Genomic DNA, 576716 nt, shown 5'->3' with positions numbered 1-576716 from the left:
ACTTCGAGACTTATTCTAGACTTCTACACTTCACTTCACTTCATTCATTCAACGGAATACACATTCGCCGGAATACACATCCACGGAACCGACATAGAGACGACCAACACCGGACAGATCGTTCCCCCATTGAGCGAACTGAACTGTTGGGATGCCGCAGCTCCGTGGTGGTAGCTATTACAACCGAAACTCTTTTCCCTCTTTCCTTCCTTTCTCTCCTTTCTCTTCCATTTACAAACTTCTTGTCGGGTTAATAAAGTTACTTGGCACTTGACTCCATTTTCAGTCTTAATTGTGTTCTCGAGAATACGAACAAAACCACGCTCTGGTGTGTGAGAGGTCGATCCAGCCACCCCTAGCCTCCCAGACTTGTCTGAGGTTGGCTAGAACACAAGGGGGCCTTCCTCTCATCCGAAATCGGAACGTGACAGGGTGCTGCTGGCTGTGTCACTAGTGCCCATGTGAAACACCAACAGTGGGTAATAGTCCATGGGCTGTATGAGATTTGGTAGACTCTTGGTAACATCTCTGACATGAGCCCCCGGTAAGTAGCACACCTCTCTAGAGAGTGCATCAGGTAGGCAAATGAATGCCTCCATACCTCTCAGAAGAGAGTCACTCATTACTATCACCTGTTGCCTTTTCTTGGTTGCACTGGTCGTTATACAAGCAGGTCAGGCTGTCTTGCTCAACTCCAGCATCTCTCCTGATATTCTGGGCCTTTTCTCTTCAGCCTGCAGAGTGGCAAAGTGGTTCTGCAAGGGCAGCTTAGGTTTTGGGGAAAATCTCTTCCTCCTGGTGGCCCTTGCCTTTGCAAGCTTCCATTGCTCAGCTTCTTTGGCCCCCTTCCCTTCTGTGTGTGTTCGTGGGGGAGTTTTTGGCTTTTTGGCTGGGGGCTGTGGTTCTGGTGCAGACTATGCTTGGAACCAAGTATCTATCTCCTTCTCAGCCTCCTTGATGCTACACAGCTTCCTCACCGCCTCCTGCATGTTATCAGTAACTGCACTGCATGTTGAAATATACAGCTGTTACATTAAGCATACAAAAGTCCTGAAAGATGAAACCATTATCAATACTTGTCATAACTTTTAGATCACTGTTCCAGCCACTAGGATGGAGTTGTCTTCTCAGTCCTCTATCCCATCTTTACCTTTATTCCTAGGAATAATAGTGTAGAAATAGGAAACTGTCTTACCTGAACTAACTTGGTAGTCTCCTGATAATAACAATTCTCCCCAGAATCAGAGAAAAATTAAATTGAAGAAGTGCACAGATCATTAAAACAGTATTTCTCTTCTCATCCTCAGGCCATATCAACATATCACATCCTTCAAGGTAGAGTAGAAGAGCAATTTCTGGTTTCTGGGCCTGGACCACACTCTCTGAGCTGGAGAGGGAAGGCAGTGGCAAGGCTGTCATGCCCAGGGAATAGGTGGTTCTTCTGGCCAGGGCAAAACTTGGAGGCTCATATGACACTCTTTTTTTCATAGGAAACTGTAAAACAATGTTACCTGCAAGATTTGAATTGACCTACACCACAATTCTCAAAATCACTGTTAAGGTGAGAAATCTTTCCCATTTGTTTGCTTATTTTCATTCTATCTGAAAATCAATTAAAAAAAAAAATTATTCAATCTGAAAAACAATTTTCAAAAGTCAGTTCCCTTAACCATCTCTAGAATAGGGAAACATACTCAAAGTTACCTCATTTCATAACAAGCTACTCTTTTGTTGAACTTTAGTATATGTTTTAAATTATTGAATTGTGGAATGCTTAACTTACAGAATATCTTTCTTTCATATCTTAACAGTTTTTGACCCTATTCTTTAGCTGTGAAATTACAGTTGACTTCTTTTTCAGAAAACAGTTGGACACAGTTCTGCAAAAACAGGAACTACTTTTTCTGTTTTATGTAGTCATTTGTATATTTTTATTGGATTTTCTTTTTAAGTTATTTTTAGGTTTGTAATAAGGCATATCAAACATAGAAGTAATAATTATGACCTTTTTTGCTTTCATATAAGTCTTGAAAACAAGGAAATCAGGAACATGTACCAATATGTGCTAACACCATCTTCATTATTTCAATTATGTCTCTTTAAGAGAGAACCTAGTTTCAATCTACGGTAGATTACAATTTATTATTTTTTCAAATGTCTGTTTTTAAACAACTTCATACTATTTAATAATAATTAATAATAATTTTTGTTGGAAAGACTGGTTGTGATCCCTTTCTTTTTTATTGCTTCCTTTAGTAAAAATAAACACTGATCAAGTTTTCTATACTTCATAGTCCTATTTTCCCATATTAGTGGTAATATATTCCTCCAAATATATTTAGAGGAGATCTCACCAACTGGTTTTTTTTTTCCGTATCTTAAAGGATCACTTTACATTTGCTTTATAGTTAGAGAGGTTTTCTCTTATTAAGATAAACTAAAGCCTTTAATGATTAATTGAACGATAGAAATGCCTATAATTTTTGAATCCTACACATTAAGGTTGTGCGTCCAGAAGGATGGTGACTACATGTTATGATTTTACACAACTCAATGTAGAAATCTTAATCTTGGTCTCCAGATTCTTATGTAAAAACACTGCTATATCACTCTCCTGTAATTTTACTTATTTATCTCTGGTAATGGTATTGTCAGCCCCAGAATTCACAGAATTACAGAATTATTATCAAGATTGGAAAAGACCTAAAAGATCATCCAGTCCAACTATCACCAATACTTCTCAGCTAAATCATATCCCTCAACACAACATCCAAACGTTTCTTGAACACCCCCATGGTCAGTGACTCCACCACCTCCCTGGGCAGTGCATTCCAGTGCCTGACTACCCTTTCCGAGAAGTAATATTTCCTAATGTCCAGCCTGAATCTCCCCTGGCGCAGCTTGAAACCATTGCCTCTAGTTCTATCACTGTCTACACGAGAGAAAAGGCCGACCCCTAGCTCACTACAACCTCCCTTCAGGAAGTTATAGAGAGCTATAAGGTCTCCCCTGAGCCTCCTCTTCTCCAGACTGAACAATCCCAGCTCCCTCAGCCGCTCCTCATAAGGCCTGTGCTCCAGACCCCTCACCTGCTTTGTAGCCCTCCTCTGAACGCGTTCCAGGGCCTCAATGTCTTTCTTGCAGTGAGGGGCCCAAAACTGAACACAGTACTCGAGGTGCAGCCTCACCAATGCCGAGTACAGGGGGACAATTACCTCCCTGTTCCTGCTAGTAACACTGTTTTTGATGCAAGCCAGGATGCCGTTGGCCTTCTTGGCCACCCAGGCACACTGTCGGCTCATGCTCAGCTGAGCATCAATCAGTACCCCCAGGTCCGTTTCCTCCACACAGTCCTCCAGCCACTCCGCCCCAAGCCTATAGCGCTGCCTGGGGTTGTTGTGGCTGAAGTGCAGGACTCGGCATTTGGTCTTGTTGAACCTCATCCCATTGGCTTCAGCCCAGCTCTCCAGCCTGTCCAGATCCCTCTGTAGGGCCTCGCTATCCCCAGGCAGATCCACACTCCCAGCCAATTTGGTGTCATCTGCGAACTTACTGAGGGTGCACTCAATGCCCTCATCCAGATCATCAATAAAGATATTGAAGAGGACAGGCCCCAGCACCGACCCCTGGGGAACACCACTTGTGACCGGTAGCCAGCTGGATTTAACTCCATTCACCACCACTCTCTGAGCCCGGCCCTCCAGCCAGCTCCTTACCCAGCCAAGAGTGTACCCATCCAAGCCATGGGCTGCCGGCTTCTGCAGGAGAATACCGTGGGAGACAGTGTCAAAGGCTTTGCTGAAGTCTAGGTAGACCACATCAACAGCCTTTCCCTCATCCAGCAGATGGGTCACTTGATCATAAAAGGAGATCAGGTTGGTCAAACAGGACCTGCCCTTCATGAACCCATGCTGGCTAGGCCTGATCCCCCGGCCATCCCGCACATGCCGCATGATCTCCCTCAAGACTATCTGTTCCATAACCTTCCCTGTAACCGAGGTCAGGCTAACAGGCCTGTAGTTCCCCGGATCCTCCTTACAACCTTTCTTGTAAATGGGAGTCACGTTGGCAATCCTCCAGTCTTCCGGGACCTCACCAGTCAACAAGGAGCGCTGATAGATGATGGAAAGCGGCTCGGCTATCACCTCCGCCAGTTCCCTCAGCACTCTTGGGTGGATCTCATCCGGCCCCATGGACTTGTGGCAGTCCAGTTGGAGTAGTAAGTCTCTGACCGTTTCTTCCAGAATCACAGGGGGGTTAGCGTGCTCCCCAGCCGAGACTACCAGGTCAGAGAGAGGAGTACCCTGAGGATAACTGGTCTGACCTTTAAAGACAGATGTAAAGAAGGCATTCAGAACCTCCGCCTTTTCCTTATCCTCAGTGGTCACATTCCCAGCCTCATCCAGCAAAGAGTGGATATTCTCCTTTGTCCTCCTCTTACTGTTAATGTATTTATAAAAGAGTTTCTTATTCCTTTTCACCCCAGTGGCCAGGTTAAATTCAAGCTGGGCTTTTGCCTTTCTGATTTCACCTCTACACATCCTAACGACTTCCTTGTATTCATTCTCAGTTGCCCGTCCCTCCTTCCACAGGCGGTAGATTCTCTTTTTCTCCCGGAGCCTCAAGAATAGCTCCCTATTCATCCACGTCGGTCTTCTTCCCCGCCGGCTCATTTTGCGGCTCAGGGGGACCGCCTGCTCCTGCGCCCTTAAGACTCCCTTCTTGAAGAGCAACCAGCTCTCTTGGACCCCTTTGTTCGCTAAGACTGAATGCCAGGGGACTCCCCCTACTAGTCTCTTGAACAATTCAAAGTCCGCCCTCCGGAAGTCCAAGGTAGCAGTTTTACTATTCCCCCTCCAAGCTCCACCATGAATTGAGAAATTTATCATGGTCACTCTGTCCAAGGCAGCCCCCAGCCTCCACATCTCCCACCAGACCTTCCCTGTTTGCGAACAGCAGGTCTAGCGGGGCAGTTCCTCTCATGGGCTCTCTGACCAACTGCATTAGGAAGGCATCCTCTATGCACTCCAAAAACCTCCTAGACTGCTTCTTCTGTGCTGTGCTGTACTCCCAGCATATGTCAGGGAAGTTGAAGTCCCCCATGAGGACAAGGGCTGACGACCGTGCAGCTCGTGCCAGCTGCTTGTAGAATACCTCATCTGTCTCTTCATCCTGGTTTGGCGGTCTATAACAGACGCCCACCAGGATGTCTGCCTTGTCAGCCCTTCCTCTGATCTTTACCCATAGGGATTCAATGTTATCATCCCCAGTCACAATCTCAGTAGCAGAAAAGGATTCCCTAACGTAGAGAGCCACACCACCACCCCTCCTTCCTTGCCTGTCCCTCCTGAAGAGTTTGTAGCCATCCATTGCAGCACTCCAGTCATGGGAGCAATCCCACCACGTTTCTGTTATGGCAACTAGGTCATAGTTTGCCTGCTGCACTATGGCTTCCAACTCTTCTTGCTTGTTCCCCATGCTGCATGCATTAGTGTAGACGCACCTCAGCTGAGCCCCTCGCCTCTCTCCTAATCCCAATACCTCTTCCCCAGGCCGATCTCTAGCAGGCCTGGCTTTATCCCCTTCCCCCTTCCTATCTAGTTTAAAGCTCTCTCTATAAGTCCCGCCAGCTCCTGGGCAAGTATCCATTTCCCTTTTGGAGACAGGCAATTCCCATCAGCCGACCTCAGGCCAGGTGCCGAGTAGACCGCCCCGTGATCAAAGAATCCAAAATTTTTGCGTTTGCACCAGCCTCTCAGCCATGCATTTATAAAATGGCTTTTTCTGCTTATCTCAGTGTTTGTCCCTGCCACCAGAGGAGTACTGGCAAACACTATTTGTATGCCCGCTCCATCAACTAACTTCACCAGCCTCCTAAAATCATGTTTTATAATCCTCAGGCTTCTATCAGCAATCCCATCGCTGCCAGCCTGAACTATCAATAAAGGGTAATAATCAGAGGGGCGGATAAGGCTGGGGAGTTTTCTAGAAATATCCCTGACCCGGGCCGCAGGAAGGCAGCACACCTCCCTATGGGTAGGGTCAGGCCGACATATTGGACCCTCTGTTCCTCTCAGAAGAGAGTCGCCCACAACTGTCACCCTCCTTTCTTTCTTGGAGGAGGCAGTCTTCAAACGTGGAGCCGTCCGCCTCACCTTGGGCAAGCTTGGAGGCAGCGCTCCCATGTCATCATCACTCACCTCTCCCTCTGGTTTCAGGGCTTCATACCTGTTACAGAGAGGGACCAGGGGAACCGAGGTAGGTTGGGATGGGGGTTGCCTGCGACGCCGGACTGAGACCTGCTGCCATTCCTCCTCTCCTCTCGAGCTGTCTCTCCCTGCTTGACTATGGTGAGAGAGAGGGGCCATTACTCCCAATACTCCCTCAGTCTGGGAAGTGCAATCTCTGCGCCTTTCTCGCAGAGAGTCACTCCACCAGTCAATCTCCCGCTCGCATTCTCTGGTGGTCCGCAGTCTATCTACCTCCTCCCTAAGCTTCACCACAAGGCTGAGCAGCTCGTCTAGCTGCTCACACCGCACGCAAGTCACATCCTTCCCATCCTCCCCTGGCAGCAGCAGTCTGAGGCACTCCTGGCAGCCAGAAACCTGAACTGCCACATTATGGAGCAGACCCTCTGTCTGGGTTGCCACAGGCTTCGCTTGGGAAGCCCATTTCCTGGTGAGGACCATGTTTGAAGTGTTGGTGTCGGGGCCTGTCAACCGGAGAGCAAGTTACCTGAGAAAAGACAAGAGCACTCACCCGTGCTGATACAAGACACAGCCTCCACTCCCACTGCCACCTAATTGAATGGGCAGTGCAGGCATCCCTCAGATACTGACTACCTCCACCCTAGGTGCTCAGAAAGGCTTTCCACACCTTCTGTGTTGCATTGTGTGGGCAGGAACTAGTTCCCGCCCTCCCAGGTCTCTCTTTATCCACACAGCAACATATGCTTTTACAAACTTTTGAATTTCTTCTGAATCCTCCTTAAAAACTGTACCCAGATCTTTTTTTCACTGAGTTACCTGAAAGCATAGGATTGTGTGCATAGATGGAGAAAAACATGCACAGATCACAGGATGCGAATGTCAAAAGCAGCACAGTGATTAAGGTAAAAGATGAAGACTGCAAAAAATATGAAGCAAGTTCATGTAAGATACAAAGATTGTGAAATAATGGAATTCTCCTTAATATGCTTGTACATCTGTTACTGCACTGATTTTGAGTTTATAAGAAACAAAAAAAAAAAAATAAAGCTCATTACATACATAGACTCTGAAAGAAATGAGAAAAGAAATTGTGGAGGCTCCTTTCCTACATGAGAGCTGTAAGGAAAAAAAAAAATCAATTTTATTTAATAAGTGGAGCATACTAATAAATACAGTACTAATACTAGACATCTTTCAAAGCTTACATGTGTTATAATTTCTACCTCTCTATATTATTATTAGATTGCCTGGTTTTAAGAAAAGAATTAGACATTTTATGTAAGAACACTGAATCTTGAGATCCATAGAATTTCTTGTGCCATCCTTCAGACATAAAAAGTGTCCTAAAGGACATTTCTTGTAGTACCACTGGAATTAAATATAATTAAAGTTGAAATATCCAAACTTCTGAAATATCCAAACCTCTGAACCTAAACTACTGTTTTCCTGTAATAGCAGTTGAATATTCAGATTTCTTTCAGCTACTTTGTGTCTCATGTAGATTTGGATTATCATAATTAGGTTCTACAGTTTACTACTGTAGGAGTTTTATTGGATCTAAAGTTATTTCCCAGTGTTGCAGTCAAATTCAAGACTCCAAATTGGCCTCTACACAATGCTTCAGACCATTCTAGGGTATTAAATCCCTTATTTTAAAAACGTATGTTTTATTATCTGAGATGATAACACCTTCATGAGAGATTTTGTCTTAAAAATTCTTAGATGTATTTAAAGGAGTTTAAAATATAAAGTTCCTAGTGATGCACCAAGTCCCTAGGGATTTTTTTTTTTCCCCTCACTGTGTACATCAGATATAGTTTTCAGGGTATCTTTCTTCCTCATTTGTAGGAGAACTTTATACAAATTTTAACAAATTCTTTGTAAGACAGGGTACCAGCAGTTCTGCAGATAACGCATTCTAAGAATAGATTTTCCTTACTTCCTCTATGTGAAAGTGGGTTATTTTTCTACCAATTTTTGAAAAAATCTGATTTTTCTTTCTCTCCTGCAGTTTGTGCAATTCTCTAATTTTCAGCATGCTGTTGAAATATCAAACACAAACACAAAAATAATCTGCCTTTCTGCATGAAGTGCATTCCACATTTGTCTTCTGGGGAGACAATGTATCATTTGACTATGTTCTTGGGTTGGTGTTTTATTGTTGTTGTTTGGGGGGATTTTGTTTTGTTTGCTTGGGCTTTTGTTTTGTTTTTTCCTTTTTCATTAAGCCATATGCCAATTTTATAAATCTAAATAATAAACAAATGAACATATTACACAAATGACATTTTAGCTAGTCGTTGACTTAGATACCACTTATAACACCTTTTCACTTCCACTTATTTAAGTTCTAACGTCAGTTATAGTTGTAGTAATTAGAGTGAATTTTGAAGTGTCACTCCTTCAACAGTCAATTTTCACTATCCTTTCTCCATATATCGATTCACAAGGAGCACAGAGGGCAGCAGAAGAAAAACCCTAGTTTGCTTTAAAAGAAGCCAATTAACAAATCTCATTTAGTGTTAATTGCTACAGCAGTCCTCATCATAGTTTAATCAACACCTTGCTAAAGCAATCTAAAAGAAAGAAAAAGATAGACATTGATTTCATTCACAGACAGAACTGTATTGACACATTTCAACCTTTGAACAACTTACATTCCCCACAGGCTGGAGTAGTTGCTTTCCATACAAACTGTTTTACAAAACTCAGAGGTTTTAGTCTTAAGAAAATAAGGACGTGTCTGATATGTATTCTCTGAAGACATTAAGGAATAAAGGCATATGTTGTATTGAATTCCTTCTAACTGTACATTCTTAGAACTTAGAGAACTTCCACTGCCCTAGGTATAAACCTTGACTTTATGTACAGATTCATTTTATCTCTCGAAGTCAAATCAGGTAATCACATCTTTCAGCATGTTAATATTGGCCTATATAACAAGTAAACATGAAAAAAAGCTAAGCAAAAACTTCATTATGTGTGAGTGCGTCCTTGTTTAAGTATTGCCTGTTTGTAGCTGTGGCTGCCATTCTGATTCAGACAAAAAAAAAGCTGCAGCTGACAAGCCATCAGAGTTGTGCCAAGTCAGAAGTTTCCAAATTTCACAAATGAATAAGTCACTTTACTGTGGGTCTCTGAAGCTCTGAATTACTGCTCTGTGTGTTGGGCTTAAAACTGTAAGACAAATCTTTTTTTTTTTCTTTTTTTTTTTTTTTTAAACACTTAAAGGGTTAGTAATAGACATTGAATATATATGTGACATCAATGGCATGTACCAACATTTTGTAATAAAACTTAATAACAGTGCTTCACCCATTAATATGGCTTCCTTCTGAGGAATAAGATTATGTTATTTAAATAAAACCTACATAAAAATATTAAATCATTTAATATGATAAATTTACCCGAAATTAGTTGCCTGTCTCTCCAAACGTCTGAGAGTCTTTCTGACCATTGAACTAGTCAACCTAATTGCAGAAGACCTGATGTTATTTAGATACATAAATTTCTGTTTAAAAAGCATTCAAGCAGAACAGCTGCATTTAATCCTGTTCTATATTCAATCCAATAACATTTTAATTCTGATTGGGCTTTCAACCTGAAAGCATAAAATCCACAATTAAAGTTAACTTCATAATAAAAAACACAAGATGTACAGTGATGTAAAGATCAATATAACTTTTATAGTTACAAGACATTTCCATGAGTAAAATCAAGACAGAAAATGCAGGGTAGTTCAAATGTAAAATCTGATTTCCCAATATAGTTCACAACTGACCCAAAACATATTAACAACCCTTGAAATTTACTTAATATTGGTAAATGTTAATAAAAATCCCTGGTTCTCAGAGGAGTTACAGATTTTTTCCTTCACTTCCAACGTGGTCTTTCTTAAAAATGCACAGTTTTCAATCTACAATCTACAGTACAAGATTAATTTTCCCACAGTTCAATGGCGACTTTTGAACATTTTGATTTTGTGAACTGTCATATTACTGATTTTAGTATTTGCTGAGGGAGGGGAGGTTAGCTTTTTTTTTTGTTGGTTAGGGAAGTTTTATTGTTTTTTTGTTTTTTCCTCTCATTCTGGATGTCTTGAACAGTCCTTTTTAGAACATCTGCAATTTTTTTAGAATCACTTAGTAGAATCCAAAAAATCAATACAATTTCCTGTGGAAGACTAATTTGCCAGAAATAGCTGGCAGATGTATGACTATTGTGTCATAGATAAGATGATATAGATGAGAATATGTGACGGAATAATCATAAACTGCTTTTTGTTAAAAAAAAAGCCAGTCACATGAATACAGAAATGTCATCCTAGTGTTTGCACGCAGTCTTAAATTCAACCCTACGTGGCCTTGCTTTTCTGCTTAGTAGAATCCTAAGCTGCTGTGACATGCCATTGCCCACCCAGTGTGCTCAGGTTAGTGCCCTTTTATTCCATACTTTTTGTCATATGGTGTTCCCATTCTTCTTTTATTCCACTACACCAAGAGGAGATGCGGAGTCACCAGGACAGTCAACATTATTTTTCTAGGTTAACTCAGTGGTTAATTCACTCAAACTTGTTTCACTCTCTCTGTTTGTGTGTCTGTCTTGGTCACTTCATTATATATAGAAGCTAGGGGCAACTGCTAGTGGAATAAAGAGAACTTCTCTACTTTTTCTGTTGTGTTAGCCACAGCCATATCCCAAAAACCTCAGCACCACAAATAGCACACAACATAAAACCCACCTGCCCTCTTGATCAGTCTATGTCCGCTTCTAGGAGGAATAGTAGTAGAAGACAGCAGTGAAAGTCTAGACAATAAAAACAAGGAGGAATCGATTTCCAGTGAATAAATACTAAATTATCTTATGTGAATCTGTCAAAAAAAATCAACAAAAAGCAAAACATTTGGTCAGTTTCTAGTTTTTCTTTGCTAATGAGAAATCTTTGCACAGATCACTGGAGCTTACTCCACAGAAAGTTTATGCAAAACCAAATTTCAGAGACTTAGCAATAGTTTATGCTGATCGGCAGAATTATCTCTTGACATTGCGGAAAGTAACATGTCAGCACTTTTAAAGAAATGCTGAATACCATTGTTGTTTCTCAAACTGCGTAATTAGCAATTTGTGTCCATTGGTGCATCACTTCAAAGGAAATTTCAAATTACACAGACATGTCACTGTGAAATTGGTATAAAAAACTATGCTGAAGCTATAAGAGTATTTGTGGACTCTTTTAATAGAGGTAGTCTAGATTTGTGATACAGGTAATTAAGAAAATTTTAAAGCAGTGCTGTGCTAAAGCCTTTTTTCTTCATCTGATATTTCGAAGTATCTTGTTCATAAATTTCAGTCATAACAAAAACATCACTTTGAAGAAATTTTCCAACAAATTAGTCAATATTTGACATAGGAGACTGACATTTTTTTAAATAGTACTCAGCCAAGCTGTGTTTTATAGCAGGCAATAGCCAGTAATACTAAAAACTAACAAGGTGTTTATCTTGTAACTCAAATGGAAAATTATTCTGATGATAGATATTGCAGAGATTCAAATAGAGAAGCCAATGAAGCTTGAGTCTCCTAATTGAAATTTGCAAATACCTTGGATCAATTTATATTTTTTTTTCTTTGAACATAACTTGTAGAAGCAGAGATAATTGCCTTTTTCCAGAGCTTGAACTCAAACAATCCTGTTACCAACATAATTTTAATCTAAGTCTTCTGCTACATTCAGGATGTATTTTGTAATGATTATTGTCTAAATCATTAAACGTCTTCCATGAAAGAAAGGAACTTCCCCCTACCACTGCCTTCCCTCTCCATGTCACACTTACCTTGAAATACAGTTTGTGGTTCATGTATCCACTGGCCAGTTCTTCTGGTTCCTGTGATATTTTGGGGGATCCTCTTTGGGATCCTCTTTCCTTATTGTCCTCATGCACGTATTATTCTGAAGCTGGCATTTTGTTCTAGATTTCCATTTCCACAGACAAGTTTGCCTGTGTCTTGTAGCACCATGCAAAGCCCAAAGTCTACCCCAGTGATCCTGTCAGACTATTGGGCTGGGCCTAGATGAAGAAGCCTTTCAGTCCGGGTCACAGGATTGAGCTTTTCTCTGCACATGACAAGATTTGCACCAGGGATACTTGGTTGCAACTCCTTAAGAGGATTGTAGATGAGAATATAGGACTGTAACACTCAGTCACATCAATGCATGTGAACACAGAAGAACCTTCATGGATCAAATTTGAATTTTTTTCTTAAATTCTCTGTAGAGGGAGTCAGAACATAAAGGAAACTTCAAAAAGATGACCTTGTTAAAAATGTAAATCTCAGCTTTTTTCACATTTGCCAGTGGAAAATACATATTGTTAGAAATCACAGTTGATAAAGGGAAAATTTTAAGCAGTTTTGAAATAGCAATTCATAGATACTAAAGGCACATTGCAAGAGGTGCAATGAACAGTTAAATATGAAAATGAATTCTTTACCTGAGTACCATACTTCCTTTATTTTACGCTAATTCTTACCTTTCTATTGACCTCTGTTCTGCTTGGTGTTTATGTATTAAAGAGAATGGTGAATTCATTGCCATGGGTCATAATGAACACTACCTTATTAGTACAAAATATATTAGTACAAAATTATAAAATAATACTTATATCCTCTTAAACAGAGTTTTAAGAAATTCAATTATTAGCGTGTGATAACCTAACACTACTGCTTCCAGGGTACATTTTATGTATTAAAATTAGTACATTATATTTTAACACAGTATATTTATTGTAATTATTATATAATATAAATGTGACAAATACAATTGATGGTAAATCTGTAAGTTTTGGCTATATTACATGTCCAACAGAGAACAACAACAACAAAAAAAATGTTCATATGTATTACCTGAAAAATGAAAATCTGGACTTTATTTCAACTTTATTTGAAGTACCACTTATTTTTCATTGTTCAAAGGAAGCTCCTTTTGCCATATGGTAAATTTTGCAAGACAGGATTTGTAAATTTTCCATATAGAAAAAAAAGCCTTCCTTGCTTCCTTTTTTTGTTTTAATAACAAAGTTGTCCATATTGAAATATCCTCACCATACTTTCCTCTAACTAGGAATTTAGAAGGACAGAGACAAATGCAAGAAGAGTATAAGAAAAATAATGAGCACACTTCAGATAGCAAAGAGGTTCATGAGGACATGATTAGCAGAAAAAAGCTTGCTAGAGGGAAAAGAGGAATGGTAAGGAAGAAACTAAGGTAAGAGAAGAAATCAAACTGCAAGAAAAAGGTACAAGTTTCAGAAAAATGCAGACGAGTAAATAAAATCTGACAAAAAAAAACCCCTTTAAAAGTAGGATATCTTATGAGGAAATGAAAAAAAAAATAGTGTTTGTATGTAAATATAGGTACCATGAAAAACTGATTGAAGTTATAAAAATAGAGTACAAATTAATATGATATCAGTACATTAGGAAGAGGTAACATGGGAGACAGAGTAGTGATATGGAAATGCTATGGAAAAGCTATGATGACAGCTTTCTATGCTGCAGGAAATAAAAAACAGTGCTTAGTGTCTTCCTTCAACATCTATAGAGGACTTTGGCATACACATTGAAAATTCAGTTTTAAACCTGAAATTACAGTTCTGAAATTGGGACCATGCAGATTTCCTGTGTGTTCAAAGAAAAAGGATAAATTCAATGTAACTACGGTTTATGAAACAGAATTACGTATTTTTAAAGCAAATCTCTCTTTCCCCTTCCACTCGAATCATGTTTTTTAGTATTCAGTAAGTAATAATTTTACTGTAACAACATTCAGGCTTTTAGGGCTGTAACTTTTCCCCAATATGGTTTTACAACCCTTTCTTGGGGAAAAATAAAATCTAAAAAAAAAAATCAAGAGTGGAAACAGTAACTTTTTCTATATTTTCCTCTACCATGCAGCACACATCTGCAAGGCAAAGAACTGCATTTTCTTTAACTGGAAAAAAAAACCCCAAGAATTCAGAATTCCAGTCTTCCAACACAGATACCAAAGAGAGTATTCTTAGTACGTGTTCTTCTTGTCACCCATCAAAACTGGGTTATGGTGTATTCAGGATTGCAAGAGTCTGTGTCAGCCAAGTGTAATTGGTACTGCAATAGCTGTCATCATACCTTCTTAGCTGCTGGAGTCTTTTGGGACATAAACTTTTATATTTTTTGCATGATTTAAATTACTTGATCTACTACCATGGCCAGAGACTTGGTTTTAAACAGTCACTACAGTAACATTTGTATCTGCTCTTCTTCCAAGTCTTTTTTGGGGAGGGGATGAAGGAGGAGAGAAGCTTCATATAGTCTCACCAGGGAGGTTGAGTTTAATATGTGACAACTTTTGTGTACCCAGGGCATTCGCAAGAGGAAGGTCAGCCAAGGTAGAAGGTGTTAGAGCATACAGACAAGACTGTAACTGGGTAAATAGTAGATTAGGGTGCAAAATGTGCTTAGACCTTACCCAGAGATGCTTCAAAAATATAACCAGTGCATAAAATTCAACCCTAGTTCTGGATGGGACATTGTACTGCTCTAGCCAGAAGTTCAGCAGTTCATTTTACCCCTTAAAAGAAATTGAATAAACCAAAAAACCCTATAAATTAATGTCTTACAGAAAATCATATATAAAACCATACAACCACCATGACAATTTTTAATGCTTATGGAAAACAGTAGGATTTTTTTCAAGTATTTTTTCTAATATTAAATCAAAATGCTACTTTTTTTTTTTTCAGAAGTGCTGTGTCCTAAATGTTAGAATGGTTTAAATAAGCTGTTTGCTGAACTAGCCAACAAGCCTGACAATAAATACCAACTGTGAAGGTTATGTGTGCAGACACCTGTCCACCCTCACCTGGGATAGGCTGCTAACATATTTATTATAGGTCATCAAACCACCTTCAGGCAGCAATAGTATTTTGTTTGCAGTTGAGTTTAGTCTGTATGATAGGGGGAGGAAGGGAGAATACCCTTACAATGAAAATATATTACTGGCATCTCTAATTAAAGACAGAAGATACAAACACTGTTATTTTAGGGCCCTTGTCTGGCAGTTTTATGAGAATGAATTACGTATCTCCACTTATATGACCTAGATTACAATTTGTATTTCAACACTAACCCAGTTTTTTGCATTTCAGCTCTCATAGTATGAATGTTTCCAGCTGGGCTCTGTCAACCTCTGTTCCACCATAAATCATATCTGCCTTCTCATCTAAAGGTGCTAACTGATGAGGCAGAAATAACACAATCTCAGCTGGCTTTGTGGCCTACTTACACCACAGCTACAGCAGGAATGCAGATTGCCTCTCTGTTCTTCTGGATAAAGCCATTAAAAAAAGTTCTATCTCTTTCAACTTACTGTTTTGGAATTCCTCCAGCTCCTGGAACTATTCTTTTCACTGAGTACAGAAAATAATGCTTATGCTGCAAATAGTCAACAAGGTCTTAGCAATACTGGAAATTGGTCCAATGTCATAGCTATGAAGGACTAGTACACAGATTTAAAATAATTCACTTTTGAACTGCTTGTTATTTGAGTTAATATTGAAAAGCAAATTAACAAGTTATCTGGTTAAACTTAATGGCTCAATATTATGCTTTAAAATTAAACACCAGGTTTTAGGCTTAAGCCAATAACTATTAAAGATTGAAATGAAACCTGAAGAAGTGAGAACAGAAAATCATTGCATACTTGTCTGCTGTAAGACTGATCAGTGCAACAATACCTGTGTTCCTATATTTCATAAATCTCTTTCTCTGGTAACTAAGAAGGCAAATCAAAGGCAAGGAGGTTTGTCTCTCTTCTGTTGTCTCTACTACCAAGCTCTAATTTTATGTATGTCTCACCTTTAGTCTCTTGTATTTAGAGATAGATAATGTTATTGCATTTCCTACAATCCTTCATTTCTGTTTCTCGGTCTTTTAGAGAGAAGGTATGTAAAGTGGATTTCTTTTTTTTGTGACTGTGTTTGTATGGAGAAAAATTAAAGAATGATTAGAAGTAAAGATGCAGATGAATACCAATGACTGTATACATAGATATATATACAAAATGCACAGTACACAACTCATATAAGTATGATAAGCTATAAATATGAATTATGTATATATAATTTTTTTAGCAACAAAAATACTTTACATCTCATTCTTTACTCTTTGAGAAAAACAGATGAAACTTACTTTGTAAGTACTTCTTGATATCACTTATCATCATGGGCATGTAGATTCATAGCCCATAGGCCATGATTCTATTAAAAAAAAAAACCAACCCAAAAAAAGATTGTGTAGAGGTGAGATTGTAGCATTCCATACTTATTAAGATTTTATAGCAAGTGCAAATAGTAAAACAGTATATTAAAGTACAGATCAGATCCAATATAGTATGCAGAAAAATTGGCTGGCCCTGGTGGTTGGAATAATAGAAACAGAACAACCTTTGGTAACTCAAAACTCAAGTGATTCAAGACATAGACTTCTTAGATCTTCACAGAGACAAAGAGCAAAAAAGAGTCCTATGTCTGTCTTGACTGAGTAGAAGATGACAACTTGATGTGATTATGAAAAAGATACAAGTGACTATCAGATACCAAGCCATAAAATATATCCAGTAGAGATGGCTAAAAACTAATATTATTGTATAAGGACTTGGTGAGACCTCATCTGCAGCACTATATGCAGTTTTGATTATTTCTGATAAAGGAGGATTATTCCAGACTGAAATAAATGCAGAGAAAGGCTACTAGCATGATCAAGAGCATGGGCAGCCTTCTAAATGAGAGGAGATTTTAAAACTTCAGCTTGTTCAGTCTAGCAAAATGAAAACTCAGAGAAGATATGACTGCTCTGTATAAATAAACTTAGTATTTGGAATAAATATCTCAGAGGAAAAAAACTTGTTTGAACTAGAAGACAATGTCAAACACAAGATCAAGTTCCATAAATTATCCATTAATACATTTTTTTCCATTGATGGCAATCATTCTTATTTCCTGTTTCATTCCTGATTTACTTAATCCTTACTTTTTATCACTTTGAGTTTCTTGCCAAGCATTCCAGAGAGGAAGAAGGACCTTGCAACCTCAGTTATGTGTGATGATATGTAGAGTGGAATCCTGCCAAGGCAGAGTTTTAAACATAAATTATTTTCAGAAGCTTGTCATGCTCTTTTCAGAGAAACAGTTTCTTATAGGTAGTTAAATTAGTATGTTGGCAAATTAATCTTCTAAACTGGGCCACATCTAAAGCTCATAATTCTTCTTTCTATTGTGCAGTGTTTCCCTTAATACCTGCACAGGAGCGAAACATAACATTTTACCTGTCATTGTGTTGCTCTGCTATTAGTAAACTTCTAAACTCATTAGATAAACTGGAAAACCTGCAGAGGATGTCAAATCTATCTCATTAAAAATACAGTAGTTGTAGAGCTTTTCCTGATTTCTCACTGTGGCTTGCCTACTGATAGCTTTTCTACACTTTTGGTATCCAGAATTCCTAACAGCGATGTGAAAATATCACATTGTCTATTTTAATGGAGGAAAGTATTTTTTATTTTTAATGGAAATCGTAACTAAAGTTAAATATCATATTTAAACACAACAGAAACGAAAATGTGTTCAGTGATGAGGTTTCTTATTCTCTTCTGAGTTCCATTTGTGTTTTCTTCTGATTTTGAGAGCTACCTCAGATCATTACTTAAATATGATTGTGGGCCTAAGCATTGTTTGTCTTTCCCATCTTCAGTAGAGCTCCCATAATGCATTTACACACTTCACTGGTCTGACTGGGATGAAGTTAATTGTCTTCATAGTAGCATGTATGGCGCTGTGTTTTGGATTTGTATCTAAAAGAGTGTTGATAACACACCAGTGTTTTGGCTATTACTGAAAAGTGCTTGTACAGCACCATGACTTACTTTCTACCTCCCTCCTCCCCAGTGAGTAAGTAGGCTAGGGGTGAGCAAGAAACTGGAAGGGGACACAGCCAGGTCAGGTGACCCAAACTGACTAAAGGGATATTCCATACTGTATGGCATCATCCTTAACAATAAAAGGAAAAGAGAAGGAAGATGAGACATTTGTAGTTATGGTGTTTCTCTTCCCAAATAACCATTTTTTGTGCTGAGGTTATACTTTCCAGGAATTGGCTAAATACCTGCCTGCTGATGGGAAGTAATGAATTCATTCTGTTTTGCTTTGCTTCTCTGCACAGCTTTTCCCTCACTTATTGTTGTGGCTTAGCTACAGTCAGCAACTGAGTACCACACAGCTGCTCAATCACCCTCCCCCTCCCCAGGGGAGAGAATCAGGAAGAAAACCTGTGGGTTGACATAAAGGCAGTTTAACAGGATAGCAAAGGAAAAGATAATAATATGTATATATAAAATAATAATAATAATAATAATAATAATAATAATAATAATAATAATAATAATAATAATAGTACAAACAAAAGCAACAAATTATGCACAATTTCTCACCACCCAATGACCCGATGACCAATACAGCCCATCCCAAGCAGCAATCACGGAACAAAACAAAAACCCTGTAAACAATCCCTGAACGATTCCAAACAGGGAGAGGCAGCTCACCCCTCCCCCCCACCCCGACTCAAGTACTGAGTGTGATGTTTATGGCACTCTTCGGCCAGCTTGGGTCAACTGTTCTGGCTATATGCATCCCAACTTCCTTCACCTGTACATTAGCAAAACCTCGGAAGCCAGACAGTGACCTTGGTCTCTTTAGCAACAACTCATACCATCAGTGTGTTTATCAACATTCTTCACACACGAAATTCAAAACACATCAGCTACTGAGAAGAAAATTAACTCCATCCTAGCTGAAACCAGGACACTTATTTAACTGGTTTTATCTCAATCCACAAGTCTTCTCACCTAATTTCTATTATCTCACCATCCTACAGGAGAGGGGAGTGAGCTCTGTGAGGGGCTGTGTGTGTGTTTGCTGACCACGGTCAGCATCCTCCATAAGCCAGTAGGACAAATTTCATGTTACTGTTCAGGGTAGTGTTTCAAAGAATTGAATTACAAACTACTGAGTGTGCCTATAAAAGACAAGACGAAAGGCTTCATAAAACTCCTCTGTTTTTTACAGATATTAGAAGATACAAGAAGATACAAGAAATTTCCTTGCTTACATTTGTAAAACGTTTAGGCTGCAAACACTACTCCCACAGAAGAGACAATGACAATCATTCTGAGACTCCCTGTGAGTGAAATTTTATCAAAGAAAATGATAGACATGTAAGAAAGTGGAAAATGCAGAAATGTAGAAAATTATGTGAATATTAAAAAAAAAAAGAAACCTCTGTCGTAAAATGTCTTTAAATAATGCAATAGAGAATTCTTGATCTTTTTAACAATATTTATATACGTCTTTGATTACAGCTTATTTTCATGGGCTCTCAGATGTTCTCCAGCATAAACATTCCAGATTTTTGCTCTAAAATGGCAACTGATAATAACACCTATTAAGAGACATACTTTATCACATCTTCTATGGAAGAAAAAAATGTATATCTCCACACAGGAAGTAAATATATAGTCAAATAAAACACTATACTTCTTAAAAGTTGTTAAAGAAGATCAATAAATGATGTGATAAGTCACTTTTTGCTATAAAGAGTGATGCAAAAGTATAGGGAAAAGAAATGTCATTATATAATTTAAAATTCAGTAGTTGCTGTGTTTTGGATATAGTGTGGTATTTGGTATGTGAAGAACGTTGATAATACACAGATATTATGAGTTGTTGCTAAGAGATTAATGATTTTTTCCAGCTTCCCAGGTTTTGCTGATGTGCAGGTGCAAGAAGCTGGGAGGGGGATAGCCAGTACAGTTTGACCCACACTGGCCAAAGGAAGTATTGCATACCATAGATGTCATAGTGAGGATTGACCAGTGGGCAGCTCACTCACTCTTTCCCTCAGGAAATCGCTGTTCCAAGATCAGAATCATTCCAAAATCACTCTCACCCTGCACATCCAACTGGATTCTTTCACTAAATCTACTTTTAGCAATTTGCTAAACCTTAGAGCTTGCAGGGTTTCCTGCTCTAGGATGCATAGATACACAAAACAGTTAGACCTGTATTATTATGATATACAGCTATAATACGAAGAACACCATGGAAGGAAGATTTGTAATAGAAGTAAGCATTACCAGAAGTATCAAACGAGACACAGCATTTTATTTTAATCAGATCCTGCAATATGAATGAGCTAATGGACAAAAATTAATCAGTTAAATAATTAGCTTTAATAATGTAGCTAGTCTGGCTGATTTTCACTGAAATGGATTCAGTAGCAACTGCATGAGTAGCCCTGCTCTCTTCTATAGAAAGATCTCATTCTGCAGAATGTATATATTGAAGTATAGTCATTACTATAAAATCACTGTTCAGCACTGCTTATGTGTTTGGTGTTGGTTGGTTGGTTTTTAAAATCTAGACCAATTTGCTAACCCCTGGGGTCTGCCTTTTTTTAGTTATTTGGTATCTATATGCATTTCTGTTCAGGTAGTTGAGCATTCCATTTCCCAGTGACACACATGTAGATCATATTAAATCTGAAAGTGGTCGGTTTAGTAAGCAGAAACACATGAATATGTGCCAAACTGTGACACATACTTTGGCAAATTAAATAAACATACAATGTTCAATATTTTTTTCAATAATTTTTACATATCTATGTGAAACAGTTTTAGACCTCTTCCTCTCCTTTCCCTTTCCTGTTAAGCCTCCATTCCACAAAGAAATTGATGACTGTGGAGATGAAGAACATACTGCCTTGTTAGGTTTTGTCACAGTCTCCGCCTGTGCATACCCAAATTCTCCTCTGGTTCTAGTTTTTCTAAATGAAAAAGTTATTACCCATGTCCTGAACTATTATACAAGGTGTGTATGCGTTTGTCCTCTAATCTATTTCAGTCAAAAAGAAATGGGATAGATTAAATAATTTAGACAGTAGCTACCCTGACTGATTCCAACTGAAATGAATTCAAGAGCAATTGCATTAGTAGCCCTACTGTAAAATCCAAGAAAGTGCTAATCTTCAACCCAAGGGTGCATCTATAGCAATAGCTTTTCTGTCTATCATGCCTAGGACAAGAAGCAGTCATGCTAAGACAACTAGTGCCATCTTTCCAGTTAGTGAAATGAACCAATTTATGCATAAAATAAAAAAAAATTAAAAAAAATACTCCCACACGGCCCAAATGGTGGCAGTTATCTTTGTTCTTGGGCATAAGTCTGATTTGTTTCTATGACTTTGGTTCAGCTCCCAGCAAACACAGGAAATTGTGATCTTTCAGTAATATGACACTAGGGAAAGTCTATTTCAAGGTGAAAAACTCCTCTGGTGGATTGCTGTCTTTTGTGTTCATTTACGATCTGCAGGTGCTTGACAAAAAATGAGCACGGTTGTGGCAGGAGTACTTCTCTTTGAAAAATGTCACAAAGTGTTACTGATAGAAAATTTAAAAAAAAGGGATCACATCTGAGCTGCAGTATTGTACTCAGCTTACAGTATCTATTTCTACCTATCAAGCTTGAAAAGAGATAATTATTTTCATTTCTTCTTCTGTATGTTCGCGTGACACCTTTAAACTTATTTCAGCATTAGAGAATGAGTACTTCACAAAAACAAATAAACAAAACAACCAACAACTATTAACCAATATGTTAGCAAAAATTAATTTATGACAAAATTCTGTCATATCTCCATCTGTTTTGTTCTTCTATTAAGGGAGTCTATTGAATGTTTTTTACATTGTTACTGCTTAATATTGATGTTGATTTCTGGAGATAGTTGAAGATATTTGAGAGGAAATTAGTTCTTGGACTTTAAGCAGTAATCCACAAAGTATTGTGAGAGCATCCATGAAACTATTTGTAACTACAGAGCACTTAGATTTTCAAAGTAATTTTTCTGTTGTCATATAAAGTATCAATGATGGTGTAATTTATTATACTAAATAGAGAAGTTATAAAATTGGGTGTGTCTCTAGAAAATGCTTAAGAATATTAGATGTTTTCTTATTTATCATGATAGTATTTCAGTTAATTTTTCATATATTCAAGGAAAGATGACTAATTCTGAAACTGCCTGTCACCACTACAGGTCCACTAACGGTTGTTTTGTTTTGTTTTATTTTAATTAAATACTGCATGCAGAAACACTGCAGAAAGTAAACATATTGAAAGAGAGACTTCTGGGTGCTAGGAAGCAGGGGCAGCTCAACTTTCTTCTTTTTATCAGCAGCACTCACTGAAGAGTATTGTCTCAACCACCAAAAAGAAAATGCCATAATTTCTTCCTTTCACATTTTGTCATCCATACCTCATTAGCACTGCTGCTAAACCTATTTTTAATAAATCTTGCAGACTGGGATCTACACAAAAAGAGGCACAGGTTCTGTCAATATGCAACCTGATATATGAAATGGAATATGTGTGTATATATATAGAACAAGCAAACAGACTAGATATGGAATAAGATGAATGCTATAAACTACATTTAGTAAGTACACAATTTCTTTAAGTAACATCAGTTTGCCTATGAATTTCTGCTGTAATATTATATTGCCTTGATGAGACATTTTTTTCTTTTAACACAACAAAAACAAGCAGCGTTAGACTTAAAGAGAAAAATCAAGTCAATCCACAAGAGCAGTCTTTCAAAGTATCAAAATAGCAACCCAAGATCACACAAAGGAGATTGATGCTTTAAGTACGATGATCAAAGCAAAGACCAAAATTCATGGCCTTGTAAAAATAAATTGTGAGCAACACTGACTTATAGAGGCCATCTAGTTTGACCTTCTCTTGTCAAATATCAACATCCTGCAACTCTCTCTTTTTTTTTTTTCTTCACGTTTTAGAGACCAGATAGGCAGGTTAGCATGATGTGCTGAAAAATGTAAGACCTTTGAGTTATTAAACACTGATGCATGGGATGCTGATGGAAACATGCCATAATTTAGTTCTGCCTTTTTTTTTTTTTTAATCATGGTCATGCTGAATTAAGAAAGCAAATAAATAAATACATAGAAAGGCAAAGAAACAGTTTTAATAATTTTAATCAAAACTGCAAAAGTACTGAATACAAATTTGGGGTTTTTTTTCCTGTTTCTTAATATGAGTATAGCACTTACTTTAAGAAAAAAAGATGTGTGATTACATGGCATTAAGATAGTTCTAAGACAAAAATGCAGCTTCTTCAGAAAAAGTAAGAAAAAAAAAATAAAATGCTGGAAACTAATCAAACTAATTGTTAGCTCCTTAGCATTCATACAGAGTACAATGAAAATACCAAATTGGAGACACATGTAGCTATTTTCCATACCTTTTGGTGAAAACTAAATTCTCTTTGAGAGCAAGTTGCTGTGACTGATAGTGACTTGAAAACTGCAGTTGACTACACCCTCTGCTAATAAATAACATTTCTGCTGGGAAGCTATTATAATCTTACAAGAATCAGAAATAGTTCTCCAAAAGTCTCTTGTATGTGTCTTTGACTCCTATGGTTAGACAGAAGTCTGTTGTTCTGGAGATTCTTGATGAGAAGATGCTGAGGAGGAAGGATTGTGACATTTACAGAGTCTCTTAGGAAAGAAGCCAAGGTAATTCTTTTTTAAGTATTGAAAAAAGTGCTTTGAGTTCTAATGCTACATAAGAATAACAATAGGAAAAAATACAAATATTTGAAAACAGAGGTTTTTTCACAAACAAGTCAGTGGACAACACGGGATCTAATTGGAATTCACAAAGATTTTGTTCATTAATTAAGAATATAAAAATTAATATATTTTATATAAAATATTGGGAGTTTTCTTCGTAATTTTTTTCTCAAATTGATACAGCAAAATGATTGAGGGAAGTTAGGCATGTAATCAACATGGCTGCAGGTAGCTTTAAAAAGTCCGGCTTTACAGATAATTCAGAGATACAAGATTTGGAAGGGGCTATTCAGACTACCCTACATTAAATGAATGTTCTAAATTACTCTCTACAGGAACCTATTTTGCTCCACAGCTATCATGGGACCATAAGGAACCAAACCTTATGTATTTAAAGTTAGACTTTCTAAATACTGAACTCCTTTACACTTTTCCCAAGGGAACGTCTCATTCACTAAAAAGAAAGAGAGTATTTTATATGAGTAAAACATTGCACCTACAACGCACTCTAATTTCACTTTGAGGCTGACTTTTGGGCTATTGACAACAGTGGGATGTGTTAAGTACCAAGCACTTCATAAAACGTGACCCCTTTAGTTCCAGAGTAACAAGAGACCTTCATAAACAGCGACTGAGATGCAGTGTTTGAAGCAGTGTTATACTCACTAAGCTTTGTTTTATCATTAAAAATGTGCTAAAGTTTATACCTAGGTTTCACTTATATCTGACAGATTTCTTAATAATCATGAAATACACTGTAAGGAGGCAAATGAGGATTTTATTGTTCACTAGGCGTATTATAAGTATAGACAGATAAAATTTTAAAAACAGCTTTTGCTCCAGATTGGTTAGATTTCACCTAAGCTTCGTCTATTCTTGCACAAAATTACTCATTTTGCCTGCATAAACTAGAGAGTGGTACTTCGTAAACAAATTGCTTTTAATAGAAGATACTTTTCCAAGCTGAAAACCTCGAATATATTTCAGTGAGTTTGTGCAGGTGTTAATTTAGATATGTTATGTTTTAGTTTTGTTACTAGTTCCTTGGAGTAGGGGGATGATTGCTTTGAAACCCCTAGAGAGAACCAGATGACAGAGTTTCAGAAAAGCTAAGAACCTTTCTAAACAAACGTACTCCCTGCAGAGAGAATCAGAGCTGTTGATCTTCTCAGCAAAAACACTACCTAAATGTAGCCACATTTAATTACATGCTGTTGACAAGAGACACCTAAAACACCATGCATTTTGTAATCATGCAACAGCATACAAATGACAAGTTTTGACAAGTATCTATTTGTTTTTTCCAGAATTTGCACTGAATATGACAAGTGTACTTTAAGCTATTATGCCTCAGTGCTGTTTCATCAATCATTCTCTACTTTTGAAGTTAATTCTAGTTCAGATAAACATGCTCAGGTCTTCAGCTTGTGTGATATCAATAGAAGTTTTAGGTGTTAGGCAGAATATTAACACAGTGGTTGTGCCTGTAGCTATCAAACTCTTGATTAATTCTTTTTACATCCATGAGAATAATAGAAATGGAAGATTTTAGTTTCATGCTATAAATTCATTCATTTAAGGATAATTATATAATTGCCCTTCTATTTGGCTATTGTAGCTCTCTCTGTTAGTTCTGCATGGTGTTGTTTCCCATTTGAAGCTTTTATGGTCTTAGCTGCTATTAAACTCTGGTATGAAATGCAAAACATGCTTTTTTTTTTTTTGTCATTATACAAACACAGTTTCCAGCTCAGTGACCTGCTTTTGCAGGGGGGGGAAAAAAAAAAAAAAAAAAAAAAAAGGAGATAAAACCCAAATCCTGCTTTCCTGAAGCAAGTTCTATTTTAGTAGTACTGATAATATGTTTAGCTGGTTCTGTGGATCGAAATACTGTGAAGCAGTGTATTTAACCACCAAGAATCAACCAAGAACAGGGAAGGTGATTCCAGGTCGTTTAACTTCTTGGCCTAAAGGATATAGAAGTGTTCTTTCAGAAGAAGAACAGAGAAGCTGAACACTGGAGAAGAGCACATGAATTCAAGAAGACAACTGAATATATACACAAGATAACATTAACCACCAGAACATTGTCATCAACCTAGAATATGATTTTCATGTTCCTTCTGGATATAGAGATTAAAATATAAAGTACAGAGAAACTACCCCTAAGAATACAGCATTATTTCTGAAACAGAAGGCAGTGAGAATACAGGGGATAATCTCTCTAACTGTTGTCAGAAGAGTTCTAAGCACTTTGGAGTTTTGCCCCCAAAAGAAGGGTTTTTTTTTTTAATGTCTACTAATACTGCTACTGTCAGAAGTATTTCTAAGATTTTCTGACAGCATGTTTTTTCTGACAGCATTTTCTTCTCTGTAGGTTCCTTTTTTCTTTCTTTCTTTCTTTCTTTCTTTTTTTTTTTTCCCATCTCTTTATTATGATGATTTTAAAGTGAGGTTTGTGAAACTCTGATACTGGTGACATAGATGACTAAGAATCAGAGACTGGGCTAATATTCTTAATTGAATGGCCAGTTTAGGACTAGAAAACTCAGTCTCATCTGTTTATTTTTAATACAGACACTCAGACAATCAGAGGAAGGATGAAATTATAGAGATAAAAGAAACGCAATGTGCTGGTCTTCCAGGATTGTGCTTTACTGTAGAAAAACTACCAAAATAACACACAAAGCTGAAGAATGTAAAACTTTGCTAATAGTTTGTACATTTTCTTCAAAGAATAATGTTCAACTCAGCTTACCTGGGGGTTGAATTTGCTTCAGCACTAATGCTGAAGTGAGATAAAAAAGGGTCTAAGAAAAACTTTTTGACTTGCATGTCATGAATGCATTTTTGTTTCATTGTCTCATATACCTCTGACCTCATAATTTCTTTTAATGTAGGATCTTCTACTTGTGTTGACTGTTTTGACCAGCAGCATCTCTAAAGCACTAAAGCCCTGTCTCATTTCCTAAGGAACGTTGAAATTGATACACTGAAAGAAAGATAAAACCAAAACCAAAACAACTTGAAAAAAATAATGCAGACAAATCTGTATCAAAAAAAAAAATCCAAATGGATCCAGCATGATAAGAATCATCCAGCAACAACTTATGCATAGACACAGAAGTTAGATAAAAAGAGATGTCCCTTTTTCCTGTTATTGACAACCTGAGCAATTCTTTTTGCAATGTAAGCATCCTATAAAAAATGTAGTTCAAATTCTGTAGTTCAAATTTTTTGTATTCATATCTTTTAACTCTTTTTTTTTTTTTTCACTAGTTCTCCAGTATTATATAAAAGTAAACAGCGTATTTTGCCAGGGACTAAAACAATAGAAAGGAAAAGCAGGCATCAAAGAACTTGTGATTAAGAAACTGGTTGTCTAGTAGCTTGTGTATCTTGGATACACAATGGATTTTGTTTTAAGTTGTGCAGTCATCATAACACTTCTGTAGCAGAAACTTATACTACGTATAAACAGTACTTATCACAGTTTGCACTTGCCTCTAAGGCAGCCTAAATTAAAAAGACTGTCCTGCACTGCCAAGCACTGCCTTCAAGATTTCAACCGTCTTAGCTACAGAGCACCAAGTGATTCCCTTTTACATGTCTCTAACAAAATCATACTTAAATGAGACGTCAATAAGATGAGTATTTCTCAACTTATAACTGGCACATACAAGTCTTCACTACCAAATTAAAAATCAGTTTCCCCAGGCATTAGCCTTCAACTTGTTCATGTTTTACTGTAGAAACATATTTAAAATGTTGATAATATTTAAATTAGATTTACCCCGGGGTTTTTTTTGCAGGATGTGTATTTAGTTCTGGCCAAGACTAAACCTATTGTAAGAAATAATCCTGTTCCAGTATTTCTGACAGGGATCAAAACCAATTATGCAAAAACATTTTGTTCTTGCAAGCTCTCCAGCTAGAGCTGTTGAATCAAGGTTCAGATAAATTTCAGATAAGCTTACAGATTTCAATAACAGAACTGAAACATGCATGGATCATTCCCCAGTCACATCAGTCTCAGGTGAAAGAAATGTATCTGATTTTTCAAATAGCATGTTTTAAGGATCTAATCTCCTGTATTAGAAAAAAAAAATAGATTCAGTTGGTGAAGATAACAACTGAAATGTTGTTCAATTTAGTGTGTCAGCAGTTAGCACTTCCGAGTCTGTGAGCAATCCTTCTACAGTGGCAACTGCATCGCTCATAAAGCAGCTGAATGTGACAGAGAGGTCTTGCTCTCTGCTGTTGGCTTTGGCTGTTTTCCCATCCTCTATTCTTTCTCTCTTTTTAATCATACAGTTGTATTTTGGAAAGATATAAGCAAACGAGGCAAGAGGAGGCACCAAAGATCTCTCTGGAACCCATGCTGCGGTAACAATAGGCGTAAATTACTACACAGTGGTAGTTTGCTAAGTATTTCCATTCTTGTTCCTAAGGACAGGATCCAGCAAAAAATGGACCAAGCAGCAGTTTTTAAAGTCAATATTTTAAAACCCTTACCTTGTTTTCTGTTGCCCAGTATCTGTTTCCATGGAAACAGAAGGAGAATCCAGAACCAGTAGCAAAGCAGTGATACAAGCAAATGCGCTGTCTTTCAGCTGCTGGCTTCTTTCCTGTTTTTCTAGCTCCTGAAGTCACAGTTAATAAGGCCCCTGATAGTTTAAAATAACATGAAAAATGAATATAGTTTTAGTCAATACCTACATGCATACAAACAAAAGGGAATTGGCAACACAAGTGGTTTTCAATACGGAAGTTTTTAGCTGGCCATGGACCAGGGAATAGAGTTCGAAATAGGAGAACATATGGGCCCAAGAGATAATATTGTGGTTTGTAAGTCAGAGTAAATAACAGAAAAACAGTATTAAAGATTCTTTCATGAAGTACAGAACAGAAAAATAGAAACAGAATTGCAGACTTAATTATTTATTACTTTTAATGTGCCATCTACTCTCCAGATGTCACCAAGCTAATCAGGAGAATGTTGTCTTATTTCCTAACCTTTGGTGCACTCAATGTCTAAGATAAAATATAGGAATTTATGGCAACTTGACCAGTTTAGACTTTGCTGAATTTTCAAAGAAAATACAAGCTTAGGAATTATGTTGTAGACTGTGCTGCAGCATAACAAGGTCAACAGTTATTCCTACAACAACATTGCCTTTAGAATACACACTGAATATCCACAGAATTGTTTAGGTGTTTTACTGAAGAAATGCTTTCTTGTTCAATGCTTTCTTGTTCAATTTCTTACCAATTTGTCAAAAGAAAAAAAAAAAAAAGAAAAAATGTTATCTCTGTTGTATTTTATTCTGTGGTCAAGGATACTTAGTTCTACACAGAATAGCTGTTTGTTATTCTGATCACTGTTTTTCTTTAAGGAAATTTATCTTGCATTATGTGTTACACTGCACAGTTGTATGAAGTTAAGAAAAAGCTAAACAAAAATAGATAATAATTAAAATGTGGCCATTTTGGAGGGTTTCATGGTAGCCAATTTAGATAGATATGATACCTAAATACATATATGGATACAAATGAGTACACAAATAGGGTCTTACACTGCAACTAAACACAGAGAGGACTATTTGCTCTCAATCTGGACTTCAGTTTTTGATCTTCAGTGATTACTATTGCATCAGATTTGTCCCCGGTTGCTAAAAGCTGAATTCTGCCTGACATAGCAAGTTACAAAGATTGGACTACTCTCACACTCACACACTAAAGGTAATGCAAGACCACAATGTGATCTCAGCTGAAGTATACTGTCAAAGACATATGTCAATCCCTTTGTTAAAGTAAATGTCAAAAATAGACAGGTATCCAAGCACTAAAAGTGCTTAAAAATGTTATCTGAATCCCCACATAGCAGCACTGCATAAATCATTATCAGACCTATTCCGCAGCACAAAAATCCCTGGAGCTTTGTGAAGCTTCCAGTTATGTTACCCCAGAACTATTGCTTTCGCAAGTACCCTTTCTAGGGAAGCATTGATTTGCAAGTAGCTAATAAGCATAATTCACACAATCAGGTTTCTGATTTATGGGTCACATCCTCTGTTACTTCCATTTATGATTGTTAATTAGCTGTGCTTCTCTCACCTATGTTATGCTTAAAGTATTTCAAAATATTCAACAAGCATTTCTTTTAAATTCTTGTTTCAATTCACATTTCAATTGTCTGAAATTTTTTTAAAGGTATGTTTGTGTCATAGTGGCTGCTTTGAAATGGATTCTGGAACATTTCAACAGTTCACCCGGATAAAAGAGTTTTTCAAAATTAGTTTTATTATTTATTACTCTTATTTATTTATTTATTATTTATTACTCATACTGCTTTGTGTCAAATCTAAAAGTCATTGACTCTTCCCTGTAAGCAGTTCATAACAACAGTAATAAAGGCACTGGGTAAAACACATAGATAGGCTTCTGTGTCCTGCTCCTTAGCTGGGAGGCTCCTGTGGAGGAAAGTAAAATGCAAGCTGCATCTCAGAATAGTGGCAATTTATGCTTACGTGGTTAGACATGCTGGCAGTATTTTTTGTTTACTTTCATCAAAATATATTACTAGTTTACATCTCCCTTGACAGTGCTCAAGAAACTTAAATTTTACATGAACTGGAATGTTAAAAACTTTTAGAAATTAACTAATGTTCATCAGACTATATTAACTTAGGGAAATGTTTTGGATTTATGTGCCCAGGTGCTGTTAGTGGAGGGCTACAGGGTGGCTCCTGTGAGGAGAGGCTGGAGCTGCCCCTTACAGATGCTTCCAGTTGGCTCCAGTGGACCCACTGCAGGGCACAGCTGAGCCTCTCAGCCAAGGTGGTGGTACCTCTGGAAAAGTGTATTTAAACAATGCTGGATAGATACAGAAAGAAAGAACAAAAAGAGTGTGGAACAACAGAGGAAATAACAAAGTCATAGGGGGAGGTGGTGCCCCAGGCACTGGAGAAGATGTTCCCTGCAGCCCATGGAGAAGACTAGAGTGGAGCAGGTTGTCCTCCTGCAGTCTGTGGAGGACCATGGTGAAGCAGATACCTACACTGCAGCCCATAGAAGACACCATAGCAGAGCAGATGGGTATTCCTGAAGGAACTGTGGCCTGTGGAAAGCCCATGCCAGACCACAAGAAATGTGTGAGAGAAGGGGCAGCAGAGAGAAACTGCTGTGTGCTGACCATAACCTCGCCAGTACACCTTGCAACTCTGAGTCGGAGCAGAGATGTCTGGAATAAAGGAGTGAAGTTGAGTCTCAGAGAGGGAGGAGAAAAGCTGTTGTTGCAATGTTTGTCTCTGTTTCTCACTCCTCAAATCTATTTCAGTCAGTAATAAATTAAATTAATTTTCCCCAAGTCAAGTCTGTTTTGCGCACAATGATTTGTAAGCAATCTCCCTATCTTTATCTCAACCTATGAGTTTTCTCATCTTATTTTCTCCCCCTCTTGCATTGATGAGGGGGGATGAGTGAGCAGCCAGGTAGGCATTTGGCTATTGGCCAAGGCTAACACACCACAGAGAAAAAAAGCCCAGCATTGATACTAACAAAAAAAAAAAAAAGGAAGATAATGTTTGAAATAGATCTATTTTTAAATGGTATTTCAGAGTCTACCCATAAAGACAGAATCTCAAAAGTGTCAGTCATCTACTTGCATTGACTTCAATAGTCCCATACAATTTTAGAACGCTCACTCAAGGAGTTTTTACAAAATTCTGAACAATTGTACTTCAAAAGTGAAAACCAGAACAGAAAAAAATAAATGTTAGAGGATAAATGCTACAATAGTAAATATAAAGTAACTTAACCTAGACTAACATTCACTGCCTATTTCTGATTCCAGTGGAAATCTACCCTTAGCATGATGAGGTTACCATTGACTAGAAAACCTGTGAAGACAGTAAAATAACCTCTGCTGAGCTTTCTTCTGCCTTTATTAGATTGCAGTTTGCAAAAATATCCACGTAGTTTACAATCCATTCCACTTTATATACATATTTTTGTATGCATATATATACACATACATATATAAAATGAGAGCCCTTTTCTGTATTCCAAAGATGCATTGTTACTAAAGCTTCATGTGAATTAAATAGATTGAGTTCTATGAATTATTTTGTTACAATTATTTTTAGAAGCTGTATCTAAACTGTTTGGGAGATACTTTATATATTAGATTAAACTCTATAACATATTTGATTAAACTATCTAGAAGTTGTTTTTATGTCTTAAGTTATAGATACCTTGTCCTTCAGACAAAAGTAAGTGTGTCAAAACTTCAGTATTTATACATTTTAAGCAAAGCTGGTTTGACAGAATTTCCTGCCATTTTTTTCACTTCAGTAGGTTCATTTCATGTCCATGTATAACCATAGCATGGAAGAAGTATATTCCATGAAAGGTAAGAAACCTTCAGGCATCCCTGAAGCTAAAGCCATTGCAAAGCAGGCAGATCTGGAAATGTGCAATGATTCATTTTATAGTCCTCTTGCTAAAAATCAGGACTGACGACTGACTTGTTTTTCCCCTTATCATAGTATATACCTCAAAACTTTATTGATTGGAATAAATTGGTGTTGCAGTCCTGTGCCTCTTTTGCTTTGTATTGTTTTCTTTGAAGGAAACTAGCCATTCTGAACTAACCAAAAATGTAAAACTATAATCAACAATCCGGAGAACTTCAAACTCTTAAAGAGCCTCTTAGCTTTAAGAGCTTACTGACACACATTCCTTAAGCTCCTCTTTTACTCTCACAAAAAGTCATTTAAAAAGTGGATCTTATTTCAAAGCCACAGAAGAAGTAATCCAAATGTACTCATACACAGAGAGTTACAAAAGTTACAAAAAAAATATTCCAGACAGACAATATGAATGACTATAGGACAGGAAAGACTGAAGCCTGCTATACCTGTGGTAGCATCTAAAAAAAAATGTGAAAACTCCTTTACCCTATATCTTCCTCAGAAAGATTTCCAGTTGTCTACAATAGAGGACTGGAATTCAGCTTAGTTATAAAGACACATAGGTGTGGATATCTACTGGTAAGCTAGCATCTAAACCCATATTAAAGACAATGTGGAGTATCTGAACTGAAAAGCTCTTTGAATTCTCTGGGCTGGGAGTATAGATTTCTGTCTCCATGGGATAGGAATGTAGACTACCATCTCATGTAGGTACGCTTGGGGACATCTGTGTGAGAGCACTGTGAGGGCCTACTTCCCTCAAGGGCAGTACGCCAAGGGAAGTCATGGTAGGTACTTGCTGTTCAGGGCCCTATCCCACAGCACCCAGCAAGGGAACGGGGCTGGACTGGGCTGGGGGTGTTGAACAGGGCCAGTCCAGAGTCCAGTGACTTCTTGGCAAGATGATGGTAACAGGGCAGTACCCTGTTCAGACAAGAAGTCATGTCAAGTCACTGGAACCAGGATCAACAGGACACATGACCAGAGCTAGGCATGCAGCTATAACGTAGCTCAGATGGGGATTAAGCACAACAGACTCAGTTTAAAAGCTGCTCCAAACAAAAATGAGGGAGGTCCACTGGGGCTTCTTATCAGAGTTCTTAAAGGGGAGCCTCCACTGATATGTCTTGCCTCTCTTCCTTCAAAGTAGCTTTCATCATCTGGCTGTATCTATGGTTAAATCCTATTCCAGTTAACGGGGCTAGATTATCCCTTATTCCTGTTGTTCAGCCAACATGCAGTCCGGAATGCAAAAGTCATAGGAGCAAGGGAGTGCAGGCTTACAACATTCTAAATCTCACCTAGGTGTTGAGGGTGGAATAATGGGATTCTGATTTAAATATATTTACTGTATTTTACATTAAAATGTACTAAGCTTCCATCCACAGTAGATGGAAACATCTAATTTTCTCTCCAAGTCAGGCAAGAACAGAGAGAAAAGAGTCATTCAGACAAACATGCATATATAACATTTTCTGTTGCCTAGGATTTGGGCTTCTTTCCTTTTACCACAGACAAGCCTAGGCATTTATCTGAGCTGACATGGATTTTCTTGCTGGGACAAATGATTATATTTTAAATGATGTTATGCCTTACTTTATCCATACCTCACCAGAACTACATTCTCAAAGCAAAGAGGAAGAAACAAGTAAGTTTAAAAGTCTTTAACTATTTGCCTGAAAACCATTAAAATACTATATAATGATAACAAGAATTATTTTGTATTTTAACTGAACTGTATCTCCCTTTCAGTTTTCTACATCTTCATGAACTTTCTGCGTTTGATTTGGGAGTAATGCAATGTGACAAGATAGCCACCAGCCATGCCAAGCTAAGCTAGCAGTTTCAAATGGTAAAGTATTTTGCAAAACACGTTTAAAGATGTATTGAAAGGTTCAGGCACAATGTGTGACCTTTTACTGCTTGTAATCAAACTGCAGTGAGCAAAAGTGGTCTTATATCCCCATATGACAGACTACCATACTCCTCGTAACATCTCTTCATGCATCTATGTATAAGGTAGAAATGTCTTGTTCCCTAGCCATTAATAAAAAGAAGATTGCCATTTCAAGATTTTAATCTTAAAGGTCTTCATAATTTATGAATTTCATTTTTCTAACTCAGCAGAGTGCAGATCCCATCTGTTGTTATGGTCACAGATGGCTTTGACAGCAGCAGGTGCATGGAACAACAATGCATGGTAGCTGAACACACTGCTGCAGGTGCCCAGCATAGATGTAGAATCTTTTTTCTTCTCAAGATAATAGGCTCAATGATTCCTGTTGTAGTTGTGAAACAAAGATTGGGATTCACCTAATGTTTTCTTCTCATGTTCCTCAAATGCAGAAAAGGTTGATAGGGATATATAGTATTGCTACTACCCTGCAACACTGAAGTTCTCTATTCTGAAGTGACTCCAAAAAAGTTACCTTATCAGCACATGAAACGAGTGTGTTTAATAAACTTTTCCACTAGTTCTACCTAAGGGATCTTGTGCTTGGGTAAGCATTTAACCCTGAAATGTATGATGTAGTCTTAGGTTTAAACATATATTATATTCAATATTAGCTTAGAATCAAATTTTCATGAACATGTCCATTACACAAAAAGTTCTCTAGCTTGTCTATTGCTGACAGCAATGTGGTAAAACTGCTGTTGACATCTCTATTAAAAAAAAAATAAATTAAAAAAACTAACATAGTTCAAAATTTGATGTTGCTGTCTATTGTCTGGATTCAAAACTCGCTGACATTTAGCAGTAAAATTCCATTCTTTCTCAAAACAAACTTTTTCTGATTAAAACATTTAAGTGTTTAAGTTATTAAGTTAAAAACAAACAAGCAAGCAAGCAAGCAAACAAACAAACCCAAACTAGAGTTATTTGATCAGGCTCTAACTCATTTTTTTATCTGACTACAACAGTTCAACACCACTAGTAATAGTGTTCTGGTACACATTTACTTTCATTCAAGAAAAAAAAAGAGTTTTGCTTTGTAAGATGAACATCAGTCCCTAAATATTTTTGTGGTGGGTTTCTTCACCTCTCTGTGAGAGTGTTTATTTTTTCTTCAGACAGTTAAACATTCATCATGTGAAATCTAGCACAACCAAATCAGTCACACTCCAACATCAGCATGATGGCAAATGCTTTTATTCCCTGACATGCTGTCACATTGCTCACAGCAATGAATTTAGTCAACTTTGCAAATGATTCTCCATAGAACATCTCTTACTCAACTAAAATTAACTGGTTGTGGGGATGGAGGGAAGGAAAAAATAAATAAAAAGCCTGTTTCCAATAGTTGGAAACTAAAGCTGTCAGCTGGTTTTTATTTTTTGCTTTTCGGTCTTTCTTGACTGCAAAATTTACAGGAAAACAAAAATGTTTGTCTGTTACCATTGACATTTCTTTCTGCAAAAATTCTCTTTTTCTTATATTAGAGCTACATCCAGAGAAAATAGAATGATCAAGAATTTCAGAAAAAAAAATAATTATAGCTTCACAAACTTATGTTCATAACGATGCAGTATTCATGGACCGATTCTCCAAATCAATGACTGTGTAGGAAGTCTCAGTTAAAAAAAAAAAAGATAAATATTAAAAATCACATCTCTTAGAAACCAGGCCACCAAGATTGCTGTTCATCCTTTTAGTTCCTTTGAAATACACAGTCTGTGTGCATGTATAAAAATGTATTTTCTTGATAGCTTATATTCTTTTATTATTATTATTTATTACCAAATGATTATTATGTGTGCTAGAAAAGTGATGTTTGTGTCTGTGTATGTGTCTGTGTTGGGGAGTTTACCTTTAGACCTTGGCTTGCAAAAATCTGAGAAGCATGGCTGATGATTTAAACATCTCTTTAGTACCCAAGTAGCCCCTCATTGTGCTCATAGATGAATAAACAGTGAGCTTCTTCAGGTGAGAAGAATCAGTGGGAAAAAGAAAATGCAGATAAGAACTTTGTGTTGCTTTCCCTACTCCAAGTAATAAAGAGTAAAAGAGCAAAACAGACAATGCGAAAATACTTCGAAACAAAATTATTTTCCTTTTCCTATGCAGTCTCATTATTTATTACCTTACTTTCTCAAAAGCTTCCTGTAAAGAGATGTATTATATACATGCGTTAGAATATTAACGTTGCATAGCTGCGGGTACCTTAGAATGTGCGTCCTAAGATACTTTACTAAGAAAATGGCAGCAGTTTTCAAGGAAACTTAGCCCTGATTTTTAGACAGTTATAGAATATAACTTATTTTTAGCATTGTATAAGTCCGAGTTTGATTATTCTATTCCTACATCTTCACTGATGAAGTCATATAGCATTAGAAGAAAGACAATCTAAGCTACAAACAAAAATTCACAGGCATGCTGAACCTCATTTGATTCAGAAAATATTTTTTTTAAAACAGCTGAGCTGTTAAGATGACAGAGTAAAATCTCAAACTTCTACTAATAGGGATTTAAGCAGGAAAAAAAAAAAAAAGATAAATTAAACATCAATTGATTGTTAAGAAGCTTCAACCTGAATGTAGGTAAAGATATTCAATAATTGTGAGAGCAGGAGGCTTGAAGAAACAAGTGTTAATGATTTTTGCTGGAAATGGCACATTGAGAGTGTGCTATGCACATACTATCTGAAATTTTAAATTAAATGTAACTAGAACTTGTACATTTAATCCTTACTGCAAAATATTGGGACAGTGGCTGATTTAGATGGATTTGTTACTTAAACTTTGTATGAATGTACTCTATCTTGAAAGTGGAAATAATTGACTAATCTGTCAGGAAAATCTATTTAAAACCAGACTGTGACATTTAGCTGCTCTTTCAGCAGTAAGTGGAAAAACACTCTGCTGATGCGAGACCGTAGCACAATTTTGCACCTGTAAATTTTACATAATTAGGGCCACAGTCTGTATGTGGGTTGTTTTGAAATTGCTACATCATTAATCAGAAGTAGGAATTCTTTGGGTCTTGAAAGGTCAAAATAATTTGGTATGAAATTCCCAATCTCTTTGTTCAGAAGAAAGCCTGGACATATCCGTAACTCTGTAGGTTTCTGGTTTAGTTTTCTTTCAGTCCAATTACTTCCCAAGGGGAGATTAGCATGTTAGAAAATCTCAATTAGAAAGGGATGTAACCATGTAGCACTACATTTAGGTACTTCAAGACACTACCACTTGGTAGATAAACCGCCTGAAATGCAGGAAGCATTCTTTGGAAAAAGGAATACTAATGATGAAACAAAGTAGAAAAAATACCAAGGCCATGCTATGTAAATCTTTATAGCACAGCTCAAATTAAGCATATTATTTTTGAATGTAAGTCTAACCCTGTAATCCTTTTTCTAGAACACATGTAACTATCTCTGAGTGGAGGATAGCAATAAAGATGGAACACGATGTTTAGGACATGGGAAAAGACAGGGAAGGATTGGAAGTCATACTCTGTAAGGAATGTGTGGCACAGTCTTAAGCAACTACTTAGAACTAAATTCTTAAAGGTACTTCGGTACTACAACGTCCAGATTAGACCCTTTAATATCCAGTACAGAGGTGTTGGCCCAGTAACCTAGAGGATGTCTGCAGCCTGATGAACTAATAATCATTTTCTCAGAGGGAATTTCTTTGCTTGGGAGAGATAGATGTATCAAGTAGTATCAAGTATCCTAGTTGCAATTCCCTTGAATATAGCCTTACCTGAAATGTAGAAAAAAAACTGAGAACCTCCCCCAAAAAAATGACAGCCGGCAGCACTTTGCAGTCTGTGCCTGGTCTGGTTCTAAGGAGTGCCTGGGAGGACAAAACTGGACTGGTCAATCACTCTGTTAGTGACAGTGACAATTTGGAAAAACTATTTGTTTATTATTAAAACCAAAGCAGGATAATAAGAAAGAGAACAAAGTAACTCCCCCCCACCCCTCCCTCTTCCCAGGCTTAACTTCATTTCAAATTATTTCTACCTTCTTCCCCTCCCTGAGTGGCACAGCGGGGAAGAGGGAATGGGGGTTATGGTCAACTCATCACACATCACTTCACACTGCTCCTTCCTCCTTGGGGGAAGAACTCCCCACATTCCTCCCCTGCTCCAGCGTGGGGTCCCTCCCATGGGCCACAGTCCTTCATGAAACTGCTCCAGCGAGGGTCCTTTTCCCACAGGGTGCAGCCCCTCCACAATGGCTGCCCCAGCGAGCGCTCCATGGGCCACAGCCTCCTTCAGCCATCTGCCTGCCCCAGCGTCGGGTCCTCCACGGGCTGCAGGTGGATCTCTACTCCTCCGTGGGCCTCCATGGGCTGCAGGGGGACAGCCTGCTTCACCATGGGCTGCACCATAGGCTGCAGGGGAATCTTGGCCAGGAGCCACATTACTCCTCCCCCTCCTTCTTCACTGATCTTGGTGTCTGCAGCCATTCTTCTCACAATAAATTCTTCATAATCAATGGGCAGACGCCTCTCAGGATCTCTTCACATCTCATCTCCACTTTCTTTCAGCCAGGCTGGGCTGAACTGGGCCCAGACAGCCACCTGACGGGAGGCCAGAGGGTGAGTCTTGCAAGGCCCACAAGTCTTGCACCTCCCCCTCTCTGCCCCAGCTTCAGCTTCTTCACATCGTCTTCTTTTTTTTTTTTCCCTATTTTTCCCCTTAAATATGTTATTGCAGAAGCATTATCAGGGAACATTCTGCTGCTAGTTGGCTCTGCAGGTCCACCCTAGGCCCGGGCAAGTTCAGTGGACATACAGGAAACTTCTAGCAGCTTCTTGCAGAAGCTGCCACAGTAGACTTCCCCTCACTAAACAAAACCAACACAAGGAAGAAGCTTAAGCACCATTTGAAAATAAGTAACATTATCATAACAGTAAATAGGAAATGGGAAATTGTATAGTTGCTGATGGGAAATATGGACACAAGTTACCTGGGCAGCTGATGGTATAACAATTACCATTGAAAACAAGTGTTCATATATACAGGTAAGAGCATTTCCAGTAATCACTGTAAAAGCTATAGATGGTGCATTTGACCAACAGTATTCTTGAGTGAGCATGCAAAAAAAAAAAGATTATTAAAACCCTGGTCTTATTTTAATACAGCTGTTGAAGAAATTATATATGAGTTATAATGTTGTCATATTAAGATGAGGGGATGCCAATGAACCCTTTATGTTTGCCCAGTCTGTAAATATCCCATGAAAGATGAGACCCTTGTGCCCGACTGATCTTTCCAAACCCACAGGACAGCCCACCATATCAGAGGGTGATTCAACTAACTTATTCAGGAATCCACGTTGACAGAGACACTGAGTCAAACACCCTTTTTTAATTATTCAAGGTCCTAGGAATTTGCACAAAGTGAATTTTATTACACAAAATATAAGTTTGTGACAGAATAGCATTCAAAGATTGATGGTGATAGTACACAGACTGCAAGAACGAGTTTGAAGCAATATAGAATCAAACTCTAATTACTCATAAGAGCTAGCTTATGTTAGTTATTTTAGCATGCCCAGAATAAGATTCTTACCTAATAGGCATCCCTATGGGGGTGAAGACAGGTTCAGCTGGTCAACTGATCCCAAAAGTTACAGCGGAGTCTTCCCTAATTTTCTCCCCTGGCCCATTTACTTTCATACTGTCCCTTACATTAAGGTGGAGTTTGACTGACTCTAGCTGCACATTCTTTTATTGCTAATGGAAGTAAAATTCTCTTGCCTCATTTCTTAAAGGTATAGTAAAAAATATCTAGAGCACATGCCCAGTGAGAGGTGGTCTCACTTCGGAGGCGGGTAGACTTTGGGATGGAGGTATTTTTTACCATTATAATGAGATTATAATGAGCAAAGTTCATCTAAAGGACATGATTTCACCACAGTTCTTGGCTCAGTAACTGGCATTCTTCTTGTTTGACAGCTGCAATGCAGTTCATCAGCTACTATACAGCCTATTAGCCACCAGGTACCATGAAGTTCCTGTCCCTTCAGGGAGTGTAACAGAGTTTGGCTGCGGTGTCTGCACTCCACTCCACCCTCCGTTCTATTCATCTTAGCATGTGCTAAAAGAGTCAGGGTTTGTTGCCTAGGGAACTGCTATAGCAAGCATGCCAACCTCCTGGAATTAGCAACTGCATTTTACCCTAGAAGTTCTTCTGCTAGGATGAACCTCAGAGAAGCTAATTCCCCTCTGCATTCATTGTCCCGCAGGTGTCATGGGGGAAACTCAACAGGAGGTAACAGGACACTGTTTAGCTTAATTTGCCAAGTGAGGTAATGAACCAAGTGAGGAATAGGCTGTGCCAGGGAAAGAGCTGCACATGCACACATGCACATGCGTGCACACAGACACTGTCTTACAGTTCTCCGAGACCTTCTCCCATCCCCAGCACAGCCAGCCTGCACAGCAGAGACAGCCAGGGCAGAGGCAACTCTCACCAGCCTCAGGGTCAGCCTCTGAGGATCACTTGGGCACCAATGTGTAGCCCTTCTCCCTGGTCTTCTGCCTCCACATGCTTTCAAATGGCCACATAACAATGTCGTCATCTCCCTTAGTAGGGGTTTTATGACCAAGTCTTGACAGGTGCTGCCATGACTGGTCACATTGTGCCTTCCTGGCATTTTCGGGTATTGCTCTCCTGTCACTTGTTGTTTCTCTCACCCATTCACAGGCTCATGGCACTCAGGTCTCCCTTTTATTGCTGATGGCCACAGTTCGTCACACTCAGTCACTCACCTCTTGATCAAGGAAAGACTGTGATGGTCCCATAGCACATGGTATAGTGAGGTTAGCAACTGCAGAGAAGAAATTAACAGAAATGTAGATAGTCACTACTAAATTGGAAAGATTTGGTTTGGTTTTTTTTGTTTTGATTTGTTCAAACATGGGACAAAACCTGCATGGGAAGGTAAGATTGGTTGATTTATGTTGACTCTAACTTCATATTTCAACATGTAAGAAAGTGACCTAGCTTTAGCCTGCATATCTGTAGGCTGTTGAACTTACTTAGATGGTAAAAGCTACATCAGAAGTATTTAAGCTCCTGTAAGAAAGCACAAAAAGGACATGGATAACTTCACAAATCTGCTTGACTCCAGAGCAGATTTTAGGACAGAACACTTCTTGAGTGAAATAAACAGAAGTGAGAGTGGAGAAAACCAGGACTACTACTGCAGCATTTTACTTCGAGACTATATCTGTGCTTCCATGCTGAAGGAGGCTGGGGCACAGCCTCAGGCACTGGAACCCAGTTAGCCCTGCTGCTTATTTGTCAGAAAGCTTCTTGCTGACTGTGCTCAGCAACTCTCTCACACAATGCAGGGTGAGTGCAGGGTGAGGGACAGCACACACCAGAGGTTACTCACCCTAGGCAATATAGATGAGGCCTCCATGCTCTCTGAGAGGATGTGATTTGTTCAAAGGATGTGCAGGTTGCCCTTTCACCTGCCACAGAAAGGGGCTTGGATGACCATGAACCTAAGAACAGCCTGAACAATCTTTCATTGTGCAGCACTGGAAAGGTCTTTCTGTTTGGGTTTGAGGGTTTTCTGGAAGCAGTCAACAGAAAGAAAGAAACAAACCACCAAAAACCAACAACAAAATCCAACCCTTAAGTCATCGTAACAAACTGTTGTTAGGTAAATCTACTTCCAAATTAATCTAAGGAAGGGATTTGACCTCTATTTTGGCCTGTGGATAATTTTCACTTCAGAATACAAGACAAGATTCAGTTACCTTACGTGTAAGCATCCACTTTCATTTCAGAAGAACCTAGGTTTCCCATCCGTGCTATGTCTTTTCTTCCTGTTCCGTATGGGCATTTTGGATATTCAAGGTCTCCCAAGTGGCACTGGAGCATATGTGGAGCCAATTGAATCTAGCCTGCTTGCCCAGCTATTCATGCAGCAGTGTTTCTGAAAGTAATGTGTTGCACACAATCAGTCTGCACTTGTTTTCTCTGTATCTCTGAGTTCAAAACAAGATGTTACACCTCTTCCTCACTGTTTTCTGCTTACATGTTGTCTCATATATTCTGCCCTGCTAGGTCATAGCTTAAGGCTACAGAGTAATTAAGCTATCCTGAACTGCTTTGCCCATAGACTTCAGGAACATCCACTGGTAAATTATTCAGTAGCCTCTGTTGTTCATTATCACCTCACAACAAAAAGAATATGACTAAATGAAGGATGAAGCTTCTAGGCCAGCATTCTTACCTACTGCTGACAGTAGTTCACCTTATTCTGCTGTAACAGGTGAAATACGCAACCCCTCAACACCTGCCCCCACTGGCTCCTCCCCTTTGAATATCAGTAGGAAAAGCTGATTCCCTCCCATTTTCTCTTCCAACACCCACTGATTTTCTCTGTAGGTTCCTAGGGTCATGTCCTAGGCCACCCACTGCTTCTCAGCTGCCAATTGGCTGTGCTGACTACAGTCTGACCTCAGCAATACCTATGCTCAGGATGCAGACTGGAAGGAAATAGGCTTTTCTTGGACATGTTATTTCCGTGTCAAGTGTAATGGGGAAGGGATAATGACTGTATGAAGACATTTCTTTGAGTCCCTGAATCACGGAAGAAAAAGTGTTGCATCAAATGTACACTTTACTTTCATCAAGACTCAAGAACAATTGTTATCTGGAATGAAACACTTTACTCTTTTCATCTACATAAAGCTATGAGCAAAGAACTGTTCCCCAGAATAATTATAATCACAGAAGATAACAAGCCATTCAGTGCCAGAAGTCAGAGAAGGCACTGTCTTCCCAGCTTGTCCCTGAACCATTTGAAACCAGGTATCCAACACGGAGCTCACTGATGGGTGTCAGTGAGCTGAGATGAAGACTCAGAGAAGCGAGGCAAAATCAGGTGAGGCCTCTCAGCTTTGGTTCTCCACAAAAAGCTCCTTCATTATGTGTGTCCTCCTGTGTATAGCATGTGGGCAACATGTGAGCAACACTGAAATCCATCAGAAAAGAAACCATCAATTCTGTCCATCGTGTTAGTTTCCAAGTCAGGAGTGAGGGATACCAGCCTAGACATTTAACACAACTGACCTAGATAGAACAAACCAAATATATATTTCAATGCAGTTTTGCTTTAAAAATTTCAGGTGTGAAAAATTTAAGGGAAACAAAATTACGTTTAAGGGAGCCAAGCCAGGATGCATATTCAGATCATTCAGAAGCTGAGCAAAGATAATTTTGGTTAAATAATGGAAAAAGTAGTTCCTTCTTTTCAATAGGGAAGATGGAAACAAAGCACAGAAGATTGTTTATAATTTTTGCTAAACTTATGACCTTTAGAAATACATAACAAAACATATAAATATAGGATATGGATGTGTTTTTTGGTCTTTTTATGGGGAAGCACATCCATTATAGTCACTTAAAATATTGATAACATCCTGAATTAATAAATGATATGTAATATCTCTCTATTCTTCAGCAGATTGCATTGTTGATGGTTACATTCAAATGACAATGCTAACTGTTCACATTTTAATTTATTTCTCTCACCAAAAAGAATGGAATATATTTCTGTGTTGATTTCCTATTTTCTTCTGGAAAGAATCTAACTCTCAATTTCAGTAAGCATACAGACTTCTAATCAAAAGTCAGAAGGACTCTCAGATACAAAACAATCAGGAACATACATTAATATAAAGTTGTTTATTTTTAGTTGATATTAATAAAAATGAATCTATCAGTAAATAGTTAGCAAACAAGCAAAAGAATATTATTAAACACTTTATTCGTTAAGAATGTATTGTGTGCAATTCTTTGCATGGCTTAGAGATGAAAAAAGAAATGTATTACTGCATTATAGTAGAACATCACTTCTGCTCATTGAAGTTTAGCTGTTGCTTTCTTTTATTGTGTATGGTGAGGGAAAATCTTCATTGAAAATACACCAGAATTACTGAGTCATTTTTGGATTTTTTTTTAATTTTTCTTACCTCTTTCCACTTAATAATTAAGAAAATAGCGTGGTTTTGTCTTCTTTACCAGTATTAAGTAAATCATCCTACCTCCCAACATACAACTAACATAAAGTCTAAGCACCACTGAGGTGTTACCTAAATTGTTAATTTAGAGTTTAAATGGCACTAAGTGATCTCCAGCTCTTATGCAGTCCCTCTGCACAGAGGGAGGGAAAGGGGAGACAGTTTTACTCTGAGCTTTATCCTACTAATTAGTTATTTTAAGATTAACAGACTTTTACTGCTGGCCACTAATCATCCTGCTGTGTAGCCTGCTTCTATGGCATTTGTTCTCTTTGCTGATGTTTGAAAAAATAAAATGGCCGGAAACAATGATTTCAAATGTAGCAATGCATTTCTTACAGTATCTATACTTTACATAGATCCCATGCAGTCTTCTGTTGTATTCCGAAGTTTTATATTGGAAATTGAAAACTATGTATTGGACGAGGGAATGATGGGAATGATAAATTAGTTGGGATGTCAACCCACAAGGCATGAACATAAAAATTACCTTGTTTTAAAAACTTGTGTGGTTTTTATATTGATTTGTTAGCTGTAATTCAGATCAATTAGGACTACATTCTCTAAAATATTACCATTTGCATCCATGATGTCAGTTGTTCAGTATATAAATAAAAAAGCAAATATTTAGAGACCTTGCTTGGATATAAACCCTTGTGAACTTCCCACAAGTAGAGCACTTTATTCCAGTACATGGTTATCTTACTGCTATCTCTGCACTGCACTGCTCTGGACACTGCAAAACTGTCCACTGCACTGTGATGCACTCAAAACCTAAATGGACACAGACATGTTATAGAGGATAAAGCAGAGGAAGTCATATCTTGTTCCTCAGGACAAGGTATAAAAGGTATACAGAAATTTTTCCTTTTATCTGTATACAAGATTTTTTTAAGACCTTACAGAACTGTGTGTTCAAAGGCATTGATAGAGGTAAGATAAGGAGAGAAGAAATAACTTAGTGGTCTTGTTGTAATTATACAGCCTGGAAGTGTAATTCTATATTTTTAAGCTTCCTTTCTTTACTCACTACACTTAAAAAAAAAATACCTAGATAGGTATTCTGTCAAAAAAGCTAGGGATAAAACAGGACTTCTTCAACATGTAACACCTGAATGTAAAATTTTAGGTAAGACCTATTATTAAAGGAGCAATTCACCATCCCATTATTACTGCCATTCTGCTTCCTTGCTTCTGAACCTCATTCACCTCCTGCTGACTTTTCCCTAAGACATATTGCTTTCATGCTGAAAGACTACCTAAAAAGCTACCCACTGGGCTCTTCAGTTAGCCCAGTGATGGAGATGGAGAGTTAAAGGAGTAAGAGTGGAAAGCGTAACTAAGCTGTTATTCTTTTGTCTACTTTAAAATGCTGTTGTGATGCTTAAACAAAAGTTGATAAATATGTACATTGCACATCCCAAACAGTCAACAAAATATAAGCGGGATTTTTTACATCTCATTAGTGAGAGGAAACTCGGGAACCATACACATTCTTGATTGGCTGGGTTTTTTTTATGTATTTCTCTCTTCCTGGTGCTCATAAAAGGTAGAAAAGCCTGGATTTTAAGGAGTCTGAATAGAAGGCTCTCCTCTGTTCCCTATTTCTCCCTGTTCTGTCTGCCAATCTTCTGGTGACCAGTAGGACTATTGTACTATCAACTCCTCCCTCATTTCCTTGCAGTTCAGCCTAGCCTTCCGAGTAAATTTAAACAATAATGAAAGGGTTTTCTTATTATGCTATTTTCCCACAGTTTCATGTTTTGTTTAATTAAAAGAACAAAACATAATGGGGGTCTTGAACTCTGTAAAGGCAGGACAACAGCTGGCCTAACATTTTCCTTTACCTTATTTCAACTGAAATTTTTCTATCTGTTAGTCAATGAAATTTGACAATGAGAAACTCACCTCAGAATATTCAACAGAACAGTTCTGACAGAGAAGACCCCATTTCAAAGCCATTTCCTACCTGATTAGATTTTCTAGTTTCAAGACAATGCTTGTAATTCCTGGATTTCTCACTTAAAACAAGAGGAACTATTCCTTTTCAAATCCATGACAAGTAGTTAAATCTAGCCATTTGTTTTACTTTTTGCTGTGCTTTTACTTAAAATAGAAAGAAAGGAAAAAATACTTGTTTGTTTTATCTTTCTCATTAGGCAACTAAATGGAAAATTTTCAGATCAGGTGGATTTTTATCACACTGAAAATATAATTAGTCACACAATTCTTATTATGGAAAGAAAGTGCCTCTAACCTCTGTATTAGGTCGTAATTTAAAATTTTAATGTACTGAAGCATTCGCTGCAAGAGAATAATAGGTTTGTCTATCAGTTAGTTTTCTTCCTTGTTAAGTAGTATGTGCTCAGTTGGTATCTGAAATTGTCTAGTTTCAGTTTGCAGCCAGAGGAATTTGTTTGCTGCATTGAAGATCCTTCTATTACTTTAATTCTGTTGTCTGAAACAGTTAGAATCTAACTTTGGTAACATGTACTCTTGGTCTGCTGCCTTTTGTCAGCTTTCAAAGAGTATCAACTTGTTTAGCTCTATTGCTGAAGATGATAGATGAAAAAAAACATAGAGTATAACAAAATATTTTTTAACTATATCCTTTCTGACAAACAAGCAAATCTCAGAAGAAAATTTTTTAGTCTCCTGTGCTTCATTGTTCTGCTGAAAAAGACAGGAAATAATTTTTGTTACAATACCCTACCCTTCTATTTACTTTCATTATTCTCTTTTTCTCCAAGAGCTAGAGAAGCCATCAGTATCTTTTAAGGAGAGATATCTTTTTGACATACTAACGTGAAGATCATGTTTTCATGTAAAAACACAAAAGAATGGTATGAAAATACCACCAAAATGAAGGTCCTTTTTTCCTTTACTGATTTTGGTTGCATGTGTTAGAGAGAATAGATTCGTTTTATCTTTTGATTGTTATAATCTAATGAGGGAATTGGTTTCAACAATAAAAGATTTTAAAATTTTAAACTGCTCTGAAAAAAAAAAAAGGGGAAAAAAGCCCACCAGTGTGACTGGGAAGAGATGTGGGGAGAGGAACTCAGAATGAAAAGGATTGCCTGTTTTTAGCTAAGACAAATGGAAAAGAGGACCTTTACAAGTAGTCAAAGAAGCCTGACTGAAATAAGCTGAACTGATGAAAGCATTCCTATTGACATTTTCCTATACTTAAAGATTCATTGGTGAGAGACCACAAATGAAGTCTCACTGTGTATTCTTTCTCGGAGAACATACAATACTTTAGGAAAGATCTTTCAGTCTCTTCTGTCACGACAACTTTACTTTTTTTGGACTACTTCAGTGGTCACTAAGAGAGAAAACTGTTCTTTAGTGTAATGCATAAGTCATATGAGGCATAACAAAAGGACTCTTTTTTGTTCTCTGGTGTCTATTGATAAAATGTGGAGAAGTTTACAAGGCCTTGTAACATGCACCTTCCCCTAACTTTCAGAATATGGAATTAAAGCCTTAGTTGTCAGGGTATTGCCCTAGGTTTGTGACATCTGTCTTTCAGTTCCTACTTAAAGACTGCTTGCTCATCTATACAAAGTAGCAGAGTAAAACAACCTTACTTCTAGGCAGCCTAAAGTTAGGATATACTCTTAGACACTGGGAAATGCAGTATTAAATGTCTCAATGCTGAGTTAGGTACTGAACTTGTTCTCCTTGTGTCCGTCCACTGCCTGAAAAAAAATGCGAGCTTTTGCTTTTGACTTTGTGGATCTAATTATTCATGCCCTTTGGATTTATTCCAAGTATTTTAAGTTCAATATTATTGTCAGGAAGAATAGAATTAACCATGTTACACAGAAGATTTTTTTCAAGGAAAAAAAAAAGGACATATGTCATCCTACATGATTTTCTCCTTAGCTTTATGATTTTGCAATAAACTGATAATCAAGTTACTTTTGAGTACTGTAAGTACTCAAATACCTTTTCTGTATTACCTGTGTTTTCTTTTTCTGCCACTGCTCAGAAGAAAAAAAGCTAGAAGAAAGGTCAATACCTATTTTATGCCTCCCAGGTACCTCATCATAGCAGAGCAACATGCAGCCAAAGGGGCATAATCAGTTTCTGCTTCTTTTCAAGTGGTTTGGCATTGCAATGAGATAACAGAGCTAGAAAATTGCACCGCCACATGCACACTGGAATGGTTGTAATCCTCCTGGTAGTATATTTTGGATTGTATTTTGTACTTTTTATGATGTTTGGTACTTGTGAACATTCAGATATTAAATATCTTATATTAAAACATTAATTTATGTGGATATTGTGATCATGTGGTTTATCTGGTTAATTGACCACAAAGACTTCATTGGAAATTGTATTTATTACAGATCTGAGCCCTTATGTATGGTATATTCAGGCTATGCTGTCTTTCTCTTGTGCCTAGCAAATCTATCAAATAATGAAAGGAATTATCTGTATTCAAGCTTGAAAGGTTTTGTTTTTTTCCAAGAACTTGCCTTGGAATTTCAGACAGATTGAAATAGATGTATACAGTAGGTGGAACAAAGGACAAAAACATTAATCATTAACAAAGAAAATAATAACACCACCATCCACCCCCCCAAAAAAAAGGAAAAAGGAAAAAAAGAGAAAGGGAAGGTTCTCTTTTGTTTCAGGAACTATGTTCATAATAAAATCTAAAAGAGCACACACTGAAAGCAGTGTAGTGATTCAATTTCTGTTTGAAGGTGGAAACACTTAAGTGTTGAAAACCTCCTTCTATCAACATATAACTAGGAAGTTATATGAAGCTGCACTTCTATGAGAAATTATTTTTTAAACTTAATGTCTTTCTGTTCATCTTTATTAAGTTATGGTTACAGATGAATGTCCTCATTCAATATTATTATTTATGAATTATAGAAGAAAATTACCTCAACAGTATGACCGAAAAGACAGAAAGTGAATATGATTCTGTTATAGGTTATTACTGGTCAATGTCTTTTTTCAGTTTGATTTTTGTTTTCTAATTAGTGATCTAAAAAAGTGCAAATGTTTTCTGGGGGTTGTATCGTGTTTAAAAATAGCACAGAGCATGCATAAAAGAACAAAGCAGCCTCGCTTTCACAGATACAGTTTAGGATGTAGTCAAATAGCAAGTTCTAAAGGAACACCTGCACTGAAACCTTGCCCACCTCCTCCTACTTATTCTCCTCTGGCAGCAAGCCTGATCTGGCCTGCCAGCTCCCCTCCGCAAGCAAGGACAGCTGCAAGAAAGAAAGCTCATCTTCATCAAAACAGTCTTTGAAGCTTTTCTGAGGATAAACATTCTTCATTTATTAACAGCTTAATGCTTTGATAAAAGCTTACTTTGTTAAGTAGTTTGGCTTTCAAGAACTCACCACGTAGATATTTGCATGAAGTTTATAAGGACTTTCAGACAACATGGGGTTGCCGGAAATATTGCTGAAGGCATAGAAATAAAAACAGAGACCATATTCCTACTAGGAAAATACAGGAAAAATCAAAGGAAACTTATGTTCAGCAAGCTTTACCGTTTTCTGAATTATCATAGTCCTCTCTGTTTTAAAGTGTCATTATCTATACTGCTGAATAGCTTTGTGCTTAATTTTGTGTAATTCAAGGCAGAGGAAAGTTTGGCCTGAGGTATGCTGTTATACCTACAAGAAGGCAAAAATACAATGAAAATTTCAAACTTAGTATGACTTAATGTAATGGTCACTTACATATCCAGGGGAAAAAAGAAGCAAAACAAAAAATACTGCCTAGTCGTAACTTGTGTAACTAACTGGGTTAGGTCATAATTTCTGCTAACTGCAGCAACAGGTCACTAAAATTCAGTATGATATGAATTCAGGAATAGCAAAATCTTATATGTTATAAATCATTTATATCTGTCTTCACAGTTGCCTTTAAGTACTACTGCTACCTTCTTATCAGAGTGAAGCTGAAAGTCAGAAACACCCCAAAGTGACTATCCAATTGACTACCCAATGAGACTATCCAACTGCATGAACTAAGTCTTTTGATTTATCTTGTTAGGAATTAGTTCCTAAATTTTTCATGGCAAAACCTGCTCACTCTTGCCTGTTTCATTAAATGTTTTATTATTAAATATTTACTTATTTTATTATTAAATATTTCATTAAATATTTTATAGTGACATATTGCAAGGAAAACTGTTTATTTTAGTGGTACATAGACTTTCTTATGTGAATCCAGATTAATAATAGAGATTTTATTATTAAATATTTCATTAAATATTTTATAGTGACATATTGCAAGGAAAAGTGTTTATTTTAGTGGTACATAGACTTTCTTATGTGAATCCAGATTAATAATAGAGATTTTTTTTTTTTAATTGGAGCAATTTAGAATATCTTGTGGGATATGTTAATGGACTGAGTATCCAAAGCAGTTGTTCCTGGGTGTTAGCACTTTGTTAACATTAGGGTAAGTATAAATCATGTTATGAAATTCAGTAATGTAATAAGTAAGTTTTTACTTTTAGCTAGTTTAGTTTACTTAATTAATGGCAACTATCTCAAATTTTAAAACAAATATATTGATTTGAAGAGATTTCTACAGAAATTCTCAAACAGATAAGATTTAGAACAGTTTATGACACACAGGGTTTTCAAGATAAGAGATATTTAAATTTATATTGATTAAATGAATCTTATGCAACCTTATACACCTATTGCTGACAACTTCTAGTTAAATAACACAATCACCTATTTTAATAATGCTTCTTTTTCTCTATTGAGTCCAATTAGAGTGATAGGTAATAGACAATACAATAAAATTTTATCTTTTTCCCTTCCCTTGCCTCCTCCATCCACCCCCCCCCAAAAAACAAAACAAAAAAAAAAACCCACACACATTCAAGTTTGGTATATATGGAAAATCATTGTCTTAGAACAATTGCACCAGATTGACTTAGTTTCACAGGTAGTAAATACTGCTTATGTCTGAGATGTTAACATAATCTCCCTCGTAACTCAAGGATACTTACGGGGCTTTTAATAATTATCAGTATAAATGAAGCTTAGGTTTCAAGTTTAATAGTCTAAACATTTTGAGAGGGAAAAAAAAAAGAACTCATTAGTTTCCTAAAAATATTTGTTTGCCTTTTGCCTTTTGCTTGTAGAATGTATATAATAATGAAGTATCTAATTTTCACAACGACTACTAGGAAAAAAAAAAAGATTAGATTTATCAGCTAAAAGATACCCTCAGTGGGCAAATATTATACAGTGTCTTTTCATTCCTGGAAGGAAGTATCATAGTTAATTTATAGCTTTCACTCTCATCTTGACATAGCTTTTGGGTCTACTACAGATGGAGTCTGTATTTCCAGCGTGAAGGAAGTTTTTGTAAAGTCTCAGACTTAATGAATTTTTCTCTAGAAGTAGTCAATATTTCTCACTAAACTGATACTTCTAATAATACTTTTAACATTCTTTAAAATCATGTGGCCTTATATTTTGTTATGTTCTATTTGTACTATAAAAAACAATGCAATTCAAAATTGACAATTCTGCTGTCAGTTACTGTGGGAGTTGAACTGGAGATATGTAGGTGAAAGGGCCAATCATTAAACTTTTAAGTATAGCTGTGTTCAACAAACACACTTGTACACAGTAAGAACAAGAGAATGTATTCCCTCTGTGGTTCAGTGCTGAATACTTAATAGAAGAGCACTGCATATTGTGTCTTTTCCTTTTAGTAGGCAACAGAGTAAATCAAATGGAAAATACAGATGTGAAGAAAGATCTTGAAGCATTTCACAGATTTCCTCTGGCTCTTCAAAGTTTGCATGAGGGATCAGGGAGCTTGGATCTAGTCAGAAGGGTTGGAGTTCTTTAAATCTCTTATTTCACCAAGTATTTCACAGAATGTAACCTATATTTTCTATGGATAGAGCACTAAACACCACCAGGTTTAAGGTACAAGCAATACCTTTTATGCAATAAAGTATAAAAATATTATAATCATTATAATGGTTATTATCTATGACACTTTCTGTCATTAGTATGTTTCAGAATGACAGAACACAATGCAAGCAAGCTTCATGCAGGTACAGCTCAGGATTACAAAGCAATGCAGGGAGAGGAAAGGAGCCGATGTTCAAGAAAATACACAGGCAGCATGTAAATTCAAATTAGGCAGGGAAGCAAAGAATATATCCTCAAATGAGGGTCTGTGTTGGTTTTTTTCCACACTTCAAGGGACTAATAATTAATATTGATATCTAGAAAATTTTCTACTTTCAATCATACTTACCAAGTGTATGAAGAGTAGTTTGAAGCAAGACTTGCAGATATAGGTATACCCATGCTAACAATTCTCTTTGAGCCTTACTGACTTCAAAGAGACAATTTCTGTAAGATTTCCTGCTAGCGATTACTGTGAAAGGATTGTGATCTTTAAGATACAGAAAGGGAACAAAAAATTGAAAAATGACAGATGGGCAGCAAAAAGGAATTATTGATGAAGCAGCTAGAGAGAATAGATAGTACTTGACAGAATCAGACTTTCTTTTGATGCACAACCTTAGTCCATAAGGTAAGAGTATTGCTGGAGTTAACAATATAACAAGAAAAAACAGTGTAAGTGGTTTCTTATTAGATTTGTTCCAGAGTACCAAACATTCCAAACAAAGAAGCGTATGGGAAGAGCCATTTTTCATTCCATTTTTTATTCCAAAGAAAAATCTGTTTATTTCAAATGCAATAGAAAACCTGCTAATTTTGTAGTTGATCAAAAATTTTACCAGAATTGTATCAAATGTTTCATAAGCAGACATACAAGGGCTGGGATTAGTTTCCGAAACTACTTCTGCAAGTCTGAGTCCAGAGACAGTTCATGAAAGTCTACTGACACCTCTTTTTACATACAGTCAGATACTTATATCCACTTTTCTGCCTATTTTCTTGCATGTGTTCCGTCTTTGTCCATCCTTATCCCTCCTTTTGACTTTTCTTCTAAGCACTCCATGCTGTTCTGCAACTGACTGCAACACCCTCAGCCTTTGCACAGTCCCCAAATGCTTTTCCCCTACATCCCTTAATAAGTCCTACCTGTCTTTTGTCAGTAGCCTCCTTCAGCCTGCAAGGCTTTCTGGGGAGAGTTGGTTGACTCCCTTCAGGGGGTTTCACATCTGGACAAGGAGCTGCTCAGTCTTTGACCGTCTCAAGAGTCACTGATTTGGGTGCCCTGCTTGCCCACACCAGATTACAGAGTTTCCCCTGCCCATCACTGTTCCTTCAGTCACCCTGGATCTCTGTTTGCTCTCTGATTAGCCCTTAGCAATATAACCTTAAAGTATGACAGAAGAGGCTGATTGTAGAAGATCAACCTGAAGAGGACAATTGCCAACAGTGACAAATGCCTATAACCCCGCTGCAAGAAACGGTGGCCATCAAATGCATTGCCAGAAATGTGGTATCAACCCAGAAAAGACGCATGATCAAAAAACTCGAGATGTATATTTTCCCAACATATTCCACCAAGTTAATCTACAGTAAAGACTATCACTCTCCACAGTATACTTCTTAAAGTGTAAGAAGTTTAAAAAGCACTTACTGCTTTTCAGATCTATGTCTTCTTGATCTTTCGGGCTCAGCTAACCACACAGATATGGGTTAATATCTTCTCATAATCATGACTCTTTATCCAGCATCAGGCTGATTCCAAAGGCAAACCTACACCATAACCTTGTATTTGTCACAAATAGTATTCTGTAAGATAAATACTTGAAAGTAGTGGGGTTTGGGGCATGGTAGCATGAAAAACTGTTTAATTGTACTTTATTTTATCAAAATCAAGATTTAATAAAAATTTTAATTCCTCACATTCTTTGAAACAAATACTGATTTTAGAAACAGACATGCACGGAGATAAGAGGTAAATTTGGTGAGTCATCATTAGAATAAAAGCTTTCTACAAAGGCTTAATGGGGAAACAGTTGACAGGAATGTATTAAGCAGATTAGAGCAAGCACCTGAATGAAAAACAATCGCCCAATATTAGAAAAAAAAAACCACAAAAACTTCTACAGACTGGCTAGAAAACTGAATTTTTGAGATTTGTATTTCATCTATGTACACTGCCAATATGCATGCATGTTACAGCGTAGCTTTCCACAAGCAGAGAAAGAGAGATTTTATTCCAAAAGAAAAGATGTAAATATACTGCATAAAAATATATATTCAAAATTTAAATGTTTAGCTGTTTACAATTCTAGTCATCATATTCTTTATCACCTCAAACCAACATGTATTCCAATGGTCAAAGCCTGTTATGTTATTTCCTAAATGGTTGCATAAATTGCAATTTTTAGCTTAAGTTTTTTTTCAGATCATGTCACTCCAAAAAGAAAAGTAGCAGCTGTACCCTTAGAAAGCAGAAAGAGAAATATGAGAAATAAGAATGTCAGAAATAAGAAAATACTGTAGATGGCAAGTAGTTTTACATTGTTCTAGAACAATGAAATGAATGAGTTCTCTATACTAAACACTGGTATTTCTCTAAGGAATATAGTGAGATTAATAAGCAGACTGAACTGGTATGTAGGTGGCTTTCACAAAATAACAAGTATATCTTGAGAATTTTAATGTTCAAAATACTGATGTAGCTGCAACCACTGGGTCAGAGCTCTAAAATAACTGTACAAGCATCAGCTGTCATTGTGATTGACCAGATTAATGATGTATGTCCAGAAACTATACATAACTGAAAAACAATGTAATAATTATAAGAACATTTTGTGTACTTTTTCTATGAATAGGGATTTTCATACTTTTAGATAAATTACTTTGATTTTAAAAAAATCTTTCATATGGGATTTACAAAAAAAAAATCCCGATAAACATAGAAAACCCTGTAAATTTGATTATCTATGAAGAATATTCTGTACAATTGAAGTTAAATTTGAATTTGACCAAATAGGAGTGAGAGAGTAAAAATAAGACTCAGAACAAGAATGTAATAGTTATAATAGTGTTTATATTATGTTCTAACCTCACTGAAATATTCCAGATATCTCTCATTCATGTTCTTTCATACAAAATTTCACTATGAACATTGCAAATGAAACCAGATTATGATACATAGACTGTCTAAACTTGATACTAAGCAACAAAATCAATTAACCTCTGTTACTTCCTGGTTTTTATTTCTGTATACAAAGAAGGCGGAGAGCAGAACAGGACTCCACCAGAGAAGAGAGTAAAATCACAGTACAAAGATACTGATTTATAATTCAGTTAAGAAGATTATTTTTACTCTCTTTATTTGAAATACAAGAATGATTAGCTTGTGACCTTCATCCACAGTGGATAGAGTATGTACATGTTCAAAGAACAAAGAAAAAAACCTCTTAGCCTAACTGAAAACAAAGGAATTTTATTAATATTTCTTTTTTTTTAAATTGTATTGTGGATGATCTTAGAAATCTCTTGGAAATCATTGTTGCATGTACATGCCTCTAAATATTTCTGTTCTAAGTTTTCTTAGGGTTTTAAGTTTTCTAATTACTCATTACACACTAGAAATCTCTCTTCATATGGTCTTTCTTCTGCCAAATCATTGCATCTGAAAGAGTTATCAGTCAGGAAATTACATAGATTCAACTTCAATTCAATTTTTTAAAATGCTTGTCTGATACAATACTTACATGGGAAAATCTTAAATTAGTGTGATTTGCCTATTTTTATTGGCTGTGACATTCAATACATGAAATTCAGATAAAAATCTGCAGTAAGCTCAGTTACTTGGGAACTGAGTTTGTATTAGCGAAGTAGAATTATAGAACAGTTAAAAAGATATTTAAAACATTATTTACTACACTGACATGCCTTGTAGAGTCTAATAAATGTTTGAAAATCTTATATAAAAATATTTTATTGCAATTGAAGAAAAAAGATTACAATTTTCATACAATGTTAAGAAGTGATGAATATAAAAATAATAAAACATAGATTTTCATAATGTCACCACATTTGACTTATCTTGCATGAAAAGGTCAGAGTCAGAGTATTTTGTAAGATTCAAATGAAGTCTCAAGTCATATAAGGCAGAAAATTCAGTAGTTACTTGGTTATATTAAAAGGTTACTGGTTCATAGGCAGAAAATCTGTCTTTAGCTTTGACATGCCAAGTGCACTATCACAAGAGCTGTTCATCTCTGAAGTTGCTCTTTTAACCTGTATTTTTTGTGGTTACATTAGGATAGATTAATGCTACTAAGGAGATTTTTAAAAAATAAATACTTTGAAATATAAAAACCAGTTTTTAAACAAAGAAACAGGACTTTTTTTCATGCTCTATATTTAAAACTCATATTTCTGAAAGGTACTGTATCTACTTTTACCCATGTCTAACAACTGTAAACTATGTAAGAACTGGAAAGTGGGTTGGACCTCTTGTTTTTAAGTATCTGTGTTTTGAAATGTGGGATGTAAACTAGCAATCAAGCATTTAAATATTAATTTTACAAACATAAGTGTCAAATAGACAATAAGGTATTGACAATAAGGCCCTGTAGGACTGTAGTTGAATTAACTGAAGAACTCATTTTTAGATATAAAACCTGTTGGTTGTCTTATTATTAAAATATTAAATATATGTATTTTAAAAAAAAAATTTACACAAAGGCAAGCCTTGTTTAATTTTTTTATATTGATTTGAAATAATTATTGTTTTTATTTAATAAATGAACTGCTTCTATATCTGTCTTGGGGATTTCTTCCTAAGCCCACAAATTGCTATAATGAGCTAGAATTCTGGTATGGTGTTAATACAACATCAGGTTACAAAATCCCAAACTAAACTAAATCTTATGTCTTATGACTAAAAGAGCAGCAAAGAAATAATAATGTAAGATATTTGTAATATGATGTACAAGAGATAAAATTTACTTTTGTGTATTGTGCCTACATGAACTTTATAATTCCTAAGTCTTAACATAGGAATACAAATATCTTTTGCACTTAGCACAAGAGATCTGTTCATCAAAATGAAGATTTGTGCTGTACTACCCTGTATATTGTACTCTACAAGCCACTGCCTGGTCTTCGAAGTTCAAGAAAAGGTTCTGACATCCAAGCAGTGATGTCCCAGGAATGAGTTTGGAGGTGAGTGAGGTGTTTCAGTCAATAGGGACAGGATTCAGATGTGCAGACACAAAGTATCCCCTGAATTGGCACAGAGTGGGTAGATGTGACAGGGGGCCTGAGGAGTGGCATCTGAGACAGTCTAGCTGCTGCTTCAGCACAGTTTGTGTCTCTCACGGGCTCTATGCCATGTCTCTTACCCCTATGGCGAGATCTAATATAACAAACGTATCCGATATGGGATGAGACACCTTGTATGTCGGCAGCTGAATCAAGTGTGTGGAAGCTAGATGAACCTAGCCCATCCAAAACACCTGTACTTGATCAGCTAAGCAGATTTTGATACAACAGTAGTACTGATTGAATTTCTATTGACAATTACAAAACTTGGGCATTTAACTCACAAATACATTGCTAACACATAATTTACGTATCCAAAAATGTAACTGAATGCCACCACTCCAAGAAATCTGTCTGGGAGAAGCTCAAAAGGAACTAGACAACATCAAAGATTTTCAGTGTAGAGTAATTTTTTAAAAAAATTATATTATAATTTTATCTTCTTTTTTTTTTTTTTTTTTAATTTATAGGGAAGAAATATCATGTCTGTATCCAGTCTAGAATGGATACTTCACATAGCTTAAACCTAAGATTTAGCAAATTCAGTCTACAAAATTTTATCAAGAAAATTTGAAAATCTGGAAAACTCTCTTTCTAAAAGCATGATATTCCTTTCCAGGCTGATTTTCCTATGTTCCTGCAATGTCATGCAATGTCTATATTGGTGATTCTTGCCCTAGTTATTGGGACCCAGAAGATGCTTGCTAAAAAAACTGAAATATTGTAATATGACTGATGAGATATTTCATTTGTATGTATACCAGGCATTCTGTTTTTAGAAAACAAAATCTATTTCCCTAGATCAAAAACTTGGTCCAGTTTAGTTTCTGATACTGGATGTATTTAATTTTTTTAAAGGAAGATGTAGAAGTTACTGTATAACTGCCTTCTAAACTTGTCTCCACTTCAACCTTGAACAGACAGATTAGTCAGAGTCTTGAGACACAAGGTTTTGTAGCACTTGTATAAGTTATTGTTTTAGTTCATTCTTGCAGCTGTAGATTTGCTTGATATCGATATAATACCTTTAAAATTTCATTAAATTCTCAGTCATGTCAAATTCCTGTGGGACTGAGTCTAACCATGCAATTATATGAATGAAACATTAATTTATTTCTAGTGATTTTTAGTTTCCTATCTTGAAGCATCTCTTACCATTTTGTATGGAATTAAAAAAGTTTTCTTATGTATTTTCTATTATATAACTGTTATTATATGTATTTGCAATACATCTTCCATGTTTTGTCCAACTTCTATGTCTTCCTTTCAGTGCAAACAATTTCACAAACTTTTTTCGGTCTTTCTACAGATGAAATATTAACAACCAGAAAGAGCTGGAAAATGAGAAAGAGTGTGAGGAAAAAAGTATCAACAAGCCAATCATAAGCTATTACTCAAGGAAATCACAAATCAATAAAATTTTAGGTTTTCGCTCAACTGAAGCCTATTCTGCTTTTGTATATAAGAAATACTTGTGGCAAACATCTTGATTTCACCTGCCCTTGCATTTCAGAGTCCCTGGCAAAGTGCCTTCTCGTCTGCCCACCTCACTGCAGAACAGAACTGCAGAGACAAGTAGGAGGCAGAAGAGGTTCCTTCACATCCTGTCGTCTCTCCTTCTTCTTAATCAACCCACACAAAATAGCAGTGGCCAGTAAATTAGTGATCGCAGTCAGACCCAAGTAAATAGTCTTTCATCGAGAGTGCCTAAAATTGCTAGGGTTGATAGAAGTAACAGAGAAAAAAGTTGTCCTACTTCCCATTCCTCCAATAGTACTGTGAGAGGAAAAAGCATTAAAGGAGAAAGCTTCTCTCTTCTTCAGTTCTCACTCATCTCTACATTTTTTTCCCTCCTATTCCCACCAGAGATCTATAATACTACCAGTGGCACATTGTACCTCATACATGTACTAGGTGGCTCCGGTGCCCATATCTCTGTCCCACTCCATGTAAGTGCTGAAAAGTGTTATCCAGGTAAAGAATTTAGCAATCATACAAATCTGTAATGTGTTTTCTAGTACATTTGGCTTATACTATAGTCAAAGCATATAATGTTCTTTATGTTTGTTGGTTTGTTGTATTTTCTCTTCTCTTATTAAAACAATATATTTTTTAAAAGGTTGAATTATTACTCACTGACCATGGAATAAGTAAGATTTACTAACTGTCCAACAGAAACAAAGAAACCAACCAAACACAGTACTAGAATCAAAGTTGTTTTCCATCATGGGTTATATTCAACCTACCAAGGTAGTAGCTATCACTAGTATAGAGAGCTTCAAATCAGTTAGCAGGGTAAAGAATTCTGGCAAAAAAAAAAAAAAAGTAGACAAAATGTAATTTTGTATGTCAAAACTGAGTGACATAAGCACAGTCCCACTGATGGAAATAACTTTTCCTATTAGGGTCAAGTATTTGGAAAAGCAAATTAGTAAAAAATTTCAAGTCATGGAAGCCATAAAATATGCCTAATATCAAACATTTTAAGAATAAGGAGTTTATGAATAATCGAACTACTAATAGTAATGCAAAGGTTAATGTGGCTGGAAAGGTTAAACCAGACGTTAAAAAACGGAACAGAGGGGTTTTTTTTTAAATGATTCATTTCCTCAAGGTGTAACAGAACAGACTATGTCAAAAGGCTATAATATAATTTTCCTCTTTCTATTACAATGGAAAGCAAACAGTTTGAATTGCATCTTCCTCATCCTGATATAAATTGGAAGAAACTGCATTGAGTCAATGGAATTTGTCTGGGATGAAACTAAGAATGCAATAATTAAAATCAAGATGTTAATGGTTCAGATGAAATGGTAAAGTAAAAGGAAAACATATTTGAGGAATGAAAGAAACATGAATTTTGAATTGTAGGTAAGTGTATACAAAAATGGATGTCAAATAAAATATGAAAGTGTATTCTCATTCTATTTCGTGGTCATTTCTTTCATTATTCACTGAGCTTGTCTTTCCTTATGGAGTTCTTTTCTATATGGATTCATACCCACAGATCAGGATTTCTACTCTACAACACATGCATGCTCACTCCCACATACACCAATGGTGACTCCTGCCCCTCTGTCACCACATTGACCCTGAGGAGCCATGTGCTTGCTCTGCACTTGTTGTATCAGGCCCAGCTGGGGATCCAACACCTTTATGTAATGCACTGGTTACACTTTGCATAACTCCACTGCAGACTCATCCTGCTGCACCGTGTCGGACATATGAGGATGTTTCTGCCCCACATCAAGGGACTGTTTTTAAAACTATTTTTCACTTTCTGTAGTAGACTGATGGCCTAAGCCTTCAATGGCTTTTCTAATCTTGTAGCCCCAGGTCAATGTCTTTTACTTTCTTTGCATCTAAAGCCAAAGACCAGTTGTCACCAGACTTTGTCATACTCTGATTTCTCTTCTCGAATTTGCCACAACAGTGTGAGGTTATGCATGGCACAATATGTCTGATGTGTTTTTGTTTTCCAGATCTTCTAGATTAATCTAGTCAGTTAGAGCTGGTCAGATGTAGTCAAGGTCTCCTTCATCAGATAAATGCTTTTGGGTAAGCCTCACTCCATGACACTGCGACGTTATGAATGGATCTTATGTCTACAAATGAATTTGTGTTTGAAATCTACTAAAAAACATATATATAAATGAATATATTTTGCTATTTCTTTTTATACATATAATTTCCCTGGCATTCTGGGTTTGTTTTGTTTTTTTTTTTAAAAAAAAGGAGTATATGTTTATACATATAATCTTTTCCTGGCATTCTTTTCTCCACTCTTCCAAAATTTTTTAAAGACAGAAAGTTCTGTCATGTTTATGTCATCTGGTAATTTAAAAAAAAAAATATTTTTAGCCTGAATTTGATTTTTATATGAAGAAATAATTAGATGTGAGAGGTGTAATGTTTAATAAGGATAAACTTCCTTTAAATTTGTTTTAATATTGTTCTTTCTATATTTAATTTAAATACATCTCCCAGCCTATTCCCAAAATAACTATTATTGCAAATAACAGAATCGGATTTTGTTCATTATTTATGTCATTTACTGATCATATACTATAAACAGTGTGAATAGTACACTTTCTACTATTCATTTATATGCCTTTAAAATCCTATAGTACAAGTTAATTTGAAAATCCCAGATGTAAGTATGATGATGTTATAAACTACAGCAGGCATTTAAAACGTGTGCTGTTCATCAGCACTTTGTGCATTGTTATAGCACTAAGAAGTTCTATAAAAGTTCATTTGCTACAATTATTTTTGGAAAGTTAACTTTTTTGTAGCAGTAATAAGGACTCATTCTAATATCTTTATTTTAAAAAAAATTAAATTATGATAAACTGATAACCTTAAAGCAGAAACAAGTCCTTAAATTTGCTGTGGATACTCAGAAGATAGATCAAACATTCATGGAAACTTAAGGAATGAAAGGATATAAATTAAGGAGATCATACCTAAAATCAACTAATTTGAAAATGTGTGAATTTCTAACATAGATTTCACTTCAACTAAAGGTTTGGGAAATACTGAATTTTACATTATATATATGTATCTACAAATTATATTATATGCACTCAGTTGTTGGTTCAAAAAAAAAAGTTGATTAATATAGAAAACCACAGGTCTAAATACTGTAAGGTACAATGAAAAAAAAAAAAAAGAAGGACCCTTCTTAGCAGAAAAATGGCTGTATTCTACCTTCTATCTGTTCTGTGTTGTATGTATCATCCTGAACAGGATAGAAATAGTGATTTAAAAGATATTAGAACTATGGGAGCTGAGGAAATCTCTTCTGGAGCAGAATTCTAAAGAATGCCAACTCTCTTGGTCCTCTAAAACTTTTATAAACAAGGAAGTTATAATAACTTGGGGGTTTTTTTTGGCAGAATTATATAAATAAGATTTCCTTCAGAAGGACTTTTTTTCATTAGAGGGAGCTGAAAGAAGGCTTTGTTTCACCTCTGTTACAAAGATGAATAATGGACAAACAATACAGACAGTGGTGAATTATAACTTTTCATTTTATTCAGGATTATTTCCTTGGTGCTTTTAAAGAGATATTCAGTGAAACTCCTAGGAAACTACATGCCAGAGAGTTAAAATATATGCTATTATGTGAAGACTTCTAAAAGTGCCAGAAGCTAACTTCTACCACTGAAATAATGCAGATATATTTATCAGTAAAGTAGCTGAATAATTTGTTCATCAGTTTAGAGGCACTGCTTGCTTAAAATATTTCATCTTGTTTAGGCTGATGAAAGCCTAAGAACATGTATTCTATAAGGCTTTGTCTTTAATATCTAGAATTAAAAAAATGCGTATGGTGCATGAGAAAGGTTTTCCTTTCTTTCTCTTTGCAGTGCTTTGAAAAAAAATGGTTGGTACCACAAATGTTCACTTTTATATTATTTACCTTAATTTGCTTTGTTTGATCATACTCTGAATCAATGAAGTGCATTTATTTAGTTTGTTTAACAGCTTTACGAGTTAGTAACAAATAATACTTTATTTACATCTCCACTTCAGCAAAATGTTTCTCTCTGTTGTGTCAATTTGTCTCCAGCTTGTGGAAAAGTTAAGTGATTAATATTACCACCTAGGCTTTCTCTTCAGTTCATGGAAAGAGTTATTAATCCACCTTATATTGAACACCTACTTTAGAAGAGATGAGTAGTCCCCATTGAGTAGAGAGAAAGAATTAGATTAAATAACTTAACTTAAAAGGTTACCCAGATGGCTACACTTGGTAGACAAACAGCATTTGTTAACTTCAGCTGAAATACATCCTGTAGTTTCACTGCATAAAACTATCTGTATATATTTCTATATCTTTGTCCTGTAATATTTCAATGTTTATAAACTTTGATGTCATTAATAAGATGCATAACATAGTTCTCTGCTTTCTCAGTATCTGATTACCACTCTTATTCTCAGATTCTACATTAATAGATTATGACCTCAAATAGGCACAACCAGATACAATATTCATAGAATCACAGAATCACTTGCGTTGGAAGGGACATTGAGAGGTCCTGAATAAGCAAGGACATCTTTCACAAGAACAGATAGCTCAAAGCCCTGTAGAGCCTGACCTTGGACATTTCCAATGATGAGGCCTCAATAACTTCTTTGAGCAACCTGGTCCAGTGTCTTACCATACTCATCATTAAAAAAACCTCATCCTTATGTACAATCTAAACCTACTTTCTTTCAGTTTAAAACCTTGTCCTGTCACTACAGGCACTGATCAAAAGATGGTCTCCATTTTTCTTATAAGACTCCTTTCTATATGGAAAGAGTGCAATAATGTCTCCCTAGAGCCTTCTATTCCTCAGGGTGAACAACCCTAGTTCTCTCAATCTTTCTTCAGAGGAGAGGTGTTCCATCCTTCTGATCATTTTTGTGGCCCTCCTCTGGAACTGCTCTAACAAGTCCATATCTTTCTTGTACTGAGGACTCCAGAGCTGGATGCAGTACATGAGGTAAGGTCTCACAAGAGTGGAGCAGAGTAGCAGAATCACCTCCCTTGGTCTGCTGGACATGCCTATGTTTATGCAGCCCAGGGTACGATTGGCTTTCTGGGCTGCAAGTGCACATAGCCAGCTGATGTCCAAGAGTTTTCACCCACCAGTATCCATAAGTCATCCTCTGCAGGGCTGCTCTCAATCCATTCATCCCTCAGTCTGTAGCTGTGCTGGCAATTGCCCTGACCCAGATGCAGGACTTTATACTTGGCCTTGTTGAACCTCCTAAAGTTCTCACAGGCCCAATCCTCAAACCTGTCAAGGTCCCTCTCGATGGCATGGTACCACTCTTCTTGGTGTCATCCACAAACTTTCTGAGAGTACACTCAATCCCACTCTCTAGACCACTGGTTAACATATTAAATAGTTTTAGTCCCAGTACAGACTCTGGAAGGACATCACTAGTTACTAGTTTCCACTTGGACACTGAGCCGTTGACAGTGACTCTTTGGATTCAGCCATGTAGCCAACTCTTTATCGATCTAACAGTCCACTCATCCCCTATACCTCTCCAATTCAGAGGCAAAAATGTTGCAGGGGGCCATATCAAAGGCCTGACAGAAGTCCAGGTAGATGACATCAGTTGCTTTTCTCTTGTCCACTGATGCAATCACTCCAATATAGAAGGCCACATTATTGGTCAGACAAGACCTGCCCTTGGTGAAGCTATGTTTACACTGCCTCCTTGTCTTCTGTATGTTTTCACAGGTCTTCCACGATTTGGTCCTGGGCTGCATCAAAAAAAGTGTGGCCACCAGGTCGAGGGAGGTGATTTTCCCCATCTACTCCACTCTTGTGAGACCCCACCTGGAGTACTGCATCCAGCTCTGGAGCCACCAACATAAGAAGGACATGGACCAGTTGGAGAAGGTCCAGAGGAGGGCCATAAAGATGGTCAGAGGGCGAGAGCACCTCTCCTATGAGGACAGGCTGAGAGAGTTGGGGATGTTCAGCATGGAGAAGAGGAGGCTCCAGGGAGACCCTATAGCAGCCTTCCAGTTCCTAAAGAGGGTTTATAATAAAGATGGGGGGAGAAACTCTTTACCAGGAGCTGTTGTGGTAGGACAAGGGGTAATAGTTTTCAAATAGAGGGAGGTAGATTCAGACTAGTCACCAGGAAAACATTGTTTACAATGAGGGTTGTGAAACACTGGAACAGGTTGCCCAAACAGGTGGTAGATGCCCCATCCATGGAAACATTCAAGGCCAGGTTGGAGGAGCAACCTGATCTAGTGGGGGATGTCGCTGCTCCTTGCAGGGGGGTTGGACTAGATGACCTACAAAGGTCCCTTCCAGCCCTAACTATTCTATGATTCTATGATCTTACAGGCACAGAGATGAGGCTGACTGGTCGATCATAATCTTTTTTAAAAATGAGTGTGATATTGCCTTTTCTTCAGTCACTGGGGATTTTCCCTGACTACCATCATTTTTCAAACATGATAGAATGTGGCTTACTGAGTACATCTGCAGATTGCCTCAAGACCCTGTAGTGCATCTTATTAGGTCCCATGGCCTTGTGTATGTTTTTGTCCCTCAAGTGGTCTCAAAATTGATCTTCTCCTACAACGGGAGGGTCTTTGTTCCCCTAGTCCCTGTCTCGAGGTTCAGAGACTTGAGAGATGTATTAAAAGAGATTACCAGTGAAAACTGAGAGGAAGAAAATTGTTGAGTACCTCAGCCTTTTTCATGTTGGTTTTCACTAGTTCTCCTGACTTACTGGGGGGAGTACATCTTCCTTTTCTGAGCAATGTAAAAGCCCGTATTATCATTCTTCACATTCCTTGCCAAATTCAGCTCTAATTGTGCCTTAGCTTTCCTAATCCTTACACACCTTGGTAGTGTCTCAGTATTCTTCCTAGGATATATGTCTCTGGATCCACTGCCTGTGCATTTCCTCTTACACTTTAGTTTGACCAGGAGATCCTTACTCAACCATGCTAGTCTCCTGCTTTCCCTGTCCAGTGTCTTATATGTGGGAATTGAGAGCTTCCAGTCTCTAAAAAAAGATGTCTTTAAAGAGCTGACAGCACTGTTCTTTCCTTTATCCCCGAGGGCATTTTCCCAGGAGGTCCCAGCCACTAATTCCTTAAAAAATGGAAAACTCCTTTTCCTAGAATTCAGGAGCCTGACTGTACCTGGCCTGGCCCCTGTCCCTTAAGGCTGTGAATTCTACTAGGACATGATCACTGCAGCCCAGTCTGCCACCATTCTTGACCTTTCTGATTAGTTCATCTGTGTTGGTAAGCAACAGTTCTCAAAATCTAGAGAAAATCTAGTCTATCATCTAGATTAAGAAATTGTCCTCAATGCATTCCAAGAGTGTCCTGGACTGCTTATGGCTTGCTGTGCAATTGAAAACACCATCCTTAGTGTTTTCATCCAAACTCCCTTTACATAGCAGAGCATTGTTATTATTTTTTTTTCCGCTTAGTAGAAGTAAAACCTGCATATCTTTATGAATAATGAACTCCTCAAATGTAGCCTTAAAATAAATAAATGTTATAAAATGTCGAAAGGAGCTTTCCCTGCCCCCACCCCAATTAAGCAGATGCAGAACATTAATATCAATTTTTCACCGTGTTAAATATTTCTGCTTTACATAGGAAGATAACAAGGATAAGAAGGCATAGCACTGTGGCATTACAGATACTATCACTATATTTTTCAGAGAAACTTAGGAATATGAATATAAAGATCCTGAAAATATTTTAAAGATTTACACATCTTGATATGATTTAACTGTAGTTACTTTTGTTCTTCTACAGAAAGAAATGTGTTTATAAAAAATACATAGTGGATATCATCCTAGCAAATAAAACATGTTTATCTTGAGACATGCTAAATACAACAGCCTGACAACTGGAAAAAAACAGAAAAAAATAAAGAAAAACATTTCTACTTCTTTGTACTCATGTGCATATATATTTACACATATGTATTTAGATACATACACACAAACAATACAAATAATTGAAATGAATTTTAGATTTCATATGAGTAAATATTGTTATAGAGATCACATCTTAATTTGTCTAGAATGTATTTAAGAATCTTAATGCTACATCTTAGATAATGTCTTGGTGAAGAAGAGGTAGATGCCTGTCTCCACAAAACAAAAGCTGGGACACACCAGTTACATCAGCAGAGAACAAAATTCAGTATATGTGTAGTATTGATGAATGGGTGAACACGACCTTTTGAAACATGGACATTACATCTTCACTAATTCCTTCCAACTCTGCAGGTCGTCTTAGATATAATTTTCAATACCAAATCTCTTTTATCATGCTGTATAGTAGTGCTGTTGTCACTAAAAACATTACAACAGTTTCTCACTTTGAATTCAGGTGAGTGTGCACTATGCAAGATAATAGATTACACAGTGAACATCCGAAGGCCTCTAGGCATGCTTTATCTGGATAGGTCTTTAAAATGTATTTGAAGAGCACTGATGTGCACAAGCACTTTATCTTCACTATAGTTAATCGGCATATAGCTAGCACATAATGGGAAACTAACAGTATTTATCTCTGGTTTAAATCCTTTAAGGCTTTGAGGTAAGATACTGTGGAACTCTTCTCTTTGTATCAGACCAATGGATATCTCTTACAGCAGACTTTCTTGTGGGGTTTTCAGTTGGAATTTTTTGCTTAATCCTAAAAGATTCAAAGATCAAATGTTACATTTAGTGAGTTTACCACACACAAATCTTAATCTGTTCCACTCTGATGGCAGTGCTGCAAGGAAAGTAATTATTTCTTTCTCTTTGACATTTCTAATGTACCATGATACAACATTCAGTCACAAAATTAAGAGAGAAATTGGATGACCTTTCTTCATTTTCTAATCTTCAACTTGATCACATAAGATTTTTTTTTCTCTTATGACTTTCCTTTTCTTTTCAGTATATTCTATGTATTTTGCTTTTTATTGCTAAAGTGAACATTTGCTTTACAATACTGTTGGATGGAGAAAAGACAGCTGAAGGGATTTCTGAACTTCCTTTGATGCCAAATTCTAACTTTGAAAGACTTGGTTAATGTCTAAGAATTTTCAAAGCCACCTAAGTATAATATAAAATCTTTCAGGGCTGCAAAGTGGATATTCAGTTTGCTCACATCTTAATGGTGAAATATCTCCCACAGAGAAGTAGAAGATATGGGTAAAAATCTTCTTTAAATTATTAAAAACAAGGACTTGAGTTTTGTAGGAATTTGCTCTTTCAAAGGAGAGTGTTCTTGCCGTTGATCAGATAGTGAACAGTGAGGCTATGACCCTTAACATTTGCTGCTAAAGGCGCACGAGTTTGTATTACATGCTCAAGTGCTCACTTGTCCAGAAAGGCAAAGACTGATTTTCTGACTGCTGTTTAGTAAAGGTTGTGGCCCAACAAACATAACGCTCCAAAATACTTAAGTATTTTATAAAAACACTGAGAAATTAACTAACTTTGACTGAAAAAAAAGAGATACTAAATAGAAGCTTAAGTACATAGAGATGTTGTGTATCAAGAATGGGGATACAATCAGAAAGATTAGGGGAAATCTGAAGGTTGATGTGTATGAATAGAAAAAAAAGAGAACAAGATTAAATCACAAGTGTTAATATGACTAAGGACAGTGAGGTCATCATGTACCACCTAATCTTCAGTAGGTATGTTATCAGCATATTTTTGTTAATTCTGTTCAAAGAAGTTAATTGGTTTTCAGTTTGTGACTCTCCTTTCTAATCTCTGGAGTCTTCTTCAGGGAAAAGTACTTTTAAAAGAAGAGAGGATGATGAAAAATGTTGAAGTAGTTCTCCATATAGCTTAGCTTAAGAAAAAGAACTTTTGAAATGTTACTACTCTGAGAAGAAAAAGAAAAATATTAAGTTCCCCTTTTTGCAGACATCAATTGTACCCTGAAACAAACAAACAAAAAAAAGTATCTTTTCAATGATCACTGCACTCATTTTCTTCTAACATGTGAAAGTAAATTTCGATTGAGGTAATTTTTATTTGCTATGCAATTAAAAAACATGAAATAGCAAAACAGCAAAGCTTTTCCATTTCTTAATGCAGCAAAATTAAATACGTCAGTATTATTTAGTATTTCGTAAAACAGTAACATCAAACTTTTCTCTATGACATTACTTTTACCTAAGTTTACGATTATTTATTTAAATTTTATTGTATATTAATAGAATATATGAGTTTTCATATGTTTTAAAATCCAATCTCTTCTGGAATCTAGTAGCTAGCTTTATTATCCATTCATCTATAACTAAAAAACCTTACAATGTTCACATGTAATACAGTTGTCAGTATTCATTTTATTAGCATTGTGCAACATTAATCCCTTTGATTATTGAGTTTGGTGAACTAATTAAAAAAAAACAAACTTAAAAAAATAATTTCCATGTACAAAGATTATGAAAAATTACATGGACAGTCTTAAATGGTGATATAAGGTAGAAGACCTTTGGAGTGGCTGTAGAAATATTTTCTTAAACAGTCTTTCTATTATTAGCAAATTTGCAAAAGAATCATAGAATCATGTAATTATAGAATTATTTGGATTGCAAGAGACCTTTAAAGATCGTCTAGTCAAACACCCTGCCGTGAGCAAGGACATCTTTCACCAGAAAAGGTTGCCCAAAGGCCCATACGATTTGAACTTGGACAATTCCAATGACGGGGCTTCCATAACTTCTCAGGGCAACCTGTCCAGTGTCTCACCACTCTCACAGTAAAAAATGTCTTCCTAATATCCAGTCTAAATCTACCGTCTTTCAGCTTAAAACCATTACTCTTTGTCCTGTCACTACAGGCCCTCGTAAAAAAAGACTCTTCTTGTAAGCCCCCTTTATATATTGAAAGTCTGCAGTAATGTCTCCCTAGAGCCTTCTGTTCCTCAGGGTGAACAACCCTAGTTCTCTCAATCTTTCTTCAGAGGAGAGGTGTTCCATCCTTCTGATCATTTTTGTGGCCCTCCTCTGGAACTGCTCTAACAAGTCCATATCTTTCTTGTACTGAGGACTCCAGAGCTGGATGCAGTACATGAGGTAAGGTCTCACAAGAGTGGAGCAGAGTAGCAGAATCACCTCCCTTGGTCTGCTGGACATGCCTATGTTTATGCAGCCCAGGGTACGATTGGCTTTCTGGGCTGCAAGTGCACATAGCCAGCTGATGTCCAAGAGTTTTCACCCACCAGTATCCACAAGTCATCCTCTGCAGGGCTGCTCTCAATCCATTCATCCCTCAGTCTGTAGCTGTGCTGGCAATTGCCCTGACCCAGATGCAGGACTTTATACTTGGCCTTGTCGAACCTCCTAAAGTTCTCACAGGCCCACTCCTCATGGCTGCACATAATATGCAGGTCATTCAAAGGTCACTTCTCTGGCTGCTTTTCAATGAACATATACTCCAAATAACAATGTCTGGCCATTATATGTTTTGTGTTTGGAAGTACTTAGAAAACTACAGAGTACACACAGAAAAATATTCAGTTTTTTTTTAAGTTTTGTTACGTTTTTGGGGTAGAGGTAGGAATTTTCTTGTACTGAACAATACTATAAATTGGTATAATATTATTATTTGTCTAGAAGAACTATTATTTGTAATTTGGCAAAGGAATTTGAATCAATAAGATAAAAGAGAAGAATTTGGAGCTGGATACATTTAAGTGTCCCTCCAAGCTGTACTTGATCTTTTTCTATTTACTCATGTATAATGGATGAAGACTTCCATTGTTATTAGAATGGATTTCAGCATGTATCTTATCTCAAATATCAACTACCCATAATATATCCTTTTGGTTCCTGAATTTATAGACTGTGTCACCATATTTTTCTTTTAATAACTTCTTCAATGGATGTGCAGTCACCCAAATATCATATTTGAGGTATGTACTTAACTGTTCAAATTTTATTTCAGATTACATCAGACAGCTTAACTGAAGGGTTGAAATAGGCTTCAACAGGACATTGGACTGATCAGTTATATTTTTCTATGAAATAGAGGAAAAATAATTACACTCTAAGAAATAGTTACCTAAACCTCAGGTGGATGAAGAAAATACATGAGTAGATGTTACTGTGTTTCAGATAACATGCAGTATTTTCAGCTCAGAGTTTATTCATAAATATTCATGCCTACAAACATGCTTGGGTCTCTCTCTAGGAGCATACAAGAAATCTACCTAAAAAAAATGAATTCAGTTTTATTTTTAAATATGTCTAAAATACAAACCATATAACTTAATGTATATATACACATTAAACTGTACATGTGTATCCCAGTATACACAGGTGCACTTAAATTAACATATGGACATACATCCTACATATACATGAATTTGATGCATGTATATTATATTAATATGTACCACTATAGAAAACTGAATGAGCTCCTTAGAAACTCATTCTTCTCTCTGAGCACTGCTGTTGTCCTACAATGCCCTTGAAAACAGATTGAGAGATTTTCCATGTAAGATGTGAAGTAAGAGATAAAATGATATTCATAGGAAAATCCAGACCATTTCAGGGGAAAAAAATACTCAAGCATTTGAAAAGAAAAGTGATTCTAAATAAAATATACATGAAATGTATCAATTTGGATCTTCTCAAATAACATAAATAGCTTGGCAAAGGATGAAAAGCTTAACCTTTATTCCGATGTGATAAGGATTGGATTGGGAAATTCAGAATGCTACACAGAATGCCAGCATCTCACCACTCATTTGCTTTGTTTCATGAAAATGCGCAGACAAAGAGGAGAAAGAAAAATAAATGTTTTTGAAGCAGTCATTTCACTTCTGTGCCTAATACAGTGAAGATATGAAGTACAACAGCATAACTAACAGGTGGAGTTAGTTCAGATAATTGGAAGATAGTTTTCCAAGGCTGACAGCAAATAAGTATGATGGATAGGAACAAAATTTTACCTGAGGTACATACCCTGACAGAAATTGAGCTTTCCTCAGCCTAAACTGACTAAAGAGGACAGGTCTGAGGAGGCAAAAACAGAAGGAAAAATTCTGTATACCCTTTCATTTCTTAACACCTCTTTGGTCTCAGAGGCTGATCCAAATGAGCTTAACAAAGAGAAAACGCAGGCAGTTTGATGCAATGTTATCAAGAGATAAAGAAAGAAAGCACAAAAGCAACTGCAGGAATGAAGCAAGATCTTTTTGAAGGTCTTTAATTGGTGCTCATTTTAGTCTTTTTAGGTCTTTTAAATACTTTATAGTACTAAGTACAAAAATTCTGTGTTTTATCTTTGGCTCATTGGTTCAGCTTTGTTGTTCATCTGTAGTAGAAAAAGATTTACTATCTCATATTTATAATAATGTCCATCACCTTTAATTTAATTACAAAAAATAAGCAATTAAAACAAAAAAAAATCCCGTACCACAAAGCTACACCTTCATCACTGCTCATTCTTCATGCTGCAAGCTAGTCACCTTCTTATGTTGTGGAGGAGAGTTACTAGTACAGTAAGGTTGGAAACAGCTGTTCTATGACTATCAGATTTCAGCCTACAGAATTTCTGTGCATTTCACAAATATCAACACTATATAGTTAGTCTCTCTTCACTACTGAGTCATTGCATTTTTAAATAATTACTGAATACAAGGATTTAGAATAAATAAGAGGAAAGTTGAAAGGTGAATGAAAGATAAAAATGAAAGGAGTAAGAGAATAGACTCCTAAGTGACTATTACGACACAAAGAGGGGGCTTAGGAAAAGATAAATGAGGCAGCAGATGCAGGACAATGTATATCTTATTAATAGTTCCTAGCAAAAGTTTTCTTCAAAGCTGAGTTTGCATTAGTAATTTTATAGTAAAACTTTAATGAGGATGTTGTAATAATCCCCAAATCAAGCACTATCAAATCAGGAAAGACTCCAAATTATGGTTCACTTTAAGTCCAACTGTAGAGAGTACCAAGGGTTAATTTTCTAAGTCAATTTTCTCAATCTTAGCTCCTTGCTCTAATAACTTGGTATCTATCAATAAAAAAAAAAAAAGTCTTTAACATTAACATTAAAATATAAAGTGTTGCTTAACTTTTTAAAATATGCTTGAAATTTTTATTTGAGGAGAGAGACTTGGGAGTGCTGGTGGATGAGAAACTCAACATGAGCTGGCAATGTGCGCTTGCAGCCCAGAAAGCCAACTGCATCCTGGGCTGCATCAGAAGCAGCATGGCCAGCAGGTTGAGGGAGGTGATTGTTCCCCTCTACTCTGCCCTGGTGAGACCCCACCTGGAGTACTGCATCCAGCTCTGGAGCTCCCAGCATAAGAGCTCCCCATTGGAGAAGGTCCAGATGAGGGCCACGAAGATGATCAGAGGACTGGAGCACCTCTCCTATGAGGACAGGCTGAGAGAGTTGGGGATGTTCAGCCTGGAGAAGAGGAGGCTCCGGGGAGACCTCACAGCAGTCTTCCAGTACCTCAAGGGGGCTTATAGGAAAGATGGGGGGAGAAACTCTTTACCAGGACCTGTTGTGATAGGACAAGGGGTAATGATTTTAAAACAGAGGGAGATAGATTCAGACTAGTCACCAGGAAAACATTTTTTACAATGAGGGTTGTCAAACACTGGAACAGGTTGCCCAAACAGGTGGTAGATGCCCCATCCCTGGAAACATTCAAGGTCAGGTTAAACTGGGCTCTGAGCAACCTGATCTAGTTGGAGATGTCCCTGCTCCTTGCAGGGGGGGTTGGACTAGATGACCTTTGAAGGTCCCTTCCAACCCTAACCATTCTATGATTCTATGATTCTATGATTTTCAATATGTTAAAAATCTTGTGTTGAAATTCTTGTTAGTAACTACAGAGAGGTAGTTCTTAATCCTTAAAACAAAATGTTCCTGTCTTGATGGCGGTTCACTTCTTACCAAACAACAGGCAAGAGTAGAGTGTCTTTGTGCTTCTCCAGAAGCTCTTTGGAACAGTACTGAGAATTCAGTGGAAACAAATAGCCCTCATGGAAATCATACTGTACCAGTGATTCAATGTTCTTCTTAGCTGTGAAAATACAAAGAAAAGCAAACTGTAGCTCTTTTTTGTTCGCTTGTTTGTTTGTTTTTGAACTGGATGTTTTCCTAAATATTTTCCTAAACAGCAGGTGTATGCCCTCAATCTACCCTGTATGAAATTAGAGATAATTTTCTAATATAAAGGGAATTCTCTGATCATAATTTTAATCCAGTTTCCTATCTCTCTGTGCTTCAGAGAAATAAGTGAGAATCTTATCTAATTAGTGGATCTGATCCTGACTATTTAGCATTGTGCTGATTCGTGTATATTCTTACATGATATAAACTATCCCTAATGAGAAACCCCACAAAATAATGTCAAGTTATAATAGAATTCATTCTCTGATGTTAGAGATTGAATCAGCTTTCCAATATTTTAAACATATTTTTTTCATTCCCCTGCTGAGGAAGAATATCTACTTCTTATCTATTTCAGACCTGAGCTTCAAAAGCTGGTGGTGAGGCAGTATTTCTGTCACTCTGCATGAATTATAAGAAGACAAGCTTAACGTTCAGTGGATTCCAGGGCTCAACAGAAGATTTCTGTAAAATAGTTAGGAGACAGGAAAAAATCAGGTATTTAAAAGAGACAGAGCTGTAGCAAAATGTGAAAAAAAAAAAGATTATTTTAGAATAAAATGATGGCAAATAGAGTATTAAAAATATAAAACCTCTCTTTCTTTCTACATTTTATTCATGTATCTCCAGAGCCGTACAAAAAACAAGCTTCCATACATTTTCTCAGAAACACCTAGACTATTATGCTGCTTAGCGCTTTAATGGTTTAATCATTTTAAACTCCGCTGATCAAAAATCTCTGGGCCTCACTTCCTGTGAGGAATTACTTCAAAAACTTCTTGCATTTGTGCATATGTCTTTGTTAAATCAATCTGCACTTATAGAGAAAAATCATTTATCAGAATATTTGCAACAGTGAGCAAGGATTTCTATGAAATTGGCTTATATTTTATTTTGGTAAGATAAGAGAGGAGCGGAACTAACATTGAATTATGAGTGATGTTTCATTTCATTATGTATATTACAGTATTTATAAATGCTCAAAGTACTAATGATGTCTGCATATGAATAACTTGAATGTAAGATGTTCTGCTGAGAGCAGATTGGTCAAGGGTTTATTTAATAATACTAAATAATATTTATGAAGGACATGTCTTTGCTCAGACATTCATTTAGCCAATGTTCCATTGTAAAGCAGACTTATTTCCTTCATGAACCTAATTAGATTATTTAACAGGCAAACAAAATCTCAGGCATAATAATGTTGTCTTCTGGAGCAACTAGTTGTAACTCCCTTAACAGAGTGCATGGTGGCACTGTACAATAGTAGAAGCTCATTACATTCCTACAGTCATTGCAGTGGGAAGCACAAAGTTTGTTAACATCAAGTGCTGAAAGCACTTCTAGTAGGAAGGAGTGATTCTGCTTGAGAGGCATGAAAAGTAGTTTTGTGCACAAAAGAACCAAAGGTGGACTGGAATCCCTATTAGATCAGTGGGAATGCAGTGCTCTCAGTCTAACAGAGTTCTTCCTACCAAATCGCTCAGAAGTGTTTGGCTGGGGTCAACTCATGAAATGCAGAGGCAGTATGACTTATTGACAGGTTGTGCCCTCTAGAGAAGGGATGTGGAAAATTTGTAGAGAAAATACTGTTCAAAATAAAAACAGAGTCTCAGAAGAATGCTTCAATGGACTACTTCTATGCTTTAATGCATGGTTAAGACTGTTGCTGAATAATGACCTTTACTAATGTATCCATAAGCAGGGGCTGAATATAGCTCAGTTCATGAATAGGAAAAAAAACTTGGCAGTACTGTAATATGGGCTGGCCACTTAGAAGAAGGAAGAAAATAACTAATACTAATTTCAGTTTCATATAAGCAAAATCAATCCTCTCATATATTCCTCTATTTAGACTCTACATTCACACGCACTGTTTTTTTTTCTGATAAATGTTGTACCTTGTGAAATTACCATTCTTAGGATATTAAATACAATTAAATTTGGCATTCCATCTTTACTGTACAGTCTGTCTTACCTGTGTCATGGAAATCAAACAGAGGAAAAGGTTTTTCATTATATTATCAGACTTTGCAGCAAGCTGAAGATCTTTACAAAACTCTAACATTTTCACATTGTCTTTGTGAAGTGGGTTAGATGAGCCCTTGACATTTCTGTTTTCTCCCAGTCCTGAAAGCTTTCTCAGTTTTGTTAAACATGAATTCATAGCTAAGAGCAGAATAATAAAGGTAAGGGAGCACTCAGTCCTGATTGTGTAATGTTAAATGCACTTACCTATAAAAATGAATCAGTCATCTCCTATAGGAAGTTCTGAATATCCCATACAATTTGTGTTCTAAGAGAATGTCGTAGTTCAGCCCCGATCAGGACCAGACTACACAGTCTCTCTCTCACTCCCCGCACCCTCCGAGAGAATAGGGAGAGATAATATAAGAAAAAAGGCTTGAGGTTTGAGATAAGGACAGGGAGAAAATCCTTAAAGTTACCGTCACGGGCAAAACAGACTCGATTTGGGGAAAACTATTCATTTATTACTACAAAGAGCAGGATAATGAGACAGAGAACAAGATAACCTCCCTCCACCCCTTCCTCTTCCCAAGCTTAACATTATCTCTACTACCTTCCCCCCACCGGAGTGGCACAGGAGAGAAGAGGGAATGGGGGTTGCAGTCAGTTCATCACACATTGTTTCACGCCGCTGCTTCATGGTCGGGGGAAGAACTGCTCACATTCATCCCCTGCTCTGTTGTGGGGTCCCACCCATACACCACAGTCCTTCGTGAAACTGCTCTGGCGTGGGTCATCTCTGCCACAGAGTGCAGTGTCTCCAGAACGGCTGTCCCAGCAGGCCCTCCACGGGCCACAGCCGCCTTCAGGCATCCACCTCCCATGATGTGGGGTCCTTCACGGGCTCCAAGTGGATCTCTGCTCTTCCGTGGACTCCATGGGCTGCAGGGGGACAACCTGCTCCACTATGGTTGTCACCACAGGGTGCAGGGGAATCTTGGCCAGGAGCCGCATTACTCCTCCCCCTCCTTCTGAACTGACCTTGGCGTCTGCAGCCATTCCTCTCACAAGAAAAGTTCTTCACAACAGGCTGGCAGACACCTCTCAGAATCTCTTCACATCGTCCATCTCATCTCCTCTCCACTTCTTGCAGCCAGGCTGGGCCGAGTCGGGCCCAGTTGGCTGCCTGGTGAGAGGCCAGAGGGTGAGGCCTGCAAGGCCCATGAGGCCTGCGCCTCCACCTCTGTGCCTCTGCCCCCGCTCAGCTTCTTCACATTTTCTCTTCTCTCTTTTTTTTTCTGTTTTCCCCTTCTTAAATACGTTATTGCAGAGGCGTTATCACGGAACATTCTGCTACCAATTGGCTCGGCCTTGGCCAGCAGCAGGTCCGCCCTAGGCCCGGCCAAGTCCACTGAACAAAGGGGAGCGACTTCTAGCAGTTTCCTACAGAAGCTACCACCTTAGGCCCCCCCTCACTAAACAAAACCACAACAGAGGAACACAAATTTCTGACAGACAAAAAAACCCCAAAAATATGAATACTTGGGTAACTGTTTATCTATTCTTATGACCTTAAAACATAAGGAATAGAGAAGCTTATCCTTTTTGGAATGGGGTGATCATCTGTTTGTTGGTGGCGGTTTTCTTCCTCCAAGGGATTGACAAAATAAAATACTATATTTGCTTCCCTGAAGGAAGTCTGTTTTTATGAACAGAATCAGTTAAGGAGATAGGCTTTATATCAAGCCTCTAAATTTGGGCTAATATGGAACATCAACAGAGGAGAGTACTTGAGTTTGTTTTCTACATTAATAGGAATTCCTCCCTTCTTAAATTGAACACCAACCTGAGTATAAGTCCTAACATGGAGGGCCAGATAATTTTTTTTAGACAAGCTTGGGATTTATATGTCTTTTATTGTTGACCTGTATTATATAGCTTATGCTATCTCTATAAAAGATACTGAGTGATTAATAAGTTTTCTTCAGGGAATGTTTGCCCTCATCTTTTTCAAAGACATATCCATCTGCACCAAATGGTAAATCCCCTTGGTGGAATGAATTGTCATTTTATGTCAAAGCATAAAATTCAACAGAAATGACCATTTCTAATCACCGATTCACGTTCTGAAAAGATGGCGTCTTTAATTGGCAGTATATGTTAATTCATTTCTCACAAAATATATACACAAAACTCTTTTTTCCTAATTCATTTAAAAGGCACAACAAAACCAGCAATGAAACAATTCAGAGCTGGATTTCCTACGATGTAACCCTGGATAATGTAGGAATAATTTTAGTCTGGTTTTAACAGGTGACACATTCGTATTTTCTAATATACCCCTCCCCATCTCATTCCACAAAATATTTTCTTTTTAATTTCTTGCTGTAGTCAGTAAATCAGAAATTTCCAGTAAAAGTATGTGTGCTTCAGGAATGATAATTAAAGATCTATCCACGCTGGCTACCAATGCCTAGGTTGTTTTCATTGAGTTTTCTTTTGACAGAATGGATGTAATTAGTTATCTTCGATATATTTAAGACTTGTTTATGAAGATGCTTATGGAAAACAGACATCTATGTTTCCCTTGTGAGCAGATATTCTACACAGTCTTCTTTTAGTTTCTTTTTAAAAATGAAATTAGTGGTGAATTCACAAGTTTAAAACAAAATTAAAAAGAAAAAAAAAGAAATATCATAGTGACTGGAATATGAGATGAACTACATGGTCAAGTAAGGTTTACAGCTTTACTTCTGTCCTGGTTTTGGCAGGGATAATTTTCCTCTCAGTAGCCAGTCTGTTTTGGATTTCAGATGTGAAGGAGTTTGATAAACACACTAGTGATGTGAGTTATTGTTAATGAGACCAAGGACACTGTCCAACTTTCCAAGCCTCGCTAATGTGCAGGTGCAGGAGGCTGGGAGAAAGACAGACAGAATAATTGACCCAAACTGGCCAAAGAAAGTATTCTATGTCATAAAGATCATGCTCAGTGTGTAAGTGGGGGTTCCCCACGGCGGGGGGCATGCATCCATTTTCCATTTTCCCATCTCGTCTTTCTCTTGCTTGCTGGCATCATTCCCTCTACCTTGCCGGCTCACTTTCATTCCTTTGCTTGCTGCTCGGTGTCGTTTTCATGATCACTTCTCGGGATGGGCTGTATCAGTCATTCGGACATCGGATGGTGAGAAATCGTGCAATGTTCATTTTGTATATTTCAATATCCTTATATTCAGTTATTATTGTAATTTTCCTTTGCTATTTTAGTAAACTGTCTTCATCTCAACCCACAAGTTTTCCTTTCTTCCCAATTTCTCTTCCTCATTCCACTGGGGAGGGGGAGGGTGAGCGAGAAACTGTGTGGTGACTCGGGCTAAACCACCACAACTTCTAAGATTCTCCTTCCTCTTTATGAGGAAGCTCTGACTCTATGAGCCACAAAGACATGACTCCATAGCTTTGTGGTCCTGTTCATCTGCTTTTTTTTTTGGAGCAGAGCAGGATGTAGGGTTTGGCTAACAGCATGCAATACAATTCCAACAGGATAAAAGAATGATACTACAAAGCAAAGGTAAGAGATCAATTACAATCTAATTTATTTTAAAAGGAAAGGATGTGTCTTTAGAAGAGATTTGGTTATTGATCATTTCAGTTTGATCCTGGGAAAAGGCGATCCAGTCTGGAGCTCCAGATTAAGCAAAACCTATTAAGAATTGGTATTCCAGTCAGAAAAATGCCTCCTGAAATGCTTGTAAAATCAGTCCTGCAGCAAAGGGCTGAAATGTAACACATTGTTTTCACTCAGAGTGGATTGGTTGGCCTGTCCAGATGCCTAGTCTGATCAGAGAAAACCAGATGCTTAGCTGTGGTTCACCTTAGAAAGGTGTTTTCATCATATGGCCGATCCTTGACAGACCAGGCCAGCAACTCAAAGCCTTTTTCCTTCATAGGAAACCTATAATCTACTTTTCAAAATATCATCTAAAAGGAACATATTGTCCTAGATAGGACACAATTAGATGAGCTTTGCTGAAGGAGTTTTAAAAATAAATTTAGTCCTCAAAATGTTGTGATGAAACATTCTTGCCACAGAAATGGATATAAGATCTGAGGGGGAAAGATGAAATGTCCCTTCTGAAATAAGCCTATGTAGTTATTTGGTGCACTATTATGTAGGCGTCCTAACCTCTCACACAAAAAGCACTTTGAAATTATATTTTCAGACATGAGCAGTGAAATAACTAAATAACTATATAACTAGCTAGCAAAATAAATAAGCACATTAATAGAAATATACAGCTTTGGTAACTTTCTGTCTTGTAGAGACAAACCTATTCTCTTTCTTAATTGCAATCTACTGAAAAATTTTATAAACTCAGCTGCAGCATGTCTATTGATATCTAAAATTTTGATTAGAGGGCACCCTGCAAACCTGGCACACACTTAATAGGCACCTCCAATGCAGAGCCAGTCGTTTGATTTTGTGGATCAGCTGGTGAAAAAAAGGTGAAAATAGCTATAAAATATAGCAAAGTGTATAGAAAAATAGAGCAATTAGAAGACAGGCCACCAATCATCTATTCTGCAGGTGCTAAATGCCACTCAGATTAAATCAATTGTAAACAAATTAAAGACAACAGTGTTTTCATGACATTTACCTCATAACTATTCAGTGGTAATATAAAACATGAAGTACAAAGAAAACAACTTTATTTTGGTAAAATATAAGAAATTTTAGTTTTCTGAACTGTTTCCTCTATGACATCTGTTAAGTGATGAAACAGCATGGTCCACGCTCTTCTAAAGATGTGTTCTAAAGTCACAAACTTTTCTCCAGCAGCCCAGGACCTCTCCTGCCCGGCTGCTGAAGCCCAGTCTGGTGCCTGGGGACCCAGGGTCTCTGTCCAGGCTGGGGCACATGGCTGCTACTTTCCCCTTTGCAGTTTCAACCAGTAATGAAGCTGAGCACATATTGCAGAGACGCAAACGCAGACATGGGCACACATACAGACACAGACACACAAAGGACATTGAGATGGCTGATCATACAGACTGCCACAGAGAAGGTGCTGCCTTCAAACAGCACCTACGGACAGGATTCACATCAGACACAAGCACAGCCAGCTACCTCCCAGCTCCTTCTCCTCTTCAGCTGGTAGAGACAGCAGGTCACTAGTGCAGGCACACACACACATGTCCACACATACATGGGCATGCACTCTCCAGTCACAAGCACACACACACTCATGGGTGCCCCAAGTACTGGCATGGTCAGATTTTATGTGTCTGTTTATTTGTGCCTCTCCCTTTCCTCCTCATCCCAATTTGACAAGGTCCTTAGTCAGATAATCTTACTGAGAAAATAAACATTTCCACACTCCACGTATCCTTACTAATTAGTGCATCTGACCAGGTTTGTTCTCATCACGACCTCTCTTACCATCCCTTCGTCAGGTTTGTGCTTCTGTATAATCTTGCTTATAACTTCCTCTGATTCCTATCATGCCTTTTCGCATTGAAAAGACCCTTGACCATTGAGAAAGACTTTGAGCATACACTCAGTCTCCTTCCACATACCCTTACAGCATCCATCAGGAACTTTGTGTACAAAATCATTAAATACGAACTTATGCCTAAATACTTGGGTTTACATGTTTTACTGTATATTAGACACTATGTAGCTTATATATATTCACTCGGAGACCCAGTGGAGAGAAGGCAGTGCACTATCAATTTATACCTTATTGTATAAATCTCCTGGTTTAAGAAATGTAGTCACTTTCATTACATTACTCTTAGATAGAATTATATTAAAAAAGGACTACTGCTATTTCAACATGTGAAAAAATTATGCATGGAATATATCAAAGCAGAATACATCTGCTGGTTATCCCACATCCCTGAGGAGTTACAAATAAGACAATCTGGAGTTCGATTTTGGACTCGTCATAAAACTGAAAGATTTAATAAAGTCTGCCTTTAGGAAGTAAATCTACTAGATGCCGCTTTTCATGAAGATGAAGAAATATGAAAGGAATCATAGAATCATAGAAACGTAGAACACTTACGGTTGGAAAGGACACTTAAAGGTCATCTAGTTCAACCCCCTTGCAAGAAGCAGGGACATCCCCCACTAGATCAGGTTGCTCAGAGCTTCATCCAACCTGGCCTTGAATGTTTCCAGGGATGGGCCTTCCACCACCACTCTGCGCAACTTATTCCAGAGTTCCACAACCCTCATTGTAAACAATGTTTTCCTGGTGACTAGTCTGAATCCACTTCCCTCTATTTTAAAATCATTACCCCTTGTCCTATTACAACAGGTCCTGGTAAAGAGTTTCTCCTCATCTTTATTATAAGCCCCCTTCAGGTACCTGAAGCCTGTAATAAGGTCTCCCTGGAGCCTCCTCTTCTCCAGGCTGAACAGCCCCAACTCTCTCAGCCTGTCCTCACAGGAGAGGTGCTCCAGTCCTCTGATCATCTTCAAGGCCCTCCTCTGGACCCTCTCCAACTGGTCCATGTCCTTCTTATGTTGGTGGCTCCAGAGCTGGATGCAGTACTCCAGGTGGGGTCTCACCAGGGCAGAGTAGAGGGGAACAATTACCTCCCTTGACTTGCTGACCATGCTTCTTTTGATGCAGCCCAGGATGCAGTTGGCTTTCTGGGCTGCAAGCACGCATTGCCAGCTGTTGTTGAGCTTCTCATCAACCAGCACTCCCAAGTCCTCCTCAGAGCTGCTCTCAATTCATCCTCTGCCCAACCTGTATTTGTGCCTGGGATTGCCTCAGGACCTTGTATGTGGCCTGGTTGAACTTCAATAGGTTTGCACAGGCCACCTCTCCAACCTGTCAAGGTCCCTCTGGATGACATCCCTTCCCTTCAGCGTTTTGACTGCACAACACAGCTTGGCAAACTTGCTGAAAGTGCACTCTATCCCTCTATCCATGTCACCAGCAAAGATGTTAAACAGGGCCAAGCCCAATATGGACCCCTGAGGAATGGCACTCATCACCAGTCTCTACTTGGACATCAAGCTGTTGACCACAACTCTTTGAGTGCAGCCATCCAGCCAATTCCTTATCCACTGAGTGGTCCGTCCATCAAAGCCATGTCTCTCCAGTTTAGAGAGAAGGATGTCATGTGGGACAGTGTCAAATGCCTTGCACAAGTCCAGGTAGATTATGTCAGTTGGTCATTCCTTGTACTGACGCTGTAATCCCCTCATACAAGGCCACCAAACTGGTCAGGCATTATTTGCCCCTACTGAAGCCCTGCTGGCTGTCACCAATTACCTCCTTATTTTCCACGGGCCTTAGCATGGTTTCCGGGAGGATCTGCTCCATCACCTTGTTAGGTACAGAGGTGAGACTGACTGGCCTGTAGTTCCTTGAGTCTTCCTTGTTTCACTTTTAAAAAATTGAGCTTATGTTTCCCTTTTTCTAGTCAGTGGGAACCTCACCAGACTGCCATGACTTCTCAAATATAATGAACAGCAGCTCGGCAATTTCATCTGCAAGTTCTCTCAGGACCCATAGGTGCATCTCATCAAGTCGCGTGGACTTGTGCACCTTCAGGTTCCTTAGATTGTCTTGAACCTGCTCTTCTCCTACAGTGGGAAGCTCTTCATTCTCCCAGTTCCTTCTTTTGCCTTCTGTGACTTGGGCAATGTGGCTAGAGTCCTTGTTGGTGAAGACTGAGGCAAAGAATTCATTGAGTACCTCAGCCTTCTCCAAGTCCTGGGTAACCAGGTCTCCTATTTCCTTCTGCAGAGCACCCACATTCTCCCTGGTCTTCCTTTTATCTCCAGCATACCTATAGAAGATTTTCTCATTGTCCTTGATGTCCCTGGCCAGAATTAACTCTATCAGGGCTTTAGCTTTCCAAACCTGATCCCTGGCTGCTCTGACAATTTCTCTGTATTCCTCCCAGGCTACCTGTCCTTGCTTCTGCCCTCTGTAGGCTTTCTTTTTGTTTTTAAGTTGGTTCAGGAGCTCCTTGTTCATCCATGCAGGCCTCCTGGTGTTTTTGCCCAACTTCCTCTTTGTTGGGATGCAATGCTCCTGAGCTTGGAAGAGCTGATCCTTGAATATCAACCAACTTTCTTGGGACCCTCTTCCCTCCAGGACTTTATCCCATGGTATTCTGCCATTGCAGATTCCTGAAGAGGTCAAAGTCTTCTGTCCTGAAGTCCAGGTGGTGAGCTTGCTGTGCACCCTGCTCACTGCCCTAATCATCTTGAACTCCATCATCTCATGGTCTCTCAGTCAAGGCTACCTTTGAGCTCTGCATTCCCCACTAGCCCCTCCTTGTTGATGAGAACAAGGTCCAGTGTAGCACCTCTCCTCATTGACTCCTCTATCACTTGCAGGAGGAAGTTATAACCCAAGCATTCAAGGAGCCTCCTGGATTGCTTATACCCTGTTGTATTGTCCTTCCAACAGATATCGGAGTGGTTGAAGTCCCCCAAAATGACCAGGGCTTTTGACTGTGAAGCTGCTCCCATCTGTCTATAGAGGGCCTCATCTGCTCAGTATTCCTGGTTGGATGGCCTATAACAGACTCTCACTGTAATTTCACCTTGTCCCTGCCCTCCCTTTAATCCTGACCCATAAGCTCTGTCAGCTTCTCATCCATCCCCAGGCAGAGCTCCATGCATTTCAGCTTGTTGTTGACATATAGGGTGACACCTCCTCCTCATGTCCCCTGCCTGTCCTTTCTAAAGAGCCTATATCCCTCCATTCCAACTCCACTCTCATAGAAGTCATCTCATCTTGTCTCTGTGATGTCAACAAGGTTGTAGCCCTGCAGGTATGCACACATCTCTAACTCTTCCTGTTTGTTCCCCATGCTACGTGCATTTGCATAGAGGCACTTAAGCTGAGCCCCCGATTAAGCCAATTTGCTGGCTAGAGCAGCTGGAATTCCTTTGAGCTGCACTTCAGGTGCTCTCGCACTTACCTGCAATCCTTCCCCAGGTTCTGGGCACCTCTTGCTGGCACTGGTGTCATACTAAGAGAAGTGGGATGGATTGTGCTTCCCCTCCCCCCACATCAGTTTAAAGCCCTTATCAGCTTGGCAAGCCTATGGCCCAAGATGCTCTTCCCCTTCTCTGTCAGGTGGACCCCATCAACCCTCAGTAGATCAGGTTTCTCAAAGCGAGTCCCATGGCTAAGTAGCTGAATCCCTGGCTGTGGCATCATTCCTGTAGCCATTTGTTGATTCGCTGGATTTCACTGGCCTTTCAGGCCCCTTCCCTTTGACTGGGAGGACTGATGAAAAGAATACTCGCACCCCGGAGTCCTTAACCGTTGCTCCTAGGGCTCTGTAATCCTTCTTGATTCTTTTAGTAAAGATAAGAGGTATAAAAATATTCAATAAATTGTTTTTATTTCTTTCAATGTAACAATTTCAACTGCTTTTTTTTTCTTATGGAAATTATTTCACAAGTAGATAAGGCAAGACCCAAGGTCAGTTAGCACTTTGGCTAATCTTTAATTTAACAGGGACATTTTTCTATCAAGTCTTTATCTGATTTTACATTAGCTGAGATGATAAGAGAAATTTATCATGAGGCTTCTTCGATGGATCAATTTATTAGTATACATTTCTTACAAAATAGCATAAATAGAAATTATCTCCATCATCACTTTTTTTCTGTGTAGCTGTTTTTTCTGACAAGAATCTAGGCAAGATATATGTTCATGCTCATACCTCCTTATATACATTCATACATTCCTTTTTTCTACCAATGTCTGTCACAGACTTTTCCTTTCAACCGTTCAGTGCTATAAATATTATGTGAACTGTTATTGAAATCAAATAAAGTATTATTATGTTTAGCATCAGATAATAGGATTTGACACAATTGATCCTGCAGTTCTATTAGCCTTACTTTAATGTTAGACTATCACATTTACTCTCCATCCTTCCTTCTCCAAATCAAATAATGTAAGCCCTTCCATCATTTCACTGAATAAAGCCATTTACCCCATCCTCCTCACCAGTGAAAATTTGATTTATTATCTAAATTTTTTCCAGGTTTGAAATATCACTTTAAAATATTATACACAGCATTTAATGTATGGATGAATTACTGACATAAACTGTAACATTTTCCATGTCACTGTATGACGTTTGTCTCTTTCTTAAAAGTGTCAACATCCTAATCATGTTTTCAGTCAGTCTTCTTCACTGAATAGAGTTTCTCAATGGACTATTGTTGTACCTCCATTTTCTCTAGGAAGGATACAGTCCCATCATTATGTCCAAATGATTTAACTTGTTAGTGCCAATGTGCATAGACTGCTGGCTCACGTTATTTTAAGTGACCTCTTTCAGTGCAGAGCAATGAATTTGTTTATAAAGTACATTTCATTCAATCTTAGCATGTTTTTTCAACAGTGGTTGTATGCACCAAAAAAAAAAAAGCAACATTCATGCCTAGCTCTTCTAAAAAACACTTCAATTTAGAACTGCAAAATTTTTAACAATTTAGATTAGTTAATATATGATTCTCTTCTGGGTAGGATTCTAATCTAGAGATGTAATTGCAATTCTGCTGTAACTCCGTTTTCTAACCAGGCCAAGGAATAAAATTGAGCCAAATGATCTCTGAGCAAATGAAATTATATATAGGAACACAAAATTACATATAAAATAGATATATATTTTAATACTGTTCTGAATATCAATGAATAATAGATATACATAATTCTGCATTATATTTGGTGACTAATATCCATATGTACAAAAGAAAGAGACAAGCCATTTATTAAGGCACTAACATGAAAGGTGTAAGTTTATTTTTAATGTCCTCCCAGACCACTGATGGAATGTAAATATTTTGTGATCTCTCTAGATTATAAAAATCTCATCCATTTTAAAAATAAACATTAAAGAATAATTAAAAACCTTTCTGATTTTTAGCCAACACTTTAAAACCAGTACTTGTTTGATTTATTAACTTAAGAAAACAGGTGACTAAAATTGTCTGAATTTGAAGATTTTCTAACTATTTTCTGTCCTTTTGTGAAATCCTACGCAAATGCATTAAAGTGTATTCAATTCAGCTACAATCAAGAAAGACAGTAAAGGAACAGTTTCTAAACAGTGCTCTCGAAAGTGGGTCATAAATAACAAAAAATGTTTTGTTGTTTGCTTTTTTTTTCCCAAACGGATATAGAAATTAATAAGCACTTATAATATGAAAATAGCCTACCTGGAAGACTGATCTTTACTAAGTGTCATGAATCTATTTAATGACTTATTTACAATATTTAAAAAATATATATTTAATGTGAAAGGAAACATATTTGTTTATGCTAAAATGGTAATTAAGACAACAGAATCTTTTTGCTGATGCTTCTATTAAAGTAGTAAACCCATCCCAATTAAGTAGCATTTGAAACATAAAGCTACCCCCTAACTTTTTAAACAGCTGCAGGAACAGATATAGAGAGCCACATATAGACAAAGATCATGCTATAGCCTAAACAAATAAATTAAATGAATTAGTTTTGATTTACAATTTTGTTTTAGGTCAGAAAGAAATCTTGCTTATATGTATAAATAAATATTCAGGAATTTAAATACATTTTGTTAAAGTAAGTTCATATCTTTAAAAGATCTTTGATTTAAATCATAACTGATGAAAAAAAATTTGTTGTACTCTTTATTCTACAGTAGAAAGATTCTATAGATAGTGGTCCTAAACCTTTACATTTTTCTAACTATATTAGCATGTGGAATGCAGGAAAAAAAAAATATGCCTTGCAATGCCTCCTTCCATTCTCTTACTAGAAAGAATAAATATTGTCCTAACCCAGCCTCCACACTTACTTTTCTATAATAATCAGATAAAAAAAAAACCAAAACCTCTAACTCCATGTTATATTTTCATTTTTCTCTTTAAATGGGTAAAAACGTAAGATGAAGTTTCTAAGCTATCTTTCCCTGACCAACACAGGTGCCTCAGAATTCTTTTCAAATGCGCTTTTGCTTTTTTCTTAATTTTATTTTCTCTTAAAAAATATTAAAATAGTCATAACACACACCTCCTGAATGTGATCAATATCTGACCATTGTCTGTAGAGGATCTACTTAAACATGTGAAGGCAAATTAAAACTATTCCATCTGATTAACCATACCTCAGCATCTTATGTCACTCCAGGATGTAAATGATGCTGGCAATTCCCACCAATTCAACACAAGAGAATACAACTTGTGTTGCAACTTTTAAGATAAATTGTCCACGTTTTTACAGAATCTCCACACTATATGTATAGTTTGTTATAGTTCTGGCACAGTGTTCAGCACCATCTGTGCTGTGAATTGCCAGTCTGGTTTGTGCTTTTAGCCTGTCAGTCTGTACTAAGAGGATAAGAGAGATCATGCGTGTAGAATAGACTTAAGTTCTTAGATGTGGTTATTATAACTTGTTGAATCTCAAAGTCTGACCAGTGATGAAGGCTGTGTCTGTACATTTAGTTTTATTTCAAGCTAGGTATATCCTCTTCAGAAAAATATTGACAATTGCACAGAATCTTCATTAACATTGTTGCTCTGTGAGGCTCGTGGTCAGAGACAGCACAGTGCTAAAGTAGCAGAAGTATCCAGATTTTGGTGCTATGCTGTTGATCCATGTTAACATGTTGAAATATTTGCTGTTATAGCAAGTCTGGAATAGGACTGCTATTTTTTAATACAGCTAGGAATGGCTTTGTCATACATGTTAAAGTAAGTTATTTTTCCTCAAAATGATCATGCTTAATTGGATGTCTTAAGGAACTGTTGGAAAATGTCCATATTTTAATAGCAATAATATTAAATGACACTATGGATGAGCAAAAATCATGTGGAAAATGTTATGTAGACAATTAATCTAGAAATATTTGAACATGCAGATGAAAAAATGTTTGGTTTTTTTTTTTTACTGTAAAGAACATTGTTAGAAATAAATGTAGATGACAAAATGGACAAATCAAATATGCCAGACATTGAATTTGTCTCTGAAGGTAATGATAATATAGCTAATTATTTGAGATTTTTAAAAGAACAGCAGGCTGAAGATGGTCTCAAGTCAGGTAGGAAGCATTTTGGCATTTGGCAGAGAGACAAGCTAAAAGTGCTAATGGATCAATTTTTTTTCCTTAGCTTTAAAATTGGATAAGAGCATTCTCCAAGACACTGACAAAGTTATAGCATTCAAAAATACATTAAAAATAGGAAAATAAGGAAAGTGAAGCACTAACTTCAATGGCAATACTTTGAAATTGTATTACTAAATGTAACCATAGCTGGTGTTAGTGTTTTCCTTGGGATGCTTATTTAGATGTAGTAAAGTTGCTTTTGGAGAGGATCCTAAAGATTGACCTACTCTAATGTGAAGATCTAAGATAAGAGAAACTGCCTTTAAATAAGTGCCTTCATTCAGAGAGTCTAAAAACACTGACAGAGTGTCACTGTGGGGGTCTGAATTTAAATGTGAGATTAAGTCCTCCAAATACGGCTATAAATGTTTTGTGAGACATTTACATGTGAGGATATGTATAAGCCAGTTAATAGTCACTGATAAATGTTGCATCTTCCATTACTTTTCACAATTACAGCTCCGGTGGTTTTGCTTTAAGATTCACTGGATTTAGTCTGATCCACACTAGGGTGAAAGAACAGATTGCGTTGGAGTGTCCCTGTTATCTCATTACCAAGTCAGGTTCCCATTTGCTTTAGTCTTCCAAAAGGACAAGCAGAGCAGAGTCCCATCTTGCATTCTGCCTAGTGATTAGAACCTGAGGAGTAGAAATATTTTGCTGAAATTCTCACTGAGAATTATGGGCAACCCAGGTATTTATTCCAGGAGTTCTGCAAATCAATAGATTTTTATCCAAAGGTTTTGTTCCCCTTTTATTAGGCATACACTTTCAGAAGGGAACTCCACAAGGAAGACAGGATATTTCTTCAGACATACTGCTGTGGCTGAACTTCTATAAGATTATATTGGCTATTTTTTTTTTTATTTTGTCTCTGTGAAAACCTCACAAGACTCAAAATAAACTCCATAAGACAGAGGCTTTCTCTACAAAAAAAAAAAGAAGGTTCCTTGTTTAAGCTACCTGGATATCTCTCGAGAAGAAATGGTCTGCTTACTAGATAGGAAGACTCTACGTTCAATTTAAGGTCTCTACCTTGCTGGGAACAGGTATTTAGATTTGAATACCGCAATATCAAAATGCAGTAGAATAAGTGTGGCCATACATTCTCTTTTTGCTAACAAGCCCTTTTACACTGAATAACTAAACTGTAAAAGGAAAATATTTTCACTTTGTTCACTGAAGTTCTGTGAAAGACAACTCCTTTTTTAGATAATACAGATGTGCAAGTATTCATCCCATTTTTACACAGTTGGTTTTCAAAATCCCCAACAGAATAACAACTCAGTTATCAGCTTCTGGATCTGAAAGAAGAAAGGAAAAAATTCAGAGATTTTCAGTATTTTTCAACATTTGCATTCATGACACATCTTACCATACAATGAAAATTCAAGATATGTTCCATTATCCACACTCATTTCAAGCAAGAAGGTTTGATCCTGTACTTTTGGAGAGCATTTTTCTTACCTAAATCTGAAGAGTTTAGATTTGCTTTGAAGACTGAACAATTCTTCTGATTCATGGACCATTGAAAACAAATTAGTTAATTATTTAGATTATTTTGGAATACTTTGCACTTCTCCAATTATATTTTTTCTAATAATTTACTTAATAAAAAGCTGTGAATACTTATCTATCATTAAACAGGCCTGTGGTATTATTTAATCATTTGAAGGGAAAACCTTAAAAAGGTTGCTATAAAGATTTTTTTTTTTCAACCAAATGAGATTCTATATGTTTTTAAAGTGCAAAAATATTTAAAAATATGCATGAAATAGTTGTTTGGTAGACAGAAGAAAACAGATAGAAGAAAATCATATTGGAAACATGCAAAGAGAAACAATGTCATTAGCAGATGATTTTTTTTTACCCTGAATATCACCATCAATGCAATCTGTTGTTTTTTAGCAAAAGAAAGTACAGATGGAAGAAGTCACATGGAACATCTATTTTCTAAGCACCCACTCAAAAAATAACAAGACTGTACCATGAAAAAAAAAAAAATCACTGAAATTCTGAAATAGTAGTTAAGATGAAAAAAGGGCTAATGAGGAAAAAAAAAACCCACATGAAAATCCAAGGGTATAAAACTGTTCCCAAGAAAAATCTCCTATTTTCTTAGATATGAAAGCACTACTGTTTATTACCATCTAATTGGAATACTGAAACAACAGAAGAATTAAATTAAGGACAACTTTCTGAACAGGGAGATGTCATGCACTGACCATACCCCCACTCCACTGCCGATCATGGAGATGGAACTTGTGTCTCATTTGGGTCTAAATTCAAATCTTCATCTCCATTTGATCCCAAATTACCTCCATCTCCTGTTTCTAGACCCCAGTCCTCACTCAGGACTGTCATTAAGGCTTTCCAGTCCTGTTTCCATTTGTGCTTTCACCTTTAAATATGCTCAGTCCTTTGTGGAGCCATCATCGTCGCCATCTCCATTAACCCTGGAGCCTGCGGAGCATCCCTTGTGGCAGCACTCTCAACAGCAAATAAGTTTTCCTCTGTTTGTAACCATCTAAACAATCTTTCAGCTTCTGAAGATCAGCCTCCCACCCTTCTGGAAGTGCAATCATTAACAGCCCACACAAATAAATACACTTCTTACCTGTTTTTGTCATACTATTCCTCTCTTATTTTAGAAGACATCTTCCATAATGATACCATATTGGACCTATCCGATCTTCATACCAAGGAAGAGGACTATGGAATTTTACAGCCAATTCTTTCCATGGTCTGGACCAGCTGGGCACCACAAAGTCTTTTTGGGAATCAGGGGCATCCACCTCCTTCCTGGTGACAAAAAATCCTAATTTTCAACTTCCTTTTCAGTCTTGTTTGAGTGGATGCTGCTTGGGATCATTTGCATCATTATTTTGTTTCACTCTTCCAGTTTTCATGCAAAATTCCTGAGCTTCACAATTCTTAGGTGGCTTGTAAAATCGTAGAATCACAGAATGGTTTGGGTCAGAAGGGACTTTGAAAGATTATCTAGTCCAATCCCCGTGCCATGGCTGGTTCTGGCTTTCTTGCCACTTCATTTCTGCTCTTCATCATCTCAATACCTCATTTTTAGGTCAGTTTGCTCCTCCTCTTCATTTGCATGAAATCACACAAAAGATGCTAACATATACTTCTGATTCTTCTTTTACTGTTTCTTCTGGTGCTTCACTATAGCACACTTCTACATACAAGCACTTCTGTTGCTTCACTGAAGCACACTACTACGCACACATGGTAATTAATAGGTAATTCATAGCAATCTTAATACTTGGGAGATCTCAGCCTATACTGGGCACCTATTTGTAGACAGCTAAATCACAGAATGATTGAGATTGGAAGGAACCTCTGGAACATATGTGTTCCAAACATCCTGCTCAAGCAAGGCCACCTAGACTACTGCACAGGAGAATGACCAGACAGCTTTAGAATATATCCAAGGAGAGAGACTCTACATTCTTTCTGGGAAGCCTGTGCCAGTGCTCAGTCACCCTCACAGTAAAAAAAAAATGTTTCTTGATGTTCAGAGGGAACCTCCTGAGTTTCAATTTGTGCCTATGGTCTCTGTTGCAGATGAAATATCTCATACGTTTATGATTTAGCAGCAATTCAAGATTTATTAATGACGTGAGATAAATCTAAAGGTTGATTTTAGTAGCACTTAATCACTAACCAATTTAAAGATTAACAAAGTGATTGATTCAGTAGAATATGTTATAATTAAAACAGCCACTTAATTACCCATTCAAGAACTACAAGATTCACACTAACATAATACAAGGTATCCTAAATCAATATAAATGTATATAGATATATATGTACAAACACAAAACACAGAAACACAGATTGAAATATTTGGATCCAATGAAATATATGTACAGAGGAGACTAGCCTATAGTTAAAAGTTCCCTCTTCTTCATCAAGTTTAGAGTAAATACTCACAATACATCGGCATTCCTCAACAGGTGAGAACTGAGCCTCAAGAAGCCAAACTTCGTCCTGGCCTTTCATTGACTTTGCCAGCAGATGGTCCTTAAATCTCTTTGATCTAAGGAGGCTACACCTGAGTAATAGTGTAATTTACTTACAGCTTCTTAATAATAACAATATCTTAGATAGTTTTCTCAGTCTATCACACAACAATTTAATTAAAACCATTGGTTAGAATTAAAATAATTTTCTGTACAAATTCATGCAGATTTTTAGCAAAAACTGTAGCTAAATATTAGAATAGATCATAAAGATTGTGCTTCCTTCTCCATCACTGGACTAATAATTACTGAATATTAAATACATGTAAATTTATTTTTTTATGTATATACCTTAGTTCAAGTGTGACTATTGACCATGGAGCATGATGTAGTACAAAGATATACAAAAGTAATTGCACATTCTGATCATAAAATGTGAGGGGACACATCCAAGGGGTGAAACAGGTAGTGTTTATATTATATGACCCCATGTCTCAAAAGGAGCAAAGAACTGAGACTGATATCTTTCAAATATTTATAGGACTCAGCCCGTCTCTTTTCTTGCTCATACCAGACTCAAATGCCTCCTCCCTGATACTAACCCAGTCCATTCCTTGCTCTGTCTAATCTTTATAATATCCATTTTTACCTGTTCTCTGACTCCTTAGTTGCTCCTTCTCTACCATCCATGCCTTATCTTGGAGAGGAATCAGGAGCCCTTGACTTAAAAGAAAGCAAGGATATATTTGGCTTTTCTTCTTATGGCAACATTCCCACTTCAGAAGATCCAGTAGAATTTAATTCAAACTGTTGCATTTCTATGAAATCTTTCAACTCAACCAGTACAAACTATCTAACAAAGTAAAAATGCCTTTTAGAAGAAAACTTCTTACCAGAAGATAATAGTGAACGTGTTTGGACAAGGTTTTATTTCACACAGAATAACTCAGGAAGGAACTACATCTTCTCTTATGCTCTATGATATCCAGGGTGTACGGTGCTATCTGACTCCAGATCTTGATTTGCAGGTTCAGTAGCAGCCCAGGGGTATTATGTTATTAAGTTTTTCCATTCCTTCAATGTAGTGGCATGAAATTCAGCAAAGATGTATGGAAGGTCTGTTGCAAATTAAAATAGAAAAATCTGGCTAGATGATATGCTTCCAAAAATGTCTCAGCAGAGACTCACTGAACTGCAACAAAAAATGCCCTGAGGCTCTGTCTCATTGAACATAATCTATTCTAGGACTACAAGAACCCTTTTTGTATTAATCATTAAGAGATGAAAGATGTCTGCAAGAGCCAGTGCACTAATATAGAAACTAAGACTAAGACTGAGAGACAAAAAGGGGCACTATGTATTTAATTTAGAAGAACAGAGTTAGAAAAGGGGGTCAGGTCTGGCAAAGGTAATAGGACTGAAAAGCCACAGAAAAGAAGTGGAGGATGAGGTCATGGAGACAGAGAAATCTGAGAGGTAGACTTCTGGATATGCTCTGTATCAATGCAGGGGGAAGTTTCCTCATCCAAAATCAGGACTAGTGTTCTTTTGCACAGTTTCTTTTTGGGTGGGTTTTTGTTTTGTTTTGTTTTGTTTTAAGAATAGCATTGCATTCTTTTTTGATCAAGTTATATTCTTTTTTCATTATGTCTTCACAAAGTGGATGTTACGTCAAGCTTTAAAAATTCTAAGTTCTTCAACTTGTGAATTGTTTATATTTTTGTACTTCTTGATTTTCTGCATTTGCTGTATATGTACTGCTTCACCTAATTAAATGTAATTAATTTGATCTTGTTAGTAAGATCCTAAATAAGTTCATTAAAAACTTGTCTCCCAAATTAATTTTAAACTGAGCTTATCTTCTTCTTTCAAATCCATTTTAAGCTAAACTCTATAACTTGTTCTCATGAAGCTTTTCTCCACAGCTATTCTGAAGCTTTATTTCAAGAGCTGTTACACAGGGATTAGTAATATCTTTCATGAGATTGAGCCAGAAAGTAACATTTAATTTATTTTAACTGTGCAAATATCAGCTTTAAAGATACCTTTTACTCTCACTTTAGACATTTCTTACCTACCAGTTTTAAATATTTCTGAGACACCAGCAATAACCTAAAAACCCAATTTATTGCTTCCAAGTTACTCAAGTTTTCTGATTTGTACTTCACGGCTACACATGGCACAACTGTCACTTAGTGAAAACAGCAAAATAGGAATTCTATGGATCAGTTACCTAATAAAAACCCTTAAAACTTATGACCACTAAAAAATCCTGCAACTGTACTCTTTCTAGGCTACTGTTATTCATTCTGCACTGAGAAACTCCATTTTCCTGTTTACTAGAGTGACTGGTGGGCTTTAAGTGTTCTGATTTTGAGATTATCAACACAGAAAGATTTTTCTGTTCTTCAATTTTGTCAGATATGTAGAGTACAAAATTTTTACATGCTTTACATGGAGTAGAAAATGTTTACAAAATGGTTGAGTTCTGGAGTTTTCCAGTAGCTGTTTGTGTGAGGGATTTTTGGTCTTGCTCTAGATTTCTGAAGGATTCTAACTCTGAAAAAAATATGTAGCCTCTTTTTTTTTTTAATTATCAGTAATTATTTAATTAGTAGTAATTATCATAAACTTTTATCTGAATAATTTTATATTCTTTTCCTATAAAGAGAGTATGTCTAAACCAGAAAATTCCTTGGATAGAAAGAAGAACATGTTTATTGAAACAGGTTTTACATTTTTAGCACCTGAAATGTCTTCTGAAGAATGGGTTAAATTGGAGGAGGAATGAGCTAAAATCTTAAAGGTAAAATCCAAACATGCATCAGGGAATTATGCAATAATAGGGAAACACCCAAATATTAATGTTTCAGATATCATTATAATCACAGAGAAGACCAAAATAAAAGCAAAGACCAATAAAATAAACAAACAGTGTCCCAATTGTGCCACTACTATCCTTTGTTACTGAAAACATGTGAGACTATGGGAGCAATGTGAATAAAAATGGTTACTACTACTAGAATGCCTAGCAAATTACAACATCTTGCTAGAAAATCTGCTTCGCATACATGATGAATGATACATCAGTAAGATGCCAGTAACTAGCTTTCCCTGGTATAATCTACTCACTAAGGATACATCTTGTCAGAGTAGTGGAGTTTAAAGTAGAATTAAACAGTGCTAAAGACACCACATACTCTGGTAAAAGGATTATGCAGTCAAATTTGTATTAATAGAAGTTAAACTGTAGGATAATACAAAGTATTATAATATGGGTTTCTTTGAGAAGAAGTGAAAATTTTGTGACAAAAATGATTATATGGTTAGAATTTTTCTCCGAGCAGGGACCAAAGCAAACTGCAAAACTCTTAACTTTATAAACACAAAGACTATAAGGGACTCAAGCACTTCTACCTACATGGTCTTAAATAAAGAATATCCAATACATTTGAGAATGCAGCATAGTTTAAAATGAGGAAATGACATACTTTTTGTATATTCCAAAAATGGTTTGTAGAACACTGCTTGCTCTTAGATCTCATTCAGGCAGTAACTTGGCATAAATAAGAAAAAGGAATCAGACCTCTGTCAGCTTTCTAGACATGAGAGATCAGATAGCCACCACTTCCTAGACATAAGAGTTTTTCTCTAGGGAAGAAGGAAGTGTGGAGGTTTTTTCACAGAAGACACTTAACCTTTGTAATTTAGGACATTTAGGAAATATACCATACTTTGGAGCAGTATACAAGGACAGCCAAGTTAGATCCATCCCAAACTCTTGCAACCATACATTTTAGTGCAGTGTGATTCATAGTTGAAATCCCAAAAGATGTATAGGCTGAGCTCAAAATCTTGTTTAAGGACAAAGAAAGACACCCTGTATTTATATAAAGTCTAGAATTTATTGTTACTACGGTAGAAATAGTCTGCTTCAAGAATCATTATCAGTCTATGTCTAATTGTTATGAAAAAAAGAGAAAAAATAACAACGGAGTTAAAATTGTTACATACACAGTTTCTACCTTTTTTTTCCTGGTGTTATGTTCTAGCTTTTTGTCCTCCTCTGCTGTTCTAGCTTTTTGTTCTCCTCTGGGCCCTAAGGCTGGTGGTTTCACTCAGCTGATGGCAGTGAAAGTACTTCTAAAATACAAAGCAAGATGGAAAAGGAGACAGAACTACAAACTGCTGAACCTCCTTTACAGCACAACGCTGGGGGTGGGATGCAGATATCTTATGAAACTCAGGACATATCATGTGAATGGGAGATTCAAATGTAACTGCTACTATTAGGACTTAATCTGTTAATACCACTCTGTGCACAACTACAAACAGACATATTAAAGAAAATAAAACTCAAAATTGAATAAGCACAAAAAATAGTTACTGGAACAAATGTGAAATGAAGAAGTTTTCATAGGAGAAATCAAATGTTATGAACTTTACTTATACAGACGGACTAAGAAACACATAATAGTCTTCCATGGTAGAATATTTTGTTTTGTCACATGACTGGAATAAAACTCTCATGTTCAAGTTAACTGTGTTAGAGAATTTCTAACTATTCGTTTTTGTTTTTTTTTTTTTAATTTGCTTTGTTTTGATTTGTTTGGTTTGTTGGTTTGTTGTTTTTTTGGTTTTTGTTTTTTGGGGTTTTTTTTTGTCCTAGATAAAGTCATGCCCCTTGTTGCCATCAGGCAAAAAATACTCTACTGTTGAAACAAAATGGTAAGTCTTGGCAGTGTATTGATGGTAAGAAAATGCCATGCCTTTGAGAGTTATGAAAGGGATTTCCAACTAGCTACTGCAAACCAGCATTGTAGTAGCATCTTTGTGATTCCTAGCTGCACTGTCCCCTCAAAAGTCTCATTACTGTAACTAAAACTAGAATTTATTCAGTTCTTCTCAAGTTGTTTCAAAGGGGATTATTATGTGCTTTTCCCCTTGGAGCACTAATTCATCCATTCAGTTCATCAGAGCTGCAACACTGAGAGGGAGCACAATTGCATACCAACACAAATTGCTTAAGTACTTCTAGAAAAGACGATGTCCTTTCAATCAGTTTAAAATAACATGGATTGATTAGTATATAAGTTCTTAAATATTTATGACATTTTTTTTGTCCTGTTATATTACTAAAATGTAAATAATGAGTTTAGTAAGAGATATTATGGTTTACTTGCAGGCACATGGATAATAATCAGCTAAAGTGTCTCAGTCTACTGCTATTAATTTCTTAATTCATAGCTGCACAAAGTAAGTTTAAGCAACATCTTCTGCACCCGTAATTAAACAGCCTTATACCAATTGCTTCTGTTAAATAATAGCTTTCTTCTTAGAAGAGTGCTTTCTCATCATTAAAGACTCTATTGCCCTTTAACTGATACAAGACACTCTCCTTGATATCAGTAGGATTTTATCCACAGGGATCAATTAATTCACCTATATGAAGGATTGTGCTTTACTCACGTGCTCAAAGCTATTCTCAGGTGCCCCCCAAGCAATGCCCAGTCCTTTAACTATCAGTAGAGTAAGGACATATGTGCTGCTAAATATACAAGGACCAAACTCAAATTTTGGGTCCCAAGCTGAGATTAATTAGAATTAACAAGAAAAAATATGTAGAATCTGAAAGAGAAAAAAAAAAGAGAGAGAGAGGAAGGAAGGAAGGAAGAAAGGAAGGAAAGAAAGGAAAGACTTTTTGTAGATGTGTTTAACCTGTGATGCCTCTCAGAGAAGAGAAAGTGATTGAAACTTTTGACAATGAATAGATGCTTAACTATTCCCTCTTTAGATGTGCAAAACAACACATGAGACTTTGCTTTGTCTACTGGCTTTCGATAAAGTACCAGCATGGTATTTCTTTATGCCAGTTGGCTAGCTATCAGCCATCATTGTTCCCTTGCAAATAATTCAACTGCAAGACATTACACAAACCTATAGATTGCCTGAAAAAGCAGGTTTATATGGTTTATTTCTGTTTTTCCCATGTTTTTTTAAAACAGATGGGGATCAGATGAGGAAAATATATTGTATATCTCTTTCTTTCCAACTTGGAGGAAGGACTATAATCTTTTGCTATAATGTCTTTCTTAGAGTTTCATTTTTCTTGAATGTATTTATTCTCATCTTCATTTAGTAAAAAACGCGTTACATGGTTTACTGATTTTATGTTCATATTGCTTTGTCTTTTTAAGATAGAGGCTTGTTAAATTACTTTTCACAAGTGCTAAATATATTAAGATTTCTTTCCTAAGTTAGGGGTTGGGGAGGGGGCTTGTTGTGGGGTTTTTTCTCCTTTATTTCTTCTGTGTATATCTAGGCATGCTACAAACTTGTTACGCTGTTTAGTCTTTCATTTCTCTTCTGATGCTTCTTACAAAATACTTTGTAGAGTAGCCTAAAATTAACCTAATTGTCTCAAAAAATTATGTTTAAAATATGCCAAAAGTTTGATTACAATTCTCAAATATTTATTTTAAATGCTTATAGTTTTCTTTTATTTCTTTGTTTTTTAGTGCTTTTACTATTTCCATTTTGTATAGGGCGACTTGGATAGATTTTGTTGTTGGTTTATTTTTAAAGCTTCCCAGAAATACTAGTGACAAGGGCAGTGACTCCAAGTAAATACCATAGCGACCTCCAGACTTCTGGTCTCTATAAAGCCTTTACCACCTGCTTTCTGGGTATGCACAGAAATTGAGTATGCAACTAGAAAGATTACAAAGTGCCTGTCAACCAAGACCTGAATCTAGACAATCAGTACAAGGACTCTAGGATATAACATAGCATAGTTTCAATTTAGATCAGTTTATGCATGCCTTTCAAATAAATATTTATTTGGATTTTATTACTGGAGATCATCATGTAATGTTGTGTTTCTCAAAAGCAGGAAGATTCATCAAGTTGTTATTATGAACATAGTTTCCTTCTGCATACTGTGTAATGATCAGAACAATATGAATCTTTCAAGATAGACTTTTTCTTTGGACGTGCATTAGAACTAGAATTCTCTGTCAGTGCTCCTTCCTCCTGCATTCCCACTTTTTATTTGTAAGCTGTGTTTTTAATATAATACATTTATTTTGTTTTTAAAATAGACATTTCTTTGGAAAACTAGATAGATCTGATATTTATAACAAATGTATTGTACCATTGTGCTTGTTCTCTAGATGTAAAGATGCCTTAAAAAAAAAAAAAACAAACCAAACAGATTTCAATGGAAGCCTGAGAAACAACTTTTCTATTGCACTGGTCTGTCAAGTAATATTTGCATTTTGAACAATTAATTGTAGCTCAGAATTAGACTTCAGCATTTAATAGTGTCTCCACTTTCAGTCTTTGATACAGCTGGAAAGTTAAAAAAAAAAAACAAACAAACCAACCTTATGCTAAAAATTTAAGGTTTTGTTTGTTTCTTTTTTGTTGTTGTCTCTTTTCTCAGATGAGTTCTGTTTAATATCTACCTGAAGAAGCCTGACTGAAACGGTTTTACTTACAGTTCTAAAATCACTCTGCACTAAAGTGGACAAGCAACGTAAGGGTTTAGAATAAATAATGCACACCTTACACACTGTATTGTTGCCAAGAAGTCAATTTAGGTGCTAACATAACAGCTTCTAGTTCAAGATTTGTTTTTCTCTGTTGTCAGGAAATCTTAATGAAAGACCAGTAGAAAAAAATTTGTGCATGTGAATTTAGAGTGCAGACAGGACAATGCATCAAGCCTCCTCTATTTGAACAGAGTCTTTTATTACTAAGGTGACAAGAAATACTAAAGAAATCAGACTGGCTGGGATTGCTTTCCATTATTTCTTCTTTTTATCAGATGTCTTCTATTAGATTTAATAGAATATTCTCCAGCAAGCAATTTACTAACCGGAAAACTGTGTTACTATTTACTAAGTGTTCCTTTTCCTCAGTTAACTCATGTTGAACCATTTTTTAGGCATTATTTTAAAGGTGTTAATCATACTTTCATGAAGTCTAGAAGAGTGAATAAGAGAAAAAGAAATTTTTCCTTTATTCCTGTCTTCCATTGAAACCAAACCACTAGCAAGCTATAGTTGTGTGCAAAAACTACCACTTAGTACTGTTGTTTTTTTTTTTTTTTTCAGTAACAGATTAATGTTGCACTGTTTTTTCCAGCTGGCTTCTGCACCAACATACAGAACCTCTAATTTTGGCACTACACCAGATGTCAAAATGTCCCTATGCAAAGAATCACTCTGCCACACGGGTTCATGACAGAATGGAGTTGAAGCTGCATTATTTCAGGGCCTGCATACGGCTCTTGTTTCTCTCAGTATCTCTCTAGTGGGAACCAGGCTGTTAGAAGCATCTTTAAAACTATATTTTTACATGTCTGTTACTCAAAAAAAAAAGGTTTTCAAGGAGGAAGTGAATGTAAATAAGCACTGACAATATTAATTTATCTACCCCAAGGGAGGGTTATCACACAGTGTCTTCAGCTGTCTCACTAGTGTCAGCTGTGGTGATCCTCCTCTCAGCCCCTTGAGCGATTCAGTTGGTCCAAGAGAAGAGGATAGTAAAGAATGAAGTACTGTCTTTGCCAGTTAGCAAGTCAGAATTCATTTAATCCTACTTTCCTTATTCTGTGAAGGCAAAGCAGAAGGCTGACACTAAAAAGATAAGGTCCTGATGGCATCACCCTCTTGTCTACTTGTAAAATGCTGATCACGTGTTCTAGTATGTGCCACTATCCAAAGTATAAATTTGAACAGAAAATGCAGGAAAAAAGGAAATTTCTCCAATCTTTTTATTTACTTGTCCTGTGTTTTTCTGTCTTTAATTGGCTTAAAGGCACTGATGAAGTATTTGGCTACAGGAGATTGTGATCTAGCAGTTTTATAGAGCTGGAAGGGATAAATAATTAGCTTTGAGAAACAGGTAATTCTAAATGTAAAAGCAAGATGCCCATGTAACTTCGTCATTATTTGGCACTGCTGGCTCTTGGCAAAGAACCTACTAACTTGCCAGCAAGATTTAAGCCCTTCCTTTTGTAGTTAATAAGTGTGAAGAGACAAGAGAATGTATCTGAACCGGAAATAATTTCAAGAAGTTCCATTATATACATTGTCCTCTGTGGTCTGGTAGTCTGCCCAAAGAATCTGTGGACCAGTTAATCCAGCTAAGAGCTGGATTAATTCTAAACACTGAACATAATACTCCTCTGTCATTAAAATGCTCATTTTTGATCCAACAGAGTCAAGGAAAATGCTCCATGGCAATGGAGATGCTCATTATAGGGAAGTGTTCCTCCCTTGTTGGTTGGCTGAAATGTGGTACATAGAAACTGACTCTTGTACAAATATGCCATGTTCTTGTTAAATTATTCCTTTCGATTGCACAAATTTAATATTATAATTTTTATTACTGTTTTTTTAATTGATAAATTCTTCTACAATAGCACTATCTAGCACTATAATTATTACCGTCAAGTTTTTTGTTTTCAAATATCCTCTACTTAGTTTACCTGCAGGAGAGGACGAATGTGTCTTGAAGCAGATAAGCAGCTGTGATACGATTCTATTTGTTTCCAGCAATACTTTAAAAAGCACTGTAATAGTACCTGTCAGTATAATTTGGTTCTGTCAAGTACTATCGTAAATTTCAAGCCTAATACATTGATAGGTGATTTTTGCGTGTGTGTGTGTATTTTATTTATCAAGAACTATTAAATGTTATCTCTAAAGTACTGGGGAACCAATGAAGGTATCATATAAATATGTATATCAAAGCTAGCCTATATATACAGAATGAGAATTTTTTAAATTTTTTTTAAGCTGCTAAAGATGTTAATAAAAATTAAGCAGATTTTACAGTCGTTACAAAACATAGTCTGGAAATTAGAATGTAGCACCATTTTGGGGATGTTGGCTGTTTGCTTGGAACTGAGGCATCTAGAACCATTAAGTACTGCTTTTCATTTCAGCAAAGGGCAAGGACTAATTTGCATTCTTCTATGGCTCTTCCTATGAGCAGATCAACAAAGCAGTGTTGGCTTCAGTCCTGACGATTCTGGCTGATAGCCTCACTTCCCTGGCTGCATGGTGTGTGACTCATGCATTTACAAAGTGTATGAGGGATAAAGGGATTCATCCTGGACCCATTGACTTCAGTGGGACAGTATCAAACACAAAGACTCATTGAAACTCGGTGGGACTTAGAATCCTAAGAAGAGCTGTACAAGAAACTGATTATTTGGTTGTGGCATTGAATTTTTTAATTAGGTCTAAAAGAGAAAAAAGTGGGATGATTAGAAACATATCTGTGTTTATTTTTGCAAAACTATCAAAGCATTGCATTTGCCCCAGATAAAATTCTTGTGTAGGGGGAAAGGAAAATACTATTTTTTTATTATTTTAAAAATTTCAAAATTGAAAAAGATGTTTAAAAAACCCAATATAAATATTTCACTTTGAAAATGTTTATATCAAACCTTCATTTAAAACAAAGGCTCTTTTTTTCACTACATCTGTTCACAAACAGTTTCGGTGTCTCTAGATTTCATATTTTTAAAATTAATAATTTACAGAAGAGTATATTACTCAAACTTTTCATACTAGATTATTTTATCAAGTTGGGATGTAGTTTTGTTTCTTTAGTGGAGACAACTTGTTTTAAGGAAGGAGTTTGTCCTTCTTCAAGTGCCGTCCCTTCCATCAGAGATTCCCGTCTTTCCAAGATAGCTGACTTCTGAAGACATTTCTGAATCATTCTGTCTTTTTAAAAAGAAACATGCACAAATTTTTTCTTAATTAATACATCAGGCTTTAATGTGCTCATTCAGGATCTGTCTCAGAGAAAACTGAACGGGCTATAGAGCAAACAAGACATGGAAGAACACAGAAGAGAGGATGAACTGGAGACAGTGACTTGTACTCTAGCTGGATTTTGAACAGCATTTTGTTGTGACTCAGAGCCATTGGAGAGGCATTTTAAAGATATTTAATGAGCTATTCCCATTGACTACAGTGGGATGTGCACACATCCATCCACAGTCTGGTCTTCAGACAGCTCAAGTCTAAGTAGCCTTGTAGTTTATACACCTTAAACATTTTGGACTCTAGTTGAACTAAGTGTTTTATTCTAGCTTAGAACTTTCTCCCTGTACCTCTAATTCTCCCTCTCTGAGTTGCTTGAGTAGGAAAAAATCAGTCAGCTGCAAAGGAAAAACTAAAAGAAGAAGGCAAAACACTATCTGTAACTTGTTGTACAGATTTATGTTAGACATTTGACAAGGCTTTTCACAGAGGGTACAAAAATGATACTGCCAAATTTATGAATTGATTTGGAACGTTCTTACAGAGATTCTCTCAAGCTAAGACTCTGATAAATAGCTATGATTTCAGAGTGTATTAGATGAAGAGACAAAGTGTTCAGCTGTTTGTGGTATATTAGTAGTTTTACACAAAACTTTGATAAAAACAAGTACTTAAATGCAGAATTTAACTCCTTTTTGTAACCATTTCAAAGCAGTGTAAGAACAATTAGTAAAACAATATTTTAAAATTTCATACTGTAATATTCATACAAAATTTTAAAAGGTTAAAGACTGCTTACTATGTATTAATTTCTGTGTAATGGCAAATTAACTACTCACATAATTAAGCAATCTGCTCAAAGATCTCACCTGATTTTTGAAGTGCTAATAATAAAAAACTGCTCAAATCCAGGAAAGGAATCAAGAGATGTGAAATGTTAATTAGATGAAGAAACAGAACTAAAAGGAGAAGCAATATGAAACAGAGATTAAACAAGAACAAATAAATATTTCAGTTGTGAATTTAAAAAAAAAAGATATATTAAATAAAGAAAAACAACAACATATGGACTGATTACCCCCGTGACACAGTAGAACATAGGATCTCACTTATTTTAAGGTATATTGCTGAGATAGCACTATGGCTTCTTATTTACTACAAATATTGGAAATACTTGGGATGTTCTGAGCTGCTGGGAGTGTGGCTCCACATCAGCATGGACACCAGGGATGAGACTCAGAGTCAGGCTGTTTGAACCTAAATTTACAGGTAAGATGACTCTGTAAAATGTTGATATAATCAAAGGTCTAGGCAAAACTACCACTGAAGTATAAAAAAAAATCTCCTCAGCTAACCAGTAAGCTTCTACTATGAGATGAATACACTAGTTCTGTAAATTCAGCTGACTATAAACTAGACAATAACATAGACATAGCATCTAAAGTGTACTGTAGACCTTGGTACTACAAGCATTTACATTTAAGCAACTGAATCTGAAGAATTTCTATTCCAATTACCACTTCTTCTCAATAGACTTCTGCAGAAGATCACGTAATGCTGTTACAGTAGCCTTGATGTAGCAGGTCACAGAAATACATAACTGGATTCTATTTCCTGAACATTCCTGCTTAATGCTTTTTGATACTTAATATATATTATCACTGTGTCCACCAGACTGACACGTGTAAAACAAGATATATTGGAAACTTTCACACTTCCAGAATGGAGAACACCCCATGTGGTCGGAAAAGACACTGTCTTTTTCCTGAAACCCCTTTTAGTGGGAGAAAAAGAGACACAGTTGTTTGCTGTCTCCAGGGGAACATGTAACTCAGCTTTCTTGGCCTCTTCACTGGGATCTGGAGGCAACACATTCTGCTGCAGTCTGACCATGATTTTCCCTGAGTTTGACTTCTAGCTGTTCCATGTTTAACCAGTCCAGTTAATGCTGTTTCCATTTTCACCTCCAAATCATGGTAAAATTCATTTTTCTTCCTTTATTCAGACTATTTTTTTTTTTTTTTTGTATTTTGTCCCTGTCCCAACTGTAGGAGCATGATCCACAATTGTCAATACAGCAATATGGAAGCTTAGACTGGTTTCTGTGTGAAAAACGTAAAATATAATTTAAAGCAGAACTTGTTTGTGGGAACAGGAACATGCAGGAGAATAAATCACTGTAAGACAAGCACAAGGAAAATTTTGCCAGGAAAGGGTCTATTTTCAAATAGTTTCAATTTGAAAAAAAATATGTTCAAAAAGTCAAAGCTCCATTGCAGGTCTGTATTCTCTGACTTTATAAAAAAACAAGTGCTTTGAAACAACTTGTTATCATCCTTGCCTACAGTACATCTGAATGCTCGTCTCATCCATACAGAGCAATTTTCTGCATGTTGGTTAGGATTTTTATTGAAAACACAGGTTTTCCCTGTGCTCTCCTCTCAGGGTTAATAGTCATGTTGCTATTGAATCTCAGATGACGACTTCATCTTACTACCTGCCTGCTGGAGGATAAAGAAAGTTGCACAGAAATTAATGTTCCTGCAAGCATGACTAACTAAAGGTAGTAGAAAGGATTTGCTGGAGTGGAAACAGGTTGGAAAGACTGGCAGTCCTTTCTTTCTATTGCTCATCCAATGTCTAATCACCTTTACATCATGAAAAAACAGTAAGTATGAATCATGACAAAATAGGAGAGTCATTTTTGGACATATTTTGGGGATACGTGACAGACTGATCCCTAACACACATGACAGTCTGAAAGATAAAAGTAAGAAAAATTAACTTAAAGCAAATACAATTTAAGAGTAGCACTTAATTAAGAGGAATTGCATGTTTTCAACACACAGCTGATACCCTACCAATATTTTTCTTACACAAAGATTAGTAGCAAGGATGATACACAGCATGATTAAATATTAAACAAAAAACAAGCTGCTGTGTCAAGAAATTTGCTATGAAAGTATATATTTAATAGGACAAAAAAAAAAAAGAAGGAAAGCAAGTAAAATAATACAATGTTGGGGTGGTATACAAGTATGCTACATAGCGCTGAATGAATGCTGTATGAGCAGTTAATATTTTTGGTTCTGCTGAACAAAAATACATTAAAATACTTTTCATTTACATAGTAATACTAGTAAAGCCCTACCAAATGCTCTTTCTGCAGCCAAAATACTGTAAGTTACAAGATATTGTCTTTTATTTTGAAGATCTCTCTTCTTTAATCAGAAATATGTTAACAATTGCTGCATGTTGATTTCTATATAATAAACCAAAAAATTAAAAAAAAAAAAAGAAATCCTGTACTTTGAAACAGTTGTTTTCTGCTTTTTATCTTTCCATCCCAACATTTGGAAAAAAATCAATCAGTGTGGAATGAGATGAGGTGGGAAGATGAAGGGAAAGATGTTTATTTGTTTTGCTTAGAATACTTTTAAAAACTTTAGCTACTACAGACTTAGTCTCAAAGATTACTTTTCATAGACAGAAAAAGGTTGAATGATTTGTATCTTTACTCAGTAAAAGGTATCTACTTTATTTGTTTCAGTAAAGTTTCTTCTGACTTCTTTACCCCAAGTAACAGTAGTGGAGCTTATACTATATAATGCTAGTAGCTTGCAATGTAAAATGGCACAATTCAGCAGCAGAAAACCAACACAGTTTTGGATTGTTTGTGCAGAAGCGTGTTAAAGGCTTTAACGTAAACATCTACAGAGAGATATTCATCACTGAACAAGGACAAATTATGAGAAACTGCAGTGACAAGTAAAACGATGAAATGTAATTGTGTGTAAGGGAAATTACAAAGAAATACATCCTACTGATAAGATCTACTATTAATCTTTGCATTCCCAAGGGAAGTGACTAAAGTTTGGTTGATCAAGCTACATGATATTCAGTTTGACAATATGCTAGTAAATACTCTAAGAGAAATAATGCAGGATGGATTCCTTAGAGGATCTAATAAGATGATTTATGTTTTTATTTTCTCTTTAATACTTTGATGTTTTGCATATGGGACACTCATTATAAATTACTCGGCTAGCAGAATAATGGGAGAACATTTTCTCTTTTAAAATGGCTCTTCCTCATGCAAAACAGAGAAATAGAAATGAAAATTTTGTCAATGTAATTCAGAATTTTCTTTATCTTTGTGTTGCTTTTGGGTATCAAATCTTTAAAACTGAAAAAAAACCAGAGAGAAACAACCAGAATATTTTTACTTTCTGCAAAATTTAAAACATTGGATTGCTCTCTTGTTTTCTTTTGATTTGAAAATTCTTCTAATTGCCCAATTTACATACAATTTCTTAGTATGGCTGTATAGTTGAAGTCTATATATTATATTATATATATTTTTTTAATATATATAATATATATATTCTGCAAATGTTAATTAAAATTTTGGGGCTATCGCTGAGTAGTTCCACAGAAGTAACGTTAATGTCCAGTCTACTTAAGTTCAAAACTTCAATTCATATTATATGGAATATCTTGTATTACGGTAAAACAAAGATACAGTTTGTATTTTCGAATCATTAAAGTTGTTTGTTTTAACCTCTGACATTATTTTAAAGAACAATAAATATCAAGACAATAAAATAAAAATTTCTGAGATAAATGCATAGATGACTTTATAATACCTGTAAAATTCACCAAATATTTCAGTTACAGACCTGTAACATCAATATAGTTCCAAAAGTGCTACTTGTTTTTTGACATATTTTAGCTTTTCAGCAGTACTGAAAAGTGATAAATTACTTAGAGATATAGTTGAGACCATTCATACATTATTTTCATTGAAGTAAACAAAATCACTTGTAGACATAGAAGTCTAATATAAAAAGATTGACATAAGATCTTTTTTAGAGAAAGTTATGGAGTTGAGGGACATGGCGATTGGGAAGATAAAGAAAATAACAGTTTCCCTTGGTCTAAAATAATTGTTTTTCATCTATAGATAAATGATGACATTAAGGTTCTGAAGATTTTTTGTCCTGTTTAAATACGAGGACTGATGAGTCACAGGATTAATAGCATTAGTCAGTTGAAGGCAGGAAGCTGTTGTTGCTGTTCTTATTATTACCATCACAACTGATCTTCCAAGCTGTTATTGTCAGGGCATTGCATTGATTTAGCAAATTTCATTAATGTAACATGGCATGTGAGACCAGAAGCATGTAGATGATGGTAATACTAATTGGAATTATTTGGGGGGAAAAAATTTAAAAGAATGCAGTAGATAGAGTAAGCCTGTTATTTGCTTCTTTTCCAATTATCAAAATTTAATTTATGTCCTTTAATAAGGACAACTAACAACTTTTTTTCTGGGATTACAAAATTACACAGCTTAATATAATGATGCTCAGATTAGGTTGCATGGCTTTACTTGGCTCATGGCCTTATCTTAAGTTACAAATTTTAGTGATCCAAGAAAACTGCATTCCTTGCTAGAACTTAGAGATAATAGATCTCTGACTTGTAGTAGACTCCAGTAGTAACATAAAAAGATGTCATAGAAAATTCTTAAGGAAAAAGCACAGGTAAAAATTTGAGAACTATGGGTTAAGGTATTGCTTTCCCACATTCAATCTGCCGATTAACCTGGCCTTAGTGAAAATTAGTAGTAGTGTAACACAGCACAGACTTTATTTGTTCAAGTTTTTTAAAAGGTCTTTGAGAGAAAGAAAGGCCATCAGTTTTCTTCAGAGACTGCCAAATAAGCTCTGGAGAGGAAAGGGATAGATCCTTTACAAGTAATGGACTGAATCCTGAAAAATCCTATAGTACATGACTGAGAAAGGTGATGGATACAACTCAAGGGGGATATATTGAAATTCATGTTATTCATTACATTATTTTTTCACTCTTTTTTTCTGTCCTTTTCACTCAGCTGTAGGGTAGTGTCTGTAAAAGCACAGTGCAGAAACACAGTTATTTAGTTGTAGGAAGATAAGTAGTTTGGTCCCTTCCCTTCTGGGGAAGATGAAGTAAAAGTCTGGGTGAAGAAAACCAAAAGGGAATCATACAGAAATAAATTTTTTTTCTACCTGCTGTTCATTCATATACTTTTTCTGTATTTTGCTACAAAGTATAAAGACCCCAAAGGCAAGCCAGGTAGTTTTATATCTCCTTTCAAAAGCATCAAGAATTCCAGGAGAGCTGATCTTTTCAAAGCACCTTGTAGATCCCATGTGGGAAATTATTCTGTTTTGTCTCTAAAGCAAAACTTATCAGCAGAGATGGGAAAGGGGAAACATTTCTATGAAGCTTTGGCTTTCATAAAAAAAACCAAAAGTATCAAGTTAACCAACTCAAGTTAACCTCAGCTATTCTATGATCCCGCGATTCTGTGAAGTCCATGGCAACAGTCTATAGCAAAGAGCAGAGTATATTCTTCCCTAAAAAGTGGAATACGCATATTTTATTAGGAACCCTTTGAGGGTTGTCAGTAACAGCAGGTTCAAGACTAAAACATAGATGTTTCTCTCTCTCCAGAGAAGGACTGGAGAACGAGTAGAGCAATTACTTCCACATAGATACAAATATTTCATCTCCTTCCATCCCCAAACCAGGTTGCTTGAAACAGTGTTTCCCACTTTTTCCTATAGCTTGATATTAAAATGATCATGATCATTTGTGTTTCCTGCTGTGATTTTATATTTTGCTAGCAACTTAATTTGAACGTAAATACCAAGGCAATTGAAGGAGTCAGGGAAGAACTGATGTGGATTCACTGAAATTCACTGAAAACTTGCTGAAATAGGACTAAAATAACAAAATGCTAAATAGCCGCCTTAAGATCTAAAAAAAACCCCAACTCCTCCCCCCCAGAAAATCCCAAACAATAACTGAACAAACAAAAACCTCCACAGAACGATAGTATATCATATGTGGTGCCAATTACAATATAGAGGAATAGCCATGTAATGGTGAAAAGGTCAAAAAAAAAAAAAAAGGCAGAAAGACAAAATAATACCAGCACTGCTACTTAATTGAAAAGAAAAATACAAGACAAACATAGCCTTTATATGACTGGTCAGGTTGACTTTATAGGATGAAAAAAAAGGAAGAAAAAAAAAATCCTTGTTGAAAGTTATGCAAGTTGTCAATTGAGTTTCAGATTACTTTCAGAGATTAATATGCATTAACAAACTATGCAATTGTTGGAAAAATAGCCTAGCTAAAATTGTCTCAAATATCTCAAATTATCTTTAAATTACGATGAATAAAGTGTCAGTGATTAAACAGGGGCAAAAACTGATCTAAGAATTGCAGTACTGTGGGAACTAGCATTTTCAATAATTTGTTTATACTACTTTAGAAGCACAGAGTAGAGTACAAGCAATTCTAATAACAATAAAAACATATCTGTAGTAAAAACATATGAAGAAGACTTACTGTGACAAATCTTGATTTGCCACAAATAGACAAAGCTCAATTCAATTCAACATAATTATTTATTCTATTTCAATATAAGAAAAGGTACTGTTGCTCTTGCTTGCACAAACTGGTTTTAGCTTGCTTTTTTTTTGTTCTGCTTTTATTTTAAATGCTATTGAGGCATAAGTGTCTATATCAAATCAAACTCACCTTTCAACCTCTTCTATGAAATAAGAAGCATAAAGTCAAAATGTACTCCAGCTAATGAAGATTTTTTTTTTTTTTGGAGACATGTCATTTGTGTCACATAGGAAACACTGAAATTACTGTTTTATTGACAATTATTTGTTTATTGCAGATTTATATAGTAATAAGAAATCTCACCTTGCTCACTTTGAAGCAAATACACAACACAGCTTAATATCACGTCATATGTGATTTTTCGTCTTTTGTCCATTTTGAGGCTTAAATTAATTTATTTTTCAACTACAATTTCACGAGATACACCAACTACTGCATGTCTTTTTTCCCTTTATTCTTTCGTGAGTTATATTGAAGCTTTTAAGAATGCACTTGTGTGTAAGTAATGGTACAATGTCAGTTTGTTAATATTGTGTTATCAGCGTGGTTCTGGTTTTTTAGTACAAAATTTTACTCTATTATGTATATTGCTTAATTCTTTGGGTCAAATGAGCATGATTTACTGACTGTGTACAATTTCCAGGGTAAATTGAATAAATTACTAGTTCATTTATCTTGGTTTTCTTTATGTCGTATGCTGTTTAAAAAATAGAAAACTGATTTACAAAGTATAAAAAAAATCAAAGTCACTCTGATTTGATATTTTTAAAAGATAACCAAGTTTTATTGTTTTATTTTTAGAAAAAAAATATACTGAAAATTTCAATAGGAATACAGTTCAGTGAAAAATTTATAGTATAATAAAAATTCAATCATTTATAATTCCTCCACCCCTCATTTTTTTTTAAATAGAGTAGGAAACATTTACAGAAAATTATATGTTATTTATATCTAATTTAATCTTAATAGTGAAATCTAGACACTGATAGAAGCAAGTATATTTAAATCTAAAGTGACATTTAATTTGTATTTTGTCTAATCTTGTGATTTTTGTTATTTCCCTTACATGTGAATCACTCTATTTTACTATCAATTAGAAAAAGTCAGAATTATGAATATGTAGCCAACTAAAACATCTCCTTATAAATATGAAATGTTACCTATATAAATAGGAAATCTTTGATGAATTAACCAGAAAAAGTAAGTTTTACCAGCAGTGAAATAAATTATTCTTTGATCTCAATGATATAATCTGAACAGATTTTGAGAAAGAAAATTTTTCCTGGTGCTTAATTTTCTTTTCTGAATGTGATATTTCTATAGTACTTTATCCAGTAAGGTACTCATAAAATTGGGTGGTTTTGTAATAATCAACATTGTTCCTTCAGGGACAAATGATGACTCAAACTATTACATTACTTGAAATTTGAGGCTTAGTATGTGATGTCACTTCTAGAGATATTTTTAAGAAAAAAAAACTTGACTGGCGTATGTTTTTTAGACGGATGCAACCAAGTCCTACAAATATATGACAAATACTGTCTTAACTGTAACTTTCTTACTATGAATAAGCTAAAATTCAAATGTATTATGAATATGGCACTAGCAGTTATTTTTTCCAGCTTGCTTCTAACAGTGAGGAAAAAAACACACAGAAAAGACCTCAGTTTACAAATGACAAAACAACTGCTAAAATTTGTCGTATTTTTGAGAGAGTATGAGTATTGTTCTTGGTTCAGCAGTGTTGAATTCAGTGGAAATGTTGCTATTACTTTTAGAAGGAAGAGATTTAGACCAATTTACAAAACCGTGATTAAAGAACTAGTGGAATTAAAGCTTTGCAGAAGAATGTATAGAACTTTCCAGAGTCATAAATAGGCACCTAACACTTGTAGGCTTTATGTCTAAATGTTATTTGCTATTTGACCTTGTATGAGAAAACTGGTTATGACAGCTCAGTGAACTAAGGGAAATGCTTTCCATAACAGTTAATTGTCATCAAGAGCAAATTTTCATGTGAATGCTTGTAGTCGTTTCGCATTCATTAACTCTCATTCTGAAGTACATATTTAAATGTAATATAAAAAGGAGGAGGGAGGGAATAATAGAATCATAGAATAGTTTGGGTTGGAAGGGATCTTTAAAGGTCATCTAGTCCAACCTCCCTTCAAGGACAAGGGACATCTCCTACTAGATCAGGTTGCTCAGAGCCTCATCCAGCCTGGCCTTGAATACTTCCGGGGATGAGGCATCCAGTACCTCTCGGGGCAACCTGTTCCAGTGTTCTACCACTCTTATTGTAAAGATTGTTTTTCCTAATATCTGACCTGAATCTACCTCCCTCTATTTTAAAACCATTACCCCTTGTTTTATTACAACAGCACCTACTGAAGAGTTTTTCCCCATCTTTCCTGTAGGCTCCCTTTAGGTACAGGAAGAAAATGAAGTATTTCCAAAGCAGATAATTTACGGCATTACAGCTTTCATACTCTTAGGGAGCTCAACTACAGACTGTGGCCAAAAGAACCCTTGACAGACCACCACAAGGTTATTGACATGCCCTTGTAGCATAAGTTGCCTCTTCATACTTGAGGCTGTTATTCTTCAATCAGTCCTTTCTCTCTGATACAATATTTTGTTATTCCACTATCTGCTAGACCTTCTACTGTTGAGAATGCTTGTCCAGGTATCTGAAATGAGAGCTGTGATTGTAGATGTAAAATTCAATGAATTCTTCTCCCAGAAATGGTCAAGAGAGGAAAGGGTTACTTTTGTTTCTCACATGTCATGGTCTGGCACTGGAACATCTGAGGACCCATCTAGTAGGTCACTTGAGATAGCGATGGGAAGACAGTGAGGAAACCAGGACAAACCAAGTCCTATACATTATGTCCAAACTACCTCTCGATGTATTCCAAAGTCTACATTCAAGCTCTGTCCAGCTGCCCCCAGGCTCAGGCTAAAATGCATAGCTCCATGCATGTGGACAGGGGAGGAGTAAGAAGCATAGGACAGTTGAATACTAGTTACATAGAATAGCCTAATGTGCAAAACACTTTGCAAGACAGGAATCTTGCATCTTGAGGGGTTTTTGTTCTCAGAAGAACGACAAGATGAAATGCAGTACAGGAAGTAGGAACCAGGTATTTCCTCTTCCACTTAAACACTCCGTAATTAAGTATTAGAAAGTAAAAAAAAAAAAAATCATTTTCAAAATTGAGGGTGCTGATTTTATTATTCATAAAGTGTGTGCTGGAATAGCAGGCTTTGAGTAGTGGATAACGTAGAAAGTATTATAATGTTCCAGAGCTTGAGAAAAGAATGGGCTGTGATAACGAAGACACATTAAGGTATTCTTCTGTATGTTTATAAGAAAAAGTTTGAAGAGAACACAGTACCTTATTTTCTAGAATGAACAAAAGTTATTTTTTTCATCTTCTGGTTGCAATCACTCTCCTTTTCTACAGAAAACTCACATTGTGCAGTTGTGGACTCACCAACCTTACCCATATGCCACTACAGCCCACATGTTACCAGAAGAGATAAGAAGAAAGAATCAGAACAGTCTGTGTGTTCTAGAAAATGCCAGAACTTACACAATTATATCATTTATGCTGTTGGAATGCAGGCATTTTGTCACAATATTATTACTTTTACACCTCACAATATCTACATTTCACCAGCCTCTGCTATCCATTACTGCTATAACTGTTATGTACACATTTCACAGATTCATAAAATAGAGATTACACACTTCTGTATAACATTTCTCCAACAGCTACCTAAATGTAAATGAAAGAATGCAAGAACTTTTTTTCAGCCCCATTGTTTATCTGTGGCTATTTTATTTCTTTCTAGTCTTCTGCTCTTGTTTTATTTGTATATAGTATTTTCTATTGGTTATCTCCCTCATGATCTCTTTCATACACTATATTTTTTTCTTCTGCTTTGTTATGCATGGCCATTATGGCATCCCTGTAAATATAAACCCTGCTTTCACTTGTTCTGAGTTTTAGCATCATAGCACTTTTGTGTATTTAACCTCTGTCCCAGTAATAGTTTCTTTTTCATTGTGAAATCTCAGCACAAATACTGAGCTCATAGAACACTGTTTCAGAGATGCTTGATACAGGTAGTCCATGACTCTAGCTTCCACGTTCAATTCCTCTCCCAAAAGTCCATGTGGTCATTTCAATTACTGTTGGTATGGGCCACTAGAAAACTGATTCACTGAGTATAAAAATCGTAGAGAAAGGCTACTGGCCTGCCTAGCCCGCTCTGCTGAAGACTATGCACACTCAGCTTTGTCTGCTAGATGAAGTCTGTGCATTGCTGGATCACTCTTTTTGCTTGGTGCCAGGGAAAACCACTACAGCTGTAATGCCATGAAACGATCCAGATGCTGGTGTGGTTCTTGTCCCACTCTGCACACACTTATGTCTTAAAGCCTGCAGGTTTTAATGATGCAACTCGCTGTTCCAATCACAGTTGCATATAAATATGATTTTTGTTACCTTTCTGCAAGTACTGAAATTTTTGTGTTTACAGTAGTCTGAAAAAAAAAATTGTACATCTACATTAGCAATTCAGATTTCATTATTGAAAATTAATTATTTACCTAAACACCAAATCAATCTTGCCCTTTCAGTTCTTGCCATCAGTTTTATCTCTGGCTCTACAAACCACAACTCTTCATCTTTTCTACTCCAGCATCTCTTTCTCCAAGCACAGTGCCATATCGATTCTGCTCCTGTCCTCTATGAGCCTTCTCCCTGGGATTCACTCTCCTTTTATGTCTTTCTGTTCTTCCTCTTCTTCTGGACAGCTGAATGCCTGCAGAGTGATAGAACTGCAGTGACACTTTCCATTCTCTAACTCATTACTCTTTATTTTTAGGCTAGGTATTAGTAGGATACATAGAGCAGAAATAAAAAAAAAAAAACCAAAACGAAACACTATTTCTTCATTCACAGGTGTGGATAGCTTGAAGGATGGTGCACTTGAACAAGGATGGAGCAGTTCTGAGCTGCTGAAGGCTTTCTAATCTTCCTCCTTATACCCATCCTGAGCAGCTGAACAGGAAGAAGGAACTCTACTTGCCTGGTGCAATAATCTTGTTCATCTATAATTAAGGAAGCAGTCAGTAAGAGGCAATCCCTAAACCACTGTCATACTAATATCTATATTTCCTAAATCTACAAATCACTATGCTCTGAAGTATTTAAGTATCAGCTATTTGAATGTGCAGATCATCAGATTTCTTGATATTAAGTGCCATGGAAAAAGTGATTAAGAAAGAGAGAGAATTAAAGAATATCTGTGTTTTTTCAAATGCTTCAACAGCAATAAAAGGATTTTCTTTATAGGAACATACATTTCTGAATATCTGTTGAGAAAGCTTTTGCATTTCATGTTTGCAAAGTCCACTTTCAGCTTACATTGACTATTTTCACTACCTCCTTTAAAACAATGTTATTGCCTACTTCCCCTTCATAATGATTAATAGTTAAAGAGTTTTAATAATTTCAGATTATCTTATTGTGACAGGGCGCTGGGTTATGAAAAGTAGACCTAACAACTCTGTTGATGTCCAGCTACAGAAGTTCTGATTTTCATGGAATGTCTTATACTAAATAAATAGATTTGCTTTTCTTCTAGTTAACTAAATATTACCTTTTTTTTTTTTATTAGAGGGGGCGTTTTATACATATAGATGCAATATAAATTTTTTTTTGTTTATTTTTCTACTATAGCTAATGTGTTCAAAAGGGCTACTAATAAGATATCCTAGAAATGTTTAAAGAATTTAGAAAACAAAATACCTCCACAGTAAAAACCTTGACTTTTGAGGGTCAAATCTTTTTTGCCAGTATACAATAATTTTCATGACTTTGGCTTTTATGTGAGGCATTACCATACTTCACCCTTTTCACGTGTACCGATGGTTAAAGCCACCAAATATTTCTTACTTTTACTAACCATCTTGCTCAGTTTGTATTTTTATTTCTTTTTGATTATAGTTTCTCATTATTTTATTCAATATACTTAAAAATAAATTTTGAGAAAATTAGTTTGATTAAAACATTTTATGCGTGCATGGGAGATTCAGGTATTCAGAATGAAAAAATGATCAAGTTGACACAATTCAACTCTTCAATAAAGAAAAGAAAAGATTTTCCTCAGGTTTGAGGACATCCCTGTTTTATTTTGTTGCTTCATTTGAAATTACTTCATGCAAATTACACTTTTAGCCCCTCTGGTGCTAAAATTTTGCATTGGGAGATCAATTTGCTAAAATGAAACATACGACGTTTTGCCTGATCAAGATAATTTGATGTTCTGGCTCCCTCATTCACAATTGCATTAAAAACTCAATGCAGTTATATTACTTCAGGTTAAAATTCCTTTTTCTACCAAATGTCAATGGATTATTATTTTTTTTTTAATCCATGCAATTTCACCAAGAGTATAAAACATGATAACTTAATGTAAACAGCTGATTTATTTTGATTCTTTAGACTAATTGGTGATTATATAGAAATTCTTTCTTCTAAAGATTTTACATGTATAGGAAGTCTTGAAAGCCTTTAAAAGTTTGAAAGTTTAAGTAACTACTATTCAGTAGGTAAAAAAAAAAAGAAGAAAAGATTAAGAAGAGATTTAAAGTATCATCTTTAAAAACTTTGAATTTAATCAAACTTAATCTCTGTCTTACTGAAGACAGAGAATTTACTTTAAAAATTATTCTGTTAATTTGTACTTCTGAAGACCGTAGAAGACCTGTCTTTAGACTAGTGCCTACTGCGTGTGATGTGGATCAGACTCAGTTTTCGGTGCAAGTTTTCTTTTCTCCAAGAGTAGGATGACTTTTATAGTTTTGTCTTTCATAAATATGTCAATATTTCGAGTTGGATTTTTTGTTTGTTTTGGGTTTTTTTTTTTAAAAAAAAAAAAAAAGAGGCAGTTGCAAGTTAACATAGATCCAAAGAGGTATATTCCTCTATGTCTTTAAATTGAGAAAATCTCAAAATGTAGGCTTTGTAGTACATTATGTGATATCCTAGGAGTTCTCTCATTTGATCTGATATCAGAATTGTCCTGAAAGTATAGAAAGCATGTGTTGTTCTGTGTCTCTTTCTTAGTTAATACAGGGGCTTGTAACTGGAATATCCAAGATTGAAATAATAAAAAGCCCAGCTTTGACACAGAAATCCTCACTATGTCTGGTACAGAAAAGAAACCAGAAAGCATACTTATCTGTTCCTTTTGCAGAGTAGAGTGACAAATCTGTTGTCCACAGCTGTAATATTTACTTAGGAGATGTAAGCAGGGAAGAACTGTGCAATCTAACACTGGAATTCATAATTCATTCCCCTCAGATCTTGTAATGAAAATAATTACCAAAGTGAGTAAAATAACACCTGTTAAAAAACTAGGCTAGGCAGTGCCTGATTTTGATAATGCAGGAGGATTAAAAAAAAAAAATGCGGAATTAAAAAAAAAAAACTCTTTAAAGGTGTGAAGCTTATTTTGAAAAAATTTTTGCTGCATATCTCCACTCCCAGTATCCACAAGCAACTGGTATTTTAGGTCAGTATTTGTAACACACAGCATGGTACAAAGAGTGCATATTTTCCCACTAAAATATGTAACAAAAGATTTCAGGTTCTAAAGTGGACAAGAAGTAAATTTCAGTGCACTGCTGAATCCTTAAACCACCAGGAGCAGAATTAGATTTAGTATTAAATGTGTGCCTGCTTTATTTAAACGAAAAGAGAAAAGAAATATCCTTTTGTCAGTATAATCTGCTGTGCAAAGTCAACAGTGGGACCAGCCCTTTCCCTTTTTCATAGTGTCAAGTGGAATTTAAAAATTAATAAGTGTTTTGTAAATAGCTTTAGGACTTGGCAGTTTAGGATGCATTTTGGGACTGAAATCAAAGGCACTGTGCCATGAACTGAACTTAGACAGTAGGATGAATTGGCCTTGGTGCAGTGTGAAAACGCTATCATTTTATACCCACAGGACATATTGCTAAATTGCTAGCCTGTTAAATACAAGAGGGATAAGGACTGATGCCAGGGCTGTGGGGAATTGTCAGAGAATGGTTTACAGCCACAAATCTCTGTGGTTTACTTGGAGGCACAGGGATTCCTAGATCATATTTTTCAATATATACCTTCAGGCAAAAGGAATCCAGCTCATCTGCTCCAAGATAGCTTGCGCACTGAAGTTTAGTTTGTGAGGAAAGTTTGATAAATGGGGATTGGGACATTTCCTTTAACAGCATATTCCTGATCCCTCCAAAAAAATACTAATACACACACACAGCTTGGCAGTCCAGTATTATTTCTTTGTCCTATGCACTATTTTCTGCACTTTTATTACCATTATTATGTGCTTTCTTGTTATTTTCTCTTCCTGGTTTCTGGTTTATACTTTCCTTCTTCTGAACTCCATCTGAGCTCAGTTGATCCAGGCTCAGATTATTCCCCAGCTCCTCCTCATCTGTCCTTAGTTAACAGCCATATTTCTTCTGTAGCTCCTGCCATCCTCCTGACTTGGCTTTGTCTATTCTGCATCATTTGCTTTTGTCCAAATTTCCATAACCTCATTTTTCAGAGATGAATGGGACTCATTCTTTTTCTTTGAGAAACAACCGAGGACTAGATTCTGCAACAGAACTGTTGCAGCTGAGGAGTTATTTTCACCAAGTGAAAATAGACAAGATGATAAGTTATCTTCTCAGCTTTCCCTCAGTTATATTTGTGTGTGTGGCTTCTAAGCAAAAACCTGTGTATATCTCTGGAAAAAAAAAAAAAGTGTTTAAAAGGACTAGTTCCAACATATCTGTGAAATGCATTGGTATTTTTCATATTCCGTGACTTGTAATTAATTGAAAATAGCTTTTATATTCTGACACTGAAAACTGTCAGCAAGGAAGTAGATAAGATATATATATGTCATAATTACATCTGTACATATAGGTAGATGTAGAAATACATCCTAGATATTTAAATATGTGGACTTATAGATTTAAAAAAACCCCTCAGTTAACAAGTTTGTGCAAAGTGTAGAAACTGTATTTGCAGAGAAATCATCATATTGCCTATTAAAATAATTGAAATGTTGTTTCTACCAAAAGCCTTCTTTGCCCAAATTAAATACCCTATAAATTTATAATGTGTTCATACTTTCAAAACTTCTCCAAGCTTGCAATGCAGAAACTGCTCTGAAACCAATTGCTACAGTTGTGGAGGCATATAATAATCCCAGAAGTAAAAGGAAAACAGTTTGTTGGTTTTTTTTTTTTTCATAAATTGTAATGTTCTAATTTATTAAAAAGGATAAATAGTCTTGTTTACCTCTTTGAATAAGTTTGCATTTGTTTTACAAGCTTCTAAATTCTTTCTGAGAAAAAAAAAATTGCAATATTAAAAAACATCAAATTGGATGAGACTCCATCCCATTTAGAAGGAGAAAAATGGTATTATACCTTCTTTGTTTTCTTAACAGCTGGAAAATAAAACAATGCAGAAAGCAATAATTACTCATCTACTTCAGACCTAAAGCAACTCTTCATGTGAAATTAAAAGTGACAGTGCCATCTTGCCTACTCGTAAAGGTACCATTTTCAATATGAGAAAGAATTGACCTACAGTGATAATGATCAGTAAGAACTCGACAGTTGTAAAACACTGTATGTTAAAACATATTGTCTCTCAAACAACTTTACTCTCTCCTTTAGGCAGTTATTGGGATGACTAAAATGTGTTAATTTTCCCATTGTCAATTACTCTATTTTTTAAGGAAAGCAGAGATGACACTAAATCTCTACAAGCTCAGAATATGTAAACTCCCCAACTACGCAAAAAGGCATAAAACCAAATAATTACAGGTGACTAATAAAGATGAGATCTGTTCTTGAGTTAAAAATGGAGAATTATGGTCAACTTAGTGAAAATGCACATGTCTGTGTGTTTTAGTGTTTACCTATTCTTCCAGGATTACCTGCAGTCTCCAGATTATTAAGTGTGATTTGCCAAATTCATAGGGATTTTTTGAAATTGATGAAGTGCTTCTAAACCACAGTGATCCTATTAACAGAAATTACCTGCATTTCTGCTTTGTGATTGACATTCTCTCTCACATGGTACTTACTCAATGGATTTTTCCATTTCCAATTGCTCATCTATTAGTAAACTGTTGAGTGCCAAGGAAGTTTGTAAACCTGCTCTGCAGAGGTCAGTGCAGTCACTGAGACATTATGATGACTCAGAGGAGATATTTTTTGTTTTCCGTCCATGTTAGTCCCTAGTTAAACAGCAGCCTTCTGGAGGAAGAAACAGTTCACCACAGGAAAATTCATTACCCGTAAGATCTGGACGGTGTGTCGGTAGCAGAGCTGAGGACCAGATTCCTAACAGGTGTCTCAGTTGTCTGAAGTTCCTGTAATCAATGTCTTCATTTTTCTTTAGGTGTGTACTGCAGGTCTGAGAGCTGCTGGCAGTTGTTCCATGTCGTCCTTGACATATGCTACTTCTCATCCCAGAGACTCACCAAGAAAAGGTAAGTAACTTCATACTCACTATTTATTAAAGTAGCAATTTATAGAGCTGTTGCAAACGAAAGACCACATCCTAGCTATGTGCATATACACTTGATAATTTATCCTACTACCTCCATCAAAACTCTTTAATTGTATGTGTTTGATTTAGAAATACAATGACACATCTGCAGTCAGATCAGAAGATTCAAGTAACATTGAGTATTACTTCTCTTACACATGCTGAAGCTTTTATTTTTGGTAATGAAATTTTTATTTGATTAATTTTTAATCACATTCTTACTGACTTTCTGCTAAATCAATGGTGCAGAATCTACAGTTTGGGAAGTAACATACAAATTTTTTAATAAGCTCATTATAATGGGGGACAGAGTGGCATTAAAGCCTCACAAATCAACTCAGCAAGTGACTGTTGTCCCATCTTCAGTAACTCCCTCACTGATCACAGCTCTTTTGTAGCTAGTAGCCCTACTGAAAATTGAGTAAGGAGCTATACTGGTTTTTCCTGTGAGTTCTTTACCGAGGAAAGCTGGCAGCACATTGCTTTTCTTCCCTTACTTCTTCCTGACTGTCTTTCACCGAGAACAGAAAAAAACGTTACCAATCAGCGACCAGTTCCTATTCCTTGTTTCCTGGTCCCAGCTTCAGCTTAGAGGGACCTCTAATGTATATCAGTTGTCAGTGATTTCTGAGGGCTCAAGGGTGAGTAGTCACTGGAACACTGCATTTTTAAAGGGCCTTCCCATTCCACATCTCCCTCACCAGGAAAGTGAGGAAAAAAAAAGCAGGTTTGGAGCATAATCCCTCCATTGGCCTCTACATGTAAAATGGTTCTCCAGACAGGACCCGCGCCTGGCTTGTACTGTCATTATTCCCTCGTTATTGAGTCTGGCACTCTGTCTTTCTTGGAATAAAATTAGTTTAATGTTTCTTTTGTCATTCCCTGACATAAGTGCACATTTTACTTTGCTGTACTGTCTACCATGGCAGCACTGTTGTCTGGCTAAAGTAGGGCATCTTGGGATCTAATTTTATATTTCGCAATACCCAGATGAGCACTGTAGATTATGTTCAACATATCTAAATCCATATGGTATGGCGTTATTACACAAAGTCTCTGTTCAAAGTCCCATTATGATCTCATTATCTGTAGTGATTTCATTTGACTAGTCCCTGTAAAAATGTATCCTTTGAGATACTTGTTCTTTTTTTTCTGTTGGCCCTTCACACGGAAGAAATCCATCACACTATTTTAAGGTCATATCTTATCACACCATATCATATTTGTTCCTGTCAAATTCATTTAGAAACAATTTGCATTTGGATCCTGTTTATTCTAAACCAGTTTTCCTGCAGTTTCTTTCTGCTGCTTATAGGCATTCTTGAAAGTGCAAACTCCATTAAAAAAACTTTGGCAATATTATCTTCATTTCCTGAAATCCACAAATTCCACTTTAGCTTGTGAAGCGAGATATTCAGTGGCTGAAGTGTACTAAGCACTCATACAGCTGCTATCAACCTGCATGTTATTGCCTTTACAAAATAACCACCAGTGCAGAATACTACAGCGTGATCCTCAGTATCTGCAGCTTCTATGAATTTTACCTTAGGTCTTGTTTACATTTGACATGATGTAGTGAAATTTTAATGCATGAAAATGGTAATTGCATTTATTTCCTCAGATATGTGAAATGAGTCCCCACCAAGTGGAAGGCAGTATACCATGAATTTTTATCACAGAAGGATAACTGTGCCAGCCCCCTATTAGTTTGCTCTAATGGGAGAAACAGGAAATACGAATGGCTTAGAAAGGTTTTTATGTTTTGATGGTACCATGTAATTAGCTGCATCTAAACAAGAATTAAGAAAAATGACATTTTAAATTTGAGAAATCTTGCTGTGGAATAGAATGACAGACTAATTTAATTTATCCTTGATTAAAGATCAATATAGAAAAGAAACAAATGCCAACAATAAATAATAACAATAATAAAAACAGCAGAATAACAGGAGAGCCTGGCTCCAAGCTGATACTTCCCACTAACACAAACACTACGTCAAACCAAAGCTGTTGGGCTGGCACAAAGTGCAGACAGCCATAGAGACTGACGCATTTCAAGGGTGATGAATATTGTTATGCAAATAGTCCTTCAGTGGAACTTTTTTAACACTAAAAGCAGCAAGGAAAATGTCAGATGAAAAATGCTTTCTCACAGTCATACACCACAGAATGGAACAAATCTGAGGCCAAACTTAACTGTTGTGACAGCAACAAAACCCACATGGAAACGCCTCTGTACATCTCAAAGAAATATCTGATTGAAATAGTGACGTAAGATATGAGATGACATGAAATGAGTGAGGGCTGTGAGTTAGGTACAGAAAAAAAAATGACATCAGGCATCAAAAGCTGAGAAAAAAAGAAAGAAATGCAATACTTTTAAAATAAAACAGATAAAGTTCGCTATATTTTTGTGCCATATCTTTGATTGTTCGAGAGAAACATAACTGCTGTCTAGTCTAAGTCAAAGTCAATATATACCAGTTGTATATCTGGCTTTTCCTTTTCATTTAAACCTGGACTCTTGGGAATGGAACTATTCTGAATAACCTATAATCCCTGATAAAAGGCAGTAGAGGAAGAACTTTTAATGCTTCCAGTACTTGAAGTACTTGAGGATCTTCATGTAGGAAGGAAAACAAAAAGATCTAATCTATTTAATTTCTCATTTACATAAGTGTGTATTCCAGAAATTACTAGAACTGGCTGAAAATGTTTTGCTATTCTTAGTGAGAGAAGGGGTGGAAAATGAAGTTGGGAAAATGTATTGAAAAAAATTTGTCAACTTTCCATTTAAAACTGGAATGTACCTAATTTATTACATGCTTATTTTACATTCAAATTGTTCAACTATTAATGCATATTCTCCTTAATTACCACTGTCTCAGAGGAGCTGCAGTTCACTTCATTTATGACAAAATTCTTTCTCTGGTCTGGACTTTGTGACTAGATTGCATCTGTGTCATCCCTGACTGATCTGGGTTTCTTTACCACAGTAAAATTTGGACAAAGTAGTCTAGGTGGGCTACAAAAATCTGAGAAAGCATAACTTCCTTAAAATACAAAGTTTAGAAGACACAGTAAGGACCTTGGTGGACACCAAGGTGAAACACCAAACAAAATGGTTTGAATCAAAACTTAATCCCAAAGTGAAATGTTATTTATTATGCTACAGTTCAAACAAGATGTTCAGACATTTTGAAACCCCTTCCTTATTTTTCATTTGCATTAATAAAAGGTTAATATCTTGCTTTTCAGAATAATTTGAGGTGCTGAGAAGCATTTTAACATATTATGATATTAAATACATAATATAATAATTTCTAATGGGATGAAAATCCCAGGTTTTGCCAGCTACTAATGGCCTCTGAAGAGATTCAGGCTAATGAGGTTTGTGATGTCAAACAGCTGTAGATTAAAATATGAGAAACAGTTGACAATAATTAAACAATACAAATATAAAACTACAAATCTGAGACAGGCACATAATTGTCATGGTACTATTTCATATGATTTTTATATGATATTAAATACTATTAAATTGCCATATTCAGCAAAATCAAAATAGGAACATACTAATCTGCAGATTTATATTTCAGACAGTAAAGAAATTTAAAAAGAAAACAATGCAATATCTAGTTAGCATGAACAAACTTCTGAAGCTTTTCTTTTTTCTAATGTGAAATCGATAACTGAAAATAAGTTAATTTACCGAGTTCACCCAGCAACTTAAGGTGAACAATTGACAGAAATGACACAACTATAACTCCTTTTCTTGTGCATGAAATATCTCAGAGAAAGCTGTGGAATTTCAAAGTGCACCTGTAATTAAACATATTCGCTGAACAATTCTAAATCTGCAGTTTATTTGCAAAAGCTTTATATACAAATTCAATATTCAAAATTCAAGCAGCTTGATTAGGTCAGTAGGCACATAATGTGTTTCTAACTCAGAAGCTTGTTTCTTCATGTCAAAAATCTGGTATGAATCATTCAGAATTTGCTTTTTGCAAATACTCTTCAATAATATGCTCAAAATTCATCAAACATTATTGTTAGTACCTCTGTTCGGCAGAATAGTTACAGAAAGCAAACAGTACCCAGCCCAAATTACTAAAATGTCTATGTACCTTTCCAGTGAAAGGAAATCTGGTTGATAAATGGAATTTAACAGCATAAAAGAACAAACTGTATTTACTTACTCAGCTTTTGAAGGAAGAATGATATTAACATACATGAAATATATGTAAATCCCTTAAATATATATGAGTAACTTACACTGCTACTCCTACATATTTTTCCTAACAAAACTCATTGTTTATCTAAAGTTTAAATACAAAATGAAAGTATATTTACTTGTGGAGGTTGGATGTATTAGATTTATCTGAAATTTTCAATCACTAATCTGGAAGATACATTTTTCAGCCGCTAAGCTATACACTAACATGGGAGGCTGCTTACCTAAGCTTTTTTTCAGTGCTACAGAAAATACTAACAGAACAATTAAACCATCGCTTCAATGGGAGTTGCAGTGCATACAGGTAATAAATATATAGAGCTTATTCACTTATGTCTTCATTGTCTGAGTTCCTTTCCTATTACTGGCAGGCTTATACAGCTACAAAAGCCATGAAAACTCAATGCTAACTTAAAAGTGCAACCTCTGTTACTTTAACATTTTTGTGTACCAAGGCATTGCTTACATTAGATAATGATATGGAGACGGGGCAGAAAACACACCTCTGAAAGACTTTCTACACAAAAGGATGAACACGTAGTTCTTTGCACAAAGCATTAGAAAATACTGTGATATTTTATTATTAAAAATGCTGCTGAAAAGTTTATACATATGTGTCCAGCCATATATATCTTCTATCATTATTTAAGGCAAAAAACCAAAAAAATTGCAAAACAATAACAGAAGAAACCATTAAACCCTGCGTGCCTCTTAAGGTCAAGAATATAAGCCTGGGAAAGTACTTTTGTTTTTCTTTTACAGTTTGCAAAGTATATTTTGATATCATTATAGAATTCTATGAAGACCCTATAAATCTGTTCCCTCTATAAATCATACATCAGTCCAGATGTATCAAATTATTAAATCAACTTGATTGTAATTACTTTTAAAAGCTAAAATCATTCACTTACAGGAACATTTTTTTTTTTACCCGAATGTCACAAGCCTGACACAGTACTGTACATATTGCTAGCAGAAGACAATTGGAAGTACTAAACAAATACTGTAATTCACATTACAAACATACCCAACTGATTATGATGCCAAGCATCATTACCTTTTTTTACTTTTTTTTTCTTTTTTCCTTTTTTTTTCTTTTTTTAACCTTTTTTTTTTTTTTTAAGAGTCATGAACTGCTGCATCTCAGCTGAGGCATTACATAGGTGGTGGAAATGGCCTGGTATAAAGTCAGCATTAATCAACATTATGTGATGGATCAGTGAAAAAAAAAAACAGTTTTCCATTTGATACCAGTTATATTTTGGGGTTGCTGCTTGATCACATTCCAACCTGAGCATCCAGGTCAGGTTTATAGCATGTTTATTACAGACAAAGGATTATATCAGCTACATGTTGCATTTTTATCATGTCATTAACTTTGTCTTTATTTATTTCCTTCCCAATCTATTCTACTGCCTGCTACAAGGAATTGTGCGCATGAGTGGACCTCAGTGAATCACCTTGTCTTTGATTTTATTTATAGGGGTGAGTATTCAAAGATGTTTTATTAGGAAAAAAAAAAAGCATTGAAAACAAGAAGAGGCACAAGACATCTTGTGTTAGATACTTACGGGACTTATTGATGCAGCTTAGTTGTGAATAATTACAGAAAATACATCTGGGATAATCATGTTCAAGTGCAGACCAATTTGTTCATATATCTTTGGTTACTATCTCTCGATGATGGAGCAACTTTCAAAGACAAAATATAAAACAATCTTCACCTGCGAGAACTTATTTCTAGCTTCTCACATTCAAATCAATTGTTTGAATCAAAGTGCTAAGTTCCTTTGTTTGATAGCTCTGCTTGCCTCCTGGTTTCCTAGTGAAGAAAGGGCAGAAGGGAATAACCAGCTAAGAATTTTGCACTTCCTGAGAGTGATGCATATGGGATTTTCAGTTTTTTTCAGATGCAGGACAGCTGATGACATCTCTGCTTCTGTCTCCATAATGTTCACTGACAATGGGGCTTTTGTGCAGTAAATGAACAAAAAAAAAAAAAACATTTTCTGCTAGGTACACTCTCAAGCACAAAATAGGATACTGGGCAGAGAAGTTCTTTACACACTGATCATTTATGAATACTTTAAAAAACAGCCAGCCAACCAACCCACCATTTCCCCACTTTCAAACTGTGATTTTATTTTGTTTAGCAAAGCTAAGAAGATGCTTTCTCAGCTGAGATTCCGCTGCAACTGCTGGTGAATATAGAGCTAGTTTTCATCAGAAAAGGCTGACCAAAACACAAGCTTTCTTTACTTTTGTCAGGGCACAAAACTCTTCCTAATGTGTCACAATAACCAAGAACTACAAACTGGATTCTGAATATATATTATTGGATGTTTCTTGGTTCAGTTCAACAAGCTTAAAATAGTAATTATTTTCTTTTGTGTTTTTTTCTCCATTTTCCAACCCATTGCTGTGTTGCAATTTAACAAAGGCTAACACAAAATTAAATTATAGAAAAAAAATTCAGAAAAGAACAACAATCTCCTATGAATACTTTAACATGCACTAGTGTAACCTGTAAGAGAAAATATGCAGGTCACACAGACAACTGTATCCTCTGCATGACACCATGGCCGCATATAAATGAAATATGTTAGAAAAAACTCATAGTTTTTGTTTAACACTAGTAATTAAGAAGAAATTCCTCCTTTGGGCTTGAGGAAACAGAGGTGATATGACTAATGTATATACACATAGGTCACAACAGAATGCACAATCTTTCTAAAAGCTCTTTTCAAACTGAAAACATCAATAAAAGCTTTTTTTTTCTGTTTGTTTTTAAACTCACAGCTATGTACATTTTTACAAAGTATCTTTAAATATAGTTCAGGCTGGCAAGTCATCTCTTTGCACAGAACTATACGTATTTTACTGCATAGTCAGTCCTCCTCTTTTTTTTTTCATTTTTGTTTTTAATAATAAAATTCTACTTCCCCCATCTGGATTACAGCTTCATGTGCTGGATAAAAGCCCATGGTGATGTCTTTGTTTTAACAAGGGCCATTCATGGTATGGCACATAAAGAATTTTTTTAATTATTTCATTTATTTTAAAAAAAAAAAAAAACAACAAACCAAAACACCTGTATAGTCACTGGCTCTGTGTTCCAGAAGACTCTGCTTTGCTTGTTACACTCAAAACACCATTTTAAGTGACTTCTTCTGGTCTCAAATTTCAATCAAAGTGGCTGAGATCTTAAAGCAGTATCGTAACAGCAATGTGCACCTTCACATTTCACAGGGTTTGTAGTTGATCTTTAACATCAGAGAGTTTCTGTGCGAAGGATCAGTAAGAAAAGAATGACCGTCCTTCTATTTTACTTGTTTTTACTTCAGATTTTGACAAGGTGTTCAATGGATGGTACTATAACTTTTTCCTCTTCTTTTTTTTTTTTTTTTTTTTTGTTTTGTTTTGTTTTGTTTTTTCTTTCTTCCAAGTGGCCTGTGGGGGTAGAAGGGGAAGGGCTGAGCTATACCCTAGTGGTTGAATGTCCATGGGGCAAATTTGTACTGTTCTGTCCTCCACTGAAGGTGTTGAAAGTATGCAAAGGTTGCATTCCTGTTAAAGTATTTGGAATCATGGTTATGGTGTTGGGTGTCATTAGCGGGATGTCGTCTGGGGACCTTCTCAAAGTAAGCGTGTAGTCAGGTGGACAGGTTAGTCTCAGTGTGTCATGGGCCTGCAGCGATTCACACTCGTGGTCATGTTCTAGCTGCTTCATCTGCAATGACATAATCTCTTCATTTTGTATGTGTGCAATATCGTTGGTTGTGTTCCTCTGGGGGCTAGGGCGCCTGTGAGTCTCATGACGCCGCTTGTCCTTCTTGTAATATAACGCAGCAAAAGCTAAAATATTGAGGAACAGCAAGGATGCTCCCACAGCAATGGTGACGCTCAGCTCTGTGGAGTAATCTCGTTTGTTCTCTATCAGAACTGTAGTATCTTCTGGAGCTGTTTTATGGGTATCTTTTGAATGTTTGGGATTGTTGGCAGGTGTCATTGCTGGGCGTTTGGTGGCTGGCCACAATTTACCAGGAGAACGTCGTGTCACATAAGGAAATGACGTCATGTCAGGAGGGGGAACTTTAGTTGTTGTGGAAACATACTGAAATATTTCATTCAAGTTGTGAAGGTGTGGTACGAGCTCCAACCAGAAAGCAACTTTTGTTGCTCGGTAGTGATCACGAACTCGGGGTTTCAGGCCAATATGCAGATAAAGCTGGTCTTTAGGATTATATTTGGACCAGGCTACTTCTTCAAAGCGGTTAGGTTTTGTGTGGATGAACTTTGTGTCCTGTGGAACAGGCTGGTTTGGATCTCTACAAAAATAAAACCAGGGAATATTACAATCATTAAAAAAAAACAAAAAGAAAAGAAAAAAACAAACAACTCTTGATTCTTTAGTTAATGGTTTATCCAATAATTAACATAACCTAAAACCAGAAGCTAAAAAAACTTCCCAAACTTAACAACAGATGTTAATAAATAATAAAATAAAAATTACTTACTGTACAGTGCATCTCAGACACTATTATACCTTTTTAAAGGAATACTGAGAAAGCATTGTATTTCAGCTCCCAAAAGCTCATCTGAAGTTCTGTGATTCAGTATCATACTCCGAAGCTGTCTTAGAGAGGCGCTATCTACCTTTACTCATAGTAAAGGTGTAGGTTCAGATCTTCTTAATGTTTGGCACTAACTTTCTCATTCAAGGTACCACTACTTCCATGCTGTAAGTAGTAAACATGAGAATCTGATCTCTGTAGCAATGTTGGAAGTCCATGTGACCATAAGAATTTATACTAGCTGTGTATATTACATAAAAAAAAACCTTCAAAACATGAAGTAGCAGGGCAATTACATGTAACTGGGAACTATTTCTCTTTGTATTCCTTTATCAAGCTATTAGTTCCCCTTTGTTCAAATATCTTGTGTAGGGAAAAGCCTTTGAATTATTTGTATGTCACAAATCCTTCCATTATTTGCATGAGGAGACTTCCATGTTCTCATTGCTACTAAATAACTACATTTAATGGCTGTAGGATGGTAAGCCTTAATTCTTTCCCAGTTTATTGCGATGAGAAACACATTAGTTGATATCAACAAGTTTTATAGGAGTAAAGCAGTAGTAGAGATGAGAGTAGGACACTACTCTGATAATTTCAAAATTGTTAAGCCAGATATTTAACTGAAATTATTCTTTTCCCATCTTTTCTTCTTACAGATTCAGAATAAAGAAAAACCAATGGCACAAAAAGCATTTACATGTGGTTGATGTCTATATATCCTTATAATTTTGGTAAATCATGCATAAATATCATAGAATCATTAGGGTTGGAAGGGACCTTTAAAGATCATCTAGTCCAACCCCCCTGCAAGGAGCAGGGGCATCTTCACCTAGATCAGGTTGCTCAGAGCCTCATCCAACCTGGCTTTGAACGTTTCCAGGGATGGGGCATCTACGACTTCTCTCAGAAGCCTGTTGCAGTGTTCACCACCGTCAACATAAAAAAAAAATTCTTCCTAATGTCTAATCTCAATCTACCTCCCTCTATTTTAAAACCATTACTCCTTGTCCTGTCACAACAGGCCCTACTGAAGAGTTTCTCCCCATTTTTCCTGTAGGCACCCTTGAGGTACTGGAAGACCGCTATACGGTCTCCCTGCAGACTTCTCTTCTCCTGGCTGCACAGCCCCAACTCTCTCAGCCTGTTTTCATAGGAGAGGTGCTTCAGCCCTCTTATTATCTCCATGGCCTTCCACCAGACCCTCTCCAAGCGGTCCATGTCCTTCTTATACTGGGGGCTCCAGAACTGGACACAGTACTCCAGGTGGGGTCTCACCAGGGCAGAGTAGAGGGAGAGAATCACCTCCCTCGACCTGCTGGCCACGCTTCTCTTGATGCAACCCAGAACGCAGTTGGCTTTCTGGGCTGCAAGGGCACATTGCCTGCTCATGTTAAGCTTCTCATCCACCAGCACTCCCAAGTCCTTCTCCTCAGGGCTTCAATCCATTCCCCGCCCAGCCTGTATTTGTGCCTGGGATTGCCATGACCCCGGTGCAGGACCTTGCACTTGGCCTGGTTGAACTTCTTGAAGTTTGCATGGGCCCACCTCTCCAGCTTATCAAGGTCCCTCTGGATGGCATCCCTCCCTTCAGTGTGCTGATGGCACCACACAGCTTGGTGTCGTCAGCGAACTTGCTGAGGGTGTGGTCTCTTCCACCGTCCATGTCACTGACAAAGATGTTGAACAGGGCCGGGCCCAACACAGACCCCTGAGGGAAAAGTCATATTGGATAATGCATGCATAAGAGGAAGCCCGTATTGGGCCCAGCCCTGTTCAACATCTTTTTAATTCTCCCCCTCTACTCTGCCCTGGTGAGACCCCACCTGGAGTACTGTGTCCAGTTCTGGAGCCCCCAACACAAGAAGGACATGGACCAGTTGGAGAAGGTCCAGAGGAGGGCCACGGAGATGATAAAAGGGCTGGAGCACCTCTCTTATGAGGACAGGCTGAGAGAGTTGGGGCTGTTCAGCCTGGAGAAGAGAAGGCTCCGGGGAGAGCCTCCTTATAGCGGTCTTCCAGTACCTCAAGGGGGCCTACAAGAAAGATGAGGAGAGGCTGTTCAGTAGGGCCTGTTGTGATAGGACGAGGGGTAATGGTTTTAAGATAGAGGGGGGTAGATTTAGATTAGATATTAGGAAAAAATTTTTTACAATGCAAGTTGTAGAACACTGGAACAGGTTGCCCAGAGAGGTGGTGGAAGCCTCATCCCTGGAAACGTTCAAGGCCAGGCTGGATGAGGCTCTGAGCAACCTGATCTAGTTGGGGATGTCCCTGCTTCTTGCAGGGGGGTTGGACTAGATGACCTTTGAAGGTCCCTTCCAACCCTAACCATTCTATGATTCTATGAGTCTATGACTTCCTCTCTGCATGAAAAAATACTTAAATTTAATATTACTAATATCAAATTTAATATTCTGTTGTGCATGAGCTTAAATCTTACTTTGCAGCAAAGCATATTTTCTGGGACTTTGTGATATATTATACTGAGACTACATAATTCATTTTCTGTGCACTACTCTGAGAACTTTCCATTCTCCTTTCCATTCCCATATGCATTAGTTTATTTCCTGTGAAAATGATTCTAATATTTTCCTTTTCTTCCAATATACTGTTATGTATGTTATGAGAATATCAAGAGACACTGCTACAGATTTTAAAGCACCTTAGTTTTTTACTTTTTCCATTTTCAAAAGCTCATGAACATGATTTCCTAGTTTAGCATTTCCTGCAAGAGTTACAGCACAAAATCCATCTTGTGTTCTCCGCACTTGCTGTTCTGATTTGCAGCACAAAACAGTCTGGGAAGGGTCCTACAGAAGACATATAAATTAAGCTAGCTTAGGTACTTAAGTTGCACTTGATACACAGTACAGTAGATGAAGAAGCTGAGTACTCATTTAAATGAGCCAAGCTGGACATGGACTTTTTAATGATTTTTTTTAATAGCCCTATAAAAATGACACCAGATGACGATTTTAACAATCAAACATTTTTTAAATTAGCAATGCCTTGCCCTACAAACAGCTTTCAAAACAAATAAATATCAATTTTCCTTTCCTTCTCTTCCATTCTCTACCTCCATCTCTCCTTTTCAACTACATCTATTAAGAATAGCCAATTATGCTGCCACTTCCACCAAACACAAGAGAGAAAATTACATTACATGAGGTTAGTCTTGTATTTCAGGATTTGTTTACATGGCTGTTTGTGGGTATGAAGCGGTATATTGAAAAAAAGAACAGAAAAAAAAACCCCAAACCAGTCAGCCCCATAGACAAATAATTTTTTTTTTTTTTTGTTGAGGACATCAGAACTCTACAATCAGCATCAACTCTAGGGTTGATCACTTCATAACTGAATAAACGGTCTGAAGATTCTCTCTGAATTTGAAGCACAGGAATTTAAATGTTTTTTTTTTTCCCCCCCAAGAAATGGCATAACTAAGTCCAGTCCTAAATAAAGGACTTAATAATGTAAGTATCTTGGTTTTACAGAATAACAATAATTTACCAAAAATATTCAGAGGATATAAATAAGAGGATTTTTACTTTCCTTGCTCCTCCTCCCGTGTACACTGGAGACTATTCATAAAAACATACAGTTACAACTTACAACATCTTAAGTCTTTTTCTTGGGAAGCTGGGCAGTTTATCCTACTCTGAACAATTTTCCAGTGTTACAGATAGGCATAAAATATAAATGTACATGCAATCATTTCTCCTATTGAATCTGCTGTTTGACAAAACTTTTGATCTGTTACTTTAACTTCAAATTTCCTTTACCTTTTTTTTACCTTCTTACATCACTTCTGTGTTTCTGGACATTTTTCAGGCTCAAGCTTGTAATTACAGAATAAAAGGCTTCTAGGAAACCTTCCTTTAAAAATTCACTGCAATCATAATGATAAAAATATAATCTGAATAATATATTTTCAGTTCTGTACTTCTTCCTGTAATGGCTCTCATAGGGACTAGATAACTTGTTTCCCAGTCCTACTAGTGAGCAGAGAGATTTGGTTTTTTTTCATCCTATGGCCAGAACAAAGTTGATTATTGTTGTTATTCATTTTCCTCTCTGATTACCTACTTTCACCATCTTTAGAATTCAATTTAAACAGCCTCTTCATCAAAAAACACCCTCTATCATGACACGCCTGAACTTGTATTCCGTATGATAGAAGATCATATGATGGTCTTTCTTGTCTTATCTAAGGCATTTTTTATTAATGTGCAGAATCATGTATCTATGCACATCTATTCACCTATCACTTTTTCTCCCCACTTTCAGTCTGCACTGATTTTGCTCAATTTAACATTTTGCTTTTTATTGATTTTTTTTTTTCTCAGATGATGTAAAATAAATGTGTCTGCAACGGATGCTGCCTGAAGAGCAATACACATTCCTATTCACAAGGTGAATTAGCAGTTGACCTGGAGGGCAAATGAGGAAAATGAGTATTTCATATCTGGTGATATTGGCACAGGAAAAATGATAGGGAATCTTAAGAAGTTTCTCTTATGTTGAATTCCATAGAATGTGTTGAAATACCATTCAACTTTTAACTACTTCTGCAACAGCATTAACTATCACTTAGAACAATGGAACTGTTACATTAATGCACCTAAAATGTTTTAGTCTTTTGTGTCATTCTCTGACTTCATTGGAGAGCAAAATGTCTTAACAATTACATACTGAATCTATCTGCAAGACACTGAAAGGCTCCTTGATCATTTATTTTCTTTCTTTCAGCAGTCCTCTTTTATCCATATTTAAAAAAAAAAAAGAAAAAAGAAAAAAAAGAGAAACTGTGTGGCATTTCCACTTATTTTTCATGTTGTTGCAATATTAATAATGGTAAAGCCATTCCTGCCTGAAGCACTGGTACACAAGCATATTTTCCCTTACCTCCTTTCCTCACTTATCACTAGGTCCCCATGTTGCCATGCTCCCAGTCAGCTATTGTAACTACTAAGGAAAGCAAACCATAAGTATGCTGTTTTGTTTGACCTATACAGATAAGCCATTGGAGACAATTATTTCTTCAGATAAAAACATCAAAAAAAAGCGCAATAGCCTCATAAAGGAGCTCACAGAGAATGGATTTGAAAATACACTTTAATTGTTGTAAGTTTAATTGTGTCTTCCATTAGAAAGCTAAACTGAATGTAAAACATAAACATCCTTAATAACTCAGTTAGGATTTTGCTTCAGAATCAATGGTAGTAAAATAATTCAGGAGTATTTATCTGAATTACAAAGAAAACAAGGATACATCTTTTAGGCCTTTTTCTTTCCCGTCACCAATCTAGGTAGAGTTGGATGAATGGGACCAAAAATAGAGTATTTTAACTCCTCAAAAGGGGCTAAGTTTTAGAAACCCGATAAATGCCTCTAATGAAAGCATGGCTTCATATCTACTCAATGAAACTTCACATCCTTCTTCACAGGAGTGTAGCTGGCAGAGTAGCTGTGAAGGACTGGCACACACCCCCTCATGTTGTTCACTCTCCCCCTGCTGATACACCTGAGAAGGAGGTAACATGGCCCTAGCTAGCAGAACATTTGAGCATATAAAATTACCACTGCCGATAGGATAGTACTACTGGCAGCAGACTGAAGCTTTAAGTACACCTCTTAATGAAGCTCTCACATGTAATTCTACACATAGTGGAATCAAAAGCTGTATTTTCACGTTATTTTTGTATCTCAGAGGTAGTTTCTCACACCTACTCTCTAACAAATTGCTTTCCTATTTCTAAGGCATGTTAGAAACATAGTTTTGAAAAGGCCAGAATGACTGTTAATGCAAAAAAAAAAAAAAAAACAAACCCAACAAAAAACCAGTCAAAGCAAGGTAGGAAATGGAGGATTAGCAAAATGCAGCTTCCAGGTATTCATTTCAAGCACAATCCATTTGCCATTAAACAGTCACTTTAATTGTCACATCCTATTTGCTAGCTTCAGTAACAGACTTCAGTGTAAAACACAATAAAAGCACTGTGCCTTGTGCTGTGTCTTTGACATCTTGTGATTTTACAGGATTGACCTGCCCTCCAAACCCAGCCTTGGCAGTAGGCCCATTAAACATTGCATGTTTTTCAGCTGCAGGTGGCATGTCAGTTCAAAGCCCAGTGCAGTCCATCAGAATGATGCATCACCTGAGCCATAATTATATAATAAGTACCTGGATGCAGCCTGTGTGGGAGAGTCATCAAGACTGGAAAAGTCTTGGAGACATTAAAATCAAATAAATAAATAAATCTGCAGTTTTAATGTTCAAGGTTCATCTACAGGGAAACGTGGAATAATAAAATCTTACAGTTAACAGATTTTTCATATGTGTTGCCATGGGTACAAACACAAAGAAAGCCAAGTTCTATCAGAATAAGGATAGGAAATGATCAATTAAAAAAAAAAGAGTGGGGAAAAAAAGAATCTGAAACAAAGCCCCCAACAACACAGTCCTGAATAATATAAATCTTTTTGAAAGGTGGAGGACCTGACTGAACACATGGACTCCAGATTGCATGTATGAGGGTAAAGAGGAGAACGGTTAGCCCAGATATGTCCCCTGTTGCTCTAGGCTTGAGGTGCCACAACCTTCCTTTTTCCATTGGAGGTAGTAGAGGTGCAGAGCAAATATTATCTTAAAATATTATTTTCATCCAAGTATTGTCCTGTACCATCCAGAACAATTAATCATTGGTCATATAAACAAATAGAAAAAAAAAAAAACAGCAAGCTAACCTGCCTTGGGTTGCTCTTTTCCTTTCCTTGTGAAAACTGAAATTTTACAGCTAGAGATTATTGTTAATGACATGTTTCAGATTGTCTGTAAAGGGGCAAGTTTCTAACAGAAGATATACCCCATTCCTGCCTCATCAGCAATGTCAAAGTTTCAGAAATTACTAATGATTCTCCCAAAGTTACTTGTTGTAGTATGACAAAGAGTTCATAACCAGAGAACTGGGTGATGGCACGTATAGCCTGCCCGAAATTAGCTTTCAAGTAGCAACAGGTGGAAAGGGCTTGCAGTTATGAGTAATGGTGGCAGCTGGGGCTGTAAGAAGCTCCTGTCAGCCTCAAAGAATTGCTTAAATACGACTACAAGGAATAGTCATAAAGTAATTGTAAATAATAGTGAGACCGTGGAGATGCTGTATCTCCATAATAATTCCAATGATGTATATTTGTGAGCAACTGAAGTTCTCTATGTATATGCGGCACCTCATCTATAAAAATAAAGACAGACTGATGGTATAATCATCTTTCTGAGTGTGCGGTATGGCCAGCATGCGGCATTCTCTCTTCATAAACCAAGCTTTCATCCTGAAGTTTGCCCATCCCAATATTGATTACTTCTTTTTGCCAAATAAATCTAAATATTCCATAGTTCATTCACTATCGCTGCAGTACTGTGCGATTGCTGCATGAGAAAGTACCTGTTTGTCTAAAATGCAGTGCAACAAAAGCTTCCTTTTTGCCTTGTAAATTGACCTGAAGCATTTGGTTTTTACTCAATTCATACTCGAGGTTTTTGTTAAGAGTGCAAAATCTGTCTCCCTTGAACGTCATTTGGATTCATTAAAGGCTGCAAGAGCTGCGGAAGCCTCTGAGTGTTTCACACTAGGCATCTCTGAATTTTTCTTATACAGCTGCATAACACTCACTGCAGTGCAGTAAAGCTGCAGCTTCCAGAGCCCATTCCTGCCATTAAACATTCATTGGAAAGATTTACAGCCCCTTTGTGCCACAGTATCTTTGTTTTAATTCAGTACCGAAGACTCAAGGTTAACAAAAAAGCCCTTGCTGCTCATGTAAAACACTGCAACACTGTTTAAAGGAATGCTATAGGAAGAAGATAGAAATTATTAATAGCTCTCACAGATTAAGCTGCTTTGAGGGTTGTTTGCTCCGTGTTTACAACTCTATTTCAGCAAAATATTGATGTCTTTATTTTGTTTCACAGGCAGAATTAATTAAAATTTTCAACCTTCTCAAAGCAAAATTTATATCTAAATCTCTTCTTCATTTCAGTCAAGTACTTATTATTGCCATTACAGCCCTCAGAGGGAAAAATCTTCACAGTGTCTGCCTTTCTATTTTAATTCCTCCCTGAGTCCTCATCCCTGTGAAGGTCGCTAAAAACAAGAACATCCTTTCTTTTGTAGCAGATAAGTGCTATCTGCCTGACAGTTCCTTCTTCAAGTAGCAGACATGTTACCTCTGATTTTTCAGTATCTTAGCCGCCTTTTCTCTGAGACAAGCTTTGTCTTAATAATTGCCCTATTTTTTGAATAAAAAATATACTGCATTATTATTCACACTGAGCTACTGAAAGAAAATAGTTTGAGGGAACACACTAATTAAAAATCTATTAAATATGAATAAGCCCCAGTTACCTTCTCTCTTACGCAAATAGTGCTATTATACTGCTGCAAGATCAGAGTTTGAAGCCACTGCTATGGGATACTGACTATTTTAGAAGTATGTTATCAACAAAAAGGAATGCTGGAGGTCAAACTTACCCAGTTTTGGCGAAGTTAGTCCAGTACGTCATAACTACTGCACTGAGCATGACATCATTCTTGGAAAAGTTGCAGTTGAATAGCTCTGTGGGGCCAATCATAGGAATCCCAAACACATAAGGGACTTCATCTCCATGAGCTGAATCAGCCCAGCTGGGTTTCATTTCACTTTGGCAATGGTGATAAAATGCATAAAAATATGTTGGAGATCCATATTGAGCATGCAGGTCAGCGGTAGCAACCGCCGGAGCAACCCACTGGTGGTCTGTAAAAAGAGCGACCAGGGTCTTCCGTCTTGTTTCGGGATTTTCTTTGTCTGCCCAGTCGGTGTACATGAATTTAATGGTCTCTCGCAGTGTATCTTTCCCTTCTGGATAACCATATAGATTGTCCACAAAATTGGAGACAGAAAAGTCAAAATCATTGGGGGAAACACCATCTTCATTGTCTACAATGCCATCCACAAATTTTAAACCTTCCCCTTGATTCACGCCCAGCATTATATCATAGTTAAGGAATTCGCCTTGCTCCATGAGAATCTGAGGGTCATCTGGAATCACGTCTCCATCTATCACAGGCCCAAAGGCAATGTGGTACGTGGCTGGAGTGATGGTCTGTTGAATGAGTTCTTTGTAATTCTTATTCCGAAGACATTCAACCAAATCAGTGGTATCCAGCATGTCACAACCCACTTTATCTGCCAATATTCGAGTGTACTTGGCAGGCTGGTAGTTCACTGCCCAGCTGGACAAGGCTGTTCCACTCTGTATGATTGCCTTTTGGAACAAACCTGCAGATACAAATTGTTTAAAAGCAAATCAAATTATATATTAAAAAAAAAAATTAAAAAAAAAGAATTAAAAGCAACTTTCTCTAAGCAAAGAAAGCTTTAATTACACAATAAGTAAAGGAGGCATATACCTAAATTTCAATACAATTCCCATATATGCTACTCAATGCTCCATTTTTATAGTATCTCTAATAGGCTACTAATTAAAATCTCTCTTATTCTTGATGCTCACACACATAAAACACGAAGATTTCAGGTTACTCTTTCAAGAACAAAACTTACGCTTGTACTGCAGTTTCTTTGCATCTTTAATGGAAGTTCCCTGGCTTTAGCACAGTGGTAGTCCTGTAAAAATTTCTTTAAAGGAGCGGCAGCTACAAGCAATCATATCTTCTTCACCATGTAAATGACTCTCATAAATGCGCTCTTCAGTAGTTTAAAGGTCAAATGCAAATTACATACTCAGATTTCCTTCATAGAAGCCATGCACCATATAATTTGAAAAAAATCTGCTCTGCTAAAACCAATTTAATAGGCTGGAGTCTTCTACTCTGACATATTTTTTTCTTTACCATCTTAATTTTGTGTGTGTGTGTTAGCACTGCCTATATGTTGCATTAAATACTCTCTTCCCTTTTTTGGAAGAGAGTAAGATGAGATTCAATAGTTCTTGCTGGTTGTTTTATATGTACTAATATAAAGAGAGATGAAAGACCCAGGCTGAAGAGCTTCTTCATGTCACCAGAGCATTGAAAAGCAACTGGAGCTTACTGGTGAATCTGCCCTATCTGTTTTATTCCTAGTAAGATCACTAAAATGGCAAACTAAAATGCTTTGGTCTCTTCTGCACATGGTTTCTACTGTCAAGCTCTTAAAATGTCAAAGACGGCAACAGCTACAAAAACATTTAAAGACCTTGAAGCATTTATGAGAAAAACTGGATGTGGTTGATATACCTTTGTGATACATTACGTGATTACATACTGCACACATGACAAAATTTAAATGATGTGATTAGTTAATTTTTTCACGGTTCCATCTCTTTGATTTTGGCATGGCTTACTCAAGTTATTCACTGCATCCTATTTGTACCAACAGACTAAACTGTCAGGCATAATTCTATGTATTTCCAGGTAAGGTATGTTTAGCAGCAGCCCTGCTACAACTGGTTGCTAGGGGTTAGCGTTCTGCCATAGATTTCTGTCTGTTTTGGTATGACAGTCCACAGCATGGACTTATAAATACAATTGATATTTTGGTCTTGTCATCTTTTATAAATTCTTTGTAGATTCGGTCGTATCATCAGGAACATTTATGGTTCAGTACTGGTGCTGAACTTGTGCTTGTCGGTTTTATTTGGAGGAGGGGAGGAAGTGAGGTGCTGAGGGTGGAAATCCCACAGTTCAAACACTTACCAAAGTCTCAAGGACTCTGTGCGGGATGACACAGTACTTGTGGGGAGTTAAATACATTTTTCATAAGGTTAAGTTATGTTATTATTAAGTAAGGAAAGCATGTAAACACATGTTGGAAGTGCAGACAAGAGCGTGTAAAAAAAAAAAAAAAGAAAAAGATCACTGCCCTTTTCCCTTTTAATTAGGGCAAATTCTTTGACAGAAGAGCCAGTGGAGATTGCTGATAAAGCTAGAAAAACTATATTGCCTATGGCATTTGTTGCGTGAAATTTCTACTATAACAGCACTTACTTTTTCCTATAAAAATATCTAAGTTGACCAATAAAAATCCAGAATACTAGCCAATAAGTATTTTACAAAAATTACAGACGTCATGTAATTCTAATTCAGCCTATCTGATATGGCCATTTTCATTATACTATAATGTTTGGGAAAAAAAGTGCTTTGTTCAGAAGATTGTTACCTTCCGAATAGTGAGAGAGTGTCAGGAGACTGACACAGGAAGCTCCTGCCCCAGATCCAAAAATAGTAACTCTTTTTGGGTCTCCTCCGAAAGATCCAATATTTTCTTCAATCCAACGTAAAGCCTGGATTTGGTCAAGTAATCCATAATTGCCTTTTGCAGCTTGGTCTCCAGTACTTAAAAAACCTATAAGGCAAAAAAGATAATTTTAGCTCACCAGACACAGAATTAGCTACAGGGTATCCACATATTCACAACACATCTTCCCATCTTTTCATCTTCTGGTTGTTTTTTTTTTTCTTCTTTTTTTAAAGGTCACAGTCCTAGTTAAATGTCTCCAGTGAAAGCAGTGGAACTCATTCTGTATGCTGTTTGGTTTTGCTTTGTTTTTCCGTACTGTAGAGATCACGTGTACAAAAAATCATAGTTTCCTTTTTGAAATAATTCTATATCAATGCAACAGTACAGACTGAAGATTTTAAACATTTGATAATTGTATGTGAGTAAGGTATAAAAACTTAGGAAAAAAATTTTGTGGAAAGAAGTGAAATATTCAGTCTTCCACTGAGAACAAGGCTCTTCAACACATTAATTCAAATGCTCCTTACCATGGACCAAATTCGTCCTGAACTACACAGCCCTTTAAATTCTTGTGATATGGATATACATACTCAGAAACAAAAAAAGAAGGATGAAGAAAATAGCAAAAGGAACAGGAAAAAAAGGTCTAGGAAAAAATTACACTCCAATTTCACAGAGGATATTTATTAGGAACACAGCAGGTAAATCCTTGACAATTCAGTCTTTGGTTAGAAGATTTTATCTGAACAAATCAGGTTTTGTCTCTTTCCTTGGAAATTGCAGGGAAAGCTGCACTGCTAATTTTTTTGTTCCTGTACTGTGGTTATCTGATTTTAGAAACAAAGCAGGACACGTTTGCTGCTTTCTTGGAACTGAGAACATAATGACTGAAAGACTAGGACTGAGGTTAATTTTGTTTTTCTGAAACCATCTAAGGTGAAACATTGCAGTTATCCGCACTGCCTATCATTCACAGTTAAGACCTTGTGCTACATCCAAATTACCACTTCGAGCCATGTACTCACACTCCTCTTTTTAACTCCCACAGACCTTTTCCTGTCAGACAACTGGAAGCCAGAAGTCTATTAGAAATACCTTGCAGCATATGGAAGTTTTCAGATTAACATGACTGATTTAGGCACCGTTGACAGCTGTTTATCAAGATAAAACAAGGAAATCGGTTAGCTGATGTTTCCAAGCTAATTACCAGTTCAGACAAATTTGCCAGAAGAGGGCCCCAGGACTCAGGAGATCTGTAGTCCTGGAGCAGCTTGAGATGAGACAGTCTATAATCTGGAGCCACCTTCGCTCAAGACAAGACCTGCGGTGACTAGACCTTCATGCTCCTAGCAAGGACTGCAAAGGGAGCCTGAGGTCCCTAGGGAAAAAAAAGGCCTTGCAGTACATTTCACCTGCTTTGGCAAAGGGGAACAGATCTCTTTGCACTGGCTGTAGTTATTTTTTCAGTGATAGGAAGAATGAAAATTCACAAGGTGGAAGGGATTCACAATATAGAGGAAGCAGAAGAGAAGAGAGAGTGAGAGATAAGAAGAAGAAATTACATGTGTCAGACATTCACACCTGTATTTCCATAACGCTTTCTATGGTAAAATTCCTGCAATGATGAGATACAAAATCCAGCCTCAGAGTTTAAAGGCAAGATGACTTAAGGACTAAACTCTAAATATGGAATGCTATATGGCCTACCTTATGGTGGCAAAAATTCCTGCATGCAAGCTTAGGCATGATTGATTGGAATGCATTACCTTGCACCCAAAAGAATCTTTTTCATTTTTAATTAGTAAATATTAACAGGTATTTAATGTCAGCAAGTGTCTGATGAGTCCCTGTATTTTTCGCAAAACAGTTGCTTCAACTGCAGTAATACAAAACACATCCTTGTTGCTAAACAATATTTGATATGACTTTCTTGTAAAAAAAATCTCCAATAACAGCAAGCACAGTAGTTAGAATAGCAGTAACATAGTCTTTTTTTTTGTCTTCTATACTAACAAGGAAAAAATAAACAAACTATTAATCCATAATTGCCTCCATTTTTTAAACAGATGTGTTTTTCTTTTCTTCACATGCCTTTATTGTCTTTTTTAGAACTGTCAAAGAAAGAATAACCCACTTGCTGGCTTTGTTGCTGCAGCTCACCGCAATGTTCTATAATATTCTATAATTAAGCCTTTATCCAATCAGAACTATGACCTCCCTAGGAGAAAGTGACTGTTGTAACCTTTAAAGCAGCATAGTAATTAATATTCAGAGCCTAAACACATTTTATCTCTTCTAGCAGCATCAAACTAAAGCTGGTTGACCTTTGTGATTTTGAATTCTTTCCAAATATACTAAAAGGTGACTGAGTAAAACTGCAGTCAATGAACATTTGATGTTACACAAATGAAGGGTTGTTTATTTTTTTGTTTCCACAGTTCTCTGCTGATTCTCATTAATTGCAAGAACAAATTTTCTTAATTTAAAAACTAACCATCATGGCAAAGTGTCAGCCCCACATGACACAAACTGAATTAGTAAATCTTTCTTTCCTTGATGAGAATGTATTTTCTTTCATGCTCTGAATAGCAGATCAAAATATTTGTTCAAAGCCATTTGAAGAAATTCACGCAAGAAGTAACTATCTGTCCAGAAATATGCAACATCAAGAGAGTTTTGGGGGTTTTTTTGGTGATCACTGTGAAGACTTCAGAACAGTATTTTCATGTGCCACCTTAAAATCCTGAGCAAACAGGAATGCATCTTTTTTTTTTTTTTTCTGAGATGGGGATTTATCCTCTGTGCCTTTTACATTTATGTTTTTAAGTGCAGTTAAGAATATTTCCCATTTCATGATTTGGCATGATTTGAAGGGCTTTCCGTGATCTGAAAATCATTAGGTTGTGGTTTTAATAGAACCTGGAAGTTCTTCTCACTAGCCTAATGCAACAGAGGAACTAATGGCAATAGTTGAACTTGGAAAACAATGGAAAACAAAGAGCTTCCCTCCCCCCCCCCCATAATGGCACAGAAAGACTTTAAGAGTAATATTCAGTTTTTTACTTCACAGATCTGTTTTCCCTTACACAACGAATTGTAAGGGTGACCACATGGCTCTCCCACTGCAAAATGCCATGGACAGCAACAGCTGAAAAAGAGGAATGTGAATGCATCCCGTCTGTATTGAGTGAAATACCCTAAATTGTCTTAGGGGAATTGGCTCCAAACTTATTGTGCCAGAGGGAAAAATGATCACCAGCTGGACTGAGCAGTAACCAGGGAATTAGAGTCTTCTGAAGCAAAAGTCAGCTTGAAAAGGGCAAATGAAGCATGGCAATTTGTAAAAGCAGAGAGAGGGAGGTGGGAAGAGGGCTGCAGCTCGACATGGTTTGACATTGCAAGAAGTGGCCATCGATACAGCAAACTCCCTCCAGCCCGGACAAAGCACCCCCCTGCGGGGCACCTGTACCCAGCCAGGGGCTGTCCATATGGGCTGGCACACAGAGGTCCCCTTGATGTGTGTGGGGCCTCGTGGGGTGTTTTCTCCCCCACTTCTTGTGGGTCAGCGGGTGTCTTGGAGCAGCAGGAGCTCACCTGATGCTGGCACAGCCATATGTCCCACATGGACAATAGGGGAACTTCCACTCCCCTCACGATGGGGCTGCTGGTGACCCACACAGCCTGGGGGTGGCTTGGTGCACACCTAACTCTGTGTATTTATGAGTGTGATTGGAAGATTTTGGGATTAGTTATAGAAGAGTGTTTAGAAATTTCTAACTGTTTACCAACATTGTAAGTATCTAGTACTGTCATTTATCTTTTGAATTGCTGATATTGATCCTGAAAATATAGCTCACTGACTGCTGGTTAGTTATATGTCATTAATAGATTAATAAATTACTTTGATACTGATTTGATTTAAATGAAATGAACTGATCAGCTTTTCCCTATGACAGTTTAATCTTTAAAAATAAATAAAAATGCATAATTTTATAAGAGGAAACAAAGTATTCTTGATTTGTTTTGCTGTATTACTTGTAATTAACCTTGTATTTCATTTTTTCTACATTCTTTCATGTAGAGAAAAGTAATGCTTCTTTAAATTGAGGTTTCTGAAGTAACAGGTTTATTTATTTTTCTCTGATTCTATTAAGGGAAGCATTCCAGATGAATGCTTCAGTTTTAATCTACTAGATTAGCTACAGTCAAGGAGAAAGAAGACTACAAATGGAAATTACTGGGAATTTTCCATTTCCACAGCCTGTAAAAATGAATGGGCTCATAAATTACATGCTGCCATTTGCACTGTTTTGATAATGCTGTGAAGACACAACACTACACACAGATCTCCTTTAGATCCCACTCACACTAGAGGAAATCCCTAGTTAGTTTTCCCACTATGCCACAGAAATCTTACTGAGAGGCTAAAGAAACCCCAATAAATCAGTGGTGATATTTCCCCTTTACTACTAAAAAGTTATTTGGGGACCCACAATGACAAATAGCATGGGAAAATATCTATAAAATCCACCCAGACAGTTTACTTCTGTCCAGCTCCAGACTTCTCTCGTGCCTGGAGGCCATCCCTATGTTAGCATGCTGTGCAGACCTGCAAGAGGGAGTCTAGAACAGAATAGCTGGAGCTCACGTGCACATTGTTTACATTTTACATACTGGTTTTTAATATGGCCTAACTCTTGTCCAGTCCCATGGGCTGAATGAATGTCCACCACTGGTGGACATCATGCATAAGGGGGAGAACATAATCCAGCTGAGGTTCACTGGGAAGGGTCCAGGTTGTACTGTACTTCACAGAACCTCCCTGTAATGTGAAACAATATGCAAGGAGGTGGTAGTGATCTGAATTAAAAGGCTAGTGTGGACATGCTCACAATCAAAATTACATTCTTCCAACAACAGAATTTCAATTTGCAAGGAGCAGGCTCAAGTACAGATGTATTTTAGCTGCAGACATTGTCCAGATATGTGAATAATAAGTAGGCTGCTTTACAACTATAAAGCATTTAACTTATACTAAATATGATATTGGATATGATATTGTCCTAATACTTAGACAAAAGTATTTTCAACTGAAGGTTATGTGGTGATTTATGGGTGTTGAATAGTTTGAGGGGAATAACATGAGTATGTCTAACTTTCGCCACCTAAAACTCTGTGTCTAATCTAATATTTTTGTTACTAACCTGACAGCTACTGTGGAGAGACAAAAAACCCCTCCAAAAGCAGCTTCAGCTTTTCAGACATCTATCTTTGGATTGACTAAATTCCCATCAAAGTAATTTTGTTTCTTTGTAGAAAATAGACAAATATAGATGACCAGCTTAGACTTGATGCCTACTTTTTAGGTGATATCAGTTTAGGTGATATCAGTTCCTAGCTAGAGAATAAAGTAATCTCTAGCACTTGTGGCTCCTGCTGCTCAGGACAGATAGACTGGCAAAAGGGTAGACTCCGATCTGTCTGCTACTGAAATGAAAATACTGAATGGACTCCTAACTTCATTCCAGTTTTCCTGGATTTAACCAATAAAAAGGGAAGAGGAATTTGTTTCTATTTGAGGACATGTTTCATTGGGTTGGGTTTTTTTTGCTCTGAAGTAGCTGTGCATAAAAAAGGAGGTTTTATCTCTGAGGAATTACTAACTTAGCCATTGGCATGAATACTAAATTCACTTTTAAAAGAACAGAAAAAAATAATTAAAATACATACACTTAGGAAAAAAATAAAGACAAAGAAAAAACCCAAACTACCATTAAATTAAGTACAGTAAATTATGATCTGAGAACTATGTCTCCAACCTTAGAGATAAAGACAATCTCCCAGATAATGGCAATCTTGTAGCAATTTACATTTATTTTATTCCTATGTACTGTGATAACTTTCCTTTGCCATTTCCCACACAATACCCAGTATTACATCACTGCAGGAAAAGCCCATTCTTTAACTTTGTATTTTGGTCCCTGGGACTAATCCATATCAAATAATTTTGATGGCTGGCTGAAAGCCTATATTTCAACTGTGAGCATTCATCCATTGCTTTGTGTCTTTACTTTCCTTCTCTCTTTGTGTCTTTCTTTTTCTTTTCTGTTCATTTGCTCCCAAAATAGTGGAAGCAGAACTAGACACTGAGCTATACTTCTGCCGTCAGATTTTTTTTCCACTGCTTCTTTACTTATACATTACATATCGGTTAGCCATGACATCTGAATTCCTATATCAACACCAGGTGTAGAGGAAAGCTTGTATAATAAAGGTATGTGTGATGGAAGTAAGTTGCCTGCTCTATGTGGAGAGTGGAACAGTGGTAACAACAATCAAAACCACTTGTACTACATTATATTTTTCATAGATACTTCACAGTTACTTCTTTTACTATCTCAATGTAAATCACAGAATCATAGAATCATAGAATGGTTAGGGTTGGAAGGGACCTTCAAAGGTCATCTAGTCCAACCCCCCTGCAAGGAGCAGGGACATCCCTGACTAGATCAGGTTGCTCAAAGCCTCATCCAGCCTCGCCATGAATGTTTCCAGGGATGGGGCATCCACCACCTCTCTGGGCAACCTGTTCCAGTGTTCTACTAGACTCACTGTAAATTTTTTTTTCCTAATATCTAATCTAAATCTACCTCCCTCTATTTTAAAACCATTACCCCTAGTCCTGTCACAACAGGCCTTACTGAACAGCCTCTCCCCGTCTTTCCTGTAGGCTCCCTTGAGGTACTGGAAGACCGCTATAACATCTCCCCAGAGCCTCCTCTTTGCCAGGCTGAACAGCCCCAACTCTCTCAGCCTGTCCTCATAGGAGAGGTGCTCCAACCCTCTTATTATCTTTGTGGCCCTCCTCTGGACCCTCTCCAACTGGTCTATGTCCTTCTTGTGTTGGGGGCTCCAGAACTGGACACAGTACTCCAGGTGGGTTCTCACCAGAGCAGAGTAGAGGGGCAGAATCACCTCCCTCGAAATACAAGCTGCTGTATGCTCATTTAATGCTAATCTTAAAATTTTCCATTTGGTATGCATAGTCACATGGGTGCAAACTTCATTCTCTGTAGTCCATGCCAAGCTGTAATAGACTATAAGTTATTAGAAACTTCAGGGGAAGCTAGGAAAACCATAAATGCAAAAGATTTTCCTGTTGTGATTTTTTGCACTTGGGCTACTGCATAATGTGTCTCAATAGTAACAAACAAACAAATATTTCATTTTCTCAAGGAATATCTCTTAGGACAGATTTTTTGTTGTTGTTGTTCTAAAGTTATATAGCAGTGGATAGTATAAAATTTCCCAGTGAAAATAGAGAAGATTGATTTGGTGTGTGAAAGCCAGTATCTTCTTAATGGTTCAAAATAGTATCAACATTTACAAAAGCAGTTTAGTACTGGTAAATTGCACTGACTTTAAGATTTAAATAAAACCACAAAGCAGAAAGTTAATCAGTTATATTTTGGGTTTTTTTTCCCATTTAAGGGGGAAAATACAAATAATGAAAGATTAACCCTCATTCTATCATATATTTTAGTAGCTACTACACTCAGTTTTAAAAGTGCATCTTGAAATGGCATACACACTTCACTGCAAATTAATTACTTTTGCTTCCTCTTCTGCCCTTCACAGATTTTCTTAAAAAAAAAAATGTTTAATTCCTGAGACATATTCCTTACATAAAAACTGATGCAAACTCAATAAGGCACATTGAACTACCAAGATACCACAATAAGAAATTAAGCATCAGGAAATCTGTACAAAATCAACAAGCTAGTGCACTTTGATCTAATTATCTCCTCCTTTTTAAGCCTCTGCTGTATTGTCTGGCTTCACATTTCTGTCTTTATGCCTCTTCATGACTGCTGACCAGACCTGTAGATCCTGTTGCAATTTCTCAGGCAAAATTCTTACAAATAAGATGGATTTGTACAGCATCTGATCAGAAATATGACATAAGTAAGATACAAGAGACTACACTTCAAAGCATAATCATGTCTTTTTGGTTTTCATTTGAAAATCTCAAGAGTAGGGTCTTTTTAAACAAAGAGCAAACGGCAAGTGTACAGCAGAGTCTTCATATTTTCTAATAGCTTTTGTTTGTATATATCACATTCACCACTGTAAAAGTGTACCCACTGAACTCATATGTTAGAAGTGTTCAAATGCAAAGTGAAATCCTTTGGGGATTATTGACTACATAGAGACCACAGTTGGCTCAGGAAGTCTGAGATACAAACAGTTGGAGGAAAGAGGAGTATCATGTATGTTTGTTCTATGCTTACCGTTCCCTAACCGTCCCCAAACATCCTCAACCGTGTTTGGAGACAGGATGCTTGGCTAGATGATGCTTTGGTTGGAATCAGTGTAACAATATATTCCTTTTTGTTTTGACTCTATGCATAACTTTAACAGTACCGTTTAAATTTTAATGTGAAGATGGCAGGATGTAAGACAGAGTGATGGTGTCCTTGATACGTTTAGAAGAAAGAAAAACATTGTTGAAGTTTTTCTACAGCATGAATCACCCATGCAAAGCTGAGTAAGCATCACTGCTGCACAGACTCACTCTGCACAGAGAGAATCTGAGACCACTATCTACTGATTAAGACAAATGGAGGGACTGTGGAGTGGCCACGTATGGGTCTGCACAGAAATGTTACACAGATACTTCTTTATCCTGAAAACAAAGCAGTAATGCGTTTCCTTCAACTGCAAAATGGTTTGAAATTTGCAGGTGCTGCTGTCAAAGCAAATTTTAAAATATTCAGTAGCTCAACCAGTAGTATGGCCTACTATTCTAAAGTAGTTGTCACTGAAAGAAATTTCTGCCTGCCGTGGCTACTTATGCTACTCAGCTCCAGAAAACACTCATTTATATTTTAAGTCAAGACACGATAAGAGAAGAGAAAAATGTAGTGAAGACAACGCAGTTTACAGTTTTCATATAAATTACTAGATTATGTTATAGGATAGTGATGTCTTTAATCCCATTTTCTAACTCAGGCTTAAGCAAGAAAAGAGTTTCTTATGATTCTACCTTGATGGATTCTTTCAAATTCTATTGTGAAGACAAAATCTAAATCTGTTTGTCTAGAAAGAATATCTCATTACCACATGCAGTACAAAATAATAGTGAAGTCAGAATATTATTATTTGTTTCTATATTGTTTCAGTACTGAAATCTAAACTGTGTTCTTTACAATTCAGAAGAATATGTAGTCTTAAATACATAAAAGCCTTTTGAAAACATCCTGGATAACATACGCTTATAAGAAAACTTAGGTGGAATAGAATGAGGAAAGACAATAGGATGTATTTGAACAGGATTTAAAATCTAATTTTATACCAATTTCTAAACAGTGAAAAGCTTCTTAAAGAGCATAAATTTATCAGAGCACTAGGGAGGTCAACAAGTTTCCTTCACTTAAGCCATTATGATATTTCTACAATTAAATAGTTTTAATGAATCCAATTGAAATTTGTACATGACATCTTAATGGCTTTTAAATTTGCTTTGTTGATTGTAAAATGCTCTGAAACTATTGTGCAATGAAATTAGGCCAATGAGTGTTCTCTAAAGCATTAGAGATTGAAGACACTTTCAACATTAAATTCTATCATTATTCATGATGAGTAGCATATAATTCTATATGAGGTGTCACTGAAGAAGCTTTTGCCAATTGTTATGAATGTAGATTTAGAAAAAATACTACATAAAGATGACAGCAACAAAGATTGCAGAACACATTCATTGATCTATTGTCTTCTTACTTACTATTTATCCAAATACTCACAAGTTAAACCTGCCATTACACAAAATTCAATCAATAAAACAGCAGGTCCAATAAAAAGATTGTTGTTGAACGCATTATAAGTAGTCTGGTTAAAAACTAAACAAAACAAACTAGAATCAATCAATTGCTCTAAGAATGTCATTGCCAGGGGAAAAAAAAAAAAAAGTTTTGTGTGCTGGAGAAGAGATTGACAAATACCTGGTGTATTCACTCACCCTATGCTTTGAAAATATTCTCTAATCACTGATATATATGGTCAAATCCAACAACATTTAACAAGGGAAATGCACTATGAGTACAGAAAAACAGCTGAATGAGCCACTACTTACTTGTAGTGTGTGGACCCTGGCCAGCAGTCAAGCATCCACAAAGTCACCAAACCCCCCAGAAATAGACAAGCAGATCATGTAAAGAATAAACACAAACAAAAACTACCATCCATTGTGATTTTAATTTTAAAAAATTCTATTAGTAAGTGAAACAAAATTCACAAATTTTATTTTTGTATTATAAATAATGCTATGTTTAGGCTCACATAGGAGTTGAGCTTCTCATGATGTGGGGTGCAGTGGATATGAATACATATTTTTTAAGTTAATAGTGAATTGTTAAAAATAAGCAGGAATGTTGCATTACTTTCAACTGTTCTAAGAAGCTAATTACATTCTGACTTCTCTATTGAAAAAAAGCTCATAATGCCCTTGCCTTATTTATTTGTGGTGCATACCACTATGAAGTATGGTGTTAATAACCCATAAACTAAGTAGCATGCTGTTCTGAAATCTCATGTAACATGCAGTTAGATCTTCTGAGAAATCACACAAATCAGCTCTGTTGATAATATTTGACTAGAATTCGTAATATCCTTAATAATATGAAAAATGCTCAGCTCCTTGACAAAGCACTAAGGAAAGGAACTGGGGAGAAGTGAACCTTACCTTACCTTACCTTCTCGCTAGTCTGACAGTGACTAATCACTGACAAAACCTTTAATAAAATTCCTGGGAGCCAAAAATAAAGTTGAAAAGTGGGGGTGTTATTAAAAGTCTTTGTATTCTACATACTCTGTATACATCTTCTAAAAATTATTAATAATTATACTATACAGACCCCTTTGAGAAAGGCATAGCACAAATGGTGTTCAACCAGAATAAATGATTCATAATCCTTTATCTTAATCCACTAGGGTTTTTTTTTTTTGTACTAAATGCTCCCTTAAAATGAAATTTCCTATGCAACACCTACAATGCCTGCTGAATCATAGAATCATAGAATGGTTTGGGTTGGAAGGGACCTTTAAACATCATCTAGTCCAACCCCCCTGCAAGGAGCAGGGACATCCCCGACTAGATCAGAAGAGCCCTGTCAGTGGATGCTGGAAAAGTATCTCACTTAAACAAAACCATGATGTATTAAAGCAGTAGATTACATAGAATATGTATCATTTTTTTTTATGCTGGACGATATTGGCATATGCCAATATCAAATTTCCTTTGGCATCAGTTTTTAAGAAAGGCTTGAAGAAAAATAAAATATCTTCTGGTGTTCTAGTTTTCGTTCCCTCTTAACATGCTCAATAAATGGTTAAACTTACTTTGTGTTTTATCAAAGCTAACTGGTAAAAAAGACTGCAAAGGTTATGAGTTCTGTTGCTGAATCTATCCAAATGTCAGTCTTCAGGAGGATGACATGTGGGTGTACTTAAATCTTTTTCACCAGAAGTCTGGTTAGCATGTAAGGTTGTCTTAGGTGCCTGTGTCCCAAAGTTAGACCCTACAACCCTGCAGCTATAGATAGGCTAACTAGGCTGTGATAAAGCTTAAACTTCATTATTTCGATGACTTGCAGGGCACTCAGGAACCATCCCAATGCCAGAAGCCACAGAGCAGAGCAACATTGCCACTGTGTCTCCCATCCCTCATGTCTCGTACATGTTGCCTGTGCTGAGAGGTCTACTAAGTAGCTTCAGAAATTGCCAAAATGAAACTTTTAGAATGATAAAAGTGTTCATGCACTTCTATCTTCACCTACTATTAAAAATACAGCTTTCAAAGACTTGAATAAGATAAGGTAGTATTTCAGGAACCAAATAAACAGATTTCTACAACTCCTAGTATTATACTCTTTTTTTTTTTTTTTTTGTGCCTTCTACTGATAGGAAAAACTCCTGTATGCAAATTTACTTTTTTTTTTTAAATAAGTCTTTGACAAAGCTATCTTTTCAAAGTATTTGATGCTGAAGTTCGCAGAATATATTAAAATAGATTGTCTCAGATTGGTTTTGCACATAATGAATCCCCTGTGAGAAATAAATGGATTTAAATAATGTGCCTCAGCATTCACAGTTCTAACAAAGTGAACCAAATAAATTCTGCTGCACATTCAAACTCACGGAATGTTCTGAATTAGTGTTTCTAAGGAGGAGTTTACCATGACAGTAGAACTATTGTGTGCCACAATTGCTCTTCTTAAAAAGAAAAAAAGCAAGCTTAAACCCCTTCTTATCACTTTCATAGCCTCAGTAATCCAATCATGTACACACAGAGATCCTAAATATATTAAAGTGTACTTTGACAATTCTAAGTTAGAGCATTCCCAGAAAAACATCAAGCTAAATATCCATAATTATGATGTTTGGCAAACAACTTTCATAAAATAGTCACAAATTAGGCGGGCTTTTTTGTAATCTGAGGCATTTTTCAACAAGAAAAAAAAAGATTCTAAGATAATACTATGTCATGGTTAAAATAACGAAAACAAGGAATTGCTTCTTTGTTTTAACATGTTATTTTGTAAGTTTTCTATAAAGCTCTGAATAAATTTGGAAGGTCATGATGAATCTTGCTCTACCACATTATCATAACAAGTGAAATATTTCTGCTATTTTGTACCAGTCTTGACCAATATCTGATGATTTAGAAGACATATATACTCCTCATTCAACTTTGCAGTTCTTAGTTTTAAATCAAATATTACTGAAGATTTCACATGTGATTCAGTTAGGCTTATTGTCAGTCATACTCTCACAGAATCATAGAACTGTTTGGATTGGAAGGGACTTTAAAGATCATCTAGTTCCAACCCCTCTGCCATGGGCAGGGATACCTTTCACTAGACCAGGTTGCGCAAAGCCTCATCCAATCTGGCCTTGAACACTTCCAGGGATGGGGCATCCACAACATCTCTGGGCAACCTCTTCCAGTTCCTCACCACCTTCACAGTAAACAATTTCTTCCTAACTTCTAACCAAAATCTACCTTCTTCCCATTTAAAGCTGTGAGCTGTTATGCCTTGTCCTATCACTACATGCCCTTGTCAAAAGTCCCTCTCCAGCTTTCTTGTAGGCCCATTTTAGGTACTGAAAGGTCTCCTTGGAGCCTTCTCTTCTCCAGGCTGAACAACCACAATTCTCTCAGTCTGTCTTCATAGCAGAAGTGCTGCAGCCCTTCGATCATCTTCATGGCCCTCCTCTGGTCTCGCTCCAACAGGTCCATGTCCTTCTTATGTTGGAAAGTTGTACTTTGCAGTACTCCAGGTGGAGTCTCATCATATTCAAGCAAGTGAGGTCTCATATTACAGAATCATAGAATCTTTAAGGTTGGTAAAGACCTCCAAGATCATCAAGTCCAACCGTCAACCTAACACCACCACGTCCACTAAACCATGTCCCAAATGCCACGTCTACATGTTCAGCCTGTTCCAGTGCCTGACCACTCTTTCAGGAAAGAATTTTTTCTTAATATCCAATCTAAATCTCCCCTGCCACAACTTGAGGCCATGTCCTCTTGTCTTGTCGCTAGTTATTTGGGAGAAGAGATCAACACTTGTCTCCCTGCAGTCTCCTTTCAGGTAGCTGTAGAGAGCAATGAGGTCTCCTCTCAGCCTCCTCTTCTCCAGAGTAAACAATTCCAATTCCCTCAGCCACTCCTCATAAGACTTGTCCTACAGACCCCTCACCAGCTTCATTGCCCTTCTCTGGATGTGCTTCAGCAACTCAACATCCTTCTTGTACTTATAGGTCCAAAATTGAACACAGTATTCGAGATGCAGCCTCACCAGTGCCGAGTACAGGCGCGCAATCACTTCCCTACTCCTGCTGGCCACACTGTTTCTGATACAAGCCAGAATGCCTTCTGGCCTTCTTGGCCACCTGGGCATACTGCTGGCTGATGTTCAGCTGGCTGTCTACCAGCACCCTCAGGTCCCTTTCTACAGGGCAGCTTTCCAGCCCCACTTCCCCAAGCCTGTAGCGTTGCATGGGGTTGTTGTGACCCAAGTGCAGGACCCAGCACTTGGCCTTGTTGAACCTCATACAGTTCACCTCAGCCCATTGGTCCAGCCTGTCCAGATCCCTCTGCAGAGTCTTCCTACCATTGAGCAGATTGACACTTCCGCCCAGTTTGGTGTCATCTGCAAACTTACTGAGGAAGCACTCAATCCCCTGATCCAGATCATTGATGAAAATGTTAAACAAAACTGGCCCCAAGACTGAGCCCTAGCGAACACCGCTTGTGACTGGCCGCCAACTGGATTTAACTCCATTCAGCACAACTCTCTGGCGTTGGCCATCCAATCAGTTTTTAACCCATTGCAGAGTACACCTGTCGAAGCCATGAGCCTCCAGCTTCTCTAGGAGAATGCTGTGAGAGATGGTATCTATTATATATATATTTTATATATATGTAATATTATGTATATATAACCATAAGTCACAAATAACCATAAAATACAAAATATAAATAACGATTTAACCATAAAAATAAATTTGATGGGGGAAGGGACTTGTTAGGTCTCCCTGATGGGAAATTGTCCTACTCATTGATCACTTTTTACTTATCTGGCAGTATTTTCGTCTTTGTATCTAATTATTAAAGTATTTGGTGCTTTTCTTTAACTTTTAATCCTTATTAAAGCTGTAATAACAGGTGAGGTAAAGCTATAATTAAAAATAAGATGAAAGAATCAACATGTAAATTTTTGACATTTTAATATAAAAGCCACCTGTTGGTAGCTGAGTTCATGCTACAATAGCCATCATTTCATGGGCATCACATAAACTTCCTTCTTTTAAGTGGTATATAATGGCTTCCTAATAGAATTACTCTGGCCCTTTGGGAAGAATTAAATTTTCAATTATTACATTCATAATTTAGAAAAGGAAATGACAATTAGATTTGTTTAATTTAATATTCCAGGGATGTGGAACTTTCCCCACTACTACATTAGTACTTGGTTTAGGTGCTTTTTTCTGTGCTTAATTATTTAATTAGTAATATATACTTTATAGCACTAAATCATTATGAAGGCTAACAGTAATGAATTGTTATTCTCTAGTTTCAAAAATCTTTTGTTATGAATCTCAGGATAAACTTACTTGTTCAGACTGATGATTTTAGTTATTACACTGTATCTGTTTACATATCCATGTAGTGATTTTAATATCATGTGAGAAAGCTAGAAATATCAGAATTAAGAAATTGAACTAGAATTTGCTTTAGAACACATTCCGGTTTCTAAATACTCCCAAATTATGCTCTAGCCCTTCATTTTTTCTTCAGAATGGATTCAGTTTTTCTGATTTCTGAGAGACCACTGGAAATCATGCAGTGGGAATCCCCTACACTTAGAGGTGATTTTTGGGGATATCCTCCTCGCCTCTCCCTAATGCACACGGTTGTGCTCAAAGTAAAGTAACACATTTCAAAAACAAAATAAGACACACACCTGATCAGTTGCTAGAAAATACTCATAACAATATTGAGAATTTGGGTTCTCAGATAGAGATATGAATAGTAGGAGGAATGTACTCACAGGGGTAAATATCTGCAAAGGAATATTAATGTTCACAAAAACTTCTATAGTTATTGGAAGGAGGGAGAAAAAATTCCTACCTTTTCTAGAGAGTAAATTAAAACACTGAATTGCTCTGAACTGCCACTGAAGGAATCACTCTTCACACCAACAAGGAGTTTCATGGGACTAATCTCTAAGGGCTTAGCAAGCGTGACCTCAGCACCTCCCGATATGTGCCACCTGGAGCAAGCAAGGGAAGCACCCACAGAAGTGTATCAGATAGGACTCATCTTCCAATCCAGAAAAGTAGTGTTGAAAGAGCAGGGAAGGAGGTGATCACTTACTGCTCTCTAAAGATACTAGGAGGAAGATGGAAATTACAGAGTCCTCTTGGGAAGCAGCGCAGGTTAGAGGGATACTAAAAGACTGCTGCCACCTGTCAGGGCTAGGCAAGATTGTGACAGCAGTTAAGATCCTTCTCAAATCAAAGGTATTTCACATCCTAATTTGTACTACCATTTATTTCACAAAAAAAAAAAAAAAAACAAAACCAAAAAAAACCCCCCACGCTATCAAAATCTCCCACGAGTCTTATTCCTGCAGAGTCAATCCAGCTCTCCTTCTGGCATTAACTGGCATGCATTAAACCAGCAAATACTCTTGATACACCCACGCTTAGTGTATCACTAGTAAAAGATGAGAGTTTACTAATTTCTACTCCAAATGATTCTCAATGTGTTGATATTAACTCATATCCTCTTCAAAACAAGCAAAGCTAAGACGCTGTAGGGCTCAAAATCTACCAAAACAGTTGTAAGAATATGACAATTATCACGCAACAGTACCAGGTATAAATGATGAAGAAAGAAATCTATTTGCAGCAAAAGAAAATAAGGTAGTATTTTATAAGGGTAGTAGGACCATTTCCAGACTTTAGGTTGGTTACTCAGCTGAGATAAAGTCAGATCTTCTGAAACGATTCTCCCTAGCAGAAAATGTATCTGAGAAGCCTGAAAAACTTTGATTAAATTCGGCTATAAAAATAAAAATATTTATTTCCTGGAACCATTCTGATGCCTTCAGATTGTTTAAGATAGTAAAAGATTACAATAGAAGGAAGAATCTCTAGGAGTGACTAGACAAAACATTTTTTCCCCCCTCCACTCTATCCTGCTTGTAAAGAATACTGCCAATAAAGTGTTAAGTATTAAACAATCTAGGGGAAAAAAGTTGTGAATTTATTTTCGTATTTTGATCCCCAAAGCAGCTATTTCTAATCTGCCTACATACAGCATTGATAGGAATGAAATTATTCTTCCCAATGAAAAGCAGCAAAATTTAGAGTAACTTTGTACAAAAGTCTCTTCATCCTATGCTATTAGAGAAAATTAAAAGACATTTTTATATTTATGCTTGTATTTTTTGGAAAGTTTTTAGTAAATATAATTATTGTTGACCTGTTATTCAAATATATATTTTTTTGCTTCTCTTTACACTTAACAGAAGAGTAAAACAGTAATTTATTTCTTTTGCAGTATGTGCCTATTAAAATGATTATTTACTCTCATATTTTACTATTAAAAAGGATCAATTTTGTATTGCTTAGATACAGAAAAAAATGGCTACTTTATATAACTAATACACATGAACAAACGAAGCAATCACAGATGAAAATTACTATTTATTCTATTTTTCTTATCCTTCTTTGCCCTTTTTTGTTACCATTTCTTCACATATTGTGACAATAAAAGCATTCTTACCAAAGATACCTACAACTCCAGCAGGATTTTATGGTCTTTTTTTTACATTCAAAGCATTTCACCAGCTAATTTTGTAAATGGATTATTATGCCCATTCACTAGATGGCTGACACAAAGAGAAGAATAAGCTGGGGCGTTCAACATTCCTAGGTTTAGTTACTGCTTTAGTTTTATTTGGATATAAATATGATGCAAAGTGTCTTTCTTTAAACACACAGAAGATAATCTTAAGTTGTATTTTCCATCTTACATCATAAGACAATTTTAAAGAAATATTGCTTCTGTAAGTCTTGTTCTCATTCAAAATGGTCACCATAAAATAGAAATAATAGATGAATATGTTATTTCAAATATGTGCTTGCAGAACTGCATAACTTCATACTGTTATTATGCATAAATCGTAATTCCCTTTCTTGTTTTTAAATTTGAACTGTACTTTTTTTTTCCCCTCTGCATATTTTCTGTACATACTGGTCTCCAGTAGAATTTTTATATACATACGTATGTGTGTGTGTGTGTGTATTTATTCTTCGTTAAGTAACAATTAAAAAAAAAAAACAATCTATCTTTTGTCAAGCACTTCAGCCCATTGAGTGGTATTTATTGCTGGAAAAGGAAATGTAAGAAAAAAAAATTGCTGAACTGGGAAAAGGTTGCAGAACCTACTCTCTGGACTGTGATTGCTTTGTTTTGGGTTGGTTTGTTGTTTGTGTTTTTTTTCCCCATGGGAATTTAAACAGTAATACAATTAAAATCTAAAAAGAAAAAAAAATACTCAGATACTACCATTTTCCCTTCTCTGAATGTTGTCATCAATCATGCTCACAACTTCATTTTGCCTCTTTATCTGATGGCCCCATGACTTTTCTAGCCTGTCTGAATAGTTTACCCAGTTTACCAGAAAGACTAGAGTCTATCATCACTTGGAATATCTCCTTTGGGGCTGAGTAAGTCTGTAAAATAGTTTTTGCACATCTTGAGTGAACATCACCAGAGTAAGATGAAAGATAGCTTTTTCTATACTCTGCCTGCTCCTCAGTCTACAGGTCAGACTGGCTCCTAAGGGGAAGGCTCCCAGTGGTGTCTCATTTCTGTAGGATGGTTGCTTCGTCTAGACTTAGGAGAAATCTGTAGTAGAAAAAGTCAGTCTCTCCTAAGGTCTTCAGAGCTGCCTATCTTTCCCCATTTACTGCACTGCTAACTTAAACACTTTACTTTTGTAGAACAGACCCTAAATATGGAGTCAGGCATTGGCAAGGTCTATGGAGATAGTGTCTGAGTTGAGCATCTAATCCAGTATAAGTAACTAAAAGGCAGGGCTGCCAAATATACATCTCAACATCTCGTCAAACATATAAATAATATCTCCAGAAATAATTTCCAGCACTGCTTACTACAGAAGATTTAAAAAAAAAAAAATGAACTTGTTGAGTACTGTTAGAAAGCCCTCCATTTTAGATCCTCATCTCTATAAGATAGTGAGGGCTTTGCTTTTGCTTTGCAGATGTATACAGAATACAGGAGTAGCAGTAAACCAGCGAGTGGTATTTGGTATTTGGCTAACAATTAGTGGAACTTTTAAAGCAGTCTGGATATTGTAAGTGTTCTTTTATGTGAGTTGGTGAGTTGTTTGTTATCAGTTGCTGAATTTGTTGCCTTATGTAAAGCGACAATTTTGCTTGCATGCTACTTTGGGATCAAAGCAATGACTCACAAGCCCTATTTGTCTGTTTGCAACAAGTCTTTGTACCAATATTCTCACTGAAAATATCAGAGCTCCCAACAAGATGCAGATTTTTTATGGTGCTTTTTTCATTCTCTAACTATTTCATGGCAGGTCACCAAATATTTTTGTAAGTGGGTCACCGAGCTTATTCACAGTTTTTCCTTTTTTGCTCCCCCTATTTTTATCCAAGCTTTTTTATCTCATTAATAGCCTCCTGAGAAAGAGCTGCAAAGATGTATCATCAGTGAATGGATGTATTTATCTGTGTTGTCTAATACCAAAGCATAATGTCTGAGAATGAAAATTAGACTAAGAAAATACCCAACCTCTTGGACAGAAGCTTTGTGTATTTTTAATAAGTTGGCTTGATCTGAAATATTTAACATACACACACACATACATATTAAAAAAACCCAAAAATTAAACATAATTTTAAATATATATAATACCCTTTCCAGTGAGAAGATAGATGGATACAAGGATTTTAATTTTCATAGGCTGATTTGAGAATTTTTAGTTCCTTACTAGTGCACCATATTTATTGCTTCCAACGTCTTCTTAAACTTTAGGTCATATCCATGTCATTTGGCAGAAATTTTCAGCTACACAGAGAGATTAAAATCTCAGAGTGTCAGATTCCAAATTCCCTTGTGCTTGCAGGTTCCAAATTCCTTCACTTCATAATTTGGATTTAAAAAACAATCCTGTTTACACAGAATTTTAAACAACCTAGGACTCCTTTCAAACCAAGTGAAATAAATGGTGTGAATCTGGGTTAAAAAAAACCCAAAACCAAACCAACAGATTTTTTTTTGACATTTTAATACCACGGAACTTTATCAGAAATCACTACAAGTCTATGTCAGTGTTTCTTCTGGCATTGCCCAAATAATTAATATAATTAATAAGTACAGTAAGTGCACAAATCCCTACTGCTCTGCTATTCTGGAAAAGGAACTGATGGAAAAGGTGGCTATGGGAGAGACATACAAGTGTGTATAAATTCTTTCTAGCCACACCAGTATTGGCCTACAAAGTAATTTCTGTGGTAGTATTACTTTTGTCTCCCTCCCTCCTGCTTCCTCTTCTTCACCTCTTCTCTCTTTTCAAAGTCTTTTTTTTTTTTTTGGTGAAAGATCATGGTGCTCTATCGATACCATGCCTTTGAGAGTTACAAAGTAGAATTATCCTTATTTTACAAATAAAAAAACTGGAGCAGAGAAACTGAAAACCCAAGAGACAGATAAAATAATTTTTAGAATTAATAATAGAATAAAGAAGTACATGGCTCCCAGTCCTAAGCTCAGCATGCTGTAAAATGAATGTTTTCATCAACAATCTGAAAGTAAACAGAAAATCACTGATAATAAATCATACAGATGACTGATCCAGTGAGGATAACACACCCAGGCAGCATGACTCAAATCCATTTAATATTCTGTTCTTTGTTCTTCAGACAAAAATTCTTTATCCAAAGCAAAGCACAGATTTATATAGGAATAAGGAACGGAAGCCACAGCTACAGATTGCATCTGAACGTGAGAGGAGCAACGGGCAGTAGCCTACAACTCAATGACTAAAAAAGCCCTAGAGGTTTAGGTTTTTTTAGAGCAACTGAAAAGAAGACTCCAGTGTGATAGACATGCTATGTTTGGATATATTAAGGAGGAAGTAGTTTGTAAGAAAAGGGGGATGACTTCATCCCTACTAAGAACACTGGAATCCATTCTGAGGTTTTTACTTTAAAAAAATATCTGTGAGAGTAAGGGATAAGTCAAAAAATGTAGCAACTTAGGAAAATGACAGAGAAAAAACAGTAGGATTCATCTTCTCTACTTTCAGATGTTGTCAGTGTAGACAGATGAGTTAGTCCTCTAGGTCTTCCTTTAATATCAATGGTAATAAATATCTACTACATTTTAGGTATACATATTTATTGAAAGTAATCCTATTCTTTAGACTTTGGAGCCCTAGTCTACTGAAGTTTTGCAAAAAGAAGATTGAGACATGACTTAATTGCAATGTAAAAATATCTTTCTGATGACAAAGCCTCACTTACTTAGCAAGGGAAAATAATAAAAACAACAATTACAAAAAGGCTATAAGCTAAAGTGTGATAAATTCAAGTGAGATATAAATCATGCAAGTTTCTCTCCAAAGAAATATTGGAAGCATTATGTAATGATGAAGAATATAGTAAGATATATATATATTTTATTATCTCTTACATAAGATTTTTTTTTACATTTGATTTAAAGATATTCCTGATATTATTAAGTTGTAATAGCAGGAAGGAAGAAGCCATGCTCAGCTCTAGAAAGAGGAGAGTCAATTTGAAAGAGAAGTCCAAGATACAGAAATAATAGTATAAATAAATCATGTAGAAAAATTATTAACAACGTATCTGTAATGATCCCATTACATATAAGAACCATGTCCCTCAAAATTTCAAGGAAAAAAAACTCACAAAATTACTACATATGAATGTGAAACAGCAATAAATTATTAACATTTCAGATCTAAAGAGTTAAGGACAAAGAGGAGAACCTGTTAAAATTTCCTGTCAACCACAACAGTAGTAAAACACCACTCTCCCTAGTACACATAAATTTAACTGTTATTATTTCATTTTAGTACTTGCTGCTGCTCGCAAAACAATGCAGAAGGAAAGAATAGGCGGAATACTACATATTGGGCTTTGAGGGAGTATGTACTGTCACTAGACGGCTTTTAGCAGCCTTTCATCTGTCCTTTTTTACATCTCACACTCTCTCTCCTCCCAGTTATGCCTATGAAAGGCTGGTGATTAGTAAGAACTGGATGGCAATTGAAAAAAAAAAAAAAAGTACTTTCTCAATTGTCAGCAGTAGCAATGGAAGAAAAAACACTAGAGAGAGCTTTTCCCTCTTCCCTTGTAGACTTCAGTGTAAACAGTGCTGCCTACTTCTGTAAGGGAAGCTGCACAATAAACTGAGAAACAATTTTAACCTCAAGCTAGAATGACCATTGCGTCTTCAGATGTTTCTCAAGATATTTTTGAATACAATTTAGTCCATGCACACAGGATTTCTTTCATGTCATTTTATGTTAGGACTGATAGTTAGGGGTACTCATCTGGAAAAGGGTAGTCCCAAGTTTATCACTCTTCTCCCAATTAGGTTGAGCAGAGATTTCAAACCGGCTCCCTTACGTAATCTTCCCACTTCTTCCATTCCCAAGAGAAATGATACCTTGGTACGTGTGTTTAGCTGCACTGCTGAGTGACTCTCTTCCAAAGAGATAAAACATCATAAAACTGGCTATTTTAAAATCAGGAAACACGATAACAAGGAATATTTATGGTATATCAAATTTTGCTTTCGATTTTCTTCTCCACTCAGTCCATTGATACTTTTGCATTTTATGTTTGTCTTCATATTCTTTCCAATAGCATATAAAAAAAAAATTGCTTCTTTCAATGAAATAAATAAAATAGAAAATTAATGACATAATAGCCCACAACAAAAGATAATTCCAGATTTACAGTCAAATTATACACTCATAAAGATCAGTTTTGGATCTTACTAGCACATGATCACTGTGGTGGTTTAGCCCGAGTCACCACACAGTTTCTCGCTCAGCCTCGCACTCCTCCTCCCCAGTGGGATAGGGGAGATAACTGGAAGAAAGGAAAACTCATGTGTTGAGAAGAAGACAGTTTACTAGGATAGTAAAGGAAAACTACAATAACAGAATATAAAGTTATTAATATATACCAAATGAACAATGCAAGATTTCTCACCATCCCATGTCCCAGTGACTGATATAGCCTGTCCCGAGCAGTGATCATGGAAGCGAAAACCGAGCAGCAAGCAAAGGAGGGAGAGGGAGGAGGCAAGGTAGAGGGAATGATGCTGGAGAGCGAAAAAGAGAGATGGGAAAAAAAATGGATGCCCCCCATGGCCAACCATCACTTATATACTGAGCATGACATTTATGGCATGGAATACTCTCTTTGGCTAGTTTGGGTCAATTATTCTGTCTGTCTTTCTCCCAGAGTGAGACGTGGAAAGATGGTCAGTGTCCTTGGTCTCATTAACAACAACTCATATCATCAGGGTGTTTTATCAACACTCTTCACCTACAAAATCCAAAACACACTGGCTACTGAGGAAAACTAATTCCATCCCTGCTGAAACCAGGACAATCACATATAGAGGAATTTATGATCATCAGTGAAAGAATTTCATGTTACTGCTTTAAAATGACAGCATTTATGACAGACTGGAATACTGTAGGCCATATGTTTGCATATAACTGAGGGCTTTGAATAATATAAATTCTTATGGGTTAATATTTTTTATTTCTTTTCACATCTCAACACAGGTTCCACATCCATGTTTATATGTTTTACTCAGCTTTTAAAGCAGTGTTTTGCTAGTTCTGACACTATAATGGACTGTGTAGAAATCAGAATCAGACCATAGCTATTTTAAGAATATTTCTTTACTATTATATGGTCAGCATGAAGTCAGCTGGATATTTACTTTAAAAATGCTTGTTATTTCAATAATAAAACATTTTGCAATAAGCGGACTGAATTAATGAAGTTAAATACTTGTTTACATCACTATTCTCACTGTCTTTTAAGACTCCTTAAAAAGCAGTTGAGAAAAAGGAATCAAATGAGAAAAAAGGAGAAAAGGTTTCTGAATATTACTAAGAAGATCTAGGAAACTCTTTCTGTAAATAACTTCAGATTGAGAACTCAAAGAGATCTTACTTCTCAAAGGATTAAGCAGTTTCAAAAATATCAGTTAGCCATTAACATCAGTACTTACCTGCTTTAAATTGCGTCCCTAGACTTCAGATAGATAAGTGGAACAACTGGTGAGAGAAAATGTAGTCATCCCTCTATTACAGAAAGGGCAACGAGACAGAATAGTGTAACACAAAACAAAGCTGAACATCAAGTGCTTATGTTCTTTTGAGAATAAATCCAAGATCAGGCATGAAATCTGCAATTCTTTGGAAGTGAGCTCCATTCTCTTGAGCTTAGCTGAAACAGCACCCTTCCTTTTCAACAGCACAAATCTCAAAACCATGCAAGTCCATATGAACATGCCCATTGACAAAAAGATTTGGATAAAGAATCATAATAACAGATGCAACTGTTTTCATCCAGGATAAACTTCCTTAAAATCAATGAGAGTTTCATTGAAAACTCTGAATAAAAAATTAAGGACCATAAGTACTAGAACTGTACGCAGGGACTACAAGAGTTATCTGTCTATAAAGAGTTAGCACACAATTAACACAACAGTAGTCTTTCAAAATATGAAATCAGAGCTTTAACAGACTCTGCTATGTGGCATTATGTACAGTATTATATATGTTAAATATCTGTTCAGCTATTGACAGAAAACACAGAAGTGAAAAAAGCAAAACTTTATACATTAAAATGTCAATGTCAGTTTGAAGCCCCATTAGCACTGGAAAAGTGATTTTTTGCCTGAAATACAGGAAAACATCAGTCAGTTCAAACTTTCAATAAATTTTTGATGTGTTCTCAATCATTTCGGGAAGTCTTTTTTTTTTGTTTTAATTCTCATATTTTTTAACATAGCAAGTGAAAAATCAAATTGGAATTGTTATATCTTAGATTGCTGTCTTCCTTTCAGATTTTTACCATTGTGGTCTGCTTATGAGACTTTTCTTATGTATACAGTTGTAGCTGGTTCATAGGATCCCTATGCACAAAGGTCACCCAGCATGTGATATTTAAAAGCACAACAGTATTTATTGCTCTATTATAGCCTTGCATAAGCAGTTAACTAGCATAAGCAGTCACAGCTCCTAGCATAAGCAGTTACCAGTGTATCTTTTTCCCTTTACGAGAGTCTTACCACCCTGACTAAGTTGGAGACACCACCGAGCAGGAGGATGATGATCAGCGGGGTCAGAGCAGAGAAGGGAGGCAGGCGCAGCACCTTCAGGGTGTCCCCTGTTGTTCATAGAGTTTGCTCTGGCTCCTTTCTCTCTCTCTCTGCTCCGAGCTGCCTCTGTGTACACCCTCAGCAAATTCAGTGGCAGAGTACTGACCAGGTGTCGATGCACGCGTGGCCAGCGCATGCAGCAAGGCCTGCCAAGTACGTGCCCTGCTGGTTAACAGTGGTTCCTGGATAGCAGCAACATACTGCTCAATAACAACCCTCCTAGCTCCCCTCTCTGAGATAACAACCCTCCTAGCTCCCCTCTCCAAGGTCGTGTTCTCACAGCTGTGTGCAGCGTTTAATTTCCCACAGTAGCCCTACATGGACCATCACTGAAATCCGTCATACATGCCACCGTATGGTCCGTAGTTGGGACACTGTGGTGTTCCACAACCCACACTCTTAAGCTTGTAATTTCCCACAATGGCCCTACATGGACCATCACTGAGATCCCTCACAACAGTCTGAACACACACCCGGCAGAGAGTGAAGAGGATACAGAGCTGAATTCTCTTCTCCACAGTGGGCCTCAAAATACTTAGGTAGTGATGAAAATTACGTCTACTTAAACTCAGCTGAAGGTATTAAGGTATTAAAGAAGCTTAACCAAACTTAGATGCTTCAGGGAAGCTGTTAAGAGTAGGATTCCTCTTGATCTAACTTTACCAAAATTAAAGACCCTGCTCAATCTTATAATCTACATTCTGCTTTTAGTCAGTCAATGGAAACCGCGTAACAGCAAATCTGCCCATTTTTTATGTAGGCTAAGAGGTACGAGCCTTTGTTTTAGTCCTTCTGGGCTGGAGCTAATAGTAAGGGATTACTAACAGACTCCCAGAATTTCTGAAATGGATGATTAAGTAAAATGTAATCATTTATTTTACGCTAAATTCTGCAGGAGCTCCATATACATGAATGCTGTATGAGCATCCACACAGTTATAAATGCAGAACTGACAAGACAGGTTTTATACAAGATCTTCAGAGCTCCCACATAATCCTGCACTGGACAGTACAGCCAAAGGATCGGTATTTGTGACTGATATCAATATGTTCTGAATGATATACCCTTTCATATTCTTGTCCTATTGCCCAAGGAAACTCAGTAGTAGAGTGGCATGCAGTATTAGTATAACAAGAATATATTATTATCTTATCATCTTGACTGTGTACTCAGGAATTCCAGAGTGTCCATATGATATCTGGAAAAAGGAGAAAAGAACAAATGCAAGCACAAGCAAACACAAAACCTTGAGGACAATTGAGATTATTCGTATCATTTAAATAGCTAAGAAGCAAGAAGCTAAGTATCCCTGCCCAAAGATCGACTGGATTCTAGTAATAAAGTATTCTTCAGTACCTTTTTCAAAACAGATACCTCTGAAGACAAATCCACCCTGACATGGGAGTGGGGTTATTTTTTTTTTTCTAGTTGTGGGGTTTTTTTTCCTTACTTTAGATTCACACTTCTCAAATCACACAAGCTGTCTCATTTATGAAGATGGGAATACAAACTTGTCAAAAAGATTGTTCATATCCTTTAAACCTGGAAATAAATTTTACTGGAAGAAAAAGACAACTAGGTGAGATTGCCAATAAATCTGCTGTGCTCAGGGCTAGACAAATATTTATACTATGTAAACAGGTCATTATCAGCCACATTTCTAGTTCAAGTCTAAACTAACACTACAGAAGAACAATACATACACTTAAAAATAACAACATATTTGGATGTCTATTCCATTTCCACTACTAGTGGTCTTTAAGATGGGAAGCAATTTTGTTCTTGTTCAACTTTTTACTTTGGTAAGAATGCTTATTTCAATTCCCACCTTATTTGCTACCTAATCCCTCATAAAGATACATGGTCAGTTTATTTCTATATTTCATTTAGTATTTCACAGAAAATAAAGCAATACTAATGCCCTCTGATTCATTTTAATATTGTGGCTCTCACAGTGAAGCTGTCACTATATTATTTCAACGATTAAATAAATGTAAAATGGCCTAACTTAAAAAACAACAGGTTGTGGAAGAGAGAGTTTTATTCTTATGGTATCTTTCTAAAGCACCTTTTCCACAGGAGACTTTAAAAAGCCTCCTATAAACTATAGGCTTTGTCTCCTGTTGTTCAATAACTCATCAAAACTCCTAGAAACATCACTGAAATCTGCTTTGGTAAACCAGTCCTTCAGACAATTAAGTATTATAAATGGATGTTACAGTGTCTGGATAGCCAAACACTGAACGAAAATGCTAACTTCTAATAAAATATTCATTGCAGATTACAAACGACAATATCATTTCCATTTTTATTATTTCCATAAAATGAAACATTACTGCAAATTTTTCAACAGAGATAACAACAGCAAGAGATCAAATCAGTTCCCGCAATACAGTGTTCTGATGGGAAAGGATGAATTAAAATACATCTGCCAAATTAAAGATAATATTCAGTATGCTGTTGGATAGTAGGTTATGAAAGACTGTGATCGATTGACAGAATTAGACCATTTTGTTACAAGAAGAAAAGATTAGACAGAGTAATATGTGATCATAGAATCACAGAATGGTTTGAGTTGGAAGGGACATTTAAAGATCAACTAGTCCAACCCCTCTGCAAGGAGCAGGGACATCCCTGACTAGATCAGGTTGCTCAGAGCCCCATCCAGCCTGGCCTTGAATGTTTCCAGGAGTGGGATATCCACCACCTCTCTGGGCAACCTGTTCCAGTGCTTCACCATCCTCATAATAAATTTTGGGTTTTTTACATCAATTTGATGTAACTTATTTGCCTTATTTGTATTATTTGCCAGGACCCATCAAAACTTCACACAGGTAACAACTGAGTTACAAGTGAATAAGAAATCAATGCCATCAGACTGGCTACTGAGAGAGATTTTGGTCAGAAAATCAGTTCTTCAGATCCAACTTTTACATGTTTCATTCCATAAAATAAACTGCATTTGCTTTATGGCTTTCCTTACAGTTTTAGTTATGTAGAGTACAAAATTTATGAATGTTTGTCTGAATAAATATATGCAAATGAGAGAAATAGTGAAATTTTCTGTCCTCTTTCACTGTGGACTTCACTTGTCAAAAATGAATTACTTGTAACTCTAAAAGGAAATGAAGAGTATCTTTTCAACAGAGAATAAAAAATACAAAATGAGAAAAATTTAAATGTGATTAAATAATTCATAATTTTTTTTCAAAAGTACAGCTCTTACTGTTATAAGTACAGTTAAACAAATGGTATCTCTCCCTTTATATTCTTTGTCATCTGATTCATCTTTACCTCTTGTTTTTTTTTTTTTTTGTAGTGTACTTCCAAAACAATATCTCCTTGTTCTTTGTTACTTTTTTAAGTACTGTTACATGCAAGCAGCACTGAGTCAGTTTTACTGGAAGCAATGTTTTGGAAACAACTAAATAGCAAAGATTTATTATAACATTGAGAATAGATTGATAAACCATTTGAATCAAAACAGACAATAATTTTGTTTGTTTTGGTGACATGCAGTAGCTGGCTCACTTTTCCATGTTACATTATTCCATTACATTCCTATGCTATTTAGGAATTATAATAATTGGGTAGGTCAACAAATAAGGCAAAGTGAACACAGAAAAAGACAACAGACAAGAACTAGCTGAAACTGGTAAGAGCATAAGGAACCAAACCAATGGTTGCACTGCTTAGAGACTCTCCTCCTGTTGACATTCTCTTGATGCAAGCTGCTAGCGGAAGCTCTCCCCAGTAAAGACATTAAATGGCACATTTCTCTTCAGCCCTATGCTTGATGCCAAACAGCAGAGACAAGCCAACAAAGAAATCAGACTAGTAGAAGCAGCTACGTAGAAGTCAAAATCAGCAGTTTTTGAACGAGATTTCTTTGTCTGCATTTTTCTAAATCTTCTACTCCATTTTCATTTTTCTTAGCTGTCCTTTCTTTAGTATATTCACCTCAGCTTATCAGTTCTTCATCTCTGCCCATTTCCCATTTCTTTCCACTAGATTATCCTGCTAACAATGCCTTCCCTTCAAATAAATTATCATCCATTACTTCTCCCACCACCATATTGTCTATGTGCGTCTGTTATCCTCTCATTAGACTGTGACTACCTGTCTAAAAAATTTGAGGAGAGAGACTGCCTGCTGCTCTGTGCCTGTCCATTCTTTAACAGGAACAGGTATCATTCCTATAAGTCCCATCAGAAGTAAACACGATTAATCATAAGGGCAAGTGCTGCCTAAAGGGAGCACAAATATGGCCTCTGACACAACCAAAGGTTACTCATATTTCATAGCATATATTCAGGCTACGTACTAGGATTCCAAAAATAAACCCAAGTAAACCCAAAGCCAAAAACCAACCTCATCTCTTCTTAGTGGAATTGAAGAGGGAAAAATCAGTCCCCGTTCATTTTTTCAAAAGATCCCCTAATCAGTTCTGTAGTAGCTATGAAACATGATATTGGCAGACATCTCTAAGAATATTGTGTGTCAAAGGCTTATATAGGAGGATACAAACACAAAGTAGAACAAGCAAATAGTTTCAGTCTTTGGAACATAAATTGTACAAAGGATGAATCTCTCACAGGATTATTGGGGAAATAAATACAAAGAAAAATTTATCTTTATCAAGTTCATAAGCAAACACAAAGGACAGAATTGCACTTGCAAAATTTATTTTAAAAAGGCAAAGATAGCATTTGTAGCAAGAGATAATTCTTGAAAATCAGCAGGGTTTTATGATGTTTAGCATCTGTGGGAAATAGCAGTATGTACTCTTGCCTACAGCTAGAATGTATTCTGCATGCATCTTGCACAGATTCAGACTCAATTTTCAGAGATTATCAATGTAAATCTGTGTACCTAGCACCAAAATCTTGCACATCAAATAATACTAATAGCATTAGTAATAGGAGTAATAACAACTGTAATAGTAAACTTTAATAGATTTGAAGTAGGCTCTACTTAATTCAGGAAAACATTTTGTTACTGTTTTCCACTAGGTCAGGATTTTACCCACAATGTTTATACGAAATGCACACAATTTATTTGACTTAGACACTCAGGATATTTTTATAAGATTAGGAAGACATTTGATGCACTAGAACACTCGAAGGAAGATCTGTTTATGTGAAATCTTCCATAAGGGGGGGGTGTGGGGGTTGGAGCAATATCAGTTTTAGATGTTACTTAATAGTGCTATTCTTTCATGTCACAGCACAGAAAGTCCTTCAGATTGAAGGAGCCAATTTTCAGTTTCCAGATGAATTATTTGAGCATTTTAATATATTATGTCATTTCTTCTCCTCAATTAATCACAAAAGTAAAATATTCAAAATTGTTGTGAGTAGGTACATTGTCCAAAGGCTGAACAGAATAATAAATACTCATGAGTGAAATTTCAAAGCCACACTTGAAAACTCAACAATCTTCTGCAATAAAAATAGAATATAAGTGCAAAAATGAGGTGTAAGTTGAACATTTCTCTTCATAGCGCTTAATGTCTTTATTTTAAAGAACGAAAAGAAACATTTTCTCTACAACTGAATACATATCCACCTTAAGTTTAAGGGAAGCTTGACGTTTAAATGCTGACTTGTTTCAATGGGTGTATTTAATATGATTTTATATAAGAAAATTCCTAGTACTTTTAAAAATAAAATAGAAATTCTTAGCAATTGTTCACATGTTCATAAAGAATTTATAGGTGTAAAGACTGTTTACGTGCAGTGATGTCTCTGAGGAGAAAAAAACAACATTTCCTTTTATGTGAAAGATAGTGGCAATAGAGTAGCTGACTGTATACAATGATGAACAGTAGCACTGAGAAACTATTCTGGTGGGAAATCCCTCTATTAGGAAAAAACATTTTGCTGAATATTGCCAGCAAGTATTCGTTATGGATTCAAGGGATCAGACCAACACTCTGTGTGGGTAAATTAGTAACTAATGTAATTATTAAGTATATTGGGGCTTTAGTTCAGCATTCTGATAAATGGCAATAACCTTCCATTCCTTCATAAATCTGATACAAATGGCTAAACATTTGGCCAAATTGTCTGCTGATGTAAATGGGCAATACTTCAGCTACATCAGTGTAGCTGTTTTGTTTTACATTGGCAGAGAATGTTGCTCTTTTCACAGTATCATAAAGCAAAATCTAAAGGCAAGCCCAGTATACCAGTGCCAATGTAATGCAATACTAATGCAGAAAATCAAGCTAGTGTGTAGGGGTCAATTCGGGTAGAGTCTGGTGGCAATAGTTGAGTGAGAGATCTTTTCAAAGCAAAATAAATAATAGGTGGATTGTGAAATGACATAATGGGACCTTTATACTCACATAGAGTGGAGTTAAAAATAATCTTTTATCAAAAAAACCCACAACAAACAAAACACAGGGAGACCGAGAGGGGCATCTCCAGCATACAAAGTGAATGTGTTATAAGCATTGTATTTCTGTATTTTCCTGATATTTCCATGAAAATGCCAGTCATTTAACTGGATTGTCTTTCTGGGACAAGTTGTGCAAAATGTAACAGACTCGTTACCTCTACCAGACAGACGGTATTCCATCCTTCTAATCCATCCTTGATAATCCACTGGATAAACCTCTTCAGTCATCTTTAAGGTATCAATGGAAGCTGAGATGGATGTCAGAAAATTAAGAAAATCTCTCTCTCTCTCTCTGATTCAACCACACAGGAACTGAAACAATATTTCCTACACTTCAGGAGAGTGTTCTAAATATTAGGCCAAACAGTACTGTAGACAAAATCCTTCTTAGAAAATTTATTTTCCTACTGCCACCAAGCTGAATAAACAGAAATTCAAGAGGCATGAGGCAGTAAAGGAGACTCACTAAAGCCAGAGAAAGGAATAACCAGAAAATGTTCTAACAAGCTCAGGTGTCTAATCCATTGGATTATATTTCTATGTCGGAATTAAAGTACTTAAAACCCACTGATGAATGTCTTTAGCTGTGAAACAGAGAGATTTGTTCACATCGCTGTGGCTGGTACATTTTCCCATAAATAAGATTTGGACTCTAAGTAGACCAATCAACAGAAGTCTCAAAATTATTGCTAAAAAATAATCACATAGGATCGAAAAGAAAATAAAAACATTGCTCCCATTGCTATTAGCAGAGGCTAGTTTTGAGAATTTTTGAGAGTTGTTGCTACATTATTTTGAAATCAAGTATTATTTAAGAACCTGCTCATTGATAATGTTTATGAAAGCTATCTGAATCTTAATTATATCTGAATCCTTTTGTTGTCTAGATTGTATCTTTGCATTTTGGTGAGAAAATTATTATCTGCTCAGAGAGCAAGAAAAAAGCTTAGGATCAAATTTCTTTACCACACGGTGATTCTCTTTCAATTTATTTTTCTCTTATTGCAAGGACCAAATTGATTAAGTTGATGCTTTCTTTAGAATGGTTAGTATCATATCACTGGGTATTAATAATAATAAAATCAATCTGTTAACTCCAGTAATATCATAGAGTATTTACATGTTTGGTACTTTATTCATTTCATACAAAAAAAAAATCTAAATTCAGGTGCCTTCAGGGTCGAGGTTAACATGTAAGATAGTGTCTACACTCCCACTACAAGCAATAGAGCTCTAAACAATGCAGCCAACAGAACTAAGTGTATTGGTTGGCCAAATGAAGGTGTCTACCTTAGTGAGAGCTGAATGGCTCCCTTAACTTCACTCATTGGGCCTAACTCACATTCAGAAACTCACAGTGAAGACGTCTAAATTTTGCTATTTTAGTCTAGCCCTGAATTCCCTCTTGTCCCAGTAACAATAGGCTGTTTGCTACAATGATTTTCTGCTTTTCCTTATTTAAAGACTATTCAATATTTCTATTTCTTTATATGCAATTTGTTCATGTAAAAGAAGCTTCACTGTGTGTGAAATATTAATTGATTCCAAGGTGGTAAAATAATTCAACTGAAGAAGTTATGTATATCTTTGCCTAAAACAAAAGCTCAGCCAACAAGTGAAGAAGTTATATAATATTTTTGCTCTCTTTTCTTTCAGAGTCCTTTCATTTCTAATTTGAATATAAATTTCAAATGGAAATTTGAAACATTCGGCAATTTCTACCTATAATATGTAATGGAAGAGGTGCAGAACACAGCTCACAACTATTTATATCAACAGACTAACTTGTGCATATCAGAAATACATATAGACACATGCTGTCCTTTCCTTACTACAGTACTATGCAGTTTTATGCAACCCAGAAGACAAATGACATCTTTCACCTTACAACCTTTTAACTTTTATAGAGATGAAAGTTTCAAAAACTGTCCAACTAAACTACTTTGAAAACAGACCTAGCAAACTCTGTTCATTCCATGTATATTGTGAAGGTATCCTTCTCACACAACAGTTGCATAGAAAACCAGAGCTTTAAACCACATGTATTTATTTGAGTAATGTGCTATACCCACAGTGGCTACATATATACACACAACTCAACTCACAGCCAAAGTTCCCAAAGCACCTTAAAACGGCTTGTCCCTGTTACTAAAGGTTCAGTCATTAAAAATTTCCCAGTTGTCAATTTCTGACCTTCCAGGATTACTGCTGGGCTAGTGCTTAGGGAGAGGATTGTAGCCCTACATAATATATGCTGGGCTTGAGCCCAGAGCAGGACTATCACCTGATCTTGTTGATCCTATATGAAAGCCACGTGCAAATGCCAACTGTACGTAAGGAAAACAAGGGGATAAGGAGATTACAGAGAGAAGTAAGAGTATAAATAGTTACAAAAGGTATACATTCCTATCCCTAGTCCAAGCTAACAGCAGTATAGAACATTTTTTTGTACATACGTTAACTGAAAATCTTTAAGAAGGACAGTAGAAGGCCTGCTGATATATTGCTGTGAAAACAAAGGAAGTAAGTGAGGTGCACTGTCAGATTATTGCTACAAATTGGGTAGGTCATATGCATAATCACATGGAAGATATAAAGAAACAGAATAATAATGCAAAGTAGAGCTTGAATTCAGTCTTTAAAGGTTTGTTCATAGAGACATCAAATTCAGCATGTTCGTACCCTTTATAAGCAGTTGTTGTTTTAAAAGTCATGTTGGCTGCTTACAATGTTTATAGAAGTTATTCCTGCACCCAAGGACTGACAGTGCAGATGGTTGCCTCTGCCATATGTCCTGTACTTGTAGACAAAGATAAGGATGTCTTCTAATCCAGGAAAACTCACTAATATGCCCTTTATGTAAGTAGCTGAGGGGTACACTTACTTTTTTTTTCCATTTCTTTCACATTTGTTAACAGTCTCAAGAGTATCTTAGTGTATTAAATACTTTGCATGGCAATATTGTTTCTAGTTTGAGCAAATTAAGTGGCAGTGAAGTTGGAAATCTTATTATTCTGGAAATGCAGAATGTCACCCATTTTCCTCATGTGTATCATGTACTTACATAACTTTCCTACAGGAATCTTATGAGTAAAAGATAATTTTCTTGCACCTGTGTATACCTTTCAATAAATCTAGGTGATTATACATCCTTATACAGAAAACCACACAGAGATTTATCAATCAAAATTCCATGTTAGTTGTTAATTTCAGCCAAAACTATATTTATGGGGGCTTTTTAAAAGCAAATTGTTGTGATTGTTGTCCATAGCTTCATTCTCTTTTAAAGGTCAGTTGTCCTGGTCTCCATATGTGCTAGAATGCAAAATAACTTAAAGGAGGGAGTGTAGGGGTACAGTTTGAGTTCAGTCTATAGAAGGTGAAGTCTATTAGGAGAATTGAGGAGAATGGGATTGAAAGTCAAGCATATTAAATCTCATTACAGTATCACAGTAGTTTTTCTGGAAGAAATTATTTTATGTATCTAGATATTTGATAACTGAAACAATTAAAAGTTTCTGTAAAAACTAGAATTAGATGTGTTAGAGAAATTTCAGATTATTTCAGTATGGTTATATCCCATAGATTCTACTTATTTGAAATACTGCCTTGCATTTGAAAGACAAAACGGATGGCAAAATAGTGTCTCCTTTTCATGACTGGAAGTTGTTATTTTCACCATAATTCCATCTTTTCCCCCACTGGGCCATTAGAAGATAAACCAGTTTAATAACTTCCATAATTAAAAACTGGACTTAGGTAACCAAAGGAACTTCACAGGATTATTACAAAGCAAGTGACAAGCTAGACGACTTTGTTTCTCTAAGGAAGTTATTTATTAATTATATGAATGAAACAACAACAGCAAAGACAACCTGCTGTATATAGAATGTAAGTTGTTGAACAAGCTATGAGACAGAGAAATAAATGCTTCGATTACTTTTTAGTCCATGTTTAATTTTTCACTTTGATTCTCTGTTCCTTTCTCCTTTCTTGAGCTGCTCCAACATCTTACGCATCAATTGAATGTCATAGTTGAACTAATTTTTTTTCACAAATATGTTTTTCAGGTGGTTTATACCAGAATAACTAATGTTATCTGAAAGTCATGCATGTAACATCTCAAATACAAACTGAAAATTGTTACACATTCATGACCAAATAGTAAACATATGTCTTACATACATAATTTTATTAATTTGTCTTATTGCCCTTAGATACCTTTCAGGGCCTTTCAGTTACAATTAAGATATTCTTCTCTGCCACACAAAGAGCTCTCTTATTCATTGGTTTTATTGCCATGAATCCAACTGTCTACAAGAACATTATGTGAATAAAACATAGCTGCTAGTGGGGTCATGTGAAAAATAAACTGATTTCAACTTGTTGGTTTCAAAGTATATGAAATTTTACCATATTTTTCCATATTCTGTTCCTTTATTATAATATTTATTTGCCATGTAATAATGTAAGTTGCCAACTTTGGAAGGAAGAAAATGAAAACCCAATTTATGCACATATTTGTGTCCTGTTCTGTCCTGTATGTAGTCATGCTGAAGGAAATGATGACTCAGTCACTCCATTCTGACAATTTTTTTTTTTATTCTTTGTATTTAATAACTAGGGAGATAGATTTTTCCTTAAAGGTCAGATGTCATACACTATAGCTACATCTTCTGCTGTCAAAGCTGTTAGTGTTGTCAGGACTTCATGTTTCTGAACTGAGGTGCAGTGTTCCCATTATATATTGTGTACACTGACCCCTCTGGGAATTGTGTCAGGGTTCCTTTCATTCAGCATGTGTTGCATCGTAAGTGACATCAGTGTGTGTGTCTTTATGACACTTTTATTTGGCATTTTACACATATAATGTCATTTTTATCTCCAAAGTTTATACATCTTGTTAACACTGTTTCTTAACAAACTCAGGGAAGAATATATAGTTGAGAATGTTATCTAAGGATATTGGATAACTGTCATATAATAAGATTCCATATTATTGGGAATGCCATTTAATTAGTGCTTATTAGATTGCCAAGTATATAAAGGATAACTTTGCTTTAAAATAACTTTAAAAGTTTGTTTAATATGTTTGCACACTTTGTTGTTTTGGTTTGTTTTTGTTTTTTTTCCTGTTTGAAAATGACAAATTATTTCCCAGGAACAAAAATTATTTACCATGAAAATGAACCAGTCATACAGAGAATGCATCAGAATGCCTCAGAAGTAAATGTAAGTTTTGATTCCACCTTTGTTATTGAACAGTTATCTGATGAATGAGTTCAAACCAAATCCTTCTTTACAGAGCTCTACACGATAAGACAGACTACATTTCCAGGTTCCTTATTCAAGCAAGTCTCTAATTTGTTCCACTTAGAAAATAAACATACAGTATAGAGAAAGAATGTAAAATATATTCTCCAAATTATAAGATTACCTTATAACAAATATCTAACACAAGAAATGTTCTCTGTGCATACACTGCAGTGTCAAACAATGACACAGCTCTGTTCTCCTCATAGACAAAACAAATATTCAATCAGGCTAATTATGTTTGTTTTTTTTTTCTCAAAAGTTTCATATTCTAAAATCTGGCAAAACATGACTGTTACAGGGGGGAAAAAAGCACAATCAAAACAAAAGGGATGCTTAAAAGCCCCCCACACCAGATAACTTCAGTCTGAATTACTATTTTAATAGTGCAGGAAATAGTGCAAAAAACAGTGCCTCCTTTCTGTACCCCTAAGAAATTATTTCTTTTCAGAATAATTGCCTTAACAGGTGATTCTGAATAATCTGCAGCCTTTACCCTTGTCTTGCTGATTATCTCATACAAAGAAATTGAAAAGAGTTACTGTCTCCAGTGACAAGCCTGTGTTTTGAATTCCGTTACACACAAATTGTATTCCCCTAAACATTTCAGGTCTTTTGGAGTCCTACATAATAAGGTTCTCATAGTGCAAATAGTTGTTACCATTACCTGAATGTTGAATCAAATTGTTGGTTGCCATTACTTGAAAGTGACAGTGCCGAAAAAAAGGAATTTTTTTACTCTTTTTCAACAGCTGTAGCTTGCAAGGTACCTGCTCTCTTTGTATTCCATGTAGCACATGAAAAACATCCTCTTTCTTTTTTTTTAATAGACTTTCTGACTAGTCTCTCTACATAATCAGCTTTATCTACTGTAATTATCAATTTCATAATAAGTTTCTGTAAGAATATTATTCTCCTTAAAAGTCAGTTGATATAGTTTTAACCACTTTTGAATACCGTCAGATTGAAAAAGTCAGGGTATTTTTTTTTTATTTTTAAAAACGGTACTCTCTTCATTCCTATTAATTTTTAAAAACCCTTCAGGAAACAAAAACCCATTAGAATTGAGATCGTATTTTGAATTAATGACAGACAAGGTGTAAATATTTTTTTTTTCTTAAGCTATTATCTGATTGTGAAAGGTCATTTTTTAGATCACTATCTCCTATCAAAAAAAAAAAGTAGCTGGAAACTTTGATGACTGGTTTTGTTTTGTTTGTTTGGTTTTTCTCTTGCACCTTGAAGATGGTAGAGTTACTCTAAGAAGATGTTTGTGCACATGGCAGGAAGATAGAGGACATTGTTTTAGAATTTCATTGGTTCTAAAGTATTCTAAGTATTTTTTCACAACCAAGAGTAAAGGCGTATTTTTCACCACAAATTTTATGATGCTATAGACACCTCACCTTCTACTGATGATTTGATGTAAGCTATCTATTCTCAAGCCTCATTAAAATAACATACATAAAATGTAACAACAAACTGTTTTATAGAATGTATTTGACTGTACTAAAGCAATTAAAATAATTATATTGTTAACATTAATTAATGCAGGAATGATGGGACCGGAAAGGAATAAACAAACTTGTGGTACACTATTATTATTTAATTTTCATTTATTAAAAAGCATGTATAAAAAAGTGAAAGTAACTTCAAAACACCAGAACCTTTGTAACTAGACACTAGATTAGACTCAGCAGAACATTTTGTGAACAGTTTCCTCCATCAGTAGAAGACTTCAACTTTTCCTGATAATACAACAACTGAAATTATTTTTAATGGCCAAAAGAGAAGAAAAAATGCTATTCAGAAGAATCTCTCAGTGGAATATTATTTGCGAATATAAAGTAGATATAAAAGTCTATATTTTTAGGTGAATCCTATCTGAGCTGCCAAGATATTCTTTGCAGTAAGTTCACAGAAGACACTTTCAACACTTCATTTACTTCCTAACACATTGCCTAAAATCAATCAGATTAACTTTTCCTACCTCTACTCTGTGGAGAGAATACATCACAAATAAATAAATATCCAAGTTTCAGATGTTCCCAGTCTACTTAATGAGCTGAGCTCCCAACTAGACTTCACATCTCAAGCCCTCAAAAGGTAATATTGTAGAAAGTATTCCAACTCCATAAATCCAAGCTTGTAGATACAGTTAGCATCATTAAACATTTAAGTAAAAAAAAAAAAACATTTCTAAATAGGAACACTTAAAAGAAGAGTTTGATATTTTGCCATTTTGAGAATCATGTATGGTAGTATAAATCACAAGATCTTCTGTTACGATTAAAAGAATTAGAAAATTTATTTTACCTTCCATTCTCATGCTTTAGTATTAAAATTCTGTGCAGGTAGTCTGTTACCTTCATAGTCAAATTATTTAACAACCAATTTCTTTTCATTCTGGTTGAAATTCATTTTCAAAGACAAGAAGTATAAACTGCATTCTTCAATGTAGTGTACAACTTAGGCCATTTTCATAGATACAGAAAGGTTATCTCGTCTTCCCATGTCAGATACGAGCCTTATCCACTGAGTATGGGAAATACCATGCAATGTCATTTATTGGAAATTCAGGCTATGGTGTCCTCTTCTAAAGACAAAAGGTAAATTAAGTAAAACAAAGTGGTGATTTCAGACAGTGTAAAGAAGACACCTTGTTTCCTGAAGTGTCCTGTCCACCAAGACATGCTGAATCCTTGCATAGTATTCTCTAATGTTCCTTTTCATCAAGCTGAAAAAATATGTGGCTGAGAATGCAAGATTTCAGGAATAGCAGAGAAAAAGAAGAGTAAGATGAAATTTAGGGTAAAAAAAAAGGCAGAAGTCAGATTCAAATCCACCTAAGCACAGAATTACTGGTTACATATTCCACAATGTTCAGTACAAGTTAAGATCCCAGTTTAATTCTTCTGAAGTGAGTACTGTATCAACCAGACTATTACCCATCACAACAGCCAGGTCAAAATAAGATAGTTATAGTTCTGATATTGTCTAGCTTTTACGGTTTCCCGAAGAGATTTAGGTTCTCAGATCCTTATCCAAAACCTGCCTGTTTTGGATCTCAGTTCAGGAGGTAGATAAGGAGGTGACATCCTCCCCACTCCCTCAACTCTCAACTAATCTTAGGTTTTGCAGTGGTTCTTTCTTTCTGTTCTTTCTGAAAAGCTGTCTGCCTTGCTTACAGTCAGAAAAACAGCTGCTGTTAGTTCAAAAACACTCGGTGGTGGTGGCAGTTAGTCATTATTTGATGTTTTGCTTGTTCTGCTTATTTTTCAGCTTCCATTTTTCCTATAACCTCTCATGTTCCCAGGCACTGAAAATATACAAATACTATTCTATTTAGTGCTACTTGACCTTTAGAGACTTAGTCCTTCATTTTCTGACCCTTTCCTACCTTGAGTCTAGGTAGACTCAAACCAGCCAAATATTCTAAAGTAAGGAATTAGAGAATACTTCATTAAAGATTTTATGTTTCACATTAATATGTTTCAATACAACAATTATTATAACACATATATGCTGTATATCTTTTTAATAGAGTGATCCTCTTGAGATCTTTAAAAAATATTAGGTAACGCCAGGCCTATTCCTGATAATATCATCTTTTTCGAGAAAAAAAAAAGTGTAAGGAGAGAAAATACCTTCATACCTACCACACCGAAAAAAAAAAAAAGGAAAAAAACAATAATGATTTCACAACAACAAAAAAATATTTCAAATCAGATTTTCAGCAATCCTTCACAAGTTTAAAAGTAGATCTTTACAAAACACTAAAATGACTCACCGGATAAATGAATCTGCTAGAATTGCACCCTTCGGTTTAGAGGTTGCTTAGGTTTTCTTCCTTTTTTTTTAACAAAGAATTTGCAGTGCATTTTAAATGAACAGAGGTATTCATGAGATTGAAGTAGAAGTGAAATGTTTTGCTGGATCAGAGCCAGCTGCTCAGCACCTTACAGAATCAAGTGCCAAATTAATTTATTTGATTATTAAGCCTGTCATTTTGAAAAGAAGAATTGTGCATATATATATCTATGTGCAGATCATTTGGTAATATGCTCTGACACAGCTGACTATGAAACAGCCTTCGAGAGAACAAGAGGACTAAAGTAATCTTACTGTCTTGATATTAATTTTTTTTTTTTCTATTTGCCACTCTGCTGTTTTACATTGAAATTTGCCTCCGTCAGGCCCATGAGAGCGCCACCAGCCCTGACTATCCCTGCCCAGCTCCTCAGGGCTCCCCTCACCCTGCTCAGCGCCCAGGACCCCATGTCAGCCCTTTGGGGCTGTCAGCCTCTGCCCCAGTGACACTACAGCAGGGTTGGTCTCCAGCTCCCCACAGCCCTGCCCTGCCCAGCCATGGGCCCCACTGAGCCAGGCCCACCCATGGGCCCACATCCATGCCTCTGCTCATCTCCAGGGAGGTGCCCGATGCCCAGGGCTGGGGCTGCCCTGGGTGCCCTCCAGCTGCCCTGCTCCTGGCTGGGGGTGGGATGGGCCCTGGCTGCCAGGCCCTGTCATCATCCACTGTGGGAAGCCCCAAACACTCCTGGACCCTAGAAGCACCAAACAATGTTTTCCATCAGTTCTCCTGATGTAGATTTTTGTATCTAAAAATACTAAACATTTCTTGGACCCTGCCAAGGCTGATAGCCACTTCCAATTTCCATGTGGCACCAATCTTTAATTGATCTCGTTGATTTTTCCCCATTTGATTAACTTCTAACAGAGTTGTTAATATTTTTCAGAATTTGAAAGAAATAATCCTTAAAAATTCAGTGTATTTTAGACCAAGTCATTATTGTTTGGACACGAGTTTACAGTTCAGTTACTAACTCTAAGTATTTTTCTGTAGTCATCTCATTATATTCTTCCTGTTTTCTCCATTCTCTTTTTCTGTGCTTTGTGCCCACCATATACTGACAACCGTAAATGTTGTAAGTATCTCTCACTGCATTATGTCCTATAATCTTTCTCCCCTGCTTTCTTCTAGGAGCTCTTAGCTCTTACAAAAAAAAAAAATACAAATGAAGACATCTTTTACAGCAACTATGAAAAGCAGAAAGGAGGGGGGAAAAAAAAAAAAAAAAGTATTTCTTCCCTCACCCCCCCCACCTTCCCACCCCCATCCCGCAGAAGAAAAGTGTTTGATTCTTTTAAGTAAAGCAACTGAATTTAAGTATTTATATAAAGGAATATAGTCTTTCCTGTTTTCCCAGTACCATCAGTGAGATTTGAGGGCTCTCCCGGAGGATGATTTAACTGAACTAGGCTCCTGCTCTGGAGCACTTCCAGAATGAGCCTCTTTCCCTTGTGGAGTGTGTATGGAGCCTGCTGAGACTAGGCTTCTGCTTACTTCACATCCTTACTGTTTCCCAGTCAGCCCCTGAACATAAAGTTGCTGAAAGCCATAAAGGGGGATTTCAGTATGAATCGTGATGGCCCATCAGTCATGCTAGTAGTATAAATATGTTCATGGAAAGACCGAGAACTCTAATTTTATGGGGCTACTATTCTTTGCTCCAACCCTTTGGGAGCCATAAAGAAAATTAGGTTCCTCTGGAAAGTCTTTGATACATTCACAGAGAAGGTAAAAACTAAAATGCGTGTTTCTAAACAGCATGCATTTGAGGGCCCAGGACATGCCTATAACTCACATGCCCTTTGTCCTGACAGCAAGGCCTCCCTTTTATGCAGGACCCCATCCATGTAGTCTTGCTCCTGACTTCAGTTGTGAGACCTCAGGCCCCAGCCATACTGTATTCACACCCATAATCTCCTTTATTTTAAAGGAAAAGGCACCATTAATTATCTTTAGAATGGCAATTTTCTTTCAATTTGGTTAGATTACTCTTCTGTGGTTACTTCCACCTAGTATATCACTAACCCTTACCTCTTCTTGGCTAATGTGCAGATCAGCTTATGTTATCTGTATGAACATATCATCTCATATACACAACTGAGTACAGGAATTTAATAACACAACTCAACATACAAAGTAAGTATATATTGATTGTGAAAAGGGCATTTCTTCAAGATGTTCAAACACAATTCACTTTTGTTTGACCACAAAGACATTCATGAGCAAACATGTATTAAAGATCTTATGCATGCCTAAGGAATCATTACTTCAAATAGCCAGAGCTTGGTATAGACATGGCTGTGATAGTTTTTGTTTGTCTGTTCCATGACCACAAAAATGTTCTGTCTTCTAAAGGTACCACTGTAATCTCTATTTTTTCACTGAAATCTTACATGGGAAAGTTTAAATTGCAGAATTTGATCATTCAACTTTGTGTTAACATTTAAGTGGGAAAAAAACAAAATTCAAAAGAAAAGGCAGTTTATGGCAAAAAATACAGATCAATTCAGAATGTGCCTAGAATGCATTTTAGAATGATTACAATGTGTTAGTGCACTGATATTCTGTATACTAAGAAGGACCAATTTATAGAACCGTTTGCCATCAAAGAGGCTACTTGTTAATACCAGTGGGGAATGTCATGATTTCCACTGCACCAGACATTGCTCTTCAAAAACAGGTCATTGTTTTTCTATTTCTGTCAAGGTCTTTGATAAGGTTTTTCTCTCCATGAGGAAATAAATGTATGTTATTTCAAACTATTCCACAATAACAATCATGGCATTTGTAAAGAGTTACATACCTATCCGTGTTTGGAAGATATGCACAGAGATAAACAAGTGAAATTTTAGCCCACCAAATTAGGTAGATGAGGATTAGAATTACTTAAGACCACAAAATATTCTGCTGAGAAGTATACATAAAAATACTACATCTGTTCTATTTTCCATGTTATTTCATGCCTTACGTGAAACCTAGATTTCCACTATCACAAAATAAGTTTGAATACCCTTATCAAAAAAATTTCCAGAGGATTTCAAAACAAGTCTTTTAAAGAAAAAGACAATTAGAATTTATAACACAATGTAATTAGAACATGAAAAATAAGCAAAGCTCTCAAGCATAACTAAGCACTAGTACAGGCATGACTTCAGAAAAGTTAATATAGATGAAAATATATGCATGTATAATGTGTTGTTATTTATTTATGTCTTCCTTTAAGAAATCTGTTTTGAAATTAAATAGTATTGCTGTATTTCTAATTGCTTCTTTGTTCTTGGCTCAAGCTAGGTTTTCCAGGTCTGACTATTTTCTAAATACACGAGCCTGTCAATCATACCACCAGGGCTTTTACTAGGCAAATTCACATCCAGCTTAGTGATAACCACAGAATACAATACTTCCATCACAGATGGTATACTTTCCCTTCAGTGTACACTTATAGCATTCGTTCAGTTATTCTTGTGGCACAGCCTGTGCCATAGAAAAGCATTGAAGCTTTAGATAATTAATCAGTTACAAAAATATAGTAGGAGGCAGTCTGTGTAGTAACTAAAAGAGCATGATATAAAAACAATACATTTCAAAATATATAAATCCTTAATAACTACTCAAACAATTGAAGGTCTTTTTGTCTTAAGCCTCATCACCAAATCCAGCCTGAATTCAATAGGATAATTATCTGCTTCTCATGTGATTGTGTCTGCCTTTCACCTGGCATCTCCATATTTTCTCCTCTTCTGACATTCAGCTTTGCTCTTTCCCTTTTGATTTTTAATTTTTCTCTTTTTTTTTTTGTTGGTTTTTTTTTTTTTGTTGTTGTTTTTAGAAGCCAATCATCCCCTTGAACATAACTGTCCAGGCAGTTCATGTGCAAAATACACAGCATTATTCAGAAAATGATTATGGCACAACGTGCAATCAGACCTTGAAACCATGTCAAAGGTACCCTTCAGTCCTATTATCCTTAGGCAGTATTCAAGAAGCGTCTGATGCTCATACATACAGAAAAGAGTCAGCTCTGACTAAGAGGATTTGAATGTGATTCCTAGGTTACCAGGAAGAATAAAGATACACGTTATAAATAGGAGGAATACATGAAAGCAATCAACTTAAGGAAGTATGACATTTTATGTTCCTGCATCAATGGGTCAGAGATTGCTGCTTTATGTGGCACAGGCAATAGAATACACCAAGCAGAGTTAAAAATACCAGTGTCTCTGACCAGAACACTTTAAAACTTTTTAAATTTTGTTTTCTTTTTTGCATTGCAACTGGTATATCCACCATTTTAAATGGTCTAAGTACTAATCAAAAAACACTACACACAACAAAAATATGTAATAAGACAGACCAAAGCATGGCCAAGCCTACAGAAAAAAAAAAAAATAAAAATCACACTATTTCAAAGGTGGTTGTTTTACTTTACATTCATGATCACTTTGATTTCATTTGAGTAATTATCTTTTCAGGGATATTATGTACAACCTACTTGGCACCATGAGAAGACAAAGAGCATTATAAGGAATATGACAAAGTTAAAGCAGCATCTTTCAGAAAAAGAGGCAGAAGAAGCAACTGATAAAAGAGTCCAACTAACACATTGCAGCTCAGTTCTCTATCAAAGGGCCACCGTTCTGCAAATCTAGATTGCGCAGTTTCTGATACAGTCATCATTATTTTTAGACATACTGCAAATTTAAATTTACTATATTGAAAATCTGTGAGAATGGAACTCCGATTTATTATTTTATGACTGTTTTAAACTTCAGGTCACACCAGCTCACATTCCTGTTCTGTTTATGCCAGCTCTAATGCTTATGTAGCCGTAAGTAAAATGGGTAAGTTTGCTGAGATCTACAACTATCATTGGCAGAAATTGTTTTCAGTCAGATGTGTGAAATACTTATCTCAGCCCACAGTCACCTGTTTGCAAGGATAGGTTAAAAGAAGGAACTTTACCTGTGATTTACTCAAATGGGAGCAGCAAAAATACAGTGTTTGAAGACTGTTACAGGGGTTTCAAAGTCAGCAACTTCATATGGTCTGAAGTTTTCAGACAAAATCATGACCAAGCTACAAATTTTAATTGAAGTTGCATATAACAAAAAGTGAAATACAGAATAACAGAACAAGTACTGTATGTTGAAATAATCAATAATTAGGAGTTACTTTACAGAAGATCTCACTGTTACACTTCAGGGTGAGGGAATCAGATTTTTTTTTTTTTTCCCTAAGCTAAATAGTAAAGTGTTGAAAATGTTCCTTGACTACTCATATTTTCAGTTGATTTCAAATAGGGAATACTTACTGGCATAGGGTAATTTCTTGGCCTTCCAACATAATAAATTGTTATCTTCAGCACTAGTGCCAGACGGTCCAATATTTGAAGTGTTACTTTAATCAGGAAATCACTTTATTTTATAGGACACAGAAAAAAGTCAGTGCCTTAGGGAAACATCCACGTAAGAAGAAATTTCTTATAGCAGCTGCTATTAGAAAAGTTTGACCTTATTTGAACCGTGGCCAAAATTAGGCAACTGTGTAAAATTGAAAAAAAAAAAAACGTAAAAGGAATATAGGAAGAAATTAACATTCCCATCAATAGATTCTTCACTAATTCTCTGTTATTTTGGTTATTAAAATAATCATATTTTAAAATAGCTAGTACTTTAAAAAATCACTGTATCTGCAAACCATACATTCTGCTTGACAACATTATCCTATTCTGAAAGATAAAAACGTAAAATATGTTACAACTTAGGCCCAGAAGAGATATGCCAAATGTTGGAGTTTTTTTAACTAGTCCATATTTTCCAGAAGCAATGTGCTTTTTATATACTAGAAGATATTTATTAAGAAATTATATAATAGTCACACCTGCAATTTCTCCAAAATTGTGGATTTTCTTAATTAAAAAATGTATGATTGTTTAAAGTAATGAAGGCTTACTATTGAAAAGTGTGGCAATATTTACACATTTTTAATTAATTTCACAAACAAATGTCTCAGATTCGGATAAGCACCAGTCTTATGCATAACACTTCAAAAAATAAACTGGGAAGATTCAAGCAAATACTTTATTTTCTATTCAGTAACCAAAAAGAAAGAGGAAAAGGCAGAAAAAGATTACAAAAATTTCCATTTGCATTAACTTAAAAGAATATATTTTCTTTTATAGACAAAAATTACAAACCTCAAACTAGTTTCCTGCTGATTTAAATATTCCCATACGGCAGAAAAGGCCACCTAGGGATCCTTTTAATAAAAGCAAAATAAACATAGCAAAAATATTTTTTTTTTTTTTTAGCGGAATTAACTCTGCCCATACCTGATATGTTGATCATGTTGAAGGTTTCTATAGTGGCTGTTTCAAAACAGTCATTACCAACCACATTGCCTAGGATTCAAGAATGAGACTTGTATTCTTGAATTCACCAAGATCTTCTGGACGTCTTTATGAAGTTATTGCCTCTTGCTATGTTCTCACTAATTCTGCTTATTGTCATCATGAGTATATATATTTCTCGGTGATGAAACTCATTAAATGAACAGTTTTATCTAAGATGATAGGGATCACAGATAAGTGCAAATAAACCTAAACTGCGGTGCAATAGCACCCCTGTAGCTCCAGCCAGCAAGTCGGCTTTGTCGGGGGCCCAGCTGAAGTGTCTCTATACCAATGCACGCAGCATGGGGAATAAACAGGAAGAGCTGGAGATGCTTGCACACGAGCAGGGCTACGACCTCATTGGCATCACGGAGACGTGGTGGGATGACACATATGACTGGAGCATCAACACGGAGGGGTATAGGCTTTTTAGAAAAGACAGGAAGGGGAGACGAGGAGGAGGTGTCGCTCTCTACATCAGCAACCGGCTGGAGTGTGTGGAGCTCCGCCTGGGGATGGAGGAGGAGCTGACAGAGAGCTTATGGGTCAAGATTAGAGGATGGGGATGGACAGGGGACGTTACAGTGGGGGTCTGTTACAGGCTGCCTGGCCAGGAGGACAGAGCGGACTAAGTGCTCTATAGGCAGATAGAAGCAGCCTCACGGTCACAGGCCCTGGTCCTCCTGGGGGACTTCAACCACCCTGACATCTGTTGGAGAGACAACACGGCAGGGCACAGGCAGTCCAGGAGGTTCCTGGAATGCGTGGATGACAACTTCCTCCTGCAGGCGATAGAGGAGCCGACAAGGAGGGGTGCCATGCTCAACCTTGTGCTCACCAACAGGGAGGGACTGGTCGGGGATGTGAAACTAAAGGACAGCCTTGGCTGCAGCGACCATGACATGGTGGAGTTCAACATCCACGGGGCAGCAAGGAAAATACATGGCAAGCTCTCTGCCCTAGACTTCAGGAAGGCAGACTTCAGCCTCTTCAGGGACCTGATGGGCCAAGTGCCATGGGAGGCGGCCCTGGAGGGAAGAGGGGCCGAGGAAAGTTGGTCCATATTCAAGGAGCACCTCCTCCAAGCTCAGCAGAGGTGCATCCCGATGAAAAACAAGTCGGGCAAAAAGGCCAGGAGGCCGGCGTGGATGAGCAAGGAGCTCCTGGACCAACTGAAAGTGAAAAAGGAAGCCTATAGAGGGTGGAAGTGGGGACAGGTAGCCTGGGAGGACTACAAAGAGGCTGTGCGAGTGGCCAGGGATAAGGTAAGGAAGGCCAAAGCCCTGGCAGAACTGAATCTGGCCAGGGATATAAAATGCAACAGGAAGAGCTTTTATAGGTACGTAGGGGACAAAAGAAAGTCCAGGGAAAATGTAGGCCCCCTCCAGAAGGGAAGTGGTGTCCTGGTTACCCAGGACATGGAGAAGGCTGAGGTACTCAATTACTTTTTTGCCTCAGTCTTCACCGACAAGAGTTCCTGTCCCACCGCCCAAGCTGTAGAAGGTGCAAGCAGGGACTGCGAGAATGAAGAACTGCCCATTGTACTCGAAGAGCAGGTTCAGGATCATCTAAAGAACCTGAAGGTGCACAAGTCGATGGGTCCTGATGAGATCCATCCGCGGGTCCTGAGGGAACTGGCGGATGAAGTTGCCAAGCCACTGGCCATCATATTTGAGAAGTCGTGGCGGTCTGCTGAGGTCCCCGATGACTGCAAGAGAGGGAACATAACCCCAGTTTTTAAAAAGGGGAATAAGGAAGACCCAGGTAACTACAGGCCGGTCAGCCTCACCTCTGTGCCTGGCAAGGTCATGGAGCAGATTCTCCTGGAAACCATGCTAAGGCCCATGGAGAGCAAGGAGGTGGTTGGTGACAGCCAACATGGCTTCACCAAGGGCAGATCGTGCCTGACCAATTTGGTGGCCTTCTATGACGGGGTGACGGCATCGGTGGACAAGGGATGAGCAACTGACATCATCTACCTGGACTTGTGCAAAGCTTTTGACACTCCCGCACGACATCCTTCTCTCTAAACTAGAGAGACATGGGTTTGATGGACGGACCACTCGGTGGATAAGGAGTTGGCTGGATGGCCGCACTCAGAGAGTGGTGGTCAACAGCTCAATGTCCATGTGGAGACTGGTCATGAGTGGCATCCCTCAGGGGTCCGTGCTGGGCCCAGATATTCAACATCTTTGTCGGCGACATGGACAGTGGGATAGAGTGCACCCTCAGCAAGTTCGCCGACGACACCAAGTTGCGTGGTGCCGTCGACACGCTGGAAGGGAGGGATGCCATCCAGAGGGACCTTGACAGGCTGGAGAGGTGGGCCTGTGCCAACCTCATGAAGTTCAACCAGGCCAAGTGCAAGGTCCTGCACCTGGGTCATGGCAATCCCAGGCACAAATACAGGCTGGGTGGGGAATGGATTGAGAGCAGCCCTGAGGAGAAGGACTTGGGAGTGCTGGTGGATGAGAAGCTTAACATGAGCAGGCAATGCGCCCTTGCGGCCCAGAAGGCCAACCGCATCCTGGGCTGCATCAAGAGAAGCGTGGCCAGCAGGTCGAGGGAGGTGATTCTCCCCCTCTACTCTGCCCTGGTGAGACCCCACCTGGAGTACTGTGTCCAGTTCTGGAGCCCCCAACACGAGAAGAACATGGACCAGCTGGAGAAGGTCCAGAGGAGGGCCATGAAGATGATAAAAGGGCTGGAGCACCTCTCTTATGAGGACAGGCTGAGAGTTGGAGCTGTTCAGCCTGCAGAAGAGGAGGCTCTGGGGAGACCTGATAGCGGTCTTCCAGTACCTCAAGGGGGCCTACAAGAAAGATGGGGAAAGGCTGTTTAGTAGGGCCTGTTGCAATAGGACGAGAGGTAATGGTTTTAAAATAGAGGGGGGTAGATTTAGATTAGAAATTAGGGAAAAATTTTTTACAATGCGAGTTATAGAACACTGGAACAGGTTGCCCAGAAAGATGGTGGAGGCCCCATCCTTGGAAATGTTCAAGGCCAGGCTGGATGAGGCTCTGAGCAACCTGACCTAGTCAGGGATGTCCCTGCTCCTTGCAGGGGGGTTGGACTAGATGACCTTTGAAGGTCCCTTCCAACCCTAACCATTCTATGATTCTATGATTCTATGATGTACTCCGATTCCTAATCTCTTGAGAGATGTACAAAGTTCACAGACATGCTTAAATAAACTTCTTTAAACACTTTTTTTTTCTTGAAGAGGAAATTTCATTTGAAGCTATTTAATAGTATTCCACCTCAAAACTAATACAAAGTAATAGAGGTAAATATGTGATAACTTTTGGAGTGCCTAATGTTCAGAATTCTGGGTTACTCCCTAAACTATAGCTCACAAGGCATTCAAGAAAATGAAGAAGTAATTTTTATCTGCAAGCACTGCTTCCCTGATTTTTTTTTTTTTAAAGCTGAAGTTCCGATAGTCCTTCCAGCACATCTCCCACATATTTCGTAAATATTCCAGACTGTTGTCTTGTGTGTCTAGACATGAAGGGAACTGGGCTATTTCATATCCTTTAAAAGAATCTATGCATTCAGGATTCAAGTTACATGGACAAAACCACTACCTTAAACCATATTTTGTAAGGTTTTATAAAACATCCCAATTTAACCAATTTTTTTAACATCTGCAGGTCAGCCTTGCCCCTTGTAGGATGTCATCATTGTCAACCATTTTTTAACTGATTATTCTATTTCTGTGAAGTGTCAAAGAAAAATGAAACAGGAAAGACAGAAAATAATTATTTAAAATACAAACTTACAGCACACTGCATTTGATATAGTTCTTTAAATTTTAGCATAATTCAAGCTGATCCTGCAGTTGTCCTTAAAAATTGACAAAAAGAGAGTCAGAAAATCCCAACATCCTTACCAACATACTGAATAGAGTCTAACTTCTATTATCATACTCTTGAGTACAGGAACTTTCTGCTGAACCAGACTGCTTCAATTACATTGTTAATCAATTCCATGTGGTAGTGATCACTGAGACTAACCAAAGACCCTACTCAGAATTTTTTTCTGCAGTCTTCCTTTTCCTGTAAACATAGTGAGCATGTTTCATTTTACCAATAAAGGGAGAATGCTCAGTTGTTTCCTAAGTAAAAGGTATTATATTGTATACATATTAACTATATTAATATCTGATGAACATAACTATTTCTAATTTTTCTGATCCTGAATTTTATTTACTTCTTATTATAAACAGAAAACTGCATAGATGATTCATTAAAATCTCTAAAGCAGTATCTCTCTACCTATTGTTTCTCTAAGCCATCAATTTAATTTCTCTTAGACTTAGGATATATCAAAGTCATGAACACTGAGTACTGCTTTCAGAAAAAAAAATAACTGGAAAGGGTAAAATGTCACCAATTCAGAACTTCAGTGGTAACTTGTATTTTTATGTTTGTAAATGTAAATTTTCCTCATAGAGACGACACAGAAGATATTTCCAGATACAGGAACTTTAATATATTCTTCTTTTAGGTACTATCTTTTGACAGATACTAAGATGCAGGCAATTTGTCCTTGATGAGTCAGCTATATAGGTAACAGATTACCAGAGATATTTCTTTGTCCGAGTGATTTGCTTCCTGTTATTATCTCTGCAAATGACAGAGTCAAGTTATTAAAATGAAAGGAAGACCTCTCTGCAGTAAGAGAAGATGTCTTCTAAGGAAAGCAACCTGAATACGAAAACTACATGCATTAAACTGAAAAGTAAAAGTCTTACTGATTTAAACAGCAGGAGAATTTAATCATCGTCACTGCCCATCCGAACCTCAGGAAGTTCAACAAGGCCAAGTGCAAGGTCCTGCACAGGGGTCGGGGCAACCCTCGGTATAAACACAGGCTGGGTGAAGAATGGATTTAAAAGTAGCCTTGAGGAGAAGAACTTGGGGATGTTAGCTGATTAAAAGCTCAAATTGACCCAGCAGTGCGCGCTTGCAGCCCTGAAAGCCAACTGCATCCAGGGCTGCATCAAAAGAAGCGTGACCACAAGGCCGAGGGATGTGATTCTCCCCTTCTCTTTCTACTCTGCTCTCATGAGACCCCACCTGGAGTACTGCATCCAGCTCTGGGGCCCCCAACATAAGGACATAGACTTGTTGGAGGGAGTCCAGAGGAGGACCACAAAGATGATCAGAGGGCTGGAGCACCGCTCCTATGAGGACAGGCTGAGAGAGTTGGGGCTGTTCACCCTGGAGAAGAGAAGGTTCCAAGGAGACCTTACAGTGGTCTTACAGTAGTTAAAGGGGGCTTATAAGAAAGATGGAGACAAACTTTTTATCAGGGCCTGCTGTGACAGGAGAAGAAGTAATGGTTTTAAACAGCAGGAGAATAGGTTTAGGTAGGACATAAGGAAGAAACTGTTTACAATGAGGGTGGTGAGGCATAGGAACAGGTTGCCCAGAGAAGTTCCGGATGCCCTATTCTCGGAAGCATCCAATGCCAGGTTGGATGGGGCTTTGAATGATGTGGTCTAGTGGACCACACGGCAGGAGAGGTGGAATTAGATGACCTTTAAAGTCCCTTCCAACCCAAACCACTCTATGATTCTATAATTCTATGATCATGAACGTGAGAAAAATTAGTTCCAGAGGTTACTGAATATATTGAATGTAGTTATGAAGAAGAAATAATAATTCAAGCTGTGAATTTTAGTAGGCATGCACAATGGATTTTTTTCTTCTCTATAAATTTTCTCTTTCAGAAGACTGTATTTGAAATAAATCTCTAGAATATTTTCTCATAATTGTTGTCCATGTACATATCCTCCACAAAGGTCATAAATGGGGGGCAAACAATTGAGTTTTAATTAAAAAAATATCCCGTATGATGATAGATTTTTATTAAACACCTTCATAAAGGGGCCTAAGAGATAAAAGAAATCAGCAACACTGATAGAAAAGTAGAAGGCTAGCTAGGTTTGATTCTCTCTTATCTAACACAGGCATGGCAAGCTGGGTTCAGTAAGCACTATAAAATTGTCAGTAAAATGAGCTTGCGTTTCAGCTAAGCCTTGACTGAAATCACAGGGAAAATCACAAGTATAAATTAGAAGAGGAGTGGCTGGAGAGCAGTCTTGCAGAAAGGGATCTGGGGTGCTGGTTGACAGCAGGCTCAATGTGAGTCAGCAGTGTGCCCTGGCAGCTGAGAGAGCAAACTGCATCTTGGGGTTCATCAAAGGCAGTATAACAAGAACACCAAAAGAGGTGATCTTTTGCCACTGTATTCAGTGTTAGTGCAGCTTCTCCTTGAGTACTGTGTGCAGTTTTGGGCCCCAAAATTTAAGAAGGATGTTAAGATGCTTGAATGCATCCAGAGTAGAGCAATACAGCTGGTAAAAGGACTGGAAGGAAAGTTCTATGAGAAGCAGTTAAGACTTTTAGTTTGTCTAGTTTGGAGAAAAGAAGGCTGAGTGGTGACCTCATTGCTCTCTGCAGCTTTCTGAGGAAGGGGAGAGGGAGGTGCTGATCTCTTCTCCCCGGTATCCAGTGACAGGGCGCATGGGAACGATTCAAAGCTGCTCCAGAGGAGATTTAGTTTGGATGTTAGGAAGCACTTCTTTACCAAGAGGGTGGTCAAACACTGGAAAAAGCTTCCTAGAGAGGTGCTAGATGCTCCAAGCTTGTCAGTGTTTAAGAGTCATTTGGACAATATTCTTGACAACTTGCTTTAGCTTTTTGTCAACATCAAATTGGTCAAGCAGTTGGACTAGACGATCATTGTAGGTCCCTTCCAAGTGAAATATTCTATTCTATTCTGGTCTAGTCTACCAAATAAATGAGAGTCTACAGGCTTTTTACAAAGGCCTCATTTTTCTTTCCTCATAAAATGACCAAGCAACTTAAACTCTGCACTTCTAACAAGCAGCAGAAACTTCCATACACCAAGGTAAGTGATTAAAATGTCTTTCCTTTAAAAACATATTTTTAGCATTTGCAAATGAAGATGAGGCCATTTCTGAAGGGAAAAAAAATGGTGAGCTTGGAATCACAGAGACACACACAAGCAGATGCAAACAGTCATAACGTCTGAGCAGACATATTGCAACCTGGAAGCTGTATTGTGTCTTCATTATGAGGTGTGAGAGCAAAGCCATTCAGAAGTCCCTAGATCTGTTGGTGCCAATCTGACTGATGATACTCTGACAGATTTTAGTCTCATTCACAATAGAAGGGAAGTTCTTTTTTTTCTTCATACTTTAGTAATTTCTGTGTCATTACAGTTAAGAGCTGCAGTGACAGATAAGAACAGTCATTTCATTGGATAAATCAACCACAGCTCCTTCCTCAGAGACTTTATGATGTAAATTGGATAATCATGCTCAGAGATCCTGGTTATGGTTGTATGGAGAAAAACAATTATTTTCCTATCACTCTACAACTATGAACATACAGGTTTGCCCCATTTATCAACCTGTAATCCAGGTTAGAAGAAAACAGAAATCTTTCGCTTTTTTGAGAAGTCATCAAACGAAGCAATCTAATTCCTCCCAGGAGCAAGTGAAAAGTAGAGATGAAATTAGGACCTTATGAGTAATAGCTTGTTCTCACTTCTGTTTTGGGAGCACAACATCTGTAAGCTACCCTTTATTCAAGGATGTTGAGAATTGAATGCCTTGTATTTTTATCAAGGACTAATCCAAGTCCTGGATGAAAAACAATTGAGAGTCTAAGGCAGAATGTGTGTTTGATTCCTCCTATTTCCCACAATAAGATAAAAATGATAGGTAGAGAGCTTGAAGGGGTTTATTTGTTTGCTTGGGTTTTTATTTTTTCCCCTCTGTCCAAGAAACAGGAACTCTGGTGGTATTTCTTTGGTAAAAGGAAAATGATACATAAGTTAAGAAGCTCCACAGTCAAATCACCTAAAAGTTTACGGTAACTGAGTCATCTGTACCAAAAGCACAAAGCTTTAATGGCAATATTTCTCCCTAAAAAATTCTCCCTCCACAGAACAAAGATTTCACTGATTATGTCATGCTAGGACAAACACAATCCCATTTAAAGTCTATGAGCATGAAATTTTTGTCATGATTAATTAGTCTCAATCTGGTACCGGTTATGGGCTACACAATCTTTTGGGTAAATCAATGTATTATCTTATGCTTTTCTACTGATTTGAAATGCATTTTGATAGAAACTCAATTAGTTATGGATGAGATTATAACAGAAACTTGAGGGAATTAGGTAGCTACTTGTTATTCAAATGTAAAAATATTTTCACAGAGAACAAATATTGAAAATAAAATACAATCAGCTATTATTTGTAATACACGGAACTCAAATGAAATGTGAAAAAGCAGAGTCAAATACCTGAGTAAATGTTAAACATTGGTTTAACATTTCTAGCAGAAATTAAAACACAAACTTATGCAGCATACTTACAGAGATTGGTTTTGATCTTCTAAGATCTGATTTTTATGCAAATTAACATTGTATCAGTGAAGAAACCTATGTTCCTTCTGGTTTTATTCTTTTATCTTAAGTTCTACTAAAGGCCATAAGCATCTATTTTACCCTTTCCCAGATCCCCGAGGGAGTACTTAGTTTTAAGCAAAATGCATAATAGACAGCATGGGAAACGGGGGAAAAAATGGAAAATTCTGAAACCATTTTTTTACGTGGTATAAGCCTTCTCACTTTTTCCAACAATAATTTTATTACATCCTGCATAGCTATACACTATCCTAATCAATGTAAGCTTTAAATGAACCACTGCTATTGCAGGAGACCTGGAACTAATGAATGCCAAAAGAACACATTACTCTGATTCCCTAAATGGAAGTCATCATTTTCAATTAGAAAGCAGAAGTGAAAAGATGAAAATTGATGGCCTGTCTCCGCTGCTAACCTTTAGCTGCAGATATCTATTGAAGAACACACTTAACATCCATCACCAGGAAAAGCTTTATTAATTCAATATTCTCAGATACTTTATACAGGCTTTTGGTGCTATTAAAGTAAAAAATTCATTGTCTGTTCTGAGATGGAAGCCCCCAAACCACACAGGGAGCATATTTTTATCTCTGTATACTATATATTAATAAGGCGGCTAGTGCAACAGAACTAAAGCTTCACAGGGTAAACTTTAATCCTTCAGTGCCAGTCAGTATGTGATTGCAATGAATGACATAGAGATCTGAAATAATTCAGGAAAAAAATATATTTGTTTGTGCCCTCCTTGCGAGAGTACCTCATGAAGTTTAACAAAGCCAAGTGCAAGGTCCTGCACGTGGGTTGGGGCAATCCCAGGCACAAATACAGGCTGGATGGAGAATGGATTGAGAGCAGCCCTGAGGAGAAGGACTTGGGAGTACTGGTGGACAAGAAGCTCAACATGAGCCAGCAATGCGCCCTTGCAGCCCTGAAAGCCAACTGCATTCAGAGCTGCATCAAAAGTGTGGCCACCAGATTGAAGGAGGTAATTCTGCCCCTCTACTGCAATCTCATGAGACCCCACTGGGAGTACTCTGTCCAGCTCTGGAGCCCCAACATAAGAAAGAAGTGGACCTGTTGGAGCAAGTCCAGAGCAGGGCTGCGAAGATGATCAGAGGGCTGGAGCACCTCTCTTATGAGGACAGGCTGAGAGAGTTGGTGCTGCTCACCCTAGGGAAGAGAAGGCTCCAGGGAGACCTTATAGAGGCCTTCCAGTACCTAAAGGGGGCTTATAAGAAAGATGAGGAGAAACTCTTCAGCAGGGCCTATTGTGATAGGATGAGGGGTAATATTTTTAAAATAGAGGGAGGTAGATTCAGACTGGACATAAGGAAGAAATTTTTTACAATGAGGATGGTGAAACACTGGAACAGGTTGCCCAGAGAGGTGGTTGATACCCCATCCCTGGAAACATTCAAGGCCAGGCTGGATGAGGCTCTGAGCAATCTGATCTAGCTGGAGATGTCCCTGCTCCTTGCAGGGTGGTTGGACTAGATGACCTTTAAAGATCCCTTCCAACTCTAACTATTCTGTGATTCTATGCAACTTTAACCCTACAAACCCTTGCACGACGTTCCCCTGCCTCCTCATGAGCGGCGTACTGACATTACGAGCTACCTCATACACGCTTTTGCCATTCTGCTTTTGTTACCGGGCTTATTTCCAAGGAATGGTTAGATTGAACTACACTTTACACTTTTTTTCCTTCTAACTTCTGTATACAATATTGCAAACCCCTGTAATTATGGATGACTTCATACAAAATGAAAGATTTAATATGTATTTCTGTTAGACAGAATCATTATATTAGTATTAAAAGCATGCATTTACGCTTTTGAGGAAACTATACAAAACTGTTTGAAAACATGGACTATCATGTTGATGACTTCTTATGAAATAAAGGGATTAAATACATTGAAATCTTGACCCATTTGAGTTGATTAGTAAATTTCTTATTGACTTCAATGCACTTAGAACTCTATCCACAGCTATTTTTCTATAGTGAGCTACAACATAAAAAAATGTATGTACAATTATTATATCATTGTTGCATTTCAGCCTGATGCGCTCAATCAGAGTTTTTAAGTCTAATAATCTAAAAAATATTGTGAAAATATTTTACATCTATATTAGGAAATTGTTTTAAATTGCAGGTGGATTTTTTCTTCTTCCCTATGTTTGTTCTATTATATAAAAGTATTCCAAAGCTATCACCTTCTTTTGACCAACAGGAAGTCAAGTGTAAAGTTTCAGATTACAATGAATAAAATCCTTATGATCCAAGCTGACAAGAGAATTTATGCATATTTCATAACAAATTTTTAAAAGAAAAAAAGAAGTGAGAAATTGACATTATGGGCAATATCCAGTAGAGTCCTTATGATTTAATGCACCACAGGATCTAGCCCGTTGATGCAAACAGCATTACACAGGAGGTCCAATGTTTTGACTGACTTGGTTCTTCAGAATATGAAGAAAAAGAAAAGAAAACAACTGAGAAGTCCTGCCTTTGCAATTAAAGAATTCTCACACAGATTTAAGAGTGTTTCAGATTTTCCACAGTCTCCTTCCACCATTTTTTCATTCTCTTGTGGACATTATAATTCCTTACTTGCTAAAAAATTGATACAATTTATGCTTTTTAAAGAGTTTTTATCACTGTTCACAAGGCACAGGCAAATGAAAATACCAAGTAAACCTAAGCAGCACCTGATTTCAATAAAAGCATTAATAAAAAACTTGAGAGCTGCCAGTAATGCTTTACAAAATGTAGCTGGAAATTAGTTTTTATGCAAGTTGCTAAGAGCAACTTGTCACTTTCAAATGCAAGCTCAGCTTTACATGCCTTATGATATGCACTCCAGTCTGTGCTGTGTTGTGGCTTCCAACATCTTTTATCATTCCCAAAGCTGCAAACTTGAATCATATTAACTCTTGGAAAAAGGAATATTAGCTGCATAGGGATGAAAAAGAACAAGAGTGTGGTCAGTAAGTTCTAAGTCTCTGACACAAATAGTCCTGCACAATTGCCTACTGGCCATTACCGGCTTAAATAAACATGAAAGAAAAATCAACTGGATAATTTATTAAGTCATTCATTTCTGCAAGATTAGATTTTTGAGAGAAACTGCAGAGCAGGCCAGCACATCCTTGGAAGTGTAAGCAACCAGGAACTTTTATTTTCTCCCCTTAGAATTTATATGGACATTCTGTAGTTGTGAGAAGAAGAACTGTAACTACATATTTAAATAGATTTGCCAACAATAAAGATGAAATGTAAGGTTTTATAGCGATGATTGTTTTTTTTTTCCTGAATCAGTACATACTATCAGCTGTAGAAGGAAATTTGAACACCACTTGAATGTTAAAATCACTTTCATTTTTACCAACTGTCATTTTATAGTGACAATTGCTTAATATCAGGTTATTTCAATAGCTTGTTACACTTCTTTTATCATTAATTAAGACAATGACAGTAAGGCAATACTTTCAAGTTTATACTAGCTTATCACTGTCATTGAGTTAATTTCTGAATTTTGTGAATTCATGATCTTATAAAATCCATGAGTCAAATATAAAAAATAAACAATAGGTGTCAGACTACACTCCAAGCTTTTAATTCACTCAGCTTACTTTATAGGTACACGTGAGGATAGAATTTGACCCTAACTTTGATCTCTTCTTGCAAACCTTGTTTTTCCTCATTTTTTTTTAAAGGATATATTACTAGTATCAAATGATTACTGCCTAAATAAGTATAAAACCACACAGTTTCAAGGAAGGAATTAGAAATTCACAAAAAAAAAAAAAAAGATAAATCATCTAAAAGCATGATATTTGAAAAATAATTGACACTGTAGGAAACTCTTACTTGTCAGTGTTATTACAGAGGAAAAAAAGAATAGGAAATTACTGAATTAGTAACTAAGTTAATATATATCATGAAAAATGGTCATATTTTCATAGTCACATTTCAATTTGTAACACTAGTTTCAAATAAAATAGAGTCACACTTACCTTGATGTTGCCAGATGATTGCCATGCTTCCACAGGTATGCAATACTAGGAAATGCGAACTAAGTAAACCAGAACTATCATAGAATCATAGAATGGTTAGGGTTGGAAGGGACCTTCAAAGGTCATCTAGTCCAACCCCCCTGCAAGGAGCAGGGACATCCCCAACTAGATCAGTTTCTCAGAGCCTCATCCAACCTGGCCTTGAACGTTTCCAGGGGTGGGGCCTCCACCACCTTTCTGGGCAACCTGTTCCAGTGTTCTATAACTCGCATTGTAAAAATTTTTTTCCTAATTTCCAATCTAAATCTACCCCCCACTATTTTAAAACAATTACTCCTTGTCCTATTGCAACAGGCCCTACTAAACAGCCTCTCCCCATCTTTCTTGTAGGCCCCCTTGAGGTACTGGAAGACCGCTATCAGGTCTCCCCAGAGCCTTCTCTTCTCCAGGCTGAACAGCCCCAACTCTCTCAGCCTGTCCTCATAGGAGAGGTGCTCCAACCCTCTTATCATCTTTATCTCAGAGCATGTTAACATTTAGTGCTAGTAGGTCACTGACTAATATCAATATTTTAGAGTATCAGTAATGATATTAGGAATTCAAAATATCAAATAAAAAAGTAGGGCATACTATTATTTCTTTAGAAGACATTCACACACAAAAAAAAGTCCTTTACATTTTAAAAAACATGCATTTTGTATAAACTGATTAACTATGGAATCTCCACAAAATTTACATGGATTATACAAAAGCCACCTTAACTAAAATAATGAAAACAGAATTTTGACTATCAGTCAATGTGATAACAATTACATATACATTTTATCATTTTCAGAAATCTTATAAAGTAATCTTTCAGTTACATAAAAATATTCCTCACAAAAATGTATCTAAATGTTTCTGAGTTTCAAATGAGTTATAGAGATTTGAACAAGTTATATTTACTATGTAAGCATATTTAATATTTTTACTGTAGTTTATTTGCACAAGCAACCTCATGGAATGTTTTGAAAAAATAGCTTTTTAGTTTGTAAGACTCTAAATGACTTGATATCATTTTCAAAACTGCACACAACACACACTTATATAAATATATGCAGGATTTTGTGCATTTGATTCTTCCTCTGGAAGTAGCTAATGCATAAGATCAGATTGTTTTTTTCAAAGTATCAACATTTGATTGGGTTTCCTTAATGTATTTACTATAAAGATATAGAAGTCCTCACTGTTGTCCATCTAAAGTTCAGATATTCTATCCATACTTGAACATCAATACAAAAAGTTGTCCCAAAAAGAGACAGAACACCTAACTGTTACTCATAATTTCTGAAGATGTTTATCAAATCAGGACACTCTTCTTGTGGTTCCCAAATACCAGCATAAGTATATAATTTAAAAAATCAAACTTCAAATTATTTCACACACAGTAGGGACAAACTTCTTAAAAGACTATATTATAAATCTTGCTTAACACAAAATGTTCTTAAAGAAAGTAAGTATCCTCAGAGTGATGAACAAGCACCAGCTTACTCAGTGAATTACCTAAAAATTATGTCCTATGTATTTTTCATACATTATCTTCTTGTAGCTTTTTGTTTTGTTTGACTCTGTAGGCTGTGATAACAATTATTTGCCAAGAGCATGCTTTACTCACTTAGTCAGCTAGGTCAATTCATCAAGACTGGAGGAAGCAGGTTTTTGGTACATTTAGGTGAAAGGAGCTCTCTGTAAAAACGTTCTTGCTAAATTCTAGTTTTGACAATCACAATTCAAGAATGTCCATCTTACCCCTGACTACAGAATTATATAGAAGTTATCTAAGCTTGTTGGGAGTTCAGATGTTATAAAAGTAAGCCATATGAAAGCAGAACAAGCTACTAAGTGCATTTGTGATTGTAAGACACAATCACAATGGTACCATGTATTCACTGTATGAAAGGAACATATCTAATGTCAGAAACTCTATGAACATACACATAGCTTCTGCTGACACTATAACTTACATATTTGTTGCTTCTGATGTTTGAAACAGAAGATGTGGTGACATGACAGTTCAAAACCAATGGGATGGATATGGATGGAGTTTATCAGCTGCATTTGCACATATACAATTTCTGTGCCTTAACAATAGATTTAAATTAAGAGAAAAATATAAGATTTCAAAAAAATAATTAACAAAGAGAATAACTTTAATGTCTACAAAAATGGGTTGATAACAATGGAAATAATACTTATGTATCATTTCTGGGAATTTAGATATTCCACTGACGCAGAAAATCAGTTACGGCAACTGACATTATCTGACATATTTATTGTCCAAGTAAAAAGACAGGCCAGGGACAAAATTGGCCAGGAAATCTTCTCCATGAAGCTTAGAGATGAAGGTGAGGCAATGCAGTGAAGTTTGCATTAGCTTCAGCAATGCAAACAGTCACTATAAGCTAAATTTAGCTTAAATAAACCTCCTTTCTTCTATAAGCATGGAACTGTGATTTACTTAGCACACTTTATCTCCTGGGTCATTCCCACGTATACTAAGCTACCTCTGGCCTTTTCTAGCAGATCACCTTTAAATTGCCCGTACTAGTGGAATCACGTGCTCTGGAGATAGAGGAGGGCTGTCTGTAGTGACAAAGGGAACAGATATCTGCATGTCTGAATTTAAAATACAGAGTCATTCTGTACAACAATTACACTAGTGAAGATAAAATTCAATGTGTTGTAGACTACTGTACACTGTCAATATGAAAGAATCTGGCTTGCAAGGTCATATACTACTGACTTGCCTTGATTACCACTGCATACAATAGAATAGAATAGAATAGAACAGAACAGAACAGAATAGAGTTCAGTTGGAAAAGACCTACAGCAATCAGTCAAATCCTAAGCAGTTCAATTACAACATACACTGTTTCAATGCATTGATGTAATAACTTGCAAACCAGGTGCTCAGTGAAGTAAAGAAAGCTAAAGTTCTCAGTAACTTGCAGAAGTACTAAGCCTTCTTGTAAACTGAACTCTGATTTATATTACACTGCCTAATATGTTCATTTATAGGCAGCTAAAATTGCATGTGGATATAATTTCTACAAAAAAGTAAGTCCAGCCTTTTCAGATAGAGTACTTAAAATGGATGCTTATTACCAAAAAGGGAGACAGATAGGAAATAGACTATTCTTATCTGCATGATTTGGAATTCTAAGAGGAAGAAAATGTTAAATTGCAAGTGGTCTCAGAAATGCTAAGTCAATTTTACAATTTTGAGCTCTGAGAGCATCTCATTTACTGCAGTGATGTTTCATTTAACTCCAGCTTTCAAAATACCTGATTCATATTTCTAGAGTTCATCTCAGGTTTTACGTTTTCCTTTTTTTTCTGTAATAACACTCTGGCTTCCAAAATGCCTGATTCATATTTCTAGAATTCATCTTTGGTTTTGCCTTTAATAGCTCACACAAGAACACCAAGTGCATATTTGAATATGACAATTTTTTTAATATTAAGATTTTTTTTTTCTTGAAAGTGTATAACACCATGACTGAATTTAACTATATAAAAAATTGTGCTAGGCTTTTGGGGCTTTGGTTTTATTGGTGGCTTTTTTCTTTGTTTGTTGAGGAGGAGTGATTTCTCAGATGTAATTTTTACTGTCACACAGGGATTCAGCATATTGAAGTCTCACCATGAGACAGACAATTTGGGTCACATCACTGTAAAATAATAACAAACATAAATACCTCTTCTGTATTTTTCCTGCCAACATAATCCTGAAAAAGGCACTAAAACAGTGTTTATAGCTAGGTTGGAAAGATGTTACTTCTTAAAGCATATGCATGAAGACTAAGAATGTAGATAATAAAGAGGAATTGAGCAGTATCTAGACTAAGTCAGTTCATTCAAACCATCCCCATTTTCTGTAATACTAATTCTTTGAATTAAGATATCTGTTTTGCTAATTCTACTAATCTGCTAAATTTCCATGATTTCAGTTAAATAATTCTCTAAATAGTTTGGGAATTTTAAAAATTCAACTCAACTGTTGAATAATTTAAACTTACTATAAAAAATACTATTATCCTACACAGTGCTCCAAGCATGGGGTAGAGGTGGGGAGACAGTAGAATTTAACACTTCTGTGTGTTACAGTATTAAATTTGTCAAGATACGTGAGCACTGCTTTGGACTGGGTCAAGTTAACAGTTTCCTCTAGCTCCAGCTGCGTCTTCGGTTGTCACTGTGGAGAGGTATGAGTAGGAACAGAAACTGCTAGCAGAATCTTCCCAAATCCTAAAGTGCACAAGAAATTAAACACAGCACCGCAGCACTCCACTTTTTGAATAGTGCCCATGACAATAAGTGAAGGAAAAGCTAAATCTTTCTATTTCACTGTCCCAAAAGGATCTTATCCATGGAATATATTTTGAGAAATGCAAACTTATATTCAAAGGGAAAATACGGCCTTATAAATAACATCAACAAACTGTGTTACTGTCGCATGCACGCTTGGGGGTCTAGAAATCTTGGAAAGAATAATTCCAGAAGTATTTTTATTTAAAAATAGAGAGGGATAATTAAAAAGTCAGAAAGTCTTGGGCCCAGCTGTCTGCTATTTTGCCATGGTGCTACTTGAACACAGAGAGAGAAAGAGATGAGGTACTTCTTCCCAGAGCAACTCTGCAGTCCTCGAAGATGAAGAGGAAATGTGGTTCTTCTGTATTCTGGAGTTACAGATAAATACTGCTCAGTGTAAAATCCAAAGCCTTATATTTTAGCCAGATGCAAGAAGAAAATATAGAGATGAAGATATTTGTCTCTATCATCCAGTTAAAATGTTTTATAGCCCTGAAGGTCACTATGTTAAAGCTAACACATATAAAATCTTTTTTTCTATCTAGGATGCCTGCTTTCTGGTTAGCGTGAGACTAGAAATTTCACCATCTCAGTTATAGCCAACAGGCAACCAGACTTCTGCCCATAAAAGATGGAGAAACCTTGTCTTTATGGTGCCTGCTAAAATCTGGGTTTAAAACTCAAAGGGTGCAACGTTGTGTGTTAAAACCAGGTCTTTTCAAATTATAAGACTTTTACTAAGTTACAGGATGAGCACAGATTCCATTAAATATAATTGAAATTATATTATATCAGAAGACAGTAAAAGAAACCCGTACAGTTTATATTCTATTTCCTTGACAAATATTCCATAGCTGTATAGATATTTCTTGAGGCCAAACTCAGTGAAGGATAGGCAGGTAAAGTAAGTGGTCCCTAACAATTTTCATTGTCCCTCATCTATGAAGATGCATTTCCAAAACCCAGACTTTCTTAAACATACGTAATTACCATTATCAACTTGTTCCCAGGATCTCAAAATGGGATTTTTCACACAATTTAAACATTGAGAAGCTGATGCTAGCAGTGGCAGCAGCAGCAGTTGCCTCCTGTCGAGAGCAGTGGGAGGACTGTCAGATCCCCAAGGGATGTCTGAGAGGGTTTCTGGGCCCCCAGCACTCTTGGGCTGCTGGTGGGATAAGCACCAGCCACCAGGAGACAGGTGCCATGAGAGGGGTGAGTGGGAGTGGGACAGTGCCAGTGGTCCTTGGGGCCAGTTCACACCATGGGAAGTCACATATAACAGGCCCTTGGGAAACACCAGCTACCAGGAGCACTGTAAAAAGACTGTGCAAACAGGGAAGGCTTCAGCTGGGACCAGCATTGGCGGTTTGTGCAGCAGTTCACAAAGGCAGGGTGAGTGGGTAGTGCTGCCCACTCTGACAGTGATCAGACTGCTGCCTGCTCTGTAGGGATTCACCTGACCAAGTGAGGCAAGAGCCTCTTCACCAACAAGCTGTCCAGACTTATAGGGAGAGCTTTAAACTAGATGTCACAGGGAACAGGATGGTGCTTGGGGTAATAGAGAACCCAACTGAAGTGTTTCTATACTAATGCATGCAGCACAGGTAATGAACAAAAGGATCTGGAAGCCACTGTGCAGCTAGAGAGCTACAATCTAATCACTGTCACTAAAATGCAGTGGGACAAATCACACATCTGGAGCAATCAGTGGTTATAAACTGTTCAGAAGGGATAGGCAAGGAAGAAGTCCTGGTGAGCGGTTACTGTCTATAAAAAAAATTATTAATTGCATACAGTCATCTTTGAAAAACAGCCATAAACAGATTGAGAGCTTATAGATGAAAATTAGAGGTCAAGCCATCAAAGGAAACTTTGTGGTTTGTGTTTACAATAGGCTGCCCAATCAAGAGGAGGATGTTGATGAAGTATTCTTACTTTAACTACAGGAGGCATCACACTCAAGCTCTGACTCTGCTGGAGAGTTTCAATCACCCCGACATCTGCAGAAAAAAGCAGCACAGCAAGCTGTAAGCAGTCCAGGAGACTCTTGGAGTGTATCGAGGATAAAGTCTTCATCCAGGTGACAGACCTCCTCAACCAGAGGAGAATCATTACTGGACTTGTTGCTTACCAACACAGATAAACTAATAAGAGTGGTCAAGACTAGTGGCAGTCTGGGCAGCAGTGACCATGTCCTGGTGGAATTCACAATCTTGCAGGACAGGGGTCAGGTGAAGAGTAGGGTCAGGACCCTAAATTTGAGGAGAACAAACTTCATTTGTTTAAGGAATTAGTAGATGGGACCCCGTGGAAAACTGTCCTCAGGAATAAGGAACAGAACAGAGCTGGCAGCTCTTTAAAGGTCATTCTCCTCAGACTGCAAAAGCTCTTGATTTCCACATGTAAGAAATTCAGCAAGGAAGGCAGGACATTGGCATGTCTCAGTAAGGATCTCCTGGTCAAACTAAAGTGTATGAAGGAAAAGCACAGGCAGTGGATCCAGAGACATGTACCCCAGGAAGAATACTGGGACACTACTCAGGTGTGTAGGGATGGGATTAGGAAAGCTAAGGCACAATTGGAGCTGAATTTGGCAAGGAATGTAAAGAATGATAAGATGGGCTTCTACAGGTACATTGCTTAGAAAAGGAAGATGTACTCCCCCCAATAAATAAGACAGGAGAACTAGTGAAAATCAGCATGGAAAAGGCTGAGATACTCAACAATTTTATTCTCTTCAGTTTTTGCTCATAATCTCTCTTCCTACATCTGTCAAATCCCTGAACCTCAAGGCAGATATTGCGGGAATGAAGTCTCTTCCATTGTAGAAGAACAGTTTTGAGATCACCTGAGGAACCTGAACATACACAAATCCATGGGACTCAGTAAGATGCATCCCAGGATCTTGATAGAAATAGCAGATGTAGCTGCTAACCCACTTTCCATCATATTTGAAAAGTCATGGCAGTCAGAGGAAGGCCCTAGTGACTGAACAAAAGGGAATATCACTCTTACGTTTAAAAAAGGTAATAAGGAGGACCCTGGGAACTACCGACCAGTCAGATTCACCTCCATGCCTAGTAAGACCATGGAACTTCATGGAATTTATACTGAAGTATATAGAAGAAAGAACGGTGATTACAGATAGTAACATGGCTTCACCAAGGTCAAATCGTGCTTGGCCAATCTGGTGGTCTTCTAGGATGAAATGACTGCATTAGTAGCAAGGAAAGAGCAATTGATGTCATCTACCTGGACTTCTATAAGGCCTTTGATATGGTCCCCCACAAAATTTTTGCCTCTAAAAATATAAATTATCTTGCTAAAAGAAGATAATCCAGACTAGAAGAAATGGATACAAATGTTGTCAACATTCAAACTGTATGTCATAATAATTACATCACTTTTTAAACTTTTATGAAGAATAATGTTTGTTTTCCATATGATTGTCTACCTGAAGAAATTTGTGTCTTCTCTTTATTTTTTTTTTACTTATGAAGTAAGTGAAAAATAGATGGAACTCACCTAACATCTTCCAATATCTAATGAGTTCTCAAGGATCATATTTATATTTCACTCAGGAAGAAAAAAAAACAGAAGTATGCTCATGAAATACAATTCCTCTGATTTTTTAAGTGCCATATGCATATTCTGATTATCTTCTGTTTTTCTAATTCAAACATAGACCTTCTATAACAAAGAATAAATTAAATAGTTTCTCAAAAGTTACATTTGTCACTGTTGAGAAGCAGTATTTAATGACAAATATAACACTTAATTTTTCCTAATCCATCTAAATTCTCCCAATTACTTCTCAGTTTCTTATATGAATGCTTCTGTATTGTGCCTTTTTTCCCAAATGTCATGATATAAAAATATAGCATCATGTCTCTTTCTCCTTTTTTTTTGTTTGTTTACAATACACATATATAAAATAGGAGTTCCTCTACGTAAATACTATATATTTTTCTTTAGATTGATATGAGGCTGCTGGACAATGAAACATTTTCAGCTACTTATAATCATCTGTGTCCTTCAACAATGTTAGTTTTAAGAAACCAAGAGAAAACTTTTTAAGAGCTCCATTGAAGAACTTTTTTTACAGATACATAATTATTAGCAAGTTCCTGGGTATACACTTTGTTTGACAACAACAACTACTACTATTCTTTTTTTTAAAGAGTTTTGCACTCTTCACTTATATTTTTACTTTCCTTTTTTCTTTTTTTTTTTTCTTTTTTGATGGTGTTTCTGAGTGCCAAGATTGCATGCCTAAATATACCAAAACATATTTTTATGTTCCTGCCTTTATTCTTAAATCTGACTATATCATACAAAAATGCTCTTTTTGTAGCAAGAAAAAAATTCTCAGTACTCTGATGAGCTAGAACATTGTTGAAACACATTAACTACATTAATAGATAGCTCAGCAAAAGAAGTTTCCTGTGTTAAATATAGTACATGCCAAGAATATAGATCAGCTTTGGTACCAAGAAAAACAAGATTTAAAATCTTTGCAAAAGCCATTCTAAATAATAATAATAAAAAAAATAGACGAATAAAATTACTGTACCTTACCTTCTGTGTCTAAAATGCTGGAAATATGAGCATTTAAGCAGTCTATATGCTGTCCTATACAAACTATATACTTTTTCATTCTTCTAAAAAATATTTCTTATGTCTGCTATCATGACCAATTTTTTAGCTTAGTTTTCTACAGAAAATTAGAACTTCAATAAATAAACCTTAATTTAGACAAAAGCCTGGTACTTGCAAACATCCAGGAGCTGGAATCATGGAGAAGGTAAAAAAGATTTTTGGTCATGGATCTAAGGTTATTTTGTTATTCAATCTGATGCTGACAGAGGAAGAATAATAATGCCAAGGACATGTAGCTTTTGTTCTGTTTGAAAAAAAGAAGTATTAAATTCTCATATTATAATTACTGATTATGGAATTCCTTATAATTAGGAAGATAATTTTACATTATTCCTTGAAAATCCTTGACTCCATATTACCTGCAACATTAATTCAATCTGTGTATATAGTCTATTTTTTTTTCTGTATTACCTCTGTATCTTCTGCACTAAAAACAACTTGCACACAAAAATAACATGCAGAAAAACATTAACATTTTCTGTCCTCCTACTATTATCAACTGTTTTGAAACTGGCGAGTACTTATTCTTGATTTGTTTTCTTCTTTTTCTTTTTTTTTTTTTTTTTACATGGAACTGGGAAGATTTTAACAAGATACAAGATACAAATTCTCACAACTTATTAAATCACTGAGCCCAGAGCAAATATGATCTGATGAAAAATCTAACATAAATCAGCACTAACGTAATTATAAATATCCAGTCATTTTTGTCTAAGGTGAAGGTAGCTGTCAAAAAGAATATAGCCTAGCCCAGTTTCCTTAAAATACTGAACAGAATACAAAAACCACCAGCAAACCACCTTTTTAAAAGACAAAACTGGCCCAAGGATCTATGATTGATCAGTATATAAATTAAGCAATAAAATATTTCTATGCAATTGATGATGAAGAAAAAAGTCACTTACCTAAAACCCCCAGCCTGTAATTGAGAGTGACAACAATGACATTTCCATAACTCGCGAGAATGCTGCCATCAATCATATTGCCAGTACCCTCCATGTAAGATCCACCATGGATGTAGACCATAACGGGTTTCTTGCTGTTCTGATCATGAATGTCTGAAAAAATTCAAGTAAGGAAAACATAATAAAGTAATAAAAAATAAGGAAATACAGCATTAGCAATTTATAACAGTGATAAAAGTATTTTTAATTACTTCCTATGTTTTCAATGCCATCACCACCACTTTAATCATCTGCCTTACACAGTTCAGGATCATCCTACAAGCCTGATATTTAGAGTTTGAATATTTCTCTTGGCTACTTCAAACCATTTCTTCTGAAATGTTCTCAGAACACTTGAAATGCTTTCAATAGTACAAGGAATTTAATTTGAATATAAACATCTAAAAGCCTAAAGAGAAAAAATCAAATTATGGAATAATTTTTCTTTTTAAAGAATATTCTAGTTCAAGTATATGCCAATTTACAAATACCTGTACATTTAATAATGAAGTTACAATAATGATCCACACTTTCCCATTCCTTACTGAGATGTAATTGTTGAGATTATATTCCAAATAGTTCAGTAAGAGATAATATCACAAAATCAAAGTGTGCTGATAGAAGTAAACATAGTAAACTGTTCCTTCTTTCAAATAGCCTAAGAGTTAATAAACAAAGATAATTTATGTGAATTCATAGACCAGATTTTTTGTATTTAAATCAAATGGTGTCTTTTGTTTTGTACTTTTCCTTGTCATGGTAGCTTAGCCTTAAATAGGCTTGAATTAATGCTCCTTAATGGTATGGCTGATCTTTCGTATATGCAGAAAAGCTCTTGACTACTTTCAGAAGGTGAACTGCTGGGTCTTTATTTCTAAAAGAAAGTTAAATGAAATTTATAGTAATATTTTCATACTTAAGCATGAGTTATAAAGGAGTTATAAAGATGCATCTATTTGGGTATATTCAGGACCAAATTCATCTCTCTTCCTCTAATAAGCAAAAACTTAGGCTTCTGATCCCACACATGGTTCACACTAGCTAAACCAGGAACTTACATTCTCTACAGAAACAGTGGGAACAGGGGTTAAGCTCCTTTAAAAAGCAAAAGGCAATTCAGTAAGCTGCCATTAACCTTACACACCTTTTACAAATAACTCAGTGTATCTGCATGTGGAATAGAAGTACTTCTTTCAATCATATAGTAAAACGTACAAGGGAAAGTAGAGTCTCTGACTATTCAATCAAGATTAAAAAAAAAAACAAAACCAACAACAGAGCTCTGTTCTAGGCAGGTTAGGCATATATTGAACAGTGGAAAAGGGAAGTGGAGGAAGAAAAAGCTGAACTAAATACCTAGAAGTAGGGGACCTGGGTTTGAAAGCCTTCCAAAACTCTTTCCTCTCCTCAGGTTTGTTAGGAAATACTCTAAGATACAAAAAATATGATCAGCAATGAGGCACCACATATATAATAGTTTGTATATGTGGAACTAAATTGAGCATATTTAATATTAAAAGGTATATTTTGCCTGGTCATATTCCTATGGTCCACTTTTACTTTACTGACATGTATGCACTACCCTAAATACCAAAAATTGTCAACTGAGTGCAAGGAACATATCTTCAGGCTCCCATGTACACCTGTCTAGTTGCCAGAGTTTAAGGCTTGCCATAAAATCCTCCTTCTTTACACTAAAAATACATACATGTTGTATTTTATGTTGTACTTTTTGTTGTACGGATCTTTTCAATTGTTGTGACTGTAACAGTAATGCAGCCACAATATAGATCATATGAAGCAATAAGGTGCATTCTAGTCGATGTATTTTTTTTTCCTCAGCATTTTCAACAAAGTACATGAAAGTGTTTCTTCTGTGAAGGCACAGCTAAACCCTCAAATACAAAAGCAACAATTACTTAGCATAATTATTTGTGTTACTAAATTACCTTCCTCTTCTCTCTCCAAAGTCTCATGGCATGATTTGTTGTATTTAATCTTTCCTTATTATATAGTTCTACCTCAGGGTTGAAGCTTTCACTGCTGAAGTCAATGGGAGTTTTCCTCTTCCCCTTTGATGGGAACATGATTAGCTTCAACACACAGGAAATGAGCTCCATGCTTTATGTGCTTAGATCTAAAGTGGATGCCCTTGTTAATCATGAAACTCTAAAATTTTATTATTTTTTTAAGAAGTCTGAATAATAATGTATTTATAATCCAATATCTATCTTAAGTGTTAGAGCAACTTTGGTTTTGCTTGTTACTTATCTTTTGCTTTAAAATTAACAGAATTTGGTACAGAAAATTATGATACCATCGTTTTTAAAAAGCATATGTTGCACAAAAATAGGAAGGTGATATTCAGACAGTAACAGAGTAATTTTTGAGTATTCTGCACAGCATTTTTGTGTTACAAGAAACAGTGTAATTCAACAATGAAAGTGGTACAGTAGAGGGCAACCAGTGTGAATCAAAGACATATTTTTATAATGGTATTTTATGTATGAATAGAGTAGCTACAATTGAGTTGAACTCCCAGGAAAAGAGGAGATAGTGTCCTCACTGCAGTATACTTGATTCTAAGGGGAACAGAGAGGACAAGTGTTTCAAAGTTATTTGAATTTACGTCAGATAGAAGAAAATAGGAAAAAAAGATGTGGAATAACACTTCAGATTGGCCAAGCATGAGAAGATTAAGAAACACATTGCTCCAATATCAGAACAATAAACCACTTAAGGCTGTTACCTTCTCAATTAATTTGAAGATATTTTTCTTAATTTGGTAAATATATAAAGTAAAATAAACTATCAGTGTAACTTTAATGAAAAGGAAGGGTAAGAATAGAGGAAGATTTCATTACTTCTTTCGATTTCGGTGCATCCTAAATAGCTTTGCTGTGCCAAAGCAAGAAAAAAGTATTTCCTTGTAAAACTTTTTTTTGGGTACTTCACTGTGAACTCTAACATTTCCTTTCAGGGAATCCAATTCAACTCTGAATAAAGTCAATGAAAATGATTTTCATTGATTTCAGTGGGAATGTGGTCAGAGTCAAAACAAATGCATCTCAGAGGCTAGCTGATTGCAGGGAAAAAAACAATAAAGCAACATCAACAGCTTCCTTTATTTTTGTGTCCTGAAATAAACCACATCCTGTGAGAAAAAAAATAAATAAGTAAACAAAAATAGGAAAGACAAAGCACAATTCAACTGCATCAATGTACAGTATGTGCACTGGGGAAACAGTGGAAGTGAAAGGAAGGATATATGTGAGATCTTTCATGAATTTCAAACAGGTGAATTTACAAAATATGTAGGAGGGAAAAGAGCACATGCATGTTTTTAAATTCCATTTTCTCAACCTAAGAAAGAATAGAGGGGAAAAAGTATGTGGTTTCAAATAATGTTTATGTTACTCACTTCACACATATTTAGGAATCACCTTTACACCTATGTCACAGGGGAACTGCAGTCATCTATATGCTAATTTGGATTTTAAAAAGAAAAACAATGAAAGTAATTTCTAAAGAAGAAAATAAAGAAGCACACTTCAGTGTGCAAATAAGGGACTAAAAATCATGTTAAAATAACAGCAATAACAATAACAATAATTATTATAATAAAAATTTAAAAGTTTATGTTCATGCATCAGGGTTGAGCTTTGAAAAAACAAAAAATACCTTCATCTTCACCACGATCATTACTGGTTATATCATCTGCGCTTTTCTTTGTGTTGGCTCCTGGGATCATAGTGAGGAGGAGAATAAAGGGAAAAAAGAGAATTCAAAAACAGCAGATTCTCAAAAATAAAAAAAAACCACTAGTACAAAAAAAAAAAGAAAAATGTAACAAAAACATCAAAATCTGTTACATTTGAAGTTGAAAAACAAAAAAAGATGCAAACTGCACATAAACATAAAATGTCAAGAAGAACAAATTGAAAATATTTAAAAAAATGTATCGTATTCTGTGACAATGCAGTTACTTCAGTTAAAAGTGACTTCTGCAAAAACAAAATTAATGTGCTATTAAAAAAAGAATAATATAAACAAAAAATTATATTAAAAATTACCAAATTATGGTTCCTACATAAGAAATGCAATTTATTTAATTCTGTTCTGTAACCTTGAAGAAATAATGCCTTCAGTCGTGATCTTCAATGACTTCAAATTTTATTCATCCACATTAGGATTTATTAAGAATTACCCACAACCTGAATTTTGTAAGGAACCAATGCAAATAAAATTATCATTAAGTCTTACACAGCTTGAATGGACCAAGACAAACCATATAGACCTCCTTAAAATTTAATCTTGCCTCCCGTAAGCGTAAAAATATATTTTAAACAACAGACTGTAAACAAAGGTGAAACAGAATTGAGCCAATTTGAGACATGAAATTGGTCCAAAAGTAGCCTTGGTTCATATTATAACACATCTCCTGTTCTTTAGAAAAACCTAGAAATTAACTGAAAACAGTTACTTACCATGATAAAGAATTTACACTTAGAAGATTTAGAAAATAATATATTTCCATTTTTATTCAATATGCTTTCTCAAAATACTTTTGAGATGTATACATGCACACACACACAGACACACACACACACATCCATACATGCCATAGCATGTGTTTATAGGAACAAGAGGAAATAAATAGTTTTCCCCACCCCTCTCCTTGGGCAGTATTTCTGTATTCTGACTAAAAAAAAATATGACACCAAGCTATCCTTGCACCCAACATTTCCTTGGAGTGTGTTTACTCCTGTACCAAGTAGCCCTCTGTAATGCAAAATATTACTTGATAAAGAGTGAAACATGAAGAGGAAACTCAATTTCTAATGCAGTTTAGAAATAAAATATGGCTACTTAAAAAAAAGAAAAACAACGGTCTAGGTCACCTCTTCAACCACTTTTTTTTTTTTTCAAAACACACTACTAGATATGATGAGACACAAATATCCCGTAACACAAGTATGCGACATAAGGTTATCTGCAATATTTAAACATTCTTTTTTCATTCTTCACAGTTTGAAAAAATTATGGAGTAACCAATTTTCAGAACAACTTAATATAATTCTAAAACGTGTTTAAATAGAACGTGAGTGGGAATGCTGTTTTTCCTACTGTTGTGGAACAATCTTTCATTTCTCTAATGGTAACTAAAATATATATTTAGAAGTTTTTGGTTTTGAGAAGTTTTAAAATTCTTTTTGAGATCTGATGGAATGGCTTACATCAATGAGTTCTCAAACTGGGTTTCTGTGTTCCTACCACATTGGATTTTTTTAATACGTGTGTACTAGCCATAGACTCATAGAATAGAATCACAGAATTATTTAGGTTGGAAAAGACCCTTAAGATCATTGAGTCCAACTGAAAACATAACACTGCCAAGTCCACCACTAAATCATGTCCCTAAGCGCCATATCTACATGCCTTTTAAACACCTCCAGGGATGGTGACTCCACCACTTCCCTGGGCAGCCTGTTTTGTTGCTTGATAACCCTTTCAGTTGAGAAATTTTTCAAAATATTCAATCTGAATCTCCCCTGGTGCAACTTGAAGCCACTTCCTCTTGTCCTATCACTTGCTAGTTGTGAGAAGAAACTGATACCCACCTTGCTACAACCTCCTTTCTGGTAGTTGTAGAGAGTAATAAGGTCTCCCCTGAGCCTCGTTTTGCCCAGACTAAACAATCCCAGTTCCCTCAGGTCCTCCTCTTAAAACTTGTTTTATAGGCCTTTCATTCACTTTCTTGCTCTTACTTGGACATGCCTCAGCAGCTCAATTTCTTTCTTGTAGTGAGGGGCCTCAAACTGAATAGAGTATTTGAGGTGTGGCCTCACCAGTGCTGAGTACAGAGGGATGATCACTCCTCTAGTCCTGCTGGCCACACTATTTCTCATACAAGCCATGTGGGCAATATTGCTGGTATGGAACTGTTTGAGAAGAATAGAAGTGTTATTGTTGGAATTACTTCAGTAGTGTCAAAAACACATAAGGCACTCAGGAACACTGTTTCAAAAAAATATGTTGATCTTTTGAAAATACAAGTTTCCAGAAACATATTATGTTACACAGAGAGGAAAAATCAGAATTTTCCAACCACATTGTCTGTTTTTTTTTTTTTTTGTTAAAAATGTTAATTCATTTGTCCTGAAAATTTTGTAAGATGATGACATTCCCTGTTACAAGGAAAAACAAAATAAAAGATTCACTATCCCTCTAAGATTAGCTTAAGGTCTTAAGGTTGCACTTCAAGTCATTAATCTAGAAGACAGAATGGGACTATGACTCAGAATCTCCCATGGCTCAGGAGAATTCTCTGGCTGCATCAATTGCTTGTCCCATAGACCAGCACCTCCCTCTGCTGTAGGGCTTCTTTTGAGGGTGTTCAGGGTTGGGGTATTTTTCTTCCCCATCTATACAAAAATCACAGGAGCATCAATTTTAGCCTTTGATTCCCATACACCAAGAAAACAGTATTACTGTATTATAGGATTAGCTTGTCTTCAGCCTCAGAAGTCTTCACTCATTCATCCCACGTGAAACATAGATGGCAAATCTTAATAGCAATCCTGGAACTGACAGTAGAGCAAAGAGCAAGGCAAGACAGCAGTGGTGATCTGGAGCAATAAAGACTGAGTTCCAGAAGTATCTCTATTGACCATCCTAGGGTTTGACTCGAGTTCTTTGTTTGCAAAGTTTGTGTTTCACTTTTCATGCCAATGAAAAGTGACAAAGAAAAATATTTCAAAATCTTAATAGGATAAGAAATTATCTTCCTAACGGTCAAGGCCAGGAGTATTTAATTACATATATTAAATATGTTGTAGATATTGTAGCTATACGGAAGATACATTTATATATAAGTTCATGCTTTAGAAAGTTCTAAGAGGTCTTTCTGTTAATGACAGCTAGAAAATGATGTGACTTCACAACATATATATTAAATGCCAAATAACCTCTTCTCATTTGTGCCACAATTCCATTGATTGCTTAGTGAAAAAAGCATGGTGTAATTCCCTACTGAACTGTATCAAACCTCTTTTTTAAAGGATTTTTGCTTGCCAGAAAGTGTTTCTTTTACTTTTTTTTTTTTTTTCCGGATACAGTGTGGTAGGACAGATGTAGAATAGGCATATATGAGCTGATTCCAAACTTCCAAACTAATGCCAATCAACATAGCCATAATAAATCAGAGTTTCATGTGTGATACTTTTTTTCCTCCCTAAAAAGCTCTATGTGCAATGCAGTTGTAAACTTAATCCAGTTAGTATCTCTCTTTAAAAGTTTTTCATTCTGAAACACTGGCCCATCTGCTAATTAACTTTAAAAACCCCTTTATTTGATTTATCTATGGATGTAAATTCACCTTATATTCCCCAATTCATTCTCAATGCCATGCATGCATGTATCACAAATGAAGAAGTTATCCCACTGTAAGCACATGCTCTGGCTCGCATTTCCTTCGATAATGAATAAAAATCTCACTCAGAAACAGATTTTCTGGGGCTGCAAGTCTTCCCAGCTTTATTCACAATTTATGCTATATCTTCCCCCGTCAGATAATACGTGTCGTATACACGTAATATAGTCGGGTTCCATGTACGCAGTTTACCAGTGCTTGCATTTTAAGTATCCATTATGAAGCCTCTAATGACAGGAAAAAAATATCAACTACTGCTTGAGCTGATGCCACTTCTTTGCATTTTATATGTAATTACTCCATTTGTCACACAGTATACCTTTTGACCTCGTTTAATTTTGGCAAAGTGCTCAGTTTTCAGAAATGACATAGCACATTATTAGTTGTATGACCTCCCTGTTTCACATAGAGCATGCCCAATCTTCCGGAAACTTCCAGTTCAAACTAGATTAATACAGGATTTAATAGTCATTCTCTCAGTGATATGTCTTATTTACACAGTCGTTTCAATACATATCTAAAGCTCTTGGTTTCCCATCCCATGAGAACCATTACAATTTTACAATCAGCTCAAGTCAACAGTTCATTACAGTCTCGAGGGAGCAATAGGAAAGCAGAACTGCACTTCCCTTTCTGCATTTCTCCCAAGACTAGTGGGTTAGCTTTACCTTGAGTCTCACTTAGTGCACAGGCCTGAAGTCATTTCATGTCCAAAAAGAGGGGTCAATCAGCAGGGGAGTTTGGCTGTCATAACGCTATCCCTGGTTCACGGCTATGGCCAAGCTCTGCTGCTACCTTTATAACTGTACCAGTAAGTTCTCGTTTAGCAGGTCAAGAAAGATCAAGGGGCATGTAGGCATTTGAAGTGAAAATGGAAGGAAGAAATTGTTGAGAACTACAGCTTTTCAAAGTCTTAGAAGCTGACTGCAGATCAGCTACATTAGGAGAGAACGTAAAGAAAGGCAATACAACTATGTAGCTGTATTTCTAAAAGCCTGTTGATTTTAATTGAAGGGAAATACATGCGTATTATCTAGATTTAAACAATCATTATTTCTCAATTATTTACTGAATACTGACAACATGTGTGTGCAATCATCTGGGTGTATATATGTACATATATATACATATATATATACATATGAAAATGTTCTATATAGTTAATAGTCTTCCAGAAAGATTTTTTCCTCTGTTGCTCTCTTCGCATAATGGTGTGAAAATGAAATTATAATCTGTCAACAGTATGCATGACTCTGAGAAACAGCTACATTCAATGATTTCAAAGAAGTCCTTAGCCATAAATTAAAGGCCTTCCATCTCTCTCCTAAGGAAGACAGATTCCTACTATTCTATGTAGTTTTAATGTGGAAGCCATTGGAAGCTCAGAATTTTACTTAAATTTGCCTGAATTAGATTTGTTGGGTTTTGTTCCAATGAGTATATTATCATAGAATAGCAGAAGACACAAGATTACAGTGGCCATTATTCTGATACCATTAACAACAACAATATCAACAAAACCATTTGGGTTGCAACTGCTAGCTCTGTATAGCAGCATGTCGTAGTTCACAAAACCATGACACAGCAACATTTAAGTAAAGAACACGTAACATAATTGAATTTGTGTTCTTAATGACTCCAGCTGCAACACACACACAAACAAAAAAATCACTAGAATTCCAGACCGCAGCAAATGTGTAGATGCTGCTATATAGCCAGGAAATGTTTCATTCCAAGAACAGAGACTTAAACTACAATTTTGTGTCATATTTGAAATTGGATAGACTGAAAGAAAATGCATCAAAAATCCCTACAGAGTTTTGTGTTCCAGGCATTAGCAAGTATTAAAACAAAAAAAAAAAAAGCGATTTCACAGGCTGCTTTCAAATTGTTTTAGAGAACCAATAAAAAAACAACTTAGATACTTCTATGGAAAAATAAAAATTCTAAGATTGAAAAAAGGGTTGCATAAAAAACATGAAATTCTGTTACCTCAGCTCTGTATTCTACGTTGCCTATAGTTTTGAATTACATGATTGCACATATCTTTGTTTTCAGAAAAATAGCGTTTTTACAAAAAAAAAAGGCTTTGACTAAAATTAATGAAAATAATAATTTTTCAAACTATAAAGTTTAATAGATTGCTTTTATTGATAATTCTTAATATAGAAATCATTATTATTATTATTTTAGAAAATTAATAACTAGTACAGAAATGAGGTAGCTACATAAATTCAGTAATATTTTTAATAAGGATCTTTTTATTGCACAAGTTACATCACATCTAGAGCTTGAAGTCTTCTAAATACAGTACACTGCTTTAAGAAAATGGTCTATAAAGGCTCAAAAGAAAGCAGTCATTGTGCAGCCTATCCTTTCAGTGACCTCCAACAGATAAGGGGAGTGTTTCTTGCACTTCCAGTGTAACTAAAACTGCGCTATTTGATGGAGGACTGGACTAAGCCTGCAATGCTTACTGATTGAATAATAAAATACTCATTAAAAAGCATAAATCTACCACATAGTTATTTAAATTAATTCAGACAGAAGCACATTTTTTTTCTGTACCGGAGGAACACTGTTGGTATGAAAGTGTGGCAGTGACCTCAAATAGCTTACATTTCTCTGCTAAATTGGTGCACTTGATGAGGTGTGAACATAAAAATGCTAACATGTCTGAGTGCGCAATAGTGCTATGTAGAAACACCGCATTTTCTTTCACCCATCTCATGTTCCTTATCAGTGAAGACATTTTGAAATTAGAAAAAATACGTACATGCTATTTTCTTGAATTACAACACCCAAAATCTAACAAACAGTTTGATACACTGAAATGTTTAAAAATACACTCTTTCCCTTCGTGTTACTTATGCTGGGTCTGTGCTGGCAAAGCTCTTAGGGACATCCACAGTTTTAAGCATATGAGCAGTCCTGCTTACTCCAAAGAAAACACCAGCGCAAGTAAGCTTCAGCACCACGATGAAGCTGCCTGCAGTCCTATCTGAGGACTGAGAACATGAACAAGTCTACAGTAAAGACTACAGTAAACATGCAAGAACATCAGAGCCCCTGTAGGACACATATATCCCATTGCAAAGATTGTCCAGAAGTGTATGCAATGCACTGCACTGGCAAGTCAGTAGGTGTAAGAGACGGTTGGAGCATAACTAGCTGCAGAGGGGCATAAGGTTGTTAGCATGATGATTATACTACAGTTACATTTCCAAGAATGTATAGGAATTCTAAAGTAGAAGGCACAAATCAACATTCGTTATTAATCAAAATTCCGAAGCCTAGAAGTAACTGCACTCTAGGTAATCTAGGTAATTAGACTTCAATGTCGACCTACCTCTACCTATAACTAAAGGCTGAGTACTTTCAAATAAGCTTGAGAGACAAGTACCTATGCCTCATTTAAAATGAATGTGAATGGATGTGTAAAAAGAAAAAAAGTGAATTAAAGCCAGTTTTAATAACTAAAGGTAACTGTTACACTGTCTCTGCATACAGCTGAACAACGCAAGCACATACTGCATATTTAACTGCTGGTGGAGTTGTTTGTGCAAACTCTCCCTTTGGGCATCTGTAGGCACCATTGGAAGCCATGAGCTGAATAATCAACTCTTAAGAATACCTCTAATTATTGATGCCGCTATTTTAATTGCTCATTTTGAACACAAGCTCAATTTGCAGGTGCTTTTGGAGAATTCAGGAAATAATTGCATGTTATTTCAGTGGATCCTGTGAGAATGCAATTTTATTCCATTGTAGTAGGTAATATAATAGTTTGGCACCATATTTACTTCTAATTTTGATATTTACTGGATCTCTGACATCTTAGTTTTTATTTGGGAGTCATGGAAGTACTAGCTACAGGTACACAGGAGGTCTTTATAAGACACTCAAAGGAGATACATGGAAAACTTCATTCGGGTTTTTTTTTTAGATTTTTGGGGTTGTAGCACATAATCCAGTGTTTTAAATTTTTTCTCTATTAGATTTCAATTACATCCTCATCTACACAATAATGTATTAATTCCTACTGGAATTAGCAGTATCAAACCAACTAAACAATTAGACTATCAAATAATAAAGTTGTTAATAAAAGGAGTTAAAAATTTAAAATAAAAAATAAAAGATGGGATAGAATATAATACAGCTATTTCAGGGAACACCAGATCTAAGGTGGATATGATGAAGAGATTTATAATCTGAAATATGAACATTTAATTATACTAATACTTCCAAAAATAGCACATGCACATAAAATATTTTCCTTAGGATTAAATAGCCTAGAAAATAAGATAGAAGCTGGAAAGGAAAGTTCATTTAAACATTTTATTAATTATTACTCAGTACTGAAAACATATATGACTTTGCCAAACAAAAATTAGTGTCCTTGTCCCAAAGAACTTACGCTGTGAGAAGATACCAAAGGAAATACTGATTGCCAGGACTTCTAAATAAAACACACAGAAACCATATTTTTAAAGAAGAAAATCTTGCATTCTACTTTTTCATTATTTCCACAGAAGGATAGTTGAAGACTGCAAGATTGGGCCACTTAGAAAAAGGGCAACTGCATCCAAATGTCAGGAGATTGATTTAGAGTGCAACAAGCAAGAAGTTAATGAGCTCACCAGTTCCCAGTCTCCTTAAGATCACGGAAATTAAAAGGAGCAGATATAGATTTAAATTTAAAAAATGTAGAAACAGAAGCAGAAATTTCTTTATGTTGTGAGGTTTCAGCTTATGGCATGCAAAGCTAGTGCATGGAGCTTTAATGAGGGTTAAGCAGTTGTAGGATTTTACGCATGAAGTCATCGCAGGATTTTGACTTTCATGAATCTATATTAGCAATAACTTTTAAAAATATATTTAGTCCCTATCAGTTGGAGCTTGAAAACACAATATTTCTGACAATACTCTTCTGTCCTAAACTTGGTGAGGTTTTTGGATGTTTTCACAGAAAACTATTAGGGCAGAAGGATGATGAGGAGGAATTATTATGTTAAACTAGCATTAAAACAGCTGGTCAGAATCATGATTTAAACTTTCAAACTTCACCACCAGAACACTGATCTCATCAGTATCTGATCCATCCAATCTCCATTACTTGACAATATAGGCTAGCTGGTTTTGATGGATACTATGTTTGTGGATTATATATCTGTTCTGGTGGAATACTATTTCCTCTATTGACCAAATTTAATGAGAATTTATGTCTCATTTGGGTTTTCCATTTTGCAATGTTCCAAGCATAATTTAAGCTTAGTATTTTGAATGTTTGGGTTAATGCTTCACACTTCAACTAAAATATAGAAAGGAAGCGCAGTAGCTTGTAAACTATCGTTACGTGACAAAAGCAGAAAATTAGAAGCAAATAATAAAACATCCCACAGGATATAGTTACTACACAGCACGTGCCATTTGGTACCACATGATATCACATAATGATATAATACCAATATAGTAGAATATGATTTTAGTATTCCCCCTGAAGAAAGACAAGCTTAATTTTGCATTTAAAGGGAATTATATATTAATTATATAGAATTGTATTTGAAGTTATACAGCCTGTGAATGCAATTACTACTGAGAAATCAAATTCCAGGCTTCTTCTTTGGCTAAATATAAATGAATAGTTCTTGCGAAAAGGAACAGATCAAGCGTTTCTTCTTTTGGTTTATTTAAGCAATATCATTGTATGCGGACTGGTGTTATCTGCTGTCATATGTACTTCAGTTCCTACAGGAAAAAAAATAAATAGAACTTAGTACTGCATTTGTATTCAGCTGCAAAAAGATCTAAATGTTTCCTTGTCTCAATCAGTGCAATTTACAACTTAAAACACCTACCATCGATTAGAGGAAATTAAATATAATTGTCAGTTTCGCTCAGGAAAATAAGCCACAGTGTTTAAGTGCATTGAAGGTCACTGACAAAGTGAGTTAGTGAGAGTGTCTAAAGGTAGAACTGTCACAGTATCAGTCCAAATTATACCTGCCTGTATGTTGTCACTACTCTGTCAGCCATATCAGTACTGAAATACATTTACAGGAACAACACAGAAATACAGGTACCACCGCCAACTTCCCTAACAGCAACAAGAAGAAGATATGAAACTTAAAAACACAGAAAAAAAAAAAAAGACTGCTGTGATCAAATTTCTCAGGGTATTACTTCAGTTTTCTCCCAACATCAACGAAACATCTTATCTAAGCTTAAAGCCCTCTGACAAAGACTATGTGGTGTAGCAGAATGAACTTACTCTCTTCCCTTGAACTCTCCCTTCCAATGCAAAGCACACCCAATCTCTACCAACTGCTTTTCACCTGAGGCAAAATTCAAAAGGAAAAAAAGCACCAGCTGAAAGCTGATTTTTGCAGTAGCGGTTATTCTGCTGAGAAACTGCCAAAAGGCAAATTTCATTAGTTTCACTGTGCGTGTCTGTGGTTGTACATGTGGATCTGTATGACATTTGCCATGTTCTCCACACTCTTTTCAACATTCAATGCTTGGACCTTTTAGTAACACAAGAAAATGCTGAGAATGTCCATAGTGTTTTGCTTTTCAGGCACCACAGTGGGTAATTCCATAATTCTTAGCAGCAAATTCTGATAAAAGTGGCCATGGAAAATGGAGGAAGGAAAAGAAAGAAAATAAAATGAGGCAAATTATGCCTGACTACTCCAGTGGCCTTCTACAATGGACTAACTGCATCACTGGGTAAGGGAAAAACTACAGATGTCATCTATGTAGACTTCTGTAAGGTCCTTGATATGGTTCCCCACAACACTCTTGCTGCTAAATTGGAGAGATATGAATTTGATGAATGAACTATTAGATGGATAAAGAATTGGATGCACGGCCGATATTCATAAAATCATAGAACAGAATCATAGAATAGTTAGGGTTGGAAGGGACCTTTAAAGGTCATCTAATCCAACCTCCCTGCAAGAAGCAGGGACATCTCCAACTAAATCAGGTTGCTCAGAGACCCTCCAACCCGGCCTTGAATGTTTCCAGGGATGGAGCATCCACCACCTCTCTGGGCAACCTGTTCCAGTGTTCCACCACCCTCACTGGAAAATTTTTTTTCCTTATGTCCAGTCTGAATTTACCTTCCTCTATTTTAAAAATCGTTACCCCTTGTCCTATCAAAACAGGCCCTGGTAAAGAGTTTTTCCCTGTCTTTCCTGTAGGCTCCCTTTAGGTGCTGGAAGGCCACTATAACCTCTGCCCGGAGCCCTCTCTTCAACAGGCTGAACAGCCTCAATTCTCTCAGCCTGTCTTCATAGGAGAGGTGCTCCGGCCCTCTTATCATCTTCATGGTCCTCCTCTAGACCTGCTCCAACAAGTCTATGTCCTTCTTACGTTGGAGGTTCCACACCTGGATGCAGTACTCCCGGTGGGGTCTCATGAGAGCAGAATACAGAGGCAGAATCACCTCCCTCAACCTGCTGGCCATGCTTCTTTTGATGCAGCCCTGGATGCAGTTGGCTTTCTGTGCTGCAGGCAGACATTGCCAGCTCATGGTGAGCTTCTTGTCCACCAGCACTGCCAAGGTATTCAAAGGGTTACAGTCAATGGCTGTCCAGTGTCCAAGTAGCTCATGGTGAGCTTCTTGTCCACCAGCACTGCCAAGGTATTCAAAGGGTTACAGTCAATGGCTGTCCAGTGTCCAAGTGGAAACTGGTAACCAGGGTCCAACACTATTTAATATCTTCGTCAATGACACAGTGGGACTGAGTGCACCCTCAGCTGGTTCGCAGATGACATGAAGATGACTAATGCAGTTAACATGCTTGAGGGAAGGGATGCCATTCAGAAAGACCTTCACAGGCTTGAGGAGTGAACCTCATGAAGTTGAACAAGGTCAAGTGCAAGGTCCTCCATCTGGGCCATGGCAATTCCCAGTATCAGTACAGACTAGGGATGAATGGATTGAGAGCAGCCCCGTGGAGAGGACTTAGGGATACTGATGAATGAAAAAAATGGACATGAGATAGCAATGTGGACTTGCAGCTCAGAAAGCCAATCGTACCATCGGCTGTACAGAAAGAAGTGTGGCTAACATTACTGAGGGATGTGTTTTTATTTTGCACATTTTCTAAAATCTATGACACATTAGTTTTGGCATATGGTTAATAATTCCTGCCCCAAAACTATGATGAGACACTCTGCAGGATTTGCATTTATTGTTCTGTGCAAACATCTTTCTACATTTTAGCATTTAAATAAACCTTTGCTGTCACCCACATTTTAACTCTGATGATACAATTTTCCTGGTGATCAAAGGGCCTTGCCCTTCTCTGTCCCATATTGACTTTACCACATTTCATTTTAGTATCTCATTTCACAGGTCTCAGCATCACTTCCCTCTTCCCTTTATTATAAATTTCTGTTGTAAAAAGCAGCAATTCCAGTAACAACCCTTAATTTGTGATTCAGACTTTTGCCTTTGAAAATGGGTTCCAAATCCATTAATATCAGCAGTATCGTACAAAACAGACCATTAAAATAATTGATAACATTCCCTCTCTCAAGAGTAGCTCACGGATTTCCACACCAAGAAAATGATATCATCTAGCAAGTTATTTTCTTCCAACACTTTCTTCATTACTTTACATGCTATTGCACTCTCTAGCACTATCCTTTTCTTTACACTGATCAGCTTTCTAAAATGATGCTCTTACTTCTTCCTTACAATACTTTAATCCTTCTCTTCCCCCATTCTTTTATTTCATGATGTTCTGTTTTTTCAGTTAACTTTACCCTAGGGTCATGCTTAACTACCCATAATACATACTTTAACAGTTTAGCCTATCAAAATTAATTCAACCTCATGTTGTCTTCACTTACTGCCCATCTTTATAATCTTGGAAAAACTGAATACTATTTCAGTTTCCCTCATTTAATATTTGTTAATTCTACTTTGTTCTACATTTATTCTTATTTTTTTCTCTAGGTATCTAGTTTTACAAGAAGCAACAAAATAATATGCATTTCTTTTAGAATACTCAGGGAATAAAGATACATAAAAGAGTTACAACAAGTCATACTTTGATAAACTGAAGTGTCAGAAGAGTAAATAGTAGCACCTATATCCTTAGATGCATTTAAACCCGTATTTCATTCTAAAAAAGAGTTAGATGATAAAATTATTGATCTGACAATGAAATACTTCAGTGTCTAATTAAAATAAGCTACTATAATAGAAGATAAGTAGGAACAGATAATGTGTATATTAAAATAAAGAAAAACAGTGTTACTTTAGCCTAAGAAAAAGAGCAGTTAAAAGCATCATAAAGCATTTAGATACTTTGATAGAAAATAACTCACAGCTGTCTTTAAAGAAAAAGAATCACTCTTTGATCTGCTAGAAATCTTTAGGCTTCTCCATAGAATACTTGATAAAAGAAACTTGTCGATAAAATTTATTTGGTTTTGAAAAAGTCTTTGATAAGCCTTTTCTGGGGGAAATGTTGAGAACATAATTTTTCACAGAGAAAGAGGTGAACTAATGTCATGGATTAAAAACACGCTGCACAGAGTATGTTAAGTTGTAACCAGAGGTCAATTTTCAACACAGCAAAATATTAATGATGTAGTGAAATATTCTCTATATTAATCTGCTGTTGTTTAACATTCTGTTAATGATCTGGAAACAAAGGGATGAATGATGATATTGTACAATTTTCCAGTAGCAGAAAGTACATGAGCCAAGGCCAGAGAGAATGTGAACACCTTCAAAGAGAGTTTATAAAGCTAGATACATGAAGAATGACACTTAAGATGCTACTTGTTGAATTGAAGTCAAACATACATCTAAATGCATATGAAATATGACATATTCATTCTGCAGTCAATGGAGAGAAAGAATGTCTGCCTCAGGTTAAGATGAATTGCAAACAAGGTGTGCTTTTTTCTCCCTGAATAAAAAGTAAGCTTAGCACGGAGATGGAGATACCTATACAGTGGTATGTTTAAAAACTAATAATCATGCCCAGTGGAAACAGTAATTGGAGACAGATACACAATTGTTAGATTCCAAATTATCTGTAACTTCCAAAGAAAAAAAGCTGGGCCATGAGAATTTTTAAAAAATAGTCAAATACAACACTGAGAATGTCAAAGTATAGCATGAAGTAATTCTGAAAATACAGTAATTTTATACATTAATGTATAATAACCAGGTATGGCATGTCTTATCAGGAATGATACATTCACACCCAGTTTCATAGTTTCATTTTTAGACAGAACATATCAAAAATAGAAAGTCTTCCATCAGTGTTCTATACCGTTGGAAGACAAAAATGGTTTTGTCCGAAAAGAGATTCAATTAGGACCCTAAATTACATCTAGAGAATAGAAAAATAAAAGGGATACTATTATTGTATTGTTCCCCTATAGCATGTATGAAATGAGACTTAACTTTTCTGTGAATACAAGGAGTATTGAATTCTTCTAATTAATTGAATATATTTAAGACATTAATCTTCAACAGCTCAATAACAATGGTAGATACTTTAAAAAGCAATGAAGTCATAATGCAAACAAATATCAGACAGTTATTAGCATTTTGTATTCATTTTTAAGCATGTTACACCATATAACTGACACCAGCAACTCAACAAAAGACAAACCAGACAGTTTTGTCTGATTTTATTGAGATAAGTGGGACTAGTTTATGCTCAAAATTAAGCTTATGGGGCAGAGATCATGAATTGTGTGTTTCAAAGCATAGATAAGCCACCAAACTATCTGGGAAGAAAATTCCAGGGAAGTTTAGTTGAGATAGAAGTCTCTTGTAGCATCAGGATGCCTTATGCTGATGTATGAGAGAGCTGCCAGTTTGAGAGAAAGGAACAGGATAAATTTGTGTGTGTGTGTGGTCTCATACTACACTTTCAATCTCAGTTTCTAATAGTGTCATGGGGTAAATTCACTTTTATAACAACATAGTTATTCAAGATGTGACAGCAGTGAAATCAAAAGTAGGTGCTAGAGTGACATTAGGATCAAAGACAGGACTTATTACTGGCCCTAGTCCTCACCTGGAACCATAGAATCATAGAACAAAGTTTCCTGAAAGTTTTTTTTAATTCTTTTGTTTTTATTCTGCCTTTAAAACTCACTGTAATCTTTGAATAAATTATGTTCCAACTTCAGCACCATAAAATAAATACCGTTTTGTTAGAGGATAAAATGTGGGCCTCTGTTCATCTTCAGAAAATCATGTGTGCTTCACAGTTGTCTTAAAACAGACTGTCTCAAACTATAAAAGTCAAGCACACAACTACTTGTACACAAGTACAGAAAAGAAGTGCATCTTAGTTTCTAAGGTTAATTCAAATTTGCAGTGTAAGTATGTGCCCGCTAACTTACTTCCAGAATGGACACAATATTAAAAGGAATACACAAAGATCTGTCCTGAAACAAGCAATGACAATAGGAGGCACAAAGCAAATCACCCTCACATCCACACAGAAGACAGGCTGAATTGATTCAGAGCTGCAATGATGTTGAAAAAATTGCATCAATTTGCAATTAAAAAAAAAGAAAAAAGCTGTGAGCCCGGCACTCCTTCCCACACACAACTGGCAATGCGAGTCAAAAGTATTTCAACTCTGTGGATTTAGCTACAAAATTAAAAAACTTCAATAGCTTATTTGTGCCCTTCAGATCTGGGAAATATTTTTAAACATAGCATAATTACTTTTTTTAAAATTTTCATCAGAAATCTATGATAACTAACAGAGACCAACTGTACCTATATGTACATAGAAAACAATTTAACATCCGTCTTTTAAGGATCGAGGTTACTTTGCCCGTAATTAAAAGAGAGACTACTAACGTAAGTAAGAATAAGACACAAGCATTCACAGACTGGCAACAGGGATGGATTATTAACAGCTACACAAAGAATGACAGCATATTCCTGGAAAGGGGCAGAGGGACACAAGGGAATGCTGATGTTTCTTTAAATCTCCATTGTATCACGACGCTTACATCATGCTGCGTTGGGTTACATCATGTTACGACTAGTGATGTAACCCGTCGCAATGCAATGCACACATCGCATTCAGTCAGCACTTTTTCAGCTTGTCCATATAATCACCGTGGCCAAAAGAGGTTTGGTTGTGTTAATTAAAATCACTGCATTTCTATGGCATTTCTGGTTGTTCATTAATAGAAATTTCCTTGTTTTAAGAAAAAGAAGTAAGGCAAATAGAAGTAAAATATATTCTAAATGTATAGAACAAATGTATAGAACATGCAGATCAGCTTGGTCTGATGATGATATCAAAAGTCACTCACATTAATATATAGTATACTTAGGAGCAAGAAAATCAAGGGAGAAATATCAGATGCTTCACTCTCACTATAAATATTTTTTTTTCTTGAGGGATAAAAGACATCTTTCTGTTCAGCCACAGTTCCATGTTTTTTATGGTATGTGTTAAATAGAACTTTAAGGTAAGGTTTTAGGGTAAGCTTTTCTTGTATGTCATGGGTGTAATGCTCTTGTACTACCAAATCAGGCTTCAGGTCTAGGTGAAGAAATTATTTCAATGCAACAGCAGGCTGCTGAAAGTATCAAAACCCCAGTGCCAGTGCCTCCAACACACATGCTGGAGTCCGCAGTAGCTAAACTGTTGTTGATGGTGGAGCTGGTGCCCAGTGGCGTATTCAGATAGCTGGGGCAGCAGCAGCAACTGTGATTAGAATCAAATATTGCACACCAACAGTAATCATTTGCTTAACTGATAATACTAAAATCAAACAAGCCTAATCTTTGTCTCACCTTGGCCCTTTTCTTTTCTTAATCTAGCCTTGATGTCAGTCTCTAGTGCTTGAGCAGAAGCATTTGGATTTAAGTATGGGAAATTTTTCCAGATATCTTCTATTTGAAAATGTTATAGATATTTGAATGCACGGCTGCAGCTTTTCCCTGTCATAGACCAGAGTAAGTTTGTTATTCCTCACTTTGTTTATTCATACTATCCCTTGGGAAGCACTGTTTTTTCTAAATGTTTAAATATAGGAGAGATGAACAGAATATTCACAAAACAAGTAACTTTTTTATTAATCCCATACTCCTTAATACTCGTATTTAGATGGAGAAATGGACATTAGGGAAGGATGCAAAAAAAAAACTAGGAGGAAGAGTCTGATGTTACATGCCAGTATGCTCTTGCTTTTTCTGCTGGCAAATTTGAGCATAAATTATGTCTAACCTACTGAAGACACTGCATTTTCACTGTTGGTTTTGTTTATGTTCAGTTAATGCTTCTCCCATTCTTCTTGTCTTTGCAAAAGGTATGTACAGAGGGTATGTAAGAGTCTTGCTGATTTTCTGTTCTGCTCTCCACCTTCCATATTTTGCTCATAGCTTACACACATGCAGACACACAAACAGATAATAACACTTTCTCTTGAAGAATTAACTGTAAATAGAATATTTTTAAGATTGATCTTTAATTTGAAAGACATTCTCTTCTACTGGCAGTTATAGTCATGAAAGTGTTTACCATTTCCTGACTCAATTCCACCATTTCTGCACCTTCTGTCATCTGCTTATTGCTGTCTTCTTGCTAGAAGCTAATTCAGCTGCATATGGGGTTTCTCCAGAGCTCATCTCAGACTGAAATGTCTCAAGTTAGCAAAGAATGACTCTTTAAACAGATTAAGCTGAAATATTCTGACTGAAATGGGTTAGGAGACAATCATCCGAGTAGCTCCACTAGCAGAGGCAGCAATTGTTATCTTGAAGGGTGACAAGTAGTGATGTTGTTTGCTGGTACAGCTGCAGTAGGAAATGGATGTATCCGCTTCTCCGAAATATTTAAGCAGGTGAGAAGTCATTAGTAGAGAAGAAAGGCTTAAGAATTTGTTGGAGAGAGAGAAACACTAATTCAAGCTCTAAGAATGTAGAAAGAAAGCAGAGTGGTACTATGTCATCAGGAAGCAGGAGCTATAATTTATAAAAGAGTAATTGTCCATGCCTCAAGACATTCAGTATAGCTGATTCTCAAAAATATGTGACTTCAAGTTGCAAAAGAAATATTTCATCTGATTTCTGTTCATATTCTTCCTAGTCCTTCTCCTTTAATGACAAGATATACTATACATAAATCAAATCTAATACCTCTATCTTAAAAAAAATACTAATGAAATGCCTGGAATCTGTTCACAACACAGTCAAAGTGACTAACTATGGTTGGCAAAAGAAAGACAAACATAGTTCTAAATGGGGTCTAGATTCTAGTAGTTTGATAAAAGTTTATATACATATTAGGCATATAGCTCCTCAGAAATCAGGTCAATTTGGTGTCAGTTTAACAAAAGTAGAATGAGAGTAAAGGGTTACTCCGTTGATCCATTCTAAAAGAAAAAAAAAAAAAGTAATGTAAAAATAGTGGTGTAGGCAGAGTAACTGTATTAATATGGGTAGATTTACATGGAGAATACAATCTTTAGATGCTGTGTTTGAATAGCAATCAATTTTTAACTCTGATGTGTTAAAATAACTGAAACCCTGAAGCAAGAAGGGAAGAAAAAGAGGACTGAGCTTGAGGGTTGTCCCTAAGACACTACACCTTCCAGGGCTCTTTCTGGGACAATGCTAATTATTCATCAGCTTTTACTCAAGGCTTTGCCTAAAGACAAAATCTAGACATAAATAATTATTCATGTCATTGACTCCAGCAAAGACATATTATTTTCTACAGCAAAATGTTAAAACTCTGAGTTAAATCAGAATCCCATAAGCATTAAGTAAGCTGAAAAGTCTTCCATTGTAGATTACGTAAAGCCTTTAAAGGAAAAAAATAGGTTTATGGATGAACTTGCTGTAAGGCTTACACTAAAGTATCTCCATTTCCTTATAATTAATTGGGCAATTTATTCCGGAATCTGCTACCACCTTAGTGAAAAGTACTATGTCCTTCCTGCACCCAAGCAGCAAGGATTCATGAGTTGACAAGCTAAGTTATAATAATCAGACTTCTACTAAAGAGGAATAACTAGAGTCTAGCAGAATGAAAACTTCAGCAGTTTGTGACCCAAAAGAGCAATCATTAGTAAAATGATGTCTTGACTTATGACATATGTGGCACCGTATTTCAGATTTGCGATGGAAAAAACAGGTGAAATACGCAGGCTGAGAGTAGACTCTATGATGCAGAAGTTACAAAAATGCACCCTGGCATACAAAAATCAGTTCTGAGTAGAGAAGTGTATTCTTTTTTATACTGATGTACAGCTTCACAGTTATTTGTTTATAGTTGCATTCACATATTTACAAACTAACCACAATGTCAAACTGATTTGACATTTTAAATAAAGTACAGAACTAGTTGAGATACAGCAAGGCTTTGTGGAAACTAATAATGTCTTAGAAGTTCCAGTCTTGTGGAGTTTTGACCCATCATTTTTTTTTTTGCATGCTTTACTATCTTGAATGCTGTAGATATGCTTATTCCACCTCATGTACTCTGAGTAGAACACTGAAAATTATTTGTCTTAAGTCATTACATTGTCAGTATTTTCATTGCTGCAATACTGAAGTCCTAATCCCTATTTTAAACATTAGTCTTACAGTTTACTGCACTCATAGAAATGCATCTTCTTGTAAGGGGCAAAACCAACTATTGACTTTCAGATAGGCACAAATTACATTCATTACCATTACAAAACAATATGTCAATTTCCACATGAAATATTATAATTTTGTGTAGATGGAATGAGATGAAGACTATTTTATGGTATTCATTTGCTGTAACAACAAAACATCAGGAAAAAAAAAGTAGGCCTTTAGCAGCTTAAGAAAAAATGAACTAGAAAAGGGCAAAGTTAGTACATTAGAATCCTGCTTCCTCAGCCCTCATTAAATTTAGCATCTTCTCTTCTCTGAAATGGATCCTATTGCACATGCACATGAGTGTGTGCATGTGGATCCTAAAAGTGTCAACAGGTAGCAGAGAGGCAAATAAGTTAACTTAGTTTTTGGTCCTTGCTTTACACTCAGTACAGCCAAGCATAACGTGAGCTTTGCCATAAGACCTGCTAGGGAGACTGTTATATTTATTCTGACAAAATTGTTAGAATGACAAACTATAAGTATGTATCAAGTACTGCTTGTTCCATTGCTTACTGCAATTGAAACCTGGAAATAATACAAAGGCAGACAGGACTTTAACAGAGAACTATAGTCTTAAGTCCACCTGCAATTTAAAAGAGAAATAAAAACATTAAATTTCTACAAGAAGAAACTGTACATCTTGTGGTGCTAACTTATTATTCCTGGTAGTCCATCCAAATAAATGGGATACCTATAGATAAATAGAAATTATTTTCCAGGGATTGAATTACGAAGAAGTTGTTTTAACAGTAGAACACGTTCCCAAAAATCCATGGCAAGCTACACTATATCACTCATATAAGTTACCCTTAATAGTTCCAGCATTAAAGTCCCTTTCCAAAGTTGCCATACATGACTGGAAGAGAATGTGTGGAAAGTAGACAATAAGTCCTACCAATAGGAGCTTAATTAACAGTTTAGGTAACAAAAAAAAAAAAAGTGTGTTTATGTGAAATGGGACCTTTATTACTCCCTGATGTGGTGTACGAAGAAAGAAATGCTTGTTCTTCTTGACCACCTTCCTTTATCACCTTGTTGCCTCAGATCATACTGCAAGACACTAGCTTCAATCCTGTTCCCTTGGGAATTCAGTCTGGAAATAGTGTGACGGCTATGGGCCAAAAGCTGCTGTCAAATTTACTTACGAAAATCCAGGATGACTTAATCAAAATCCATACATGGCACACACACAATTAAATAATCTGGCTACATCTAATATCATATAAAGTAGTTGTATTGCCAGAGGGTAGGAATTGAACAGGAAATCAATAATCGATCTGAAACGCTAGAGGAACAAGAAAGGTAACCATCTGAAAAAACTTCAGAATAAATGGCCATAGTTAGTGGAATATTTTCATGCTTTATACTGTGTTTGAAGGCATCAGAAAGAGTCACAGAGCAATAAAAGTCAGAAATCCATGCATGGCTACATAAACTCCTCATTCAAATTAACTGGAAACCAGAAATATTAATTTCATGAGAAGAAATGAAGAATATCAGTAAATAAAAGAAATAGACTAATTAAAATTACAAATAGAGCACACATAAGGACACTTCCATTATTTTTTCAGAGCATCCTGAACAGCTAAACAGCTTCCGATCAAAATCCAGATGAGGGGTTTAAATTTGCTGAGGAAAAGTAAACTGTGTATTATTAGATCTTGTAGAACCTGTGACACGTGTCAATCCTCAGTTAAGGTAGTCATGTTTAGTTTCTCCAGTCTATATCTAAGGTAACAAATGTGGTAACTAGGAACAGCTTCAAGCCCAGGCTCCAGATTCCACATCCTTAACTCTTTTGTAGATTTTTTCCTACATGCATCAGTTAGTCTGTCCTTGTGAAGATGATTTAATCCCCAACTAAACTCGAAGTGAGATTTCTACTCTCTTTCCATATAATACATGTTAAATTACTAGGAATAACATGAAATCAATGTAATTACTCACAGAAGTAAATACTTACTGTGCAATGCTAGAAAAAGAACAGAGAACTAAGGACCATAGAACTCAGCCTTTGTTATCTATATACACTTAGAGGCTGTAAAAATTTTTACTTTCAAAACCTAACTTAGGGCCAACCCAAAATTGAGCCTCAGAGGCCACTAGAGAGAAGCAGCCTCTCGAGGAAGCAATTCATGCCACCAGTGATAGGCAGGATTTACAAGACCTCACTAAGTAGTTTAGTTCTAAAACATGTATCTACAGTTCTCTTATAGTTTCTACTGTGCAGCCTATTACTGAAGGAAAAAAAAACACCTCAACCTCACAGCTTACATCACCAAGTAGTAAAGCATTGACTAGATAGAAAGTTGAAAAAAACGTTGACATGTAATACTAAAATGCAGATTAGCTTTCAGAAGAGTAAGATACTTGTAAAATAAAGAAGGTTACATTAATAAATACATAATCCAGGCAAAACACAGAAGTTTCAAATACAGGGAAAAATAAAATGGCTTTAATGAGTTCCTAAGAGATTGTCTGCAATGTGTGAAGTAGCAGTGTACAGAGATCCCTGAGGTAGTACCAAACAGGCTTATTGGTGACAAGAAGCAAAAAAAAAACTCTGTCACATTCTTCCTATTCAAGCTAATTAGCTCTGGTAAGTGCCAAGAACCCTTAGTTTAGGTGGAACAACTCAGTATGTTCCCCACACAGCACTGCACACTGTACATATATAGGTTTATTTGGGACAACCTTAGGGTAAGCATAGGAATACTTAAAACAGTATTGTATTTTACAGTGACAGTATTCACTCAAGGTTTTGCCTCTAGTAGCTGAATCTCACCTGTATTATAGTCATTCTCTGAAACATCTTGTATTTCTAAGGGATGCTTTATATATACATATAATTTCATGTGATTATTACAGTAGTCTCTTTAAACAAAATGAAAAAAATTAAAATTCTCCAATTAACAAATAGATCATTTTCTTTTTGATGGCATATGCTTTGAATATTTACCAGGAATTTGCTACTATCAATAACAATGTTTACACAGGGAAAAAAAAAATGCAGGAGAAAAAGTCCTTTGCATTACAGCATTAGAAATGTACAATTTTTGTTACAATTTGATCAAACAATACAGTGGTACAATAGTGGCTTTCTTTGTCAGGTACAACTGAGGTCAATATAGTATTAGTTTAAATTAATACCTGCACATAGAGTAATCTGTTCCCAACAACTCTCCAATACTGTCAAAGTAAATTACTACTATTTACAAGGCATTAAGCTATCATTTGGTTTATTTCATTAAATTAGATACTATTTTTTCTAATTATTGTGAACAAGAAAAATCCAACTTAAAGCAGATTAATTTCTCTCCTTTGTAAAAACAAGCTGCATTATTACAAAAGTTTAGTCATAGATAAATATAATTCAGAAGCCTAAACTTTCACTACAATTTAGATTTCCAGATAAAAATTTATAAACTCTACTTTAGGTAGCCTTTTACTTGAATTATCTCCAAAGGTAAAAAAAATAATTAAACAAAACCCAATATATATAGTTGTGCAAACTCAGCCAAAACAGTTCAACATGACTGAAAATGCACCGTGAAAATTTAAACTATTGGATTTTAATTCACCTCATCTGTGCTGTCCTATTCCTGTTCCTCTGAGTAAACATACTGTTTATTTATCTTTATTATTTTCAGACAGCTTCAGACCAGTGAAGTCCCAAATGCCATGCCCTTTTGATAATTCTCAGTGACAACTACCCTGGCCTCACAATCCCTTGCTGTAATTACGACCTCACATGCCACTGGCAGCAAGCTTTACCTAGGAAACAAAGCTGCAAGGTGGGCTGTGGGGAAAGGGGGAAAGGCTCCTGCCTGGAGTGCACATCCATTCGCTCCTGCCCTATGCTACACATTTACACTTGCAATGACCACCTCCACCGTCATGATGCTTTCCACTACTGTTGACTGTACTTAGAACTTCATGCGCAGGCCTCATGTGGGGTCTCACATGTTCTTAGTTCCTGATAGTGAGAAGTCTAAGGAAATCTCAGACTTTCTGATATACATTCTTGGGTAACAACAAAAAGCCAAATTCTACATCCAGTTAGAGAGATAAAATTAAACAACGGGGAAGGGTGCCACATAGGCATGAAGGATACACCTTCATGCCTATGATCCTCATGGGCATCTACATGATGGTGAAGCTGCTGCACCTCAGAGGTGCGGAGGACCATCAGGGACCCCTGGTTCTGGGGGCTCTTTGCTGGGACCTACGTGGCACTGGCGGCCACCTTCAGGCTGTGGCAGCTGCTTGCCTGCGTCACCTCCTTCCGCATCACACCCCCTTATAAATACAGTGTCCTGCTTCATTCAACTTTGATTAGCATTTATTTCTTCAGAAATATCTGCAACATTTTAGTTGAATATTTGTACAAAGTTACCATCCTGACAGCTGGTATCCCCACAATGTTTTGAGTTTTGGGTTTTTTTTACAATACTGAGTACTTACTACAAAAAGAACTATCTCTGAAAATTCAATGTAGCTAAAATGAATTTTCCAAAGCATCTGACATACAGTTAAATCATTAAAATTATTTCTGTGTTCAGTTTGGTCAAGAACAACAACATAATAATAAAAAACACTAGTTATGTCATACCTTTGTAGCAAAATAGGTAATGGTAAACAAACTTTTAGTCTAAAATTTAACAAGGATTTATCCTTACATCACAGTACGTTTCTCATATAGAAAGTCATGAACTATTTTCTTATTTTAAATACACCATTAAATCTCTTTTCTATGCAAAATATTTCACTCTGCCGCTTAAATTAAGGTTCTAGAAAAGAAAGTAAGAGTTCTTTTATCTCTGTTCTATATTTAATGTTTTTATTTATATGATACTACTGTTCTTACTTCACAGTCAAACAATAAATCTGGTCCGTGAGAGTTTTGATGCTCTCTGTTACTTTTCAGTGTTAACCAATACTGCCCTATATTCTATACATATTGACAATTTCCTGGTATTTTTTAATACAATAGTACATATGTTAATCTTTACAAATAGCAACTCTTTTATCAAGCTCATTAATTACATAAATTAGTTTGAAACATCCCATGACAGAGGTCTTGGGAAGGTCTTCATTTTTATGACTGTCATATACATAGCTGGTCGAGAACTTTTCTGAGAAAGATTGTAAGATTTATTTCACAATTACATTTGTCACTTGGTTTCATAGGCCTATGAGCCTCCTGGAATTACGTCTTTCCTTTTCTACAAATAATTACACTGTTAATTAATTTCAGCTTCAATGCCTTACGTTGCTAAAAGTTTCACAAAAAAAAAAAAATCTGCAGTCTGAATAGCAGAGATCCAAACTAATATTGCCTCTGATGAAAGCAAGGATTGACTCAGGAACTCTATCTTCTCTACTGCAACAACTGGGAGCCCAGCCAGTATAACAATATTAACCAGTTGGTGGGTAAGTCAGGACTACCCAAAATAATGCCATCTCTTGCTGCCTTGAATTGCCACACTGGACATGGAAAGATCTAGGAATATTATGAAAAGCAGGGAGTCAGAGGGATCAAACAGGAGACCAAAGGTACAAATGTCTAAGAAACAAGTATTAGGTTTTTTATATCCAAATGATTATAATTTGTTATTACTATGTAAGAGCTCTCATAACACTAAATACCAGACAGGGCAGGGAAGGGGCAGGGAAAAGACAGAATTCTCTGTTCTTATGAATTTAATCTGTTAATAAATACAAAATAAGATATGGTGATCCCACAGGATGAAATTGAAAGCTAGTTTTAAATTATATTATGAAAACATCTTTTGTGATTTTCTTTTGCTTTTATGTTTTTCTTATTATACAAAATACTGTTTGCTCATACAGTTTAGCATTGGTGGCTCATGTAAAAACAGCAGCAAAGAAACAATACTATCCACACAAGGGAAGGGTGAAGATGCATTAAATATTTGTATTAGGTTGGAGGAAAGCAAAAAACTTGCACAATGAAAATTTCCAAGGAAGAAAGAAAGTCTTATTTAGATGCTTTTTTTTTTTTTAAAAAAAAAAAAGGAAACAAGATTTAATGAGAAATCCAGTGAGAACTGAGTGCAGTTTACTTGCATTCCAACAAAGGTGTCAAGAAAGAGATTCAATCTTAAAAGTGACAAGATATAAAAAAAAAATAGAGGACTTGAGGAAGAATTTGACAGTATCAAAGCAGGTTTAAAATAAAGAGAAATTGATTTTAGCTGCTTTTGTAACCAATATGCTTTATATTCGAGTATTTATTCTATTTCTTCAAAACTTCAAACTTTCTTGTTGAGGTAGTTTCATTTCCCACACCTAGAGCTAACAATAGGTAGTATTACAGAAGAAAGAATTAGAAAACGTCTTCCTCCATCAGCAGCACCTGAACAACCCTTTCTATCATGCTGTCTAGATCAACAAACATTCAACAATATGATGCCCTTGAAATGGAAATGGCTAAGAAAAGACATTGTGGAATACTTCATTGTATGGTTGTTGAAGCACTTTCCTCTTGATAGGAACATGTGGGTTCATGTTCCCTTTACAGAGGAAACAGATGAATTGCCTGCTGTACTCTAGATAAATGTCTTCAATGTTGACAGTGAATGAAAGAGAATCCACTTCTCTTATGTTCTCCTTTTACCTGAATCTACCCCACAACAAAAGTACTGAAAGTCTGAGAATATTTGCTTTTAAACCTCACATTAGCCTAAAGACTGCAACATAGTTCATATGATAAATGTATGCAATGCGACAAAGGGACTTTGTCCCTTGGTGGTAAAGCTGTAAACAAAATACAAGTCAAAAATTATTTCTCCCATTTTAGACAACCACAATTTAACTCCTAAAAACCAGGTCTGATTAGGCAAGCCTGCACCAATGGCAAAATACTTCTAGAATCTGCATATGCACCAATAAGAAGACAACAAAGTCACCATTTCTAGGATTCATTAGACATCAAATGTATTTGATATGCTTTGAAACAATATGGTCTTGCATAGAATAAAACTTCACTCCGTATAACATTGTTTTTTCTTCTGCTGTGACACTATTAATTTCAATTCCACATGTGCTGCTTTGACCCTGTCAGTAAAGGAAATATATTGTATGTGTTTCCAAGAAATGAAGCTGAGTGAACATAGCAACATCAAAAATAATGTATGGTCACACATGGATTTCTCCTCTGACATTTCCCTTTGAGCCTGCCGAATGCCGCCTGTGCAGGCCCACACACACCTCCCACAGTCCAACTGAAAACTTTCTGGTAGGAATAAATTGTCCAGTCAGACTGGTAATGGGAAGGTGATGCCAGTCATCTAGCATTTTCCAAATCACTGAAAACAAAGATATTGAAAATGTACTTTTAAAGATATGGAAAATGTGCTTTTAAAAGTTTTTAAAAAAATCAAACTCAACATATTTATAAAGTCTCCAGTACTCTTTTATATTATGAAACCCTGTGAGTCCAATGACTTTTATAATACCAATGCACACCACAGACAGATAGATTCCTGACATGAATAACCTTTCACTCCTTAGAATTTTGTTACAAGTTTGAATTGCCCTTACTGATAAAAATATAAAATAAAATAAAACAAAATAAAATAATAAACAAAATTTGGATGGTTGAAGTATTTGAATTAAGCTCACTCCAAAATCTCAGCCCTTGGTTCTTGTTATGCCCTTTCTGTTACATTAAAGAGTCTCTTTTAGTACTTGCTATTTTCTCCCCATGAAGATACTTAAACACTATAATCAAGTCACTTACAATTTTCTTTTGGTAAGCTAAACTGATTGATTCCTTTAAATCTTTTGCTGTGAGGCATTGTCTCTGGCTGTTAAGTAGCCCTTTTTAGCATTCTTCAGTCTTACATAATTTTTAAAAATGTGAGATTGAAAATACCAGCTGAAGCAGTTGTTACTGTATTTCATAATAATAAAATACTAAAATAATGATGACTAGAAAAAGAAAAAAAAAATAACAATGTTAAAAAAATGCAATAGCTTCCAAATATATTGAATTGGAACATAAATCTGACAAGTCGCATGACTACTAATATACTAATTATTGGAATACACTAATTATTAGCAATGTGTATGCTTAAAACAAGGACTTCCTACTTGGAGTTTATTCTGCTTATTGTGAAGCTAAATTTAGATCTACTGTTGTCAACAAAAAAGATCAGTACCAGCTTTATATGCTCTGTGGCTGTTTAAGCAGAAAATAATTGAGGGGGAGGAGTAAAAAGGGAAATTTTATTTATATCCAAATACATCAAATTGAAGAGTTCATTAAAAAATGACAGAATAAATTAAATTATAGAAAAGCCTTCTGAAAAGCCATCTAAATTGTCATACAACTTGGATGCTGCTCTGCCGGCTTTGAGGCTGTTAGTCTGCTAATTTAAAAGGTTTAAACCTTTTTATTGCTAATGAATATGCTATGCTGACAGCTCTAAAGACAGGAATATTCTATTTAACTACAGCATGGGTACAGTAAAAGAACATAAGTATGAATGTACTGAGTCAGATCAAATAGTGGAATTTCTTTCTTGTAGTGAAGATATTTGAAACAGTAAAATTACACTTGAATTTTATTTCCAGATACTTATTTCCAGTTACTTACATGCCCAAGCTTGAAGAAATGGAGGTAAAAAATGAACAAAGAATTACTGAATTAATTAATGTTAACTAAGGAAGTTATCAGTTTTGTAAAGGCATAGTTTTTGTTTGTTTAGCAGTCCAGTGACACCCTAAGCATACAGGCTGATACCAAAACCTCCAGTGAATGCAGTGCTGCAATTGTGCAATAGGTAAGTTGGCAATTAAAAGTGATAATCCAAATACCTTGATAAGTCTTTTTTTTTTTTTTTCTTTAAAGAGGAACATCCATCTGGGTAGTTAGAAACAGTAAAGAAAAGGATGAATATGTGACCACTGATGTGTAACAGATAGGCAGGCAGCCATTGTAGGCAACAAAGTACAGCACTGTCATTTCCAAATGCTCCAACCAGAAACAGTGGAAAATAAACTAATGAATTGAGGAAAAAGAAGTCCACAAGACAGTAATAATGTAACAAAAAGCTTTTTAAAATTTCCAGGAACTACTGACATTTCTGTAATGAAGTTCATATGATGTGTCAATGAAGGAAAACAAAAAAAAAAATAACAGCTAAGAGTAATATTACAATTGGAGAGGAATGAGAACAGAAAATCCAAGAGAGAAAACATGCAAGATGTTTAAGACTGCAGAACATGAGAAGTTTCTAATTACCTGGGAAAAAAAATGCTCATTAATAACTGCAAAAGTAATACATTCAAATGCAAACGGAAATAGATTCCCTTGAACTACCCAGATTTCATGAATCAAATTAATTATTATCTTCTCTGAGATGGAAATCTATCAGCAACACTTAAAAGGGATCAGGTTGCACCTTCAACTAAAATATTTTATCCCAGATTACTAAAGAATGGATTAGATAAGTAGAAATTTGTGAAAAGTAACAGATATTATTTATATGTATGTATATATATGTGTATATATATATTAAAAAAACCACACATAGCATATATACACACTCAGGATACATTACATACTAAGAGTTTGTTTATGCAAAAGCCTATTTTAACTGCTCTTGAAACAAAATCATTTAACTTAAACAAAAAAAAAAAAAAAAAAGCCTGTATCTCATTTCCACTTACTGTAGCATAATTAAACTTTTAAACTCTGATGCAAATTCTTTACAAGTCAATGTTGGGCTATCATACTACTGGCTGCAAAACTAGTCTCTGTGCAGGTAAAACCCTGAGAAGGTATCTCAAAATAAACATAGCATAGATTAGGATTTTTCTAGAAAACACAAATACACTCATGACTAAACAAAGGACCGCTTTTGGCCTACATGAAAAGATGAAAAAGGAACTACCAAATATGCCTATTCAGACCTGTGAATAAAAGTCCAAAAGGAGAAAATAAAAAGCTAAGGGCTGATGTAGAAAAGCACCTTATTTGCAGAGAAGCAGAAGATAGTTATACTAAAGGGACCATAGCTAAGAAAAAGTGAAATTGCTGTGCTATTTAGGGAAAAAAAAAAAAAAAAGCAGGAAAGGTCATAATGAAATGTCTGTATCCCATAATACTCGTTTTAACCATTTATCCTTTGTTATCTGTACTGTCATTTCTGGAAAAATGTAGGTTTTCTTTGCAGCTTAGATCTACTTTGCCATGGCCCAGTCTCACCACAGAGGACAAATGATGCTTTCTGTGTAGTCTTTGGTCAGGTAGGAATTTGTGCCAGGCCTTCCTGATGACTGTAAAAATTACATTTTTGGCAGTCACTGCTGCTTTCTCCTTCAGCAACCCTGTCTAGCAAGTCAGTTCTGCTCAGTAAAGTCCAAACTAGAGAAATGTGTTGTCATGGCCATTTGCTAACTGTTAGCAGTACCCCTCTTTGCTAGAGCTTGGGATTGCTCCCTAAAGGTGCTCAGCTTTCTCCATCATTAAGCCCAAGTATTTAACTTGGGCACACTGAGTGACTTTGCTGCTAGCAGATATTATTTTAATAGGTGTTCTGACAGCTGACTGGGCAAGATCCAACCTACCATCTGCTGAACTTAAGAAAGAAAATATAGTTCTTAAAATTTATCTAACACAGCATACAATTCCCCCTAAAATCTTAAGGACTGCGCTCAACGCAAGTTTTCCTTTCCGGAGAGAACTGAGAGATCTACCAGCTTCCTTAAACTAATTCCCTCCAAGCTACAGCACTGACAGTCCTCTTCAGAGAATAAAGGAACACTTTATTTTTTTTACTAATTTCTGGGGCCAGCAACTTAACCTATGAAGCATAACTTTTCAGCAAAAATGAGGAGTTTGTCTTTAGCTCTCTTACCTGAGAGCTTATCTATGCTACCCTATTGTGCAGTAGGAAGTACTGAAGGGTAATGTAAATTATCAGAGTATACAGGTAATTTTTCAGGAAATATTAATCAAATATGAAGTAATTTTCAGAGCAATTATCAGGAAAACAGGTTAGTGCTTTTTCTTGCTCACGAAAAATTCAGAAGAGTGTATGTACTTTCTGGGCTATACGCAAGCCAACATACTTTTGGAAAACAATATATAAGGCTCTTAAAACAACTTCTTCCTAAACTTCAGAAACTATCATAGGCAATGTACAAGTAGCATCAAGGTTGCAGGAGTATACCACTCTTTGTGTTGCTAAAAAATATGTGCTAATAAATGCTGGTCTCATAATTTTCACAAAGAACATAGCAAATCACAGATACAATCTATCTGTGATTTCCAAATGACCAAATTCATATTATTGATAAGAAAACAGAAAATTTTCTTAATTTACCCCATCAATACGTCATGTTGGAGTTGGAAGAATTACCCTTGTTTTATGCTGATGAACATCCAGGGTGCTGTCCTTGTTACTTTATTCTGTTTCAGCTGAAGTTCACATTACTTTCAGATACAGTGAGGATAAAATTACCAATTACATATTCATATGTCATCTTGGTTACTAGAGCTGCTGTTTAAATTCTCAGGGTGTGAATCATTACCATTACAACACATTAGATGATAAACTGTGGCTGTGCATAGTATGTGTACCTTAACCTCACAACAAACGTAGGATAAAATGCATTGGCTTAAGCATCCTTCATTAATGCTTTTTACACCTAGGTTGGAAGTTAGGACATTTATAATAGACTAAGAATGTGCACATAGTCAACTCATGTAGCTCTCTTTCGTACTGCTATAGCCCAATTGTGTCTGTACTATCACTCATTCTTCTGTCACTCAGTTGTGGGAAGATAGAGCAATGTGCCTGCCAGCAGAGAGGGAACACATCCACCATGGAACCATTTAGACATCGAAATCACATCAAGCTTACCAATAAGGTTACAGCTAACTGATCAGAGAAAGCAAGCTAGGGAGTACACAGCCAAAATGCTGTACTAAGGAAATGGGAACCAGGGAAGGGTGTGTGTATTTTCTAGTAATAACCACCTCTTGGGTTATGTAAAAAACAGCATTTTCTAATTCTACACAAAGTAAGTGTGCTGCATGCAAAAAGAATACAATGTCTTCAAAGAATTACGCTTTGAAAACAAAAGTAGTTAGTTGCTCCTGGTAAGGGCTATTTAACAGCCATAAGAAAGTGAAAATAGTCAGCATGGTTAGGGTCTTTGGTATACACAGTTTTAGCTGACTGAAACGGGCATTAACCAAGTTCCATGCATAAAGAATGTATCTGGCTGTCCCAAAGTGCTGGACGCAGCATACAAGTACATATCCTATTAGGTCCAGTCTCGGAAGGGTGTTTATAGGTCATGCACAGTAGTAATTTCAGAATGATTAACAAGGGTTATGCCAACTAGGTCACAGCCAGCTGGCAGATCTGCTAGAGCAAACACTTTATATTGTATTCAGCAGCAATTTCTTTATTAGTTGAGAGATAATGAAGAAAATTAAAGGACTCACAGAAACATTCCAAGCCATTATGCTGCATCTGCAAACAGCGTACTTTCTTCTAAAATCCATTTCTGATTTCGTGCTTTTGGTAAGCTTTATGAAAGAAACCTATTACCTATACACCACATATTAGTAACAGCTTCTTTTCCTTCATCAGTAAATTATCTGATCCCTTCTGATCTCCCTTAAACACATTACACTGGTAGTTTATATGCCTCATCCAACCACAAAGTTTTTCCCATCTTTTAGTATTTGACTGTCTTAGGATCCTCTTCTGGCATAAATATTATTTCCTGTATGTCTTTTATCTCTTGGAAAAATTCTACCTGCCATCTCGTTTCTAACTCTACTTTGTGAAGATTGAGACTAAATAATTAAATGTAAGCTTTGATAGCAAGGCTTGACTCTTCTTTCAGTAAATGAATCAGATCATCTTTTAGATGGCCTAGTTTTAAATCTCTTCACTGAATTCTTTAAAATCATCATGGTACAACGGGTCCCAAATCCATTACCCTTTGGATCTTCCGGAGTTTTTCTTAGAGATTACAATACAATGCAATGATATGCAAAGTGCTGCCAGTAAATGGGTTACAGAGGGGAATGAAACAGAGCATAGAAAAAACTATGCACACAAATAAAAGAAGTCACCTAAGTCTCCTAGGTTGTAAGTATATAGGAAGTAACTTGAGCCTTTTATCACCCAGAGGCATTTCCTTTTTGCAGTTGTTTCTGACCCTAATCAGAAAAAAACATCAATATGATCCTTATTTTCTAAATAGACAACCAAGGAACAAAGGCAACATAGTCTATCTCACATTCCTCTCTGATAAAAATGCCCTCAGACCATCTCAGTCCCAATGTACCTAAGCAATATAATTCTTTTGGTAGATTAAAAAAAAAAAAAAAAAAAAGGAACACAAATCCAGGCAATTTTGCTTCACATCTCTGTATTAAGCAAAAAATCTGTAATCAATCTGCACAAGAAATGGAGAAATTGAAAGGTAAATTAGTAGGTGCTTGTGGTTCTAACTAATGCTACAAAAAGAATAGGAAAGTCACAAAACAGCAAAAAACTTTAAACATTCTGTACTGTCAGTGAGGATGAAACTTCAGCATGCTTACCATTTTCATCTCAGTGAAATAAGAGGATGCAAAATGCATTTGGCATTTTGCGTGATTCAGCTGTATAACTATAATACAGAAAATGGAGAATCAATGGCATCATTGAAAAAAAATCTGCCTCTGTTTAGGTTGAAATTATAAATTAGAAGGACAAAATTATTCTTTTTTTTTTATGTAGGAATGTTTCTACTAACTCACCACAACCAAATGGATAAAATTCTTTGGAATCAATTCTGTCTTCAAATGGCTTGTAAGAATTTCAAAGCAAGTATTATTTGCTCTTTAGCTACAAACTGGTGCATTCTTAGTATGCATCTCAACTAAATCTTTATTATTTTATAATCATAAATTAGTTTTGTTTAACTTTGTCAGTGTGAGTGCATGTTTTGCTTGGATGGGTTTTATTCCATATATAAATTCCTCAGTCCACAAAAACAGAACCAACACTCACAATGCCATTAATTTTCAGCTTGGAAAAGGTGGATAGGATCCCTTCCTATCTGTTAGGAGGTCATAAACCAGCACCTGTTTGCATGTTTTACTAATGTATTCACCAGCATCATTTGCGGTGCTCTCAAAGATGTCGAGGGAAAAAACGAGTTTCCTGGTAACTTGTGCTCCCTCTGCTGGCTGAATAAAGCATGAAGAGCAAGCGCAAGCATAACTATTGGGGCAGTCTTACAAATGCAGAATTATTATTTGAAATTTTCTAGCCACACTAAAAATACCACGTAAAAAGATAATTTGATTCTAATTTATTTTTAAGAGGATGAAATGTATATATTTGGATTTGGTTTTCATTTGCCCTACTGCATATTTACTAAATCAGACAATATATCAATGATTTCCAGCTATGTTGGCTTGTAAACATTACCAGTGATTAATCAGATAGTTATTTGAGTCAGCACAAAGTAATTTCTCTCCATTAGATTAAATATGTCACACTCTGTCAATTAAAAATCCATTTAACACCAACCCAGTAATAATAAGCATTTTAGAAGAAGGCACCAGAAATTCTATTTGTGACTCAAATTCTCTATATATAGTGTTGGAATTTGGCTTAGCATTGCAAGTAAATTTATTCTTTGTTATAAATTTGCCTACAGCAAGAACTGTAAAAGACAAATTTTCCTTTTATTATAAAATTTCTGTAGTGGATTTTTAACACATCAGCACCAGATAGCTGTAAGCATTAGTTCATTTTCACGGTTTTATAATAATTATTTCTTATTGTTTGCCTCTTTGGGTACCAGGAGCAACATCCAGATTACAAAAGCCCTAAACCCATATTCCCTCAGATGATGATAATATCAGAAACAAAAATGAAATATGCTATCTATCTTTAACATTCTTTTTTTCCTTTTTTCCTTTTTTTTTTTTCTATTTGGATAACGACTAATACATTCAACTAATACTATCACAAAATGTGAGCAAATGTAATTGATTATATGCCATTCTGAGAATTTTATCTGGAATTATAAACAAGAAGTATTGGCATAAAGACTTGAATGCTGGAGATACACTTTCACTTTTAAAAGGATGACAAACCAAAGTACTGTGCAAAAAATTGTTATATTCTGGATAAATTTTTTTCTTAATTTCAGCTGTCAACAATTTAGTCATGAATTCTGAGGAGCCAATGATGAGCCCTTGCTTTATTTCAAATTTTTGTTAATTTATTTTGTAAATACCTAAACATTTCTGGAAAAGAAATGCAAATTTGCCTAGTTCACACACAACCTATGACTATCGCATTGATGTGAGGACAATTCCTTTAAGTATTTCCACAGGTGCGGACTGATTCATGAGCTTTGTGTGTTAGTTGAGCTACTCAGCAAGCATCAGTCTTGTCTGAAGCTGCAATTAATGTGCCAAGTAAGGGAAACGGGACCAAATTTGAATGAAAAGACACAAGCAACTTTCAAAGCTTTTTCACCTATGCAAAAAATACCTGAAGGAAGATCAATGAGATCACAAAGACTTAAGAGGAAAGCAAAGCTAATACAAATGGTATAGCCAAGATCCAAGCATATTCCATGCTATTCAGTACTCAGAAGTCTGCCGAGGACCCACTGCAACGCCCTAGGACAGAGGCACTGCCTCAGTGTTAGTATGTGTCATGTTGATTTGTGTATTGTCAGAAAGCCAGAAGACGCGTAGTGAAAAGCAGCAGTGTACAGAGACATTTTTTGCAGGAGTGTAGAGAAAAACTACATTAAAAAAAAAAAACCAACCTAAAAAACAAAACACACAGAAGAAATAAAAAAAAAAACACTCTGAAGAGACAAGTGAGTCAGTGGGCAGAATGAAGTAAAATTGCCTGTCTGATCTGTCTCATGACCCAGATTATTTAAAACTGTTTCTTTTGCGTCACTGAGACAAATGGCACAGCCTCTACATCTCCAAAGGAACTGTTCTTTGACTAAAAGGATGATAACATTAATTTGTCTTTGTGGAAGAAACATTAATTCATAGTGTTTTAAAGAACATTCCCTCCATTCTAGCAGGTTTTTCAATATGAGGCAACAATGAGACTGTGGGAAACTGCCAAAAATCCTGTTCGGATTAGATAACGTCATATTGAATGCTGAGTCTTCTCGCCAGGCTCCTCTGCGTTATCAGTTCCGGAAAAGGCCATTTGGGTTCAATCCTGTAAAGTGCCTGTGGAATGGGCAACTCCTGTAGGGAATCACAGCATTTTGAAATCAGCAACTAAATCTGAATTTAGCTCTAAGGCTTTAAGAACTTTATTTCATCTAGATTAGAATCCTGTTCTTTGGTGTCAGAAGGTATTTGTGACTGTTAAAAGCAAGAATGCAAAATAAAGGCCAGGATTACCCACAGCTTTATCCTGGTAGGCAGAGGGTAGTCAGACATATGCCGTGTTCTTTCTCACAGATGCTGCAATATTTCTGTATTAGGAGGAGGGGATATATTGGACCCTAACCGTGAAAGAATTGGCTTGAGGTGCTCTGACACAATGGGGAGTTTATCTTTCACAATGGAAAGCAATTTTGTCTCCGTCACTAAAAAGTTTATGTTCAACTGGGATGACATGCAGTAATTCCAACGTCATAATTTTATATAGTAATTATTATCTATTATTAATCTCTCTCACTTCAGAAAGCAATACAAGCATTTTACAAAAGGGTATGTCTCCTTGTGTATAATTTTTGTACAGTATCAAATGAAATGCATTTAAATAACAAGATAATTTTAATAATGCCATTTTAAAAATCATTTTAATATTTTTATTTTTCCAAAGAAGGCAAAGAATTGACTGAAACGGTGGAGGTTAAAAATAAACTATCGTCATTGACAAAAACTGTGACAATCTTGAAACTATAACTCTTGTTATATTTTTTTTTATTCCAGAAAAACAGTATTTGGAATATGAAACTGTTCAAGAATTATAATCTATTAAAAGAAACCGCTCCTAAATATGTTTTTAAACAGAGTTAAAGTATTTTTAAAATATAACTGTTTAATTAATTTGCTTTCAAAAAATACTTCAGAAAACAGAAGTAAAACTCTATGTTCCTATACCAATTACACAAATTATAATTTACATAAAAAAACCACATTAAAAAGATTTTGAGGAAGAATCAAAACTATGAACATGCAAATAAGAGATATTGGATTCTTAATTTCTGAAAGCTATATACATAAATCCTGAATTTAATTTCTTAAGTAGCTACGTAAATTTGCAATAGTGAAGAAATAATAGAACAACTGAAATTTTTAGATTATCTGATAAATGTCAGATATGCATCTACTGAAACTTGCAACTTCATACAGTTTAGGAGAATCTACTCTACAGAAATTCAGATTTATTTGCAAAATAAAAGTTACTATTACTACTACTACATACTAATAAATCAACAAAAATATCGTTGCACCATATTGAACCTATCTTGTATACTGTGTTACTATTTTTATGAATGGACCCTTATTCCTCATATTAATAAAGAAGCCATTGAACAGATTAGGGTTTTTTATTCTAAGCCATCAAATAATTGTAAAGATTAGACTCATCTTTCTACTATCTTGTTCTCCTTTCCCCCTCAAAAAAAAAAAGGCACAAAATCAGTTTTTATTAATTAAGTTTTATCAGTATAATTTTGAAAAAAAAAAAAAAAGACTTTTTCCAAGTTAAACAAACACTACAATTCAACAGCAATGACAAGGAGAAAGCTGCAAACAGTTATATACTAAGCAGACATTGGATTAACACGAAAAAGTGGCACATTATGCAAACTATAGAAATCACCTAATGCACATCTTCTTTATTTGCTTTACTCAAGTTTTTCATTTTTTTATTTTTCAGCCAAATAGATACAAAGTCTAAAGATGCAGGCACCTTTCCTTCACATCACTGCTCAGAGAAAGAACATTGTTGATCTCTTTGCTCTCACCCAAGACATTTTTTTTCCTGGTAGCCCAAAGTTAAATGTATCACTAATCCTGGACAATATTCCCAGTTTCTCTAATCTAATGAAAAAATCATTACCTACCCATTCAGCCTTAATAATTATCATGGCCTACCACCTTTTGTTGTCACTTCAGCTGTGTCTATTGTAACGTAAATGAGACAAGAGTTTACAGAGCATTTTTACTGAGCAAACCTCTGAAGATGCTAAATACTTCATTAGTTAATCCCTAAGAGATATATAGTGGTTGAGTAGCTACCCACTTGTGTAAAATGTATCTTCAATCCATATACCAAAATAAGTAAAGTATATATGCTTACTATTGATCATGCAAAGGCAACAAAAAGTAATCTTTTAGTTTTATTTTCTATTTTGATCTGAATAGAGTAAGTTTTAAACAAACAAACAAAATATTTGTTCATTTTTTTCTTCTCTTGTCTTGCTGTTAATACAGTTTTGAAGTTTATAATTAAAAAAAAATCCAAATTAAGGTTCTTTTCTGTTTGTTTTCGTTATATTTTTTCCCCAGTTATGATAGGAGTTAGCAATCTCCTTCAGCATCCAAAGATTCAAATGATAAAGGCCAGGGATTAAGCACAGCCGATTAACAGTCTGTGTCCTCTTCAATCTAGCATTTCCCCTGTAGATAAACCCATATTCAGACTGAACTTATAATAAACAGACTGTCCTCAATATCATTTCCCTAGATGACCTCCTCAAACCTGACATTCAAGTATTCTTGTGGAAAATTACAGTTTATAGTAACTGGAAAAGCAAGCAACATATTTTCACACAAACTAGTCTGAAGATCAAGTCAAATATTTAGAAAGCAATCTGGATAAAATGATAATTTTACTATAAATATTTTATTTCTTTCAGTTCTGAGTAATTCCTTACAATTATAGGTTTGATATAAAATAGTAATAAATTTCATCTTCATTACTTGTACTGTGTAAAAACTTGTATTTTAAAATAACTACATTATTATTTATACTTACTACAACAACAACAACAACAAAAATCTTGATGCATTACAGTGGTTGTAATTCTCCCCCTTCCAAAGGCCAAGATAAAAACCAGCAAAATTCTCCAGCTACTCTATATTCTCTGAAATGTAAGCGTTACTCAAAGGAAAATGTTAGTACAAACCATTTGTCCAGTGAACAACAGCAAAAGAACAAATATCCACATGGACAGAATTGTAGAAAAATTCTGTTAGGTATACGTTTTGATTTCTATCATAAATAATATTTTCAACTAAAATGAAAAAAAATACTCTCCTAAAATCAAAGATACTTTGTGCTTTGTAGGAACATTTTAATATGGAAAATTCTGAAAGGATTCTGCTGCTATTTGACATTTGAAATCCACAATCTTACGGGTTAAAGGAAAGGCTATGATTAATATAGATATAAACTGTGTAACAGGGCATTTTAATTTCCCTACTTAGATGCTCCAAGTATTTTAAGGAACTATAGTATTTTACGACATTCAATTTCAGTGTACTTCTTCAGACAGAAGCAGCAACATTTCAAACTATCTATTTTATTACAAATAAGTAATCTTATCTACCCAGTTAAATTGACTGTATTCTACTCTTATTTCCATTAGTTTATACTGGCAGTGTTCCAGTGAAGCAATTCTGAAATCAGATGAATGCATGTGTACATTTATTCTTCAATTCTTTATCCAAAGTACATGATCAAAATCTGGTTCCCTTTGACCATACCACGCAAGTGATAAGAAACAGGTCGTGCTATATATTGAAAAAAAACCAACCAAACAAACAAAAAAACCCCCAACAAAACAAAAAAAACAAAAAAAAACCCATGAAGCCTGAGCTACATTTTGATTAGTTATTCACTAGAACTGGTTTGAAATAAGCACTGCATGTGAACATAGTTAATTCATCAGAGTTGTTCATAAATTCTTTTCACCAAAGTTTAAAAAAAAAAAAACAAAACAAAAAAACCAAAAAGAGAGCATAAAATGATTCAGATTAAGTTTCATAGTAAGAACATTAATTAGGTTTGGATGATTCCATCCACCTTTTCTTCTAGACACAAAAGAGTTTCAAAGCTCTTTTAAATAAATCTGTACTTGAGAAAGAATTGAAAATGTGAATTTAACTCAAAGTCACTCACTTTGAGATCTTGCTTCAAAAACAAATTGCACGGTCTGTCTCCATAACAACGTAGCTTATTTTTGCCAACTAAGACTGATATAATGAAGCATAATGTGCTTAATTAGATTGTATGGACTGCAATTTAAGGCTATTTATGTTTAGTATGATCTGGAGACACACTAACTTAGAAGATGTGATTTGTAGGTCAGTTCTCCTTAATCATGTTTATGAGGAGAATGTTGCATATTTTCCTCACCAAAAATGCCAGTCTGAGTTATATTTAACTAGTGATAATATACACAGCATACGATTAAAATATCATGTATTCCTTTCATTAATGTTTAAGTTTCTTGTTCTCTATTGGAACTTGTTAAAAGTACTGTCATATTATACAGAAACAATCTTGCCTTCAGCTCATCACTGACACAATTTTATTATTATCCATTTAATATCAAATATTCTTTTCCTAGACATTTGTATGTATTTTGCCACGTCTAATTTCCTGTCTTCCACAATGGATGAAACTTCTTATTACTAGATTGAATGAATATATGAATTTATTAACACTCGGCTTTAAAATAAGACTGAGCTAGCAGAGATGATATTACTTCAGTGAGAACAAATAAAATCTTAATCTGAAATGCTTTCTGATGGCAAAGTTATCCTATTGACTAATGAAAAGCTACAGGATAAAATCCAGTCCATAAACAAATTTGGGAAAGAATTATCTATGTCCTTATCCAAGGAGTGAGATGTAGTGCAACAAGATCGGAAGAAGAAAAGAACTTAGTGGAAAGATTTACTCCTTCATCTACATGCACACGCAGGCACACACACACGCACAGTCCCTTACACAGAGCTTTTCTTTCAGTGCACTTTCCATTTAGGCAGCTTGATAGTATTTATGTTTGCAGAGCTCTCAGTATTACCAAACCTTACCCCTTTATTTTTAGCTTTCAAGTTTTTGCTTCAGCTGATGAGAACAGGAAAAGAAGGTGCTATGTTTATTGCTGGCAAACAGCTTGGAAATTCTGAGTAAAGAAGCCAATCAAGGCAGAAGGATTATAATAATCAAAGTACAAAATTTGCATATTTAGAGTATGGTTACTGAGAAATAACAATGCCTTGGTTATGCAAATCAAATCCTCAGCTACAGTGAAGGGATTTGCATATCTGGGAGAAATCTGTCATGCTATGCATCGGTAACTACATTTTAAGTAGCTGAAAGAATTGTCTTTTAACAGGATATTAAATATAATTGCCAGGAAAATATTTTATTTCCTTGTGATACAGAATAAACTTTACGCATTTGGGGCCTGATGAAAACAGGTCATGTTGTCTGTAGGAAGCAATACCATTCAGAACCACAAAAGATACATTCAGCATGCCATAAAGCAGAATTTTTAAGACTGAAATTATTAAAACATTCAAAGAGCTGTGTGTTACCAGTTGTGTTCATCTTTTTTGTGTATAGAAGGTGGTTTAAAGTAGCCTCTTGAGAAACGGTTGTAGAAAACAGATGAAACATCGTTCAGCTCTGCATAATAAAGTCATCTTTACTTAATTTTAGTAAATGAAGAAAAACAAGTTGGACTGAAAAGTTTCATAGGTAAAAATCCTGGAAAAAATCTGCATACTGAACAACTATAACAATTTTCTATTATCTATTAAAATCAAGCACAGCTAACAGTAGACTCACAGATATTATAACAAAACTAAGGAAAAAATAAGGGAAATTCTCCTTTAAAAATTAGTATATGACAGTATCATTCATGCACAGAAAAACAAATATGTTACTTCTAGTCAATGTTTATTTTCCCTTTCCTCTCCTGTGAATGATGCTTAGCTGTAGTGCAGATATAAAGTTAAGGCTGGCTTACACACCCTGTCCACTGCCTGCAAATGAAATAGTGGTTTGGTGTTAAACTGAAACATGACAGAGAATTCATGCAAGCCTGTTCAATCTAGAAAGTATTACTTATAATGCGTGTTCAGAGGCATGATCCATTTCCACAGATAAAACATGGAGGAAACTGAGTAAGATGCTTTAAAGGCCTGGTACTACTCATGTGCAGAATCGGTGAGTGCACTGCAGTATGGTCCTTGGAGTACTTACCATCCTCTGTGGGCACATAGATATTCAAATACAGGCAGTCTTCATTTTGATCTTGAACGTATGTCACTACAGTATCCAGATTGGCTGTAAACCAGACTGGCAGCATGTCGTTGAGCAGCGACCTCTCATCCAGGTACTGAGGGCAGACAGCGGCAAACTGTGTGGCATTGCGGACACCTGTCCAAGACGACGGTGGCTCCGGGGGCTGAAATCGCCTTTCACCAGTCGGAGGAGAGGCATAAGGAACACCAAGGTACTGCTCCACTGGACCAAGGATCTCATTGGGCAAAGGTGTTCTTAAACCACGTATTTTGCCATAATTCGTGGTAACAACTGGGTATTGTGCTTGGCCATCGATGAGAGTAAACCTTATAGCCAGTGCAGTTATCCACAGGAGGAAGTTAGAATTCAACATGACACACACTGGGGTGAAGATCAAAGGCAGCCATAGGAGTCCCATTGGTTTCGACATTATTTAAATCAACATTAGCAGGGCTTTTTTTTTTCCACAACCAGGAGAAAATTAATCAGTCAAGGAAAATGAAAACTAATAAAATAAAAAAGTAGTCAAAAGGAGATGAAGTGAGGGAAAAGGCAACCTTGTTCCGGCAGCAGAAAACCAAAAGCTGATGTGTGGTAGGGTGCTTCAGTTGACTAGCCGTAGACAAATCCCAGAAGAAACAAAGGAGTGTTTGCCCCTAAGGCCCATCCCAGACTTCAGCGTTGGCTTAATCCTGGTAACGCACAGCACTTCCCAGCAAGTAGTGTGAGGAGAGATCTGCAGTTATTCCAGTTCTCCAGTGAAATGGCTCCTTCCAGTGAAGTACAGCCCACTCAGTCAGCCTGTGGACAAAAAAAAAAACAAACAAAAAAGCAATTCAAATAAACAGACACATTCATATTGGCTTAAATCTAAAAAAAAAACTCAAATCAAACAATTAAATTTGTTTACAAATTTTAGTCACCATGGTTAGCTATGTGTTCAAATTTTAGGCACCATGGTTAGCTATGTGTTCAAAGATATGAAAGGTTAAGAGAGCTGAAAATTGAAGCCACAAACTTGTCAGAGGTTATACCACAAACCAAATATTTCTGCTCCCGTATATGCTTCCAAACCAAACCACAACCCAAACACTGCTGCTTTCAGGAAGGGTGTCACATTTAAGTGCTAGCTCCAGGGTATTTTCTGCCCTAAATATACAGCATCTCCTTTTTAAGCATATTTGCACTCCCACAGCAAATATTCATTAAATGTTTTGCTGCATTGGATAATCTCTCTTTGTTATGATAGGACTTCTACATACTATTCTTCACAGGTATGCCTACTCTTGTGTATGGCGACCTAATTTACCTCCGTTTAATTCAGAAATTCCAATTAATGTAATAGCATTACATTAGTTCAAATTAAGTGTGAGAACAGAGTTAGTCAAAATTACATACAAAGTTATTGGGTTTTGTATCTGTTTTCTTTGTTCTATGTCTGACGAAAAGGAATAATGGAAATTGGAAAAAAAAAAAAAGCATGATACAATTTCACCAAAGTCAGATTTTGACCTACATAGTGTTACAACCATGTAACACTACCTTCTTGCATGGTCCTACTTTTAATTTTTAGACAGAAGGCAATTAATGTAATAATTTGTAATTCTTAATGAAACATAAGTCACTCATATATATGTTAACCTTTATAAGTAGTATAAGACAGCACTTGTCAATTCTTACATTCTTCTCTCTGCCCAAAGAAATTGAGGAGTTCGCTTTTACCCACTATTCAACTCAAAATCACAGATAACAATTCCATAGCTAAAAAAATCCTCATTATAGGAAATTGATACTGATACTTTACATTTGACAAGATGAACACAGATTTATATATAAAACACATATAAGTGGACTAGCAAGTTCTGTTTTCAGTCAGGACTGTCTCATGAATACAGAAAATCAGTTTTCAAGAGCATAAAAAAAAAAAAGTAGCTATTGACAGTTTTTTCAAATTTTAAAAAATACCCTCAAAACAAACCCACAAAAAAACCCAAAAAAACCAAAAAAAAACCCACCCCCAAACATCCCCAAAATAACCACAGGAAACATCTATGTTGATTCTTTCAGACAAGGAAAGGTATCTGAAAGAAAGGTATTTCATGCTGTCACAACCCCCGAATTTCTTCAATGACTTCATTTCAGAACTCATACCACAAATTTTTTGAAAGACTTGAACACTAGATGCCAGAAAAATATCAGATACATATTATTTATCATGAACCACAATTTCTACTGACATTGTCACTGGTAGATACATAATAGGCTCAGATGCTTCCTCCAAAGGACTTGCAGCTTAAACATAATTTCTGAAGGACAAATCAGTAGCCGCCCTAAGTGTCATGTTCCCAAGGGCACCACCAGTCCCTGCAGGCCCTGCCAAGCTCCATCTGGGACCTGTCCCCACCCTGCCCGTGGGTGTAGGTTCCCATTTCAACCCAGCCCAGGGCCATCAGTCCCTGCTTGATCTATCCTGCAGGGAATCCCATGCCCAGACCCATGCCCAGCCTAGAACTTGCCCTGACTAGGTCATGAGGTCAACCTTGGACCTGACTTCTCACCCTGCCTGACCTGATTGTTGGGTGGTGGCTGGGTCCTGTCCTATCCCCAGCCTGGCCTCGGGTGCTTTATGAGGATGCCCCACCAGCGAGAGTACTGCCCTGACAGCCTTGTGGTGCCCACAGCTCCTGGCTCATCCTCCCCCGTGGGGCAGCCCTGCTCCAGCTGCTGCCCAGCACTCAGAGTGGTCAGCTGGCTACTAGTCACCCAAAATTCCTCCTCAAGCACCACCTTCCCTTCTGATTTCTGCTACCATCTTTAACAACAGAAGTTCAGCAGGCACTCGATTATGGGTAGTGTTGCTTCATCCTTTCTCCCATCCTGACTTTGGTACACTTTTCTGACCATGCAGCATGAAGTAGATTTTCTAGTCATACTCAACTAAGGATTTAAACTGTGCTCAAGGAGAAGCAATACATCCTATTCCCTTTATATCTACATTGCAGAAGTTTGTAATAACATTATAAGAAAATGAGTTGTAGAATAAAGCACTGAGAAAATAGACAAGGTGGAAGGTGGAAGGAAAGACAGTGGTCCAGGTGATGAAAAAAAGGATAGAGAAAAAAGTTGTCTGGGCAAACAGCAAATTAAAAAAAAAAAAAAAAGGAAACAAAAAAAAAAAGACAAGAAAATGGGAAGGACAAATAAACAAGAGTGAGCAACACATTACCAGCATACAAAAAAAAAAAAATGACAATATGAAGGAAAGCGGAAATCTAGAGATACTAGATATAAGCTAGAACCATTGAAAACATGACTTAATAATTATCTATACAAACTACAAAGTGTCTGTGGATCAAATACCTGGTTATATGCTGTTATTTTGAATACAGTGAAAGGACTGGAAAAGGGAAACATTCATTATTGACTTAGAACTGAATTTGCTATCTGATGCCTTATCTAGGAAATTAGATCAACAACAGTTAATTTTGTGGGTATTAAATCCACTCATATAACGTGTTTTATTTTCCCCTGTACTTTAAAAGGAGCATACATAGAGTTTGCATTTCTGATTCACGCACACACAGACATTTAGATTTAAATTACAGAATATTGCTAGCCATGTCAGCCTCACTGTCTGACCTGTAACAGACCTGCAGCCTCTGTGAACCAGTGCAAAGACATAACCAAATAATAGATAGTAACAAGTGCATTAACACACTGCCATAAAAGCAATTCCAAGATGATACGTCAGAATAAAACCACTATTTATTGTAACATGTTCTGGTTATTACAAGTCATTGTTGTTAGCCAGTTAAAAGGCAACAAAAGTAATCAAAGTTTTAAACAGGTCTCTTCAAAAAGTTTACATTAGTAACAAATTATGTATGACCACTGTACACAATAAATCTATAAACAGACTTCTCATGAAGAATATTGTTCTGCATAGACAGTATTAGGCAGGAAAATATCCCACTTATCATTTTATTGACTTATTACTAGAGAAATTACCATTTTCATAAGGTTAGTTTCACACATGAAATACACTCACATTCATACACAGAGAAAGATACATGGAATAAATTTCAGTAAGAATATCAAGAGATAAGGAAGAAGGCATGCTAGCTACCTATTCATGAACTAGCCCATTTTGCTACGTGCATGATTAAAAAGGCTGGAAGATGTAAATGGAGAGTGACAAATTGCAATTAGGGATTAATCTTAAATGGAAAACTGTATGCATTTTAGAATGTTTTTAAATATTACACCAAAATCAGTTTGATCCATATCTATATGTATCCAGTCAGCTATTCAATACACTTTTAATACTGAGTCTACAGGAAGAAATGTACTTGTCATTTCTTTATTTATTATCACTAATAGCTGTTGTATTTTTTTTCCCTTTCTTTTGTTTACTTCTTCAAGCGTCAGAAAAATGTGTACCAACTTGCTTGCAAAAACAAATGCTAGTTGGAAACATCACCCACTCAAACAATCTAAATAAAAATATTCAGTTGAAAACAGCAACTTCTGGCAACAGAATACAGAAAGAGAAGTCAAAGAAGATCTGAAATCACATACATTCATACATGACTTTCTTGTTGGCAGAGGAGCGTAATTTGAAGCTAATGAGATATTTATGGCCTTTGATGTAAATGGAGATTGAAGTCAACATGGATGTGCATCTACTAAAAACACTGCTTGTACTCAATTATAAATCTATACCCCAAGCCACACATAGAGATGCTTAAATAGTCTATGAATCAAGCCTTTAGGGCTAACCTGATGCTTTCCAGGATCTGCAGTTAGCACTTTTTCAACTTGAGCAGATGAGTATGTCTGTAGCTCTATACTAATTCTGTACCTGCTGGGAAAATATGAGACATGGCTTAAAAGTCCTCCAGGGCAGAACAGGAAAATCTAAAGTGATTTCAAGATTTTTTTTTTAACCTGCTTGTCCAGTTCATGGACAGTCACAAGAAAATCAAACATAAATATAAATTATATGAGCACAGGAGACTGAGGACTGCACAGATTTCCTGGGGTTTCTCAGGCTTTATCTAAAGCATAGACCTCTAAATAGTGCAGTACTGTGCACCTCAGCTTTCAGTCGCTGACCACCTTGTCTCTGTCCCTCCTTTCTGCTCAAATTCCCTGGGGCAAGGTTTTTGATTTGTACGCAGGTCTCATCACAATACAGAATCACACCCCCCTCTTTAGATGTGCTCTGAAAGCATACAGTCAGCTTGATTAGCTGAACCCTGAGTCACTGTCTAGTCACCAAAACAAAAATAACAAATAATATAATCAATAAAATTTCAGAGTCTCCTCATTGTGATACTTTGTACAGTATTTAATGCGTTCCACAGAACATGGGGATTTCAAAAATATTTCATTTACTAAGAATATGAATTGTGGCTTTACTTCTTTCCCTTCTCTTCCTCCCCTTGAAATATACCATTTCAAAACTTATGAAGCAAAGTGGTTTTGTGGTGGTTTGTTTTTTGGTTTTTTGGAAGGTAGCGGATGTGTGGTTGTTTGTTGTGTTTTTTTTTTTAATAGAATTAATTTAAAAATATCATCCTGTTTTAAACATACATAAAACTCTATAATAAATTACTGTAGTGGTGGGAGACTGTAAATAAGAACTACGCAAGGCAGAGCAATTTGTGAATATGCCTACAGTATTAATTTTAGCAAAATGTACATATGATTTGGAACTTTAGCAGAAAATTGATCACACAGTTGTTTCCTGTAAAAGCTCTTCCCAAAGCAGGTTTAAATGCACCTCTACCTCAGATTCAGCACTGCAATCTCTTAATTGTCACTGTATTCAAAATGCTTGCTCAACAGCAAAAGAATAATTCTTCCAAATATCAGTAAATGCATACTTTTTTTATCTACCATCTTTAAAATAATAATAAAAAAAAGCAGTTATAACTTCTTTAGGGTCATTTTCTTTTTTTTTTCACAGCTTCTAGGACTATTTTCTTGACAAGTTGAAATGAGCTAAACTTTGTTCCTCCTCATGCTACATAAAACCATTCAGAAAAGTCAGACAAAGTCTGACTATATAGTGAATAAAACAAAAGAACATAAATAATGAACTAATGTGCAGTTTCTTGACTGGATTACTTAGAAGGCTGGTGGAAAGCTTATTAACTGAAATTGGCCAATCATAGATATTTTTAAATCTCAGAAGTGTTAACTATAGCAATGCCTAGCTTCAAATTTACATGTAGCAGAGTCTTGTGGGAATTTTTTTTTTCCTGATAGAAGCTATATGTTTATTTTGTTGGAATTTTGTAAGTATTTTCCCAGTAAGAATAGATTTCAACAATGTATTATTAAATAATTATTTAAAAAACAACGCACAAACAAAACAAACAAACCCCAAACATCCACTTACAATAACTCTAACTTAGCATTATAAACTTCACTAGAGATTAATATCTGAACTAGATATCTACATTATCAATAGATTAACCAAGTTATATGTCAGTATTATTCCCGTGGTAGTACATTGCTGTCCAGTCACAGCAATTCAGCAGGTAACAGTGATCGGCTTTTACTGACTAAGAATACTGTAATTTGTCTTTTACACCACATTCTAATGTATCTCTTACTAATTCATAGTTAATATTCTCCTGAAGATTTAAAGATCAGAAATGAAAAGAGAGTAAAATATCAGTGATACAAATTTAAGAACTATGATTTTTAAAGTTAAAATAAACGCCAACTATACAAACATCACTACAGACCTTGAAGTTGGTCTTAGATTTATGCTTAGAAGTAACTGAGGACAAAGGAAGATTTTTTTTTGTTTAATATGGAAATAAAGCCTGAAAAGGCTTTATATTTATATTATATATCTTTATATTATATACAAACATTAAATTAAACAGTTTTTTGGGTTTTGTTTTTTCAAATAACATGCTGTATTTGTGCTCCTATGAATTTCTTCAGTGAGCTTCAGTGAGTCTCTCAGAGAGGCTTGGACAATGTCAGTAGATCCCTCAGGTTAGAAACTACAATCACCATTTACTTTTCAGTAAACGGACACACATTTATTTTGTGTCATTGCTTCTTGCCTGCAGCTACTACTCTTACGCTGGATTTCTAATTCTCATACACTATCAAAAAGAATTATGGGGTTATAAGAAAAGGCTATGTGGTCCCTACATTGTTTTTGAAAACTGCAATTCTCTCAATAATGAAAACAATTTGAAAAGCAAGCAGAGAGAAAGAAAAAGTGTGACCATCACTCCTTTTCAAGAAAAAAAAAAATCAAAGAAACACACTTTTTAAGCATTCTGTAAAAAAATCAGGCATTTGGATCTAATTCTAAAAAGCTGTTGTTGAACAATCACAGATATGGTTTCCCTTATTTTCTTTCCTGTGTTTAAAATGATAAAATAACATTATGGCCAGAAGGACCTAAGACTAACTTGAAATGCTCAATTAAGACAGTTGCACTTATCTCACTGACTTTTGAACTCTAATTTCAACTGATATTGCACATAAGAAGCACGGAAAAATGTCAGTAGTTAGAAAATTTTCATTATATTTTCTGCTTCTTGAGAAAATTTGATTAAGATTACAAATAAAAATGAAGAGGGAAAAACATGGCATAAACTGTTTACAAACATAAAGTTTAAATTACTAGTTATCCCAAAATTCCAGGTGTGTTCCACTCAGAGAAAAATTTGACCATTCATGATATGAATTTGAGCGTCCTGTGACTGAATGGATGCTGTAGTCATTCAAATGTCTGAAGCTAGAATGCAAGAGAGATCATGACACATTCTTAAATAATAAAGCACCAATTAACTTTGATTGCAATGTAATGTGATAGGGTACTAAGTCTTTTTTGTTCGTGAGTCCAACGCCTAAAATATGACCATGGACAACGATCACAAGACACATTTATTTATTTGACAGTCTTTGTCTAATTGTGGCTACAAAATTTTAAGAAAATACTACTCTTCCAGTATATATTTTAGGGAAATACCCAAAAATAGCACCAGTACAGTCTAGCACAACTGCTGACTTCATTTCCAGCTTTTACTTTTGATATGACCTTGTAAAAGAAATGTAATGCTCTCTGGGTCTCTCTTTATTTCTCTTGTGCACCTCTGTTTTCTTAAATTCAGATGTGTTACTCCAAAATAAAAGGTTATGATGTGAAAGAGGTTGTTCAGCTCTGAGTTTCTGTAAGGCAAAAGCTCCTGTAGAGTAGAATTTCTTACGCCTGGAGTAAAAAAATAATTTGTGGATATAAAAATAATGAAAACATGCATACAAAAATCACTATTTTATACATTTTTTTTAGGCTTGCAGAATAGATCTTTAAAATTTGAATGAATGTTCAAAAATATCAAAGTTCGGTACCTATTAGCACTCCAAGCCGTAAAAAAAAAAAACCACATTTCTAACATGGAATGGGTCTAACTTCTCTCGAGAAAAGGTCAAATGACTGAAAAGGAAAATTCTTAAGGGAATCTATCAGGTTTTGTCTAAATACTAAACAGGGAAACTCACGTGTCTCATTCCTCTTTCTCTCTTCACCATTAAGCCTATGTGTGTGCCCTCCTCAAGGATGGAAGAAACTAAAACTCCTGTCTAAACCAACCGAGATACTGTCTGAGGGACTGATTGTTAGGCAATTTGATCTCTTGAGGCTATTTAATGATTAGAATTTGATATCTTCCTGTTGGCATTCCAGTCTAAGAAGAGGAAATGTCACAAATGTGACAATAATGAAAAACAAGGTGGGAAGAGCAATTTAAACCAGTTGGGCATGCAGCAGCCCCTCAATATATTATTTGGGGACAAAAGAAAAAAAAAACAGTTGCTGCTCTACTATATGAATTCTTAGAACTGAACTACACAGAAGACACAGGCAAGACATTTTCATTGTATTACCTGGTTCAGTTACCAGATGGTGATACTGGCTTCATTCATATGATAATGTCACGATTATGCACTCACTCTGGAAATGGGAGAGTTGAGTGACTACCCTTATTAATCTGCAGAAGTCTAAACCCACATCTCACATCTTTCAAGTTACAAACATTAGATTCCAAATAAGGCTAGGTGGCTGTGAGAATTGTGTGCAGCATTGCCAGTCGAAAACTGAAATACTTTTGTTCTGAGATTCTCAATCTTGGACTATGAGAAAAGTGTAACCTTGCAGCCCCATAAAGCTGAAACTCCCCTAGATAGGTATTCTCACTTTCAAACAAGCCCTATGCAGTTTGTAGGAGAATCATTTAATGAAACACAAATCTTAACTATGATATCATATCATCGAAGTTTTTCCAACTTACTTTTCACCTTAAGTTTTCTTTCTTTGCTAGAAAGTGGATAACTTCATCAGCAGAAAGGGAAGAATGTTCTCCAACTTCTGTTCCTGTGCTGTTCTCCTCCTAACTTAGTGGGCTTTCTCCTGCTAAATGCTGTCTTGAGCTTCTTATGTTCAACAGGAGAGACAGCTTGTCTCAGCAAGACAAGACTCCACAAAATGTTATGAAGGATCAGATCACCAGAATCACTTGCTAGATCTTAGGAGACAATAACAAGGCGATCACATTTATGCTGCCTAATGCCCTCCCCTCTCACCACCAAACACTGAGCTTAAAAATATGCCTAGAAGAGAGTCCGAGTTATATTTACTTAGCTTACTGTCCTGTCTATGCTGAATTAATACACAAGTGTTAAATTCTTAACTTTCTAGTTGACATAAATACTGGGAATTGGGAATTATATTATATACTGTGGACCTCTAAAAGCTAAGCAGAATATTACCATACAGAAGTCCCATTATTGATCCAGATCTCAGTCTGGTTTTAGGTCAATGCAGTAAGGACTGGAATTTAGGTCGAAGCAGTAAAATAAACAGAACTAGAGCACGGGCTCCAGCACTGTCCTGTCACAGTGTTCATACCTTCCAGTCAATGCATAGGCATGACCAGGGAACAGGACAGGATGGAGGTCCTCCTCAACAGACAGTACAAAAAAGGCAAATATTTTTGGTTGCTTGGTTAGTTTTGGGGTTTTTTTGAGGTAAGAAAGATTTTCACTATAGAGAGGCAAGTTGTGCTATGCCATGTGGCCTCAGAGGCAGAGAAGAGGACCTAGACCATTTTATTTAATCAGACATAGCCTTATGGGCAGAACCAGATATATCTTTACTCTCAACTGATGGATGCCTTAAGTCAAAGGTTGACTGTGCCTGCTTTTATGTAGTGTACATTTTTTGCTTAAATATGGAAAATTAGGTAGAAAATAGAGGTTATGTTCCCCCAGAAAATCAATGAAATATGACTGTCATCTTACATCAGATATGTTAAGAACTTGTAATATGAGAAGATGGACACAACAACAAGAACAATAGCAAAAGTAGGATTAATTTGTAAAATAACAATAAAAGCTGAGTAAATATTAAGCAGAATCCAACACCAAAATCTAGAAACCTAAGCAATTAACTTCTGAAATTCCATTCCTTTGGAAACGCCAGTTCTAAAATTGTTATACAAAGTAGTGAGAAGACATACTACAAAGACTAACTCCATATACACACAAGCCTGAAAAATATGTTTTAATATCAGTTACTTGAGTTTTGAGTTGTTGTTTTTTAATCACTATTTTTTCAACTTTATCTGTTTGTTGCCAAAAAAAAAGGCAGCAGGAAAAGAACAGAAAATTATACTGGGATGGGAAAAGAAAAGGGTATAAAAATCAAATGTGTTGCAGGTAATTTTCTATTCAGTTAAAAAGGTTGTCCATTTCCAGCCCCACTCTCCCCAAATGAAAAAAAAAATCAGATCAACTGATATTTTAACAATTCCAAAGAATTACTAAGTGACTGTTTTTCTCTTACTTAAAAAAAGTAAAATACATTTCTCAAAATGATCAGAATGACAATGCCTATCATTCTACTGCATGCATAACTTCAAAGCCTTCTCATATTTAGTTAATTATATTTTCTTGCATCAAAGGCTTTTCAGAACCCTAACGTAATACATCATATTTGCTTTGTAGTGTGTAGAACTGATATCTGAGTAGAAAAGGAAATAAAACAACAAAGGTAGAGATTGTAATTTCTCCTCCTGCTTACCCTTCCACTCCCATTATTGGAGAGTTCCCATCTTTGCCTAGCACAATGAAAAGGTACTTCCTCTACTTGGGATACATCACTAAAGCTCATGTTCATCTCACTAATTGTGTGAAAAAGTTAGATAAACATCTAAACCAGAAGTATACATTTCAGGCAGCAATCTTTCCTACTGTAACACAGGTATTTGACATTAAATATTAGTTGAAGCCAACAACCACGAAAACATCCTGAAGATTATGTTTAAAGAGTCCAAGTCATTAGCCTAGATTAAACAGGTAGCTGTCTGCTAGCTGAAGTACAGCAAGATGATTCCTTCTCTCACCTCTTACCAATATATACAGAATTATCTCTATAACCATGATCTACAAAGTTAAGAAACTTGTCATTTTCCTGTTAGTTTCATACCTGAACCAACTCCTCATGATTAAAATCAGAGTATATTCTGCTATGAGTTTCTAATAGTTTTTGTCTGTGTTTTCATTAGTTCTGCTGATGGTTTATTAAAGATGACACAACATCCATTGGTAAGAAATTCAGTACACAGAGTTCAGACTAAACTTCAGGTATTTTCTCACCTACCATTCAATTACTTTTATCCTATTATTGTTATTCTTATTTTTATTATTATTATTCCCATAGCCATCTCTGCTGCATGGTATCTTCTTTGAAGCAAAATCATATTTCAGTCTACAAGTTTATCCATTTTCACCATCTACACCTAACATTAGCCTTTACTAGCATAGAACTGATAGCTTGGAAATTATTATTATTATTTTGCTTCTGTCTCTCAGCTTGACATAAAACACATTTCCTACTACTTTTTTGATGCAATGAGTATTATTTATGAATTACTTTGTAATAGGACTCTTGAAACACTATCATTACCATAGTATTTAGCACACTCTACTTGTTTTCACAGGCCTGCAAAACTACATGGGCACTTTCAAAATTGCAAACATATAGAGAAAGGAATCATATAATTTTTCACAGATTTCTTTTACCATGTAACACATACATACAGCAATACTCGCACTAACTGCACTCTAGATTCATACATGGTATAAATTTCTGATCTCAGTTGAAAAAAGAGAACAGGAGAAGAAATACACTAGCATGTTTCATAGTGAGGAGAAATTATTTTTAACAACATGATTTCGTGACAAAACATCACACCTCAGCACATTTCCAAGACCTGTCTCATTCTTGTTCTCCACTGCTTGAAAATGTGTCCTCTTATAAAACCATATCCCATTGTTTTCCTCTTTTGCACATGGCCTTCTCAGTCCTCTGTCTAATTCTCAAACATTTCTTAGAGTGCACATCACTAGCTTGTTCTTTTCTCCAAATCATAGTTCTTTCCTATGGATCTTTTCTTCTCCCTGTTCATTTGTTTCTAGCTTCCCTTCATTTCTTTATAAATATATGTAAGATATATAGAAAAAGATATATGCCAATCAATTCAATCAACGTCAAACTGATTTTTATTTTGTAAAGGGAATTTATTTCACTTATTTTGTAAGGGATTTCTGGTTTTCTTTTTTTTTTTTTTTCTTTTTTTTTTCTTTTATTATGTCTGTATGGGATGATATTGCAGAAAAAAAAATAGAATAGAAGACAATTTGCAGCTGCCAAGTTAACTAGGAAGAACTGATCTATTTTTTTTCTTGCCCTCAGTCAATTGATTTAGGTCAGGACTGAAAAAAATATTCCTTGTCACATGACAGGAGTTACAGCTTCCTGTGTGCTTCTATTATATCATCTGAAGAAATCTCACTAATAAAACATAATACCAACCAAAAATATCTACCACAAACTAATGCAGTCAATTAATAGAACAGATGGAGGTCAGGGCAGACAATTAAATCCCTTTGACAGAGGAGAAGATTATTCTATCTCATATCGGAGATATGTCAGTAATTCCTGTCTGATCTGACTTACACTTTTATTCCTCAAAATAATTCCTTCTATAATGCCTTCTTTGGTATGAAGGAGAAAGGTTCATCATCTAAAGGTATTGTTTACTGCTGTGTATAAAAGTGGTGGGAAAGTGCACATATGTTTTATCAGCAGTATTTTTACTGATTCCTAGAACAAGAAAATCAAATATCCTTTTTGTTTTTGTTTACACAGCTGCTACTCTCCTTGAAGTCTGCCTCTCAAAAGGATTATATAAGTATCACCGTGGCAAGTTGCTAGCCACTTTCTTTTTGGAATTTAATACTGTTCCACATATACACAGATGACCATTCAGGAGTCCTGAGTCATTATTTCTCTGTCTCTGATTTCCTAGTATATTGAAATCTTATAACAAATTCAGTGTATTTGTAAAAATTCTCTTTCCTAAATACTTGCACCAAGATATTTACTTCCATTTCATTTGACCAAATAAAGTATATTTCTTGCAACCACCTTCCTTTAAACAGAACTGTAGTGACAACAGAGCCTCTCAGTCTCTAATTATCCATCCCCTAACTTTTCAAGTGATTGATCATCATTATACAAACTTGTAATATTTGTGTGTTTTTCCCTCCTTTTTGATACTTCCAGGTTATGAAAATGAAAGGGACATATAGGTATTTTAAAACTATGGGAAGGAAAATTGCATTGCTCTTAAATGAAGATCACAGGACTATAGCCTGGTTGAGGTTGGAAAGAAAACGTGGAGGTCCTGTGCTCTAACTCCTCTGCTTAAGCAGGGACACCTAGAAATTGTTGCCCAGGCCCACGTCTGGACAGATTTTGAGTATCTCCAAGGAAGAAGACTCCACAACATCTCTGGGCAACTTGTGCCAGTGTTCAGTGACCCTCACAGTAATAAAGTAGCTCCTGATGTTCAGACCAAGAAAAATCAGTATGTAACACTGTTACCAAGATAAACTACAATTTTCTTTAAAAGTAAATATATTGAAAAGATTGGGACATATGCAATGAATAGTATTTTTCACTCATGATTGGTGTATCATAATCACTAGAAACAATATTCACATGAATATTTTCACTAACAAACCCTCTTCAACAATTTCACTTCCAATCAATTTATTTCCAATCAATGTTCCAATCGATTGAATATATTTGTTACTTTCTTACAAGAATTCAATATCAGACAGTTCTTAAAATAAAATATCTGGAAACAAGCAAATCAACTCTCATTCAAGTGAATGGAGAGCCAAAATACAATTTTAACAGAGAGTTGTTAATTTCTTACATCAACAAAAATTGCAGATTTTTAAGGTTATACCTAAGCATTAAATTTTGTCAGTTATTTGCTAAAGTCATATGAAAACATAAAAAATTAAGCTGGTTTTGCTAACACTCTGTGAGTAGTTGTGTAAGCTTTAAATCCATGTTCATCCTATGACTGCATATGGGCAAATCTCCATCACTATCAATGCAGCTGCAACCAGGTGAAAAAGAGAATAGTATTAGTTCATACCTGTTCAAGAGAAGTAGAGACTATAATGCCTGAAAACAGATAGAACCTGATTTTTACTTGACTTGAGTAGTTTCACCTACACAAAAATAATTCTGAACTTTTTTTTCAAGTAGTGGATAACAATATTACCATATTTGTGCTGTGTTCCCTTTTTTTTTTTTTTGCTTTTTCCTTGGGAAACAACGTAGTATATACAAACGTAGTATATACAAAATAAAAAAGTATATTTTTGGTAATGGACCTTGTAGAAACAGTATTTTAGATAATTTTGGCTTACATATTTAAGATTCAATAGAAAAATGGTCTATAAATGTATATTGTTCACAATGTCAATATAAAATCAAAACAAAATACTGTTCTACAATGTACAGTACCCAATATCTGGGACTAAATTGGCATACAATTAAAGCCAAATGTATTTTATATTCACATATACAAACAAACACATTTACCTTCAGAATCAAATAGTGATTTTTAGTTCTAAGACATTTCTAAAAGTAGTTTGGCTCCTGCTGGCAAAAGCATTTCATTTTTTTCTTTTGAAAAAGAAAGAACTATGCCATCATCTTCCCTAGTCAGTCAGCAGCTGTATCAATTTGTTTTCAGGGCAGTGATTAGCATAATTGTCTTGGATTACTTGCATTTGGCACAGAATAGAAATAATTCAGTATTCATTACTGAAGAACTATGCTACATTGTTTCCTCAAGCTATAGAATACTAGGATTTTTAAAGATACTTAATCAAATGAAGTACCCAGGCAGCTTCTCAAAAACAAAACCCAGACTATTTTGCTCTTTTCCAGCCTTCTCTGCAATACCAACAACATTCCCATTCCTAGCAGTATGGAACAAGTGTGTTTCATTTTGTCAGCATTCACATCACCTAGAAGACTAAAAGATATCTGAAGAACTATACAGTCCTCTGCTTCCAATGAGATACACTTCCAGAGAGTTGAGGTTAAATCCAAAAAAAATCCTGGGTATCCAACACAAGATTTACATTCAGCATGTTATTCAAATAGTCTACATGTGACTTACTAGTTTCCAAGTAAACTTTTAGATGTAATAGTTAAAATCCCAGTAAATAATCTAGGCACTAGAAAAGCTCACTGAAACCAGAGTTTTCTCAAGACACACAAAAATACACTTCTGTACCTGCCCTGATATACATATCTCACACGCTTGTTCTCAGATCAAAAACGAGGGACAACTTTCAGTTCTAGATAGTAGACACCTGTTTTTTTGCTAAATGAAGTAGTTTACCTGTGAGCTAGGTCTCTAGCAAATCACTAAGGATCTAGACATTTTAGTTAATGCAACCTAGAAATATATCTAGAACATGGAAATAGAGGTGCTTAAGTTTGAGTATGCAATCTTTCTATGTAGAGCTGCAGGTATGACATAGGACTTGCAGGCCCTCTGCAGTGGTGCTGGAAGTTTTATTTCTAAAACTGTACTAGAAGCTTGTTTTTAAGAACCCAAATCCCTCTCAAAGAATCAAAAACTTTATTTCTCCTTATTTTCTGTTTGAAAAACAGCCTCGCGCAATGGCTAGCATAAACATCCATGAAATTAGCTGAAAATAGCCATGAGAGCATTATTCAAAAGGGTTTCAGTTTTATATTATTTATTTAAAATTCAGAGAAAAAAAAAGACACTGTGATTCTATCATTACTGATTGATTTTCCACCTATTTTATCTCCAAATTACAGCTCCAATGCTGAGTTGCCTATAGTGCTGCCTATAGAGTTGTATACATCTTAAAACTAATCAATTAGGTATGTACTAGGCCGTTTACCTTAATACTCTCGCATGCTTTATAAGCATGCATAGATAATCACTGTATGATATCAGACAGAGAAATCATAGAATTATAGAATGGTTTGGGTTGGAAGGGACCTTAAAGATAATCTAGTCCAACCCCTCTGCCATGGGCAGGGATACCTTTCACTAGATCAGGCTGCTCAAAGCCCCATCCAAGCTGGCCTTGAACACTTCCACAGATGGGACATCCACAATTTCTCTGGACAACCTATTCCAGTGCCTTACTATTCTCATCATAAAAAAAAATTCTTCCTAATGTCCCCTCAAAATCTACTCTTTCAGTTTAAAACCATTGCCTCTTGTCCTGTCACTACAGGCCCTGGTAAAATGATTCTCTCCACATTTCTTATAAGCCCTCTTTATATATTGAAAGGTTGCAGTAAGGTCTCTCCAGAGCCTTCTCCTGTCTAGGCTGAACAAACTCAACTCTTAATTTTTCTCTACAGGTAAGGTTCCAGCCTTCTGATCATCTTCATGGCCCTCCTCTGGACCCTCTGAGCAGGTTCATGTCTTTCTTTTGCTGAGGACCCCAGAGTTGGATGCAGTACTCCAGGTGGGGTCTCATGAGAGCAGAGTAGAGGGGGAGAACCACCACAACCTGCTGGACATGCTTGTTTTCACACCGCCCAGGATTCAATCGGCTTTCTGGGCTACAAGTGTACATTCCTGGCTCATAATCAATTTTTCGTCCACCAGTACCCCCAAGTCCTTCTCGGCAGGGCTGCTCTCAATTCCTTCATCCCCCAGCCTGTTGCTCTGGCAGTTGCTCTGACCCAGGTGCAAGGCTTTGCACTTGGCCTTGTTGAACTTCATGAGGTTCTCATGGACCCACTTCTCCAGCCTGTCAAGATCCCCCTGGATGGCATCCCTTCCCTCAAGTGAATCAATTTCACCACTCATCTTGGTGTCATCGACAAACTTGCTGAGGGTGTACTCATTCCCACTGTCTATGTAATTGATTAAGATATTTAACAGTAATGTCCCAGTATGGACTCTTGAGAGGCACCACTCATTACTGGTTTCCATCAGTAACCAATGTAGCCCATGGTGTCATAAATTTCATTACAATCTTTATAAAAAAGATTGCATTATAAGGCTGTCTCCTGTTCTAGAAACTGGATTTGATAATCCCAGGGATCATCTTCTATCAATCGTTTCTAAAAGCAACTTAAACTGCAGTGTGCAGTTTAAAATTAAGTCATGGGGATGCCAGGAGGACACAAGATTCTGCTGTTACATGGAGTTATTCCTTTTATATAAATACTGAGGAAGATAGATGCTGAATGGCTAACGTGAAGGTAAAAGGATATTTAGTGAAAGACACAGATGGTCTTCCCTTGTCATACTACTGAGTTGTCCAAACAAAACAAACACAACATATTGCAGTCTTGTGGCTAATAATGAAGATGCAGTGTGTTTTGAACCTTGACAGGATGAGGACAACTGTTCACATGCAATTCATTTACACTGGAACCTTATGTTCAAAAGCTTTACTGTTTTTCTTACAGAAAAACAACACCGAGTTTTTTTTAACTCTTTTTTTTTTTTTTGAGTTAAAAGTACCCTGAAGAAACTGGTGTAACATTACTTGTTGTTCAGTACAGTAGATTTAATTGTATGAGTCACAGCAATAAAACATTTTCAGTTTCAAGTACTGCAGAGAACAGTAAAATTTGCACTCCAGTTCTTTGAGCTGACCATGACTCAACTTTAAAAAACATCTCTAATCAATCAAATGAGCTGCCTATGCAAAATGCAGTGATTATTTTCTGTTTCGCTTTCACTTGCCTACTCACAATGTTATGTTTCAGTGAGCTCCCGTTAGCCATCCAGTCTGCATAATGTTGAAATTGCAAAAATTCAACAGTTCTTTGTTATTGTTGTACAATGCTTTATGTAATGGAATGTTCAAATTCATTTTCTGCAAAACCAATTGTATTTATGGAATTGTTACTTAGACAAGAACAGTTTACACTTCTTAAAGATTTAAGGCCATCGTGACTCATACTTTTATTTTCCAATGGACCTCACCGCTGAAATTGTACTTTAGCAAAAAAAAAAAAAAAAAAAATCACTAAAAAATTGCTAAACTATCTTCCACAAACTTTTAGCAAAGCTAATTATTTCAGGTAAAAGTGTTAAAATTACTCAATTACATTGACACCTGCAAGTAAATTTAATGACTTGGGAAGTTTTGGTGTTTATTTCATATTTGAACAGTATTTGCAAATACTTCATATTTCCATTTCTCACTTGAGTTCTTCAGAAAGCCACATATTGGTGGAGATCATTACAATTTACCTACATTTAAGTATTTTAGGTCTGTCATACTGAAACATACAACTAAATATTGCAATAAAAACTGAATGGATACATTCCTTCAAATTCAAATGGAGGTAAGGAATCTTTTATACTAATTAAAGAATCTGAATATTTTGATTCCAGTATTCACAGAACATCTAATACTGTGCATCTCTATCTTTAATAGCAAACATACCTCAGTGATATCCCTTTTATCCCTTTGCTAAGGTCAGATTTACCAATAACATCTCTAACATCTCAGAGCAAAGCAGCTGATGCAACTTTATTTTTTCTAGATCAATTGAGCTACAGTTAACTACATTGGATTTAGGATTTCAGAATGCTCTCCCTGGACACTAATTTATAGATGCATAGAAAGTTGTAAAACATCCTGTACCCACACCTAGACCAACTTTGGTTAAACCCTGATTAAAATCCCAGACAGTATATGATCAACTCAATTTATACTACATTAATTTCTTGAAGAAGATGCAGTTTCCAAATTGGAAACCTACTGAAATGCTGCGTATCAGTCTCAATTAATTAATACGACCAGACCATCAGTTCTGGGATGTTCAGCAGATAACTTCATTAGTTGTTCCTGCTTATCAATTATGTTTCAGTATGGAAAACACACCTGCTCTCTTTATAAAAGGAAGAACTTAAAATGGAGTTCTTTCTTTCTTTCTGTTTCAAAATTAAGAGAATTGGTGGGAAGAGTGTATACTATAGACAATGTCAGCACAGCTTCTTTATCATACTACAGGTCTTAAGAGTTTACTTTACTGCAGGATTCCATGGTAAAAGTCTGTAAATACCTCACCAAGAGAGAAAAAATGTGGGGAGTATTTTTTTTTTTCCATCTGAGAGTGTAAGTGAGAGCCTAAAAAGGAAACTAGAAATAAGAGTTGAAGGCACTGCTTAACCAGAGGTTGGACTGCTCAGCTGAGTGCACTACCATTTACAGCCATAAACCTTGACAAGAGGAGTCAAAACAAAGATTCTGATCAACAATACTGAATCCTGAGAGCTGAAAAGTAGGCTGAGGAGAGCTGACAGCTCTAAGAATGAGAGTTATACTGTGCCCCGATTTTCCTCAGAGAATTAAGAGCTGATCCATTTCCTAAAACTCTCAAGATGAGAGCTGGAATGATTTATTCCTGCCTTCTAATATGAAGGTTTTATTATTCTTTGACATTTGTTATCATAAATGATACAAGACAGAAAGCTTGATCAGAGTCTGAGAACATGATCAGGAATCTGACAGTATGTGGCTACATCAAAGAAACTACACAGCACCCCACGGACTACCACAGGGCTCCATCTGCACACTCTGCTGTCATGTTGGGATTTTAGAACAAAATCTCACCGTTTAAACTAGCTTACACCTCCAATGCAAGATCAAAATCTAAGGACAAGGCATGGGCCATTTGTTTGCTTTCATTTTTATTACTATATTGTGCATTGCCAGCTTTTTGCATACTCTAAACATAAGGTGCAATTTTCTCTTCTTGAGAAGGATCATTGGTTTATGTTGAAGAATTTTAGCTGAAGTTCTGGATAAGAATGATAGCAAGAAAAAAGTGAAAGTGATAAAGGTGTGGGGATTTCTTTCTGTATTTCTTTTAAATATAAGAGTACAATATAGCAAAAGTCATAGTTACAATCTGCCCGAGCTACCATACCTAGTTATTTTATTGAATCAACACTGATAATCATACACACCACTCTCAGAGTTGTTCTGTTCATCCAAATCAATCCCTACTGTCTGCTGCAAATACGTCTTCAAAGTTAGCTTGGCTTGGGTTGTACATTTTCCTGAAAGCCTTCAGATCCATTTCAATCTGTCTCTTGAAAAACTTATCATAAGAATACAATCTTTTTCCAGACAAAATAACAAATTTCTTAACATATATTGTCATATTTCTGTTGTGTATTTTTGGAGTACCTTGGATTGGCAGTTGAACATATATGTTTGTGGCTGCACATACTTGAGGAAATTTGCAAGTAGGGAAGCTGAAATAAATTTGACACAGATTTAAAACTTTGTTTTCTACTCTCCTGCATTTTTTTATGTATAGTCTAATTATCACTTCACATCAACAAGGACATTTTCAAAAGGCACAGCTGGCTTCTGATGTTAAAAGAAGGACATCAATAGACTCTATCTCACTTTTCTGGTTTTTTTTTTTGTTTGCTTCCCTTTCTTCTCCTTCTCCCTGACTCTCCCTCTGTGTGTTATGAAGAAGAACAAACAAAATGCTGAGAAAACACCAAAAACTAAAAAGACACCATCCCTTAATTTCCCCTTCAGACTCCTCTCCCCAGCTTCTGTGCTTTATCTCAGTGTCCTGTGATAGATCTTCAGCTAAGACTTTCTCGCTCCTCTTGGAACGTGGCTGTGGCTAATTCTAGTGCAAGACAATGTAAAGCTACCACACATTGCTAGTTCTAAAGAAAGTAAGTTATTATTTTGACTTTGGCTTCAGCTTTGTATTCTTTATATCAGCGTTGTATTCTTCATAACAGTTACTTGCCTTTTTCCTGAAAAAATATCATGACTTCTCTGAGGAGAGTGAGTAATTGAATCTTATGTATGGTATTCATGCATATGTGTACTATTCACTATAGTAACCAATAAGAGTTCAGCTATGATCATGATCAGCATGGACACTAAACTATTAAACAGGCTCCTGTTAATAAAGTGGTTTTTATTCAATTACATTTAAATTGCTACAAATTGGAATAAACGTGGTTCAGTGATGCAAAAATCACAGGAGTTTTCAAAGCTGTTATTTTCTTTGCCTGATTTTTACACTTCACATAATGGTACCCTCAGATCTCATAACTAACCTGTCATACTTTGAATTATTGCTTATTCACAACTTTATTATCACATCAGATATATTGCTATTCCTTCTCCTTGAATTTAGGGCACAACGATAACACTAAATTGAAACGTCATTGTACTGCAGCTAGTGCAACGATTATAGAAAAAGGCACATCTGCTTCAAAGTTCATAGATCATACAAAGCGAGAAGGAAGAACTATGCATCAGATAAACTCTTCTGGTCATTTGTACATGTCTTTCCCTTCTCATTAATCACTGTATCAGGCACAGTATGAAAGAATGGTAACTAGATTAATCTAAAGTCTTGTATAAATAGGATATATTCTTTGCATAGATTTCTAAACTTGTCACATATTTCATATTCATATAATTTATATATATATGTGTATATGTACATGTATACATATATCTATGTGGGTATCTGTGTGTACACTATATATTGAAGTATATTATCTCATATTTTACTAATAAAATTAGAGGAAAACATAGGTCTTTATGGTAACAACATGAAACAGCAACCAACAGCCCCATAAGAACTTTGGAACCCAATCTTTTTTTGCAAACTGAAGACTGTCAGCAATATCTGGTACAGTGTGGCCTGGACACCTCAAACCTTACAGAGTAGCACTGTCACAACAGCCAAGTTTAATCCCATGTCTTTCAGCTACAAACTGATTAGTACCAGTCAATACTTACAGAACAGAAAAATAATACAAATTCATGCTTATGAATACATACATACTTCAAACACACTTAAGAACACCAGCAACAGAGATTATCCTTCTTTCTTTTATACATTTTTACAGAAAAGAACATTTTTTCTGGACATACATTTAGTACTTACCACTGCGTCGTATTTTTGAGAAGGCTTCAGAATTCCCCCATAGGAGGCAGCATGATGTCATTTTAATTTCAGCAGAAGTTTTTCCTGTTAGGAAGAAATACATAGGGCTCTTTAATAAATGAAGAAGAAAGATGCATGTTTATGAGTCAGAAATGGTGAACAAAAAGTTACTTATTAAATCACTTGTAATGCTGTTTTTCAATATTAGAAAAATTATAATATTGATATCCAGAGAATAAATACATTGACCATAGTGTATTGACTTCTGTCATGAAAATTATTAGCAATACTTTTTCTTTGTAGATTGATCACTGCTACAAAAATAGAATTATTCTTAAACCTACATATCAAAAAGTATGCATTCTTGGGAAAAAAGCTCAGGCAAATACTTCTCAACAAAAAGAAGGAAAAAATATTGCTCAAAAAAACCCTGGGTTTCAAATACTTCTCTGAATATATATCATACATACGGAAATACAAAATATAAAAATTCAAATATATTAAATACATATATTCAAAAATTTTAAAGACATTTGACTATTACTTATTCTTTCCTATGGGTAATTCAAAAACAATCGCTTATACTTCAAATGACATTTCAGTGGACAGACTGTTTACCAACAGTTTATCAATTTTCAATAGACTATTCAGACAGACTAAATATTAATATTTACTAAAAGTCTCTTCTGTCAGGACTATCTTGAGATACTGCAAACCTTAACAGTGTTAAGAAAGTTATTTCAAGCAATTTGCATAGGTTCCAAGATTGTATTAGCTGAAATACTTCTCTTCCCTCAAAGGACAGCAGAGTTGATTTTAAGGCATTTATAGCTGCACACATTTTGCAGGGGAGTCAAACAATCATAGAATGATTTGAGTTTGAAGGGACCTTAAAGATCACCTACTTTCAATCCCCCTGCCATAGGCACGGACACCTTCCACTACACCAGGTCACTCAAAGCCCCACCCAACCTGGCTTTGAACACTTTCAAGGATGAGGCATCAACAACTTCTCTGGGCAACTAGTTCCAGCACCTCACCACCTTCACAGTAAAGAATTTCTTCCTTATATCTTATCTAAATCTACTCTGTTTCAGTGTAAAACCATTACCCTCTGTCCTATCACTACGTGCCCTTCTCAAAAGTCCCTCTCTACCTTTCCTGTAGGCTCCTTCTAGGTACTGGAAGGCCACTATGAGAAATCCCAGAAGCCTTCTTTTCTCCAGGCTGAACTACCCCAACTCTCAGCCCTTCTTCACAGCAGAGGTGCTGTAGCCCTCTGATCATTTTCGTGATCCTCCTCTGGACTGGCTCACACAATGCATTTGGCCACAGTATAGTGCCTATTAACACTGTAGAAACACTTCTGCAATAAGCTGACAAACATGTTTCACAAACTCATATGGCTTTCAAGGTCCATCTGCATGTTATTCATCGGCAGGAACAGACATAACTTCCAGATAACTGATAAAGTATGGACTACCATCACAAACAATGCACATGCCTACAAACACATTCTCCTGAAGTATGTGTATAAGAAACAAATCAGTTTTTAGTAATAAAGATCCTAAGGATCATCACATTGAGTTTACATCTTGTTTTTCTGAAAATTTTCTCCTACCATTTTTAAAAAAAAAAAAAAAAGATTTTAGACTTCACTTTTGACTAAAATTAATGGTGTAAATGAAATCAGGCTTTAACACTTGCTACTGGGAGATTCTGCGAAACCACACTGAACGCTGTTTCTCCTGAAAGTTTTGACTCACTACAGCCACACCACTCCCTAAAACAGTTGCAAACATAGGCCTCAATTCTGTGTAAAGATGGTAATTATCTTTATAAATTAGAAATAAACACCAGCGGATGACTACCTCAATATACATCTGAAAAGGAGAAATTCAGAAATAAGGAAGCAAAGCAAAATTCCTTATGAATAAGGGAAGTGTGAAACACTCTAGCTAAACTGTGAAAGTGTCCATCTGGACACTTGCTGCAAGGGAAGCCTGGCAACACTGCAGCTTTTCATACACACCCATTGAGGAATCAGATGGTGAAGTTTAGGATTATCTTTATTCCAAGCTATGGAAATGTCTTAAATCTCTCCACATGACAGTGGCACTTTTACTGGAGATTTCACTGCTCAAGTAGACTTTGACAGTCATTCCAATTTTCCAACAGTAGTAGGTGATATAAGAAATAAGGAAGGATTTAAGGAATGGCTGGACAGTGAAAATCCACAAAGGCTAATACAGCTTCCCTTCTCAGTTACTTTAAACTTGCATTTCTTTATTTTGGCAGCCTTTTTAGCTTAATTTCTGCTACAGGCAGAGAACAGAACTCACCTCAGCTTTAGTGGTAAACACAGGGATTGTATTTACTGTCTCTCCATAGCACCAAAACAGTCTCCAGCTTTAAAGTGTAGAAATGGATGAAGAAAGTGCTATTTGTGAACTAAGTTTTCCAAGTTTATCTTTGTACCTGTTTATCTTTTTCACCTTCAATTTGTCTTAGAGATCTTCTAATTGTCCTTGCCAGACTGATTTTAATTGTGGATTACTAGATTATAGTTTAGACTTTACATATTCTAGTAAGCCACACTGTTCTCTCTTGTCCATTTGCAGATCATGTTTAGACTTTATCTCTGTAACAGGCAATTGCTCTCAAAAAAACAACTGCAAATACTGCACTTCCTTTGCATCAGGAAGAATGGACACACACGTTAAAAGACTAGTAGTCAAATTCTATGACAAAACACAGATGTTGTATAGATACATATTTTTTTAAGTGTAATTTTATCTCCATATTTGTGTCAACTGATTTCCTCATAATTATAAATTTTTAATACAAATATTAAGAGAATTTGGCAGTCATTCTAAGCACATTTTCCTGAAGTTTGAAACGTTTTTTTTCATCAGTCCACAGACTCATAGGTAACTTAAATCTGACAGTGCTACAATGACCCTTCTTCTAATGTTACTCTGTTTAAGCTTACTTAATTGTCTTATTTCTCAGAATTATCAAAAGTCTCTGATTTTATAAGCGATACAACAACAAGAAACTAAGACTGATGTTCTGTCATTATATTTACAGAGTTATCTTAGTCTTCACCTGAGAAATAAATCTTTGTCTCTCTGACAGCTCTTGGCAATACCTAGATAGAGGCTAAAAATATTTTTTTATTTTTTGATGCTCAATTTTATTAATCATAATGACTGGACTATTCTAATTAGCTTCATTTTGAGCAGACAGGTTCATTAAGTCTTTCTGAGAAAACATACCACTTTAAATGCAATCTTAGGATCTTTAAATACAACTTTACATCTGTATCTTTTACACTGTTTACATACTTTTCCCCACTGATTCAGTTTCATATCAAGTTCTTTCTTTTTAACATCTTAATAATAAGCTCTCTCCACTGTTAAATTCAGGAATTTCATACCTAGCGACACATTCTGAAACAATTAAATATTCAAATTTTTTGAACTATAAATACAAAAACACTGACTAAGCAATGGGTAAATGCATCTGGGTAGTTCTGCGATGTTCTCTCAGCATCAACAGACTAGCAGTCAGAATATCAGATAAGAAATGATGCTATTTCAACCATTTATTTCCTGGACAGTTTGAGAGGAAGAAGGTGTTCACAAGAAGAAACCCAGCTACAGGTAGATCTCACAGCAGGAAATGGACACAGACCAGCTAGACGAGTATCAGAGACAGGCAAATGAAATAAACTTCTCCCTTAATTTAGGTATTTGAAAGCTAAATAACTAAATCTGACCTCAGGCTTCCTCTGCATTTGCTGGGAAAAAACAGACATCCCAAATGGTAGAAGGCTTATTTATCTCCATGAGTCAAAGAGTGTGGGCTTTATGGTAAGAAAACAACCAACCCACTCTTCACATATGTGAACTGAGCTTACAGATATCTAAGAAATGAGTGGTGGCATCTTATTTTCTTTACTTAAGCCAAATGTAATTAAGTATCAAATAATGCAAAGGCAGTGAAAAGTAACTTCTCTGTTGCTAAATGTGCATTAAGTCGCTCTTTGCCTAGAGAGAGGAAATTCACCAACAAGGAAAAAACTCCCATTTTGGGGACCCATTTTTCAACTTTAATCAAAAGCAGCACACCAGAAGGAGTCATAAAGCCTCTCACCCATGTACTCCCTCTAAATGAATGTATTCCAACTTGTATTCCTTGTCTTCAGGCAGATCAGAAATATAGGGTGGAACCTGTGCTGCTTCTTTCTCCCTCTGACAGTGCTACTGTTCCCTCATGATTCTCTGCTCATCTTTTTCTGCTTTAAATAGCTAAACCTATGAACCTACATGTGCCTCTGGTCTTGATTCCTGCCTGTCCTGTAAGGATCCTCTTGTAGTAGTACACTCAGAGAAAGCAGGAGAAATAGACTGACATTCTTCTGAAGTCAGAGGTGAGGGACTGTATCCTCAACCACAAGGAACTAGAATATCTCATAGAATAGGTGGCTTAAGAGAGAAAATGCAAGAAAAAGAATGAATAGGAACGTCTGTATGAATCTGTGGCAAGGTCTACAAGGTCAAGGAAAACCCTAGCAGAGACCAGAGATGAGCCGAGAGAGCAGGCAGAACAGCCTAACACAAACAACAACCAGAGACTGCTTTTCAGAGAAAATGAGCTGCTACCAAGCATACAACTGCAGCAGCAGCAGAACAATAACCCAGAAAAGGAAAGGCTAAGGCCATCTCCACAGGATGCAGATCGGGGAGAAGGAACCTGTTTGTAAGGCATGGTGGCAGCTAGGAACAAGGGACGAGAATTTCAGAGGTCTCTATTTTTTTGAAAAAGTACTAACATTTCTTGAAAAATCTTATTGTCTTCAGAAATATTTAGATATGAATCTTTGCTAATAAGACTGGCAAAGTACAGATTCATTTCTCATGTGGGCTACATCAGAATCACCGTGAACTACCTAAGAAAACAAAGATATCATGTGTGATACAGCAGATAAGATAGATTAAAAACTTCTCATCAGAAGAATGATGATGGTAAATATTTGAATAGCACAAAATACATATTTCATTAGAAAACTTTAAGATTTTTGCAACACCAACAAATGGAAATCTAAAGGATGACAATACCAGTACAACGAGTTACAAAAAAAACTTAATATTTAATACTATAGGTCAAAAATCTGAAAAGCTCTAAAAAAAAAAAAAAAACCAACAAAACCAAACACATATGCTAAAGGAAAAAAAAAAGGCAAAAAACTAAAAAAGAAACAAACAACAAAACACAACAAGCAAGCTGGAAACAAAGATGTTAGATTCAATTTGAATCAAAACAAAACAAAACAAAAGAAATCTTCTGAAGAATTTCCAAAGTGCCATGAGAAGTCAGGAAGAATTAAACTCATGAAGTCTGAGCCCAAAACAACACCACACACAAGAGAAATGCTGATCATGCAGAAGAGAGTGAATTGCCGTGTTAAGAAATTCTGAATGGTAAATGGAATGATAAATCCCCTTAGGGGAACTCCAGGCCAGAAAGTAGCCATGTCAAGAAAGGATGTTGAATAAGACATAGTAAAAATGAAAGACATAAGAAAGGCTAAGTCTAAGGTCAAAGAGAAGGGGAGAGAGTGCCAGTTCTGTGTCAAAAGAAAAGGTTGATTCTCAAGACAGGGATAACAGAAAGGCCAAGCCTGAGATTAAGGAGGAGGAGGAAAAGGAGGACAAAATATAGCTAAAGGATAAAGATGGCAGAAAGGGGAAGGGAAAAGACCAATCCAAAGAAAAGAAAGGAAAAAAAAAAAAGATTAAGGACAAACCCGAAGTTAAAGGAACAGAATCCAAAGAGAGCTTCAAGACCATGCTGAGAAATACTGAAATTAAAGATCAGTTGGAACAGCAAGAGCTCCACATAATAACCCTCAAGCTTGTCAAGGTACAGCTTTCAGACACTGTAGATAGGGAATCAGATGAATAGAAGACAGAAAAATCCACCCAGTGGCACGAAGTTCAGATCATCTATTCAGTCCTCACTTCAAGTATATAGTTAAGTCTCCTTGGGCCTTTAATACTATTTCTGTGTTTCTGAAACTAACAGCAAGAAATGTAACAAAAGGCACTTAAACAACTATTACAGCAAGGCTCTCACTATGCTCAAGGTAATGTTGAGTACATGTGTCACTTCCAAGCTATTACTTGTAAAGCAATTACCCTTGATGAAATCATATACGCCTCTGGGCACGAGCAAGCTCTGATAAACATACCTACCTTTCTGTCATATGATTTTTTTAAGAGACTAAGTAATTCAGGAATAAATTATCTTAAAATCTTCATAGCCAGAAAGACTAGAATGACTGAAAATTCATTCAGTGAAAATTCATACATGGGAATCCTCTCATAAGTGAAAAAGTTTTTATCCTTACACAAATAACTTGCCAAATACTATCATTGTTGGTTAATGCACAGTCAAAATATAAGTTACTGAGTTCTTTTACATACACCCTCCCCCAAAAATGCACTATAAGAAATTGCGATCCCAGCCATCACACCAAAATTTACCTGCACTTCACATCTTCGCCTATCCAGCTGCGAAGATTTCCATTCCTATACTATTTAAACATCTTTCAGATCAACAGGACATGCACAGGAAGGCTATTCCAGTGTAGTGTCAATATAACTGAGAAGTTGCCAGGGATACAATGCAGTGGGACCCGACTGACAGCAACATGCCAGAAGTTCTGAGACATCCTTCTCTTGATTCATAGAATCATAGAACAGTTGGGGTTGAAAGGGGCCTTTAAAGGTTATTGAGTCGAACCACCCTGCAAGGATGTTGTGGTTTAGCCCCAGTCACCACACAGTTTCTCACTCAGCTTCCCCCTCCCCAAGCAGGATAGGGGAGAGAATTGGGAAGAAATGAAAACTCATGGGTTGAGATGAAGATAGTTTACTAGATGTCCTGGTTCTGGCTAGGATAGAGTTAATATTCACCTGAGCTGGGAGGAGAACTGGAGCTGGTGGCCCCTATGGCTGGGGCACCCAGCTGGGATAATTAACTAATTAGCTAACAGCTGGGGTTAATTTACCCAAATTAGCCAAAGGGCTATTCCATCCCATCTGACATCATGCTCAGTATATAAGTGAGGAGGGTGCTGATGGGAGTCTCCTGCTACTTAGAAGAAACTGGGTGTGGAGGTTTGTTGTAACTCATTATACTGTATTTGTATTCTACCATTGTTTTGTTTTCTTCTGTTATTGCTGTTAAATTTACTTTTTGTTCAATTTCAACCCATATGGGGTTGTTTTCTGGTTTTTTTTTTGTTTGTTTTTTGTTGTTGTTGTTTACGAATTCTCTCTTCTGTCCCACTGGAGGGTTGCAGGAGAGGGTGAGAGAGAGACTGTGTAGTCTGGTCCCAATTGGGGCTGAACTACGACACTAGAATAACAAAGGAAAATGACAATAATAACAAAATGTAAGCATACTAAAAGATACAAAATTAAAAATGCATGGTTTCTCACCATCCGATGTCCCAATGACTGATACAGCCTGTCTTGAGCAGCGATCATGGAAACGAAACCGAGAAAGAAGCAAAAGCGATTCAGCAAGGTAGAGAGAGAGATGTCAGCGAGAGACAGGAGATGGAGATGCCCCCTCCCATTGGCAACCCTCACTTATGTACTGAGCATGACATTTATGGCATAGAATACTCTCTTTGGCCAGTTCAGGTCAATTATTCTGTCTGTCTTTCTCCCAGCTTCCTCCATCTGCACGTGAGTGAGACTTGGAAAGCAGGACAGTGTCCTTGGTCTCATTAGCAACAACTCTTATTATCAGTGTTTTTATTAACATTCTTCACATACAAAATCCAAAACACACTGGCTACTGAGAGGAAAATTAACTCCTTCCCTGCCAAAGCTAGGACAAAGGAGCAAGGATATCTCCAACTAGATCAGATCGCTCAGAGCCCCATCCAACCTGGCCTTGAACATTTCTGGGGATGAAGCATCCACCACCTCACTGGGCAACCTGTTTCAGTGTTCCACCATCCTCAGTGTAAACATTTTTTTTCCTACTGTCCATTCTGAATCTACCTCCCTCTATTTTAAAACCATTACCCCTTGTCCTATCACAACAGGCCCTGCTGAAGAGTTTCTGAGCTCTTATCCATTTTCACCTTCATAGTGCTTCCCAGTTCTCTATAATGAAATTAAAATGTTAGTAAATCAAACCAGAGAATGTGCCCACCTGTATTGCATCTCCAAAACAAATATTTGCAGAAAACCTTGCAGCCTAGCATGTCCCCCATATCACTCACAGTGAGTGATATGTGCCTGTGCCTGCCCAGTTCCCTGGGGTTCCCCTTACCCTGCTCACAGCCCAGGACCCCACGTCATATGCTGGGGCTATAAGCTCCTGCCCCAGCAACGTTGCAGCAGGGCCAATCTTCAGCTCCCCACAGTCCTGCCCTGCCTTGTCCAGCCATGGGTTCCACTGAGCCAGGCCCACCCATGGGTCCATGTCCTGGCCCAGCCTTCGCCCACCCCTGTCCCCAAGGAGGTGCTCAATGCCTGGGCTGGGGCTGCCCCAAGCTGCCCTGCTCCTGGCTGAAGGTGGGATGGGCCCTGACTGCCAGGCCGTGCCCTGAACTACCATGGGGAGCCCCCAACGCTCCTGGACCCTGTGATGCCATGATACAACATTACCAAGTTCAGAACTGCAAATGAACTGTTCATACAGAAAAAAAAAAAAATCCAACTTTAACCAAATCCCTGATGAGAGACAAATGAGGAGAATATCCTTGTGGAGGCCATCATTCCACCCGGAACAGAATCACCAAAATCCACACCTCCTAAGCCCATGATACATTTTTCTACCGCCATCTTCATGGAAACTACGTGGATTAAAAGCAAACAAACACACAAACAAACAAAAACCCACACCAAACACTGCAGCAAAATAAAGTCACGCCATCAGTCAAGAATGGAAACAACTGATTACCACTGATTTTTTTTATAACATTCCTCTATTACTGAAACATTTCCTGTTTCTCCATCCATACTAACTAAAACCTGAAATAAACCTAGGCACTAAATCCCTTAACTCCAATGAGTACGCAAAATTACAGATTCCACAGAGATATGAACCTTATTATTGTCTCTATGTCTTTTCTCTGAAGAAGACCTAATTTTTTCTTATAACCTATCTTCACGGTTTTTTACATGACTGAGCTACCTACTTAGCACCTATACCTGCTACAGAGGTGCTGCCTATCAAATTGTCTAATTGATAGATAAATTATGTTGTGAAAGGAGTTCCATCTACATTTCCTTCAGAAGTAATGCTCAGAACATTTGTTGCTAGCAAGTGTTCAGTGTAAATTTTGCTGCTTTGGTTTCAGTCCCTTAGGCAACCGTCTTCTGTATCCAGAAACTTGTCATTTTTTCAAGTATATCTGTTGGCAAAATGAGTGATGTTAACTCTCTTTACAAACCTTGCTAAACTTTGAGATTATCTAACTGAAATTTTAACACAATAACTTCTCTTAGAATTGAGCAATGAAAAATGAAATAAAATAAGAATGGCTGTCATCCTAGTAGAAAGCATTATATAAAGAAGGAGCAATGAGGTTATCGATTCCATCTCTCAGCATTTTGCATTAAATCATCAGATGCAAATAAACGTCTCAAACTGCAACAAATATATAGAGGTGGTCATCACTGTACTATAGCCTCAGAACATTGAGGCATAATTCCCTTTCATTTACCTTGACATTTTATCTCCCTTGCTATCACTTGCCCCTTCTCCTTCCAAAAGGTATTGTATAATTTAATTCTTCTAAGTAGTTTTTAGCGGTGTAGAGATCATCACCACAAGTTAGAGGCATACATAGTCACATCTTATATAGACCTATGGACTACAACCAACACAATTTAAGGAGCAACAGAATGGAATGGAATGCAAGGACATTGCATATGTTTGTCCAGCCTCCTTCCTTATCTCAAAATGATTGGTGAAGTACAAACAATGTTAACACAAAAATAATTTGTGAGGGTGTTGGGCAGTAGAGAGCAACAAACCCAAAGTGCAACAATAATCTGATAGGATCATCTTAGCAGTCTTTAAAAACAGCCCGTGTAGCTAGAAGCATCCAGGTATTGATTAGACAGATTTCTCTAGACATTTTTTTCTTAATTGAGATCTTTAGGGAATGAAGCAACTAATCCTAGAATCCATTTCCAGGCACAGGAAGGACAAGGTAGTCATCAGGAGCAGTCAGCGTGGATTCACCCAGAGCAAGTCATGCTTGGTGAACTTGATAAACTATGACAAAACAATTGGCTTGGTAGATGACGGGAGAGCAGTGAATATTGTCCACCTGGACTTCAGTAAGGCTTTCCACACTGTTTTCCATAAGATCCTCATGGAGAAGCTGATGATGTCTGGGCTTGATGAGCAGACAAAGGTTTAGGGGGATCTTATTAAAGTTTATAAATACCTGAAGGGAGGGTACAAAGAGGACAGGGCCAGGGTCTTTTCAGTGATGCACAGTGACAGGACCAGAGGCAATGGGCACAAACTGAAACACAGGTTCCTGAACATCAGGAACCACTTTTTTACTGCAAGGGGAACCAAGCACGGGTACAGGTTGCTTTGAGAGGTTGTAGAGCCTCCCTCCTTGGAGATATTCAAATTCTGTCCGGACATAGTCCTGGGGAAACAGCTGTAGGTGTCCATGCTTGAGCACTGGGAATGGACAAGATAATCTCCAGAGGTCCCTTCCAATCTCCAGTCAGTCATTCTGTGCTTCTGTGATCTGTAAATGTATGTACCTTTTTCAAGAAAGACAGAATATGCCATCAAAATGGGAGTCTTGCCTGAGTCAAAGAAGCCAAATTCCTGTTGCAAAGGTTATAGCAGATGTTCAGTGTTTGGTTATGTCTTAATTCATGCCAGTGAATCGCTTCATCAATTACTCAGATCATTATTTCTCCTTATGGAGCAGTATCACTTGGTATTAGCAACTGAAGACCAGCTTGAACTATAATCTCCCACATCTTGAGTGAATATTTTTATGCAAAACTGAGCAAAAGCCTGATTCAAATCAAGCAGAACAGGGATTGCTAGTCCTGTATTTCCAGGGGTTTTTCTGTCCTCAAAAGAGACAAGGAAATAAATTTATTTTAACTCTTTCCCACTGGATTTAAATCATGATACAGAATCACGTGCCTACCAATGGAAAGTCACAGAGTCAGAACAAGGGGAAAGAAACAGCTCCATCCTATTCCAGCACTACAACGAACTCAATACATGAAACGAGATGTAGGCACCCTTACAGCTCTTTCAGCCTCCCTGCCAAGAAAAGCCCTTAAATCTTTATCTGGCGACCATAGCCTTGTGAGCGAACACATTTGAAACCCCCAAGACTGTGTTTCACATGAGTGTTATGAGAGTCCCTCTAAGTTTACAGCTTAATGGCTCTGTCTCTACCATCTTCTCCTAGGCCTCATTCCCACAGTTGTCTACAGTACAAGGCCTCCTAGTAAAATCCCAGTTCCTTTCCTTTTTATGTATATGCAGTTTCCTTCCAACAGATAACATAACTGAAAGTAGGAGTAAACATGAAGAGGGCAGTAAAAAGGACTACAGAGCAGTTCCAGATCATGGCTCAACCTGCCCATAGCCCAGTCTGCCCCAATTGTTCCAGATCCTACTCTAGCTTGCAATCTGAACACAGTCAGAATTTACTTTGGTAACAAAGAGCAAGAACAGAAAATTATGGAGAATTTAAATCTAAGGTTCCCATTTCTCTTCCCTCAAATTCAATGAGGAGAAAACAAGAGCAAGAACAGAAAATTATGGAGAATTTAAATCTAAGGTTCCCATTTCTCTTCCCTCAAATTCAATGAGGAGAAAAGTATTTTCCTGGAAATCTTTCTTCCTCTAATTAAATTCCATTCTGGCTTACCTGGGTTGTACTTGAAATTATCAGTTTTCCCTTCTCTCACTATCTGTTTTCAGGCAAGTTTTGGCAGTTTACCAAAATGACAGTATATAAAAAAGTAAATATTTTAAAATGTGTATCTTTTTTTACAGCCAAAATGTGACATAACAGCAACGATGGCAGCTGCTACCAGCATTATTATTATATTTGGAGTGCACGAGGAGACTAAAAGAGAAAGGATCCTGTCTTGACAAGAACCTCATGACCAGCCCCATTCCCTGATCTCAAGAAGCAAAGGAGGCAGGGACAGGGGGTGAGATGGATTTTTTGTGACAGAAAACCCAACTAGGTTCCCTCTACAACTGGGACTTGGCATTAGCAGTCCAACCTCCCTCGTCACTACCACATTGTTCTACTGTAAGCTGAACAATGTGAAGTCCTGTAGCTCAAGTGGCAATAGGCCTTGTTGAGTCTTGTAAGTTTGACTTGAAGGTGTTCTGCAGCAGGTGTGGTAAATACTGTACTTAGCATTGTATGGGTTTTAGTTTTCCATTCTTTTCCTATAATGTACAATATTATGTGAAGACCATACAAAAATCAACAGAAAAAGTTATAAAATTGAAAGAATGTTATTCATTTTTGCGCAGTTTTGAATTCAAAAGTTGAACTGAATTTACTAAAGCAATCTTAATTTGTTCCTCTTATGATTTGACATTATTAAATTACATGATTTTAAATTAAATTACATGGGTTTTTTAACTTAACATTCTGCATGCACAAGCTGGAAGAATCTGTTTTTCCTAAGCAACTGTAAATATGCTGCTTTTAAAATTGAGTGCTTTATATTTTTCTTCTGAATTATACCTGCAGACTAATATAACATGAATAACAAAGCATATCAGCATTCAAGTCATTATTGCCATTTGCTATAATCTTCTACAGTCCAAATTATTTTGATTCTTTCTCTCTCGCTTCATCTTCTTAACTTGCTGGATGTGCTAGAAGCGAATAAAAAAAAATTACCATATGCCTATGAACCTTCAGAACATATGCAATGGTGTAATAACTTTCCCTTCATCCATCTCCTGGTTTTGAATACTATCTTCACTTTTAAAACTAGTATCTCCCTATCTATACTTACACCCACTTAAGAATTCTTCCTGTAGCAAACTAATTCACAAGTTCCTTAAGCAAGCAATCATTGAGGCAAAAATTTAGTAGAGAACTCTACGTGCCTTCCTTGCATTTGATGACTTGAGGCTGTCTTCAAATCACTTATAACAGGTGAGAAGGTGGCCGTAAATCCTTTTGATAAGTCTGACATATTCAAAAGATATTTGTGTAATAAATTCATTTTGTGTGATGTTTCTACTAAGAATTAAGTCAAATGCAGAAAGTTAAGTTCATGAATTATAACTTAATCATTCATTATAGTTTTATTATGTTAAGTGAACCACATAGCAAATGTTAGATAAAGGTTAACAGTGACGACAGATTCCTAGAACACCCATAAGAGAAGCATGAGTCTCTGACATTGGATTATCTCAATACTCAGCTAATCAATCACTCCATGTACTAACTGAATCTATTAGCTATTAGATGTAGAATTCTCCAAAATTAGCACCAGACAGTGCAGAATAATTAATTGAACAAGCTAATAACAAACACAGTAATAACAAAAGCCCTTAAATTTTGCCAGGGCAGGATATCAGTATGTTTTATTTAAACTCCATTACATGAACTAAGTTGCCTAAAATGTTTCCAGTGTCTTGGACTATTTCCTGAAGATTCTAAAGCTTTCCAAAAGTCTAATAAATCCTCTCTCATCTCCCATCAGAGTGAGAAATGAAAAAAAAATTCTCCACTGTAGAACTATATATAAAGTAATTGTTCTGTATTTAGAACATTCTGTTTTCAGCTAGACCTTGCTTGTTCAAGGCTGTCAGTCATCTTTAGATCTCCTGCCTGCAATAGCAATTGGTTATATCATACACTGTTGATTACAGGTCATAACACAAACAAATTTATGATTGTCATGAGTCCAATATCTCCACTCTCTTTCCACTTATCTGGTTGAGAAGCCAATTGCTTTTCTCTGCCCTGCTGTTACTTGGAAGAATAGAGATATTCAGGAGTGAATGAGTTATGAATGAATATGTTAGCCTTTTAGTACTTTAGTTCCTAAAATCGAAGAAAGGCTACAGGTGCTTTCAGTAGAAACTAAGAGATTGATCCAGAGCCCTTTGAAGTCAATAAGAGTCCTCATGAGATCAGTAGACTGCAGAAGTCAGTACAAGTATCCATGTCTCATACTTGGCTGCAGCCTATTGGACACATAATTTTTGGAGGAAATTCTGACAGGACATAGGCAACTGTACTCAGTGGTAGCTGGTAATGGAAAATTATAAATCACACCTAAGAGCATGGCTGTGACAGCAATATCTATTCAATGATTCAAGTACAGCATTAAAGAGAAACATATTTTTGAAGTCTCTTTCACAAAAGCAAAACTGCTGCCACTTTGCAAACCACAAGACAAATTTCACCTCAAGAAACTATAAAAACTGATGATATACCCTGAGTTACATAAACAAAGCTAACTCTGACCAAACCGGTGTATCACATGCTACACCATAGTGCAGTGCAAATACAATAGCTCAGGTCCCAGAAGCTGAATGTCAGAGGACACCCAGCACCTGGAGGGTTGAATAACACTGCCAGGTCACTGTGCTGGTATGTGTACTAAGTCCAGCTCCCCAAGTAACTTGGAGTCATGCACTGCACAATGCTGCAAAATATGTGTAGAAGTACTACCGTCAGTACACATAGACTCCAGAAACATAGATGTGTGGTCAATATTAATATGGAGAATAATGATAAAGTGTAAGCTCACATCAGGCAGCTAAGTGGCTTGATTTTCAAAAGCTTTGAAAAACTAATACCTCAAAAGACCCCTCTGGTGTCAAGCCACTGCAGCAACAAAATCCTTGTCTTTCTTGAGCACTGCAAACTCCAAACGTTGTGTATGTTATTTTTCAAAAAGTAATTGCCTATTTGTAGAATTTTTTCTCACCATAGGTAACTATGCTAACAAAGATATTCTGCAAGCAAGTAATAATTTGAAGTTTTTACAAATACACGAGATCTTCCACTAATATCTAATCTATACTACAAACACATAAAAGCATTGAAGTTGGCAGTTCTTTTTCATTCTTTTTTTTTGTTAACCTCTCTAAGATGTAATTGAGACTCACAGATGGACAAGTGATAAATGCCTTTGTTGTAGTCATCAGCTGAATTTAGTTAATAATTCAATTATTAAATCCCCTCAGTAAGCAACAGGATATCACGTCAAAAGCTTCTTGTTCTTGTTGTTGTTTTAATAGATCTCTTACCTTTGCATTATCTTAGGGAAGGCCTTACATTTTTTTTACTAATATTCTCAGAAGTTGAAACTGAACTTGTGATATTGAGAAAATATCCTGTCTATAGAAAACACAGATCCTTTGAGATTAGATTCTTCTTATGTAAGCACTTCCAAACATGTAAACAGAAATTGTCGCTATCTGATTAACTACACACAAAGAAATGTTACTATTTCACTCAAAAATCTGACTGGAATGTATGCCCTCACAAAAAAAAAACCTCCCTAGCTGGTATTCAAGAGACAGATGTTCACAGTAAATGAAGCAGTACAAATCGTAATATTTTTAGAATTTGGAGCTTTCCTTTGTTTCTTTTTTTTTTTTTTAATTACTCATTAAAAAAAAAAAGCCATTCATAAAAGCCATTCAAGATTATCAAGTGGATACATACAATCTTTGGTTTGGCAATAAAAATGATAAAACACTTAAAAGAGCTGAAGAATATAAATACATACTATTTTTTATTAGAATTTGATAATTATTTATTTGAAAAATAATATTTAACATGAATTTCAACTAAAAAAAATCCAAACATGTCCCATTCTTTTCATTTGAGAATATTAACTGTTGCTGAATTGACAGACCTGTGCTGCAACAACCACTGTAGTAGCTATTCCCTTGATTGGTATGCTTCTGTAAAATTTTAAAATAGAATTGAAATATTTGTCATTAATTAGAGTTACATAACATGCTCAACCATTATTATAAATAATGGTGCTAGTCTTCTGCTTCCAAATTTTCATATTGCAATTAATTCATAATGGCAAAAAAAAAAAATTCGTGATTTAGAACATTTAGGGTTAACTAGAAATGGAAATTCCTGATTTTGTTGCTGCTTTTGGAAGTTTAAATTTCATATCTTGATATAAATTCATTTAGGTAAATAACTCATGTGGATATTTTCCTTCTGAAATACCTATGAAATTTCCAGTGACTGTATTGTGAACCTAGTCCTCTAATGTAAGTGTTCTACATTGCACTTCACCACCCTCAAAAAATGCAGCCTTCTCCACAGTTTTCTGCTTTGTGAGCAAAACTCACAAAGAAATAAGAGATGGTAGTCTGAGTCCTTAAACGTCAGTCACAATAAAACATATCCATTATAATTAGTTCCAATAGATTCTATGCCTACTATAATTTTTGTTCACCCGTTTTAAATTCAGAATAATTGAAAACCCTATGAAACACCTCCACACATTTTATCAAGAGTATGTCTCACATAGAATGTACTTGTAGATAACTGGCATATAAAATACTCTCTTTCATCCATAATGATCTACATCCATCATAACTGAGCAGCTTCTATTTTTCACATATAACTAAAACCACTGAATGACAGTGTTAGATGGAAGAATGAGGTTTCTTGACACCAATAACCCACAACAAACTCTGAAAAACCTTCTAGCATGCAAAAGTTCAAAAAGGAAAATAGTCTGATCATTCAGGCCTCTGATATGTGCAGTAATAACCTAAAATTAAGGCTAGAGCCTCGACTATTAACGGCATTCAAGCATAGCAGACATCCAACAATCCTGTACCTTCATAAGGAAAATATATTTGAAAATGACACAAATGGCCAAATGTCAAGAATTGTATTGCCATGAAAAGAGCAGTCCTTTATGTTAAAAGGAGACCTGCAGCTTTATATAACAGAAATAACGATAAAACACAACTGTAAGGGACCTTTGCTCCAGAAATAACACCAGTATTTCAGACAAGGCTTTAGAACAGGAAAGCCAACAGCATACAGTCTGTAGAACAATGTAAACTGACCAAGATCACATTTACATTTAATGATCAGGTTTCACCTGATCAAATTAATGTATTACTTATGAACACTAATCACAAGTGCTTAATCTCATTCTAAAGAAGACCTTAAAAAAGGTAAATTACATTGCAAAGATCTTATTTATTCTCAGAAATTGCAATAAGAGCCTAGAATAACCTGTTTGCACACAACTATCTACGATTTGAAAGCAGACCTCTGTGGTATGCAAGATGAACTGTTCCACAGGGGGCTCAAGCAAGGTGTTCCCTTAAAAACTTCAGAAAAAATCTTACCAAGTATCTGCATACACTTTTAATGACCCTACTAGACAGTTAATCTGGTCAGCATCTGATAGTATCTAGACTGAAAGAAGAGTAACAAATGTTAAGCTTAGTTATATTTTTTTCTTAGTTGCAACCAAAACCCACTGCATTTCCAAGAGATTCAGAACTATGGTACTGGTTTTCAGTAGCATCTGAGCTAAACTAGTGGTACAAAAGCCTGATTTAGGAAACCAAGGACACTGGCAGACAGATAGAGCTCTCACTGATCTGACAGTGACATCTTTGAGAGAGAGAGGCTCATTCACAAGGAGGGAAATCACGGAAATCCAAAGGCTGTTGGTGTCTCATACTAAAATAATCTTTACTGAACCAGGTGTACAAAAAAAAAAAAAATCACTGTAAAATTTTTGTCATACAGCTCAGTGCATGTCAGAATGAATTTATTATCTAAAATATGTGGACCTAAAAATAAAATACATTCCTTCCTAGCTCTCCCAGTTTGTGTAATATATTCAACAGGTGTTTGATACACGTTTTTAAACACAGCCTTACCCACATACAGTTCACAGTGGGAAACAGTGCAGCAGCCCTGCAAGCCTCTTTTATCCACAGCTAATGAATGAGACATATGGTAAAATAAAGGAGGTTCTTCTGTTGGGTTTTCTGGGGGTTGGGCTTTTTAGGGGAGGGCTCGTGGTGCTGGGGTTTTTTCCCAGTTGTTTTACCAGAAAAGTCCAGAATCCACACAGTCACAACTTTTCAGCTTCTTCAGTTTGTATCAGCCAACTGCTAAGAAAAACTAGTCTGAAACATTCAAACACTGAACAACTGATCTCATCATCTAAAGTAGTTACTTGGACTATTAAGAAACTTCTGCATTCCTTCAATGCATACAGGAAAAAAAAAAGGCTTAAAGATGTGATGAAAAAAAAATCTGCCACTGTTGAGATTAGTTTGGAAGACTGAATCAGTTGGTATCCAGCTCAAATAATTCTGTGGGCACCGCTATTTGTCGCTACAAAAGCCCAGATCATCAAGGATAACTCTGTATTCCCTGTTGTGGCAGCTCAGCTTTTAATGAATTCAGCCATCTGATCCTGCAACATCATTCCTCAAAGAACAGCCTTCTGAATGTGACATTTCTGGGAATAGCACCAAGATATGACAGCAATCACTATATATGTTGTTAATGCCTGTGGCTAGATTTTGTATTTTGGCATACCTTGAGGCATCGGGTAGTGTGGCTATCAGGCAATTCTTGTGATAATTTATAAAGCCATAGTGCATCTGAATGTTCTGTGGCAATAACTGTTCAATAAATGATGTAGTCTTAGGCAAGAGGACATCCTTCCTTCCAAAGGACACTTTATGAAATACTAGAAGTTACAAGGGAATACAAAGTCACCTCATACTTTGAAACAGTGTATAAACAAATACTGGTTCTAGTTATATGAAGATACCAAAACATAAGGTAAATTCACTTCTATTTTTTGGTCTTGAAAGATTACTAAATAGTTTAAAAATAAAGGTATTATACTGATACACTATGCCTTTGCCTAGAGCAAGCTAAATAAACAAAAAGACCCTTAGAATTCCTCTACTTTCCCTTTTTGAGGAAAAGGCATTATTCAAAGTTCTAAGCTAAGTCTACATGATCCTAATTTCCACATCTCTGATTTTAAGCTTAAGTGATATAATAAGAATCTTTGATTTCCAAATGCTGTTAAGGCATATTTTGCCTTGAGTGTGTTAGCACCTCAATCTAGTCTGCAATTCACAGCTCTGTAAGCTTTCCCCTAAGCCACTGAGGCAGTGTTTTCCAGAGCCTCCTGAGCAGTATTTTTCTTTTTCCCTTGATGTTTTCAGTCTCTATGTCTTGTGTTGTTATCCTCACAGTCTTGCAACTGCAAATCCCAACAGTTTTGTTATGGCAGGCAATCGTGGAAACAACTACCACGACAGTAAGAACAGTTTCTCTTTTGCCCACCCTTCTGCACCAGCTCTCCTTACCTTTTGTTTTGCAAACTCTAGTTTATAATAGAGAAAACCAAAATACAGTGCATAGCAAACCAGATAAGTCATTTAAATACTTAGTAAATATTGACCAATAATAAATTTTAATAACTAACATGCAACACTTGAACCTAAAAATTGCCATACTCCAATCAGCACTAGAGCATCAACAATTGAAACAACCAGTGTGAATTTTCACATGGTCTTGACTATACAGTATGAGAGGAGAAGCATGGCTAAAAAGCCATTAATTTCATCATCTTCATTGCTGCACCAGAGAAAAGTGCTCATTAGGGACTTCCCACCATTACTATTGCTTTTCCTGGCCTGCTGTTAGGGAGAGTCTGCCCTTTTCTTTCCTCTCTCCTATTTGGTTCCTCTTTTTCTTGTATTTTCTGCCTAAAGTAACATTCATTATTAGACCACACTAATAAATCTCTGTGTATATAAGCCTGTCCCAGCACTCTTTGTGTAACAATACTTAATCAAAATCTAGAATGAGAATTCTTTCCTATGTCTCTAGGCTGCCAGCTCAGGAAAAATAAAAGGGCTGAAGTCAATTTACTACCTTCAAAATCATGGTGGATAGGCAGAGTGATTCCTGGTATGACTTCAGTTACATTCAATCAGAGAACTCTGAAACATTTCCCAGTCTGAGGGCTGGAGCTATACCCTGATTCTGTATTCGGGCACGGCTCACATTCCCACCTTCTCCTCTCCTTCCCACAGCGGCCATTTTGTGCATTTCTGCAGCAGGATGTTGCAGGTTTGGGGTTTTGTCAGTCTAGATACCTGAAAACTCTTTTGCCTCCTACAGAACATAAGCCAAATCAAAACTAAACAAAAAAAAAACAAGAAATCCATTCCTGTGCTGCTCTCTCCACCCTAAAAAACATCCTATTCTCAAAGATATGTGAAAGACTTCAGAAAGCATATTACAGTCAAGTGAACGTCTGGATTCTTTATCTTTTTCTAATCTATTCTATTTATTTGTTGCTAAAAAAAATGCTTATGTTTTTGCAAATAAAGACAAAATACTGTTCTAAAAAAAAAAAAAAAAAAAAAAGACTTCTTCAGCCAGACTTTTTATCACTCTTCTCTAGAAAACTGCTTCTGGGCTGAGATATTTCCTTACATAAAATTCAGTGTTTATTTATTCATAGAAAGTATGTACTATAAATAATCAATCCTTGTGCATGTCAGAGCAGAAAAAGAAATTAGTATAAGCTAATAAAGTATGTTGTGGTGGATGTCTTTTCCTCCTCCATTTGATTTTTTATCCTTCTGTACATGAAACGTCTACCTGTCTAAATACAAAGTCTGAGCACATACTAGAAGTTAGCATGGATTTGGCATTTAAAAGATTTCCATCTGAATTTAAATTCTGATAAAACAAAAACCTGCCGTTTAACAAGAATAATCTAAAGGGGACAAATAAATTTAAAAGATAATTTTATCTCTATAATTCATTTGCTTATGTTCTAAGCCTATTTACACATAATAAAATGTGTATCATGTTCAAAAATCTCATTTTCACCACCTCCTCTCATTCACCTTTATTCTTGTCTTAACTTTTGGGAGTCACAGTGTCAAGAAAGTTAATGCAGTTACACGAATTTGTGATGGACCATTTCACTCACATTCACTAGGGCAAACATGTATGGCTGGCTGGTAAACAATTTACTCCCCAGAGAACAAGTTCTTCTTAGTGGAAAACAGACTCTTGCCAAATTAAAACATTAAATGATGAGAAGCTAACTGCAAAAGCAGGAAAAAAAATGCTGGAAGATCTTTTTAAGCACTAAATTAACACTTTTAGACACTCAAATATTAGGCACAGTGCCACTGAAGACAATGGTATAAACCAATGTAAAAACAATGTTAATGAGATCTTAGGCATGCTTGTACTCTTTTAAATATACAGCTCAGAGCAAGTGAAGGAAAAGGGCTCCTAAAATTGATGATGTATGCATTATGTCCATTTATGTGTATAGAGGAAGCTTGTTTATTAAGGACAGGAAAAGAAGGCTAATACTCTGCATACTCCAAAAGCACATTTCTTCTGGTTGCCTAATGTCTCATCAAAGATCACTATTTTAAAAGATGAGTTTTGGGCTAGGCAGAGGTACACCACTATTTCGCTCCTAAAAATGATCAAAGAAAAGATTTGTAACTATGAAATATAACTTACATGTGGGGTAACGGTACAGCAGCACCTGCACAGACTTTTCTTCAACTATAACATTAACATCTGTGAGTGCTGTTTATGAGTAGGATGAAGACACATTTTACTCTAATTTTCTCCCCTGCCCCACCCCGCCATATACCAGTGACAGAACCATCAAAACTCACATAGTTTGTTAAGCCTGCCTTTATATAATCACAGGTAAATTTCTCCACGTTCTGCATGTAATTCTCTGCAAGATTAATTTCTCTTACAAAGGTCAGGTTAATAGTAAAATTTGCCATACTGGGGAAAAAAAATAAAAAACACAAAACCAACATATATTAAAAAAAACCTAAAAACTCACTCCAAACCCCCATGTATTTGAAATTAAATGGAAAAATATTATTTATTATAATTCTTGGGAAAAAAAAAATGAGATAAAAACAAAGAAACAATCCTAAATAGAAATACATTCAGTGATGATATCACTGGATACAGTTTCCTTAAAAAGCAATGGTGATATTTCAGTAGACGTTTTATTTGGACAAATGATATTTTAAAAGATTATTCAGAAGAACTCAGACTCATTTTCAAAGAATACAATCTAGATCCCTCCAGAGTGATAATAATTACATTTTTACCCTGATCCATATAGTGAACTTACTTCTGCATCCCCTCAGACTAAACCAAACTCTGATGTCCAAAAGCATCACCTCCTTTTCTAAGTCTGCCTTGACTGATATCCTGCTATTATAAGCTCTCCAGAACCCAGTATTTGAATTGTCACTCCTCTTACTACTCTAGTCTCTATGCTCTAGTATATCTACTGTCCCTATGTGTCATCCCTGCACGTCTATCCTTTTGTTAAGTTCTCATATTGTTTCTTTAGTGATAAGACCTGTACTTGTTTTGCAGCTGACTTCTTCACTTACCCCCCTCTCTCTTCTCCATCATTATTCTTTTCTGTGAAAGCTAATCATGTTAACCTTCCTTTGGAACTGGTAATCTGTCTGCAATTCATTGCCTGTCTACAGTTTCTGACTAGGATGGGCATCTTGAGACAACGGAAAGTAAGAGAAGGAAAACATCACACCAAGTTAGGGATAACAAATGTGTTGGGTCATTTAAGAAGCATCCTCATGTTGCACAAAGGAAAAGGTAAGAACTGGAATATGCCGTCTCCTCATCTTAGACATAATCATGTTCAGTGTTTAGCTTTCAGGCCTCAACAGGTAGAAGTGGTGTTACAAATGCTATCACTGCTGTTAAGAAACCCATGAATTTTATTCCAAAATGGAACTGGACTATTTCTCCATCATCCTTGTTGATGTCTCTGGCTCTAGACAGTATCTTCTCCAACTTTACAAGTTTTGGTTCCTCTTGAATGAACCAGTCCTAACTGGTTTAAGAAAGCAGTGAAGTAGCAAGCCTAACCAAATGACCACCCTCCAGGAGCAAACAGAAACTGAAGTCTACCACAGAAGGATGTTTCTGTGGAGTGTTGTGGTCCAGTGATCTTTTACTCGTATACCAAATGCAAGATTTATTTCGCTTTCCATTCTTATGTAGCTAGTAGCTAAGAGAATTCAACACACTACCACTATTACACCCACTCCCATCTCCTGTCCTTTCTACAGTATTGTTAATGTAACTTCTATATTGTTAATATAATTTCTATTGCGAGAACAAAAAACAATCCTTCACAAAAAGACACTCCATTTCAGCATAACAGAACCGCTCATACAAATCACCCAAGAGGTAATGGGTGTTTGGCTTTAGCTATTGAAGTCATTGTCATTATACTGACCAATATTACACCTTTAATAAGTCGTAATGGAAGAAAGAACTTCAGAGGATCTGGGATGCTAAGATAAATGACAAAGATTCAGGAAAATGAAAAATAGACAAACAAACAAACAAAAACCTTGGAGGAAAGGTAGAACTCGAGAAAATGAAAGATTCTAACTACATGTTCTAATTTCAGTTTTCTGAAGGCAAAACTCTTAAACCAGATAGATTTGGGCAGAAGGACAGATCACTAGAACACTTTATTTCCAGAGCAAACAGGGAAAGGAAAATACAGCCTGACAAGGAAAAATATTTCTTTGCTACACTATAGGGCAAATGAAGATGAGCCAACTCTTCTAGTGGGGAACTACTTTTGCTTGTGCTTGCATGCCACTCCATGACCTCTCAATGTAAGAAAACGGTGCACGCAAACTGCACCATTAACCCACTGCATTTCAGGAACATCTCACCTCCGTACCAGATCACTACAGACAAATGACACGCTGGAAGGGAGGGATGCCATTCAGAGGGACCTGGACAGGCTGGAGAGGTGGGCCCATGCCAACCTCATGAAGTTCAACCAGGCCAAGTGCAAGGTCCTGCACCTGGGTCATGGCAATCCCAGGCACAAATACAGGCTGGACAGAGAATGGATTGAGAGCAGCCCTGAGGAGAAGGACTTGGGAGTGCTGGTGGATGAGAAGCTTAACATGAGCTGGCAATGTGCCCTTGCGGCCCAGAAGGCCAACCGCATCCTGGGCTGCATCAAGAGAAGCGTGGCCAGCAGGTCGAGGGAGGTGATTCTCCCCCTCTACTCTGCCCTGGTGAGACCCCACCTGGAGTACTGTGTCCAGTTCTGGAGCCCCCAACACAAGAAGGACATGGACCAGTTGGAGAGGGTCCAGAGGAGGGACACAAAGATGATAAAAGGGCTGGAGCACCTCTCTTATGAGGACAGGCTGAGAGAGTTGCGGCTGTTCAGCCTGGAGAAGAGGAGGCTCTGGGGAGACCTGATAGCGGTCTTCCAGTACCTCAGGGGGCCCTACAAGAAAGATGGGGAAAGGCTGTTTAGTAGGGCATGTTGCAATAGGACGAGGGGTAATGGTTTTAAAATAGAGGGGGGTAGATTTAGACTGGAAATTAGGAAAAATTTTTTTACGATGCGCGTTATAGAACACTGGAACAGGTTGCCCAGAGAGGTGGTGGAGGCCCCATCCCTGGAAACGTTCAAGGCCAGGCTGGATGAGGCTCTGAGCAACCTGATCTAGTTGGGGATGTCCCTGCTCCTTGCAGGGGGGTTGGACTAGATGACCTTTGAAGGTCCCTTCCAACCCTAACCATTCTATGATTCTATGATTCTATGAAATCAATGCAGCAAGTCTTTCGCAGTCCAAATCTTACTGGCCCTTCTAATTTATGCTATTCTTGAAATGTGTCAGCTGACCTACATTTTAAAATTCCTAAATACCTGAGATATTATCTGTATGTAAAGATGACATCAAACCAATATAAACACTAAGCATTTATCTTCAAAAGCCATAATGCAAATACAGCTACAAGATCTTGAGAAAAAGAAAAACATAAAAATGCAAGATTCAGCAAAGTAATGTATTTTCTTAGTAACTGTTAACCTGCTTAGATTGAAGCAGTTAAGTCCACCTATTTTGCATTATAACTGGTGCACCTGAACTAAAGCAAAGTATTATCACAATAAGCATGAAATTAACATGCTAGCTTTTTCCTAAAGAGATTTCCTCCAGCTCCAAGATTAATTTCCAGTTATGCCAATTGCTATTATTTAATCTGTCAAAAACAGTGGATCTGCATCATCTGTCCCCAGTTCACCAACTGCACATTGGTACCTACACACACTGAACATCTCTAATTCAGGCAGCAGACCTACTGCTGGCTGTGTTAATACAAATTCACAGCCGCAGGCATCACAGCTCACCTGTCCAGCTGTGTATAATTTGCAGAAAGTTCTACTTCTGCATGCCACTGTGTACTGAGAACTTCTCTTTGCAAATTATGTAAAATGCAGTAGGCAGACATTATAATAATTACATTAATGATAAAGGTACCTTTGGCTTGGGAGACTCCAACCAACAAATCAGTGTCTATGTACCTGACAGAGAAGCAACACTCTGATTGATGAATGTTTTCTTGAAGCCCTGCATTGAACCATCTGCTGTAAAATTTGAGCAAAGGGAACATTTCATACAGCAATAGCTCACTGGTTGCTTCCTCTGGCTGTTGCTGGAATTTTTTTTCTTTTTTTGCCTGAGACATCCCATGACATCCTGACACAGTCCTATTACTTTACAAACTTTAGAGAGTTTTGGTAATGGTAGATGTACCGAATTCACATGGGCTTCATCTCTTTTTACACACTTCCTCTGGAATCCAGGAGAGGATTTTTGCCCTTTTTTTTTGGTGACAATAAAATATTATTGTCAGAATAAAACAATATTGAAATCTACGATCCAGAAACAGTGCAACTGAAAATCCAGGGACATAATTGAACAGTACTACAAAGCTAGTACAGAGATAAGGCAAAAACTGTCCCTTCAGCACAGCCACAGCTCACAAGATGACTACACAGAAGGGCATACAAAATGGATGTGCGTACTCCATCAGTTTAGTTACTAATAGGTCCCCAGCTTCTGTTTAAAAGAAAATCCAAGAAACTTCGGGAAGAAATCACAGATAGTAACAAGTCTGTACCACCACTTGTCTTTATAAACACAGCCACCAAAAGAAGATGAGTTAAGACAGTACACACTCCTACATCACATAGGATACTTTTCTAGAGTGTATAATCATCCATACCTATAACAAGCTCTTCAAGGAAGGGATGGAGATGTATTATTCTTCAAAGCCTACTGGCTTCTTTTTTTACTTTTCAAAGGTTTGAAGGCAATTTCATTAGCAGAATTGAACATGAAGTTGTCAGAAAACTTTTAAGCTATATGACATTGCCAGTTCTATGCAAGTACCACATAATTCTATCCAAATACTAATTACTCTTAGGACCTCACCAAAAGCCTTTTGAAATTACCAGGAATCTTTGCACTGAATCCAACAAGACCTGGTCCTGTGACACTAATCTGTCAATAATCTGTTAGTCTCAGTCCTATTACACGAGTCTGTTCATATTAATGGTCTATGCTACTTCCAATAATAAAATGAGTGAAAATTTATTTTATGTTAGATGGCATATAGCTTATATGTTCCCATATAAATAATACACTAATTTTGTTCATTTGAAAAGTCTTTCACAGAAGATCAGCAAAGGTAGAACCATATCTCAAAGCATAACACAGTCCCTATATAATTTTCAGGTAATTTGCAACATGTTCTGTGTATGCCCAAGTGCTTGAAAGAGGTATTTCATGGATAAGCAATATGGATTGGTGGAGTAAAGTAAGTAAAGTAGTAGAGAGGAAGGAAAACAAGTTTTACTTTTTTTTCAGAAAAAGAATTTTTAAATGTATAATTATACTACTGATAAATTTTGAGTAATTCCCTTTTTTTAATAGCAAATTTCAGCATAGTATCTGCAAACAACTTTATTTAACAGATGAAAAGCTGGCTAGCACATCTACTTTGAAAGTTTAAGATTTATGGAAAACTTAAAAATCAACTAAAATCAAGACTACAAAAGTCAGCATGAAATGAAGATACAGTAATAAACATGAAGAATCTGGTTCCATTCCAAATTCTTTATTTCAAGGTGAGGCTATCAGCTTTTTCCTTGTTTTATGATATTTGGATGGATAGAAAGTAGGGCTTTTGCATATCAGAAGTGAAAAGTATGACATATAATGTAGGATTTGTTTATTGGAATAGAACAAATGGGTATTTGGAGCTGATTACTGCACAGTCTGCTTTGGAATTAAAAAAAAAAACAACAAACTGAAGAGTTATTGAAGTTTGGCCACTTGCTTTCCATCAGCATCCAAAAGCACAAAAGAAATCCTGTTACAGAAAATATATCTAATTTATTTAAGCCCACTCCATAGTATTCCTAAACAGTTTTTGGAAAGAACACTCGTTGCCATTAAATTGACTATTTTTTCACTAACAGACTTTAAAACATAAAGAAACTTGATTGCCAACCCAGACATGTCTGGCAACAATATCACAAGATCACCACATGATGGCACTGATCAAGATGGCTGGTCAGTCTTCGAAAGATCATTAACTTGACAGTAACATTACAGAGCACGGTCCCAAGAGCTTGAAAACTTGTTCCTTCTAGGTCTGTACTTGACCTGTAACCACCCTAGACACTACAGCAATAAGCATTTTGAAAATAATCAAGCCATTAGACCACTTCAAGCAACACATGGGGACACAAAGGTCTGTTTGTGATTGTCCTCTTCCATTTCTGGCTGTACTAGACCTCTCCTAAATGACAGTGACTACCACCACTTGGAGGACAAATGAAGGGTCTTACCTCTGGGCTCATTTACACTGAGAAGCCGTAGGCTATATATTTTTGCTTACTGCATTCAACAGATGCAAATCTGAAAGATAGTGTTAGATGGAAGTTTGTTACCAGCAAGTGATGCTGCAACTATTTCATCTGTCATCCATTACAGTGAAATATTGAACTGGCTTAGTCTCAATGATTTGTGTAACTAAATATCAAAATTATTTTTTATTCATTTAAAAATAAACTTATATGCAAGTAAATAAAAATGAGTGAATCCATGCTATACATGAAATCATCACAGCCACTGCGGAATTAGCTATAATTGACTGACGGCTAATCTAGGAAAAAACCCAAACATTTTATTGTACAAATCTCTTACATAGTTACATTATTATGAAATTATTATATTCTATCTAACAAAAGAATCATTCTTTAGTATGATTCTATCTCAGTCTATGCAGTATTTAAAAATAGACCCTCTATAAGCAATGAAAAATAATGATTTTAAAGGGAGCTATCTGAATAACAGTAAATTATGACAGGTAGGTACTCCTCTAGTTTCAGAGTGAACTGAATCAGTCTGCTGTGATACTGCCTGAAGTATGTTTTTCTAATACGAGTGCCATTCATTTTCAAAGCTTACCTCTCTTGAAAGGCTCAGCCTCCCTGTCAAGTTGCAAATCTCAGTGAGCACGTAAATAACAGAAGAAAGACAAGCATGGAAAATCCTAACGCTCTACTGAAGCTAGTCAGTGGCACACACTTACCGAAACACGTCTTATGACTCTAAGTGGTGTGTGGGCTCAGCACAAAAGACAGCCGAAAGAAAGAATCGTACCTTGTGACATCAGTGACTGTAATTTATTTTGGGGTTATTACAGTACAAATCTGAGCATTCCTAGCTAGGGGTTGTTCTAGCATGTGGTCACGCATTTGGTTGGAATTAGCCGGGCCACTGGTAGAGCCCACTGCAGATCTCACAGGAAAAGCTGATGTTCTACAAGGGCTGCCTCTATTCAGATCCTCATGCAAGCTGTACATGCAAACCACAAAGTCACTCTGTTTCATATACAGCTTACTTCTAATGTCAAAATTCAGAAAACAGTCCCTGTTAGTTTACATGGGTTAAAGAGAGACGAGCTTGCATGTAACATCTTCAGAAAAATTTCCTACCTTTTGAATTCAACCACTGCAAACTGTCTATAAATTATATTTTTCAATTTTCTCTTCTCTGCCCTTAAATCCATTTTCAAGTTGTGAAAAGTTGATTAGCATTGTGCCCTATCTCAGTGCAAATAATTTTCCAAGGGTATTATCAATAAAACTTGTTTTTCCTCTGCTAGATACCAAAGTGGGCTTCTTTTGTTTGGTTGGTTGGAGGTTTTTTATTGGTGCTTTTTTTTTTTCCCCCCCAATGTGATCTGGGGACTACTAAAACAAACACAATGAGAAGCAGAGAACTGTTAAAAGGTGACAAAGTTGAGTACATAATGCTATCAGGTGTGAGGATCAAAATGGCTCACAGCATAAATGCTTTACAAACATTGCTTGAGAGCACCTGAGTTGAACTGTGACAGAGGACAGCTGCCGTTGGACATGAGAGCCTTATATTGATTTGTGCGGCTCATGTTTATCTTTTGGTTTTATTAGATTTTATTTTTTTAAAGACACACAGCCTTATAATTCAGTGCACATCACTAACCAATCTTACTCATGCAGAAGAGATCTTGAATCTCGATGACAAGTCTTCAAGTGACAGAATGACTAAATTATATGCTGGTTATAGCATGATGCTTATTCCTGTCCTACCCAGGTGGAGCTGTTCTTTACACTATGTGATTCAGCCATCAAATAGCAGCATGTGTGTTTGAAAGGCCAAGAGGAGGCTGTATTGAGAATCTGTCAAAAACAAATGTGCAAACCTCTATGCAGCAGTCAGTAGATGTTCCTTGAATCACTCTTTTGGAAAAAAAAAATAAAAAGGCAAATAAATCCTTGTTGCTATACGATATCTTTAATACAAAGCTTCATTTAAACAGTTTTTCTGCCTCTTGCCTTCCTCTCTTCATGACAGGTCTTTAGCAGAAGGATGCCTATTAAGATTGACATTTTTATCAAACAAAAAAAAATCGTCAACTGAATGATCTGCCCAAGAACATGGGATCAGCTAAAAAGATAAAGACTATGTAAGAATAAAAAATATATAGGATAGCACAGCATCTCCAGTAAAACTATCGGTTTTGTCCCTTGTCCTAATGTAATCCAGTTGGCCTGTTTCATTCACACTATGAGGCTTGCTTTTGTTTGCTTGCATTGTGATGCCTGTAAAAAAAAAATGACATTTCACCACGGACGACTGCACTTTGCTGATCAAGAACAAAAATCAGGATTTTTTTTTTTTACTTACAGTCTATACGTTTGTGCCACAGCACTGCATTTTAAAGCAATACTAGGAAAGTAATCACTCCCTCCAGAAATGCAGAAGGAAGAAAATGTATTTTCTTGTCTACACAAATGTTTTTCAGTAGAGACCAAACCTAAAGGCCATTAAATTCAGTAGGGAAAAAAAAAAATATTTAAGCTAGCTTTGAATCAGAATCCTCCTGAGGACCAAGGCATTTTGGATGCCAAACTGAATTTCAGTTTTAGTACCTGATACAGCTTAATAGGTCATACTTGCACACAGCATACCAACAATAATTGCATCTATAGGATATATAGGCATATGAATAGAGACAGAGCAACAACAGCTGTATTTATACACAAAGGGGTAATAATTCCAAGATGATAAAAATGAGTAGGTCAAAATTAAATTCCATTTTATGTTATTCTTAGAAAATTATGTGCCATCATAGATCTTGCTGTTTTGAATTACCAGAAACTGCATGGCATGTTTTCATGTTCTTACTCTTCAATGATTCATTGGAATGTGATTCATAAGACAATGCATCCAACCCCCTACTCAGTAGTATGAGCAAAAAATATTTGAAATGTCCTGTCTTAATGCACATCTATATGGGTGCTACCTATATAGAAGCCTACATAGGTGATACAAATAGATCTAATATCAAATCTTTATTTTGTAAGTAAAATGAAAATAAAATGTGGGGCTCATTTGACATACGGAATCAGCTCACTTCTACAAAGCAAAGTTGTGTTCTTATTAGTGGAAATAATTACTTATTTTATTAGGGTTACAGAAAAAATAGTTTCTTTCTTTGATGCTAACAAAGGATTTATACATCTAATAATTAATAAACTTAATTTGTGTCCCATGGGATGTGGACTACTGCCTTTCTATTTATATGAGATATCTAAATCAGCAGTCATATTTATGTTTTAGGAGGAGAAAAATATCAAAGCTTTCCATCTTGGTGTAACTGCTTGCAAATTCATCCAATTAAGCATTGCTTTCTGATCACCTACTTCTAAATACATGCATATATGCCCTTAACATTGTTAATCATTTTAAAACAAAAATCAGTCTCGAATTTTACAGGCGTTGTGCTTTCAACACGAATCAAACATGGCTAAAGAGGTCTTTTTTCCTTTATTTTTTCTTTTCCAGTGGTGGTTGATTTCTGAACACAGAACATCGAAACTTGGATGTGCGCTTCCGCCATCCTTACCACACGCGGTACCTCCACAAGGCCCACGGACGCCGAAAGCCCGAACGCAGGCACCTTGCGCGGCAGTTTAACCGCCTCTGCCCGCGCCGGCTCCCAGCTCCCGACCAGCCCAGCCCTGAGCCGCTCCTCCGCGCCCCACTCCGCCTTTCCGCGAGTTTCCCGCCCTCCTCTCCCATCCCGCACATTTTCCGACCTCCCCGCTCTCACCCCCATCTCTATCCGAATTAAAAAAAAAAAAAAAAAATTTAAAAAAGAGAATTGTCCCTTCAAACCCGGCCTTGGCCCGCCAGGTCCTGGCCGCGTTCCCCTCAAGCCCCCCCCCCACCACGTAGGGCCGGCGGGCGCGGGACGGCCTCGCGGCGGAACGCGCGCGGCTGCGGCGCGCTGTGGAGGAGGCGGCGCGCGGCGCGGCTGGAAGGGTCCGCACCGCCACCTGGCGGCCACGCGCCGCCACTGCCGCCCCCCCCCCGTCCCCCGCAAACTTCGCTGCCTCCCCCCCGCCCCCTCCCGCCCCCCTCCCAATCGACCAAGTTTCCCGGCCGCGCCGCCATCTATTCTTAGCCCCGCTCAAGGCACGACGGCGGGACACCCACTTCTTGCCCCCGCCCCCTCCCCGCGACCCACCACCGCTCCCCGCGCCCGCGCACCCTTCTGCAGCGGCTGCGCGGGGGCGCGCCCTGCCCGACCCGACTCTGCGCGCCCGCGGAAATGTTCAGGGGGGGTTGAATGGTGGCTGCCGGCCCCCCCGCTCCCCCTCCTCCGCTGTCTCCCGGGCGTCCATCACACCGGGGCCGCTGCAGCAGGGGCACCCCCGCTCCCCGGGGCGGTGGGGTATGCGGGGGGGGTATGCGGCGACCTCTCCCCCGGGGAAGGGGCGAAGCCGCGGCGGTTGCGGAAGGCGCCTCACGCCGCCAGCCCCCGCCTCGCCCGCCCCCGCCCCAGCTTTGCAGAGAAGCCGATTTATTGTCGAGCTGGGGATGGAGGGGGAGCGGTGGTGGCGTGTGTCTTGTTTTTCCTTTCTTCTTTTTGCAACACTCCCCCCCCCGGCCGCCACCGCTCCGCGCACGCCGGCTCTCCCCAGTGCCAGTCCCCGCTCCATCACGTGCGGAAGGAAACCCATGCCCATCACAAAAGCGGGCATTTTACCCCAGCCCAGAAAAGGAAAAAAAGAAAGGAAAAAAGAATGAAAGAAAGAAAAAGGGGGGGGGGGGGGGGAAGGAAGACGGAAAACCCACCACGGAATAGCTAAAGCAAAAACGGGCGAACCGCTGAATCCAAGAAGAACCAAGATTTCCCCTGAGCAGCCGCCTCCCCTGTTCACCCCCCGCTCCCTCCCCCCGCGTCCCCTTTTGATTTTTTTGCGGCTGTGGTGGTGGCGAGGGAAGTGGTTAACCAAAAACCTACGTGTTGGTTTTGTGTTTCCCCGAAAAACCCTGGGCGCACACTGAGCATGGGGTACCGCTCCTGCCCCTCTCCGCGCTTGCAGGAAACTGTGGCTTCGCTCTTTCTCTCTCTCCCTCTACTGCAGATATTTTTTCCCTCCTCTCCTTCCACACGCTTCTGTTTATTTGGCTGTAAGGCAGAGCTACTTTGTAAACATCTCACACAGAACCCTAGAGCCTTTCCAAATAGCTGATTGCAGCAAAATGTCTCCAAACAAATTATGGTGCAAGGGGGGGGGGGGGGAAATATAGGGGACAAGACCGAAGCAGATAAAAAAGAAATAAATTTGCATAAATATGCATATGTGACAACGAGATCGCGTATGATGGTGGAGATGGCAGAAAGAAAGTACCGCTTTATAATGACGGGAAAAGTAAAAGCACAGACGACTGCAGCAAACTGCTCGCCCTCTGCCAGAGTACCAACTGCAACACCTCTCCGTCTCTCCCCCACCCTCGCCGGGAAAAAAAAAAAAAATTACAAAAAAAAAAAAAAGAGGGGAAAAAAGGCAACAGAAAAAAAAAAAGAAAATGAACACTCGAACGGCAAATCCAGTACTCCTACCTTAACACTGGAATAGCTGCAGAAACATAGGGGTCTTTTTTACACAGCCGGATTCTTTCAGGAAATCCTCTCGGGCTATCATGCAGCCGGGATTATTCACACACGGTTCCTGCTCTCCTTTTTGGAATCCAACGCGATTCGCTTCTCCACAGGAATGCAACGACCACGAAGAGGGGGGGGAGGGAAATTAAAAATAACAGCGAGAACGACAACAGCACTGGATTGGAAGGAAACTCGTGTTCTTGGTTGTAAGCGACCTACATTCAGGCAGAAAATTCAGTGCAATCAGTGCGAAAGGGAGAGTTGGGTCTGCGAGTAGGAGCTGTGATTGCCTATGCAGAGAGACCCAGCCGGGGACAGACTGATCTGCAAGGCGAGGCGAGCTGGGAGAGGGGGGGGAGGAAGGGGGGGTAGGGGGGGAGAGGTCCAGGCTGTACCAGGCGCTCTCCTCCTGCTATTGGCCCAAACTGAATGAAATTTACCAAGCCGGCAGCCAATAGCTCCCCGCAGCCAGAGCCCCATCGCCACAGCAGCCGCATCCCCATCCCCGTCTCCATCTCCATCCCGATCCCCATCCCCATCCCTATCCCCATGTCCATCGCTATCCCGATCCCCATCCTCAGCCCCATCGTCCCGCCCCGAGCGGCGCTGGCGGAGCCCGGCCGAGGGCTGCGGGGCCGAACAGGTGGGCACTGCGCACACGGGGGAGTAAACGCGTGTGTGTCTGTCTGTGTGTGCCTCGGGGGACGGGGGGGGACGGGGGGGGGGTGTCACACAAGTCAGGCTGCCGCTGTCCCTGCTCCGCGGGCGTGTACAGCAAGTGCAGTTTTTGTTAACCTCTGGAAGCTGCAGTTTCTACAGTCCCAGCCTGTTGTTTCCCTATGCACCCGTATGCATTTACATGGAGCTGACAGTATAATTCCGTACCAACCACTGAAGCGTTTTCTTCCTGTTCCCCTTCCTCCTGTACAAAAAAAAAAAAACCCAACCAAACAAACAAAAAAAACCACCCAAAACAAAACCCAGCAAAGTAGGCATTTGCCCGGTGCCTAGTCATTTTAAATAGTTTTTGTTTTTTTTTTTTGTAAGCAGACCAATTATTTAACATCCATATTTTAGTTAGCTAACCACTATTGTGAAGGTCAAGTGTAAGGGCTGAAGAGGGGGCCCTGTGGTTATTGCCAAGTACTACAACACAGGGGCTCTGGTTCACTTCCTGTGTGTAATTTCAGACTGAGGGTGGTGTAGCAAATATGTGCTCAGGCCTCCAACAGATATGCCTTGTTTCACTCTGCAGCATGTTCCTTTGATCAGTTTAATAACAGCACTTAACATTACGCAGAACGTGACACCCTGGGCTAAGATCAGGTGAGGACTGGCTGAGTTCTCTGAGAACAAAGCAGAGAACAAAATAAAGGGGTCTTGAAGATCTTTCCATCATTTGAAACAAAAATCATATTCATGCCTTAATAAGACTTCCTGCCACAAGACTTAGATTACACTTCATAAGCTAAGTCTTTGACATTTTCAAGTGCTGGAAAAAAACCAAAGCAAAACAGCAGCTCTTCTTTTCTAGATGCTTTGTTTCTACCACGGCATCAGATCCTCTGAAGAGAGCAGGTAGTGCTTTCTTTTCTCAGGTCGGAATTCTGGCTGTGATATCAGGCTTATCAATCACTTCTATGCCCTCCTGTTTCAAGTGGTGAAGGAATATATACCATCTGATTTAAAGATACCATCTAGCAGGCAACAGTAGGCCTGTTGTGTGTCTGTTCTTATGGAGTGTTTTGTTACATGGTGTTAAGGATACTTCCTTCAGTATCACTTAGGAAAGCATGTTTTGGTTTGGAATGTTGTAGATCTAAGTACAGGTGTAATTCACCGATTTAGAACATTTTAAGCCTTGCAATAGTTACATTAAACTGTTAACTTATTTGTCAGTGAAATAATTATTTTTATATTACTTAATTATATGTTTTGCCTTATTTATTTCAAGTGGCATTAGCAGCAGGTGTTCATGCAACTGAATTTTACTGCTTTTGTTATTTTAATAACACACCAAGAATGTGCAGCCAATCATATTGCCCGACTGAGTGAACATTTTGACACATTTAGAAAAGATGTCATCTTGCACTGCCATCTGTCCCAAATTTTGCAGGACAGTCTTTATTTTGATGAGTATGTCATGCATTTTACAAGATAAATTTGGAGGATATTAAAGTATGCACTAGTTAATCTGAATAATGATCTCCCACCTGTGTTGTAATATCAGGAGGCAATTTATTACAGGTTAGCAAAACATCATCTCTAATGCTTGCAACTAATGTTTGCAACTATGACCCAAATATTCTCAAACACAGCAATAAAGCTAAATTTTCCACAGATTCTACACAAGTATATGATCAAAGGATTTAAGTAAAAGGCATTTGGTCAGAAGAGTGAAATGCATTTTCTTCATCTTACAACTTTTAAAAAACTAAATGTACAATTGGAAGCTGTGGCTTATTTGGGAGGGTATCTGCAGCAATCTGCTCCATATTTATAACAGCAAGCAGGAGTCCAGGAGCCATCATTCAGAGAGCAGAATGCCACTTGCTAAGTAACACTACTGCTTCTTACAAGGAGGCATTGTATTCTAGCATTAACCCAACTTGACTCTACTTGTAAACAGTGAAATCTAAAGAAATCACAGTACATGACAGTCTGACTGAAGACAGGCCAAACTCTGCTGGGTTCCATCCCATGCAACCGCTTTTTGTGTCAGTCAGACTGAGGCATGACTTGGTCTCTCATGTCCAATCACTGTAAAATTTCCGCAAGTTCATTTCTGAATCAGATATAGCGCCTCGCATGCTGATGCTCAAATTAATAGCAAGAAAGTATAACTGTTAAACAAAGAAAAGAGAAAGTGCTTTGCAAATTGTGTTTGTTTGGTTAGCTATTCATTCCAAACTATTCATGTTAAGAAAGCAAACTTGAAGCAGAACAAGAAGGATTTTCTACAATTGCATTAACAGCAATTGATTCTTCACCCCTCCCTGCTCTCTGCTTGGTCTTCTTACTCAAATATTCCTAATGCCAACAGACTTCCATTCCCCTTTATGCAAGGGTGAACCAGTACTGTCCTAATACACTTTATGTAGTTGGAATGGGATATTTCATTAGTGTCATGGTGCATCTTAAGTGGACTGAAATTCACAATGCATCTTCTACTCAGATCACTGGACGAGCTCACTTGCTGGGTACAAGGGTGATAATACATAGCAGACATAGTCCTTCATAAGACTTCAGATAAATGAGAACTGCAGAAGAAATTCATGCCAAACTGCACCAAGTAACCAGGAAAAACTGAGACATCACTTTGAAATGAACACGCAGAAAGTTAAGATTTGGGGGAAATAGTAACCCTTTCCTAGTGGAGTAGCCCCAAAGTGCTGTTTACTAAATTTAAGGAAAGAAATTTCTTTCCTGTGTGGCTTGGCTTCTTATGGTTTGCTGATAAAAGAAAAAGTTAATCTGTAACTATTTTCACAGAAATTTACACAAATTAACAAAAATGCCACCCAGAAAAATCACGTATATGTTTTCAAAGTCAAAATCCATCATTTATAGTAAAACAAAATGCTTACTGTACTGCTGTTTATGCTATATGCCAGAAAAATCAGAAATATACAGTAGACTCCCACCTGCGTGGTCAATATGATAATTTCAGACTAGTGTGCTGTGAGAACAAATATTCAGTAGAGCTTCCCAGAGTTACGATGTTTGCCATGATATGTGCCTTGACTTTTTAGTTACATTCTAATTACAATCTCCTTAGCATTTTTTTACTAAAATTTTTAGTGTTATTTTCTCTGTTTGAGAAAGATCCAAACCCAAAATATTATACACATGGATAATATTACAGAAAGATCCCTTCACCTATTTAGGTCTTTTTTTTTAGAGAGCAAAGTACAAGAATTTGTACTTACACAACTTCTAAGATGCAACCTTGAACTTCATGAGGGGGATACAGACATTGACTTTAACAGAGCCAATGTTTCAATCCTGGAAAACCGGAAGTGGTTTCTAGGTTCTGGACTTCCTTGTGTAAAGTCAAAGCTAGAAAAGAACATTACAGTTATCTACAAAGATCTTTTATATCTTTTAGGCTATGTGTTTCATCAGTTTAGTATTTTGGTGGGTTTTGGTGGTTTTAATTTTGGTTTGTTTTTTTTTTCCTTTTCATAAAGCCATCTAGTTACTGTTGAACTAAAGTATGTGAGTTTTTCCTAAAAAAACCCAAAGTAAATATTTCACATTGTGCAAATTCTACAATATTTGAGTGAATTTTACCAGTACATATTTACTCTCACTGTGTCAAAATAACGTTCCTGACTTGTAGTCTTACAAAATTGATCTTTGCTTTGGTTTTGTCTATTAAATTAAAGTGCCTTTTAGTATTAACTTATTTTTTCAACTTACGTACTTTACAGATCATGATTAGTAAACCCTCTAACCTTCTTATTGTTGAGATAATTAGATTCTCTTTTGTTAGTCTCTTACTACAAGGCAGGCTTTCCAGACTATGATTCATCCTTGCAAGGCTTTTATCAACCTTCACCATTTATCAATATCCTTTTAAAACTGTAAACTCTGGAATAGGATGTGGAATTGTCATTGGAGTCATATTAATGCAATATTTTACTCTGAAGTCTCATTTTTATTTATATAAGGATCACATTTGGTCTTGGCCTCTTCGTGTGTTCCCGATTGCTAACCATAATTTCAACTTTTTTTTTCCCTGATTTACAAAAATGCATTTTCTCATCTTAAAGTGTGACCTATGTTCTCAGTTTTAGTACACATATCATTCTATAAAGAGACCACTTTACAATGCACAGATGTTACCTAACATGTATTGAAAACTGTTTGATTGACATTGGTATTTTTCACTATCGATAGCGTTTGCAAATTTTCCTGCAATTATTTGATGTTTTAATTGAGATCCTTACTAAGATCTTACATGCTTAGTTTTTGCTGATTTTTTTCCACAAGAAAAAGAAAATAATGATGAAAAAATCTAATGCTTTGTTATATGAAGACCCTCTCTTTTTTATCATTGTGTTTCTCTAGCTTTATTTTGCGCACAAAATAAAAGATCTTTATGGGTTGCCAGTGAAGACATTTAACTGGTAACTGATTCCAGTTCTTGCATACTCTCTCTTTGCATTCATGATCATTCAAAACAAGGTTCTTCTTTTTATCTGAAACTAGACCTAATTAAGGAGTCAAACTCCTGATCAGTATCTGACACCACCACAATAACAGCATTTCTATAATATATGGTCTTTAATCTTCAAAATATCACTCAGGAATGGGTAAGTTAATAATTCAATTAACTTAATGGTTATTCTCATTTTGCATATTTGGAAACATGCAAAAAGGTTATACAGCATATTTCTGTGGAATATATTCTGGACAGCTGAAAACTTGCTCTTCCCATGCACTTTGCCCAGAAACCCGAGCATCTAATCAACATAGCGCAAGGCCGGAGGTGATATTCATAACTACAGTGAGTTAAGACAATGCCTATGCATACTCACAACCTACATTTCCATTGTCTTTTAAGTCTGTATCTTTGAAGGATGGACTCTTATATATTCTGTATTAGGCATTGTACAGGTATAGTACAATCAAACTCCTTCAGTGCCACAGCAGTTAGTATGATTAATAGCATTAAGAAAGCTCCTACAGCAGGCAAACAGACAAAGCTATGTCTTCTTCAATAATAAGCCTAATTATTCCCTGTGCTAAATAATCAGTTCATTTTTTAATGGTTTATATGGTTAGATTTTGATTCAGATTAATACTTCTGAGGTAATTCCATGTACCATTCACACAAACGCTGAAAGTGCAGTTTGCCCTACGTACCCACAGAAATCTTGGTTTGATCTTGACAAATGTGATCTGTAACTTTCATTGATATGAAAGATTGAGCTAACCAGAGGCTAGTTATCACCCCCGCTTCCATTCTCTTTTAGATTAGGTACAGACACAAAGTGCCTTCGAGTCAGACCTTACAAGCTCTGTGTAACCTTTTTAGATTTAAAGTGCTATGCAGACTGAGAAGTTATTAATATTAGAAAGAATTATTTATAGCATAATTCAAGGATTACAGAAAAGTATATTCCTAATACTGTATAAGAAAAAAAACCCACAACAACAAAAAAAAAACCCCACCAGTTTACCAGTATGTATGTGCATCTTAAACTTTAACTGCACTTGAATAGCACAGGAAGGAGAGCAGAAATATCATTAAATGAAAGCAAAGAGAAATGAAATGCAGTCCTGGAGTACCTAATACTAGTGTCACAGCTCACATTCATTCACAAGTTAGTTTTCTTCAGCAACTTAGGTTTCATCTACAGGCACAATGTTAAGGATCTAGATGTTCAAAACCAAACATAATAGCTCTGCAGGTAACTCCTTTGACAACTGGTGGTCTGTAAGATGTTGCTCAAAGGCTCGTGGACTTCAAAAGAGCACTATAGCTGCAAGCTTCAAATGGCAAGTAAGTGTTCTGTGAGAATGATTCTTGGAAGTTGTTAGAAAATCTCCTGCTTTTGGACTACAAAGAGAGACAATTAGGTGATCAGAAGTGCTGGAATTATTTTCCTCTTTGCAAAATAATTACATAAAAGATGGTCTCAGTATTAGGTACTGATATCTATTTCCAAATGCCCTTCTCACTGGATTGTATCATTCATGCTTTTCCTGGCCAAAATAACCCTGTTTCTTTTGCTACTCAAAGTACAGTTTCAGCTGGAATGTGGAGAGTGTTTTCCACTTAAACTAACCTCTATTGTACTGCAGTCTTTTGAGAATATTTTTTTGAAACTCTGCGGACTGGTGAAGGCATTGAATCCAAGTCTCCTAACTTCTCTCACTGAATGCTTGGGCAAAAAGAGCTGTTATGTAGTGACCAAGCGATTCTGGAAGCATTAATGTCTCTGGCAGGGACTTTTATAAGAAGATCTGGGTAAGTATAGATATTATTTGAAAAAGCCTCAAGTATTAAGCCACTCACAGGACGTGAGTGTGAGATCCTCAAGCTGCGGGAACGCTGTCAAGTTCTAGTTGTCAGCTGAGCCACCTATTCCTCAGCATGTTGTTAGCCCATCCCAAATGTGGGGCAATGTCCTTCACACAGATTCCAAGTAATGTGGTTTCGTCTGTAATTAAAGTGCTAAAGGCATTTATAGAGAAGCACTAGGGAAACTAGCTCCAGCTTTAGCTCTATACCTCTGTCAGAGATCATCATTCACTAACATTAAATCAGCAGAAGAAAAACTTGTATATGTGTTCACTGTTTAGTATAAAGAAACATACTAGATTAAACGAGCAGTGAACAGGAGTCTAAACTAACCTGTAGGAGAAAAGGAGTATTTATTCTGCCATCCTGGCTTCAAGGTTGGCCTTCAGCAGCAGAGCAAACAACTTGGGATGGGGGAATAATATCTCAAACTGTGGCTGTTACAACTGTTTGCTAAGTGAAAGAAAATCGGAGTGCTAACAGACCTCACAAGCTCAGCCAACGCGAGATAGCTCATTAAGCCACATCAATTTGGTGGCATTAGTTTGTATGCCCGCAGTTAATGCTCTGGGGTTCTGGCTGAGTTTAGGAAGCGTTAGGTACAAGCTGTTCATGCTGAGTGGGTCTCAAATCTAAGTGGGAAGTACCCTATGAATTTAGGTACTTAGAGTACAGGCAATCCCTTCTGAATAACAACTTTACAGGAGTCTGACCTCCTCAGAAGCACTACTTCAGTCTGTAAGCCGTTTAAAAAACAAATTGTCTTAATTTCAGATATTAAAAGACATAAGATCGATTGGCTTAAGAAGAACAGTTTGAACAAATAACTGATGTAAATAAACAGATGAAAGCCACTGAATGGGTTAAATTTGTTATGTCCAAGTCACTGCCAAATCTTGAGCTAAGAACAGGAAGTTTATTGGCAATTTTCTGAAAGAGGAGGAATCCAATGATAAAATGTGAGCCATTTGTCTTCCCAGCCATTAAAGGAAATTCACTTTAAGGATGTTTCTGGAGTGGCTGCTGCTGCTGCTGTGGCCATTATAATTTATCAGTGTGTCTGCTGGTAGCATTACCATTAGTAGGGGCTCAGGTGGACTTCCATTAGCACTATCAAAGACCTCATTCGCAAGATATTCCACTGACCTAGACAGGATCTATCAAAAGCTTTCAAAACCTCATCTGCAATGGATATTTTTTTCTGCTAATTATTTTCAGCAAGTTTGTAAGATAATTCCTCAGGATGAGTTATCTAGGGAAAAGCAGCAACAGTGAATATATTTAATAAATAAAACTGTGTCTGTCATCATCATGTTCATTTATTTGTAGGTCATATCCTTCTCAGCCCTCATCTTCTTGTTTGACATTCAGAATGTGAGCTCACTGGGACAAGTATTTTCTTATCTATCTCCACTCAGGTCCTAACTTTGATAGGGATCTTTGGACACTATTGCATTACACTTGTTTAAAACTAATATGGCTATATGTAATAAATGTAACTAAGCACACTTATTTAACCATCTATTGCATTAGTTTGATGGCTCTGCTGTTTGCTTTGACTTAAAGCTGTGTTAAATTCATGCCAAGTAATGAAGAGTCAAGCTTGCATAGTTTTTTTGTCTTATATGTCTACACACATGTGACAGCCTGGGAAAGGGAGGGGAAAGGATACATCTAAGACTAGACAATTTTAAGTCTCCTAATTCTTTGTCAAACAGCAACACAGACAGTGTGCTCTACAGGACTGTAAAAAAAAAAAAGATGCATTTTATTAGCCTGTTAAAAAAGATGACCTGTGCAAAAATGCCATACCTAATGACAGGCCTAACTGGTCATCACCTACCCTTTTTGATCTCACACTATTAATAAAATTGTAATATTAATCAATATGTTATTTGCATTAACAATGATATTTATTATGTTTTCATCCCATGAGGTTTAGTACAATCACATAAAAAAGGCAGTGTCCACCCTGAAGCTCTTATTACATGTATTTAATATGGGAGGCAACAAGCAGGTGCAGCAGGCAGAAGTGGGGTTGTCTAAGATTACAGTAAAAACACTTTGGAAAAGTGATAAGCAACTATCACAACCATCACCTAGAAATTTATTTTTAACAAAAGAGTGATTTATGGCTCTCTTCTTTCCTTTCTCTCAACGTATCATTGCCCTTTTTAGCACTTCTTATATCCTTGTATGGTTGTCAGTCATCCCATGCAGCCGGCAGGATGAGTTTAAACAATCCGCTGTGATGAAATGCACTTACTGTCTGTCAGCACCCCTTGATCACTCACCAGGCTCAAGAGAACGAGGTGAAGGTGGTGGAATTTTATCACTACTTGGCGTGACTTACAAAATACTTTGTAACCCACTTCTAACGGTGCACTAATCAAGACCAATGCTGGAAAAAAAATCAGTTTGCCTCTTTGCTTCAACTAAATCCATTAATCTAGCAAGCTGGGAAAGAAATGCTGTGTTCTGGAAAATGTTAGCAGAGTGTGCATATAATTTTCTACGTATTTTGAATAATTGTTGGTTCAATAGTTTAAAAACACTTGTCTCATGCTTTTTTTGATGGTTATTTTGAATATGATAATTTATACAAATATTTTATTAAACTTAGATTCCTTGAAATGTAAAATAACAGCTAGCATTGACACTGTTGCTGCTGTGTTTCCATATGGGTTGATCTTTGCAGTTCAGGAGATCGTAGTGAATATGGTAATACTGTAGTGGCAGTCTATGTTAGCAATGGGTATTATCATCAAATACTTTGAGACAACTCCAAAGAAAGCCATAGCTTAGCTCTCAGTGGAATACATTGCTACTCCTACTTAACCTGCAGACTGAAGTCAGCATAGCTGGGTTTTTAGGTACTACAGGATAAATAAATAAATAAATAAGTGAACCAAATCAAGTTGAAGCCCTGTGGTTGCATGAAGAGAGATGTGACATAAGGTCACAGAAAAGAATGTGTATTCACTTGCTAGTTTGTTTGGAGGAAGCAAGATTTCAAATAGCCACCAATAAATACAGGCAGCTGTTTAGGTCTATTCAGAAGGTGGTTTCTAAGTATTCTGGCTTACAACATCTGATTATTTAGAAGGTTATTACATACAGTTGTCTGTCCTGCTGCTCTGTGAGTTACTACCATATCATAGCAAGGTCAACAGAATGGGTAGCACGTCTGCTTTCCAAGTTTACAATTTTTCTGTTAACTGAGACTAGCATTCACTATTATAAGTGGCAAATTTGTTATAACAACAGTTTGCAACAGTCTACCTTTATACATTGCTCTGTGAGTGAACAAGGCAGGAAACTCCCATTTATGGATCCCTTTGGATTAACTCAATTCAATGTGGGAGCATTACAATCTTATTGCAGATACATTTTAAATAACTTGGAATCCAGGCTTTGCCCCTCACAAATACAACTTGTGTCAGTTTGGCAATGTAAAGGAACTGAAGGATATATTCATGAAGGAGTATCTTGGTGGAAGCAAACATTGTCTTTTTGCCAACTCCAGACACCGTGATGTTTTGTCAGAGGGTCGGAGGTGGAAGGGGTTTGAGCAGTGGGCACTGAGTGATTCTTTCTGGCAGAGCAGCTCCTTGTGCATTTCTGTCTGTCAGTGCAGATGATATAAACCCTAAGGCTGTGCTAGAGGCCAGTTGGATCCAGCTAGCACCCAAAATTCAATTTGTATGTTGAACATTGCGCATGGTATGGATGTGCCATGTGTGTCTGTTGTTTGTTCCTACTGAGTAATTTCAGCCATAGGCAACTTTTCTGTTCAAAACACAGACAACATAAACAAAGATGATAACAGACTTACTGGTTTGCTACAAGCTAACACATCTTCATGATTTTTTTTAATGGTCTGTGCTTTCTAATCTCCCTAATCCTGGCTGAGAACTCAAATTTGTAAACAGTGATATAAAAATAATCTTATTTGGAATCTGTGTTACATTTGTCAGTAGATGACTAACCTAATAACACACAGTAAGCAATAGATATGAATCAATTGACCTAAAAATATTTAGACTTCCAAAAATATTTAGACTTCCAGGCAAAAGGCATATTCTTTCGATAGGTTATAATTCTTCTGCATATAGACAAAAAAAAAAAAGAAAACTAACAATGTACCTCACAGGAAATATTTGGTTCTAACTAGTAAACAAGCTCCAGCCTATAGGAATCCTAATAATTATTTACAAGACTGAAGTATTGTAAAATACTTTATCTAATTTCACCTACCTTTCAGTATTTAATATTTACTTTACTGTGTTTTAGTCAAAAATTTGTTAGAAAGTAGCCGATGGGAATCAATTAGGAAAGAATGAAGAAAGTTACAGTATCAAATTACCTTAAATAAAGTGATGTAGGATTATCTGTTAAACTGATATTTTGGGAAAAATCTTGGTGCTATTAAAGCCAGTACAGAGGCAAGTTAGTGTAAAGGAGGCTGGGATTTCACATAGTACTGAAAGAGGAAGAAAAAAGGGAAATATTTTAAAGGATTACTATTTCTTTTTTTTCTTTTCCTCACATAGGCCATACATTGACACATTGTACTACTGTTTTCTGTGGTAACTCTATCTGTACTAAGAAATCAAGATTGAGATCGTATTTGCTTTGCATGGTTTGTGCCTAATGAAAAGACAATTCCTATCCTAAAAACTTTACGATCTAACAAGCTAATGTAAAGAGTAGTGGAACGATTCTCGTTGACTTTAGCACACATTAAATTGTTCCCTAAGTATGACTGGAATGTTTGATCATTTAACAGTGCATACTTTGGTGGGCCTGTGAACATGGAGGCAGAAAGAGGGCTTTCTTCGTCCCAAGTCATGAATAATTATAACACTTCAAATATTGTCACTTGTTCTTTTGTTGTGACTGTCAAAAAATATAATAGGTCTTTACATAAAGAAAAAGAAAAGGGAGAGAATATAGAAACAAGTATCTGTTATGAACTATCATTCATTCTGGATATAATAAATGATGTTCCACCAGGCATATTTTTGTACCTTTTTGAAAAAAAAACTTTTGCTATGGGAATCAGTCACTTTATTAAAAATAAAACCAATAATGATCAACTAATATTGATGATATGGATTCAGTGATACTGAAATGAAATATGTCCCCAGATCCATGGGTCCTTGCTCTGAAATGTTTACCTAATGAGTCTAGGGTAATTCTATCATTATTGTTCATGTAAAGCAAGTTTAGTCTTTTAGTTTTCCGCTGTACTCTTTTCCTTTCTAAGAAGTTTCCAAAAACTCAAATAAAGTATAGACAAAGGAAAACAAACAGTAGCATGGTCAGATGCAGTCATCCTGGCTGTGGCTAATGATTGTCACGATTTGAATATCAAAAATCATAAAGTACCATCTTTCATTGACTTCTGCTGCAGAAACATACTTTTTTTTTCTTTTTTCTTTTCTTTAATTTTGGTGATTGGTCTCTGCTAATTGTCTTTCATACTTAAAATTGAGGAAATTACAAAGAAATGTTCATGACTCTTACTAGCATTCAACATACGTCTCCAATACTGCAGGTTTCATTGCCAAAATATACCCATGGGAAATTCTGTGATGTCTTTTTCTAAATGCTCCTGGAGTTCAGATTTAACCAATAAACATATTTCATCATCTAATCTTAGTTTTGAAGCAAATACGAATGACTTTTTAAGATGAGTAGATATTGAGAACTATGATCTGTGTAGTACTGCTGGCATTCCAGATGAAAGCCCAGTACATATCACTAAAACACTGAGATAAAATAAAATTACAGTTATTTGGCGTGCTCATTATCAGAGAGTTGTACTGTATTTCTTCAAAAATTCAAATGTTGCACTGTTTGTATATGATCAGCTAGCATTATATATAGGTATACAATTGTGTGTGTGTAAAAAATATTTACACTCCATTAAAAATTAAATCTTCTGAAATATTTGCATTTCTAATCATAACACTTAGAAGCTTTCAGAAGTTGTTTGCCAAATATAGATGTTTTTCACTGATAAAAGAATCGAATTTACTGCAATACTTCCCTATTACATAGCGTGTACAGGACATTGTTAACATTTAGAAAGTGCGGAAACTAAAAGCAAACACAAGATAGTATCTATTATCTCTCTTTTACAGCTATATCAGAAGATAAAATGCTGACTTTTCAATTTGACAAATGGATTAGAGAATCCCTAGCATGTTGTGGATTCCTAATACAGAAGCGTCAACCTAAAGTTGCTAGCAATTTCTTGTCACTGTGAATCCTCCAGTCTGACACATCAGTTTAAGTACATGGAAATGTCTTAGTGAAGTCAAATGGCTTCTTTAGGGTCATGCCTCTGAAATAAACACTAAGTTTGTGAGTCATTGCATTACTTGATAATATAACATGTTCTTTGTTTCTCTATTTACATTATAAGCTAGCTCTTTAGAGCAGAGGCTTTTCTTAGTCACATTAATTTGGCACAGACTGGCTTGAAATTGCCCAGCCCTCAAAATAATTAATAGAATCTTGTAAAAAAGTAAAGGCAAATATTATTTGTGACAAGATTGAACCTAGCTATATTACATTATCACAAGGATCAAAAATGAGGACCTTGACATGCTAGGTTAAGAACAAGCAAATTCTGCCAATAAAGATGTTCTATGTATTACTGAATTAAACAAGCAAAAGTTTACACAAATATACATGTATATACATACACATACACACATCTACTTGTTCATGTATCTTATGTGTCAGTAATATAATGGACACCAGTGGTCCTTGTTCTTACTGTTCTATCTCATATGAAGAAAAGATATAACATCTTAGTAATATTTCCTACTGAAATGAAAAACATATTTAAAAAGTTTTCTTTGTCACATATTGTCCTATAATTAAAAGCAATTATAAACATGTAACAGATATGCAACAGTGTATATTGATATGTACATGAACTCACAATCATACTAAATTTTGTCTTAATTTTTGAATGTAAGATAATCTAACTCTTCTGAATCAGTTCTTACAGCGTGGTGTCTGTGTCACTGTCATAGTTCAGCCCCGATCAGGACCAGATTACGCAGTCTCTCTCTCACTCCCCCCACCCTCCGAGAGAACAGGGAGAGAAAATATAAGAAAAACGGCTCAAGGTTTGAGATAAGGACAGGGAGAAATCCTTAAAGTTACCATCACGGGCAAAACAGACTCGACTTGGGGAAAACTATTCATTCATTACTACAAACAGCAGGATAATGAGACAGAGAACAAGATAACCTCCATCCACCCCTCCCTCTTCCCAAGCTTAACATTATCTCTACTACCTTCCCCTCCCCCCGAGCGGCACAGGGGGGGAAGAGGGAATGGGGGTTGCAGTCAGTTCATCATACGTTGTTTTACGCCGCTGCTTCATGGTTGGGGCAAGAACTCCTCACATTCCTCCCCTGCTCCATTGTGGGGTCCCTCCCACGGGCCACAGTCCTTCATGGAACTGCTCCGGTGTGGGTCGTCTCTTCCACGGAGTTCAGTCCCTCTAGAACAGCTGTCCCAGCCGGCCCTCCATGGGCCACAGCTGCTTTCAGGCATCCACCTTCCCCGGTACGGGGTCCTTCACGGGCTTCAAGTGGATCTCAGCTCCTCTGTGGACCTCCATGGGCTGCAGGGGGACAACCTGCTCCACCATGGTCGTCACCACAGGCTGCAGGGGAATCTTGGCCAGGAGCCGCATTACTCCTCCCCCTCACTCTGAACTGACCTTGGCGTCTGCAGCCGTTCCTCACACAGGCTGGTAGATGTCTCTCAGGATCTTTTTTTACATCTCCTTTCCATTTCTTGCAGCCGGGCTGGACCAAGTCGGGCCCAGTCAGCTGCCTGGCGAGAGGCCAGAGGGTGAGGCCTGCGCCTCCCCCTCTGCGCCTCTGCCCCCGCTCAGCTTCTTCACATCTTCTCTTCTCTCTCTTTTTTTCTGTTTTCCCAGTCTTAAATACATTATCGCAGAGGCGTTATCACGGGACATTCTGCTACCAATCGGCTCGGCCTTGGCCAGCAGCAGGTCCGCCCTAGGCCTGGCCAAGTCCACTGAACAAAGGGGAGCGACTTCTAGCAGTTTCCTACAGAAGCTACCACCTTAGGCCCCCCCGCACTAAACAAAACCACAATAGTCACTTAGTTTGATTACCTGGTGGTCAAAGGTAAGAAATAACTGCAGAAAACCAACCAGACAAAAAAAAACAATTAATGCTTATTGGCTGACAAGAGAGAGAGTCTAGGAGGTGAACTAATAATTTCACCCTGAACAGAGGGTATATGTTTGCCATTGATCACTTCAGTTTATATTTTTGAGACAAAAAAAAAAAAAACTCCAAAAAAAAAAATCTATAGCAAGGGCAGTATTTTTCTTTCAGGTTTAATATATATTTTCTTTTGAATACTGATTTTACACATTGTGTCCATTGGTTTTTATTCTGAAATTATATTTTATATCTAGCAAGGACTTTTAAGAGATCCTCTTTCAAGAGATTTCAACATCTTTGTCAGCGACACGGACGGTGGGATAGAGTGCACCCTCAGCAAGTTCACCGATGACACCAAGCTGTGTGGTGCCGTCGACATGCTGGAAGGGAGGGATGCCATCCAGAGGGACCTGGACAGGCTGGAGAGGTGGGGCAGTGCCAACCTCATGAAGTTCAACCAGGCCAAGTGCAAGGTCCTGCACCTGGGTTGTGGCAATCCCAGGCACAAATACAGGCTGGACAGAGAATGGATTGAGAGCAGCCCTGAGGAGAAGAACTTGGGAGTGCTGGTGGATAAGAAGCTCAACATGAGCCGGTAATGAGCTCTTGCGGCCCAGAAGGCCAACCACATCCTGGGCTGCATCAAGGGGAAGCGTGGCCAGCAGGTCGAGGGAGGTGATTCTCCCCCTCTACTCTGCCCTGGTGAGACCCCACCTGGAGTAATATGTCCAGTTCTGGAGCCCCCAACATAAGGACATGGACCAGTTGGAGAAGGTCCAGAGGAGGGCCATGAAGATGATAAAAGGGCTGGAGCACCTTTCCTATGAGGACAGGCTGAGAGAGTTGGGGCTGTTCAGCCTGGAGAAGAGGAGGCTCCGGGGAGACCTGATAGCGGTCTTCCAGTACCTCAAGGGGGCCTACAAGAAAGATGGGGAGAGGCTGTTTAGTAGGGCCTGTTGTGATAGGACAAGGGGTAATGGTTTTAAAACAGAGGGAGGTAGATTTAGATTAGATATTAGGAAAAATTTTTTTTACACTGAGGGTTGTAGAACACTGGAACAGGTTGCCCAGAGAGGTCGTGGATGCCCCATCCCTGGAAACATTCAAGGCCAGGTTGGATGAGGCTCTGAGCAACCTGATCTTGTCAGGGATGTCCCTGCTTCTTGCAGGGGAGTTGGACTAGATGACCTTTGAAGGTCCCTTCCAACCCTAACCATTCTATGATTCTATCCAAAATGTGTCATCTCAGTTATACAGTATGGCATTTTTTTTTCTTAAAATATGAAACCTCTGTTCATGGATATGTTTGAGTGAGGGGGAGGAGTAATCTGAGTTCAGAAATCTTTGAAATATATTCTAGATTCCTATATCACATGGAATTTATCCAAATACATCTCTCCTTGTGCCTTACCCTGTCATAACAACATTGTGCAACTGGTGGCCCAATATACATGGAAAGAGCTGGTTGGGGATACATTATTAGAAGGACATATACTTCTCTCCTAATTTAGCAGAATCAGCATTGTGTAATATGCAGTAGCTGTTAAGAAAATCTTGCAATCTGTTTCTGAAACTTCCCTACAGTAACATTTCCGTGATGTTGCACTAATGAATTTGTATATTAGTAACAGAAATTAGAAGACACCACAAAGAAAAATTGTAACTGAAAACATTGCTAAAGTCTCTAAAAGCTTTTAAAAAAAGATCACATTTCCATAGCTTTTTTTTTTAAATTACATTGTATTTATTGCAGCAGAAGCATCCGTCGGACATTATCTCATTCCAGAAAGTTTCTCTGCAAACAGGAGGTTGTGTATCTGAAAAGTGTAGCAAAGATAGTTATGCACAAGAATGGTGGTTCTTATGTAGTACCCATTCTTTGGTCATCATAGAGAATTGGTAATTATATGAATTAAACCTTACCTACAGCTGTCCTGCAGATGATGGAATCAGGTATTCCTTCCCCATTTTTTTACTTCCCTGGGATCTCAGTATTCAACCCCTACAATGCAGGAGGTTTAATGTAGTCAAACGTTGTGAAATGCTTTAGGATGTTAAGAAGAAGCCATACAAGTGAAAAATATTATTTCCTGTGATCTCCTGTTTGATCAACACTAGCTCTTTGCTTTGGAAAAGGCTAGTGAAGTGTATTCACATTAATTTGCACACTGTTTAACTTAACAAGGCAAGAAAGAACAAATGCAAAATGGAGCTAGGACCTCCATTTTTGTTTTATTAAGATTTGCTCTACAAAAGCAGAACAGAGACTCAGCTGAAAATTGGAACACAGCAGCAATGCTATGATTAAAGTCATTTGGTTTTGGATGATGGAGAAAGGGGAACGATATGGGATGTTGCTAACAGGGACATATTCAGAAAATTCAGAAAATTGAAGCGAAATGCAAAGCTCTTTCACAAAGATCATCCGTTTAGAGCTACTACTGTTTTCAGTGTATGTTGACTGAACTGTAGAGCTTTGGGATGTGTACCTAAAGGAAAAATTCCTCATATTCACAAAGCAGCATGGATTAGAGGAAAGAGGCGGGCCAAGTCACTAAGTCTTTACTTGGGCAAAGCTCCTGTTTGTCTCAGTGGTGTTGCTGCTCAGATAATTGTTGCATGCAGAGATTTTAATCTTATTAACAAGGTGTGGAAACATACACCAGAACAAGGCAGATACACTGTCATCCGTTTTCTGATTTCAACACTAAAAATGAGATTAGATAAGAGTTTCTGTCACTCTGTATTATGCTTTTACATTTTTGTATAATTACTGGTGTAAATGGCAAGAGCTTCAGAAGAGTTTCTCTAAACATAGAAAGTTTTCCTTCTATGCCAATATTTGAGCAATGCCTCAGTAACTAATTAAGACGGAATGACTTCACTTCAGTCAGACAGTAAGTGAATTAGCCTGAACTCGTGGTCAAGTTCACATATCCCAACCTAGACAGCAGCCAGTTTCTGTATTCCACGAATACTCACGCTTGTCGCAAGCTGTCTGCATCCAGTTTCTAAAGGAAATTGGTGTGCAGACTGGCTCATTCCATATTTAACGCTAGCTTCAGCAGTAATTAAAAATTAGGAGAGCTCTTCAGAAAATCATTTAATTATGCATGCAAAATGCACCAACTAAATTTGGACGCACAATTAGATGACTAATCATAGTTTTAAAAGGTTGAGAATTGCAGTTGCACACTTATAAGGATGCTGGTGACCTATGATATCCTGGATGCCTTTACTTTTCTGTTTAGAAGCTTCCTAGTTTGTCTGCTACTAAGATCTATTAGTCAGATATTTGACACACCTGTAACACAAGATAATGCCTGATAAACTGTTTACACTGGCAATGCTAGTAAGTGTAAACATCAAGAGTCCAGAAACTTCGATATTTGAATTTCTTTGCTCACTAATGGGAATATCCAAATTTAGTGAAGTTTCAATGCAACTCTCTCCAGAAACTTGCATTTGCAACTTATCTATGTTACTAAAAAAAAATAATATCCATTTGAGCTGGCATGCAGGGTAGTATTTATCAGCCCAGATTTGCATACTAAACTCTAGGGGGAATGATAAGTTACATCTGTCCTGAAACGTCCATCCCACTTCAAAACCGCTGTATTTAAAGGCAAATATAAACAAATTCGGGAATAAATTGATGCTGCATGTTCTGCTGTATTTACCAGTGTCACATCACAACAGGTTGATCTCTAGTCATTTGACAACTTTAATAAGCTACTGCCTAACCATCTGACTAGCTCACCTCAGATTAATTCAATTTTTATCTTTTCAGGGATCACTTAGTCTTCTGATGGAAGTTCCCAACACAATTAAATTTTATTTGCAGGAAATATTCCATTTTACGATATAATCAATTCTTGCTGGTTCACCCAGAGGCTTTTTAAACTTTGGGGTTTTTTTGTTTTGTTTCGTTTAATATGTTCATATCCAGAACATACAACCACAACGGAAGTGTTGCATTTCTTACTGTTTAAGTGCAAGCATGAAGCGCACAACAGCTGTCATCATCTGTTAAAGGGTTTTCATTCAGCAGATTAAAAGTACAGAATGAGGGTTCCTCCGGTCACAGAGCAAGTGAGTGGTAAGAGTGGATGACTAGCACTCATATCTCCCAATGTATACTTCAGCTTCCACTGCTTTTCTGTGGAAGCAATAGCTCTCTTGTATATCTGACTAAAAAAAAGATTTAGTGCACGATTATATAAAAAAAAAACCCAGAGGAACAGGCTAGCTTTCTGCTTTTTTCCTAGTACTTTTTATTTCACTGCTTCTGGAATCAGCGGACATGACACTTCATGTGAGTGAAATACAGCCCTGAAGGCAGACTATGTAGCTATTTAAGCGTGTAATAAATCTCATTATACACCAAAATATGACAAACAGCATTATATCTCACTCAAATGCTGAAAAGTTTGTGTAGGAAAATTGAAATTTTTGAGATTCACCATTTAGTCGTTAATATCTGTAGAAACTATTTCCCGTGAGAAATATCACAATAGTGTGGTCAGGTTTGACATCTTTATGGTCTTTCCTTCCCTCCAATTAAAAGGGAGAGATATTAAGAATATATACCAAATTCCCATACTGTAGTCTACAATTATTAATATTTTACTCTGAAAGCAATCTTACTAATCATATTATCTTGTATGGAACAACTTGGAAAAAAAAATATCAGTCAAGTCAGTCGGAGCCTTTCCCTCTCTTTAAATGGAATAATATTTCTGCAAGATCAGAGTTAACAAGATTGGAAAATTATTTGGAGATGCCTCTCCAACTAATATCCTATCAGAAATCTGACAAGTTAAACTGTATCTTCTCCACCAAGAGAATTTCATGACCTTCCCAAGTGTGCAGGACAGTAGAAAGTAGAATTAAATTGAATAGGAACATGAAGCTGATATTTGAAGTCATTACAGACAGGATATCCTGAATTTAAATGCAAAGCATATCTAACGATACACTTAAACTGGATGGTACCTCCCTTGGTAAGTAGTCCTGTTTCTCTCATACTACTAAACATATCAATAATAGCAAACCCTGTCCAATTCATCTTCCATCTAGAAACTGAGCACTGTGACTATAGTGACAACATTGTGTTAATCAAAGCCATTTTTATACCATATGTGTGTCATACCTCTATTGCCGTGACCAGTGACAGGCAGATATGACTGAAAGCCCAAATCTGTATCATGTACATGGTGTGGTATGCTGCTTTCCAAGTATTTCCATGTAATACAGTTCTATAAAAGGCAGATAAAGATTATTGATTACATCATGACTGAAGGCTTGCCGATGTTATGTCCATCTACAAGGAGGATCCAGGGAACCTGTCAGGATCCTGTCAGCCTGACCTTGGTGCTGGGGAAGATTATGGAGCAGTTCATCTTGAGTGCGCTCACCTGGCACATGTAGGACAACCAGAGGATCAGGCATAGCCAGCATGGGTTGATGAAGGGCAGGTCCTGCTTGACCAGCCTGATCTCCTTCTATGACCAGGTGACCCACCTAGTGGATGACGGGAAGGCTGTGGATGTTATCTACCTGGACTTTTAGCAAAGCCTTTGATACCATCTCCCACAGCATTCTCCTAGAGAAGCTGGTGACTCATGGCTTGGACAGGTGTACCCTGTGATGGGTTAAAAACTGGCTGCATGGCTGAGCCCAGAGAGTTGTGGTGAATGGAGTTAAGTCCTGTTGGCAGCTGGTCACAAGTGGTGTTTTCCAGCGCTCAGTGCTGGGACCAGTTCTGTTTAATATATTTATCAACAACCTGGATGAGGGCATTGAGTGCTCCCTCAGTAAGTCTGCAGATGACACCAAACTGGGCGGGAGTGTCATTCTGCTCGAGGGTAGGAAGGTTCTGCAGAGGGATCTGGATAGGCTGGATCGATGGGCCGAGGTGAACTGTATGAGGTTCAACAAGGCCAAGTGCCGAGTCCTGCACTTGGGTCACAACAACCCCATGCAACACTACAGGCTTGGGGAAGAATGGCTGGAAAGCTGCCCAGCAGAAAGGGACCTGGGGTGCTGGTTGACAGCCACCTGAACTTGAACCAGCAGTGTGCCCAGGTGGCCAAGGAGGCCAACAACATTCTGGCTTGCATCAGGAACAGTGTGGCCAGCAGGAGTAAGGAAGTGATTGTGCCTCTGTACTTGGCACTGGTGAGGCCACACCTTGAGTACTGTGTTTAGTTTTGGACCCCTCAGTACAAGAAGGATGTTGAGTTGCTGGAGTGTGTCCAGAGAAGGGCAACAAAGCTGGTGAGGGGTCTGGAGCACAAGTCTTATGAGGAGTTGCTGAGGGAACTGGGGTTGTTTACTCTGGAGAAGAGGAGACTGAGGGGAGACCTCACTGCTCTCTAATGAAAGGAGGTTGTAGGGAGGCAGATATTGGTCTCTTCTCCCAGATAACTAGCGATAGGACTAGAGGAAATGGCATCAAGTTACAGGAGGGGAGGTTTAGATTGGATATTAGGAAAAACTTATTTCCTGAAAGAGTGGTCAGGCACTGGAACAGGCTGCCCAAGGAAGTGGTGGAGTCATCATCCCTGGAGGTCTTCAAAGAATATGTAGACATGGCAGTTCAGGACATGGTTTAGTAGGCATGGTGGTGTTACGTTGATGGTTGGACTTGATGATCTTGGCGGTCTTTTCCAACCTTAAAGATTCTATGATTCTACGACCAGTACCTCTGATGCTTTCTTTAAAGACTTTCCATACACTGGAAAATGTATTTTCATACATTTTTGCAAACTGAAAAATGTTTTGAACAACTTTGAGTTTGTTATTCAGTCTGCAATCACTTTGGTTTTATAGTAATCAGAGCAATAGTTGCCTGAGGAACACCTGCAAAAAGTAGACCTCGGTATTTGCTTCTCCTGTGTTGTATGTGACTGGAGAGTTCCAGTCTACACAGTCTTGGCCATGCTACTTAAGAACTGGTTTGAGCTGCAAAACAAGAGTTTCACCAGTGAGTGACAAGTAAGCTCATCTAGCACTCTTCTGAGATGTACATGTTTTTAATGTACTTATACACCTCAGATGCACAACTAGTAAAAAAGAAAGCCAGCTTATACTTTTGACAAGGTTACAAAACAAAGTAGTGCCAGATCATAAGAGGTAGAGATGCAGTGAAAACTACTTCTAATAGGGATTAGAGTGCTTTAAGTGCTTTATTACACTTTCGTTCTTCAGAAAAGCATATTTTACAATCCTGTCTCAAAGCTTAACATCTGTCTTGTGTAATTACCATTAAAGACCACTACCACAAGATGTTTATAATTTTATTGAGACAGAATATTCAAGATATGAATAATGAAAGGAATAGGATATCAAGTAACACCTAAAAATGTTGCGGTACTATAACGCAAATAAAAGACAAATATTAGCATAATATGTACTTAAAAATGCCATTTCAAAACCCTTGGGTTTTCGTAGGTGCTTCTAAACAAGAGTATGTCCAACACTTTTTCCTGGAATATATGAACAATTTATACTGTGTCTTAATGTTGTAAATGAAATCTTTGTGCACCCTAGCAGTACCACCACTGGCTGTCCCTGATATGTTATTCTTTGTAAATTAAGTTGTTGTTACAGCATGCTATCAGATAATAAATGAACAACAGTGCTAGACAGCCCCAGTGCAGCCCACAAGCCATTGTTTTAGCAGCGTGCATACAGCTAGCTTCTTTATACGTGCCAGTTTTTATATATATATATATATAGTTTTCAGTGTTTAAAACTCTTCAAATTTTGATGACTAGAAGGTATACAACATTTAAAAAGAAGAAAAAAAAAAGATAAAACTGAAAAAGCAGGGTATCAGGTGGAAGCCTTGTTGTTGCATTTATCTTATAAGTAATGTGTCAATTTTTTCCATAACAAGCACATCCTGTACTGTGTGTGTCCACTCAGTCATTGATGGAATTTCTGTGCTTTGTCAATTTCTCACAATGACACTTTTCAATGCCATGATCACAGCTGAGAGCGGAGGTCACCACACTGACTTCTAGTCAGCAATTGCAGGCATAGCAAAATAAAAGACGTGTCAATTTGTGTTTGGATGTTTTGGGAAGTGAGGGTTTCTTTTTTATTTGTTTTAGTTTAAGTAACAGACTTTTTGGATGAAGCCATTCACCACTCATTCTTCTTCCTTTCAAACAATTTGTGATACAATTATATTTAGTTTTCTGATGTTAATTTTATATACTCAACAGTTTCTTTCTTGTGTTTAGTTCTAAAAGGATGATAACAGACATAGCACACAATTTAAATTTGTGATTTGCAGCATTGAGAAAGAAGATACTCCTTTCTGTTACACCTTACCTAGGACTGTGAAATGAATCATTGAAATACAACTAAAGAAAAAGAAGGAAAAAAAAAATTGAGGTTCCCTTATGTTCAATGTCACTTCTCTGCTCTTATCAGCAGCAGTTTAAGAGACAAATCACAGTATAAACATCAGTTAAGTCCACGGAGATATTTTCCTTATACGAATAACAAAAGCTGCCTCTGATATGTGTTCTTTTTTCTTTCCTTATTCCATCTGGGTTTACAGCACTTCTCTTTGCTACACAGCCTGTAGTTAGGAAAATGAATGAACTCTGTCTCCTAATTGAGACCATCAGCTTTCTCATCTAAACAGTCACAAAGTAAGACTTCACAGAGCCTCTACTATTTCATTTTGTAGTCCTGAGATAATAACAAACATCTGGAAAAGTACATTTTTATGACTAAAATTCTGTTTAAATCCAGACCTTTCCTACAAACCAGTACTAGACCCTAAAAGTTAGGAGTTTATAGTGGCAATGGACTCTCCAAGATTTACAAAGTTCTTTGTTTTACTTCAGAGTCGTGTTTCCTATTCACAGACTGTTAATAGAAAGAAAATCCAGAAACAACTCAATGTTATCCAGGCAGAGTTTTCTAAATTGTTTCTAGATGTGGTCCATGCCATGGTAACGCAACTTCAGAAAACTCTGATAAATAAATCTCCTTGAAAACACCTTAATATCTTTGAAACTTATTGTGTGGAGTATAAAATTAATTTCAATTAAAGCAGATTTTATTTCAGAAGATGTGCTAAACAGTGATTAAAAAAAATTTCATTATTGAATTTCTTTACAACAAATGTACAGGTACAAGGAGCATGGCTACTTAAACAGACACATTGGATATCAATATAGAAGTGCCAAAGGAAATCAATACAGTTTTTACCATATGCTACTCCTTCCTTGGTTTCAAGTAAAGTTTATCCCATAAATGTGTGAAATTAATAACATAAATATTTTTTGCCACACTTTTTTTTTTGCTTTCCTACTCTTGCTTAAGCTAAGAAGATTAAATTTAAATATATGCCTATACAAGACAGCATTTTATGCATACTTCTGCTATCTCCTTTCAATACAAAATATTTACCTAAACTTCCTCTTTAGCAAGCACAAACCTGATTTTTTTTTTTTTTTCCACTAGGAAAAAGAGGATAAAATATTTTCCAATGAGAGTTGTATTCTTCAGCAGGTACATGAAATCCTTTAATTTCCCTTACATTTCCACTTCAAGTCTTTCCGTGTCAGCTTGGCTGGGATGAAACAAAGCCTCCTTAATGTTTTGTGGATCTGTTGCTCTTCCTTCAAGGAGTGCTCATGAAAGACATGTGAAACAGAAGGCCAAACTTTTTTTCTTTCCACAACAAATGTTCGTTTTGCCTCCCCCTGCTCCTCCTCAGTAAAAACACAAAATGCAGGACTTGTCCTGAATGTAAAAGAGGTTCTTGCCACTCATGGCAAAATAAATAAATAAGTAGATAAACAAACAAATAAATAAATCATATTCTTACTGGAATATAAGAAGTATAAGAAAATGGAAGAGACAGGTTGGAGACAGCCTTAGACTTCTGTTGAAAGCAGCAAGAAGCAAGGCAAGTCCCTGACCTGTCACTACCTGTGGTAACAAGGGAAAACATCTTTTAGGCTATTAAAGTACGAGTATCACCACGGAGCCATACCAAAACAGTTCATTCAGTTCTTTTAGGAGAATTATCTCTCATGAGAACTGAAGAAAGATAGTGCAAATAAAACCAAGTGACATACCACAATAGAGCAGATGATAGTGCTTACAAACACTTGAACACATAGACCAATGTATCTGTTGAAGAAACGTAAGAAATACATCAGATTTTTCTTTAAAAATAAACCTGAATTTCTCCACTAGAAAACGCAGTAGCAATTTATTACTTTAAAAAGTCTTAAGTAACTTACATCTGGCCTAAATGCAATTCATCGATCTTGCCAGCTGTGATATTTTTGGCCAGATATGACAATGTTACAAGCAGTGTGGGATTACTAGTGTCTGTTCAGTGAATCCAGAATGGTGTCCTTGCTGATACAGATTTCACAGTAAACATTTTAAGTCTGTAACATAAACAAGTATAAGAGTAATTGCATGTGAATGAAAAGAGTCTCCCCTGGGGAAAGGATTATAACTCTTTTAATACATTTAAGGTAACAAAATTTTTACTCCAAAGTCTAAAGTGCTCAGGATGCTTCGTGTTACTTCCTCAGAAAGTAAGAAAAAACAGATTTCTGAGAACTCATCTCAAAAATGTCTTTCAAGATCTTTCTCCAGATTACCATATTGTTAAAACAACAATAATTGCCCATGGTATATGAAATTTTCTTGTGTTTAAACATTTAGCTAGATGTAGCAAAACAGGGCAAGAAAAAAAAAAACGGAGAAAAACAAGGCAACTCCATTTTCTTCCTCCCAGGGGCATGCTACCATAAGCTCTGTTCGGTTGTCCATATGGCTACAAAGTAGCTGCTCTGTTGTGACCTGGTGTTAAGCCTGTCAAATTCAGTACTTCCAGACAAACTCTGCCTAAAGCTGTTTTTTTTTTTTTTTCTTTTTAAGACTTTTTTTCCCTAGTATTTGGAGTCAGATATAGGAACCAAATGAAATTCACACTCAAGTCAATAAACTCCGAAGTGTGATCACAGCAGATGATTTTGGTGGCTTGCTGTGGAATAATTCATGCCATTTCAGTATTTCTTCATTCTTCCAGGCTCAAAATGCTTATTATTTTTTCATACTAATTAGCTTAGGGACACCACAAATCCATCTGAGCATTACACCATGTTATTAACAGGTATGGTTTCAAAGCACTGAGCACAGTTACTTGGCTGTTACAGCTTTGAAAACGAACAGCCTCTAGCCCCTCCACCACCACCCCCCTGCCGAAAAGAAACAACCCTCCCTTCTCTTCACTCCTCCATTCAGTGTCATGCTTCCCGAGTAACATCTATGGACAGATTCTTTGGTCCTTAGTATTGTAGCTTAAGACTTTACATCGTCACGGTCAGAGGGTGAATGTAGAAGTACTCTGTATGCATGTACTTCCTTGTAGCTTATTAATGACAGCATTTTTTTCTTCTTAATATTCTGCCCATGTTCCTGTTCACAGGAAGGCTGAATGATGTAGACTGTTTCTTGAAATCTTTGCCTTGATGATTTTTGCCTCCTTTATCCACACCAGCATGAGGTACAATCAAGAAATAAAAGCCTATTTTTGAGATACTGATAGGAATAGCAGAGTGCTTCCCTACTCACCCCTCCCTTGCATTCTCTCCTTTTTCTTTTTTAAGCAAATGATAATTTTTATCTAGTGGTTTCTTCAGGAATCAGATTTATTTTGTCTTCCTGTTCAGTGCTCATCTGTAAATCCTACTAAAGAGAAATCTCCATACAAGTCAGCTTTTTCTGAAAGTTTGTTCCCATTCTGAAAGTTCATTCCCACTGTCCATGCTTTTTGCAGGTATTTGCTCTACAGATTCGTTTCCCTCCTTGCCCCACCTCCCCCATAAATTCTGAACCTTTTTCTGTTTCTATAATGTGGAGCTAACAGAATGCTTGGTAATAATACCACATACATTAAACTTTCTGCAGTGACCCACAATTTTTTTTTTTATTCTTTTCCACTGAAAAGTGAGATAAGCAGAGAGTTATTAATTCTTTTTCTATTACTGTTTTGGGATGAGTTATATAACTTATTTTAAAGCATTTGGTAAGTTACCACGCATTACTCAAAGAGTTTGCCACTCTGTGATACAGCATGTGAGTTTCCTTTTATCCTATGAGCTACATGAAAGCATGTAAAATCCTTGATGAAAGAGTAAATAAAACACTAAATTTTCTTCAGCAAAAATCAACTAGTGTATCTGACCTAAGTGTCAGATTAAAATTGTACTTAAATAATGAAATAATTTATTTTTCCCTAGTTTTTGCTGGAGATAACCACATTCACAAGCTCAGGAACAGTATTCCTACACAAGATTATTATTAATGCCATATAGTATATTTTTGATCAGCCACACATAAAGAGGATTTGCTCTGAATGAATGTCTTATGATGTGTCAGCAGCCATAGTTTTAAAGGCTCCCAAAAGGAGAACATGGAGACAGTGCTCCAACTATGCCCCCAACAATACTTGGGAGGCTTTAAATCTCCCTGTTTGTCAATGTACATATTCTAAAATGTAACATTTTAAATACTTTCCCTTCTTTCCTAAATAGTACATGAAATAGATAAAGCCAACATCTGAGAAGATGAAACTGTTATCTGTATCAAAAACTGAAAATGCAAGAAGAACCTTGGATTCCTTATTCACATGGATACAGGAGAAGCTGGTGGCCTCCGTCGTATACATTACTTCTGGATCAGGCTCATGAACAGTCATTCAGGTCAGCTACAGCTTGACAATAGTTATTCTTTTCACAGAGGTGCTTACTAGTAAGGACTCTATTCCACTAGAAACTGTATACATAGAGGGATAACTGTATACATAGAGGGAAACCAGTCCCCGTCTAATGGCAGATTACAATACAAATATATCACACTTGTTATTTTAACAGTTTAGTTAGTCAATGCTAGCACAGCAAAGTGGATAGTAAAAGGCATCCGCTACCAATGCCCATTTTAACTTACTCTTTGCACTCGACTGTTCCTTTGTCCATAATGATTAGCAATATTTGGCATCTCGCAGGATTGTTCTAATAGGTGAAACTGATAAAGTACCTTATGCAAAAACCATACACATAAACTCTGTTTCCCTAGAGATACAATTATCAAAAGCAGGCACTTCTCACATTCGTACTTTTGAGTCTATATCTCCAGAATATTCTGTACCTAAGCAATTCTGCTACACATCTTCTTCACTCAGTTTACCAAACAGCTCTTTTTTTTTTGTAAAGAGTGGACCTTGAACCTCACAGCCATCACAATTTCTCTGCTGATCAAGCCTTGCTGGGTAGTGCAAAGCTAAGGAAGTTAGCCACTGCTATTTTTATTTGTTATTGTCTCCAGTTGTTTCAATGCATAAAAGGAGCTAAAATTACTCTTTCAATTTAGAAATAAAACAACTCACCCATTTGCAATTGTCACTGCAGCAAAGATAACTTTGAACATGCAATATAATGCAATTTCTTCATGCCTGTATTATACAAGAAACCTTTAAAAGGTTTGGAGACGTGCTTGAGCTTACTGCTCTTTCAAGAAAACCATGGCTTTTTCAAATAGACCAAAAAGGGTCATTTTAGTACGTCTTACACTCTGCATACCTTGTGGAAATTAACTCAAATTACATACTCTCCTTTCTTATGCAAAGTATTCAAAACAGGCACATTGGTTTGAGGTTGGTTTTTTTTTAATCTTACAGCATGCAGAGCTCATTATGTGCTTAAACAGTAACTTAAATTAAAATGTTCTGCACACATGAAATTGACATCAAGCAACTAGGGAATATTCTCTTTTGGGATGTTAAACCAATAATGCAATTAAACCATGGCAGAGAACCAAGATAAGCAATTATAGACAAGAGTGTCATAAAAATGAATAACTCTGTATCTTCTTTATTTTTATGCTTATGTGTATATAGCAAGACAACACAGAAGTGTGCATTAATATATAAATTTTGGGTTATTTTTAATGCACATAAATATGCATACCAAAATTACTATATGATATAGATGAAGGGAAGCCAACTTCTGTTCACCATCTATAGTCGCCTTCCTGAGAAATTTGAGCTAGAAAAGCAAAATGTGAGTGACACAGTCACAGATTACAAGTGAACAGAATTCGGTCCTCATAACAGGAGCTTTCAAAACCTCTTCTTAGAGGTTCCTAACAGTTAATCTCATTGAAAACTTGCTCTTCAAGAAAATAAAACACCAACACACAAGTTTTTAGGAGTGTGTGAATAGCACTGGTAGGAACTGCAAAAGCAGTCCTAGACTTTTTGACAGAATTTGAAGAAATGCTAGGAGTGATACAAGCAGGTTTTAGTACTTTTTTTAGTATATTGGGTAGCAGAGTCTGATGTCTTGTATAGGAAAGAGAACAAAAAATATTCCTAAGCCCTTCTAACTTCCAGGATGTGATCCTGTAAATAGAACAGGATTTTACTGTAAATCATAGATAATTGAAGATCTCTTCCTCCCTACTCCTCCTCTGCTGCCTCCTAAATTTTAAGAACATGTTCTTGCTATTTTGACTGTATGAGAACAATTCATAATGAAGATACCAATTTAGTGTGATTTTCCCTTTCACTGTGGACAGTGTAATTACTCTATGAAAACAACAGAAGTGGAGATCTATTTGTTCACAAGCAGGCAAATGAACACATGCTGATCAATCATTAACATTAGGGAAAACTTTTAGTGGACAAAAGAGGTGAAGGATGGATGGATTTCACAGTTAACTGCAGTGAGGATGTTAGATGACAAACAGAAATACAGGAAGGAAACTTCAATGCCAGGATTAATTTCATGTTAAAGTTCTTGCCTCAAATAGATGCCAAACTTTTCTTCAGAAGATAAAATGGTATATTGTGATCAACCAGAGCAGCCACTGTAGGGGAAAAGTTTGTCGCAAGATAAACCTGTCTATATTTAGTTAGGTGCTAGAGGAAAAGCTGAAATAAAAAGAGATAACTGTAAAACTAAACAATGCAGTTCTTTCTCCACAGTCTTGATTCCATTATCCACTTCAGTATTCTTTCAGAAACTAACTCCCTGCTGTGAGGAATTTGCAAGAAATCTGCATTATAGTGTTGTTCATTGTAATTTTCTGCAAAGATTGATCTCACAGAAAAATTGGTTCTTTTTTTTTTCTTTTTTTTTCTTTTTTTTTTTCCAGCTGCCATTGTATAATTAAGATTGCATGCTAACATACAGGACTCTGAATTACCCATATTTAATAAAATATTACAAAACTCAAACTGTGTCACTCCTTTATCATTTCATCAAGTATTCCCTCTGGGTGGTTGCCACTGGAATTCTGTCAAGGAACACTTCTGCTGTATGTGTACACCTTTCGTCTTTGATTAGTGTTTGAAGCAAGTCGAAAGTATAGCCATTATAAATCACTCACATTTATAATAACTTAGGATATCTTCATTTTTTCCTCTTGAAATATCAATACTTCTTCTAGTTTATTTACGTTTATCCAGTTCCACACTACAATAAATTCAATCTTGTTCTGTTTTCCCACTGGGCTTTCACCACATTTAAATTTGATGGTCTGTTAATGTTGAGCATGTAAGTTAACTTCCATGCAATTTTTGTATAAAGTTTCTAAACGTGATTGTACTTGATTCAGTGAAAAAATTCATTACTTCTAGTGTGAGCAGGATTGCTCTTAGAACTTTATAAACTGAATGTAATTCTAGTATTATTTCACTGACCTGACACCTTTTTATTTAGGACTGAATATACACTTACACATATACACATGAATTTGTTAACACTTTGCATCAGACTTGCAAGTGTCCATGAGCTTTTACTGACCTGATCCAATATACCCATAGTTCCACTTCATTATTACAAGACTCTTCATCGTCTCTCTAGGTAGCATTTATTAGATCAGGTTTAGCACTGTCTGAATGCAGCCATCTTGTTTCCAAACCTAAGGCAGGTCCAGCTCGGATGTCTGTACCATCTTCCCATCTTGCAGTTCTAGGAGGAGTATGAGATTTTGGCAACTTTGCATCCACAGAGTAGGCAGGCTACAAGATTTCTGAAGCTTCCATGTAAGTAACAGAGTAAAATCTTGGGTATTCATTAGTATCAGGAGAACTACAGTATTAATTTAGGAAATTCAACTTTAAATTTGATCTTTAGATACATATTTTCATGGTATCTCCTTTGGCTTAAAATGTAGTATGAAAAAAAATTTATACATACAGTACCAATACAAATTTATGAATAAAATATAAATATAAATTCTAGTAAGCCTATATTAAAATAAATTATCCTTTTTTTTTTTACATGAAGACAATATATTATAGTTTTACATTACTGCAACAGTTTCCTTTTTAACTTCAAAATTTATTATAAAGATAATTAACTAACGTTTCCTTTCCTTGGGCCCAGAAGTTACATGAGCAAGTGGGAAGGGGGAAGCAAGCTCTGCCAAGAAGTTCAGCTTGTTAAGAATAAGGAAATGGTGTCAAAAAAGATGGATAGGATTCTCCTGGCTTCTTGCACTAGAGATGGCTCTGCTAGAGATCATGCTTTGCTCCAAGATTTCTCTATGCTTCGTGGACAACTTCTCTGACAGTGAGACAAAACATTATACTGTACTCTACACACTACATGCAGTGCTAACAGCTGGAAAAAAAAACTAACTGCTATCTAATTCTGCTCTAACTTACATTTACAAAACTCTGTTGACTTACTTACAGATGCTTCTAAACCAGTGACAGCAGTAAATGAAATGGGACACAGAATTGTTTGCTACAAGAATCTTTTCCAATTATAGGGGGCATGGTCATCTCCTGCCATTTTTCTCCCTGTGAAAAGTACTGCAAGATCCCAGATAAAAGCTTAGGAAACTGGCTAAAAACTAATTCATGTAAATAAATGAATTAAATTAAATTAAGCATAAGATTTAGACATTTAATTCTACAGCATTCCAGGGTTTTTCCTAATAATATACTCACAGACTCTACTCATACAAAAATAATTTTTAAAATAAATGCCTGCACAGAAAACGTTGCAAAGTTGGTAAGAGTAGACTTTTTTTTTTAAAATTTCCTCGTATTACATCACTTTACTAGAGAAACAAATGATTAGTCATGATAGAAGCCAAAGAGGAATCATATATTTTCCCTCTGGACATCTCTCTAGGAAGAAAACAATAGACAGTATGACCATAAGCATTTATTTAAGTCAATGTGCAAACACCAAAAAAGATTTGTGATAAACATGAAAAAGCAGTGAATACAGTGAGTCCATAAGGTGTTTCACTAGTGTCATTTTAACAACAAGTTAGATCTGTAAGATAGATATGACTAATCCCTCCTCCATTACGATAAATCCACTTAATGCTGCCTTGTTGTTCTTGTTGTTTTTAAATCTTTACTTGAGTCAAATCTTTGAAATGCCATTTAGTATTGAAGTGAAAATGTTTCTATAAATTTTCATGATAGAGGTGACAAATTAACTTTGTCAAGTTCTAATATCTTTCACTTCAACATGAATAGCAAAGCAAAGAGCCCTTTTTCTGCCTCAAAGTATATATATTTTTTTCCTGAAGTTTACTTTTTAAAAAATATATAGTCCAAAGGGCACTTAACTCTCAAATTAACAGACTTACTAAACCTTTGCTTTTGAGACTGAAGAGTGATACAACCATTTCTGAACAAACATCCTAAAGAGTTCTGATTCAGAAAGTATTTAAATATGTATGTCAGGATACAAGAAATCCTCATGACATTGAGGTAAATACAGATCTCTGATCAAGTACTTTTTAATTTGTGGTCTGTATTTGCATTTATTTTTACTGTAAATACACGATGTAGAAACAAAATACTAAGTTATTTTGAAACTGAAAACATGATGCAAAAAACAGGGCAAAAATGTCTTTCAGAAGCTGGTACAGTGGTATGCAGGAGCCAGTAATACAAATAACTGGGGCAGAATCACAGGACCAAACTAGAGATATCCTCCGACATGTGCCAGAAGGTGCAAGTAATCTTAATAATTGACCTAACATTAATCAAGTGACATATGATTCCTGCAATTTAATAATATATTCTGGTTCATAAATAGGCATGTATTTGGAAACTACAAAGCCTTGTATTCTCGAAAGAGGAAAGTCAGGAGATAAGGACGATGGGTAGATGAGGTGTTTTAGTGGGATACATGCGATATGGTGTGACTGCTGCCCCTGCTGTGAGAGCAGCCACCATTGATAACTGTGTCCACACACTCTGATTTCAGTTCCTTGCTAAGCATGCGCAGCCTTACCTAACATCACCTATGGCGTGTGAAACAAAACTAAAGGTATTATGAATCATAGAATCATAGAATAGGTTGGATTGGAAGGGACCTTTAAAGGTCACCTAGTACAACCCTCCTGCAAGGAGCAGGGACAGCTTCAACTAGATCAGGTTCTTCAGAGCCCCATCCAACCTGGCTTTGAATGTTTCCAGGGATGGGGCATCTACCATCTGGGCAACCTGTTGTAGTCCTTTACCATGAAGCTCTTTTGAATTTCAACATAATAACTCAAAAGATCAAACAAGACAAGAGTACTGAACACTTATTACAACAGATAAGGACATGAGTGTTGGGAGTGGTGATATCAGCAAAAAAAGGAAAATCTCTGTTAATTTCTTTGATGATTCCCTATTCTTGGTCCTAGCTTCCCAAGATCTTTGAAAATCAGCAATAACAAGGGGGACCTCTGACCTACCACAGTCTGAACTCATGCATTCCACCATCAAAGTTTCCTGATTCACTGTCATCACAGAAAATGAAGGTACTCTCTTTTACCCTTCATTTTATTAAGCTACAGAAGCTAAACATTTTTACTGTCACAAACCAGATTTCTTCTTCTCTCACAGTTATCCAGATTATGTTACCTTTTGATTCCTTCCTAGTTGTGTGTCATGAGCAAATTTCACCAGCATGATTCTTGTTATTGTGTTAGGTAAAAAAATTAAACATGATGGTCTCTAAAGAAAGAAGAGGAACTTCTTTCCGACATAAGATTAATCAGAAGCCTTTATCACTCTAAAAATTCTCTTTATCAAAACCTGTTTGAATCTTCTCCTCTAGTTAATGAATGCAGGACTAAAAATTTTGTACTAATCAGCTACTCTTTTCAAGATGGAATAGTAAATTCTGTGTGCCTCCATACCAGGACTAGTGTCTCTGTGTTAACTTAATCTAGAAAATTAGTCATTTTAAAGGAAGATATCATGTTATAGAAACGTAATTTTTCACTGGTAAAATATTTGGATGGATAAAATATTTTCATGTGTCCATTTACATCTGTAATTCTTTCTGAAAAATAAGTTCTAAAGTCACTTATGTTATCAAACTCAGAATAACTTGAGTATTCAAGTACTAGCTCTTTCAAAATCCTGACCGGATATTGTCTATTTGGTCTAATTAGAGCACATGGCATTTTTTAAAATTCTACTTAAAATATAATCATCAGTCTTTTATTTTTCCTGCATTTTTTTTCACATTATCCACAGTGCTTGTATCCTCAAAGGTGACAACACCATTTGTTTTATTTTGGAATTATATCTTTATTATCATTCTCATTTCATGGTGTCATGCTCAATCTTCGTTTTACTTAAAAAGCTGAGGAGCTTATTACCATTTATTTTTATTCCGTTTCAAAGTTGTAAGTCTTTAAACTGTCTTTTTGTCGCCTCTCTGCCTCACCATCTTATGCATTAAATGAACTTCAGTATCTAAAGAACAATAACTTTATTAAACATGTAGTAGGAAGACTGAGGGAAAACTAAAGCACAAGAGGAACAAAAACTCACATATTTTGGGAGCTTACCACTACAAAATTAGTGTCTTTTATATACTGTAGAAGACTGACTGAACTATTATTTTCCATCTGGCCCTGAATGATGTAGACAGTGGTTCTTAAAAGTATTTGTTGTATGTCAGGAACACCTTGTCCTTGTCTCAAACAAAGTATTCATTGTGTGCCAGAGCGCTTTGTCCCTGAGAAAGCATGAGCTAGTCTCCTCAGAAAAGAAGAATCATAGTATCATAGAATCATAGAATGGTTAGGGTTGGAAGGAGCCTTCAAAGGTCATCTAGTCCAACCCCCCTGCAAGGAGCAGGGACATCCCCAACTAGATCAGGTTCCTCAGAATATGTAACTTTAGTTTCATTCAGAAGTCATCATATTAGAAGTCTGTGGATTTTTTTTTTGTTTGGGGGATTTTTTTATTGTTTGTTTGTTTGTTTTTGAAATCAGATGCACTTTTGTAATCTCTTAGTTCTTCTGTTTGTAAAAATGAATGAATGATACCTGCCTGTATTCCCCAATGAGTTTCTCACAGTGATAGCTGAAGAAAATCAAAGAAACATGAAATGATGGAGAAGTTAAAACTTGTAATTGTATCCCATCTTTTAGTCAAGATCAACCTTTCTTATATCAAAGCTCTGTTCCTCCTTTCTACCCTGCTCTCATCTGGAAGTCAGTTACTCCAATTATTCTTTCCTGAACACAAAAGGTAACTACGTGACCAAGCACAAAGTTTTAGAGAATTTTATTGTGATAGATATTAATAGATAAAACATCCTACATTTCTAAAGGGAAAAATCAAGCTGAAAAAATCCAGATCCCTACTCCAAAATTCAAGGACAATTTAGAGAAAACAGTTAACATCAGCAACAGATCCACAAACTAATTATTTGTAGCAGAACTTTTCAAAAGAAAATTTCAACCTGAGGCAGAGGTTTGCCATGGAAAATATTAATCAAAATGGTTAAAATTCAGTATTTCAGAGAGTGTTGTGGAACATTATTTCATCATCTGACATTTGTTAACATAAACTGAAAATTCAGAGGATCTTCTAATAGACTGCAATTGAAAATATTTAATATAGTAGTAGTCTACTTTGTATCATCATCATCATCTACTGTGAATCACCACAGCTGATGGACATTCACTGTCCACAGTAATTATGTAAAAGTCAAGAAGAGCTAACTCTTCAAAGCCAACAAAAGATCTTCCTTGCAAAGACATTTTTCAAAAGAATAGCTAATAACAGCTGTAACATATACCTGTCTTGGGCAAAAATACGCACCCTTCAAACCTGTGACTTACAAGTTCATTGGATGACCTTATTATGGTTATGGAGAATTATGAGATAATTCTCAATATTTTCCCCATAAACCTGCAAGAAGTACATATACAAAATAAAATCAAACAAAAGAGCTGGCTTTCTTTTCTTGTAAAAGGCTGCTATAATCACTGAATCAAACCAAATGTTATAAACAGATGATTACGTTAATTTAAAATGGCTTGGTTGATGTTTATGCAGCATTTATGCCTGTACTTATTTTATTATAAATGCTTTGTTAAACAGCTATAACTGGTCAACCACAAGCAAAAGTAAATTCATTTTAAGGATTATTGCCCAATAAATAATTTGCTGAGGTTTATCTAAGCCATATTTAATAAAATTCCTAACCCTTAAAATAGAGCAAATTCATTTGCAGCAATTACTGAGGGTTTATAACAGTCATGTGCTCTGTGTGTTTTACATAAAATTTACAGAGGGTAATCAGATACCTACAGACAGGTAGCCATTAAAATAAGCATTTTTATTGTGCTGCTAGGTTATTTCCAAAATGATGCATTTACTATCTGTAGAAAATTAAAACTGTGAATAAGGTGTTCACATGAATCATAGAATCACATGTTCACATGAATCATAGAATAGGTTGGATTGGAAGGGACCTTTAAAGGTCATCTAGTCCAACCCCCCTGCAAGGAGCAGGGACATCCCCAACTAGATCAGGCTGCTCAGAGCCTCATCCAAACTGGCCTTGAATGTTTCCAGGGATGGGGCATCCACCACCTCAAACTGTTCCAGGGTTCCAGCAAGCACACTGGAAAAAATTTCTTATGTCCGGTTTGAATTTACCTCCCTCTGTTTTAAAAAGCATTACCCCTTGTCCTATCACAACAGACTCTGCTGAAGAGCTTCTCCTCATCTTTCTTATAAGCCCCCTTTACATACTGGAAGGCCAATATAAGGTCTCCCTGGAGCCTTCTCTTCTCCAAGCTGAACAGCCCCAAGTGTCTCAGCCCGTCCTCAAAGAAAAGGTGCTCCAGCTTTCTGATCATCTTCATGGCCCTCCTCTGGACCTGCTCCAAGTGGTCCATGTCTTTCTTATGTTGGTGGCTCCAGAGTTGGATGCAGGACTACAAGTGGAGTCTCACAAGAGCAGAACAGAGGGGCAGAATCACCTCCCTTCACCTGCTGATCATGGTTCTTTCTATGCAGCCCAGGATGTGGTTGGCCTTCTGGGCTGCAAGAGCACATTGCCATCTCATGTTAAGCTTCTCATCCACTAGAACACCCAAGTCCTTCTCCTCACGGCTGCTGTCAATACATTCTCTGCCCAGCCTGTATTTGTGCCTGGGATTGCCACGACCCAGGTGCAGGACCTTGCACTTGACCTTGCTGATCTTCATGAAGTTCACACGGGCCCACCTCTCTAGCCTGTCAAGGTCCTTCTGGATGGCATCCCTTCCCTCCAGCACATTGACTTCACCACACAGCTTGCTGTCATCAGTGAACTTGCTGAGTGTGCACTCTATCCCACTGTCCGTGTCACCAACAGAGATGTTAAAGAGGGCCAGTCCTAGTACCGACCCCTGAGGAGCACTACTTGTCACCCGTCTTTACTTGGGCATCTAGTCTGTGAGTCACCTATGGCCAAAGATGCTCTTCCACTTTTCTGTCAGGTGCACCCCATCAGCCCCTCAGTAGATCAGGTTTCTGAAAGCAAGTCCCATGGTCTAAGTAGCCAATCTCTGGCTGTGACACCATTCCTGTAAACATTTGTTGACTTGTCGGATTCAACTGGCCCTTTCAAATCCTTTCCCTTTGACTGGGAGGACTGATGAAAAAACTACCTATGCTCTAGAGTACTTTACTGCTCCTTCCAGGGCTCTGTAATCTTTCTTCATAGTTTTCAGGCTGCTCCTGGCTGTATCACTTATGCCAACATGAAATAGCAGCAGCAGATAATATTCTGTGGGCTGTTGTCGTAGCTCAGCCCCAATTGGGACTAGATTATGCAGTCTCTCTCTCACTCCCCTACCGTCCGAGGGAACAGGGGGAGATGATATAAGAAAAACGGCTTGAGGTTTGAGATAAGGACAGGGAGAAAATCCTTAAAGTTACCGTTACAGGCAAAACGGACTTGACTTGGGGAAAACTATTCATTTATTACTAAAACTAGCAGGAGAATGAGACAGGGAACAAGATAACTTTCCCCCACCCCTTCCTCTTCCCAAGCTTAACATTATCTCTACTAACTTCCCCCCACCGGAGTGGCAAAGGAGGGAAGAGGGAATGGGGGTTTTGGTCAGTTCATCACACATTGTTTCACGACGCTGCTTCATTGTTGGGGGAAGAACTCCTCGCATTCCTCCCCTGCTCCAGTGTGGGGTCCCTCTTATGAGCCACAGTCCTTTGTGAAACTGCTCCAGCATGGGTCATCTCTTCCACGGGGTGTAGTCCCTCCAGAACAGCTGCCCCAGTGGGCCCTCCACAGGCCACAGCCTCCTTCAGGCATCCACCTGCCCTGGTGTGGGGTCCTCCACAGGCTGCAGGTGGATCTCTGCTCCTCCATGGACCTCCATGGGCTGCAGGGGGACAACCTGCTCCACCACGGTCATCACCACAGGCAGCAGGGGAATGTTGGCCAGGAGCTGCATTACTACTCCTCCTCCTCCTCCTCCTTCTTCTTCACTGACCTTGGCGTCTGCAGCCATTTGTCTCAGAAGAAAAATTCTTCACAACAGGCTGGCAGACACCTCTCAGGATCTCTTTACATCTCATTCAATTCACTTCTCATCTCCTCTCCACTCCCTGCAGCTGAGCTGGGCTGGGCCAAGTCAGGCCCAGTTGGCCACCTGGCAAGAGGCCAGAGGGTAAGGCCTACAAGGCTCGCACCTCCCCCTCTCTGCCCCTGCTCAGCTGCTTCACATCTTCTCCCTTTTTCTTCTGTTTTCCCCTTCTTAAATGCGTTATCGCAGAGGCATTATCACGGAATGTTTTGCTACCAATTGGCTTGGCTTTGGCCAGCAGTGGGTCCACTGTAGGCCCGGCCAAGTCCACTGAACAAAAGGGAGCAACTTCTAGCAGCTTCCTACAGAAGCTACCACCTTAGGCCCCTCTCAGTAACCAAAACTAGAACAGCTGTATTAGGCTTGGTAGTTTCTTGGTGACATCTGTGATACGAGCTCCTGGTAAGTAGCACACCTCTCTTGAGAATGTGTCAGGTCAGCAAATGGGTGCCTCTGTATCTCTCAGAAAAGAATAATATATAAAATAAATATAAATACATTAAAACATATAATTTTAGTATATAATTTATATCTTATATATATCATATACTTTATATATAATAGGTATTTATATTAAAATATGCTTTATATATACTTCTTACATATATTGTATATATAAAACATATATAAACTTCAACATAATGATATATAAATGCAACATCAGTTTGTGAACTGCCCTACTATGTCCATTGAAGTTATAAATTAATTTACATATGCAATTATTATTATTATAGGTAAAAATTAATTGCAAACCTACTACCTGGATGCTAATATTGATTAATAAGATTTTTCATCATTAACCAAATACTATCCTTTTTTTTTTTTTTTTTTCCTCAGGAGATACTCCTATCAGTTAACATCTAAAGACTTTGCAACTCTTAACACCTTTTCTGTTCAGGAAAGTTTTATCAATGGTTAAATTTATTTCCTACAGAAAAAATAAAAGTAATACTATTTGTTTTCTGAAAGATTAATAATATCTTTTGCCTTAAAACTAAGACAGAAAAATTTCTTAGGCTATTGAGAAGTTAAAGGTTGTGAGGCAACTTAAAATTTTATAAGCCCTTATGGTTCTACAGTTCATTATTCCAATATCCAAGAACTAAGTGGGTAGGTGCAAGCTGTGTTTTTTTTTCTCATAATAGTGCAACTTAACTAGACGCATTTGGTTTGCAGATTGATAGCAGAAAATTGTATTTTCTTATCACCTTCTGGGTAGATAATGTACTGTGAAGGGAAACTTTAAATGTATACTAAAAATATCTGCAGGGAAAGAGGAACTAGTCACCTTACTTTGGCAGTGGTATAAAATATGCAAAAGATCAGAGCAGACCAAGTAAGGAGTTATCAAAGTAAAATAATATTGCAGCTATCATCAGGTTTACACTGTTTTGGTAACCACAAATTCTGGCATTTGCCTACAAAATTATAATAAGTGTTGATACAAAACATTGTTAAAATTGTATGTTTATTTTCACAAATTAGAAATATTTTTTGTTATTTACTAAACAGATTGAAAAACAGATTTTGTAGACTTAGAGATCTTGAAGATTTTTTTTTTTTAACGAACAGATGTCACAGATGTAACAAAAAGCATTTTCTCTACAGATAATTCAGGGCAGGAATCTGACACTTGTTGCATTTCATCATGGAAACATCTTACCCCATGCAGCCTATATGAAAATATTTTTCCTTTGACCATTTTTAAGAGGGAATATTTGTCTTTTTAACCTTTACAGTGTTATATTATGATTTGCATTATTGGCAGTCCATCTGTTAAATTATATGGGATGTTTTACAGGAGGAAAAAAAAAGAAAATGTGTGATGCCTTTTGTAGTCTACAAGTGGACTCTACATTTTGTTTTCCAAATAGACTTAAAGAAAACCTTGGGATAAGAAGTGGTAAGAAATTCAAACTCTCCACTGAAATTACAGTGCCATGTAAGTAAGGAATCTGAGGCAACTTTCAGTGTTTTAGCTCTAGAGATAAAACTGTACAGGTAGATCTCAGTTCCATAAATCTTTACACAGCTTTAGCATTACATGTGTGGTTAGCCTTATTAAACACAAAGAGCACAAGGCTTAGGAAACACATTAATAATTTTAAGACTAGACCCACATTTTTTAAATAATTCAGAGACCTTTAAAGGTGAAAAATGTTTTATAGACATTTGATATAGACAGGGTATTTTTCTTTCTTCTTCTATGTATTTTTTTCCTCAGGAATGTGCACAACAAAAGTATTCCTACAAAAATCAAACAGCAGAAGCTGATTACATTAACCTGTAGACAGAAACGGGTAGGAATTTTCTGACATAAGATTTTTTTTAAAAGGAAGCATGGATCAATCTAAATCAAAACTTATGTCATAGAAATTTAATCAGGAGTATTTTTTTCCACTGAAGGTTTAATTGATAGTCAGAATAAAAACAGTTGAGGAGGAGAGAGAAATGCAAACAACAGACTTCTTGACCAGGTTAGTGTGGGGTGTAGGAAATTCAGTTCAGTTTGGCTCAGATATACCTAAATGTCCCAACTTGCATAGCTTGATGTAAATAACTCACTACTGGAAACATTCTACAGATATACATGCCTAATTCAATATATATCAGAATATGTCTAATTCAATGTATAATATTATCAGAACAATTGGTTTCATTGTTAGGTAATAGAAAAATGTAAAAACATGGAATACTAGGGCTGACAGAAGATCATCCACTTTGGTCTTCTGCTTCTGGACATGCCTTACATATCTAAGTGATACCTGGAAAAAGTTTATACAGCCTCTTCGTAAATGATGAGAACATTTCCACAGCTTCTTCAGGCAATATGGTAAAATAATTCACTGTTCTTACTAGAAAGATTTTCTCAAATTAAATCAGTCTCTCTGACTGTGAATTAAACCTCTTGGTCTTTGTTCTCATTGCTTTTGATTACTCCCTTCCTTATGACAGCAGCCTTTTACATGTTTGCATAGTCATCTCTCCTTTTTCTTTTTTCTTTTTTTTTTTTTTTTTTTTCCTCTTTCTGTGTCCATCTGTAGACTAGAGAGACAGAAATCTTTCATTTTCTTTTCACAGGCAATCATTTATAAACCTATGGTCATTCTCCCTGCTGTACTCTGGACCCCAAAGACACCATCTTTACTCAGCACCATCTTTATCTTTTGTGAAGTTTGATACAGAGATCTGGACACACAGGATGTTGTAAACTTTGCCCTCCACATTCCTAGTTCTTTATATTGACTGGGTAGGGAATCTAGAATCAGCTGTGCTTTGTCAGATGAACTCTAGATTTACTGATTCTCCTTTATTCAAAAGATTTGTTAGAGGTCCTAATAAATCCATGTTGGCTTTCATTGGTTATATTGCTACACTTACAAATCAATAGGTTAAAATTCTAGTATTCCTGTTGGAACTAAAATAAAGCTAAAGAAGTTTTCTTGGCTCACTTTTATATCTATTCTTTCCACTGTGATATAAACCACATTGTCTGCTTTGGGTGTTCTTGGATACTATACGTGGCACAGTCTGCACTGGAACCACAGCATCCAGTCAACCAATCAAAATCCCCCCCCCACTGCCACACAAGGTAAGCAAGCAGGCAGAAGATGCCAATGAATGGAAAGTTGCAAGGGCAAGGCGCAGCAGGAGGAAGAAGAAGCTTCCCCAGAACCCCGAGGTGCCCCTGAAGAACCATTTTGCTGCTCTGCAGACTGAAGAAGTAAGATCTAGCACCTCGGGGGAGGCACTGGAGCCATGCAAGGTAGTCCAACCAGTTGCGTGATAACTAGTGCTACCAAGAAAAAGAGAGGAGTGGCAGTAGTGGGTGACTCCCTCCTGAGAGGTACGGAGGCACCCATCTGCCAACCGGATGCACTCTCTTGGGAGGTGTGCTGTCTCCCGGGGGCTTGTATCAGGGATGTCGCTGAGAGAATACGTAGCCTCATACGGCCCACAGACTATTATCCACTACTGGTGTTTCTTGTGGGTGGCAGCGACACAGCCAGCAGCAGCTGAGAAATATCAAAAGGGATTTCAGGGCCCTGGGTACAACAGTCAAAGACTCTGGGGCACAGGTGGTCTTCTCGTCAATCCTCGTGGTTGAAGGGAAGGGACCTGAAAGGGCCAGACGTATCTGGCAAGTCAACTTGTGGCTCAGGGAGTGGTGCTACAGGCAGGGCTTTGGGTATCTAGGCCACGGGGTATGCTTTGAGAAGCCTGGGCTGCCAGGGGTAGATGGCGTGCACCTAACTGAGAAGGGGAAGAGTGTGCTTGGACAAAGGCTTGCCAGACTCGTCCGGAGGGCTTTAAGCTAGTGTTGCTGGGGGAGGGGGAGCACAGTTCAGCCCACTGCTGTCAGCATGGATCCAGTGCCAGCACCAAGGGTCCAGAAGCTGAGGAAGGATCTCAGGTACGTGCAAATGAACTTAAACTGTGGTCCAAAAGAACTCCTGTCGCTCCAGCCAGCAAGTCGGCTATATCAGGGGCCCAGCTGAAGTGTCTCTATACCAATGCACGCAGCATGGGAAATAAAGAGGAAGAGCTGGAGATGCATGCACATGAGCAGGGCTATGACCTTGTTTGCATCACGGAGATGTGGTGGGATGACTCGTACGACTGCAGCATCAACATGGAGGGGTATAGGCTTTTTAGAAAGGACAGGAAGGGGAGACGAGGAGGGGGTGTTGCTCTCTACATCAACAACCGGCTGGAGTATGTGGAGCTCTGCCTGGGGATGGAGGAGGAGCTGACAGAGAGCTTATGGGTCAAGATTAGAGGATGAGGACGGACAGGGGACATTACGGTGGGGGTCTGTTACAGGCCGCCTGGCCAGGAGGACAGAGCAGACAAGGCGCTCTATAGCCAGATAGGAGCAGCCTCACGGTCACAAGCCCTGGTCCTCATGGAGGACTTAACCATCCTGACATCTGTTGGAGAGACAACACGGCAGGGCACAGGCAGTCCAGGAGGTTCTTGGAATGCATGGACGACAACTTCCTCCTGCAGGCGATAGAGGAGCCAACAAGGAGGGGTGTCATGCTTGACCTTGTGCTCACCAACAGGGAGGGACTGGTGGGGGATGTGAAACTGAAGGACAGCCTTGGCTGCAGTGACCATGACATGGTGGAGTTCAAGATCCACGGGGCAACGAGGAAACTACACGGCAAGCTCTCTGCCCTAGACTTCAAGAAGGCGGACTTCGGCCTCTTCAGGGACCTGATGGGCAAAGTGCCATGGGAGGAGGCCCTGGAGAGAAGAGGGGCCCAGGAAAGTTGGTCCACATTCAAGGAGCACCTCCTCCAAGCTCAGCAGAGGTGCATCCCGATGAAGAACAAGTCGGGCAAAAAGGCCAGGAGGTCTGTATGGACAAGCAAGGAGCTCCTGGACCAACTGAAAGTGAAGAAGAAAGCCTACAGAGGGTGGAAGCAGAGTCAGGTAGCCTGGGAGGACTACAAAGAGGCTGTGCGAGTGGCCAGGGATCAGGTGAGGAAGGCCAAAGCCTTGATGGAATTGAATCTAGCCAGGGATATAAAAAGCCACAAGAATAGCTTCTATAGGTATGTAGGGGACAAAAGAAAGTCCAAGGAGAATGTATGTCCCCTCCGGAAGGAAACCGGTGTCCTGGTTACCCAGGACATGGAGAAGGCTGAGGTACTCAGTGACTTTTTTGCCTCAGTCTTCACTGAAAAGGGCTCTTGTCTCCCACCCAAGCTGTGGAAGGCACAAGCAGGGACTGCAAGGATGAAGAACCGCCCACTGTACTTGAAGAGCAGGTTCAGGAACATCTAAGGAACCTGAAGGTGCACAAGTCCATGGGACCTGATGAGATCCATCCGCGGGTCCTGAGGGAACTGGTGGATGAAGTTGCCAAGCCGCTAGTCATTGTATTTGAGAAGTCATGGCGGTCTGGTGAGGTCCCTGATGACTGGAAGGGAAGGAACCTAACCCCCATTTTTAAAAAGGGGAACAAGGAGAACCTGGGCAACTACAGGCTGGTCAGCCTCACCTCTGTGCCTGGCAAGGTCATGGAGCAGATTCTCCTGGACACCATGCTAAGGCACATGGAGAGCAAGGAGGTGGTTGGTGACAGCCAACATGGCTTCACCAAGGGCAGATTGTGCCTGACCAATTTGATGGCCTTCTATGACGGGGTGACAGCATCGGTGGACAAGTGACGAGCAACGGATATCATCTGCCTGGACTTGTGCAAAGCTTTTGACACTGTCCCGCATGATATCCTTCTCTCTAAACTAGAGAGGCATGAGTTTGATGGACGGACCACTCGGTGGATAAGGAGTTGGCTGGATGGCCGCACTCCGAGAGTGGTGGTCAACGGCTAGATGTTGAAGTGGAGACTGGTCATGAGTGGCGTCCCTCAGGGGTCTGTGTTGGGATCGGCCCTGTTCAACATCTTTGTAGATGACATGGACAGTGGGATAGAGTGCACCCTCAGCAAGTTCGCTGATGACACCAGGTTGTGTGGTGCCATCGACATGCTGGAAGGGAGAGATGCCCTCCAGAGGGACCTGGACAGGCTGGAGAGGTGGGCCCGTGCCAACCTCATGAAGTTCAACCAGGCCGAGTGCAAGGTCCTGCACCTGGGTCATGGCAATCCCAGGCACAAATACAGGCTGGGCGGGGAATGGATTGAGAGCAGCCCTGAGGAGAAGGACTTGGGAGTGCTGGTGGATGAGAAGCTCAACATGAGCTGGCAATGCGCCCTTGCTGCCCAGAAGGGCAACTGCATCCTGGGCTGCATCAAGAGGAGCGTGGCCAGCAGGTCGAGGGAGGTGATTCTCCCCCTCTACTCTGCCCTGGTGAGACCCCACCTGGAGTACTGTGTCCAGTTCTGGAGCCCCCAACATAAGAAGGACATGTACCAGTTGGAGAAGGTCCAGAGGAGGGCCACGAAGATGATCAGAGGGCTGGAGCACCTCTCTTATGAGGACAGGCTGAGAGAGTTGGGGCTGTTCAGCCTGGAGAAGAGGAGGCTCCGGGGAGACCTGATAGCGGTCTTCCAGTACCTCAAGGGGGCCTACAAGAAAAATGGGGAGGGGCTGTTCAGTAGGGCCTGTTGTGACAGGACGAGAGCTAATGGTTTTAAAATAGAGGGACGTAGATTTAGATTGGAAATTAGGAGAAAATTTTTTACAATGCGAGTTATAGAACACTGGAACAGGTTACCCAGAGAGGTGGTGGATGCCCCATCCTTGGAAATGTTCAAGGCCAGGTTGGATGAGGCTCTGAGCAACCTGATCTAGTCAGGGATGTCCCTGTTCCTTGCAGGGGGGTTGGACTACATGACCTTTGAAGGTCCCTTCCAACTCTAACCATTCTATGATTCTATATTAAAATGGAATTATATCTTTAATTGCCTCTCTGGTTATTATTACATGGGCAAATTAAATCTATATCACAGTATATCATAAGAACAAACTTCCGTTTATTTATCTCCTTCACTACGAACACTTTTGTAACTCTAAAACCCAACAAATAGCAATTTCCCCTTGTCATATAAAATGATCTTTGAAGGAGATTTAAAAGGGTCAAAAGCATATTCTAATTAGTGGAAATACAGAAATCTGAGAATTCTGGTTTTGCTTTCAACTCAGTGCCTTTCTAATATCATATTTCTAACAGAATTTTTGCTTCATGCCAGGGTGTAATTCTTTGGCATATTCCTCTATCCTAGAATGTCATTTTCCCTTTCCTTTCTATATGACTGCTTCCTTCCTAACTAATTCCTTACATCTCGTAAATAATGTAATTAAAAAAAAAATGACCTAACCACAACATTGTTGCAGGTAAACACTATGGTCCCTGCTTGAGAATTATACCTCTCCCATATTTCAGTCTATTCTACCTCTCCAACATGTCATCTCTTTGAACCTACTGAAGTATTTGTACAGTTTCTACCACAATGTGTGCTAATTCTTGGTTGGTATTTAGGATATAGTTAGTGTGATAAATATAACTAGAAATTAACTGTATTTTATTTTTTTTTAATTGCTGTCACCTTCGACAGTAGTGAAAATATCCAAGGGGAGAAAAAAAAAAAAAGAAGAAAAAAGTTCAAAAAAAAAGATCACTGAACTCAGAGAATACTGCAAGTACTTTGGAATTTTTTTTTTTTTCCCTCCAGAACCATAATCTGTTCTACTTTTCAAATTATACAGGCAGCAAGGATAGAGGGCCCCTACTAGGACTAGGAGAAGATCAGGTTCAAGACCATCTAAGACACCTAAACATACACAAGTCCACGTGACTCGATGAGATGCATCCCGGGGTGCTGAGGGAATTGGCTGATGCATTTGCTAAGCCCCTCTCCTTCACAGCTGAAAAATCATGGAAGACAGGCAAAGTCCCCTCTGACTGAAGAAAAGGAAATATCTTATCCATTTTTAAAAAGGGTAGAAACAAGGACACTGCTGACCAGCCAGTCCCACCTCAGTGCCTGGGGAGATCATGGAACAGATCCTCACAGAAGTTCTATTGAAGCATATGGAAGACAGAGAAGTGATTATAGACAGCAACATGGCTTCACCAAGGGCAAATTGCGCCTGAATAATCTGAGGGCTTTCTATGATAAAGTGAGTGTTTCAGTAGACAAGGAAAGAGCAACTGATGTTATCTACCTGGACTTTTTTAAGGCCTTTTGTATAGTCCCCCATAACATTCTTGTTGCTAAATTGGATAGGTATGGGGGATGGATGGACTGTTAGATGGATAAGGAACTGGCTGGGTGGCCAATTCAAAGAGCTAAGGTCAATGACTCAACGTCAAAGTGGAAACCAGTAAGCAGTGGTGTCCCTTGAGAGTCCATACTGGGACCAAAACTATTTAATATCTTCATCAATGACACAGAAAGAGGGATTGAGAGCACCCTCAGCAAGTTTGTGGATAACACCAAGAAGAGTGGTACACTCAGTACACTAGAGGGAAGGGAAGCCATCCAGAGGGACCTTGGCAGAGTAGAGAGGTGGGCCCATTCCAAGCTCATGAAGTTGAACAAGGCCACTTGCAAGGTCCTGCATCTGAGTAGTGGCAATCCCCAATATCAGTACAGACTCAGGGATGAATGTATTGAGAGCAGCCTTGTGGAGAAGGATTTGATGTCCATCATACTGGTGGATGAAAAACTGGACATGAGCCGGCAATGTGCACTTGCAGCCCACGAAGTCCGTCATACCCTGGGCTGCCTCAAAAGAAGTGTTGCCCACAGATTGATTCTTGTCTTCTATTCTACTTTTGGGAGACCCCACCTGGAGTACTGCAGTCAGTTCTGAGGTCTGCAGCACAGTAAAGACATGGACCTGTTAGAGCAGGACTATGCAAATGGTCAGAGAGCTGCAATGCCTCTTATATGAGGAAAGGCTGAGAAAGTTGGGGTTGTTAAGTCTGGAGAAGAGAAGGCTGCAGGCAGACCTTATTGTGGCCTTTCAGTACTTAAAGGGGACTTATAAGAAAGATGGAGAGAGACTTTTTACCTGAATCTGTAGTGATGGAACAAAGGGCAACAGTTTAAAACTGAAAGAGGGTACATTTAGATTGGATGGAAGGAAGAAATTGTTTACAATGAGTGTCATGAGATACCAGAACAGGTTGCCCAGAGAAGATATGGATATCCCATCCCAGGAAGTGTCCAAAGTCAGGTTGGACAGGGCTTTGAGCAACCTGATCTAGTGAAAGATGCCTTTGCCCACGGCACACGGCTTGGACTAGATGACCTTTAAAGGTCCTTTCCAACTCTCATGGTCCACTCAGGACTCGTGATGGTTCTTTTACTGCAATCTTGAAGTGCAAAATTAAGGTGAACATGCCAAAGAGGTGGGTTTCAATCAAACAGTACAAACTTTATTATTTTGCCCATAAAGCTGCACATGATAGATAAAAGGGAGTGGAAAGAAAAGATAAGTAAAGATAGGAAAGAGGATAATAGGTACCGCCGTGGGTCCAAGGTGTCCTTATGGTTCCGGATCCAGGCAGTGTCCCACCGGTCTTCACAATGGATGTTAATGTCGATCCTTGGTGGGGAGAGCGCTCAGGGGTCTCATTGTTAGGAGTTGACCTTTTATGCTAAGTAACAAACCTTGCTCCTCCTTTGCTTCGATGATCTCCACCTTTCTCAGAATTCATTATCCTGAGCAAAGTTCTGAGACAGCTGTTGCCATCCAACTTCCCTGATAGCAGCTATGTGGTTATCTTAGCAGCTCAGGTCCTTCCCTTACAACGGAGAATGGACAGTCCATTCAGTCCTCATTCCAGGAGTGTTACACCTCTTGCTTCCATAGAAACCACATTGCACTCATGGGAGCAGCAACTGTCTCAGGCAGACTGCTCACAGCAACTCATACCAAGTTCTGAGCCTAACTTTTAGGCCACATCAAATCCATAGTCCAACTGGAGGTGCCATGTCCCCCATGTGCCATGTCACTGACGTGCCGTCTCCTTGATGACAAGGTTGAGACAATGCTGATCTTCTGACCGACTCTTACACCAACCCAAACCATTCTATGATTCTATGATTCTATGATTCTATGACACTATGACTTAATATTTGCAATAAGTAGAAGTTAACGTTCTACTCATAGGAATTCAGAAAACTTTGTAAAGAGACAAAATCACAGTGCAAGATAGGTAGGAAATCCTACAAGTGCTGGAGTAGTTGAAGAACTCTTTTGCTAATGTTCCAGGCTTTGCTATATACTAAGTTTAGTTCTACAGTCAGGAAAAAACCTCTTTTGAAGTTAATATTCAGACAGTATACAGAAGGCAAGGACTACTGATTTGATCTGGGAATATTTAGTCATTGTCTACAATGATGTTTTTTTTTTTTAAATAAGAGAGTATATTTTTAATAAATTCCTTCTGATGCTACTAAGATGTAATAACTATATAATTTTATAGTGCTATGCACATATATTAAAGCAGATAGAGGGAAACTTAAGTAGGACATGGCTTTATAATGCTTTTCTGTATATGTGGGAGTTTTGCTACATGTATTTAGAAAATGCAAATTCCTAATGTGCCATTCAAGTTGTTGTATAATCTTCTCAGAAAAACGTAGTTTCCACAGCCTTTTCACTGGTATCAGAAAGCTTAACAGGAGTGTAACATCCTTGTATTCCTCAATTAAGATAAACTGAAAGCTATAATTAAGATAACAGCTTCTTATTACTTTGTTAACTTGATTATTTAATTAGGATAAAAAAACATACCATTTTGAAACATAATTTGAATTTTTAATCTTTTTTGGGTTATTTTCATTTGTTAGATCGATTAACAGCAAAACTAGTAACTCTGTGGATGTCTTTAAAATATAATTTTCATAAGATTGCCCTTAAACACCTTGATTCAGACAGCTGTAACTTGGCCAGTGTTTGCAGGGCTAATTAGTTCTCATGTAAAAGATTTTAAAAGATACGGAAAAATATTGCCAGAAATTGGCCAGATCAAGGGCAAAATGGACATCATAGATGCCTGCATTTTTTCCTGTTGATTTTTTTTTTGTTTGTATACCCAAAATGGACACTTTAAAAAGTTTGAATAATATATTTTCTCTAGGTTTTATAAAATCTTCTGCTAAAACCCACAGAAGAATTTGATTTAGAAATTATTATTTTAAACATAATCTCTAGTTAAAACCTAGCTCCATAAGTCAGTAAAATGCATTTTTTTACTACACATTTTAAAATAATGCTAACAAGTCTTAAATTCAAAGTTTTGATTTACAGATCTTCCTTGAATTTAGGATACAAATGACAAATTTATAAATCGAGAGTTGAAAACTGTTCAGTTAAGATCAGTATTATAAACTCCTATCTAATTTGAGGTTGACATTTCAAAAAAAAAGTAGCTCTTCAATACTATGTATCAAGACTCACACAGCAAGACACTTTAGAACAGACATTTTAAAAAAGCACCTGTATTTCAGGTGAGTAACACTCTGCATATGTAAAATGAGGCATAAATCCACTTATAACAGTGAACCATTTCTTTTCAAATATCCAGTGTTTTAGAAAGTTGAGAGCACAGAAAACTTAGTATAGAATTAATTTTAAGCAGCACTCTCCTAGCCCTCAGTGGATAGTCAAGATGGAAAAAAAATAGCTTTCACAAAATATAGGGCACAATGGAGAAGGTGTGACTCTAGCTGTTGCTCGGGTACAGGAATTGTCTGTTGAACAACGCAACTGTGGCAACAGCCATATACCCTGCCTCAAATTATATGATATGGTGCTGCACTTTTTCCATTACCTTTGCTCTAAATCTGGGTTAATAGATCAAGGACGCCAAAACTGTGTCACTTTACGATCATTCATATTGGCAGGGAAAGGCTGTGTCAGGTGCTATCCCTGTCACATAACAGACAGTGAAGGGGTTATAAACTGAAACTTCTTTAAGTTAGTTAGACACACAATTTCTTTCTCATCATCCTTTCTGGGTCATTGAGAAACTGCACTCCTGCTTTTTTCTCAGGTACTAGCACTATCCACTATCCAGGGACTAAGGCAGGAACAGGAAAGTACAAAGGTAAATCTTGTGTCCTTTTCATACAGGCATTCATGAATATGTTGGTTTTTGTTGATTTCCTATACTTATGACTGTGAACATTGCAGAATCTTTCATGTCTCTGTGGTATTTTACATACTATGAAATACAATGAAATGCTATCAGAGGCAGAATTTTATTACCACTTTATTATGAATGTTGGTGCTACTGCAAATGATAATTTCAGAACAAGGCACTTGTTCTTGCCTTATTACATTTAATCTGCTAGGTGAATTTTCTGTCAGAGGAAATGTTAGAATGGACTGCTGAAAACTGTGGTTATAGTCAGAAAAGTGGCTGTCAATGTGGAGCTTGTTATTTAACATACTGGCTATTCTTTGTGTAAATAATTACTACTTTGTTGTCAAAAGTATACTTTTACCATAGCTAACACTAGAGTACTAATTCAGCTGTAGAAGACATTCGATTTTACTCCATTTCATGTAGATGTTATTTTTGTTGATATTCTATTTTATTCTGATTCAAGAATCCTTATTATAGATGATGACAGTAGAGGAAAAAGGAGACAGAACAGACCAATTTTCTAATCTCAAATTGAATTCATTGGTCTGACAAGAAGAATAAAAACCAAATCGAACAAAAAAAAATTCCTAAAATCTGGTTGCTTTGATATCGAGTAAACTTCAATAGAAAAGGCTGAGTGAGAGTCAGGGAAGAACCCTGCATTCTCACACACTGTAAAAGCCATCACTGTCTAGAATACAGTCTCATTTCAAGGTCAAAATAAGATTAAGAATATTTTATTTTAAGTCCTCAATGTTAAATCCCTAATTACTCCTGTAAGTTACATCTGCATTACTAGAAATGATTCATATGTTTTCATAAAATGCCCTATATTCTCCCTCTCACCGTGCTTCCTGACTGGAAAAAAAAAAGGTGGTGTCATCTGTACTACCTAGTAAGAACAACATTTGTCCCATAATAACTATGCTCAGGTAGTGTCTGGGAGAGAGTTCATTGGCATGAGCCAGAACTGTGCTAGAGATTAGATGGGGAGGAGTGAGGTGGGGATCTATATCTACAGCTTTATTGAATGTTAAATTAAATTAAAATGAAGCATTTTTGTCCACAGATTAAATCTTAGTGACATCAAGAGATTAAAATCTTTTGAAAGCTTTATTTAAAACTGAAGCAAAACCTCTCACTCAATAAAAAAGTCTAATAGATGAAAAGTATTGGATGTCAATGTCCAGCAGTAAAAGGAATTAGGAAGCAAGAAAAACCAAAGGCTTTCTGAAAAAAAACCCAAAAACCTAAGCTTTTTCTCACCAAAATTCACTATGAATGGCTAAAGATCCTAACCAACAACATAAAAAAAAAAAAAGACAACTAACTGAAACAAGATTTCCTTTTGTGTATGAACTTCTAGGTGCAGTGGTTATATTAGGAATAGCACTTCACTAGTTCAGAAGTGCAAGATACTGTGTTTACTGTATGGAGCAGGAATCAAAATTGTACATCCAGTGTTTGTACATGCACTTAAGAGTCTGGCTGGTGAGTGAAGATGATTTAGCTCAAGAGCACTGAGAAGATTACCTCCTCTACCAGTCATCTGCTCCATCCTCTGGTTCACGGACAGCTGACTTAGTTGTTAACAAGCTCCTGACAACTAGAGTTCACTGCATAGACTAAAGAGAAATTAAGCCAAAAAAATAAAACAATTCATAATCAAATTGACCTTTGAAAGATTATAAGAGAAATTTAAATAGATTAGCATTTGATTCCAATTAAGCTTCGCATGGGTGGAGGACATAATCTTAAGGCATGACTTTGTCAGAAGCCCCAAGATATGCCATTTAATTTTGTACAGCCTAGTTCTTACCTAAAAAGAGCTCCTGTAGCTTTCTAATCATTTTTTTTTCAGTCATGACTAACAGCTGAAATAGTACTGCAAAAACCAGCATGGTCACCTTAATAAAACAATTGTCTGCTTTTTGATTGCAGTAACATTTGTACTACTGGTGAGGTAATATCTTAATCTAAGAAATTGTCAAAGTAATTTTCACTTTAATCCATTTGTTATGTTGTCAGAATTGTACCAAAGGGCTTTTGTGTAAAAAGCAATTGAGTCCTGGTAGTGGTCATTGCTACAAAGCTCACATCAAAAGTTCAGTGTCTGAAGTACATATTAAAATAATAATACATGGTATTTGTTCCCAAAGGGCATTAGTTTTCTAAGCAGTAAACATGAATAGTTAATCAATGCTTAACTAAATTTGTCTGTATTTGAATACAAGAAATAAACAATAGTAAAGTAGTGTCTGAAATTCATGTGGTAAAACATTGTTACAAATAATTTATTAAGTGTCTTGAAAGCTCCTTGTGTGATGAAGTGACATTATATTTCCATTGTTTTTCCTCTGAGATCAGTCAAGGTTCAAGCACTGTCAATAAAATAGCATTCACAGCCACTTACCCATCCTTCATGTAATAGCAGACATCATCAATCATTTCCGCTTCAAGAAAAGTTCAGCTCTGTCTACATGAGTTCTATTCAAGCGAACATCATTGTTGTATTTGAGTGCCCTATAAAAAGGAACTTGGCTGAACAACCAAACTGTATTTATCACTACTCTCCAAAATGGTATTGAGATGTATTTTTACTTTTTCTTTTCTTCTTCTTTTAGCGTGTATTTGTGTTTTGAACTTCTTCTTTTGCTGCTTTTGCTATATTCTGGGAAGAATAAATAAGTATATCTTAGATTCTGTTCTAACGATCATGACATCTGGGACTTGTCTTGTTGTCATTAAAATGTTACAGTTATTTTTTTTTGTTTTTGTAAAATGCAACTCTTGAAGGCAATAAGGGCCACTAATCAATAGAGACTTTTAAGTAACTTTGTACTCATACATAAAGTGCGAAGACTTGCAATAGTTTAGCAAGGAAATCATTAAGAAGCAGACACTCAGTCATTGAACAACAGAAAGATAAACATTTCCAGCAAACACCAGTGAAAGAAGGAAATTTTGATATCCCATACTGTCTGAAAGCAGAGAACTTAGAAGCTATGTTTGATTACCAGTATTCCTCAAAAAGGCCTGCAAATTAGTCATTAAGAGATTTCAAGGTTTGTTGTAAAACTAGAATCAATCACTGGTGTCTTCGTCTTTGGATTAAAACTTTCTCATTGCTTGTCTTCCATTTGTTGTTTTCAGCTTCTAGTGAAGATTAGTAGCTGATAGTGATGTCCTGGCTACAGAACAACCTAATGCCTGTTACTTGCTTGTGAAGAGAGTATGATACAGTAGAAAATGAAGAGTCTTCACTGTAAGGAGAAGAAATTGCATTGAAGGGGAAGCAACTCATCCCTACTGTCATTGCAAAAGAAGAAATCAGATGAGATACTCATTCAATGCATTAATTAAACAGCAGCCCTTACTAGTTCTGTGAAGTAATTTGTTCATGATATTGACTACTATTGACTACTTCAGAAATACTAATGTCCTCTTCCTGTTGGTCATCTAAAGGATATCATTTTCCAATGTCACCAACACTCTTTACTTTCTCTGACATAAACAGAAAGTTCTTTAGGAGTCGTATAGCACATGATGGAAGGAAGAAAAACAGGTAGCTAAATAACTACTTTCTATTATTTCTTTTATTGAAAAAAAGGTTGGATATTCACTAGTTTTAGAGGCTCTAGACAGTTTGTTAAATGATTTTCAAATCACTGTAATTTACTACATGGTATTCTAAAAAAGTCTTCACAGTTTCTTTTGGAAAAAGTAAAATATGTCACAGATTTCTTCTACTAACCATAAGGAATCTGTTTCTGAATAACACATGGTTTCTGTTGCTCCTGTCACTTTAATGGCCTTTTGACTTGGAAAACTTAAGACTTATTCCTCGCAGAATGGTATTTGGTGACTGTTTTGCAAAAAAATATTATCTCAGTTTTGTACAATTTTCTCCAAGAAGCAGGCAGATAGTTTTTAACAATCTGAGGTACTGATTTTAGACCAGTTCACAAGTATTTGAAGTTGATATGATTTACCTATGTTGATAGTGCACTTCAATTCTAGATCAGAGTTGTGCTGGTGATAGCTCAATAACTACATTGATTGAGTATAACTCTCTCTCTGAACCAGGCTCAGTTTTGGACTTGGCTGACATTAAATTCTGGTCAGCTGTGTCTCATTTGGTCTTTAATTGCCCTTGTCATCTCAAATGAGCTACAAGCTCTCAATGGCTCCTAGCAGTTTAAGAGTCTAGAGACAGTCAGGATTTGTACAAATAACACTATATAATACCATACCATACCATACTACATCGCACCACACCACACTGCAGTACACTATATAGTTATTTGATTTGATTTACATGTCCAACTCTCTAACCCCTTCAAGTTGGTAAGATTTGGGGTACTTCTGTTGTGAAAATAAATGCCTGTGAGAAGTCCATTAAAAATGTGTCTCCTTACTGCCTGTCTTACTATTGAGACAAAAGAAGATAAAGATTCTGGTCACACTCAGGTAGAGGTGACTTCTTTATTTTGTATCCTAACTAGTAGTGTATATTTTGTACAGAGAGGAACCAACTTACTGTGTAAGTAAGAAAATAGAAATACAGGAAATACAACACAATTCTTAGAGAATAAAGCTTATATTTATCGAATAAACAGAAAGAGAGGTAGAAGCCTTCTCAGACACCAGAAAAGAAGAAAAACGAGATTAGTCTGTGACAACAGATCTCAGACCATGCTTCAAAGAATATTTTAGTTCAGAAGAGTTTTTGAAGTTTCTGAGTTCCATTCCTTTCTTTAGGAGGACTATCAGTACAGCAGAAGGCCTCACCCAAGCCTGACTGTAATAAACTGAAACTTTTCCACCAACTATAGCAAACTTTAGAACAAATCCAGAGTTTGATTTAAGTTCACAACGTGCAGAGTCAAATTTCCCTTCCAATAATAACATGTCATTAGCCAGATCTTATAGATGATTACATGGGCCCAAAACTCATAAGCCGTATTCACAAAACTTTTGAGCTCAACATGTAAAAAAAAAAATCTCAGAAAAACAGCTGTTCTGTGACGTTTCTGAGCTGCAGCAGGAATGGAATCCTCCCTGTAGTTCTGAATCAGACAAAACCACAGTGCAATGGGTCCTTACATCAGTCACTGATGAGAGGCTGTGCGATTAGGACCATTAGGGTACGTCTTAGTATCAGAAATAGTCAAAATATAGATGCATCAATGACTTAAGAGGAAAATGGATTGAAATAAATTTTTGAAATGAATGAGTGGGAGCTGGCTGCTGCACTAGTGTCTTCCCTATGATTTCTTTTTGAACTCCTAAATTGTGACTTGGCAGCAGAATATCTGCCAGTGAACTGTGGGAAGTAATAGGTTTTTACATTATCCTCTTTGTCACAGGTCATTTATAAAATCAATTCTTTAAGGAGTTCTGAAAAAGGGCAAATCTCACTGATTTAAAACAGGAAAACAAACACCTGAATAATACAGCTTTTCCAGACACAGAATTATTTCTTTTCTAGTTCAAACAACACTCAATTTTGCTGTACAAATTTTTTACAAGAATAATTAGTGGTCATAAGTTTTGTTATATAAATTATTATGAAATATTTAAAATCATAACATGCAGTGTAGGATGGACTTGCAATGTAATGTATGTAGATTTTATTAAAGAATCAGACTAATATCTTTCTAAAGATATAGAATAGTAAATTACACCATAATTTCTAATTACTTTTGGGAACTCTGAATACTCTATACCTAAAATTATAATGATGTGTTACTGTAGTCATTATGTGAACATTTGCACCTTGATATGAGTGCACTTACCCTATTTTTATCATTGCTTTTCTTTTATTTTATGTCACTTTCCACTAGATATAACACACAGATATTTTTATAAAAGGTTGGAGATAGGGAATTTATTTTTACCAAAGAATGAGGTTTGTGGTTTTTTTTTCTTTTTCATTCACGTATCTTTTGGCTCACCTAAATCAATATGATAATTGCAACTAAAATATCTTTTTTTTTAATTAAAAAATTATATCTGTTTACTCTCTCTATATCTATATATATGTTGGAACAAACTTTTCATTGACTCTATGTCAGAGTTTAGCCCTGGTTGGGACCAGACTGCACAATGTCTCTCTTACTCCTCCCACCCTCCAATAGGACAGAAGCGAGAATTGGTAAACAAAAGACAGCAAAAACATGTGGGTTGCGATAAAACAAAAAAAAATTAAATTTATCAGTGATAACAAGAAAAAAAATAGTGATGGACAATAAATACAGTACAATGGTTTACAACAAATCTCCACACCCAGTTTCTTCCCACATAGCAAAAGTCTCTCCTCAGCACCCTCCTCACTTATATACTGAGCATGATGTCACATGGGATGGAATAGCCCTTTGGCTAGTTTGGGTAAATTAACCCGAGCTGTTAGCTAATTAGTTAACTATCCCAGCTGGGTGCCCCAGCCATAGGGGCCACCAGCTCCAGTTCTCCTCCCAGCTCAGGTGAATATTGACTCTATCCTAGCCAGAACCAGGACACTCTAACAATGGAATATGCACTGTATTTTGAGGTAAAACTGCATGCATTTTCTTATTGGTTGATATGTAATTTACCTGTGTTTGCTGTGATCGTCTGATGTATATAACAGAAACAAAATTACTTCCTTGAATTAAGTCTCCCATCAGTGAAAATATATCTGAAAATACTTGTTCATGATATAAAATTTACCATTGATAGAGGATGCACCACAAAAGTTGATAATGCAACATTGGCAATGTATACTTGTGACAGTTAACACCTGTCATTTTTAAAAATCTTCATTGTATTTCAAACCTGAATGTGTCCTGTTTCAAAATTGTCAAGGAAGCGCAACATATTGATCTTCACAAAATAGCTCTGCCAGGGTACAATTGTTGAAGACTGTATTTCAATTGCTTTGTTCTTTTATATACATATAATAGAAAAACCATGAAATTTGTTTCTAGGAGTCTGTAAGAAAGTTGATGGCATTGTACAATGCTTTATAGAGGTGCAAGAAAAAAAATAGCATGCTAATAACTTTAGATATTTTTACACTGTATGAAGAGTTAGACATCAGCAACATTTTAAATCTCAGGTTTTCTGTGGTGGAGGGTGGTTGTTGGGGGCAATGAATATCAGAAGCCCTGAGATTGAAAAATAAGGGGCTTTCTAAGAGAAACAAAATTGAGGACACCTGGTGGTGGTAAGATAATAAGGAATGCCTGGTGGTGGTTAGGGGAACTATGGGTATAAAAGCATGGAAACAGTAAGAATAGGTGGTGCTCTCTGCCTAGTTTGCAGTAGAGTCTGGGACCATGACTGGGACTTTGCTCTAACAACTGGACTACACTATATCAACTGGAATATGCTCTAAACAACTACACACTGACAGGTGGTCTTTTTTTCCTTCTTTTCTTTTCTTCTTTTTGTTGCATGGGATATTTAAGCTTTGTCCCGCAAGACATATTCGGATATTAATCTAGAGTGTTGCACGCCAACACTTATTTCCTGAATGTAAGCAGACTAATGATCTCTTGGTATAGAGTCCTTCACATCAAGGCACCTTAGGACCTTAACTAATATGTAACACCAGAAGGCTGCAGTTTATTAGTATTTGGAAAATGAAATTTACTGGAACATAGATTAGGGAAACCACTGGACAAATTCTTAGGTCATTGCAATTTAGCATAGCATGAATTCTTAAGCATGGGTCCCAGTGTTTTACTAAATAAAAATGTGTCCCAAATTCAGGTCCTCTCCAGACAGTGATTTCCGGCTAGCAATCCCTATATATGACTCAGGTTCAGTCCAACTCACCCAAGATAATCTGATAGCTGGAAGAGTGAAAAATACATTTATACTATTGGCAAACCATTATCTCCCAAAGTTTTGCTTGTTCTTTTTAGATTTTAAATAAACACTTGTCATAGAAATATACAGTAAACAAAAGAAATTAGTTTCAGAAAACATAATTTCATTAATTTCAACTGGAAGGCTTTTCTTTTTTTCCCTGATCATTATTTTTTGAGATGGGCAGTCATTTTCTCCAGATCATCAACCTGTTCCCATGGGTACAGGGATGGTAAACTATATTATATACAGTATTTTGTAGGTTTAAACTCAATTGTAAATTTATTAATAATCTTTGCAGATCCATGGTATAGCTGACCTTAAGAGAGGCATAAAAGTCTGTTTCTTGGGAGTGTGCTGATAGACAATCATTATATCTCTTTCTCCAAGAAAAAGAATGCAGTACTGGTAATTTGAAGACTTCTTTTATGTCATCAGAGCGAGTGAAGTATAAATGATGTGTGTGGTAAACCACACAAAGGAAAAGTAAAAGGACATCTTTCTAAGCAAGTTATTTCAAAGCCCAGTTAAATAATAAATCTATGAGTAATACTCAAGGTCAACAAAAAAGAAAAGCACCATAAGCACAGATTCAAAAGCAATTTAAACAGTTTAAGATTAACATATTTGAGGTTCATTTCTTAGGCTAGTAAATAATTTTTTTTTAGAAAACTTCAAACAAATGGGGATGCTACCAGTGCTGGAGATATGGTGAAAAAAAAAAACATTTTAAAAAAAACCAAAACAAATTACACAGATTTAGTTCTGAGGAAAAAAAAACAAAAACAAAAAAAAAAACAAACAAAAAATTCCCTCCCCCAAAAAAATCCAAAATAAAACCCAAAAAAACCTCCCACCTTTTGCACTGTACATTTATAGAGAAACAGTTGTGCAGCTAGTTCTCCAAAAAATCTAGCACTTTGCTATAGAGCCAGCAGTTCCTAAATGAACAAAAGTAGAGGATAGATGCTAGGTAACGTAAAGAGCTGAAGAAAAGGAATACATAACTAAGGAAGTGTTCTTGGGGAAAATAAGGAGAAGCTAAAGTTGAAGTATATGTGATCACAAAAGCTAAGAGAGCTAAAACCAATGATTAGTAGCAATGGATAGTGAATATTCTCAAAGGTTAGCCCTTTAGACACTAATCATTAATTACTGGATGCATTAAATTAATAAAAATATCCTTTAGTAAATAAAAATTCCTTTCAATTTCATAATTATAAGTCCAAATGACTTTGTCTATAAACAGATAAATCTTCTGATTTTCTGAACTGAAAACATGACCAAAACTACCATTAGTAGTAGGCAATAGTAGGCATGGTAGGCAATATATTAAGATTCAATAATGAAGGTATAATTTCCTAAAACAAAGGCATCCAATATTAGAGAATGAGCACCTGTCACTTTATAAATAGTCACCAAGTCTTCATAAGAGTCTAAAACACACGAAGAAGGGTGAGAATACAAAAATCTGGATCTCCAGACAGAATATGATACCCTCATTGCTGGAACAAGCAAATGTGAAAATTAATAATTTTCTGTCAAATGATTTAGCATATCAGATAATTAAAAATACTCAGTCTTCTATCAGCTTAATCAAAAAGAGTTAATGATGCCTGATTCAGCAAACACAACACCTGAAAAAAAAAAAAAAGTTGTAGTCAGTTATAGAAATCTATTTCATAGAATAGTTAGGGTTGGAAGAGACCTTCAAAGGTCAACTAGTCCAACCCCCCTGCAAGAGGCAGGGACATCTACCACTAGATAAGGTTGCTCAGAGCCTCGTCCAACCTGCCCTTGAATGTTTCCTGGGATGGGGCATCTACCACCTCTCTGGACAACCTGTTCCAGTGTTTCACCACCCTCACTGTAATTTTTTTTTTCTTTACATCTAGTGTAAATCTACCTCCTTCTAGATCACAACCATTACAACAGGCCCTGCTGAAAAGTTTCTCCCCATCTTTCTTATAAGCCCCCTATAAGACCACTGTAAGGTGTCCCTGAAGCCTTCTCTTCTCCAGGCTGAACAGCCCCAACTGTCTCAGCCTGTCCTTATGAGCTGTACATGTATATATAGAAGTAGGACTTTAATGAAGCAAATAAAAATATAACACTCCGCTGTGGAGGAAGACATGGACAAGGAGTACTTAAGCAATTACAAGGCATATATCACAAGCCATAAGCAATATACAAGTTAATGGGACCTGAAGTGGGACTGGGTGGTCTGGATAATTACATTGGAAAGCTGCCATCTATCATCTTTGAAAGTTGACAGTCACGGCAATCAGGGAAGATGCTTGGTGACTGGTCCCTTCCAATCTACCTTATTCTGTGATTTGAAGTTCAGGCATTCTTGACCAAGGAATTTCAGTCTTCAGTCACTAGAAAAGAAAATAGAATATGAAGAGTTTTCCCAATCCCTCTTTTTTTTTTTTTAATATGAAAAAGGTGTTTTTCGTATCCATTTCCATCTCTATTTTACAGAAAGAGGTATTAAATAAGTTATGAATAAGGACGTTAGGTCCTAGTAAATTTCTGTTAAAAGGCTTAAAGGAAAAAGTAGAAAAGCAAATGGTTGATAAATCAAGTCTTCATCATGCCTTTAAGGATGATTTGTTCTGAGTGTGGCAAGACCTCTTGCAGAACTGAAGGAACAGCAAATATGGAGATGCTGGACCCAACATGTAACTTACCAACAGTTCTAAAATATATCAGGTTTGTTCTTCCTTCTAAACTTACAGAAAAAAAAGAAAACCCAAGTCTTGTACAGGACTCCCTTACAAATTTGGAGGGTATGCCTATAATAAAAATTCTCACTTAGACTCCTTTGGGAAATTTCTGATGACAGTCATTGGAGAGTTCAGAAATGTGAAGCTTTTCAAATGTATGTTGTTAAAGCAGTCCAAAACTTCTTGGGCCTTACCAAATTCCTGGAAGACACAAACTAAGAATAGTAGGAGTACTGCATAACATTTACATAGAATGGGTTATGTGTGCTTACAAAGACAGTATTTGTTTTCTTCTATGTAACCCAGTTTTACAATGAAAAATGGGTAGGCAATGAATCACAAATTTCAACTAGAATGCATGGTACAGGGTCAAGTTACCATCTTTTTACAAATAGTCTAAATTATTTTATTATTGAAATTAACTGCTCAAGTACCATAATCAGCAGACAGAAATCTGTCTTGCTTTCAGAAGTTAGGTTAAAAATGCATTCTTTAAAAGCAGTATTTCTGTCATAAATATTCTCCAATTTGCACTTTTTTGTGGTTGTGTTTTTTTTTTTTTTTTTTTAGCTGTGATAAGCTAAAGCTATCAATAAAGTAAAACTTATAAGGAAAGATTTTTTTTTTTTTTTCACTATGGTTCCTAGAAATGTTGAAGGACAATCCTAACTATGATGATATTCACATCTCTGAACCTAGGTAGCCAAAAAGTTCCACACAAATTTTCACCTGGAAAAGAAAAATATCACAGATGCCACAAACACAGATAACAATATTGATTTTCCTTGGAAGACAGTGTGCACAAAAGACATGGGCAGTAATAGTGGAAAAAAGGGGGGAAAATATATGGTGTTTTCAGGAAAACAAACAAAAAAAAAATTCAGGGGAAAAAGAATGTGGTAGTTAAATTGGTATCTGACTTTTCCTATTTTGAGGGCACTAAAGAATTTTCTGTTTGTCACAGTCTTTTCCTGAATGCATAATGTGTTACTTTGCTTGGCTTAAACCCTTTGATCCTAAATGCTGATTCAAAAAGCAAAGCAAAACAAAGCTCCAGTATTGATGCTGAACAGTATACAGCTACTACCTCTAGAGTCCTTATTTGGTACTACTTTTAGACACAAACTATCCAGAGGTCTTGAGCCCAAATATCAGGCTAATTTCCCACATTTAAATATTCATAATTGCAATATGCCTTCTGCAGATATAAGACAGTTTAATCAAATAACAAACTGGAGGATGTCTATCCTGAGGAGCTGTATCAAAACATTCTTTATTCTTGGTATAACTAGATACAGATTAAACCCAAGAGGTATATAACTGCATGGAAAAAAAAAAATGCATTACTTTGTTCAAGACTTGAATTTTTTCTTCCTTTAGTGAATTGTTTATTTTTCATGAGGCTGAAGTGTTAACCTGACACTTAACTTTCCTTACTTTGAGACTGAAAACTGCTGTGAGAGTTACAAAGTGTCTGATGACTTTGTCTCTTTATTTCCTCCTTCTTCCACATTGTTGTCCTGTTTTGCCTGGTAAGCTTCTTCTTAAAAGTAAATCCTGTTTCTTTTTTAACTTTCTGTCCCTTTTATATGACCATTTGGTCAGCTTTAAAGCCACTAGGAGATGAAAATCCCACATCAAGAGATCAAGAACCTAGTTACTAGTCACCTTGAATCCGAGAGACAAAAAGGAGTAAAACAAAGCCAAAAAACCCACCCCAAAATCAACCAACGAATCAAAGAGAAAAAAACATGAGCAGTCCAGTAAATTCTTCATTCTATTGTATTGTTAACAAAAAGTATCGAATCATAATGCTTCATGCTCAATATTTATTTTCTCTATCTATTTGTTATCAATAACATTGCTACCAAGTAGCATATTTTGCTGTACCTCAAAAATGTGATACTATAATAAAAGAAACAAAGTAAAAAGGAATATAGAAAAGCTTATTAAAATGCATATCAGGAGATGTTTGAGGTTTTTGTGGGTGGATAAATCCACCAACATTTCAGCCTCCTAATACATATCGTTTACTTTATTGCTAGAATGGCAGATTAGCAGCCTACAGAGTGCTCCATGAACATTAAACCAGTGTTTCTTTCTCTGACAGGTTGTTTTGAGTGAGATTTTATTAACATCTTAATTACATTAACAGAATGAAGTGTGAGCTTTACATACCTTTGGGTTCATAAGAAATGAAGTAGTTTTACAGAACTTATTTTTGAGACTGGAAAGGAGAGGAGCAATTCATTCCTTGAGAGGTGGATGAACAAATGTTAGTTAGAGAAGTCTACTGGAGGAAAGTCTAGTAAATATACTATTTTATATATATATTTTATAGTAAATATCTTTTCAAACATTAAAAAAATACATCCTTTGCCTACTTAAACTTAAGGTTTTTGAATAACTGTAAGAAAACTTACACAATTCATGGTAATAAAGAATGTGAACACTAGAGAATACAGAAATTACAATTAATAATTTAAGATAATATACTAAAGGCTAAAACTTCCATAAATTCCTTTAAGAATATACAGGAAAATAATGATGGAATTCATTGTCCCTAATCTGTGAGGCTAAACATGATGTACACATGTTAATCATTATAAACTCCCTTAATAGTTAGTAGAAAGAAATTACCACTTCCAGAAAGCCATTCTTCTCATCCCAAAATACGTGCAGATAACCATGGAGATTAATTCCCTTAACAATTTTTTAGTTCTGCATGCTGACTTTAAAGGGAGTCTAAGATGACCATCTACTTTTTTTGAAATCTAAAGACAGATAGAGGCACAGATTTTAAAAAGAAACCAACAACAAAAAATCATAAACCAGTTTTTTTAAAGGTATCTACATGACTTAAATAACCCAGTTCTCCCTGTTCTTCAGTACGACACTAATATTTCAGATGCTTTTAATAATTTTATTGACACAGACATAAGCCTCTCAAAACAAGTTGGTTTCTCTCTCCTGTTCCAGATTCAAGATATCTGCATATTCATCTTGCTTGACATCCTGGTTTCAGCTGGGATAAAGTTAATTTTCTTCCTAGTAGCTGGTAGAGTGCTGCATTTTCAATTTAGTGTAACAATAATGTTTAGTTCTTGCTAAGTAATGCTTATACTAACTCAAGGACATTTCAGCTTCCCATGCTCTGACAGCAAGGAGGTACACAAGAAGCTGTAAGGAAGCATAGCTATGACAGATGACCCAAACTGGCCAAAGGGATATTCCACACCCTATGATGTCATGCTTAGTATATAAACTGGAGGGGAGCTGGCTGGGAGGCAGTGATCACATTTCAGGGGTGGGCTGGGCATTGGTCACTGGGTGATGAAAATTGCACTGTGCATCACTTATTTTGTGGTTTGTTTGTTGTTTTTTTTTTATTCTTCCTTTGCTGTCCTATTATTGCTGTTTTTATTTCAACCTATGAATTTTGCTTTTTTTTGATCATCCTCCCCATCCTACTGGGTGGAGAGGGGAAAGAGTGAGCAAGCATCTGTGTGGTGCTTAGTTGCTGAGTGGGATTAAACCACTACACTTAATTTCTGAGAAAAATTCAGAAAGCACAGATAAATCATTGGATTTTGAATCCAGATACAAGAGAGAAACCTACTTTTGTAAAAAAAAAAAAAATCAGTGCACACAGCTATCTTGCCTGTATCTCAGGTCTCACACATATCTGGATCAAAAACTTGCATTCTGAGCCTTCCATTTTTTCTCCCAAAAGGTAAGTGCCTTGAAAAAAAAATTATAACTAAGCACAAGATCTTTATTTATACTTATAAACTTCTTTCTATGTAAACTTCTTTGTATGTATACATGTTATGGGAATAAAGACATCTGTGGACCTTTGCAGAAAGAATAGATTTCAGAGAAGTAAAAGGTGGATAAAAAGCACCTAGGTTTGTTTGATCTAGCAAATAAAACAGGTCATGCAAGGATATGCGTGTGTTCCCATTATGCTTCTTTTTTAGAAACAAATGTCAGAATAGGACAAGTTAGAAGGAATTACATTTGTGGAGTTCTAGTCTTGGAATCTGTGCCAGGATGAAAACCTGCCTTTAGACATGCTTCTTTGCTGAAATGATAAGAATTCTGTAAGGAATAATTCATTAAATCACTCAAAGTTTTATTTAGTGTTACTTGAGATAGGGAGGCCATGAAGAGTCTACTAAGCTATAATTCTCATTAAGAAACACTCACTGGATTGTTCCCCTTATAATTTACTTAAATCTAATAGTTCTGTGTTACTATGATGCCCCTTAAACTTGACAACTAGCTGACTAGCAGTGTAATAAAATTGCGTCAATGATCTTAATGTTTACTTGCTTTTCTTGATCAGCGTGCATCAATCCGTTGCATCTTTGTTTTTTTACCAATGTAACCAGTTCGTAGGATTCCTATGCAGAAAGTTTACCCAGCATATGATATTTAAAAGCACAACAGTATTTATTACTCTATTATAGCCTTGCATAAGCAGTTACTAGCATAAGCAGTAACAGTTCCTAGCATAAGCAGTTACCAGTGTATTGTTTTCCCTTTGTGAGAGTCATACCACCCCGACTAAGCCAGAGACACCGCTGAGCAGGAGGATGATTATCAGCGGGGTCAGAGCAGAGAAGGGAGGTAGGCGCAACACCTTCAGGGCGTCCCCTGTTGTTCGTAGAGCGTGCTCTGGGTCCTTTCTCTCTCTCTCTCTCCGCTCTGAGCCGCCTCTGTTTATACCCTCAGCAGATTCAGTGGCAGAGTACTGACCAGGTGTTGATGCACGCGTGGCCAGCGCATGCAGCAAGGCCTGCCAAGTACATGCCCTGCTGGCTAACAGCAGTTCCCGGATAGCAGCAACATCCTGCTCAATAACAACCCTCTTAGCTCCCCTCTCCAAGGTCGCGTTCTCACAGCTGTGTGCAGCTTGTAATTTCCCACAGTGGCCCTACACAGACCATCACTGAAATCCCTCACACAACCAATATTCTAGTCTTTGAGACAAAGACTACCTTTACCTGTTACATTTGTGCAGCATTTAGCAGGAATAATCTATCATTCAAGACTAAGGTTCCTTGACACTACAGTAGTGCAAATTATTATAACTTCATAATTCCTTATAAAACAATATCAAATTACTGGCAAACCATCTGCCCTTCAGTGCCTACGGGTATTGAACAGATTCATGTGAGGAAAGGCTCAGTCAGAAAATCTAAGTGATTTACTCAAACAATGCAAGATTATAATGTAATTGCTGCCAGAACATTTGGCAAATGTGGCAAATGCCTGCTAGTTGTTCTAGAATAAACTTGAATGGTCCCTGGGCTCCTGCTTTGATTTTTTTTTTATGGCTAGAAAATAAGATTAATTCCTCTGTGAAAGGCTAGTATATAAGAGTAAAACAATGTTAGAAACATATTCTGGGTGAAGAGACTTTTGGAATAAATGAATCTGGTTACCAACTTTGAAATATGTAAAATTACCTGAGGAAATGAAAAACTAAAATTTTTGCAAGCATTTCAGCTTGCAAAATCAACTAGTGTTAAAAATATTTGGAATACAGTCTAACAAATCTTGTAATAGATGACTTCAAAAACACAAAAAGTTGAATGAATTCCCCTAAAGAGCTAGAATTAAAGGGCTTAAAATTAATATTACACACGGACTATGTATTTTGCTCTTACTCCTCCAAATGATAATTTTCAAAGGTAATAAGAATAGATAACAACTAATAATAGAGGGACAATTATGGTTACATTTTCTGCTAAGGGATGTTGTAAGTAGCTGATTCCCTGCTTGCCTGATGCCCGTGCCCAGATCTGGGACTTCCTGCTTGCCAACAGGTCCAACACGGAGTTTGCTGCAACTGACACATTTGCACTCCCCACATACCTGGTGTTGGGGAGATACAGACACTCTCACCCCTCCAGCAGCCAGCACCGGGCATCTGGTCTGTGTCTGCCGACACAGACATCCTCACTCACCTCACCCTGGTTTGCTGATGCCACTGGCTCCAGGCACTTACACCCTTGTCTGAAGCTGGTCTCTGACCCTAAATGCACTCACGCCCCTCCCCAGTATCTGGCACCCTGTCCCTACAGCACTCACACCTGCAAGGGTCAGTGAGTGAGCATGCACAGAAAGAGATACTACAGGATTTAAGGAGAAGACAGGCCAGGCTGGAGGCATGAGGTGCGGGGCTGGGTCAGACAAGCCTGCTGACCAGCCACAGTCTGCACACAGCTAGACCCTCTGGTACACAAACCTGTCCATGTGTTCTCCCTTTGCTCTTTCCCATCCCCTTCCCCTATATGCTCCCTCTTAAGTTTTATGTATTCCCACTAACACTCCCCTTGAATATCCCACATCCCCATGTTCTTGTTTCCCCCTTTCTTATGAATTACAAAGCCCTTGTGGTTCCTCTCCAAAGCTGTGCCTGGAGTTTCTCAATGGCCCCTCGCTTGATGGCTGGAGATTTTTCATCCTTTTCATTGTGTCTGCTATCCCTTGTCTATCAGCTTCATATCTGTGTTTTCTTGTTTATCACTTCCTTCTTTTCTTATTACTCACTTTGCACTGAAGAAGTCCTTGATGGGATCACCTCGATGAAGCAGATGCTCTCGCCTTTCATATATGCTCACAATTCTTTTTTTTTTCAGGCATAAGATTTTATGGAATATTCTTAATTTTGAGAAATACGCAATCAAAAAATTAATAGTTTTTGAAGATTATGGTTTCCTATATATGGTTAACAAACCATAGAAGTATGACTTTTTCTATCAGTCCCATCCAGATATCCAAGACATCTTTAATAGCCTAGAGTATGCAAAATGTTGCATAAGTTCAAGGTTAATGACCTGTTCATGATGAATTACTGTGGATTAAAAAAAAAAAAAATCCGAAGACTCTAGGCAAATAAATTTTATGTGATAGGATAAGAAAGAATGAATTCTTTATGTCTTGAGTTTCTACCTCTTTCCCCTAAAAAAAAAAAGACTTTTTTATTGATATAGTAATGTCAAAAGTCTGAAAACTAAATTCCATCCTTTTCCTTTGCAAAATCTTATTCAAATACTTTTGAATCATATGAAGATGATTCTAGCATTGAAGATGCTAGAATAATTTAATTGAGGCATAGCTATTTTTCCAGACTTCTTAATAATATCTCCTGCAGGAGAGATCCTTGAGGTACTCTCACAGATGAGAGTTCAGAATTTTGATTAAAATAGGGATACCATACTAGTTCATTATATACTATTTTTCATAGTGGTATTATGGTTTGGATGTGGCCTTTAGCCACTACCCAAATGCATAAAAAAATATGATAATAAACATGTAGTACAAAATGTTATAATTTGTATAAATTCTTTGGTGATTTTCCAATCTTACCATCTAAAAATTAATGCTCTTGTGGAATAGAAGAACTTAATTTTTATACACTTAAATTAAGAGGATTAGGTGAAAATATGTAGTCTTAGGAATCTCTTATGACACTTTGGAATGGAAAAATATTTCCCTTCATTTGCATCCCTTATGTACACTGTAGAATTTTTACACATATAGAAGCATATAGCAATCATAATAGCAGAAAATACAGCTGGTATATTTGTATCAGAGTAGTTTAAAAATTAAAACTACCTCTTTATGTGTAGAGTGACCTATAAACAAGAGAATATATTTTGCAGTCCTAATGATTTAACTTTGCAATAGTCCCTTTCTTTCCTGATGTGTGATGAAAACACTATCTTGGGAAGAGCAAGGTATATGGGAAATAGATCTTAGAAAGTATAGTTATGGAAAATTTTCTGTTCTGATAACTGAAAGACCACATGAGACTAATATCATAGATGTCTTTTTGTTTCTGAGTTGCTGTCCTCTGAATTTAATTCAATTTCTTGGGAGTATTTTGTATATAGATCTGCTCAATCTTGTACCTTACATGTTTTGTTCAGTAAAGACAGAAATCTGCTTTTCTTTGCGGTGCTTCAGCTGTTGTGTGATTCCCCATTTGCAACCCAAAGTTCCGTAGGCTTTTTTGGCTGATGTCTTATGCTCTGCTGCAGCTGCTTGAATATGTATGCTACAGTGTTTCTCACTATCAGTAGATCATTTTCTAGACTCTTTTGCTTTTTGCATATCTCTCTTTTTGTTATCTTTCTTCTACTGTTTTGCATTTTCCTGGATAACTCTCATTTTGTTATCTCCTGCATATACTCTTTCAATCTCCACAGGTAACCATATTGTTAGTGTAACCTGTTACCTCTTTTTTATTTTTTTTCATTTTGACCAAGATAATACTTAAACAGCACTGAAAACTGAAATGATTTTATAATTTTTAGTATTTCTTCCCCTTTGTTAATCAACTGATTAAATAACATTATGCAAGCATTTAGCCTGGCAAAACAACAGTTCATATTTTAATTTACTTTTTTAAGTGAAGCTTTATATTGTGTGTAATAATTATAGTAAGTAATGTAATATAGCTGGAAAGCTTTAGGGGATGCCAACAGTTATGAGGCTAGGGGCAAAAGTAGGCTCACCTGTCCCTGGCTGAATGTTGCATCTGCCACAGTTCCATGTCCCCAGGTTCACCCAGCAGCGAGGGTTAGCACAGTCTCAACACACACACTCACATGCACACCCACACGCCCTGCAATAGCGCAACCGACCACGAAGTTAATACAGGCAAACAATAGCATCTTTGTAAGGATCTAAATAAACAGAAACAACACAGATGTTCTAGTCCATTTTCTCTTCTCCAGATGGTCAGGACTGAAGTCCACTCTAACACATACGCACACACACACATGCACACACATTTCACCAGAAGCTGGTCTTTGACATGCAGTCTATCTAGTACCTGGCCCCAGGTACTTCTCTCTTCCAGTTACTGTCACCTGGACCTTCAAGCTGTGGGTATTTTATGGTTCTACTGTGCCAGCTCAGATATCTTCTCCTACTTGCTAGCTTGTCCATCTTGAGCTTCATGAGTGTTCACACACACTCAGAATAGACAAGGTAGCCGTACAAAAGAGAAGTAGGACTAGGATTTGATAAGAAATTGGGACAGCCTAGACTGACCAGATGCAGGGCTCTCACGCAAGTGTACTGACCAGGACCTGTTTGCACACATCTGATCCCTTTTACCCCCATTTCCTTCTGTTCCACACTTGTTCCTCCCCGATTCACCTTGTTATCTTCCTTTCCTTGCCTTTTGTCCTTCCCCTAAACGTCCCATAATAAGATTTACTCAATCCGAAATGCACTTCCCTCCTGCATCCCATAAGAAATCCTAAATCTCTTTAGGTCCTAAATCTCTAGCATGTGTTCTGGGGAGATTTTTGGTTGACTTCTCTCAGTGGGTTACTTACAAAGAGATAACTGGTTCCTTTGGGCAGTCTTAGGAGCAGCTAAGTCAGTGTCACCTAGTTTTTACCAACAAAGTTTTAACTCATAAAGTTATTAGGGTTCAGGTGCCCATTGTTGTTTCTCTGATGCTTGCTAGATCTCTGGTTTTAATATGTTTAGTGTTTTGTCATGTCCTCTAACCAAGACATTTGATATTTTCACGAGTTCTCATGAAGCATGTAAGTCTCCAGGATAATTTGAAAATGTTAGCCACTAATCTAAAGTATCAAGTGGTATTTTGAAGCTTACATAAAATGAAACTGTTTTCCAGAGAATTGTCACAGTATGAGCAGTGAAAGCAGAAGATAGTACTATAGAGTTGGAGGAGTTTGTTGTTTTTTGGTTTTTTTTTTCTTTTTTTTTTTTTCTTTTTGTATGCATGTGTTTGAATGACAGATAGCACAAAGCTGCTTTATTACAACCAGAGAAGTACTGTAATGGACCAATCATTATTTCAACAATAAGCCTGTTGCTAATGGAGTTTCTGGCATGCAGCAATATATAACACCAACTGTTTTGTTTATTTAAAAGGACTTAGTAAACAAGTTTCAGCAAATGGGAAGTGAGGCTTGTGATGTCTGAAAGCATGAATAAATCAACATATTTTCCCCTCTTTCTGCAGTCAAGAAATATCCTAACAACATTTTAAAAGCTTGGGTTTATTTCAGGTTCTTCAGAATGTAAGGACTTGAACACTCTCAACAACAGCAGCAAGACTAGAGCAGAGCACAGAAACTTGTACTCGCACTTTTTGGGTCAATAATATGATAAATAATTTTAATATCCCTTCATACTTTTTTCTTTTATTCTTAAATAAGCTTTCAGCCACATGCTAAAATTAATATTGATAGGTTTCTAAAGCTTCCTTTGGTTTCTCTTAACTGTGCTGCCAACCTCTTTCTTCTCTATGGTGCTAAATTAACCTATGTCATTTCTGCTTTTAGCTGCCATTTGTGCTTCCAGGGCTGCAGACACAGCGCTGTGATATACTTGGACTGATGACTGCAGGGGGGTTGGAGAAGATGACCTTTAAAGGTCACTTCCAACTAAAACTATTCTATGATGCTATGATTCTACGATGGTCAGGACCTGAAAAATCAAAAACATCAAGTTAAAAATTTGAGGAAAAAAACATGACCAAACCAGATATGTAAAGTATAAAGAGGGAGAAGACAAAGAATAAAGAATGAAAAAAAAATAATTTTATTATCCATCTGAAAAATCTTCCCCCTTCAAGAGCTGATAGGAACATCCCCTCCATTGACATGCAGCAGCATGGATTGTACAAAAAGTTTTCTTTAATTACAAATGTATAGGTTTACATGTCTTAATCTGAAAGTTGAACTCTTTTCCCTAAGTCAGAAGTGACTCATAACTAAAATATACACCAGTGGCACACCATTTTAAACAAGGGGAAAATAAGTTAACATGTGTAAACAACTCAAATTGTAACCAATAAAATTTGAACAGCAAGTATTACCTATCTATTAGGAAATGTGGCTCCTTTTACTATTGGTTTTCTCCACCAAGCTGAGCTGTATTGGTTGTTATATCCAAAACATGCTCATCATTTATCAAGAGTTCTTATTGCCTTAATCTAAAGGCTGGGGAATGTTTTTTTTGAAACCAGTAGCACTGTATTTCTATGCTTAGATCTGGTATGCAAATGGTATACTAGATGGAAAAGCTTAAAATCAGGAGCACATGTAGTATTCTCCTCTGTCCTTCCAGTTGCAGGGAATGAGGAGGGAAGAAACAGGAAGATCAGCAGATCAACACTTGACTCTGAGCCTGGTGTCACCAGTAGAATTTTGGTGGTTTTGATCATGAGTCAGTCTACATGACACCAGGCCTGCTGGGGACAGATGGGGTACATCTATCTCAAAGAGGGAAAAGGATCTTCACCTTCGATTTGAAGGGAAAAGAGATAAAACTAGGCTCGCTAGAGACAAGCCTGGGGGTGACACACCAATGTTTGAGGGACAGTATGCTAGCAAGGTCCAAGATCTGCCATCTCAGCAGATGTAGGGGATGGAGAATCACATGACAGCAAAGACACAAGGGCTATTAATGTGTAAGAAACCAAGGAAGTGCCTGAGAACAGTCACATAGGAATTAGGGCTTCTCCTTCAAAAACGATGGCAGGAGCAATAACCCAACTGAAGTACATCTTCACCACATGGACATAGAGCCGTTAATCACCGCTCTCTGAGTGCGGCCATCCAGCCAACTCCTTATCCACTGAGTGGTCCATCCATCAAACCCATGTCTCTCTAGTTTAGAGAGAAGGCTATCGTGCGGGACAGTGTCAAAAGCTGATTTACAGTCTGCCACTGTGTGTGAATAGTTAGAGGTGCATTATTTTGTATCAACCTAACACTGGATTTTACAGAATCATAGAATTATAGAATAGTTTGAGTTGGAAGGGACCTTTAAAGGTCATCTAGTCCAGCCCCCCTGCAAGAACAAGGGATGTCTTCAACTACATCAGGTCACTCAGAGCCCCATCCAACCTGGCCTTGAATGTTTCCAGGGATGGGGCATCTAGCACCTCTCTGGGCAACCTCTTCCAGTGTTCCACCAGCCTCATTGAAAATTTTTTTTTCCTTGCTTCCAGTCTGAATCTATTTTAAAACCATTATCCATTGTCCTATCACAACAGGCCCTGCTCAAGAGTTTCTCCCTGTCTTTCTTATAAGCCCCCTTTAGGTACTGGAAGGCTGCTATAAGGTCTCTCCGAAGCCGCCTCTTCCCCAGGCTGAAAAAGCCCCAACTCTGTCAGCCTGTCCTCGTAGGAGAGGTGCTCCAGCCCTCTGATCATCTTTGTGGTCCTCCTCTGGACTCTCTCGAACAGGTCCACTTCCTTCTTATGTCTGTGCTCCAGAGCTGGATGTAGTACTGCAGATGGGGTCTCATGAGAGCAGAAAAAAGGAGGAGAATCACCCCTCTAAGAGAGGTGCTGCTTCAATATCAACCAACTTCTCTGGGTTCCTCTTCCCTCCAGGGCTGCATCCCACAGCACTTTACCCAGCAGATCCCTGAAAAGGCCAAAGTCTGATTTCCTGAAGTCCAGGGCAGAGAGCTTGCTGCACACCCTCCTCACTGCCCTAAGGATCTTGAACTCCACCATCTCATGGCTGCTGCAGTCAAGGCTGCCCTTAAGCTCTGTATTCCCCACCAGCCCCTCCTTGGTGAGAACAAGGTCCAGCATAGTACCTTTCCTTGTTGGCTCATCTGTCACTTGCAGGAGGAAGTTATCATCCACACATTCCAGGAACCTCCTGGATTGCTTGCACCCTGCTGTATTGTCCTTCCCACAGATGTCAGGGTGGTTGAAGTCCCCCATGAGGATGCGGGCTTGTGAATGTGAGGCTGCTCCTATATGTCTATAGAGGGCCTCAACTGCTCAGTCTTCCTGGTTGGGTGGCCTATAAGAGATCTCCACTGTAATTTCACCATGTCCTTGCCCTCCCTTTAATCCTGACCCATAAGCTCTCTGTCAGGTCTTCATCCATCCCCAGGTGGAGATCCATGTGTTCCAGCTGGTCGTTGACATAGAGGGCAACACTTGTTCCTCATCTCCCTTACCTCTCCTTCCTAAAGAGTCTATATCCCTCCATTCCAACACTCCAGTCATAGAAGCCATCCCACCACGTCTCGCTGATGTCAACAAGGTCATAGCCCTGCAGGTGTGCGCACGTCTCTAACTCTTCTTTTTTTTTGTTCCCCATGCTATGTGCATTTGCGTAGAGGGACTTAACCTGGGCCCTGGATGAAGCCGTCTTGCTGGCTAGAGTGGGTGATATTCCTTTCAGCTGCACTTTACATGCTTTTGTGCTTACCTCCAATCCTCCCCCAATTCTGAGCCCCTGTTTCTGACTCTGTTGCTGGTATCTTTTCCAGATAATATAGAGCTATGTTGAACTGTATAAGTTCTAGTACAAACATTCAGGTGATCCCTCTAGTACCTGTCTTCCATTTTTTGTAACAAATAACTTCTATCCTTTTTCTCCTGCCTTAAAAAAAGAAGATAGAAAACCACACCTCTTACTGCAGGGATCCATTGTTGCTTTAGTACTTTTTGTAATAAATAAATAAAGGCTTGTTAATTCAAATATGTCATACCAAGTATGTTATCTTTGCCCACAACAGTCTTGGCCATTTCAGATATACTTCTGTTAGGTCAGTCTATAGAAATATTTTTGTGTGTGATATTTGACCGTCTGTTTAATAATTACTTTTTTCATATTTTATAATAATTTTCTTGGTACAAATGACAGTTATAATTCTTAGAGTTATTCTGGGATACATCTTAAAGATAGATGCTACATTTCTCAATTATTTCTTCTGGGACCAACATTGTGTTGAGCCCTGGGTTATCCCACATATATGTTTGAGGATGTTGTGAGATCTTACTTTGGAGCTACTTATTCTGTGTTCCTGCTCCTGCCAATCCATTAGCTTCCAGTTCATCAATGAGGTTTTAAATCTCTTTCTGTGTTGGCACATTACTCCCTTCTTACTGGAATACTGCTAGAAGTGCTGCTTATCGGCACTTCATATTTCTGTTTAATTTCGTACTTTAAAAATAGTACTTAAGTATATCTTGAGATCATGATGTGTTAAGGTTGCAGGTGAATGACGAGGCCACTGGCTAGGCTCTAAGGCAAAATAACTGAACAGGATGTGGGAAATGACAGGAGAAGCTGCAGGATCTATGGCCAATAATGGTGTTGGACTTGCAAAGAGTTACAGATAGCACCACAAGGAATGTCCAGATCGGGCAGCTGATAAAGAAGAAGGTCATGCAAGAGATGGACAAATAGAATGTAACTGGAGGGGATTAAGAATTTCCTTTTTAGGATGCAGAACCTTGCAGAACCAGCAAGGACCAGTTTAACCTTGTCAGTAAAACAACGTAAGGCCAAGACAGACTAGGAATTGGTGTCAGGCTTAGCAAATCTGGGTATGGGTGCAGCAAAACTGAGACCAAAGAGGAAAAAGTAATTGTTAGTGGATTCTTTGGGAGGAGACTGGGACAGAGGAAGAGAAGTATGGATGGCCGAACTCAGAGAGTGGTGGTCAACAGCTTGATGTCCAAGTGCAGACCGGTCACGAGTGGAGTCCCTCAGGGGTCCGTGTTGGGGCCGGCCCTGTTCAACATCTTTGTCGGCGACATGGACAGTGGGATAGAGTGCACCCTCAGCAAGTTCGCTGATGACACCAAGTTGTGTGGTGCCATTGACACGCCGGAAGGGAGGGATGCTATTCAGAGGGACCTGGACAGGCCGGAGAGGTGGGCCTGTGCCAACCTCATGAAGTTCAACCAGGCCAAGTGCAAGGTCCTGCACCTGGGTCATGGCAATCCCAGGCACAAATACAGGCTGGGCAGGGAATGGATTGAGAGCAGCCCTGAGGAGAAGGACTTGGGAGTGCTGGTGGACGAGAAGCTCAACATGAGCTGGCAATGCGCCCTTGCGGCCCAGAAGGCCAACCACATCCTGGGCTGCATCAAGAGGAGCGTGGCCAGCAGGTCGAGGGAGGTGATTCTCCCCCTCTACTCTGCTCTGGTGAGACCCCACCTGGAGTACTGTGTCCAGTTCTGGAGCCCCCAACATAAGAAGGACATGGACCAGTTGGAGAAGGTCCAGAGGAGGGCCACGAAGATGATAAAAGGGCTGGAGCACCTCTCTTATGAGGACAGGCTGAGAGAGTTGGGGCTGTTCAGCCTGCAGAAGAGGAGGCTCCAGGGAGACCTGATAGTGGTCTTCCAGTACCTCAAGGAGGTCTATAGGAAAGATGGGGAGAGGCTGTTCAGTAGGGCCTGTTGCAATAGGATGAGGGGTAGTGGTTTTAAAATAGAGGGAGTTAGATTTAGATTGGATATTAGGAAAAAAATTTTTACACTGAGGGTTGTAGAACACTGGAACAGGTTGCCCAGAGAGGTGGTGTAAGCCCCATCCCTGGAAATGTTCAAGGCCAGGCTGGATGAGGCTCTGAGCAATCTGATCTAGTTGGGGATGTCCCTGCTCCTTGCAGGGGGGTTGGACTAGATGACCTTTGAAGGTCCCTTCCAACCCTAACCATTCTATGATTCTATGATTTTTACTACTTGGGAAGGAGTCCCAGAAGCCATTGCAGATGGACCACTGACTGCAACAGTTGAATGCGCAGTAACTGGGTCTGGTAAAGGAAAAAATAGCTGTAAGAATGGAATAGAGAACAAAAAGAAAATATCACCATGTCACTTGCCATTCATCATATATCCATGCTTTTAGCTTGGGTTATTGTGTCCCAGGTGGATAAAGGGTGGAACTGATGGTCTTACAAAGGTAGACAACATATGATGTGGTGTTTACTGCTTGGAAATGTGGAGTTGGGCAAATATGGTCAGTACTTTTACAATCACATGTGTAAAATATTTACAGGAAATACTCATGTGCTAATTGTAAAACATATGAAGTAGAAGGAAATAAATGATTAGGCAGTGGGATTTGTTTGTTTGTTTGTTTGTTTGTTTTTTTAAGAAACAAAGGACTACTTTATCTAAGGCATATCTATCCCATGACAATTATTACTGGACACTGTGAAGGTGCAAAACAGAAAGAGTTTCTCAGAAGGATTATGAAAGTTAGCAGAGGGTGGGTTTAGGGCTCCAAAAGCTTCTAACATTATGGATGCTGACATTAATCTGTCATTATTCTCAATATTATCATTAAATTTGTTTTTTTGGACTCCAACAAAGACAGAGAAATTGACTATAAAAAAGCTTCATTTTCCCTAAATAAAAAAAAAAAAATTGTTTGATTACCAATATGCCATATATGCACACAGACAGATATTTTAGGGGATGCACTATTATGCATTACTATTCACATACTCAAGAAGCATATCTAGTACTACTCCCAGATTGGAACTGTATGTTAATTGCTAGATTGGAAGATATTTTATTAAATTTAAAAGAATTCTAACTTAATTAGCAAAGAAAAGCACCAAAAAGTACAACTGCAGTTCATATACTAAAGACATAATCAGAAATGTATCCATGCTACAAATTAGATATAAAAGCATTTAGGGGATTGGCATCATTTGCTACCTTGCTCCTGGTTCAAGGATTAAAGTCCTCGTAGAGAAAAAGTTCAGCATGAACTTAAACATGTGATTAGGCTGTAATTTTTTTCCCATACATCTGCATGACTGGCAACAGCCATCTAGATCGCTAAAATATTGCCCTTGGCAAAGAGAAGATGGGATTTCATCTCCATTTCAAGTCCAACCTTATTTGAAGTGGTATCTTAAACTGAAAATGACATTTTTTCTTCTCAGAAACCTGTAATGCAGACTTCATAGGAAGCTAAAAGAAACATTATCTTTGACTCATTAGCACCATCATAGAAGACTAAAGACTGTTAAATAAAATTTACAGAAATATTCATGTAACCTAAAATTTCTTGCCCTGGTGGATCAGTCTATCCAGTCACGGGTTTATCAGAGGTTGCCTTCCAAGGTGTAATGAGCTTGCTGCAAGTCACCAGGACATTTGTGGCAGAGATGGAAAATTACTTCAGCTGTTTATAATTCACCAATTCGGCCAAAATGAAAAGGGTTTCTGTGCCATTTCACGCACAGAAAAATAAGAAAATTATTAACTGTATCATAGAATCATAGAATGATTTGGATTGGAAGGGACCTTCAAAGATCATCTAGCCTAACCTCTCTGCCATGGGCAGGGATATCTTTCACTAGATCAGGTTGCTCAAAGTCCCATCCCAGTCTGGCCTTGAACACTTTCAGGGATGGGGTATCTACATCATCCCTGGGTAACCTGTTCCAGTGTCTCACCACACTCATCATAAAAAATTTCTTCCTTGTATCCAATCTAAATTTACCCTCTTTCTGTTTCAAACCATTGCCGCTTGTCCTATCACTACAGACCCTGGTAAAATGTCTCTCTCCACATTTCTTGTAAGCCCTCGTTATATATTGAAAAGCTGCAATAAGGTCTCCCTGGAGCCTTCTCTTCTCTAGACTGAAAAACCCCAACTTGCTCATCCTTTCTTCACAGGAGAGCTGCTCCAACCCTCTGATCATTTTTGTGGCCTTTCTCTGGACCTACTCTAACAGGTCGAAGTCTTTCCTGTGCTGGGGGCCCCAGAAGTGGATGCAGTACTCCAGCTGACTTCTCACCAGAGCTGAGTAGAGGAGGTGAATCACCTCCTTTGACCTACTGGCTATATTGCTTCTGTGTTATTGTCCAATTTAAGAAAAAGAGATCTTGATGGAAAGAATACCAATGAGAGTTAGACTGGGTAGCTTTCAGTTCAGAAGGGATTAGTGTTGATATTACTGACCTCACCATAAAGTGAAAGAAGCTTACATCATACAAAAGGAAATAGAATTGATTAGAAATCTGTAACAGGATTAAGATGTTAAATTAAATAAAGTAAAAGCACAATACAAGCAATTGAATCCACTGTAGTCAAATTATATTTGCTATATCATTTCAGAATCTTTATTCAACATGAAAGAAGGAATCCTCTGCTTAATAAGTAAGTTGCACCACTAACTGAGAGCCAGCAATCAATCAGAGGTCTAAAAGAATCATAAACAATTTAACAAAGTTTTGGATATTTTAATTGTCTGTGCTTCTTTTCATAATCACTTTCAAACATAATTTCTCTTTTTCCAAGTGTCTAAGCATTGTATAAATTCTCCTGGGAAATCTGAAGCCAAATTAAATTTTCAATTATAAATACAAACATCTGTGTCAGAAACACTTAAATTATACTGTAATAAAAGACTTAGAATTTATTTTTCATGTCTTTCTGTGTCTAAAAAACCAAAGTAGATATTCTTTACAAACTTTCACCCATCATATCCAGCAAATAACTTTGCATGCTAACTGATTCTTGTATGCTGAAAGTAAAATGACAGGTAAAAGTGATACTTTCAAATACAAACATGACTGCCTGCAAATATTCCAAGCACAATAAAATACCAGCTACCTAGTTTTGTTCCTCCTAGGGAACTTTATTTAGCATCTATATCCAGTATTAACAAACACCTGCATAATAATAAAAAAAAAATTGGTTTAGGAAAAAAGTCAAAGGACTCAGTTTTTAAATAGAACAGGCAAAATAAATTGTGCAACATCAAGACAATTTATGGAGAAAAGGAAATTTAAGTTTTATATTTTAGAAGACAAAATGTTGAGGCACAGTCAGAATAAATGCTATTCAATGCCTGGCCACAGTAACAGCAGGAAATCAGCATTTTTCCAATTCTCTTGTTTTGTCCACATCTTGTTTTATCTAAAACTTTCAATTTTTTTTTTATCCATAATTCAGCTATGATGTGTAATTTTTTTTTTGAATGAGAGTATCATGACAAAAAAGAGGGGCTAAGGGTGTAAAAATATGACATGCCTGGAGCTGACAGTTATCCTATGCCTTTTTTTTTAGCTTCCTAAAAGTGGACACTTTGTGGTCAGCATTGCGTCCATCCACTTTGCTGTACAAAGTATATCATATAGCCAAGTGAAGCAAGAATGAAATTTGGTATCCAGATACAAATAATCTATTTGTCTATGATGCATTGCAGTCTGTATACCACATTCCCCTACATACTGTGACAGAACCTGACCACTCCAGTTTTTTATTCTTCCATAGATTATGACTACAGATGGATGAAATTTATAGTTTGAGATTTATTCATCAAGTAGTGTAGCACTACATTAACCAAATGATGACTTCCTGAATTATTCTTGACTATAATTAAAAGATGTGGAGGGACAGAAATCTGAAAAAGTAAAAATAAAGTATGACATGTTTTACTTTTTTTTTTCAAATGTAATGGAGTAAATGGCTTTCTGAAATTTACTTAAAACTAAAGGAAAAGTAATAAAACCATACAGTTTCAGGAACTGATTAAATCCCTCTCTGCATAAAGTAATACATTTTGTTCAAAGTGAAGTAATTCCCAGATAGTTTTGTTCATTCTGCCAACAGAAAAAAAAATGAACAAGTTGTTTAAATAACTTGATTTGTAACACTACATCTGCACTGCAATCTGTCCAAGACATTTTTGATTTTCAAAAAATGTAAATCTAAAATACATAGCTTGAGGTAGATAACTTGCATTTAAAAAAAAAACATAGGAAAACATTTGTTTTTTTTTTTCAGAGATATAACCAAAAGACTTTTGTCAGGACCCTCAAACATTGGGCAGCACAATGCAGGCCCAAAAATAGTTTTGGCTGCTGTAGACAGCTTCTATTTCTCAGCATCCCTGTGGCCTCCATGCAGCATTTGAGATCACTTGACGAACATTATGGTAATGGTAATGACCAGCAACATTACATGTTGCTGTGCATCGTATTATGTAACTATGAACTTCTAATTTAGCAGGAATACCTGCACTTTAGGTATATGATTTTGATGTGCTTTGCACTGCATTACAAGCACAAGTCATTAAGCTCTCATTTAGCCTGTCAGTTCACTGACTAAGCTGAGACACCGGTTCCACCATAATATATATTTAAAACATGGAATAGTATCACCACCAATACCACGATTTAATGCTGACTGAGAAGAGGTCTTTGGAATTGGCATAGAAGAATGCTTGTATAGCTACTGGTGTTAGTAGGCAGCTAGGAAAACACTGGCTGAGAAATTTTGCAGAGTAGCTCTGTATACAGAAAGTGTATTTAACATCTTACATTCCAGTATAAGACTACAAGACAGTATAAATCCTCTGCCACTTTCTTTTTTTTTTTCCTGAACAAGAAGATACCTTCATTTAAATATAGATGAAACATAGTTACAGCTCCTACTAAAACGTATTAAGATCATGTGTGAGAAGATATTTATATACAGATCATAGACTCATAGAATGGTTAGGGTTGGAAGGGACCTTCAAAGGTCATCTAGTCCAACCCCCCTGCAAGGAGCAGGGGCATCTCCAGCCAGATCAGGTTTCTCAGAGCCTCATCTAACCTGGCCTTGAATGTTTCCAGGGATGGGGCATCCACCACCTCTCTGGGCAACCTGTGCCAGTGTTCCACCACCCTCATTGTAAAAAAAAATTTCCTAATATCTAATCTAAATCTACCTTCCTCTATTTTGAAACCATTACCCCTAGTCCTGTCACAACAGGCCCTACTGAACAGTCTTTCCCCATCTTTCGTGTAGGCCCCCTTGAGGTACTGGAAGACCACTATCAGGTCTCCCCAGACCCTCCTCTTCTCTAGGCTGAACAGCCCCAACTCTCTCAGCCTGTCCTCATAAGAGAGGTGCTCCAGTCCTCTGATCATCTTTGTGGCCCTCCTCTGGACCCTCTCCAACTGGTCCATGCCCTTCTTGTGTTGGGGACTCCAGAACTGGAGACAGTACTCCAGGTGGGGTCAGCAGAGTAGAGGGGGAAAATCACCTCCCTCGACCTGCTAGCCACGCTTCTCTTGATGCAGCCCAGGATGCCGTTGGCCTTCTGGGCCGCAAGGGCGCATTGCCTGCTCATGTTGAGCTTCTCATCCACCAGCACTCCCAAGTCCTTCTCTTCAGGGCTACTCTCAATCCATTCTCCGCCCAGCCTGTATTTGTGCCTGGGATTGCCATGACCCAGGTGCAGGACCTTGCACTTGGCCTGGTTGAACTTCATGAGGTTTGCGTAGGTCTACCTCTCCAGCCTGTCAAGGTCAATATTACCATAGCATTTGTTAACACAACACGCGTCAGCTCCAGCTCTCTTCCTATGAGCTATGAAGGCCTATGTAGTCATGGAGGGTGGATTACTTGCAGATTCCTGTCTGAACGTGCTTACTAGCTGGCATGAGTATGTAGGGTTATACAAGGTCCTGGGAATCCAAAAGCATATGCTCCAGATAGTCTTGTTGCTGTGATTATGGGCTTTAAGTCAGCATAATTAGCATGCTCCTGAATACAGTCTTGTGCTATGTTTATGAGACAGAAAGCTACAACCATAATTGCCTTGTATTATCCCTTAGCAATATCTGTACACCAAGTTCAGAGCCTTAGCCATGCCTGAATAATGGAAGATAATACTAAAATAATTAGCCCCCTGATCTTGCATTAAATGGCATAACTTGAAAGCAGCTCATGACTTGTTCCTTTCCTCACACATATTTCAGTAACTAACAAATCAAGCTTAATGTCATTGTGAAAAAGAAATTAGATATCATCTTTCTGCTCATGATACCTTTGTAAAGGTAGTAGGTGAAGATGAGTAGCCGAGGAGAATGACATCTCTGCAGGGTAATTACCCTCCCCTTTGCTAAAGAAGTGCTCTATTTTCAAGTCTACATCATTATTTCCTGCATTACCTACAGCAGTTGGAATGGTTTTACTCTTTTACTGTAGTCTTTCTCATTTGTTAGTTGTTGCCAGATCATATCAGAATGCTAATAAGAATACTAATGACAAAAATATGTTGAAAAGAATAATTTCATTACCTTCATTCCTGCTAAGTTGTCACTAATACTATGTCTGCATTATAAACACAAGTAAATACAACAGTCCAGGGACTTCCCTGCACTGCTAAGATTAGGTGGCACAATCCAGCTCGTGTCCATATGGCTAAGGTTTCGTCTCTCTCAGAGAAGGGTGTCAGGGTTCAAACTCCTTTTGAGAAAAGCCTGTGGCCTGTGCAGTTTCCTGAGCATTGACTTGTGCCCACACTACAAAGTATTTGGTACAGTTTCTAGCTGAGTAAATGACTGGAGGTCTTTGTGGCTACTTACATCATGCTCCTAGCACACGATGCATGCCATATGTTAGAGTGTAAGAAATGCTAGAAGAAAGCCTGGGGACTGAGTTAGGTAGAGGAACTGTGACCTAGCATCATCTGGTTCTTATTACCTGCAGGAACAATTGCTTGGTTTTCTCAGAGACGGAGTTATTCCATTCCGGAAGGGACTCTGACAGTCACCTACCATGAAAGCACTGTAGACAATGGAGTAAGAGGACAACAAAAATAAGGTCAAAACTGACAGTGTAAGAAAACCCACAAGCAGAAGTAGTTGAAGTCATATATATGGTGAGAGTAGCTTCTTTTTTTCATATTCTTATGTTTCTGTCTCAAAAGCAGTAACTAAACTGGTGTTTAATGAATGGAAGCACATAAACGACCAATAAAATACATCCAACTCCTTTCATGTGTGGATTTTAGTCAACATTTAAGGGTGATAAAAACACTGAGTAAAGCTTACATAGGCTTTAAACAGCCATATTCATGATTGCAAACTGTTGCTCAGATCTCCTAACTCATCTTTTTAATCAGCAGTATATGAAGACTACTATCCAAGATGCTTTGTTCGTGCTCCTTTTTTATTCTTTTAAAAGAAATTTAGAAAAAGAAAATTACTGTCCAGCTTCTATTCTATCTTTTTGCCTATTTGCTGCCAAATAATATTCAGAAAGATTTGGAAGTTGCTTAGTCACCTTTGTAAGATGTGCAGGTATCTGCTCATGTTGTGCCAAAGTCACCCAGGCATTTCTTTCATTTTTGATCTACTACAACTATTGACTATAAAATGTAATTTTATTACCACCTTAGGAGGCCTTTATCAAGTTACTTTACTGCTTAATTTCTTCCTCCCTCAATGTTCTAATTCTGCTGCCGTTAACAGACTGACTGAAGTTTGAGTCCCATTTTGAATGTACTGTGACACAGGGACAAGCCTTTCTGTGGTATATATGCTCTCCTCCATGAGGTGAACTGTGATCACAAAGCATGTCTGAAGTTAGGTTGCAACCAGACTCTTTCTGAGACACAGACAGGCACTATAGTAGGTGATGACATCTGAACATTTCACTGTGCTGAGACCAAAAAAATGTCCTCGTCTAATCTCAGTAAGCATTATCACTAAACCTTTGAAGAGGCAATCAGTAAGGCCTGAAAAGCCGTGAGTGGAGGTTGTCAATCTCTCTTTCCTTTCCTACTCTTCAGCTGATCTAATATTACTAGAGACTTTCCTCTCTAGTGGAAGTTGCTGTGCAGTATGAAAATGAATAATTATGATCCTATTCTGGGGCAGTATTGCTCTAAGCCATGAAACCCTTTATCACAGCTGAACTCCTCACCTGGTCTTCTTCCAAGTATCTCCTCCAGCTCCACACCAACAGTTCACATTCAGCAGCTCTTTTCCTTTTGGCACCTTGCTGGAAGAGATACCCAGCCCCAGACCTCTTCTCTATCTTTAGAAGCAGGTGAAAACCACGTGCGGGTAATACTGTGGCAATTTTCAGGAAGAACAAGAGGAGCAGGGGTATATAAGGTGTAAAGATTTGTTTCAGAAATACTTTATTATTATTATTATTATTATTATTATTATTATTATTATTATTATTATTATTATTATTATTATTATTATTGTGATATCACTTCAGTTATTCATCAGCCAATGTGATTCTTCTCACTAACATTGCAGGAAATACTTATCTAATTTTTATTTCACAATAAGTATCATTCTTAGAAAGACAGAGTGCCTTGGAAAGGCAGGCTAAGCATAGTTGGTACCTATCTAGTTTTAAGGAGAACCTGCAGTAAGAACTCTGCAGCCTCTCACTCAAGTGAGCCAGATAATTCTCAAATTTTTTCTCAGCTTCAATTTTGCTTTTTTAAGACTGTGAAATATCAGGTCTTCCCTCAGCTATAGACACCTTTTCAAAATGACTTTTTTTTTAAAAATATCTTTCTTTCTATGAATTGCTGCAATTCCATATTCATTGCAGTATTATAATATTAAACAGGGAACTCTAATTAACAGCTAAATTACTTCTCAGCTAGTATACACTATAATTCAAGGATACACTGAACTGCAAAATAGAAACAGAAAATAAAAAACACAGATAAAATTTAAAAAAAAAAAAACCAAACCAAAATCAGCATACTGTTTGCTAATGGTATTTTATGTACAGATAAGTTAGATTCTCCAACACACTTTCTGAGACAAGATGTGTAAAAGCTCTGAAAACCCTTGTCACTAAAACTGGCTAAATTATTTTTAACAAATAAGTCCACCAAAAATGGACTGCTAGGGACATTGAAATAGTATGTGGTTCACTTAAAGGAGTTATTCCTGCCTTAATGAAACTGAGGAAAGAGCAAAAATTGCACTGGAAATCTGTTTAATAAAAGAGATGGAATTTGTCCCTCTCCAAACATTTTTTGAAACCTTGACTTTCTTATTAATCATAATAAACTATAGTTATGAAGAACATTGAATTATAATACATCTGTCCATACAATTAAGTGCATTACGCATCTAAGATTGCATTATGACTTAATGTTCTATCCTTTCCAACAAAATACAGAAAAATGAATGCATGATACACCATGGAAATACATAGTTTCAGCCTCACTTAAAACAAAGCAAAATGAAAAACTGTTACACACTTAAGCTAAGATTAATATATTGCATGATAATTCTTGCTCTGGGTAGGATTGTTGTAACTTGTTCTAGCAGGTAAGCTAAATCAGTGGAGTATGAAGCCCTGAGATACAGCATACTCTTTCTTCAGCTGAAAAAGCTTGGAGAGAATAAAATACTCCCAATTACAGAGAGCACCACTTGCAATATAAGACTTAACAGTATATTTTGACCTGTAACAGAGTACCTGTGTGAGTATGTATGATGATGAATGAGTACATTTCGCTGTGAAGATACCTGCTTCAAGCAGAAATGAAAAAAAATAAAATGTGTTTCGTTACAAACCCTGCAGAATTCTTACAAATAACTTAAAATCTATTAAACAATTAATTAATTAAAAAAAAAAAGGTTCGTTTCAGTTATAGCCCTGAATGTGAAAACTGAATTTGAGGGGCAAAACACATACAGATGTTTTTCTTAAAAATTGAAGCTTGACAGCAGTTATACTTTAAGGAATCAGTGGATTAGATAGGTAATTTACTGCTGCTACTTGTGTCTGGAAGATAAGAGTACCCTAAGCAGTCAAGATACGAACACCACACAACTATGACCATAAAGAGCCATCTATTAACTGGAAATTATTAAAGTCCAGCAGCACTCTAAACATGCTTTTCATCAAAGGCTGAAGATCCCTTTTCACAGAAAATACTTGGCATGATGAATGCTAGAATGGGATAGGAATTAAGTCAAAAGGAGTTTTTTTTATTCATGCAAACTACTGAACAATATGAATTTTTTGTCATTTACAGAAAAGTTATGAGATATCAAACCATCCTGTTCAGTTACAGTTAAACTACGCCAGAGCCTAGTGGTGACCTTGTCATTCACCTGCAGCCCTAACATTAATTTTGACTACATGGTTTGATACCAAGTTTAGTTATACAAGTTTGATACCAAGTTTAGTTATACATTTCAAACTTTCACATGCATATTAATCCCAGCAGTGAGTTAGAGTATATTTAAATAAAAATATAGAAACTCTTTAAATTCCTAGCATTGATTACAAAGAAGTTACACCTTTACAGTGATGCAAGAGCTATATATTAACTCTACATACAATAACATTGAGACTGTAAGTTACAAGCATTCTCTCCAGTGTAAGAAGAGCCAATCTATGAAGCTTAACTTAAGCAAAAATCTCGTGACACTTTTATAAAATACAAACTTACTGTGGCTTGTGATAAAAAAAAATGTTAAGGAACTGGAGAGTCCAAGAGGTCCTGAAAGATCACAACTGTCTGGATGCCTACACTGTCTTAGGAATTGCTTAGATGTTTGATTGAGAGGTGGTGGGAGGAAGGTACAAGAGGAAAATCGCACTGTGCTTGTTCTGTGTTCCTCTGCCTAAGCAATGGTTACTGACTGCTTTTGGAGGCTGAGCCCTAGGCCAGGGGAACTTTGGGTCCCTTCTTGAGTAAACATTTTCAACATGAAGCCCACAGCCATTTGATACACAAACAGTTATTAAGCAAAAAATTATTAAAAGCTAAACACAACAATCATGCAGTCATCCCCCATTGATAAGCTATCCTCAGAGGCAATTTTTTTTCCCTTCTTCAGCCAACTAATTCTATGTGAAATTACCCCCAAAGATGATATCCACCTCTTCTTGCCAGCTGGGCAGGTAGTCCTTTACATTCCCTTAAGATTTGTCTCGCCTACCTTGCAAAAATCCCATTAAAAATAGAAAAAAAAATAGTGTTATAAATTGAAATATTTAGTACCACTGAAATAATAATTACTCAAAATAATAACAATATCTATTACACTAATGACATCACATTATGGATAATTTTGTTATTGAACATCTGCTTAACTAAATACATATATTTTTTGAATATCTATGTCTCATCTCAGCTTATTAATAATGTTCATTCCTGCCCTTGAAATGTACCACACATTGCCAATTAGCTTAGAAAATTTGTTACTGTTCAGGCATGTGTAAACACTACAGCTGATTTACCCACGTCTGGTATCTCTTTGTTTATGTCTTTTTCATACACACAGGCACATATATATATACATACTCATGCTAGATATTGAGAAATAATATTTTTCATATGATCTTAAATAATAATATTTATTTTATGTGTTTATAATGATGACTCACAATCTCAATCTATCAAAAATTCATCATTGTAATAGAATGCTTAGTATGGAGAAACTGATGAACAGAATACATAAAAATATACGTTATCACTATTATTAAATCTTCTTTAAATAAGTTCTTTATACAGTGATTTACACACTAAAAATGCAGGGTTATATTTGGAAGTGATGTGGAATGTACAATGAATCATGCCCCCCTACAGCCAGTTGAACCACATTACACGGAGACAGAACCCATCTGACCTACTTAAAACTAATTTACCATGATGTAAAGGACTACAAACATGTCTAAAGTATTCTGGTTCCAAAACTGACAACTAACATAGAAAAGTTTATAGTCCTGTACCTTCTCCTTTTAACTCATGTACTTTCATTGGTCTTTATAGCAGGGCTGCATTAACGGGTACATATTATTACATCAAATAATACAAATGTGGATTTAACATATAAGAACCATTAAGGTGAAAGATTAGTGGTAACTAGTATTACTAAGTGAATGTGAATACAACATTGTAGTGGAAAGCCACTAATTTTTTTTTTTTGTAACTGGGGACAATAACAGCAAAATTGCACTTCTAAATACTGGGAACTAACACACAAAAGGAGCATTCCTTCTGTGGAGATATGAAGTTATAGAATATGGGAGCTTTTAAGGTCAAATATTGATTTTCAAAACCTAAAATTATGCTTTTCAATGTATTTTCTACAGATGAACATTAAGAATTTTTTTTTCTATGTTATGAGATCACCATATGAGTATGCTTTGAAAGGACAAATTAAAAGTTCTTCAATGAAGTGGTTTTCCCCTCCTCATTACTTTGAAGTTCCTATAAAAATGAGTAGATATTTCACTAACAAACTGAAATCTAAATGGAATACTTATATTTTTTTTACTTTTTAAATACTTTTTAAAATTGTATGACTTTTAGCTATGTGAAACATTGACATTTATGCCACTGGCTTTTCATTTTGACAGTTCATCATAACTCTGATACATATGGATCACAGTTTTTCCTCTTTAAAATGGATATGATAGCTTTTGAAGAAAGGTTAAATCAATTTGAAGAGTAATGAAAGTCATTTCGATTCAAACACCAAAACAGAAACAGAGATATGCAAGAGCAGCTTGTAAAGCACTAGGGCTTGATACGCTGGCTGACACAAGAAGTTACATTTGTGAGACTGTTGTGGTTTTGTTTAGTGAAGGGGGGCCTAAGGGCGTAACTTCTGTAGGAAACTGCTAGAAGTTGCTCCCCTTTGTTCAGTGGACTCGGCCAGGCCTAGGGCGGACCTGCTGCTGGCCAAAGCCGAGCCGATTGGTAGCAGAATGTTCCATGATAACGCCTCTGCAATAACGTATTTAAGAAGGGGAAAACAGAAAAAAAAAAAGAGAAGGGAAGAGGTGAAGAAGCTGAGCGGGGGCAGAGGCACAGAGGGGGAAGCGCAGGACTCATGGGCCTTGCAGGCCTCACCCTCTGGCCTCTCGCCAGGTGGCCAACTGGGCCCGACTCGGCCTGGCCTGGCTGCAAGAAGTGGAGAGGAGATGAGCTGGATGATGTAAAGAGATTCTGAGAGGCCTCTGCCAGCCTGTTGTGAAGAACTTTTCTTGTGAGCGAAACAGCTGCAGATGCCAAGGTCAGTTCAGAAGGAGGGGGAGGAGTAATGTGGCTCCTGGCCAAGATTCCCCTGCAGCCTGTGGTGATGACCATGGTGGAGCAGGTTGTCCCACTGCAGCCCATGGAGGTCCACGGAGGAGCAGAGATCCACTTGGGGCCCATGAAGGACCCCACAACAGGGGAGGTGGATGCCTGAAGGTGGCTGCAGCCCGTGGAGGGCCCGCTGGGGCAGTCGTTCTGGAGGGACTGCGCCCCGTGGAAGAGATGACCCACGCCGGAGCGGTTTCACAAAGGACTGTGGTGTATGGGTGGGACCCCACAACAGAGCAGGGGAGGAACGTGAGTAGTTCTTCCCCCGGCCATGAAGCAGCGGCGTAAAACAAGGTGTGATGAACTGACCGCAACCCTCATTCCCTCTTCCCCCCTGTGCCACTCGAGGGGGAAGGTAGTAGAGATAATGTTAAGCTTGGGAAGAGGGAGGGGTGGAGGGAGGTTATCTTGTTCTCTGTCTCATTATCCTGCTCTTTGTAGTAATAAATGAATAGTTTTCCCCAAGTCGAGTCTGTTTTGCCCGTGATGGTAACTTTAAGGATTTTCTCCCTGTCCTTATCTCAAACCTTGAGCTGTTTTTCTTATATTATCTCCCTGTATTCTCTCGGAGGTTGGGGGGAGTGAGACAGAGACTGTGTAGTCTGGTCCCGATCGGGGCTGAACTACAACAGAGACTTACAAGAGAAAAATTACAATCTTTGTTAAATAAATGGTCTAAGACACATGACTGGCTGTAACATACATCCTGGAAAAGATGCATCCAGTTTGCCTGGCTCTCTTAAGGGCTGATCTTGCAGCTCTGATAAGCTGCCGGTAGCAGCACAAGCAGTGTTTAAATTAACAGGAAGGGTGTGGGAGGGGGCATAAGGACTACAGAAGAATTCTTTTGCTGCAAATTACAAATTCTATCTTCTCAAGCTATTACTGAAACAAACCATTCTTATAGACATTCAGAATCTTTAAAACATGTAATTCTATCAGTATTTACCATTCTTGTTTGCGTTTAGCATGCTTTTTGTGATTCCCTTTCAGCAGAATGAGTGAATGTCAGCTTTCATTTTGAATTTCTGGTCCCTGTAATCAGTATAATACATATGAATAACCAAAATTGCTCTCTTTCATTCATTCTTACTGAGACTGTTCTACTTTGTTTATAGAAATGAATATTCATTAGGTTACAGAAAGAGACTAACTTTACAGTTTACTAGTAATGGCACTCACCTTGAATATAAAAGATGCAGGTTTAAAGACACTGTTTGAAAATAGAACAGGAAGACAAACTTAGGTCTCCAGTGTTCCAAGTGAGTAACATTTATGACCTTGCGTTAGTGATGGGTTAAGTTAACTCTTGTTGCCCAGGTCTTTCTATACAAAATTTCATTTTGAAGTGTAAAATATTTCAGAGAAAAAATGCGTTGGAATTGGAACTTACATTGTGTAGAGTTCTAGGTTTTGATGTGATGCCCTACATTAGCAAAAAAAAACACAATAAAAAATTTCTCACCAGTATTTTAATTCTTTATCTCATCCTTTCTTACAAGATCCTATTATGTTAAAAAGGTATGCTACCATCTTATAGAGCGTAGACCATGTTTTGTAGATTATTCCTCTAGCAGCTTTTTAACTGGTACTCAACAAAAAGGAAAATACCATACACAAAACCTTTCGGTATTAAATGTTGAGTAGTTTTCTGCAGAGAAATAGAACCACTTGAAGAAACATTTGCATGTGTCCTGGTTCCAGCTAGGATAGAGTTAATTTTCACTTGAACTGGGAGAGGAACCCACTCATAAGCCAGGGATTGTGGATCTGCACTTTACTTTATCTGGATCTTTAGATAACTGCTCATTATTCAGGTCATCATAAATCACCTCCAGCACAGGTAATTCCCTCACCACTCCAAGGTGGCCCACTTGCCTAGGTGACATATTACATTCTCCTTCATAGGATACCTTTCCTTTACACCTGACAGGAGTTGCCTCCAGAGGCTGAAGAGCACCAGAGCTGACAATATGCTCACCCGGACAACCACTGAAACCTTTTCACTTATCTCGCAGCTCACTCGACGATAGAGACTGCGTGGTTACCATCTCATTTATGACTTCTTCCTCTGAGGAAAAGGAGGAGCCTTCCTGCTGAGTTCTTCCTTTGGGTGAAGTGGGTAATTCTTCCTCTTCCTCCTCTTGTTTTTGTGATGACCCTTCTTCAGAGTAGTCTGCCTCCTCATGAGCAGGGCAGTATACTCCTTCCTCCTGCTCCCTCTTAGGAGATGCTTCTTCATCCCTTACTAAAGGAGCTGATTTCTGCTTCCAAGTTTTCTTCTTGCATTACAGGGCCAACTGATACTAGCACAGGTTCATTCTCTGGTTCAGCTGCAAATGCACGTTGCCAGAATTTGAGTAGCTACAGAGCAGGTCAGTCTATTTTCCCTCCCTTTCCCTTGAGCGTGGTACTTGATGCTGAGCAGTGTTTTTGTAACCCTAAACAAAACCTGAGCCACATTTAGGAGACAACAAAAGGAACATGCTGGCTTTGAATATCCCCAGGGTATTCAAAGTTCTCAAAAACAGTTGTAACTATCCTGGAGGTAAAAGAGTGGGGGAAATCATCCACATACAGATACTAACTTACCTTGAAGGCCATTGATGTTACCATATCATAAATTGATATTGCATAGTACACAAAAATGGTAATTCTCAACATTCTCTGCAAGGTGATAAACAGCACCACAGGGAATATATAGTACATATAAGAGTCTGCATAACCCAACACTTGTGACCTGCAACTAGTAACCAATATAATGGGTGTGTATAACAAATTTTGTTTCAAGCTGTTCTGGTCAGATCTGCAGTTATCTCAACCCTTCAAGCCTCACATTGGGCGCTAAAAGAACTGTCATGGTTTAGCGCTACTCAGCAGCTAAATACCACACAGTCGTTCACTTGCTCTCCCCTTGCTGCCCCCCACAGTGGGACAGGGAGGAGAATCAGGAAAGAAAAGGAGGCAAAACTCATGGGTTGAGATAAAACCAGTTTAAGAGAACAACAGAGGAAAAGAAAACAGATGGAAAACAACAACAACAAAAAAAGCCAATAACAGAAAATATTTAAGTTCATAATTTACAGTACAATAGCTCATAGCAAATCCCAATGCCCAACTCCCTCCCAAAAAGCAAGAACCTGCCCTTCCCCACATTCCCCACCTTATATACTGAGCATGATGTCACATGGTATGGAATAGCCCTTTGGCTAATTTGGGTAAACTATCCCAGCTGTGCCCCTCAGCCACAGGTGCCACCAGCTCCAGTTCCTCTCCTAGCTCAGGTGAAAATTAACTCTGTCCTTACCAGAACAATGACATTATGGTAGCCCAGCTCGTTAATTTATTTAGCCCTTAATGGTACATGTATGCCTTATCCCTTAATAGTATATCTATGCCTTTGTCTGGTGCTCACTTGACATGGTTTTCTCCTAGTGTTTGTTCAAAACCACCCATGAAATATCCCATTGTCATGCATATCTAGTATATACTTTAGGAAGTGAAAAACTTTGAGATTATTTTTTCTGGAAAGCTCATTTTACACTTGCACATGAGAAAAGAAAGGATAAAGATCCATTTGCAGGGAAATAATCTGGATGTCATTGTGAGGATTCTCAAAATTAGGAAGGGAGTTTGTCATCCTTCTCACATTCCCCAACCATGATGAACCCTCCTTCTGAGAGAAACACAGCAAGGCACACACTCATTTCTTATATATGCAATTTTCTTTTCTCCTACTCCTGGTAATATTCTTAATTGTATACAATTTTATTTAAGCTGAGACAGTAAACTACTTTTATGTCCCTCCTGTAAGTTGTTTTAAATAAAATTTCTCTTGAGCTTTGCATGCATTTTAATCCTGGGAGAGTTTTTGTCTGTTTAATTAGAAAGAACAGAAAAACTACTGAAGCATTATTCTATCAACTTCTGCTGAAAATTAGAAAATCAATCAGGATTGTTTTACAGAATCCAATTTGCTGATATTCAAGACTCATGATCAAGCCCTGTAACATTTAAAATACTTGATATTCTTCCCTACTTTGTTTTGAAATAGCATTTTCTGTTTTACTGTGTAAAAGGATTTTGGTTTCTTGTGCATCAATATTAAAGCTCAGAACATGAGCATGAAAATACCAGTCCTAGAAGAAGATTGTATAGTTCAATTGTCTTAGATATCTACTTTTCTTACTCCTCTCAGAGCTCATTTTTTCAAACATTTATGAGGTGATAGAATGATTATTTTAAGTGTAGAGGCAAACCCTACTCCTGGTTAGATAAGTATAGTTCCTATTACAATTTATAAAAACTTTGCTAGGATAAGAGAAAGGCAAAATTGCCATTCAGAAGTAGGTGTTACTTCAGTCCCAAATACACACTCAAGATTGTTCTTGACAGGCTAGATTTCTAAAAGCATTCAGATCTCAGATCTTCGGTACTTCAAGAGAATTCTTAAAGAGATCCAGTGCATTTGTACATTATATGAAGATATACATTTAGACAAATGCTGAATGCCCACATCTTATAAAAAAAAATCTGCCCCGTACCATTTTCTCCAATGTGGTAGAGTTACTACTTATTCAATCTAGTTGATTGTATCCTTTTTATTGTTGTTTTATTATGTATTTTGTAATCACTGAAAATCAATTGTTCTTGGATGGTGGTTTATACAGCATATACATACAAAATATATCTGTTATGATAAAAATTCCTACCCTCTATCTCTCTCAGGAGTTCTCCAGTTTTAGTCTCTCCTTATGTGGTTATCTAACCACTGTTAAGATTCTTCCTTATGCCCTGTTTATATAAGCAAATATACACCAAAGAAAATTGTGTACCCCAATGGGTACACTTATGCCATTATCTACCTCAGACATCTTGCAAGATCAAGGATTTAAATTCCCCTTCTTGAGACTGAATCACTGAGAATTGCTCACCAAAGGTGAGTGAAACGTTCACAACAGCTTGAACACTTTTCCCAGCAAAAATAAAGGTATCACTAATGAGGAAAAATCCTCTTGATAAATTATTTATATGAATTGCTGTATTCTTCAAAGTCTATTTCTTTTTTAATATATTCATTAAAATATTGACTCAGAGTTTTACAATTCTGTGTTTTCTTTTTGATAATTTTAGTTTCCCATTTTGCTAATTAAAAGAAAGTCTACTTTCATCAATCAGTGACCTCACTTAATGGCCACAGGCATCGTGATGTTCGATGAGAAACAACTGGTTACAGGCAAGAGAAATTAAAACTGCTTAACTCAAGCTTTAATATCAGTTAAAACTGAAGCCATCAAAAATACCTGCAGCATATTACCCTCTCAGTACTGTGCCTATTGGTCAACAGCAGTCAGGTATTTAACAAGATGTTTATTTTCTTCAGATATTCATTATATTAGAATACACTAAATTATACTAATTGACATACTACATATTTCAAGCTACACTTATATGAACATTAAAATTCAGCATTGAAAATGCTGAAAAAAAATCCATTGAATATATATTTTCATAGCTATTTTGTAATAACTTGCTAAAGCCAAAACTCAAAAGAATGTTAAATGACTGATGAATACACTGCTAGAATAAAACAGATCTCTGCCAGAGTAAAGCAGGAGTAATTGCAAATATACCTTTTCTATAATACAAAGGTGAAAAATACTTAGAAAATGCTTAAGATGGTACTCGGGGTGAGATTTATTTCAAACTCAGATGCTTAAGTTTAGAAGTCTAAATGGGGATATCTATATATGAGGTATGTGTTAAAGCTCCTTTTATGGCCAATGGAACCATTTTCTGGACTGCATCTAACTACACAGACCTGAGGGAAGGTTCAATTTACTTGCCCACATCTAAATATTTAGATGACTTTGATTGTCCTACTTGGGGTTCAGGTTCACTTACAAAAAGGTATAGGTTATCTTCCAGTTCTGCATCATATCCTCAGAGGACACTTAGTATCTCTGTGTGGACAATCTGAATTGAACCCCTAACCTTAATTTACTTCAGTAGGAGTTCGAACACTAACTGGGATAAAGCCATCATAGAATCATAGAATCATAGAATGGTTAGGGTTGGAAGGGACCTTCAAAGGTCATCTAGTCCAACCCCCCTGCAAGGAGCAGGGACATCCCTGACTAGGTCAGGTTGCTCAGAGCCTCATCCAACCTGGCCTTGAACGTTTCCACAGATGGGGCTTACACCACCTCTCTGGGCAACCTGTTCCAGTGCTCTGTAACTCGCATCGTAAAAAATTTTTTTCCTCATTTCCAATCTAAATCTACTCCCCACTATTTTAAAACCATTACTCCTTGTCCTATTGCAACAGGCCCTACTGAACAGCCTCTCCCCATCTTTCTTATAGGCCCCCTTGAGGTACTGGAAGACCGCTATCAGGTCTCCCCAGAGCCTCCTCTTCTCCAGGCTGAACAGCCCCAACTCTCTCAGCCTGTCCTCATAAGAGAGGTGCTCCAGCCCTTTTATAATCTTCGTGGCCCTCCTCTGGACCTTCTCCAACTGGTTCATGTCCTTCTTGTGTTGGGGTCTCCAGAACTGGACACAGTACTCCAGGTGGGGCCTCACCAGGGCAGAGTAGAGGGGGAGAATCACCTCCCTCGACCTGCTGGCCACGCTCCTCTTGATGCAGCCCAGGATGCGGTTGGCCTTCTGGGCCGCAAGGGCGCATTGCCAGCTCATGTTGAGCTTCTCGTCCACCAGCACTCCCAAGTCCTTCTCCTCAGGGCTGCTCTCAATCCATTCCCCGCCCAGCCTGTATTTGTGCCTGGGATTGCCATGACCCAGGTGCAGGAGCTTGTACTTTGCCTGGTTGAACTTCATGAGGTTTGCACGGGCCCACCTCTCCAGCCTGTCAAGGTCCCTCTGGATGGCATCCCTCCCTTCCAGCGTGTTGACGGCACCACACAACTTGGTGTCGTCGGCGAACTTGCTGAGGGTGCACTCTATCCCACTGTCCATGTCACCGACAAAGATGTTGAACAGGGCCGATCCCAACACAGACCCCTGAGGGACGCCACTCATGACCAGTCTCCACATGGACACTGAGCCGTTGACCACTACTCTCTGAGTGTGTCCATCCAGCCAACTCCTTATCCACCGAGTGGTCCGTCCATCAAACCCATGTCTCTCTAGTTTAGAGAGAAGGATGTCGTGCGGGACAGTGTCAAAAGCTTTGCACAAGTCCAGGCAGATGATGTCTGTTGCTCGTCCCTTGTCCACCGATGCCGTAAACCCGTCATAGAAGGCCACCAAATTGGTCAAGCATGATCTGCCCTTGGTGAAGCCATGTTGGCTGTCACCAACCACCTCCTTGCTCTCCATGGGCCTTAGCATGGTTTCCAGGAGAATCTGCTCCATGTCCTTGCCAGGCACAGAGGTGAGGCTGACCGGCCTGTAGTTACCCGGGTCTTCCTTATTCCCCTTTTTAAAAATTGGGGTTATGTTCCCTCTCTTCCAGTCATCGGGGACCTCACCAGACCGCCACGACTTCTCAAATATGATAGCCAGTGGCTTGGCAACTTCATCCGCCAGTTCCCTCAGGACCCGCGGATGGATCTCCTCAGAACCCATGGACTTGTGCACCTTTAGGTTCCTCAGATGTTCCCAAACCTGCTCTTCGCGTACAGTGGGCGGTTCTTCATCCTCGCAGTCCCTGCTTGCACCTTCTACAGCTTGAGTGGTGGGACAAGAGCTCTTGTCGGTGAAGACTGAGGCAAAAAAGTCATTGAGTACCTCAGCCTTCTCCATGTCCTGGGTAACCAGGACACCGGCCTCCTTCCAGAGGAGGCCTACATTTTCCTTGGACTTTCTTTTGTCCCCTACGTACCTATAAAAGCTCTTCTTGCATTTTATATCCCTGCCCAGATTCAATTCTGCCAGGGCTTTGGCCTTCCTTACCTTATCCCTGGCCACTCGCACAGCCTCTTTGTAGACCTCCCAGGCTACCTGTCTCCGTTTCCACCCTCTATAGGCTTTCCTCTTCACTTTCAGTTGGTCCGGGCGCTCCTTGCTCATCCACGCCGGCCTCCTGGCCTTTTTGCCCAACTTGTTCTTCGTCGGGATGCACTTCTGCTGAGCTTGGAGGAGGTGCTCCTTGAATATAGACCAACTTTTCTGGGCCCCTCTTCCCTCCAGGGCCGCCTCCCATGGCACTTGGCCCATCAGGTCCCTGAAGAGGCTGAAGTCTGCCCTCTTGAAGTCTAGGGCAGAGAGCTTGCCATGTAGTTTCCTCGCTGCCCTGTGGATCTTGAACTCCACCATGTCATGGTCGCTGCAGCCAAGGCTGTCCTTCAGTTTTACATCCCCCACCAGTCCCTCCCTGTTGGTGAGCACAAGGTCGAGCATGGCACCCCTCCTTGTCGGCTCCTCTATCGCCTGCAGGAGGCGATACATCATCTCTGTAGATAACCTAAATTCAGTTTGTGAATAAGAAGTATTCAACAAACAGCTATTACAAAGATTAAGAACAATTATATGTACAGTAAAACCAGAATGCAATCCACTTCCAGGATGGCTTTAAATCCACTTATTGTCTTTGCAGTAATTTAGTTGACCTTCTTTCCACTGTCACTAGTCCACTTAGAAAAAGAGGTATCCAACTTGAGTAGATGTGATCTGTCTTGGTAGATTTCTTTCTTTCTCATTCCATTTAGGAAGGTATGGCTGATAAACTGAACTGCACTTTTTGTTTCAACAATTATATTTCAGGGTGTGGGTACACATTAAGTTTCTAAATTAGGCCCACTATATTCTTTTTGTACATATATATGCACACACGAGTCCTTATGTGTGTATGCATATATATAAAATGTATATGTAAAAGGTATAATATATACCTTTGTTAACATGTCATAATTACCTTTTCAGCGTATTAGATTTAACAACACTCCTACCACTTGAGATTAGACAATAACAAAGTTAATACACATACATTAATCCAAACTGAATTCTGTTCTTTCATCACCTGATGATGCAAAATACTCTGGAAATATGGCAAATGCCAGTTATGAACAGACTATGATGTCTTCTGGTTGCTAATGCAGACCTTGGGAGCACTTTTAAACAGCAGCAATCTGTGTAAGCCCCAAACTCAAACACTTAGCCTGTTTTATAGCAACAGTATCATGTGTGTTTATATTTTTTCATCCCCTTTTCCCTTACACTGAGGATAACATTTAACACTGTAAATTCTTCTATTCATCATTAGTCCATAGCCCTCCAAATTTCTGTTAGAATGCCACAGAAATTTATGGTCCTGGTATGCTTCCTTTCTTACTTCCCAGCATTTCTCTGGAGAACCACAATGTATCTTTTTCCTTGCTGCCTTAAATCCCACAGTTTCCTTGATCTTCCTAAAACCAAAACCAGAACAAAACAGAACTTGGGAGGGACAACTGCTGTATTATACTGATACAGATACTCCCAAGTGTTGTAAATGTTAGGTTCAAATTCATTGCATTTGGAGAGGCTTGGAGGCACTTTTTGGGTTGTTTTTTTTGTGTTGTTGTTGTTATTGTTGCTGTGTTGTAGTTGGTTTGGGGTTTTTTTTGCTTCTATTTTTGTTTTGTATATGTGAGCCAAAGGGCACTATCTCATTAATGACTTACATTCTCTGTAACCATAATTAAGGGTCACTAAGCCTGTCCTGCAGTCCCTGAGGGACAACGAATTTCAAGACAATCTGAATGAATGTTAATATCTGATTAGATAGAAGACTTGACCTTGATATGGAAAGGTGTTTTCATGCTCAACTATAGTAATGCTGATACTTTACTTAACTTTCTTGTAGAAATACACAGTATTTCAGAGCTTGAACTCAGTTAGAGGTGTTTGATCCTTAGAGATACGTAATCCCCCCCATACACACCTCTGAATATCATTCACCATTCAGCATACTCAAAATTTTATACACTTAAATAATTGCAAAAAAAAAAAAAACTGTGGCAAGTTTAGGACATCACCATAAACTGTTTTAAGATTCAAATACAATCTCATCCTTGCTGATTTAAACAAAAATAAAAATAAAATCAAACCAGGGTATTTTTTTCTAAATGATACTTAAAGTTCCTTTTTAAAAGAGGGACATATTTTATTCAATGCTTATAATTAGTAAGTTTTGTTGACATTTCTTCATATTTTCTTTCCTCAGAAAATGAGTAAGTTGCTGAGCTTGTCATAGCCAAAGCTTATCACAGCCAAAGTAAAGCATTGCTCTGTCCCCTCAGTTTTTGCAAACTGTTGAAGCTGTCACTGTTTCACAAAGATGACAGACATGTTGTTTTCTCCTACTTTCTGAAATAGAGGAAACTAACCAAAACAAAAACAGCAAATGAAGCTTTAAAATCTATTCTCTATCAGCTACTTAGTGATCAAGGAGATGGCATTCTTCTACTGAAGAGTCATGCCCTAAAAATGGTCAGTTTTAATCAAGAAAATAGATGCCTCAGATTTTGACAAAGTGCTTTATATTTTTATGCCAGTATTTTCTTAATAGAAAATTCTTAAGTACACACCATGTTGATTTTTGAGTCCTACAATTGTAAAAATTAATACATATGTTTCGAGGAGTCCAAGTAGTCTCAATGACTTTGCTGGGAGTACTTAGAATGCGCACAATTAAACACACAAGATCAACCTCCAGGATAATAGTTTACATTGTTTTAGTCAGTTTTAGTCACGGCTGTAGCTTTTGAGCTCTGCTTATACCTAAGAGTTGGTTCTCTTGCAGGTTTTCTTTTTCTCAAAATCTGCTGTACATAGAACTCTTCTACTGCTAAGTTATTAATAAATAATCTGCTTTTGCATATCAATACATCTCTTCTATATTTTTCTATTTCTTGGAATCTTCTTATTCTTAGTGATACAAAGAGAACATAAAGTCTAAAACCAGCAACCACAGAGACAGTCTTTGACTCTGAGGTTTCAAACTTTTGATGTAAGGCAGAGAAGTGACAAAATAAAATTAATATATTTATCATAATTTATTCATCAGAAAACAGTATTATAGTTACTAAATTTCAGTCATACAACTTGAAATTAATTGTTTCAAGAGATGAGATGATTAGATGATTACTAAGGTATAGTAACATAAGTGCAATAGCAAAATAAACTATTGATAGGTCCTAAATTTCTCTGATGTAACCTACCTGAATTGTGCAAAGCATTTGACGCTGTCTTGTGCAACATCCTTATCTCTAAACTGAAGAGACATGGATTTGATGGAAGGACGGAAGGAATTGGCTGGATGGCTGTACTAAAAGAGTTGTGGTCAACGACTCAGTATCCAAGTGGACACCAATCACAAGTGGTGTTGCTCAGAGATTGGTATTTGGACCAGCCCTGTTTAACATCTTTGTTGGCAATATGGGCAGCGGAATAGAGTGCACCCTCAACAAGTTTGCCAATGACACCAAGCTGTGTGGTGTGGTGTGGTCGACAAATGGGAGGGAAGGGATACCATCCAGAGGGACCTTGACAGACTGGAGAGGTGGGCCCGTGTGAACTTCATGAAGTTCAACCAGGCCAAGTGCAAGGTTCTGCATGTGAGCTGGGGCAATTCCAGGCACAAATACAGGCTAGGAGGAGAATGGATTGAGAGCAGCTCTGAGAATGACTTGGGACTGCTGCTGGATGAGAAGCTCAACGTGAGCAGGCAATGTGCGCTTGCTGCCCAGAAAGCCAAACACACCCTGGGCTGCATCAAAAGAAGCATGGCCAGCAGATTAAGGGAGGTGATTCTCCATCTCTACTCTACTCTCATTAGACACCAAATGGAGTACTGTGTCTGGCTCTAGAGCCCTCAACATTATAAGGATGTGGACGTGTTAGAGGAAGGGCCACAAAGATGATGAGAGGGCTGGAGCACCTTTTCTATGTGGACAGGCTGAGAGAGTTGGGGCTTTCCAGCCTGGCAAAAGGAAAGGCTCCGGGGAGACCTTATAGCGGTCTTCCGGTAGCTAAAGGGGGCTGTAGGAAACATGGGGAGAAACTCTGCAGCAGGGCCTGTTGTGATAGGACAATGAGTAATGATTTTCAAACAGAGGAAGGTAGATTCATACTGGACATAAGGAAAAAAAAAATTACAATGAGAGTGATGGAACACTTGAACAGGTTGTCCAAAGAGGTGGTAGATGCCCCATCCCTGGGAACAGGTTGCCAGGTTGGATGAGGCTCTGAGCAACCTGACCTAGTTGGAGATGTCCCTGCTACTTTGCGGGGGGGCTGAACTAGATAGCCTTTAAAGGTCCCTTCAAACCCAAAGTATTCTGTGATTCTCACCTTACAAAAATTTTTATACTCTTCTCCAAATAAGTCACTATACTTATTAAGTTTAATAATTAAAGATTAAATATTCTGATATTTTCTGAAGAACATTGAAGTAATCGGTCACAATCAATCAACTTGAACTATTTAAAGATGCAATTTTACAAAGATAAATAAATAAAATCACAGAGGATCTTGACTTTTTGTAGTACCTGCCTGGATCTTAGGTGTTTATTTGCAGGGTTGCCAACTAACTGGCCATACCTTAAAATATGCTTCCTAGAGTCTTATTGTGCACAGCAAGGTAGAAATATTAACCATCATTTAAAGATGTTATTCCACCAGTAAATTTATATTTTGGGAAGATGCACAACAAGTAAGAAATAAGAGTCACAAAGTTCTGCTTCCAAAGTAAAAGTCATGGCATCACATAAGCTATAAAAAAAAAAAAAAATTAAGAGGACATCTTGTCCACTCCTCCTAGACCAACAAGGTCCCATGAAATTCCTAGGTATCACTAGCCTTAGAATTGGAAAGTTATTCCTTTGGCATCATCTTAATATTCTTCTTCTTTTTCTGTGCAATTTGATTTTCTCTCATTGCACATCAATCCATACTTTTTGTCATAGCAGCAGTAGACATTAAGAATAAGTAGTTTGTGAATATCCAGATCTCCCTGCTCCTTGCAGGGGGGTTGGAATAGATGTCCTTTAAAGGTCCCTTCCAACCCAAATTGTTCTATGATTCTATGTTTCGCTTCAAGCTTTTCTTCTTTAGACTAACTAATACCATTGCCATCAATTGTTCATCATCTGTTCAAATGTTCTGCAATGGATGCTCAGCCTGTCATTTGTTCAGCTGCATTTACAAGGAATAAAAGTGTGGAATTTTCCGTACATTTTTACTTAATTGCTTCTTAATCTTTATTTCCTGTCTTTTTCTTACATCTGTCAAGACCTTTTTGCATTGTAATCCTGTTCTAAAGTATTGCTACAGTCCTTCCTAGTCTGCTTTTACCTAGAAATTTAGTACAACAGAAAGCAAGTCAGAGATAAAGCCAGCAAAATGAGATATAAGACAGAACCTTGAGTAGCATCGCTCAATACATCCTTTTAGTTTTATAGTAAGCGATTAGCAGCTCCTCTGTTTCCCTCACTTATGTAGAAGACTTAACACACAATAGATCTGAAATTCAAAGTATGTGACAACTGTTTCTTCTCTGCCTAAGAGATTTGTTGCTTTGTCATGAAAGGAAATTAAATTAACTTGGCATAATTTGTTCTTGACAAACCATGTCCTTGTTACTGCTATATATTAAAAATTATTTTTCTAGTTGGATAAAATCTATGCTTAACCCATAGACAATTAAACATCACCTTATAACAATCTTGTGTAGAATTTTTGTGTTATTATTTTCCTAATAACATACAGCGTTTCTTAGGAAAAGCTTCTTATTTTTACGTTGTATAACATGTAATATGCAGAGATTTTAAGTTACTTGCTTAACTGTTTGGAGTGTATTACTGGTCATATATCTTACCGTCACATGAAGGATGGGGATTCATCTCACCTAATTACAGAATTTTTTAAATGTGGTTGGCAGGCTCCCTCTATAGGCACCGGAGAGAGAGAGGTACCTCTCAAGAGGTTCAACACTTCAGATTTCTGCCTCGATTGCTCATCTCCACTGACCAGAGGAGTAATTTTAATGTAATATTTGATTAAAAGGTCAGAGAAATGAATACCAAGATGGAATGTAAAAGGTAGTACTTATCTCAGTTGATACATGATCTAACTGTTGACTGAAACTAGATATACCATTTAGGCATTCCTAGCCTTCATGTGTCACTTTGAGGGAACTTGTAATGCTTCATAAAACTCATAAAAATATCCTTTAATATGGTAAAAATGTAGATATTCTTGAAATAGTATTAAGAAAATATTTTTTTTTACAATTTCTTAAGAAAATCAGATGTGGAGTCAATTTTTAAAATACTTAAAAAACTGAAACAAGAAGTCACACTATTTTTTGTAACTACTTGTGTATTTTCTGTACCCTATGTTGGAAATTTGCTCTTAGGTTTTTAAGTCCATTCAAGTTTTTGTGTTTTATGTGATCTGTCCCTACTGAAAAGAACTTTGACTTTGAAATGTATATATTAGTAAACAGCAAGAACTCAAATATACAATTTTTAGACATTATTGCTAAAAGATTTGTCTATACTCTTTACAGGGCTTCACAGTTATTTCATTGCTTTGGAATGAAGGATTAAAATACTCTTAATCTTCTCCATGGCACCATTCATTTGTGTTCAGCAATAATCTGAAGCAGTTCTGAGGGAATCATGCAGAATACTATTAATCATAACTTGTAATTGTCTCCAAGATGCTGTCATATTGCATTCCAGAAACAAAACAAGAACAGAAAGATACTGTTCGTAGAGTTGTTCATATGGGACAAGAAGCAATATTTCCTTTTAAGAGTGTTGGTACAACACAGCTGTTTACAGTGTAATTCGATAAGGTTGCCAGGGTTGAAAATACAATAAATTTTGTTTAAATAAATACAGTAGAACTATACTTTAAAATAAAAGTACAGTGCATTTTTAATCTACTGCTTTAGAAACCTTCATCTTAGAGGGGAATGTGGGAGCCTTGAAATGCCCACTAGAGTTTAATTCAAAATCCCCTTGGGATGTTGTACCAGACTCCTCTTATCCTGTTCCTTGATGCATTTAGTTTTGTAAAACTTGCAGTACATTATTAATAAATTATATAAAGTCAGATACAGGAGAAAAGCTATTAAAACATTTATACCACATGAAACTCACAGATTAAGTAGCAAGAAATATCACTGAGTTCTGCTTACAGTGATTTTTTAAGGTTTTCCCACTAGAAGTTTGAGAGACATTTTCTAAGAAGTAGTCCTGTATTTAAATCAAGGTTTTCTGGTAGCTTCAGTTACCTGCTTTCCACTATTTTTTTTCAATATTTAGCAGTCTGTAGCCTTCATCATGTTACTTAGAGAATACAAATAGAAATGTCACCCAAGTATCTGATATACACAATGCTGGTTTTTGAAATTTGTAACAGAAAATGCTTAAACTACATAATCTTCAAAGTATACTTAGATATACTTTATTCAGTTTTACCAATTTTTTTTTTTTTTTGTTACAATTTGAGCCAAAATTCACTGGAGGGAAAACAATCTCCCGGGTATGTGCTGTTGCAGGTAACTGCTTTGAACATTTTGTTTTACACATGCCTATTAAGAGCTTGATTCTCTTGATATGTAGTTGTTTCGGCCTGTGCAAAGTAGATATCAACTGCTGTCACTCTGACTAGGAAGTACTTTGCACAAGAGGCACAGCAGCAGAAAGCAGGAATATGTTACTGGTGTGACGTCTGTTGAATTAAGTGAAACCACTCCCAGAGTAAGAAACTATTTGCTATGGCTACAGGTGTCAAAATGTAGTTCACTCTGACTTCATGTTTCTTTCTGTGCAGATTTACATTTACTTTGCATCACGAGATCAGTGCATATTAGTCTGAGACTATAGGCAAGTCTGGACTACATTTTTACAAATGAAGTTACTAAAGAAAATGTAATCCATCACAGGAATGTATTATCTATTTTCCCTTCAAATGCTCTTTTATCTCGTTTTGTAGTCTTTACTCATAACCTTAAAGAGATCTTTGCCTTCATGAGGAGCGAAGAATCAGAGATATTTATTGTGGTCCAACAAAAGATTAACTTTGCCTCTCGATTGACTTTCCTTCTTTACTTAATTTTTTTTTTCTGAAGGAATGTTAATTGAAGGAAATTTTTTTTTTTAAAAAAGTGAATTACAGGTTTACTGATCTTAAATTCACTCTGATACCTTGGAGGATATGCAATATCTTGTAGCTAACAGGTTCCAAAGTTTGACTTGGAGAGCTGGTACCTGAATAAAACCTGCAGTACATTATTAATAAATTATAGCTACTGCTTGCCTAGAAAGGAAAAAAAATATTGTACTTTAGCTAGACAACTATTTTTTTTAGAAGTGTAGTTAAACAATTTACTACTCTATATTTCATATCTGTGACTTCTAAGTTATTTTTAAAAGCATCTACAATTCAACAGTCATAAGATTTATCTCCATGTGTGGTAAAAAAACCAAAAGTTCCCCTTAGGTAACAGCCATCTGAACATAGTGCTTATATGAACATCTCTTTTCAAGGAAGAGTACTTTTAAAAGGGTGGAGTTACCTATGATGTTGAGCACACAAAAACATGGAGTTCTATGATTCTATTATTCTAATACAAAGAAGAGCAAAGAAAATGTATCAGTTGTATCAGAGTATAACCAATGTTTACTTGTTCAAAAGCACTAACTCTTCTATGTGAAAAAAATAAGAGCTTTATCAGACTCAAGAGCTTTTAAGATTTTAAGAAAGAATAAATTACTTGAGAAGGAACATTTGATTATACAAGTGAAGAACACATCACAATTCTTGTATGAGAAAAGGGTTAGCACACCATTAACATCTGGCTCTGCAATTTTGTTGGATTTTTTTTTTTTAGTAAAGAATTTTTCCCTTTCATATTTGAAAAGCAAGGAGATGGAACGAGTCAGTTCATGATAAAGGCTGTAAGAGAAGGACAGTGAGTTATAATTCATTAGGAACATAAAAACCATTCAGGCTTGCAACAGGATGATTCTGTAACCAAGAAGTACTTTTACGTGAACGGTGTCTCCTAAACAGCTCATATGGTGCGAAGGAGAGAGTCTTTTTTTTTGCTGGTCATCTTTGCAGGATTTTAGGAGAAATGCTGAAGCAAAGCTCATTCCAACCATTTGACTGTATCTAGGATCTCATTTGCAACACTTTTTGTTTTACAAGCCTTTCCAGCCCTCAGAGGCCCTGATTACTTTTCAGCAACATTATTCCTTACAGTTTTCATTGCAGCCATAGGTCAGGAGTCTTTACTACCAGAACACTTTGGAAGAGTAGAGCAAATAAATTATCTGTTTTCTTTTTTTCCATCTTGAAAAAATAAACATAAAATACAGATTTCATAGTGGGGCTTGTTACTATGGAAGATTTTGACTATCAAACCTCATAAATTTTAAAATTGTTTAAAAAAAATAAAGTCAGAAGTTTGGCATAAAAAAGGAATGGCATGGACTTCCTAATTTTGCTGAAATAAGGTAACCAGTCTCTTTTTAAATGGAGACCAATGTTACAGGCCTGTACATGTTCATGTTTAGAGTTAAATCTGTGCATAATTATCACTTCCATTGATATAATTTATATTGAAATAATTTATATTATCTAAGTTCATGATAAGGACCTGAGTTGAGACAACAGTTATAGAAAGTTGGAAACTGGCAGTTTGAACAAGAACTACTGGCCAAGTCATGTAAAGAAACTATGAAATATATTGGTAGAGCTAAGTGGGGATGGTACATAAGCAAAATTTGTTCTTGTTACTGTGGAAATAATAATAAAAGCAAATGTTTTAGAATGGACAAAAGGCCTTTAAGATTTTCTCATGCTGATTTTTACAATTAGAGGCTTATGTTTACTAGATAAAGCTAGGTATACAAATGAGGAACCAAATCCTTCAAAAGTCTTTCTCATACCCTTAAGAATCAGGTTGCCTTACTGCAAACAATTGTTACAAGTCTTAGATCTAAATAGCTGCTTATTTTCATATCCTTATGTGCATTATAGATAATATTTCTTGTAATTGTTTGTAAATGCGAAATACACAAACATAAGGAAAACTATTAAAATTGCAATAGTTCTTTGCTCCTTCTCTGAAAAAAAAAAAAGAAAAGGAAAAAAAGATAATTGAACTGCTCCCTACAATTAGTAACTGTTTATTCTAAGTCGTAGATAGAAAGCTGAATGAACATAGAAGTCAGGTGCTGATTGTTTAATCTACATGTAATATTGTTTTACATCGATAGGCTTATTGTGCAGAAATACAACCTAGCACTGAGAAATCCTGTGTGTCTGCACAGTGCACTCTTAATCAGGATGGCCACATTAGCAAGAACATGCAGCAAAGCTAACAGAGTCTATTTGTAATCAGAACTTATTAACCTGTGGAGGGTACTGCAACAATTCAACTGTCTTGCTTCTGTAGCACGTTGTTCAGAGGTATCTCTGTAATAGCACAGGTAACAGAGGCAGTCAACTGAAACAGCAGTTTTTGCAGTAGTCTCCGGTTTCACCTTCGGGAAGATAAATGGGCTGACATGAATGTCATGAAGGTCAACAAAAGGAAGTGCAAAGTCCTGTACCTGGGGAGGAACAGCCCCATACACTAATATATGTTGCGGGCCACTCAGCTGGAAAGCAGCTTAGAAGAAAAGAACTGGAGGGTCTTGGTGGACACCAAGTTGAAGATGAGCCAGAAATATGCCTTTGCTGCAAAGGTGGCAAATAATATCCTGGTCTGCATTAGACAAAGTACTGCCAGCAGGTTGAGGGAGGTGGTCATTCCCCAATACCCAGCACTGGTAACGCTACATCTGGAATACTCTGTCCAGTTCTGTACTCCTCAGAACAAGAGAGACATGGACACACTGGACAAGGTCCAACAAAGGGCCATGAAGATGATTAAGGAACTGGAGCATCTCTCCCTTGAGAGAAGGCTCAGAGAGCTGAGACTGTTTCAACCTGGACAAGAGAAAGCTCAGAGAGGATCTCATCAATGTATATAAATATCTGAATGGAGGGTGCAAAGAGGTCAGAGCCAGACTCTTTTCAGTGGTGCCCCGTGGCAGGACGAGTGGCGACAGGCCCAACCTGAAATACAGGAGGTTCTGTCTGAACATAAGAAAACACTTTTTTACTGTGATGGTGACTGACCAGTGGTGCAGGTTGCCCTGAAAGGTTGTGAAATCTCCCTCTTTGGAGATATTTAAAAGCTATCTAGACATGGTCTTGCACAATCAGCTCTATGTGGCCCTGCTTGCACAGGGGGGTTGGACCAGAAGACCTCCAGAGGTCCCTTCCAACCTCAACCAGTCTGTGATTTTCTGATTCTTTTAGAAAATCTTCAAATTTTTATACAAATGTATCATTTCAGAAGTGAACCCACTACATCCATTTGAACATATTAAAATGACAACTTCTGATTTGTTCATCCAGATCTGCCACAGTTGTGGACTATAGGTTTATGAACTATATCATGATCAAAACCTAAAGATTGATCTGGATTTAAGGACAAGAATGTAACTCCATAGATAAACCTAAGTTTCCACATGCTGTGAGAATTAAAATTCCAGCTTTATTTTCTGCATTCATTATTTCTTTTTAAACATTGACTATCGCCTCAGCTAGCACAACTCTTTGATGCAGAATGTTTTGCTATAGGCTAAGCATAGTAATTTGCATCATACTTTCAAGCTCAAAATGCTTCCTTTTCATTATAATAAGGAATGTTTTTGTAATTTAAAAAATATATGCCAAGCATTTATTTTGCTGAACTTTTCACAAGATATATCTAATTTAGACAAGCAGAAATCAAAGATTAAAATAAAATATTTGTTGATTCTTTTCAGATAAAGCACTCAAAATATTTTACTTAATTTCATAAGACTTTCCTGTGAAATTTTGTCCCAGTTTGCTCCTCTTTCTCTGTCCTCTAGTACCTATTTGTGTTCCTTCTAATGCCATAAGACAAGGCAGTTTCATTATAAAGATGAGATGTGAAATGGATCTCAAATAGAAAACCTTTCTTCATCCAGACCCTTTTCTAAAGGAAAACTAAATAAATATCATGTGTGTTCATTAATAGTACATACTATTATTATAGCATTTTTTTTTTTAATTTCAGCAGAAAGATAGAAAATAGCCTGATTACATACAGGAAACATGGTATAATGTGGGGTCTTTATTTTTTTTAGCTCTTTCCCATTTAGAATTTTTCTGTGGTAGGAAATCTTTTCTGCCTATCTTTTCTTCAATGTATAAAATCAGGCTATATTTCTGGGTCACTGGCTCTCTTCTTTTTCCTCAATCTACCTTTCTTTTCCTTCTTACATCACCTTTCCTTGTCTGCTACCATCTAGTTTTTAAAATCGTATGATTCTTTACCTTTCAATAATTGAGAAGGACATGTGAAGCACAAAAAAACCCATACTCTGTCACTGTAGAAGAAAGCAAGCAAGCAATAAAAGGGAAATGTAACTATGATATCACTTTCCTTCTTTGATTACTGTAAAAAATAGAATAAATATAAATACCTGTAAAACTGAATATGGAAATTAAACATCCCTTCTTCTCATTTATTTCTGTAGTGTTCTGCGGGGGGGGGGGGGAATAGGTCTACAGTATTAGATCTACAGGTGTTTCCTCCATTTACTTCCCGTGGTACTCTGTAACACATTTTGTCTCATCAATTTAACATGGTAGCCAACTTCTGAATACTCAGTGCTTAGTTTTACTTGTTTTTAAACATTTTTCTAAGTGGTGCCTGGTGCTGATACACATTTTAGATCAACTAACTATGACATCTCTGCTTATGACTGCAGGGCATGTATAAAGCCTCAGCAATTGTGCTTTGCAACTGAACGTAGGGAAGAGTTGAAAAGGTGAAATTCTATCTCCAAATTAGGCTTAAAGTGTGACTCTATAAAACAGCAGTGCTTTCATCTGTTCAACCCTCTCACCCCTATGAATCCCTTGTCTGGGATGTGAATTGTGCCTGAAGCCTACCCTCCATTATCCCTCCCAAATTAAGTTCAAGTGACCTGAAGAGCTGCAAGTCAGCTCTTTGCACCAAGCAATGAAGTTCAAGCCACCCATGTACAATCTAATTACTCAGGATGTACAGGACAACATTTCTGAACAAGGACATCTGTTAAGAGATGGATTTTACTGACCAGGACTATTAGATTACCTCTCTGGACTGAAATCTTTCTAACTAATAAAATGCCAAGAGTATCTAGGGACCTACTTATAATATCAGTAATCATTTGATTAGTTTAGTCAGCTTTAGCATTGCTCTTACTATAGCATTCAAATTATATTTTAACCCACTACATATTCTAGATGTTCCATTTTTTAACATTCTAATTCCTCTTAAGGACGTATTGGACATGGGAAAAAAAGTACAGAAATATAAATAATAATAAGTACCTGTGCATATATGGAACAACTTGCATAAAGGACAAGAAATATATTATCCCTAGCATCTCAGTGCTGATTTGGACATCAAAAATAAAGTTGACCTGATTTTCACAGAAGATTTTACAAGGAGATGGCTATTTTTAAAAGCTAGTAGGACCAATAATATGTGCTGCTTGTGCTATAAGCATTAATAAAACTGGGTTTCATACACCAATGAAGCACAATAAAGCACAAAACTCACTTATTAACACTGTTTAGCAGCACGAGTGGAAAACCATGTGAGAGATTTTCTGTGTTGCCAATATTCTCCACAGGCACCTCAAAAATTCATGCATGAGAAATTAATTAATTCCTACCTTAGTTTCCTATCTACTGAGGGTTTTGAGCATGAGGCTATAAGGTAGGAACTCTAGCCACTGAATGCTGACAGTACCAGCAGAAGAGAAGAATAAAGAAAGTTTTCTGCTTACAAAAAACTATGCAAAGCCATCTTCTTGTGCAGGTGAATTTGATTTAGAAGTCATCCAGACATACCTATTTAAGGACTGATCTAAAAGACAAATGATGTATGACAGACTAGACAGGAAACTAACTTACTAGTGTATGTTGTGTTGGCTTTTTTTTTCCATAATTGTAATTATTTTAAATAAATAAAAGTGTCAATCTTTTTTTAAAAGACCTGTAACCTAAAGAATATGAATTAACTGAACTTTAGATGAATTGTAGCAATGAGAGCAATAGAAACCATTTAGAAATGGTTTCTAAACTCTCAGGAAACATATTTCATTGCTACAGTTTTCTAATTGCAATTAGCAAATTTGTTTACTCAGGCCTACATTATTAATTCATATGAATAATCTTTAGACTGTTCACTTGAAACACTGCCTGAATTTCCTTTGAGTGAAGAGTAGGTTAATTTAGAATCACTCAAGAATTCCTCAGCTGACTAAGTTGGTTTTTCATATTTTAATGTCCATACATCTCTAATTTCCACTGATATCTTACAAGCTATGGTACATTTGACAGTGAGCCAACACATTAACCCTCCTGAAGATTTCCAAGATATATTCTGTAGCCAGAGACTTTATGTCAGTAATTCATATCTAGAAGAATTTACATACCATGAAAATGAATATCACTTCAGATGAAATCAAATGTTAAGCCACCTGCAGAAGAGATGCATAATTTCAATGTTTCTATTGTTATTCAATAAAATAAAACTCAGTGACATATGTGCAAGCTTTGAAAAAAAATTTAAAAATAGCAATTTCGTTTTATTTACTTTTCATAGTCTTTGAGAAGGAAAGGGAGGTCTCTGTTGACTGGAGAAAGGCAAACATCACAACTTTCTTCAAAAAAGGCCAAAAGGTCAATCCCAGGCACTATAGGATGGTCAGCCTTATTCTTATTTCAGTTCCTGGGAAAATCATGGAATAGGTCCTTTTGGAGGACATTTCTGGGCACATGACTTTAAACAGGTGATTGGAAGTCACCAGCGTGGATTTACCAAGAGTAAATTGTGCTTAACCAACCTGGTTGTGTTCTATGACAAAATGATAGATTTGTGGATACAGGGACAGTAGTGGATGTTATTTGCATAGACTTTAGAAAGATTTTGGCACTGTCGTCCATGATATTGAAGTTGGGATGTTACATTCTGCATGACTAGACAACCAGATGGATCAAACATATTTGGATGATGGGGCTCAGAGGTGGTCGATGGATCATACTTTACCTGGATGCCTGTGACAAGTGGCTACCTTAGGGATCTGCACGAGGACCCTTCCTCTTAAACATCTCTTTCAATGATGAGTAGGAGCTGACAGAGCACACTCTCATCAACTTCACAGATGTTGCCAAATTAGGGGTACCAGTTGATACATTCAAGGATGGGGCTCCAAACAGCCTGAAGAAATGGGCCACCAGGACCATTATGAAATTCATCAGGGACAAATACCAAGCTCTCCAAATCCCGAGAAACTTTGCCCGTTACAGGGGAAAAACCACCCCTGCAACAACACTGTTTGGGGATGGAGAGGCCATGAAGCAGATCCGCGGGAAAGGCCCTGTGGTGAAGGTGGGCAGCAAGATGAACAAGAGCCGATGGTGTGTGCTGGCAGCAGAGGCAGCCAGCAACCTCCTCGACTGTATTAACAGTGGCATACTCTGTAGATTGAGGGAATGTCTTTACTCCTTCTATGTGGCACTTGTCAGATGACATTTAGATACTGCATCCAATTTTTCCCTTTTTTTTTTTTTTTTTTCTGACAGGAAAGATGTGGACAAACTGGAGGGAGCTCAGTGGAGGCACTCAAGGTGGTGCGGCCTGGAGCACTTGACCTGTAAGAAGAGACTCGGGGAGGTGGACTGGGGCAGCCTGGAGAAGGGACAGCTTCAGTACACCTAACAGCTGAGACCGGGAGATGGAGCCAGGCTCCTCACTGATGTTCAGGGAAGGAGGGTAAGAAACGACAGGTGTACACTGAAACAAGAGAGCTTCAGACTGGATAAGGAGAAGCTTTTCCCTCATGAGGACAGTGAGGTAGTGGAGTAGCTTGCTCTGAAAGCTGTGCTGTCTCTTTCCTTGGAGGATTTAAAGTCACAACTGGACAAAGCCATGAACAGCCTCATCTCACCCCATAGCTAGCCCTGCTTTGGGCTGTGGGGTGGCCTAGGTCCCTGCCAGCCTAATTTATCCTCTGCAACCATAGAAAAGGATATACATTGGAATTATTCTGTGATTCTGCATTGTGAGGTGAAGAAAAATGACACAGGGAACTACAGAGTCACTGGAGCTCAAAGAAAGAATAAATAAGACTGTAAATAGGGTAAATGACATGCATAAATGGTTATTTTCCTAGCAAGAGACAGAGAGAGAGAGAAATGAATACAGATAATTACATTTAGAATTTTGCAATATATATGAAGTACTCAGCACTCAGTCAAAGAAATACTGCACATTTTCTAGTGTAAAATGTGCTATCTGATTGCAGAAAATTATCTTCTTTTCAATTTTAATTCAAAGTCAGGCATTGTACTCCCATGTGGAGATGTGCCCAGTGTTCAAGGCGTTGTAAGAGTATATGATTTCTAAAAAATATTATTCTGTTTTATCTGGCACAGGTGCTGAACTTTAATTGTTTTTTTTTCTGTCCTTTTTAGTTATCTAATTTTTGTAACTGAAATTTTAGCTGCATGACTATCTGAAGACTGATGGCCACAACAGATTTAACCCTTTAAAAAACAGTAGTTTATTGCATAAGACCCTGTGTCATTTTAACATGCAGGGAAAAATAGCTTGTCAGGATACTGAGACTGATTGATCCTGGAAATATTTTGCATTTTCTTGTGAGCAGTTGGATTGGTAACACAGACAGATGGGTTGCTACTGCAAAGAGTTGGTGTGTTGCTAGGGAGAGTTGGAACGGTATACTGGACAGGTGTCAAATTTATGGACTGGTGTTCAGAATAGACATTGCAATATCTACATATATATATATATGCACGCATGGACAATAGACATATATATGCATATATATGTCCATTGCTAACTTAACACTTGGTGCTGTAATCACACCCACATTTTTACTACATTCAGAATGTAAAGGCTGCATTATTAAAGGCACCTTTTGACAAAAAGCAGGAGAGAAGGAATTCAGAAGATTAAATTGACCAGGAACTCCACCAATTCCAGTATGTACTGAAATGCCACTCAACTCTTATTATGATGTCTTAATTATCATTTAACGTAGTATAGCTCTCATACTGCATGTGACTTTACTTCAGTATGACAGAGCTCAACAATCAAGGCACAGAGACTAATTATTGCATTCTATGTAGCACTACAACAGGCTAGTTTTGTCTGAGGGTGGTGATTGTTCCATGATAATGAGAAATAAAACCAAATCTTAAAAAGCCTTCCTCCCATCCCTGTCTTCTTTCTGGGCTCAATTTCACTCCTGGCTTCTATACCTCCTCCCTCCAAGTGACACAGGGGGATACAGAATGGGGATTGTGGTCAGTTCATCACATGTTGTTTCTGCCGCTCCTTCTCCCTCACACTCTTCCTTTGCTCCAGCATGGGGTCCAGCCCACAGAAGACAGTCCTCCATGAGCTTCTCCAGCGTGGGTCCTTCCCATGTGTTGCAGTTCTTAATGAACTTCTCCAGTTTGGGTCCTTTCCATGGAGTGCAGGCCTTCAGGAATGCACTACTTCAGCATGAGCCCCCCACAGGGTGACAAGTCCTGTCAGCATACCTGCTCCAGTGTGGGCTCCACTCCACGGGATCATAGGTCCTGCCAGAAGCCTGCTGCAGCACAGGCTCTCCATGGGGTCACAATCTCCGTTGGTCATATCCACCTGCTCCGGTGTGGAGTCCTCCATGGGCTGCAGGTGGATCTCTGCTCCACGTCTGAAGACCCCCACTACCAAAACCTTGACATGCAAACCCAATACAACAGTTTCTAATAATTTGTCCACTGTTAAAAAAAAAAATCTGTTTAATAGCAACACTTACATTTTTTTTTCTAACCTACCATAACACTGTTTAAACAAAGAATAATTCAGTAAGTCTATGTATAACTAGACATCCCTCAGCAGGGTTATGTCATTGTAAATCTATTGTTCAGTAACCCCTCACAAAATACAGATGTTAATTTCTGTGTATTAAAGAACATTGTATGTTTAAATATTTGCATAATGAAAGAGTAAAATGGCCCATGTAACCATACACATTGCCAGATGATGTACTTTTAAAGAAAAAAAAAACAATGTCTCTTGCTCTTCTAATAATTTTTAGAATATATTGAATTTTCAGAGAGTTTTCTTGCCTTTTATTTAAAAGCTTTTGGGTTCTTTTCTTAATCTTAGATTGTAGTGCTAGATATCGCATTAAGCCACAAGAAGAGGTCAATCTAGAATACTTGTTACATTATTATACTGTATTACCTTCACTGTCCCTGACTGACTTTACAGAAAACATATAAATTCACACACTTCATTAAGTATAATGGATTCTAACTTTTTGACTATCCTGTGCACTCAGCCTTAAAAATAGCAGCAAATGCATCAGTTGTATTGAAAAAAAAAACTCCCCAACATTTGCATTCAGTGTTCATATAAATCAAGTTTTTTTTTCTATGTTGGGATGAAATAATGAGAATAGAATAGTACTGTTCATTCTAGAGACATAGAATTATAGATTCATAGAATAATTTGTGTTTGAAGGAACCTTTAATGGTCATCTAGTCCAACCCCCCTGCAAGGAACAGGGACATCTCCAACTAGATCAGGTGGCTCAGAGCCCCATCCAACCTGGCCTTGAATGGTTCCAGAGATGGGATATCTACCATGATACTGTTTGTATATATACACACAACATGAAGCCAGAGCAGTAGGAAACTGAAAAGTTACTTTTTTTTTTTTTTTTTTTCCCTGATAGTACTGGATCATGTCATGTAAAGTATTTGAGCTAATGTTAACTTATGAAAGCAATCTATACTAAAAGAAACTTTGCAGAAGTACCCAAAGGCTCTGAAGAACAAATTTCTGATTGTTTTAACGGATTTTTTAGCTTCATTTTACAAATTTACATTAAATATAAGAGGAGTGTAGTTTTAAGCCACTTAAAAAGTTACTGTCTTTACTACTATTAGGAAAGTGTTAAGTAATTAGTCTCTGTATATGCAAGCTACAATGTACTATTGCACTGTCCTACAATCCATATTCAAGTGGTATGGTAAGTTCTTTAGCCATTTTAACAATTTTAAACTAATATTAGAAGTAGATTCAGCAGCCATATCCATCTATATGGCATCAAAACAAAAGTTCAAGGAAAAAGTTCATGGGACAAATGTGCTCCATTGCCTTCTATAAGCACAATATGTTTCAGCAGCATGATCAATATTTTTCTCAGCATGTATTTTATCAGTGTAGGAAAGAAGTAATAGAAAAGATTTTGTAAAATATTTTTTTCATTTAAAAAAGTGAAAATACTGATGCCCGAATCATGTAATTTCTTGCAGTTTTTGAGGAAGGGTTCTGAAGATTTTGGATTTGGACCAAAGAAAAAAAAATCTCTTTCTAAGAACAGATCCAAAAATTTGTTCCTTCTTGTTTGGCTACCCTTTAAAAAGAGTGAACAAAGTCACTGTGTAGAAGAAAATAGAAACAGATGGAAGAACACTCTCAGAAACCATTTACCCAGTTACTAGTGGGTTCCCATCTGCCCTAAGTTCTTTTACCTTGTTATAACAGAGAACAGAACAAAAAATCAAAACCAAAAAAGCCCTCACAAAGCTGAGTATGAAAACTGCCACCAAATGAGTCAGTCATTTCTATTCGTCTAACCAAAACCAAATTTGTTACTGGGAGTACTTCCCAATCCATGTTACACAGGCTGCAGTTCTTGAGATTTCAGTTATTTTCAACTTTTTCATGGCCAGAGATTTCCATTCCACTTTTTTTCCTTTTTTTCTTTTCTAGGAGATATTTCAATAACGATGTCTATCAGGTTCCGTTTTCCTAGTGACTCAGAAAAGTCAAAGCTTTACTTATGGACAAGACGAAAAAAAGTGTGTTGGTATGAATACTCCAGAATACCACAACAATCACGTTTAATTTTGCTGCTTGTGTTCTGTGTGATTAGGAGAAGAAGCTGGCACTTAACTAAGTTGCAGTATGAGCTGCTCACAGATCTGAATCTTCTGTTGCTGCAATAAGAGCTGCTGCTGAAAGTAGGTCATACAGGAATTAATATGGGTCTGTAAATATGCTATTTTTGAACAGCAGACATAAAGTAATACTTCTCTCATGCCAGGACTGGTTCTGACATTGCTGAAATATTGTTTCACTGACCGACCTTTTCTCATTTGCATGCCAGGATTTATGTTGATACTATATAGAAATACCATAAGAAAGAGCCCTTCCTGTAGTGTGCTGATGACTAAGGAACTGGAGCATCTGGCATATAAGGAGAGGCTGAGAGTGCCTCTCAGCCTGGAGAAGAGAAGGCTCAGGAGGATCTTATCCATTTGTATAAATACCCCATTGAGGGAGTAAGGAAAACAGAGCCAGGCTCTTCTGATCGATACTCAGTGACAGGATGAGAGGCAATGAGCACAAACTGAAACAGAAGAAATTCTGCATGAGTGTAAGAAAACACTTTTCTGCTATGAGCGAACACCAGAACAGCCTGTCCAGAGATGTTGTGGAGCTTCCATCTTTGCTGACAGTCAAAATTTGGCTGAACACAACCCTGAGCAACTTGCCCTGTCTGACCCTGCTCTGAGCATAGAGTTGGACTAAAGTATCTCCAGAGGTACCTCCAGCCTCAGCCGTCCTGTGATCCTATATGCAATTCTGCATTCAAGGTATAAGATATAGAAGGGAAACTCATCCTAGGTGTAAGCCAAATCAACATTTCAACCCTCTTTTGCAGGATGGGCTTAAACAGTCTTTTTACTAACATCCAGTAACTTTGTAAAATAACAAAAAAAAAAAAAGTCAGTGTTATATCAGTGGAATTAAATTATCTTATTTCCTACTAAGTAGGTTAAAAATAGGCATGGAGTTCCTGCAAGGTCTTTCAGCACTTCAGAAGCACCCTTATAAGTTAAAATTTCATTGGTCAGTGATTTTAACAGAAAATTACTATTTAACTCTATTGGGCAATTAGAGGAAAAGTTTATTTCCCAGACCTAACGTGCTGGAAGGATCAATGTTCTACATGCCCACTTAGTTGCAAACATTGTTTAAGAATATTATTTTATTTCAGTGGGTACAAAATATTAGTATCAGAATAGTATATAATGTCTGAAGTATTTTGATCAGGAAAAAGACTAAAACTTGCAGTATAGGCAGTGCATTTTCTAAGAGCTATGCAATTTCATGACAGAAGTTTAGAGAGAATAGTAAAGAAATGCGGCATGTGAAGAGAAAAGCAACCCGCATTCAAGAGCACAAGGGAAGAAATACACTGTACAGAACTACAGCAGAATGAGGCTGTATGTACAATCTGTGACTCAACCATTCCCCTATTTCTGGAGAGTAGTACTATGCTAATGTGACAAAACTTTTGTGATACCCAATGTACTACTGTACACTAATACCCCACGGAGCATTAGACCAATATTCCATCTCATTTTGGACCATTCAGGATAGCACATCATTTTGAAAACAATATTGTTATTAGCAACATGATAACATAACATTCTCCTGCTGCAATATCTTTTCAAGAATGGAGGTGTTGTTACCCTTTCAAGTGTATTCCTGTCATGAACCGCTAAAGGTCCGGTCGTGAGAGGTACGAATTTCTCGGTTACAGAATTAAGACACAACGGTGTCATACACATATGTTGGTTCTTTATGTCATTCACACACAAAGGGTAATGGCGGGGAGAGAAAGAGAAAGAGAGGAGGGAGAGGAAAAGAGAAAGAGAGGGGAGGAAATACCACCATGGAGAGTCAGCGTCCTGAAAGTCGGTCTTACAGAGTGGGTGGGGTGGGTGCCTCAAAAGGATGACAATGATACCACAGAGAATCGGCATCCCAAAGGTCCATCTGAGTGGGGTGGAGGTCCACACACGGGTTCATGCAGCAACCCTTTTTGTAGTCCTTTGTATCAGCCCCCCCTTTTCTTGATGTTTTGGGGGCCTTTACCAGTCTTTCCTTCTTAGGAGGTCAGGTGCTTCCTGCCTGTGGTTTAGCTTGTGATTGCTGCATCATGCTGATCTGTCTCTATGGTGGTGGGTGTTAGCTCTCTGCAAATGCAAGGCCTGCTAGTCCTTTGTAAGCTGTGCGGTTACCTGAAGCATGTTGTTACCTAGTGTCCAGCAAGACAGTGTCCACAAAGTCATTTTGTGTCCCCCAGGGCTGGCCTCCATTGTGCAGTCACTTGGCAATGCTGTGCATGCTTGGTATCATCCAGGGCCTGAGCTTATGCACAGGGTTTGACTCTGTTCTGGGGGAAGGGTACAAAAACAAGATACCCCGTTTTGCAGTTCTCGGAGTTTTTAGGCACGTGTTGCTGCTTCAGCTACAAAAACAGGATATTTGTCTAGACATTCTTTCACAGTTATCAAAGTTTTTAGCATTGTGGTTTGTCAATGTTTTGCTCAGTTCCTTCCATGGTTTCGCGATGTTGAGACATTAATTAACCTTTTCAGTCTCTGACAATTCCTATTGCATTTTAAGATTTCTGCCTGGTGTACTGTATGTAAGGACTATTTTTGATGGGAGAAAACTTAAACTGTCTGTTTCACATATAGTATTGGCTTTGTATAAAAATAGCTATTTATAACCTCAACTGTGTTTCTAATGGGAGAAATATGTGGAGTTGGCTGCAAATGACATTATATTTTTCATTTATCCTGACAGTATTTTAAAGGCTGCGTTTGACATGAATCATCTGAATTTGTATTTGAGAGATTTCATTTTCATCATAGCTTTTTACAGGAATAGATGACAATGTCACCAGTGTTATTTGCTTCCTGGAAACAGTATTATTTAGTATTTCTGGTTTGACAGCCTTGTTTTTTACTTCAGTCAAATTAGTTATCACATTTAACAATTATCCCTGTTACAAGTTATATTCAGATCAGGTACACATGATGAAATTGGAGAATGTCACCTGTAAAGAGACATGTTGTTATTAAATTCAAAATTTAAATAGAGTAGTTGTACAGTACAGAAAAATGTGTATCATCCAAGAGGGTGATTTATACTGCTTAGAAGTACCAAACAGCTGCTTAGCCAAAAGCTTGACTGAAAGCCCTCTGAAACAAATGGAAAGATTTTCATTGATTTCACTTATTTTTGGATCAGGCCCAAAAATGCAGATTTTTAGCTGAAGGAGACCAAGCATTCATTAAATAGGATATTATTTTATCAGGGAAAAGAAGATGCCCAATGGAAAAACAACACTTAAACAAAGACTTGTCACTGTGTTTCTTTTTAATCATACTTTCCATTGCATGTAGAAAATAACCTAATGTAATTATTGAATGCTGTAGTGTAAATGACTTATACAAAACTTGTCAGAAAACAATAATTTCCCTTACAACATTCAACAACCATGAGTTTTTACAACATTTCAGGGGAAAAAAAAATAAATCTTCCTTTTACAGTATTTTTAATAAATTAATTGATTTATCATTTAAAAATATCTACTCTGTACTGGAACTGGAACTGAACATTTTTTATTTGTAAACTTGATGAAGAGAAAGAGAAGAATATGTGAGTTATTGTTGCAATATTAGCATTTTTGATTTGTCCCTTTCACCACACGCACATACACATAATTTGTCAAATACGAACTGTATCCTCAAAAGAAGCTACAAAAATTCTACTCTTTTTTATAATTATTCTTGCTTGTCCAGTAAATTACTGATAGCAAAAATGAACAATTACAAAAAAAAAAAAAGAAGTTTCTAGGATGGATTTTTTAAGAAAAAATTCTATACACTAGTATTCCTAGTATACCATTCAGAAGATTTCACAGCTCTCCAAATTCTTATCTCTATTTAATCTTTGACTTGACTGATCTGTAAATTTGTTCAAGTTCATTGTCCTGTTATGGTTATGTCCAGGGTATAATCTTCTACATGGAACAGTTTGATGTTTGAATGAACTGAATGGTAGCTTAGATAGCAAAAACATTCAACTCTTAACATTCAATCTCTACTAAGAACAAAGAAAATCTGAGTGTGGAGCTTCAGATTGCCATGCAGCTGGACTATATTTTGTAATAATATAATTTAAAATTAACATATTTCTGAGCAGCAGCTAACTAGCCACATATTCTTTCACTAAAATCTTGCTTATGCTGTTATGGAAGACAGCTGTCACTAGAGTACCAAAAGGCACACAAAAAAGGGGCACCCTTCCATGCCTTCCTTTGGATTCTCCTTTCAATTAAGAAGAAGATGAAGAGAGAGGTCCATGAGGGTGTTTCTTTATAAGCACAGCTGTTTGCAGAAAAGCATCAGCTCATGCTCCATTGGTCACTAACAAAAACGTTATGCTTTATACTCTATATTCTTTAGTTTGCCTGCCCAATTTTTCAAGCAATCTGAATGATTTGTACTTCTCTTGACACAGATATGGATTAAAATAGCAGTAAGAGATCAGATGTGTCAAAGCTAAATTTTACTTTTTTTCAGAGATAGCCATGTTCTCAAAAAATTAAATGTGAAAAAGTTAAAATTTCTGTTTGAAGCCAGAGATTCACTTCACTTCACTGTATCCCAGTGGCCATGGTAGTAATTTGTGACGGTTCCTGGTTGGAATCTGTCTGAGCTAATTTCCAGATGTAATGTTTTATTTGGTGAAATATTTTGAAATATGTTTGTTTTGCCACAATGGAATTTATTTGAAATTAATCAACTTACACATGGTAATAAAGCTGTCTTTCAGGTATCATTCATTGTAATTAAAAAATTGCTTTCAGCAAGAAAGAGCACATCATGGCATAGCATTTTCAGAAAGATGTTTGTCTTGTTTCTGTCTGTTAAACAAGCTTATGTTTATCAGTATCTTTTAAAGAAGCATAAAGAAATCTGTAAGCTACTCAGAAAGCAGCACAAAAATTCAACTGCTTGAGAAAACCATAGTGGTAACTTCTGTATTATCCATGAAATTATGCAGTGAGTGGGGTTTCTTTTCCTGAAGATACAGAGTAGGACACTACCCCCTCCTTCACTGTACACAAAGTGCAATATGTAGACAAAATGTTGTCTATAAAAGTGACTGTAATTAAGCCATTGTATCTGTGACAGAAAACATGGCTGATAACGATGTTGGAATGCATTATTAAAAGTGCTTGCAATTGAGCCATTGAATCTGTCATAGGAAATATGGCCAACAACTAATTTGGAATGCATTATTAAACCATATTGTCTTACTAGTTCCAATATTATCCCAACTTTACTAACGTGAGCAAGTTCGAAGTGGCAAGTTAGAACGAGGGTTTGCAGTATGTTAGCTATTCATTGTGTTATTACCCATATGCAGGGTCTTCTCAGCATTATGAGTGGAACAGGGATAAAGCACACAACTTTGGTGATAGGATGACAGATGCAGACTGAGGCAAGTCCAAGACTAGTTTTAAATTATCTCGTACCTTGTTTGTGTAGCCATGCCATTAAAAAAAGAGGAAAATATATCAACAATGCAATCACACAAAACAAGGAAGCAAAGCCAGTGAAATTTTTAACTTACAAATTGTTAGTTTGTTGTGGGACTGTGTGTGTATATTCACAAATAGCTAGTAGCATGTTTATATGCATCATCTGGACCATCATGATTATAAGACATAACTTTTCTTGGGATATCCAGACATGGGATGCATGCACCCTTTGTTCTTCAAAGCCAGTACAAGTATCCTTCTGCAGCTGAGATTGTTTGTCGTTCAGAAAAAAAAAAGAATAATAATAATAAAAAAAAGAGTTCTCCCCACAAAACCCTGCCTTTTTGTCTTAGCAATGTTTTCAAGGACAACAGTATCTATATGCTTGAGATATTGAACTAGTTCTAGTGTGATATTAGGATTTATGTGATTGTCAGTCTTCCTGTCCAGTCACAATTAAATAGATGGCATCAGCCTGCAGGTAGTTCAATAACTAATTTAACTTCCAACTTTATATCTGTAATGATGCATCAGTCGCATTGCATTTAACTTCAGGAGCTGCAACTTTTTGCCACAACCTTCATATGCATGCAGTGTATTTCAAGATCCTTCTATTGTACTACAGATAGTCTCACAAAGCTTAGACTTGTTAAGGAAAAAGCAGCGTGATCCACTAATTTCAGATGCAGACTTGTCCAGTATCTGTCAGTGACTGGAGTGAAAGTTCTTCTCTCTTATTAGCTCATTTTTCTAGGCCATCACGATGACCAGAGATAGAAGGCTTGAGCAAATCAATTGCTCTTGATTTATTTGATTTATTGAAAACATCACATTTTGCTCAAAAGTGTGATGTAAATTAAAAAAGTAATTTATTCATAATGATCTTAAACTGTTAAGCAGCCCCAAAATATTAATTATTCCCAGTGTGACCAAAAAAACCAACCAACCAAACCTTTTTTTAAATTGTAAGTTCTGTCTCTTGCTGTTAAAATTCCAGTAATTTCAAATAGGAGGAAACTGAGAAACCAGTCAGGGATATCAGTAATCTCTAGTATATAAACTTTTTTTTTTTTCCTCCAAAAGTAAACCTCTTCAAAATGCAAGAGCTGATTCCATAAGTTTTTGTTAATCAGTACACTGTTTGAACCAAATGTTAACTAAAGGCAAGCCCCCTTAAATTCTTATACAAAGTATTTAACAAAGCTAGGAGAGCAATATGTGTGCAAATGAGGATGGAAAAATGCACTGTAAATTGAGTGACTAGACATCTTTCCTTTTAAACAAAGCTCATTAAATAAGGTGCTGCTTGTTTCTACCTCACTTGGAATATACCACCAGCTTCAGGAAGACAGCCGTAGCTTATTTTTTTAACACTTCTTTCATTTATACTCCCCACTCTGTAATAAAGAGCACTGTGTTTAGAACACAATATACAATATTTTCTTATTTAATACATATTTTGTTGGACAGATTCCTAGAAGCAGACTGGAGAGACAAGGCTGTCAGTTTCAAAATGCCACATGTAATTCATCAAGTGGGTGGTTGTTTGGGGTACTGGCAACTAGCCAGTGAACATTGTGCATATTTGCATTTGGCACAGGGGCAGGAGATAATGAACAGCAGATTTCAAGATTATGAGAATGATTTTTTTAATATTTAATGGTTTGTAAATGTTCTAGATTTTATTTATTATTGATGGAGTGGGTTTAGTTTGGCTAGTGAGATTCCTGTATTTTAATAGTTAGAGAATTAGTGAAAACCTTTATATCACTGTAGATCACTTCATCAGAGTTGTGCTTTTTTCTTCTCAGGATGTTCATGTACATACATTTATGGTATCTTTTTTTCTCTCAATTTCAAGACAGGATTCCCAAAGCTAGGAGGAAACACTCTCCTGGCATATTGCATAAGGAATAGAGACTTTTTGTCTCACTTCTCAGTGACCTCTCCCAAACATGAAGAGTCCATAATAGTTTTCTAAAATAAATTGTACTTACAAAACCTCATATATTTCTTGACTGTCACATTTATATATGTAATGCCTATCTTAGGCTCAGAATTTAGGTTGCTTTTCATTTAGATTTATTTTCTTTACAAAAATGATTAACAGGAACTAGAGAACCTGGGTTAATGGACAATTTTACTTAGAGAAACTAATATAGCAATATGATTTTTTGAGTCATAACATTCATATACTAAAATAAAGATGTGCTGTGAAAAAAAAAATATAGAAACATAGTCCAAGGGTAAGCTGTATAAATCACTTGCCATTTTGTCTTTCCTGTGAATTGCAACCATTCTGATTAATGTGGATAATATTTTATATCCTATCAAACAAATACATGTGTTACCGAAATCCAGAATAAAACTCCTTAACAGCAATGAGAAGTTAAGCAGGCACTTCTTTATTGCAGCGCTGGGCGCACGAGGGATCACCACCTAGCGTGCACACCTGTTCGATCAACAGTGCAGGTTAAATACACATTAATTATACATATTCATTAAATTTCTGAGAAATATTATACATAAACATCAACTTCCCAAGAAATCATTGTAATATTCCCCACCCACTTGCGCGTGCTCAGTCTTTTGAGTTGAGGGTCTTTTGGTGGTCTTGGTGGTCGTCAGAACGCCCCCTCCTCGAATTCACTGGTCAAACTCCTCCTTGAAATCTCCATATATGGTCTTGAGAACAGGTCGCATTGCTCCTTGATTTTCCTGGCTCTAAAGTGATGGCTCAGGGCCTATTTCTACAGGTGGTGTTTGGGGTGTTTGGGACTTACCATTGTATTAACGATGTGCTAGGCTAACTTCTAACAAATGGTTATTATAATATTTCTAAGGTCCCATTCCCTCTAAGGACAAATAGATTTCATATAAAATTTAACCTATGTGACTACAGTTCTACAGTTAGCAAGAATCACCTCATATTGATATTTAATTTTCAATGTTTATGTCATATAACACATGCATTTTGAATACTTTTAAATATAAATACACAAAAATCAATGAGAAAAAGTTCATTTCTTGAAAGACAAAGGTAATCTATAAAATCTTTGGGTTTCATCTCAGTATTTTTCAACTTCAATAATAGTAAGACCAAATATTTCAAGTTCAGAAGGAGATGCATGAAAAAAATCAAAGTGCACCTTTGGGTGATTTTACGTAAGAAAACCATTTTAAATGATTCATAGAATGTTTGCACACCAGAATCTTTTCCATTATACTCCGCAGTTCTTGAAGTGATTCTCAGACTGTCTATAGTTCTGCATATGTACAGTGATCAGATACCAAGACCAGCTGCAGCAAAATCAGCTCCTGCAGTTATAGCTTGGAACATTGTGCATATCATTTAACCTGCTTCTCTGGCACACTCCTTTGCAAAGAACTTTACACAAACCTGCTAAATGCATTGCAGAAAGAATTATGATTTTTATGTGCATATATATATATTTTGTATCACGCCACTGGGGTTTTTATCTCGTTATACTGCATGTGCCAAATTACACTGCAGTAATTCCAGAGTTACGCTGGTGAGTTCAATAGAGGCAATCCAGTTTTACAATGGGATGATTGTTTGGAATCTGTGTAATGACTCCTTTCCTGAAAAGCTCTTACTTTGAGGCAAGATTCAATACAAACTTCTATTTAGATGGAAAGTGGGAAAATATGATAAGCACTACCTTTATCTCTTCCTGTGTACAGACCAACTATACAATAGTTTCCTCTAGAAAATTATTTCTTACAAACAGAATTCTTGAACTATATTAATTCCCTCTGTCATTTCCTATTATTTATGTGAATTATCTCTCACTGATAGAGAGAAAAAAAGGGCTACACTTTTATTAAACTAATTCTGTCTCATATCTGTAAGCACATAAAAATACAAGATTTCTGGTAGAGGATGGGTTTTGATCGTCTTCCTTCTTTAAGTAGCATTATGTATAAACACCACATATACACAATAGAATCATAGAGTAATAGAATAGTTAGGGTTGGAAGAGACCTTTAAAGGTCGTCTAGTCCAACGCCCTTGCAAGGAGCAGGGACATCTTCGACTAGATCAGGTTGCTCAGAGCCTCGTCCAAGCTGGCCTTGAGTGTTTCCAGGGATGGGGCACCTACTGCCTCTCTGGGAAACCTGTTCCAGTGTTTCACCAACCTCATTGTAATTTTTTTTTTTCCTTATGTCCAGTCTGAATCTACCTCCCTCTATTTTAAAGCCGTTACCACTTGTCCTATCACAACAGGCCCCAGTCTTTCCTGTAGGTACCAGTTAGGTACTGGAAGGCCGCTGTAAGGTCTCTACAGACCCTTCTCTTCTCCAGGATGAACAGATTCAGTTCTCTCAGCCTGTTCTCATAGGAGAGGTGCTATTTCATCTTTATGAACTTGAAAGACATTTCAAGAAATTAAAACAGTGGTTACTTTTGTCTAGAACAAGTAATTAATTACAAATTCATATTGATTTGTGTTACTTAATATTCATGGAAACTCTTTTAATGTTTTCTGTTAGTAAATTAAGACTGCTATTGATCTTGCCAAAGACAACATGAATGCAATTAAACTCACATAGCTCCGGTTTGGGATGAAAATAAAGCTATTTTAACTGGATATGCATTCATATCGTACCAGATTTTATGATAATTGCAGGGGAGTTGGACTAGATGACCTTTAAAGGTCCCTTCCAACCCTAATTCTATGATTCTATGATTCTATAAATAGTATATCAAATTTACAGATATACATATCTTTAAAATATAGTTATTTTGTCACAGCAAGTATTTTTGAAAGAAAATATTTTTAAATATGAAAAGAAAAACTGTGTCATTTGCATAAATTCCAAGCGTGAATTAATAAGCCAGTATCATCTCTGCCTTGAGTTAATGGAGAATTATAGGAAGCATATTTTTGTTACTGAGGAAAAGTGGAAGATTTATCTCACTGCCTTGAACACTTAAATTTCCTTATGGTGTTCACTTATTCTTCTCAATGGGGATTTAGACAATGTCTTTTACCAAACCAAGTCTCAGCAAACTCATTCTATTTGTCATGCTCCAAACCAAAGCAGTTCAGTAATGATAACAATGCATAAAAACATGTTACTGTATAACTTTTACATGCAAATAACAGACTGTGTTGTATGAGCAATCCAAATAGCAAAACAACAAGCTACGGTTATGGACCTCTGAAGACATTTCCCAGAATGTGAATGGTATCTGTGAAGAGGTACACAAAACATCATCTACAATAAATAAGTTTCTTATGCTTAAAATCTGACGTGCACAAGGACGCTATCTAATCTAATTTCCTGCTGTACAGTATCTCAGAAAGAGATGCTGAAGCTCGGTTACACAAACCCAGTGTTTACCTGGAGGTGTACAAATGAGATGCTTGTGCCTCATCTAAATCAGTGCATTTGTTCTATTTATTTTATAAAGCTGATGGCATTAAGTATGACTGTTACAGAGCAGACTGATTCAGAGAGAATCTGCTGAGAAAAAGACTTCACCTTGAAAAGCACACATACACGTGCACACTACTTTACCAACAGCAACAGGAGAAGCAGGAGAGAGTTTTCCGTCTCACTGAGACAGGGAGAGATATTTTGGTAGTTAAATATGTAATGACACAAAGAGGCATTTGAGCCATGTAAGTAAAGATGGATGACCAGAAGATATTTTGGATATGAAAGTTTTAAACTAAACTTGGAGTGGAACATTAAAATCTTCCTGGAGGGATTCAAAGGCAAGATGGGATATTTCTAGCTCTTCCAACTGGTACCAAATCAGCGGTGTCGCCTATTGAGAAAGAGGGGGCAGGACTCCAAACAAGCATGCATTAAGGAAGATTACAATAGGTCTTTTGGCAAGTTAAGAAGGAGAGTTTTCTGATTTTAAGATCAAAGAAGAGTTCCACAATGATTAGCATTGTTACTGTAAGAGAGAGATACTGTATACAGCAATCTCCTGTTTCACTTATGTACTCATGTGCTACTGAACCAAAGCATTCATGTGGACAGGCTAAACATTATTTTTATGTTTCTTTATCAGTGTCACAATTTTAGCTATGTTGTTAATTATGAATATTGTGAATAAATGCTTTTCTCAAAATTTCATCTAAATTAACATGAGTTGTTTGTCACCAGAAGAGTACCTTGCCAAAGGTCCTGCTGCCCCAGCACAGTCTACAAAATAGAAAGAAAGTACAGAAAAAGGGTGGGCAATCCTCAAGCGAGTCACTGAGACTAATCTTCTGTTTAAAGCATGGCCAACACTGAATTCAGACTAGTTGCTTAGATCTTTGCCAAGTTGGGTCATAAAAGCCTTCAAAGATGGTTTCCACAGGGTTTCTGGGCAACTTGTTTGAAAGGTTAATTGAAAGGCAATGCAGCAGAAGTAAAAAATCACATGGAAGTTAGTGTATTTTAGGGACTAACGTGACATTCCAACTGGTATATAATTCCAAGGGTCATCCCCTGTGCCTTATTCTTTAGCATTTCCTCAGATTTCCACATTGTATTAATTACTCACATCAGTGGTTCAGAGAATTCTCAGATGCTCTTTTAAGATTCTTTAGCATACTTTATGTGAGTGAGTTAGTTTGTAAATGTGTATTTTTAGCCAAAATGTCTCACACTTCTTTGCTACAGAATTATATAGAACTATACATGGTCGTGTTTGATTCAGATGCAGCATAAAAGCATTTATCGAATATTTTGGAAATGTTTTCAGTATCTAGCAATGAATACATATGACTTGTGATTTTACTTGTTCTTAACACATATTTAAAATTCTATAGATTTTTTTAACTGTTTCCCCAAATGATTATGTACATTTTAACATATAAATTATAAATCCATGAGTTTTTATACATTGTTTTATTAAATATTTTTTTATTTTAATTATTTCCAATCAAGTATATCAATACCTATTATCCCTTAAAGGATATATACACATGAGAGAGATTGTCTGTATATTTAAATATATATATGTCTATATAAAATATGTTCACATACATAAAAATACACATATATCGTATTCTTATCTGGTACCTCAACATCAAATTCTTACAGATCTCCATTTCTATTAGCCATAACCTTGCAAATCATTAGAGCTCAAGCATTTTGTGAAGCAAAAGACTTTCACAGTACCAGATTAAGAGTGTTATTCAACAACTTCATCACATAGCACAGTGATAAAATAAAGAATAAATAAATACGGGTATGACGTGGCAAATTCATTTGATACAGTGATACAAAATGTGGACAAACAGAAGAAAAGAACAAGTTTAAAAGAGGAAAAATAGATAAGCTGAAATAAAAAAAAAGTAGATAGTTTTAAAGACTTACAGAAGAACTGATTACTGGATCAGAAATGTTATTGTCTTTTAAGGACGATTTTGAGATCTGCAGAGGGAAGCCTCGATGGAAGTATAATTTTAAATATAGAGGAATTCAGTCAGAATTTTAGCAAATTTCTTTTTAATCCTAGTAGTATATCTTAATTTACATATGTTGCAGTTTAGCTCAGCTCGGGACCATACTACGCAGTCTCTCTCTCACTCCCCCCACCTTCCAAGGGAATACGAAGAGATAATACAAGAAAAAGGCTCGAGGTTTGAGATAAGGACAGGGAGAGATCCTTAAAGTTACCATTACGGGATTATAATGATAGTGAGAAAGAGAACAAGATAACTTCCCTCTTCTCAGGCTTCACATTATCTCTACCTCCTTCACCCCTCAAGCGGCACAGGGGGAAAGAGGGAATGGGAGTCAGTTCATCACATGTTGCTTTACGCCGCTCCTTCCTCCTCAGAGGAAGAGCTCCTCACATTCCTCCCCTGCTCCAGTGTGGGGTCCCTCCCACAGCCTACAGTCCTTCGTGAACTGCTCTGGTATGGGTAATTTTTTCCACGGGGTGCAGCCCCTGAGGAACAGGCTGCCCTACCGCAGGTCCTCCACGGGCCACAGCCTCCTTCAGGAATCTGCCTGCCCTGGCATGGGGTCCTCCACAGGCTGCAGGTGGATCTCTGCTCCTCTGTGGACCTCCATGGGCTGCAGCGGGAGAGCCTACTTCACCATGGTCATCACCACGGGCTGCAGGGGAATCTTGACCAGCAGCAGCATTACTCCTCCCCCTCCTTCACTGACCTTGGTGTCTGCAACCATTCCTCTCACAAGAAATTCTTCACAATCAACTCAGGCAGACGTCTCTCAGGTTTTCTTCACATCTCCCGTCTTCATTTCTTGTGGCTGGGCTGGTCTGAGTTGGGCCCAGTCAGACGCCCGGTGGGAGGCCAGAGGGTGAGACATGCAAGGCCCACAAGGCTCGTGCCTCCCCCTCTTGACCCCTGCTCCAGCTTCTTCACGTCATCTCTTCTTTTTTTTTTTTTTTTTTTTCCTGTTTATCCCCTTCTTAAACACGTTATCACAGAGGTGTTATCAGGGAACCTGATACCAATTGGCTTAGCCCTGGCCAGAAGCAGGTCTGCCCTAGGCCCAGCCAAGTCCACTGGACAAAGGGGAAACAACTTCTAGCAGCTTCCAAAACCTGCCACCATAGCTGCTTCCCACTAAATAAAGCCAGGACAACATAAAATAGTGACATAGGATAATCTTGTTTCAATCCAAACAAAGCAAAGGTTAAATTGATTTACTACTTAGCACACAAGTTGTTCCTGATAAATTTTGGTCACTTGGGAGGCCCAAGTTAATATCTGTCTCATATTTTCAGTATTTGCTGATCTTACAACTTATTTAGCCTAACTAAAGTTTACCTGGTTTAAGCTAACTGATAGTTTTGTGATGTAAGACATGTAAAACTCATATTTTAAAGTAGTCTAATAAAAAATCAGAATTAAATGATCAATATACATCTGTGTAAATGCGTACACATTTACCAACTACTATGATGTATTTATATCAAGTCTATGGATCAAGATCCTAATCAATTTGAATGAAGCAATCGCAAAATTTGTCAGTGGTTAACTCTTTGATGCCTGCCAAAATGTAGTTCAAGTGGCATTGCTGAACACAAGGCTTCCTGTAAGAAATGATTCATTTTATACCTATAAGGAAATGCTATTCTAGAAACAAAAAATGTCTTCAGTAACTCATGTAGAATGACATATACAGAATGGACAGTTTCTTAAGGAGTAGTTTGTCTTTAGATATTAGCATTTATCAGAGAACTTTAACACTAACTGTTTTAAAAGCGACCTCTTTAATTTTTATGTTTTTGTGATCCTTAATCATCTGTGAAGTAACAGTATCTTTAATGTAAACATATGCTTCCCATTTCCCTGTTATATCCCAGTAGTATGCCAGCTGTAAGTAGCAAACCTACTATCTGTAAGAAAAATTCTTCCACAACTCAGTTATATGAAACATGACATATTTCTTTGAACCCACATGCATCTCCAGCTTTTTATTTATCATTGGCATAAGGAATTATTAAATATCTGCATATCTGTTTTTTTCACGGGTCTTTTCAAGTATGACAACGTAAAGATTTTGCATATTGAAGTTATGGAACCATGACTACCCTGATACCAATCTTTCTGATTAATTAAAGGCTTCCAATTTCTTCACTGATCTATCAGATGGGAAATTGCTGTTAGAGACAAGACAAACCCATTTGAACCATCAAATATTGTGTAATGGATGATCCATGTTCGTTAAATTCAAACTTTAACTCCTCTATCACTTAAGTGGGGGCTCTGCTCATTTTCTTTTTATTTGCAAGAACATTCAAGAGACATTGTTCACCTTCAGCTCCCTCCACAAGTCCCTGAATTCCTCTATGAACTGTGCAATGGGAGTAATGTCCATGCTGCTACTGTATATTATCAACAATCCCTCACCTGTTAAACCCTGAACTTTGTTTTTGTGTTTAGTGTTGTCTTCCTGGCTGGTATTTTCCTGTTTCTTCCAAGGCAGCTAAGATTGTTATTTTAAAATAACAAGAGTACATAGTCTTTAACAATAGTAAATAGTCTTTAAAACATAGTACAAATGACTTTGCAATTGTTCTTTTATTTGAAATTCTGTTGGGTAGGTTAATCAGCTTCAATATCACAGACTCGGGCTTTTTATTTATACTCCTTTTCTGAGAGTATTGAAGCTCTCACCTTTGATTTAAATGCAGGGAATAAGAAAGAGAGTCTAAACTCAGTTGAAGCTTTCATGCATACTACTCTTGAAGACTGCTTTTCATCTTTGATCAAAACATGTTCTCAGGTTATGAGACTCACCAGATCCGAGTTAATCATTGGTTAAAAGTTATGTCCTATAGTACAGAAATTTCTCCTCCCACAGGTTAAGTTGGCTTTTTTTTTGCAAATATATTTCTTAGCATTGGATAATTATTCAATACTTCTAAATATTTAGTTATATATAGCTTGAAAAAATCCCCTTCTTCATTGTGTAGTGTGTTTATAGAGTTAATTTTCATTTCCCTTTCCTGAAATTATCTGTGGTCTTGCTTAAACAGATCAAAGAAGGCAGTTATTTTAGACATCACTCTGCAATTGTACTAAGTTATAAAATGAAAATTAATGTTCTATTGATTGATAATGGCAAAATTATACCTAGTATTTCTTCTCTGTAAAATACTAAAAAAACCCCAGTGGTGAATAGACAATGTTTCTATTGCAATGTTATAATTCAGGGAATATAAGTAAGATGAAATTGTGAAACTTTGAAGTGATAAAGATCAACAGTTTATGTTCTAGACATTTTTAGTTTAATTTAGAAATGTCAAAAAAAAAACCCCTATTATATGTTTCTCTGTAAGGTAAGATATCATTTGATATCGTGGAGAGAAACTTTGTTTGGGGAGGATGTTTTTATTTTTCACTAAAAGAAGTCAACCTTGAAAACCTTGTTAATCATCAATGTACCTATAGACAGTGATGGACTCTAGATTAGATATTATCACTTATGAAAGAGAATTCAAAGCCACAATTGTTTATCTCTCAAAATGTCAGCTCTGTTTTCCCCAACAGTCAAAAAGACAACATAGTGTGAACAATCATTGGGAAAGAAACTGAGAATAAATCATAAAGCAACTTTGTGATGTTAACAGTAGCTGGTGAGTCCACATTTTTAATATTATGCACAGCTCTAGGTATTTAATCTCGAAAAGAAAGTCCTTTAACTAGGAAGGTACAGGGAAATCATCAAGGATAATGGGGCATTCTTTGCAAGTAAGCTATTTTAAATTCTAGACTATTTTAAATAGTCTAGAAATCAGATGTCCTACCTGAAGAGCCCAAGAGCCAAAGAATTCTTTAAAAATGGTGATTTTGAAACGACCACATAAACATCTTTTTTTTTTTTTTGCAGAGGATGTCTGTATACAGCCAGAAGGTCTACAACTAAGCTATAGGAGAAGGAAAGGATAAGACTAGGTGCTAAAATGTTTTCAGGAAAAAATGGTTGCAGAAGAACAAATTTGGTATCAATTTATTTTAAATGTCTATGGCAAAGAAGTGTATAAAGCAGAAGTAGTCTGTGCCCAGCTTTTTTCAAATGAAAACTTCACCCTTGTGATTTTTAAGATAGCATCAGGGAGTTTGGACATTTTTTAAGAACTGTCTGACAAGGAAGATGCTGTCCGTGTTTATAGAGACAGCTTCTCCGATGCATCCATAGCATGCAAAAGTACTCAAAAATCACATTCATAATTCTAGCGGTACGAGTCATGAGGACACCTTTCCATGGGTTGATAGAGCAGTTGTGATGATAATAGTCTAGAGACCTGAAACTGCTATAATATATAACAGATAAGTCTTCTTTCTTTCTTTCTTCTTCTTCTTTTTTTTTTTTTTTTTCCATTATAATGATAGAACAGCCTTGCTGTGTGGCTGGATCAGATTCATTCAAATGATTTATTCTTTAGATCAGCCTGAAAGGCTTGTCTCTTTAGTGGTGAAGGAAAATTTTATCTGAGAGCTCAATTGTGAGAACAATGTACTATCTTCCCTTGAGCTTCGTTGCACCAAAAAGTTAAAAGTCACAGTTGCAGGGTACTGTGGAAGAATTCTGAGCTAGGAAGGACTAGAATCTGTCAGTTTCCTCAGGAAACTACCATTAAGGGTAAAATAGCACAAGGGACTTGAAACTTGAAATAGATGTACTTGGGAGTTAATATTAATCTGAAAGAAATGAAAGTTGCCCTTGAAGCCCATATCTATACCCTGTACATACATACTGGGAGAAGGGGAATGTCTATACCACTTTTTGAGCTGAACATTTCCTTAGATGTTTTACTATAGTAACCATAATTTTAATAGAAAAACTGGAAAGTGTTACTCCTCTGTGTTGGAGAGGCAGTTATTCTGAAACAAGATTAGTTTACAGAAACCATCAAATCACTGTAGCTAAATGAAATTGGACAGCACCTCTTGTTTGGATATCACTTTAAAAACAGGATTATTTAATACAATTTATATTCATGATGCCTATATATTTTCAAATGGCTAAACTCTAGGGAACTCGCTGTGAAACACTTCTACATGAAAAGAAAATGACTTGAAGAGGAGTGCAGAAGGTGCAACATTTTAAAAGAACAATTGGTATGCATATAATATTTGTATTTCCTATTAACCTTCACTTGCACAAACAGAAAATCTTCAAAATGGCGAAGGGCTCAATTCAATTTGCCTGTTTACAAAATTTAATTTAACCAAAAACCTGCAAGAGAGTAGAAGCTGAAACAAAGTCTATTGCTGGTTGGTTTAATGTGAGGAACCTGAAATTGATGTTGACGTTTTTCCAGACTGGAGCAATCACTACACTGCATATCTTAATTGGCTACCTAAGCCTCTCTCTTTGTCTCACACAGCAGTAGACTCATGCTTGCAGCTGCAGGAATCTCCTATTCTAAATACTTACATGGACAAACCAATTGAACAAACAAAAAACTCCCCATCCTGGATAATCCAGTTAGTCTTTTAGATAACTGTGAGCTTTGCAAAAATTCTTAGTAACCTTTTCCAGTGTGCGAGAGCATGAATGATGACATTATTAGCTAAATGTGCCAGCTTGGAAAATGTATAAGGCAGTATGGTACAGTCACAGTATTATCTAGTAGATTGAGCCAGGTTTATTAACAATGTCAAACATAACAATGACAACCATAACAATTATAAAAACCACGTAAAACCAAATTCAGTCATCAGAACCTTATGGGAGGTCTGCAATTGTACTAGCTATTTTTTTTTAAATATTTACATTTAGAATTTTCCATGAAAATTACCTGGTTCTTTTGCTAGTTTCACTCGGTATCTCTGTTAGAATCTACAGAAGTTCAGTAAAATACTATTTTTTTACATACAGTAGATAATAGCATCTACAGTCACTGTCAGATAACAGTGACTACATTGGAAATGTTGTTATGAGATTTTTTTTTTTAATCTTCCAAATAAATTCCTTCCTGTCTGCAAATTCAAACAAAAATCACAGTCCCGCACTGTATATGGATGTAAAAAATGTCTCACAGGGAATGTGTAAAAAAGATTAGGTTTGGGAACTGTCCCTACAAAGTTCAACCAATTTCTCCTCTTATTGTCAATATAGATCTGAGCTTCTGTAAAAAACTGTGTCAAAAATTTGTCTCAACATTGTTGAAACAGCGGGCCACCACCCGAGCAATGGCTTCCCGTTATCTTGCAAGGCAGTTCCTGTTGTCTTGCAAACCTGAATGCAGAGCTAGCCCTACCATCCCCCCTCCCCCACCCCCGGCATGCGCAGAGATACATATCACCTGGTAATAGGCATGCATATCGCCTGGTAATGGATCACCCGGTAATGGGCATGCATATCACCAGCAGGTGAGGGGTTCAGCTAGGAAAACCAGCTCTCAAAATACAATTAAAACAACCAACGTAAAAAGGGAAACATTTTTTCAATGGAGGACTTAGACTTAGACACTTCTTCAAGACTTCGACACTTCTTCTACACTTTTACACTTCACTTCACTTCATTCATTCAACAGAATACCCATTTGCCGGAATAGACATCCACGGAACCGACCAACACCGGACGGATCGTTCCCCCATCGAGCGAACTGAACTGTCGGGACGCTGCAGCTCCGTGGTGGTAGCTATTACAACTGAAACTCTTTTCCCTCTTTCCTTTCTCTCCTTTCTCTTCCATTTACAAACTTCTTGTGGGGTTAATAAAGTTACCTGGCACTTGACTCTGTTTTGAGTCTTAATTCTGTTCCCAAGAATACGAACAAAACCACACTCCAGTGTGTGTGAGGTCAGTCCAGCCGCCCCTAGCCTCCCAGACTCATCTGAGGTCGGCTAGAACACAAGGGGGCCTTCCTCTTATCCGAAATCAGAACGTGACAGCTTCCCCTCCAATAACAGCAAGAAAAAACCCAACCACACAAAAAAGCCCTATAGCTCCTTCCAATACAAGGCTTCTTTTCTGGAAAACGTAACTCTAAATAATTTTGTGATAGCTACACTAGTAGAAGTACATAGATACTTAACTGATTTAATTTTGTGTGAATGTTCACTTACACCAGGTGTAAGACATTTGGAGAAATATTTTCAGTCTAATCCAAAAGTCTGTGGTTTTGTTTTTTTTGGTTTGTTTTTTTTTTTCCAGAAGCACATGGATTGGTTGTTGGAAGTTATTGCTTAAACGATTTTAATTTGTGAAACTGATTAATTTTAGATAGTTACACCAGGCAGTAGGGTCTAAAGAATTTTAAATTGTTGCAGTAACCAATTTTTTGTTTGTAATAGGAACTTTTGTACAAAACATTTGATTTTCACCATTTTAAAATGAGCTTACTTAATAAACGACTACTTCATAAAGCTTACTACACTAAGACTACAAGAGGCAAATTAGTTTTCCTTTGTTCTGTTACTTTGTTCCTGTCTGTAACTTCTCTTGGCAGCACTTTGTGTTCAGAGGTTTTGAAAAATTTACATTGCTTTGCAGCCTCTTAGAATTAGGATTTGGGGATTTTCAGCAGATTTGCTTCACTATTCAAATATCACAAAACTTATTCAAGGTGTGAAAGAGACAACACAGAGTTTTTAATAAAACAATTACCAGTGAGCAAATCAAAACAGAATTCCAATACCTTAACTTCAGCTACATGATTGATCTAAATAATAACCATATGCAGCACTTCCACCTGTAGTCATATATAGTAAGCTGCTTTTGACTGTCTACTGAAAATCTTATCAACAATCTGAAAAAAAAAAACAAGGAACACTAGCAAAAAAATGTAACATTTGCAGACATTGCTGGAATGGTAACTAAAAAAGCAGGTTATTTCCTTTCGCTAAGAAACATTCATGCATGTATTTCAACAAAGTTAAATGAGAAAGCATACATCTGGGAACTAAAAATACAAGTCTCACCTGTAGAAAGTGGAACTGCATTTCAGATATTAGCACGAAAGACGTGGTGATTTTGATAAGTGAGATGAGTAGACTGGGACCATAATAAAATAATCTCATTTAGTCTGTAATTAGATTTTGTAATTACTGAAGTGCATATGCCTTAGCAAAGTGATACAGACCACTGAGACAATGAAGAGAAGGCATTAAAAGAGTTGTGCAGGAATCTTTGCTGTGTGTGTAAGCAATTAAAAATTTGCTAAAGCTAGAGACAGTCATTGAAATAGGAAATTTCAATTAGGAAATTGTAGTATTGCTGAAGAAGCACAGCCCAGTATTAATCCATTATAGCTATCTTCTGTATTTCACACTTCTCTGTTGGGATGTAAACTATGAATGAAGGCAGGGTACACTTCTAAAAGTGTGGGTTTTATTCACCAGAAGTCATGAGCAGGAATCACTTGGTAAGAGATTGGTAATAAACAAGAGTTCCTGCTAAAGTAAAATATTATTCTCTCTTATATTTTTTAATCTAATAATCCATGGGAGAAGGATGTGAAGCTAGTGATCCAAATTATGTTATTTAGCTAGAAAGCAGAATTCAAGGTAAGCACTCCCTAGCGAAGGGTTTATTTCTTCATTATAGCTATTTGGATTGTTCTCACACACTTAGTCTTTCTTTGGCAAATGCAACCTCTTCTGTAGTCTCTCAGGAAAATCTTAGAAAGATATCATCCTGCAAGCATGACTGAAAGAAAGCCTCCAGTGTTTTTAATCCTTTTGACATCTGTGACATCTGTTTCACACCCTTTCATTAAGTAAGCTGTGAAAATCGTTAAAGTAAATGTGAACCATATACACTTTTCTTGGACTGTGTTAACAAAAGAGAGTTTGTTGACACCGTCAAGAATTTTTTTCTCTTTTTGCCACAAACAATCACTTCTGCTAAAGCACTTCATTTAGAGCATATATAGATATATACAAAATAGTTACATTTGTATGTATTTGGGGAAAAAAACCAACAACTGTCCCTGACAAGTATTATTTTTTCTCTTTCTGTAGTCTAGAATTTGTGCCCAAGCCAATGTCTCAGAAATAGGCTGGAGGAATAATAAAATTAAGATGTTTGTGAATGTTGTGGTTTAGCCCTACTCACCACAGTTTTCTCGCTCGCCATCTCCCTCCCTAGCAGGATAGGGGAGAGAATTAGGAAGAAAGGAAAACTTGTGAGTTGAGATAAAGGCAGTTTACTAGAACAGCAAAGGAAAAACTACAACAATAACAGAATATAAGGTTATTAAAATAGACAAAATGAACAATGTACTTTTCTCACCACCCAATATCCCAATGACCAATACAGCCCATCCCGAGCAGCGATCACAGAAATTAAGCTGAGCAGTAAGCAAAGGAGCGAAAAGGGAGCCAGTAAGGTAGAGAGACTGATGGCAGTGAATGAGAGAGAGGGATGGATACCAGGAAGGCAGATACCCGCCATAGCCAACCCCCACTTGTATACTGAGCATGACGTTTATGGCATGGAACACTCTCTTTGGACAGTTTGGATCAATTATTCTGTCTGTCTTTCTCCCAGCTTCCTGCATCTGCACATTAGAAAGACTTGGAAAACAGGACAGTGTCCTTGGTCTCATTAACAACGCGTATCATCAGGGTGTTTATCAACATTCTTCACAGACAAAATTCAAAACACACTGCCTACTGTGGGGAAAATTACCTCCATCTCTGCCAAAACCAGCACAGCAAATCACTTCACTTCCTGTAGGTTGCAGCTCATCTTTTGAATTCCTAGCTGCAAAGATTTATTTAAGATTAATTAAAATCACTTTTCATTTCCTAGATTATTCTCTGTTTATAATTAATGCAGTTTGTGGTTTTTTTGTAAAAGTAATTGTTGCTATTATATATCAGTGACATGGAAGGGGAGATAAAACAGAAGAATCTCTCAGAGGTCGAAAGTGGAACAGAAAGGAGATAAGACATGCAAAGGCAGTTGGAGGGGAGGAACCACATCATTACTGTGGTTTCGCAGTCTTGAAGATATACATATAAAGATATCAGATGGAAATGACTACTGTATGAACTGTTTGAGCTACACGCAGTTGGAATGGGATGCTGTTCTTAAAACAGAAACCCTCTTAAAAATGAGAAGTTCAACACAGCTAAAGGTTTGTTCCTCCTTCATCTGAAGGTTTAAGCCATAGATCTTTCATTTATGTAGTTCAACTAAGCAGAGTAGAGCCCATGAGAGAGATTCAAAGATCTTGACATTTTATTACATTACATTCTCAGTTTCAAAACCAGGCCTGCTCTTCTCAAGTCAAAAGGTGTCTAGGATAAATTTTCCTGAGAATACTTGAGACACAGGTATCCACAAATCTTTTGCATTGTTTTGAAAAAATTCCAATATTGAAAAACAATAATCCTCATGTATACTATTTATTATAAATAGTCTGTCTGAATTTAAATATCTTTCCTCTATATGTGAGATTCTAGGTGTTTTAGACTGTACATTCCTTAGCAGGCTTCTCACAGCCCGTATTCAAAACTAAAACTGGCCAGCTTTTAATCATCCTAAATATATCTCCGGTGAGTGTATCATGGCCTGTGCCATGTTTATTCTGATATATTTGTATTAAAACCATCTCTGTAGACTGAAACTTTTAATTGAAAACACAGAAGAAAAATCAAATAATCTTTGGATACCAGACACCATGTGAATTTCATTGTGATTTTTTGTGGTGAGGTAATATAATAAGATCATCAATGTTTCATTAACACTGAAGAGCTCTCAGACATGTTATTAGAAACAGCATCTTTTATAAAGTACAAATGGCTTTTTTTTTTTAAAGCATTATTATTACTTAGATCAGTCTGATGCACTAACAGCAAAGTATTTCTTTCTGATGATTTCTTAAAGTCATAATAACAAAACTGAATAATAAATGATAACAAAGAAAGCTTCTACAGAGTAAAATAACATTCTTACTTTCCACTTTAAAGCTTTGCATTCACTAGTGCAATTGAGAAATCTATCAATATTTTAATGGGTTTGGTGCGGGGGCGAAGAGCAATATCAAAGGCTGAGATTCAATCCTACTACAATTTCAGTTTCTCAGTGCAAGCCACTCAAATTTGATGAGTTTACAAATTTAGCCTGGAAGTACTGTAAAAAAAAGAGATTCTTGTGACACAGGGAATATTTTTAAGCTTTTCATAAACTCAGAAAAGCATCTCTGGTTCTTCTATGGTATCTTCTGTCAAAAGCCTCTGTACTTTTAAAATATTCTACCCTAACTTACCTGAATATAGCAAAGAGTGTGTTTAATTTTAAATGTAATTGAAAGTTTGAATTGTGTTCCTTTTAATTTAAAATTGTTTGGAAGTTGTTCTTGAGAGTGGAATCACGGAGGAAATATGAGATGGAGACATCAAGACAGCGTATCATATTGGCAGTTTTCTATATGTGCTCCACTCTTGCAGTTCTTAATTTTTTTTTCTGTAAGAACAGGGGGTTTATGGTAAAGTTTGTTGCAGATGTGTAACTCTTGACTTTGGTATTTAAGGCCATGGTAGACATAAAAAAAAAAAAAAAAATTAATATATATTGCCAGTTCACTTAGTAAAGTGACAGAATATGTAGCAAATTGCATGACCTATGTGAAACTCTTGCTTGAATTATGTGGCACAGTAATTTGCCTGTGTCAGTCTACTGATTGGCACTTCTTTGTGAATAAGACAATTTGGAGTTTGCAGTTGTAGCTTCATCTAAATGTAAGAAGCCACCTTCTCATCTTTATAGGTGCAAAAGACATTTTGAACAAATGTGAATCAAGAATAATCAAAGAATGATGTCTGTCAGTTTTAACCTGAGACACTAAACCATAGTTATTAAAGTGTTATATTTTCCCATACCTCAGTAATTCTTTGATATGCAATATTAATTTATCTTAGCTTCTGCAGATTCAAATGCAAATGTTTCAAACCTCAAATTCTCCTTGTATAAACTAAGATTTTGTTCCTGTACCATCCTCTTTGCTTCTTAGCTAAGGAAAAGATTTTATGAAAAAATGGTGCTTGTTGACCAACTGAATAGTGACATAGAGGCCATTGATGCTAATCTGACCATGCACTGAAGCCATTTAAAGACATACCACATCAAAAGCTAACATTATAATAAAGAATCAATAGTTTCTTGAATGTTAGGTGCTTTAAATCACTTTAGAGTCAAACCACTGCCTGTGCCAGCAGGTGGAAAGTGGTAGGAAAGATTATCCAAAAGTGCAGAGAAGAGCCAGAGGGTTTGAATCATTCAGCAATTACTTGTGTTCGGATCAGCACAGCTCTGAGCCAAATCACAATAGACTGAAATGTTCTAGTTGAAAAATTAGTACCCCTCCAGTGTGGATTAAAGAGAGGCAGGCTTCTACATGATGCAGATCTCAGGCAATCTCAGCCACCTCTGAATGACCCTAACTCTTTCCTTACAGAGCAAGAGTACCACATGCAGGTCCTGAGTTTAGTGACTAAGGTTGGGTTGAAGGAATTGAGACCTGTCCTGTACTTCTGACTTTCAAAATGTTTTACTATCTGTATTCCCTTTTTCCTCCATTATTTGGTTAGCCTGCAGAAATCAGGGTTACTTTGAGATGGATTCAGTGTTAAATGAAATTAATTCTCCATGTCTTCACCAGAAAGAAAAACGGGGAAAATTCAGTGCTTCGTCAAAATTATCTCTCGCACTCACTATAGTGCTGTAACTTCTTTCTTTTATCAAACAGTACAGTCTAAGTTAAAGGCTTCAAGTTCAAGACTTAATTATTGCACTTTGTTCAGCAATTAAAAGGGAATTGCAAAAGAGATGCTATGGCATATGTCACAATTAAACATGCATTTTACAGTAGCATCTTTGCTCCTAATTCTTTCTTATAATGATACTGATCAAAGCTATAGTAGAAAGTGAAAATTGTCTTTAAATAGAGGTGTCTAACCTTTAGCACAGACAACTTGCAACTTCTTAAATCAAATAAAATCTTTATGCGACTAGAAAATTAATTATAGCACTATGTTTTTATGAATATGAAACCTAGTAGCAATGCTGCAGTTCATAAGACAATCTTAAGACTCTAGCTTATACATGGACATCTTTTCTATTGCGGATATTTTATGCCTGTGGAGATAAGTGTGTTCACAATCATATTCTGCTCTAAAAGCTTTGAAATTAGAGGTACCAACAGGCAACTTTAATGGCACTGAGATAGTTTTATGATCACCTCAGATAAGAAAACGTGAATGCATGATGACAAAATTACATATCCTTTTTATGTTGGAAAGTAACTTATATATGTGTGTTACATTTATTTGTTGGAAGATGCTTCTTTTAAGCTCTATTTCAATAATGGAGTGGTTATTTTTAATTATCACTGTCATTCTGATTTGACATCGTTACTCTAATATCACAGTACTTCCACTGAGACCTGCAGTAACTTCTTCTGGAAATGCTCAGTAAGGTCTCAGGTGGTTTTTTTTTCTATACATTGAACTCTGTTAGAACAATCCCAGAACCAAATTCTATTCAAATATCAGCTATCTACATCCTTATACTCACCTGTGCAGTTCCAGCAAACTCTCATGTTTCCTTTCTTTAAAGATATTAAAGGTTCTTTAGTAAAGTCTCCTAGATTTAGTTGCTGCTGTACAATCTCAAGAGCTATTAAGAGTTTACCTCTCAGCAAGGCACATATCAAGCATACAGCAAAATTACATGCTTCCATGATTTATTAACATATTTTATGTTCTATTGTACACTGAAACAATAAAAGAGGTCTCCTATGCTTACAAGGTTCATGCAATAAGGACTACCAAAAAGATTATCTCAGGTGAAGTTGAAAAGTATGTCTTTTTTGTATGGTGATGATGGAGAAGAGGAAGAATGTGGAAGATTTATGTTACAGCTCAAAAAATATCATCAGAAAGTCAGAACCTCAGGTAACCTTTGTTCAAGTGACAAAGAAAAGACAATTAATATTTTGTTGCATGTGAACTGTCCCTGTGTGCCATTATTTGCTTCTCAAAGTGCCAGCAGTATCACAAACTACAAGGTATATTTTTTTTTATTTAACGTAGCACAATACTAGAGTCACTGAACAAAAATAGCATGAGCTAAGCATTTTGCAGTAGACTTTGCTTGTTATCAGATTCTTCAATTTCTTGCAATTACTTTCTAAATTTATTTTTAAAAAATGTTAACACAAATAAACTGTTACTTAAAGCAAGTTTTCAATGTCTGTCTAATTTTCTGGTTATAGTCTTTCGTAGCCCTTGGATCAAACTGCTGTGACAAAAATCACAAATTCTCCCTACCTCTTCTCCACCTCACCAGTATACCATCAATTAACTGCAAATACAATAGTCAATATATTTCATCTAGGAATATATGAAAACCCAAGATCTGGATTTTCTCTTTAGAAACATGCAGCAACAACAGCAAGATTTCTAGTAGAGATTCAGGAAAATTCCATCGCTTCCCTTTCTTTTTGGATGCCTTGTAAGAAACAAATACTCACGTATTTTTCTTTTTTTATTTGTTGTTACTTTCAGAATAAAATAAATAAAAACTGTTAAAGGCAATCCACACTAGTCACAGAGACCATATCAGTGTAAGGAGGCAATAGAAGCTAATGGACTAACTCACCAACTCAAGACTCAGGACAAGATACCCTTATTTGTGTTTTTATCACAACATCCTTACAGTAATTTAACTACTGTATTGTTTTTGCATTAAAAATTGCATATTAATTATCATTTTACAGGATCATTATAGTTTCATACTGACAGTGAAGACCTAAATATATAAATTACAGTTAAGTATGGCCCTCACATCAGTAGTATCCAACCTGGCAATCATTCGGTTCCAGAGAGGGTACACCACACCTTAGCTCAGAGGCAGTAGTACCAGTAAAACAAGTCAGTGTGAAACTGTGCCATGCATTTTGTGCAGGTTTATGTTGATATATGTTCTGCATAGGCATATTAAGAGCACAGTACTGAAATGCAGCTGATGGTGGAAATGAATGTGAATAATATCACTAAATCAAACTACATCCAACATATGCAGATGCACAACACCACTAAATGCACAATGTTTGGAGGAGAAAGTGAAGAATACCCTGCCTAACTTGAAATTGCTATTAATATTCATAACTGAATATAACAATGCATAAAACTAAACTTTAATCAACACCACACACCTCTTTGGTGGTAAATGACCCTGCATGAAAAAAGTAAACCTTCCCCTGAATTGAAAACAAAGCTTCCTTTTATCTTGTTCATTTTCAGACTCACTAATGATCACTACATCCTAGGCAACTAATGGTGTGAAACAATTTAAGTGCTAATCAGACATCAGTAAAAGGAAAAGCTTACTGACAACCTGCAGTGGTAATGTCTAATCTGTGTTCATTTGTGATCAAATTCTACTGTGGCATTCCAGTATTGTCACTGAAAAATTACAAAAATCTCTTGTGTGCAACATTAAAGCATCATTTACATTTATATGAGGGCTTTGTGCTAGATCAAGCAAAAGGAGAAGGTTCAAAAGGGTTTAAATTTTTGAATAGAAGATTATAAATAGACAGCAAAGGGAGAATGGATGAACGTATTTTTTTATTCTATCTAGAATCATGGAATTATATAATAGTTTGGATTGGAAGGGACCTTTAAAAGTCATCTAGTCAAATACCACTGCAAGAAGCAGGAACATCTTCAACCAGATCAGGTTGCTCAGAGCCCCATGCAACATGGCCTTGGATGTTTTCAGGGATCAGTATCTACCACCTCGCTGGGTGGTAGATGCACTCGGTTCCAGTGTTCCACCACCCTCATTGTAAATTTTTTTTTTTCTAATATCTAATCTAAATCTGCCTCCCTCTTTTTTAAAACCATTACCCCTTGTCCTATCACAACAGGCCCTGCTGAAGAGTTTCTCCTCATCTTTCTTATAAGCCCCCTTTAGGTACTGGAAGACCTCTATAAGGTCTCCCTGGAGCCTTCTCTTCCCTAGGGTGAGCAGCACCAACTCTCTCAGCCTGTCCTCATAGAAGTGCTCCAGTCCTCTGGTCATCTTTGTAGCCCTCCTCTGGACTTGCTCCAACAGGTCCATGTTAATAGTAAGTCCAGGGTAGTTGAAAAGAAATGGCTAGAAAAAAATTGTGTTCCTGAATAGCAGACTGCCTATTTGCCTAGGTGGACTGCTAATTTGACCTAGCAGGGCACTGTAGTTCTTATCACAAAAGTTTTGATACAAATGAAACACAGGGAAATCATTCTTTGAACTACAGAAACTGAAGAGCATGCATTTCCAAAATGAGTTCTAGTAGCTTTAATTACATCCTTTTGAAAGTTTTTTTTCATAGAATCATGGAATATCCTGAGTTGGAAGGGACCCACAAGAATCATCGAGTCCAACTCCTGACTCCACACAAGGTAACCTCAAAGTTCAACCATATATCTAATAGCGTTGCCCAAACTGATCTTGAACATCCACAGGGTTGGGGCCATGACCACTACACTGGGGTGTTTGTTCCAGTGCTTGCCCACTCTCTCAGTGAAAAAAACATTTTCCTAATATCCAATCTGAACTTCCCCTGAGGCAGCTTTAAGCCATTGCCTAGTGTCCTGTCACAGGACATCAGAGAGAAGTCATCAGCACCTTCCCCTCTGCTCCCCCTCAGGAAGAAGTTGTAGACAGGAATGAGGGTTCACCTTCTGTAAACTGAACAAACCTAGTATCCTCAGCTGCTCCTCTTAAGTCCTGCCCTCTAATCCTTTCACCATCTTTGTTATTCTCCTTTGGACACATTCTAACATTTTCGTATCCTTCTAATATTGTGGAGGCCAAAACTGCAGACAGTACTCAAAGTGAGTCTGCACCAGTGCTGAGTACAGCAGAATAATCACTTATTTCAACCAATTAACTATACTGTGCTCAGTGCACCCCAGGATATGATTGGTCATTTTGGCCGCTCGAGCACATTGTTGACTTATATTGAGCTTACCATAAACCTGAATCCCCAGAGCCCTTTCTGCAGAGCTGCACTCCAGCCTCTTGTGCTCCAATCTATACATACATTCAGGATTACAGCCTCCTACGTGAAGAATCTGGCATTTGTCCTTGTTAAATTTCATATGGTTGGTGATTGCCTAGAGCTATCATCTATTAAGATCTCTCTCTAAGGCCTCTTTGCTCTCGAGGGAATCAACAGCTGTCCCTAATTTACTATCATAGGCAAAATTACTTAGTGTGCATTCAACTCCTATGTCCAGCTTATTAATAAAAACATTGAAGAGAACTATTTCTAAAATTGAGACCTGGGGAACACTGCTAGTGATTGACCACCAGCCAATGTTACACCATTTACTACAACTCTTTGAACTTGACTCTTCAGCCATGTGTACATGTCTATCTATATGCTGGACATTTTGTTCAGAAAGACGCTATGACAAACAGTATCAAAAGCTTTGCTAAAATAAAAGAAAAACCCCACATCTGCTGCCTTCTCTCCTTACACTAGGTAGATAACTTTGTAATAAAATAATATTAGGTTAGTAAGGCATGACTTTCCCTTTGTAAAACCATGTTGACTTTGACCAATGACCGCATTGTCTTTCTAGTGTTTTTCAATAACTCCTAGAATAATGTTTTCCATCATTTCACCAGACAGCAAAGTGAGACTGGTATTGTTGCTATTAATGAAACTGCTTCAGAGCTTCACATCATAGCCAACACTCTAGTACTTACAGAATATTTCCCAGATCCTCAAAAAAATCCCAACACTCATGCTCCTAAAGTTATAGAACAGAAAAAAAACAAACAAAAAGTAATAAAATAGAACTGAACTAAGGAATCACTTTGCAACACTGAGACACCTTCTGCCTGATGGTTGTCTTTTGAGCTTTCAAGAGGCTATACTGTTCGAGCAAGGTTATCTGACAATATTCTGTCTAGCTGTGATGAAGCAGAAAATTCAAAGAAAAAGTAAACTAAAAATAAAATAACAAAACACAGGGTTCAAACAATTTAAATGAGAAAATAGGAAAAGATTTAGAGCTTCACCTACAGATTTTTGTAGTCACCTGCATTTCAACACTTCCAGAATATTTCCTACTTTACTATTCATTTTTCAGTATATGTTAATATGATTTATTCTTCTGGTACTTACAGGGACAGTATTTAATACTCTTAAATAACAAACTGTGAGTATTTCTTATATTTCTAATGGAAAGTTATAAATTTCAGATAAGTTATCCTTTTTTTCTTAATTAAAAAACTATATAGCATGGGACTTTCACTGGAACTGACAGATTTTATTTTTCCTTTTTGTTAAAGAACTAATTTCCAAGAGGGATGTAAGCAGTATTCAGTCTGGTGTTTTATTTGACAATTTCTTGCACCAATAACAGAAATGTCATTACTATTCCAACTGAAAATAAACACTAAAAAGTTAAAATAAGATTATTAATATTCAGCTGAATCAATGAAATGATTCAGCTCACTATAGAGCTGACTTCTAGAAATCAGAGGGTGTTAGCTCAGTATTAGATCCTGAAACCCCATCTGTTCACATACTATGATGTGGACAAGCAGATGGAGGGACTCCAGACATGAAACGAAGAACATGGACAGGAGACGGAAAGGTAGGCGTGCAAAGAACAGTGTATTGACATGCAAATCTTAGATACAAAAATTCAGTCATGCAATAAATAACAACCACACTTTTCTGCAAGAAAAATACTACACTGCTTTTGATTGCCACAATACATATTTTGGACTATTCATAGGCTATTCAGTCTATTCATAATACTAAATTGCCTGGGTCTTTACTAAGGTAAGTTACCTGACCGTCATCGCTGGGTATCTGTAGCCATGATCTAGACAAATGTTTATCAAGAATGATGAAAGTATAGTTAATCTTGCTTTGGGGAAGGACAGGGAATCAACGGACCTTTTGAAGCCTACTCTAGTCTTGTGATTGCACTGCTTTATGCTTTTCAAAATACTCCTCTTCTGAAAACTTTTTTTTTCTTACTGTCTGCAGAAACTATTAAAGGTAAAGAAAAGCTGATGGTTTTCTACGTGTGAGAGAGAGATTTTAAGACATTCTTTGTTGGACTTCCAGTTGTAAAATGTTGTTTGTCTTACGGCTTCAGTGAGATTTGCAAGTTGGTGAATACACTTTAGGACACTGTTAATTTAAATAAGTTTTGGATATTCGTCTAAAAAGAAGAGCATACACAGTCCTGAATGCAAAGTAATTAATCACAACTCCTTTAAAAGAAAGGAAGTTCATCACAAGTCCTTGTTTTCAAAAGGAAATAAAGTTCCATTTCGCATTTTACTTAGAATTAATTAAAGAAATAATGTTATCATGGATATAATACAACCCGGAGCACTCAGAAAAAAATATCTCTCCTGCAGACTGACTAAAATATTATTTTACCATAATGTTTCTCTACTTCTATGTGACTATTACTGTTTGGCCATTGTCAATGGTACTAGATTTCAGCATAGTTAATGCATCTGGAAATACCTCAAAATCTTACAATTTATAAAAAAAAATAGAATATTTCTTTAGTTCCAGAAGACACCATTAGTGACAATCACAGTACTTCATCTTAACTGTAGTGAACTTCCTCCAATATTTATGTAATTTTTCAAAAATTTGAAAATTGATAGGCATGACAGTTGTGGTTTTGGTACTTTTTGTACTTTCCTCAGGGTGTAAACAAGAGTTCCCTTTCCAGACTGATCTGTTTAAGGAAGATATTCTTGAAGTGGATTTCACTAGAAGTTGGAAATAGCAACTTCCTAACAAACAACTTTTTGTCGAATCACTTCCTTAAAATATTAATCTTTCTTTGAAGCTTTTTGCAACTTGATCTCAGAAAATGCTTGTATAGCTGAATGAAGACAAACTGAAACTCCCATAAGTGGCTTTCAGACATAAGGAACATAAGGAACCTGATAAAAAAAGGCTCTACTTACTTTTTCTCAGATTAAGTTTTTTCTTTATACTTCGTACGTAAATAAATCAGGATACCTATCTCTTTCTTCATCCTTTGATTCAGAACACTAACTGCCAAGCAAAGCAAGAACACACAGTTCTTCAAGTGTTTTTGTTGCTTCTTTTAATTCTACTGGAGGATAAAGGCTCTTTATTATTACTCTGGAATCACAATTGCAAATGCCATTCGATCTGCCCATACACTCATACCGCTAGCTTCACTTCTGTTCTGCTTCAAAGGTTCACAGAAGAAAGAGAACTGAAGAATTGTCTTTCCCCACAACGTTGTAAGTAGTAGTCTCCAGATCATAGAGAAAAATTAAAAAAAAAAAACAACCACAAATCAAAATACTAACCAAAAATCAATTAAGCCTTACATAATTTCTGTTTACATAGCTTCATGTTCTCTAAGCATACCGAATCCCAGAGCCAAATATGCTTCAGGTAAAATACTCTGACATCCACTGCCAATTTTTTCAGACTGTGAAGTATGATCAAGGGAGTGGCAGATACTTTTCAAAGTTCCCCAAGTATCGTTGGAAAGGTACATTAGTAGAAAGTTAGGAATCACTTTTGGTACATCAAGCCAAAGCACCGGTTGCACGTGTAAGTGAATAGAAGACAGTGAAGCTCCAAATACCATGGCATGTAAGAACAACTGCAAGTCCCAGCATGACCAGGCACAAGGGCAGTCTAGTTTGAAATGACACAGGTACTGATAACCATATAAGAGAAATGAACAAAGTCTAATTCCTCAGCTACCCTTCAGGGCAGCAGATAATCTACTCCTCTACAAAGTATTCAAAATGTTGCTTCTGTGCTCTGTGGCATGCACTTAGATGTGACAGTAACGCAAGGTACCGGTGGAGAGCACGTGAAAAGGGACATTAACTCTGGTTTACAGAGGTGCATTTCATGGTGGTGACCCTTTTGTTTCATTTTGTTTTGTAAAGCAGAACAAAACCACAGCCCTTGAATGGCTAAAGAAGGTCGTGCCTAGACATTTGGGAAAGCAAATCAAGTACAAATTCAGTGGCTGGATGGAAGAAAAAAGAGCTGCATCCACTTGCCCACCGTTAATACATCTGACACAAAGTGTGATCTTTGACTAAATGACTATGTAACTTTTCCATAACCAATGGCTATGCTATCACTAGCAACTGAAGAGTATAAATCCGAATAAGCCAGTATTGGCTAAATCGAGGGGGAATATTTATAAGAAAATTATTTTAAAATAGTTTTCAATATAACTTTCAATAAAATAATGACTATTTATATGTATAGGTAAAATAAACATCAGTTTGAAGATCAAGCTCTAAAGAATCAATATCTAGCAGGCAAATTTCCTGTTCAAGTAAGAAAATTATTATTTCTGTTACTGCACCTAAGATACAGAATAATTCCTTGAGCTTTTTTAAATGGAGAAACGTATCATCTGAAGATAGAACATTGTATCATTTTCTAAGACAGAATTCCTGATGCAGGCAAAAAAAAAATTACCAAATAATTTATTTCACAGTTTTTGTCTTGTGTTTTGTCAGATTTTTTTCTTTTAATAAATAATAAGATTTTCTGAAGGGTTATCATTTGTTTACAACTAAAGCAGATAATTAATGTTCAGACAAATTTTGTTTGCTAAAATTTTGTTGTTGGGTATGATAATTAAAATGTAATGCACATGAATTCTTTCTGAAATGCTTTTGCTTTACCGAATGTATTTTCATAGAAGAGCTACATTTTTGATCAAATACTAGATAATAAATTGCTTCCAATTATTTTTCATGAAACGAAATACATTGAGTAATAAAGCTAGCACTGTCTAGGTAGAAGATCAAACTTTTAGTACAGTTTAAGAAATATATGAGTAAAAGTCACTGAAAATATCTCTTATTCTTCCTTTCTGATAAACTTACAAATGCTAATAAGAGATGACTGGTGTAAAGGACAACACCAGAACATTTTAAACTTCTTTTCAACTTAAGTGTGTCAAGGCAAAAATATTATCATGACAATACCTCAGCTTTTCCAAATATTCAAAAGTGTTCTCTGATTGCAGGTGTTTTTTTGAAAGATACAGAAAAATAGTGTACAACTTTTATTATACAGACTTCAAGACCAAGTAATGAATTATAGATAGTCTGTTCTGTTGTATCATGTGATAAATGATCTAGGCAATCACCAAAAAGGAAAAAATAATTTTCATTTTACTGTGGGTATTGTGATGATAGAACCATGTTTCCTAAAGTTAATATTAGCCTTGATAACTACAAACAAGGACATAGTGTCAAAGTTCAAAACATTTTATTTTAGTACACTTCTATATACTTTAATACTTTTCCATATATTCATAATTAAATTTCATTACTGCCTTGAAAAGTCAGTAGACAATTCACCTCTCAGTTACAAAGTAATGAGAAGTTATCTAAATATTTTAATATTATAATGGCTTTGGGCAAAAGTGGCTACAGACCTGTGACAAAAACAGAATAGATCCCGAAATTTCTCCTCATAGAGTTGAGATTTCTTAGGCAAATTTTATATCTTATTCGATATTATAAATTTTGTCTATCATAACTACATGGGTTAAAAAATAATCCTCAAAAATAAAGTTTGTGAATAAAAGGTAATCTTATCTGCAGTCTTTTTTAATAATCTATCAGTACTCTCAAAATATATTTCACACTTTTTTTCTTGTAGTCCAATGGCGAAGCAATTTCTATATAGATTTTATAAATTCAAAGATCCATTAAGTTCTTTATATACATTACACAAATGTGAGCTATAGAATTTTGCGTTCATACATACAGGAGTTTGTCTCAAGAAAGGTGAGTTTGGAAAATAACATATCTTTCCATAAAACACAGGTCCAGATTTAGTCATTCAGAAAACTGTGAGAGGAAGAAATACCTGCAATATTTCATTCATTTGTTCCTAGTTTCTTGTTTCACTCTGGATACTGAACAACATATATTGTCTGAAGAAGAATGCTAGATAGTTTGCCTTTCTGCTTTGGAGAATCTTTAACTTTCCTAAATGCAAATCTTAACAGAACCCAGTCTCTGTTTGGTTCAAATGTACAGTTCTGAGGCATTTTTCTTACGGTCAAATGGGCTCCTCTAATCCTGTCAGTAGCTCTTTAAAGCATAGATCCTCTGCTGTTTAAAGACATTTTCATCCAATTTCAGCCTAACTTGAAGTATTGAAATCATTCTAGAAAGTGCATAGTTGATAAAACATTTCAAATCCTTTCCGTTCATGTTTTACTGAACTTGAAGCAAAAGTATAGTTGGAATAAAGAATGCATCCTCATATGTGGCAAATATTTACTGCTTAGATTTTACATTCCATGAATTTTGTTCTTTGTTCAGCATTTTGTTACCAGGCTGCTGAGGGCTGAAAGTGAGGTCTGGAGCATTATAACATTTCAGCAAGAAAAGTCCAAGGCATGAAGTCACATTATTGATTTTTATTTTAGATGTGAAAATCAGTATAGATCAGAACAACTGAGAAAAAAAACCCAACATATTCCTCTGTTTAGCCTTTCTTTAAATAGTTTTAATGGTTTAAACTACCTTCTTATTGTGCCCATGAATATGTCCTTCACCTTTTTTTAAATAGTCTCAATCCTCTTCACAAAATCTCTCTGCCTCAGAATAACCATTTATATGAGATTTTCAGCATGATGGTCTATTATTAGATATATGACTCAATTTATGCAGCTTAAAAAAATGTAGGTTTGAGTACCTCACCATTTCCTGAGTTTATCTACTACAATTTTTTTACTTATCCTGATTTTTTTTCTACACCTACACAGTAAACAGAATAAACACAACTGTATAAAAGGCATAATTACAGTGATTATAGAAGTTTAAAAATACTGTAAAATGTTTAAAATATTATCCTGAAAATCAAATTATGGACTAGAGACAAAAATTCCTTTATTATTTGCAGTACTTTTATGTACTATCTATAAGCCTGGAAGGACTTTGTTTACCAGTCATATTGATGACAAAAAGTATGGAAAAAGGCAATGAAAATATCTACCTCTTAGTCTTCTACCTGGCAGCATACCATGCATGTTTATGGCACATTACAAACGTCTGTAATCCCCTGCTGCCTTATGACACCTGAGATCAAGTCATTCCAAAGGGCCTAGCTGTCTACTGAATATCAGCTGAACAATTTTTAATGACTTGATGTGGAGATTTTCTAGAGAATTTGGACAAGGAAAGAGTTTCTACCCTAGCTGTTTCAAGACCAGGTTCACCCAGCCTCATTTGCACGACAGTATCTCCAAAACAGAGTTTTCTACACACCATAGAAAAGCATCAGCTGAAAAGTCGGCATTTCACTGCCTAATCCAAAAGCCCCACTCTTCTTGCAGTTTTGAACATCTATCAAAAGACTTGCAGTTTACAGGGACTATGCCAAAAGTTGTCATGTTATCTGAGAGCAAACATACTATCAGACAAGCAAGATTCATGAAACAGAAATCTATCAGTGCTCAATAAGCACAATCATGCTGCCTCTACCTATAAAATCAGTACAAATTGGATTCTGAGATGTATAGATTACACTGATGGATCCCTAACTGTATATCAGCCCTTTCTCCTGCACGTTGCCTAGGCATCACTTGTTTGTGCTGGCACTGAAAGCATTCTGCCCTAGGTGGACCTTAGGTATGTCTCAGTGAAACTATCCACACAAGAAGGTGAAAATTGCGAAGTCTTAAAATTTGTTTGTAGTGATCCTATAGGACTTCACAAAGACAAGGAGAGATTGCCTGAATATCCTAGGGATAGCAGGAAGGAAGCTACTCGTAAATGGAACAAGTCACAGTGTGAAGCATTTCAGCAGTGTCTTTACCAGCTAGTGCATTATCTCTTAAAGATTTGAAAAATACAAAGTCTTTGAAAAAAAATCACTACTAAAATTGAAGTTATCTTGTAAGTCATTCTAGAAAAGCATTTTCTTTCAATGACTTCATGTAACTGGCTGTGCCTGAAGAACCACTGTGCAGGATAAAACTGGCAGAAATGGAGCAGCACATTGTGCTTTCAACCTTACAATTTGGGGAGAAATGGGAACCTCCAAAGACATAGGACCTTTCAGTTGATTGGCATATCACTGTGACCTGTTTGTAATATGCTCCTTTTATTACCACAATGCAGTCAGATTTGGCAGTAGGCTGAAATCATACGTAATTCTGCAGTAGGTTCTACTTTATCTGTGTTTTAAGAATTGAGATTTATACTTTACAGAAAATTAGTTCTGTCTGTAATGTTCAGTTTAGTTTTCTGTAAATGATTCTACAAAACCAACCCTAACACACAGCAAATAGACTGTGCCGGTGGTACACAGGCTGCATGTGTAAACATACCACGTGTTGTACTGAAGAAGGCTGAGGTATAGAGGTCATGAACCCTATTAAGAGCTGCAAATTTTCTCATGGAGGTTGAAATACTGTGGACTTACAATACATACTTTTACTTTCTTGCTAGATTGAAGCAAGACAGTTTACAGTGGAAAGTGGCAATTGGCGCACTCTCCAGAAGCTGCACTGAAGGTCTCGTAACTGAACATGATAGTGATGTTGTGCCATTTACATGTCAAGAAACAATTATGATTAGTTTCTTGTCCATACAATCTTTCATTTTTTGATGTCTTCAGTGCAGCGATTTGGTGGGAGGAGAAAAATTATCTTTGGCAGCTTTCCTTAAGTTTCTTAACCACATCTGGGGCAGGGGAAAATCTTTCAAACTTCGGTTATTTCTTAAATAAGTGCAAACTTAAAATATAAATACTGAACCACAAACAGAACAAAGGATGGTAAAATATTGTAAGGTATTCTTTTTACCTATATTTCTCATGGGAAGAACACAATACCTGTTCTTAACTAAGCTAGAGTAAAATTAGGATAATTGTTTCACAAAGTTTTTGAGTCAAATAGGTACACACATCATTAAATCAACAAAGACAATGTAATACCAATAACAAGATAGAGAAATAATGTGTGAACAGGTACAAAGGCAAGTCAAGACTATAAAACAGATCCAATATTAAGGAAGAGACTTGTAATGATTAAGGATTTCCAGAAGGACTCTCTCTCAACTAGATGTTGAAAGGAAAAGTAACTGTGCTATGTGAAAGTTTGCTTACTAGTAGTTTGCGTTTGTATCAGAGTCTGAATGTAATATGTTGGGTGTTCTTTTTACTCTGAAGTGTATACAGGAAATGGATGCCAAACAGATCTAAGTTCATTTAAAACAGATGAAGGATGTTTTCAAAGGTAACATGCTCTTTTCATAGTGTACAGCATGACTATTTGTGTCCAGGTATGTAAACACTTCCACATAGAATAGAGAAAAAAATCCGATAGTCAGAGACTCTGTAAGCAAACTTATTCTTGGCCATTCAAGAGTTGCTTTGAGTACTGTGATGATACTAGTTCCTCAGCTGACTTCTCATGAGGGTGTCTCCTTTAAATCAATATAATTGCAGGACTGTGAATTTTTACACGGGAAGGGTCTGTCCTCCAATCATAATATGACTTGGGTTACGAAGTCAAGTATGGATTTTGACCATAAAGTCCAGTCAAAAGTTGTTTTATTTTCCTAAAGTATCACTAGTAACTCTTAAACTAAATTCTGTAGTTCCTGATTACAGAAATACCAACAGAAGTAAAAATGAGCAACAAAAAAAAAGCCTTCAAAATAAAGAATTTACTTGAACACAAATAGTAGGAATGTGGGGCTGATTTTCAATCCATCAGAGACCAAGGATTTTACCACTTCATATTAAGTATGTCAATGTGGATGAAGAGCAATATTTTTATTTATCAAATTTGGAACTAATTATGATACAGTCAAGAGTATATGGATACAATATTAAGAGTAAAGAGAAGTAAGGCAAATGTTGATTAATAAGTAGAACTTAATTTTGTCTGTATTTATGAAAACTAAAATTTTAGATAAAAATTAGATTTATCATTTAACACTGGGTATTTGTCAAAAGTTTGCTGAATTATATCTTTTTTAAGTGTGGAGGTATTACATTAGAAAATCTACAATCCATTGGTGCCATTGCTCTAATATTAATGAACTGAGATATTTTTTCCAAAATTTATTTATAGTTTAGGTAACTAGTAGACTCTTTAATTATATCCCTGCTCCACAAATATATTTATCATTTACCTCTTGATATGTGCTTATACAAATCACATTTTTCATTGGCAAAGTCAATCTTCATATTCATTCTAAGGAAACAGCCACAAGAAAGCTGAAAATTAAACATTCGCCCTCTTACTTCACTGGTGGACCCAAACTAGTAGGCTTTTGCCACTAACATAACTAGTTTTCACAACAGATTAGGAAGCGAATAGAGAAATACCACCCTCATACATGACACGACAGCAATCAAAGGCTTTGATATCTGACTTCCAACATCTAAAAAATCCTATTTTGAGTTGGTGTACCTCCAGATCTTAAATTTAATAAAGACGTGAAAAATTAAAAAAAAAAAAGCAGACTTGAAAGTAAGGATTTCTCATATGTAAAAAAAAAAGAGGAAAATTTGTGAGCGTTTACCACATTAAATTTTATGTGAAATAAACCTAAACTCTCTTCAGATTTTTCCGTCTGTATGCTTTTTCTCTTCCCCCCCCCCTTTTTTTTTCTCTTTTCTCTTTATCTAATTTCCAAATAGCTTAAAGGTTATCTTCTGTCCACAAAAAAAATGACCTCTCACTTGAATTTCTGTATAGACTTTCAAAGCAATGACACATAATTTATAGGTCTCACAAATATCAACTGAAAAACCATTTAATATAAGGTTTCTTTATCTCTTAATCAAATCTCATTTATCCTGTCAAGCTTTTTAAATTAGCTTTGATTTTTATTAATTCAGGGAGATTAAAACCCTTTCAGCAAAACTCAGGTATAAAAACCCAAAAAGGTATTTGGATTAATGTAGTTGTTAAAGAAAAAAATGTTAAATTATTATTAATGTCTTAAATGCAACTAATTAGAGTACCTTCTATATTCAGAAGTGGGGGAAAATAAAATAAATTAAAAAAAAAAATTATAGTGTTTTTTCATGTTTTACCAAAATGCTTTCACTTACTCTCACTTATGTTTTCCATTTGCAGATTGTTGATACTAATTAGGATACTGATATTCATGAGAAACATACAGGAGCTCTTCCTTGATAGCAGAAAGAGCATATTTAGGAAGGTAAAAGGCATTTAGTTTTTGTCAGCCTGAACTTTATTTATCTGGTTTCTCTAAAAATAGTTTTGTCTTGTGCTTAGTGTATTCATCTAGTACACGAGAGGACTGAGGATCCTTCTCTGCCTGAGGGATTTAAACCTTTCGCATCTAAACTAGAACTGGTGGTACATATAGTGTATATTAGCATAAAAAATGGACAATGAAGAAAATTATCCTTGCAAAAATATTCCTTCCAAGTGGTTTTCAAATTATACAAACATTGTTGCAATTAGAATCATAGAATCATAGAATGGTTAGAGTTGGAAGGGACCTTCAAAGGTCATCTAGTCCAACCCCCCTGCAAGGAGCAGGGACATCCCCAACTAGATCAGGTTGCTCAGAGCCTCATCCAGCCTGGCCTTGAACGTTTCCAGGGATGGGGCATCCACCACCCTTCTGGGCAACCTGTTCCAGTGTTCTATAACTCACATTGTAAAAAATTTTTTCCTAATTTCCAATCTAAATCTACCCCCGCTCTATTTTAAAACCATTACCCCTCGTCCTATTGCAACAGGCCCTACTAAACAGTCTTTCCCCATCTTTCGTGTAGGCCCCCTTGAGGTACTGGAAGACTGCTATCAGGTCTCCCCGGAGCCTCCTCTTCCCCGGGATGAACAGCCCCAACTCTCTCAGCCTGTCCTCATAAGAGAGGTGCTCCAGCCCTTTTATCATCTTTGTGGCCCTCCTCTGGACCTTCTCCAACTGGTCCATGTCCTTCTTATGTTGGGGGCTCCAGAACTGGACACAGTACTCCCGGTGGGGTCTCACCAGGGCAGAGTAGAGGGGGAGAATCACCTCCCTCGACCTGCTGGCCACGCTCCTCTTGATGCAGCCCAGGATGTGGTTGGCCTTCTGGGCCGCAAGGGCGCATTGCCTGCTCATGTTGAGCTTCTCGTCCACCAGCACTTCCAAGTCCTTCTCCTCAGGGCTGCTCTCAATCCATTCCCCACCCAGACTGTATTTGTGCCTGGGATTGCCATGACCCAGGTGCAGGACCTTGCACTTGGCCTGGTTGAACTTCATGAGGTTGGCATGGGCCCACCTCTCCAGCCTGTCAAGGTCCCTCTGGATGGCATCCCTCCCTTCCAGCGTGTCGACGGCACCACACAACTTGGTGTCGTCGGCGAACCTCCTGAGGGTGCACTCTATCCCACTGTCCATGTCGCCGACAAAGATGTTGAACCGGGCCAGGCCCAGCACGGACCCCTAAGGGACGCCACTCTTGACCAGTCTCCACATGGACACTGAGCCGTTGACCACTACTCTCTGAGTGTGTCCATCCAGCCAACTCCTTATCCACCGAGTGGTCTGTCCATCAAACCCATGTCTCTCTAGTTTAGAGAGAAGGATGTCGTGCGGGACAGTGTCAAAAGCTTTGCACAAGTCCAAGCAGATGATGTCAGTTGCTCGTCCCTTGTCCACCGATGCCATAAGCCCATCATAGAAGGCCACCATATTGGTCAGGCACGATCTGCCCTTGGTGAAGCCATGTTGGCTGTCACCAACCACCTCCTTGCTCTCCATGTGCCTTAGCATGGTTTCCAGGAGAATCTGCTCCATGACCTTGCCAGGCACAGAGGTGAGGCTGACCGGCCTGTAGTTACCCACGTCTTCCTTATTCCCCTTTTTAAAAACTGGGGTTATGTTCCCCCTCTTCCAGTCATTGGGGACCTCACCAGACCGCCACAACTTCTCAAATACGATAGCCAGTGGCTTGGCAACTTCATCCGCCAGTTCCCTCAGGACCCCGCGGATGGATCTCATCAGGTCCCATGGACTTGTGCACCTTCAGGTTCCTCAGATGATCCCGAACCTGCTCTTCAAGTTCAGTGGGCGGTTCTTCATCCTCGCAGTCCCTGCTTGCACCTTCTACAGCTTGGGTGGTGGGACAGGAACTCTTGTCGGTGAAGACTGAGGCAAAAAAGTCATTGAGAACCTCAGCCTTCTCCATGTCCTGGGTAACCAGGACACCACTTCCCTTCTGGAGGGGGCCTGCATTTTCCCTGGACTTTCTTTTGTCCCCTACGTACCTATAAAAGCTCTTCCTGTTGCATTTTATATCCCTGGCCAGATTCAGTTCTGCCAGGGCTTTGGCCTTCCTTACCTTATCCCTGGCCACTCGCGCAGCCTCTCTGTAGACCTCCCAGGCTACCTGTCTCCGTTTCCACCCTCTATAGGCCTCCTTTTTTACTTTCAGTTGGTCCAGGAGCTCCTTGCTCATCCACGCCCGGCCTTCTGGCCTTTTTGCCCAACTTGTTCTTCATCAGGATGCACCTCTGCTGAGCTTGGAGGAGGTGCTCCTTGAATATAGACCAACTTTCCTAGTTGGTCTAGGGCAGAGAGCCTGCCATGTAGTTTCCTTGCTGTCCCGTGGATGTTGAACTCCACCATGTCATGGTCGCTGCAGCCAAGGCTGTTCTTTAGTTTCACATCCCCCACCAGCCCCTTCCTGCTGGTGAGCACAAGATCTGCATGGCACCCCTCCTTGTCGGCTCCTCTATCGCCTGCAGGAGGAAGTTGTCATCCACGCATTCCAGGAACCTCCTGGTCTGCCTGTGCCCTGCCGTGTTGTCTCTCCAACAAATGTCAGGGTGGTTGAAGTCCCCCATGAGGACCAGGGCCTGTGACCGTGAGGCTGCTCCTATCTGCCTATAGAGCACTTCGTCTGCTCTTTCCTCCTGGCCAGGCGGCCTGTAACAGACCCCCACCGTAAGGTCCCCTGTCCCTCCCCATCCTCTAATCTTTACCCATAAGCTCTATGTCAGCTCCTCCTCCATCCCCAGGCGGAGCTCCACACACTCCAGCCGGTTGCTGATGTAGAGAGTGACACCCCTTCCTCGTCTCCCCTTCCTGTCCTTTCTAAAAAGCCTATACCCCTCCATGTTGACGCTCCAGTCATATGCATCATCCCACCACGTCTCCGTGATGCCAATGAGGTCGTAGCCCTGCTCGTGTGCACGCGTCTCCAGCTCTTCCTGTTTATTCCCCATGCTGCGTGCATTGGTATAGAGACACTTCAGCTGGGCCCCCGACAAAGCCAACTTGCTGGCTGGAGCGACAGGGGTGCTATTAGATCTCAGTTTAGGTTTATTTGCACTTATCTGTGATCCTTCCTGAGCTTCTGCACCCTCGGTGCTGGCACTGGCACCATGCTGACCTCAGTGGGCTGAACTGTGCTCCCCCTCCCCCAGCAACACTAGTTTAAAGCCCTCAGGACGAGTCTGGCAAGTCTTTGTCCAAACACACTCTTCCGCTTCTCAGTTAGGTGCACGCCCTCTGCCCCTAGCAGCCGGGGCTTCTCAAAGCACGCCCAATTCTTAATCAATATGCTATATAACATTTACATAAGGGATAAGTTTTCTCAAAAATTCTTAACTTTTAAACATATTTTTGTTATCCTCATTCTGGTACATAATTTCTTTGCTTGTATTTTACAGGAGCTATTTCAAAGCTATTTGCATTAATTGTGTAGTACTTCTATGAGACTGGTGTAACGGGGTCCAAATACATATATTTTATCATAAGAGAAGAAAGAAAACTAAATTTCTTTATTATTATTGAAATAGAATTAGGAAAATAAGTTCTCTGTTTATTCCTCACCATTTTTGGAAAGTCAGATGAAAGATATTAAGGAATCTATGATGTTTTTTTCCTAAATGCAAACAAAAATATCTGTCAGATATCATGTATTCTCATTCTCATTTGGATTAAATAACAACTATCACAGGTATAAAAACACCATGTTCAACTTGTGCTGGGCAGATTCTTCTATCTCTCAAATAGAGGTCCCTATCTTATACACGCTGAAGCAGAGCAGACTAGAAAGAGTCTCTAGAAACATAATTATCTGTTTCAAGTTTAACCATTAAATTTAGACAGACTTTATTGTAGAAATTGCATTCATATTCCTATCATTCTGTGCTTCTGTGTTGGCATAGCTCTTACACAGAGCTTCTAATTAATGTTTTATCATTGAAGATTTTCCATTTGTTCTATTAGAACACTAATCATAAACACATATCCATTGTGAAGAAGACCATCTTGTATAAATTTGTCCTTGCATCCACTTGGAGATGTAGCTATGTGAATTGGATACAACCCAGATACAAAGAAGATAGGTTTTTTTTGCATTTGGAGAAAAATAGTTCCATATTATCACTATTGTCTGAAGTGAGAAAGAAACAATAAAAAAAAAATAAATCTCACTTTACTTTCAAAATGCATCTCCGTGAACAATTTTCACCTTTTTAAACTACTAAGTATTGCATTTCTTTATTTTTTTTTCATTAAGGTTCCTTAAATTCCTCAAGAAATATTTCATTGCTTTATATTTTTACCATCAGAATTATTTATTAGCTTCCTCATATTCAAAAGAAACTCCTTATCTCCATGGTACATCTTTAAGTGCTGAGTTATTAAATATAAATGCGAACTCAAATCAGCTTATTGCTGAAGAATGTATTTTTTTTTATATAGTTTCTCTTTGCCCCTGTGAATCATGTTTTTATATAGAGTATATATATGTATGTGTGTTTAATGGCAGAGTTTTAAAAAGAAGAAAGTAATTCCCAATTCCCTCATCCAAATTAACATAGAAAGCAAGATACTGACTTTCAAGCCTGAACAGGCATTTCACCTGGGGTCTCCCATTTCTCAGAAAGGGATGGCAGCATGAACACCTCTCTGTCTATCACAGCATAAACATCCAGTCTTTGAAAAAAATACTGTCAGTGAAGTCTACATGAGAAGAGGGATTGCAGATTGTGTATTTCAAGTAAATAAAAGCAAATTCTCACAAACATCAGACAAATACAGAGGAAATGAAGAGCAGTGAGATTACAGAACTTGCCTGTAACGATTACTTAGCCCACTAGCTACTTATAAACAACCTTTTTTCAGCTTGCTGGATGTTTTGGATCCCATTCAACAAGCCCTTATTCACTGTCACTGAACGGAAAAGGCAGACAACTCGTGAAGGTAGTAGTCTTCTTTCCACACAGGCTGGCAAATCCCAGGACAAGAATAAAAAAGCTGGTGGAGAATGGCTTCCTCCTGATGATCTCACTTTTATGTATAGATATTCAACAAGCTATATAAACATTCTTTGTATTTCATGCACAGGAGTAGCAGAGCTACAGATAAACATATTTATCAAATTCCTATTCACTTTTCATTAGCTAATTTAGGACCTAGAAAAGACACAGACAGATTTTTCTGTTCTTATGACTCTGCTAGACACCTTTTCTCCCCCTGGCACAATTTACCCTAAACATAACTCTGTGCTGCCTCAGGTCACTGATGTACAGCTCTGTGACAAACGACTTTTCTGTATTTAGAAACATGGTACGCTTTTAAGGTGTATGATCCCACAACCTCTCACATCTAGAATATACGATTGAGGAGATTCACTTCAACTCTCAAGAAATTCTGAGATGTCAGATTTTTCTTTACTATAAAAAGAATTAGTAGAATTTGTTTATATTTTGGAGCTTTGTATAGCTTCTTTGAATATTCTGCACTTGAGCTTATTATAATTAAAGTTCCAGACAGTGAACACAAGTAAAATAGCCCCTAAGTATTTTCAAAGGTTGTATTGCACATGCAAAAGAGCTAATTGGCAGCAGTCCCATGCAAAAGTGAACCATGGTATAGTTATGATGTAAAAACGTCGTTCATGTGGGTTGACCTATATATCTCATAGATTTTTTTTCATGCCTGAAAAATAAATAATACAGTATACTATTTCCTATATAAAAAGAATAAAAGTTACATATTACTTTTATGTGTGTGTGCATGTCTTCACATTCTCGCTATATAATCAAATGTAAGTATCAGTGACACATCTTGCTATATTGGTAACTTAAAGATATAATGCATCCTCTGATTTTTAAGAGACATGAAAATTAATTTTTACCGTGGAAAATGATAGGATACATTCAGCTTTAAAAACTGTTCTTCCTTTCCAGTTTCCTATTTATCATTTTGCATTGTGCATTGTGATGTCCCTAAAGAGCTGCAATATGGATGCTGACAAGACCTTGCTTACTGGAACTACCTCCCTATATAATTCAGCTGAGCCTTCTGAGAGAAAAATGTATTTGTAGCCCTTGTGAATTAAGGAGCTGAGAGAATTCACACCTAGACAAGAATAAAGAAAACCATTTTTATCTCCCAAATCCAAATTCCACTTTTTCTCCTGCAAAAGAAACATCATAACAAGTGCTATATAAAATCCCAATTTTGCTATCCTAAGAGATCTTTGCGTAATATATATAGCAAAAAAACGTATTTCCCTATTCAGTTCCCAGAAGTTCATAAATATAAATCAAAGGTTTCCAAACTGTTGTCCACAAAGACATGGTAAGCTATTTGCTTCAAGAAAACATATTACGTAGTACATCTAGTATTGCCTTTAATTAAAAAGATATATAGATGGCCAGGAGGAAATTTTGGATATTTATTGTTTTCTGTTAATTTCAGTCTGGTAACCACTTCTGTTAACCAACAAATAACATCTATCTTATTTTACATATTTACATTCCACTGATTTATTTCCCCTCCTACAAATATCCTTTTTTTTTTTGTTTTTGAATTTTTCAATACTTTTTAACCAAGCACTCAGCATGTTAGCTTATATTTACAGCTTGCAGTGTATCAGTGCTCTCTAGTTTTACCAATCTAGGGAGCTATATGTGTGTCCTGGTTTCAGCCAAAACCAGGACAATGTGTTCATTCACTCTCCATTGCAATCTGGTTTTTTTCCCTGACAAATTATGTGCTATTTCCATCCTAACAAAGCAGAATTTCAGATCTAATATTAAATTCTTTGTCCTATTTTCTAAGTAGAAAAATCTGTGGGGTTTCTGATGGTTATGCTCTCGAACAAATAAGTTATTTTGATGCTATAAACAGATAAATTTTTCTCCACCACTCTGTTCCATTTCAATTTAATCAAATTATTTCTTATTTTTTAATCATGAACCTAACATTTAAAACTCTTAAACTGAGTCACATAGTTACAAAACTAGAAAAAGTGTCTTTGGAAAGTCTCTCTACTTTAGTGACAGGAACTATTAGGACAAAATTGTTGGGTTTTTTTCATTAAAGACTTTTTCCCATCTTCCTTAACCATACATTTTTTGTTCACCAAGAAATAAGAAAGAATCAAGAAATGTACATGACTCTGTTACACATTTCCTTGTTCCATTTGTTCAACAGTTTTATATAAGACCTTTACCAACCTCAGATTAATTGCTATGTGAAATTATATTGCCCTTGACACTGATTGATGCATATTAAACTTTAATTCTGCAGAAACGTATGCTAACATAACATAATAGGTTGGAGATAGTTTTACATATCTCATAGAGCAAGAGTTGTCTCAAATTTGTTTCATGATTAATAATCCTACATCTGTTGACTCACTACATCAAACAGCATACATAATACCATAGAATCATAGAATAGTTTGTATTGGAAGGGACCTTTAAAGGTCATCTAGTCCAACCCCCCTTCAAGGAGCAGAGGCATTTCCAACTAGATCAGGTATCAGGCCGCTCAAAGCCCTGTCCAGCTTGATCTCAAACGTCTCCAGGGACAGGACATCTACAACCTCTCTGGGCAACATGTTCCAGTTTTTCACCACCCTCATTGTGAAAAATTTCTTCCTTATATCTAGTCTAAATCTACCCTCTTTTTGTTTAAGACTACTACCCTATATAAACACCTTACTATTATTACATAAACATCTTTGATCCATACTGTGTTCCTGTTGAAATAGCCAGAGCTTATACAACACAAAATATTTGTTCTTTATGTCAATTGTAGGACAGACAATACCTGATTTAGTATAAAGTTAAAAAGTCGTGAACAAACAATATTTGATCTTGCATAAACTCTGACAGTATAATGATAACCCATCATAAATTTCAAAAAGGATTTGAACCAGCAAAGTGCATTTGTATCAGATCAGCATTTTGTATCATGCTGTTATGACACTTTTGATAGAGTACTGGAAACTCTAAAAAAGATTTATTGTAAGACTGAATCACGACCTTCCTGCTCATGAAATTAAGCTCATATTTATTTTCAGAATCAAATTGTTTTACATATTTTTTCTAAATATCTCTAAATAACTTTACTAAACAGCCAATAAGAAGTTAGTAAGGTTCTTTTGTTTGCTTTCTGGGAACAAGGAGTAAAAATTATGATGGTCCAGGATAAGTGGAGGGGAGAATCAGACTAGAAAACTTACTCCTTTAAAAAAACATCTTTTACTTTACAAATAAAACAAATCTTACTACTATAACAACCCATCTGTGGAGAAGTAATAATTTTAGATTTATGAAAAAAATCTTCCCACTGTGAAAAGAAAAAAAAAAGTCAGTTGATTCATTTTTTCATAGAGAGAGCACTTTGATACAATTGGTTACTGTTACACAATAGACAGGGTAGGTGAGGTGGAGGAGTTGCACTGTGTGTAAGAGCAATATACAGACCTTACAGTTAGGGAGGATGCGGGTGAAAGCCTCTGAGTGAGGATTAGAGGGATGGAAAGCAAAGCAGATGTTATTGTCGGTGTTTACTACCATTCATCCATCCAGGATGAATTCTTCTATAGGCAATTAGGAGATATCTCTGGATCGGTATCCCTTGTCCTTATGGGAGATTTCAACTTTCCAGACATCAACTAGGAATAACATGCTGCTGTGATGACCAAGTCTGGGAAATTCTTGAATGTTGTTGAAGATAATTTCTTGTCACAAATACTCAATGAGTCAACTAAGAAATATGCCCTACTAGACTTGTTTTTGTGAATAAACAAGAACTTGTGGGATATGTGATTGTAGATGGCCATCTTGGCCAAAGTGATCATGAAATGGTTGAGTTTAAAATTTCTGCTGTAATGAAAAACAAGTTCAGCAGAATTGGATTTCAGGAGAGCAAACTTTAAACTATTCAGGGAGGAACTTACCTATGTTCTCATGGAATCTGCTTTTGAGGGCTTAAATGTTGACTAGTGCCAATCAGTTTTTAAGAATTGCCTTTTAAAAGCACAGAGCAGGCAATCCCATTGTGTTTAAAGTCAAGTAAGTGGGTCAGAAGACCAGCTTGGCTGAACAGGGAACTCCTTTTGGAACTCAGGTGGAAAAAGAAATTGTATGATTGTTCTGGTTTTGTTAGTGAGGGGGGGCCTAAGGTGGCGGCTTCTGTAGGAAACTGCTAGAAGTCGCTCCCCTTTGTTCAGTGGACTCGGCCGGGCCTAGGGCGGACCTGCTGCTGGCCAAGGCCAAGCCAATTGGTAGCAGAATGTCCCGTGATAACGCCTCTGCGATAACGTATTTAAGTAGGGGAAAACAGGAGAAGAAAAAGGAGAAGATGTGAAGCAGCTGAGCGGGGGGCAGAGAGGGGGAGGCGCGAGCCTCATGGGCCTTGCAGGCCTCACCCTCTGGCCTCCCGCCGGGCAGCCGACTGGGCCCGACTCGGCCCGGCCTGGCTGCAAGAAGTGGAGAGGAGATGAGAAGTGAACAAGATGTAAAAAGGATCCTGAGAGGCCTCTGCCAGCCTGTTGTGAGGAATGGCTGCAGACACCAAGGTCAGTGAAGAAGGAGGGGGAGGAGTAATACGGCTCCTGGCCAAGATTCCTCTGCAACTTGTGGTGAAGACCATGGTGGAGCAGGTTGTCCCCCTGCAGCCCATGGAGGTCCACGGAGGGGCAGAGATCCACCTGGAGCCCGTGGAGGACCCCACGCCGGAGCAGGTGGAGGCCTGAAGGAGGCTGTGGCCCATGGAGGGCCCGCTGGGACAGCTGTTCTAGAGGGACTGCACCCTGTGGAAGAGATGACTCACGCCGGAGCAGTTTCACGAAGGACTGTGGCCCGTGGGAGGGACCCCACGCTGGAGCAGAGGAGGAATGCGAGGAGTTCTTTCCCCGATGATGATACAGCAGCGTAAAACAACGCGTGATGAACTGACTGCGACCCCCATTCCCTTTTCCCGCCCCGTGCCGCTCGGGAGGGGAAGGTAGTAGAGATAATGTTAAGCTTGGGAAGAGGGAGGGGTGGGGGGAGGTTATCTTGTTCCCTGTCTCATTCTCCTGCTAATTTTAGAAATAAATGAATAGTTTTCCCCAAGTCGAGTCTGTTTTGCCCGTGACGGTAACTTTAAGGATTTCTCCCCATCCTTATCTCAAACCTTGAGCCGTTTTTCTTATATCATCTCCCCCTATTCTCTCGGAGGGTGGGGGGAGCGAGAGAGAGACTGCATAGTCTGGTTCCGATCGGGGCTGAACTACAACAATGATCTCTAGAAGTGACATCAGGCTTTGCAGGAAGATTATAAAGTTGTGGTTCACATGTGCAAGGAGAAGGTACGTAAGGCCAAAGCTGAACTACAGTTCAAACTGGCCATTATGTGTTAGACAACAAGAAAGGGTTTTTTAAGCATTTTAATAGCAAGAGGTCCAAGGAAAACATTGGACCAATACTGGATGAAATGGGTCACTGGACAAACGAGAATGAAGAAAAGGTGCAGATATTCCATGGTATTTTTGCCTCAGTCTTTAATAACATTGATAAACCTTAGGCTGCTTGATCCTCCGAGTTTGAGGACCATGACTCTGGGAACCAGTGTCTTTCTTTCTGTGGACACTGAAATTGTAAAGGACAGCAGTATCCGCTGAACGTTCACAAGATGGGATTCATCTCAGAGTATTGAAGGAGCTAGTGGAAATTACAGCAGGACTCCTCTCAAATATCTACCAAAGGTCTTGGGTGTCTGGGGAGGTTCTTGGCTGACTGGAAGCTAGCCAATGTTATTTCAATTTACAAGAAGGGCCATGAGGAAAGACTCAGGAAACTACAGACCTTTGTCTAATCTCGGTTCTTGGAAAAATTACAGAGATTATACTGGGTGCTATTGAAAGACATTTAAAGAACAATGTAACCATCAGGCACAGGCAATAAGGGTTCACAAAGACAAAGTCCTGTTTAACTAATTTGACATCCTTCCATGATAAGGTCACCTGCCTAGTGAATGAATGGAAGGCAGTGGATGTAGTTTTTCTGGATTTCAGGAAGACTTTTGATACTGTCCCTCACAGCATACTTCTGGACAACTTGTCCAGCTGTGGGGATGAGCTGTTTCACGGTGTGCTGGGTAAAGAACTGTTTGAATGGCAGAACTCAAAAAGCTGTGGTGAATGGAGCTACATCTGTCTGGCAACCGGTCACAGGAGATGTTCCTCTGGGCTCAGTTCTAGGGCCAGTTCTGTTCAACATATTTATCAAGGATCTGGATGCAGGAGCTGAATGCACCATTAGCAAGTTTGCTGATACCAAACTGGTAGGTGCTGTTGACTCTCTTGAGGGACAAAAGGTCTTGCAGAGGGCTCTAGGTAGATTGGAGCATTGGGCTCCATGATTAATGGGATGAAATTTAATGAGTTCAAATGCCAGATTCTGCACCTAGGACAGAGTAATGCTAGGCATAAGTATAATTTGTGAGAGGAATGACTGGAGAGCAGCCCTGCAGAAACGGATCTGGAAGTACTGGTTGACAGCAGGCTGAGTGTAAGTCAGCAATGTGCCCTGGCAGCCAAGAGGGCAAACCACATTCTGGGGTTCATTAAACACAGCATAACCAGTCAGTCAAAAGAGGTGATTATCTTGCTGTATTCAGCGTCGGTGCTACCTCACTCTGAGTACTGTGCACGCTTCTGGGCCCCAAAACTTAAGAAGGATGTGAAGATGCTTGAATGTGTCCAGAGGAAGGCAACAGAGTTGATGAAAGGTCTTGAAGGAATGTCCTATGAGGAACAGCTAAGGACTTTGGGTTTGTCTAGTTTGGAGAAAAGGAGGCTGAGGGGTGACTTCATTGCTCTTTCCAGCTTCCTACAGAAGGGAAGTAGAGAGGGAGGTGCTGATCTCTTCTTCCTGGTATCTAGTGGTAGGATACATGGGAATAGTCCAAAGCTGCTCCAGGGGAAGTTTAAACTGGATATTAGGAAGCATTTTTTTTACGGAAAGGGTGGTCAAACACTGGAACAGGCTTCCTAGAGAAGTGGTCAATGTCCCAAGTCTGTCAGTGTTTAAGAGGCATTGGACAATGCCCTTAATAACGTGCCTTAACTTTTTGTCAGCCGTGAAGTGGTCAGGCAGTTGGACTAGATGATTGTTGGAGCTCCCTTCCAACTGAAATAATATATTCTATTCTATTCTACACTAAACACATGAGGAAGATCTAAATTTCTGCCTTTAAGATTAAACTGCATCTGAAAAAATACTAAACCTACTTCTTATTTTCTAATTTAGAATAAATCCTTTTCAGAATCTGCAATTCTTAATTACCCATTCACTCACATAAAAATGACCACCTCTGTGCTAAACCTATTGAGATCTTAAAATCCAGCTGAGATCACCTCAGAATAACATTAAATGAGGTGAATTATGATTATCGTACATTTGTTTTATACAATAGAATAGACTGAAAACATTTCTTAAATGCCCATCACAGAAAAGACAAAATGGGTATTATATGTCTATTTATCTTAATTATTGCTTCTGAGACATTTGACTGGAGGTATTTCATGCAATATGAGAATATTTTTCTCTCTGTTTGCACTATTATACTTTTAAGGGTCTACCAAAGCTAGAGATCACTTTTTTTTTTTTTTAAGGTGACATGGGCAAGAAAAATTTTCTAAGGAGTTGTACTGAGGAAAAGACATTTAATCATTTAGATTAAAACCCATGTCAACACGTGGATAAAGCAGTCATTACTTCTGTCTCAAATAGACTTAAAAATAAATATGTCCTATGACATCTCCACATAGTGTTACATCTGCTCAAATGAGTATGAAACATTCATGCAGCATCTTTCTTCAGTATAATTTTCAACGGCTCTTAAAAATACAGTCCCATAGTCACAGCCTGGCTCCTGCTTATGGAGAGACACAAGAATGAATTAGTAGTACTGCTTTTAAGAAACAAATGTAACTTTAATGTTGACGTCCTATTTATCCCCTGTTGAGAAATAAAACATTTTGTGTATTCAAATGATGAATTATAACCGTTAAACAAAAATGTAATGCGTTTGTTACAGCCACCGAGTAGACAAATTACCATTATGCTGTGTAAGTAATACTTTACAAACCCATTTGTCGCACAGGAAAGGTGTCATATGCAATCTGATTCACCCTGCTTAATGTATGAAATGAATCCTTGATTTTCTTCAGCAGATATAAATGATAACAACTAGCTTACCAGAACCAGTGATAAATACTTTGTTTTCTTTAAAAAGTAAACAAACAAAAACTCAGCATCTCTTGTACATTTGCCAGAAAATTCTAGGATTACATTGCATTTTAAGTGGTGTTAAGTATACTGAAATCTTCTACACACCACACAAATCATAACAACTACCATGTTACAGTTAGCAATTCAATAGAACTCTCTGAACCTTAAACAAATTCAGCATGATAGATCTTTTGCTGATGTAAATCAGCAAAGATCTGGTCAATTTAGTACAGCTACACTGACTTATAACTGGTTTAATTGACAATTCTTCTATGACAGTAGTATGACAGTACGACAGTACTTCCATGTCAGTACAATTTAAACTCCAATTTACAGCAGTGAATGGCAAGGCCATAGGTATGATTTCCAGTATACAGGGCATTTATTATGATTTTCAGATAAAGTAGGATAAGATTTTCAACAAGTGAAAGAGTATATACTTTCACACAGAAAATTAGATTTCGGTAAAATTTATGTTCCTAGTCCAGGAAAGGGATCTAGAAACATTCCTTCAACAACACTTTTTTTTTTTTTTGCGGGGGGTACCTAAATCAGCAACTTCCTTGCCCTGAGTATCAAATTCTAAGCCAAAAGCTGCCCTCACGCAGCAGAACTCCCTGCTGCCTACTCAGGCACAGAGTTCTACTTAAAACTCTCCCAGTATTTAGAAAGAAGAACTAATTTCTGACATCTCTACTATGGACTTACACATCAAATCTATTTCCCTAGATTCTTCTTTATTATCAATAGAGAAAAATTGGAATCTAGAGTGAAACATCAGATGAATCTCACTGTCTTGACAGTTTACATTGTGTCTATACCCTCAGGTATCCCAGAACAGTAGGCTAGCTCTGCACATAATAAATGGAAATAGAAAACTTCATATGTGTTCAGCACAGTATGTAGTATAGGTACTTCTGAAAGAAAAAAAAAGAAAAAAGAAAAAAAAAAGGAGGAAAACCAAAGATTTTATAACAGTCAAGTAGATAGAGAATTACAGTGCATTTATTTTCCTTTCCAACTTTAGGGTAAAAAGTGTCACTTCTTTCCTTCCTTCCAGCTGGATTGCCAGTACTACAAGCATTATGGAATCAGAAGAAAAAGTGAACCTTGAAACTACTGTGCTAGATATAGTTGCCATGTCTATAGATGTGGGTGTCATCTGAAAAGCCACAGAATGTCCCAAACCTGTGTATGTGGTAGATAACACACAGGAAAAATAGACTAGCAGTCTTCTGGAAAGATACCTGGAGAATGAAAAATGACCATATCGTAGAATCATAGAATATCTCAAGTTGGAATGGACCTATAAGAATCATCAAGTTCAACTCCCTGCTTCTCACAGAACTACCTAAAACTAAACCATATGACTAAGAGGATTGTCCAGATACTCCTTGAAAACTGACAGGCTTGGTGCCTTGACCACTTTCCTGGGGAGTCTGTTCTAGTGACCAATCACTCTCTCAGTGAAGAACCTTTTCCTAGTGTCCAAACTGAACTTCCCCTGATGTAGCTTCATTCCATTTCCTTGTGTCCTATCGCTGGTCACCAGAGAGAGGAGATCAGCACCTTGATGAAGTTGTAGACTGTGATGAGGTCACAGTAGATGCCAATATCTGTGTAAATACTTTTGTCCTGAAGTTACTACAACTAGGGCTCTCAAGAAGTTATTTCTAGATTTGGGTAATTATTCTTACATCATGCATCTTAAATTTAAGACTTAAATTGTGTTCTGTATTTGGAATTTGTAAATCCAAGCAAGTTTCTCGCTGATATTTGTTGAAATAGAGCCTTTTGTTTTAAGCTCAAGGATGATTCCACATCAACAATGCTAGTTCACTTTTCCCATTAAAAAGTTTCTAAAACCACTATGAATAATGACTATTGTCTGTCGATTTGGGTCAGAAATGAAGTAAAAGACTAACTACCACGTTAGTGGTCTTAGGTAAGAACAACAAAAACTGTACATAGCCTACAGCCCTTGAGCAAATGCAGTAGCAGAAACAAAATACATTGTAAAGAAAAGGTATCTATTCTAAAAAATCATGCCTGAGTCCTATTGACATGAATGAGAGCTTCGGTATTGAGCTCCAGAGAGGTGTAATCCTTTCGATATTAGCAAGTCATCTAAATCAATGTCTTTTGGAGACTGCTAAGCCATGGTCCAGGAGCCATGCAGGAATCCAGCAGATTTTGTTACAAGAAATACAAAAGATACTTTATGTGCACATGTATATATGTATACATATATATCTTTGCCCTCCCAACTTAGCTAAAATCTCAGCTTTGTTGAGATTTAGAAAGAAGAGTTAAATACGGTTACCTAGATCTCAAATTTTCACATTAAATCTATTTGTCTAGGCATACCTTTATAGTCAACATACAGTAACTGGTATCTAGGCTAGCACTAGGTAGATATTTTATCAGATAAATCTTACCTATGGATTCCTGTTATGCCGTTGGAGAGCCCAGTGCAGCAGGTTTACTCTGTGCGAAGTGACAGAGAGGGAGAGTAATAAAAGTTACCAGAAAACACCACCATTTTGAGAATAAAACTGTGATTTAGAAGTCCTGTCTATATAACAGCATGGAACAGGTCAGAGTAATAATCACACAAAAGCCAGGAAGAAAAAATTACCTATACATAAAGAAAGGTCATTTTGTCATTACTTCTCCATAGGAGAGTTCCTGTGAATGTGTGAATATGACAGAGAATGTGTATGCTCAAACAAGGAGGAAAAGAAATGTCACTGTAAGTAGTTTGGGATGTAAAGAGTTTAGAACAGGAACTGAATAATCACCTTTGCAGGCCATTATATAAAAGTATCATGAATCAGGATGCTGGCATTCTGGAGCATACAGTAAGTTTACAAATTCCCCAGCCCCACCAACTCACACTCAGTATTTTTGCAGCTTTTCCCATCAATTTTGTGTTCTCATCACCTGATTTCTGGTAAGCTCCTCTTTCTTCTCCCATGACTCATTTGTTGTTAAGAAGGTTAAAAAAAAAAAAAGAAAAAAAAAAGAAAACAGAAAAGAAAAAATGAAAAAATGAAAAAGAGCTATCTATTTTAGGGTAAATTTTTTCCTGAGTTCTAAGTTTTCCAGAGTTCTCTTTATCATCCAGGACAGGTAGTTTTACCCTAAATAAGCATGTAAAGATTACAGCGCATAATTTTGGCTCTTAAGCTCTTCCTCTTGCTTCTTTAAAAAGAAAATGTTCATTGGCAGTAGATGCACCACAGATAACTTGGTCTTCAGTAGGACCTTAATTTATAAACTTCTTAACACTGATAATGGCACACCATACATTTTCATTAGTTCTTATCTTGGTTTCACTCAAGCTACTTGAAAAATATATCAAGACTATAAGAGTTTACTTTGCCAGAGTCAGCCACTCATATAAGTCAGGTACTTATATTCTGATAACCAAAAACACCAAAATGTAATTTTCTAGCTGCTAGGTTTTGTAAGAATGCATGAAAAAAAAATCAGTAACTTCCCAGATGTTGATGTGGAATAATAAAAAAAAATTCTATTAATTTTCATATGCAAGAGATATAGCAGAACAAAACAACAGGTAAACATAACATTGGTACGTGGGTGTTGGTCTCTTCTCCCAAATAACCAGTGATAGGATGAGAGGAAATGGCCTCAAGTTGTGGCAGGGGAGGTTTAGGTTGGATATTAGGAAACATTTCTTTACTGAAAGAGTGGTCAGGCACTGGAACAGGTTGCCCAAGGAAGTGGTGGAGTCACCATCCCTGGAAGTATTCAAAGAACGTGTAGATGTGGCATTCCAGGACATGGTTTAGTAGGCATGGTGGTGTTAGGTTGATGGTTGGACTTGATGATGTTGGAGGTCTTTTCCAACCTTAAGACTCTATGATTCTATGATAATTGGAAATATGAATAACATTAAAGACAACATGAAATAACATAACCAACAGGAAAATGTTTTCAAATGTAGGTTTTGTTTTGTTTTGTTTTTTCCTGTAATACAAACACTCTAAAAGAAAGTTTACAGGAATATTCTCACTAGAGATTTTTAACATCTTTCCATCAATTCTCCCTTAAGAACATGTTTCCACTATCAATTGACTTTAAGTGAAAATTCAAGAAAGGAAAAAGAAGTGCTACTTAATTTTTACTTGAAAAAGTAAAGAATGCCATAGATTTTCAAGAACATTACTGAGTAATTACTGAGTAATCAAACCGCACATACACTTTTGTAAAACTCAGTCTTAAGAAAACTCTTGCCAATATGAGTGAAAAGTAACAGAAAAGAAACAATTGGCTCATTCTGCTTGCAACCATTTAATGTGCGCGTTTGTATCTTAAGGCAGACAGGCATTTTATGGAGAGCATTTGGAGGAAGAGTGATCTGGAAGAGCTCTCATTTGCTGCTGGATGCCACTTTAACCGCACATAGGCATGAAATGGAGACTGGACTACTACTAGTTGTGCCCTGATAGCAAACATCTGAGTTGTCTTCACTCAGACAACCACTGTATTTTCTGGTAGTCAACAATTTTCTGATGCTAGATCATTGCTATAGCCCCAACCAAGCTCTGGTCATCTCAGCCCGGAATCCACCTCCCTTCTTTCTTGGTGCACTATTCAGCTGACTCCCTAGCAGTTGTCTCCACCGAGATAATCAGTGCATTTTTCCCAGACTCTGCAGGGAATGATTTTGTGCTTTACTCCTGGTCTTCACCCATTTCAGGCTATGCCCTCTGGTGCGCTCCGCCAGAGAACAACTCTACTCAGCACGAAGCAGCACAACAGGAGACTCTCCAGACTTTGCTGCTGGACACCCTGCAGCTGTGCCCTCCAACAAAGCAGTAGAATCATAGAATCATAGAATCATAGAATGGTTAGGGTTGGAAGGGACCTTCAAAGGTCATCTAGTCCAACCCCCCTGCAAGGAGCAGGGACATCCCTGACTAGGTCAGGTTGCTCAGAGCCTCATCCAGCCTGGCCTTGAACGCTTCCAGAGATGGGGCCTCCACCACCTTTCTGGGCAACCTGTTCCAGTGTTCTATAACGCGCATCGTAAAAAATTTTTTCCTAATTTCTAATCTAAATCTACCCCCCTCTATTTTAAAACCATTACCTCTCGTCCTATCGCAACAGGCCCTACTAAACAGTCTTTCCCCATCTTTCGTGTAGGCCCCCTAGAGGTACTGGAAGACCGCTATCAGGTCTCCCCGGAGCCTCCTCTTCTCCAGGCTGAACAGCCCCAACTCTCTCAGCCTGTCCTCATAAGAGAGGTGCTCCAGCCCTTTTATCATCTTTGTGGCCCTCCTCTGGACCTTCTCCAACTGGTCCATGTCCTTCTTATGTTGGGGTCTCCAGAACTGGACACAGTACTCCCGGTGGGGTCTCACCAGGGCGGAGTAGAGGGGGAGAATCACCTCCCTCGACCTGCTGGCCACGCTCCTCTTGATGCAGCCCAGGATGCGGTTGGCCTTCTGGGCCGCAAGGGCACATTGCCTGCTCCTGTTGAGCTTCTCATCCACCAGCACTCCCAAGTCCTTCTCCTCAGGGCTGCTCTCAATCCATTCCCCACCCAGACTGTATTTGTGCCTGGGATTGCCATGACCCAGGTGCAGGACTTTGCACTTGGCCTGGTTGAACTTCATGAGGTTGGCACAGGCCCACCTCTCCAGCCTGTCCAGGTCCCTCTGGATGGCATCCCTCCCTTCCAGCGTGTCGACGGCACCACACAACTTGGTGTCATCAGCGAACTTGCTGAGGGTGCACTCTATCCCACTGTCCATGTCGCCGACAAAGATGTTGAACAGGGCCAGGCCCAGCACGGACCCCTGAGGGACGCCACTCGTGACCGGTCTCCACATGGACATTGAGCCGTTGACCACCACTCTCTGAGTGCGGCCATCCAGCCAACTCCTTATCCACCGAGTGGTCCGTCCATCAAACCCATGTCTCTCTAGTTTAGAGAGAAGGAGATCTTGCGGGACAGTGTCAAAAGCTTTGCACAAGTCCAGGTAGATGATGTCAGTTGCTCGTCCCTTGTCCACCGATGCCGTCACCCCATCATAGAAGGCCACCAAATTGGTCAGGCACGATCTGCCCTTGGTGAAGCCATGTTGGCTGTCACCAACCACCTCCTTGCTCTCCATGGGCCTTAGCATGGTTTCCAGGAGAACCTGCTCCATGACCTTGCCAGGCACAGAGGTGAGGCTGACCGGCCTGTAGTTACCTGGGTCTTCCTTATTCCCCTTTTTAAAAATTGGGGTTATGTTCCCCCTCTTCCAGTCATTCGGGACCTCACCAGACCGCCACGACTTCTCAAATATGATGGCCAGTGGCTTGGCAACTTCATCCGCCAGTTCCCTCAGGACCCGCGGATGGATCTCATCAGGTCCCATGGACTTATGCACCTTTAGGTTCCTCAGATGATCCCGAACCTGCTCTTCGAGTAATGGGCAGTTCTTCATCCTCGCAGTCCCTGCTTGCACCTTCTACAGCTTGGGCGGTGGGACAGGAACTCTTGTCGGTGAAGACTGAGGCAAAAAAGTCATTGAGAACCTCAGCCTTCTCCATGTCCTGGGTAACCAGGACACCACTTCCCTTCTGGAGGGGGCCTACATTTTCCCTGGACTTTCTTTTGTCCCCTACGTACCTATAAAAGCTCTTCCTGTTGCATTTTATATCCCTGGCCAGATTCAGTTCTGCCAGGGCTTTGGCCTTCCTTACCTTATCCCTGGCCACTCGCGCAGCCTCTTTGTAGTCCTCCCAGGCTACCTGTCCCCACTTCCACCCTCTGTAGGCTTCCTTTTTCACTTTCAGTTGGTCCAGGAGCTCCTTGCTCATCCACGCCGGCCTCCTGGCCTTTTTGCCCAACTTGTTTTTCATCGGGATGCACCTCTGCTGAGCTTGGAGGAGGTGCTCCTTGAATATGGACCAACTTTCCTCGGCCCCTCTTTCCTCCAGGGCCGCCTCCCATGGCACTTGGCCCATCAGGTCCCTGAAGAGGCCGAAGTCCGCCTTCCTGAAGTCTAGGGCAGAGAGCTTGCCGTGCATTTTCCTTGCTGCCCCGTGGATCTTGAACTCCACCATGTCATGGTCGCTGCAGCCAAGGCTGTCCTTTAGTTTCACATCCCCCACCAGCCCCTCCCTGTTGGTGAGCACAAGGTTGAGCATGGCACCCCTCCTTGTCGGCTCCTCTATCGCCTGCAGGAGGAAGTTGTCATCCACGCATTCCAGGAACCTCCTGGACTGCCTGTGCCCTGCCGTGTTGTCTCTCCAACAAATGTCAGGGTGGTTGAAGTCCCCCATGAGGACCAGGGCCTGTGAGGCTGCTCCTATCTGGCTATAGAGCACTTCGTCCGCTCTATCCTCCTGGCAAGGCAGCCTGTAACAGACCCCCACCGTGACGTCCCCTGTCCGTCCCCATCCTCTAATCTTGACCCATAAGCTCTCTGTCAGCTCCTCCTCCATCCCCAGGCGGAGCTCCACACACTCCAGCCGGTTGCTGATGTAGAGAGCGACACCCCCTCCTCGTCTCCCCTTCCTGTCCTTTCTAAAAAGCCTATACCCCTCCATGTTGACGCTCCAGTTGTATGTGTCATCCCACCACGTCTCCGTGATGCCAATGAGGTCGTAGCCCTGCTCGTGTGCAAGCATCTCCAGCTCTTCCTGTTTATTCCCCATGCTGCGTGCATTGGTATAGAGACACTTCAGCTGGGCCCCCAACAAAGCTGACTTGCTGGCTGGAGTTACAGGGGTGCTATTGCGTCGCAGTTTAGGTTTATTTGCACTTATCTGTGATCCCTCCTCAGCTTCTGGACCCTCGGTGCTGGCACTGGCGCCATGCTGACCGCAGTGGGCTGAACTGTGCTCCCCCTCCCCCAGCAACACTAGTTTAAAGCCCTCCGGACGAGCCTGGCAAGTCTTTGTGCAAGCACAGTCTTTGTCCACTACCTCCTCTGTTAATAAATATATGTTACCCATTAGTAGTGAATCCTAATCAATTAATAAAAGAATAATTGTTATAAATTAAGTGCCCAAAATTCAGGAAGCTCAAATGTTGGTGTGCCAGTTCTCACTTACATTAGACTCAGACTTTCCACAGTTATGTTAATTTAATTACCTTACTCAGATGTAAGAGCAGTTGTGAAATATTCTCTACTGATCTAAGTTAAATAATTTATGGGGATGATACTGTAATTTCTTTTCTTCCTTCATTTGGAAGAAAATAGACAAGAAAATCCAAAAAGAATTAATCTCACCCAGAGTAGTTATAATCCAGTGTCTGGAGAGAATTGGCATGCAATATGCAGGCTCTTGTTTCTCGCTCTTTCTAGTTTATTTCTTGAGAGGGAAGGCTAGTGGAAAAGAGACTGTATCTGTCCTTACGACCATAGCCTGCATTCACTAATCAAAGCTATACTCCAAGCCTGTGTCTCTGCTTTCTCAGGCTGTAAGTACCAGGCAATTTCCCCCTTCAGTGTAATTCCGCCTCTCCAGTCTGTCTTGGATCTGAGAAAGCTTTGTGATTAAGACCTTGTCAAACCAATATAATTCTGCAATTTATCAGATGCATTTGTACCTACATTTTATAATGACAAAATGAAATCCAAGGTATTCTTCAAAAAATATTCTGACAGTTTTCTGCTAACCAATAAACAGAAATCCTATATTAGTATCTAAATGAGCGTGGGAGTTCCACCAGATACTGAAAACTAAATGACTGCTCATCCTGGCCCTATTAATTTTAAATACTAATATTGTTACCTTTGGCAAAAGCGTATAGTCTCTTGATCTTTCCCTCACTGCATTTGGACAACATTGTGTTCCTATTTTTACTAATTCATTCCAATGAGTTAAGATTTTTTTTAGTTCATAGACATGTAAAAATAATTTAGTAGTACTCTAACATATCATCTTACAAATTACAATACATTGAAGTATTGTACATCAAACATCTAATACATACTTTATGAATCAAGATATAGTTCCAGTGTTCTTCTCATGAATAGAAAATGTAAAAGTCAGACTGAGCTCCCCCACCTTTTTACTCTTTCTGGGAATAATTCTAACTAGTAGAACTGTGACACCTAGCGCAAGTAGACATAGAAATGATGTTAGCTGTAACTGAATACTTTGATAGTACTATATAACTTTGAAAAACTTTCAGCCTTAATATAATAATGTATCTTTTATTTTCATATTGTTTTAAATACATGTGAGTCAGGCCTTTAAATATACGACTCATCCATGTAGCTAGTTCTCAGAAGTAGGCCATTACCACACAAAAGATATAGGCCCTTATAAGGAATTGACCAAAGTGGAGAAGAAAAACAGCTTAAATTAAACTGCCTCACTGTTTTTTATTCTTATGATATTTTTATTGTATTAAATTTTTATTTCACCCTTCTTTTTTTTCCATTAGCAGTCTATAAAATAAATGCCTGATACTCTGTCAGCAATGTTGATTTTTCCCACATTTAACCTTAATAACATTAATAATATTATTCCTTCAATTATAAGTTTAAGGAAAAAAAAAACTTATTCATTTAATTATCTAGTTAGTCTATGAGAAAAAACTTTCTAAAAAGCAATAAAGCAGCTGAAGTTAGCTGATGTGTCTTATTCATAATAGACCAAATCTTTGCAAGTTGTCACACTCTATCTAATGAAGCAGTTTCTAGTATTCAACAGTAGTATCTATGGCATTAGATATATTGCTGTTGCCACTTCTGAAAGACCCAATGGGATATTTAGGGGGAAAGTAACTACCCCTGAACTGGATCTAAAACAGGCAACAGTTAGCTCTTAGGCTTCAGCATGTTGCCCGGAGTTTCAGTGACACACTTACGTGGACTTGAAGTTTGTGTCCTTGAAGCTTCCTCTGAAGTTATACTTATGAGTCACTTCTACTGGAAACTTGAGAGTGAAGGAAAACATGTGCATGAATAGGAGAGCACATCCTCAAATACGCCTGGAGGAAAAAACAGTTCTTCCTCCTTTTGCACAGAGTGCTAGAGCTGAGAGCATTCACCCTTTCCTGACCTGAGTGGAAGCCTGCAGCACCTTTCTTCCTTTGTTGCCCTCCTGAGAGGTGTGTTTGGTGAGACAGACAACATGAATTTAAATCTTGTCAGCTATTCCTGGTCAAAGGGCTTTGTCCTAAATAATTAGGGAGGGTCGAAGAACATTTCAGCTGAGAGCACAGCTAATGGAGGCAGTAGCCTGGGCAGAAGGGCACACAGAAGTGGGACCAGAAGCTCTATCAAAGGCAGCACACGCAGGCTCTGCAGTGGTGATAACATATGACAGACACGGTCCCTGTCACCAGCCTTGCAGCAACTATTCCTGGCGCGGCTAAGCCTCGAGGCAGAGCAAGCTCCCAAGGGAGAATGTAGCTCTACAGCTCTGTGCTGTGGGGTGTTTGGTGCGTCCTGCTGAGGCAGAGGGTTTACTTGTCTTCAGTGGGTGTGTACTGGGAGACCCTCTGTGTCACCGAGGAAAGGAGTTGCGGTCGGAAGTCAGTAGGATGTATGATGCCAGGGATGACAAACAGGAGAAAGCCTGAGTCTCACATTTCTACCAAAAGAGGGGCAGGCAAGGTCTTGTGATTCTGCCAGTCTGACCTAGTTTACTGAGGGATCAGATGTTCCTATCTACAAGAAACACAAGAAAGAAATGTCACTCTGTAGCAAGGAATGGAAGATACCTTCCCCACAGTAGTATGTTTTTGGGTCATTCAGCTGTGTAATCAAACCTCAGATTAAAATATGAAGCCAGGGTCCCTAGGGCATACAAATAACTAACTGAGAATAGCAGACTCCTGTGTAAATTTGTGTGTGTGCATATTACCCAGAACACTCTGGAGAACATCAGGTGTGAAAGAGACGTAAGCATGAGAAAACTTTTAAGTTGCAAAAGTGAGGAGACGATGATAGAAATATTTCTTAGACATAATTAGTTGGAAGACAGAAAAGATGGCAGAGGGCAGGTGGTATGAACTGAAAGACAGGGAAAAGACATGAGGAAGAGTTACCATGCTTGGACATGTTTACGAAATTAGTAACTGAAGTTGCAATAACAACTAAGTTTACCATAAGAGCTTCCCACTGCTGACCAGCAGAGAGGATAATAAAGTGTTAAAACACAAGTATAAAGGTTGAAAACCCTTACTGAACAGGAATGAGCAATCTCTCCTCAGACGGGTGATTTGGTCAATAGTATCAACAGAGACCATCAAGAAAATGATAGTACAGAACAGGGATCTGAGGTAACATGGAAAAAGTAATATGAAAATTTCAATACTTTCATGGAGCAGAGATCATAGAAATAGGTAGAAAAGAGATAGAGTAGTAGTCTATGAATGATCGCTTGTTCTAAAATGTTGCTAAACATAGACACTTTGTTAGGATAGTAGCTTACTTACCAGAGAGTAGTGTTCAATCTATTTCAATTCGGCCATTCACATTTAGACTGATGGCTTTATCAATATCTGTTCATATTTCATAACTAGTGTACCAATATTAGCTGGCATTGTGTACAGATGCATGGAAGGATGGACTAACTACACTTACCAGTAATGCTGACAAGAATTTTCTAAACATTAGATTATGATTGCTGGTAGTTTCGAGAAAATCTGCACTAAGTAAATAAACTAAATACTGCAAGAATGAGAAACTGGCCACCAAGTTTACACAAAATAAATGTAAACTTTTTGCTAGGAAATCTCCATGGAAATCCATTCTCCTTCACTACTTCTCTGTGTACACACTGAAGCATTTTGTGTTCCCAGTGGGTAAACTAATTTAAATTACAGAATGATACCAATTCTTGAGCACAGAGCTGTGATAACTTACTATGCAAGCCAAAAAGGTAAAAATAAAAATTAAAAAATGATACATGTTGCTTTACACAAAGGATGCCAAAAATATATGAGAGTGCTGAGCAGACACAGGTCTTCTGATTTGCAGATACCATAGAGACGTGTCCTTATAATTTCTTTTATTCCCTTCTCTTGAGAACAATCTCATGATACAAATAGCAAAAGGGATCATGTATAAAGATCATCCCATTCAGCTAGGCAGTATGGATAATCAATTTACAATGAAAGAAATAAAAGTTATTACTAGATTGGTCTTTTAGAGGAGGAATTTGGATTATCCATAGACAATTCTCTTCTACAGTTCACTCATCACCTATTCAAATGTCCAGAAAAATTATGTGACAAATTATGAATGTGCTCTGACCTTGTGTTATGTATAGATGATAGAGATCTTTCAGTTATTTTGTAACAGAAGTGCTCCAAATCTGAAAATATTTTGAAAATAAAAGAGTCAACAGAGGAGGAAGGTTTTATTTGTTGAGAAGGTTATTTTATTTAATATTTTATTAACATGAAATTTTTTTTTATCTTTTATGTCAAAATTACAATTAGAATGCTAAGAATTAGAGCTGTTAGTTTTAATTCTCAGAAGTGTGATACTCAGGCTCTGTGGGATGCAACACAGAAAGTAGTCTCTCAATTGGATTAATAGATGACAGCAAAAGCAACAGCGTATATGAACACAGACCAGCAGAGAGGTTTGGAAAGAGTTAGGGTAAATATATGTACTCTGTGAAATTAGGTGATAACACTTAAACACCAATTTACCTGACAGCGGTTTGCATTTCTGTAAGTTCTTCATGGTGGAGGCTGTAATCAAGGTCCTAAATTCATCAGGCTTAATTTTACATTAGACATGATCACTTGAACAGCTTTTTTTCTGCCCTTATTGCTATTAACCATTGTCTCTCACTGAGACACTATGGCCTATTTAATCAGCGTAGAACTTACCTTGAGTCCATAACAAGACCATTTACTTCCCATTTAGTTCTAGTCTGAGCACTCAAATGGGACCTAAATGTCCATAGACCTTGTATTTGCCCTTTGAAAAAGATGAATTCACTGTCAACAAAAAATAAAGATGCCCATTAAACAACCCTCTAGTATTAGAAGATATTCTTCCTGAAATCTTTACACAGGGGTGAGCTGTTTGTATAGCTGTAGCAGAAGAATTTTCCTAGCATTGATCTATTATAGGTTACTGTGAAACTGTTTATGTCAGTGCATGTAGCTTTAGGTGCTCCCATACCCTTAGAAAGCATCATGTCCTAAAATACACAGGGATAACAGCAAATGTAATTCTCACATCCTATGTTTTGTTCTGTCTAGGTGGGCCTTTGTGACTGCACTGATTTCCACAGACATTAGCAGTAGTCTGTAAGCAATACAGAATCAAAAGATTGGTAGATATAATTATTTGGAAATTTAAGCACTTCAAAGCCATAACTCTTTATTCTTGCAGACATAATAGAAAAGCAGAGGGTGTGAAGGCTCCATCTGACCTTATTCTCATTTATTATTTCTAATACTGAATCCTTTGACTTTTATTCCATAGAACAAAAAGATTTTCCTTTGTTGCTTTCTATATCTCATACTATTTGAAGTGCCATAAGGGAAATAAAATGCAACTAGTTCAGCACTGAAATGTAAATAGAGTGTAACAGATAAATTTATCTCACTGTAATACAGTAGGACAGGAAATGAAAGTAAGAATGGCACAGGGAATTTACACATGTAAAATGTGTTTACCCTGACCTAAATACAACTAGAATTTTAGCATATCTATCTATGAGAAAAGATCACTGCACACTGACCACATACAGCTTGTGTATAGGATGTGTATCTCCAGTAGATCCAGCATCTCTTGCATAGTATCTCTTCCAGTATCACTATTTTAGTGTTGATTCTAAGATATAGAGACATGTGACATGTCCTGTGTCAGCCTGTGAAGATGATTTAGAAATCTCAGGATATCTATACAAGTGACTAGATATCACCCCACAGTGATATCCTTTGTTATCAAAGGATAGAAATAGGCATTCCTCATTGTAAGGGATAACATGACAGCAAGGAGAGTGGATGGAATCTCAAGCAACCTCTGTTACCATTGATTATAGAAAAAGAACATAGCATGGGCTTAGATTTGGATGCGTACATTACAGATATCTGAGTTTGACTGATAAAATTGCAAACCACCTACTTTGCTATAACAAGATCACAGATGCTAGATCAAGAGAAGTTATTTTCTCCCTCTACTGGGCACTGGTGAGGCTACAGTGGTAGGCTGTGTTCAGTTTTGAGCTCTCCTTTTCAAGAAAGACATAGATAAATTGGGGATCGGCCAGAGGAAGTTACTAGGGTGTTCACAGTCTAGCTAGTATCACCTAGGAGGGGAGGCCAAGAAAGCTGGTCTTGTTTAGTCTACCAAAGAGGAGGCTAAACTGTGGTCTAGCTCAGGCTTCCAGTTATCTGAAGTTATACAAAGTTGCAAAGTTATACAGCTAAATTTTTTCTGTTTAGTGCAAGGGGCGCTAATAGAAGGAGTAATGGGTGAAGATTGTGGCTTGGGAGGGTCAGGTGAAAGTCAGGAAAGAGAATTCACTGTGCACTGTGCAGCACTGGAATGGCTTGCTCAGAGTGGCTATTAAATCTACCTCCTTGGAAGCCTTCAAGACTAGATTAGACCAAGCCATTGCTGAATGAACCAATCTGCTCTTGGCAATAGTTGTTCTTCAATAAGACCATTGGAATAGTGATGTCCAGAGATCCCCTCCAGCCAACATTTCCACAGTTCTGTGATGTTTAAAAAGTACATGTTAATGTTGGATGAGCTGAAATAAAATTTAGTGATTTATATTTTGTCTTCAGTCTTAATGGTGAAATCCTGGCCTCATGGAGACCAGTGGGAATTTGCCTCTGACTGTTAGGGAGCTGAAAGGCAACATTATTTGTTAATGAGGAAGCACAGAATTGTGCTTTAGCTTATGTTACGGAAAAGACAAATCCAGAAGAAAACTGGAAATCTTCATAATGGTCCTCTTTTCTTTCTCAGTCATACCTTGATAAATGTCAGAGACAGGTACTATGCAATCTAAGAAATAAAAAAAGTTAGTAGCTTTGTTTGATGTAAGTAAGTACTGATTCAGCACCTAATCACTATTCAAATACTCTGTTTTATGAATCCAACAGTTGATCTGCTCTTGCATACTGTGTGTGATGGAAAGGTGAGTTTTCCAACTAAATAAAACACAGATATGTAAGTCTATTTTCTGTTCTTTGTTCTAACACAATTAAAAATAACTAATACTTTAAATCCCAGCTTAAAAAAAAAAAATCCCATAGCTTTATGCATATTTGAAGCGTTATTCATTTAGTACCTGGAAAGTGCATATTTAACATCCAACTAAAAATATCGAAAGAATCATCCCCTGAAAAATATCTAAATATAGATTACTTCATTACCTGTAAATCAGTCTCAAAAAGGATGGAGCTTATGAAATGCTAAATGAGAACCGACTGGTTAAGTGCTGCGCCTTTTGCAATCAGAAAGAATAACAATTACAACACCAACTGCTAATCCTAAGAAATCAAAACACAGTTAGGCAGCCACTAAATTATATTATAAAGTGTAATTATTATTATTAAGCTTCTTTCAGAAAATGAAGGGATGGAAACATTATGCAAGTACTTAACCTTTTTTAGTAGCTAAGGCATTGTTCTTTACTATGTTATGAAATATATTAATCTTTAAAAAGGAAAAACCTCTAAGTTCTGAAAACACTAACTAGTTCTCTTTAATGTTTAATCAGAAATGTTGAGATATTCTATTTTTTTTCCTGAAGTGGATTAGATTGAAAAGGAAGACATGTTAAGCAGGCAGAATGTGTAATAGTGCTTTGTAATTAGCACAATCTAGAGCTAAATGTGTTACACTACTGATGTATGTATTTCTCATGTAGGTTTTTTTTTTTTTTCAAATATCTAACATATTCTGTCACTATAGTGAAAGGAAAAAAAAAATCATAGCCATGGTGTGTATACTAACTTATAACTTTGGGATGTATATATGAGATTAAGGTATAATTTTACTAACTAAATTGGAATCATAGTCACAATTTTGTTTTTTACTTATTATTTTTAATCCATATAGGAAATTAAATTGGTGATAAAGGAATGGATGCTACAGCTATAAATCCTGCCCTAGGACTCAAACATGCCTCTTTTCCTGCCTAAAAGTATTGATTCCTGTGATTCCTTGCATATTGCAACAGTTTTATTTTCTACCATTTACTGATGCAATGAGTTATTTGTCCCCTTACCTTGTTGTGGGTTAGCCTCAGTGGGCAGCTAAGCATCTGGTAGCCACTCATTCACTCGCCTTCACCAAGAGTGGGATGAGGGAAAATGAAAGGAAGACCATAAGCAAGAAAACTTGTGAGTCCAGATAAAAATTGTTTAATAAATGAAGAAGTGAAAGAAGAGAGAAAGAAAACAAAACTAAACAAGTGATGTAACAGCATTTACTCACAAACTCCCATGGGTAGACCGATGCCCAGCCAGTCCCTGAGCAGAAGATGGCTGACTTCCCTAAAACATCCCTCTTTTCCCTTTTTATCACTGAGCAAGATGTTATGTGGGAGAAAATACCACTTTTGCTAGTTTGAGTCATCTACCTGCTTGTGCTCCCACCAACCTCTTGTGCACAACCTCCCACCCCCCATCTATTCACTGGGGACACAGAGTGAGAATCAGAGAAGGCCTTGACTCTGTGCTAGCACTGCACAACAACAGCCAAACATTACTGTGTTATCATTGACTTTGGTCACAAATCTAAAACACACGTCCATACGAGATCCTACGAAGAAAATTAACTCCCTCCCAGCCAGAGCTAGTACACTACTCCACACAGACAGCTGAAATGCTGTTTAAAAAACGTTTAAAATTGCCATATATTTTATCTTCTCTGTTGACTATAACCGTGATTTCTTTGAGAAATCCTACATGCTAAGAAAAGAAATCCAGCCCCTCTGTTTTTTCATAAATTCTTGCTGACTACTTCTAGACAAATCACTCCTCCTAAGGTATTTCTGAATTTCATTCAACAAATTGCTTCTAATAACTTCCTCACCAGGAAGTGAATCTATATTGGTTGGCTATTGATCCCTTTTCTGAGCTGCATATTCCACTGAATTACATTTGCCTTGAGAGTCTGAGGTTAGTAGGGGTGCAAATGAGACTCAGGTGTTTTCCTGAAACTTTAATATACTAACAGATTTTCCTTGGGCCTGATTTGTGATGACTACCTTGTACAATCAGTCCTACCTATCTTCCTGAACTGATGGCTGCCATTTGTTGCTTTAGACCATGAATTTGTTAATTAGCTTTATTCATTCAGTAGTTGCTGTAAGTAATTCTCAGCCTGTCAGTTGCTTGAGGACAGCCTGGCTCTGGCAGTAGCGGCATGCTGTCCCGACAGATGACTCTGCCTGGAGCTGTCAGGGTACTACTCTTCACTGACCTAAAGTGATCAAACAGTCACTTTTTTTTTTCCCCCTTTACACCTGGGGACACAGTTACACCTTTACACCCACTTACAAGTGCCAGACAGAGGTAAATTTTTTTGCCATTCTAGCCTTAGGAGTGTCTCATGAGTAGATTTCGCCACTGTAAGATTACTTTAAAAAGGATTAAGTACTGGAGAAAAAAGATGTATTATTTCTGAGTGCTCTGGAAATTTGAATGACAACTTTCAGAAACTTTGGTCAATCAGTCTGTGATTTCAAAGAACTGTTAATTTTGCCTTCAGGTCAATTGGTCCAAGTCCCAGAAGAGCAAGGCCTTGAACCATCGGTCTCAGACCATCAATCTACAACAAGAGTTGCCTGTGACAGTTCCAGTGCAAGCAGTTCCCACTCTCCTGTCAGCCCTTAGCTCCTTGTTGCCGGTCATGGAGCAATACTTCTCAGTCATTCTGGCACTAGTATTTGTAGGATGGAGTAACTGAGAAGAAAATCTTTTTGAAAGAGAAGTGGAAGTGGAAAATATCTTTCTAAAATGTATTAGCCCCTGCCTGTCTCCCAGGTTGAACTCAGAAGTAGTTGCTTTGGCAAAACTGGGAGGTGTCACACAACAACGTGGGAATGAGAAGCCAAGTGATAGGCACTGTGACAAGGTGTTGTCACTGAATGCTTTGAATGATGAAACTAAGGTTCCTGTTTATCATCTGTAGCTCATTGAAAATAAATGTGTTTGGGCTCCGAAGTGTCCCGAAAAGCTTTAAGCTATTAAAATGAGGTGTCTTATGGAGATTTTTAGTCAAGTGTGGCTAAAACTTTCCAGTCCCTTAAATTACACATATTTAGCCTACAGAGTTTACTTACTCTGCCCAGACTGTCTATGAAGATTTAAGTTCCTTAAACTATAGCTAGAGTTTTTGGAACTCACGATCTCTGCAGTCTCCAGCAATGAAATTTTCAGACTTTCTAAAGAACAGCTGCTAGAAGTTAGGAGATTTTGAGCTTTGCTGTGTCTTTCGAGTTTTCTGAAGCAATTGCCTCTGTGTTAGTTTGGAGGTTTTGTAAACTTTGCTGAAGATCACTGTGAAGCTTCTTAGCTCTTCATAAGAAAAAAAAAAAAACAAAAACAAAGACAGTTTTCCTCTGTATTATTAATGAATTTTTTTTTAATTTCCAGGAATCAAAGGTGTGTATGCTGATTTTCAAAGAGTAGGTCTTCAATACACCTTGAAAAGATGTAGACCACATAGCAACAGATATGTTTATGCAGTTGATGATTTGTAGTATGTACCTACATAAAATACCAGAAATAGTATTCTGTATTGAGTCAATATGAAACTAACAAAAATTATTAATTTTAATTAGTTAGTTAGTGTGGCAGGTGCATCTACCTTCAAAGTCTAAAGGCTTATGTACTTGGAAAACCCTAGAAGGTTCTGGTTGACCTCATATGGTGGCTACTGGGACCTCCAGCCAATGAACACGCCTAGGAGGTCACCTTAACCAGTGGGGGCCAATCTAACTGTATCTAACCATGAGTCCAGATCTGACTTAAGGTATAAATGGAGCCCTCTAGGAGACCACTTTGAGCCAATCTTCCTCAGAACAGCAAGTCTGCAGTTGAGGACTCTCCCCTTGGATCGGTATGCCATCCAAGAGAACTCCCCAGGGCTGAGTGTCCTCACCTTCTAGATGAATGGTTGTACATTTTGAGTCATTATTCTAAGCTTAGATTTGGTTACTTACAGTATAGTAACAGTTCCCAACTAACATCCTGAGCCTGTAAGTAAGTTGTATCCACTGAAGCGTTCACAATATAACATTCCTGTTCAATTTTGACAGTTATATTTTAATACCATTAAATATTGGCTTTTGGAATACATTGCTGTCTTACACTTCTGCTATAGTTAGTTATGACAAAGGCACTAGGTCTAAAAACTCCAAGATTTTTAGGATGTGATTCCTCTCAGTCTAATCTAGCTTATTTTTTTACTAATGAGATGTCTTTATTATGCAGATATCTGAGTCCAAATTCTACAAAAGTGAACCTCTTAAAGGAAATGTCTAATCTCTCTTCACTGTCAAAATAGAGGAATGAATACCTGTGTGAACTTCCAAAACAAAATCCTGTTCACGTAACTTCAGCTCTTAAATTCTGTAAAAAGTTCCTCTGTGGTTTACAACTTGGGCCATTTCCTTGGTTCTTTTTTAAAAAAAAAAATAATTTATGCTCTGCCTAGATGCAAATTTTTGGAACTTTAAGACTAAGTAGAGCTAGAGTATGGGGCAGGTACTACATAAATAAATAGTATCTTGATTTCTGCAATTTGAAGATAAACATAGGGAATAATGTTACATTTAGTCTAACTTATGCTGTTTTTTTAAGATAAGGTAGAATAAAATGCATTCTGGCATTTCCATGTTTGTCTTTAGAGAGAGCAAGACAGTGAGCTTAATTTTTTAATCAGATAAAACTGAGAGCTGTAGTCAATCCCAGCCAGCTAATTAACAGAAATTTCAGCTTGGCTGGCTGAAAGGAACCAATATCTAGATAACGTGACTACTGGTAACAATTTCTAAATAGGTTCATTGTGAGATGGAAACATTAGTCTACAGAAACAGGAAAAAGAGTTTATATGGAACAAATCAAAAATATTTTCTGCACAGCAGTGAGGTTAGTATTTCAATGATGACTGAAAAATGTCTTGGATAGTTTATTAACAACCAGCAATGTATACAGTAAATACAAGCTCAAAGCTTCTTAAGCTGTCCTTTGGTATTCTCAAGCATGTAAGAGATTATATTTGTATATGAAGTGAAAGTGGGCACTGCAAAGTATCTCACCTGAAGCAATAACTCATCTTCTTATGAAGCATATCCCTTCTTTGGTTAACTAACTCACTGTTCAAAAGAGGAAGAATAGAATTAAGAATACACAGGTTAAACAGCACAATGCTCATGCTATCAATCTAGATAGATTACCTTAACAAATTTACAAAGTTTGGTTCAACTCCTTAAGTATAAGACTAATGATATTTGCGATACAATATTGTATCCAGAATATCAGTGTAGCAGAAATAACATGGGATCTATGGGAGACTAGTAAACCCAAGGTCAGACAGGATACATTAGGTCAGTTCAAATATTACTAGATGTCAATGTTTAGGAGATTAAATTCAGTAGTATGTAGCTGTTTTAGTGTTACCTGATAGCTCTCTAGATTACATTATCTGTTTTAACTACATCTCCATTGATACAGAGCTTAGACACTTGGCTCATCTGTTGATATCTTCCTACACATGCCTAAATCAGGGCATCTGTTCTGAAGTTGAATCCTACCCCTTTGATGCAGAAATCTGAATAAGTGATTCTGTAGCCTAAGTCTGTGCACCTAATGTTGGTACCAAACACTTCAGGATAGGACTGACAGATATAAAAATAGGATATATAGGACATCTGCACATTTTTGATGCATGGTCTGGAGCCCAGGTAGACTATATTAATAAGCAAAACATGACGCTAGATAACTAGGTATGCATAATTGTGTCATTTTCCTCCCTAATAAATATCTGGACTCAGGTGAGATAGAACACGTGCACAGTACTACTCAAATAATTAAAAATTCTTCACTGCAAAACGTCAAAACAGATTTGTGTTTAACAGCAAACTCATTTCTTAGACACACGGGGCTAAAAAATTCAAATAGGTTTTACTGTAAGATTGCTATCTGATTCAGAGAAAGTACAGTTATTACTGTGTTGAAAGCAGGAGCTAAATGTCCTTTCACAGTGGTACTCACTTGCCTTATATTTACATCATATACTTTATTTAACACATATAATTCTGTCACTTTCACTTGGAAAATAACACATTTTGTAATTTCATAAGTTTATGTAGAACTGTTCAGCTCAAATACTTACAAAAGCACAGAACTGGAGCCATGTCTGAGAATGAAACAAGAGTCAAAAGGCAAAGAGGTATTGAGAAACACACTATGAACAGAGCAGTACCTTGAGTTCCTTAATATCTGAAAGATCAGTGTCTTAATTTAAAGTATTAACTGCAAGAATGAAGTCGGAGACTGGGTGTCGTAGTTCAGGCCGGATCAGGACCAGACTACGCAGTCTCTCTCTCACTCCCCCCACCCTCTGAGAGAATAGGGAGAGAAAATATAAGGAAAAACAGCTTGAGGTTTGAGATAAGGACAGGGAGAAATCCTTAAAGTTACCATCACAGGCAAAACAAACTCGACTTGGGGAAAACTATTCATTTATTACAAACAGCAGGATAATGAGACAGAGAACAAGATAACCTCCATCCACCCCTCCCTCTTCCCAAGCTTAACATTATCTCTACTACCTTCCCCCCCGCCGAGCAGCACAGGGAGGAAGAGGGAATGAGGGTTGCAGTCAGTTCATCACACGTTGTTTTACGCCGCTGCTTCGTGGTCGGGGGAAGAACTCCTCGCATTCCTCCCCTGCTCCAGCGTGGGGTCCCTCCCACGGGCCACAGTCCTTCGTGGAACTGCTCCGGCATGGGTCATCTCTTCCACGGGTGCAGCCCCTCTAGAACAGCTGCTCCAGCGGGCCCTCCACGGGCCACAGCTGCCTTCAGGCATCCACCTCCCCTGATGTGGGGTCCTTCACGGGCTCCAAGTGGATCTCTGCTCCTCCATGGACCTCCATGGGCTGCAGGGGGACAACCTGCTGCACCATGGCTGTCACCAGAGGCTGCAGGGGAATCTTGGCCAGGAGCCGCATTACTTCTCCCCCTCCTTCTGAACTGACCTTGGCGTCTGCAGCCGTTCCTCACAACAGGCTGGCAGATGCCTCTCAGGATCCTTTTTACATCTTATTCACTTCTCATCTCCTCTCCACTTCTTACAGCCAGGCCGGACCGAGTCAGGCCCAGTCGGCTGCCTGGCGAGAGGCCAGAGGGTGAGGCCTGCAAGGCCCATGAGGCCTGCACCTCCCCCTCTGCGCCTCTGCCCCTGCTCAGCTTCTTCACATCTTCTCTCCTCTCCTTTTTTTTCCTGTTTTCCCCTTCTTAAATACATTATCGCAGAGGCGTTATCACGGGACATTCTGCTACCAATCGGCTCAGCCTTGGCCAGCAGCAGGTCTGCCCTAGGCCCGGCCAAGTCCGCTGAACAAAGGGGAGCGACTTCTAGCAGTTTCCTACAGAAGCTACCACCTTAGGCCCCCCCTCACTAACAAAACCACGACACTGGGGAATTTGCATATATGAGAAGAATGGCATCTGATTTAGATATTTAAACTGATTTTTTATTTGTGTTATAAATATGTACTACAAGTGGATTTGATCAATAATCATTCACATTGGTGTTTTGATGAAAAAGTAATTTCTTATGTTGAAAATGTATGGGGTTTTTTTCTGGCTTTTTCAGCTTTTAAAAAAAACCTTCAAATTTTCAGATGAACTTTCATTTTTTTTCTCAGTTTTAGTTTATTATTTTATTTACCCTAATAATTTTCTCTTTTTTTTTCTGGACAAAAGTTTTCATCAATGAGTCTCTCAGGAAATGCAAGTTAAAAGCTCAAAGCAAGACTATGAACCAGAGCATGTAATGTGTATTACATGAACTTTCAGAACCAAAGATCTGAGAAAGTTAAGTTTCCTGATCAAGTTGTTGGAGTGAAATTCAAGAAAGGGATTTGTGACCCTTAGTCCTGTTCTGAAACACAAGAGCATATTTTTATATGCTCTTTCAGCTACTGTTTAGCTGAAAAATAAGAAACCCCCTCAAAAATAATTCTCTGAAATGTATTCTGAAAGAAATATAGTAGACAACTTCAATTTTTGAGTTAGAGAGAGATGGAGATAAGAATTAAAATGTACTACCTTATAGCTGTTAGTTAAATTCAGATTACATTCAACACTATATTCATAATAGTTTAAACAATTTCTTGTTAAAGAGAGGTTCCACACATATGAATGTGTATTATACACTATGTTACATCTGCAGTACAGTAGATCTAGTTAACAGAGTGATTCTTTGCCATCTCAGAGTTCCAAAATAATGAAAATATAATGTAAAACAAAACTCCTAAATAATGAGGAAACAATGATACTTTGTGCTATTTATTATAGCAGCATTGAATATTTTAGGTTGGGAGGGACCTTAAAGTTCATCTAGTTCCAACCCTCCTGCTAAGGGCAGGGACACTTGCCTGCACTAGACCAGGTCACCCAAAGCCTGATCCAACATGGCCTTGAACACTTCCAGGGACAGGACATCCAGAACTTCTCTGGGCAACCCATTCCTGTGCCTCACCATCCTCACAGTAAAGAATTTCTTCCTTATGTCTAATGTAAGTCTACTCTCTTTCAGTTTAAAGCCATTATGCCTTGTCCTATTGCTACCTGCCCTTGCCAAAAGTCCCATCCCAACTTTCCTGTAGGCCCCCTTGAGGTACTGGCAGATTGTCTCCCTGAAGCCTTCTCTTTGCCAGGCTGAACAACCTCAACTCTCTCAGCCTGTCCTCACAGGGACAGGGTGCTCCAGCCCTCTGATCATCTTCGTGGCCCTTCTCTGGACTTGCTCCAAGAGGTCAATGTCCGTCTTATGTTGGCAGCCCCAAAGCTGACGCGCTCCAGGTGGGGTCTAACAAGAGCAGAGTAGAAGGGGAGAATCACCTCCCTCAACATACTGATCACACTTCTTTGGATGTAGCTCAGGATTATTAAATTTAAAAGATCAGTCTATGCAAAGACTCAGGGTTATTTAATGGCATTTTATAAGTATCACAATAGTGAAACATCCCTGTGCAAAGAACTCAAAAAAGGTATTTTTTTTTAATCCTTTTCACTAAGCCATCACATTTATCACTGTCATTGTGACAGCTAGGGATCAAGATGTCATAAGAAAGACAGGTCTATTTCTCAATATTCTGTGTCAGAAGTGCACCATTTCTCAGCTAACTGCAGTAAGTGTGTATGTGTTGGCTGCAGTAAATATGCATGGTCACAGTAAACAGAGAAGGAAGAAGGAGAGGGTATTTGTAATCACAATATTTTCTAGGTGAATGAAATTTGCTGCTTCAATTAAGCAGTCATGCCTGTTCCATGAGTGTTGTAATTGTATTTTAAACAATTTGTTTTACTTCTTCATTCTTCATCCAAACTTACAAGATTTAAGTTAATTATAGCATAAAAATGCAATAAGCATCACCTCTGCTGACTTATTTTTAAACCTCAACAAAGTGAAGACAGTAGTGCATGAAGCAGACAAGTAGAAGAGCTGAAGAGAGTGTGCACAAGCAAGTGCAATCTGCAGTAATATGTTCTGTAGTCTGAAATGAGGCTGGAAATGGGATGGCCTGGAGGTGCCTTAAGAACGTGTCGTGTTGCAATGTGGCACATTCTCACTAGCAACTTTTGTTTCTATTGTTTTGGTCTTCATGTTCTATTTGTGTATTTTTGACTGAAGTCAATAACTTATTTCCAAGAATCAGAAACTAATCAATTAATATAGAGAAAGAGAGGTAGTTAATTAAATTATCTTATGACATTCAACAACGAAGAAGAGAACAATTTACTTTTCCTTCTTCTCTCCTTCACACACAAGGCATTTAAGTGAATTACAGGTGTTACCAGGTTCTAATCATACTCTTCCTATGTTTTTCACCGATACCTCACGGGCCTTATGTTTGTATGGCCTGGCTCCTTTGGCTGCACAAAGGAGCATTAGATGCACACTATAAAGAAATAACAACCCTATCTAGTTCTAATCCTAATGGACTAAATAGTGCTGAAATTGAGCTGAAAAAAAAACCAGACAAACTATGAAGGTTTTACCAGTTCAACCCCAGTAGGAAAAAAAAAATCTTTCTTAACTCAAATAGATAGTGAGTCACACCTCCAGTATCTTCAGGTGATGGCCCTATAACGTGATGGGAGGATTACAGACTAGGAAGAAGCTATGCCTCTCCTCATCCTCTAATCCTGAATGGGGAACTAACTATGAAATGAAAGCTAAAAGTGCACAACTGTCCTATTTTTTGACTTGTCAATGTGAATTAGACACCTAGAAGTGGAACAGGAGGGTCTATTCTGAAACACTTATCTTTTTTTTTTTAGCTCCTTCCTAGTCTGTTCTTTGTAATCCACACCACTGGTCAAAGTGACTTTCCTTGTAATGAAGCTCTGCTTCTATTTTGCAGAAAGAAATTAGGTTTGGAAAACATTAGTTAAAGGTCCTGACACCATATTTTTCTGTGTGGCAAATCTACTTTAGTCAGAAATGGAAACTCAGTGTAATAAGGCCATTAATATTTCTAGATTTAGGTTTTAAACATATTTGTAACTGGTGAACGGAAAACTGTAAAATTGTCTGGTTGCATAAGTAGTCAGACCTTCAATGGACAGATTGTTCTAGCTCATGTCTGCATTACCATAGCTGTGCTAAAACGACTGGATTTTTTACCTGCACAAGGAGTGCAGGTATATGCAGCTATAAAAAAAAAGCTAAGATATTTATGCAGGATATTTGCATCTCTTTCACAGCTGTCAGACTTTTATCACTCAGTTAAGCCAAAATACTAGTAACAGCCAAATACGTTTTGTGCTATTTTTGTCTTTTTGCCTTATGTAAGTAAAATGGGAAATAAGGATGAAACTGAACTTGTAAAAGAGTCCATTAATCTGTAATTGTCATCTTCATTAAAGATCAATTTATTTCCAGATCATGATGGGAATATATATTTTTGCGTGCTTTCTCTGCACAGGACTCTGTGCAGGACACTATGGAGAATAGAGAAACAAATGAAGGGAGCTTATCTGAAGCTTTCTTTAATCAGAATATACTTCAAACTTGAGAAAATTAGAAAACCAAACTTCTCCAACTGTATCTATAGCTTCTATTGTTCAGTATATAATTTTATCTTCTAAGGTTTCTAGAGTGACAGAATATTCAGGTAAAAAAGATTAATAATGGGGTTTTTTTGTTAGTGAATCTTTCTGAATTGCTGGGGAATTGATTTCTCTGAGAGTGTGTCTTGTCTTGCCATAAGCAACTCCAAAGACAGATATTTCAGAGCCTTTCTATTTCTTTTTCTGTTGCTGAATTGCCTTATAAAGTTTCTCCTTGAAATACTGAGAAACAAGTTATCTTTGCTCCTAACTCATCTGTAACTGATTACTTCTCTTATTCTGTTAAAAAAAAGAAGAGTTTAAATAGAGATTTGAACATTTGATTCTGAACTAAGGCATTTGTGTTTGTATCTTGTAGTAATTTTATGCAGCATTTTCTTTTTTTTTTTTTTGTCATTTAAAACACAATCTAATAACTACTGTAAACCTCTGACAATATTTTTTCCCTTGTTTTCTAATAAGATCCAAATGTTATGTGGTAGCTACTAAAAATTACCAAAAAAGAAAGATAATCATCCTGAGAAAGGCATTTTGCTCCTTTGTAGTGTCATCACCTTAGTGAAAAGGTCTTATATAAAAATGTTGAGCTTTGGATTTTCTCTTTATTGTTCTGACATAATATTTTTTCAAAGCCAGAATTTTGGCCATGGAAAGTTCCCCTCTCTATGTAAATCTTATACTACATATGCTAAGATATTTCAGCTCATCAGTGCATTTCATTTGAATAAACTTGAATTGAGTATTCTCCCATTTACAGAAAGGTCTTTTATTTCTAAATATAAATCTATTTTCCTTCACATTTGTTTGCAATGAAAATTGCACAGTGTGCCTCTAGTAACGTACATCTGTTGATCAATATTTAAAAATTAGCAAATGTATTAAGTAGTAATTTCTTTTAGAGACCAAATAAATTTTGTCCCCTTGTATAAAGTACATTTTTCTAGCTAGCAGAAGTAGCAAAATGGTAAAAGATGAACCATGGATGTACCAGGTATCATTCCTCATTAGTCATTATGAATTATCTGAAGGCATGAGTTTTAAGGCTTTTCTGATCTTCTAACACAATACATTATATAGTTAAATATATTATTGTTTTTATCCTTATCTAACAAAAAGGAAGCCATAGTTTCAGTTCTGCAGACTGGACAGCTTTGTTTTTGAGAGTGGAGGCTGATTTCTGACCAATTGCAATTCTTGCAAATATGCTTATCACTTTTCACTTGAACTCTGATCACTACTCTGCTTCCTGGAAGTAGATCATAACAAGCTAGTATGATGCATTTTTTCCCTGGTTGTATTATTTTTCCTTTTCTTTTTCCTTTTCAATGCTTACTGTTGTTCCCCAACAAAATATTTCTTCACATGCATGTCACAACTCCAAATTGCTGGATTAGCCACATTTTAATCTGTTTAGCTGATCAGTTTAATGATTGGTAAATTTGGAAAGCATCTGCTTGGAAACAGGCACCTAATGATCACATTAGAGATCTGAGAATCCTCCCCATTACCATGGGAAGTTTTTCTTTTTCTTCTATTGGTGTGTATTAGGATCACATGACAAGATTTTTGTAGTGAAGGGGCTGCAGGGGTAGCTTCTGTGGGAAAAGATCAGCGGCTGCACTCATCTTGGAAAAAGCCAGTTTCAGCTGGCTCCAAATCAGCTGCCCAAAGCTGAGCCTATTAGCAACTCTGGTGGTGCCTCTGTGATAACATATTAAGAAACGGTAACAAAATGCTGTGTAGCAGTTGTGAGAGAGGAGTAAGAAAATGTGAGGGAAAGAGCCCTGCAGAAACCCAGCTCAGTGAAGAAGGTGGGGGGGGGAGGTGCTCCTGCAGCCCTTGGGGAAGACTATGGCAAAGCAGATGTCCACATGATAGCCTGTGGAGGACCCCGCCCCAGAATAGGTGGGTGTAGTCTGCATCCCATGGAGAGCCCTTGCAAGAGCAGGCTCCTGGCAGGAATTGCAGATGCGGAGAGGAGTTCACATAGGTGAAGGTTTTCTGACGAGACTTGTAACACTGTGGGGGACCCATGCTGGAGCAGTTAATTTCTGAAGAACTATACCACATGGAAAGGACCCACGCTGGAATAGTCTTTGAATAACTGAAGGAGTCAGGAAGGACCTATGCTGGAGCAGTCCATGAAGAACTGTCTCCCATGGGTGGGATCCCACACTGCAGCAGGGGAACAGCATGAGGAGGAAGGAGTGTCAGAGATGAAGTGTAATGAACTGACTGCAAGCTCCATTCCCTATCCCCCTACACTGCTTAAGGAAAGGAGGTGGAAGAGTCAGGAGTGAAGCTAAGCTTTGAAGAAGAGGAGTGGGAAGGGAGGGGTATTTCTAGGGTTTTTTTCATTTCTCACTATATAGTCTATTTTGAATTGACAATAAATCAAATCTATTCCCCCGAAGTTGTGTGCTTTTCCCTTGACAGTAGTTGTTGAGCAGCCTCCCTGCCCATATCTCAACCATATCTTGTGGCCAGCCAAGGTCATCCCACCACATCATAGCATGGCATATATATATTACATATGGTACGGGTTATGAGAAACATACTTTGACATTTTAGATGTGTCTGGAGTGGATAGGTTCAGATTGCTTTTTATTATTACTATTTCTTTGTTCTAAGTGATAGTGAGATCAGAGAGATTAAAAATTTTGATAGGAAAGAAATAAGGCTTAACATTTGCTGTGATTAGCTTTTCAAGCTGCAGTTAGGTATCTTTCTTTGTCTTTCTACAAGTAGTGAGTTCACTAAATTCTAATTTGGAAAGAGCGGCAGCTTTATGAAACCTGTCTCTCCTTCTACTCTGTTTTTCCTTTTTCACTGTCCCTCAAGTTCATGAGCAACATTTCATTTGACCTCATCGCAACAGGGTCATTTTGCAGATTGTGGGTGGCCATACAAGGGTCCGTCACCTGGAGCTCCATGATGGGCTTCTGGCGTATGGGCAAATGAGCTAAGAGTGAATGATGACTGGGAGGGCTTTTCTTGGGCACTTCAGAGGCTTTAGGGTAGCTGGTGGAACTAGACACATATTGTTATGTGCAGCAAGGAAGTCCCTGGACGTTTCTGGAGCTTACTTTAGGGCCTACAGTGTTAAGGTAGTTCAATCTGGTGTACTTCAAATGGTAAGTACTCTCAGGAGCAGCTCCATAGCAGTGAAGTTGCCTGTGAATATATCCAACACATTTCACTGCTTTCTAGCTGCCGATAAGGAGGAAGTTTTATCATGAATATGACAGATTGTTATGGTTTTCTAGTGCTTACAAATGGAAATCTGTGCAATAAAGTGGTGCAGTATGTAGATTTCAGGACAAATCACTAAGTACTATCTATAGGAAGGCCCAGATTAAAAAGTTTATGAATCAGTGCCTACATTTTCAGTGGGCAGCATGGCTAAAGATTAAAATCCTGAAAGCATAACTTCATACTCCTAAGTGCATTTAGAGCTGCTAAAGGTTTTAAATAAAAAATGAGTAACTGAAAAAAAGAATAGAAAAGTTACATCAGCCAGATAAGACTTACAGAGTGAAGACACTAGAATTAAGTGCTGGGGAAGACAGACCCTAAGTTCAGTGAAGTTAATACAATTCTATTTCATGTATAAAGAGTAAAATACTCAAAGCAAATACTACTTGCACTTTGTGAGGCATAGTGTTACAATTCTTCTTTGAGGGATTAGAATCTTGAAAGCCTGCTCTGAATTTCGTAACTTGTATCCATTTTAAAATTAGAGATGTCTAAGTGCCGCTCTTTTGAGTCAGGGACAACATGATACTCAATTTGTTAATGTATTAATACAATATTCAGTGCCAGTAGTACTTCAGAAGTCAAAATAATACCATGCAGAACTTCATATACTTATGCAATCCAGGTGTCGTTAACAATGCACATAATGCTCCTTAGAAATGCAGCCCAGAAAATTAATGTGTACTTGAGTGGATGTCAAGAAGTCAAATTGTAGCTGTGCAGTGGTTTTTCGTATATCAGTTATCAAAAAGTACACATAGTCTTGAAAATTATATGTATTTTATAAAAAACAGTTGTCAGAAGCAACACAGGAATCATGTAACTTTAATATGCAAATTTTAAATGGAAACTTGTGTCTCCAAGACATGGGGGAAGGGCCAATCTGTCTTAAAAATTCTCAAAAAATGGTTACTATTTTTAATCTGAAGAAACACTCAAAAGTTTCAAATAACTGCAGCTAATGGAAAAGTTTAAGCCCTGCAGAGCTTATGGGTTGCTGTATTCTGTGATATGTTTGTTCCTGATGTTCCATAGGACATCTCCTTCTGCCAGAGAGCTTGGCCTGCTTCTGTGGGAGAGGTAAAGGCTAGTGCCAGCAAGTAAAAATAAAAGCTGAATGACTGAAGCTGAGGTGCTTATAATTTGGTCTTAAAATTTAGGATTTTATGAAGACACAGTTTCTTGTAGAACAAATAAAATATCTTCAGTGAAGGGTAATGATTATTTCTCTTTCACTTCGGAGAAAGACTTTAGTAACTCAAAAGCACCATAAAGAGCAGTAATAATCACCGTTCACAAATGATATATCCTGTAGATATAGAATGCACCATTGTCACCTCTCTGAGTCTTCAGTTGTGGAGCTGACAAAGAGAAAGTCTAAGATATCCCTTCATGTAGACACACCTTGATTCTTTAAAATCTCTCCTTTTTGCCCCCGTCTTTTCTCTTGCAGCCTTTAAAGTGCAGATCTACATACAGCTGCAGGAGGAGATTTTTCTGTTGTAGGGGAAGGTGATCAGAAAAGGTCTGACTGGAGGTGGTTTTTGTTGGTTTTTTTTGTTTGGTGTTTGGGTTTTTTTTGGTTTTTTTACTGTACTTCCCTTTCATTTCTGTGGTAGACAGTCAGACAGTCATGGTACACGAGTGGCAGAGTATTTCAGTGTTAAGGATACCTCCTCTCTTTGTCAGAATGAAACAATTTCCATAAAAATAGGCCAGCCTGACATAAAAATTCAAATCCTTTTGACAACAAGCGTAGGCAGTGAGTGTAGAGAAGTGGAGGTGACATCCAAAGTGTTTTAGAGCAACTACATGATTTTTTTTTTTTTATTGTATCAAATAGCTAATTTCCTAAACTAGGGTCTTGCATGTGGTAACTGCTTGGGATTCTCCAGAGGAAAAGAAGGTAGCATATTACCCGGACACATGAACTTTCTAGCTGCTGGAAAGGCTCCTCTGTGCTGCACAGAGGGGAACAGGAGCCTTACCTTTAATTAATTTAAATAAATATATATATATACATAAAATATATTTATTAGAAATTTATCATATGAAAGTTTTCAAACTGTATATTTGTAAGTTTCTGTGACAATACAATTTATCAACAATGTAATTAGTTTCCTCTTTTTCTCCTAATTACAAGGTTCTTTCAATCCTGAACTTAGACTAAGCACAAGATGTGGATGAAAATCTATGAATCTTTAACCTCTAGATTCTCCGATTGTATTTTTCTTTCACTGTGAGTCAAAACATTTAACACTGGGATTTTTAAAAACTGTTTTATTAGCATAGAGTCATTGATCTCTCCTTCAAAAATGATCTTGTGATGATTAGTCAATGTTTGTAGGGCACTTTTGGAGATTTTCAGCACCAAGTACAAATTAAGTGCTATTATTTCTTTGCCTATTCTTATAAGAGTTTTCCCCCCTTTTAACCCTTTGAGTGAAGTAAATGAGACCAAAGCCTTTTTTAAGGAGAGACTTTAGGGCAGTTATAAGGACTGCGTGTTTTTAAGAGCTATATAACTCATCCGCTTAATTCTCTCTCTTCAGGGCCACAGCTGTCCCAATCCTTTCTCCAGTATACTAGGAGTCTCATGTAACTAAGATGCAAGACATGACACAATGTGATGAGTTGTTCTGCATGTCATTTGAATCGCTTCACTTTCCAACAGTGGGAAATGTGGGTTGCTGCCATGCTTCTTGATTTAACTTTGAGAATTAAATTCAAAGTGGTCAAAATTCAGAATTCTGAGAGAAAGATTAAGAGGTTCTCATTTCAAAAGATAAATTTGCATTATTTCCCTTAAGAAATTTGTAACATTAAGAAATATCTTCTGTTCTGAAAAAAAAAATGAATTGAATAAAAGCTGGATTTGTTTTATTTTAAGTTATATAACTGATTATGTTTTCACTATTTCTTAACTAGTCTGCAGCAGCATTACACAAGAAATAAAATTGTAAAAGACTACTGATACACTACAGTATGATTAATAATTTAAATTGTCTTTTTATATTAATAACAAAGAAATAAACATACTTGCTACTTATTTTGAAATAATCTTATTTTCTTCGTAAAATGAATTTCTCTTTGTACTGTAAAAAAAATGACAGAACTGAAAAGAAAATAACCAGGAAAAATTACTGCTGTCTTCAATTCTCTTATTTTATCTTCCAATAAATTTTCTATGACAACGAAAATAGTCTAAATGAATTTCCCCCCTAGCACACTAAAGCCAAGAGTATTGGTGGCTGTGATAATTTTTTTCCTTCCAGTAATGAACTACTTTGAGGAAGGAAGAAGTCTCTGGTTATATTATCGCAAATCTAGATAAGCTGCCATCTATGGAAGATATAAAGTTTTCCTGAGTACAGCTCCATCTTTTACAATATGAATAAAATGAGACCTGAGGAGGTTTTTGTAAAACCGGAAGCAAGCCAATGGCTCTTGAGGAAGGGTGGTTACTAGAGCAACATATTAAATATTGCTTCATCAAATAAACATATAGCTTGCACTGCTGCTAATAATTGTTTTTAGTTACAACCCAGGGGTTATTTATATGGAAATCTTGTAGCATGTTCCGGAATCTTGAAAAATCTGTAATTTCACAACAGCTACCCATAACTAAGGAAGGGCATGGCTGTGACCATGGAACTTTAATTAAGAAATCTTGTCTTAGTAGAAATTCAAGATTTTAGGCCTTTTAAGTCATGAAAAGATCAAAAAATGGTAGGAGAGAATGTACATCTATTTTAAATAAAAATAATGCCCATTTATTAGTTTGTAGGTTAGGTTGCTCATAAGATACTTGAATAGACTGGAATGTTATGTTTTAAAATGCTCCCTCATTCTCAACTGAAATACAGTCTTGAAAAGTACCACAATTATTCACATGTTGTCCGGCTTCCAGACACAGAAGAACTGACAAGACCCTCAACACTGAGGGTACTATGAACACCACTCTGTAGGTCTTCTGTTAACTGATTTGGGCAATAATCAGGTCTAACTGTACTATGCTGCTGTGAGTCTCATCTTCCCAGTATCACATGCACTGGTACAGTTCAAGAGCTATGTTTATAGTCATGTTTGTCATATTATCATACAGTCATGAACTAACTGGTGAAGAAAAATATGTATCAAATCTCAATCTCCAGTAAGCTATAATTCAGGTAAGCAGGGCAGATATTACAATAGTCAGACAGAACAGGAGGTAGAAACTGTCCCTTCTGATACAGCTATCATAATAGGTCCCACTGTTATATCACGTTAATTGTTCTAGCCCATGTTTTTCTCATATCTGATCTGTGTGTTTTCCTTTTGGAAAGAGCTCTTGTTGCGCTTGTCCTGCATCTGCTTGTGTATTCAGTGTGGACAATTTCTCTGTTTTACTAGTTGTTTTTGGCCTCAGTCAGAGATAGCTTTTAAGTTAAATGGCCATCTGGCAACTTCACTCCTCTTCAAACTTCTCTGAAAGGAAACTCATTTAGCAGGTTGTCCTGGTTTTGGCAGGGATGGAGTTAATTTTCCTCTCAGTAGCTGGTGTGTTTTGGATTTCGTGTGTGAAGAATGTTGATAAAAACACTCTGATGATATGAGTTGTTGTGAATGAGACCAAGGACACTGTCCTGCTTTCCAAGTCTCGCTAATGTGCAGATGCAAGAAGCTGGGAGAAAGACAGACAGAATAATTGACCCAAATTGGCCAAAGAGAGTATTCCATGCCATAAACGTCTGCTCAGTATATAAGTGGGGGCTGGCCAGGGTGGGTATCTGCCTTCCTGGCATCCATCTTTCTCCCTTGTTTTGCTGGCATCGTTATCTCTACATTGCTGGCTCCCTTTTGCTCCTTTGCTTGACGCTCGGTTTTGTTTCCATGGTCGCTGCTCGGGACGGGTTGTATCTGTCATTGGGACATCGGGGGGTGAGAAAAAGTACATTGTTCATTTTGTATATTTTAATATCCTTATGTTCTGTTATTATTGTAGATTTCCCTTGTTATTTTAGAAAATTGTCTTAATCCCAACCCACGAGTTCTCCTTCCTTCCCAATTCTCTCCCCCATCCCACCAGGGAGGGGGAGGGTGAGCAAGAAACTATGTGGTAATTCAGGCTAAACCACCGCACAGGTGCACACTAAGCCATTGGCAAGTTACTGACAAATGAAAAAAAGAGGTCAGCCTAGACTGACATGAGCACCCTTCTGAGCAAGATCATTTCATGTCTTATAAACCAGAAAATTGACAGTCAGAAGACATAGTCTCAGAAGCCAGACACATATTTCTACATGTGGGGGTTTTTTTTAAACTACAAAGATTAGTATATCAGAAATGGAAACCGAAGACAAAGATATGAGTAATGGGTTTTCCATTTATACTTTTCTACTCTGATACATAAAGCATTTGTCTGGGGAAAAATAAAAAAAAAAAAGAGACAATAATCTAAATTAGGCATTTTCAATTATACTGCATTTATAGACTGATCACTTGCAGGTATGTAAACTACCTATAGAACAGAATATGGACAGCTATTTATGAAAGATGTGTAGTCAAAAGCCATCTGAGTTTGGTAGACAAAACTTTTTTAAAATGGTTATAGTAGTGAGAAGACAAAATTTAGAATAATGAGGTTTTTTAGATAGCTACTAATATAAGAAAAAGTACCTTTAATGATGCAAATAATAGGCTCTGATCATAAAAAGTATAGTTTTAGGTGAAAAAATAATGTAATTATGCACAGTTTTCAATGACTGAGTCAAACTTCAATTAAACTTGGGCAGGGCTTCAGGCTCTGACTTCTGGAGTATGTTGCATCAGAACCTGTAGCCTGGTTTTAAATTCTTAGGCACTAGGACTGTGATTCAGACATTAATCTATTTGCTTCACGTCATGAAGAAAATCAGGTCTTCTTGTAATAGGCATGCGTTGACACTGAGGAAATAAAGCTGCTATTGTCCTGATCTTCTAGAATGCTACAGACATGTAATATAAAAATCCTGGCTAATATTGCTCTCAAGTCCATGTCCAGAACAAGTATTTTGAAATTTCTGAGTTGAATGAGAACATTTGATGCTACGATTCATTCCTAAATACTGAGTGCTTAGAATTATGCACCAATGTCCCCAGATGAGCTAAAGATGGGAGCATGTTGCAGAAAACTTCATTTATAGTATAATTTAAAAATATATATAATATATTTTTAAAAATATAGTATAATTTAAAAATATTTACACTGCACAAATACAGTCTGAGACCTTACACTGGCCATGATCAGTCATGGGCGTATGTGTGTCTTGGACTCTGAAGGATCAAAGCATGTAAGTATTTTAAACAATTAGAATATTTTTTCTGTTTAGACATGACTGTCATAGGCCTAGGAATAACTTCTCTTAGATGTAAGCAAACATACTTTTTCTATTAGGAAAAGAATAGTATAATGAAGAAAACATTTATACCTTTCAGACATGTTGTGGTTTTGTTTAGTAGGGGGGGCCTAAGGTGGTAGCTTCTGTAGGAAACTGCTAGAAGTCGCTCCCCTTTGTTCAGGGGACTTGGCCAGGCCTAGGGCGGACCCACTGCTGGCCAAGGCCGAGCCGATTGGTAGCAGAATGTCTCGTGATGACGCCTCTGCGATAACGTATTTAAGAATGGGAAAACAGAAAAAAAAGAGAGAGAAGAGAAGATGTGAAGAAGCTGAGCGGGGGCAGAGGCGCAGAGGGGGAGGCGCAGGCCTCATGGGCCTTGCAGGCCTCACCCTCTGGCCTCTCGCCAGGCAGCCGACTGGGCCCAACTCGGTCCAGCCCGGCTGCAAGAAGTGGAGAGGAGATGAGAAGTGAATGAGATGTAAAAAAGATCCTGAGAGACACCTACCAGCCTGTTGTGAGGAACGGCTGCAGACGCCAAGGTCAGTTCAGAAGGAGGGGGAGGAGTAATGCGGCTCCTGGCCAAGATTCCCCTGCAGCCTGTGGTGACGACCATGGTGGAGCAGGTTGTCCCCCTGCAGCCCATGGAGGTCCACGGAGGAGCAGAGATCCACTTGGAGCCCGTGAAGGACCCCGCACCGGGGGAGGTGGATGCCTGAAGGCAGCTGTGGCCCGTGGAGGGCCCGCTGGGACAGCTGTTCTGGAGAGACTGCACCCGTGGAAGAGATGACCCATGCCGGAGCAGTTCCACGAAGGACTGTGGCCCGTGGGAGGGACCCCACGCTGGAGCAGGGGAGGAATGTGAGGAGTTCTTCCCCCGACCATGAAGCAGCGGTGTGAAACAACGTATGATGAACTGACTGCAACCCCCATTCCCTCTTCCCCTCCCTGTGCCACTCGGGAGGGGAAGTTGGTAGAGATAATGTTAAGCTTGGGAAGACGGAGGGGTGGGGGGAGGTTATCTTGTTCTCTGTCTCATTATCCTGCTGTTTGTAGTAATAAATGAATAGTTTTCCCCAAGTCGAGTCTGTTTTGCCCGTGACGGTAACTTTAAGGATTTCTCCCTGTCCTTATCTCAAACCTCGAGTCGTTTTTCCTTATGTTTTCTCCCCCTGTTCTCTCGGAAGGTGGGGGGAGTGAGAGAGAGACTGCGTAGTCTGGTCCGATCGGGGCTGAACTATGACAAGACATCAGCTCAAAATGAGGCTAGAAAGAGCAGTGGATAGTGGTAGGTAAAGGTTATAAGAGAGTCCTCGTGGATGTTGCTTCCACAGACAGAGACTGAACGACAAGCTCTCTGAAGGACAGTGCATGTCTAAACGAGTCAGGACTTGTTCTAAACCAAAGTAGTTCCAGGGTAAATATCTTGTATTTCTGTCTGTATACACCAATGTCTCTATATTACCAATATCTTGACACCTTCATCACTAAAACAAAAGGAGGAAAGGAGCATGTATACATAGTAGCATGTAAACACACCAGACATTCATGAGATGATCCTGGACCAAGTGCTATGCATGTGTCTCTCACTAGGCTGCACCAGAGGGAGTGATCACTAAGCAGTGAGAACGTGAGCGCCTCTGCTCCTTTTTGGGCCTGAAGAATCAAATATTATCTTCTGGAATCTGTACATTTAGCAATGTAGCAGGCTGGCATGTGTATGGTATGCAGACTCTGACGCAAAATAAAGGAGAAGTGAAATATCTTTAGGAATGCAACATTTTTTACAATGAAGGTAGTGGAACACTGGAACAGGTTGCTCAGAGAGGTGGTGGAAGCCCCATCCCTGGAAACATTCAAGGCCAGGTTGGACAGGGCTCTGAGCAACCTTATCTAGTTGGAGGTGTCCCTTGTCCTGCAGGGGGTTTGGACTAGATGACCTTTAAAGGTCCCTTCCAACCCTAAATATTCTATGATTTTTTTACAGCACTTTGTGAAGTGGGACTTTGCAAGAGAGAGAACTGGAAATTGAAAGCTTTAAAAATGCAATAACTAAAATTTATTTTGATAGACATTAGAGTGTAGACCTCCTCATCTGAGCTAATCACTCAGAGCTTCCTTTAAAGACAATGGAGAAAAAAAAAAAGACACTTCTAGGGAGCACATCACAGATCCTTTTCCAATAACTCTTTAAAATTATATGAATCACACTTTAGAAGTGTTTTATTGTCTCTATTGACTGTAACTCAGAAGTCTATTATATACATTTAGGCAGTGAAAACACAGAATATGTGAATAGCTTCATAGACTGGATATGGAGAAGGATTTGTCCTTTCAGACAGTAACTTGCTAAACAATTTTTTATAGAGTATTGCTGAACTGTGGTCCTGAAAACCAGTCCTCTGGTGAAGTTCCTACTGAATCAACTGCATAGTAGCAGCAGACTGTCTGATGATGGTATCATTAACTTTACCATACTTGTACTGTCTGTAATTTGAGCAAGTTGAAATGTCTTTTCATTTTGCCACTGCAGCAGACAGAAAATTTTGTGAAATTTGTCTTCTGAAACTTGGCTAAAATGTTTTGGACAGGACTTTTTTTATGGAACCTATATCTGAAAATTCCTCAGAAAGTTTCTGCAAATACATGTAACTGTTAGGGTTGTCTTAATTCTGAAACTAAAATCTGAAAAGTTCTGAATAGCCGTGAGTCACTGGAGACTACCTTAATATCTGTACATATTGGTATTTTGGGGATAACTAGAACTACTACATGGAGAAAACACAGTTACAGACTCCTTGGGATTGAATTATTATGTTATCACTTTACTTTTCCCAGTGCCTGAGAGTTTCTTATCAGATGTGCAGTATCTCATGTACTTGTGTTTGGAATTTGCTGCATATGCAGTGACATAGCCAGGAATTTATATGAATAATCTTCACACTTTTAGTATTTTAGAAGGAGCTGCTATTTTTTTTATTCACCTCTGTACATTTATGTTTATGAACTTTGGAAGAAGGAGTAGGCAACTCAGGAGGACTACAAGGATGTAATGAGGTCGAGTAGGGAGAAAATTAGAAGGGTCGAAGCCCAACTACAACTTAATCTAGCTACTGCTGTAAAAAAAAAAAAAGACAATTAAAAATGTTTCTATAAATATTTTATATAAAAAAAATAGGGCTAAGGAGAATCTCCATCCTTATTGGATGTGGGGGGAAACATAGTGACAAAGGATGAGGAAAATGCCTTATTTGCCTCAGCCTTTATTACTAGGACCAGTTGTTCTCTGGGTACCCAACCCACTGAGCTGGAAGACAGAGACAGGGAGCAAAATGAAGCCCCCATAATCCAAGAGGAAATGGTTAGCGACCTGCTACACCACTTACTTAGACACACACAAGTCTATGGGACTAGATGGGATCCACCAAAGAGTACAGAAGGAGCTGGCAGAAGAACCCACCAAGCCACTTGCAGTCATTTACCAGCAGTCCTAGCTAACTGAGGAGGTCCCAGTTGACTGGAAGTTGTCAAATGTGACGCTCATCTAGAAGAAGGGTTGGAAGGGGGATCTGGGAACTACAGGCCTGTCAGTCTAACCTTGGTGCCAAGGGAAGTTATGGAGCAGATCACCTTGAGTGCCATCATGTGGGACCTACAGGACAACCTGATGATCAGGCTCAGGCAGCATCAGTTTATGAAAGGCAGATCCTGCTTGAGTAACTTGATCTCCTTCTATGACCAGGTAACTCGCTTAGTGGATGAAGGGAAGGCTGTGGATATTGTTTGTCTGGACTTCAGTAAAGTCTATTTTTAACTAGTTGATTTATGTTTATTTGCTTGTTTTTGTTGTTTTATATGTGTTAATCACTGAAATCAATAAAAATTAATAAACTTAGATGTTACATGACTCCCTTTGAAATGTTGTTCAGTCAGAAATATATCCATACAGACAGAACAATGGTCTAATGGAAGAAATAGGCCTTCAGTATTGATGCAGTTTCTTGAATGCAGTATTTCTGATGAACCTTGTGCATTTCCACTAGACCCAGAGTGTGGCTAAAATAAGAAAGCTGCCTCCAGTGTATTGTAGACAGAGCTTTCTGTAATCAGTCTTGGGTATTGGTAGCAGCACAGCTACACCCTTCAGAGCTTACAGTGGGCTGCAAAAACCACTGAGAAGGAGATTAAATCGGCTTAATTCAGCCTTGATGTTGCCGTAGCTGTAGTAATGCCATAGGAAACATACATTTTCTGTGCTGTTCATAAAAGGTCACACTATTTAGAAAATAGAAACATGTAAGGTATTACATGCTGGATTATACAAAAATTAATTCAGTGAAAAATAGTTGGTAGACTTATGATGCTAATAAGATCATGTTATAGGGAAAGATGTGGCAGCGTCTAAATTCTATGTATAAGGTATTGTCAATATACGGAAAGAAATGTTAAAATTTAAATATGCACATTTTGTTAGATAAGAATCTAGGTGATTTATTTAAATACAGGTACATAAATGATATGTGAAAATGGAACAACAATAGGTGAAAAGATCAAAAACTTTGGGATTACTTTAGAAATTTCAAATTATGTTGAAGTATTATTTTCTTGTCTCAGCTTGATTCTTTTGAAAGATTTGTTAAAGCTGAGGTGAAGAAATGTTCACAGGGCTGTGAAAAAAAAATTTTAAAAAGTCTGCCAAGTCTCACATCTTCTGTACTGGTCCAGTTTGTGGTCATGCTGCTACTAAAATCCTATCCTTTGTATAATATCATGACCTCAAAATAGAGCATTTCTATTCACTCTAAAGGAAGAAATGACCTGAAGAAAAAAAAAACCAACAAACCAAAAACCTATGTAGTAAGCTTAATTTTGCTACCAGTTTTATCCTAGTACTTGCTTTCTCTGCAGCTGATAATTCATTCTCAGAGCTTAGGTGGTTTTGCTTCATTACTGTTTATCTTGGTTCATAGGGCTCCTTCTTAAAAGAGTACATTGTATGAGACAATATACAGACAGAAAGCATGAAACCTTGACTAGACCTAGAACTGTGTTTACAGAACTTTAAGGACAACCAAATATATGGAAAAGTTTCTGTCACCTCATTTTTAGAGTGTTTACTGTCCAGACTCTTGAGTGTGTATACTTTTCATCTTAACCCCTCAAGAGTACTTTGACCATGTGAGGGGAGTGACCAGTTTACAAGAATGATAGATCTTTAGCTGTAGCATTTCCAAGTATGATTTATTTAACTCGATACTGGGAAATGAATCAAATAGCTTGAATATATTGTTGTATTTTTCTAATGGGTAGACTATATTGGTTGCATACTATCTCTGAAAAAGATTGAGCTAAGACAAACCTGCATATTTTAGCTTACCAAAACTAGTAATTATTTATATGAATAATCCAGTCCATGTGTTAAAAATGCAACTTTAGGAAACTTAAACATCATAGTTGGTCTGCAAATAATTTTTTACTCAGAACAAAAATGAAAATAATTTATAAAACATTATATCATTCAGTTGAAGAGTCGATCAAGCAGTGTGACTCATTTCTCCATGTTTGGTCATCAAGGGCAGTTACATCTATATGGCTAACAAAACTCCAGAACTATGCAAGTAAGGAAGCTAGGAAGTCCATTCAGAACTGCAGAGAATACCTAGAAACACAGAATATTAACCTAAACATTGAAATCCAGCTCTGCTTTTTAGACTGTACCTTAAATTATATGGAGGAGAGATTTAGCAACTCAATGAGCATGTGCTTGTAAAGTTGCAATTAAAATACCTTTTATTATTAGCTTTCCATGTAGTGCTTTATTTCCAATCTTCTAACCAATATTCTATCTCTATTTTTTTGCTTCTGGAGAATCTTTTCTTAGTTTTACTGTAAGGCTTCTCTGTTGAGATGGACAGGTAGAGTCAGGATGCGACTGACACACCTATGTGAGGCTGTCTGCACTGAAGTAGCAAGTCCAACCAAAGAAGTGTGGGCCACCATCCTGGGTTGACTTGCACATATACCAAGGGAATTAAAGGAGCTGAAGAATATTCCCTGCTAAGCTGCAGAGAAGCAAGCTGGGATCTTAAATTGCCTCTACCGTGCTGATTTCTGGGAAGGCATTTCTTGTGGCAAGTGTATGTAAACCACTGCTTGTTCCTCCCCAAGCTTCAGGTGGCTGAGACACAATTCTGGATTTGGACGTACCCCAGATGATTAGCTCAGTCTCTCCTCTCCTATTTTCTTCTCCTTTTCACTTCTGGTTCAGTTCTGTTCTACTTGCTGAACTTATCTTACCTATTCACTCACTCACTGAAAGATTATAAGCTTGCTACAGGGGATGTTTATATGGTCAGGATTGAAAAATGGGTGATTTACTTGGCACCTGTAGCACAAAAGCGCTTTCATAATGCCTGATGAGATAAGCTGTTTTCTGCATCCGTAGCCTGTTGCTTATAAGGGCAAGGACGGACAAAGGTAATTTTCAGGCATCTGGATTTGGCACATCAGCACATGGCAATACATAATAAAAGTATTTCTATACTCTCTAGTTCTTTATATCTACTTCCAAGCACCCTCCTGATTTGATACTATGTTAAAACACAGTCCTCCAGAAAATGAAAAGATAGGATTTTCACTGGTCCTTTTTTGAGGAAGCAATGATCATTGATTCATGTGTGAGACTACACACAAGGTAGTCAGTGAGACTGTGTGACCTACTATTTGTCAGAATTTGTAAATCGGTCTATAGAGAAAAGTCTGAGTGTATAGAAGTGGTCTCTACAAGGAATTGTTGCAGGCAATTACGATATTGTACACATTTCTCAACAATCGTACCATATTATTTCTCCATAGCAACTCCATTTAGAGATCATTAAAATTTTACTTCAATAACATGTTATTAATATATTCAACTTCTGTAAAAAGACTAGGATAACTTGGATATTTTCTTGCAAGGCATACCTGAGGCAGTTATGAACTAGCCCCTCAATTTGCACTTAACAGTAATACAATTCACCAATAATACACAGATGTATTTATGAACACAGAAGGATATCAGACACACAAATATGTATCAAACAGTTACAATGGACTTAAATGTCTATTAATGTTTCAATTTTTATTGGTAATTAATATAGCTATTAAGACTATGTTGCATTTTATTGTAAACTGGTAACAAATTCTGTCTTTATTTAAAAAAAAAATTTTGCTTTAAACATATTCATAGTGAGATCAGTAGAACTGAAACAATTTGTTTAAATGGGACCAGAAACCAAAGAAGTTCTGTACTTACTATTTAACCATTCATTGATACTGTTTAACAAAATTTATTGCTCATCTTTTATAATTTTTATAACATAAATCTTTTATAAGATTTATTGTTTGGTTTTTTGTTGTTGTTGTTTTTTAATTAAGAGAGAAAACAGTAATCATATAATCACTTGTCTGAGATCTCAAAACTGTTATTATCCAAGATTTCTGCATTTACACAAACTTCTTCCTGGCAAGAAGATGATGTTATATCAATATTCATGGAGCTCAGGTCTTAAAAACACATTGTGACTGATATTCATATTCCTTATTTCACGGGTTAAATTATTTCACCTCGTATTTCTCCATTCCGTTCTGAGCCAGTCAAAAACATGACAGTAACAGAAGATTTTTTTAAAAAAAGAATTTATAAGAAATCATTTGGGAAACAATGTGGTGCTCGGAAAGGATAAAGTATCTGGGTATAACTGTATTTGCATTTTTTTTTAATATAGACATTTTATATCTGATTGTATGTGTAGGACGTTCTATAAATTTGGTACACAAATGTTTGGACAAGAACAAGTGATGTGAAAAAGCTATTGTTCATAGAATAATGCTAAAATAATTATATTGAAATGGAAGGACTGTGTGGGGCAGACAAAATATAATTGGCATTTCTTACTGATCACTGTGAAAGTCAGTTCGCTTAGAAATGGTTTGTATGATACAAAAAAAAGGTTAACATAGGAACCCTGGTGTGCAGAAATGAGGACTATGGTTGTGTCAATCTAAACCAAACCCTAACTAACAAGATCTTCATGACCAGATATTGTGGAGATTATCATAAAGAAGAAAAATGCAAGACTTGGAAAATAAAATAACTCTGTTTTGGCCATGTTAGATGAATTCATAAATGGACAGGTAGAACAAGGTATTTGTTGGGGAGACAGTAGGAACTAATGGAGGTAAAGATGTGATTATGGGGAAAATCTGTAAGTTCTCAAAGCCAAACCCTGAAATTATAAACATGGGTTCTCTCAGAAAGAAATCTTGATGAGAAAATAGGAGAATCTCCTGAACACTCCCCAAAAAAAGGAGCAGAAGATTGTCCAAACATATGCAGAACAGAGAGATAAGAGTGAAGAACAATGCACAAAATCTTAGGATAATCATAATGAGCTTTTTTTTTTTTTTAAATGTGGATAAAAGGTAGTCATATTTTTTACTTCAGTATTTCTATGCTACAGTTGGTATAAACAGTTTTAGAGACTGAAGAGCGAAGAGAGGAAAACAAAATATTCTTCCAACTTCACAGCTTAATGAAATCAGATAGTGAAAGCCATTCAGCACAGAAATTTAGAAACATATGTAAATAAGCTTACTTTCTCTGGGGAAAATTGCCAACAAGTTACGTGCTTACAGAGATCAGAGAACAGTGCAGATGAGACATAGTTTCTTTATTCTACAAACATTAGACTTTTTGCAAAAAGTATTGATGGCATGGAGTTGTGCCTACAGTAATCTCATATTTAAAATCTCTCTTGCTAATGTGAAATATGGGATGGGTGAATCTTAGTTTCTTCAGAAACTGAAGAAAGTAACCTATGTCTGAAATTCTACAATATTCAGATTGCATATTGCATGAATAGTATCTTGCCACTAAGTGTTCAACTTGAGTCTGGCCTACTTGGATGAAATCTCGCATGCATTTGTATGGATGTTTGTTGAAGCTCCAGCACTGTAAAATTTAGCACCGTGCTCTTACTATCATATATGTCTTTGAAGTGAGAATAAAGTTTGATTAAGTTTTATGGTAAATTCACATAATGGAATCCATAAAGGGAAGAATTTATAAGCATTGGTGACTCTTCAAACAATATTCTTAGTTTTAAAATTACTTTGACACCTCTGTTGAAGTACTTGATAATAGTAAAGTGACTATGATTCAGGTAAAGTAGAAGTGAAGAATAACAGAAGAGAAGATCATTTAATGATATGAGTAAAAAAGTTATCTGTATTTATTTTTTTTTGCTGCAAATACATAACCTATTTTAACCCAAAGTTTTTGGAATTAAGCTTCTGACACTGGTATATCAAGAAACTCAAACAAATGCTAAATAAAAATAAAATAATATGTTTATTTTATGCTGGTGTTATTTATATATTTCAATTTTGTGCAGGTTTCAACTAAAATGGAACTAATTTTCCTCAGTAGCTGTCGTGTTTTGGATTTAGTATGGGATTTGGCATATGAAGAATGTTGATAAAATGAATTGTTGCTAAAGAGACCAAGGACAGTTTCCAGCTTCCCAGGTCTCACTGATGTGCAGATACAGGAAGCTGGGAGGGATATAGCAAGAACAGTTGACCCAAATTGGCCAAAAAGAGTATTCCATGCCATAAACATCATGCTCAGTATGTAAATGGGGGTTGGACAGAGGGCAGTCCTCTCTCTTTTTCTCTCTCCTTTGCTTGCTGCTCGGTTTCGTTTCCATGATCACTGTTCAGGATGGGCTGTATTGGTCATTGGGACATCAGGTGGTGAGAAATTGTGAATAGTTGAATGTGTATATTTTAGTATCCCTATATTTTGCTATTATTGCCATTTTCCTTTACTCTTCTAGTAAACTTTTCCTCTCATTCTATCCCCAGTCCTCCTGGGGAGGGGGAGGGAGAGCGAGCAATTGTGTGAATAATTTTATTTATTCCAATAATTAGCATTTCATAATAAAATATCTTTTACAGTAAATCCAGTCATCAAAAGACCTTGGGCTACACTTATCTTTATACACTTACCTGATACTTCAAAAATATTGAATATTCTGCTTTGCAAGACCACTGCATTTCTTTGTCCTTTCAGTGAATAAGTTTCAGCTCATCCCAACTCAGCCATTTAAGAGTTGCATGTGACCTAAGTCTCTAGGGTTCTTTCACAGTTCATACAAATCTAGCCATTATGGTTGAAAAGTTATTCAGTTCACCCTGAAGTAGACAGTGAATGACAGATTTGTTGCATTGCTCTTTAGTCAGTTTTCTTGTGCAGAGAAAAAGAACGGCAAGGAGGCATTTAAAAAATGTCATGGTATTTAGTTCAATTAGTTTATAGTCAACATTTGATTGCTCCTTGACTGGGAACTCTGATTTTGATTGTTTGCCCCATATGCACAGCAAACTGGCTACTGTAGATACCATGTGTTTGCACAATTCAGCAGTCTTTTGTGGTTGTTTGTTGTGCCTGCCTCCTTTCTACTGTGCAGTGAAGTTGGATGTTTTAGACATTTATTTGAAGAGAAAGCTAACATACTGCATGACTCGACTTAGAAACAGTCTTTAGTTGCCCTAAGATTCTGTCTTTGGCTAGTTTCTATTGTTGTGAGAGAAGTTACTGAGAATCTGAAAAAAAATGCTGTTGGACTAACTGGCTGCTTTCTTTCTGATGCACAGGAAGGTGTTAGTGATGGTATTTTTTAAGACTTGTTCTTCTTATGCTTGCTACAGTGAAACCTTGTGTCCTGATTTCAGCAGGGATGGAGTTAATTTTCCTTTCAGTAGCTGATGTGTTTTGGATTTCATACATGAACAAGGTTGATAAACATACTGATGCTATGAGTAGCTTCTAATGAGACCAAGGACGCTAGCCCCTGCTACGGGCACTGCAATTGCTTCAGCCCCCACAGCAGGCACTGTGGCTACTCAAACTCCAGCAATCAGATGGATTGTGTTGAATTTTGTTCAGATGAACAAAAAAAACCCCAGCCTGCATCCATATCTATTGCCCCTGTACAGAAGAAATACAGAAAAAAAAATCTGTTAGCTTATTGCAGACAATGAGGAATCAGAGACATCAGAAGAAGAGGGAGAGGGAGAAGCAGAGGTAGTCACCCGATCTCTATCCCTGAGTGAGTTGTGAGATATGCTAAAAGATTTCAGCCATAATCAAGGTGAGCAACATGTCACTTGGTTGCTCCAATGCCTGGATAGTGGGGACACTAGCCTGGAATTAGAGGGTAGGTAAGCCAGGCAGCTGGGGACCCTGTCTAGGGAAGCAGCCATTGCCAGGGTGATTGGAAGACAGTCAGAAGCCTGCAGCCTCTGGAGGTGACTCTTGTCAGGTGTGAGGGACAGGTATTTCTTCAAGGAAGATATATATGCCACCTAAGCAAGTGGACCACCATGGAGAGAGGTATCCAGTATATGAATGAATTAGCTGTTTGAGAACTGATTTATTGTAACCTGGATGACTGGTGGATATCCGTAGATCCAGATGAAATTGAATATTCCTAAACCGTGTGGCAGAAGTTTGTACAGAGTGCAGCAGCATCATATGCCAACTCATTGGCAGCAATGAGCTGGAAAGATGATGAAGCACAACTGATATGTGCAGTGGCTAACCAACTCTGATGATATGAAGACAATCTCTCTGCCCCACTAAGGGCCTGTGTCTCAGCTGTGGAAAGACTGACTGAAAGATCTGAAAGCCTTTTCAAAAAGCTGTTTCAGAAGCTAGAAGAGGATAGATCTTACTCCTCACCTGCCTGGACCAGTATCTCAGCTATTAGAAGAAGACCTGCCCCTGCTCAAGAGAGACAGTATACACAATGAGGTACCCTGTGGTTTACCTTGCATGACCAAGGAGAGAACATGAAGAAGTGCGATGGAAAAACTACCTTGTCCCTACAGGCAGGAGTACGTGAATCAAGTGGAAAAAACAATGGCAAATGGAAGTTCTCCCACGAAAACTGCTGCTCCAGTCTCCAGTTGGCAGTTCCCCAGACAGTGTAGAAGGGCTGATCTCACCTCTGATCCTATAGAAGGGACTCCTGATTCATATTCACAAAAAGTGACTAGCCAGGCAGAGGAGAGGGACAACTGAGCTTACTGAACTCTATGGATTTGATGGCCTGGCACATCGGACCCACAAAAGTATAAGGCTCTAGTAGATACTGGTGCACAGCATACCCTAATATCATCAATGTACAAAGAGGCAGAACCCATTTGTATTTCTGGAGTAACAGGAGGATCCCAACAATTAACTGTAATGGAGGCTGAAGTGAGTCTGACTGGGAGTGAGTCACAAAAGCACCCCATTGTGATTGGCTCAGATGCTCCCTGCATTCTTGTCATAGACTATCTCACCTCAGGAGTGAGTATTTCAAAGACCCAAAAGGGCACTGGTGGGCTTTTGGTATAGCCATTGTGGAGATGGATGAAATTAAACAGCTGTCTACCTTGCCTGGTCTCTCGTGTGGTCCATTGTGTGGACCCTAAGGGTCAAAGAACAGCAGGTACCAATTGCTACAACCACTGTGCACAGGCAGCAATATCGCACCAACTGAGACTTGCTGATCCCCATCCACAAGGTGATTTGTCAACTGGAAAGCCAGGGAGTCATCAGCAAGACTCTCTCACCCTTTAACAGTCCCATATGGCCAGTGCAAAAATCTCGTGGAGAGTAGAGACTAACAGTGGAATATCATGGGCTGAATGAGGCTACACTACCACTGAGTGCTGCTGTGCTGGACATGCGAGAACTTCCGTATGAACTGATGTTCAAGGCAGCCAAGTGGTATGCCACCACTGATATCATCAAAGTGTCCTTCTCCATCCTTTTGGCAGCAGAATGCAGGCCACAGTTTGTTTTCACTTGGAGGGATGTCCAGTACACCTGGAATCGACTGCCCTAGGCATGGAAACACATACCCACCGTTTGCTGTGGGCTAATCCAGACTGCACTGGAAAAGGGTGAAGCTCCGGAACACCTGCAATACATTGATGATATAATCATATGGGGCAAGACAACAGCAGAAGTATTTGAAAAAGCAGAGAATATAATCCAATTGTCTGAAAGCTGGTTTTGCCATAAAATGAGGCAAAGCCAAGGGGCCTGCACAAGAGGTACGGTTTTTAGGAATAAAATGGCAAGATGGATGTTGTCACATTTCAATGGATGTGGTCAACAAAATCCAACTATGTATCCATCAACTAACAAAAAGGAAACATAACATAAGCTTTCTTTGCTGCTGTGGGTTTCTGGACAAGGCATATTCCAAATTACAGTATGATTGTAAGCCCTTTCTATGAAGTGACCCAAAAGAGGAACTATTTTAAATGGCACTCTGAGCAATAGCAAGCCTTTGAACAAATTAAACAGGAGCTTGTTCATGTTGTATTCCTTCGGCCAGTCTGGACAGGACAAGATGTTAAAACACGCTCTACACTGCAGCTGGGGAGAATGGCCCTATGTGGGGTCTTTGGCAGAGAACAACAAGGGAGACTCGAGTTCAGCCCCTAGGCTTTTGGAGTCAAGGATATAGAGGCTCCGAGGCCCACTATATTTCAACTGAAAAAAAATATTGGCAGCATGTGAAGGAGTTCAAGCTGCTCCAGAAATGGTCAGTACGGAAGGCAAGGTCCCCTCTATGCATCATGCAACTGATGCTACATGGAGTAAGTGGGTCTCACTGATCACACAGTGAGCTCGAACAGGAATCTTAGAAGTAATCACAGACTGTCCAGAAGGCAAAGATTTTTGGAATGCCACCAGAGGAAGAGGTGATGCATGCAGAAGAGTCCTGACTGTATAACAATCTACCAGAAAATGTGAAGTGGTATGTCCTGTTGTCTTGGTTTTATTTAGAGAGGGGGGCCTACAGTGGCAGCTTCTGTAAGAACTTCCTAGAAGTAGTTTCCCCTTTGTCTAGTAGACTTGTCCAGGCCTAGGGTAGACTTGCTGCTGGCCAGGACCGAGCCAATTGGTAGCAGAATGTTCCATGATAACGCCTCTACAATAATGTATTTAAGAAGCGGAAAACAAGAAAAAAAAAAAAAAGGAGTGAAGAAGCTGAGCAGGGGCAGAGAGGAGGAGGCGCGAGCCTTGTGGGCCTTGCAGGCCTCACCCTCTGGCCTCCCGCCAGGCAGCCATCTGGGCTTGACTCGGCCCAGCCCGGCTGCAAGAAGCAGAGAGGAGATGAGATGTGAAGAGAACCTGAGAGGCATCTGCCTGCCTGTTGTGAAGAATTTTTCTTGTGAGAGGAATGGCTGCAGACACCAAGGTCAGTGAAGAAGGAGTAATTCCTGGCCAGAATTCCCCTGCAGCCTGTGGTGACGACCATGGTGGAGCAGGTTGTCCCCCTGCAGCCCATGGAGGTCCATGGAGGAGCAGAGATCCACCTAAAGCCTGTGGAGGACCGCACACCGGAGCAGGTGGATGCCTGAAGGAGGCTGTGGCCTGTGGAGGGCCCACTGGAGCAGCAGTTCTGGATGGACTGCACCCTGTGGAAAAATAATCCACATTGGAGCAGTTCATGAAGGACTGTGGCCCGTGGGTGGGATCCCACAATGGAGCAGGGGAGGCATGTGAGGAGTTCTTCACCTGACGAGGAAGAAGTGGTGTAAAGCAACAAGTGATGAACTGACCATAATCCCCATTACCTCTTCCCCTCTCTGCTGCTCAGGGGGAAAGGAGGTAGAGATAATATTAAGCCTGGGAAGAGGGAGGGGTGGGGGAAGGTTATCTTGTTCTCTTTCTAGTTATCCTGCTTTGGTTTTAATAATAAATGAATAGTTTTCCCCAAGTCGAGTCTGTTTTGCCCGTGATGGTAACTTTAAGGATCTCTCCCTGTTCTTATCTTAAAACTCAAACTTTTTTTTCTTATATTGTCTCTTCCTATTCTCTCAGAGGGTGATGTGTGATAGCCCTTTATTTCAGTTCCTTAAGCAAAATGCCCCTGGACTTACCCATAAACAGACTTTCAACTGAATTCTCCAACATGATCTTTTTATAGTGTAGTGTAATGGTCAGAGCATCCATTGAGCACATGGGAGATCAAAGTTTTTATTCTGCCTAAGGAAATTCAGATTTCTCCTATTTCCTGGTGAGTCAGCTTACCAGTAGGCTACAGGGATTTTAAGGATGTTTAATACTAGAAGCAATCAGTATTGCTCCAGTTGAAACTTCACAGAGAAGAATAGAAGAGTCATTCAGAGATAGGAAACATAAGGATTAATAGTCTTTGTTGTCTGTTTTACTAAGTACTCACATGGAAAGCAGCATAAAGATTTACTGGCTGATCCTAGGATTGCTGATGTATTTCATTTGTGCAAACTACCGGAGAAAAATTTGTAAGAAAGTAAGGAAGCAGGGATAAGTACTCAGAATGCTTGCATCTGTAAGTAGCATCCCTAAGGGTAGATGACTATACTATGTATTCTTCTACTTGTCTAATGCTTTGTTCGTCTGTTGATCCGCATATGAAATGGATTCTCAGAAAAGTAGTACTTCATATTTCTTCATATTGGAGAAGAGATGAGGGGTTTTTCTTCCCTTTGCCAGTACTAGTATTTTTAGACTAGACTGATTCAAAAAAAAAAAAAAAATCTCTTTGGTTTCTAAGCATCCAGAAGTCTTAAAAGATAAAAATAGCAAGAAACACTTAGTATTAGTTATTTTTAGTACTACTGACTTTTCTGTCACCTTCTGATAATGAGAGGATAACTGTAAGGCCACCACATCTACGTAGCTAGAACTAATCAAGCAGGAAATGTAGTGTATCACGGCAATTTTGTGGCTTTATTTGAGTGTGATCGGTTGGATTTATTGCAGTAATTAGCACAAGAGTGTTTTCTTCTTAAATTACTTCCATCATGACTAGACTCTCCTTTTTTGCTGTAAAGGGCTTTTTTAACGAAGAAACAGTTCTTGTCTTAGGCAACGTTGTGCTAACGAGTTAGGGAGTTATTATCATTAAGTAAATCACAGAAGAAAAGCCAGACTTTCTCTATTTGCAGAGACTGTATGAAGAACATGAGATCTGAAATGCAGTTTTAAAATACTTTTGTGCATTTAAATATATTTAAATAGATATTAGGATCAGAAAAATCTTAATTAGAAACAAAAACAATAGACAAATCTGTAATACTTCGATAGAAGAGGAAAAATTAAAAGCAGAACAAGTAATGGAGTAAAACTCTCATGGCAATAGAGGAACTAATTACAAGATGCACTTTAATAATTTTAAGCTAACCTTATAGACACAGCAGAAAAAGATAAATATGAATTACAGACAGAAAATACAGACAAGGAACTTTAGGACTTTTCAGTTTACTTGTTGCTGGCTCTGCTTTGACCAGTAGCACATGGAAAAGTGATATTAAAATAGGCAAACTAATTACACTTTACAAAAGATACTAGGAAATTAAAGATATGCATTGTTATTACCCTGTAAATTAGTTCTCTTAAGTTTCCCTTAATATCTTTTTCCCTTTGTTATTTCTTCATCCTTTTAGATCTGCTAACAGAAATTTATGGCAACAGAGATTGATAAAGGCCACAGCTTTTACTAATAAATGCCATAGAACTAAACGAAACAACACAATCTTCTTCTGCATTCAAAAGATTATTTTTAATTCCTTCTATTTTTTAAGATCAATTGTTTTATTTTTCTTCCTGGTCAATCAGCATGTAAAGGAAGAGTCGTCTAAGTTTCTGACTCCTACACATGTAAAAATTGTGCATCTTCTTAATTTCATCACTGCTTTCTACAAGGCTTGCCTCTTAGATTTTCTTATATTTTCTCAACTTTCTTAGTTCTTTTTATATTTTTCTTTTTTTTTTTCTGTGACCTTCAAAGTAAAGACTTCCTATTACCCTGTAATCCTGTGTCTTTCTAAATGTTCTGAACCTTTTATTTGTTTTAGTATTAATAAATAGCATAAAAAAGTATAAAATGATTTTCAAATGTATTTTCAGTCAACATTTTAATAACATAGAATTAAGATTCAGGATTGCATGTAGTTTTTCACTGGAGAGGTGTTAACACAACCTCTTCATTTTTCATGTCACCTTTACTAATACAAATATTTGCATATGATTCAATGCTGTCCCATAAAGACTAAGACAAAATAAAAAGAATAACAAAAGAATAAAGCTGTAGATGTGGTCATCTTAGGGGACTTCAACCACCTCAACATCTGTTGGAGGGACAACACAGTAGCGCGTAAGCAATCCAGGAGGTTCCTGGAATGCATGCATAATAACTTCCTTCTCCAAGTGACAGAGGAGCCAATGAGGAGAGGTGCTATGTTGGACCTTGTTTTCATCAACAAGGAGGGGCTGTTGGGGAATGTGAAGCTCAAGGTCAACTTTGGCTGCAGTGACCATGAAATTATGGAGTTAAAGATCCGTATGGCAGAAAGGAGGGCATAGAGTAAGTTCACTAGCCTGAATTGCAGGAGAGTAGATCTTGGCCTCTTCAGGGATCTTCTTGGCACAGTACCGTGTGATAGAGCTCTGCAGGAAGAGGAGCCCAAGAAAGCTGTTTAATATTCAAGGATCACCTCCTTCAAGCTCAGGAGCAATGCATCTCATCAAAGAAGATGTCAGGCAAAAAGGCCAGGAGGCCTGCATGGATGAACAAGGAGATCCTGGAGCAACCCAGACACTAAAAGCAAGCCTTCAGAGGGTGGAAGCAAGGACAAGTAGCCTGGGAGGAATACAGAGAGATTATTCAAGCAGCCAGGGATCAGGTTAGGAAAGCTAAAGCCCTGATAGAATTAAATCTGGTGAGAGACATCAAGGGCAACAAGAAAAGCTTCTCTAGGTATGTCAGGGATAAAAGGAAGACTAGGGAAAATGTGGGCCGTTTCCAGAAGGAAACAGGAGACCTGATTAGTGGGGTCTTGGAGAAGGGTGAGCTACTCAATGACCTTTTTGCCTCAGTCTTCACTGACAGTGTTCAACATCACCCAGAAATGTGTGCTTGCAGCCCAGAAAGCCAACTGTTTCCTGGACTGCATCAAAAGAAGAGTGGGTCCAAGAAGGTTAGTTTCCCCCTCCATTCCACACTTGTTAGACCTCACCTACAATAGCGTGTTCAACTTTGGGACCTCCAACATAAGAAGGGCATAGACTTGTTGGAGTGAGTCCAGAGGAGGGACACAAAGATGGTCAGAGGGCTGGAGCACCTCTTCTATGAGGACAGGCTGAGACAGTTGGGGTTGTTCAGTCTGGAGAAGAGAAGGCTCTGGGGAGACCTTATAGCAGCCTTCCAGTGCCTAAAGGGGGCCTAAAAGAAAACTGAAGAGGGACTTTTGACAAGGGCATGTAGTGACAGGACAAGGAGTAATGGCTTTAAACTGAAAGAGAAGAGAATTATATTAGACATAAGGAAGAAATTCTTTACTGTGACAGCGGTGAGGTACTCGAAGAGGTTGCACAGAGAAGTTGTGGATGTCCTATGCCTGAAAGTGTTTTCAAAGCCAGGTTGGATGGGGCTTTGAGCAACCTGGTCTAGTGGAAAGTGTCCCCACCAAGGCTGAAAGGGTTGAAACTAGATGATTTTTAAGATCCCTTTGAAGCCAAATCATTCTATGATTCTATGATGAGAAGAATTTGTATCATGTGTAAATTCTATAATTCAAAACTGGAAAGGCTTAAGGCTTTACTAAGCCAGTTTTGAGGATAGTCTCTGATAAATTTAAAAGATTTATAATGATGCAGGATTGTATCCTGAGAGTTGGACTAGGTGAACTTTAAAGGTCCCTTCCAACCCAAACCATTCTATGAATCTATGATTCTATATTTCAAAGGCAGGAGAAAAATAAATTTTTTGGAAGAAAAAGTAGATGTCTTGTACAAGCTGTCATAGAAAGAAATACTCTACTCTGCAGTCACAGTCAAATGAATCAGTAGATCACAAGTTTAGATTCATTGACCCTGTGTATGTAACTTTGTTAACAGTGATCTACCCCCCTAGAAAAGAATGATCAGGTTTGCAGACTCCACAGAAATACTAAAACCTGTTGGTAAACCACAGAAAATACACTTTTCCACCTATCTGAAACTAATTAAATCACAGATAAAAATGTGTAGGAATAAAATGTGTTTCATTTAATGTGTGTGACAGTTACATGCAAGGGTGTTTGCATGTCTCCTCAAACTTGTTCTCAAAAAATTAGATGTACATTAGCTCACTGAAGGTCAAATTTTGGTAGTCTATATATTTAACTTGAAGGTCCCTAGTTGAGTTTCCAAGTGCTGGGCCATATGGCAGCCATGACAGAAGTGGAGCTTTTGAGGGATTGCTGTTAACCTCAAAATCCCATAGGGAATGTTCTTTGAACTGGAAAAATTTTCAATTCCTCAGTGTCTTTGGGTCATAATCTCTATGTTGAACACAATCTTCAAATTATGACTGCAGATGCACAGTCCTGTGGTGATAACAAATTAAGATGCAATCTCTCATCTATGCAGACTTTTTGTGTTAGCTCCAATGGCAACAGGTCTGAATTTTAACTTAGTGGGAAGGATATGCTCTGTTCCAAACTTTTTTTTCAAGATATGGTCACTAAAAATTTCCTGCTAAAAAGATGCTATATAAACAATGGATCTTACCCAGAAATTATGTTTAGAGAGAATATTTCTATCTGGAGGTAATAACCATCCATATTACTGTTAAATAATATTCCCTTTATTGACTGGTATCTCTTGAGATGTAAGGAAGTGAAGAATGGGAACCATAAAAAATGCAACTTTCTAGTGGAGTTTAAAATACTTCTTTCCTCCTCCTCCTGTAAACATTTCACTGGCTAATTTTTTATATCAAGAAGCAAATGTATAAGCTATATTCAATATATATACTGACTAAGATGAAGTAATTTACTTTTCATCTTCTGAGACTACTTTTTATCCTTCCACCACTTTCATTTACATTTCCCTTTCAGGTTTCTTTGTACTTTTCTACTTAGTGTAATAGATATTATCAATGTGTTACAATACAAAACATTTGTATTACAAGGGTACTGTTAGTGCATCTGAACAAAAAATATGAAAAAAATACAATATATGTTTCAGATATCAGAGGAAGAATTAGTAGAGTAAAAGGAGCTACAGTTTCACTGTGGGTTTACAAGGGGTGAGGGGATTTTTCAGCATTGGGGAAGGAGTGGAAACAAAAACTGGTAAAAAGAAAAAAATATTTAAGCTGAAAACTAGATAATTGTTATCAGCCAACAGTCTGCATGAAACTTGCTTTGCCAGAATCTCTATTAGTGCTAAAAAAGGACTAGCGTTACTGCTCTCCCTGAAAACTCACGGAAAACTCTGACAATTATTTTACAGTAGAGACATCAGAAGAAATTTTGACAAGAGTCATAGCAATTAATGAAAGACAGATGACAATCCAAAATTCTTTAGAAGCTTTTGAAAACCAGGGAGAAAACCAAATAATTTAGGTCTTAGGAGAAAATATTACAATTAAATAAAAAAAGGACTCTAGAAAAAAACACCCAGAGGAATATTCATTAACTTTGTTTTTCTAGTGAGGATGCCACACACTCTGTGTTGTTTTAATGAACAGATTGCCAAGGAATACTTAACAAAAGGATGAGAAGTTAAGATATAAAGGAAAATCAGATAAATAGGAAGATATAGCTGTTTTATAGTATCCACATTGCTATCCTTTGAGGGAATATAATTTAAATATAATTAAAAAAAAAAAAAGAAAAGAAAATCTCACTGTGGCCGGACATTCAGGTATCGAGAAATAGATGAAGTCAGTTTGCATCCCTTATGATGTCCCTAAACTCAACATGAACCGACAATAAGCGCTTGCAGCCCAGAAAGCCAACTGTATCCCGGGCTGCATCAAAAGGAGCAATGCCAGCAGGTCAAGGGAGGTGATTCTGACCCTCTACTCTACTCTCATGAGATCCCACCTGGAGTACTGTGCCCAGTTCTGGAGCCCCCAACATAAGAAGGACATGGACCAATTGGAGAAGGTCCAGAGGAGGGACGCAAAGATTATCAGAGGGCTGCAACACCTCTCCTATGAGGACAGGCTGGGAGAGTTGGGGCTGTTCAGCCTGGAGAAGAGTAGGCTCTGGGAAGACCTTATAGCAGCCCTCCAGTACCTGAAGTGCACTTATAGGAAAGACGGGGGGAAATTCTTCACTAGGGCCTGTTGCAATAGGACAAGGGGTAATGGTTTTAAAATAGAGGGAGGGATATCCAGATTAGACATTAGGAATTCTTTTTTTACACTGAGGTTGGTAGAACAATGGAACAGGTTGCCCAGAGAGGTGGTAGAGGCCCCATCCCTAGAAGCATTCAAGGCTGGGTTGGATGGTGCTCTGAGTAATCTGATTTAGTTGGAGATGTCCCTGCTCCTTGCATGGAGGTTGGACTAGATGACCTTTGAAGGTTCCTGCCAAACCAAACTGTTCTATGATTCTATGATGAAATTGGCAATAATTCTGCAAAGGACAATATTCTTCGGTAAGAAATAGAAGATAAATATATGCTAAAGCAGCTGCCCCATGCTTCAGAGCTGAACATGCTGTATTAAATATAATTTCTCTGAAAATCCTGATGAATTTTTTCTAGAAGAATGATTTTTATTCCAACGAGTTTCTGAAATAATCTTTCATGAGTATTGCGTCTCACTAAGGTCTTGTGTGTGCATCTAACTGTATGGCTATATTACAATTAAACTTCTGTAGGACAGAAAGCCAAGAAACTAGATGAAAAAAAAAAAAGTAACCCTTAACTGCATTCTCCTATGTACAAGGGACAGATGCGGAGACATTTTCGATAGTCTTCACTCCTTAGAGAGAGAACTCGGCAGGCTAATCTCTTATGCATCTCTGAGAACAGGAATATTCTGACTAATGCTTTCTCCTAGAATTTTCCTTGCAGATTTGGAATTTGCTTTGCCAGTATCCCAACAACGCTGTGTGGGTTGTTGTGGAAGCATTATGTTCTTTCTTTGACATCTTGTTCTGAAGTGGTGAGCATTGTGATAGTCAGTAAAATACAGCAAAATATGACAAAAGATACATATTTCACATTGTACCCCAGAAACAAAATGCCTGTAACTTACCAATTACTGCAAACTGGAAATGTCAATACCCATCAGATATAGCCATGTACAGCCATGTCTCACAGGTAGCAAAGGAAACTCTGTCATGAGCTGGGGTTTATCCTGACTATAGAAAATAGAGTGCGCATTTTGACTGGAATGTCTTCTGAAGACTGGGAGGCAAAATAATGCTCAGTATGTAACTCTACACTGAAAATATTTTTTGCACAAGCTCAGCTGTACTTTACACAAATATATAAAGTGAGTATAAAAAGTTGTTTCAGTGTTAGTTTCTGAAAAGTCTGGTAACATTGAATTTGAGAAGAATGACCTAGCTTTTTAGGATTAAGAAATCTTGTGATGAGTATCCAAAAGATTTTGATAGAAAATTCTTACTTAGTCTAAGAACTGAGTATGTATGCATTACTGTCAGAGCTCAGACTGACTTGATTTTGAGCACAAAGGGCAATCTTTGGGTTTAGATTTATGAATTCCTACTTCTTAGTTTCAAGCTAGCTCTTACGAACACATCATCAGTCAGCTAAATATTTAATTATTACCTTGTATTGTAGAAATAACTAGAACTTTTCAAAGCAGTCATAGCATAAAAAGAAGTATAGCTCTATTCCATTAAACCTTATTAGAAAGGTTATGAAATATATTAATAAATAGAAATTCACCATTTTTAAGCAATATCTCACCACAATAATTCTAAATATGTGGTTAATTTTATAGCTCTGCTTCTAATATATTAATTAGGAAAAATATATATGTATCACTCTCTTCTAATACCAAAGAGAATTGTGATTCATGTTTTGACCCATAGCTTACTTCCTATTTTGATAGTGCCTTCGTTCAAAAAAGATAATCTGTAACAGATACAATAAACTTAGAATCATAGAATCATAGAATGGTTAGGGTTGGAAGGGACCTTCAAAGGTCATCTAGTCCAACCCCCCTGCAAGAAAAAGGAACATCCCCAACTAGATCAGGTTGGTCAGAGCCCCGTCCAACCTTAGAAAGGTTTTGTCATGTTTTAACCCAAATCAGCCACCAAGAACAACTCAGCTGCTTATTCCCACTCCCTAGTGGAGCTGGGGAGAAAAACAGAAAGACAGGAAAATTCGCGCATTGAGATAGAGTTTACTAGGACAGCAAAGGATAATAATAATAATAAATATAAAACATACAAATGCACAGTTTCTCATTACTCGATGACCCGATGACCAACACAGCCCATCTACACAGAGATCACGGAATAGAACTGAGAGCAATCTCAGAATGACTGAGAGAGAGAGAAAGAGAGCAAGGGAGCTGTCCACTGGCCAATCCCTGCTTACATACTGAGCATGATGTTTTTGCTATGGTATACTCTCTTTGGCCAGATTGGGTCAACTGTAGTGGCTATACCCCTTCCAACTTCTTGCACTTGCACATTAGAGAAACCTGGGAAGCTGAAAAAGCCATTAGTCTCTTTACAACTAATAACATCAGTGTATTAAAGGTCCCTTCCAACCCAAACGATTCTATGATTCTATGATAATCACATTCTTCACATACCAAATCCCATACTAAATCCTGAACACAGCAGCTACTGGGAAAAAAAAATAGCTCCATCACAACCAAAAAAAAAAAGGGATGGTAAAAAATAAATGACCTGCTAAGAGAGAAGTGCCTCAGATGTAAAACAATAAGGAATGCCTTAAATATTTATAAATCAATTCTGACATGAAGAAAGATTTTTTTCCTAATGCTAAGAATGCACTGAAAATACCAAAACATGATAAGAATAGTTAAAGAAATACAAATATGTATATAATACAACAAAATCAAGATAATACACATTTTCATGTAGTGGAATGAAATCTGTTAGGCTGTAGATACTGATTACTATTAATTTTAAAATTATCTGCTTAAAAAAATATATAAAGAGAAAAAAAACCTCTATATGAATTATAGAGCTGATAACAAGAAAGATCCAGAAAGATGCTAAGGTGACTGTGTAATTGAATGTGGGACCAGATTTTGTCTTCTTTTGAATTCCACTTGTTTATGGTGAAGTAATATGAATGCAAACTCCATTACTTCCTTTCTGTTAGGGACAATCTAAAACTACATGCTCCTTCTAGGAAATAGCTGCAGGACTTTTTGGAAATCACTGAGTGTAAGGAGTAAAAATAACAGCTGTGCTGCACTTTCATTTACCTTTGTTACTGCTTTAATTACAGTCACAACTTATTTAAAGTGAGGATGTAGCCTGAACTACAATACCATCTTATTAATCTCAGATATATTTTATGCATTTCTTTGTATCATAAAATACTTTAGTATATGGTAATGGCTTTTTTTAGGAATGTATTGCACATTTGACAGAAGTTATTTTACACAATGAATTCAATCTGAAAAGAAGAAAAAAAAAAGGAGCAAAAAAGAGTTATGGAAAAATATACCACAAATGCTATACCACCAGTATAGAAAATGATGAAGAACTTTTAACTCTAAGCTTAAGCATGCCTAAATCTCAATAATTTGCACCTCCAATAATAATTTGTGGTGATTCTATGTGGAAGTAGCTACATTTGTTAGAGAAACTTACTAAAACTTCATCAACCTGTGATATACCTTTTTATTATCCCTTATCCCTACTGATTGATTGAAGCTGAAATGTTAATACACACCGTATTTTCCCAGGTGCTTTATTCAGTGATAATAAAATCAAGTGGTTTTGACACTACAGCTTCCTCCATTATGATCAGTCATCTTGGTTCAAAATAAAGTACTTGGAGACTGTGGAGAAAGAGGACATTACACAGGAAGCTTCTAGCTATTTAAAATGTTTAGTATAATTAAGAAGAAAAATATTGACAAGCATCCTAAAAGGAAAGAAAGATATTAACTCCTTCACTTAGGAATTTATTATTAAAAAAAAAAAAAAAGTATTTCCAGAAGGTTAACAATTCTTTAGCCATTGAGATCATTGGCACGCAGTGTTCTGCGCCTGTATGGTTAAATTCTCTTTAACTCCCCCCCCAAAAAAGGAGTACTTGCATGTAGATTGCATATTGAGGATTATTCCTTGCCTCTGCTAACTCCTGCAATGAGTCCAGAAGATGCTTGCGAAAATATGTTTTGGTCCATTGCAAAAGCCATGCCAGGGACCATTCTAACAACATAAGAGCATGCACATTTGAGTTTCAGTGTCCACGAACATTCCCTGACATTATGGAATTTACTAGTATAGAGTAGCCATTAAGTATGATTGAAGGACAAGCTCTCTCTCTTATGTGTAACTGTGGGAAAGTTGCCTTTAATAGGACATATAATGGTTTTCTTTGTGCAAACATGAATGATTTGTATGCTATCCCTCAAAAACAGTCACATCAATATAGGAGGAGAGGTGAGGGCAATGTCTTTTCCTTTTTAATGCAATAAAATGAAACTCTCAGGGCAAGATACAGGGAAATATTCTTACCTTAGAAAAGGGCAAAGAGTATAAGTAGGACCTTTCCTGTTTACATGTTCTGTTGAAGTTAATAGAAGAAGAAACTAAGGTTTTAGGTGTAGTTCATCTAGTTAAGTGGAGACATCTATACCTGAATAGTCAAGTTATTCTCCCTTTTTAGCTAGCAGAAATAAATAATTGCTTACAGATCATGGTTTGTATTATTCTCAAATAGGCATCTAAAACAGAATGGATCTTATGATTCTTTTTCTAAAAGAACCTTACGATGAATCTTATTCTAAAATTGTCAACTTATCTCCTGTTCACTATGGAGTCAAATAGCTGATTGAGTAGATACTTAAGTTAGCTAACCTGAATTCCCACCTTTTCTCCACACCAGTGCTTTGCCTGAACTTTTATGCAACAACAGCCTACATTCCATCTATACATGCTTTTTTAAACTATCAGAATAGGACAGTGATACTGTCAGGGCTTTTTGTTTTGTTTTTCCACCTTGCAGTACTTATGTAAAGAACACCTAAATTCAGGGTTGCAATAGCATGCTGCGAAAATAGGGCTTTTCATCATAGTGTTCTTAAATGAAGCAACAAAATTAAAAGCTCTCTGATAGATTTTATTAAAGTTTAAAATGATTGTTTAAATTTTGCTTTACTGTTTTTCCTCAACATTTTTGTCAGGAACACATATCATACTCATCTTATTTTCCTGTCAAATGGCTTGTATAGTTTCATTCACAAGTATTGCAACACACAAAGCAAATAGAATTATTAAAATGCAGCAATGAAGATTCAAAAATATGGAACAAGTATAATCTACAAAGTAAAAAGAAATAAAGGCAAGAATTGAAGACTTATTAATCTTATTTTATGAGCATTAGATGATAGAAGATACCATTATGCTACCATTGGCATTATTATTTCTGTTCAGTTCCTCTCTACTACCTTTTAGACTCACAACACGGTTTGAGTCATTCAACTTCTAGAAAGAGAGAATAAAAAACATTTATAGATTTAGAATACTATGTCATCTTTTTATCTAATGTTTTTTTTCTGGGGTTTTTTGTTTGTTTGTTTGTTTTCTGTTTGTTGAGGGTTTTTTTTCCTCCTGATCTTTTGTCTGATGTTTTTGATGTTTTATCTGATGGTTTAAGCTAGCAACTCTCAAAGAACAAAAAAATGGAGCTGCAGAGGTTTGTGCTAACTATAAAAGAAGTTTCATTGGTACAAAGCTAGGAAATTATCTTTGATAAGAAGTGTCTGTTTTCCTTAGTTTTACTGTTTGCCTCTTACCATTTATAAGTACACAGTTCCTTAAGTAGTTCTGGGCAGTTCTTATCAGCTTTAACATCAAAAGTTAGCAAAAGTTAAGACTTTAAGAATAAAGTGTTAAAAAAAAACACAATTACATGAACACAATACAACATATAGGAAGTGGGAAGTAAATATCAGCTTTAGATAAACATCAGAGAAATGATGGTGTTGCTGTGAAAGCACTTGACTCAGACTTTGGTAATCTGGGCTCAATATTAAATTTCCTAGTAGCCTTCTGGATTGTCTTAAGAGAGTATTTAACACTGCTAATCATTTCTACACTACCTATTTGCAACAGTCAAAAATAGTAAAAAAAATATTCAATTTCAACATACATTCCCAAGGACCAATTTCCTGACTCTCTGTATTATTTTGGCCTAGGAACATATCTGAGTCATAATCGGAGCACCCAGGAAACATCTGTTAGATTATGTGCTCCAGAAATCATGCAACAGTCATGAACGGTCTTTTTGTAAGATGCCTTAGACATTTAAAATATCCCCAAAGGATGCACAACAGAGTTTGTATCATGCCATCATATTATGTTAATACACACAGGCAAAAGACTAAATCCTATATCATTTACAGAGCATGAATCTCTGTGCAGAGGGAAAATCCCCTTCATACTGAGAAGGAATCGTATGCCATGTAATCAAAAAAACTATGAGCATAGTGACTAATAGAACCGCAGCTTTCCTTATGTATACAGACTAATAAGCAGAGAACTGTCTGACTGCCATAGTGGGACCCCTCTTCCCCTGGCTTTGAGAGACAGGATGTCTCACTTCCTCTCCAAATGTTACTCCGTTGTCAGTACTTTCTTGAGACCTGGGCTGCCCAGTAATGCAGATTTTCCTAGCCAGGAGTTATCTCAGAATATCACGATCATATTACATGTTAAAGAGTAATGTAGAGCCAAACATATGTATTTCTGAAATGCTTGGTAGCTGCTATTTCAGTGTGTAACTGTAAGCAGTGTGCAGTACAGACACAAAATGAAGAGAAGTCTAACCGTCTTTGGCTGGATATGCATAGTCCCTCTGCTGCACAGGTTATGACGCTACTTGCTTCTCCCACAGCTGTCCCACACTTCCTATCTCCTGCATGCCCTGTCCCTCTCCAAACTGAAATGGTGAGGAAAGCGTCATGATCACGATTTTTTTTTCCATAGGAGACTTTGAACTTTCACCCCATGCTGACACTGAAATTTCTGTACTATACTGGGCACAATTTTTAAATGTTTGTGCTAGAAAGGCCAACAACAGGAAGAGCATTGGAGGATTTGCTATGCACATACCAGTAAGGAAGAACTGACCAGCTGATGGCAGCCTTGACTGAACTGACCATGAGATATCAAAACTTAAGAGCCTGAGGAAATGGAGAAAGACCAGTAGTAGACTGAAGATCTCACATTTCAGCAGAACAGAGTTTGACTTCATCAAGTGGAAGGAAGTCCTCTCCAGAGGCCCATTTCAGGGAGCAGCTAGAGTAGGGCTTCTCCCCAGGGAAGGTGAGTAGGGAGCCACAGATGACTCAGCACTGACCAGGCAGGGTACTGTGTTGCTGCAACAGGATGCAGTCTGAGAAAGGTGAGCAGAACAGGCATAATGATAGCAACAGAGTCTTTCAAAGCTCCAGTGACCCTCAGAAAAGTTGAGGTAGTGAGTCAGGTCCAAGGCCATGCTGGCAAAGCAAAATGACAATTCAGAAACAGCTGGACACAGTTGGATACAGGTCTACTTACAGCATAATTACACATGTTCATGCAGACTGGGGACTGGCTAGCTAAGGAGATTCACAAAAAAAAAAAGATTCTACTGACTGAATCAGCAGTACATGTTGCAGAGATGAAGGCTAATTGAATACTGGACTATGTTATTAGGATTACTGCCAGAGGTTGAAGGAAATTATTTTTCTTTCCTGCTTACCACTTGTGAGTCCTCATCTTGAATACTGTGCCACTTACGGTCTCCCTGATGCAAGAGAGATACTGATAAAATGAAATGAGTTGCTGGAGACATCAGCCGTGAAGGAAAAAAAAAAAAGGCTACAGAAGGACCTAATTTCTCTTTTACAGTATCTAATGGGTGATTATAGAGAAGATGGAGCCAAAGTATTTTCAAATAGAAACGAAAAAAAAAAAAAAGAGGCAATAGTGACAAATTGCTGTGACTGGAGATAAGGTGGCAGTGGAGGGCATCACCAAGAAAACTGTTAAACTCTGGAACAGGTTGCTCCAAGAGGTTGTGGCAGAGATATTTAAAACTTGACTGAATATGGCTCTGAGAAACCTGATTTAACTTTGAGTTTAGCCCTGCTTTGACTAACTGACTTCCAGAGTTCCTTCTAATATAAATAGTTGCATGATCTTGGAGCATAGCAAAGGGCTAGGAACAGACTGATACAACCTACATGGAACTGTCTCATATCCAAGCCAAATTTTAGTGAATTTATGGGTATACATAAGAAAGCTAATTTGGACATGTTGTGCACACTCTGTGGGTAACGCATGACACTTGTAGGTCAATTTGCTCATTCCTAGCCAGAGCCTGCCCATGTGCCAACTCACCTATCTCTGTCACATTTCTGCCCGGTGCCATGCAGCCTGGCTTACACACAAAATCCGCCATCCAGGAAGACTGAAAATACTGCTATCATCCTCTTTATGGTTCCAGGGATGCACTCATTTGTCAGGGATGTGGACAAATCAGGAGCAGATTTGGCATTATCTACATACTAAGAGTATTTCTTTTGCCACTGTATAATCATTAATGAAAGTCAGGTGTTGGGTCAGCTGCAAAATTTTGCTGGCTCCCTCAGGGAAGTTCTGGCAGAATAATACTATTAAGACAGGTGTCCTCTTCCTGCCTCATCTTCTCTTCATCTCTGTGGAAGACATCTGCAAAATACTCAAATAACAGTTTTGCCAGCCTCACCTGGACATTCTGCGGAAAGCAAAGCTTTGCTGACATTTCTAAAAATTAGTTAAGGGAAAATAAATCCCAAAACACATTTTTCCCTGTAGTTAGGTATATCTGTGCACTAAAGGGACTATTTACTTTATGCATCATAGTCATGTCTATAAAAATGAAGCTTTTCCATGGGCCAGCACCAACATCCACTCCAGCAAAGACTCTGAGAAATCAGAAACTCAAGCACTAAAAATACCTTCTGAACATGCTTGGAGGCCAGCTGAAATTTGTGAGGCCAAAGGAAAGATTTTGGTGTACTGAATTTTGGGGCCTGCGGGAGGTAGAATAGAACTTAATTTTCTTTTAAGAAGGGGATTGTCTTGTACAGACATATAGTTGGTATTTACCTTCCCTTCTATTTTACTCCTGCTGCTTTTTCCTATATGGAGACATTTAGAAGTCTTCCGGAAGAATCTTTATTTAAGGTAAGTATTGCTAAGACCTCTGTACTGAACAGTTAGTACTGTTACCCAAAGGTTCCTCAGCTGTACCTGCTGCCTATTTTAAAAGATCTGTAGGGGAAAATCCAGAAGTTCTCTCCAATGAGAAGAATCTCTGAAGATTAGTTGTGGGAGTTTGCTTGGAAAAAAAAAGATGTATTCAGCTGGGAAAAGTGCTAGAGTTGAAATAAATGTAAGTGGGCAGAAAAAAAATCTATATGCAGTGGAAACAAAACTGGAGACTTCACTCTAAATCCAGCAGCAAAGGCAGGAGGAAGTCTCATTTGGTCACCGGTACATTCAGCCAATACCTAATTCTGGTTGTTTTAAGGAAAAAAACCTTTAATTATGTCTCTTCACCTGTCTTATTGAAGGAAGCATCCTTCAACATTTTTTTTTTGACACAGAAAAGACATAGAAGTCTGAAATTAAATTATCCCGTAATGCAACTCCAAATTCCACTGGAATAAATTCTTTCTGACTCCACTATAGTGAACAACTTGTGCCAGAGGCATGCTACTTGATTACCATATACCTTCTAGATTAATATTGTGGGGAAGGAAAAGGTAGTGTGAGATCAACTCAAACATGAAACAATAAAATGAATTAAACTGCACATGGCAAGAGGAGAAAAAATAAGATGGGAGTAGTTTTTGTTAAATGTTTACTGTTCATGCACTGCCTGAGGCTTAAATTCTTGACTGTTAGATGATTTTACAGTTTTATGGATAGCATCATAGGATTTTAAAGTATTGCAGTATGTATTGCAATTCTTGTTGAAATTGCACATTCCCTGCTTCTCAAATGGTGGTTTATTCTGCATTTCTTGGAAAATCATCCTTCAACATTTCTTAGCTTTAAACACAACCATAACTAGACTGATTCATCCAAAAAAACAAGTGACACCAGAAACTCTTTGTATTCCTTATCACTTTTTAAGGTCTTATTCTTTTCTTCTTCTACATAATTCACTTGACAAAATCCTCTGAAAAGCCTCTGGCTTCCAATAAAGCAAAAATTGTAGTAGGAGAGTAAGAAAAAACTCTATCCTTAGTAATGTTTTTGTAAATACCTTCTCAAGCTCTATTTTCTATTAGTTATGTATTTATTTAGAAAACAGCCTGCTCATCAATAGTTTAGTAACAAGAGAAAAAGAAATGGGAGTATCTTTATATAGAGAACATGTGGCAAAAATTCCATTAAGCCTTGAAAATCATTTTTTTTCTATAGTATAGGTACAAGTCTTTGTGTCCTTTCGGAAGCATAATGCAAACATGAGTCATTAGCAGAAAATGCCTGAGGAGTAAAACTTTTCCTCCCTCCATTTTCCTTTGTCTCGTATCACATACATGTCATCAGAAAGAATATCACAAATGAACGGGTACACATATTATGCAAGCAAGCAAACATAACTAAGCAGACATACAGTATTTTGCTACTTTGTGCCAAAGTAGAGGTTTTCTTCCACAGTTTAATCACATATGAATGCATACTTACAAGCAATGAGGGATTTGAAACGGATGGGTCAGATATCTGATTTTTTTTTCACACAATAATGGAATGTGCAAGTGGCTGCACATCATTTCCACAATATGCAATATCTAACTTTGTTGCTAATACAAACAATTTACATGAGAATGTCAATATGTCCTGTCTACCTGGCTGATTAAAATTCCTTGAAAAACTTCAAAATCATACTAAACTGAAGAAATTGTATCTTTTTGTGCAGGTAGTTTTCTAAGCCTCCTCAAGATCATGACCAGAAGTCAGAATTTCAAGTATGTTTCCTAGCTCCTGTAGCAAATGGCAGTGGTGAGAGGGATAAGCTTAAGACCAAGTTATAAATTTTCTGTACTAGACAATACTTTGGCAGGAGAATTTTTTTTTTTTTTTTGCAAACTAAGAAAAAACTTCAGAGTTTAATTTTAATGGTAGAGTCACTGTGTATGCAATTGATTCGCAATCATATGACCTAACAATCCTTTCCAATGTGATATACTTAATAAAAAGAAGTATTAGAAAGAGAAGGGTGTGGCCAAAAAAAAAGTAAGCTCTCCTTTTTTTACATAAAATATTAATTGTAATTGTAAATGGAGTATGAAGTTTTGTTCTGAGATGTTCCCTTGAGGCTTAATCTATGTAACTCCACACACTCAGTACAGTTTCATTTGAAAAGCTCAAACTATTTAAGTAAATCTATATCTGAAAAGAAATAAAAAGAAAAATTACAGAGTCATGATTAGAATTAGAATAAATAGATGAACCAAATCTGTCCCTGTATATCCTGTAATTAATCTGGTTTATGCTGTATAAGTTATGGGCAGGAAGGCTAGGATATTTTATGGGCTCAGTACAGTACCAGACTGGAAAAATCTACCGACCCGAGTGTTGTCAGCCTCTTTAGGCACTAGAATAAGGGAAACGGCAATTTTTACTTCTCAGTCTGAAGTGTTTTTTTCCTGACAGTGAGGATGTAGTTGGTGTGCACAGAATATTGGCTGCTGGATTAAAGAATGTTTCAGCAGAGGAGGAAGCAAATTCATTACGTACAAGGGAACTAGGGCTGAATGACGACATGATGAGGTGTGGCAATATATGCTTCATAGGCTGATAGTAAAGACAAATTGAAGCTTCATTGATCCTCTCTATTTCATTCTCTCTCTCCCACCAGAAGTGCATTTAGCATGTTTATAAAAGTAGATCTATATTTTTTATTTGAGTTTCATCAGCCCTGGTTTTCCAGAATGCTCAGACTGCTATAGAGTACACTTCTAGAGGGAACGTTAACTTTAGAAAGAAAAATAGCATTAGGAAGGACAATGATCTGCTGCAGTTGCAGTGCTTCTTAGGGATAATTACTTGAATGAATTCTCTCTCCTTATTCAACTTCCTTGTCATTTTAGAACTTTATGAATGATTCTTTCATGGACGAAGGTTATATACGTAGACCCAATGGCTCTTATTATCTAAAAACAAAATATTAACTCTCTTTCATCTCTCCATCTGAAAATGAAAATGAAGAGTTAATATGCTCAGTGACTACTGTATTATAATTGCTTCCTAACCATTACACAGTTTCTTGAACAAAGCAATCTGGAAAAGTTAGAATGTTTCCCTTCTATGATGATAAACATCTATCAAAAACATTTAGAAATATTTTTAGCCCTCTAGTAATGAGGACACCTCTGCAGTATATTTTCATTTAGTAGGAGAAGCTATTAGCTATATTCCTTTTGGTTTTAAGACACAAAAAATGTTTTCAGAAGCTTTTAGATTACATACAAGTGGTACAGAGTACATAATTGCAGAAAAAAAAGAAAAAAATAAATGGCTTGCAAAATAATGCTACAGCAATGTTGCCCATCAGATATATAATAACATTTGCATTGTTTACTTGAAAAAAATCTTTAATTATTAAATACAAATCTGCTATGGAAAGCCAGAAATGTTAATTTTATATTTAATAATTAAATGTTTCTAATTTTATTTCGGAGCAAGATAATTCTGGCAGTAGGATAAGGCTAGAAAATTTTATATGTTCCCAACTGCACTCCTTATTTTAATGTTAGTATCCAAAATGTTGTGGTATACTTGTACACAATAGCCATTCATTTAATGAGACCTTTCATATCAGTGAACAAACTAGGATTCAGCAGGGATTTGTTTTCCTTTTGTTCACTTCATTAGCAGCACTATGAATGTTGCATATAAAGCTGGCTGGAAAAGCAGGACACTTTTGTATGCATACCTTCTTCCTAATGAAGCCACAGGACAATATTAAATTAGCTGTGGAAGTTGGTACTTTTTATTGTAGTAGCTGATTGCACGACACCCTCTCTGTGTTAAGCTACTGCAAGTGAATACATGACTGTCTTCCATTCGACCACATTTCAATACCCTACAAAATGTGTTATAAAAGATTTAACTTATATAAATTATTTTAGATAACAAAAACTTTTCATATGTAATTCCATAACACTAATTCCAGTCTTGAAAAAGACTTTAAATGGAATTATAATTTATAAAAATGAGAGAGTAGAAAAGGAGAACAATAAATCTTCTTTACTTCAATATTAAAATGATGTGGTAAAATATCTCATTTTGTGTAAATTTCTATTGATTTCAGTAGAGACCTCTACCTAAAAACTGATTGGTAGTAGGAAATTTAGATGTAATTATCTCTACATTAATTTCTGCAAAAAATGAGCCACACGTTTTTTAGGTTTCACATCCATAAGATGAGGAAAAGAACAACAATTTATTATAGTTTCTATCAAATAAGACAAAACCTGCTACTTGTTAACAAGGTATAGTACAAACAGAGAAGTTATGTGCAATTCGTCAGCAAAACTGAAGACAGAGATTTCATCTACGCAACATGAGAAGAGGTAGGGAAAGGTGGTGTACAAAGCTGTTACAAATAATGTAGCTAAGATCACAACCACATGCCCCTTTCTTAAGAGCAACTTACCCCAGAGTGGAGGAAAAGAGAGGGCAAAAGAGGGGGATGAGAAGACATGCTGCAATTTCTCACATCTGCTAAGAATTCAGCATAAGAAGTCAGTGAACAGGCCTGTTCAGGAACTGCTCCAAGTGACGATGCACCACTCTGCTTGTCTCTATGTACTCTCAACAATTTCTAACCTGAAATCTCATGATTCTCTGTAAGTCTTCTGTGGAACAAAAGTCCCTGGGTTTCCCATGATAACATTAGTCAACACTGGCCACTTGAGCTCCCATATGACATAAAAATTCCCAGGCTTTAGGAAAAAAAAGATTGAATTGCACAGCAATAAAAAGGATGGACTAGGGCAATTGTCTCAAAACCTCATTTAATGATTCAGCTAAACTACACACTTCCTGATAACATGTCTGTGCAGGAGAAAGATGCTGTGATGTGACTGGTGATGATGAGCCTTTGTAAGGGCCAGTGACTGTTGTATTTGGTCAGACTGTCGCTCAATGAACTTCAGTATTTTTGTTGAAAATGTAAGGCAGTAACTATTCCATTTTTCTGCCTTATCTATCTTTCTGTCTCTCACAGAACATGTCCGGATTGCCTCTGTGATGCTGCTAAGGAAGTCTACTCACTCAGAACTAACAGTCCAGCAGGAGCTCCTGTCCTAGAATAAATTTGCAGTCGGAAGTCTATGTCTTGGTATAGTCAGAGGTGTTTTCCTAGCCAAGAAGTTACGGTCAGCACTGGGACTTATCTCCAACAAACTGCTGCAGCTTTCTGCACTTCCCTTGGCATATGGAACACAGCTTTTTCTAAAAATGATGTTAAACATCTTCAGAGATGCTGCAAGGCTGTCCCAAACTGTTGGAGGCAATGCCACTGATTTTCAGGATAACAAAGGCTTGTTCTCTAATGGACGAGATCCATTGGCATATTCCTATAAAGGAGTCAGGGCATGACTGAGTTTGGAGGGAGAGGATGTGGTCTTTTTTGGAAAGAAGTAAATGAGGAGTTGATTAAAAAAAAGAGGGTTTGGGTAAGAGTGCTCCATGCCCACATGCCTATAAGCAACGTAGATCAAGTTGTATACATGTGTATATGTCATCTATGAAGGCCCATCTTGTTTTCAGAGATTTATCCTGATGGGCATGTGTACTGTTCTCCCCATTCGAACGTCTAGGGGATTCTTACTCAGAAGTCAACAGCTTCAGAGTTCAATAGGGTCCAGTTAGTACAGCATAGCCACTACTGACTGGTGAACCTTAGGAACTTGATGCTAACGTCTGAAGACCTTCCCATGGGCTGCAGTTTCTGCAGAGCACATTCACCTGTGCCAACACAGGATCCTCCATAGGCTGCAGCATGAGTACCTGCTCCAGTGCAATCCTCTCCATGGGCTGCAGAGGTATCTCGGCTCCAGACCCTGGAGCACTTCCTCCCTTCATTCTTCTCTGTCCTCGGTGTTCACAGGGTAGATTCACACTTTTTTTCCCTCACTTCTTACTGCTGTCTGGCATTTTGCTTTTTCTTAAATATATTTATACAGAGGCATCACAATCTTGGGTCCGTTGGAGCCAGATGGAACCTACCGTGTCCTGCACAGAGCAGCCCCTGGCCTCTACTCACAGAGGCCACTCTACAGCCTCCTGCTATCAACATCTGGACACCTACACCTAATATGCATTATATCACATCAATCCTTACCTGTTCAAACTTTACTATGTGATATGCTAATGCTTTGCAGTGTTTCCACGAAAACCTATCTGTGACAACCCACCTTGGTCTTGTCTGATTAAGTTTTCCTAAACCTAGAGTCTAGCCAAACATGTTTGGCAGTGCTATTTTGTTGGAAACTTATTGCTGCCCTGTGGACTCCACTCCAGAAGTGCTTGGGGAAAGGAGTACTCACAGATCCACCACAATTTAAAATAACAACAGCTACATAAATGGCAAAAGTATACTGTAGATATCCCAAAGCAGTAAATGAGTCAGTCTAAGAGACCTGAACTGCCCTTTCTACTTGTGTGGTGCAACTATGGTAGTACTGACATATATCACTATCTTCTGACTGAACCTAACAGTCTTGTGAATGCTCACGGTACGCGCAGTTCCAGAGTCTGAGGGAGCTGTCAAGACTGATTTCTGCCAAGCACTAGGATATCTGAAACATCATACTAGATGGGAATTACGTGTTGCTACAAGAAGATCACTGAATCATAAGCTACTACTAAAGGCAATACCCTCAGCACACAATTAATAAGCTACTTAGGAACAGAAATATAGTTGTTTAAAACATTCCATGAAAAAAAAAAACATCTCAGACAATTTGTACAAACTGAAAGCTTTGTGTTTTGAGTAGGAGAGAGGCTAAGTTTGCTATGGAAATGACCTACAGCAAATAACTTGATCTACTTTCTGCTAGTGTATACTGCAAAAGAGAGTTGGTCTGTGGAGAGGGCTGAATCAGCCATCTGCAATTTAAGGCTTTAATAAAGTGACTTTTGTCTGAGAGTGTAGGGTGCTGGAAAAAGTCTGATGTGCTGGTATATGTTACCTTGTAATGTCAAGTGATCTCTACAAAAAGGCAGATGCTAAGAAATCCAAAGCTTAGCTGCAGTTGAAAACAGTAAGAAATGTGAAGGGCAGAAAGAAAGCATTATTTTAAAAAAATTGCCAGTCAAGACAAGACTTAAGAAACTGCCAGTCCATGGGTTAGTGGGCCTGGAGACTTCATGAAAAGAGGCATGCAAAAGGCAGAGGTTGTCAATCCCTGCTTTGCCTTAGTTTTCACTGGTCAGGTGAAAGCCTGCCTGCAGGCCTAGCAGCAGTCTGCGGGAGTGAATGTTACACAGAGTATGGGCGAGTAGGGTGAAGGAGCACTTTGGACTGTTGGGCCTACAAAAGTCCATGGGATCAAGCGGGTGCAAACAAGGGTGCTGAGGGACGGAGCCACTGTCACTGTGAGGTCAACCTCTATTATATGAAAGATCATGGTGATGGGGGGAGATGCCTAAAAATGAGGAAAAGGCAAAACTCACACCCATCTTCAAGAAGGGCAGGAAGGAGTGTCAGACTGGTCAGCCTCACCTTAGTACCTGAGAAAATAATGGAACAGCTAATGCTGGAAGTGCTTACTAGCTTTATCAAAGGCAAGGAGGTGACTGTGATCAGCCAACATGGATTTACCGAGAGGAGGTAAAGCCTGAGAAAAAAAAATTTCCTTTTGCAGTTAGATAACTAGCCCTGTGGACAAAGGGAGAGCTGTGTGTGTTGTTTACTTTAGTAAAGCCTCCGGTATGATCTCCCATAGTATTCTAACAGCCAAGCTGTTCAGAAATGAACTGGACAAATCAGTGAAAAGGTGGATTGAAAATTGGCTGGATAATCAGGAGTAAAGTATTGTGACCAGCAATGAAAAGTCCCACTGGTGGGTGGTTAGCAGTAATGTCCCTCAGGGATGACTACTGGTCTAAGTATTTTCTGATGCATTTATTGACAACCTGAATAATGGGAAGAGCGAAAGTTTGAGTATGATACCAAATTAGGGAAGAGAAGGTCTGCTATATTTCTATGATTTGGAAACAAGTAAAGAAAATCAAGGAGCAGCAGGAGTCTAATGGCTGAATGAGGAATCAGATGCTGAGATGAGCACCTGGGGAGAAATTTGAACCGCACAAAGATACAAGATTCAGGAACTGTGAAAAAACAGAAAAAGAGCAATGGAACAGATAATTGTTCACTCTACCTTAATTCTAAATTAATTGCTCATTCCGTCTTTATTTTTGCATTTCCTACCTTTTGAATATTTGATTCAGCAACCTTAAAAGATACGTTCTTTGTTTGTACAGTCTGACATACACAGGTTGTGTTTCAATTGCATGTATTAGAAAATACTTATCTTTTATCATAAAAATAAAGCCAAGGAAAGCAATGATATTAAAGTGTTCATTTTCTACATGAAAAGAAAAAATGTAATTTTGAGATTTTCATTATTTAGTTTTTCACTGAAAGATATCCTAAAGGTACAATACAAAAATAAAAAGCTAAACTGAGCTATAGAAAAAGTGTATAGAATATAATGAAAACAGTCTAGTAGGTGTGAAAAAGGAGCCTGTGTCCACTCATATGCTACTTCATATGTCATATAAACTAAGTCAGTAGTATTATATGTCTTGAAGGACATATAATGTGAATGTCATTGTCTTACAAATGCATCTTACAAAAGCAGGTGGTTTTCCATAGTTTGTGGCACTCTGCTAGATTTTGCTGACAGTAAGCTGTTCTTTAGAGGATTCTGCCTGAATTCAACATTTAAGAACAGAAAAGGTTTTTTCAAAAATGGCTTGAATCAAAAACAAAGAAGACAGCTGGTAGATAAACAGGTCAATTTTTCTCATTAAGGTACAGAAAAAACAGCCGGCTGCATACAGCCTGCCCTTCTCACCTACTGCGGTGAAGGCAGAACAGTTTTATCAGGTAAGGTCATTCTGCATGGCAGCTCTGCAATTTCTGTCTCACCCTTCATTAATCCACAGGGGTAACCAGTAGGAATCCAACAGCTCTTCATCACTTCAGTATCAAGCAGCATCAAAACAGGTTGTTAGGAGCATGATTTCCTTCCACCCTAGGTGAATAAATAAGAATAATAAAAATCCAACAAAGTAAACCAAAAAAACAACCAGTAGAGATATTACTAGTAGGAAGGAAATGTTACTTTTTTATTTTCCTTCTTTTTTGTTCTGTTTGTTGGTAATATGATCTGCATTTGTACTCTAAGAGAAAAATGGAACACCATACAATAATTTCAGCATTTTTTTTTTGCTGCCCAAAGACTTCCTTTACTGACCTATTGTAAACAGTTTTCTGCTTGGAATTCACTATAAATTTGTCTCTGGCTACTGAAGTTAATAGATACTACTTTTTATAAGAATATGGTAAAACATGGATCATTTTTTAACACAGTTGCCATAGTACATTACCATCTGAACAGTTTATGTCCCAAAAACTAATAGTTTAACTAATAGCTTAATTAATAGCTTAAATCAGCCTTTTGACACAAGATATTCCATAGACATCCATATTCCTGGTTTTATACATCACATAGTATGATAACCATTCTTAGCACTATAATTTCATAGTAGTAAAGTCATAATATTATTGTAGATTTCCCTATTTTTAGTGTAGCAACTCTGAAGAAATATAAGCAAGATAATAAGAACTTGCAACAGTATTAAGGCAGAAATTGTTGCCTGGCACCAGGGAAGACAAAATCATTAAAAACATGCAGATAAATTCTCAAACCATTCCCTTCCTGTAGCAGTGTGCTCCGTGTGTTTCTTGCATCTGTGATGTTTACTTCAGCAGCCCAGTGCTCCTTCGTGATGATACATGAATAAAAGAGCAAGTAGTAAACTGTCAATTTATCACAACTTTACTAATGCAAACTCCATGTGGTGTTCTATTCCTCTTTCCTTCCTTAATGCTTCTTATCAATGTTTCAGAGTGGTTGCCAAAAACAGTTCAAAAATCTGTTATCCCCAAATGTTATGTAGCTTACCATACACCACAGTACTCCAGTGGAGACTGTATAAACAAAGCACAATTTAGCATCCAGACAACATAATTCTTTAAGAGGAAACAATGCAATTTTATACAGCATACAATTTAAGTTTTAATTTTAAGTGTTTTTCAGGAGTAAATAATGCAAACAATCAATTAACTAATAACAGGCAGGCAAAAAAAAAAGAGGTGAAATGTATTTTTGGACTGAAACTAGGAAAAACAGAGTCAATAACACAAATAATGTAGGAGGGTTGCTGCAGAAGGCAGAACATGGATTAGGAAGATGTTTGCGTTAAACAGTATAGGGTTAAGTGGTTGGAGAAAGTACGCTAATACTACCAACACAAGGCCAAAACTATTTATTAAACTCTGACCTGTTTGATATTTTCTCTTTGAACTGAAAGTCTCTTGTGAACAGAAAAAAAGTAGGAAAAGAAGGAAAAAATAAGAAACAAAATAGCTAGCTGAATGAAGCAAACCAGAAAACAAACAAAAAAAAAAGAAGTAAAATTCATTACAGTTAAAAGTATTTACTTGAGCTTCACTACACAGCTGTTTTTCCTGCTTGAGTAGCCATAAAGTATGTAACAAGCAAAGCTTTTATGATTTAACATTGATCCAGTGAAAATTCAGAGCAAAGAAGATTCAAAATATATACTTAACAGAAAAATTCTCTTTAAAAAATCCCATCACTATCATAATCATTTTTTTTTCATGATCTTACTGTAGATAAGACTGTAGGATGCTGTCATGGTTTTGTTTAGTGAGGGGGGACCACGACAGATGCCTTTTAAGAACCTATATGATCCAAGTTTACATATGCTTTCAAAGTTATTTCTCAGTGCAAGAGATATCATATGCTATTTATTTTCTGATCACACACCTAACTGTGCAAGTGGTTTAGGCAAAGAATAAGTTACCTTATCAATGCAAAGTTTAACTGGGCTGTGTAAAATATAAATTTTCTTTTATGTATGTCTTCATATGTGGTTTTCAAGAGCTGTACCTTGATTTAACAGGAATTTCTGGACCTTTTGCAATAAAAACCAGCAGAAACAGTGATTGTTGGCCTCACAACAGTTTATTGTGAATTAAAAAACTTTCCCTAAAAATTTATGTTGGCTTGAAGTCTTCATCTTATCATCAATGGATGACAATCATAACTTGTTTTATGCTTTTTAATTGTTCATTCATTCATTAATTCAGTCTGTCAGGGAGTCAGTTATTTTATTTAATTGAGAAATCAATTGACATTGGGTTAACTGACTTGAGATCTGTGAGTTTGAGCCAGTGTTCTTGCTTTGTTTTCATGATATGGTGCTATTTTTCATCATTTTCACCAAAAGCTTATTTTTTCATTAATTACAGAATTTTCACTAGTAGTCTGTCATTTAAAGCATGGCATATATCCTCTAGCTTAAGAAAAGAAACAGGAAAAAAAATCTTAACTAAATGATCCGAATAGGAATCTGATTTAACCAGCTTAAGTATCCTTTTTAAATATCAATAGTCAAAATTTTGAAAGAACAAGGACAGAGATTAGCAGGGCCTGTAAAATTTGCTCATGAGGCAGATGCTTTTGTGTTCTTAGGCTTCTTGAACTTAGCTTTGCTTTCTCTCTACACAAGAGAGTCTGTCTGTAGTCCCACACTTGAACAGTAGAAAGAAGTAGAGAAAAAAGGGAGCAATGCAGCAGGAAGGAAGTGCTTACACCAGTTCATTGGACACCTAAAGTGCTGCAAAAACATGAGATAGAATATGTTACCTCTTGTGTTTATTTAAATTCCAGTGGGTCTTCTTGGTTGTAAGCATTCCAGATCTTCCTCTGTTGATCACAGCAGGCCCAGTTCATCCTCTCACTATCTGGATGCTACTTTCTTTGAACTATTGTGACTTACTGAAATGGAAGATGAGGGCTGTAGTTATGGGAATCTTTGTGCCTTTGAATCAGCACAGCTCTATCGATCTCATAGTGTTTAAACGTGATTACATCTGAGGCTCTGACTGTCAAGGGAATACTTCAGCAAATTTGTTTTGCATCTTTACCTGCTGTTCCCTTCTTTTCTACTCGTGGTCTCTGGTAAGTTATGTTGTAGTCACAGATCCATGTGCATTCTGTTCCAAGGAAAGATATTGCCAAAATCTTCCTTTCTGCTTAATAATCCATGTACAGTTTGTATTCCTAAGAACCGGGGGGGGGGAATTTTTTCCTTTATGTTGAGTGTCTCTTTAACATTATTTATTCTTAATGAAGGAAAAAGGAAGTGGTTCCAAATTTGTAAATACAACCTGAAGATACTTCTTTGTTTTCACTTTCTCTAAATTTTACTCAGTACTTATGATAAGTGGGTCTGTATGTCATTTGAAAAAAAAAATATTGTTAATACTTTTTTGCTTCTCCTTGAGGAAAATAAAATTTTCCCTTTCTGTTTTCATTTTTCTCATGTTTTTGATCATGCTTCACATTGCCATGATGCTGTTTATTTTACAATGAGATATACTTTTAAAGAAGCTTCATAGAACAGTTAAAAGACATATTTCCACAATAGATATAACCATTCAAGTTCTATAACCTGGTTGTAGAAGTGCCTCACATAGATCTAAATCAGGAAAATGTCTAAACCTTTAAAAATACATACAAACAATAAAAGCTTACAGCAATGCCTTAGTAGAGAAGAAAAAAAAGAAAAAAAAAGAAAAAAAAAACCCAATACTTGAGCTCTATTATATGATATCTTCCAATAAAACCCTGTCTCTGAAAGACTGTTGTGAAGTGGAAAGCGTACACTGCTGGCATATTGTAATTAGATGAAGTGAGATGACAGTAGGAATGTGAATGACATGACTTCAGAGGACTGTCTAGATGACAAGAGAACCATTTCAAAGTGTTTCACGGAGGGTGCTGTACTTTTCCTTTTTCTGTTAGATTGCAGGTAGGGGCTCCCCCAACAGGGACTGAGTTGCAACGAGGATAAGGGACATTGACTGTCAAATCAACTGTCTCTGTCTCTATCTGTCTCTATCTTACTTCTTCTAAGAATAGAATAATCCCATCTTTTCATAATACAGTGACATTGCTCAGATCTTTCATTATACCTGGATTAAGAAGAAAAACTGGGGGTGGAGCTGTGAGGGGAGAGCAACCTCTGTTTGATTCTTCTCATTCCACCACCTTCCCTCTTCGTACTTTCTTGTCTGACTTGGGAGGCAAACCAACTCCACCTTGTGCTATTTTAGATTTAAAGGGTATTAACCACTGCAACATTAACCTACTCAGACCTTATTTTTATTAGCATGGATAGGATGGTAGGATTAAGCTACCTGGAAGGAGTATGATGTGATTTAGTTCTATTTGATGCTCCTGCCTTAGTAAATGTCAGAAGCAGGGAACAGAGTATTAATAATCATTTGCATCCAGTATGCTAACGGCAGATCTCCAAGAGAATACACTCTGTAAAATAAAGCTCCAAGGTAGCAATCTCCTCCTCGCTTTTAACTCAGCCAAAAAATAAATGCAAACAAGCTCATTCAAGACATATCTCACAAATGTAGGGTTAAATAAAAACACTAGTATCTATTTAAAAGCAGAGAAACAGTTTTCTGGAGCAGTTATTTCATGTTAATCACTTTATATTTACTGCAGCTTGAGAAAGACACATTTGTTATGCAGACAGTGTTCATTGTCGTAGCTTGATCATTAATGCACTGCTGCCAGCAACAAAATGAATTAGCTCTCTGAATACTAAACTGGGAAACCAATGCTGAACCATAAAGTGGCACAATGACACTTAAAGGATTAAAATATACTACCCAGCTATGAGAGGGTGCATTTGTGGCCTCTGCTAACTACTGTCTATTTTTAAGATTAGTATTAGTAGGAAACCTCTCTGGAATGGTTGAAAATAGTAGGAAAAACAATAGTGATCCTTTATATTCCCATGGGACTTTATACCCTTTCTAGAATACAAATCTCTCATGGATTATTTCCCATGCTTGACCACAGTAATTTTTTTCCATCAACAATTTATCATTTATCCCTTTATATGCATGCTTTGAATTTCTGCAATTCCTAGCATGCAGTAGATCCACAGCAGCAGTGTGGAAAGTACACGAATACAAACCACCAAAGAATCAAAGCCCTACTGTGTCTATGAAGAGATGTCACAGACATGTGCAAAAGCAGAGTAACAAAGCAAATGCCACCTGTCACTCTGAATGTTTTTCTACTACTTTTGATGTCCCTGTGTCACAAGAATAACAACATTAATCTCAGAATGCTAGGTTGTTACTATTAGCTATAACCCGGTCTGCATAGGTCAGTAACTTGAAAGGGCTAATTGTAAGCTTAAAATAAAAGGCAAGGGGGCAGGGAGGAAGAAAAAGAGAGAAAGAAAAAAATAAAAAGAACAAACAGGAGGAAAAATAGCTCAATTAGCCAAGTTGTTTTGGTGGATTTACACTGCATCCATATCTATTTTAGTGGGAGCTTTTGCGCTGTAATAAGATGTGTTCAGGTCAGAGTAGAAGGCAGCAGCTTCCTTTGTATCTCCTAAAAACTCTGGGCACAATTCCCTGAGATACTGCCACTATGACACTCTCAGGTATTCCAAAAGGAGGAAAGGACACCCAAAGGCAATAGGAACCTGTAAAAAACTTGTTTGTTTTAGAAATAGCATCATGTGCATAAAGTGGTCCTAAATTGAAGCTTAAGGGACAAAATCCTGAGCGAAGCTGCACAGAAGAAATCCAGATTCTACTTTAATTATTTATGTTCTCCTAGAAAGGAAAACAACAAAAAAAAAGTGGCACAATATGCCCAACTTCTGTGGGAGTGTTTTCCATGCTAATTAGAAATAAAAAAAAATAACTTTAACATTTATATGCAAAACCAAACGTATCAGAAAACACATTGTAGCCCAAACACTTGATGTAGAGAAATCATTAAAAACTACTGTATAGTTGATGCTAATGGTTGATTATTTTTGCAGGTTACTACATGTTAAATCTAATATTTTATAATGTAAATGATAATTTTTTTTTTCTGTTTATTTGTGCATGTTCTTTTTGAGAAGTGCAGTTCTCCATGTATAGAAAGGAGTATGTTAAAGAATGAAAAGAAGCTGTGGGAGAGGGAAATTGTCATCACTATTACGCAGTGTTCTGACCTCAAAAACTATTACCTAAAATAATAACAGTGCTCATTCACTAGCGAAGTATCACTCTACAGTTAATTAAATGTTTGTACAGTACTATGAAATTATTAAAAAATATATACCATAAATACTAGATTTGTGTTAATTGTCTTTTCCTGAAATAAAAAAAAAATAATTAAAAAAGCAATGTCAAGCTCCACAGAACTTTCTTTGTGTAGTTAATACTTATCTCATTTGTCACAGCACTCCAGCCAGTTCTCTAGTGGAACATATCAACTGGTTAGCAGTAGATTGTGTGACTTGAAGCAACACAGGATAATATGAAAATGATACTTTATCCAACTTAAAGATTCTGGTAACTTCTGTAAGCAAAATGTCATTATCAAAAGATGAATTTGTCCCAGATTTAGTGACAATCACTGTGATTAAACTTAAAAAAAGACAAAAACTCAAGGTATTTCATAACCAATCCACTTGGGTGCAAAATAAATGCTGAAAAATTCTCAAAGGTGAAGCAACCTGTTTTATTGTCATACCTCTATGACACTGTGCAGATTACACAAAGATTCATCTTAGTCATCTATTACCAAAAAGGATCTATGAAATCATATCCCCATCTTGGGATTCTATGCAGTGTAGCTTCCATTTCTAAAAAGACTGTGAGTACAGCATGTTAATTGGTCATAACACACTACTAGTGATTAAAAAATAAGCATTTCCCTCACTGAATAATTAGTTTGTGTCAATCCAGATTTGTGGTTGTGCTTTTTTCCTTCATTTTTTCTTAAGGGTTCTGAAATTTACTGAACTGTGTTATCATTTGTCTTGTAGTTGTTTTAGTTATGTGTGGTTAGGCGCCTTGAGAGCTACAGGCACTGAAGTCATGATGGTTATCACTACTATTAGAGAAAAAGACTTAATATTTAATTATGTTATCTTTCTTCTTACAGACTGAGGGTTTGAAAGGCAAGAATAAGTACTGTCAATATTCCTTATTTGTATCTCAAATCAGAAATTAAATATTACACTGTCTGTAAATGCAAATATCACTGAAAGAAAAAGAAAAATGTTGGAGGCTATGCCAATGTCAATTTTGCAGGGGGAAATTTCCCCACATGGTAGGAAGCAGGTTTCCTTGTCTTGAGGAAAATTAACCCCATACCTTAACAGTACTCAAAGCTGTGTGAAATAACAGAAAATAGGTATAAAAATCTACCAAAGAAAAGAGTACAAGAGCAACTTCTTACAAAACTTATCCCATGTAATAGTGGAGCTTCCACTGATGTTCCTGAAATATTCCATTGGGTTTTTTTGCCTAATCTAAAAAAAAAATGAGTCTCTAAAAATATTTAGAGAATAATTTATTTTATACCCAAAAGCTATCATATTTTAAGCCTTAGAAATCAATTTTCCTGTCTTCAAATTTGCCGAAATGTTTTTGAAAACAATGTTGGCATTGGCAAGTTCCTCCTATTATTCTTTGTCTTTGGTAAAAAACCAAAAATTCAGTAGTCTACATTGGTAGTTATGGGTTCTTGAGATCTTTTTCTCCTCTTCCTCCTCAATTATTGATTCTTGGCTTTCATTCATTCGAGAATTTTTAGCTTTGGAAAGAGGTAGAATAGTTTATTAAGTGAGGCAATCAGTGTCTTACTCCCTACTCTTTTATTTATCTTTCCTTAACACCTCTTTCTCTTTGCCTTTCTTGTATATTTACATCTTTTCTTTTCAGACTGCTACTATGAGTCTCCGCAGTATTAATCTACGTAGGACTTAGATCTTTGTCTTTAAATGTTCTAAAATATAATTTACACTGTATTGACATCTTTCATATCTTTTAATATTTTGGATATCTTTTTAATATACAGATCCTTATTTTTGTTGACATAAATACAAGGTAAAAATATTTCCTTTAAGCTTCCAATTCATACACAAATCTCTATCATCCACTGTCTCTCCAGCCTCCTTCTATTCAGCTTCTTGTTTACCAGGACTTCTCTTCTCTAGTCTACTGTAGTTTTCTGTTTTGGGGGGATTGTAGATTGTTCTGTCTTTGCTTCATTAGGTACTCCTAACAAGATCTTTCAGTCTGTCTCCAGTCTCATAAGTTTTATTAGTTCCTTTCACAGTCCCATTAATTTTGCTTTTAATTTTGTAAAATTTCCTTTCATGAAATCTAATTGACTTGTATGACTTGCTGCATGAAAGTAATTAACACTCTCAATGGGGACAAAAAAAAATTAAAAAATCAGACCAAAAAATCAAAACAATTATCCCAGATGACAACCAAAAACTGAATGGAGGAGATTGGAATAAACTCCAGGGAGCCTTCTCTTCTCCAGGCTGAATAACCTCAACTCTCTCAGCCTGTCCTCATAGGATAGGTGCTCCAGCCCTCTGACCATCTTTGTGGGCCTCCTCTGGACTTGCTCCAACAGGCCCGTGTCCTTCTTATGTTGGGGGTTCCAAAGCCAAACACAGTACTCCATGTGGGGTCTAACAAGAGTGGAGTAAAGGGTCAGAATCATCTCCCTCGACCTGCTGGCCATGCTTCTTTTGATGCAGCCCAGGATAGAGTTGGCTTTCTGGGCTGCGACTGCACATTGATGGCTCATGTTGAGCTTCTCGTTCACTAGTACCCCCAATTCCTTCTCCTCAGGGCTGCTTTCAGCCTATTCTCTGACCAGCCAGTATTTGTACCCTGACCCATGTGCAGGACCTTGCACTTGGCCTTGCTGAACTTCATGTAGTTCACATGGGCCCACCTCTCAAGCCTGCCAAGGTTCCTCTGGATGGCATCCCTTCCTTCCAGTGTATCGACCACACCATACAGCTTGGTGTCACTGGCAAAATTGCTAAGGGTGGCAGGTCGTCAACAAATACGTTAAACAGCATCGGTCCCAATACCAACCCATGAGGAAATCATCATTGATTTTCCACTTAGAGATTGAGCCATTGACCACAACTCTTCCAGTGTGACCATCCAGCCAATTCCTTATCAACTGAGTGGTCCATACATAAAATCCATGTGTCTCCAGTTTAGAGACAAGGATATCATCTGAGACAGTGTCAAATGCTTTACATAAGTCCAGGTAGATGACATCAGTTGCTCTTTCCTTATCCAATAACAGTGCAACCCCATTGTAGAAGGCCACTAAATTTGTCAGGCACAATTTCCTTTAGTAAAGTCATGTTTGTTGCCACCCATCACCTCCTTATTTTCCATGTGCCTTAGCATAGTTTCCAGTCCATGATCTTGCCAGGCACAGAGGTGAGACTGACTGGCCTGTAGTTCCTCTGGTCTTCCTTTTTGCCCTTTTTTAAAATAGGGGTTATGTTTCCCCTTTTTCAGTCAGTGGGAACCTCACTGGACTGCCACGATTTCTCAAATACGATGAAGAGTGGCTTGGCAACTTCATCCACCAATTGCCTCGGGACCCATGGATGCATCTTATCAGGTTCCTGGGCTTGCACACCTTCAAGTTGCTTAGATGGTCTTGAATCCGATCTCCTACACTGGGCAGTTCTTCATTCTCACGGTCTCTGCTTTTGCCATCTGAGACTTTAGCAGTACAGCTAGAGCACTTGCTGGTGAAGAGTGAGGCGCAGAAGTTGTTTAGTGCCTCAGCCTTTTCCACATCCCTGCTAATCAGGTCTCCTATCTCCTTCTGGAGAGGGCTCACATTTTCCCTGGTCTTCCTTTTATCCCTGACATACCTAGAGAAGCTTTTCTTGTTGCCCTTGACGTCTCTCACCAGATTTAATTCTGTCAGGGCTTTAGCTTTCCTAACCTGATCCCTGGCTGCTTGAATAATCTCTCTGTACTCCTCCCAGGCTACCCGTCCTTGCTTCCACCCTCTGTAGGCTTGCTTTTAGTGTTTGTGTTGCTCCAGGAGCTCCTTGTTCATCCATGCAGGCCTCCCGGCCTTTTTGCCTGACATCTTCTTTGTTATTGCTCCTGAGCTTGGAGGAGGTGATCCTTGAATATTAAGCTGCTTTCTTGGGCTCCTTTTCCTGCAGAGCCCAAGCAGATCCCTGAAGAGGCCAAGGTCTACTCTCCTGCAATTCAGGCTAGTGAACTTGCTCTATGCCCGCCTCATTGTCCTAAGGATCTTGAACTCCACCATTTCATTGTCACTGAAGCCAAGGTTGACTTTGAGCTTCACATTCCCCACCGTTCGCTCCTTGTTGGTGAGAACAAGATCCAGCATAGCACTTCTCCTCGTTGGCTCCCCTATTGCTTGGAGAAGGAAGTTATCACCAATGCATTCCAAGAACCTCCTGGATTGCTTATGCCCTGCTGTGTTGTCCCTCCAACAGATATCAGGATGATTGAAGTCCCCCACGAGGACCAGGGCTTGTGACCATAAGTCTGCTCCTATTTGTCTATAGAGGGTCTCATCCACTTGGTCTTCCTGGTCAGGTGGCCTGTAACAGACCCCCACTGTAATGTCACCTGTGCCTGCCCTCCCTCTAATCCTGACCCATAAGCTCTCTATCAGCTCCTCATCCATCCCCAGGCAAAGCTCCATGCACTACAGCTGGTCGTTGACATAGAGGGTGACACTCCCTCCTTGTCTGCCCTGCCTGTCCTTCCCAAAGACCCTGTATCCTTCCATTCCAACACTGTAGTCATAGGAGCCATCCCATCACTTCACCATGATGTCAGTAAGATCATAGTCCTGCAGGGGTTCACGTCTCTAAATCTTGTTTATTCCCCATGCTACATGTGTTTTCACAGAGGCATTTAAGTTGGGCCCCCGATGAAGCTGACTTTCTGACTGGAGTGGCTGGAATTCCTTTGTGCTGCTCTTCAGGTGGTCTCCTGCTGACCTGTGATCCTTCTCCAGGCTCTGAGCATCTGTTGCTGGCATTGATATCAAACTGGTAGGAGTGGGACAGATTGAGGTTCCCCTTCCCCAGCAACTTTAGTTTAAAGCCCTCTTCTTCATGTTGATTATGTTGGGCAGAGAACAATTTCAAAAGATGCTTAAATTGGTTAATAGGTTATATCTTGGAGTCTTCTGGTCCTCTGTGCTCAGTTGTTTCTATTTGGTCTAGAGAAAAAGTAGAATTAGCATGAAATATTCAGCAAATATTTAAAAGTCATCCTTTTAAAAAAGGTAGATTTTTATGCTAAGGAAATAAACTGTAGTGTCTAGTATCTAGTTATTTTTCAGAACTGATGATGATTCCCATGGACACATAATATTATACCAGAAATTGTCTCTAGAAAAAGTTTTAAGTTTATGATTTAATTCTAGGTATCTTACCTGTAGTTCAGTGCTAAGCAGTGCAAAAAGAAAAAGAAAAAAAAAAGGAAGAAATCTTGTGTCAGTTATCCTTGTAGCTATCATTAGTTCTACTTTCAGCCACCATTTCACAAGAACCAGGGCAGGGGATATCCAAAAAAAAAAAAAGAACATTTAGCTAGATTAATAAATGATTTCATTATGCAGAACTACTTGATGAATACATGGTGAAACAGCTGTTGTCTTGATGACAAGAGTTGTCTGAACTCCACTAACTCTATGTAGTAAATTTCAGGACCGAATAAGCAGTATAACAGGAGATATTAGGCATTCAGAGGGACTATCTAAACTGTTTAAATTTATCATAAAATGTTGCAACTATGGACATTCAAGTAGCAAAGGAGAGAATCAACCACTATTTTGGCGAGTTTCTGACTGTCCTTCCCATGCCACTGCAAAGTGTGAAAGATGTAGGACTTCTTCCTAAGCTCCACACTTTAAATGATAATCAGGTGAAATATTTTGGCCTGGTATTTATGATGCAAAGTCCTATGGGTTTCTACACATTCCTAGGAACAGTTGGTAGACTGTGTACCTACACATCCTTTATTATTTTAAACACCCTTAAAGGCTACAAAGTCATAGAAGGAATCAGCACTACTTTTGTACTGTGTATCCTTGGCTTACTTTCTTGGTATTCTTCCATTTGACTGCAGTGAGTTACAAGCAAACAGTATAACTAGAACAGTATAGAGAGCCATGGCTAGGGCACAATTTGGGAAGATGCCATTTGAACTCATCAGGTAAAGTTGCATAGCTAGAGGGCCAAAACTGAGGGCTTAAGATTAAAAGTTTTCTGAATACTTAGCAGTTTTCCATCTAGGTGAGAATAAGACTCTCTCCTCAGTGCCAGTTCAGGGAGGGTAGATGGGTTGAGGTATAAACCCTGAATAATAGTTTTTAGGCAAACAGATTGACCTTAGCTCTTATGGAGATAGCAATCTTTATAGAAATATATAAATAAATTAGGTTATTTGCACTTGTTCTTGTGCTTTAACTCCTGTCTGTATGATGTGCTCCTTCGTGAAAACATTTTGTAAAGCCATCTAAATGGTTACCAGGCACCACCGTGAAATTTCCTGTGGGTAGCTGGTTAGTAGAAGTAAATGCTTTTTATAAACTAACAGAACACAATTCAGATTAGTTTCTTATCAACATAGTAAGCCTGCAGAGGTTCACCAAGCCAGACATGAAGAAAGCAAAATATATGCTGTTCACTTAGGTATGGTAAAACTATGATTTTAAATTAGAAGGGACTGGAATGAGATCAGATGTGTTTGTTTCCTGTTTCATTTAAACATTCACAGTTTTCTGGTAGTACCCAATCCTATATGGAAGATGGCTCTACAATACTGTATCACAACTAAGAGATGAGTGAAGGCTTCACTGTGTGAAGTGTCAGCATAAGCTAAGCAAAGAGTGTGTGAACTGAGATTCCTGAGAGGAAAAATGTAGTGCTGAGAACATACAGATAAATTCCTATAAAGTTTGAAAGACTGTATAATAATTTTATTATGTTAAGAAATAATTATTTCATTTTTGTGTGACTAGCTGCTGTAACACTGGTGATTGTTTTTTTTTTTTTAATACATAGCCTCACTAAATATTTTATTCTCATTCTCACATACTGTAACATTTTATGAAGTCTAAAGAATTTAAGTGTCCGTTACTACAGGATTTAGAACTCGAAAAATCCAAGTGTTTCCCATGAGGCATAGTCCTGTCCTAACTGAGCTAGATGTGTTGCATGTCATGAAAAACAAATATTGCCCACACACTTAGAGCCTATATTAAAATAAAAGCCCTGTAAAAATATACAGAAAATAATGAACTTTCAATAACACTTTACAATTGCTCAGAAGGATTGTTAAATTTTGATATTTTTCATAATTTCTTTTTCTTTATTTGTATATGTAAATGAATAATAATATAATCAAATATTTATGTGTGAAAAATTACTAGCATTTCACTCAAGACACAAAGATATCATTGTGTTAGGAAGCATACATATGGTCTAGACTTGTGTTTTTCCCATTAAGAATGCACACAAAGAGAAAATGAATGCAACAAGAAACAGTGGATTTTGGAAATTAATCACTTGATTAATATGCAGTTTAGGAATCATGTTTCTCTGATCATCCTCATTTCTTCCTGTTGGGACGTTCCACATCTTCCATTCAGGCACATGTCTAATTTCCTAGATGATAGCAGCATAAGCATTGCTGAAAATATTTTACCCTGACACAAAGCTGGAAAAGGGACTGGGATGCAGCTGTACACTCCCAAATGTAAAGTCTCAGATAGGAAGACAGTATTAGTAAGCTAAAATTAGAGAAGAAAATAAAATAAATGCTAAAAGTTAGGTTGCAATTGTAACGTGCCTCTCAGAATATTTACAACACATTGATGGAGATTGAGGGAATTGACTGAATGTTGGAGAAAGGCAACTGTTGCACCCAATTCCAGAAAGGGCCAACGATTTGTCCAGAAATCACTTAGTCCCTGGGAAAATGAAGGAACAATCATAGAGAATCATAGAATAGTTTGGGTTGGAAGGGACCTTCAAAGGTCATCTAATCCAACCTCTCTGCAAAGATCAGGGACATCTCCAACTAGATCAGGTTGCTCAGAGCTTCATTCAACCTGGCCTTGAATGTTTCCAGCAATGGGGCATCTACCACCAATCTGGGCAGCCTGTTCCACTATTTCACCATCCTCATTGTAAACAATGTTTTCCTTATGTCCAGTCTGAATCTACCTCCCTCTATTTTAAAATCATTGCCCCTTGTCCTGTCACAACAGGCCTTGTGAAAGAGTTTTCCCTATCTTTCCTGTAAGTCCCCTTTAGGTACTGGAAGGCCACAACAAGGTCTCCCCAGAGCCTTCTCTTCTCTGGGCTGAACAGCCCCAACTCTTTCAGCCTGTCCTTATAGGAGAGGAGCTCCAGTCCTCTGATCATCTTCGTGGCCCTCCTATGAACTTGCTCCAACTGGTCCATGTCCTTCTTATGTCGGTGACTCCAGAGCTGGATGCAATACTCTGGGTGGGATCTCACAAGAGCGGAGTAAAGGATCAGAATCACCTCCCTTAACCTGCTCTCCACATTTCTTTTCATGCAGCCCAGGATACAGTTGGCCTTCTGGGCTGCAAGTGCACATTGCCAGCTCCTGTTGAGCTTCTCATCCACCAGCACTCCCAAGTCCTTCTCCTCAGGGCTGCTCTCAATCCATTCCCCGCCCAGCCTGTATTTGTGCCTGGGATTGCCATGACCCAGGTGCAGGACCTTGTACTTGGCCTGGTTGAACTTCATGAGGTTGGCACAGGCCCACCTCTCCAGCCTGTCAAGGTCCCTCTGGATGGCATCCCTCCCCTCCAGTGTGTCGACTGCACCACTCAGC

The 576716-nt window shown here is 37.2% G+C and overlaps 1 protein-coding gene and 1 long non-coding RNA gene across 2 annotated transcripts; one reads left to right on the top strand and one right to left on the bottom strand.

Moving 5' to 3' along the window:
• Positions 1-126920: 126920 nt before the first annotated feature.
• On the bottom strand, positions 126921-313322 carry NLGN4X (neuroligin 4 X-linked). The gene is made up of 7 exons (XM_086768294.1): positions 313056-313322; positions 279602-279685; positions 257191-258033; positions 211800-211952; positions 142283-142468; positions 139615-140404; positions 126921-130837 (listed from the first exon to the last, which is right to left on the bottom strand). The coding sequence occupies exons 3-7, from the start codon at positions 257660-257662 to the stop codon at positions 129988-129990; spliced, it is 2451 nt and encodes an 816-aa protein (XP_086624420.1). The 5' UTR covers positions 257663-258033; positions 279602-279685; positions 313056-313322; the 3' UTR covers positions 126921-129987.
• Positions 313323-313610: 288 nt separating this feature from the next.
• LOC147602295 (uncharacterized) lies at positions 313611-369017 on the top strand. The gene is made up of 4 exons (XR_015261251.1): positions 313611-313740; positions 355359-355527; positions 360307-360387; positions 368010-369017. It is a non-coding gene; the product is annotated as an uncharacterized LOC147602295 (long non-coding RNA).
• The last annotated feature ends 207699 nt before the right edge of the window (positions 369018-576716 follow it).

The sequence above is a fragment of the Chlamydotis macqueenii genome, chromosome 1 (assembly GCF_036417535.1).
Source record: "Chlamydotis macqueenii isolate bChlMac1 chromosome 1, bChlMac1.mat, whole genome shotgun sequence".
Taxonomy (NCBI): domain Eukaryota; kingdom Metazoa; phylum Chordata; class Aves; order Otidiformes; family Otididae; genus Chlamydotis; species Chlamydotis macqueenii.
The sequence above is the reverse complement of the archived record's forward strand: the minus strand, read 5'-3'. Positions and strand labels throughout refer to the sequence as shown.

Excerpts from the sequence above, each read along its gene's own strand:
- NLGN4X (XM_086768294.1), bottom strand. The coding sequence starts at position 257,662 with ATGTCGAAACCAATGGGACTCCTATGGCTGCCTTTGATCTTCACCCCA. Across the intron at positions 211,953-257,190 it reads CTATGTGCCCACAGAGGATG|ACATTCATGATCAGAACAGC; the intron begins GTAAGTACTCCA and ends GAATTTTTTCAG. Across the intron at positions 130,838-139,614 it reads ACTAACTTCGCCAAAACTGG|AGATCCAAACCAGCCTGTTC; the intron begins GTAAGTTTGACC and ends TTATTTTTGTAG.